This window comes from Toxorhynchites rutilus, chromosome 1 (assembly GCF_029784135.1).
Source record: "Toxorhynchites rutilus septentrionalis strain SRP chromosome 1, ASM2978413v1, whole genome shotgun sequence".
NCBI classification, from domain to species: Eukaryota; Metazoa; Arthropoda; class Insecta; order Diptera; family Culicidae; genus Toxorhynchites; species Toxorhynchites rutilus.
The window spans coordinates 162,975,841-163,435,840 of NC_073744.1; the positions used below are offsets into that span (position 1 = coordinate 162,975,841).

Here is a 460,000-nt window from a genome sequence, read left to right on the forward strand (position 1 = left end):
TAAAAACAACCCGAAGCCAAGATAAAAAGGCAGTGAGAAGTAAAAAAAAATAGAAAAAAGGTCAGTCAATAGGAAATTCTGTAAAATATTACATGAATATAGAAATCCAGAGCAGTCCATGTATGAAAAAATTAGAATGAAAAAGTGAAAATTAACAAAATGAAATCGGCAGAAAAAAAATTGAAACCAAATCCGAAATCATTAAAGAGAAAAAGACATCATAATCAATCATGAATCTATGGGAAAAAATCGACCCTAAAATTTCAAAAAAGTTACCCTATACAAAATGTTTACCACCTCGAAAAAACACCCTATGCCAAATATCAGCTCAATCGGAATTGAGGGAGACTGGCGCAAAGCGGTCAAAGTTTGAGTTTTTTGTAAATCGAAAAATCACCCAAAGGAAATCGGGGTATTGAGAAAAAAAAAATTGATGCCAAATGTCTTAAAATTGCACACATCGAGATTTACTTTTATCACAATTTTTTTTTTTGTAAACATATTAAGGACCACACGGTTTGGGCAAACTCGTACGCTTCATTTGTTCGGATTCCACGAATGAGATCGTTTCCTTCGGTGTGGATGAGACGAAGGTGAGCCATCGGTAGGCCTTGTTAGCTTCTTGGCAGACCAAGAATTTAACCATCAAGTGTAGAAAACACGGGTTATTTCGTGATCTATCCGTAATAGACGGAACGTGAAACACGAGAAATCTCGTGAGAGGTCCGCAATGTGTTAAGACGGAAAAACGACCAAGCGCAAAAATTTTTTTTTTCCTACAATTTTTTTTATCGAGGTAACAGGAAATCACCACAAGTAATGCAATTTAAGGCATTTGGCACCAACAATTTTTTTTTGAAAATTCCGATTTTCGGTGACCTTTCGTTTTTCAAAAAAACTCAAATTTTTACGTCTGGGACACTAATAAATGAAGTTAGAATGAGCTAATATTTTGCAAAGGATATATTATCGTGCAAATCAACATTTCGCAGCAAGTTTCGAATGAAAAATCGAGATAACTATTTTTATTGGTACCCAGAACTATACGTTTCGTTTCGTATTCCGAAAAAAAAGTCCCAGAGTGTCGATTTTTTACAAAAAAAAATTTCAAATTTCGAGATGACTCTAGATCTCGAAGTTTCATGCAATTTTAAGACATTTGGCATCAAAAAATTGTTTTTTAAAACACCGATTCCCTTTACTCCCTGCTTGGGTGATTTTTCGATTCTCAAAAAACTCAAACTTTGACCTTTGAATTTACTTTGTAAGTTTGTCTGTAGCGCTGTACCACATTAATAGAAATTTAATCCCCTTCCTGTTGACCGTTTGATCTGGAATTTGGTACAAATCTTAATCTGTGGTGCCTTTATAAAACTGCGTATTCCATTATCTTGAAAATCCAAGATGGCGTCCGCTACAAAATGGCGGATTATGTACATATTTTCTTAAAATCCCATCAATATGGGTTTTCCCAAAACCCCATCAATATGGGTATCGAATGAAAGGACTTGACCAGTAGAACACAATTATTTATGGAAAATGTAAATCATCAATATGGGTATCGAATGAAAGTGCTCAACTGGTGGAATACAGTAGATCATGAAAAATCCAAATCCAAGATGGCCGCAGTCCCCAAACAACTAATTACCTTTTAAATGGTTTCATTCAGCTTGACCTGTTTGTATGTATGTTTGTACCACATTAATATAAAATTGACCCCGTTCCTGTTGACTGATTGATTTGAAATTGGGAAGACACCTTTAATGCTACTGTCATTACAAAACTGCGTATTCCATGATCTTGAAAAATTCAATTTGGCCGTCGCTAAAAAAATAACTGAATGACTTGTCTTGGAGAACACAAATATAATAAACAACATAAATTCAAAAAGGTCGCCGCCACTAAATGGTTGATTATGTATTTTTTGCAATCCCCTCTTCACGCAAATTTGCAATCAAATCTTCACAATGTAGCAATCTTGGACCATTATTGTTCTCGATGACTTCAAAGTATATTGGCACGTGAAGTCTGTCGATGACTGCAAGAAGTTGCAAACGATCATAGACATTTTTGCGAGTTGATGCAGGCGAAACTATCTGATCATAAGCGTGAAGAAGTGCACAGTCATCTCATTCACTAGGAAGAAAACCCCTATTATCTGGACCTATCGCATAGGGAATGAACCATTGGAAAGGACACGCGTTGTGAAAGACCTCGGTGTAATGCTGGACTCAGAGCTGAACTTCCGTGAACATTATGACTATGTCATCAACAAAGCCAACCAAAACTTAGGGTTCATCTTCCGGTTATCCGCCGAATTCCGTGACCCATACTGCTTAAGGTCTCTGTATTTTAGTTTAATTCGGTCCACATTGGAAACAGCGGTTGTAGTACGGAGCCCCTTCCGCAGGATACGGATCGAAAGGATTGGGAGAATAGAATCGAAGTTTCTGAGGTACGCATTGAGATTTCTGCCTTGGCAAAACCCAAATGAGCTCCCATCGTATGAAAGCCGATGCCGTCTGCTGGGGATGGATACACTGGAGAAGAGACGGAACGTAATTAAAGCCACATTCGTCGGAAAACTTCTTCTTGGCGAGATCGATGCCCCATGGATTCTCGCTCGAATCAATATTAACGTCGTACCACGACCACTCAGACAGCGGAGTTTCCTTCGACTTCCACCACACCGAACAGATTATGCTCAGCACGAACCAGTTTCATCTATGTGTGTTCTTTTTAATTCTTTTTATTATTTGTTTGATTTCAATGTGAGCTGTAAAGTTTTCCGTGATCGAATTTTAAATGTAGTTTAAGTGTAGTATTCATGTAGACCTTGAAGCCCGATGGATGAATTGTAAAACAATAACCAATAAACAATATCGGTATCAAATGAAATGATTTGACTAAGAGAATACAGTACATCATGAAAACATTCCGAAGAAAATTAGGTAAGAAATAAACGTGGGATTTCCATTATCCACAGTTTTTTTTTTCATCACATACCCAACGATTTTATTTTAGTCTCATTGCCCTAGATTAATGAAGGAACGGATGCGATAACTACTAACTGCTACTTGCTGAAATATTTTCTAGCTCTACACATTAAATTGTTTAACTTAAAAAGTTTGTTCTACTTATTTTTCTATTTATTTTCTAGTTATTAGTAAATTATCTGTATCATTAGTATACTTCTCTACAATAAAACCATTCAACTTTTTTTTTCAAATTTTTATTTCTTACCTAACTTTCTGCGGAATATTTTGATGATGTACATACTGTATTCTACTAGTCAAATCATTCCATTTGATACCAATATTGAGGTGATTGCAAAAAATACATAGTCGACCATATTGTGGCGGCGACCTTTTCGAATTTATGTTGTTCATAGTGTAGTGTATTCTTCAAGTAAAGCCATTCAGCCATTTTTTAGCGGCGGCCAAATTGTATTTTTCAAAATCATAGAATACGTAGTTTTATGATGATAGTAGAATTAAAGGTATGTTCCAAATTTTAGATCAATCAGTGATGAGGAAGGGGTATTTTCCATAAATAGTTCTACTAGTCAGACCCTTTCATTTGATACCCATATTGATGGGGTTGTGAAAAAAATATAAATGGCGCCATTTTGTGGTTGCGGCCATTTTGGATTTGCATTTTTCATAAATAACTGTGTTATACTAGTCAAGCCCATATTGATGATCCAATATGGAATTATTACAAATTATTCAGAATTTCCGATTAGGGATTGCATTACCGTGTCAAAATTTCAATAACCGGTTATTCTGTAATGAAAAAAATACTTTGAAATAAACCATTTTTTTGAAGAAACGGCTTTTATTGATAATGATTAGTTTACAAGAAAACATTTTGCAAGTTTTTGCTACTTAGTTTACTGGTTAAAGTGATACTTGGAGACACAAATAATGTTTATTTTGTCGTCTTCTGATCTAGATCGGATCTCATGAACGAAATTTTTAGAAGAGAAAAGTGCACGATCAGAGTTCAATTATGCGGGACGCACAGTAAGAGCATCGAATACCATTGTCATGTATTTGCCTCTGATGCTCTCTGTACGAAAACTCTTGTCTGAGGGTTTTCGTCAATCCGTTTATAGACGTTGAGTTGGGCTGGACGTTGATACCTTTGATTGCTGCAAGCATCGTTTATGTTTTCTCTTGATGCTCAACTATTTTGCAAGTTCTGCATCGTCCAGTGGATTTTTCCCTCCTGTTGTCCAGCTACTGAAGTTTGAAGTCACGAACGATTTCAAATGCCTGCTTGATCAATGATGTTCTAACATAAATTGCAATCCGACGTCAGCTTCATAAAGGGTGCAGTTCTTGCGTCATAGCAGTTCAGCGACAGCAACGAGAACTGGTTCGAGTGCTTCAACCAATTCCTGTATCGCTATCAGTTCTTCATCGCTGAAGCTTATCGTGTGTCTCGTGTTCAGATCGAGCGGCGTTTTTTGAACTGAAGCTCGGAAGTCGTAGAATCGGCGCAACACTGCTAGCTGTGTTTTTTCGATTTTATTTTGGTTCTCGAGTTATCACAAAGCGACATAAAGACAAATATTATTTATGGCGTGAAAATTAAAATTACCGAAATTATCGGTTATTGATAGTAAAATGACCGGTAATTCGGTAATGAAAAATGATTCGGTATTACCGGTAAAACCGGTTACCAATCCCTATTTGCGATTGGTTAAATACTCCGGATAATCGAGTCTGAACTGTATATCCAAAATCAGCATGCAACAGATAGCCTAATGGAATCCTACGTCAACTATGCAGTCGTGTCTCGGACACAACCTTCCTGTGACTTTTTTGTATTCGGGTTTATGATCATTTCAAATTTTAAGGTCATACGGCAGCGGTCAGGTTTGGGTACCACGAAGCCGTTCCGTGTAGGAAGTGAGCTCTAATGATTTTGAAGGATCCCGAAAAACATAAATTTCACTCTATGAATCCGATTGTTCTTTGATCGAAATCGAAGATACAAATAGCATCCACATTAAAAGAAAATAGATGGACATTGTGAACGATACCAGAGTTCTAATAGGTATAATATTTCATTCTATACGTATTGACTCCCACACCCAAACTAGCGTTGGCAGAAAACATGTCATCTTTGGCAGAAAAGATGCCATTTCCTGTACATGAGAGTCGAATGCGCAAAAAATGAGCTTTTGTTAAAAGCTTAAAAATGGTTTGTATGTATGCGAGCAGACATCTCTTTCTGTTTTCTTTTCTCTTTTCATTTGGGAGTGTGCAAAAAAAAGTCCATACGACGTCAATGGGGATCGAACCAAGGCCGGCTGGAATGCAAAGTTACTTTACACGACCACGCTATCCATATAACTGCCAGCGCTATTATAAAGGAGCGTGATAATATTACACCTCATCATAAAATGAAGTTGGAAGGTGTTTTATAAGACGATAAAGAAGAACATGAACGAGAATATATCTTTCTCTGTCTGGGCCGTGTATTTGGCAAACTATACGAAAAGCTTTCAAATGCTTTCATTTAAATGTGCCTCCTGCTTCGCTCCGTCATATTGGCTCTAGCATATATATTAGGCTGTCAAAAAAGTCCTGCGGTATTTCCGCGAGGTGTCGTTGTAAGCGCGTAGTTCTAGTTGTATTCATTGTATCGAATCATACTAGAGCTTGTTGGAAAGGTATTTTTGCGCGCTATAATATAGTTTTTGACAGTGTTTTGTTTGGTTAAGTCGTTCGTGAGTTATAGTGTCGCAAATATGGAGCAAAATAAAGAGAAAATCCGACATATTTTACAGTACTACTATGACAAAGGCAAAAATGCATCTCAAGCTGCCAATAAAATTTGTGCAGTTTATGGACCCGATACAGTTTCAGTAGAGGTAGAGGTCGTCGAAGATGCGCCACGCTCCGGAAGGCCTGTCATCGAAAATTGCGACAAAATCGCTGAATTAGCCGAGAAAGACCGGCATAGTAGCAGCCGTAGCATCGGCCAAGTGCTGGGGATAAGTCATCAAACCATTATTAACCATTTGAAGAAGCATGGATTCACAAAGAAGCTCGATGTATGGGTGCCACACACGTTGACGCAAAAAAACATATTTGACCGTATCGACGCATGTGAATCGCTGCTGAATCGCAACAAAATCGACCCGTTTCTGAAGCGGATGGTTGCTGGCGATGAAAAGTGGGTCACTTACGACAACGTGAAGCGCAAATGGTCGTGGTCGAAGCCCGCTGAAGCGCCTCAGACGGTGACCAAGCCCTCATTAACGGCCAGGAAGGTTCTGCTGTGTGTTTGGTGGGATTGTCAAGGAATAATCTATTATGAGCTGCTTCCCTATGGCCAAACGCTCAATTCGGACCTGTACTGTACTGTACTATATATATATATATATATATATATATATATATATATATATATATATATATATATATATATATATATATATATATATATATATATATATATATATATATATATATATATATATATATATATATATATATATATATATATATATATATATATATAATATATATGTATATATATATACTAGCTAACCCGGCAAACTTCGTCCCGCCCATTTACTTGATTAATTCTCGAGTAATACAGAAATTTGTGTTTTATTTGTATGGCAGCCACCCCTAAGAGAGGGGGGAGGGGTATCTAACCACCATAGAAACATTCATTGCACCCTAAAGTTTCCATATGCCTAATTTGGTTTAATTTGTTTGATTAATTCTCGGGTAATGCAAAAATTTGTGTTTCATTTGTACGGCAGCCCCCTCTAAGAGAGGGGGAAGGAGTATCTTAACACCATAGAAACATTTATTGCATCCTAAAACCTCCACATGCCAAATTTGGTTTCATTTGCTTGATTAATTCTCGAGTAATAAAGAAATTTGTGTTTCATTTGTATGGCAGCCCCCCCCTTTGAGTGGGGGAAGTACTGTCTAACCATCATAGAAACATTTATTGCACCCTAAAACTTTCACATGCCAACTTTGGTTTCAATTGATTGATTAATTTCCGAGTAATGCAAAAAATTGTGTTTCATTTGTATGGCAGCCCCCCCTTAGAGAGGGGTGAGGGGTCTCAAAATATCACGAAAACCTTCCCCGGCCCCAAAAACCCCTACACACCAATTTTCATGTCGATCGGTTCAGTAGTTTCCGAGTCTATAAGAATCAGACAGACAGACAGACATCACTCCATTTTCATATATATAGATATATATATATATATATATATATATATATATATATATATATATATATATATATATATATATATATATATATATATATATATATATATATATATATATATATATATATATATATATATATATATATATATATATATATATATATATATATATATATATATATATATATATATATATATATATATATATATATATATATATATATATATATATATATATATATATATATATATATATATATATATATATATATATATATATATATATATATATATATATATATATATATATATATATATTATACAAATGATATACTTGTATTGGGGAGTAAAACATTTTATGTTATCTTTCAGCTCATTTAATGTAATAAATCGGGATGCCAGAACATGTGCTAAAAATTACCTTGGGTTTAGAGTACCGTTTCTTCCGGTGACCCGCGAATCGGAACCCATCTAAGTCAATCTAAAAGGGGGCGAATCGTCTGGTACACCACATGCACGCTCATAGCAATGCTATGCGCCTATGCTAAACAGAGGTTCCTCATGCCCTATAGAATAGAGTAATATAAAGCATGTGCGATGCGATACGATTCACATCCGTTTGCAGCGAGAGTACAAATGTGTCTCGCCGAAGGTCAAATGTTCTAGCCCTATCTAATTCATTTGGCGAATGGCATTTTAATTTCAATATGTGGGTTAGATAACAATTAACAGAAGCGTACGAAAACTACATATTCAAGGACTGCAACAGCTTCAGTCAGGAATCTTTTCAAAAACCTTTGCCAATCAATTATTGACAGGTGCGAACTCGAATGCTCTCGGGGCTACACCACTCTACTCCTAGTTACATCCGGCGCTGATGTAGGCGTTCTCGTCTTTCCAAAATAATATCACAACTTCGGCAAAAGCGTTGAGCGTTGAGAATTATCTGCCATTAAACTGAGAACGAGAAGAAAAAACCTCCCACACCCGCAATCACCAATCACCGTAAGTAAGTGGCTTCGATCGCCGACGACTGACTGCCGTTTTTGGGGACAAGAGTAGCACAGTTAATTGGAATATTGTGAACGAGAAGGTGTAATAAACCCCACGAATGCGACCGTGCCGTCACACAGCACAGGAAGATGTAATAAAACTGTGAAAACTTGTGGCTTTTAGAAATTGGGACGAATCGAAGGGTGTGTGTGTGTGCGGGTTCGTGGGGGCGCCAACTCCTCCGTGGGTTAGGCTGTTGTTTTACTTTCGATTTTCGTTCCACCCCCAAGGGATGGGGACGCGAGGGAGTTATTGACTTGGCTTTCTGGCGTGTAGGTCAGAATCGGGAAAGGGGGAAATCTGATGTGAATGTTTCCAACAGGAATATTCTGAGACGCCGCCTGAAAAAGGAACTGTTAAATATGCATAACCCCGATATTGATTTTGTTCGCAACAAGCTCCTGAACTTCTAGCAGGAACGAACATAACAAGGGAACAGCAGTGTACATGTGTATTCGATAGTTTCTCACACCTACTCAAGCATAAGCGTTGTTCGTAAGATGATAGCGCCCCATACAATCGATTCCAATTTCCTTTTCTGTGGGGCGCAAAGCACAAATGCACAACCATCGGTGGTATAACCTTCTCTCGTTTTTCTTCTCTTCATTTTAGGTTAACAGGATGCAACCACCCCCTTGAGGAGGAAAGCTTCTCGGTGGGGAACGACGAACGGGCGCGTCTTGCGTGTGTCCGTCCAGTGGGGTGGTTCCACTGAAGGGGCCGAATGCCTGACTGACTAATTATCGTTGAGACTACGACGGAGAGAGAGAGAGGGACTTGAATGAACAATGAATGTCCTTGGAAGGAGGAGGAGCAACCACAACAACAACAACGCTTGAGCGCTAGAAGGAAACTAGGAAAGAGGGCTAAGGCCACGCAACAATTCGTTGGGCAGCGGTCGTCGCACGAACCCTTTTTGGGTGGAGAGTGTGGGGGGAAAGGTCAGCCACAGGATAACCACTGAGCGCGCGCTAGAAATAGCAGCATTGGCCTACTAAACCCGGTGGACACGGGCCTTTCGTGCGGTGTGTGCACGAAATCTAGACACCCACACGTCTCGTGTGGTGGCCACCGGAATCGAAAAGCTGTTGAGTTGCTGCGAAAGCAGCTGACTTCTTGGCAGAGCAGATGTTTGGTCATCAGAAGAGCGAAAGGATGGATCTCAACAATGAGAATATTCAGTCCGCTTCGGAAATCATAGAAAGTAAGTATCTTGGGGAAGGCAATTGAGCCGATGATTTTACAGTCCAAAGGTTATCTTCTGAGTAAACCATCGTGAGAATTTTTTGACGTAGGATTACGTCTTTCGGGAACATATTGGGGTACAAAATCGAAAATCAAAAATCGAGCACCTCGTGAAAATTGTCCAATTTCAAACGCTTATCGCTCAGTCATTTCATGATGGATTGATGAGATTTTTGCGACAATCGATTTCAGCACTCCATAACAATTTTTTACATTGAATAAAATAATATATGTCATGAAACTAACTATCGAACAATTGAAAAATCTCAACCCCTATCCTAACGGAAATACCCACTTCTGATTGGTTGAAATTGACGACACAAGCGGCGGTCCATGTATTCACGATATTTGGTGAATCGATCTGAGCACTCCATAACAACCCAGCAAACATTAAATCGCATAACAAGCGTATATATATAACATCATATGCCCTAAATTTTTGGTTGGCATATAATGCGCCTAACTGGCATATGCATGCAAAAGTGGAGGCCATATACATACATGGCAAAAGCTTACCGAATTAGTTTGGATGAATATGCAACTTTGACCAACTATAATAGCAATTATGTTGAAATTGAATTGCGATCTAATATGAATATATTCATGAATTGTCAACCTAATACGACTTCTGCCATACTCATATACGATTTATCACAGACATAGAAAAAAACAAATGGCGCAAAATATTTTCGTAAAATGTTAATTATAGCCTCACAAATCGCCATTTTTATATATGAGTATTTATATTTGTAGAAATAATAATTATTTAATTTACTTGTGTTGAGAATAGAATATAAATGTTTAAAATGGCACAGATTGATGTTTGGTTAAAACTGCTCCGATTTGGGTTCGAACTCCGGTCGTCTGGATTATCATTCACCAGCTATCTCGCGCGGCTATCTGAAATTTAATTTCAACAGCGATTAAAACTCGTACATATGATTCGATATGATATAACCTAATACATTCTATGCAGTAGAATCAGTCATTGCTGGTTGCCGATTTTATTATTTAAGAAAAGGATCTTTGATTTCCCCATCATAGAAACCAAATATATATAATATCATTGCACTGGCATAATAAAAAAATAAATGAATGTCAATGAAACTATCTCAATTTTAAATAAATTTTTTAATACCATTTTCACTGTGCAATATGTTCTCTCAATCATATAAAACTAAATTCTGATTACTATTATAATGAATATAATAAACCAATCTGGCAATCTTGCAAAGCGATGCGATGCAATGTGCCAAATTCGATGTGGTATATATATAAGTTTGGCGTTCAATGACGTAGTTCACTTCGTTTTGCTGCATGTTTCTCTAGAAGGAATGTTTGCCGTTGTTACTTTCATCGAACATCAGCAATTTCGAGTGCTGATATTCAGAAGTCCATTTTTGTAATGTGTTCAGACATTGCTGTTATGAAATGAAACTTGTCAATGTTAAAGCATTTCATTGACATTTCAATGTGATGTAATATGTTCTTTATTAGGATCTAATATGATTTACTGTTTCAAGATTTTCTTCAGCATGCAATACGATTTACTGCAGTACTGAATCGATTTAAATTACACGCTTATACGACACACAAACTGCATCAGCGTAATATACGCATATGATGCGGATTAAATATATTTTATGACAATGTACATCATAAAACTGATTTTTATTATACCGAATTGCGACTTAATTTGATAATGATATATAAAATCGAGTTTTTACATTTAATGCGATTTCAAATATACATGATACATACTTTGATTGATATTATATGCGATTATGACTTATTCTGATTTCTTGTAAGACTTAGTACTTGCAAAATTATGCGATTTAATGCTGGGAATTCATCACAATAAATAAAATAATAGATTATATGAATCTAACTATCAAACAAATGAAAATCTCCAAAAGGGAATACCTCGTCCTGATTGGGCGAAATTGAAGATACAGAGAAATCGACATTGCAATTACATCAAAGTGGGGGGAGCTTTTGTCCTCACCGAAATGTGTTCCCTAACAGAGACATCAAAACCAAGCTGCCTGGGGCAAATCGGCATTACACATATATGCAAGTCGGGGGTATTTTTATATTACAAGTAAGGTGAGTGATACGATTAATTCTAGCAAATAAATTTAAATTTGGAACTTCAATGTTGGTTGCTTCGTGACATTTGTATCATGTATTGTGAAACATTTAGCACAAGTGTGAGTGTAAAATTGTATATGGTAGCAGTTGTGTTAAAAATGACATGAGATATAAAACGATTTTTTTCAATTTTCATAAATGAAAAACTAATGTGTGTTCCCGCTCGAGAACGAATCATCCGGTTTAAGCTAAAATGGAAAAGTGAAAGAATATTCGCAAAAGTGATTTCCCATATGCTCTACATGTCGTATTAGTTACTGTTAGCTCAACTAAAATTCGTATTGAGGCATAAAGCATCGTGTTACGTTGGGTTTGAAGCGAAAATGGAAATGGGTTGAACAAACACTCAGAAAGTAAAAATTATAAAAGATTTCCATTTGAAATATGTTTTCTCTATAATAAAGAAAAATGTTTTTTTTTCTGGTGAGACAAATTTGATAATTGTGTTCGGTAATGATAATTATCTTATATTACATTGGTGAGTTTTTTTTTCATTTTATCCGTACATAACACAGGAGCCATCTCGTCTAGGGCCGCAGATGGCGGATTTTATCATATCTCATTCCACTTCGGCATCTTCTTTCATGATACGCGCACCATCCAACGACTAATTACCATCCTTTTGTCACCATCACTCGGTTGTAAACACAGGTGGAATGAACAAACAATACCCAACAACCAAAGCAAACGGCCATTTTCAGAGCTACCAAATCGCTATCAAAGAGTTTAACGACGTAATTCTTCAAACATATCCAAAATCTGCCTGCAACAGATAGCCTAACGGAATCCTACGTCAAAGAGGGTCGTGTCTCGGACACAACCCTCCTGTGACTTTTTTTGTTGATCCAAACCTCGCACAAAATTACCGCCGAATTGAAAGTGAACCAGTAATGATATAGAGCTATGTACAAACATATAATAAAAGAACATCTCATCCATAAGGGCTATTCACATCAGTTTTACGTGGACATAAAAAGCATGAATTTAAACTCCCCTTCCCCTCACGAAGGCATGCGTGGACACTGAATGTACTCCTCCCCTTGTTGTCCACGTGCACATTATCAGTTTTTTTAATTCAAAAAATCAATGGGATAATTGAATGGTGCCTATATTCTATTTTTAGTTTGTATTATTTTTTATTTTGTTTTTCTTATAAATAAAATAATAAATATATAAACATGTCTAAAAAATGATGTAAGCAGGCATTGATATCTAGTCATCTTATTCTTTTGACGTAGGACTACGCCTTTCATTTCTATCTATCTATATGTTTATATCTCGTGTCACGGTGTTTGTGGTCGAATTCCTCCGAAACGGCGCGACCGTTTTGATGAAATTATGCACAAAAAACTTGGTATACATGAGAATTGGACGTAAACTATATATGATACCGCTAGGATAACGATTACATATATTATACCGATTAGGGTCTATGTAGGAAAAAAAATTTGCTAAATTTTTTTTTTGCTATTTTTTTCTCTTAAACTTGGTATCAAACAATATATATAACCCTAAATTTTAACCCCTACTCTCTTTTTATTTTGCGATTTTAGTATTTTCGTATAAAAAATAATTAATTTTTAAAAATAATTTAATTTAAATAATTTAACCGTCGTTCATTTTTTAAACAGAATGAAATCATATACGTTATCAAATGATGGCGTTATGTCCGATTCATCGATTGGATTGCAAAATGACATTCACGATATTGTCACCAGCTGGAGAGCGCGCGTTTAGATTGAATGAGCAAGCGACTCTATCCAGGTTCTTCTTCAATGGCACTAACATTTCCAACGCTCGCCTTCTCAAAGTAGAATTACTCGCGTCAATTTTATTAGTTTTATTAGTAGAGGTTTATATGCCAAACCATACGCCTTTAATGAATTGTGTCACTCACGCTTTAGAATATGTGTGACTACAGTACACATCACAAGGGTTTCTTATACGAAAAATCTCTCAGCCAGAAGCCGGATATTGCATAAACATTAAACAACAAGATCCCGTCACAGGTACTCATTTATTATTTATGAATTCATTATGAACACTGTTTCTCACTCTGAATTAAAATTTATCGACATGCGGTTAGAGAAGACGAAACAAACGAGAGAGTGCGCTCGATGGATTTTCATGTTTATCTTATGATGATTCGACATGGTCAGGACAACGCCATCCTACGATGTCGTGAGCTATGTCAACAATTTATGGTCGCACTAGAGAGCGAACGACTGCGATTACTACGACACAATGAACAAAAGCGGCATGTGGAAGAACATTCACTTGCGAGACGCTATCATGAGCAACGCCGACACAGCCTTTGGTATTGTGATATCAAAATGCAATGCATTGTCATAACATTACAGCACGTGTGTTCAATCGGAAAAATGAAGTCTTTCGTGAGCTTCCTCACAACATTATACATATTTAGTCTCCACGTTGCTGGATGTATTCGGACGAATGGCAAAAGCGAGGATTACTTCATACACACATTTTTGGTTAGTCGACAAAATACGTCCTGAGTAAATCGATAATTTCCTCAGGAATTGACGATCTGTCTTCCGATCAATTACTCAGCCGTACTCTGAAATCCGTTCGAGTTAGAATAACGCGAATGGATGCATTCTGTATTTCGCTCGACTCAAGTCCAATTGAGTTGTACAAATGTGGCCGTGTTCCATTCCTGTGAATCAAATAATGGTATTGGATTCTCGGGTGGAATAATGTGTTATTTTTTTACATAGAGCACAAATTTGACACAGTAGAGCTTATTTGTATTTATAATTTTGTTTCGAATGCAAAAATTATAAATACAAATTAGCTAAAAATTAGTAAGTAATTTTGTAAGTAAGTAAGTAATAATTTTGATTCAAATTTCAACAATTCAAAATTGCCTTTGAATCTGCCAATCCGATAGGCGGTAAATTGCTCCACGAATACGGATGAATTATTTTGACGTTTGTTTTGCGATAAGGCAAGGTTGCCTCATTTACATATGACGATTGAATTTGAGTCATATGGATTTAAGAAAGTAAAAGTCGATTTTGATCGAATCCTGAAATCTGATCCAAATCCCATGCGGTGATCTGAAACTTTTAACACCTTGCATGGCAGATGAAATATGTACAAAGCGTTTTCCTAGAGATTGCGAATTGCATCGTTGAGTAGTACCATATTCCCCTCAGCTGAAAAAAACATTCGATGCTCATATTAATGTTGAGTTCTGATCGGTGAAAAGCAATAGATACATTTGCAAGTCCGTGAGTAAAAGAAGCTATATGGCTGTGCTTCAAATTTAGAATACCGATGTGAACACTTCTCGATTGAATGACAATGACGAAATAATGCAGTTCCAAATTTGCCGGAACAGCAGTTCCATTGAAGTTGGGCGGCGTATTGTTGATTCCCTAATTCATGTTCCCGTAATGAAATCGTATCCAATCAAAGGAATGTGATTACGCACACATTTGAACAGACCGCTAGGCGATTCCCTAACACAGACTTGCAACAAAAGCAGCCTGCAAATCAAAATCGTGCATCATAACACTTTTGAAGTCTGTTGAGTGAACACCGTTTGCCGGCGAGCGCGAGCGGAAATGAATTGTCTTTCTCAAGACATGGAGAGGAGTTGAACGAATGAACTGAAAAAGTTTAAAGCCTCTCTAATACAAAAAATGGAAACGAAAACGGTTCATGCATCAGTTTTTATTTTGTTTGCATTCTAAGAATTCTGTACAAAGCAAGCTTAGTCCAGAGCTCTATCAGAAAAGAAAAAAAAATCACTTGACTTCTCCAGTATAAATGAAATTGATAAATTTACTAGTTTATGTTTATTTCTTGCTAAGTGTTCCTGTGAAATTATACCCGAACGAAGGAAGAAAAATACTGTTTTAATATATCTATACTATTAAGAAAACTATAATATCAAACCAACGTGTATCTCTATATTCAAGTAAAAAAAAATCATTCATTTATTCATAATCATTTAGACGCAACCTCAAACCAATGATTACTAAGCCAACGGTAGTCCTACGTACACCTTGCCGTTATATCACAAATATAACCCACCCCTAGTTTTTTTTTTTCTATAATGAGAATATGATGAGTCATCGGAAAGTACGGTTCATCTTCAATTTTGATTTTCATTTTATCCTTCTCGACTTGTGTCCATATATCAGCTAAGGCTTATCCAATGTATTCAAAAACGAATTTTTACTTTCGAATCCTTATCGACCATTCTGCATTGAGTATTTAGGTGACTTTGAAGGTGGGCAAAACGAGAACACCAAGCAAGCCTACCGCGGATAACACAGGATTAAAAATGAGATACAAACATATGTTTCAACATGAAAAGTATGTTATTTTAATTTTCATTATTTTTTTTAAATTATTTTTTTCTCAATTTAAAATTTGTTATAATCAGGCTGTCAAAAGTTGTGCTGAAAAATTAATTATGATCATGGTTTGAATCATAGAGTCTATAAAATTTCTCAATTCATTCGTCTTGAAATAGTCAAATTCGGAAAACTAAACTACACACTCGGCATTAAGAAAGGCCATTTGGGAAACCTTACTGCCGTCTGGTCGGTAGCAGGTTGACTGATTAATTGTGATTGCCGTGAAATCGCGAATAGCTTGTTTATGCAAGATAAATTGAAAACGGGCGGTGCTTAAATTGCAATATTTTCTCTACTCACATTGTCCGTAGAATAAGCGATGCATTTGCTTTTTCAATTCATAAGAACGCGCCCTGTTGTCTTATTTGGCTTTCAGTAATTCACACGCCGTATTCCTCAGGAACACTTTGAGCGTTTTCATTTCCGGGAGACGGTTTATGTGCGGAAACTAAATCAAAGGAGATGGTAAATTTTCAGCGACACTTCCAGTAACATGCAACGTATAAATTTTCTTGTCACCATTACCGATCACGAACTGTCCCTGTTTAACGTTCTTTGGTGCTAAGATTTTATTATTTCGCGCTACCAACCGGAAGTCAGTCTCGTTCAAGTTTGTAAATTTTGCGGCAGTTGCAACACTTTCTGGAACCAGTTTTAATGTTTTGTTACTGCCGTCCGATGTTTTCTAAAATATTCGAATTCTAGGTACAGACTTGAGAATGACTCTTAACAAAAAAAAACACATCCATTTTGACGTAGTAGTACGTTTTTCGGGAATGAATTAAAAAAACATAGAATCCCTTGAATCACATGATAAGTTTTCCAATTTTGAACGTAAGTTCCATTCTCGAAAATGTTATCTTAGCCATTCCATGCGAAACCGATATAGAGGATCTCAGATTTTCGTGAAAATTTGTAGTTTTGTTCTTTATCGCAAAAAAATTAGACCCGTATTTTGATTTTTTGACTAGTTGACCCGGCAAACTTCGTCCCGCCCAAAATTTATTCTTCGTTATCAATATCTTCAAACATTCACGTTTTCTTACTAAGCGCTGTTCATGGGTCCAATCGCAGAATTGTTCATTGATTGATCTTCTTATCTACCCTTTAAAATTACCTTTTACTATAAAATTCCTAGTACTTCTACCAAAACTCGACATTATAATATCAGATTATTTTCAGACACAATTCTCGTTCAAGATTTTTAACCACTTGCAAATAACATGTTTTTCCGTTACGTTACATGCCAAATTTGGTTTTATTTGCTTGATTAATTTTCGAGTAATGCAGAAATTTGTGTTTCATTTGTATGGCAGAACTTCCCCGCTTCCCCTTAAGAGAAGGGGGAAGAGCATCTAACCACCATAGATTCAATTATTGCACCCTAAAACCTCCACATGCCAAATTTCATTTCATTTGTTCGATTAGTTTTCGAGTAATGCAGAAATTTGTGTTTCATTTGTATGGCAGCCCCCGCTTAGAGAGGGGGATGGAGTGTCTAACCACCATAGAATTATTTATTGCACCCTTAAACCTCCATATGCCTAATTTGGTTTCATTTGCTTGATTAATTCTCGAGTAATGCAGAAATTTGTGCTGCATTTGTATGGCAGCTCCCCCTAAGAGAAGGAGGAGGGATATCTAACCACCATAGAATCATTTATTGAACCATAAAACCTCACACGGCAAATTTCATTTCATTTGCCTGAATAATTCTCGAGAAATTTAGAAATTTGTGTTTCATTTGTATGGCAGCCCCCCCTTAGAGAGAAGGAAGGGGTCTCTAACTGTCACGAATTCAGACAGACAGAAAGACAGAAAGACATCACTCCATTTATATATATATATATATATATATATATATATATATATATATATATATATATATATATATATATATATATATATATATATATATATATATATATATATATATATATATATATATATATATATATATATATATATATATATATATATATATATATATATATATATATATATATATATATATATATATATATATATATATATATATATATATATATATATATATATATATATATATATATATATATATATATATATATATATATATATATATATATATATATATATATATATATATATATATATATATATATATATATATATATATATATATATATATATATATATATATATATATATATATATATATATATATATTCGATAGCACAAACATCGAATGGACTAACAACGCTTATTATGATGTAATTTTCGAACATGTGGAAATTCAATTTACCGAATTTTCCTACCTTCCTTCAGGATTTTCCGAAAATTTTCCGATTTTTCACTCCACTATATTGATCTATGGGAAGAGACGAATACAACAAAATAGAGAAGGCTAAAATCGGACCATCCCTTCTTCGGGTTTTCCGCTTACCAACAGATTTTGCCTTACATTTTTATTTACATAGATTAGGGTGCCTTTTTCCATTCAAGGTGGTCCACAAAATCATCTTTTTTGGAGCTCATTGGCTTCCACTTAATATATCTATCACCTAATCGGTCCAATAGTTCAAAAGTTATGAATTTTGGAAAAAAATTCATTTTTGGATAAAAGGAGAAAATCGAGAATCGAGAATGAAAAATCATAACTCAAAAACGAATTCGAACACATCTCTGATTTTTAAATGTGTTATGTAAAAAATCCTTAGTTTTCAGGAAAAAATAGCACCCTTGGTCCCGTGACCAACTATAAAAAACAAATACAATCAATAATTAAGAAAAGAAAATAGAAATTTTTCGCAAGTGTAGTAAAATGAAAATGGTCACCTTAACGAAAAAATAAAAGAATATGTGTCTAATATTTTGCGACAAGGAACAAAACTACCAATTTTCACGAAATCTGAAAAACCACTTTGGCATGGCTGGAATGACTGATCTCACACAGATTTGGAGATTCGGATTTACGATTGTAATTCTTGTTTTGAAGGTGGTATTCTAGTGTAGAGGCGATTTAAAAAGTCGTACCACGGCGTACACGATTCCAGCTCTAAAATATTTTTTTTTTTTAAGAAATGACGACCGTTTGAAAACAAAAAGCACGGTTTTTCATGACAATTTAATTTTTTTTAAATAGTAAAATAAAAAACGTATTTTTTTGTTCACGCGATAGAAAGATGTATAAAGATTCATTCATATCAAATTTGGAATAAATCGGTTCAGTAGAACTTGAGATATCGTGTACGCCAACTTGAAAAAACTAGTTCCAAGAAAAACGCGTTTGAAGTTTTGTGTCAAGGCCCTGCTAAATTGCATACACATCACTAATACGACTTTAACTCGATGAATAATGGGATTTTCGGTCCTTTCTACGGTGTATTATTGAATGTTTAAACTACAGAAACATGAAGAAAAAAAATTCGATGTTTTTTAAATTTCTAAACTAGAATAACACCTTAAGACCGTATTCTAGTCTACAGATTTGAAAAAAAATATTTTTTTTCCTTCATATTTCTGTAGTTTAGGCATTCAAGAATATACCCTAGAAAGGGCATACCGAAAATCCTGTTATTTACCGAGTTAGAGCCATATTAGTAATGCGGTATCTAGCCTGGTACGGTAATAACAATGAAACTAATTTTTTGAATGAAACTAGTTTTTTTTATAGTTTTTTAAAACTGGCATACACGATATCTGAAGTTCTACTGAACCGATTCATATCGAATTTATATGGATACAATCTGCAGGCATCTCTCTATCGCATAAACCTCTAAAAAATGTATTTTTTATTTTTACTATTTTTAAAAAATCAGGGAACGTAATAAAAAGCGTTTGAAACCGCATTTTGTTTTTCAAACTCTTTTTGTTTGTCAAAAAAGATGTTTTTGACTTGTCCGAGGTTCATACGATAGAGGCATCTTTACTGATTCAGAATCTGTTCGATTTTTTTGTTTGAGAAAACCAGAAGGAATCGTGTACGCCATGGCACAACATTTATTTGATCGCTCTCACTCCATCAACTCTGAACTATTCTCTTTATGAATATTTTTTCTCCATTCAATTTTGGTTTTATTGTTAAAAGATAGATGAACAAATAATGATGTAATGGATAGTCAATAATTTCTCATCGACTGATGATAAATCATAAAAAAATAGCTTATTCACATCATTCACCCTTCATCATAATTAAAAATTAAGTTTGATTACTGAAATGCAAGAGTGTTTTTTGTTAAATTACATTTATATTAACTCATAACATTAATTTATTAACAGTTTATTTATTAGAATTGATTTTCAGCAATTGGTGGTGAAAGCTGATTATGCTTTGATTCATACACCAGACCAGCATCAGAGGACAGACTTTCGCTGTAAACACTACTGTAAGGAGTTGAAGGTTAAATTCTAGCGAACCCTGCCAGATGGGGGTACTGCTTAGAGTTTAATGACCACCAATTATCATACCTGGAAACAGTTCTGGAAACAGTTCTTAGTTTTTAAAATTTTGAATGCAAATGATTGATGTTCGTTGCATATTAAAATTCGTAGTCCTTACCTCTACTCGTCCAGTATTAAAATTATTTCTATATATCCACAAGAATGGTAATCCGGAGATCAAGGCATGGTTCGATGAATTATATTTATAATATAGTTGTGGAACGCAGTGCATTCTCACACCTTTTATTTATTTATTTATTTATTTACTATGACTCTACATCCCATTGAGATTAGATCTGATTCATTACTCTTCTCCAATAAACCCGGTCCATGGCTGCAGTTCTCCAACTCCCGGCTGCACCGATTCTTGCCAAGTCCTGCTCCACCTGGTCCAACCACCTCGCTCGCTGGGCTCCTCTCCTTCTTGTTCCTACCGGATTCGATGCGAACACCATCTTTGCAGGGCTGCTGTCCGGCAATCTTGCAACATGCCCTGCCCATCGCACTCGTCCAGCCTTGGCGATTTTCTGGATGCTGGGTTCGCCGTAGAGTTGCGTCAGTTCGTGGTTCATTCTCCTTCTCCATACTCCGCTTTCCTGTACACCACCGTATATTGTTCTGAGCACTCGGCGTTCGAAAACTCCAAGCGCTTGTGAGTCCTCTTCAAGCATCGTCCATGCTTCGTGCCCATAGAGAACAACCGGTCGAATTAGGGATTTGTACATGGTACACTTCGTACGGGGTCGGAGCTTGTTCTTGAGCTTGAGCTCGAGGATTTGCGGAGCCCATAGTAGGCACGCCTTCCATTGACAATGCGTCTTCGAATTTCACGGCTGTTGTGTTCAGTTGTTATCAACGAGCCAAGGTAGACAAATTCCTCCAGCACCTCGAGCTCGTCGCCGTCGATCACAACACTACTACCAAGAAGAACTCTGTTGCGATCAGTCCCTCCAGCTAGCATGTATTTAGTCTTAGACGCATTGATCCGAAGCCCAATCGGCCCTGCTTCGTGTTTCAGTCGGGTATACAAGTCGGCTACCGTTGCATGTGTTCTTCCGATTATGTCCACGTCGTCGGCGAAGCAGATAAGAGAGTCCATCGCCTTGTCGAAGTCCCCTGTGAGTCTCAAATGATTCCGACAGCTCACCTGAGATCCGCACACTGCACCGCACACCGTTCATCGTTGCCTGAATCAGTCTTGTCAGCTTTCGGGGAAAGCCGTGTTCGTCCATGATCCTCCATAGCTGTCGTCGGTCGATTGTATCATATGCGGCCTTGAAGTCGATGAATATGTGGTGTGTAGGGACCCGATACTCGCGGCACTTTTGGAGGATCTGCCGCAATGTAAAAATCTGGTCCGTCGACGAGCAACCGGGCATGAATCCGGCCTGATAATTTCCCACAAATGTACTTACTTTTGGCGATAGACGGCGGAAGAGGATCTGAGACAAAATTTTGTAGGCACCATTCAGGATTGTGATGGAACGATAGTTCCCACAATCCAACTTGTCGCCTTTTTTATAGATGGGGCAGATTACCCCGTCCTTCCACTCCTCCGGTAGCTGTTCTGTGTCCCAGATCCTGACTATCAACCGGTGCATACACTCTACAAGGTTTCTCGGACCTTCCTTGAAGAGCTCCGATACGAGGCCATCCTTACCAGCTGCTTTGTGGTTCTTGAGCTGATTAATGGCCTCCTTAGCTTCACCCATCATCGGGGGTGGTACGTCGTCGTTGTTCATTGCACCGGTGTAGTCCTCCTCAACTCCGTCTTGGTCTCCTGTATGCGCGCTGTTCAGGTGTTCATCGTAGTGCTGCCTTCACCTTTCGATCACCTCGCGTTCGTTCGCCAAGATGCCTCCTTCCTTGTTTCTGCACATTTCGGCCCGCGGCACGAAGCCTTTGTTTTAGTTTCTTGAAAAACTTCCGCGATTCTCGAGAACGATAAAGCAGCTCCATCTCCTCACACTCTTTCTCTTCCAGGCGGCGTTTTTTTCCCGAAAGAGATGTGTTTGCTGCCTTCGCTTCAGTTTGTATCGTTCCACGTTTTGTCGAGTCGCTCGTTGCAGCATGGCCTTCCCGTTCAGGAGCGTTCGGCACTCGTCATCAAACCATTCGTTCCGATGTCCTCGCTGTTCATACCCGATGACGGTCTCTGCTGTGCTGCTAATTGCTGCTTTTAAGGTGTTCCAGCATTCATTGAGGGGAACAGCATCCAGCTCGTCTACCCCCGGTAACGCAGCTTCAAGACGCTGCGAGTATGTTGCAGCAATGCTCGGCTCCTGTAGTCGTCGTAGGTGATACCGTGGTGAGCGCTGGTGTCTTATGTTATTGACGACTGACAGTTTAGAACGCAGTTTGACCATCACCAGGTAGTGGTCTGAATCGATGTTAGCGCCACGATAGGTTCTGACGTCGATGATATCTGAGAAGTGCCGACCGTCGATCAAAACGTGGTCAATTTGTGGTTCTGTTTGCTGTGGTGATCTCCAGGTGTAACGGTATTGAAGGCTGTGCTGGAAGAAGGTGTTACGTATGGCCATGTTCTTGGAGGCAGTGAAGTCGATAAGTCTTAGGCCGTTTTCGTTGGTTCGCTGATGGCCGCTGAACCTACCAATTACCGGTCTGAACTCCTCCTCTTGGCCGACCTGAGCGTTCAAATCACCGATGATGATTTTGATGTCGTGTTTTGGGCAGCGATCGTATTCACGCTCTAGCTGCGCGTAGAATTCTTCTTTATCGTCATCGGTGCTAGCTAGATGGGGGCTGTGGACGTTGATAATGCTGATATTGAAGAAGTGGCCTCTCATTCTTAATCTGCACATTCTTTCATTGATCGGCCATCAACCAATCACCCGTTTTTGCATCTCCCCCATCACGATGAAAGCTGTATCCAGCTCGTGTGTGTTGCGCAGCTCTGATAAATGGTATACCCACCATGGAACGATCGCACCATCGAACTTTTCCAGCACACCTCCTGCAGCGCTACGATGTTGAAATTGCGGGCTCTCAATATTTCCGAAAGAATTCGGGTACTCGCAAGAAAATTGAGAGACTTGCAGTTCCATGTTCCGAGTTTCCAATCTCTAGTCCGGGTTCTTTGCGTAGGTCTAGTCCGATTGTCCTGTCTCGAACTTCTTTGTGAATTTTCCTGTGCGTTTTATTTTTACGGATGACTTGCAGGGCCTGCACCAACCCCCTGTCTCGCCGGAGGACCGTCGTGCACAGCACTTTTTAGAGTCCCCGTTGGCACGAAGACAGTGATCAGCCGCCCCTAACATGGGGATCAGACGCTGTTTTGAGCCGCATCTCCATGGTAAACAGACGCTCGGATAGGCCCCCTTCCCTGTCAGCATACGACCAAGATCCCAGCGGGGTTGGTTACCCGATCTTCACTATGGTTACTCGTACCCCAGCCGGCACCACGGGCAGGTAGGGATAGGAGTTACTGGACAGGAAGCTAAGGACCACGAATGGGGTCTATTTAATGCCTGCAGGTACGCGAAGTACCGATGGTACGCTTAGTCCAGTCATTTACCAACCATTCTCACACCTATGGCCACCTTTTCCCCTTTACTGTCACACAGTATTCAGTTTCCGCCTAGCTACCGTGAATAAAAATCGAAATAAAGATAGCTCCAGTTCATTTCTCACGTTATAGTTTTCCCTAGTTTTTTGCTAATTATCCCGAGCTATTTAACGCGTAACGCGTAGTTAAAGTGCTCTAGTGCTTTATTACGATTGGAGTAGAAGAGAAACGATTTGCATTGTGTTCTCGCGACGTTCCCCGCCAAAACCATCCGCGATCCACGTGGCGATCGCGGTTATATTACCACATTTATACGGAGGTTATTCCAGCTAGAAAAGCTTTGGAGAAACCCCACCCCACGAGCATTTCGTACCCATCACCATTAAAGGATATTGATTCTGAACGACAAATTGAATCGTCATTCATTTTTACTTTTTTCCCCTGAAATGCAATCCTTAGTTTGCTTCATGCACACATGCAGTCCCTCCCAGTTTCGTATTCGAAAATAATCCGGCTGCCGGACATTCGGTCAAACTACTATTCGTTTCACCACTAACAAAAAGCCTCTAGGAAACAGTTGTGAGCAACTGATTGAAAGTTCAGAGGTACGGATTGTAAGTTTGATCTCATACGGAACTATTTTTCTTGGATTGAGTTCTTTTTGATTTCCAAATGATACTTCAGACCGGATTAACTTTTCGTCAGCTATCAATGGTGGAAAGAATTTGACAGGCGTTTAGTGCCCTTCTTAATTTTGTATTATTTTGCGACGAATCAAATCCTAGCGAAATCGGTTGAGTTGTTTCAAACACAGGTCAAACATAGTGTGAGATTTTCTAGCTACCCTTACAATTGTCATCACCATTCTCTCCAACAGTGGTTTAAAGTATGCTTCGAAGACAGCAATGTGAGGGAAAAGAGGAGTTTCTCCACTGTAGCATGCAAAACTGCCCTTCTTAAACGTAAGCATTAACATCCTTCCTTTCTCTCTCGCTCTGCAGACCGACTCTACTTTGTGGCGTTCAAGAAGGACTTCAAACCACGCGGTACCTCGAACACGCATTATTTCACCATCGACGATGAACTGGTGTACGAGAACTTTTACAATGACTTCGGTCCGCTGAACATCTGCATGCTATATCGGTACTGCCGACTGCTGAACGACAAGCTCCGCTCGTTGCTGCACGCGAAAAAGAAAATCGTCCACTACACCTCGGTGGACGCCTCGAAGCGACTGAATGCGGCCTATCTGATCGGAGCCTACGCGGTGATCTATCTGCGGCGGACCGCGGATGAGGCTCTGAAGCCTCTGACCAGTGGCTGCAATGTGCTGACCTATACGAAGTTCTGCGACGCGTCCTACGTATACTCCGGATATCGGATATCACTGCACGATTGTATTCACGCGGTGGCGAAAGCGTTGGAGGCAGGATTTTTCAACTTCGACGATTTCGACTCCCACCAGTACGAGTATTACGAGCGGGTGGAAAACGGGGACTTCAACTGGATCGTACCGGATAAGTTTCTGGCGTTTTGTGGGCCACACAGCAAGTCCCGGCTGGACAATGGCTATCCCATCCACGCTCCGGAAACGTACTTTGAGTATTTCAGGAAGTACAACGTGACGACCATCATTCGGTTGAACGTGAAAATCTACGACGCCGCGAGATTCACCTGCGCTGGCTTCACGCATCACGATTTGTTTTTCGTGGACGGAAGCACTCCGAACGATGCCATACTGAAGAAGTTTCTGAACATCTGCGAGCAGGCGGATGGTGCCATTGCGGTGCATTGCAAGGGTAGGGGCATCAAATGAACCAAATGAGATCTGGGTTATGATTATTTTATTTTTGTTTTCAGCCGGTCTCGGTCGCACCGGAACTCTCATCGGAGCATATCTTATCAAGCACTACAACTTCAGCGCGCTGGAAGCGATCGCGTGGTTGCGACTGTGTCGACCGGGATCCGTCATTGGTCACCAGCAGCAGTGGATGCTTAGCAAGGAGGCCTCTCTGATGAACGAAGGGAACTCATATCGCAAGCGACACGCCGTCAGTAAACCCATCCGACACGAGTACGGCATTTACAGCATCCGACAGTACATCGACTGGGGGCAAGAATCGCCAAATACGCCATCCATTAAAGCCAGCCTCTCGCCATCGGGTTCCTCAACGGGATCATCCTCGTCGACCACGTCGTCCTCGGCGGCTTCGTCGACTACAACCACTCCGGTGGCGGTGAAACTGCCGGAGGCCAACAGTACCTGCAATAACCGAGTGCAGATGTTGCTGAAGGAGCGAGTCCGAGGGATCTCCCACAAGGTGGACACAATGCGGTTGAACGATGAGGAGGAACACCACCACCAGCAGCAGCCACAGCAACAACAACAGAGCAATCAGCTGAATAACAACTGCGACGGGGGACGAACGGAATCGTCGGGTCTGGTTGTGGACGTCGTCGATGGGGTAACCAATCTGGTGGACGCAAAGTGTGCAACCATTCCGGTGACGAGGAGAACGAAATCGGTGCGGACCAGCCGGCTTATTACGCTGGAACAGTCCCAGCAAACACAGGGTGACAAGCTGAACCAGATCAAGGCAATGCGGCGGAGGCCCTCCCGGTCGGCGAATATTATTACGCAGTGGTGAGTTGGGAGGTTTTTTTGTGGGTTTTTCGAATGCAAGGTTTTTTTTTGGTTGTTTTGCTTTTCTTTTTTTTTTATTGGGCGGCGGATGTGCCTCTGAATGCTTTGGGTTTCTATATTTTGGCGCATTGTCAGTGCTTCGGAAACCTCTAGCGCGTTGCTAATGGTGATGAGTGAGAGTTTTGGTCTTAAGCTAATAAGTATAATGATCTGAACACACCAGTATCTATTGTAGAATGATAAGCACGAATTAAAGTCTGGAGAACATTCTTTGATGCCAGAATATTCTAATGTAAATAGCTACTAATATGAGAAATGTGTGGCATAATTGACGTTTCACATAATGTTCTCAGAACATATAGACATAAGAACATAACTATGGGAGAAACACATTTGTTCATGCTCGAAACTCATCTTCTAGTTGGTCTGATTTATTGCGCAGTGTTTAAATGCAATAATGTAAAGACTTCAAGAACGCATCTTAGTGCCTTTTACTGTTCCTGGTCTGGAAGACGGACGCATAGGTTAAATAGTAACGAAATATACAGGATTGTGCAATTATAGAAATGTTTAAATCTTACGATCAATTCGTCTCCGAACTAGTCTCATTCATGTTTCGACGCGTCCGTTTTTCTGCCGCTTTGCGTTAAATTTATTCCCGAAATAAAAGTCATACTGAGATTCAATCCGTTAATCTGTCGCTGTTCAATTTCGTGCACCTTATTGGTGACCCAGACGTGATCGAAGATTTCGACTATTTTCCAAAAGTAAGGGAACATAAACGATCACACTTGGGCGCATCTAGCTGTTTGTCAATATTTTTTCTTATCGTTCCATTACGTCTACAACCAGTCTACCTGAAGCCTGTTCACGTTAAATTTCGGACACTTTTCTTTCAGTGTAGTTGATGAAATATTTCACTAATCAATGAAATATTTCACTTACATGACAGCTGAAACCCTCCTCTTTATTTCGATGTCCAACATGTTTACATTCTTCTTCAGTTTGGTAAAATAGCGTCGAATCAAGTGGAAGTACGCAAACGCCTTTTGCGCGAACGGCAGCAAAATCCAACACTGTCGGTACGCGATCTCGCCAGAAAGCTAACTGCCGAAGAGTACCGTGTTTAGTGTGTGCAAATCGTATGACCAGCGCTTAACTGTGGATCGGAAGGTTGGAAGCGGAACAAATCGAAAAGTATGCTCCCGACAGATGGACCGAAAGATGGTTGCCATTATTGAGAAACATCCCAACCTTCAGTTAGAAATGTGGCTCGAAAGGTTGGAAAATCAAAATCATATGAACAAAAAGTGAAGCAGGCATGGACTGAAGGCGTACATAGTGAAAAAGGTACCCAATCGTGATGATGAGCAAAATTTCACTGCAAAAAGCCGTGCTAATGTGCTCTACACCCAGTTTTTGCAAAAATGTTCATGCACCATAATGGACGATGAAACTTATGTTCTCGAAGACTTCAAACAGCTTCCGTGGTCTCGCTTTTTATACTGCAATGCGAAGGAATGCCGTAGCCGAGTGTTTCCGGACCAAGAAGCAGTCCAAATTCCTCAAAAAGTACCTGGTTTGATAGGCCATATGCAGTTGTGGCCGAAAATCTGTCTACGTGAAGAAATGTCCCCAGAAGCGGTTGCTACCATTCATAAGAAGCCACGACTCTCCGGTGTTGTTTTGGCCAGATTTGGACATTTGTCACTATTCAAAATCCATCCTGAAATGGTATAATGCACATGAGGTCAAATATTTGCCAAAAACAGCAAATCCACCGAACTGTGACGACCATCATTCGGTTTCGGGTTTTTTTTTATCCCTTTTGTTTTATTTTAGGCTCATTAGCATTTTAGCTGTAACAGAGCCGAATTTTAATCGTGTACATGTCACATATTTATCATATCTATAATTAGCACATTACACAGTTGCCATTTTTCGGCGTTAGAGTATTCCCTTCTATACCATTGCAATGGTACACATTTACACAGTAGCCATTTAGGCGTAAGAGTTTTCTATCTGTTCTTCCATTATCCAGTTAAGACTGGACAGCGGAGACAGTCGTTGATCCATTGTTGAGTTATTTATAAAACAGCAGCCCGATGTTTCTTGCAGAGCAGAGCAGTTGTATGAATGAATCGATCTTATTTCGACCGTGGATCGATCTCCATCGCTGATGATTGTTGCGTGGACGTAGTTATTCTGTAACAACAAAAAGATGGTCAATGGGGGCCCTGAGTTTTGAACTCACGATCGATCGCTTACTAAGCGAACGCGCAACCAATGTGGCTACGGAGACCCCCCTGGTTTCGGGTTCGTCCAGTGGAAAAGTACTGGGCTCTGATTAAGCGAAAACTATTCGAAACTAAGAAGAAAGCGAAGGGCATTATTGATTTCAAGAGGAGATGGAAAAGAACCGCCGCCAGCATATCTGAGGATACTACGGAACCTAATGGCAGATGTTCCCAAGAAAGATCGTGAATTTCACAGACAACGTAATTAACATCGAAGTTAGCTTTCCTTGTTTTAGATACAAGTCTATTTTACTGAAACTAACAATCTGTTTTGTTGTATCACATGAATGTTTGTTTTACTGGCATCATCTTGGTGTCCGAAATTTAACGTGGACAGGCTTTATTGGAGTGTAGCGCAGCAAAATAAAAAGACCGATTAGGTAGAGAGAACGAATATAACTGATTTTTATTCAGAGAGAAGAGAACAAAAGAGTATCGATAATAACGCGTAATGTAAAAGTCTCCACGGCAGGATTGTCATGTCATAACTCCTCCTCATCACGTGTTGGCGAAAGACCAATCCTTTCTCACAGAACCTCCAACATATCTTCAGACGAACAGTAGGTGACATCGATTCGTTTGTGTTCATATAGCTCCTTGACAAAATGGAAGTGTCCACGTGTTTTGAACCCTTTTCGCTGGTTGGACTGAGTAGGTTAATGCAACTCTGGTTATCCTCGAAAATGCATACAGGATTCTTCGTAGGTTCATCAAAATCTGGCATCATGAGTGACGTTTCAGGCCCAGTTGGCATCAGCAAAGCCTTCCAAACCTCCAAATGGTCCTCCTAATACAAGTTGCAGGTCACTGGTTGCTTTCAGGTAGCGTAATGTTCTCTTAGCTTCAATCCAATCTGCAACCGTCGGGTTACTGACGCGGCGCCCAAGTATTGAACCGGTGATACCAATATCGGGTCGCGTATTGACGATTAAATAAAGCAGACCGCCAACAAAACTCCGATACTTGTCGTTAGTCGGTAGTTTTTCAACGTTCTCCTTCTACTGAATGTATCCCGGGTCCATTGGAATGCGCGATCCTTTAGCATCCTTCAATCCGAATCTTGCAGTCATCCAGTCGATGTAAGACTTCAGTCGGCCTGCTTTAACCCATATTTCGTCGGCTTGCAATGGTTAACAATGTGCGTAACGCAACCTGCTTTTTTCGTCGTAATCCAGTCCGAATCGCTGTGTTTGGGGCTACCAGCCGCGCTTTGTACCGGATAATATGTCCTAGTTCATCCAGCTTTTCCTTATATATCCACCGGCATCCTACAGTTTTCTTTCCCGGTGGTAATTTGACAAGTTCCCAGGTTCTCCCGTTCTTCGCCCGTTGTAGCTTTCTTGTTCCTCAGAGTAAAGGCAGACTAATTTACTGCTAGCCGCCAAACGTTTCGGTGAAACCCCCTTAGTCACTCTCGTTGAACGTCGCGGTGCTGCACTGGTTTGCTCCTTCTCAACTTCTCCGAGCTCCTCCTGTGCCGAATCACCATTGCACTCCTCCGTATATTCGTCGTTGTTATAACAAAAAAACTTCTTTTTCTTCATCGGACACAAAACTTGGCGCTTCACCATTGCCAGATATACTTGAAAGTGACGGTAGCTCCAGAACGGTGTCATTTCCAAGCGAGTTTCCACTGTTTGAACACTTTGCTTCTCTCGAAGGAAGGAATTTGGCATCACGACTGAACACTATTTTGTTGGTACTCATATCTATAAATCGCCACGCCTTATGTTGCGATGAAAACCCTACAAAAGTCATCTTCACCGCCTTAGATTCGCCCAGTACCGACAGTGCATACCTGAATCGATGATCATGCAGCGTGCCATTTCAACGAGTGAACGGTTTTTCCACTCTGCTACGCCATTTTGCTGTGGCGTATAGGCAGTGGTGAACTGTTGAAATATTCCCTCTTCCTTCAAAAAATTTACTAGCTCGGTAGCAAGGTACTCACCATCTTGATCCGATCTAATAATATTAGGCAATTTTCCGAATTGTATCTTCATACACTGCACATAGTTTTTGATTGCATCAACTGTTTCCGATTCCTTGTGCAGAAAATACAGGGCAGTGTACCGGCTAAAATCACCGATGAGCGTCAAAAAATATCGATGACCGCCCGTAGTGACTGTGTTCATAGGACCACACAGGCCTTTGTATAGCAGGTCGAGTACACCTTTGGATGTAATTTCCGCCTTCTTGGGAAACGGGGAGCGAGTCATTTTTCTTTGCAAATACGTTTCACAGAAAATGTTGTGAGAACAACGAGCTTCTTCAATTCCAGTTATCGAATTCTTACTCTTAAGGGTTTGAATAGCTAGTACATCCCTGTGTCCCAACTTTTGATGCCACTCGTAAACACAAGATTTTCCAAAGCTCTGCTCTGATGACGCGTTCGCTCGTTCCATCATATGCAAATGATAGGGGCCTTTGCCCTTAGGTGTTACTGCAGCAATTCGATATCCGGTTTCTATCGTGCATCCTTTGTCACCGAATGTGACAATCGCTCTCTTCTGTACGAGCTTGCTCACTGACACAAGGTTTATATCAAGTTCCGGAACATACGAAGCGTCACTTACTGTTATTTTCTTTATCGTTGTGTCCTGGCCGTAACACTGTAATTCGCAATTTCCGATATCTTTCACTTTAGCGTTTTTCCCGTTAGCTAGCGTAACTGACTTATTTTTCCCTTGACCATGTCCAGCGTCAATTCTTCTTCCGAACGATTTTCTAGTGTCGTTGTGAGAGCATCGAACGAGCTTGGCAAGCTTCGGACAAGCACTACTTGCAAATCGTGATCCAACTTGGTTCCTGCATTTGCAAGCTTCTCGAATAAATCCTCGAACTCCTGCAGGTGCTCCAAGATATCATCCTTGTCGTGGTACCGAAGGTCACAAATCCGCTTGAGAAGTTGTAGCGTTTTCTTTTCGTGTTGCCTTTTCAAGTTGTCCCACACGGCCTTTGTGGTGTGAGTGTTCCGTATATGGCCATGTTAACCCCGTGTCATCAACAATCCGATAGTCGCACCCGCTTTCTGATCACCTTCATTCCAAGCTTCCAACTCAGCTGCGTTTGTTCCGTTATGCTCCGACTTCAGTCCCGGTGAAACGAACTTCCACAAACCTTTTCTGACCAGTATAAATTCCACTTCGAGCTTCCACGAGTCATAGTTTTCATTGTTCAGCTTAACAATGCCGCTTAAACTCACGTCAAACATCGAAAGTGAAAAGTCTAAACTTTTTCAACATGTACTAACGAGCACGGAAAAACAAAATAGCTAACACCGGCCCCTAACCTGTTGCAGTGTGTAGCGCAGCGAACCAAAACGACCGATTAGGTAGAGAGAACGGATATAACTGATTTTTATTCAGAGAGAAGAGAACAAAAGAGTGTTGATAATAACGCGTGATGTAAAAGTCTCCATGGCAGGGTTGCCATACCATCAGTTCGAAGACATTCATTTATTCGTGTCCGAAAGTGAGTAAACGAAAAAGTTTATTTGGTGTTCCAGAGTCCGTGATCAGATAACGTTGCCGGTGCTTGCAAGTCACGAAGCAAGTCACTGTAAAACATATCTGTCGAATTCGACTAAAGAAAAGATACGCTAAACTATCTGTAGAATTTGAACTAACCAAAAGTTTCGGGGGATCAGTTTAAATGTCCCACGTTCGTCTGTGGAACTAAAGCAGAAAGTGATGAGGAAATCGGGTTGCGGATGAAAATCAACAACTCGCGAAGCTCAGGTACGAAACGGCGGTCAAAATTTCCAATTAAGAAATTAAGGTATCGGCAATGCCATATTGTATCTGTGACGCCATGCACTGTTCCAAGGCCAATTCTTCAAAAATCAGTACAGAGACTGTCGTTTTTGTGCCCGACGCTCTTCAAGTCTTCCAAGACCGCTAAGCTCTTGATCCGTACCAGCTGTAGTAGTAGGGGAGATGTTGAGAACATGTTCAACCCTAGCGATCGGATTATCCTCCAGTTAGAATTTCAATCCACCTTCCGCACTAAGACGTAATTGACGGGCGAACCACTTTGGACTGGTAGATGTAGTAAACTATGCTCAAATCTCGCTGGACTGGAATCAGACGAGTTCCAGAGTTACGGTGTGGTAATGTGTGGTACGTACCGCAGTATCGAAGGCGTAGTAAACAAAGGACTTCCTACGCATCAATCAGTGGATAAAAAAATAAACTCGATAAAGCGTGAAACGACTTCATGAATCTATCAATTTAGTAGCATTGCATTGATAATGCATTTGTTATTAAATTCAGCCTCACTTACGTATTTAGGGAAAACATCACGAGCTTCACGCTTGTGTACTTTTACGAACTAGGAAAATAATCAATTTTGGAACGGAATTGTATGAATTGCGTTCAATCGGTTTATATTGGATGACAATTCAGGCTCTAGCTGTCTCGTATGTGTAAGTGTATAGCGAATGTATATTTGTACAAAAAATGAGTGTTATGTGAAACGTCAAATTTAATGCTTGATTAATGACACAGTTACCAATCGATTGATTCTATATACACAATATGATATTGAAACAAAAGTAGACTATTTTATCTTGTTGTGGAGTTAATGGGTTTCGAAAAAAAATATTGTCCCAAAAATGAAAGCAGGATATTTCACTCATCGCTATCGCGATTCGCTGTCAAAATTCTATGCGTTCAGAATAGTTTGCGCCGTTAAAATTTCCAGCATTCTGATCAAGCCCTGCAGGTTAACCCTTTAATCGTTATAAATAAAAATCGTTACTAATCCATTGATCTTTGTATCCTTTCTCACTTCTCTTTACCTCTGCCGCTATCGAAACAAATCATGTCCGGTGATGTTTCTTTCGGTGACCACAAAACCTCAAAATCTCTCTGTCACTGTGCCAAACTCTTTGCCAGTCATGACGAAACGATCACTAACAACCGTTTTAATCTGAATCATTTGCATCACCACCACCACTACCATCACCATCACCACCACCACCATACCCGTGCTAAATCTCAACCATTTCGCAATACTACCGCTATTAATTCGAACAACAACAACAACAACAATACCATCATCAATACCACCACCAACAACAACAACATCAACAACAGTGATCGTGATACTACTAGCGGCAACTGCTCGAGTGCTCGAATCGCTGCCGCCAGTGTGCAAGCAAATAATCTCTTGAATCAAATCGCCTCATCTACCAACACCACCACCACCACCACCGCCAATCGTACGACGTCGTCATCTTGTCCACCCAACGTCGACGACGATGACGACCACGACAACGAACACCCGACAGCAGAGGCAGTACCGTCGGAAACGGGAGCGAAAGTGCCATTGGAATCATCCGAAGAAGTTCCTGTATTGCCTGTTACCACCACCAGCAGCAGTCGGACAGTGGCGGTGGCACCACCGGAGCGCCATAAAATCGAGAAAAGCGATGAGAATGAAAGTAAGCAGTTAACAGCAATCAGCAGCAACAGCAGCAGCACTACTACAGCAACAACTTCTACTACTACAACTACTACCACCACCACCACTACGACAAACACAAACAATTGCAGCAATGGTACGACTATTGGTGCAACTGCCACCAACGTAACACAACATACCACGATCACAGTAGCCGTAGGCGAAACGAGAGGATGCGGCAATGCGACGACGGGACTGCTGCTGCCGTGTCCGATGAGGCAGGCCAACAACCGGCTGTTCAGTAAAAGGTGAGTGTGTGCGTGCGGATGTGTGTGTGTGTGTGTTTGCAAATGATTTATTGATTGGTTGAATAAATGTTAGAAAGAATTCTTATGAAATCACGATTGTCTCTGAGAGTAAGGGTGGGTTTAGACTAGGGATATATTCATGTGAAGAAATATGATGAGATTTATAGAAATCGCATCAACCGTTTACACTAGCGTGAACTTCTATAATGAATATATTCATATTTTCGGTGAATTTATTCACCTGAAGTAGAACTGCATCCAACTTTAGTGATTTCTCACCAGTGAGAAATTCACAAGCGTTTACGTATGCTGAATTTATTCAAGTTATATTAGGCTATCAAAAAAGTCCTGCGGTATTTCCGCGAGGTGTCGTTGTAAGCGCGTAGTTCTAGTTGTATTCATTGTATCGAGTCATACTATAGCTTGTTGGAAAGGTATTTTTTAATATAGTCCTTGACAGTGTTCTGTTTGGTTAAGTGGTTCGTGAGTTATAGATAAAATGTCTACGCTTCATATACTTGTTACTTTTTCATCCAAAAACTTGTTTCAATAGTCTTAAAATTGCTTTCAAAACAGGCTATTGAAATCACCAATCGGTATATAAGCGAGCGCCGCTCGTAAACCCACTCAGTTATGATTGAACAGCGATTGGAGCATGTTGTCGCTGTTGTTGTGAAGCTAATTTCGTTTATCATGAAAACGCTGATGAACGGTGTCACCAAGAGCCTGTTTGTGTACCTAAGGCCAAAAGGGAATCCATCAGGAGGAGAGTGATGCCACGGTTCCGTTTGAAACATCGGAGCAGCCGCCACACACACATACACGCGCGGAATTCTCGTTGCTATCATCGTTGCTGAAAAATAATCTGCCAGTTCCCCTGGGAATTGAAAAATACATTCATGCGAAATAGTTTATTTTAATGTTTTCTATCCATATAACACTGCAACCAAATACATTTGGTTTTGTTATTTTTCAATCAATCGCAATTAACAGGAAAGCTTCTGAATATTTTTTTCCCCATCAGTGGAAATTTTCGTATCCAATATTGGATGCATAACATGAAAAACGGAAAATGTTTCACATCGCGAAAATCAAGTCATTTTCGAGCGATTATTTGTTTTCTACTCATATAATGCTTCGACCAAATACATTTCGTTTTGGATTTTTTCAATCAAGTGCGATCAACGTAAGACCACGTCTTTCGGCAATTTATTAGAGGTGCAATGAATCTTTAGGAATTCCCGCTCTACGCGCACTGGCAAACAATGTTTACTCAACAATTTCTCAAACTAGAAATGGGTGTTGTGAGAAAGGATTAGCGAACGCGAAAACGACAAACGGGAGAAAGATACGTTTGGAGGTTGAAGGAAATTGGCAGAAAACTTCTTCATTCTATCATTCAAATAATGTGATTCATAGCACATCGTTTTGCCAGAAAGAGATTATTAATGCTCAAAGGAGGAATCGAGTCCTCCGAGGAAATTACCCAGCGCAAATTAGAGTCGACTATCGATTGCGGCATTCGTACACAAATAATTTTATAATGCAGTTTCACCAAAGTGATTTCTTCGGATATATTCACTACATCATGTCATGTATTTCATATTCTTCATAAGGAAATCCATATCCATGGCACCTATCGGTAACGAATTATTATCGAAACCACGATTTTCGCTAAATGCTCCTTTCAGTTCGGCCTGTAAAAAACTTTTCTGTACTCTAATCCATCAAATTTGGAGCCCTGAAAAGGGCTGTTGATTATATGCTAAGCTAATATAGCACGCTCTCCTCGGATACGATGGGCCAGCTGGATGTCCTTGGGCATGATGTGACGCGTTTTGCATGGATAGCACACAAATTGGTATCTTCAAATAAGCCTCCTGCAGCGTCATAACCGCGGAACTTTGGAAGCGCAAGTTGGTTTTGAAGTCCTGAGCAATTCCACGAACCAAATGCTGCAAAGGTAGCTTGCGGATCAGCAATTCGGTCGATATCTGATAGTGACGAATTTCATGCGAAGTTCCCGGTCGATAGCGATGTGGCTTCTCCACCTATCCTGCTACTGGTGCGCTTATCCGAGCTGACTTCGTGTGCCTTACCACCGAATGACTAACGAGCTGTCTGCGAAAGACTAACGAGCTCGAGTCCTCATGGTGCGAGAGTAGAGTAAGAAATGAACGAAAGCAAAGGAAGCGTCATTTTATAAACCATAAAAGTATAGAATCTAAATCCCACCCTTATTATATTCGTGAGTATACAGTAAGCTTATACAATAAAGAGGGTGGGGTTTACATTCGATTCTTTTATGTTTTATAAAATGACACTTCCCTTGCTTTCGTTCATTTCTTACTCTACTCTCGCACCGTGAGCTATCCATGCAAAACGCGTCACATAATGCCCAAGGACATCCAGCTGGCCCATTGTATCCGAGGAGAGCGTGCTATATTAGCTTAGCATATAATCAACAGCCCTTTTCAGGGCTCCAAATTTGATGGATTAGAGTTCAGAAAAGTTTTTTACAGGCCGAACTGAAAGGAGCATTTAGCGAAAATCGTGGTGTCGATGATAATTCGATACCGATAGGTGCCATGGATATGGATTTCATAATGAAAAATATGAAATATATGACATGATGTAGTGAATATATCCCCATATCGAAGAAATCACTTTGATGAAACTGTTTACCGTTTGTCGTTTTTAATTGTTGGGAAAGGGCATTATTTCTGCTGACTAAATTCCAAGAAAAAAACCATTCTATCTTTAAGCGTGATTCATTCTGCTTCGGATCAACGGAACAGTATGATAATCATTTCATACAAAAGATAAAATGTCCAAGAGTTATATGATTGCTATTTATTGAATCGAAAAATTGTTTCAATAGCTTAATGATAGCTTCGAAAACAGGTTATTGAAATCATTCGTATCCGTATGTAGCGCGCCCACTTGGAAACCCATAATTCTTATTGGAATGTGAGATGGGGAAGCTCATACTTACGTCTATGCATTATGCTGTACACTACAGACTTTTTTTCTCCGTACTGATTAAGAAGCCGACCGAACTATCGGTCGACAAGTCAGTCTGCAGTCGGCGGGGGCTCTTAATTTCGTTTTTGCAGGTCGAACCGAAAAAATTTCAGTCGAGTTAACTCTTTTTTACAGTAATGCTTTTGAATCCGGACACTTTGCATTACATTCAATATCATACCACAGCCATAACATTTTTTTCATGTTGAATTTATGCGATTAATAGTTGCTAACATAGTTACTGATAGTTTCTTGATAGTTACTTATCAATCGCATTAATTCAACATGCAGAAAATGTTGTGGCTGCGATATGGTATTAAATGTAACGCAAAGTGTCCGGATTCAAATACATTACTGTATACTTACTTCGATGTTATTCGTTTCTCTCTCAGGGTAAGCAACGAATATAATAAGGGTAGGGTTTAGATTCTATACTTTTATGGTTTATAAAATGACGCTTCCTTTGCTTTCGTTCATTTCTTACTCTACTCTCGCACCGTGACGACTCGTTTGTTTGGGACCAAGCAGATAGCTAGTTAGTCTTTCAGTGGTAAGGCACACGAAAGCAGCTCGGATAAGCGCACCAGCCGCAGGATAGGTGAAGAAGCCACATCGCTATCGACCGGGAACTTTGCGTGAAATTCATCGCTATCGGAAGTCGACCGAATTGCTGATCCGCAAGCTACCTTTGCAGCTTTTGGATCGTGGAATTGCTCAGGACTTCAAAACCGACTTCCAAAGTTCCGCGGTTATGACGCTGCAGGAGGCTTATTCGAAGATACAAATTTGTGTGCTATCCACGCAAAACGCGTCACATCATGCCCAAGGACATTCAGCTGGCCCATCGAATCCAAGGAGAGGGTGCTATATTAGCTTAGCATATAATCATCGGCCCTTTTCAGGGCTCCAGATTTGATGGATTAGAGTTTAGAAAAGTTTTTTGCAGGCCAAACTGAAACGAGAATTTTCGTTTGGATGCCATACAGCATCGAGAAAATTCCGGAAAGATCTAATCGTTGCTGAAAAATAATCTGCCAGTTCCCTGGGAATTGAAGAACACATCCATGCGAAAGAGTTTATTTTAATGTTTTCTAATTATATGGCGAAAACAGCGACCAACTACATTTGATTTCGTAATTTTTCAATCAAGTGTAATTAGCTGGAAAGCTTCTGAAGATTATTCTTTCCCATCAGTAGGATATTTTCGTATCCAATATTGGATGCATAACATGAAAAACGGAAAATGTTTCGTATCGCGAAAATTATATAATTTTCAATCGATTATTGCTCAGTCGCCGAAATTTTCATACTCAGAGAGTTCATTCTCCTCTAGTTTGCCTTCCAAATTGCCATCGTAAACCACACCTTCTCTCGATTCAATCACGCACGAAAAGCATACTGAAATGATATTCTGGTGGTGAAACCCATTCATTTTTCGTGAGGCGTCGTGCACAAATTACGTAACGCGATAAGGGGGGAGGGGGTAGATGTTGCGTTACTTTCTGTTTATTAGAGATAGGAAATTGCGTTACGAAAGGGGGGGGGAGAGGTGGTTCAAAATTCGGATTTTTAGCGTTACGTAATTTGTGCACGACGCCTGAGGACTTCGACAAGACAACATCGTTACTGAACGAGCTGAACGGCGAGGGATCGAGGTATTCATTACCTGGCCTGACCTGACCTGAAATGCAATCAGTTTGTTTTAACTATGAGGGAGCGCAGAAAAGCCGATGCTGATACTCTCGTGACCAAGAGAGTATCAGCATCGAAATACGGTTCCTCGGGAAGACATAGAAGCAGCCGCCACACACACACATACACGCTCGCAACTCTTTTCGTTTGCTGGTTATCGAGAGGAAACCTGGAAAGAAATGATCGTTGCTGAAAAATAATCTGCCAGTTCCCCTTGGAATTGAAAATTACATTCAAGCGAGTTTATTTTAATGTTTTCTATCCATATAATACTGCGACCACATACATTTGGTTTTGTGATTTGTCAATCAAGTGCAGTTAGCAGGAAAGCTTCTGAAGATTATTCTTCAGAACAAGGTTTTTTGTATCCAATATTGGATGCATAAAACCTTGAGTCTCCAACGTAACACTCTCGTTTTTGAAGTCACCCAAATATTTATTTATTCATTCATTCAGGATGGATTTAGATTCAACTCCAAACAAATGATCTCTAAATCAACGATAGTCCTACGTCACCCTTGCGGTTATACCATAGATATAACCCACTTCCTGTTTTTTGTCCATAGCGAACGAGCTAGGTAGTCAGAAGTTAGCCACAAAAGAGGCCTGTGAAAATTGGCTATCCGAGTTTTTTGCCAATAAGGCATCTCGTTGGGAACAAGTCATCGAACAAAACGGCGCATATTTGACATAAAACAGATGATTGTAACTTATTTTATGAACAAATGAAAATACCGCAGGACTTTTTTGACAGCCTAATATATACCTCGAATAAGTGTATCATATTTATTCTCACCCGTTTACACCTATTTTCACGTGAATAAATCCATCTATAGCTATAGATCTCCCTAATGTAAACCCGCCATAACGCACATGAACTGAGAGTGATGGATTTATTTACATTGGCAGAAGTGGATCATTCATTCCGCCAGGACGAAGACACCACCAAAGAATGTTAGAATCTTGTAATTTGAAAAATGCACGACATAATAATAGGTACGGGTTTTGTTGTTGTATCTGTTTTTTTAGAACTCCAAAGGTGATGAACCAAAGGAAAATGAACAACAAATCACCTGGTGAAGCTTGGTTACGTAGAACGCTACAATATATCGGTTCCATACTTTTGCGTCTTGTGTCTGGTGATATTGGAAAGAAATTCCGTTTTATGTGCTTCTACAAAGCTTCGATAAATTCTAACAAGTATTGCTTGCAACTAAACGAAATTGAGGTCAGCGATCCAGAACAAACTAACAGAGTGATGATATGATAGACATCGTAGTCCACAAGGACAATGTCAAACTCTCTTTGACATCACGGCCGAAAATGTTAGGTTTGTCTGAGATGTGCTATTTCACCCGCCGTTCTCACCAGATATTGCACCTTCCAGTTATCAATTGTTCAGGCCACTTTTCTTGAGCGCAATAATTTCGACTCATTGGATAGCATAAAAAGAACCTTGCCCAGTTTTTTACGAGAAACCAAACAAGCGTTGGGAGGTTGGGCTTTGTACATTTTTGAAAATTTGTAAAATACGCTATTGCTCGCAAAAGATCATGGGATAAGCAAGACAAACCACTAGAAATAACATCAAAGCCAGGATTCCACAAAAAGGGACGCGGTGTGTATGGTGGAACTGGAAGCGAATCTCCGATTATGAGGAGTTACATGGCCAAAAGGTTAATTCAGTGTTGTACGGTTCACAACTGGATAGATTTCACGAGGCGATTATGGAAGAAACCACCAGAATCGATCAACAGAAAAGTGTCACATAAATCTTCGATGACGCTCCAAAAAATTAGGGCAATTAGTTGGGAATTTTTGATGCATCCATGATTTAGCCCAGACCTTGCAAACATATTTGCGATTTATTAAGAAATGATCGAGTTATAAGCGTCCGAAATCTTTAGACGTAGTCCTACGTCAACAAATCATTCAGAAATTAAACCGGGAAATGCGAATGCTTTTTAAATGACCCAATATATTCGACTAATTGTGTGTCTGTAAGATTGGATTTTGTTGGCACGAATTCGGGAACAACCTAACATTTTCCAAGACTTACGAGGTTGAACAGAAAAATCATTGGTAGATGAAGCCAGCGATCACGATACAGGTTTATTGTTCATTTGAGCCGCCATTTGTGTGTTAAACAAACTAACACTATATAATTTAACACGACATTTTTATAACTTGAACAGCATGATGATCTTTTTGTAATGAAGCCCTAGATTTCATTGTCTGTTTTTTTTAAACATATAACAGTTCGGCTGAAAAGTATATAGGGCAACACAGTAAAATGTTTTTTTTTGTGAAATTCAATTTTATTATTCAATATAATTGCCTTCGAGGGCGATACAGCGATTATAGCGATCTTGCAACTTTTCGATACCATTTTTATAGTGCTATTTCGGTTTTTCCTCAAAATAGGCCTCAGTTTCGGTAATCACTTCATCATCGGTCTTAAATTTCTTGCCAGCGAGCATTCTCTTCAGGTCTGCGAACAGAAAATAGTCGCTGGGGGCCAAATCTGGAGAATACGGGGGATGCGGAAGCAATTCGAAGCCCAATTCATGTAATTTTGCCATCGTTTTGATTCGTTTGTGATTTTTCCATTTTTTCCACAACAGCAAATTTTGACACGTATCCATTGAAAGATGGTGCTTTGTGATAGTCAAGTAGATTTTTGCAAGAGGCGTCATCTAGACGTCAACCATATGAAATTTTCAGCCGAACTGTTACAGCTCAACCAACTTACGTCGGCAAATAATTGTATATGATCATAAAGAATTATTATATATATATTTATATAAATGAATTTCTGTCTCGGGCAAATTAAACCAAATATGGAATGTGGAGCCTTTAGGGTGCAATAAATGTTTTTACGGTGGTTCGACACCCCACCCCCTCTCTAAGGGGGTACTGCCATACAAATGAAAGACTAATTTCTGTATAACTCGATAACTAATAAAGCTAATGGAGCCAAATTTGGCATGCGGAGGTTTTGGGGCGCAATAAATGTTTCTATGGAAGTTAGACACTCCTCCCCCTCTCTAAGGGTGTTCTGTCATACAAATGAAACACAAATTTCTGCATAACTCGAAAACGTGATGGTTTTAGGGAGCACGAAACATTTCTATGATGAATATACTCCTCTTCCCTCTCTAAGGTGGGCTGCCATACAAATGAAATACACACTTCTGCATAACTCGAGAACTAATCAAGCACAATTTGGGATGTGAGGGTTTTTGGGTAAGATAAATGTTTCTATGATGGTATGACACCCCTCCCTCCTCTGGAATTTTATGGGGGTCCCATAAAAATATTACACATATTTCAATCAAAAATATTCCAATCAAACATGACAATGCTGAACAACTCGGGAACTAATCAAGCGAATGGAATCAAACTTAGCATATAGAGGTTTTAGGGATCAATAAACGTATCTATGATAGTTCGGCACTCCTACCCCTTTCTAAAGGGGGCTCCCATACAGAAGAAACACAAATTTCTGCATAACTCGGGAACTAATCAGGCAAATTGAGCTATATTTGGTATGTGGAGGTTTTAGAGCGCACGAAACGTTTCTATGGTTCTACACACCTACCACTCTTCAGGGGTATGGGGGCTGCCATACAAATGAAACACAAACTCCTACATAACTCAAAAATTAATCAAGCAAATGGAGCCAAATTTGGGATGTCAGGGTTTTTGGGTACGAGAAATGTTCATATAATGGTAGGAGGGAGGGTCCTCTGGAAACAAAATTGATTTTTGTTCAAAAATATGATTTTTCTGTCCACGTGGTACAGCGCGGACTCGATTATATACGATTATATACTATATATAATCGAGTCAAAAAAAAATTTTTTTTATTTGTTTTTTTTGCATATATTTTTGTTTTTTTTTTTTAAATAGAAGAGGAATTTCATTTTTGATTCATCCCCTTAAAGTCAGAAAACACCTTTCTCACATGAAAAAAAAATAAATTTATCCGGATTATCTCAGGAAGTGATAGTCGATCATATTTGATGAAAAACTTCCTCCTACGCATATGTTCGAATTTCAACAATGACAGAGTTATAGAACTTTTTTTTTTGTTTCGGACTCTGTTGCCTCAAACTGGCTCTACATCAAAAATTACGCTACGGAAGTGAACTCTGATGCTTTCATTTGAAAGATGAGAAAATTTAGTACAGGATATAGTAGTGGAACAACTACATTAGTGGATTTTAATAACCTTTTGGAAATGAAAAACTAAAAAGTTAATAATTTTTAATGTGTTATTATTAATTTTATCCTAAAAAAATATTATAAACTAGATTGTTTCTATCAATCAAATTGAAGGTCTTCAACCACTCTACAATTTTTTCTTTGACGTCCAATTTCTATCTTTCTTAATTTGGCTGCAATATCGGTATAAACAATTCTTGGTGAATTCAAGCAAGATGTTCAAAAATCACGATTTTTACCCCACTGTACATGTAATAGCCACTTAAACTTCACCTTAACGTTGAAAGGTTACATTTCTTCATGAAATAAGCCATATTTGAAATATTAAAAAAAATATTTTTTTCCAAACTGTATATAATCGAGTCCAAAATTGTATATAATCGAATCACATATAATCGAGTCTGTATATAACCGAATCCGACCTGTATGTGGACAGCCCCTTAGTCCCTTGGTAGCAGTTGGATCTTCTACGGGATGTTTCAACTATTTTTAAATAGTGGTCTTGTTTCACTGGCACGGTGATGTTTTTGTGTTTTGTCTCGATATTCCAAGTTAATTTGTTTCAAATGTCTAAACGAAAGTGTCATTTTACCGACGAATTGCTTGATGACTTCTAAACCGCCAAAAAATCTTCTGTGCTCGTAAAAAGACTGAAGCCATCATCTCCGAATTATTTCCACCGCATGGATCGCCCAGGAACGTATTTTCACGTATTTTTATTTATTTATATCAAAGAATCAAAATGGTTTGGTCATAACCGTACCTGTGTCCTGATGTTAACTCCGACCAGATGGTATCCCTACCTTGGGCATGCTGAAGCAGTTCAATACAGTTCAATACAAATGTACGTTGCAGTTCGTTCAGGAAGGCACTATTTTTCGAACGCATTCTCTCTTGGGTTCGATTTTAAAAGGGTGTACGAGCTACCTGAATCCGAGATGATTCGGTATCAAGGAATAATCAATAATAATTAATGTGGATGGAGAACCAGACGAGAACCTTCGTTTTATAAAGTTCATATATATTTTCGATTTATATGGTTCAAAAACTGCATTTTTAACGTTTCGTAATTTGTGTACCACGTTTGTTACGATATATAAGGTTTTGTGTCACACCAACACCAAAAATTTACTACTATTCAGAGAAAATTTAATACGAATATATTTTACAGGTTCTGAATTTATCAGAAATTAAGACCATAGGGAACATGAAACGCGTGCTGCTTCTAATTTGCTAAGCTATTTTGAGCTCGCTCACTCACTGGCTATCTCTTTCCAGGTCCGTGTCAGCCAACCAGCAGCAGCAGGTTCAGCAGCAGAAGAACAAACGAAACGTCCAAACGTCGATGGACACCATTCTGAGCACCACCCAGCAACAGCAGCAAACCATCGGTGGCTGCTGCACCGGAGGACCTACTACGATCACCACCAGCACAACCACCGGTTCGGCCGTGATCAAACTAACCGTGAAGGACGAAGTGAAACCCCGAGCGTCCGTTCGGACGGTCCGGAACAACAGCCTGGACACTTACCACCATCACTATCAGTATATCAACATACCCAACATAATCACATACAAGCGGGGCCGATCGAAGATCCCCGCCTCGGCCCGGCTGCGAGCGACTCTGGCCGATACCGCCGGTTCCGGAGGCGGTGGGGGGAGCGCTTCCAAAAAGGATCCATCGGATGCCCAATCGTCGGCGGCGGCGATTCAGCTTATTCTGAACAAACCAATGACGCGGCGAACGCGGAATTCGGGCGGTGGGACCGCCCCACCGCAGCTGATTTCGGTAGAAGCCACCAAAAGCAGCGATTCAGCAGCGGTGACAGCGGCCGCGATGGCGGCAGCCGCAGCCGATGAGCTAAATGGTAATGGAGGTTAGTTTGTAGAAGGGTGATTTTTGAGGGTAAGTTTCAAATTATTGTGTTTGTGGTTGTAGGGGCGATTACAACATCAGCTCCGCTGAGCGGAGACGACCACCGAAACAACAACGGCGATATCAATCTGGAACTGACGAGTCTTGCTAACGCGGAAATCATCGTCTGCACTAGCAGTAGCACCATCACCACCACCAGCAACAGCAGCGTTATCAAGCGCAACAAACGATCCCGGAGTAGTACCAAAATTGAGAAGGAGAAAAACGACGAGAAGGGGAGCAAAGTGTTGCGGAAAAATGGTGGAACAGCTGCGGGTGGCAGCAGTGGCATTCCGGTGGCCACCGGTACGAAGGCGAGCGACTCGAAGGGGGCCAGCAGTGAGAGTATTACCTCGGCGGCCAGTACTCCGACGGCAACGCTGCACCGGAATACATTCAGCAGTAGTTCGTTGAACCGGAAGGTGGATGCTAAGGTTGGACAAGTGTCGCAAGAATGTTCCTTGGGCGGCAGCAGCTCACTGAAGGCGCGCCGGAAGTGAACAGTTGCACTCGATGGCTCGTTGGGGAATGTGCCGAGACGATTTCTGTGATGTGATTTCATAGTTGTTTTCATTTTTTTATTTAGAGATTTATTATCTATTTTTTTGGATACAAAAGTTGAAATTTATCGCAGTGCGATATAATTAAGCATTAAAATTTTACACAATTAGAAAATCGTTTTCGAATATTTTGATCTAAATTTAATAGTTTAGCTTGATCGGGAGGTGCGTTCGAAACCCATTTTGCATTTATGCCAAATTGATATAATGTGTTTCATTTATTTGGGACCAGATAACTTTCTCACTCTCTATTTCCGTTTTTCAGGATTTGGCTTTTGTTGGGTTGGTGGGAGAAATGCTACTTAATAATATGTGTGTTTTGTTTACTAATACCATTTTTCTTCGCTACAATCCAGAGCTCGTAGAGGTGCTTATGCCAGCAGCGAAAACACCCTAATTTTGTGTTTGTTACAGATTTACCTCGTTTTTCTTGAAAGCTAATTGTTCGCTGCATGTCGTATTAGGAACACACTCTCACAAACAGATTGCGCGCATATCAGCAGACAGAGCGATTGGGGTGATGTGCTAAAGCTTAACTGAAAGTAAGATTTTTAATACTGCGAAAAGTTAGCGTAGAATTGTATAATTGTAGTATAAGAAGGCAACCAAAACAAAATGTCCAATGCGCTCCGCTGCATGAAAAACAAATAACTGTTAAATAATATTGTTAGTTTGCGCGTGCAATGTTAAGGCGAAACAAAACAAACATCTACAACAAGTACACATATTTAGCGCGCTTGAAATTGAACAAAACACTGCTTAAAAAAATTGGAAGTACAAATCGGAACAAGAAGTGTTTGTGGAGAATAAGGATGCTTAAGGTGGGGCTGTTAGATTCTATTTTTTGTTGTTTTTCTTCTCTCAATTAACCGGATGTCATCAAAAGCAGTGCCATTGAGGATTTTCCTAAGTCTGTCGCCTAACTATTGGAGGAACTCTTTCATCAAAGGAAGTTATTTTGAATTGCATGGACACACGAGTTCGTTGGTTTCAACTTGCCGCTCTAAATACTATGAGGACGTCTGATTTGGTATCAGAATATTAACTACTACTAGTACTAGTACTTAGTGGCGTAGTGTGCGGGTGACAAACCTGGCATTTGCTGGGGGCGCTGACCCTTTGGGGCGAACAAATCCAAGAATCAACAATAGCAATTGTTTCCCGTTGTATATTTCATCTTAGTAAAATCTGAGTAAAAACATCCATCATGAGTAGTCGCCTCTGTCCGTACATGGAACCAATCAGCTATCTTTGATTTTCTTCTCAAAATTGGAACACAACATCACATTACACCAATAACATTTTGATTTTTCCGCTACGCATGCCTGGGCACCTTTTCCATACTAGGCGATATTTTACAGTTATTGCTTGAACGACAATTCATTTTCAGTCAGCACTACCCTGACAGACGATTTAATTTTCTTAGTTTTGATAGAAGGCAATTATTCTTCATCTGACTGACATCACTCAATTCAACACTGTTACAGATAGTGCTCTCATAAAAAGCATCAAAGAATCAATAAATTCTGACGCGTCCAGCTCGTCATTGTCAGTTTGTTCAGGAAAGTTTATGACAAACTGGACTCGTCCTAATTTTGTTTAAACTCAAGATAGCGTTATAATGTATTCGACAACGTTTTAGATCTTATCAAAATATGAACTTTTGTCGAAGACGTCAACTTTCTCTTTTATAGTTTCTAGTATATGTGGCATTTTTGTCTGGAGACTCCTGAAAAAATAATGTTTTACTCGTAACATTTTTGTGTGTAAATTCTCGCCTTTGACATTTTTATAAATAGGAAAAATTTTGTAGAACATGTAAATTTCGATAATTTACACATAAATATGTTACGAGTTCCACATTAATAGGAAACATGAAAGGTTGTTGCTAGAAAAACTTTTCAGAGGCGAATGAACTGAAAAGGTAAAGGCTCTTTAAAACAAAGAATGGAATGGAATAGAAAAACTCTTTCCCTGTAAAAGACCCCGTCTTCAGATTTATGGGTGACTTGTTGTAAGAACATATCTATTTTTTCAGAATTTTGAAAAAAAAACATATTTTTGAGAAAAATAAATTATAATTTTCAAAATATTTTATCTTCAATTAATTTTTTCTTTGAAAATTCATTTGAAAACATAAATTGTTTCCTATATTTTATTGTTTAACTGATGTTCGGTAGATCTCTTAATTTTTTAGTTAAGATTTTTCGAAAAAAAGTTGAAAAAAACTCAAAATTTCAAGAAAATTTTCACTCAAAAACTATAAGACCGTCAAAATTTTAGTTAAAGATGACCAACAAGTTTTCATTGAAAAATATGACAAATTTCTAAAAAAAATTGAAATTTTTTTTAAAATTAAACTGAAAAAAAAATTGAAATTGAAGTTCATTTCTCTAAAAAACTTTTTTTTTTATTTTCAAAAAAAAAAAAATGAATAACCCTTACAATTTCCAACAAGTCACCCATACATCGGAAAATGAGTACTTTTACAGGGAAAAAGTTTTTCTAACAACAACTTTTTCATAACATTTTTAGGTATAAATTATCATGATTTACATGTTCTGCAAACATTTTTTCTATTTAGAAACATGTCAAACGCGAGAACTTACATACTAAAATGTTACGAACATTATTTATACAAGAATAAAAAACAAAGCAATACAAAAATTCCATATATTCCACAAACTAGAAAAGATAGAAAGTTTACGTCTTTGACAAAAAAAAACTGAAACTTTGTCGAATACACTATATCCCTATCATAAGTTTAAACCAAATTAGCATTAGTTGTTTTTTTTCAAAGAAAACATGAATAAGTTGTTGTTGGAAAAACTTTTTTCCTGTAAAAGTACCCATCTTTCGAGTATGGGTGACTTCTTGGAAATTGTAAAGGTTAAACAATTTTTTGAGAATTTAAAAAAAAAAGTTTTTTAAAGAAATGAACTTCAATTTGTAATTTTTTTTTTCAGTTTAATTTAAAGAAAATTTCGCATTTTTTTTATAAAAATGTAAACAATTTCCTATACTTCACCCTATGAGCTATGAGCATGGATCAATTCTAGCAGGCTGCGTCAAAGTTTGGACGGAAGTATTCTTCAGACGTTGATACAGAGGTGGAAGTGTTCAAGACGCATATAAAGGACCTACGTGTTCCATGACTTGATCTCTTAGAACATCATTCAAAGATATTCTCTCGAACGATAGTCTCTTTGAAGCTTCCAGTTACAATCGCATCGTGCGAACGCATTTTCAGCAAGCTAAAATTGATCACACATTATCTGCGCTCTAAAATGAACTGAGACAACTCAACGGTTGAAAAGGGACGAATGACCTTTGGGTTAAAGTCCCTTTAAAAACAAGAACAGATCAACGGTCGAACGATTTTTTTCGATCGGGAAAGAATCGCTTAGATGTAATTGTGGATCAGGTTGCTTCAGCTAAAGCACACAAGGCAAAAATTGAAAAAAGTGGTATTTTTGGGGGCACCATTTTCATAGTTTGCCGGGGGCGCTGTCTACCCTCACTACGCCGCTGCTAGTACTAATCAAATTGATCAATGCAACATTTTGACGGCGATTTGAATATCACGGGGGACAATGCGGGAATCTAGTCTTTCTTTATTTATTTTATAATAGGAGTAAGTTTCTTTGTTTTTTTTTCAAAAATTATTGCTTTATTCTGCAGAAATGGTTAAAAATTTAATATCCCAAGTATTGCCCATCGCTAGTCACAACTTTTTCCCATCTTTGTGGCAATTCACGGATCCCTTTGCAGAAATAATCGTCCGGTTTGTCGGCTAACCACGAATCGATCCAATTTTTGCATCGATCGAAAAAGGTAGTAATCGGATGGAGCAATGTATGGAGAATACGGTGGGTGGGATAGGACCCCACATTTCAGCGTTTCCAATTATGTTTTGACTGGATTCGTGACATGCGGCCGATCATTGTCGTGCTGCAAAATAACTTTATCGTGTCTTTGCTCGTATTGTGGCCGTTTTTCCTTCAGTGCACGGCTATCGGTAGAGGTCCCCCGTAATGGTTTCATTCGGTTTTAGCAGCTCATAGTACACCACACCCAGCTGGTCCCACCAAATAGACAACATAGGGCCCTATTCCAGAAAACGAGACGAGCAGACGAGCGCTCGTCTCGTTTGTTTTCATATTCCAGAAGCCGAGCTCGACTGATAACAGACGAGTAGCTCGTCTGGCTCGACGACCGTTTGGCTGCACTCGTCAATGAATCAGTCGGATCGTCTAGTTTGTTTGATGTGTTTGTTCACCTTGTTGATTAAAAACATCGGTATTCATTTGCTCCGCCTTTATCTTCAAAAATGGTTACACGGCTAAACTAGTATTGCATAAGCAATGTATGTTTTCAACTGCAACCATCAAATTCAATTCAGTAATTGCAAGATTTTATAGATTTTCAAAATGGGCCTCTTCCAAACAACACAACCAAATGTAAACATTGAACTCATATCCAGGGATGCTAGATGACTGTTTTGAATATATTAACACGAAATGAAAAGGGTCTTCACATATTGAATGAAAATGAGTAATTCAAAACAATTACTTTATTGGAAATACATATATACAGATTTGTGCTCCCGTGGCCGAGTGGTTAGCGTCATAACTAACATGCCGGGTGTTCGGGTTCGATTCCCGTTCTGGTCGGGGGAATTTTTGTCAAAGAAATTTCCTCCGACTTGCACTGTGATCACGCGTATTCTAGAGCTTGCCACTCAGAATGCATTCAAGGCGTGTTATTTGGCATAGAAATCTCAACTAAGTACTAATAAAAATGACGCAAGTAATACTACGTTGAGACGGCGAAGTTCCTCTAGGAACTTTAGTGCCATTGAAGAAGAAGAAGATATATACAGATTTAAAACTTTCCTTGATAAAACGTTGATTAGGTGAACAAACATTGCCCCCAATAAATCCATAATAACAAAACGTCTGAGTGATGAAACCATATGCTCGACGAAAAATATCAATGAAACCAAAAGATATATGAAACTTATTCCTTTTTGTTATGTTTTTTTAATATTTTGGCACTGAGAAAAGAGTATCGATTGATCAATTTTAAAATTGTTTGTTGTTTTTCTCAAAACAAAAACATGTCTTCTCATCTGACATCACTGATCATACCGAGAAAAACGGACTGAAGTCTCTCCAGTCTACCAAATAAAACATTTCAATGAAACTCGTGTACTGGAATGGGATATTTTGTTCGTCTCGACAATGACTGAAGCCGAGACGAGACGAGACGAATTGCTCGTCTCGTTTTCTGGAATAGGACTCATAACCTTCTGGCCGTGAATATTCCGCGCGACCGTTGATGTTGATGCATGTTCGGGGTATCCATACGTTGCCCGACGTTTAGGATTGTGGTAAGGACCCACTTTTCAGCGCTAGTAACGATTCGATGCAAAAATCCCTTTCTTTTATGCCGTTGGAGCAATTGTTCGCACGTGAAAAAACGGAGCTCGACGTCTCGTGGCTTCAATTCATACGGCACCCAATGTCTTATCTTTCGGATCATTACCATTGCTTTTGAACGATCGAATATGGTTTGTTGATCTACTCTAAGTATATCTGCAAGTTCTTGTTGCGTTTGTGACGGATCTTAATCGAGTAAAGCCTTCAATTCTTCATCTTCAAACTTTTTTGACGGTGCGGGACGTTCTTCGTCTTCCAAGTCAAAATTACCACTTTTAAACCGTGCAAACCACGTCTGACACGTTCGCTCAGTTGGAGCATGGTCACCATAAACTTCCACCAAAATGCGCCAAAATTCCGCAGCTTTTTTCTTCATATTGTAGTAATGAAGTAACACACCCCTCAAAAACACTCGTTGGTACGAAATTCAACATATTCGAAGCGACAAAAACTATGTTGTTTACGCTTCAACTTTTTGACATATACTGAAAAAGACGCGCAATGACAGTAGTTTTCCAACGAATGTCTCAAAATTTGATTCACTGGAATAATAGTCAATTTACGCCATCTGTTGTAAAACCGAAGAAACTTACCGGTACACCTAATAGATTTACTTACTTAACGTTTGCATAAAAAAATGGAGTTTTTTCGGATGGTGATAAAAAAAACTAAGTTTGATAAATTTCCCATGGAAGGTAATTATATTAGCTTACTTGCAAAGAAAATCTACGCTCTTGCGAGCGGCCTTCCGACAGTTTACCGGAGCATTCAACATGGCGTACAAAAACATGCGTGTAGGGGTATGTTTTTGAGTTCTTTCTTCGTTTCATTTATCAATTCTTTCTCAGTTTTCGCGACAAAATGGTTGGAGTAGTTCTTACGCTTCAGGTTTGCCCAGAAATTCTCGATGGGTCGCAGATGGGGGACGTCGGGGGGTTCGCCAACTTGGATACCACATCGATATTCAGCCGCTGCATCTCCTCTAACAATTGCTTCGAGTAGTGGACCGACGCTAGATCCGACCAGAACACCGCGTCTTCGCCCTTATGGTATTTCTTGATGAACGACGCAACTTCCGGTAGGCACTTCGTACTGTACATTCAAAAAAAAACTAACAAAAATTAAATGTGCGCTTGCATATCTGGCAACTCAGTCTGGAAGTCCGTGAGGTAAAACGTCAACATCATGCATCCATATGAAATGTCACGATATTGGAGATCTAACGCAAAACGTAAACGATCGGTGAGACATCTGGATTTTGTTTTTGAACTAAGAAAATGATGCTAATGTAACCTAAAACCCAAAAAACAAATCACGTATATTTTACTTCCGGGCTTTCCAAGGTAGTTCTCACATGCAGGAATCGTGCATTTTTCTACTTGTGTTTGATTGTGCTTTCGAATTTCCTTCTTTAATTCAACCATTGTCAACATTTTTATAGTTTTCACTACTGAAAGAGCTAAATAAATAACATGTTATATATAAAATTGCGCAGAATTAAATTTCTTACAAACTCATCGCAATCAAATATTCTTTTATGATTATAATATTGTAATTTGTGGAAAGAACTACAAACCTTCCATAAGCTCACATGGCACAATTTAAAACCATCATCACTTTCACCGCAGCGCCGCCTAGGTGTAGATTTGTACGTTAGATCGCCAATACCGAAAATGACATTTTCATTTATAATAATGTTGTATTTGAAAAATGTATTCATTTCTCCATAAAATCTTCCACCATTTTTGCTTTATTCACACAAGCTGTTTCTTTCTATTTCATAGCTGAGAATTGTGATGATTAGTTAATTTTTTTTTTGAATTTAACTTCTCATGGCCTCCTTCTTCTTCAATGGCACTAACGTTCCTAGAGGAACTTCGCCGTCTCAACGTAGTATTACTTGCGTCATTTTTATTAGTACTTAGTTTAGATTTCTATGCCAAATAACACGCCTTGAATGCATTCTGAGTGGCAAGCTCTAGAATACGCGTGATCACAGTGCAAGTCGGAGGAAATTTCTTTGACAAAAATTCCCCCGACCAGAACGGGAATCGAACCCGAACACCCGGCATGTTAGTTATGACGCTAACCACTCGGCCACGGGAGCACATGGCCTTACTTAAATGAAATGGAAGAACTCCAAACCCAGAAACCCAAGGCCAACTTAGATGAATATTCATTTCTCTTTGTTCTTTGTTGTTGGCTTTGTTGACACAGCGAAAAACAAGAGCAAATACCAGAAGGATGCTAAACGGCCAACTTTTTGTAGCCAGCATAGGAAATCATGAGCATAAAAATCGTAACCTAAAATTTAAAAAGGAAGAGCGCTGCGCGGTTCTGCTGCAGTGATTTCAATTTCAAATCGTCAAATATAGCTTCCGGATGAGTATCCAAACATCGTTTCCCGGTTCGTGACTGGAATGGCGACTAGAAACGGTACAAATCGCATGTTTTTTTTTATCCCAGTTATTTATTTATTAGGCTCATTAGCATTTTAGCTGTAACAGAGCCGGATTTTAATCGTGTACATGTACATATGTTTATGTTTTCTATAAATTGTAAATTACACAGTAGTTAGTAGTAGCCATTTAGGCGAAAGGGTATTCTTTTTGTTCTTCCATTGTTCAGCAGACCGGACAGTAAAGACAGTTGATATTGATCATTGTTGGGTTATTTATAGAACAGCAGCCTGATGTTTCTTGCAGAGCAGAGCAGTTGTATGGATGAATCAATCTTATTTCGACCGTGGATCGATTCCCATCGCTGATGATGGTTGCGTGGACGTAGTTATTCTATAACAACACATAGATGGTCAATTGAGGGCCCTGAGTTTGAACTCACGATCGATCGCTTGGTAAGCGAACGCGTAACCAAGTGGCTACGAAGACCCCCATAAATCGCATGTTGGATGACATCAAATTTGGTTAGCTATCGAGATGTAGGGTTATATTTTCCGAGCCTCAAAAGAAACAAAACAAGTTATAAATCAGATGATATCAAAGATTGACATGACATGTGTCATGATATTGATGTTTTTATGGCTGTTGCCGGAAATATGACGAGAGAAGGTTTACTGTGCACTCTCTTTTAACGTTTTCTTATTTTTTTTTAATCTTTTCTAGCCCTTATATGCAATGTGTATTTCCTTCTTTCCTATTTTCTTTTCCATATTTTGAATATGTAAGATGAAAAACTTAGCAGCCTTCCGAAAGAGTTCCTCGACTAGAAAAAATATATTGTAATCCAGAATGGCACTGTTTTCCGTTCAAATCAAAATCAAATCTCACATCGGTGCAATCAATTCGTCTCAAGGAGCTTTTTTATCGTAGTTTATATTTTCGGCAGACGTCAAACTTAAAACGTAAAACTCGGAAAACTCAGACTTCAACCCGTTTAACGTTATTTTTTAGTTTGTTTTTATTAGTTATAAGAAGATTTTACTAACACTGTTGCCGAGAGAGCCACTGCGCGGCGAAATCGCGTAAGTTTTTAACATTCTGTTCTTTATAACAATAGTGGTTTACCCCCTAATTTCGTACTAAGTAATTTTCTTATTGTCTAGTAAATGACACCAATAGCTGATTTTAACTTTAGGCCAGAAAGTAAACAGATAATTTTATGTTATTTATAGCTTCAACTCCTGTCTCGATTAGTTCGGTACTCCACCGCTTCCTCTCGGGCCAGGAAATGCCAGCGTCCGTATTATCACGTTCGTTCGTTCAAACATCAGTATTCCCAGTCTGAAAGATCGGTTAGTCTATTTATGACAGTTTGTTTCGATGGCGTATCGATCCTCCCAGCAGTAACGCCCGAACTCGATGTATTGAAGGAAAACAATCATTTGCAAAAAAATCACGTAGCAAGAGCTTCAGCTACGCCTTAGCCTAGAAAAGATCACAAAACAAATAACAAATGAACACTCAGCCCATACAATGGAAAACTGAAACTAAAACTACGCGTGCAACATGCTTAAGCATTGTAATACAACTTTTAGAAACGATACTTTATGGGCGCCAGTAAAGGGCGTCGGTAGGACAACATCAGCACGCATACCACTATCGATAGACAAACACACACAGAAACAGACAGAATGTTTACCGCACCCACTGAAACAATATCAGAAAAAAAAACTGTTGAAACAGTGACTAAACACGCTTAATAATGGATTAAAAATGAACATTTGTATTGAACATATTTAACATTTACTGAAGAAAACAAAACTTTAACACAAAAGATAATTGGATAACATATTTCATTAAGATGTAAGAGAATTATATATCAAAGTTGATCACTACTAAATAACATTGAACTAGATTGTGTAAAAATAAACTGATCCGTACATTCGTAAACGATCACATAAACACACACACATAATTCGTACTTCAACAAGCAAACAAAAAAACACAAAAACATATATATGTAATAGAGAAAGAAGAATATACAATCCTGGAAAATGTAATAGAAAAGCATTAGATTATACAATATCGACACGAGAGAGTGCGCATATAGAAAACAAAAAAAAAGATAGGCATCAAAACATAATAAAACAAAGCAAAAAAAATCGTTGCAATCACACGCATTGAGGTCTAGTAACAAATATTAGCGAAACAAAGTTTTTTTTTTGTGAGGGCTCTAGAACAGGTTCCGAAATCCTTGGGAGAAAAAAAATAGTAGGTATCATCATTATTGACAAGAAGGTAAAATTGCATCACTGAACCGTGTCAAGCGCAGCGCGGCAGAATTGAACCGCATTCCATGGAGCAATAATGCAAAAGAAAACAAAATTCCGTCATCGGCTTCTCCGCTTTCTTGGCGTCCTTCTTTTGAACGCCGCCATCAATCAGTCAACGGCACACAACCTGCGGTTATGAGAGCCACACAAATGGATGACAATATGACAAACCGCATGTGCGCAACGCGCCCACAAATACGAACGAAGGATGGCTCAAATGACAATTTGGTTGTGTTGAGTTGTCCGCTGAGAAATGAGCGGTCAAGAAGGGTTCATGTCAACGATACGTAAATAAACGGTCAATTCGCCAATGAACGGGCAAACATTGACGCGCGGAACGAAAGGGTCAAGGAATAGTAACCGAAGTGAACAAAATGCGGTCGTGTTCGTGGCACGATCAAATGCAAGATCGTGTTGCCAGTTGAATGGAGTTTTGACGTAGGACTACGTTCTAGATTTCTATATAGGGGGTTACGCTACGAAAAATATAACGAAAAATCAAGAGATTTCAAATGCATACTACGCAGAATCGTTCTTTCGATATTTGCTATAATATATACCAGGGATGACCAAACGGTAGTCCGCGGTCTACCGGTCGCCCGTGTAGGTATTCCTAGGCGCCCGCCAGCTGGTATAGGATAGTGTCACCTCCAAACGCCAAGGATTAAATATCCCTCCACCTTTCGCCGTGATCATGTTATAAGGTGTTTATGCTAACCTCAATAAAACGAATTAGTTGTTAGCAGGGCCTGAACTCATCGAAGGTAAAAAATGAAGACCGACTCTACTCGCAGTAGCTTCGCTTCGGCTAGAACTGTTTCGGCAGTCGCCATCAACAAAAAGTGAATTGACTAGAAAATGAATTGACTAGCGTTGACTAGCGAGGATGACTGATGAACTTTTACAGCCAATGATTATTCTAATTGGCGTGTCTAATGAATACAAATCTGCCTCTTCATTCAACTGACTTCAATCCACATTTCTACCCCCCCTAGGAACGAAGTTGTGACCCGCGTACGCAATCTTATTTTCACGTCCATATAAAGAGGAAGGAAAGCTTGATTTCTGATACAAATAAAATAAGTAAAATAAAAACTTTTCAAGTTAAACGTTTTAATTGTGATTAAACATAACAATGTACTAAAAGCTAGAAAATAATTAGGCAAGTAGCAGTAAGCAGTTATCACACCTCTCCTTCATTAGTCTAGGGCATTGATAAGACTAAAATTTTTCATAAATAACAGTCATCTTGGATTTGCATTTTTCATAAATAACTGTGTTCTACTAGTCAAGCACTTTCATTTGATACCCATATTGATGGGGTTTTGTAAAACCCATATCGATGAGGTTTTGAGAAAATATGTGATCCGTCGTTTTGTAGCGGCCGCTATCTTGAATTTTCAAGATCATAAAATACGCAGTTTTATAATGACTTTAGAGATAAAGGTGTGTTTCAAATTTCAGATCAATCGGTCAACAGAAAGGGGGTCAATTTTCTATTAATGTAGGTCAGCGCTACAGACAAACACGTTACAAACATACAAACATACAAACATACAAACAGATTACAGGGCAAGCTAAATAAAACCGTTCAAAAAGTAGCTACCATAATCATGAACGGTTTATTGAGTAAATTGTGAACTCAAACCAACGAACTTAGACAGTTATCAGGTATGCTATAAAGGTCCTCGCGTTAGTATTAGTAAATAGCGAGCAAAATAGCACACACACACACTGCACGCTATTTTATACGTGTAATTTTCGTTTGCGACACAAAAAATCAAGCTCACCTGTAGCGTATGTCAAGCCACGGTGAACTCAAATATCGATGCATGCATACATGATACATGGGAGAGAGAAGAACAAATTAGTTTTGGGGGAAGTCACTTCAAAGTGCAATGAAGACAATTCGTCTGGGATGAATTAAATGAGATAGTCGAGTCGTAGAGGGGATAGTCATTTTTCCCCTCTGACTGTTCAGTCGTTTCGGCGGAGAAACTGCGCGAAGATGCCAAAAGTAATTTCCGGCTGAACCGTAGATATAGTCAGTCAGATAGTCTGCTGACTATCCTCAGTTGACTATGAGTATGCCGAGCCCTGGTTGCTAGAGTAGATATTTCTTCATTAAAGTTTCCGTTTTAATATTTTCTTCCGGATGGTTAGTTATTTTATATTAACCCATCCAGTTGATCGACCATAACTTGTAATAAAGCCAAAAAATTGCAGAAGGTTGTGTCCAAGACACGACCACATTGTTGACGTAGAACTATGCTGTTATTTTGTTCAAGTCGCTTGTTAATAACTTCGGATATTATTTTAGAATGCTGTGAAATAACTGTCTAGAAGAATTGTTTGGTCACCCTGAAATAGTTTTTTATTGTAAGAATTGGTTGACGTTGATTGATTGATGATTCATTCTTGCCCGCCCTTAACAATTCACAAGTTGATCGCATGTCGCACTTTGTTTCATGTCAATGTATTGAAAATTTACCTCGAACGCTATTCCGGTTGGCTTTTTCGCCATTGACATACACTTGGCTACAGGCGATTATATACTTGTTGCACCAGCACCATTATTCCACATCTCATAACTACATCAATCTTTCTTTGTCAACGCTTAGAAAAAAAAAACAACAAGGGCATGCTACATGTTATTTAGTATTGCCTCAGTGGAATCGCACCTCTGGACGTCGTTTGTACAACGTAAACCAACCAGCGTCACACAAGCGTTCAGCATAGCATTCATTCAGAGTCATACATTGGTGACTTGAAGCGACTAAGAATATAAACACTTCTCATCATCTTGCGCTATTCTCAAAAGTAACGCTTCTGTTATTATTACTGGCCTCGAAAATAGTTGCATTACTTTCTCATGCTCGAGATAAGCGCAGCTGTTATCCTTAGCGCAAAAAGTTTTACTACTGGCAAGCGAATTCCAATCATATACAAAATTCTAGAGCGACATTTGCTTTCTCGATGACTAAATAAACGAAATAAATTTTGACAACATTCCAACATATATTATGGTTTTGCTTGATATTCCTCATATAATTATGTGGCGCACAATCTTAACGCCTGCTTCGCAATAGCTTCTGTTTGATGAATTGATGAAATGCCAAAGGCGTTAACGAAGCCGTTATGATGACGGAAAACTGCTTAACTGCTTCGAAAAAAAGAAAAAGTTTGAATATTTGCCTCAGCAGAGATCCATTACTCATACCCTAGCGCAAATGTTCCTCTTCCGCTACCTCCCTCTTTGTTTATATTTACTATGGCGGCTGCATAATTTGCACCACCAAACAATCGTCCATCATAGCATCATAAGATTAGATGATTGTTGCTTCGCGACATGGCCAATACACACGGGAGCAGACACGAATGGTGTTTCAGCGTAGCGAAGATGCTATTGGTACATAAGGGTTATGAAGCACGCACGAAGCAACTAAATACACACACACACTTATCTAAGCTTTGTGCTCCTCTCAACAGAAGCCCTTTCTATTGATATTTCCCGTCTCGATTAGCTTAGCTTTCATCCTAAGTAGAGATAGTTTTGCTACTGTTATGCGAAACCAAATCACACACAAAATTTCAGAACAATTATTAGTTTATTGGTGAGCCGATGACACCCTAGTTTGATGATTCTTCATACTTTTTTTTAATAAGGTTTAGAACCTTAATGGAATGGCGTAAGATTGATGTAATGATTGTAATGCTAGAGACGACAGCGAGTAAGTAATTTGGTCCACAGCTCAATCCGAGCTGTGGACCAAATCCGGGTTATGAAAATGTCCACGTTTGTCCACGCTGAGGGAGAAGGGGCTTTTGATAATGTCCACGTGGACACGTTAAGTATTTTTTAAAGTAAAACATTCAAGTTAATAGTCAAAATTGAATGAGATCTGTTTTGTATTTACACGATTTTTTGAAACTCATTCCGGAAATGTGTATTCTGAAGGTAACGCACATGAACTAGGATCCATCAATTTATTCCAATCGGTAATAGAGGGCCATTAAATCCGTCAGGATAAAGTCACCCAATAACACAAAGAATGTTGTAGTATTAAAAATCACGACCTAAGTGCGGGTTGAAGCGAACGAACAACAAATTCTTCCATGAGTGTACGGGCCGTATCTCTGGAAATCTATTTCTTGCAATGATATTGCTCTTCATTGATGTCTGGTAATTTTCTTAATACACTTCTTTTGAGTTGTCTGGAAAGTTCATGCTGCTACTGCTGATGAAGAAAAAAATAATCCTTTTTTTTTTTATCCAAAATATATATTTTTATTAAGGCTCATATGGCGTCAACCTGACGAGGCCGGGAGTTCAATATTTCGACAATGTTTGCCTTATAACTATGTTAGTAATATGTAACCGATTACTCGCGGTTGGCTCGAGGTTAGTATTACAAGTGTTTTCGTAATTGTGATGTTGCTGTCTTCAATGATCTGTACCTGTGCCCGACACGGGATACTTCCTATTGGGATGCAGCTGACCATTAATCAGCTTTTGTTGAATCATCAGTGGACTGCACAACCTTTGGCCCGTGTATCTGTAAAGAGTGTGTGTATGTATTGCCGCGACTAAGTAAAAGTTTATAGATCGAATAGGAGGGATACGAAACAGGGACACAACGAAGGAAAAATCATTAAACGTTGACATCGGCGTTCCTGAGGAACAGGTATAGATGAAGCAGAAGATCAGGATCACGGCTACCTAAGATATCCCGGACGGGGATATCCGATTGTCTGCCTTTTGCTCTCAGTGCTCTAGAGAGCTGAGAGCGAGCAGCATGGAACCGGATACACGACCAGACAATATGCTCGATGTCGTGGTAGCCATCGCCACAATCACAAAGATTGTTTGCTGCGAGCCCAATTCGATAGAGATGCGCGTTTAGGTTGTAGTGATTGGACATAAGCCAAGATATCACGCGAATGAAATCACGACCGACATTCAATCCCTTAAACCCAAATCCCAATCCCAAAAATAATCCTTGATGCACATGAATTAGTAGATTCGCTACAGATGTCGAAAATCACCGTTCATGAGAAACGAAACATCACGAAAAACCTGCATGCACTACATATTAACCCATATTACGGAGCCCGATCGGATTTGACATATCGCAATCCGAACGAAATAAACTTGCATTCTGCATTTCAAGGTTGCAACATTTGCACAATCCGATAGGATTTGACTAGATCAGATTAAGGGGGATAGATACACGAATTTCGGACCTTTCTTCGAGCTCCGAAAAAGTAATACAAAGAATATTTTTACCATCCATTATATCACTATTTGTTTATCTATCTTTCAACAATAAAACAAAAATTGAACGGAAAAAATATATCCATAATTAGAAGCACACGATTCCAGCCCTTCTGGTTATCTGAAACAAACAAATCGAACAGATTCTGAATCAGTAAAGAATGGAATGGAAACCCGAAGCAGGTTTTCGCTTGTAGAAAGTTATGGATGGGTCTGGTAGGACTGGAATAAAATCTGTATCATGAGCTTCTACCAACCAACTAGTTTCGATGAATTCCAACAAGTACTGCTAGCAGCTGAACGTATGAAAATCAACGATCCAGAACGCTTCTAGGGCACTTTCAAAACTCCACCCGCCTTACACACCAGATATTCCAGCTTCAGATTATTAACTGTTAAGATTCTTGTAAAAACTTAAACTTACTGCATAGCATAAGTTCTGAGAGGATGGAATTCTCAAGTTGCATGAAGGATGCTGAAATATTCAGGATAAAATGGTGCATATATGATCGAAAAGATGTATGTCACAAAAAATATGCTTTTGGTTTTTTTCTTAGAATCGGCACGAATTTTTCAAGATCACGATGATACTGCAGATGTTTTGTTTTTACTAGGTTCATTATAGCCATCAGCTTGTCCACGGAGGGGGAGGGGGGTGTCTAAAATCATGCTTTTTTCTGTCCACGTGGTATGTGAACAGCCCCTTACCAAAGTGAATCCCGATTCTTACCTTTCCCACTAACAACTATCCTTTCCATGATAATCGCTAGGGAACCACGCTATAGAGGCGACCCTTCTGGCCTTCGGGTGGCGAATATCATACTAACATTCCTTCCCTTACCCTAGTGACTGTAAAGACGTGGCCGGCGTCGTTATTGACCATTTGAAGCTTGAATCACCGAAAATTTCACAACGAGAGTGATTTGCTAGTCCCAAGCGTCATTCTGTGTGTTCTTTGTGCAATTTGGTAATTCGGTTTTCCTCACGAATGAGGTCATCTGCTGTTGCTAGAAGGTTCCCTTGTTATTTGTACACTCTACTGTCGATTAAAGTGTAGTACCACTGTTGGACTGTCCAGAGCTAAGTAGACAGGGAATCATTCACGAATCGCTGCCCGCAAAAACCCCGTCCCGTTGTACCGTCCGGCGAGTTCTCCGTTATCCAACTCCTAAAACCCGCGTAAGAATTGTGATAAGGTGCGGCATTAATTTCTTTCATCCGCGTAAAAAGCCTTGTAAATATTGAGTATTTGTGCCCACTTGTGCCCTTTGAAATGCCCTCCAAACAATCAAACAAAAATTAAATTATCGAAACAGAAAAATTGAAAGAAAAGAACCTCTACAGAATCAATCCGGTTAAAAAGGCTATCTCGATTCAGCGTTTAGATCATGCGCAGAAACAATCATAACACTCGAATTAAAAAGTAACCACCTGCCCACGCAATCACTCTCTTTCTATCGTCTGCATCCTGGCATCCTTGCCAGAGCGAAGAAGCTCGCCCGCAAACGGTAAACACCAACGAGAACAAAAACGATCTTCAGTTTATGTATTTTACTTTGTTCCTTCTGTTCTCTCTCTCCTTCGTTTTTATCCATCCACTCGACACACCGAGACCCAAGATTGCTCTTTTCGCATCGTTTTGTCGTGTCGTTCTGAAGCTGGGCTATCTGCGAAGGAGAGCTCCTCTGGGGTTCGCGCTAGGGTCAGTTGCTTTCCGAAGCTTCATCGTTGAGGATCGTTGATCGGGAGTTTCCTTCTTGCGCTTATCTCGCCTTATCGCCTCATCTTATCTTGCACACTCTCTTTCGCACCCACACACGCGCACACAATCTGGAAGAGCGACGCGTCGTGCGGTGTCTGTTAATGCGGAACAAGAAGGTACAGGGGAAAAGAAGTGAATTTTGTGCAAGCAATAAAAACGGAGAGAAAATCCTCGACCAGGGGATCAAGTTTCATCCAGTCTCCGATGGCGACAGATGTTTACAATTTGGACGGATAACCGCCCAAATTGAGCCAGTTCTCGAGCGATCGTTTCGTTTGTGACCTCTGGTGGAGGTTACCATAGTGACCTAACCTAATAGCGCAGTGGACCGACGGGTCAGCAGAGCCTACTCCGGCTGGTCGTTGGCTATCGGGACAATCGCGATCGTGTTTTCCCTGTGTGTGTCTGTGAGTGTTTGTGCGCGCGCGTTTGTCGGTACACGCGATCCCGTGTGCAGTTGTGTCCGAAGGGCGTATGTTGGATAGATGCACTGAACAATAAACACCACCAACACCACGATCATCATCATAATAAGCGTCGTCGACGTCGTGGTCTTCGTTGTCAACAGTGTCGATAAGTAGCAACAACAGCACCAGGCAAAGGGTTCATCATTCCTCCGAGTGTTAATTAATGCTAAATGGGTGATTTAGCGGTGCTGCACTTATCCCTGGAGGGCAGCAAGTCATCAAGTGCAGAAGTGGAAAGTTCTCGCCCGCGAAATTGGTGATCACGATTGGGTTGTGGTATTGTTTTCGTCGTCGTTGGCCAGCTGTTGTATTTTTGAGCTAAGAAAAAAAAGTTTGAAGCCTTTGCTCTTCTAAAAGTGGTGTAATTCTAACTTCTGGACCCGAAGAGTTGTTGTTTGTGCGTGAAAAGGTAAGATGAGATCGGGCACGAAAGATGATCGCAAATTAAAAGGGTGAAATCAGAGTGTGTATGTGGTTGGAAGTGTTCCAACGAAGAGAAGAAGAGTTGTTCTAAAGTTGCCAGACGACAGAGCAAAAATAGATAAATTAGGCACTGCCTTCTACAGATCACCGGCTCTTCAAGTGGGCTCTCCTAGAGAAAGATCAAGGCAGCGAAACGAGTCAAAACAGAACGCGCACACAGCGAATGGAAGCGCTAAAGGATAGAGGTGAGTCGACCGGGTTGCCAACCCAAATGAGCATTTCATTTGCTGTCCCTCAAGCTGCTCCCATATTGCGGACGATCCCTCAAAAACCATCGAATTCAACGAACCCACTGAATGTCTGAACCCATTCATCATCCGATCCGCACTGATAGCTGTTTTGTTATGTTATACATTCCACCTCCTGCCCTCCCTGTCTACCCGCTGGTGACCCCACCCCGGGACCCGATGTTTTATTAGATAATAGCGCAAAATTGATGGTAATGGCCCTAAAGTAAAGAGTTCGAGGAGAAGTTCACAAATTGAAACCTCTCTTCTATGGTTCGTTCGTGCGTTCACATATATGTGATATGTACATAGCGATATACACACAGAAGAGTCAATCGAGAACCTAGAAATTAGACGAAACCAAATAACAAACAGAGCTGGTCTGATGCGATACGATTCCCCGGCGGATATGGTGGATGACGTGTGGTTTGTTAAAGTGCCCCTCTTGCCTGTTGCCATTCGCTCGCGTATCTCTTGTTGAATGGGTGATGATGGGATGGGTTTTGGAATTGATTTAAACCTGTTGGTGGCAATCTGTGTTCCGAAACGAGATAGCATCGATTGATTTGGAACCAGAGGGCTTTTCTTCTGTTGGACTAATAATGCCGTTAAGTATAATGAGTTGTTGATCATCCCGAAAAATATGTTGATGGGAAATCAAAACAGAGGGGAACATAAGAGATATGTTCTGACAACATCACTGGAAAGTTCAAAAGTAACATGAGAAGCGCCTCATCTACTTCTTTTTTTTAATTTTTAAGATTTTAACTGAAAATATTTTTCATATTTTTGTAAAAGTAATGAAAAGGTTTTCAGGAGCTGAATAAAAAAATACGTGTGGTCTTGTTGATGGTTGAATATAGAACTGACTTTATTGATTGATTCTTTGTTTTTAAGAGGCTTTAAAGACTTTATTCACAGCAGTGGAACTCCATACAATTCACTGACTAAAAAGTGTCCACATTTTCATCGCTTGTTTACGTGAAGAGTATATTTTTTTCAGGCACACTTGATTTGAGAGTATATGGTTTTCTAGCTGTCCTGAGGCAAGGTCTTTAATGAAGAATGATAAGATGGGAAGGTTTATATAAACATGTTTATCTATACAGAGTTTTCCATTTTGGGCTTCCGAAAGTATACAGCCCTGCGCTGACAACCGTTTGACATAGCTGTTAACCAAAGCGTCATATCGTTAGTTGAATGTCTGCCATTTTACAATATGGATCGTTTTAGCATCGCACATCGTGTTAATCTTGTTAAATTATACTATAAAAATGATGAAAAACCGGCAAATGTTTTTCGAGCATTACGGACGGATTTTGGTCGTCATGGACGGCTCACAGAGCACACAATCGCTAATGTAGTGCGTAAATTCGAACAAACTGGATCCGTAGCGGATATTGTGAAAACTGTGCATCATCGTAATGTGCGTTCAGCCGAAAATATTGCTGCTGTTGCTGCCAGTGTGGAGGATGACCCGAATGTTTCGATTCCACGGCGTGCTCAGCAATTGGGCTTGTCAAACACATCATTGTGGCGAATCTTGCACCTACATCCATATAAAGTCCAACTGGTACAAAAATTAGAGCGTGGTGACCATGGAATGCGTCGGGCATACGTCGATTGGGTGAACGAAGAACAGCAGCAAAATGCTGAATTTTCGCATCAAATTTTCTTCAGCGATGAGGCACATTTCGAGCTCGGTGGCTATGTGAACACCCAAAATTTCCGTATATGGGGCTCAGAAAATCCACGCGTGATTGTTGAGAGGCCATTGCATCCGCCAAAAGTCACTGTTTGGTGCGCGTTATGGTCTGGTGGAGTCATTGGGCCGTATTTCTTTGAAAATGAGGACGGCGAGACGGTAACTGTGAATGGTGAGCGCTATGGCCGCATGTTAACCGATTTTTTTTTGCCACAAATTGAAGATATGCATACGGATGACATGTGGTTTCAGCAGGACGGCGCTACGTGCCACACAACACGACCGAACATGGCCATATTGCGAACGAAATTTGAGGGACGCATAATTTCGCGTTTTGAACCCGCTAGACTTTTTTTTGTGGGGTTATGCGAAAGACCTATGCCAACTCTCCGCAAACTATTGAACATTTGAAAGACAACATTCGTGAAATTATGACCGAGATACCGCCCCATATGTGCCGAAAAGTCATCGAAAATTACCTGTTCCGGATCAAGGTGTGCGAGGAAGCCCTAGGTGGACATTTGAATGATGTTGTATTTCACACATAGTGGCATAAACCAAACTTTAATTTGAAATAAAAGTTTCATCGAAATTCGAATTCTAAGTGTGTTTTATTTCAATTTACTTTCGGAATTCAAAGCTGGAAAACCCTGTATTATATATACTATATACTGGATTTCTGTCTGTCTGTCTGTCTGATTCTTATGGACTCGGAAACTACTGAACCGATCAACATGAAAATTGGTATGTAGGGGTTTTTGGGGCCGGGGAAGGTTTTCGTGATAGTTTGAGACCCCTCCCCCCTCTCTAAGGGGAGGCTGCCATACAAATTAAACACAAATTTCTAAATTACTCGGGAATTTTTCAAGCAAATGAAACGAAATTTGGCATATGGAGGTTTTAGGGTGCAATAAATGTTTATATGGTGGTTAGACACTCCTCCCGCTCTCTAAGGGTGGGCTGTCATACAAATGAAACACAAATTTCTGCATAACTCGAAAACTAATCAAGCAAATGGAGCCCAATTTGGCATGTGAAGGTTTTACGGGGCACGAAACCTTTCTATGATGAATACACCCCTGCCGCCTCTCTAAGGGGGGCTGCCATACAAACGAAACACAAACTTCTGCACAACTTGAGGACTAATCATGTTTTTGGGTATGGGAAATGTTTCTGTGATGGTATGATACCCCTCCAAACATGACAATTGAAAATTTTCGGATAACTTTTCGGATTTCGGAAGGAAAAAGGGAAAATTCGGAAAATTAAAATCCCATATGTTCTACAATTACATAGTGACATGTGCTGTTAGTCCATTTGATGTTTGCGCTAGCGAAATTGATCTTCGTTCGAATGAATTCGATTTTGATGTGATGAAACGCACTTCTATATCTTCTTCTATGTATACCAAAAACAGGATCGCCGGATGTGTTGATAAGAGCAGAACTCGAGAAAGGAATTGTTCGATTTAGGGCTGTCTTTATTCTATCATATTATCTGCATAAAATATTTATTCCATGTAACGGAGAAACATGTTATTTGCGAGTGGTTTAAAAATCTTGAACGAGAATTGTGTCTGAAACTAATCTGATAATATAATGATGAGTTTTGTCGATTAAAAGATCAATCAATGAACAGTTCTGCGATTGGACCCATGAACTTGGTCATAGTAAAAAACGTGAATGTTTGAAGGTATTGATAACAAAAAACAAACTTTGGGCGGGACGAAGTTTGCCGGGTCAGCTAGTAATTACATAAGTTTATTCAAAAATTAATATTGCCCTTATTTAACTATTCAGTGCAATTTTATCAATTATTTATTTTATTTTATTTTTTCAATATTTTTCTGAGATGGTTATTAAAAATCCATGATTACCTTTGCTTTATTATTTACCCCCCATTATTTGTTAATTTTTCCCGCTTTTCGTTCTTTGACCTATCATTTTGACAATTCAATCTGAGAGGCTTAAAATTGCGACAAGATAGAAATTTGGTGTGAAAGAGCGAATTGTGGAAAATTAAGTCGCAAATTCTCTAAGCTTTATAATTAAAGTTTTTCTGCAGTATTTAATTTTTGAGTTTGTGTGAATGATAGATTGAAGTTGATTCATAGAAGAATAAGATTTCATTTGATATGACGATTTTTGAAATCGACTCAATGGTTGTGAAGTTATGACGTTTTGGAAGAAATCTTACTTACTTAATCAACAAAAGGCCCCAGTGGCATGTGCTGTACACAAAACTCGTCTCCATTCACATGAATTTTATATTTTATTCCAATTCTTAACTTTCAAACCAACATATCATATCTTTCCATTAATCCGCAAACATGCCTAGTAGTAACTTAAAAAAAACCAAACTCATAAACGACAAAAAGAGTCTTAGATTGCATATTTTTCATATATTTTTCACAGTTTTACACTACCATTTGCTTATTGGCGCTTTTGTAGTTGGAGTGCTTTTTAATTGGCGGTTCGCTAGTTGGAGCACGCGCCAATCAAAAAGCAATCATCCGTCATAATTGTATGTCTGTAGTTTTACTCTGTTATTCCAATGCCATTCTTATTGGAGGGTCTTTGAACGTTAAACTCAAAAAATGAAGGCACAGTATAAAAGTATTTAGTTTTGCAGCTTGTTTGACAAATGTATTCGTTTGAAAACATTTATTAATATATATATATATATATATATATATATATATATATATATATATATATATATATATATATATATATATATATATATATATATATATACATATATAAAGTGAATTATATCACATCCACTATTCAAGGAAGTTAATGATTTTTAGTTAATGATAAGTTAATGATAGGAAGTTAATGATTATGATATTTATAGCATCAATCCAAATGCAGTAATCCTAATTATTATTATGGCCGCACTGAAAGACATGAATAACAACAAGAAAAACGCGAACTTTGAAATTTGTGAACTATTGCAGTATTACTTCAGCCATTCCATGCCAAACTGATATAGTGGTTTTCACATTTTCGTGAAAATTGGTAGCTTGTTTTCGTTATGGTAAAACATTGAACCTGTATTTTTTTTGGGTGATTCGATTTTTTTCACCTTTTCCCAAAAATGACTTTTATCAAAAACTTATAACTTTTAGACCACTTAGCCGATTCAGATGATCGATACATGAAATTGAAGGTCATTAGCTAGTATTTTTTGGAAAAAATATCAAACCTGCAAGAAATTTGAATTTTGTTCTCGTAATTCTTGATTTTTGTAGTTCACATGGTTTCGGGACCAACGGCGCTATATTTTTTTATATTTTTTCTTAAAAACTGAGGATTTGTTTACACATTTACATTTTTCACTCAAAATTAAATATGTTCTTTTTTTCTTTTTTGAGTTATAATTTTTTAAAGTTAACCGATAGTTCGGAATATTAAGTCCTTCCTCTTTTTCCTATTCTCAAAAATTCATAACATTTGAACTGCTAAAGCGATTCAGATGATCGATATATCAAATTAAAACCTAGAATTTTTCGGAAAAATATTGCACTTTCGAAAAAAAATTAATAATTGTATCTGTTTTTTATAAATAAAAAAAAATATTTTTTTGCAAGTGTGAAATTATTGACCTAAATTAACTATGTCGATTATCTGAATCGGTTCAGTAGATCAAAAGCTATGAATTTTTGAAAAACGTCATTTTTGAAAAAGGAGAAAAATGATTTTTTGGACCATCGGTTAAATTGGAAAAATAATAATTTCAAAACGAAGAAGAACACATTTCTGGATATTTTATCTAAAAAATCCTCAGCTTTCGAGAAAAAATATAAAAAAATATAGCGCCCTACATTGAAAACTATAAAGAACAATTACGGTCAATAATTAAAAAAATAAAATTATTTATGAATTAAAAAAAAAAAAACTTGGAAAAAGGGGAAAAACTAGATTTTTTGAACCACCCTAAAATGGAATGGAATCTAATATTTAACGATAAGGAACAAAACTACCAATTTACACGAAAATTTGAGAACCACTATGTCGGTTTGGCATGGAATATATTAGGCTGTCAAAATAGTCCTGCGGTATTTTTTTTGAATTTTCATTTGTTCATAAAATTAGTTACAATCATCTGTTTTAAGTCAAATATGCGCCGTTTTGTTCGATGACTTGTTCCCAACGAGATGCCAACTTCATAATACCCCTGTTATAGAAGCTCGCTTCCTTATTGGCAAAAAACTCGGATAGCCAATTTTCACAGGCCTCTTTTGTGGCTAACTTCTGACTACCTAGCTCGTTCGCCATGGACAAAAACAGATGGTAGTCACTTGGTGCAAGGTCCGGTCTATACGGCGGATGCAAAAGAACCTCCCATCCGAGCTCTGAGTTTGGCCATAGGGAAGCAGCTCATAATAGATTATTCCTTGACAATCCCACCAAACACACAGCAGAACCTTCCTGGCCGTTAATGAGGGCTTGGCCACCGTCTGAGCCGCTTCAGCGGGCTTCGACCACGACCGTTTGCGCTTCACGTTGTCGTAAGTGACCCACTTTTCATCGCCAGTCACCATCCGCTTCAGAAACGGGTCGATTTTGTTGCGATTCAGCAGCGATTCACATGCGTCGATACGGTCAAAGATGTTTTTTTGCGTCAACGTGTGAGGCACCCATACATCGAGCTTCTTTGTGAATCCAAGCTTCTTCAAATGGTTAATAACGGTTTGATGACTCTTGGCCGATGCTACGGCTGCTACTTTGCTGGTCTTTCACGGCTAATTCAGCGATTTTGTCGCAATTTTCGACGACAGGCCTTCCGGAGCGTGGCGCATCTTCGACGACCTCTACACCAGAACGAAAACTTTGAAACCATCGTTGTGCGGTGGAAATGGAAACTGTATCGGTCCATAAACTGCACAAATTTTTTTGGCAGCTTGAGATGCATTTTTGCCTTTGTCATAGTAGTACTATAAAATATGTCGGATTTTCTCTTTATTTTGCTCCATATTTGCGACACTATAACTCACGAACGACTTAACCAAACAAAACACTGTCAAGGACTATATTATAGCGCGCAAAAATACCTTTCCAACAAGTATGACTCGATACAATGAATACAACTAGAACTACGCGCTTACAACGACACCTCGCGGAAATACCGCAGGACTTTTTTGACAGCCTAATATATAATACTAAAAAAATATAGTTGGTTAATTTCACCTGCAACTAAAAAGCTGATTACTAGAAACTAATTGACGTTAACGTTTCATTGCCTTGTAAATTCTGGATACAATACCAGCAGAGGGTATTTAAAAAAATATAAATGGCTTTTTACGGGGTGTGTTCGAAACTGAAAAAAAAGGAAATTAATTCAGAAATCATATTTTATGTTGGTTTTAAGCGTACATACATCATTTAGTCGTATAATTATTGTATCATTCAATTTATTCCGATGAGAATGCTTTAAAATATTTTAACTGATGCTCTTACCACATTTTATTTTTTTTATTCAATGTTCAGTTTCTATGGCGAAGCTTCATTCGTAAATTACACATTTGTCATCATTGGTGGAATACGACCATAAATGTTGTTCTGAATAGCACAGCAAGTTATGATTACAATACATATGGGTTTATTTTGATAATGCATTATACAGAAACCGATAAAAATGCATTATAATATTAGTCCACAGCGTTTCAACGTCTATATGTATATTTTACTCAATTTTCAGTTCGTAATTTCTATCCCATTCGCCGTGTTTATCATGATGATGCTAACATTAATAACATTATATATGATGTCTCCCACCCTTTTAGCGACATCTCAACATTATGTTCAATTTTTAGAGCGTAAACCATCTGTCAATTTTTTCACTGTTTACATTTTCTTGCCACAAATCGTTGCCACTTTTTTCTCTCAAGTTCCACTTCTCTTCTCTGATTATGGTTTCTTGATACCCAAACTGATCGATGTTTATTTTTGAAACTTTTACTTACTGTTTAATGTGTACAAAACACTCTATGTAGGCTTTATATATAGGGTTGGGGAAGAAGAAATGTCGTATTTCTGATCGAAATTTGTCGCTTTATTTAACATACTTAAAATTATCCAATTTACGCCATATATGCGCCGTTTTGTTCGCAAACTTGTTGCCATTTAGAAGGCAACTTCATTATCTCCCCCTTATAAAACCCCCCTTCTTATTTGCAAAAAACTCAGACAGCCAGTTTTCGCAAGCCTCTTTTGAGGCCAACTTAGTATCACCAAGAGCGTTTTGCATGGACCGGAAGAGATGATAATCACTGGAAGCCAGGTCCGGACTATACAGTGGGTGCAATAGGACATGGTGAATGCATTGGTCACTGTTGAATATGCATACGAATTAAAAATACGACTTGTAATGAAACGGTTTCTCAATAAACTTACATGTTTATTTGTTTGTTTATTTATTTGTTATCAACAGGCCTGAACAAGAGTACCCTAATGATATACTTAAATCTAACTTAAATTCTACCTAATATCTAAGGGCATTAGAAAAAATCCTTTTCAGATGTGAACGGGTCAAGTTAAAATCGTACGAAGTGTACGAGCGGTTGAAAACTCGGCACATACTTGAAACGGGTTCATTATACCCGTAATTAGTGCGTGACTCGAAAGATGAATCCTAGGACTCTGGATGCTTTACTGGTGATATAAGCTACGTGTTCTTTGAATGTTAACTTAGAATCGAGAATGACGCCAAAATCTTTGATGGCCATAACCCGGTTCACAATGACATTTCGTAATTTATACGGGTAGGCAATAGCTAAACGTTTCCGCGAAAAGGTGATAATTGAGCATTTTGCTGGATTCAAAACCATCCTGTTGATGTCACACCATTCATCAAAAATGTTGAGTTGCTGCTTTAGGTATGCTGCGTCATCAAGACAATTAAGGTGAAGGTGGAAGCTAGCCATTGTAGTAGTATATGTAAACCCACGTGTAAAAATGGGGTAATAGTGTTTGTGAGAGAACAGCAAAGCACACGTAAATAGATTAATTCACTTATCATACTGTGTGGCGCATCATTGACACGAGTCTTTGAATACATTTGAAAAAAATAACAATTCACTACTAAAGTAAAATGTATGAACGATATGTTCCGATGAACAATTGCAAATATAAATATATATAGAAGGTGCATTTGCATATGAAGTAAAATTCTGATTATACGCGAGCGTAACATGAGCAAATTTATAACACATGCGAATTGGGGCTCTTTTGGTAATAACAAGTTCTTCCGCATAGTAACTCGATGTTGATAATTCCTTAATATTTTCCTTCATTGATCGTATTGTTTTCACATATTCACGTTAGAGAGCCTTATCCGTTCTCTTCGTTGGCCGAGGCATTTTGATTGAATGTAATACTGTTTTTGAAAGCATAGGCAGCTGTGGCAGTGTTCCGAGCTCTGCAATACAATTTTCTTACCCAATGTTAAAGCTGCTAAAACTTACATTATAGACCCATTTAACTTAAAAACAGGAAGTGGGTTATATCTATGGTATAACCGCAAGGGTGACGTAGGACTATCGTTGATTTAGAGATCATTTGTTCGAAGTTGAATCTAAATCCATTCTGAATGAATGAATAAATGAATATTTGAGGGACTTCGAAAACGAGAGCGTTACGTTGGAGGCACAAGGTTTTATGCATCCAATATAGGATACGAAAACCCTTGTTCTGAAGAATAATCTTCAGAAGCTAACCTGCTAACTGTACTTGATTGACAAATCACAAACCCAAATGTATTATATGGATATTTTATGGATAGAAAACATTAAAATAAACTCTTTCGCTTGAATGTAATTTTCAATTCCAAGGGGAACTGGCAGATTATTTTCCAGCAACGATTAGATATTTCCACATTTTCCTCGATACTGGAAGCCCACCAGTGGTTAATGCTAATTCGATAACCACCTGTTAATAGCACTTGATTGAAACATATTTGGTCACAGTGTTGCATGGATAGAAAACATTCAAATAAACTCTTTCACATGAATGTATTTTGAAATTCCCAGAGGAACTGGCAGATTATTTTCTAGAAATGATTAGATCTTTCCGGAACTTTCTCAATGCTGAATAGCATCCAAACGGAAAGAATTCCGCGCGTGTATGTGTGTAGCGGCTGCTTCGAGATCTTCCCGGGGAACCATTTGTGGCATCACTCTCCTCCTGATGGATTCCCTTCTGGTCTAAGGTGCACAAACAGGCTCTTGGTGACACCGTTCATCCGCGCTTTCATGATAAACGAAGAGCTTCACCACAACAGCGACAACATGCTCCAATCGCTGTTCAATTTGAACTGAGTGGATTTCCGAGCGGCGCTCGCTTATATACCGATTGGTGATTTCAATAGCCTGTTTTGAAAGCAATTTTAAGACTATTGAAACAAGTTTTTGGATCAGAAAGAAACAAGTATAGAACGCGTAGACATTTTATCTTTCGAATGAAGTGTTTATCATACCATTTCGTTCAGTTGTTTAGGAGCTATTAACGCTCAAAATCTCGGTCTCCGGCGTAACGCTTTCGTTTTCGAAACTTTGATTTTACACCCCGGTATAGAAATGAAAGACGTAGTCCTACGTCAAAATAATAATTGTATTGATATCAACACAATTTTATTCTATTGATTTAAATGACATGAAACGCTATGACACAGGAACAACATTTTATTTAGTGGTTTTTATAGCTGTTTCGATGATGTTGTCTGGCATCAGTGTCGAAAAAATAACGATGCTTTCACTAATACAAACAAAAACCATTACCGAAGATTGAAAAATGAAAATTTAACTTTCAGAGCACTTGCTCGAGTTTTCCGACGTTTTTCACCATACAGTGCGACAGCACCGTATGGTGAAAATGTCGCACCGTATAGTGAAGAACGTCGAAAAACTCGAGCAAGTGCTCTGAAAGTTAAATTTTCGTTTTTCAATCTTCTGCAATGGTTTTGTTTGTATTGGTGGAAGCATCGTTATTTTTTCGACACTGATGCCAAACAACATCATCGAAACAGCTATAAAAACCACTCAATAAAATGTTATTCCGGAGTCATAGCGTTCCATGTCATGAAAATCAATAGAATAAAATTGTGTTGATATCAATACAATTATTATTTTTACGTTTAATGGGTCTATAATGTAAGTTTTAGCAACTTTAACATTGGGTAAGAAAATTGTATTGCAGAGCTCGGAGCACTGCCACGGCTGCCTATGCTTTCAAAAACAGTAAACGGAAAAGTATTAAATTCAATCTAAATGCCTCGGCCAACGAAGAGAAGGGTTAAGGCTTTTCAACGTGAATATGTGAAAACAATACGATCAACGAAGGAAAATATTAAGGAATTATCAACATCGAGTTACTATGCGGAAGAACTTGTTAATACCAAAAGTGCCCCAATTCGCATGTGTTATAAATTTGCTCATGTTACGCTCGCGTATAATCAGAATCATATGCAAATGCACCTTCTATATATATTTATATTTGCAATTGTTCATCGGAACATATCGTTCATACATTTTACTTTAGTATTGAATTGTTATTTGTTTTTTTTCAAATGTATTCAAAGACTCGTTCAATGAAGCGCCACACAGTCTGATAAGTGAATTGATCTATTTACGTGTGCTTTGCTCTTCTCTCACAAACACTATTACCCCATTTTTACACGAGGGTTTACCTATACTACTACAATGGCTAGCTTCCACCTTCACCTTAACGGTGCAAAATAGTTTGAAATCATCTGCGTAAGAGAGTTTGTGGCACTTCAGACAGAAATTAACATCGTTGAGGTAGAGTAGAAAGATGTAAGGGCCAAGGTGACTTCCTTGAGGTACGCCAGATGTAACTCGAAATGGAGAAGATACAGTGTCACCGATTTTCACTGACATCACACGATCGGTCAGGTACGAACGTAGCCAGTTCAGAAAGTTGCCATGACATCCAAGACGTTGTAGTTTGGCGACGGTAATTTCATGGTCTATCTTGTCAAATGCAGCTGAGAAATCTGTATACACAGCATCAACTTGTTGGCGTGACTGTAGAGAGCGAGCGATGAATGAGGTATACAATACTAGATTTGTGGATGTAGATCGTTTGGGAACGAAACCATGTTGTTCATCAGCGATGTAATTGCTGCAGGCATAGGAGATGTAGTCCAGAACTATCAGTTCAAAAAGTTTGGAAACCGAGCAAAGGCTAGCGATCCCTCTATAGTTATTGACATTTCTTTTGCAACCTTTCCTGAAGACCGGGAAAACAAAACAAAAAAAAAAGTTTCACATGACAGTGATTGGCTGAACAGGGGACTCAGAGGCGACGATAGACTGCTGCAGCACTTTTGGTGAAAATAAATGAAAGTTATTAATTTTTTAATAAAGGGAAACCACTAACAATCCCCGCAGTGCCGCATCTGTACCAGTAATCATCAATTACCGAACAAGTAAAATAAATTCTAATACTAAAAGCAAGCAAGAAAACGAACAATCAACTGACAAATGAACTACATAACTGAGACAAGTATAACAATAGTACCAATTAAACAAACAAAAATGACCGAGAATGACGACTAGATGTAATGATGAATAAAATTAATAAATAATATGTTTATCATTTAATCTAAATCTACTTTTATTGTATCGGTACAAAATTTCATAATAATTAAGTCATGCGAGTCATGAACATTGAATGAAGCTTCGGGGCATCAATAGATTGAATTGCCACGGAGTGCGTACACAGAGTGTGAAGCAATAGACAATCTATTACATACATGCGACGTACTAGAGCAATACGGATAATGTTAGCTACGGATTCAAATGATTGGGTTCGGTTTACAAAATAATTATCCATGGGACTGTAAGATTGTTCAAATGATTGGCCAAATATCATTCCGTGATGGTTTATCTCACAATTCAATTCGATTAATTCGTGAACAAAAGCAAATCAACTTTTCTAAAGATGAGTTGTTGAAAATTAAATGGTTAAGTGCGCTGACCGATTGTGTATTACGATACTTGATTTCAACTTCAATCACCCACGAGCCAGACGACCTTGTGCTCCCTTGGCCGAGTGGTTAGCGTCATAACTAACATGCCGGGTGTTCGGGTTCGATTCCCGTTCTGGTCGGGGGGATTTTTCGTCAAAGAAATTTCCTCCGACTTGCACTGTGATCACGCGTATTCTAGAGCTTGCCACTCAAAATGCGTCCAAGGCGTGTTATTTGACATAGAAATCTCAACTACGTACTAATAAAAATGACGCAAGTAATACTACGTTGAGGCGGCGAAGTTCCTCTAGGAACGTTAGTGCCATTGAAGAAGAAGAAGAAGCCAGACGACTTTGAAGGCTACGTCCTTGGACATTGTAATAGGGTGTATGATTGTGTTAGTTCCTTTATATGATACGACACAACTTGTGTGGTATCAATAATTTTCGCGTTGTCTAATTCCTCTGACAAAGACGCGTTCGCTGTCCATAACTGCACTACTACTGGTCTCAAAAAGATCAGAAAATTTTTGGCGATCGAATATGAGAGGTAAGTAGGCATTATTTAGCGTAATAGAATTTTAATTGTATACTTTATTTAATATTCTCTTTTTAGCTTTTCAGGTTCCTGATTAATGTCTTTTCCAATGCTTGGATGGATGGATAATGTTAATTCCTGGGAATATTTTTCTGATTTCCATATTCAACGAACACATGTTCTCTATGGTTCTCTTTATCTGTAAATCACAGTTTGGATGGAAAAACTTCCAGAATTGGGATCACTGAGGAATCGATATATAACCACGAAAGAAAAAGTTACCATGGATAAGTATATACGATTCGACAGACAAATTCACATTAGTTCACTAATTGTAGTTTACCTATTTAGTAAATTCTCTTTATTTGTAGGATTCATCTTGTGCCTCAATCAGAGAAAGATCAATGTCATATTGGGTCGTAAAATTGTACGGACAATAACGAGATTAAAAAAATACCACATAGTCTATTGTGTTTCGAGTGTCTTCAGTTACAAAAAAGGCAAAACGCGTAAAAAGATGCGAAGCTAACTTGCTAGATATTCAGTTCTTCTAAAAATGTAAAGAATCGATTCTACTCCAAAGTTCGGTATTTTTCGCGTTCGTTTTGTTAATTCTTTTGTTTTATCATATTTGATTTCTAACACATTTTCTTCTATATCTCTTTTTAGCTCAGCTTTACACTTTGGTCTCAATGTTGTTCTTGGAACTGAGCAGGTGTCATGGCGACAAATAATCAGCTCATGAAACAATACTCCGTTCAGCAAATGGGCATCATTGACCCTAGTGTTTCGTGAGATGAATTGATCCATAGCGAGAAGAAAATGGTGGAAATAATATATAAAAGAAATTATATTTCACTGAATATTTTCACTCGATTATTTTTTTAATAAAGTTAGGAACTCTCCTGTTTTTTTCATTTCTGTAAGAAACTACTCGAGAGCTTGTTGAGATTGGAGATTGGCACTTCTGAAACACGTTTGTCTACAACCATGCAGTCTCCATATAAAGAGTTTCGTCAACTTTTTGTTCACAATTTACGCAATTAGTATCGAGATGCTGTTCTTTTTTTTTTTTTTTCCTTTTTTTGCTCGGCAAAGCTGCACTTGGATCCAATCACCAGAATCACCGACGAAAGCAATAATTAAATTATTGGTTTTCCCCTCCCCGAGCTAACCTAGAAAAATGTGGGAATTTTTCGTTGGTCGCCAATATGTAACAAAGGCAGGGTCGGCTCAATCACAGCCTATCTAGGTTAACCCGAAAGAGGTTATAAAAAGGGAAAACACACGTGTCTCTATTGTTTACGACGGCAATTTATTATATTTTTTCATCCTAACCTTCCTATTTCCCTAGTTCCCTACTCTTTTTGTTTCACACGTTACTCACGGTGTTTGTGTATTATAGTGTCTGGGCCCGCTGCTGAATCCTTGCTCTGCTGTGGTACGGTTCCGGTCCGGAACTTTATTCCGGTCACGATCCGCTGCTTCACTGGAGTATAATCTCAGTTCTTCTGGGTGGGTTCAGTGTGCTAGTGCACCTGCTCGTCCGATTTCCGCTCCTTGCCTGGTGTACAGGAGACGAGAAGTTGGAATCGGACTCGTGGAAAGCACAGTTCCTCACTATCTGCTGCTCAACCGATAGCAAAGCGATACAATTTTCGCTACAGAACTTCCTCCGTAAACGGGGACTTTTGTGCGGTTGGAACGGGAAGGAACGAGTGTTTCTGAGTACGTTCTGTCCGGTGGTTCAAGCTTAAGTGCCCCTCGAGCATGGCGGAACTCTGTCAAATATTCGGGTCTGGTTACACCGACTATGGTACACTTTTGCCAACTGTTGCGATGTGGTTTGTGGCGTGTAGTGTTGTGTTGGCTGAACATAAATTCTAGTTTGTGTTGTGATAACCCTGTGCCGTCATTTTAATCTAGATAGCTTATATAATTTTTTTTTATAATCCTTTAAGATTTTATTTATTTTAGGTATATGTTGGTTTTTTAATATCCTAGCTAGCTTCGTTTTTTGAATACTGGTGTGTTTGCCTTTGTTATTATATTCACTATTTGCCGTGGGAGGAGACAGAGCCTCGAACAACCCGAGCGAACAAGGTGACTTGTCACACGGTTCATAGAGGAGCACGAGGAATTAGGATATAAGTAATTGGATGTGCTTCGAATCCAGCTAATACCAGGTAGATTAAAATCGCCAGGAAATAAGATGTTGTCATTTAGTTTCATTTGATTCCTTATCCAAATAATTGATGAGATGTACGTATCTATTACTGCAGAGTCGTTCACACGATCCGGAGGAATGTATGCAATACCAATATAAGTAGAATGGCTATAAAACGTTACGGCAACCCATATTTGTTCCACACTATGGCCATTTGGAGGAATTAATTCACGCGAGATGAATTTCGATCTAACAGCTAACAAAACACCACTATTCTCAGCAGATCGATCAAGACGGTACACTATGTAACAAGATCCAAACAATTGTTGCGACAGTGTTTTGCTATTGAGCCATGTTTCAGTAAAGACGATGCTATCGTATGAAGCATCGGAAACAGCTAGGTAGTAATCGGCGATAGATGTGTTCATTCCACCGACGTTCTGATAATAAATTACAATGTTGTGATCTATAGAAGTGACGCTCGCACTTGACGCTGATTTTGACGAGGCTGAAGGGCGCGCGTTCTCCGAACATGTTGAATCGGATCCTTGTTCATCATTTGACCAACAGTTGAGGTTGTAGGGTTGCATAAAAAATACCTTGAGCGTTATCAGAATGCGGCTGAGCGGTTGCCCGAGGCTGATTATTTGAGGTTGATGCAATGAGACGAGGTGATGTTTGCTGTACAGTTTGGATTGTAGTTGGATTACGAATCACGAAAGGAGTGATTGATACCCCAACTGGTCAAAAGTCGGGAGAGGTAATCGCATTTTCGATAACTCCTAATTTGAATGAAATGAATGATAATGGGATGTTGTCTTCCCTATTTTGCCGAACTAGCTTGTGACACCGAATAATAGAAGGATCACAAGCGCATTTCCCAGAAATAAATTGAATTATGTTTTTCGGAGATTCGGAAGGTGAGAACCGGGTGAGATAAAACCAGTTCGACGGTTTCGTGACCGGTACAACGGAAAGCGTAGGAAGAGTATTCGTAGTCGTGTAATTCCTGTGCACATTCTGGTCGTCCCTAGCATTACCTGCATTTGCTACCAACGATGGTGAATGACGAGCAAGACATGGCATTACAGTTGAGCTCTCCGATCTCACATGTTGACAGCTACTTTCTTCATTTGATTGAACAGTTTACCCTTGCCGCCTGCATCGAACCAATCCCGGGATTTTCTGGTTTCATTCACATTCGTCGCTTCGAATCATAACAATACTTTGCTACCATTCTCGGTATGGTTTTCAGAATAACACTTTTCTTTTAAGACCACTTGTAACAGTAATTCATTAATTCACAAACTAAAAGCATCTAACGCTTAGACTCCGCATTAGATTATGTAGCATCTCCAATCTGTATACTCTATGGGTGACGTAGTCGGCGACAGTCTGTTTGTCAACAATACCGACAGCAATTCCAGTATGGCTTAAAGTACATATCGCATGATTACATCACCTGATATTTATATATACGCACCTTATTTATATATACACACCTTGATCAAAACATACTTAGCTCGTCGGGCTGACAGTTCAGACCAGGGTTGCCAATAATATTTGAAAAAAAAAACTGGATCCTGCAAGTATCGTTTTATTTGAAGAAGATTGGCTATGAACTATCAAAGATGATCTTTTACCCATTCCAATGATAAAAAATAGAATTTTCTCTGAAGCTTCGTGTAGTATTTATGTGTAGTTCATAAAACTGTAACTGTAATCACTGTGAAACAATATTTGAGGAATTGTTTTATTTAGGCAGAACTTGGAGAGTCTCGTGTTTATAACTTCATATCCATAAAATCGCTGATATAAGATCGTCGCAAAACTGCGAATAGTTCGATACCTCAAAAGGTACGGATTAGCATGAGATACGAGGTAAAATACCAAACAAAAATACCATAAAGAACTTCCCACAATGTTATTTCAATACTCTAATAAGCACATTCAATGCCAAAATAACACTGCTCTTGTATTACTTTGGTATTGAAATTATCAAATTTTGGTATTGAAAAGCTATTTCTCTCATTTTTTGTTTCATTCATTGGTATTCATTGGTATTCTTATATAAGGCTCATCCATACCAAATTTTGGTATCTCTATGGTGCATATGCATTTTATGCAAATTATGCATTAGCTCTTTAGATTATGCGTAAAAAGACGGGTGGGTAATGTCGGGGACATAACCGGAGTGACGTAGGACTATACAAAGGGGACAGCTTCTGTTGAATATATATTTTAAATATATTGTTTTATTTTCTTCTCCTACGTGAATACCTACCTATCTACCTGAAAAATGGATTAGTTTACTGTTTGCTCTTTATGAATATGTTGATGGTTCTGAAAAGAACCTTTGGTGTTGTGTTTTTGTTATCACTCGATATTCCCATCTTGTTCGGTTAAACCTTCCTGTTTAGCTATTGCGTTTGCCACTCGCCACAGCTTTCACAGTTGGACAATTTGTTCCCATCCAGCTTGTGACATTTTTTTTATTTTTTTATTTTTTTATCCCTTTTGTTTATTTTAGGCTCATTAGCATTTTAGCTGTAACAGAGCCGAATTTCAATCGTGTACATGTCACATGTTTATCATATCTATAATTAGCACATTACACAGTTGCCATGTTTTCGGCGTTAGAGTATTCCCTTCTATACCATTGCATATGGTACACATTTACACAGTTGCCATATAGGCGTAAGAGTTTTCGTTCTGTTCTTCCATTATCCAGTTAGACCGGACAGCGGAGACAGTTGATTGATCATTGTTGAGTTATTTATAGAACAGCAGCCCGATGTGTCTTGCAAAGCAGAGCAGTTGTATGGATGAATCGATCTTATTTCGACCGTGGATCGATCTCCATCGCTGATGATTGTTGCGTGGACGTAGTTATTCTGTAACAACACAAAGATGGTCAATGAGGGCCCTGAGTTTTGAACTCACGATCGATCGCTTACTAAGCGAACGCGCAACCAATGTGGCTACGGAGACCCCCAGCTTGTGACATGTTGTTCAGTAAATTACATTTAATGCGACGTGCCGGAGAAACACTTTGCCACTCACTGAAACTAATTGTTGCCTTGATGAGCGCCGAACCGAAGCTGCTCTGTCCTTGATGCGGGTTTTCTGATTGTCGTGAGCAGCTTTGCAAGCCAACTCGAGCACTCCGACGGCCGAAACTCTATAATCGCTGTTAGGTATAGTGGTGCTCCGGCACCAATCCGTTCGGCCTAGTTACCCTTGCGGAGCAATCAGTGAATGCGACCAACAGGGAACTGGAGACCTGCACGGTTCGAGTGAGACCTTGCCTTTCCCTTAACTTGTCCTCCTTTGTTACGTCCACGATGCCGATGCCGTACTACCACACGGGTTTACGGTTTGAAAGAAAATAAGATATTTTTTTGGGGTCCGCGTGTTTTATACTCTAGCGGTACACACTCACAGGATAGAGACAAATCGGCAGACTCAGCCAGAGGGGAGAGTCCAACGAGACGAACGAATGAACGTTAAAAGGCAGCGATTAGAGACGAATGAACTGCAAAGTTTAAAGCCTCTTAAAAACAAAGAAAGAAAGAAAAGGCAGCGATGGCAAAAAAATACATTCATTACGATTTGTTCGCTCGTTGGATACACATGCAGGCTAAAAAGGGTCCTTTTCAGGATCACAAAATTATCTTCAATCTAAAGAGTTTATTGTTTTGTTTTCACTCGTTATTCTCATCTTGTTCGGCTAAACCTTCCTGTTTAGTTGTTGCCATTCGCCACAGCTTTCACAGTTGGAAAATTTCTTCCCATCCAGCTTTGTGACATGTTGTACAGTAAATTACATTCAATGCGACGTGCCGAAGCGCCACTCAGTGTCGCATTAGAGGCGATTTTAACCTGTGATTGAACATTTGCGATGACAGTGGTACAGTGTCGGCTTTCAATGTGGGGTCATAATTTGGATCTCTATGTTTACAAAAATGTCCAACTAAATAAGTCGCATTACATGTCCGTCCAATTAGCTAAATGTCGAACTAATTGTAAATTACTGTACTTTCAATCTGGAAACAATTTAAGAATTGGTGAAAATTGAATAATCAGGAAAGTCCCCAACTATCAATAAGCTCAGAACAACTGCCAAATTCACATACTCATACAATACCTGGCAAACAAATTATGAAAAAATCAATTTGTGTTTTATTATTATTTTGGATAATGTTTTAGAAAGCATTGAACTGTATTTCCTAAGCTCTTTTTTGGAAGGTTTAATGGCCCTGAAAAGCGTCTTGTTTTATGGAATGGTTCCAATTTAGAAAACTTAGTACTCGTGGTTTTGAAAAAAACCATTTCGAACGCCCTCGATGCCTCCTTGTTCTAGATTTGCTGCCAAAGCAGTTTGCATAAAGAACAAACTTTTTTCTTCTGCTACCTGATGCCGTTTTGCGATTGCGTTTGCCACTCGCCACTCGCTGCAACTGCCTGTTGTCTTGATGTCCACCGAACCGAATGTGTTCTGTTCCAAATGCGGGTTTTCTTATCGTCGCGAGCAGCTTTGCCAGCTCGATCACTTCGGCGGCCGAAACTATATAACGCCGGCTAGGTGGACTGGTGCACTGGTACTAACGCGCTCGGCCTAGCTACCCTTGCGGGGAACTCCAGATCAACACGGTTCAAGCGGGATTTTGCCTTTCCCTTCACTTTTCCTCCTTTACCATGTCCAGACATGGTTGGCTTGGGTTGGTTTGTTGATGTGTTGTGATGCGAACCGATGTGGTGTACGGTTTGAATGAGAATGATCGTTACGGCAGCGGAGCGGGGATTTTTAAGCTGACTGGCTGGCTCGAGAATTACGCATGTGTGAGACTGCGACCAATGTTTCGTTCATTTTTTTCTTTTTCCTTTCCAATCGTGCTTCATTCTATTTCGCTGCTGCTCTGGTTGCCCGTTTTGGGCGGTACGATTTGAGGAGCACAAAATGGACCAATCAAAAATGGGCACATAGTGCATTTTGACAATGCTTGATATTTCACAATTATTCAATTATTTATCTCAATAAAAATGAAATGTTATTCGTTATGATAGATGCGTAGATATATTTCCTATCAATTGATGCTAAATCCTTCGCGATCTATTGAGAAATGCTCGAGTTATAAGCATTGCATTTTTTCCTACTTGTTCAGTGCCTAGATTTCCATTTCACCCCCTATATCTTCCGGTTAGACGTAGTCCTACGTCAAAATTAATGATATTTAGAACTAAAATTCCTTTGTGTGATACCCTGTTTTTGAAGTGGTTGGGTAAGTTTTCAGCATTCGGGAAAGCTCTTCGTTTTAGAATTTTCCACAAACGACCGACGAATTGAACGCAATGGAAGAATCAAACTACACCAAACCAAATTCCAAAACTAAAATTCGCCAAAAACCAAATTCGCCTGTCGCAGAAGTCCACGAGTGCTCCTGTGGCCGAGTGGTTAGCGTCATAACTAACATGCCGGGTGTTCGGGTTCGATTCCCGTTCTGGTCGGGGGAATTTATTCATTTTATTCTATTCATTGCTATACTTGTAGAGTAAGATTTTTTATTTTTTTTATTTTATCTTGTAAATTTCTACAATCGGTGTCTATGTTGTTCTAACCACATTATTTCAAATAAAAAAAACTGATTACAATTAAATATACATACAAACAATTAAACAACTAAATATATCATATATACCCGTTCCATTCTGCCTAATTCCTTCTGCCTATCCATTCCATACATTCACGATAGAATTTTGCAGCTGATTGTATAGTTTTAATGTAGGTTGGAAGCTGATTCCACAAAGTAATTGCACGAACGAAGAAGGTACTACTGTAGTGAGAGGAGTTATGTTGCGGTACGATGTAGTGTCTTACTCGAGAGCTTCTGAATGGTTGCAACTTTTCAGAGAGGTAGTTTGGACCTTGATGGATAATTTTGAATAAGGTAACACAACTTCTAACTTTAATGAAATCAAAAAATGAACAGCCCAGAAGCTGCTGTTGTAGGTGGCTTACACTGTCATATATTGATAAGTTAAAAACCCAACGCACGCATTGATTCAAGGCAACTCTTAAACGATTTAGAGCACTAGCAGAGGCATTCAAAATCAACTCTAATCCGTAAAAAAAGTGTGGCCTCAAAAGTGAACTGAAAAGCTTCACGTTTGTTGAAATGGATAACATACGAGCCGTAAGCCTTAAATGTCTCAATCCGGCATAGATTTTCGCGCATTGGGAGTTAACTTGGGAATCCCATTTTAAATCACGCTGAAAAATTATACCGAGATTAGAAACTTTATTAACATATTCAATAATATCATTATTAATTACTAGGCTTGGTAATTCAATACGTAGATGCCGTCTGGAAATGAACATGGCTTTCGTTTTGGATGAATTTATTGGAAGAAGATTCCTTAATGACCATAGCGAAACATTTCTCAAATCATTGTTGATTGCGACAGATGCATCAATTGAGCAATGATATAATTGAACATCATCTGCAAACATGTGAATCCTGCAGGTTTGTAGCACTGAGGGAAGGTCATTGATGAATAGAGAAAATAAAATTGGACCCAACACTGATCCTTGAGGAACACCTGATGGTATACTGATGGGTGCAGAGAGTTTACCATCTATATCAACCACCTGAGAACGAGCACTTAAATAAGATTTAACCAAATATACAGCCTTACGAGAGAATCCGAACTGGTGGGATAATTTTTCCAGTAGTTTGACGTGAGAAACCCTGTCAAATGCTTTGGCAAAGTCAATAATTATTAAGAAGGCAACTCCCCTTCTATCAATAAATTTGTGTATATCATCGTGAACTTTGAGCAATGAAGAAGTTGTACTGTGCCCTGATCGGAAACCTGATTGGTAGGGACTGAGCAGGTCAAATCGATTTATATACTCTTGAACCTGGATCTTTTCGAAAGCCTTAGACAAAGAGCAAAGGATGCTAATGGGACGAAGATTATTCAAATTTGTGCCTGTTGCTTTTTTCCTAATTGGAATTACTTTCGAGATCTTCCACGCCCGAGGAAATTTACCACTTGATATAATCAAATTAAACAGATAGGAAATTGGAGCTATAACGAAGGGCAGGATTAGCTTAATAAATTTTAAGGGAATTCCATCTAAGCCAATTGCATTGGAAGTTATAGATGAGATAGCCGCCACAATTTCCGAGTTACTAAAAGGAGAAAAATTGAAACCATCAGCGTTCTCATATGGTCCCCAAAAAATGTATTTACTTCATCGGGAGAATTGTTAAACTTTATGCTGTAATTAGAGCTACTAACAACATTCAAATGCTTTACTTTTTTCCACATCTCTTTGCTAGAGTTAGCAGATTCCATGAAAGTCCTTAAGTAGTTACGTTTAGCCTTGTTTATCAAATGAGTTACACGATTACGTAGCCTTCTGAACTGCATGTGATCTTGTTCATTTTATGAAGTGACCCAAAGTCTGTACGCAACATCTCTCTCAATCATTGCGTTCAATATGTCATTATTAAACCACTTTGCTCTTGAGTTGATCCTCACTGGTCGTAGAGGGACAAAAAATTCAAAGAAACTTACCATATTCGTATTAAAAAAGTCAAGAGCTAAGTCGGAATCAGTAATACTATATAGTCGGGACCAATCAAAATTTACCAGCGTGGTTGGTAACAAAGAATAATCAATGCGATTATAATCTCTAAAAAAACTTCTGATGACCTTCATCACTTCGAATTATGTTGAGGGATGAGAAAATAATATCGTGTTGAGAGAAACCAGGAGCAGCAACTTGATTGAAATTTAGTACGAAATCAGTGTCATTTGTTATCAATAAATCAATTAAGGGGGTATTCTAGTCTAGAAATCTGAAAAAATCGAAATTTTTTTTTTACCATATTTCTCTAGTTTAGGCATTCAAGAATATACTCTAGAAAGGACTTATCGAAAATCCTATTATTTACCTAGTTAGAGCCATCTTAGTGATGTGGTATCTAACCTGTTACCGCCATCACAATGAACTTCAAACGCGTTTCTCTCGGAACTAGTTTTTTTCTAACTGGCGTACACGATATCTCAAGTTCTACTGAACCGATTTATGTCAAATTTATATGAAAATAATCTGCATACATCTCTCTATCGCATGAACCAATAAAAAATTAAAACTTTTTAATTTTACTATTTTTAAAAAATCGGTAAACGCAAAAAAAAACGTTTTAAACAGCATTTTTGTTTTCAAACGGCCGCCATTTTGTTAAAACCCATGTTTTTGACTTGTCCGAGGTTCATGCCATAGCGACATCTTTACTGATTCAGAATCTGTTCGATCTTTTTGTTTCAGTTAACCAGAAGGACTGGAATCGTGTACGCCATGGCACAACTTTTTTTTGAACACCCTCACTTCACCAGCATGTAACTATTCTAATTATGAATATTTTTTTTCCGTCCTATTTTTGTTTTATTGTTGAAAGATAGATAAACGAATAATGATATAATGGATAGTAAAAATATTGTTTGTTTTATTTTTACGGAGTTCGAAAAAACGTCCGAAATTCGTGTCTCTACACTAGAATACCCCCTTAATGAACTTCCACTCGAATAAAAGTGTGTTGGCTCATTGTTGACGACGGTAAATCCATAATTTTCTAAAACGCTACAAAAACTTGAAGTTCTACCGCCAGGATTTCGTAAATTAGTATTGAAATCTCCCGTCAAGATTACATTAGAGTAATTAAGAGACAATTCTGAAAGCTTTTGGTCCAAGAAGATAGAACAGTCTATCCGAGGGGGAGAATAAATAACACCGAGAAGAAATCACGCGTAACTTTTGAAAAGGTCCTATGTAACAAATGTAAACAAATCGAGTTAATGGATGCACGCTATTAGTTTTCAATCATTGAATGTATTACAAAAACAATCGTTCACGTATCTCTCTTCTTCATCTTTTTGTCGCCGATACAAAAAATATCCAATGTACAGATTCGAATTTTAAGCACCCGGCTGTTACTTCGGACGCCACTTTCCTCCGATGGCCGAAACGTCCGAAGTAACAAAGCAGTCAAAACAATTCGCAGTCGTACTTCGGTCGTTTTGGAATTTGTTTCTTACAGGTGCTGTTATCGATTTCAGTGCAATTCAACGAGTGATAACAATAATAATCAGTCTTTAGAACGAAATGTTGATATTTGGATTGTTGTTTATTAGTTAGTTTCAAATTTTTATAGTGCAACGTAATATGTTCAATGTGCAAACGCGGGCAGTCAAAACGTCCAATGTAACATTTTTCGCTCCGAGGCATCAACCTTAATCTCAAATCACGGAACAATAGTTACGATTGGTTTTACGAAGTTATTCTTGACAGCTAGTGGTGAAAACAGTGATAAAGATTGATAGCTTTTAAGACAATTCGCGAAATAATGTTCGGGTCTTCAACTACGTTTTTCTCGAGTTGGCGAAAATGTTACATTGGACCTTTTCAAAAGTTACGCGAGAAATGTGTTATTGTTCACCCGAACTTCAATGAACATATATTCAGTTCGATTACGGTCTTCCATCTCCGCTACCACCTCTGAAACATCGATTACCTTACAATTGAGATCTAGTTTGTGGTAAATACAAACGCCTCCACCTCCACTGTACCGTCGATCATTTCTTAATAGTTGATAACCATCCATAGCAATTATGCTATCACAGATACTCTCATTTAACCAGGTTTCAGTCAAACAAATTATATCAATTTTACTGTCGGTAAAGCATTGCTTAAATTCATTGAACTTGGTTAATTGACGAGCACATAAGCTTTGTACGTTCATATGACACACATTTATACAATCGTCAAGTAATGCCACATTCATAACAGCTCGTGGAATATCAGCAACACCTTGTCCCGCTCGTACAACGTTCATCTGATTAACCGACATCGAAAAGCATAAACATGATCAATCTAAGACAAGACCAGACAACTGGCTTCTTACTCTTCTTCGTCGTCCAAAAACGAAGCCATGACATGAAGATGCCAGAGCTGCCAAATATTATAAAATATCGGATTTTTCAAATTTCTATTTAAAGAATCGTAACATTTGGTTGGTGCGAATTCAATGATTATTGCATATTTTCAAATAGACAATCTCAAAAATATGCTTTAAAAGGATAAAATAAGTCTTTTAAATACCCATATCTATAATATAATCGTTTCCAAAACAAATTTGGGATTTTTTTTTAGCAAATAAATCTAATCTGACAACCGTTACAGCGTTATGCAGATTCTCATTGTCTGAACCAAAACATTCTATCTTATTATATGAGCAGGAATACAACCAAAACAACGTTAGGAAGCCATTTTATTCATACAAAACGTAATTCAAAAATAAAAATGAAGTGTAAAGCCTTAAATTGTGAGCGAAGGACGGATACTCATCCTGAGTATAAATTTTATCGGTTCCCTCAAGACAAAAATATTCGGAAAGAATGGATTCGATTTTGCGTGAACAGTGAATTAGAAGTTCCATTCTTTGAAATCAAATCAAGCACAAGAATATGTAGCGTAAGTATTAAAAACTAATTCTAAAACATATCCTAATACTAGTATATATACAGGCTCATTTTGTTGATGGGAAATACAATGAAAATGGAGTTACGAAAATTCCGACCTTAGCTGCATCCGCGAATGAGGAATGGGAAGAGATACAAAGTATTGAGAACAATTATGATTTGGTTGACGTATATGAAGGAGATAAACAACTACAGGAAGAAATATTTCGTTTGAAACATCAAATTTCCAAGCTGAAAAGGTAGTGTGTCAAAAAATATGTTATTTTCTAATATTTTATATTGATGTAACCGTTAATAGAATTGTAAAACAATGGAAGAAAAAATGCGGATATCTGACCTCGAGAATTCGTGGAAAGCAACCCTTGAAGAAGCTTTTCAGAGAAGATCAAATTAAGCTATTAACAGGAGAGGTTAAAAAAGTGAAACGTTGGTCCAATGAAACGATTACGGAAAATTTACAAATTCGGTTTGCATGTCAAGGTGGATACGACAAGCTTATTCAAAAAGGCTTCCCGTTCCCATCCACGAGGACTCTACTACGCCAAATTGAAGGAGTTCGTTTCAGTCCTGGTATGTAATTATAATCATATGTCTCATCGCATGTTAATATATGAAATGATATTTTGTAGGTATTCTTGAAGATATATTCGAGCTGCTACAACATATAGTCTCCACAATGTCGGTTGAAGAAAAGGACTGCGGATTGGTTCTAGACGAAATGAGCATAGACGAGGCAAATGAGTTTTGCCAAAATACGAAGCAGTTTGTTGGAACAACAACGCTTCCTATGTCCCAAACTTTAGCCTGTAAAGCTTTGGTATTCATGCTAGTTGGAATCGCAGCGCGCTGGAAACAGGTGGTTGCTTTCGAGTACACCGGCAACTCTATACAAAAAGAGTTTTTGAAGAATGCTGTATTGTCTGCAGTTTCAAGAGCAGAGGGAATCAGTTTGCGTGTCCATTTTATAACAACAGATTCCGGGTCCGAAAACCAGCGCATGTGGAAGGATTTGGGGATCGATATTCGTCGCAAAAATGAGACATTAAATGCTGCGATACCTCATCCAAACGCTGAGAACAGAATGCTAGAGATCATACCCGATCCCGTACACGTATTTAAAAATACAGTACATGGCTGGTTGAACAATGTCTACCTGAAAGTTCCGGATTGGTATGTTCGTGAAAAAAAGCTAACATCCAATATTGTTCATCGAGACCATTTAACCACAATCGTGAACTCCGAAATAAACAACACGTTGCGGCTTTGTCACAGACTAACGGCCTCGGATGTGTGCTTTGACAACAGAACATCTTCAATAGATAAAATGAAAGTATGCAACGCAACAAAATATTGCAACAGGACGGTGGCTGCAGCATTGAAGTTTCATGCGGAAATACGAGAATTACCGGAGCTTCTTACTACCGCATGCTTCATAGAAGACTTTGCTCGATGGTTCGAGCTTATCAATAATAGGGCAGAAGAAAAAGTATTTTGTTTGAATGATCCTATGAAATATGACGAGGATATCGCTCATCTGAAGACCATGGTGCGGTTAATGTATGATCTCCAAGTAGGACACGGACATTGGAAACCATGGCAAACAAGTGTAATCGTTTGCACGAATGCAATTGTGAGGTTGACAGATCGGCTTTTGCATGAAGGACACCCACAAATATTTACATCGCGGTTCGTCCAAGATTGTCTGGAGAGTCTTTTCTCATTGATTCGTGCAAAGCAACGACGCCCAACTCCATTGCAATTCAGCAATAACTTGAAAATTGTGACTCTTTCGCAATACATGACCGTGTATACAATTCCTTCACATTTCCTCTAAACTAAGTATCGTAATATCAATTAAATTCATTTTTTTTCTAAATTCAATACAAACCCAACGTAATTTATTTTTATTGGCAACACTGGAAAAATCGACTTTGTTTACAAAATTTATCGAAATCGACCAATCAGAAATCAGAACGACTGACAGAAATTTGGTCCGTAAAAGACCCCCTATTGTCTGATCTTATCTTAGTGATCAATAGTATGGACTGAAGAGGCAAAATAGGCGGCAGGAACGGAATAAGCAGTGAAGTAATGTTCAAAACAATATACATTTCAAAAGAATTCATCAATATTCTACTCATTCAATAATGTGGTTTCCAATCGCTAATATCATTGAAGTCGATACAATGCAACAATGATTTCTTCCGCTACGGTGGCGGAGAGGAACAACAAAAACAGCAAGAACAACAGCAATGTCAGCAACAGCAGCAACAGCAGCAACATATTCGATGTCTGACTGTCTGTCGATGTTTGACTTTCAGGAGGGAAGATAACAAGGATAACTAAAGGAGTGGAATGACGGGAAGAAAAAAAATGAAGGAATAAACAATAACTTGTAAGGAAGGGGTTTAATGTCAACAGTTGTTGGTGTTCTCCGGTTGAAACTTCGCTAACTGATCCACATTATATATCGGCAGCGCTGGTGTATCCTCAGTCTGCTTCACGAAAATAGTTCCATCCTTGGAGTAAACAAGTTGAATTATCCCACGTTGCTTCAGCTTAAGAGCAATCCCTTTGATACGACGAGCCGATTCGGTGAGATTTTCATTTATGTAAATGCGCCTGTTGACATCATATCCAAGCTGGGCCAAACTCAGATTCCTTTTTGGCGAGGTAACGATGAAAGAATTCATCCCGGGATGCCCTGAAGGCAAATTGGATTAGAATGATTAGAAAGATTAGAATTTTTCGTCAAAGAAATTTCCTCCGACTTGCACTGTGATCACGCGTATTCTAGTGCTTGCCACTCAGAATGCGTTCAAGGCGTGTTATTTGGCATAGAAATCTCAACTAAGTTCTAATAAAAATGACGCAAGTTGAGACGGCGAAGTTCCTCTAGGAACGTTAGTGCCATTGAAGAAGAAGAAGAAGAAGAAGTCCACGAGGTAGATGAAACACTACTGAAAAACAGTATATTTTCACTACACGCACTGCGCCTTAACCGTATTGAATTCGGAAATGTAAGCAACACTAGTAAGAAAAAAATTATATCGATACAAGGTAGAATGATAAATGTCAAAAATTGCTCAAGGAATAAGTAGGAAGACGGAGAAACAATATTTATCATTGTAAATTTATTTTACATAAAATGGATAAAACTAGGGCACACATATAAAAAACTTGATAAAACTGGACGATATTGCAAAAAAAACTGGAAGATTTTAGAGTTCAACTGGATGACTGGAACGAGAAAAAAAAACTGGAAGAATCCAGTTTAAACTGGAACATTGGCAACGCTGGTTCAGACACTGAATTTTAATCCGTCGGCTCAGACGAGTTTCTCGTTTTTTTTTGTCGAGTCAGACGAGTTATTTTTCTGTTTTTTGTCGAGCTCGTCATCTGGAATACCAAAACAAACGAGACGAGCGTTCGTCTCCTCGACTCGTTTTCTGGAATAGGGCCCATAATCTCACTCATGACGGATGTATTCATCAAACACAATTGAACAAGTTGTGATTCATATCAAACTGTAGAAAACCAATTGAAATTTGAAAATTTTGTGGGGAAGTATCTCACATGATTCGACTTTAACTCCCAGCTGTGGTCCCTAAAAACTAGATAATCTGTAATATCCCCCAGACTAATTGAATAGTCAACTGCTGCTGCAGCATGGATCAGGTATTTTTTCCCACATTCGATTTCTTCCGACCGGATCCAATTCTCAAATTTCACCCGCTGATGGTGATTATGATGATTATGATGGTAATGATGTGTGCGCTTAACCAAGTCAACCAAAATCACACCCCGTCGCGGTCGTCGTCATTTGTACGTCACCAAAACCCAAAACCATATGCACAAGATATGGCGATGGCAGGCAGGCGATCGAGCGGGCTGCCATGTGAAAGTGGTTAAAAACTCTATTAGTTAAATTCAACTTCCACTTGGCCACTTTCAGCTTCCAGTAGCGCGGCGGAACATCCGCACCACGCTGTAATTTGTGTCCAGCAGCAGCAGCAGCAACAGCAGTGATAAGTGATCATAGAAGCGAACAGAGATCATAAATCACTCGGCGTTTGCTGTTGCGCTCCCAGAGATATGTTTCCAGTTGACGTCCATCGGATGGACTGGATCTCGCATGATGAAATGGTTCGGAATAAGGGTTCGGACCTGTCACGTACAAAACGGCACGATTTATCTCAATTTATCCACGAACGGCGACAAACGTGAAACCGAAGTTTGTATGCCACCAAGGGGATACAAGCTTTTGCCCCTTGAGGGGGAACTTGATTTGGAAGTAGCGAATTGAAGCTTGAGCATCCCTAGATGTGATATCACGGGAATCGTGAAATCAAAACAGCAAAAGATCGACAGCTAAATCAGTGTTATGGTGACACATTTTTTCTACACTGGCGATTTTTAGCACCAACAAACCACGCGAGTCGCGCGGTAAGCGACAAGTCTGATCGCTCCTGCGCAATCAGTCAATTGCGCGTTTCCGCTATAAAAGTTGACAGCGGGGTGAATTCGCCGTTTCGCTTCCCTCTGGTCGTTGCTATGGCGGCTTCGAATGACTTAATTCTTAATTTTGTGTATGCCTCTCGTTAAAACTAGTCTTCTCATCTTTCCACAGAATGTCACGACGAATGAGGTGTGATCTCATTCATTGAGTCGAGGAAGATTCGAGAAACGTTCCAAATGAAGAAGCTCAAGAACCAACCGAAATTCCACCAAAAACAGGTCCAAATCCATCCGTCCTCCCAGCAGCAGCAGCAGCAGCAGCAGAATGCCATACCCCGATGCTGCCAGATGGCAGCCGTCCAGGCTGGCTGTCCTGGATGTTGCTCGCAATATCCTGGAGGCAATCCCTGCAGTGTTTCCTACTTGAGCGGCGGATGTGTCCTCCCTCCCCAGCAACAATATCACCACCACCAGCAACAACAGCAGCAGCAGATCTACCAAAATGATTACCGGATGGGCAGCTCGAAACCCTCTTCCACTTTTACCGGGTCACCCCCGCCAATATCGAAACCAACCAATATTGTGGCCACGATGGAACTGTTTCAACCTTGTGGCAGCGGCGGCGGTGCCGGCGCCCGAGGTGCCCCAATGCCCAGTCCCGGTTTCCATCATCCGCATCAGGACTATTCCTACGCGTACTACGAACCCGGGGTAGCCCTCCGCCACTCCAACATTCCGCCCTTCGAGGAACCACTGGCGGGACCATCTTCTGGGCAAACCCCACCCGGTGTGGGGTCGACGGCGGCGGCGGGTGCCAGTTCGATGCGAACGCTGATGGCCCTCGGAGGCAGCGGCCAGCGGAACCGTTTGTACGCACGTCGGATGGCCACGAGTGGGGCCCGCTTCCCTGGGTCACCCTGTGAAAATATCTACGAGGAGATTATTCACGAGGAAAATGAGAGGAATGAATGCTCCGGCGGAGATGGGATGCTCTCGGGCTCTTCGAGCAACCGCCTCTCGCTGATGTCACTGAACAAGAACGTGATCGTGGAGGAGGAATTTCGACAGGTCCAGCAGTGCCACCGGAAGATTCTCGGCGAGCTCAACCTTTCGGTGGAAGCAATGCTGATGCCGGGCGACGGTAGTCACAGGGACGACGACTACCAGCGGCGTGATTCGGGTAACTACCGGCGGAAGCTCTCCGGCGGCGGTATGTTGTGTACCGATTTGGACAGTGGCTTCTCGGGGAGCAGTGGCAGCACTAGCTACATCGGAAACCTGCGCGCCCGCAAGACGGAAGCGCGGATGATTTCGCTGCAGCACCAGCAACAAAGTCATCACCAATCGATGATACTGTTCGACGGGATCGGACAGGATGATACCCGCAGTGTTGCCAGCTCCCACTCGACGGATCGATCCGTTGCGGGGGGTTCGACGAAAGGGGGGAGTGGCTGTAAGGGCAAGAATCTGAGCAAACTGTTCAGCGGTAGTACCAGATCGCTACGACGAATGCTGGGAGATTCGGGTGGTGAGTCGCCTCGGAAGGGAGGCACCCATTCGACGCCCAGTTCGCCGACTTTTGTAAAATCGAACAAGGTTGGACTGTGGTGTAAGAAAAAGAGCTGGAACAAGAGGCTGTCCGCGAGTGGAGCGCTTCATCAGAGTTTTGACGGTGAGTGGCGTTTCTTTTGTACTAGAATTAGTTCCGTAGTAATGACCGAAAAGCAGTCATAGAAATAAATTGATCACCTTATTATTTTGGATTACTGTGCAACGTAGGATGCAAACAAAATTTCTTGTACCGGAACATATTTGGGTTGATGTTTTAGGCATGAGAAAAGTCGCAGCACGACTAGTTCCCAACGAGCTCAATTTTCTTCCAAAACATCATAGCAATCTAGTGGCTGGAGACATGCTTGAACGATCAAATTCTGCTCCCACGTTTATCCAACACATAATTACTGACGACGAGACATGGGTGACTTTCCCTATTTCCGAAACTCAAATTATCGCTTCGTGGGACCTGTTTGGACAGCATTGCAGACAGAAAAACGAATTCGCTGCGTGGACTGAAGGCAATTCCTGAATACAGCTATAAAAAGGGGTTCGACGATGTTTAGAAGGGGCCTATTATGAAGGCGATAATAATAATTTAAAGGGTGTCCCACATCAAATTGCATCACGGAAAAACCCCTGTAGATGGTTACCTAGGTGACCGATCCTTTTCAAACTTTCAGACAATAAATTCTAACCCGTTAGTAAGCTTTTGGCATATTCATTTCACTCAACTTCAATACCATAACCGTATGCTTGCACCTTAACGCTTAATAAGGTTCTGCACAACATTTGGCTGCAGCTTGGAATGCTTCCGTAGTGCCTGCTTCATAATAGTCCAGTATTTTTCGATTGGCTTTGGTTCCGGTGCGTTGGTGGGGGGTTCATGTCCTTGGGTACGAAAGTGACCCCGTTGGGTTCGTACCACCTCAGGACATCCTTTGAATAGTGGCACGAACCTGGAACCGGCCAGAAGATCGTAGGGCCCACGTGTTGCTTCAACAGAGGACACTTCTTGAGGTAGATCTCCCTGTAGTCACGAACGGCGCACTCCGTTTGCCACATGAGCAGTTCGCTTGCCGAATCATGTATTTCTTGGCAAACTTTGAAAGTTTCCTAGTCCTCGCTTCCTCTGGAACATCAAACTTGTGCTGGGCGGTGAGGAACAGTAGATCCGGAAGCTGCCGGAACTCCGCCTTGACGTAAGCCTCATCATTCATGATGATGCAAAATCAATTCACGACGTGGCTTTCCGGTAACGCCATTTTTTTCCAATTTTCGAAAAACTGACAGCGATAAAACAACAGTGTAAACAATACACTCTAAACTGCTTCTATCCAAATTTTCAGGAGAAAATAGCAAATGGGTAATTTTATACAGCGTTTTAACGTAGAACTACGTCTTTCATTATGGGTACCAAATCAGAAAACAGGTCACGTTTTTATGAAATAAAATTAACTTTAATAACTAGTTTTGTCGCGAACGGATTTTGGAGATTTGCATACCAAACGAATCGGAAATTCCCTAAGATTTGTTTGATATGCTATACATTACAATTCCATAGTCTGTATATAGTTTAAATTGATGAAAATTGGAAGCATTCCCATTTCCTCATACATTTGTTCTGTCAATTTGTGTGCTTTCCCGAACAGAGCTGTCAATAACGAGCAACCTATCGACGAGCAACGAAGGGGAAATCGTAAGATGTAAAGTCTCCGTGAACAAAGGAAAAGAAGAAGAATGAAGGGGAATATTTGCCTAGAGAATAAACAATGGATCTCGCTGCGGCAAACTTTCATTCTTCGTGAGGAAATCGACTGAACAACATCGTTGCTGGGCGAGCTGTACGGCGAGGGATCGAATGTCTTTCTCAAGGCAATGGGGGTTGAGGAGTAATATTATGGATAAAGTAAAGTTTTCCAATGGCCTTTTTGAAGGTTAGAGATGAATGAACTGAAAAAGTTTAAAGTCTCTAGCAAGGAAGGAACGCAAACTTTCAGTATCCTTCTGTATTCAAAGCAATGAATATCGCTTGTTTCTCCATGTTTTGTGTCATCACATGTCTTCGTTTCGGATTGAGCTGTGGACGCGATCAAATTACTCACTCGCTGATGTATCTAGCATTGCAATCATAGCATCAAACTGACGCCATTGCATTAAGGTTCTGAGGTTCGCACCAAGAAAATAAATGTTCTGGAATTTTCGCATGACGGCAGGAAAATTCTCGCCAGAAAGGATGACAGCTAATCTTATCTAGACTGGCAATATTAACAGAAAGGGCTTCTGTTAAAAAGAGCGCAAAACAGAGATAAGTGTGTGTATATTTAGTTGCTTCATGTTGCTTCAAGTATATTTAGTTGCTTCGATATATGGATATTTGTGTGCGTACGTGCGTGCTTCATAACCCGTACGTAAAAGAGTAGGTACATTTTCGCTACGCTGAAACCCCGTTTGTATCTGCTCCCGAGTACATTGGCCCTGTAACGATGCAACAATCGCCTATTTTTTTATGCTATGATTGACGATTGTTTGGTGTTGCAAATTATGCAGTCGTAATGATGAATATAAACAAGGAGGGGAGATAGCGGGAGGGAAATATTTATGCTAGGGTATTGGTAATGAATCTCTGCTGAGGCGAATACTCTGCCTTTTTCCAAGCAGCTAACATTGTTTGTTTTCTGTCATCAATGCATTGAACTGACACTATGGTGAAGCAGGTGTTCAGGTTGTGCACCAAAAAATTATTTGGGAATACCAAATTATTCAATAAGTTATGTTAAGTTATTAATTTATTTGGGCTCGCGTGCCAGTCGCAAAACTGCTTTCAACTAGGATTGCATTTGGGCTAATCTTGATCATAATGAATCGGTGCTACTTTTTTCGAGGTTGTTGAGATTAACAAATAGAGTTTATTTCGTTTATTTAGTCACCAAGAAAATAAATGTCGTTCTGAAATTTTATATGTGATTTGGTTTCGCTAGCCAGTAGCAAAACATTTTCCACTAAGGATGACAACTGCGCTTGTCTCAAGCATGTATTGTTCTGCGAGCAGAAGAATGAATCATCAAACAATTATCGTCAAGTGATTCTACAATAACAAAAAAACCATTTCAGGGCGACCAAACTAGTAGAATGGTTATATCAAATTTTTTTTCGTAGCAATTTCGTAGCATTAAAAACAGGAAGTGGGTTATATCTATGGTATAACCGCAAGAGTGACGTAGGACTATCGTTGATTTAGAGATCATTTGTTTGAAGTTGAATCTGAATTCATTCTGAATGAATGAATATTTGGAGAACTTCGAAAACGAGAGCGTTACGTTGGAGCCACAAGGTTTTATGCATCCAATATTGGATACGGAAATATCCTACTGATGGGAAAGAATAATCTTCAGAAGCTATCCTGTTAATTGCGATTGATTGAAAAATCACAAAACCAAATGTATTTGGTCACAGTGTTTCTTGGATAGAAAACATTAAAATAAACTCTTTCACATGAATGTAATTTTAAATTCCCAGAGGAACTGGCAGATTATTTTCAGTAACGATTAGATATTTCCACATTTTCCTCGATACTGGAAGCCCACCAGTGGTTAATGCTAACTCGATAACCATCTGTTAATAGCACTTGATTGAAACATATTTGGTCACAGTGTTACATGGATAGAAAACATTCAATTAAACTCTTTCACATGAATATATTTTGAAAATTCCCAGAGGAACTGGCAGATTATTTTCAGTAACGATTAGTTATTTCCACATTTTCCTCGATACTGGAAGCCCACCAGTGGTTAATGCCAACTCGATAACCACCTGTTAATAGCACTTGATTGAAACATATTTGGTCACAGTGTAACATGGATAGAAAACATTCAATTAAACTCTTTCACATGAATATATTTTGAAAATTCCCAGAGGAACTGGCAGATTATTTTCCAGCAATGATTAGATCTTTCCGGAACTTTCCTGATGCTGAATGGCATCCTAACGGAAAGAGTTCTGCGCGTGTATGTGTCGATCCTTCGCCGTCCACCTCCTCCAGCACGTTAGGCAACGATGTTGTCTTGTCGATGTCCTCACGAAAAATGAATGTGTCTCACCACCAGAATATCGCTTAAGTATGCTTTTTGTGTGTGATTGAATCGAGAGAAGGTGTGGTTTACGATGGCAATTTGGAAGGCAAACTAGAGGGGAATGAACTCTCTGAGCTCGGAACTTTCGATTGCGGGCGCATACAATATTGGATACGGAAATATCCTACTGATGGGGAAGAATAATCTTCTGAAGCTATCCTGTTAATTGCGATTGATTGAAAAACCACAAAACCAAATGTATTTGGTCACAGTGTTACATGGATAGAAAACATTCAATTAAACTCTTTCACATGAATATATTTTGAAAATTCCCAAAGGAACTGGCAGATTATTTTCAGTAACGATTAGTTATTTCCACATTTTCCTCGATACTGGAAGCCCACCAGTGGTTAATGCCAACTCGATAACCACCTGTTAATAGCACTTGATTGAAACATATTTGGTCACAGTGTAACATGGATAGAAAACATTCAATTAAACTCTTTCACATGAATATATTTTGAAAATTCCCAAAGGAACTGGCAGATTATATTCAGTAACGATTAGATATTTCCACATTTTCCTCGATACTGGAAGCCCACCAGTGGTTAATGCCAACTCGATAACCACCTGTTAATAGCACTTGATTGAAACATATTTGGTCACAGTGTAACATGGATAGAAAACTTCAATTAAACTCTTTCACATGAATATATTTTGAAAATTCCCAAAGGAACTGCCAGATTATTTTCCAGCAATGATTAGATCTTTCCGGAACTTTCTCGATGCTGAATGGCATCCTAACGGAAAGAGTTCTGCGCGTGTATGTGTCGATCCTTCGCCGTCCACCTCCTCCAGCACGTTAGGCAACGATGTTGTCTTGTCGATGTCCTCACGAAAAATGAATGTGTCTCACCACCAGAATATCGCCTAAGTATGCTTTTTGTGTGTGATTGAATCGAGAGAAGGTGTGGTTTACGATGGCAATTTGGAAGGCAAACTAGAGGGGAATGAACTCTCTGAGCTTGGAACTTTCGGCGACTGAGCAATAATCGATTGCGGGCGCATACAATATTGGATACGGAAATATCCTACTGATGGGGAAGAATAATCTTCTGAAGCTATCCTGTTAATTGCGATTGATTGAAAAACCACAAAACCAAATGTATTTGGTCACAGTGTTACATGGATAGAAAACATTCAATTAAACTCTTTCACATGAATATATTTTGAAAATTCCCAAAGGAACTGGCAGATTATTTTCAGTAACGATTAGATATTTCCATATTTTCCTCGATACTGGAAGCCCACCAGTGGTTAATGCCAACTCGATAACCACCTGTTAATAGCACTTGATTGAAACATATTTGGTCACAGTGTTACATGGATAGAAAACATTCAATTAAACTCTTTCACATGAATATATTTTGAAAATTCCCAAAGGAACTGGCAGATTATTTTCAGTAACGATTAGATATTTCCACATTTTCCTCGATACTGGAAGCCCACCAGTGGTTAATGCCAACTCGATAACCACCTGTTAATAGCCGCGCGTGTATGTGTGTGTAGCGATGTCTTCCCAGGGAACCGTTTGTGGCATCACTCTCCTCCTGATAGATTCCCTTCTGGCCTAGGGTGCACAAACAGGCTCTTGGTGACACCGTTCATCCGCGCTTTCATGATAAATAAAGAGCTTCACCGCAACAGCGACAACATGCTCCAATCGCTGTTCAATTAGAACTGAGTGGATTTCCGAGCGCCGCTCGCTTATATACCGATTGGTGATTTCAATAGCCTGTTTTGAAAGCAATTTTAAGACTATTGAAACAAGTTTTTGGATCAAAAAGTTACAAGTATATAACGCGTAGACATTTTATCTTTCGAATGAAGTGTTTATCATACCATTTCGTTCAGTTGTTTAGGAGCTATTAACGCTCAAAATCTCGGTCTCCGGCGTAACGCTTTCGTTTTCGAAACTTTGATTTTACACCCCGGTATAGAAATTGAAAGACGTAGTCCTACGTCAAAAATAATATCCGCAGTTATAAACAAGCGATTTGAATTAAACTACAGCGTAGTTCTACGTCAACAATGCGGTCGTGTCTTGAACACAACCTCCTATAATGTTTTTCCCGTGATGAAATTTGATGTGAAACACCCTTTACTGGTCGTATCATTTTGGAAAGGCGTTTCTCCGAGAAAACACATTTTGAATAATCAGTCGTACAATAAAATAAATTGATTCTTGAGTTGGAGCGCATATTTTAGAAGTACGTTTAGTATACCATTAACACGTTGAATGCCACGGTTTTATAGTGACTCTATGGCAATTTTTAAACGTATTAGGGCCATCGTTTCTTATCGTAGTAGAAGGTATTTTTGTTCGAAAGAGAATGCTTATAAGCTTATACGCAAATAAACAAACTTTTAAAATAAAAATCAGGAATGAAAATTAATGTTTATGTATCACATAGGTATTTTATATGATAGATTGATAGCAATTTAAAAAAAAAATGAAACGGAAATTATGTCTGATAATGATTTTATATTATGAAGGAGAATGTCAATAAAAATATCGGAAAATATATAGACAAATGGTTAAATAAGAGTCAGAAGTACGTATTTTAGATGATAAAATAACAAATTTTGAAATTTCATTCAAATTTTTAACATTTTGAAACTGGTTTCGTGCCTTCTAATCTAATAAAGATTAGCCACCAGACGTCGACACTGTACATCTGTCATCGCGGATATGCATTGAGAACAGAAGTGTCCCCGGCTTGAATGTATATGCAATGTCGATTTTCCTTCAGTTTTGAAGTCTGTGTAGGGGAAGCCGTATTCCGCTGTTACTCTGGTTGTTTCTATTGGTCGGTAAAATTAAGGAGGTAATTTGAGGAGCACAAATCGGGCCAATCAAATTGGGGAGTTTGGCGCGTTTAGTTAATGTTCGATATTTCACAATTATGTAATTGTTTATCTCAAGAAAAATAAAATGTTATTCATTGCGATAGATGTGTAGAAATATTTCCTATCAATTGATTCAAACATCTTTACGATATCAAGTTATGAGAATTCTAAATCTTTCATTTTTTCCTATATGTCCGGTGTTTAATTTTTGAATAAAATTGTAAGAAAATAAAATCAGTCCGGGCGACTAATTGAAGTCGGTGTAAATAAATATTCACAACTTAAGCTCCGTTCTTGCTCAAAAATTGTACCGGGCGAGGGAATGAAAAGATGTCTCCCTCCAGACAGCGGGCAGTAAACAGCCTTTCTAAGGTAAACATGAAAATTTCATATAGCCTTTTTAAAATTTATGAGAGAGTTGAATTTGAGTTTTTTTTATCGGCTTTTCGGAGGCTAGAAGCTAACAGAATTTGATGTTTGAATCCGTGTAATAGAACGAAGGAGAAGATTTCCAATCTTCTCTCGGGCTAGACCAGGGATTGTCAAACGATTTTGGGCAAGCGACCCCTTTTCCAGAGGGAAGTGATACCATCGACCAGTGTTGGAAAAAATCATCTTCGCTGAGATCAAATGCACAGATTTTCGGGCTAGGTTGCATCGAAAACCTATATATTCCAAACGAAAATTAAAATGACAGATCCAGGCAACCATTGAATATGAGCAAATGAACTTTTGTACTTCAATATGTTTTGATGTTTATTTTTTCCACTCAGTGTCATTTTCATCTTGATTATCGGAAACGTCAGAACTGAATTTCATTTCAGCCAAATGAATATCGGCTGTTGTTAACTTCTAACCTGAGGCTGCTGTGTGCGGTTGGGTTTTGCAGTTGCCGTAATCGGAAATGCGTTATGCAATTCCCGATGTCGCAAATGACTTGACGGTAGCTAAAACCACTCGTTGTATCCATTCTGCATATGCCGTTGCTACCGTCTCGCCAAATAAAATTTATTTTGAACTTAAATTAACTGCCAGAACGAATATCGTTTCGGATGTGATGAATATCAATTTGTTGCTTTTGATATCCAAAGTATAAATAACAGCGAAGTTATGAACCTCACTCAATGCTCATGCAACAGCGATATGAACAAAATGAACTCGTTTGTTATTGTCATCAATATAATGAGGGCTGTGTGTTTCAAGCTAAAAAAAAAAGTCAAAAAAAGACACTGGAACAAAATCATATTCGTTTCTCGTGAATATTTGTTGATATTCTAAGACACTGCCATCGACCCCCCAAAATTTTTGTGGTTGGTCAGTGAGTAAATTTGATATCATTTTCTTATCAATAAATAGATATGAAATTCAGAAAATTTCAAGTGTAATTCATAATTTTTGATACAAGTCTCACATTTCAATGCTTTCCACTCAAATATTAGTCATTCTTATAACGAGTTGGTTCACGTAACATAACTTATACAGTATTTTCTCGACCCCTGGGGACCACTCTAAGAAACCCTGGGCTAGACTATAAGAAGTTAACAACCTTTTGAAAAACAAAAATCAGGGCAAGGGAAACAAATTTGTGAAAAATCTCCCGGCTCGAGCGAGAATCGAATCTGAAGCTCCCGGTATGATCTGCGTGGCGCTGATCACTCGACCAGGGGAACTACAAACGATACGATCCTTACTTCCAAAATTTAATTGATGTGTGTTCTCAATCGACTTTAATATGTTCTAATAAAACTCAACTACTGTGAACATAAAAACTGTAAAAAAGAAGTAGAACACTAAATAAACACCGAAAGTGGGTATTCGTGGGACATCTCCCGTTGAACCCGTTTTGTTTTTGTGTAGTATACGATCTAATTTTAACACCATTTGAGCGCTAAGTAGGAAGTGGTCGATTTGAGCTACATATCCATCAACGACACTAAATGTACTCTCATCTCTCCGTCTGTCCGGGGCCCCGAATCGCGGATAATAAAAAATACACATTGCGTTTGATGATGGCTTGGTTGTTGGGTTGTTTGCATGGTGTGGGACGAATCGCGTCGAACACAGTGCAGTTAAGTGTATACTCATCGGCCGCCGCGCCGCGGCATGATAATCAATATTCAGTAAACAGCATCCGTCAAGAGTGGTCTTCAGTATGTGTGTGACATTTAGTGTGTCATTTCCCCTTGTTTAAATCGTTCCTAATTCGTCATGTTTCCAATAGTAACGGTGGCTCACCATATTCGGAACCAAGAAGGTTCGATGATATTCCGGTTAAAATTAGAGCCCTCAATTGGTCGTTATTATCCTAATGGCGCGTCACATTGAGCGAGTTCCGGTCGCCGTAAGCGCCCTGACGGAATGTGTCAATCATTTGATTCAAAGGAAGTAAACTTCACCGTTCGAGACATAGATGTCTCTGTGTCAGAACGTGTGACTGTGAGCATTTCATTCGCATCTTCGAAGGGGGGGATACAGTGGCGCCGTCTACAATAGTTTTGAGTTGCAATAAAGTGTAGCCTCTTTCGGAGAAGCACGCTTGAATTTGAAACCTTCAATGAAAATCATTGATTAAGATTATTTCAATACTCAAAAAGCATAGTCCTGATCGTTATTCAACCACAATTAGAAAAATTTACAACATCACATTATTATTATGAAATGTCATAAACTCATTGTCCGACACACTTCAAAATTTAAGATTTAAGATATAAAAGAAATGTGTTTGATATGAAATAATGATTTTCATTCATATATTTTTTAATTTTTTTTAAATTTTGAAAATGTGTTCACTTCTCCCCTGTGGTTTCAAATAATGTACCGATAGTCTAACTTTTCTAATCCTAAAAAGTTGGCGCTTCAGTGTAGGAATGGAATAAAGTGCGGCACTCTTTTCCTCTCTTTCTATTACCCTCTCTAAACCTCCTAGTCATTCTGGCTTGAATGAACATAATGGTGAGTGGCTGCAAGTGTCGTCGTTCGGCTGTTGTTTACCGTCCAGACGTTCACCGGAAAATGTATCTTTGTTCATCCAAAACACATTATGTCTTTTCGAGGAGACATTAGGAGCTGTCCACATACCACGTGGACAACTTTAGGGACGGGGGGGGGAGTAAGAAAATGTCCACGGAGAGGGGGAGGGGGTATAGACTGAGTCCACGTGGACAGGAAGAATTTTCTCTCCGTATTTATCAATAAACGGATTGAGAAGCCTGAGAGTGCTGCCCAGTCAAACGTTCATATATTTTCTCTCATATCATGGATCTTCTTCAGTGAAATCTGTATTATAAAAATATCTCACGTAAATTGTGAATGACCAACTATTTCCTATGATCGAACTTTCATAGTTACGGGGTATTCATAGCCCTCATAGCCAAAACTATAAAAATTAAACGATTTCATAATGGTTGTGATTCCATGATATGCGTAAATGATTTTTATCAAATATAATTTTCTATACGTTTTGTTATATCTCGAGAACAATATATGATAATAACGTCTGTATAGTTTTTCATACAGAATTGCGTGTAAAATCATTTTTCCAAATTATTTTCATTTTATTAATTTCTAGGAATAAATATTTACATCTGCAGGACTATGCATCACTAGTCCTCAACTTAAAACAATTGAGCCAGTGTTCTGATAAATTATAGAATATTTCAGGAGGTGATAGAGGATCATATTTGATGAAAAAATCCTACGCATGTAGTCAATTCTCAACTAGGACATTGTTGAATTTTTGTTAAGTCTAATTTTATGTCTTGAACTGACTCTAATTTAGAAAGTACGCTCTTTAGAATAATTATACTGTTCATTTGAAAGATAAGAAAATTTAGCATAGAATGCAATTGTAAAACTTTCAAATTAATAGAACCCAGGATCAACTTTTAAATGTAAGGAACCAACTTCAAATTTTGTGTTTTTAATTAATTTTCCAAAAATGCATGATAAACTGAAAGCTCTCCAACCACTCTACAGTTCCTTCCTTGACGCCACACTATTATCCTTCTTGTTATCTTCCACTAATTTAAATGTATTCACAACATAATTTTATGCAAATTTTCCTCAAATGAAAGCATCGTGCGCACTTTTTGAATTTTCAGTTCAGTCATTTTAAGGCAAAAAACCGGTCTCAAGTAAAAGTTCAATAATTCTTTCGTTTTTAAGATTTGATCATCAGCGTGGAAGATTTTTTATGATCCCCTTTCTCTTAAAATTTTTCGGATCAGCTACCTAATAACCTATATGTAATAATATTATTTTAGACAGATATAATAGTTTTCGATATTTTATTCAATTTATGAGAAAGTTTTCTCAAGTTTGAACATTTATAAAAAAAAATAATAGAAGGTTAATAAATTTCTCAAAAAAAAAATGTTTCAATCGGGCAACAGGCTTCAGGGCCATTTTTGGAAAAAATGAACAAAATTTCAATAAAATGGGGAGGATCGGGGCAACGGAGGATTAATTTGGCGTTGAATTGCTCTCGACTAAAGAGCAATACAAATAACTTATCGTGCAAGATTAGAAAAAAAATAATTGAGTTGTGAGTTTTCTGATGTTTTTTCCCCACGGGCATTTTGGAAGCTATTTAGACACTCAATGCAGGATGGTCAATAAAAAAATATATATAGATATTGAAAATCTTTTTAATAAGGTATTAGTACCCTTTGAAACTATGACTAAATGTGAATTGATCGTGTGAATGAACAGACATTTCCTGTGGCGAAATGTCGAAAATGTTTTGAGTGATCTTTGAAACGCTGTAACTCTTTTATAAAATAATGCATCCGTCAAATCTTAACTTAACTTAATCAACTGGACCATGTATTAAATATTTCCAAGATTGCGATGAGTAGATTTGACCATCGATTTGCTGTGCGTTCATTATTTCATGAAATATTCTTAATTCGAAATCAAAGGATAGTTTTTCATTCGATAGAGAATACCTCTTTAGTAAATAGTTCTACTGAAACTCTCTATGAATCAAAAAAAATAATCATGTTGATTGGATTGCTTTTAAGCATATATTCTCAAAATCTAGAGAAACTTTGAAAACAAACTATAAACGCTTTATCTTTTCTTGCAAAGTATTTTATCTACAACACATATACACATCACACACTAGAAATTTGTAGCTTGGAACAAATTGTGCTCTGAAAAATTTCGACCTTTTACTCCTCATCCTTTGTCAAGTGAGGATCTATAGATATCAGTACATGCTTCCTACTTTATTTTTTCCTTTTTTGAAATTCCTTTTAAACGATAGAAAAAGAGTCTATGTGTATAAAATCGTTCTGTTCGTTTTTGTGCGCTTCAAAAACTCGAGCTCTGATGAAGCTCATAACAACATACAACATACGAGCCACTTCAATAATTGTTGTTGCTACTGCCAACGCCTCAAGAAGCTTCAAGATTTCCAGATGAAATGAGCACACTTCTGAAATAACTCTGTGAAAGTAAATTAACTTTCTAGTATTGAATATGTATTCTATGTGACAGCAACACAATTCTTTGCATGTGTTTAAAAATCGTGAGCTTAAATTGTGTCTGATAGTGATTTTAAATCTATTTAATTTTATTCGATTGGCTTTGCTCAAGATCAATCCTTGGAATTTTGTAATTTATATTCGGATGCGGATTGTTCAACTGGATATTGCGCGTTTCCGTGTTGACAAACCAGATAGCCTTTATATCTTCGAAGATAATAGAAAAACAAAGTATTACAAGTATTTAAATTAGAGGCGAATGAACTGCAAAGAATAAAGAACATACAAGTATTTCAAAGTTAAACTCATATGGAATATTCGCTTCGTTTTACTACTCATTTTTCTGTCATAAAACACCAATGAGCCACGGCAAACGTGGCAGGGTTCAGCAAGTAAAATTTGAAACAAAATAGACTTTAATGAAATTAAAATTTAATTCATGCGCAATTAAGTTATTTCCTGAATTATTCTAATAAAATCAAGAGAAATGTCCACGTGGACAACAGGGGGAGGAGTATGAAAATGTTCACGCTTGTCCACGGAGGGGGAGGGGGGAGTTTAAAATTGTGCTTTTTCTGTCCACGTGGTATGTGGACAGCCCCTTATTAGGAGAAGTGAAATCATGAACAGAGATTGTTCCTTATTTACTGTTACGTTCTGTTATTAGAATAATGTTTTGTTTTATGATAATGATTTCTAGTGAACACATTGAAAAATCATCAATAATAGTAGTGAAACGGTCAGTAATACGTGATATTATTAGTGTAAGGGCCAGTAAGGGGCTGTCCACATACCACGTGGACAGAAAAAGCCTAATTTTAGACTCCATCCTCCCCCTCCGTGGACAAGCGTGGACATTTACTAAACCCCTCCCCTCGAGTCCACGTGGACATTTTTTGCATGTTTTTGGATCAAGGAAATTGTTGAATTGCGCCTATATTTAAAGTTTATTTTATATTACCGGACCTGTAACGTTAATCCCGTTTTATCCCGATTGTTATCTTAATTCAAACGGCTTTGTAAAAAAAATAAAGCAAATTGGCTTCATTAGAAGTCGTGTTTTTTCTGTGTTTTTTTAATTTTTCACTAACATTACCTAATAGTTAATTTGTATCGCTAATCGGTTTCTTCCAAATTCCATTTATGTCTTGATATTCACTGGCATCACTGTTTATTGTTGTTGTTGGTACTTTTTCATCGTGTTATAAATTTTCTGTTTTTTTGGCTGTTACATTGACTATATCGTCCCTGTTTACCTACCTGGACACTGGAGTACATTACCTACCTGATACCTACCTGGACACTGGAGTACATTCCGATTCCGCGCAATCTGCAAGTTTTCGACGCCGAACTCATCATCATAACAACATTATTTCCCATCATCATCTGTCATCCCGCCGCCTCGCGAGTGCTTACACTAGCTATATTCCGTTGGACATATCACCCAGCAAACCGATGGCGAAGAAACAATGCAAAGAATGCCTGTTGGAAGTGAACGATATTGAACCAATTTGTTGTGGTTTTTGCGATGCCGTGTTCCACATCAGTCAACAATGTTGTGGATTCAATCACCGTGCCAGCCGCGATCTATTCACTCAAGGGAAAGCAATGTTCATTTGCTCTGAGTGCCGATCTGAGCTAAACGGCCGGAGTGTTAAACGCTACGTGGAAGACACATTAAAAACTCAAAGCGCATCTCCTGCTGCTGACGTTGCGTCTGTTGATTTATCGAGCCAAATCGAACTGCTCGCTACTGCAGTCGATAATTTGGGCAAAAAAGTTGATGATCTCGCGTCGACCAAAACGCAAGCGGCTGGAGAAAAAATGTATCAATCGTTCACACCTTCGCTTCGTGCATGGCCTAAGCCTGGAGTAAAACGCCCTCGTGTGGAGCAAAACGACTCGTTATCTTTGGCAACGGATCGTGGCACTAGAACAATTGACCTGAGTGATCTGTCTATTGGTTCTATTATGCCTTTTCCTGCCTGAAGTTTCTTCGGATTGCAGCAGTGCACGCTCCGAGGCCACCAACGCTGACGATCAACTGAACTCAACTCACACGACATTCGCACCAGTTAGTCTACCGCAATACACACAAAAAGGACTACCTTCGCCGGGATGCACCTGCGAAAGCCGTAAGGAAGACCCCCACCCACCCGAAACAGTCGTGCCAACCACCGATAGCAATCGCACAACACGTGACTCAGTCGAATTATGTCACCAGAGTCATCCCGGTCCTGTATTCGTGGAAAGGGAAAGGGTTTTCCTCAATCTACTCGCAGGCAAGTATTTGAATTGTTCCTCCATTCTTCGGCCTGAAGTTTTTTCGGATTTCAGTTGCCCTGGACAGGTTGAAACGAATGGCGCATCTCCAATTGATTCGGCTCTAATGTTCAACACAAACACGACGTCAACCAATCGCTTTCTGTCGGTGTATTACCAAAATGTCAGGGGACTGCGTACCAAAACGAACGAGCTTCAACTGATGCTTTCCAGCTGCGATTATGACATTCTTGTGCTGACAGAAACATGGCTTCGACCTGACATCGTTGATAGCGAACTGTCATCCGACTATCATATCTTCAGATGCGATCGAAGTGATTCTACAAGTGAACTATCAAGAGGTGGCGAAGTGCTCATTGTCGTCAAGATTTCCCATCAATGCAGTGCAATCCCTGTGGATAATTGCGATCAGCTTGAACAAACTAGTATTCGCATCAAATTAGCAAACCGTTCACTTTATGTTGTCGGAATCTACCTCAGACCGTCGTCTAATGCAAGCAAATATATTGCGCAAACTAATGCAATCCAGGACGTATGCGACAACTCAACTAACGCTGACATTGTTTTAGCATTAGGCGACTACAACTTACCAGACCTTCGATGGAAATTTGACGAAGATATAATCGGTTATCTACCCGTGCACGCATCAACAGAGCAGGAGATAATGCTGACCGAAGCAATGTCCGCTATTGGACTTGTTCAGATGAACGGACTCCGGAACGTGAATGGTAGAATTCTCGACCTAGCGTATGTCAACATTCCTGATTACGTCGAACATTTTAGCCCTCCAATTCCACTCCTAAAATTAGATGAACATCAAAAACCGTTCATTCTGAGGCTGGACACTCAATTAACTGTGCCATGTTTTAGTCACGCTCCGGCGGAAGCCACGTATTTCGACTTCAAAAGATGTGATATTAGCTCGTTGAAAAATGAACTTTCGGTAATTGACTGGGCACAACGCTTGAGCTGTACTCCACTGGATGAAACTGTGGCTGCTTTCTATGCTACGCTACATAACGTTTTCGATAAGCTAGTTCCACGTCGCCACACTGGCACTTTCATTGTTACCCGTAAACCTTGGTGGACGCCCGAGCTCCGTCACTTGCTCAACAAGCTTCGTAAAGCCCGCAATCGATTCTTTAGTGCCAGATCTGAAGAAAACAGCAACATCCTACGACACATTGAAAGTGAATATAATGTTCTGCTTAAGACAACATATGCAGCGTACGTAGATAAGCTCCAATCTGATTTGAAGTTGAATCCTTCATCTTTTTGGGCTTTTGTTAGAGCTCAAAAATCATCGAAACACATTCCATGCAATGTGGAATATAAAGGACGCCGAGCAAGCACAGCCAAAGAAGCCGCCAACCTGTGAACCTGTGAACATTTCCGTTTTACTACTAGAGACGTTTTCGAAGCGCTGAACGATTTGGATGTTTCCAAAGGACCTGGTGTGGATGGATTGACGCCATTCATCGTCAAGGGATGCGCAGCCGAACTGGTTTCACCTATAACGTTAATTTTTAATCATTCATTAGCCGAGCGTACGTTTCCGTCAATGTGGAAAAGTGCTAAAATGGTCCCAATCCATAAAGCAGGAAGCATGAATCACGTCGAAAACTACCGTGGAATATCGATACTTTGCTGTCTGGGCAAAGTTTTCGAAACAGTCGTCCATCGTTTTCTGAATAATGCTGCCAAGCCTTTAATCAGCGAATTCCAGCATGATTTCGTCGAGCGTCGTTCAACGACGACCAATCTGATGGAATACAGTAACACATTGTTTCCTGCAGTAGAATCCCGTTGCCAAGTAGATTCGATCCACGTGGACTTCTCAAAGGCTTTCGACGTGGTTCCTCACATCCTCGTTGTCGACAAACTTTCAGATTTAGGCTTCCCAAATTGGATAGTTGATTGGCTGAAGTCATATCTTACCGGGCGGATAGCTTTCGTACAAGTTGATCACGAAGTCTCGGCATCGTTTAACATTACATCTGGAGTTCCTCAAGGAAGCGTACTCGGGCCTCTTATCTTCGTTCTATACATAAACGATCTCGCCCACCGTTTGTCATCGAAAAAATTATTCTTTGCCGACGACCTGAAAATATTCCGGGCGATTGCATCCGTCCTGGATTGTGAAGCTTTGCAAACTGATATAGATCAACTTTTGTTGTGGTGCGATGCAAATGGTATGACTGTAAATATCAAAAAATGCAAAGTTATCTCTTTTACCCGCTGTAAAACCGCTATTAAATTCAGTTACCATATTAATTCGACCGCTCTTGAGCGGGTTAATTCCATACGTGACCTAGGTGTGACCGTGGACAGTAAGCTGAGATTCAGTGAGCATGTTGTGTCAACTGCAGCCAAGGCATTCTCTGCACTGGGATTCATCCGTCGCCACACAGCATTCATCACTGATGTATATGCTCTTAAATCACTATACTGCTCCGTAGTACGCAGTGTTATGGAATATGCAGCGCCAGTTTGGGCACCTTATCACGTCTCACATGGTCTGAAACTTGAACGAGTACAGAAGCATTTCATCCGATTCGCTCTTCGTCAGCTTCCCTGGGCTAACCCTACCGAATTGCCACCGTACACATCACGCTGCCTGCTGATTGGTTTGGAGACATTATCAGCCAGACGCCTGAAGCTGCAGCGAGTGTTTATCTTCGACATTCTCACAAATCATATGGATTGCACGGCATTACTTCAGAGTATCTACATAAACGTCCCGTCTCGCACTCTTCGACATCACAACGCTCTTCGACTATCAGATAGCAGAACAAACTACGGGTTCAACAATCCTTTTAGTGCATGTATTCGTGCTTTTAACGCAGTTTATGACAATTTTGATTTCTGTATCAGCAAGGATGTGTTCGTTAACAGAATTAGAAATTTAGTTTAGTTTAAGTCACAGTCTGTACGATTTAACACCGAAGACTAAGAATAAATAAATAAATAAATATTTCCGTTGTTGAATTTCGCATCAAAACATCCCTTATAGGTTTCGAGCAGATCATTCTTAGATTTGGCACGTGCTATCATTATGATATCTTATAACAAATTCTAATAGCACCCGATTCTTAGAAAATCATAGCTTGAAAGCCTGCTGTCTGATTGAAATACGATATTTGACAAAGTTTTTGGAGAATCAAAAACCCATTATATTAAAAAAATAGCAGTATGCTGGCAAATAATTAATCGTAAAGCTGTATGAAAATATAAATTTATTATTTTAAATATCAGGATGAGTTCATTTGCATATATCATGCCGTCCGGGAACTAGCTCGTCACGAATCTATCCTGCACGTACGCAATAAAAATCTGGACTATCCTTTCACGAGTCGACTGAACTGTTCAACTGTTCAAAACATCACTTATTTCACGTCCTGTTACAATTTGAAAAATGTCTAACCATCGACAAGAAATCAGGAAATCGAAGCAAAGGCAAAGGAATCCCAAAAACTCACTCGAAAAAGGGTTGCTCTTTTCAAGCGGACCCTGGATTTGTCACAGAAAAACACAGAGAAAATGGCACGAGCTTCGCAATCCTAAATTTAAAAAAAACAAATGAAGGGGTACTTTGAGAAATGTCGAGACACAAGTTGTATCGAACCGTAATGCGAAGTAAAATCTGGAATCAAAGGAACGCTCAAGGATGCTCTACAAGAATTTGCTGATGAAATACGGTTGTGTCGTTATGGATGATGAAACGTACTGCAAGGTTGTTTTTCCGGAAAAACAACAGGACAACAAATTGAATACATACCTCGTTAGATCTGCAAAGTGTCCAGAAAAATGCAAAAAAAAAATTATCAAATTCCATTAATAGCTGCAACTAAAAAATGAGATTTCTGAAGATGTTGACTTTTTCTGGCTTAAGTTTATCTACTTTTCTGATCAGTCTTGGCAATCTGTCACTATTAAGATATGACCAAACGTTCATAAAGTACGAGGCCCCACTTTGGTTCCCAAGAAATCATATCCGATTGCTAAGGGCAAACTGTAGGAAAACTGCATAACTAGTTGTGAAGCTGTTCAACGGAAAATGTAATTTATTTTATTTATTTACTAGTCTTCGAAATTGATCGTACAGACAGATTAGCTTATTCTATTTTTAAATACGTTCTTGGAAACGGTAAAATCAAAATTACTAAACACTTCGTTAAAACGGCAACAACATACATCAAACGGGTTGTTCTGTCCAAAGATAGTACGATGCATTGGTAGACGGAGGAAAGCTGCACGCCGCGTTGTTCTGGCCGGAATATTGATGTTAATGTTTCCCAACAGTATCGAGCAGTCCACGTTGTCGTTGAAGATATCGAAAACAAATAGCCGCTGCAATAGAATCCGTCTACTCGCCAAGCTCTGAAGTTGTATCAGAGCACAACGTTGCTCGTACGGTGGCAGCCGAACAGAATCATTCCACGGTAGCAAGCGAAGCGCATATCGAAGAAAGTTTCGTTGAATTCGCTCAATTCGGTTCACCTGAACGGCATGATATGGCGCCCACACGAGCACACCATATTCAAGTACACTGCGTACCAGCGCGCAAAAGAGTGTCTTCAGGCAATATACATCTTTAAACTGCTGCGTGTTCCGTTTTACGAAGCCAAGCATCGAGTATGCTTTGGCTGTTGTGGCTGCTATGTGCTGAGCAAAATTCAGCCTACTATCGAGTAGCACACCGAGGTCCTTGACAGTGCTGACTCTGACGATGCTCGTTGTGGACATTCTGTAGTCAAAGACCGTTTGATTTCTTGTCCGACAGAATGATATTATATTGCATTTTCTTGTGTTGACCTCCATTCCGTTTAGCTCACACCAGTTCAGCAACGCATCAATGTCAGCTTGGATGGCACAGCACTCAACTACTGATGAGACTACACGGTAGAATTTCAGATCGTCGGCGTACATTATTTTCGGAGAATTGATGGAATGGCAGAGATCGTTGGCGAATAGCACAAATATAAGAGGGCCTAGGTGACTGCCTTGAGGTACACCGGACGTGATGTCAAAAGGGACCGAGTTAACTCCATCAATTCGTACGTAAGCCCGACATTCGGTGAGGTAGGAAAGAATCCAGCGAGTCAGCCAAGCGGGTAGGCCCATTCTGCACAATTTGTCCACCGCAAGAGAATGTGGAACTCTATCAAACGCTTTGGTGAAATCGATATAGATGGCATCAATTTGCTGACGATTTTCCATAGCGGCGACCAACGAAGAGACATAAACCATCAGGTTTGTTGTGGTCGAGCGTTTTCGTACGAAACCATGCTGGTGCTCGGAAATGATTCGATGCACGTGCGGGTAAAGCAAATCGTGGATGAGACTTTCGAAGGCTTTCGGCAAACAACTCAAAATAGAAATGCCACGGTAGTTCTCGACGTCGTGTATACTGCCAGATTTATGTATGGGAGTGACAGCCGCAGTTTTCCACAAGCTTGGGAAAATACCCTCCTTAATGGAACGATTGAAGAGGATGGTAGTGGGAACGGTAAGCGAGTCGGCGCAATTTTTGATAAAAAGCGGAGATAGTCGGTCTGGTCCCGCGCCCTTGGTAGCATCTAGTCCCTGCAGTTTGTCCAGCACATCGCCGACAGAAAAGTTGAAAGACGCCATATGAAAATCATATCGAGGCAAACTGTCTAGATACGCTACTGCTAAAGAAAGAGGAAAACAAGTTTGCCGAGTCGAGTGGAGTCTCGGCTGAAACCCCATTGTAGAAGACATGATGAGGAATTCCATTTGCCTGTTTTCGACTTTTCACGTACGACCAGAACGATTTGGGATCTTGTTTGATTCTGTCTTCTGTGCGACGAATGTAGCTATTAAAGCATCGCGCATGTAAAGAGTTATATTCGCTCTCTAAGTCACGTAGCTCAACCTTGCACAGTTCACTTCTCGACCGAAAATAACGTTTCCTGGCTTTGCGAAGACGATTTCGTAGATGCTGCAGCGTGTTGTTCCACCACGGGTGTCTCTTCCTACCGCATCGGCGTCGTTTTTCCATTGGGACGATATCACGGACTATTGCGAACACTCGTTGATAGAAATTGGCAACAGCCTCGTCGATGGTGCACCCATTTAGACACTCATCCCAACGGATAGCCGAGATCATTAAGTTCAGCGACGCAAAATCGCATTGACGAAAATCAAAATCATAAGCGTCCGAGACGTTCGAGCTGTGGCTTTCCCTAGTGATTTCGAATTTCAAAACGAATGGCTTATGATGGTGATCTATGTTGAGCATTGGTAACGGTGGTTCAAATAAATCGACATTCTTCTCATTAACAAACGCCAGGTCAAGCAGCCTCCCATTTGCGTTAGTCAGATCATTAATCTGATAGAGACCGCATCCTACAACCAGCTCTATCAAAGCGATTTCTTGCTCGGAGGAAGCGTTTACCGGTAACAAAGAATTTTTGTCCTCATCATGCATCCAACACAAGTGGGGAAGATTGTAATCTCCTACAACCAATACACGTCCTTTATCGCCGGCAAGTTCAATCAATTTCTGGACACAAGCAGAACGATTCTCATATAAAACCGTTTCACTGTTGGGTGGGAGGTAAACAACGCATACAAATAACTCGAACTTCGGTAACGTAATGCGAACGACGATGTTCTCTAGTCGTTCACACCCAGCAACAACGACCGACGCACCCTGCAGTCCGTTTCTCAAGCCGATCAAAACTCCTCCTCCTCGCTGGAAACAGCTGGAGCTTGAAATTTCTATCGCAGCGATAGATCGTGTAATTCCTTGTAAGCTCAGAATTTTGGATGTCGCTATTGAGCCAGGTTTCAGTGAATGCGATGACGTCGTAGTCACTGTTGGACAAGGCGGAAAACAGATCGTTCGTTTTGGTGCGGAGGCCGCGTACGTTCTGATAATAAAGTGTAAGCGTTGCTTGTTCGGTAGTTTGCAGATTTTTCCGAGGATCGGCACTTGTCGAGCTGAAACAGTGAAATTGATCAGGCAGCGCACGTGTTCCAGAAAGTGAGTACTCGCCTGTTGGGAGATTTTGGAAGATCTCCGCATCTACCACGACTTCAGGGCCAAGACGACTTTGTTGACTGGAACATGCGACAGACGATACCACAGCCGATACTGGTGACGCGACTGAGTCGGGAGAGTTGGAGACTTCCTGCATGCTTACTAACGTGCGTCTTGGTGAAGTTGCGGTGAGGAGAGTAGTAGCTTCCATAAGCTCGGCAGGATAGCATCTCGGTGATAAGTCTTTTACGAAAAATGATGTATGCAGGTCTGTTTGCCTAGAAGCGATAACTTTGTCAGGAGGCGAAACATTACTGTTAAAAAAATACATGCCAATAGAGGCAGGCTGGAAGACCCCTTCTCCTGACCCAAACACAGGACCGGGACGACTGCAGGAAACTGGTAGGGATGGCGCGACTGTGATAGGGGGATGTGGGCCTTCCAACATGCAAGTACTGTTGCGTCCCGGGATGGATGTCCTTATGTGAGTTCCCTTGCTGGCGTGATAAAAGAACTGTTGTCTTGCTGTTGTATCGGAGTCATTGGTCTCCTCGTTTTCAACGGAACCCGAAAATTTTGAGTGCCATGAATTTCGAATTCTCTGAATAACAATCCAACAGGCCAAGTCGCTGGATCCAGACACTTGCTTTTCAGCGACGGATCGAGACCGATTTTGAAGGACACGAAGCTGAGTGTGCTTACGTCCTTGTCTTTGGGGACAAGCTTCACTACGTCTGGATTCACGTCTAGTGCTAGGTTGGCTTTAACCATATTACTGACGGCGTCATTTGTCACATCTGATCTAATTCTTGATAAATATAACCAAAATTTGTTATCTCTGGTGTCATTGCATATGGGTACAGTTGCAACGTCGTCCACAGGCTGCTTGCTACCAAATCGGCTTTTATCAGATACGACCACTACAGTATCGATATCCCGTGGTCGCTTATTGGCTCTACGTGGTTCAAGTGATGGCCAGTTGTTGTTTGCAGGAGATAAAGTTGGCACAGATGGTTTTGAATTTATCTGTTTTATTTCAGCGCGAAGCTCGGATATTGCCGCAGTAAGCGTTACCAGCGGAGCCTGATCGTCAGCACGAGTTGAAATTGCTCTGAAATGTGCGTTTTCAAAAAGCTCGGCGCATTTATCGCACATCCAGAACAGATTCTTTTTATGCGAGGAGAAGTAAGACAGCATCGCTCGCGTAACACCAGAGCATGTACTCATATGGAAATTAGCACCACAATAACCACGACAGACAACATATTCAATCCCGGTGATGGCATCACAACACTTGGCGCAAATTTTTTCCATTTCGTATTCGCCTTTGGGTAGACTGCGTAGACGACAGCTAGTGTGCGAAGAGCTTTGGCTCAAGTTTAGTGATGTTCCAAGTATGTTGCTGTGTATCAGGTGTCCGACAACAGATGGCGCTGTAGTCGAAAAAAATTGCGAATAGGCCGGTTGTGTTCTATTGTATGGTAAACAATACTAAATAATTTCGCCGAATAAATCAAAATAGCAGGTCAATTACACAACCGATCAAGAACACGTCAATAAAAACAACATTTAATGCCAAACAAGGGGTAAAACTAAGTACTAAGGATGGAAAGTTTTAAAAAAATCTTGAAAATGCAGATTAAATTTTGAGACTTCATTTATACTATACTTATTAAGCGTGTCCATGTGGACATTATTCATAACCCCTACCCCCCTCACCGTGGACAAGCATGGACAAGCATGGACTACCCTTTAAAATTACCTTTTACTATAAAATTCCTAGTACTTCTACTGAAACTCATCATTATAATATATTTTTAGACACAATCCTTGTTCAAGATTTTTCAACCACTTGCAAATAACATGTTTCTCCGTTACATGGAATAAATGTTTGATACAGAAAATATGATAGAATAAAGACAGCTCTAAATCGGACAATTCCTTTCTCGAGTTTTGCTCTCATCAGCACATTCGGTGATCCATTTTTATTTATATAGATAGAAGAAGATATAGGAGTGCGTTTTATCACATTAAAAAAAAATCAATTATAAAAACAATACAAATATTTCAATATGTTTGGTTGAAATATTTGTATTGTTTTTACGGGACCCCCTTCCATTTCAGAGGAGGGAGGGGTGTCATACCATCATAGAAACATTTCTCATATTCAAAAACCTTCACATGCCAAATTCGGCTCCATTTGATTGATTAGATTTTGAGTTATGCAGAAATTTGTGTTTCATTTGTATGGTAGCCACCTCTTAGAGAGGAGGGAGGAGTGTCGAACCACCATAGAAACGTTTCTTCCCCCCTAAAACCTTCATATGCCTAATTTGGTTTTATTTGCTTGATTAATTCTCGAGTAATGCAGAAATTTGTGCTTCATTTGTACGACAGATCACCGCCCCCCCCTCTAAAGAATAGGGTGAGGGGTATCTAACCACCATGGAAAAATTAAACTGCACCCTCCATACGGCAAGTTTTGTTTCATTTGCTTGATTAATTCTCGAGAAATTTGGAAATTTGTGTTTCATTTGTATGGCAGCCCCCTCTTAGAGAGGGGGAGGGGTCTCAAACTGTCACGAAAACCTTCCCCGGCCCCAAAAACCCCTACATACCAATTTTCATGTCGATCAGATCAGTAGTTTCCGAGTACATACGAATCAGACAGACAGAAAGACGGACAGACATCACTCCATTGTTATATATATAGATCAAACATTAAAATTTCGAAGATTATCTATCATCGTAAATATACAGAAATCCAACTTTTTTGCCATTTACTGACGACATTTAATGGTTAAAACGAATTTAAGTAGAAATTAATTTAAACATGTAGAAATACATACATCATCACTTTTGTGATTCTGAGCTCTAATGTAGGAATCGCATGAGCTAATGCAGCTTTGCGTAGATTCGTCAATATTGAAGGTGCAGTTTCGATAATTATATCGAGTTTTTAGTTAGCTTGAAGGAGGTTCTAGATTTTTGAATGAAAATAACGACTTGATGTGGTTTGAATGCTCAAAGCACAAATTCTTTAATGCACAAACTCTTTAATGCTGCGGATTACCTCGAATTTTATAAGGGCGAGTACTGTATTTCATCAGTTTTATTTGGTAAACTTCGAATCCACAAATATTTACATTGTTACCTTATTTGCATAATTTGCATAATTATCACACATCCATTTCGTTAATGATTTTTTTACCGCTTGCAGAAAATGTGTTACCCTCTCGCATAGAATATTTATTTAACACGGAAATGTTGATTCTCACTTACTTTTTCCAAATTTGTTGATTGTTCCCAAAAATTCATATTCACTTCCTGCACATACGGTTAAAGAAACAGCTGTTTTCCCAGTGAGAATTTCATTCCAGATTAAGTGCAATGTTACCACTGTACTGGAAGAGGTGAAAATCGTTTTCCACCTGTACTTTTTCTTCCCATTAACCCTCTACCGCCCGATTTTTTTATGTGTCTAGAAAAACCTACTCCACTTTTATCTCGAATTTCCGACTTTCAACATAAAATACTCCTAGCAAAAAGCTGCCAGCATAAAAACAACGTGTATGTGTGACAGATGAAAATATTCTACGTTCTAGTGGGATTGAACATTGAAAATAATGTCTGAATAATTTGAAAAGAGAATCCGCGAAGCCCGTCTAAAGGTGGGCTTGGGCTGTAGAGGGTTAAAGACATTTGTTGCGTAGAAAAATCTGTTTTATTAGCATGAAACAATATTAAACAATACACAGCGTTGCACAACTATAGAACCACTCATTTTTTCTTAGTTTCCAGAGATATGTAGATAGTGCAAGACATAATAACTATCTTCATTTATAAGACTGGCCATTTGAACATTTTTGTTGTGTCCAGGCGCGAAACATTTTTTTTTCCCCTTTTATTTATTTTAGGCTCATTGGCATTTTAGTTGTAACAGAGCCGAATTTTTTAATCGTGTACATGTCACATATTTATCATATCTATAATTAGCACATTACACAGTTGCCATTTTTTCGGCGTTAGAGTATTCCCTTCTATACCATTCCATATGGTACACATTTACACAGTAGCAGCCATTTAGGCGTAAGAGTTTTCTATCTGTTCTTCCATTATCCAGTTAGACCGGACAGCGGAGACAGTTGATTGATCATTGTTGAGTTATTTATAGAACAGCAGCCCGATGTGTCTGGCAGAGCAGAGCAGTTGTATGGATGAATCGATCATATTTCGACCGTGGATCGATCTCCATCGCTGATGATTGTTGCGTGGACGTAGCTATTCTGTAACAACACAAAGATGGTCAATGAGGGCCCTGAGTTTCGAACTCACGATCGATCGCTTACTAAGCGAACCAATGTGGCTACGGAGGCCCCCTGGCGCGAAACATTAAAAAAAACTAAAATTCCAGAACCAGATGGAAAAACTTTTACTCCTTTACAAAGTTAACGTCAATTTCACATGATTTACAATAAGTCTCTAATTCGTAGGTCATCCTTAGTTCTCAACCAGTTCAAACATACCATTCGGGGTGGTTTCGACCAATCTGCGCCATGTTGTAGGGTGTATTTCGTTTTACGCAGAGCTCTCCAAATCACTCATACTGCTGCCATCTACTATTCGTACGATCACTCTTCATAAGCTCTTGATGGGGGTTTGATCTGGTAGACAAGCTGACCAGTCCAGAATCTGAAGCCCCTATTCATTAAACCATACCATGACCTTCCGGATTTTATGAATTGATGCCAAATTACCCAATTATCACATTGTTTTTAATGCAAAAACAGAAGTAATTGATTTTGAAGTACTTCGTTGCACTTCTGACTGTTCATTCGTGTTGATGGTGAGCTATCTAAACAAGGCCTTTTTGAGAAAATTCTTCCCGAACCATAAAAATCCCGTCTCCAAAGATGCGGGTCCAAAAACTAATGTGGAAGTTAATCCTATGGGCTTCCTTATTTCAGGAGAACTTCTCTGATGAAAAGAAATTCAACTTGAATAGAATTTCTTCATACTGGAAGGACTTACGGAGCGTGTCATGTAATGTTTCAACTCATAACTTTGCAGACGGCAGTTTGATGGTTTAAAGAAAATATTTTCGAAAAGGCCCGGTTCAGATAGCTTTTCATCAACACAAATGCACGGTCAGGAGTGCAACGAAGTACTTCAAAATCATTTACTTCTGTTTTTGCATCAAAAACTATCACGGTGTTTTGGGTAATTTGGCATCAATTCATAAAATCCGGAAGTGGCATGGTTTAATGAAAAGGTTTCAAATTCTGGACTGGTCAGCTTGTCTACCAGATCAAAACCCTATCAAGAACTTATGAGAAGTGATCGTACGAATAGTAAATACAGCTTATAAGCAGTTAGAGTTAGAGAGCTTAAACGACCAGTATCCTCTGGGTATAACGAGAGTAATTCAAAACATGCACACTATGTGGATTTGGTTCAACTGTAATTCCACGCACTCTTAACATTAATCAGAGGACATTATGAGACATTTTACACATAAAATAAATAAATGGTACTATTTTTCGTTTGCCCAGGCTTTGTTCAACCTTTATATAAGTTTTTTAAATAACACAGGTATCCCCTGCTTTATGTTGAATAAATTATCCTTTCGAAATATTCCTTAAAACGATACCATTGCGTTACACTATAGTATTACTTGTACGCATAATGCAGATGTCTAAAATGTCGAAATACTAATAAATCGAATCGGATCGGATCTATGAACAGCTCCATTGGTAGTGTAGTTAGCAGGAATTTGTTATTTTTTTTTGCCCAGTCAAGCACTCTCAGCGGTCGGTTCTAGAATTTTTGAAATCAGTTTTGTTTGCAAAGGTTCTCTAGTGAAATCCCTTGCAAAAACTATGTAAAAAGTTGGTGTTTTTCTTAATTGCTCCCGATGGGAGAAAAAAAATTATAGGAGCTTGTGTTCAAGACACGACCGCATTGTTGACGTAGAACTACGCTGTAGTTTTATTCAAGTCGCATGTTTATAACTGCGGTTATTATTTTATAATGCTTCGAAAATTTTTAAATAATCATTCTACCAGTTTGGTCGCCCTGAAATGTTTTTTTTATTATTGTAGAATCATTTGACAATAATAATTTGATGATTCATTCTTGTACTCGCAGAAAAATACGTGGTCGAGATAAGCTCAGCTGTCATCCTTAGTGGAGAAAGTTTTGCTACTGGCAAGCGAAACCAAATCACATACAAAATTCCAGAACGGCAAGCGAAATAAACTCTATCTGTACGCGAACCCAAATAAATTAATGACTTATTATAACGTATTGAATAACTTGATATTCCCCAAATAATTTTTTGGTGCACAACCTCAGCACCTGCTTCACTATAGCGTCAGTTCAATGCATTGATGCAACCCCCAACGAAGCCTTTATGATGACAGAAAACAAACAATGTTAACTGCTTGGAAAAAGGCTGAATATTTTCCTCAGCAGAGATTCATTACTAATACCCTAGCGTAAATAATTCCCTCCCACTATCTCCCCTCCTTGTTTATATTCATCATTACAAATGGGGTTTCAGCGTAGCGAAGATGCACTATTTTTACGTACGGGTTATAAAGCACGCACGTACGCACACAAATATCCATATATCGATGGCTTGAAGCAACTAAATATACACACACTTATCTCTGTTTTGCGTTCTTCTCTACAGAAGCCCTTTCTGTATTTCCAGTCTAGATTAGCTTAGCTGTCATCATTAGCATGTCCAAATCACCGACAAGATTCCAGAACATTAGCTTTCTTGGTGAGTTGACAATAGCCTAGCTTAATGCAATGGCGCCAGTTTGATGCAATGATTGCAATGCCAGAGACATCAGCGAGTGAGTAATTTAGTCGCGTTCGCAGCTCAGTCCGAAACGAAGACATGTGATGGCACAAAACAAGGAAGAACAAGCGATGTTCATTGTTTCGTATCTAGAACGATACTAAAAGTTTGCCTTTCCTTCCTTTCCTTGTTGAATTTAAGAGACTTTAAACATCTTCAGTTCATTCGTCTCTTCAAGCCTTCAAAATGGCCCTTGGAAAACATTACTCTTTCCTCATATTACTCCTCCACCTCCATTGCCTTGAGAAAACCATTCGATACCTCGCCGTCCTGCTCGCCCAGCAATAATGTTGTCCAGTCGGTGTCCTCACGAAGAATGAAGGTTGCTTCAGCGAGATCCACTGTTTATACTCTAGACAAATACTCCCCTTCGTTCTTCTTCTTTTTCTTTGTTCACGGAGACTTTACATCTTACGATTTCCCCTTCGTTGCTCGTTATTGACAGCTCTGTTCGGGAAAGCACACAAATGGACAGAACAAATATATGAGGAAATGGGAATGCTTCCAATTTTCATCAATTTAAACCATATACAGACTATGGGATTGTAATGTACAGCATATCAAACAAATCTTAGGGAATTTCCGATTCGTTTGGTATGTAAATCGCCAGAGTCCGTTCACGGCAAAAATAGTTATTAACGATAACTTTATTTCATAAAAACGTGACCTGTTTTCTGATTTGGCACCCTTAATGAAAGACGTAGTTCTACGTCAAAAAGAGAATTCTGCTCACAGTCATGAGAATTGGACATGGTCGGGTACAAGGATCGTAAAGAAGTTTCAAAATTGCCAAACCTTCTGTGTGTAGTGCTAAAACGTTGTATGCTTATCGGAAGGTTCAATCAAAGCGTCGAAGCAATACCGGTGGATCGAAAACTGCTTCGGATGAAAGCCTCTAAAGCGAACCCAGGACATTTCCGACGGAATGTGGCCAACATAATCGGTTCTGTTCCCAGTAAAGCTCGGAATATACCCATAAATTGTACTTCAAGTAGTTACCGGGACCGAAGTTCTATGTAGCGAGGGATCGCAGAGATGTTCCCGAGAAATAGCAAATTGTTTTAGCGGACCAATTTGCCGGTAAGCTGGTGATCTTGCAGAGAACCCGCTATTGTGACTGGAAGACTCCGATTTTCATCACAACCGACAATATAAACAGACAGTTTTACATCAGTGAATGCCTAAAAAAAGTGTATTGCTTTTCAGTAGGTCCCACCGGGGTCCCGTCAAGTTTTTTCCGGATTTTTTCCGAAAACTGCTTCGGATGAAAGCCTCTAAAGCGAACCCAGGACATTTCCGACGGAATGTGGCCAACATAATCGGTTCTGTTCCCAGTAAAGCTCGGAATATACCCATAAATTGTACTTCAAGTAGTTACCGGGACCGAAGTTCTATGTAGCGAGGGATCGCAGAGATGTTCCCGAGAAATAGAAAATTGTTTTAGCGGACCAATTTGCCGGTAAGCTGATGATCTTGCAGAGAACCCGCTATTGTGACTGGAAGACTCCGATTTTCATCACAACCGACAATATAAACAGACAGTTTTACATCAGTGAATGCCTAAAAAAAGTGTATTGCTTTTCAGTAGGTCCCACCGGGGTCCCGTCAAGTTTTTTCCGGATTTTTTCCGAAAACTGCTTCGGATGAAAGCCTCTAAAGCGAACCCAGGACATTTCCGACGGAATGTGGCCAACATAATCGGTTCTGTTCCCAGTAAAGCTCGGAATATACCCATAAATTGTACTTCAAGTAGTTACCGGGACCGAAGTTCTATGTAGCGAGGGATCGCAGAGATGTTCCCGAGAAATAGAAAATTGTTTTAGCGGACCAATTTGCCGGTAAGCTGATGATCTTGCAGAGAACCCGCTATTGTGACTGGAAGACTCCGATTTTCATCACAACCGACAATATAAACAGACAGTTTTACATCAGTGAATGCCTAAAAAAAGTGTATTGCTTTTCAGTAGGTCCCACCGGGGTCCCGTCAAGTTTTTTCCGGATTTTTTCCGAAAACTGCTTCGGATGAAAGCCTCTAAAGCGAACCCAGGACATTTCCGACGGAATGTGGCCAACATAATCGGTTCTGTTCCCAGTAAAGCTCGGAATATACCCATAAATTGTACTTCAAGTAGTTACCGGGACCGAAGTTCTATGTAGCGAGGGATCGCAGAGATGTTCCCGAGAAATAGAAAATTGTTTTAGCGGACCAATTTGCCGGTAAGCTGATGATCTTGCAGAGAACCCGCTATTGTGACTGGAAGACTCCGATTTTCATCACAACCGACAATATAAACAGACAGTTTTACATCAATGAATGCCTAAAAAAAGTGTATTGCTTTTCAGTAGGTCCCACCGGGGTCCCGTCAAGTTTTTTCCGGATTTGGCAAGTCGCCACTACAGCAAGAATGCGCAACAGTAGTAGAGCGATGAAAGAGTAGACGTCATTGAAATAGAGATGAACCACTCAAACTGCCCAATCGAAATGTTTTACGATATCATCAAAGCTAAACTGAAGAAGAGTGTAAAATAGCTCAAAATGTTAATTAAACGACCAGATACTGGAAAAACGCAGCCGATGAGGTATGCATCAAGATCAGGGTTTGAACTTTCATTCGAGGGGATTAAAAATCGCAAAACCCGTATTGAATCTTGAAGATTTAAATTTGATTGTATTTTGAGATGTATAGAACATATATTTGGTTTTTGCCAGTATAAGTTACAGCAGATTCTCTCGAAAATATTTGCTAAGAACAGTCAAATTATTTTCAATATTTGAGACGATGGCTCTAGAATCTAAGCAAGGATTAAATAATGCTGTGGCGTCAGGAAATTATCTAGCAGCTCATATCAATGACAGGCTACCGATTTCATTAATGCGCAATAGAAACAATGGATGTTGCCCCAAGATGAACTAATATTTTTTGGACCCACGACACATCTCGCATTATTTAATGGAACTTATTGCTACCTATCGGTGGCATAGCCGTGCACGAAATCGCTGATTCTTCCTCGGATACTATAACTTTGTGATCGATTGTATCTTCCAACTTATTCGCAAGCTTAGCGATGGCGCACTCAAAGTGTTGCTGCCAGGCCGGAATCCATCCATATTAAAAAGAAAAAGTCAAGAAATAAGGGAGTTCCCAAATATTTCTATAAACAGTGATAAGGTTCAAATTGGTCGATAACTGCTAGGATTCGTACAACCGGCGGATGTTGAACATTTTCGAGCATATTCCGAAAAGGGAAACTGCGCTTGTTTTCATGACATCCGTTGGAACATTATCGGATCTGCAACCTTTTTTACTGTCTTGTATGATCGTAAGCTCGTTTAACGGATACAAAAATAGCTAGTTTGTGACGCAATTGGAGTACATTAATGGGTTACCATAATTTAACCAAATCTGTAGAGATCAAAAACATCGAAAAATTGACTTTTTTGGATGAAGTGAAATCCATCTAAATTTCGATTTTCAATAAATGTAGATTGTTGATTTTTCAACGCATACAGTTAAACCATCTGCGGATACCTCACGATAAGATATCATTGTTCAATATCCGTTGATATTATTGATATTATAAATCAATGACGAATTTTCTAAACCATCCGTTCCCCGAACATTCCGTAGAAGAATTGATTTCCCAATGTTTGTCTATGGAATCCTCTTGGCGACGCGGTAGTTAAAATATTAAAGCGACTTTTATGAAGAAAAAATTTAATTTCAATATCATTTTAAACTTCATCCGCAAAGTTACCTACTCTACCCTATTAATATTATTGCAGTAAATAGAAGTTTCTTCCACCACTGCCAACGAATTCACCATGACGACGGTACTCAGTTGTTAGGTTCAGTGAGAGAGAGAGACTTGACGCAATGAATGAATTAGAGAAACATAAAACATTGTTATGAGTTAAGCCGCTGCACTTTCCGCTCTCTCCGTCTCTCTCGCTTTCTCTCTTTCTCCGTTCATTGATTTGTCTAACTCTCTCGGTTAACAACCGCATATTACTCCATTCCGCTTTAGTCTCGCGAGAGCGAGAGGCTCCGTTGGTTTTCGGATAATTCTGACTCACACCGATACAACCCGCTCAAACTCCCACCCCGCGGTGCGCACAAACACACGCTCGCGTATGGATCCCATCGATCCCCTCGGGTTTCTAGTAGTGAAGTAGTGAATGCTGCACACCTCTTCTTCGATCGTGCGTATTGAAGTACCCGCACCGCACCGCCGAAACTTCCGCTGCATAAAACTAAATGCGTCAGACGTGTTCGGGGTGGGAGTGGTGTGAAAGGTGGTGATCCGCGCACACATACATTAGACACACCGTGGAGTAGCAGCTGTCCCAAACCCTGGGGTATTTGTGTGTAGATCGTCGGTTGGTTGGGTTGTAACTCAACACTTACTTCGTACACCGCGTACCGCGAGGAACCGTGTGTTGTGTGTCCGGAGCCCGGACTCTGGCGATCCATCTATCATTACGTATCGTTGTCTCGCGCGGTGTGGATTCAGTGCGGTTCAGTGCTCCGTCGTTCCGTGATCGGAATAGGAAAAAAAACCATACAAGAAGCACCATACACAACGCAGGAAAAGGGACAGAGCAGCGCATACGCGGCGTGGTGATCTCTGTTGGTGCGTTTCTTTGTTTCGGGCAGAACTTGCAGCAGCAGAACACAACCAGAACAGACACTTGGAAGGAAGAATCGGAGAAGCAAGAAGAAAGGAAAATAAAGGGCAAACTTCCCATCAAGTTTGAAAACAACGGTCGGACAGCAGCAGGTGCAAAAGTGGTTTGCCGCGATACGCGCGGGTACGAACGCGGTGGAGTACGACTTTAATCGGGTTTTTGACCATCCATCGGGGAAGCAGCGATCGACGTGTTTTTTTTTCTTCCAGTTTTGATGGTTATGAGAGACTGCCAGGAATCATTGGTCGGTCCGTCGGTCGGGTGATCAAGGTGATTGATGAAAGTGAATGATCAACGATCGCGCTTTGTGTTTTTTTTCTTGGTTGAAAATCTAAGCCCTGCTGGAAAAGTAGACCTGAGGGAGCAAACATTGGTTGACAGTGCCTAGAAGCTTCAAGTATAACTCGTGAATGTTTTGGCTCGATCCGATTCGCAGAATCGGTAGTGGTTCCAGTTCATTCCAATTCGCGTGTGAGTTGTTGACTAATCGCTATCTGACTAAGAGCAACTTGTTCCGAAGTGCATCGAAGTGCGGATGACATCATCTCTCGTGGAGTGGAGGTCGAACACCTTGGCGAACCCTCGGTCCCAAATACGGAGTGACACTCTAATTGGAATTATGTTGTTTGTGTTCACAAGAAGCAAATCGACTAACAAATAGTGTTAGATTAGCACGGCGCGGTGGCGGCGACCACTACTTAACAGTACAAAGTAGGTACTTAACAAGGCAAAGTAAGCTGCACACTTAAAAAAGGAAACTGGTACTTAGACGAGAGCGAAGATACCATCCGTGTTTGGCCATTTTGGCATTTGGTACGGCTGAAAATGAGTAGATTGGTTTGTGAATCGCTTGGAAACGAATCTCTAGTGGCAGGAGCGAGCAGAAGCGGAGGAAAGCACACGAATCTTGGCAGTGGTAGCCTGCTACCACTCGTCACGAGCGCACTCTGTTGGCATTAGCTCGTAACACACATACACAGTAGGCCAGAACAGGACACGCCACACAATGATGGAGCGCAAGAAGAAGCACCACAAGAAGAAGAATGGCAAAGGTGGCCAGGGTGGCCAGGGGGGTGTTGGTGGCAGTGCTGCCACTAACAATGGTAACAAACACCACCATCAACAGCAGCAGCAGCAGCAACAACAGCACCAGAATGTGATTAATAGTAACAATAACAATGGCGATAATCGCAATCGTGGTGGGAATAAAGCGGCGACACCGACGACTATGGCGACGATTTCCAGCAATGGTAGCAACAAGTCGTCGCTGCCGTTACCACCGACTGAGACCAGCAGCAGCGGCAACAATGGCGATGGAAATGGTGGTGTCGTGCTGATTAAATGTAAGTCGAATTTAATGCAGCCAAGCTCTACTCTGTTGTTTATACGCTCGTTTTAATCGCGTTGAGAGATGACTTTATCTGATGGCTGAGTGGGGCTTTTAACGATTGCTACAGGGTAATTATTGTGCGGGAAAAAATGCCATCGCCCAAAAGGTAGAGTGCGCCCTAAATTTTGCAATTCGTCAACGCTTCTCACGTGTCAGCGCAGCACACTTTTTGCGGTGACAGGTTATAGCCTACTTTGTGTCAAATTAGGGGAAATTAGGCGCATCTGTTGAAACTTAAAAAAAAATCCGTGTCGAGTTTCGATACAGAGTAACTGGGTAACCATTGGATTTTCGTTCAGGCTGTCGTAAACTTTCTTTAAAGAATTGATACCGGCGTATCTTCGAACTTGCCACACACATTACAAAACATGACACAAGCGATACTACACTGTGTATCAAAGTAGGAGTCATTAAATTTTGGATCTGAATATAACCCAACAGCTACTGAAATAGGTTTATTGTTGTCTTCCAGTGTACTTTTTTAGATCTGGCATAGATCCAAATGAAAGAGTCAAGTGGATTGAGATCCGGGGAAGATGCTGACCATTTTTCGCGGTGATGGCCGGCGCTGAATCGTGTTAGAAGGATGTGTTAATTCTCACATTAGGTTCAGGAGAAGTTTCTATTCTAGCGAAAAGGTTCTCGAATCTTGACTGAAAGCAGAATTGAGGTTGGATACATTCATTCAGCCTACGACCTCAATTTGCTCAATTATGCGCTCAACGCATTGTGCGGAAAGCTGACATTCCTGAACTCATTGAACTTCCCCAAGATACGAAACAAACGGTGCCGACACTGTCAAAATTCCGGAACACTTTTGAACATTTCACACGCGGTCTAAGTCTTAGCCAAAGGATTGCTAAGATGGCCACCTTTTTGTTGCCAGCATAGAAAATCATGAGCATAGAAATCATTACCTTAAATTAAAAATGAAGTGCTCCGCGCGATTCTCAAGCAGTGAGTTTTTTTATTGCAAATCGCCAAGAAAGCTTCCGGATGGGTATCCAAACATCGCTTGCCAAAGGAAACTATCCAACGTAATCAAATATTGAACATATATGACTCAAAACAGTAAACAATACGTGAGCCCCCTGAGCGCCAGCCCTGTTTATGCTGCTTACGCTCAATTTGTATTGGTTGGGATAGGGTTGCCAGCGCCCCGGTCTTAGCGACCACCGCTCCAAAATTTCGAATTTTCCATAGCTTCTTTCACGGCCAGAGTTGCCAATAATGTTTTTCAAAAAAATGGAAGAGTGCTCTCAAAAAAACTGGAAGAAAACTGGATACTGTTAAACCGTTTTATTTGGGGAAGATCGGCTTTGATTTATACAAAATGATTTTTTTTTTATCCATTTTTACCCCTGTCTGGAAGGTTGAAAAATAATAAAATTTTCGTGAATTTTTCTCCGTTGTTAGGAATAAAGTGAAGTGTTCGGGTATTTTGGTTATTGTTTAAGGTATATTTGAAGATGTATTCCTTCTCGTAGACATCTTTGTTGATAGTGCCGATAGAGATTTGGATTTTCGACCACAACTGCATATGGCCTGCCAAACCAAGTACTTTTTGGGGAATTTAGACTGCTTCTTGGTCCGGAAACACTCGGCTACGGCATTCCTTCGCATTGCAGTATAAAAAGAGTGAGATCCGGAAGCTGTTTGAAGTCTTCGAGAACATAAGTTTCATCGTCCATTATGGTGCATGAACATTTTTGCAAAAACTGGATGTAGAGCACCTTAGCACGGCTTTTTGCAGTGAAATTTTGCTTATCATCACGATTGGGCACCTTTTTCACTTTGTACACCTTCAGGCCATGCCTCTGCTTCAGTTTTTTACGTTACTTCCACCCTTCCGATCCACAGTTAAGCGCTGGTCAAACGATTTTCACGCACCAAACACGGTACTCTTCGGCAGTTTTAGCTTTTTGGCGAGATCGCGTACCGATAGTGTTGGATTTTGCTGCCGTTCGCGCAAAATGCGTTTGCATACTTCCACTTGATTCGACGCCATTTTACCAAACTGAAGAAGAATGTAAACATGTTGGACATCGAAATAAAGAGGAGGGTTTCAGCTGTCATGTAAGTGAAATATTCCATTGATTAGTGAAATATTTCATAAACTACACTGGAAGAAATGTGTCTGAAATTCAACGTGGACAGGCTTTTTTGCACGGGAGCAGACACCTCTTCCTCTCAGACTGAATGAAACACAAATTTCTGCACTACTCGAGAATTAATCAAGCAAACGAAACCAAATTTGGCATGTGAACGTTTTAGGGTGCAATAAATGTTTTTGCGGTGGTTAGATACTCCTCCTCCCTCTCTTAGGGGAGGCTGCCATACAAATGAAACATAAATTTCTGCATTACTCGAGAACTAATCAATTAAGTAAAACGAAATTTGGCATGTGGAGGTTCTAGGGTGCAATCAATGATTCTACGGTGGTTAGATACTCCTCCCCCTCTCTTAGGGGGGACTGCCATTTAAATGAAACACAAATTTCTGCATTACTCGAGAATTAATCAAGCAAACGAAACCCAATTAGGTATATGGTGGTTTTAGGGCGCAATAAATGTTTTCACGGTTTTTAGACACCCCACCCTCCTCTCTAAGGGGGGGGGGGGTTCTGCCATACAAATGAAACACAAATTTCTGCATTACTCGAGAATTAATCAAGCAAACGAAATCAAATTTGGCATGTGAAAGTTTTAGGGTACAATAAATGTTTTTACGGTGGTTAGATACTCCTCCCCCCTCTCTTAGGGGGGCTGCCATACAAACGAAACACAAATTTCTGTATTACTCGAGAACTAATCAAACGAAATTTGGCATGTAGAGGTTTCAGGGTGCAATAAATGATTCTATGGTGGTTGGATACTCCTCCCCCCTCTCTTAGGGGGGACTGCCATATAAATGAAACACAAATTTCTGCATTACTCGTGAATTAATCAAGCAAACGAAACCAAATTTGGCATGTGAAGATTTTAGGCGGCCCGAAACGTTTCTATGATGAATAGACACTCCTCCCCATCTCTAAGGGGAGAAGAGGAGAGGGGTCTGTCTTTATTCTATCATGTTTTCTGTATCAAACATTCATTCCATGTAACGGAGAAACATGATATTTGCAAGTGGTTGAAAAATGATGAGTTTTGTTAGAAATACTAGGAATTTTATAGTAAAAGGTAAATTCAACGGGGTCAAATAAAGGGTGTGTCACATCAAATTGCATCACGGAAAAAACGCTGTAGAAATTCGCCCAGTAGACCGATCCTTTTGAAAATTTTAGACAGTAAAATAAAAACTATTAAACAACTTTTGGCATTTTCTTTTTATTCATACTTCGAGCCCAAGCCCGTATGCTCGCACCTTCCTCTTTACCCCGTCCATAAGGTTCTGTACAACGTCAGGTTGTAGTTTTTTTTGCCTGCTTCATAATCGCCCAATATTTCTCTATTGGGCGAAGCTCCGGCGCGTTGGGCGGGTTCATTTCCTTTGGCACGAAGGTGACCCCGTTGGCTTCGTACCACTCCTCGTGCTGCTTCAATAGTGGTAGTAAGCGCTTCTGTAGGCACTCCTTAAGGTAAACCTGCCCGTTTACCGTGCCGGTCATCACAAAGGGGGCGCTCCGCTTTCCGCAAGAGCAGATCGCTTGCCACACCATGTACTTTTTGGCAAACTTGGATAGTTTCTGCTTGCGAATCTCCTCCGGAACGCTGAATTTGTCCTCTGCGGAGAAGAACAACAGGCCCGGCAGCTGACGAAAGTCCGCTTTGACGTAGGTTTCGTCGTCCATTACCAGGCAATGCGGCTTTGTCAGCATTTCGGTGTACAGCTTCCAGGCTCGCGTCTTCCCCACCATGTTTTGCCTTTCGTCGTGGTTAGGAGCCTTCTGAACCTTGTATGTACGCAGGCCCTCCCGCTGCTTGGTCCGCTGGACGAATGAACTTGACAAATTCAGCTTATTGGCGACATCCCGGACCGAACTTCTCGGATCACGTCTAAACTGCTTAACTACGCGCTTGTGATCTTTTTCACTGACGGAGCATCCATTTTTGCCGTTCTTCACCTTCCGGTCGATGGTTAGGTTCTAGAAGTATCGTTTTAGTACTCTGCTGACCGTGGATTGGACGATTCCCAGCATCTTACCGATGTCCCGATGTGACAACTCCGGATTCTCTAAATGAGTGCGCAGGATTAATTCACGACGCTCTTTTTCGTTCGACGACATTTTTCCAAATTTACGAAAAATTGACAGTGAAGCATGGCCAACGTGATCTATACACTCTTATCTGATTATAAGCGAAAGCTGAAGATATAATTCCTAAAAATTAAATTTCTACAACGTTTTTTCCGTGATGCAATTTGATGTGACACACCCTTTAGAAGATCAATCAATGAACAGTTCTGTGTTTGTCCCATGAACTTGCTCATAGTAAGAGAACGTGAACGTGTTTGAAGGGATTGATAACAAAAAAAATTGGGTGGGACGAAGTTTGCCGGGTCAGCTAGTAAATTCATAATCTTCTACGTGGTATTCTCGACAAATCAATTTCGACAAATGGTAAGGTTAAGGCGGTAGGAAACCGATTACTCGCGGTCGACTCGAGCTTAGAAGGGAAATATATTTTCTTCGGGAAAATGACGAGATATAAGAAGATTGTAACAATGTTGATGATCACACTCAATTCTTGAACCTATCCTTATATTTAATATGTATTTACAATTCAACTTACTCTATTGTCAGTAAGAATGAACTAGATTGCTCGAACCTTGGGGTTTGATAAATCATGAACCCGAATCACGGAATTTTCGCAACATACATTTTGAATTAAATTATTTGAAGAAACGATCCGCGTTTATAGATATTTCTTCGACCGGAAACGCTATCTCGATCAATGCTAACAAACCCAGCCCAGGGGGGGAGTGGGGGCTTATTGAAAGTCGGTCCCCCTCCAAGATGAGTCAGTGCATATTATCCAGCGCGGCTGAAGGATGATTCACGGCCGAATGAAATTCTGTCGTTTGGCTGGTAAGGCGCAACACAAAATTTGCACGACGACCGACGCGTTGTTATTTAAGCGCGGTCGACCGGCCTATCTCCTCCTGGGTATTTGCACAAAATTGGCGCAACCGCGTCACTAAATATAGCCTTCGTCGACATAACCTGGCTCTTTGGTATGCACAACACATGCTAAGCTATGCTAAGCAGCAGTAGTAGTTCTCGGTTGCTGTTGCGTCAAAGTACGTGACTAACCTAGATAGAGAGATGCGTCGTGCAGAAAGTCAGGGATAAGTCACCGAAAACTAACCAACACAAAACCCGTCGAATGTAAATCTTATCCACCATTGCCGAGCGAATTTGTTGCGGATTTTTCTGTGTCAACTTGCGGTCGCTGCCACAACTCAGTTGATGTCACTTCTGTCGATGATGATGGTGATGATGAAGATCAACGCACGGAATGCGGTCCCGCGTGAGTTGACACTCTTCGAGGCGCGTCAGTTGCCCATCATTTTTGGCGGCTCTCAGTCAGATGGACCCCAGAGCAGCGGCGCCAGTCTTACTCGAGTGCCGCTTTTTCCGACTTATGTTGATGAAGGGAGAACAAAGGATGTTTTGACGTAGGACTACGTCTAACCGGAAGATATAGGGGGTGAAATGGAAATCTAGGCACTGAACAAGTAGGAAAAAATGCAAGATTTGGAACGCTTATAACTCGAGCATTTCTCAATAGATCGCAAAGGTTTTTGCATCAATTGATAGGAAATATATCTACGCATCTATGATTACGAATAACATTTCCTTTTTCTTGAGATAAATAATTGAATGATTGTGAAATATGAAGCATTGTCCAAATGCACTATGTACCCATTTTTGATTGGTCCATTTTGTGCTCCTCAAATCGTACCGACCAAAACGGGCAACCAGAGCAGCAGCGAAATAGAATGAAGCACGATTGGAAAGGAAAAAGAAAAAAATGACGTTACGGCCCCGCTGCCGTAACGATCATTCTCATCGAAACCGTACACCACATCGTTTCGCATCACATCAGATCAACAAACCAACACAAGCAGCCATGGTTGGACATGGCAAAGGAGGAAAAGTGAAGGGAAAGGCAAAATCCCACTCGAACCGTGTTGATCTGAAGTTCCCCGCAAGGGTAGCTAGGCCGAGCGCGTTAGTACCAGTGCACCAGTCCACCTAGTCGGCGTTATATAGTTTCGGCCGCCGAAGTGATCGAGTTGGCTGGCAAAGCTGCTCGCGACGATAAGAAAGCCCGCATTCGGAACAGAACACATTCGGTTCGGTGGACATCAAGACAACAGGCAGTTGCAGCGAGTGGCGAGTGGCAAACGCAATCGCAAAACGGCATCAGGTAGCAGAAGAAAAAAGTTTGTTCTTTATACAAACTGCTTTGGTGGCAAATCCAGAACAAGGCGGCATCAAGGGCGTTCGAAATGGTTTTTTTCAAAACCACGAGTACTAAGTTTTCTAAATTGGAACCATTCCATAAAACAAGGCGCTTTTCAGTGCCATTAAACCTTTCAAAAAAGAGTTTACGAAATACAGTTCAATGCTTTCTAAAACAATATCCAAAATAATAATAAAACACAAATTGATTTTTTCATAATTTGTTTGCCAGGATATGATGAGTATGTGAATTTGGCAGTTGTTCTGAGCTTATTGATTTTCACCAATTCTTAAATTGCTTCTAGATTGAAAGTACAGTAATTTACACTTATCTCGACATTTAGCTAATTGGACGGACATGTAATGCGACATATTTAGTTGGACATTTTTGTAAACATAGAGATCCAAATTATGACCACACATTGAAAGTCGACACTGTACCACTGTCATCGGAAATGTTCAATTACAGGTTAAAATCGCCTCCAATCCGACACTGAGTGGTGGTAATGCGACGTGCCATTGAATGTAATTTACTGTAAAATATGTCACAAGCTGGATGGGAAGAAATTTTCCAACTGTGAAAGCTGTGGCGAGTGGCAAATGCAATCGCTAAACAGAAAGGTTTAGCCGAACAAGATGGGGACATCGAGTGATAACAAAACAATAAACTCTTTAGATTGAAGATAATTTTGTGATCCTGAAAAGGACCCTTTTTAGTCTGCATGTGAATCCAACGAGCGAACAAATCGTAATGAATGTATTTTTTTGCCATCGCTCCCTTTTAACGCTCATTCGTTCGTCTCGTTGGACTCGCCCCTCTGGCTGAGTCTGCCGTTTTGGTTCTATCCTGTGAGTGTGTACCGCTAGAGTATAAAACACGCGGACCCCAAAAAAATATCTTATTTTCTTTCAAACCGTAAACCCGTGTGGTTGTACGGCATCGGCATCGTGGACGTAACAAAGGAGGACAAGTTAAGGGAAAGGCAAAGTCTCACTCGAACCGTGCAGGTCTCCAGTTCCCTGTTGGTCGCATTCACTGATTGCTCCGCAAGGGTAACTAGGCCGAACGGATTGGTGCCGGAGCACCAGTATACCTAACAGCGATTATAGAGTTTCGGCCGTCGGAGTGCTCGAGTTGGCTTGCAAAGCTGCTCACGACAATCACAAAACCCGCATCAAGAACAGAGCAGCTTCGGTTCGGCGCTCATCAAGGCAACGATTAGTTTCAGTGAGTGGCAAAGTGTTTCTCCGGCACGTCAAATGTAATTTACTGAACAACATGTCACAAGCTGGATGGGAAGAAATTTTCCAACTGTGAAAACTGTGGCGAGTGGCAAACGCAATAGCTAAACAGGAAGGTTTAACCGAACAAGATAGGAATATCGAGTGATAACAAAAACACAACACCAAAGGTTCTTTTCAGAACCATCAACATGTTCATAAAGAGTAAACAGTAAACTAATCCAATTTTCAGGTAGATATGTAGGTATTCACGTAGGAGAAGAAAATAAAACAATATATTTAAAATATATATTTAACAAAAGCTGTCCCCTTTGTATAGTCCTACGTCACTCCGGTTATGTCCCCGACATTACCCACCCGTCTTTTTTTTTTGACGTAGGACTATGCCTTTCATTTCTGTACCGGGTTGTAAGTTCAATGTTTCGAAAACTAGAGAGTGACGCCGGACTGCAAGTTTTTGAACGTTAATACCTCTTTACCGACTGAATGGAGTGGTATAATATCCACTTCATCCGAAAGATAAAATGTCAACGAATTATATGATTGTCACTTATTGGTTCAAAAAATTGTTTCAATAGCTTAAAAATTGCTCTGAAAGCAAGCTATTGAAATCATAACAATCTAGCTAATTGATGATGATTGGCGATCGCAATGTGTTCCCGAACACGGACGCAAAATCTAGGCATCTGGAGAAACCGTCATAGCGAACACATGCAAGCTGTGATTTGTATTGCTCGCTTGCATTAGTGTTTGGGAAACCATAACGGATACACGCAAGGCGTGGGTACTTCCACTCGCATCAGTTTCTGTTTTGCTTTCGCATGGAACAGTCATGAAAAATTGTTTGCGTGTGAATGCGCCCGAGCGAAGGAATATTCGCACCCATTTACTCATTCGGCTTGGTATTCTCGTGATGCAATCCAATAGCATCAGTTTCTGCTCTGCTTTCGCATGAAACAGTCATTTAAAATTTCCACATCACGATAAAAACGAAATGAGTTCTATGCAAGGTTATATAGACTTTATTTCGTTTTCACCGTGAAATGGCGCCCTCAGTTTCTTTTCTGCGTATGGCACTCCACCCTCCATGAAAAATCTTGTGTTATTCTCACGAAAACAAAAATGAATCATGTATCAAGCGTCTTCAGTTGCTTTTGCAAGGCCACTCAAATTCCATCGGTTCGTTTCGAGACCACCAACAAGTTCGAAAAAGTTGAATTTTATGTCAATAACAATTCCATACTTATACTCATTCACCCACACACTAACAAGAAAAGCTTTCAGCAATCTTTCAAAATATTGATTCATTCATGCATTAAGAATTGATTCAAATGCAATTTCAAATAAATGATTACCGAGCCAACGGTAGTCCTACGTCTACCTCACAATCATATCACAGATATAACCCACTTCTTGTTTATGCTTTGTTTTGAACGGACTGAATAATACAATTACCGCTTAGTCGGTGTTGTGGTGTGATTGAACCTTTACCGTTGGTAAACCGAGGATGGCAAGGAAGGATTTAGTACTAACAGCTTCTATGGTCCTCTTTCTTTAGAAGAACTCAATACACTCAAAGCTTCAACCATTCTCAGAAGTTTGGGAATTTGAGCTGTAGATATCTGCAAACTTAATCTCGAACGATTTTGAATTGGTATGAGAACCGTAATCAGAATGTAAAAGATCCTAGATCCTACATCCTAATCTGAGGTCAAGTCTAAACCCAAATGTGAAACTTAATCTGAATCCAAATCCACAAAGATTGAATCTTATTTAGATTTATTCCGATACGAATTTGAATCACAATTAGAATTAGAATTAGAATTAGAATTAGAATTAGAATCTAAATCGGGAATTTAAACATGGATTCAAATCTAGGTACGAATCGGAATCCGAGTCTGGAACTCGAATTTGATTTTGGAATACAGTCTTAGTTTTAATCCGATATAAAAACCGAATGTGAATCCAAAATAAACTCTGAATCTGAATCCGACGCAAAATTCGAATCTGGAACTCGTATATAAATCCGAATCCGAGTCTATTTGTGTCCAAGTTTGGGTTTAATTATGAGTCTAAATCTAATTTTGTGTTTGAGTCTAAATTTGAATTCTAATTCGAATCCAAAAAGAGAAGTTTCAAGTTTACTTAAATGGAAAAGAAATTTGTAACTCTAAACTCGATTTTTTTTTCGAAATCCGGTTCCGAATCTGAGCTCAAGTTCGACGATGAACTTGATACTAGATTAGGATTTAAATTATATGTCAAAATTGATTCCGAACTTGGATTTTGCATCGGAATCCGAATCTAACGGCTCTACGGATCTCAATGAATCTGAATACGGAATCTGAGTTCATTTCGGATCGAAATATGAAATTTAAATCGAACTCCAAATTTGGATCCGGATCTAAATATGAGTTCGAATCTTAAATATGAATTGGAATCCGAATCCGAATCTGAATCTATTCTAAATTGAAATTCGAATCGGTTATTTCCATTCATAAGATAATATCGAAATGAAATCGTAATTGGAATCTGAATCTTAATCCGTAAAAAAATTTAATGTAAATCCAAACATGAATCTGAAATTGAATTCGATTCTGAATCTGAATTCGAAACAAAATCCAAATGCAAATTCCAACCTGAATTTGAATCTAAATCTAATTTTACATGTGAGACCAAATCTAACTTAAAATCCGAACCCGGATAGAGCAGCTCTTATTTGAATCTATATGAATCAGAATCCGAAGCTAAAAAGGGGTCTTACTTCGAATCTGTAATAATGAGTCCGAATTTCAATCCGAACCCGATTTCGAATATAAACATCGGATTCAGATCATTGTTCGAAATTGAAAGTGAACCTGATTTCAAATTCGAATCCTAGTCAAATGGATTTGAAAAAATCGAACCTTAATCTAGACCTGAATCTGAATACGAATTTGAATTTGAGTTTTATTTCGAAACTGAATCCATTTCGGATCCGAATATGAGGTTTCGGTCGCTATTCGAATTCGAATCCAGATCTGAGTCTGAATACGGAACTCGGAAATAAACTTTAATTCAAATCTGAGTCTACTTCAAATTCGGATCGGGAATTTCAATTCCAATCTAAAAAGTGAAACGAAATCGTAATTTTGATTCAAATCTGCGATTCTTTGTCCGAATTCGAATCTATATCCGATATCGAATCCAAGCCTGAATTCGTCAAATTCAAAACTTTATTTTGAATAGTTGTAAACTTGATTCAGATTCAGATTATGATTCGCAATTTAGAATTCGGAATTCGAATCTTAATCAGGGCCCGAATTTGTATTCAAATTTAAAACCAAATTTGAGTTCATCTAGGATCCGAATATAGGATTCCGAACGCTATCCGAATTTGGATTCGAATCGGGAATTTCAACCCAAACTGAAACTGAATCGTAATCATGATTCGAATTCGAATCTGATTCCGAAATAATCTAAATGTGAATCCTAACCAGAATTTGATTTTGGGATTCGCTTTTGAATCCAAATCAAAATTCAAATCTGTGATTCTTAGTCTGAATTTGGAGTCAAAGCCTATGTATGACTATGAACTCGATGCGAATTCGATTATGAAATCGGATCCGAGAATTCAAACTAAGGCTGAATTTAAATCAAAAACAAGCACCTGAAACTGAATCCAATCCGGATTCGAATGTAGAATTTCAATCTAAATTCGAATTTGTAATGGGATCGGAATCTGATTTCGAATCTCGAGGATGAACATGAACGGGTTTATCTAAACCGGATTTGATACCGAATCTGGAATTTGCGTATGATGACGAAATCTAATCCGTGTCTAACGGGGTTGGATTCAAATTTTAATTAGGACATGAATTTGGAATCAAATGAAAATCCGAATCTGAACCTCAACTTAAATCAGAATCTGATTCAAAATTCGAATTCGAATATGGGATTTTAATTCCAATCCAAATTTGATTCAGATCCAGATCTGAATCTGAATCCAAATCTGAAAGCGAATTTTACAACCCAAATCATGATTCTAATACAGAAATAGCCTAAACTAACCCGAATTGGGAATCGGGTTCCATATCTGAGATTGAAACGGCAACCGAATCTGAATTTAGAATTAGAGTATGAATTGAAATCTTGGAAGCTCGTTTTTGGAATTTCAACTGAATCGGAATCCAAATCTGAAATCAAATCAGAATCCGATTGTGCAACAGAATCCGAATACGAATTTGAATTCAAATCTAAATCCGAATATGTTATTTGATGTAATTGGGAAATCAATTCCAGATCCACTATGAATAAAAAATAACGAAAACAATCAATCAAATAGTACGAATCTGGATTCGAATGTAATTTAAATCCGCATAAATCTGAGTTTCTAACCTGAATCTGTGATCGGTTCATAATCCAAATCAAAATTCTAAACTGTATCTGAATTCGAATATATAAATCCGAAATAATTTTGAAATCAGACTCTTCATCTGAATCTGTGAATTTGAGCATGAGGAATCCAGAGTTCGAAATATGGTATCCGAAACAAGAATATGAATCTTGGAGTCGGAATCTCATAAGTTGAGTTTGTATCATGTAGAACTTTGCATATGGAACAGACCTTACTATTGGCGCCCAACAGTTGGATCCATAGCTTAATGTCGACTTCTGGTAGAGAAATAATTTGAATAAACCTGGAAACTTCTGAATCTAGGCGGGAACCATGATACCTGCGGGCGGTTTTATGAAAATGGGGTTGATATTGGAGATTCAATGTATTGTCTATCGTAAATCACTAGTTTTTCCCAACTTTCGATACGCACCGGAAATCTACGAATCGATCCAATCAATTACTTTTTCATAAAACCGATCAACCAGATCGTGTGACAATGATCGAAATGAACGAACGCATCAATTTCATGCGATACCCTTCATATCGGATTGTTGATCGGATAAAACAGCCCACTATGGGTAAAGCCTGACTCTTATTTGGCATTTTCAAGTGGGGCTTCACAAGCGAACAAATGCCGTTTCACATCTCTCGGTTTCAATTTTGCATGGTAAAACTTCTGAACAATTTCTCAGTGACTTTAGAGCGTTTCGAGAGTGTTCTTGGATGTGTTGTATCGTATTTTTAAAACCGTGACAGCGAAGGTTATCAATAGATTACGAGAAAATAATCTCGATCAGATTATCAGACCCGAAATTAATTTTAAATTGCTAAAATTTGAATGAAAATTAATACTCGAAGTTATTTAAATACTTAGAAGACATAGTCCTAATCTAACTTATCTATCTTTCTATAAATCTCGTTGCATTTCCGCCAAAACAAAACAAAACCGTAACACAGAACACATATTAGGGTCTATTTTCATTTATAATATGTCACGACAATGCATGCGTTTTAGCCTGGCAATAGCAAAGGCTGTGTCGGTTTTGCTCATGACAGCGTCACGCAAGTGAATGTATTCTTCTTCGCGCCGCTTCTGTTAATTCTGCCGAATGAATCGCAGTCGTTCGCTCTCTACCTTTGCATGTATGTCGACCATGAATTGTTGGCATAGCCTACGACATCGTAGAATGACGTAAAAATCCACAGATTGTTTGTTTCGTATCCTTTAATCATATGTTTATAAATGTTAATTCAAAATGAGTAATGAAATTCATAACGAATTAAGTGTCTGTGGCGGGATTTCGTTTTTAAAGTTTGTATCTGTGTAGTATCATCGAATAAGAAGCTGGAAAGCATCGTATGAACGATATGTATCGATGATGAACTCCATATTATTGTTTCATCTTCGAATCACAATTTCTTGCGTCGCTGTGCAGTCGCCAGCAATGTCTTCCGTTCGCATTGGATATGCACACGTGCTATTCAGCTAGTGTTTCATCAGAATGGATGATAATAGCGTGATTTTAATTTTGCAATTGGAGCACGTGTGATTTGATGAATTTCAATAATTCATTGCGCACATTCTAAAAGCTCGCCGGCGATGCACCTGGCTTTAGAAGAATTGAGGTTACTTGTTCAAGTTTGATGAATCGAACTTGTATCACTCCGACGGAGCACACTGCCGTAGAGCAGGGGCTAACAACGTAAATAAATTGGTTCTTTTAAAAAACGAACGACGCTTTAACTATTTGCGATTAAAAATAAATGTTTTTTTTTGTATTTTAGAAGCCGAATTTAAGAAAAACGCGAAAAATATTCGTCTCCATAGGCCATTCGGTATTAAATATAAGGGTAATCGGTACCCTAGCGGTATCATGTGTAGTTTACAACCTATTCTAATGCCTACCAAGTTTTTGATGTAGAACTACGTCTTTCATTAAGAGTGCCAAATCAGAAAACAGGTCACGTTTTTATGAAATAAAGTTAACGTTAACAACTATTTTTGCCGCGAACGGATTTTGGTGATTTACACAACAAACGAATCGGAAATTCCCTAAGATTTGTTTGATATGCTATACATTACAATCCCATAGTCTGTATATGTTTTAAATTGATGAAAATTGGAAACATTCCCATTTCCTCATACATTTGTTCTGTCCAATTGTGTGCTTTCCCGAACAGAGCTGTCAATAACGAGCAACTTATCGACGAACAACGAAGAGGAATTCGTAAGATGTAAAGATGTAAAAAGAAGTTTAAAGTCTCAAGCAAGGAAGGAAGGGAAACTTTCAGTATCGTTCTGTATTCAAAGCAATGAATGTCGCTTGTTCTTCCTTGTTTTGCGTCATCACATGTCTTCGTTTCGGATTGAGCTGTGGACGCGACCAAATTACTCACTCGCTGGTGTCTCTAGCATCTCAATCATTCCATCAAACTGACGCCATTAGATTAAGGTTCTGAACTACAGAATTGTGTGGGGAATCATCAAGCTAGGCTATCATCAGTTCACCAAGAAAATAAATGTTCTGGAATTTTGTCAGTGATTTGGTTTCGCATGACGGTAGGAAAACTCTCTCCACGAAGGATGATAGCTAAGTTAATGTAGACTGGTAATATTAACAGAAAGGGCTCCTGTTGAGCAGAGCGCAAAACGGAGATAAGTGTGTGTATATTTAGTTGCTTCAACCCATCGATATATGGATATTTGTGTGTGTACGTGCGTGATTCATAATCCGTACGTATAAATAGTTCATCTTCGCTACGCTGAAGCCCCATTTGTATCCGCTCCCGTGTGCATTGGCCCTGTAACGATGCAACAATCGTCTATTTTTTTATGCCATGATTGCCGATTGTTTCGTGTTGCAAATTATGCAGTCGTAATGATAAATATATACAAGGAGGGAAATATTTACGCTAGGGTATTAGTAACGAATCTCTGCTGAGGCAAATATTCAGCCTTTTTCCAAGCAGTTACCATTGTTTGTTTTCGGTCATCAATGCATTGAACTGACGCTATGGTGAAGCAGGTGTTAAGGTTGTACACCAAAAAATTATTTGGGGAATACCAAGTTATTCAATAAGTTATATTAAGTTATTAATTTATTTGGGCTCGCGTGCCAGTCGCAAAACTGCTTTCAACTAGGATTGCATTTGCGCTAATCTTGATCATAATGAAGCAGTGCTACTCTTTTCAAGGTTGTTGAGATTAACATATAAAGTTTATTTCGTTTATTTAGTCACCAAGAAAGTAAATGTCGTTCTGGAATTTTGTATGTGATTTGGTTTTGCTTGCCAGTAGCAAAACTTTCTCCACTAAGGATGACAGCTGCGCTTTTCTCGAGCAAACAAAAAAACATTTTAGAGTAACCAAACTGGTAGAATGGTTATTTCAAATTTTTCGTTGTATTATAAAATAATATCCGCAGTGATAAATAAGCGACTTGAATTAAACCACTGCGTAGTTCTACGTCAACAATGCGGTCGTGTCTTGAACACAACCTCCTATAATTTTTTGTTCCTGATTTCATCAAAATCGGTTGAGCCGTTTTAGAGGAGTTCGGTAACAAACGCCGTGACACAAGATTTTTATATATAGTAATATTTCTTGCGTCCAGAAATTTATTCATCAAGAAATAAAATAAGTAAAAATTTAAATGAAGGTATTTTCTACTAGTTTTTTTTTCATCTCTCGAGAAATGTTTGAATTCCATCGCTTAGAAATGTACATCTTTCAACTCATGGTGCCAATTCTCGATTTCTGGGGTCGACCACAAAGTCCTCATAATAAGAGGGGTAAAAATATTGAAGTTCAAGCACCACTCATAGTTCTACCATTATGATCAAACTCAACTAAATTATTACATCCGGACGGATGTTAGCATGCCAAACGCCCATTCGAAGTGGTGTGTAGACCAGCGCGAATTTGCTTCTAGGATCCCTCCAGTAAGGCGCGCACGCATTCGATTTCGCCAGGCATTCGACCATTTTTGGGCAACCATCATTCACGTCAACGCCATCTAACGTGTCGCGTCGAGGGCGGGTGTGTCAATCATAATTGTTATTTTGTTTTCGGGCGGACGGAATTTTGGGAATTCGGGGGGATTGTTGATCGCTTCCGCTAGAACAACCTCTCCTAATTATAGTTCTGATGCGTGAGTTGGGCCAACGCAGCGACAGAAAAACCATAGTCATTTGGCGCACGGCCTACTACTCTCTGTTACTGCTGCTGCTGCATTCGCTAACAAATTGAGTCGGCGCGCAAAGCGAATCCCGGCCCAGCATAAATTGAACGAATAACAACATTGCTATTGTTGAAAAGTGCAAGTTACGGGTTCATTAGGCATTTCCTGCCCGGCCCGGTCTGGCCTGTTGCTCGCGTCGAAACAGGGGCGCGAGCGTGCGTGCGTGTGTGTGTGTGTGTGTGTGACGGTATGCAAAATATGGGAATCAAAACAACGCGCCGCAGCGAAAGATGATGGGGGATGTGACACTGATGGAATGTGATTGAAAGGCGGATCGGACATTGAAACAGGGGCTGTGAGTCTTTTTATTTCCGTTGCTCTCTCATCGCCCCATGGCAACCGTGTGTAAAATACGACCGCTCGAAACAATGTCCAATTACAACACAGGTCCAGGCAAGTCGTAATCGCACACTTCCTGGCTTCCAGCTTATCTCGAAAATAACACCCTCTTCTGTGATGATGTCCCGCCTCCCGGGGGCGATCACTTCTTCTTGGTCCGTTCCTGATTATACACTTCCGAGAAGTTTACGGGACAAAGCAAAAGTAACGAAAAATAAAACCATAACAAAGCAAAACTCGGTGTTTTGCATTTGCGCTAGCAAATTGTGCCATCCCAGGAATTGTGCACTACCGAGAATAGCAGAGGATCCGCCGGGGTCTCCTCACATAATTTGCATCCTCTGTTGTTTGTGTAAACACAGTTTCCCGTGAAGTGGAATGTATAGGAGAAGTGTGTAATACGCACCTCCTAAGCGAGAATGGATTTATCTTGACCGTGCTCTTTAAAATTTAGGTAACAACTACGTCAGTACATAGATTATTTAACCCTCATTCATCTGTAATCGTTCTGTATTTTGGATACTGAATACCAAAAGTGCTATGAACTTTATTTTGTAAGAATCCCAAATTCTACATTTCCAATCATACGGTGTTAAATGGCCCAGCAGAAGTATGATATGCCCATAAGCTGTTTCTCTCAGAGACTATAAATCTCAGAGGAACAGCTTGTACGAATGAGAGATTCCATCAATCTATTCGCTTCATGCCCACCAGCGAAGAGAAGAAACCGTTTCCCCGGTGAGCGTGTTCTCCCAGTATTCGGGCATTAATTCTCCAGTCCGCGCTCTTTTTTCCCTGCATTCTCTGAGCACATAATATAGATGCCAGGCGTGAAGACATGTTTTCGTTTTGAAGACATTTAATTTTGTGAAAACATACTGAGGTCATTTCAAGGTATGTGAAAACAATTGTTTGTGTGATTTATCGTGATGGTTTGCTCATTTTTTGTTCATTATGATTACTCTCCCGTATTTGAAGACATTTATTCGTGTCATGCAGAGATATTTGAAAAAATCATCTGGCATCCCTCACATACAAGCTATTCCTCTCGTGAGAATGTTATCTGGCCCAAAAGTGATCATATAGCCCCGATCGTGGGTATGCCGTACTGCCCGATGGTAAGCTGATGCGAAAAATATCAAATTGAGAAGGAAATGAATCCTTTCTCATCCTTTTCTTCATCTGAGATATCTACTGGGAACTTGACTCAATAAATATGAGTCACAGTTATCGCCTCTGAATCGGTTTCAAGCAACAAAAACCTTATAGAAATGATGTAGAAAATTACATCGAAAATCGCTATTATTTTCAAATGTAAAGCTTGAATGGTAGGATTCTATCATGGACTAGCACGATTACCTATAACCATTGCATTTCTATTCCTGCTGGTCTACGAGAAAATCAGTCGGATCAAATTGCCCGGCAGGCGCGTTTTAGACACATCTCCTCTAGCTGCAGTCGCCTGTGCTAGAAGAATGTCGGTACAACCGGTACAAACCGATGTGTTTCGACTCGGATGGGAATCAAGCTGGGCGAAACGTGCCAAATATGACCCGCGTGACACGGCAAAATTAGGAATAGAATAACGCGAGACCCACCCACGGATAGAACAGAAAATTGGTCGTTGTCATAACGAGCATGTAACGCAGAGGTTTTCATTGAATCATTCAACAAAATCATTGTTTGTGTGAATTGTATTTTTTTTTACCACCGGCTGTTTCGAAAGTCACATTTTCTCTCAGGGTTGCATTAGAACCTGAAGTGACCATGTTCCAGCAAACAGGAGTCAGACTCGCAAACAAATCAATATCCATATCAAGAATTTTAGATCCATGAAATTGAAATATTTATGAATGTAGGCCCCAGTGTGAGTACACATCTGGATCCTGAATCCTAATCCCATGCTGAATCTATATACAATCTCAATCTGAATACGGATACAAATCGGAATCCGAACCTACTACATGAATCTAAACTAGAATCTGTATCAAAATGCAAATCAGAATGTGGAACCTAATCTGAGCAATATTTGAATCAGAATCTGCTTTTTGAATCTAAATTAGATATATTTTGATCTGTATCTGGATCTTCATCCGAATTCAAACTTGAATCTAAATCTGAATCGAGAATTTGAATATGAATCCAAAACTAAATGCGGGTCCGAATCCGAAACTGGGATTTAAATATGAGTCTGAATCTGAATCCGAAGCTTTATTATATGAAATAAAATTTGAATTGAAATCTGAACACGAATCCGGAATCTATCTATATATATAAAAATGGAGTGATGTCTGTCTGTCTGATTCTTATGGACTCGGAAACTACTGAACCAATCGGCATGATAATTGGTATGTAGGGGTTTTTGGGGCCGGAGAAGGCTTTCGTGACAGTTTGAGACCCCTCTCCCCTCTCTAAGAGGGGGCTGCCATACAAATGAAGCACAAATTTTTGCATTACTCGAGAATTAATCAAGCAAATGAAACCAAATTAGGCATATGGAGGTTTTACGGTGCAATAAATGTTTTTACGGTAGTGAGACACTACACCCCCTCTCTAAGAGGGGGCTGCCATACAAATGGAACACAAATTTCTGCATTACTCGAGAATTAATCGAACGAATGAAATGAAATTGGGCATGTAACGTAACGGAGAAACATGTTATTTGCAAGTGGTTGAAAAATCTTGAACGAGAATTGTGTCTGAAAATAAGCTGATATTATAATGTCGAGTTTTGGTAGAAGTACTAGGAATTTTATAGTAAAGGTAATTTTAAAGGGTAGATTAGAAGATCAATCAATGAATAATTCTGCGATTGGACCCATGAACAGCGCTTAGTAAGAAAACGTGGATGTGAAAACGAAAAATAAATTTTGGGCGAGACGAAGTGTGCCGGGTCAGCTAGTAAAATATAAATTGAAACCTTATCTTGAATCTGTATTCGAAGTCTGTACCTGTACCTGTTTTGAATTTTGTATTTTGTCTGATTTTTTTTTTAAACAATTTGAATTGTTTTGAATCTGTTTTGAAGTTTTAATATGAAACTAAATCCAAATCCGAATCTGGATTATTATTATTAACCCCATTCTGAATCTGTATACGAATTTCAATCTGAATGTAAACACAAGCCTGGATCCAAATTCTGAATACTTTGAGTATGAATTAGAATCTGTATCTGAATCTGAATTCGAATTCGAATGTGAACCCTTATTTTCGAATCAGAACTCGAAGTCCGAACGAGAAGCTAAATCTGAATTAGAAACCAGAAATTGAATCCAAATTAGATTAATTAGGAATCTTAGAGTATGAATCTCAAAAAGAATCAGAATCGGAATCCGAATTCAAACTAGATTCGGAATCCTGATGTCAGGCCGATAGTGAACACAAATCTAAGATTTGAGCTATTCATAATCTGAATCTTAGTCTGCGGTTTGAATCTGAATTCGGTAAATTATGCTATTCACATTCTGAATTTACATCTAAAGATGGAACTCGAATACAAATCCGGAGCTAAGTCTGAAGCGAATAAGCGAAAGGATTTGAATATGAATCTGTGTTTGAATCCGAATCTGGATCCGAAACCCAGATTCAAGTCCTAAACTGAGTTTAGGTCTTAAGCTGAGTGTAAATCTGATGTGATTTTGGGTCCAGATCTTGATTGAAATCCGAATCCGAAATGTGAAGGCCTAACGGATCCGAATTCGAATCTGAATCAGCATCTGATTCAAGCTTTGAATTTCCTACCGAACCCCCAATTCGGATCCGAATAGGGGATTTCAATTTAAATCCGAATTGGGATCCGTATGTGAATCCAAATCCGAATCGAGTTCGATTTTAATCTGACATTATAACTGTATTGTTATTCGATACTCAATTAGAGTCAGAATTTCTATTTGACCCTGAAGTGACCATGTTACAGTAAACAGGAGTCAGACTCGCAAACTGCAACTGCAAAAACCACTGTTAATGAATACATATTTTGAAACAGTTTTCGATACCTCTGGAGCGACGGAAGAGAGAAAGTGTGTATAACTTTTCATTGCATGGGTAAAAAATTATAAAATTTTGGGTAAAACTAGTTCAGAGTGTAATGTTTACATGTGCAAAATTTCATCCCAATCTGTCCAGTGGTTATCGAGATGGCCAGGTAGAAGTACCGCTCCGGAAAACAGGGAAGATCTTCAAAACGGAACAGGATTTGAAGAAAAAGTGAATGAAAGTGTGTAAGAAATATGGCGCAAATGTTGCACAGGATTTGATGGGTAGCGTCAAGTCCAAGGTGCGAGCATTTAGCCTAGGAGAGTAGGTTGAAATAACCAACTCTACAAAAGCATAGCTAATGTTTGTTTATTTATACCCTGAGAGTTTCAAAAATATCCCACTTAAAATGAGTTTATGGTAATCTTTCTTGTCTGTTCCGGATCATCTGACCTGGAACCCAAGTACCATAAGCCACTGGGCCTTATGTACAAAACACGGGACGTACATCGGGCTCCAAGTAGAGTTTAAGCTTCGCTTCAGTTCGGCGACTAATCGAGCTCTGAAAGACGTCAGGAAACCTCGCACGAAACTATTGCTCCGTGTGATTTGGCTTTTGATGGATACCATTGCCTCGGGTTACTCATATCCGAGTTTTATGACGCGTTGATGCTTTATGTAATTCTGCAATGAACTCGGCAGTTATGTTGATCTTATCTAGGGAAGCGAAGGAGCTAGTAGACTTCGGTTCCATCATTTTGGTAGACTCCATGGAGACGGTGTTTGACGACGAAAACTAGGATATGTTTGGTAATGTTAATTTACGGATGCAGCCATCGTATGCTTGGAATCCAAATTGAATTTGATGTATTGAAATCGGTGGTATCGACTGCTGAGGTCTGTATTCCTGTCTTGTCCAAGCCAAAATGGCGTGAATGTTCGGATAGCATACCACGGACGAAGTGCTCATGGGATTGAGTGCCAATATTCCTCAAGAGTAACCTCAACCGTCGTTAGATCGTCTAGATTCTTGCCGTCGATATTGGAGACTTCAATTCACTTTGTCCTACTCAACTGCTGTATTCTCCAAACGTTGCTCCCGTGGACTGCTTATTCCGATTGTTCGCTGTCACACGACGACTTGATTGGTCCATAAGTCGATTCGTCGGTTGCTTCGAAAGATGAGCAACATTCCCACCGCAAGTCTCGTATATGTTCAACCAGAAGCATAATGATCCTCAGCTGGATTCAGAGGTTCACTGATACATTTCAAGTAATTCTACTGTCAGAACCCAATACCTAATTTATAGACCTAAATGTGGGGGGTCAATCAGAAGCTCTGTTCCAGATGCGAAGTTCGCATGGCAGGCTCCCCAACACATGAGCTTCCGGATTTCAAATTCAAATTCTTGTTTCGGAGGATACCGGATTGATATTACGGATTGCGGATCGGATAGAGATTCAGGACCACAGATTCGAAATATGATCCGGATTCTGATACTGGATTCGAACTGAAACCCGGGTTTGGATTTGGATTAGATTCAGGATCAAATGCGTTTCTCGATTGGGATTCGGGTTCAGATTCAAATTATATATTTAAATTCAGGTTCATATTTGGATCCGAATTCAGATACAGAATTTAGAATGGAATTAGATTCGGATTTGGAATACGATTCACATATTTAGCCAGACTCTGATTCTAAACTCAGATTATTGACTCATTGAGGGTTTCCTTTCAATATATGTTTTAGATTGTAATTCACGAATCAAATTTGGATTACATTCAGATACGGATTCGGACTTGGACTTGGATTTGGATTTGGATTTCGGTTTGGATTTGGATTTGGATTTGGATTTGGATGAGATTCGGGATCAAATTCGTTTCTAGATTGGGATTCGAGTTGCTTCGAGATTCGGGTTCAGATTCGAAATAATATATTTAAATTCAGGTTCATATTTAGATCCGAATTTAGATACTGAATTTTGAATGGATTTCGATTCGGATTTTGAATACGATTCACATATTTAGTCAGACTCTGATTATTGACGCATTTAGGATTTCCTTTCAATATATTTCAATATAATATATTCAATATATGAATTATATTTATATAATTCACGATTCGAATTTGGATTACATTCAGATACGGATTCGGACTTGGATTTGCACTTGGATTTGGATTTGGATTTGGATTTGGATTCGGATTTGAATTTGGATTTGGATTCGGATTTGAATTTGGATTTGGATTTAGATTTAGATTTAGATTTAGATTTAGATTTAGATTTAGATTTAGATTTAGATTTAGATTTAGATTTAGATTTAGATTTAGATTTAGATTTAGATTTAGATTTAGATTTAGATTTAGATTTAGATTTAGATTTAGATTTAGATTTAGATTTAGATTTAGATTTAGATTTAGATTTAGATTTAGATTTAGATTTAGATTTAGATTTAGATTTAGATTTAGATTTAGATTTAGATTTAGATTTAGATTTAGATTTAGATTTAGATTTAGATTTAGATTTAGATTTAGATTTAGATTTAGATTTAGATTTGGATTTGAATTCAGATTCGAATTAGGATGAAAATTTAGATCTGAATCCTAATTCGGATTGAAATTGAAATCTCCTATTTGAATACAAATTGGATTCAGATTCGGATTTTTTTTGTTTGAATTCAGATTCAAATCCTGATTTAGATCTAAAATCGAGTTCATATTCGAATTTGGGCTTTGATTCGACATCGGATTTGCACTGCTATTGGGATTAAGAATCACAGATGCTGGATTACCATTCTTTTTTTCAGTATCGGATTCCGAATTATGTAGATTCAAATTACATCTCTCCATTACGGATTTGGAGTCTAATGTGAATTCAAATTCATATTCATGATTCGTATTTAAATTCCGATCCAAATTCGAATTTGAATTCAAACCGAAATATCATACCCGAATTGCACTCAGATTCGAATTCAGACTTAGGTCTTAATAGGATTTAGATTCAAAGTCGTATTTTTTTCATATTCGCATTTTCGCTATTTTTACAAGCTGAGTGACATAGATTTAAAGGAGCATAATTCTATATACATTCTATTTTTATTCTCTTGTATATTAACAATTTTACTTATCCTACGGGTCGTAGGATTGGCAACGATTAATCGAGGACGTATTTAGGATAGTAAGTAGACATATTTTCACCTGGAAGAGGAGGGGAGAGTCGCACTTGAAATCACGAATTTGAATCAAGATTTCTTTTCCGTTCCGAATTCAGATTTATGTAGATTCAGAATAGAACTTTTCGTTTTTGACTTTGACTTCGATTTGAATGTAGTTCCGGTTCCGGTTCTCTGTTCCGAATTTGTATTTCAATTTAGATTTGTACTCAAATTCAAACATTAGATTTGGATCCAGAATTTGGATTTAAGATTAGGACTTCGAATTGAATTCAGATCCGAATTCGAGTTTGAATTTTGATTCAAAGTTCAGATTAGGATTACAATTCGAATTCAGAATTCAAGCTGGATTCAAAACAAAATCTCAAATTCAAATTTCGATTGGTATTTAAATTTTGATTGAGAATCAGATCAGATTGAATCCAATTTATCAAATTCAAATTCCAGATTCGGATTCAGATTTGGTATCATCTTGACCTCGAACTCAAATTAGAATTCAGATTCGGATCCGGATTCAGTCTCAGATCCAGATTCGGATTTGTTATCACAAATCTGGATTTGGATTTGGATTAAATTCAGGATCAAATTCGTTTCTAGATTGGGATTCGAGGTGCTTTGAGATTCGGGTCCAGATTCAAATTATATATTTAAATTCAGGGTCATATTTGGATCCGAATTTAGATACTGAATTTAGAATGGAATTAGATTCGGATTTGGAATACGATTCACGAATTTAGCCAGACTTTGATTCCAAATTCAGATTATTGACTTATTTAGGATTTCCTTTCAGTATATGATTTAGATTGATTTAATTTGGATTACATTCAGATACGGATTCGGACTTTCATTTGGACTTGGATTTGGATCCAAATCAAATTCAAACATTAGATTTGGATCCAGAATTTAGATACAAACTCAAATTAGAACTTCGAATTGAATTCAGATCCGAATTCGAGTTTGAATTTTGATTCAAAGTTCAGATTAGGATTACAATTCGAATTCAGAATTTAAGCTGAATTCAAAACAAAATCTCAAATTCAAATTTCGATTGGTATTTAAATTTCGATTGAGAATCAGATCAGATTGAATCCAATTTATCAAATTCAAATTCCAGATTGGGATTCAGGTTTGGTATCACCTTGACCTCGAACTCAGATTAGAATTCACATTCAGATTCGGATCCGGAATCAGTTTCAGATTTATTATCACAAATCTGTTGTCAGATTCCAGATTGGTATCCAGATTCGGATTTAGATTTGGATTCATATTGGAATTCTTTTTAGGATCGGACTGACATTCCGACTGAGATTCGGATCAGAATGAATTTAAATTCCAGATACGGAATCAATAAAGAACAATTAAAAATTTAATTTAGATTCATATCTAGATTCAGGATCAGATTGAGATTCAAATTTCAGCTTCGGATTCAGATTGGGACTTAGATTTGGATTCAAATTCATATCGTGTTCACAGATTAGAATGAATCCAATCTAGAATCCGGATTAAGGTTCGAGCTCAGATTGGGATTATGTTTTTGTTTGTTCCAGATTAGGATATTGATTTGTGATTATATTTGAATTCAGATTCCTATACAGAACTGAATTGAGATTTAAATTCCACACTTTCATTCAGGACCGGACTTAAGTTTGGATTCATATTCAAATTTTGATCGGGTTTTTCGTTATGATTTTGATTTGGTTTCACATACAGATGTGGATTCGGATTCAGGTTTAGATGAGTATCAGAATTGATTCGGACTCGGACTCGGACTCAAATCCCAATCCGGATTATAATTTCAGATTCCGACTCGAGATATTGATTTCAGATTCGAGATATTGATTCGAAATCGATTCAATTTAAATCAAAATTTGGATTCAGATTTAGACTTAGAATTTGATTCATGTCAAACTCTAGATTCGAATTTATTCTGATTCGTTCACAGATTACATTGTGAAAGTATTGTGGTTTAGATCACATATTTGTGTTAATATCATATCATATCATATCATTTGTTTTCATAGCCTCAGATCTTGGCTTATATTGGGATTATATTTTGCTTATACTCAAATCTGGATTCAGTATTAGATGCGAATTTAAACTTGAGAATTGAGATGTTGATTTGGTTTCATTCTGAGGACCGAAATTAAGATTCAGGTATAGATTAAACTTTGATTAAATTCGGATGTAGATTCGTATCCAAATTCAGTTTTAGATTGAAATTCTAATTCACATTCTGATTCTTAATCATATTCGAATTCAGATTCGGACTAAAGCAGGAATTCATATCAAAATTACTGATTCGGATTGAGATTTGGATTCGAAACGAGATGTGGATTCACATTCAGGTTTGAATTCGGATTAAGATACAGCTTTTAATTTTAACTCGTGTTCATGATTCGAATTCAGATTCTCGAATAGATTTGGATTCAGGTTTAGATTCGGATGCAATTTCCAAATCTTACTTCATTCGTATACTGAATTTAGATTTGGATCCAAATTCAGATTCAAATTCACAATTCGTATACAGTTCAAATTCTGATTTTAGAATCTGATTTCAGTTTCGGATTTTAGATTTAGATTTCAGATCTCGGATGTCGAAAATGAACTAATAAATAATCCCAGTACATGGATTCAGATAAAGTTCAAATTTTGGGACCCAAATTTAAGGGCGACGAACTTGTTCAACTATTGTAAACTTCTGGAATTCAGACATTACATCACAGACTTTTCTTTTCCACATCTTTCACCTTCCATCTGGAAGCGGAGTCGGTTTGATTGACGTTACACATCTCATTGAAACCCGGAATGCATTCATCGAAGCCCCTTACGCATCCGCTGCAATCAACTTGAAGAGACAGAGAGAGAGAGTACACATACCTACCTATCCATTCAACTTTGGATCTGTTTCGAGCACTTTTCTCTCTCAATTACACCATATTATTACTATAGCCACAAAAGCTAATTGAAATGCAGTAACAGTCGTCGGTTCCCCCTTCTTTGGAACCTCCTGTGCGCTTCATTTCGTGTGGACCTTCTTGTCTCTCTCCCGGGGCCCGCTTTCTGTTGGTAATTGAATCGCTTATACAATTCCACTTTTTTTGTCCTACCTTTCTCCATCACCGTGGCGTTGTCGTCATCATCATCTAGCGCCTGACAGCAGCAAGATTAGGGAAAACGAAATAGAGAAATGAGGGGGAGACCAACGAAAAAAGAACAACCGCGCGGAAGCGCGGAGTGGGAGAAGTGCACGGGCACTGGCAGCAACAAATGGGGGATATTATCAAAACCGTATCTCATTTCTCCTGCTAAGCCCTCTCCGTGGTAATCGTATAATTTTTTTTTTGTGGTCTTGTGCTATGTAACATAGCCTGTGTCCATGAAACAAAACAAAAAACGGGTTCGGGGTAAAATGACACGATAGACGAGTGTGTGCGTGTGTGTCAATGCGGGTTTGTCATAAAATCGGCCGAGTAATTGGCTCAAATTCGAGCGTATCTTTCTTCCGCTCATCCTAAAGAAAAAGGATGTCCCGCTTCAATCAGTCCGACGATTGGACTGACTGAACATGCCGAGCATGGATGACGCCGGCGATCCTGGGAAAATAGAGGCTTCTCGAGCGGGAAGGACACCTGTCGGGAGGGGAAGTCATGCACAAACCACAAAAGTCATGTTTTCGATTCCTCGGAAATTAAAAATTACCGATCATCCATGCGTAGAACGATCGGTCCTAGATGGTCGGAAGATGTTAGCCGAAAAAAAACGAAAAAAGACAAAGAATCCGAATATGCCGTCGGTTCACTTGTGCCTTCTTATCCTTGGGGCTACAGTTTTGGACAAAACATACGCACCTAAGCAGGCACAATAGTAAAATTGTTAATTGTAGGGTGCTAATACAGGTCGGACTCGATTATATATAGTCGACCTTTTTTTTCAACAATTATTTTCAAATCCTATACATAATCGAATCTCAAGAAAACAATTTTTTCATTAACGTATGAATGTCAAACATAGCTTTAGAATGTTTAGAATGTTTATAACTCGAAAATTCGTAAAATGAAATATAGGACAAATTTAAAAATTCAAAACGTAAAAAAAACGTGCGAATTTGGGGGGTATTCTTTCTTTCGTAAAACAAAAAATCAAAATACTCAAAGCCTCATCATTTCTATTTTTCAGTTGAGTTTTTAATTTGATATTCATGATTTTTTACTCAAAAATTCGTGAAATTAAATATTGGTCATTTCGAAAAATCTTCAGCGTAAAACATTACAAGAGGATTGTGTCCCAGACACGACTGACCGCATAGTTGTCGAAGTATTACTTTAGTTTATTCGTGGCGTATTGATTTTGAATATGTTTGTAAAATATAATAACAGTACAGACAAACCTTTTTTCGTGCGGGGAATAAGGACCGCATGAAAAAATCGCATAAAAAAATCGTGCAAAACTTCACCAGTAGCTTTAAAAAACCGTGTTCGGTACACATTTTGAAAAAAAAAACTTTTTTTGTGCGGTAGATAGGGACCGCAATAAAAAAAATTTCCCCCAAGAAAATAACTCAAATCCACGCCGTTCACCGTTCAATTTCCTTTTGTTTCTCTGCTTTGCGACTGGACAGAATGCCTCTTCTGTTGCGCGTGGCTGTTTTGTTGCATGCCGAAACGTGATGCTGTTAGATATCATATCATGCAAAAACTTAAAAAAACTTAGAGCATTTGATGGGAGGAGAGGAATGATTTCAGAAGTGGATGATTGAGACGCAAGTATGCTTTTTTCGCACTGAAATGCATATAAACCATCGAAAAAAACTAAATGGACGATAACTTTTCATATACCGCACAAGAATAGAAAACCGGACAAAAAATCGCACAAAAAAAACCGCACAGAAACAGGTTTGACTGTATTTAACTCTGATAATAATTTGATTACCCTGAAAAGGGCCATTGAATTTGATTGCATATGTGGAGGGTGAATGAAGATTTCTTCATTGCCGTTTCCACTTCAAATAAAGAAAACAAGAAGCGACAACGCGAATGGACCAATAACCAGAGATACACATTCTCGCTCATCTGCGTATGCAGCCAATCAATCTAGTTTTCGATGATGAGATGTGTAATGTTAAAGTTAACGTCTCATCCTTTTCACCGAAAATACTTTTTCAGAGAGAAAGAGATGTGAGAAAATCTCTCTCTCTCTCTCCCTCTCTCTGAAGTTCAACGAGTATGCTTTTTCGTCTCTCATTTAGTACTGAAAATATGGAGCAAAAAAAAGAGCTTTAGCAACGTTAGCGCTTGTTTAGACAGATTCTAAACGACCTGCATTTGGATAGCGTCTAAATTGTACAAATATTAACCCATCCTACACCCAAAGTTAATTTTTAGCACATTTTCTGGCATCCCGATTTATTACATTAAATGTGCTGAAAGATAACATAAAATGTTATCTTTCAGCACATCTTTTTTTTTGTATAATATATATACTAGTGCCAATATGAAGGAGCGAAACAGGAGACACATTTAAATGAGAGCTTTTCGTATAGTTTACCAAATACACGGCCCAGACAGAGAAAGATATATTCTCGTTCATGTTCTTCTTTATCGGCTTAGAAAACACCTTCCAACTTCATTTTATGATGAGGTGTAATATTATCACGCTCCTTTATAATAGCGCTGGCAGCTATATGAATAGCGTGGTCATGTAAAGTAACTTTGCATTCCAGCCGGCCTTGGTTCGATCCCCATTGACGTCGTATGGACTTTTTTTTTGCACAATCCCAAATGAAAAGAGAAAAGAAAACAGAGAGAGATGTCTGCTCGCATACATACAAACCATTTTGAAGCTTCAAAATAGCTCATTATTTGCGCATTTGACTCTCATGCACAGGAAATGGCATCTCAATTATTTTTCCCTGTGGGTGAAAATGAATGTTTTTTTCTCTCAAATCGACGAGCATTTCGATCTCTGCTAATAACCCAACAGAATAGACAGCTAGAATCGGACGACCCGTTTGCGAGTAACATCCGAACAAACATGTGAGGCGATTGGTTTCAATATTTGACGATCCGAAATTCTCACAGTGAATCATTTCCATCTTTTCACCTTGGATTTGAGAACAAAAATTTAAAATAAGATCAAAATCGCATCTTCCATTCTCAACACACTATCGGTCAGTCGAAGCGATTGCGTTGTCAGACATTACTTCTTCTTCTCCGTTTGTATTTAGAAGGATTTAAACTTTGCAGTTCATTTGCCTATAACTGTCTTCGCTTGGAGCAAAATCACTATGCTTGGAGCTGCTAGCGAAGGCAGAGCGTACGTTGTAATATTTCACTTCCCCTGTGCAGTATTTCGAGCGAGCGGTCTGAGGGCACTAACAGATCTAGCAATGGTGGTAATATATGAAAACAGCAAGGTCAATTCGATATTGATCGCACCCGTAAACATCGTAGCATCCTACATCGTCGTCATAATTCCACGTATTCGTTCCCATGACAACATCCAGCACTTCTAGGGAACAGATTTCAGTCGGAACAAAAATACCCTAATCCCTATTTCCCTAGACACCTTGGTTTTGAAGCCTGTGTTGAGGAAACATATTTTAGTCGGAACAAAAATGCCCCGACTTGCATGTATTTGCAATGCTAATTCCCCCTCGCTCCAAGGGTTTGTAGTCTGTGTTAGGGAGACACATTTCAGCCGGAATAAAAATGCCCCCGACTTGAATGAATTTGCAATGCCAACTTCCCCACGCTCCTTGAATTTGAAGTCTGTGTTAGGGAAACACATTTTGGTGGAAACAAAAGCTCCCCCTACTTTCATGTATTTGCAATTAGTGATACCCGATAATCGTTCGATTAATCGATTAATCGATTAATCGAATACTTCCTAAAGAAATCGATTATTAATCGAACGAATACTGCGCAACCAATAATCGAAGTGAACGAATACTTTACGTCGATTAATCGATCCAAACCCACAGTTTTTTTTTCACTTAAATTCTTTTTATTTCTTAATTTGGTTTACATTATAATATAATACTACATTTCAAGTGATCAACCTAGGGTTCTACATCTTTAAGTTAGTCAAACCCACAGAAAAAAAAAACGCAGTTTTATCCTGAAATTCAATCATTATCTTTGGTGCTCCTCTAGACTCGTAAACGAAACTCAATGCAGTCAATACGGATTGAGCTTCTTTTGCGAGTTTGGGGGAGCGTAGAAGATGATAATTTCGGAGAGAACAAAAGTCCCCCTACTTTCGTGTATTTGCAATTCCGATTTCCCCAAGGCTGCTTAGTTTTGAAGTCTGTGCTGGGGAAACCGTAAAGCGGGCCAATCGAAACGAGGCAGTTAAGGTGTTTAGATAACGCTTAACATTTTACAGTTATTCAATTATTTATCTAATGGAAAATAATATTTTATTAATTGCGATAGATGCGTAGAAATATTCCCTATCAATTGATGCAAACATCTTTCCGATCCAGTAGAAAATGTTCGAGTTATAAGCATTCGAAATCTTGCATTTTTTCCTGCATGTTCAGTGTTTATGTTTTCATTTTACCCCCCATATATTCCGGTTAGACGTAGTCCCACGTCAAAAAAATTGCAAAATACAGAGGTCGAAGAATTCTAAGTTCGTAGAATCGTGAACCGGGAGTATTATTACTTCGTTAAATGAAAAAAGACTGTTAATCATGAAATACATAAAACTGAAAATTAATATACGTGTAATAGAAAATTCGATCCATTCGAAATTTGTGAAATCCAAGATTTGAAAAGTAATATCGGAAGCAGGGCCCGAAATCTTCGAAGATGAAAAATGAAGACTGACTCTACCCTCAGTAGCTTCGCTTCGACTAGAACAACTTCGGCAGTTGCCGTTAACAGAAATTGAATTGACTAGAAAATGAATTGACTAGCGTTGAGAGCGAGGATGACTGATGAATTATTCAAGTGAATACTTATACTGCCTGACGCGACTAATGAGTACAAATCTGCCTCTTCATTGAACTGACTTCAATCCACACTTCTTTTTTACCCCTGACACTTATTTCATACCCGCGTACACAATCTTATTTTCACGTCCATATAAAGTGAAACGAAAACTTGATTTCTGATGCAAAAAAGTAGGTACACCATTAATGGACGGTTTATTGTCTACTCACCGTGAACTCAACCAACGACCTTAGACAGTTATTACGTATGTTGTAAAGGTTCTCGCGTTAGTATTAGTAAATAGCGTGGAAAATAGCGTTTGGGCAGTTTGGGCACAACATTGCACGCTATTTTATACGTGTGAGTAATTTTTATCTACGATACAAAGCAATCTAACTCATCTGTGGTACATGTCAAACCACGATGAACTCAAACATCGATACATGCATACGTGGTACATGAGAGAGAGAGGAACGAATTCGTCTTGGGGGAAGTTACTTAAGAATGCAATGAAGACAATTTGACGGGGAAGAATGAAATGAGATATTCGAGTCGTAGAGGGGGAAAGCGACTAAATGTCCGACTGACTGTTTAGTCGTTTTGGCGGAGAAACTGCGTGAAGAAGCCAATAGTCATATCCAACGGAATACGGATATAGCCAGTCAGATAGTCAGCTGACTATCCTCAGTTGACTAAGGATATGCCGAGCCTTGCTCAAAACCAACCAGCCAACACCTGATTGAATTTGAAAGTTTGGCAATCCTCTCGAAAAACTCCTTCTAGAAAATTGTCAATGGATGGTCCTGGAATTGATTTCATGATCACCCGCTCAGTAAACGAAAGCGCAATTCTTGGCTACGAGAAATCTCCCCTTAGCCAGTCAGTTGACCGCTATCTGGAGTGACATTGGGTAACATAAATTGCAATTGTAATCAATTATGTATATCACCTTATCTCATTGTTTATATAAAACTAGATCATTCCATGCTATTGTTTGTGTCGCGTCACGAAAATTTGTTTAAACGCACACAATCGCATATAAGCGACTGGCGCACCTATGACACCAAAAACCTTGGCAATCTGTCATTCCAGTTTTGCTGTTGCGTTAGTACGCAGAACATTCATTGGTGCTGGCATTTTGTTGATCTGAGGTGAAAAATTCCCCGAAAAAAAAATATATTTAAATGAATCAGAACAAAGAATTGGTATCAGTAACCGGGAAATAGGAAGAAGAGTAAACAGATCCGAAACATCGATTCGAAATGTTCTGAAGAAAGGTGAAAAATATGGCGTTGGGAGGACAACTAAGGGGAATGCCAAAATAAGCAATCGTGACAGGAATCGAATTTTGGAGCTGGCCTGGAAAGTTCAATGCATCGGAAATTAAGGAGGAACTTGGACTCTGGATTACCAATAAGCGCATTGCACAGATATTGCGGGGATCTGGTTACTTCAAGTACACTAGATAGACCAAGAAACTAAAGTGCTTCTGAACGGATTTCTTCTCTCAAAACCAATTTTTATTTCCTATTCAGCCAAACCAGAACATAGATTTAGAAGCAATACTGCAATAAACTATGATTTGGAGGGGCCAACATTTGTAATTCTTGTGGATCAATTATTGTTTGTTGACTTACTATAGCACTGAATTAAGGCACTGCGTTTAAACGAATTGTTAACACTGTTTGACGATCATCCAAATTCCCCTTCGAGTCAGACAGAAGGCAGTAAACTGACACCCAATCGGAGTCTGCTTTCATTCTGATCCTGTGTCTGTTGTTTGGATGACATTTGAGTGTGCCTCGATTCCTGACGAAATCCAGATGTGGTTCGAAGTGCTTGCGATTGATCTCGATTCTGATGAATCCCAGTTACGGTTTGTTATCTCAGCCGGTTGACAAAACAGAGTGGTGCGACACATGTGTCAGCTGCACACGTGTCTCACACAAAAACACATCGCTCTTGAGAAAGCAGTGAGTAATGCGTGTCATCAATTCATCGTTGCGAATAATCGATGGGAAAGTAGACGTTCCGCCGTGCGGAACGGTGGAAACGCATTCCACAGGGTGTGGATCTGCCATCCCGCCTGGACACCAGCCAAGGTACACAAACACAATGTTTCTGCCGAAGAAATGCTTAGGGTAGAACAGGATAAAAAAAAAGTATAAACTCAAACTCTCGGCACAACGCGAACCATGATTCATCGCGCTGCTATTTTCGAACTGCCAACGGGCTGCCGCCGTTGCATGGCTCACTTGGATCAATCTTTTTACCGCGCGCACCGTGCGGTGGTCCCAAAACTCCTCCATCCATCACGGGCGACGGACGAGCGAACGAGCGCGGACGAGTGTGAGTGAGTGAGCGAGCGCGTAGAGCCTCTTCAAGCCGCGTTGCGTTCAAGTGAGGTTAGGATCGCAACGGTGATGATCGTGCACCATACAAATGCTGCGGTATTTGTGTTTTATTGTTTCTTGTTTTTTTTCCTTCGTTCGTTCTCTCCGTCCGTATTCCTCCACGCTTGAAAGTGTGTGACCTGTGTGGAAGGAATTTTAAAGAGTGATTCTTACCTTTGGGGTTTTCTAGAACGCGGACCGGAGAACTCTGCGTCCGCTCTGCCACAGGCAGAGAAGCGTGATTCGTGTGTGAATTAAAGCAGTAAAAAAAGCACATTTCTCTGGCAAGACCCTTTATTTTGTGGGCTGGTTGAGGCACTGCTGCTGACTAACTTGATTTGACATGATTCGCGGCGCGTGGGAATGGTTATGATGAGGATAAGAAGAGAGGTGTGTGAATAGATCACACGGGGAATAGTGGTTTGTTGTCCTGTCATAGTTATGGTTCCTTTGTTCTCCCCGGTTTTTGTGGTCCGAAAACGCCTTAAATTTCTTGGAAAAAAAATCAGAAAACAATGTTCTGACGGATCATTTGCCAGCTGCACGCTTCAAAGTGTTAAATCAGACTTTAATATACTTTCACATACGTTTCCAAAATTTCAATTGGCAGACACTCTTCATGAATGATAAATATCTACCTGTACCCAAGAACTTTTTTAAATCTAGTCTGTATAATAGTTCATTGTCCTGATATTTGAGGTGACTCAATCCCGTGTCCGTACTGTAACTCAATCCTTACTCAATGCAAAATCAACTGTCACTCTGAAGCATTCAAAACATTCTGAGAAATGTTTCGGCAAAATGAAACAAAGTAATTTGTTCTATCAAGGGTGTCACTGTTTTTATTATTATTAAATATCAATCATGTTTTTTTAAATATTTTTTAAATTTTCTTTTCTACTTCCTCTCTTTTCACAGGTAAGCTTCTTGGGGCGATTACTAACTATTGTGAATGCTGCGATTGGTGACTCTGATCCTTGGGCTTAGAAGGTTTGCAGTTATTTATATTATTGCGAGTTATCCTGTAGAGTGAAAGTGGTGTACAAACGATCCTTGGTTGTTTCGAAATAATTACTCTGATGGACGAAGCACGATTTGCAGGCGATGTTAAGGTGTCAGTCTGTTCATGACGAAATGGCAAATACAACTAAACACATAGCAAATGTCAGCTGTCAAATGGTACGTGGCACGTGTCAAAAAGTGGTGCCAACTCAAAATTCGAACCTTGAAAAGACCCATTACAAACAAACAAATAGACCGAGGCAGTGTTCCGAAGATCTGAAAAAAATTATCATTCTAATATAATTTGAAACCATAACATGACCATTTGTACCCATCGGTATAAGGCATCCCTTCTCATAACTATTTTCCTCTGTCCTGAAGAAGGAGAATTGCTTCAGCGGTTTCATTTTGCAAATTTTTTTCTTCAACCGAAACCACAGAAATTCCAGCCGATATGAAAATGGCAATAATTGCCAACACCACCACCCCTACCCGATCAACGGTTGTGGTGATCGATCGTGGTGCAGCCATTTCCGCGCCGCGCGGATCTATTTCCAGCCAATTGTGCGACACTGTCGTGAAGTTTATGTTCTCGGAAGAAGACACAAAGCCACGGACACGGAGAAATGTTTAGGTTAGCTTTGTTTCCCGGAATTCTCGGCACGGCGCGGTTGAGGGACTCATTGATTGACGATTATCACTTTGTCGTCTCGTCGGATCATTTTGTGGTCGCCGGTCCGGGAAGTAGATAACTTTCTTCATTGTGGTTGACTGCTTAATTTTTCCCACAGTCCCGGAGGCCGGTTTCCATTTCATGAATCATATTGCGGCATCAAGCTGCGCGCACTTGGTCGGGTCGAAGTTGCTGGACCAGCTGGTGTTTAGTCTGGGACCGGCTTAGTCGGAGAAAAAGAGTTGTAAAAACAATAACCGATAATTGAATCATATACTGTCCATCGCCGCCACCAGAGTCACCATAGACTGGTCTTCAATTTCATTGGTTACGATTAAATAATCAAACCTAATCTTGTTGAAGCACTTGGTGTGGAGGAAAATGGCTGAAATTCGTAGGATTTCCATAAACGCAAACACAAACCCGGATGGTGAATTGGCGTTAGATTGCCTTTTTTCCGTGTTTATTCACAGGGCATAGGTGATCCGACTTCGGCTGGAAACTTTCTTCCCATGATGGTCTCAAGACCCAAAATGCCCTTCCAAAATTTGGTACCTCCGAAAAATCGCAACAAACAGCTTCTGAATCAAATATGATCATTGGCGAATTGTTGGTTGTTTGGTGGGCTACCCAAAAAGTAGGGTATAAATAAACTGGCAATATTATTTACCCAAATTAAAAACATGAGAATAATAAATTTGTTTTGCAGGACAACAGAACAGTTTTTGTTATATTTTCGAATTACTGATTTTTTATTCAGCAAAAACAGATTGTACACATAAATTTGCATAGGAAACTGTTAAATACTTATTATATCAAAACTAGTTGACCTACGAGTGAGGCTACATCTTTTGGAACTAGAGAACATGTTACGGATTTTGTTTTTGCATCATAAGTTTGCACGGGGCTTTTCCCGCAAAGTGAGAACCTGACGTAGCGGCGGTGCGCAATTTTTAAATACCAACACAATTGCTATGCATCGTTGTACCAGAGCGAAGAAGATAAAAAGATGGGAAACATTTGCCCCTGCAAAAAATCTCGTCTTCACTAAATTATAACAGCGTATCGTCGTTTGGCGGCAAATCGTCAGTCTCGTTCAACACTCAAAGCAGTAATCATCTTCCGTTCTGCTTAGTTAAGGTGGCCGTACACTGTTTGCCCGGAGGTCAAATATTTGATATTTTTTGACAGATAAGGTTTGATTTGATATTTGTACAAACACTATTTTGTTTGCCACTCTTCAATTTTCAACAGTGGTAAACAATTTCAAACACCGAACATGGAAAAAATCCGCTGAAATATTCAAGGTAACCTAACCATGTACCGACAGGTTCGAAGAACAGACTGAAAAAATATTTTAGACATCCAATAATTGAATATTTGCTTGTCGTGTTTTGTGTAGAATATATTTGATCAGTACACGTTGACCAAATTTTATCTGTCAAAAAGAGTCAAATATTTGGCTTCGGTCAAACAGTGTATGAGCACCCTTAGTACTCGCGAGCCGGTCTTCTGCAATGCTTCTCCGTGTAGGGTATAAGTGTCAATTAGAAGAAAGCAAGTGTGTGACACCTGTTTCATGTTCTGCGTTTTTATAATTTATAATAGAGCAAATTCCAAATGAAATCGACAAATGACAAAACATGAGTATTTTTGATTCGAATGAATGTTTGTATTCCGTTTGGGTTGGAGGAAATATGAGTTTCGTACAGCATTTGGGAATTTTTTGACTGAAGTGTAAATTTTGAAAAGGGCGTATCGATTTTAGTAAGAGAAATCTTTGATAATTTATATCTTAAAAACTATGAGTCCTACCGAAATAGTGTCTCAGAAAGAGTTATAGAGTATTGATGTCCAAACGTGAAAAAAATATACACTGAGAAAGAAATTAGTATTTTTTTTATTTACAAAAAAAAACTTTAATTTGCAATATCTCAAATACATATTTTTAAATTTTTTCATATAAAATAGAAGTCATGTAGAAAATTTAAAAAATGAGTAAAATATAGTAAGACTATTTTTGACGAACTTTGTGGAACATTGTATTTTTATGAATTTTCGAAATTTCGAATTTTTGTATGTTAACAATCATTTTTAGCCACAAATTGAGATTTAAAATAAAAATGCTCCTCATCAATCTAAATGCAGCCATTCTCGAGATATTTAAAAAATATCTCTAATTTATTGTCTTTTTAAATTATTTTTTTTTTAAATTTATATAATTTATATAACTTTTATTTTATATGAAAAAATAAATAAATAAATAAAAATATTTATTTATTTTTTCATATAAAATAAAAGTTATGTAGAAAATTTAAAAAATGAGTCCAAGATGGTAAAACTATTTTTGAAGAATTTTGTGGAACATCGAACTTTCAGGAATTTTCGAAACTTGGAATTTTTGTATGTTCACAATCATTTTTAGGCACAATTTATGAATTCTGATGTGATTCAAAACAAAAAAAGCTCATCATCAATCTCCTTCTAAATGCAACCATTCTCGAGATATTTAAAAATATATTTCTAATTTATTGTCTTTTTTATAGTAAATAGGCTCTTTAATATGTTTGTCGTGTTATACCGCCATGTTTATGAAGTTTTATGAATTTGCTTATAATTTTCAATAACTTTTCGAAATACAGCATTGTGGTAAAAATAAATGTTTAGAAGTTACGAAAATTCATAAAAATTCGATGTACCACAAAGTTCGTCTAAAATGGTTTTACCGTCTTGTACTCATTTTTTATATTTTCTACATGACTTCTTTTTTATATGAAAAAATTAAAACAAATAATTAAAAAATATGTATTTTAGATATTGCAAATTAATGTTTTTTTTTGTAAATAAAAAAAGTGTACTATTTTTTTTCTCAGTGTATATTTTTTCACGTTTTAACATCAATACTCTATAACTCTTTCTAAAACACTATTTCGGTAGGACTCATAGTTTTTGAGATATAAATTATCAAAGATTTCTCTTACAAAAATCGATACGCCCTTTTCAAAATTTACAATTGAGGCAAAAAATTCCCAAATGCTGTGGAAAACTCATATTTCCTCCAACCCAAACGGAATACAAACTTTCGCAAGAAAAACAAAAAAAAAACAAGTTTCCACAATCTGCATTTTTAGTTCGATTTCATTTGGAATTGCACAATAGCGACATTTACATCCGCACTGATGATAAAAGGTCAAATCTGAGCACATAAACTAAATTTTTTAAAATTGAACAGTTTGATATCGTCAAATAATTCTTTGTCTTTCACTGTAACTTGGGGTTCAAACAATACTTTGCCTTGAGGTTAACCCTGTGCTGCATAATCATGAGTAACAGTGCATCGAAACTCATTGTAACAAAGCTACTGTTTAAATAATATCTCTTATATGTAAAACTTGGGTTTTTTTCTGCGCATGTATGACTGCTCATCACAAGAGAACATTGTAATGTATGTCTCCACTCGAATTAACATGATAGAATACTTTGGAGAACATTCATATGAATAAAAATGGATCGCCAAAATGGTAACCGCAAAACTCGATGAAGGAATGACCCAATTTGAACTGTCTTCATTTTGCTGTATTCGTCTATGCGCATAGATCAATCATATGAAGAGAAAAAAAACTTTCGGAAAACTCTGAACGAAAATGGGAAAAATCGAAAAAATTAATTCCCATATGTGATAAGTGCTGTTAGTTCATTCGATGTTCTTTGCTGATGAAATTTTTATTATTCAAACAACATTAGGTAAGAATTTTCTAGTTGTGTGTATAAAAAATGTGTTTAAGTACGTATAACTCATTATCACAAGACAACAGATGGTCTGATTTATGCCGTCTGTATATCATTGTGTTCGTTTCCACCCAAATCAGAATGACAGAATACTTTGGAGAATATTAAAGATAAACAGAAAGTTTGATCAAAATCGATAGTGCATTTTTTCTGCAGTGAAAAGTTTGTCTAATTGCAGTTCATTTCTTCAATTACCGTTGCTGACAGTGAACTTCATGTCCCGTTATTGTGTAAATAATTATGAATTTTCGGGTAGAATAAGCACATCTTATATATAAAAAACAAATATTTTGACGTGGGACTATGTCTAATATTTCGATATAGGGGCTCATTTCAAAGTTCCGTGTGGAAAAAGAGTAAGATTTTGAACGCTAATATCTATTCAATTAATGGATGGGTTGAGAGAATATATCCTCACCTATGTTTTCGTCCGAAAAGAGAACTAAGATTGGAGAAACTAGAATTGTATTGTGCAGGTGCAAAATCAAATGGCGTTGACTCGACAACCAGAATTATACGCTCTTTGTATTACGGCCACTTATCAGAATTGGGCCATTTCTTTACAATGATGCCATTTTGTGCTAATTTTGATGCAGAGATTACATAAAATATACATGAGAAAATTATCATATAATGGTTACATGTTTCTCCGCTTGTTCTTTGCTTGCTGGATTAGATGGCAGGGATGTCTTCGGGCTATGACTCCGGGTCAGTGGAGAGGAAGCCGTACCGTTGAAGATCCCGAAGTGCCCTTATTCTCATTCATAGTGGTGGGGAAATAACAAGTATCTTCGTGGCTGATCCATATTTCACGCGTTAGATCCTGGAGAACAGTTTGGCATTTTTCGAATAGCAGAAAAACACTGTTACTTTAGCTGGATCTTCGCTCAAGATGTCTCGTGTACTCCCGACGATTACATAGAGATTTCGCAGATCATCTTGTTTCCACACAGCCACACTGGGAATGTTCGATCGAGTTGTGGATTTGGCACAGGTCGCAGAGTAAACCGAAAGGTCCTCTGTTGTAACCGTGCCAAACCGATCAGTGTGAGCAGATCTTCAGTCTGGACAGGATTCGTTGTTCTCGCATCATTTTAACGTTCTCGGACCTGGCAATCGAGCCCTTAACTTTTCTGAGGATCGGCCATTTCTCTGCGGGACATCTTTCGGCCCAAAAAGTGCGAAAACAGTTGTTGATCCACAACTTCTCGTCAGCAAGCGGCACCTCCAGAGTGAAAAATGGGCCGATGTGACCGGTTCAGGCAAATCAGTTGACCGCTTCGCCCTCTCCAATGCCGGGAACTCACATAGGTACATAGGTACTTTCTGACCTGGCCGCACCGATGGCATCAATGGCACTCGCCAAATCGGAGACAACCAACAAGGGTTTTGAAGATGGAATTGTGGTTGCCTCGGAAATGCCGGTCACCTCGGCCGAGAAGACCTGGCATATCTCCAGTCGTTCGTCCCGAACCAAGATTGTATTGCTATCGGGAAGAGCGCCTCCCGCTGCAGGATCGTGTTGCTAAGGGCTGGTTGTCGACAAGATACTGCCAGTCTTGGATACGTTTCCCGACACGATGATAAAACGGCGTTCGAAAGGGCGTTCCTGAATAACAGCGCAGACAGAGGCAACTGGTGTTGATGGCCGATGACAGTCCGTAGTGTCCATAAATCGGTGCCAAAGTTTTTGAGACCTTGGCTCCGGCCAAACACGTCAATTTGAGGCCATAGTTGAGACGGCTGCTGATGAGTGCTGTGGCTACCCGTAACCGGATCTTCCTGCTGTTGCTCTGGTGTGGTTTGGAAATATCCTGACTCGGGAAATCCCATTGATGACACCCACTGTCACCAAAAGAATATCGTTCGCGTAGACGAATACGAATACTCCTCCAGGCAGGACCTGGAATAGGCTATACATGACGACAAAACAGAGGGTGACGGCAAGAACAGAACCTTGAGGTACTCCTGTCTTTCACCGTGTAAAACTCGGTAGCGGATGTTACCAGCTGTGAACCTTAAATTAATTCCCCGTTGTACGTCTTCTACAGATCCTGTGCTGCCATCTTTCTGGCCGACGGTTGGCTTCGACCATCACGCCTCTGCGGGTCGTGAAGTAGATGTTGGAGCCCATACCTGGCCGGAAGGCGAACTGCCGAGAGTCCAATTTCCTGTTTTCGGACAGATGGATGACCAGGCGTTTGTTCGCCATACTTCACGGGATCTTAGATGACCAGGAGGCTAAGCAAATTGGAATGGGATTATGTGGTCTCCTGAATCGATTACTCTGCGCCAAAGATCCGCAGAGGACTGGTTCTCGTTGATAGACTTCAGAAAGCCTTACCGAACTTACCGCCGTACTCTGACGTGTTGCGCTCGACATCCGTTTATGCCAACTTCCTTCATAGGCTCTCCGACTGGTATTCATTTAGCCGCACGCAGAATCTTCCTTCGTTTCTTGACCTACCCTCTGTTGTCCCCGGATCACCAATGCAGCGCTTTTCTGCCCGGAGTGGTTTTCGTTTGTTGTGAAGGAGGCTTCGGCCACCTCTATGGTGTTTTGTTGTTGAGAGTGGTAGTCGGGTTATCTCTAGATAGCAAGAAAACGGACGATGTTTGAAAGACTATCCAGTCTGCGGGTCGTGAGCGGCGGTCGGCTATTGAAGCTGACGATTGTCAGGTGATGGTCGTTGCCATGGAAGTAGTCGGTTTTGATGCACCCTAGCCTATTCAGATTTTTTTCCACACAGTTCCTCTCTATTCTTCGATTTTACCAATTGATTGATTAATTCTGTTTTCGTTATAGAGGCTTTAAACTGCTAAGTACATTCGCCACTAGCCTTGAAAAAGGCCAATCAATCAAATGAGGGTCTTGGAAATGAACTCACGATCGTTCACTTGGTGAGCAGACACGCAGTTATTTAGACTACGAAGATCCTCAAGATATCAGGGTTAATGGTTTGCCTTGAATATGAACAATCCAAACATTCCTTGGAAGCAAACACAATGATTGGAAATCACAAAAATGGCAATGAAGGACAAGACGACGACGATGTTGAATCAAAGAGGCTTTAAACTTTTCAGTTAATTCGCCTCAATGAAGGAATGACAAGACGATCGAGAAGGGAATATTTATCTCTGCGCCCTGATGTGTTCTGACTTCATAATTAATACCCTTACGGCGTTTGTGGTAGAACGAAACATCGCGCAAACAGTCACAGACCCCTGGCGCGTTGGTGAATTCCCTCTGGTGGCATCTTCTGTCCCGAGGGCGTGAGAGCGAACCTGTAAAAATATACGATCCGCAAAACTGGCGCGCCATGGCAACAGACATTCTGCTTGGGCAGGGTCGGAAAACATAAACATTTTCGTTTTAATACGTTCTCGTTGCCAGCGCTCACTCTTCCCACCTTCTCCCCTCTCAGAACCAAGCGTCGGCGATGGGAAACAGGCCACCGCCGCCACCACCGCAAAGCAGAAATAAATTCACCAAATAAAAACAGCACAAAAAAAAATCGCGAGTGAGATATGCGTGAACAGCGAGCGAGAGCGGGCTGGGTTAATTTTAGACCCGGTTAATTTTACGCATCCAGTGCCGCGGGACCCGGGGCATACCCGGTGGACCCTCGGTCTGCCCCGAGCCCCGCGATGCTCAAATGAAGAGAAAGGGTGCGGAAAACAAAATATCGAAAGAAGGAAGTGCGGTCTCGAACGTTGGGCGAAACGTGTTCCCCGAATTAACCTAGAAACAAGAAGAAAGAAGCCACGAGATATACAAATCAAATCAGAACACAATCCAAAAAGAAATAGGGATGTAGAGAGAAACTCTGGGAAACAAAAATGCCAAGATCGCTGCCTCACCGGTTGCCCAATGAGGGACAGAGCTTGTAAAATGATAAACGGGTTCGGTTAGCGCTACACTCAGAAGAATAATTAGCAAACATGACTGATTCTTCACTTAAATATGTGTTGTATGTAGCAATGTTTCGATTGCTGAAAATTTTGCAACGTTACTAAATATTTTGCCCTAGTGTGGAGGAAATGAATGAAATTTACAATTCGATAAATAAATCGAAGGAGGTCGCGCTTTTTTTCTTGAATGACGCAAATCGGCATGCAGAAACTCGCTCTCGAAAAAGGAACACACACACACAGCAGGCCGGGAGGTAGATGGCGTCTCAAGAGTGTTGCCATTAAACACAAACCCTCGGCAAACCAAACAACAATAAGCAATTGAAATCGATTTCGTGCCTTCCTCCCTCTCACCCCTTAAAAGTTAAAAAAAAAACAAAAACAGATCGCAACCAGAAGGAAGGCGCGATCGGTGATTGCGATCGTGCGTGTTTTGGCTGCGCTACCACCATCAACCACTTACTCTTGGAGAAAACTCCGGGGGTAATGAAAAGGAAAAACAGACGTCGCCATTTCCATTTGAACAATATTGCCCCGTGTTTGTTGAGGTCTGGCTTTTCCCCTTCTTGTTGATTCTTGAGGAGCAGCGGAATATCCTGTGTTTATATTTAGACTACCGTCGAGTGTACGTAAGCGAACGAACGAGCGATCGATCAGCAGCAGCGTTCCTCTTGTTCCGAGGGAGAGCGACCTCTAGGAGGTTATCCGGAAGTGAGTGCAACAGCAGCACACGTGTGCTGTGTTCACGCATTTGTCATCTCCTACGACGGGGAGAGAGAAAGACCCGGTGCTCGATCTATTTGTAAACAGATTCGACCGAGGGAAGAATGCCGTTAATTACTCTCGAAACATTTGGGGAACTTTGACGGGCGCGCTCGACGGTCATGAAACTGTTGCGTGGATTTATGGCAGGTATAAATTTACCGAGAGTGGCTGCAAGCGTCAGTTTTTTAGCACTTTTAAGTAGAATTCTTGGAATACGGAGATAAGGTGAATGGTTCTTGGCCTGGTAATGAAGAAATGAGTTTTTATGAATGTTTCTCAATTTAGTTGGCTTTTAGTTTGATATAAGTGCGGTATTTCAATACATATTTGCTCCAATAACAAGCTTTCGCCATTTAGACTTTATTTTGGATGTTCTTGAAATATCAAACATGACCAAGCCAAAGCATTTTTCTATCATAAATTTTGTAAAAATCGAAAACAAATGCCCATGCGAAGTAAAATTTGTTGAATGATTGTAACAATTCATCGATTTCCCCACACAAAAAACTTTTTTAATATCCCATCGATAAAAGTAATTCATGTATATCGGCTTACAATGTGAGACAGGGCAAGACAGAGCTGTCATATTCTGTTTTTATTTTTTTACAGGCTTTGAACTACAAAACTTTTTCACCTCTAGTCTTGAATAAGGCCATTTAGGTAGTTAATCAATCGAGGGATATGGGATTGAACTCACAATCTTTCGCTTAGTAAGACCCCCCCCCCCAACTTGTATAGCGAAAGGTAGTCCTAATCCGACCGGTGATCCTCAACCGACTTCCCCTTGGATCTCGGGAATGGCGCCACCTACTGAATTTTAGTAGTATCAAAAAAAGAAGGGCCGCCCAAAAGTTTGGTGTACTGTGCAGAGTCAATCGCTTCCTGACAATAGATGCGAAAATTATGGTCTACAAATCAATAATCGCTCCTCACTTTGATTATTGTGCTTCCATTCTGTTCCTCGCGACGAAACAACAAAGGAATAAGGTGATAAGAATGTTGAACTGTCTGCAATGGATGTCTATTCGACAACGAGTCGAGTTTAACCAGCCTGAGGGCATCCGTATACTAGCACATAGGATTTGACAGCGTCAAACATGTCCGGGTCGCAAATGCAATTTGCGACCACTGTCACTCGCGAGAACTGCCAAACTCTCAAGCTGGTGTAAAACAAGGCACTTAACATACTACCAGGTGGGTCAAAACGTGAAGTGGTTTTCTGCAGCCATTTAAAAAATACACAAAAGTAAATTAAGACGATTGAGCACAATTTGTGGAATATACTGATACTTTATGAAATACTCATTGCTATATTCATTATATTCATTACGTTTTACGCTGCAAGCGTTTCATTTATTGTCTTTGCGTTGAAGGCACCATAATGATTTGCGCCATTTGGAAAACGAAATTAAGGACGAAATTAACACACTTCTAGAACAAAAAATAATGAATGAAAATTTACTTTTCTGTATTCAATATGTATTCTATGTAATAGAGTAATACGTTTCCTCGAAAATTGTGAAATAATATGAAACTGAAATTGTGTTTGATGCTGATTTTATATTATAATGGTGAGTTTTTGTGATTATTGTGTTGTAAAATATTTGGAAATATACAACCAAATGGCTAAGTAAGCGTCAGGACTACGTGTTTTAAGTAATCGAATAACTTAAAAATCTACATACTATTTATAGGATTTCAAAACTACCTTCTTTAAATTTTCACGAATTTAACGATTGTTTCGAGTTAAATATGACGTTTACGTTTACGTGCGTTTTAAGCCAGATGTAAAGAAGGTATTTTAGTGCGGTGATAGCTGTGTTCTTCGGCTGAAAAGTAAAGCTAAAAATTTGTTTCGTTTCGAGTGATGTCGTCACACAACTGATCCGGTTCGAATTTTCGATTGTCATTCTGTGAATGGTGCTGCATAGTATAAATTGTGGATTAGATTTTTACGGAAATGATGTTTGATGATGAGCGTTGGAGATGTTATTTTGCAAAGATATACTAAAAAAACTAATCAAATATTCAATAATTCGTTTAATATGAGAAAATTAGTTTCAAAAAACAATTCTTTTTTTAGTTAGCGAATGGGCGCACCTTGTTCCATAGATTTGCCTTGAGTTCGCCGAGTAATTTGATAGGTTTGGCAATGACAGCTAAATTTGTAGCACATCTTGACTCGCGGATCATATCCCCTTGCCCGGGGCTTGAGTTTAACACATTAGTTTTTGTATACCTTGTGACGAAAGGAATGGCTCCACAATACTTGAGAAGCACGGTAGTGTATGGAAGAGATGTGCATCGCTACGAAACAAGGAAAGCACGAGATCTTAGCTTGCAGAATTTTAAAAAGACGTGCACACGAAATTCCCTATTTTACAAGGGTTACCATTTATTTAACCAACTTTCAGAAGCCGCAAAACGGGCAAATAATTTAAGACAATTCAAAAATATATGTAAAATGTTTGTATCACAACGATCCTTGGATTGAGAGACAAAGACTGAATAAACGGAAGTGAAGCAAGATAAAAAGGAATCTCTCAGAATAAAACAAAATATCGAAAGATATCTGCTCGTAAACCTTCCACATTCTAAAAGATGTGTATGGGTATGAATAGTGATCCCCGATTTTTGGAATTATTCGTTCATCAGCTAATCAAATACTTTTCAGAAGTTTGTTATTCGATACGATCAATCGCTCCAAATAATCGATTAATCGATTAACCGTCACACTGATAGAAATAATTAGTTAGACTAATATTTGAGGGGCTCAGAATGAAAGGGGTGTAAGTGATTTGATCGATTTCTCTTCATCAACTTTCTCTTTAGTTGATAAACCAACTGCAAAAACGTTCCAATTTGAGTTTGCTATAGAATCCGATAGATGAGGTTCTGATCTATCCTCCACATTGTCAAGTTTAGCTGGGAATGTGTTTGCAGCTAAGTTATAACCAAAAGAGAGAGTCGATGTAGAGAAATCGATTATGTTACTTACTCCCCTTTCATTTTGAGCCCCTCATTTCGAATTTGCTACAAAGTCGCCTGGAATCAAAAAAGTGTTCATTCCGCCTGAGAATAAATTATTATCTTTTACGATCCCCTAAACTCGAAAACGAAGCTTAATTCGCGTTGACTGCATTGAGCTTCGTTTACGAGTTTAGGGGAGCGTCAAAGATAATGATTGAATAAAACTGCAGAGGTCGTACTTTTTTTTCCACTGTGTTTCGATCGATTAATCGACGTAATCTATTCGTTCGCTTCGATTATTGGTTGCGCAGTATTCGTTCGATTAATAATCGATTTCTTTAGGAAGTATTCAATTAGATTATCGGGTATCACTAGGTATGAGGCGAGCCATCTATGAAAAAAAGAATGAGAGGTCTGTGGTCCATACATACACACATTTTGCGTTATTTTATCTACGACCGTAATGTCTACAGTAGAGATGTGCCATCCGCTCATGAGCTGTTCCGAAGAATCGACTCTTTGAAGTGAGTTGACGCGGAACAGCTCGCAAAAAAAATCAAACAGCTCTTCAGCTCACTTTGATGATGATGAAGGAGAGAAAAGAGCTGTAGAATTGAAGAGAGTGTGTGAGCTGTAAGATTCAAATGAACTGACCGTCTCTCGCTCTTCGTGTTAAGACATCAGTTTAGTTTCATTTGTCCCTCGTCTTTTCAACTGTTATATTCGCGTTGACGGCATTGAGCTTTGTTTACCAGTTTAGGGGGCGCCAAAAATAATAATTGGCTCTCAGGCAGAATGAACACGTTTTTAAAATTCAAATTATTAATGAAAATTAACTTCTGTGTATCAAATGAGTATTCTATTTCAATGAAAAACACTTTGTTTGCAGGCGGTGCAAAAATCTCATAAGATTTTTTTTTTTTTGAAGAAAACTTTCTATTGTAATGTAAAGCCTCAGTAAAAATGTCGGAAATGTTGTACTCGCCGAGTCTGTTGTAAATAATAGTCTGGAATACGTGTTTCAAGTAATTAATAATATGGTGTGAAAAATTTCATTTGAATTTTAACATTTTCAAACTGGCTTTGTGGCTATCGAGTTTGGGACCCAAATTGAAAGTCGGCTCTGACAACTGAGCTGAAGAGCTGTTCATAAAGAACAGCTCATTTAGATGAGCTGATATGATCAGAGCTGTTCATCATGATGAGCTGATTTGCACACCTCTAGTCTACAGTCTCGCGAATGAGTGTGCAATATGTATACAATCTAAGCATATATGTTTGGTCGAAGAAAATAGTGGTTTAATATTCAGAGAACTCTGCATCGGTGCAGCCGAACTTGCTGAAATCAAATACCCGATCGGACTATTTCGAGTTTCAGTTTATACTGCGAGTTTGTCGTACATTCGTAAATGACAGTTGGCTAATATTCGTCGTATGAGCGAGTGAATCACATATTTGAGGGCTTTAGAATGCAAGGGGTGTAAGTGACTTGATCGATTTCTCTTCATCAACTTTTTATTTAGTTAATAACTCAACTGCAAAAAAGTTCCAATTTAAGTTCGCTATAGAATCCGATAGATGAGGTTCTGACCTATTTTCCACATTGTCAAATACAACTGGGAATGTATTTGCAGCTAAGTTATGACCAGAAGAGAGAGTCGATGTAGAGAAATCGATCAAATCACTTACACCCCTTTCATTCTAAGCCCCTCATTTAATACTCTTAAAGCAGAGATGGGTCATTCCGGCCTGTTTACGCATGTGTTTGTTTGCCTCGTTCCTTTGGCGGCGATGCACTCTTACTAAACGGATTTTTTTATCTATTTTTATTTTTAAATCTATTTTTGTGTGGTTTCTTATTTGTGCGACGCGTTTTGTGCCTTTTTTTTATTATCAAATCATAAATTGAACACAAATGATAATGTCGTGCAGGGATGGGTCGCGCAGGGGCAGGTTTGTTTGTAATTATCTTAGGTGTTTTTGTACATGACTTCTATTTTGTATGAAAAAAAAAATAAGAAATATGTTTTTTAAATATTGCAAATTAAAGTTTTTTTTTCTGTAAATAAAAAAAGAGTACTAATTTTTTTCTCAGTGTATATTTTTTCACGTTATAACATCAATACTCTATAACTTTTTCTAAGACACTATTTCGGTGCGACTCATAGTTTTTGAGATTTAAATTATCGAAGATTGCTCTTACTAAAATCGATACGCCCTTTTCAAAAAGTTACACTTGAGCCAAAAAAATCTCAAATTATGTGCAAAAGACATATTTCCTCCAACCCATACGGAATACAAATTTTCATTCGAATCAAAAATACAAGTTTTCAAATTCTGCATTTTTAGTTCGATTTCATTTGGAATTGCACTATAAAGAAAACAATGGTAACCTCACATCGATTGTCCCACTGTGCGGCCAACATAAAAATCGAACAAATGGATTTATTAATCATGTACATGATTAAATTTGGCTCTGTTACAGCTGAAAATGAGTCTAAATGAAATTAAAAAAATAGATAGAATAGGAAAATGTCGCACTGACCGATTTTTATAAGAAACTTAACAAAATTTCGAGTCGAGCATCTTCGGCTCTGTTTGAGGAACCATGCCTACGAATTTGTAAAAATGTTAGCCACTCCTTCCTAAAACGATACCACAAGCTATTGAAATCCTGCGTTTGTTATATACACGACCCGGATTAAAGCCGCGTTCGCAGCAAAAAGTACGAAGTGTTGCACCACAATAAGTTGGAGACCATCATCGACTTCAGAATGGCAGTACGCACTCTGTGTGCGACCTTTTCGTTGTTGCTGCCGGGCTAACAGAGTACCCTCTCCAACCCAAGATGCAATGGGCAGAGCATGTGTCATAGCAATTTAGCTTCCACCGTTCAATACGTTTGGTGTTCACAATTTATATCATTGTTCCAGAGTTACCATATGGAAAGCAAACCTAGAACAGTGTGCCCAGTGGCAAGATGTACGATATGTGTACGGCCAACTTCGATACTGGTCTTCTTAACATCACCTGCCAGTTTGTACATAGGCTTGTCGAACTGTACTATCCTTTGCCGTAACAACCACCCTAACAAATCTATTGATTCCATTGTTTATGAGAGCCCCGTCCTAGGCGGCCATGTTTTTAGTGTCAACATCTCCAGAACAAAACAGCTGAGGTATATACGGTTTTGAACCCTACTAACATGATAGAGATGTGCTGGAGTGCGGACACTTTTAAAGTATTGAATCCTAAAATGTTGGCACCGAGCCCATAGGAAGAGATGAGCGGTAGCAGGACCCTGGTTTTTGCAGGTTTTATTGACAATCAGTACGTGTCAACATTCACATCAGAGAGACATGGCCCGTTAGTGAATCATCGAGGGGCGAATTTGTATTTGCTGTGGGAAATCAGACCATCGAAGAGCAGAGTACATGATGTTCAAAGAGCATTCTGTAGATGATAGAGGGAAGTTTGCATAAACTTACTGATAGTGCCGGTGCTGTCTGAACGCACACGGAGCTGCAGAAATGCGAAACAGTGCGTCATAAATAGATGCGAATACTAACAGCATCTGTTGCTGCATTCAAACCATTCCAGCAGTCGTTCTATCCCGGGTTATTGAAGGTTCATTCCATCTCAAAAACTGGCTTTCAAACAGCTATACGTAAGCTACTGTAAGTGTTGACTGAAAATAAACTGCATTTTCCGATAAAAATAAAGAATGAGGCGCAGAAGATGATCGATAGCGCTAATAGGCCGACCAAACGGTAAATGCGGAAGGTGAAGTCGAAGACATAATACAACTCAAATCCACGTCTAAAGCTACAAGTAGTAGCTCTTGGCGGCCGCTTAATGTCTATTTGTACAAGAAGGTCACATGATCGAAGTGAAACAACCTTTCCTTTAAAACAATTCAGGGGTTGTTTTGGCAGATGTTGCGGGGTAGATTATTGTTGGTACAATCAACATGTAGCGAGTCGTATTCAACAACAACGGACGTCGCAGAATGGCGAGGGGTTTGAAGCAAAATAAACCCAGCGAAAGCAGCGATAAAATGGGGGAAAGAACCTCGGCCCTGAAGTCAGAGGTCCGTCATTCCTTCGTCTGTCCGAGAACAAAACCAGGCTAAGTCAATGGGTTCGAAGTTTCATTGGTTATCAGGTGCAGTTGTTTATGTGCCCCGGTTTGTGGATAGTTGCAGGCGCACAGATGTCGAGGAGAAGAAGCGGACTGGCCCTAACGATATATTTTTATTCATCGCCCGTATTAAATTTCAAAATTTTTCACTGTCTCGGCCGAAGGTATTTTTGACAACCTGAGAAGGTCGCCAATTTTTCACTGTCTCGGCCGAAGGTATTTTTGACAACCTGAGTAGGTCGCCAAGAGTTTCCTTCAATATTCTTCGAATAGACGATATATTCACCAAACCAGGCTAAGTCAATGGGTTCGAAGTTTCATTGGTTATCAGGTGCGGAGAAGAAGGGACTGGCCCCCTAACTGAGCTAAGATGAATTGAAGAAAGCAAAGAATATACGAATACCAATGAATTCCGCCTGCGAATGACGGATCTCTATAGTAGCATATCCGAAAAAGAACCTGAAACTATTGAGAGCCAGAGAAGGGGGTTTCTTTACATAATCCACGGTTATTATGTAAAGAAAAAAAAATGGATAAACCCCTAAGCCAGGAATTACCTTTGCGATCTTCTCAAGTTGGTGAATATATCGTCTATTCGAAGAATATTAAAGGAAACTCTTGGCGACCTACTCAGGTTGTCAAAAATACCTTCGGCCGAGACAGTGAAAAATTTTGAAATTTAATACGAGCGATGAATAAAAATATATCGTTCGAGAGTTTTCAAACAAGTTATCTCAGTAACCTTCTTAGGTCAGAAAGGATATTTCTTGCGAAATTTTCGAAATTTCGTTTCGCTGAATAGTTGAGTGTTCGCGGCTTCAGAATCACATCACTTCCCACAGTGAATCCTGATTCTTCTTTCCACTAACTTCCCACTAACATTTTTTTCTTCCATGATAATCGCAATCGAACCACGTTATTGAGGCGACCCTTCTGACTGCGAATAGCATACTAACATTCCTTTCCTATCTCTGGTGACTGTAAGGATGTGGTCGGTGACTATTTAAAGCTCGAATCATCGAAATTTGCACAATGAGAATAATTTGATATTCCTATGCGTCATCCAATGCAACTACGAAGTGTACAGTCTACCCAAGCTCAAACTCATTCTTTGTATATTTTATTTTATTTTCCATCTTCTTTTTTTACATATTGTTCTTTTTCATATCTCCTTTTTCTCCTTTTGTTCTCTTTTGAAAAATAAACCATTCATTTTCCACTCCTCCTTTTTCAGCCTCTCTCTTTTCTGGCTCTGCTTTTCTCCTCTTCTGTTTTCTTTTCTATTCCTTCAATTATCCCCGTTCTTCTCTTTTCTTCTCCTCTTTGGTTTATTTCAATTTTGTTTTTTTTTCATTTTCAATTTCCCATTTTGCTTTTTCATTTGCTTTTCATTTATCTCTCTTTTACTTATTTTTTATTTGCTTTTCCTATCTTTTCTTCTCATTTTTTTCTGTCTCATCTTTTTTCATTTCTTTCTGTTTTTATTAATTTCATTCGTTTTCTTTTTCTTTTTTTCTCTTCTCTGTGTTTTTCCTCTTTTTTTTCCTTTCATATTTCCGTGCTTATTCTTTCTTTAGTTTTTCTTCCTCTTTTTCCTCTTAAATGGCACTAACGTACCCATTCCTGATTCTGATTTCTCTTTATTTTTCTCCAATTTTTTGTACTCCTATTTTTTCCGCTTTTCTTATTTCTACTCCTTTTTTCATTATTCTTTTTTCTTGTTTTTCTTAATTTTTTTATATTTTATGTTCTTTTTTTAAATTTTTTTTTCTGTTTCTATGCATATTTTTCTGCTATTCTTGGTTCCCAGTTTTCTTATTCTTTCGGGTTTTTTTTCAATTTGCACTTCTCTCTCTTTTTCATTTACAATTTTAAATTTTACTTCCTTATTTAGGTCTGTCTTTATGATTTTTACTTATTGTTGCCTTTTTTTCCTATCTTTTATTTTAATTTTTCTCTCCATTTATTACTTCTCTTTTTCCCTCTATTTCTTTTCTTCTCTTCTGTCTTAATTTTTTTCTCTCTCTCTTTCTTCTTTTAATGACTTTCTTTTTGTTCACTTATTTTCCTTTTTTTCTTGTTAATACCTTTTTTCCATCGCTACTTCATTAGGGTAGCGATGGATAGCCTCGGGATGGCGAGAGTGAAGCTGACAAGCCACCGCTTTACATTCTTCAGCTACTCCTTCTCAATAACAGACGCAGGTTTTGGGCTACTGATCAATGTGAGGATCATATTGAACAATATGTTGTTATCACCGCGACTCACGTACGCAATTGAATCAAGAACAAACAACTATTACCACCACAGTATTGATGAACATATCAGAGAAGGAGGCAGAGTTCCCTGAATTTACCGTTCCTACAGAGTTGTTCTAGAGTAAAACTTCCAAATACAGATTGCGTCATTGTTTAGATACCCACAAAAGTGGATTGACGTAAATGAACAGAATATATGAACCCAAAATACAGTGTCAAGACCATGAAGGAACCCCCTATAGGGCAGACTATCTCTTCCTCTGGATGAAAACATCTTGGCAACATATCCCTGGGGTATTTTGAATCGCTGCCATTCGGCAGCAAAAAGTGATCGAAGGAAAGTTACTGGACGTTTAAAGGGTGTGTCACATCAAATTGCATCACGGAAAAAACGCTGTAGAAATTCGCCCAGTAAACCGATCTTTTTGAAAATTTTAGACAGTAAAATAAAAACTATTAAACAACTTTTGGCATTTTCCATTTTTCATACTTCGAGCCCAAGCCCGTATGCTCGTACCTTCCTCTTTACCCCGTCCATAAGGTTCTGTACAACGTCAGGTTGTAGTTTTTTTTTTTTGAACAGAAATCCATTTTCTCTTGAAGTTCGCCTCCGATTTGACAACTTTTGGGTTCTTCCGGAGGGCCTGCTTCATAATCGCCCAATATTTCTCTATTGGGCAAAGCTCCGGCGCGTTGGGCGGGTTCATTTCCTTGGGCACGAAGGTGACCCCGTTGGCTTCGTACCACTCCAACACGTCCTTTGAATAGTGGCACGAAGCAAGATCCGGCCAGAAGATGGTCGGGCCCTTGTGCTGCTTCAATAGTGGTAGTAAGCGCTTCTGTTTACCTTAAGTTTACCTTAAGGAGTGCCTCTTAAGGTAAACCTGCCCGTTTACCGTGCCGGTCATCATGAAGGGGGCGCTCCGCTTTCCGGAAGAGCAGATCGCTTGCCACACCATGTACTTTTTGGCAAACTTGGATAGTTTCTGTATGCAAATCTCCTCCGGAACGCTGAATTTGTCCTCTGCGGAGAAGAACAACAGGCCCGGCAGCTGACGAAAGTCCGCTTTGACGTAGGTTTCGTCGTCCATTACCAGGCAATGCGGCTTCGTCAGCATTTCGGTGTACAGCTTCCGGGCTCGCGTCTTCCCCACCATGTTTTGCCTTTCATCACGGTTAGGAGCCTTCTGAACCTTGTATGTACGCAGGCCCTCCCGCTGCTTGGTCCGCTGGACGAATGAACTTGACAAATTCAGCTTATTGGTGACATCCCGGACTGAACTTCTCGGATCACGTCTAAACTGCTTAACTACGTGCTTGTGATCTTTTTCACTGACGGAGCATCCATTTTTGCCGTTCTTCACCTTCCGGTCGATGGTTAGGTTCTCGAAGTATCGTTTTAGTACTCTGCTGACCGTGGATTGGACGATTCCCAGCATCTTACCGATGTCCCGATGTGACAACTCCGGATTCTCGAAATGAGTGCACAGGATTAATTCACGACTCTCTTTTTCGTTCGACGACATTTTTCCAAATTTACGAAACATTGACAGTGAAGCATGGCCAACGTGATCTATACACTCTTATCTGATTTTAAAGCGAAAGCTGAAGATATAATTCCTAAAAATTAAATTTCTACATCGTTTTTTCCGTGATGCAATTTGATGTGACACACCCTTTAATTACTAGGTAATTTGAAACATTGCTAGATATCAATAGAATTCAATGAGACCCGAAAAGAAAGGGAAGTTAGAATACTACGCTAACGCCATCTATATTTCATCCTCCGAATTTATTAAGTGATTTGTTATAAACGCTTCGAAGACGACCGTGAAAATGTTGAGGAAGACGATTGCGATGGACGCCCATGTTCATCGTTAGACGGCCATAACCGAATTGCAACGTGTTCCTGATCGTGGTTTTTGCCAAACATCTTCCGGGCGTTTGTTGATGGTATTACACAAATCACGAACAATTTGTTTACTGTTTATTCAAAGTGCTTCTGACTATACGATGTTATGTTTTCAGAATGATTTTCAAGTGCGTCTCTCGTCTGGTTTTACGTTTGCATTTTGCCCATCGATGTCTTAAACCTTGATGTTTATCTAGAGTTATTCACGACATGGGTAATCTGGACCAATTTTCAACATAATTTTGAAAGTAGGACTTCAAACGAATTTGATTAACTGCAAAGTGGTGGGTGCTATTCAGCGCTTTAACAATAAACAATCGGTTTGGTGGTTTGCCTGAAAACCCTAGTAGAACATCAATCTTTAGATCTATTGCTCGATCGATCATACCCACCGCAGCACAAAGCTTTATCTTGGCGGCAAACCGCTCACGATTTCATTCGTCGGTATTCATCGGAAACCAGGGGTTTATCGCCTTCTTGTTGTGTTCCCTACCATCATCCGCTTCATGGGTGGGCAGACTAAGAGTGACACTTCTCGGATGATTTACTTCGAATCTCTACCTTTCTCTCCTCTTTTTCTATTATGATCGAATTTGAGGTTAACCCGCTTTCAAGCTTTGGACGGCGTTTATTGCGATTTGACGCCGCGAACCTGCGTTGGATTTTCGCTTTGACGAAACCACTCGCCCGGCCTTTTCCGGTTCATTGACCGACCGACCCACGCGTGCGTGCGCCCAAAACCATTCGTCGTGACCTCCGCCCAGATGATTGATTTTGAATATCCATAAGGCACGACGACGCGGTGCAATAATTCACTGAACTCGAAGGGCGAACCTTTTTACCCTGTGGCTCGGAAGTCCCAGTGCAAAGGCGAGGCTTTCGATTTCGTTTATTCCCTCAAATTTATTGCATTTTTTTTAGGGCAGCTCACGGTTTCCGCTCAACCGGAACAACTTGGGTGCAGTTTCTATTCATTCGCTGATTATTCGAAAATTTGAGTGGACGTAATTGTTTCGATTATCTATCGGATTTTTTTTGTTGTTGTTGAACGGAACTGCAAGCATATGTTTTTTTTTCTATGTCTCTTTCAATACCCCCGAAACCTAATCGACGTCGATGATGGTAATTGACAGGTCCCCCTCCGAAGTCAAACCTAACCTCTCGCGAGATACAAACCGAGCGAAAGCAGCGCGCTAACTCAATAGACGCGCGCGCGACAATGATAAAACTTGTTATTAAAATGGCGTAACATGCGCTTGAGCGTTTGACCAGCGCCAGCAGCCAGCAGCTAGCAAACACGATCACTTTGTTGTGCGGGCAAATCGCGATAACAACAAACAGTTGCTTGCCAGCGCGTTTGCGCGCGCGAGTGGAAGAGCGAGACAAATCTATACGCGGAAAAAAATCCGCGCGTCAACTGTGGTCCATTATTCGATCAAACACACATAGTAGTCGCCTGCGTTTTTTTTCGCCTGCTCCAATCTCCGAGATTTATTATAGACGGACGGACGTTTTCGCCAGCGGCCATTTCGCCGGCGGCGACAGCAGCCGTCAACCGCTGCAACGCGATTCTGTGTTGCGGAAGTTGCAGTTTATGAATGAGAGAGGCTAAAAACGCCTGCCGCGCGCGTTCGCGTGAATGGCTTATTTAATGGACCGTTTGGTCGCTCTTTTTTTTTTGGGTTGGTTTTGTGTTATTGCTCTTTGACTTTTTTTTTGCGCTGCGCTCGTTGGCGCGCAGGAAGTGGGGTGGGGATCACTCAAATTGTTGTGTTGTGTCGCGGTTTGATAAAAGGGAAATACAAGCAGCTCTTCTAGTTCGAACCTGTTATATATATTTCATAAACTCCTCTAGCGGATGAATAGCGCATTATCTAATGTTGTTTTCTTTTTCTTCTTTCTCCCCGCAGGTAAGCGTTTTTGCGCGACAACAATGTTTCAATAGCTGTGCGCGGCGCGGTTTCCCGCCGACCGTTTGATTGACCCGAGAGCAACGGGTCTGCGAGTGGTATTGGTTGGTGGTCCTTGAGCCTAAAAGGTTTGCAGTCAGTAATTTGTGCGTTTTAGATTCGCAGGAAATTGTAATGGAAATCGGATTCGACTCGAGCCGTTCGAAGGACGCGCTTTTGCTTAATGCAGCAGCATGATTGCCACCGAGCTACATTTGTTGACGTCTACAGTTATAGTTCATGACTAGAAAACGAAACATGAACGAGCTGTAGAGTGATTTTTTGGGAAAAATTGATTAATTTCAGTATAGAGCAAATCAACGCGGAATCGACGAAAAAATTGTCAATTCCGTTTGGACCCGCTCCTAACTTATTCAACTGAAATTTAAAAATAAAATCTTCCTACTACACTAAAATAAAAAAAATTGTCAAATTAGATTTTTTTTTTGAATGATGTATTTGACGAATTTCATGCCAACTCGTCTTAGGAGTTGGCAGCACCATCTCAGATAGTAGTGAAACGTTGTGGGTGTAAAGACATGGGTCATTTAAGCAACTTTGCATACTTGATATATTCGAAAAACAACTAGACTACTTTTTGGAAAAAGCCAAATTTGTTTTCTTATTTTTTGTACAAAAAATTATAACTTAAAAACTATTATACCTACAAAATTCTTGTTTTGTTTGGATTTTTTTTTGTAGGAAATTGTTAAAGTTTTCACTAAAATTTGGCAAAAAAAATGTGGAAAAAAAATTTCGCTGACAAAAAAGTTAATTTAACAATTTGAATTCATTTTTCTCAAGAGCAAATGAGATTAGCCCCTCGCCCTCATGTTGTGACGTGTTTTCGAATCGCAGGTGTATAGTTGATATTAGATGATGATATGGAATAAAGTTGGTTCACTAATTCCGAAAAGTTTTTTTAAGTTTCATGATCCTGTGGTCTTTAGTTTTCGGGATCAGTGTCCATCATAAATTGAAAGTTTTTTGCTGCAGTGAAAATATTACCGCATTGTAGTGTTGAGCAGGGGGCTCAGGCAGCGCTCAAAAAAAGATGTGCGCGTTTGTGCTGTGTTTTTATTTGTATTTTGAGTGAGCGGAAAAGTGTGTACTCTGCCCATGTGATTCCAAAGGCAATGAATGTTTTTTTAATTCTTTAAGGTGAAGGTGGAAGCTAGCCACAATGGCGCTCATTTCTTTCATCTCCCTCCCTTACCCCTCGCCCGAAAATCAATTATTTTGCGAAACAGTGTGAAGAAAATGATCGATTTCGCACACGTCCCATCAAGTAATACCAACCAAACTCTAATCGATTACTCATCAAATATTAAATTTTCATCTGCCGTCGCAATGTATAGTGGAAAACGTCGTAAAACTCGAGCTAGTGCTCTGAAAGTTAACTTTTCATTTTTCAACTTTCCACAATGGTTTTGTTTGTATTGGTGAAAACATCTTTTTTTTCGACACTGATGTCAGACAACATCATCGAAACAGCTATAAAAACCACTCAATAAAATGATATTCCTGGGTCATAGCGTTTCATGTCATGAAAATCAATAAAATAAAATTGTGTTGATATCAATACAATTATTATTTTTACGTTCAATGTGTCTATAATGTAAGTTTTAGCAACTTGAACATTGGTTGAGAAAATTGTATTGCAGAGCTCAGAACACTGCCACGGCTGCCTATGCTTTCAAAAATAGTAAACGGATAAGTATTACATTCAATCAAAATGCCTCGGCCAATGAAGAGAAGGGTTAAGGCTCTCCAACGTGAATATGTGAAAACAATACGATCAACGAAGGAAAATATCAATATTGAGTTACTGTGCGGAAGAACTTGTTGATAACAAAAGAGCCCCAATTCGCTTGTGTTATAAATTTGCTCATGTTACGCTCAGAATTTTACACCTTCTATATATATATTTATATTTGCATTTGTTCAAACATTTAACTTCAGTATTGAATTGTTATTTTTTTTTTCAAATGTATTCTAAGACTCATGTCAGTGAAGCGCCGCCACACAGTCTGATAAGTGAATTGATCTATTTACGTACAAAGATCAAAACAAACGAAACAAATTGCTCTTCTCTCACAAACACTATTACTCCATTTTTACATGTGGTTTTACCTATACTACTACAAAGGCTTGCTTCTACCTTCACCTTAATTGAGTGAGATTTCTAAGAATGCCAGTTTATATTTCATATGTGAATGTGAAAACTCTATCGTCTTGTTGCGCTCGGGTGTGTTAGTGCGCTCTCTGCCCGACGCGTGTATACACATCCATTTTTAGTCGTAGTGTCACAATCAAAGGAAACATCGACATGGATGGGCTGAGCGGGCAGTGGTGTCAGATAAGTTTGATTTTTTCCATGCGCACATTATTTAAATTCTTTGATTGTTTAGTTTTTAATTCTTCAAACCTTTGATTCTTCAATTCGATAAAGTTCGATAAAGTGTAGCAGGATGGATACTAAAAATATCACCTGCCAGATTATTTAGAGATTTTTTTCGGTTACTTTGTCAAGTTTCCCATGAATGTTTGATGAATGTTATGAATATAAGATTTTCGGGATTTCGTTTCGACGAGTGGTCGACAGTTCGCGTTAACATAATCACATCACTTACCTCAGTGAATCCTGATTCATACCTCCCCCATTAACAACTATCCCTTCCATGATATTCGCTAGGAAACCACGCTATAGAGGCGACCCTTCTGGCCTTCGGGCGGTAAATATCATACTAACATTCCTTCCCTTCCCCTGGTGACTGTAAGGCCGTGGCCGGCGTCGTTATTGACCATTTAAAGCTTGAATCACCGAAAATTGCACAACGAGAATGATTTGCCAGTCCCAAACGTCATTCTGTGTGTTCTTTGTGCAATTTGGTTGGCTAAGGTCAATCACGGAAAGCAACTACGAATTGTGAAGTCTACCCAAGCTCAAGTTCAAGCTCAAGCTTTAGCTCAATTAAAATGCATTTTTCTCAAAAACTTTTTTTTTTAAATTCCCAAATATATATATATATATATATATATATATATATATATATATATATATATATATATATATATATATATATATATATATATATATATATATATATATATATATATATATATATATATATATATATATATATATATATATATATATATATATATATATATATATATATATATATATATATGAATAGCCCTTACAATTACAAGGAAAAAAAGTTTTTCGAACAACAACTTTTTCATGTTTTCTTTGAAAAAAATACAACTTATCCTAATTTTGTTTAAAGTCAAGATAGCGAAATAATGTATTCGACAAAGTTTTAGATCTTGTTAAAACATAGACTTTTGTCAAGTCGAAGACATCAACTTTCTATCTTTTATAGTTTTTGGAATATACGTCATTTTTGTATGGAGACTCCTGAAAAAAATAATGTTTTGCTCGTAACATTTTTGTGTGTAAATTCTCACGTTTGACATGTTCTTGATATGTTTCTAAATAGAGAAAAGTTAGCAGAGCATTTAAAATGCGATAATTTATACAAAAAAAAATGTTACGAATTGAACATTAATAGCATTTTTTCAAAAAAAAAACATGAAAAAGTTGTTGTTCGAAAAACATTTTCCATGGAAATGTGCCCATCGTCCGATGTATGGAAAACTTGTTGGAAATTTTAAGGGCTATTTATATCTATTTCTTTCAGAATTTTGAAAGCATATATTTTCGAGAAAAATTAATTTCAATTTTCACAATATTTTTTTTTCAATGAAATTTTTTTCCAAAAATTTTTTTGATAAAAAATTAATGAAAACCAAAATGATTTCCAACATTCCATTCTTTCACTAAAATTTTGTAGGTCTGATTTTTTTTTGTAGGTTTTTTTTTAAATTTTGAGTTTTTTCAACTATTTTTTTGAAAAATCTCAATTTAAAAACTATAACATCTACAAAAATATGTTCAGAGAAGGAAATGTAGGGAATTACTTGAGTTTTCATAAAAAAAAATTCAAAAAATTTTTTGGAAAAAAAATTCATTGAAAAAAAAATATTTTGAAAATTAAAATTCATTTTTCTCGAAAACGTGCTTTTAAAATTCTGGAAAAAAGTTATAAATAGCCCTTAGAATTTCCAACAAGTTTTCCCTACATCGGACGATGGGCACATAAATGGAAAAAGTTTTTCGAACAACAACCTTTTCATTTTTTTCATTGAAAAAATACTATTAATTCGTAACATTTTTTGTATAAATTATCGCTTAATTATTATTACAAAAATGACTTATATTCCAAAAACTTTAAAAAATCGAAAGTTGACGTCTTCGACAAAAGTTCACATTTTAATAAGATCTAAAACATTGTCGAATACACTATATCGCTATCTTGACTTTGAACAAAATTAGGGTTAGTTGTATTAAAAAATATAAAAAAGTTGTTGTTAAAAAGACTATTTCCCTGTGAAAGTGCCCATCTTCCGATCTATGGACGACTCGTTGGAAATTTTAAGGGCTATTCATATATATATTTTTGGGAATTTAAAAAAAAATACGTTTTTGAGAAAAATGAATTTTAATTTTTAAAATAACTTTTCTTCCAGCAAAATTTTTTTCAAAAAAAATTTTGGTATTTTTTCGTAAAAAATTAAAACAATTTCCTACATTTCATCCTTTGACATGAATTTTGTAGGTATCATAGTTATTAAGTTATAAATTTTTGTAAAAATTTAAGAAAAAAAAATTGGCATTTTCCAAAAAGTTGTCTAATTATTTTTGTCGAATATTTCAAGTATGCAAAGTTGCTTGAATGACCCATGTCTTTACACCCACAACGTTTCACTACTATCTGAGATGGTGCTGCCAACTCCTAAGACGAATTGGCATGAAATTCGTCATTTTCGTTTTATTAAAAATTCTAACAATTGTTCAAATGTTCCATTTTAAAAAAATAAAACTATTGATTTGGGTTTGACAACAAACTTATGTATTTTTTATGTTGAAATTTAGACTAAATTTCGAAACAGCGCAAAATTTCAGTTTTTCAGCTAATTTGATTTTCCTACCACGTTAATTAAAAATTTGACAGATTAGATTTTTCTTGAAAATTTGAAATCTTGACGTTTTATCAAACCGATACGGAATCCCATTGCGTTGTTATGGAGGCAATTATATCAGTATTTTTCATTTGAAAATGAAACACAATCTACGAGAATTCAATTTTAACTCTGAGTAATTTTTTTCATTGGTGTATTTCATATCTTTTTCTTCTTCGGGATAGCCTATTAATTATTTTTTACTAGTGGTCTTTCCAAAATAGTTTCAATACTATAAGTTTAGGGAAAAAGATACTTAATTCCAGATACGCAGTTGTTAAAAATAACGTCAACTAAAATTGATCTGATGAAACTTTTAACTCCAAAAGAGGGCATTTCCACAGAAGATCAAAAAGACCAAAAAATTATTCCGTAACAATTCCCTTTTTTTCTTATGTTTTGCGTAGGACTACGTCTAACATTTCAAAATAGATTTCAAACGTTGAAATCTCTTCAATCAATGGATGGCTAAATACACAAATTAATGGGAAATATCCCAGGCATTTTTTTTTTCAAGTAAACAATGTACCAATTAAAATAGACCCAAATTTACTCCTCGCTCACGTTCTCCACAATCCAACAAGTAACATTCTTGCATGCAATTCGGGCTTTATCCTACATGCTATGGGTCCTTCCTTCGATGCCACGTTTTACTCTAGACCACGATCAGCTAACATCATGTGTTAAAGCCAATCGCTGTGTCCCGATTGCTCAGCCGCTCAGTGGAAGTATTCTGAGCAATTAAATTTTCGTTTGTTGAACAGAATAAGAGACTGCGCTATGGAGAATATGTTTACAGCTTCTCTCTGCAGGTTGCAGAGTCGATTCCCCGTATGTCCCGTTGCATAGATCGAGAGGTACATTGTTTTGCACTGTCGTTTAAATTTTTAGCGACAGCAGTATAAGAGCAATTTGAGATATATTTCCGTGTTGTCTGATAGTAAAAGAAGAACCAATTCCATTTTATAATATGATGTAATATTCTTGTGCATTGATACGACAGCTCCAGTAGTTGTGTAGAACAACCTTCAATCCCCTGCTTGGCATCGTTTGGGATTTTTTTGGGTACAATTCCAAGCTGAAAAATCTGACAAAATGAGAATTCTGCTCCATACATACAGACTTTTTATCACTCTCAAAAGCAGGTGCTTTTATTTGTGCATTTGACGCTATAAGGCTATGCTGTCGCTTCCGTTCTGCGAAAGGTGCTGCATAGTATAATTTGGGGTGGAGGCGATCTGGCGTAGTGGTAACATCCATGCCTCTCACGCTAAAGGTCACGAGTTCAATTCTCACTCCCGACATTCTTCCAAAAATGGAAGTAAAAGTGACGAACCAGCCAAATGAGTTGAAAGTCACTATAATACAGTTAAAAACAAAAAAAAAAAGTATAATTTGGGGATTTTTTCTTTGGAAGTGTGGGAGCTCTGGGGATGTAATTTAGCTACGAGGTGCTGAAAAACTAGTTGGATATTCAATAAAATTATTTTAATTGACAGCCCTTGGAGCAGTCCTACGTCTCTCCGGTTTTGTCCCCGACTCACCCTTTCTTCATATGATCATTTCCCGATAACGCTAAAATACTGGTAAAAAGCATGAAAATGAAAATTTTAAAATAGTTCGAAATGATTTGGCTGACATCCAGCTAGCAACATCTCAAGGTTGAAAGCTCAGGTTAAATTTTACTAAATTGGACTTTTCAAGGCCAGAAGTGAATGAACCGCTAAATTTTTAAACTTCTATAAATCAACTCTCCCATCCTCCATTTCACTCTATATACCATGCGTTGAAGCTGAGTGTGAATTTGAAATTCATTGTTTATTGATTTGCATAATATTTTTTTTCCGAGAGAAAGAGCTTGTGTGAAATTTAAGAGTGTTTTCGGGCTTATTGGTGACTTTTTCCAATCGATTGTTCAATATTCGCGAGTCCGAGCATTGATTCCGGGTTAAAAGGAGCATCAAAGTGCAGCGTATTTCAAACCAGGATGTGAAGAAGGTATTTGAGAAAAAAAACCTTGAAAGACAGCACATTTTGGTTCAGATCATCCAAAAATCGACAAACCTAGAAAAAAAAAAAGTTTATCTGACATTTGTATTTACTTTTTTGTATCTTCATAATGCGAATATCATTCAAAATGGCAACTCGTATAGAAAACTGTTATATGAGTATTTTTTTTATAAAATCGTCTAAATTCATAAAAGCTAAGAAAATTCACAAATGAAGTCCCACGCAGAAAAAAAAATTCAAAAAATGCTTGCACTTTTTTATAAGTATGTAAACATTCAGACAATTTACCAAAACTATGGTGTAACTGTTTTTGACTTATATTGAATGACAAAAAGTGCAACAAAGCAGAACATTTTTGTTATCCCTTTTGTTTATTTTAGGCTCATTAGCATTTTAGCTGTAACAGAGCCGAATTTTAATCGTGTACATGTCACATGTTTATTATATCTATAATTAGCACATTACACAGTTGCCATTTTTCGGCGTTAAAGTATTCCCTTCTATACCATTGCATATGGTACACATTTACACAGTAGCCATTTAGGCGTAAGAGTTTTCCTTCTGTTCTTCCATTATCCAGTTAGACCGGACAGCGGAGACAGTTGATTGATCATTGTTGAGTTATTTATAGAACAGTAGCCCGATGTTGTATGGATGAATCGATCTTATTTCGACCGTGGATCGATCTCCATTGCTGATGATGGTCAATGAGGGCCCTGAGTTTTGAACTCACGATCGATCGCTTACTAAGTGAACGCGCAACCAATGTGGCTACGGAGACCCCCACAAAAATTGTTGTATGAAATTTTTTTACCCAATTATACCCATTATTTAGTCTCAAAATACATCTGGATCATTTTTTTTGGGGATGCGAATCCAAAAAACAAAGAATTTGCGCGTCACCGGATTTTTTTTCAATTTTGGGTGTCCAAGGCACGTTTTTCAGAGGCGAATGAACTCACTCACTCAATGAAGTCACTTCAATACAATCAAGTAAAAAGGGCATGATTTCTATAACACTACTGCAAATCGATCCCGAGTAAATCGCTCGCTCGAAATTGCGAATTTAATGCTTGCTCCACGGACATACACAATTGCAATTCAAGCTCCGCCCGACTTAGTGCAACGAGCGAGACCACATGTCATTGGTGATTTCTATCACACAGTCTCGATCCAGTTTTACTTAAACTTTCGTAGCAGTCTTCGTACCCAAATAGTTGCGTGTTCGCGAGCGACTCTGGATGCAATCCCTGAGCTCTCCGTTGACAGACCTTTGGCCGAATGATGTATTGTTATAACATATCACAATAACGATGAATGCGCGTTTGAAATTTTTCCAATTCTTGTTACATGTCTCGTTTTCAATTCCGTAAGGTCATACTTAGTACAGAAATCAAAAAGGCAGGCAAAGGGCAATGAATTCTGCCTGAAATTGCACAAGGCGAAAAAAAAACCCTTGGTACATACCACCCTAAGAGCATGGGAGAGATGCGAGAGCAAGCATAAACATTGTAGTCCTCTCCCTCTTGCTCTCTTCGGTAGATGACAATCTGAGTCCGCCTTACGATGTTGAACATATGTTTCGGAAGATTGTGCTTGTAGCATACAAATACTCTCTCACCCATTGGCCGCCATCATCGGTCATCATCACCATCATCGCTTTCCATCATGACGGCAGCGGGGTAAAGGTATTTCTTGGAAATAAACGGTCCGCACACACACACAAACACATACACTCTCCCAAAGCGAAAATGTTATCATCGCACAAAGGGAATACTCCCTTCGGAACGATCCCAGGCAGGGTCTCCAGCATTGCAGCGCGCCAATGTAACACAACAGCATGTAGTTCATGACCGCGAACACAAGTTCGCGTTCTTCTGTCCGGCTGCCCATTAGTTCGCGCTTCCGTCGCCACCACCGCGCCATCTCCAGCGGTGATTTAACCGATTGTAGATTGCGTTCGGCGTTCGCTTGCTTTGGTGGATCGAGAAGGGCGAAAAAAAGTCATGTTCAACAAGTATGTATCTTCTACTGCGCACTTTTCTGTGTGCTGCGCCCCCTTTTTCGCGATCGATCGATCGATCGCAATCGCATTCTGTGCGCTGCCGTCATCGGTTCTTACCGTGAAAGCAAACTCCCCTTCCTCTCTTCTTGCGTGAAGAACTTCCATTCATAACGGGATCCGAGAGCAGCATACAGACAACAGGATGGATGGATCACATGCGCTACGTTAACCGAGAGCATAAATAACCGTATGCGCCGCATACAGGAACGAACGTATGTTGAGAACCACGTCGAAATAGACAAACAAACGGCGGAAGTGGCTGTTGATCCATGGCGCTGGGGCTGCTGAGGCTGGGGAAGGGACACACCGTGCGGACGAAAACAGTACACAAAACAAAATCCAAGTCCGTCGCGGTGCCGCGCTGAGTCTTGTTTTCTGCTGTTTTGTATGTTCTAAGAAGTTTTATTTGAGGGGAAAATTTTGCTAGTAAGTGCATAGCATAGCGAACATACGCATTTTTGCTTCATCATTATTTTGTGGATGTAATTTGTGGTATTTAATATGGATTTTTAATAAATTGATCTTAATCGTGTCGTCTATCATTTTGCTTATTTTAAGCTTCATACATATACAGGACTCGATTATGTGCAATCTTCAGTTTCTTTTCACTGTATATTTTTGTATTTTGAATATACAAAACGAATTTAATTTCTGATTAATCCTTTAAAGGCCAGAGAAGCTATTCTCGCATAAAAAATTACATATATCCGGAATATTTCAGGAGGTGATAGTTGATGAACAAATTTTTTTACGCATATGTTCGATTTTTAATTATGATAGAGTTATATAACTTCTTTTATGTTTCGGGTTCTACTTCAGAAAGTACGTTACGTTGCAACGATTCTGTTGCTTCTGTTGCATTTGAAAGATGAAAATAACAGTACAGGATATAGTTATGACTCAACTTCATTTAGTGGATTTAGATAACATTCTGGGAGTGGAAGACATAACAGTTAGGGGTTTTAAGGTAAATTTGATTATCCATATTAACAATTAACTGTACAATTCGTTCTTTAACACCCAACTTCTTTCTTTCTTAGTTTCGCTGCCAAGAAAATAACTCAAATCCAAGCCATACACCGCTTAATTTCCTTTTGTTTCTCTGTTTTGCGATGGGACACTTAGCCTATTCGGTTGCTGTTAGAAATAATGTCATGCAAAAACTTTCATTTTTCAGAAGTGGATAATTGGGACTCAAATATGCTTTTTTCGCACTGAAATGCATATAAACCATCGAAAAAAAAAAACTAAACGGACTAGAAAATTAAATTTAAAAAAACAAGACATAAAAAATTCAAAAAAATTAAAATTCCAAATTCTAAAAATTAAAAATTCAAAAACTAAAAATTGAAAAAAAAAATCTAAACTCGTTGAAACGACAAAATACTGATCTTTTCCAAAATTGAGAGTACAAAAAAAAATTGGCGTTTTTTAAAAACATTTAATTTTTTTGAAATTTAAAGCAAATGCATCAAAAAATAAAATAAAATCTCATTTTAAACAAACAGTTGGAAGTTGGTTCCTATTTTTTTCAATTCTCAAGCATTTAAAACTGAAGAAAAAAGAGAAAATTAGAGAAAAACTCGAAATTTAAAGCATCAGAAATTCCAGAAATTGATAGTTTGAACAAAAAGAATATTTAAGAAGTTGAAAGTTTAAAAACAAAAACAAAAATGTTTAAAAATGAGAAATAAGAAAAAAATGGGAAATTAGAAAAATTAAAATTAAAAAAAAGAATATTTAAAAATTTTATATTAAAAAAAATTTATTCCATAAATTGAAAATTAAAAATACTGAGAAATAAAAAAAAAAACACTAAAAATATAAAACCGGGTATTGGAATATCCGGCTGAATAGTATTTATTGGTTCTCAAATGGGGATCAACATAGGGTAGGAGCCTGCCTATTGGTCTCAAATGTTCCTATCTCACGCCTCCACGAAGATCATATGACGACATTTTTAGATCGGGCGTGAACTGGAAACACACACCTGGTCTTGGCTCCGAGAACGGGTGTCGAAAGTGGCTAAGTGAGGGGGTGCGAGCGAGTCAGAGCGCTATATCTCTCCCGGGGAAGGCCTCCCGGGTCATGGAGGCCTTGCCAACCCGCTGTCTCCCGGGCAAAGGAGATACACCCAATCAAATGGAGCTACGATCACGAAGAGTAATAAGAATGCGATCACCCGAGGAGGGTCCCCGAACTGGAGCTGGTCCTGGAACGGGCGTAAGAGCGAGCGGCCAGCGGCTGGAGGGCGAGGTGCAAGAGCGGGCCACCAGCCGGGTTCAACCCGAAGAGCTACCGCCACACGGAAACAGCAGCCATCGACATCACCAACGAAACGCTGCGCCTACGAGACGTGTTGCGACTGCCAGACGGCAGTCGTCCACACTCGTGGGTACCACTAGGCGCCGGATCATGTGGACACACGAAATGAACGAATTCGTGATCCGCTCCTATTACATCTGCACTGCTTTGGAGACGGACATGAGCGGTCGCCCTCGAATACTAACAATGTTCGAGGAAGCGTATCCAGAGTTCGTCGGGAGGCTTGATCAGAACGCGATGAACGCGAGGCGTAGAGCGATAGTACGCAACAACATGCTCTCCCAAACGCAAGTCGACGAGATCAAGCAGCAGGTGCAGAGAGAAATAAGCTCCAGGAACAACAGAGCAAGCGATGTGTCGAGACGAAGTTCAGTACGGCTGAGCATTTCATTCGCGAGTGGGGCACGCGTATCAGCACCAGTGGAGGCCACAGTACAACAACCCCCTGAGCCGGAAGACCCACAGCTAGATCAACAACTACTACGCGATCTGGTTTTCCACTACGACGAGGCGATCTCACAGTTCCGCGACACAGACCCATTGTCGCGCCCCAGGATCCCGAAGTTGCAGCATTCCCGCAGGCTGACAAGTGCAGTAAAGCTCATGAACGAGCACGTTCTTCCGCTGGACTTGGTTGATGATGAGAACATGGAGGAGCTGCAACTGAAGGTTTACTGTGCTGCTGTGGCGACCGCCAACAGTTTAGGATACCGTATTAGACCAAGAGGCGGACTGCTCCAACATCTCCGTGAAAGGCGTGAGCGAAGGAAATTGGAGCAACGGATCCTAAACAAGTGCGCCGCAATTGGAAGACTGATGGCGTACAAAAGAGGCAGCAGATCGGCGAAATTATGTCGCCAAGTTGCTGTGATCGTGCGGCCTACTGAACTTCGCCAGCTGGGAGCTCACCAGCTGACGGAAAAACTCGACACACTGGTACAGCAATTGAGCGTCCTTACAAAACGGCTGAAACGTTACTCTGACTCTGCAAAGCGCCAGGAACAAAATCGGATGTTCAGAGATAACGAAAAAGCGTTCTACGACCATATTAGCGACGAAAAGCCCGACTACCGCGAAGGTTTGCCAGATATTAGCGATGTGATGAACTTCTGGGCTGGTATTTGGGAAACCCCAGGACAACATCGCGAAGGGCAAATGTGGTTAAGACGAGAGGAGGAGAGTTGTGCTGAAATTGGAGAGATGCCAGCTATCATCGTCGAAGAGAACGATGTCCGCGAAGCCTCGCGGTACCTGGGGAACTGGGCAGCACCGGGCCCCGATGGTGTTCAGAACTTCTGGCACAAGAAGCTGACCGTCGCACATCAAAAGATAGCTGAGTGCTTCAACAAGGTGCTACGTGACCCACACAACCTCCCTGAATTCGCCACCCGTGGCGTCACATTCTTCCTCCCGAAAGACAGCAACACATTGAACCCATCAAAGTACAGACCGATAACGTGCCTATCGAGTCTGTACAAGATATTAAGCAGCATCATAACCGCCAAAGTTTGTGCCCACTGCGAACAACACCATATCATCGCAGAAGAGCAGAAAGGATGCAGAAAAAATACGCATGGCTGCAAAGACCAGGCCATCATCGACGCAGCCACAGTCGGCCAGGCGGTTTATAACCAGCGGAACCTAAGCATGGCCTATATCGATTACAGGAAGGCTTATGACTCCATACCTTACTCGTTTCTCGTCCGGGTATTGGAGCTCTACAAAATTGATCCCGTCGTCGTTAGGTTCCTGCAGCTTGCGATGAGGCAGTGGAGCACGTCTCTGCACCTTAGTGATGGGGAAAATGTGTTGCAGTCTAGAACGCTGCAGATAAAGAGGGGGGATATTCCAAGGCGATTCTTTCAGCCCGCTTTGGTTTTGTCTGGCACTGAACCCCCTCAGTAGGACGCTCAATAGAAACGGTCATGGCTATAAAATAAGGTATGGTGACGGCGCCCACGAAGAAGTGACCCATACCTTCTAAATGAACGATCTCAAGGTCTACGCAGATTCACGTCAGCGTCTAGGTGTAGCTATCCGGGTTGTCGAAGACATAAGCAGGGACATCTGTATGGAGTTCGGCCTCGACAAGTGTCGCTGTGTCCACCTGCTGAAAGGACAACTTACCGAATCCGGAGGCTACGAGGTCTATGACGGCGAGTTTATAAGAGACATGGTTCGTGGCGAATCCTATAAATATCTTGGATTCCGACAGCTCACCGGGATTCGCCACTCCGACATCAAGACGGAGCTGCGAGACAAGTTCTTGAGTCGAGTGAACTGTGTCCTGAGGACTTTCCTCAACGCGGGGAACAAGGTACGCGCGATCAACACATTCGCGGTTCCCCTGCTGACCTTTAGTTTTGGTGTAGTCAAATGGAGCAAAACTGACCTAGAGGACCTTGAGAGGAGGATGAGGAAAGCATTCAAAGAGGCTGGAATGCACCATCCTCAATCGGCACTGGAGAGAGTTTCACTACCACGCAAAGAAGGGGAACTTGGAATCGTCGACATTTCTGCACTGTGTGTTGCCCAGGTACGACAACTGCGCGAGTACTTCGCAGAACGCGCCAACCAAAACGCGCTATACCGGGCTGTCTGCGCCGCTGACCGTGGATACAGCGCTCTGCACTTGGCGCAAGCGGAGTACCAACTAAACTGCAATCTGCAGACAGTGGAGGAGAAGATTGCAGCTTGGAAGCAGAAGGTAGTGCATGGTGTCCACCCCCATCAACTGGACCGGCCACACGTCGACAAGGCCGCATCTAATCTGTGGCTAACGCGGGGTGAACTCTCTCCAGTAGTAGAAGCCGACATGATAGCCATCCAGGACAGGATAATGCCGACGAGAAACTGCAGGCGGTACGTCTGGCATCAAGACGTTGATGACATTTGCCGGATGTGCCATCAACCAGGTGAAAACATAGAGCACATTATGGGAGGCTGTCCCGTTTTGGCCAACGCAGCCTACACCGAGCGCCACAACAACGTGGCACGTATTGTTCATCGACAACTGGCGCTCCAATGTGCTCTGCTGGAAGACAACGTACCAAACTACCGGTACCTGCCTGCACCTGTCCTGGAAAATGACCGTTTCAAGCTGTACTGGGATCGCACTGTTCTGACCGACCTCTCGATCCACCACAACCGCCCAGATATAATGGTTTACGATAAGATCGTCGCTGTCGCTATTCCACTGAACCAGAATCTGGAGGAGACCCACGGTCGCAAAATCTGCAAGTACCGATCATTGGCCGTGGAGCTCAAGGAACTGTGGGGGCTAAGGGAGGTCCCAAGAATTGTTCCAGTCGTTCTCTCTGGAACTGGAATTCTCCCGAAGACACTTCTGGAAGCGCTAAAGGTGTTGAACATGGAGAAGGAATTGGCCGGCATCCAAAAGTCGGTCATCCTTAGCACCTGCGCGATTGTCCGACAATTTCTTGGTCAGGACTGAAACAGCACGAGCATGCAGATACGTGCATTCCGCAGAGCCTAGTCCCCTTTGGCATTCAGAAGCCCGGGGGCTGGTGAAAATTCTGGCTAGGTTCGCCTAGTTAAGAAGTGAGATAAGTCTGCCAAAATAAAAATCAAATTAAAAAAAAAAACAAATTTTAAATACTAACTTTCAATTTGAAAATTAAAAACATTCTAAATCAAAAACTGAAAAAGTTGAAAATAACAAATAATGAAACTTTAAAACAATAAATGTACTAGAAATCCGAAAAATAGTTGATTTTTAACACGTTGAGTGCGACGCGGTTTTATAGCGATATTCCCGTCAGGCCACGCGCTGACATCGTAGTACAGCAATGCGAAGCGGAACAGTGGAAAATTAGAATTTACTCGATGGAACTGTTTTAACGTATTAGGGCCATCGATTCTCATCGTAAAAAGGTATTTCTGCTCAAAAGCAGTAAAATTTCAGCAAAAAAAATAAATAAATAAATATCTACCTTTATTTATATTTTATACTGTCAGTCACCAGTTACTGACGCAGGCTTGAATGGAAAGCTAGGTGTCAGTCACTGCCACTGAGGTGGCATCGTCATCGTGTTAAACAATTTGAAATACGAAAAAAATTAAAAATTTAAATCCAAAAACCAACAAAAATATAAGAATTGAGAATTCAAAAAATGGAAAATTCGAAATTCAAAATTTGAAAATATGATGAAAAATTTTAAAAATTCATTTAAATTCAAAAATTTGGAAGCTCAAAGAATTCTGAAAAGCAGGAAATTCAAGATTAAAAAAAATAGAAAAATTCAAAAGTTCGTGAATTTGTAGATACAAAAAAAAGCATTTTTATTTATAAAAATAAAAATTTCAGAAATTAGTAATTAGAAAAAATTATTGTTAGAAGGACTAAATTGATACCAGAAAACAGAAAAAAAAATTTTAAAAACTGAAACTTTTAGCACTTTTTTTAGCATTTTTTAAATTTATTTATTTTGTGTTTTCTGTTTTTTATTTAAAAAAATTAAAATGTCAAAAAAATTATATATAAATGAGAAAAATATATCAAAAAAAATGAAAAAGGTAAAATTTGATGGTTCAACACATTCAAAATTGAAAAAAAATATAAATTTTTGAACAAATAAAAAAAACACGAAAAATTCAATCAGTTGAAAAAAGTTGAAAAATCATTAAATTCAAAACAAATAAGGATCCAAAAAAAAAGAGCTTCAAAAATTTAAAATCCGAAAAATCTAAAAATTTTAAACTCAAAAGATCAAATTTAATTTAAGGAAGACCTCAGATTCTATGAAATAGCCACTGAATACCACCCTATCCTTACAAGATTCGCCTCCTGGAGAGAATGCTCTGTTCCATGAGTCACATTCCCTCGCTCTCTCCAGGCTTCATGCGAGAGGGAGCGAGTGTGTCAAGAAACATATGTAACAGCAGCCACAGCAGCATAATTCTTTAGCCTCCGCAGCATACGCTCGCGCGCCCGCCGATAAGCATGTGTTCGTGTGTTCTATGCAATCCAGCCACTCGTCTCCATCCGGTCGTCGGGTGTCAGCGACTAACGACTTTAGTCAGTCCGTTTTCGTCGTTCGGAAAGAGTTGTACTTTACACTCTTTCTCTCTTTCGGTTGTCATCAATCGCCAGAGTGTCGTGTCGTGTGTGTGGCGCGAACGTGAACATCTTCCCGCCGTCGCCGCCGCTTCCGCTGGCTCTCGTCGGCAGCAGGAGGAAGATTAATCAGATCGCGCACAACACAGGCTTTGCGCGTATTGCGCGCGCCTCTGGAGGTCATGAGCGAATGCCTCGCGATTGCAACAGCGTGTTTCATCGCCTCAACCGACGACACTCTCAGCAAGTTAGTTGTACAGGCTGAATTCCGTTGTTGCTCTGGTGCAGTCCCGCGGTTACTATAGCCACCCCCGCCTCTTTTATATGGGCAGAGAGGGCTTTGAAGGTGGGCTCTGGAACAAGGACCTGCATTGCCGCTTGACTCTTTCGTTGTGATTCGGAAAACACGTGCCGCCGTATGATTCGCGTTGTTTTTTTTTGCTTTTCTGTTACTATCAAAAGCTTATAAAATCAACCAAATCAAATCTCTGATTGGGCGATTTGAATGGGTGGTGTTGTGCTGGAGATCCCGTTCCGCGAGTGTTTGTGTGTTTGTATAAGCTGCCGCTGCCGCTTTTATAAGATCATATTGTGTGTTTTGCACTTTGCTGCCTCTTCGCGTTTGGATCTTCGAAGAGTTCTCTGCTGCTAAAGTTCGAGTGTACACATCGATTTTGTTGTTTCTTTTCATCATCATCATCATCTTGCTTCGCTTCTTCATCCGTGGCGCGTTGTGTTGTGTTGGTAATAATCATGGCAATCAACATTACGACGAAGAAATATCAAGCAAATAAAGAACGTTTGCTGCGGCCACTTGCTATCAGTGTAAAATACTAGGAATTGCATCGACCCCAAACACAATAGCGCAATAGTCATAATATAAGCAGCCGTAGGCTGCGTCAAGTGTTTTTGTGGAACTCAAACCCTGTTTATGCTTGGTGTTTAAATTCTGGCGAAATAAATAACCCTAAGCCCTCCTTCTGGTGGTCGTTTACAGCGCGAACGCAGACGGGAAAGAGTATCAGCACAAGAACTGCTCTGTGCCCAGTAGTGGACTCTGTGTGTGCGTGTGTATGTTTGTGAAGAGATTTCGTCATCCGTGAATTCTTCACTACCTCCCCATCCCTCCAACATCTGTTGTTGGTCGGGACAATCTGCTGCTCCTCTGCTTCAACCTCGAGCAGCCCTCTAATTGATGGATCGTTTTTTGACAGCTGATTAGTTCTCGAAAGAGAAGGAGGAGCAGGAGGAGGAGAGAAGGCAAGCGAATGCAGCGCAGCCTCCGATGAGAATTGCTGGAATTCAATTTGCTCCGTCGTCCGGAAATTGTTGGTTAGTATTATGTTACCCCATGCCGGGGTTCACTTAGCGTTTATCCGGGAAGTGATATGGATATCGAGCAGTCAGAGTCGAGGTTGTTCTGGGAAGGGGGAAATAGCCGTTTTGTTGGTCAATTATGGGTGTATCGGTTTCCATTCTTCCGATCGCGGGTTTATGCCTTGCGCCAAACCCCCTTCATAGATGCTCAACAAGTTGGAAACTTACCGAGAAATGTTTCAGTTATACTGTGGACCTAAGCATCTCAGAGACCATTCACCGATAGTTTCGTCGTTAGAGGCGAATGACCTGCGATGTTTTAAGGCTCTCTGAAATAAAAAGTCATAAGAGGGTTGTGCCCGAGACACGACCGCATAGTTGACGTAGGATTCCGTTAGGCTATCTGTTGATTTTGGATATGTTTGAAGAATTACATCGTTAAACTCTTTGATAATGATATGGTGGCCTCCTGAAAAGGGCCGTTTAGTTTGGTTGTTGGGTATTGTTTGTTCACTCCACCAGTGTTTACCGAGTGATGATGACAGAAGGATGGTAAACTGTCGTTTGATGGTGCGTATCCGATAAAAGATACCGAAGTGGAACGAGATATGATGAAAACCGCCCTCTGCGATCCTAAACGAGATGTCCCTGGGTTATGTATGGATGAAATAAAGAAAAAAAACTCACCAATGTAATATAAGATAATTACCAATACCGAACACAATTATCAATTTTTCTCGTCAGTAAAACATGTAACTTTAATATAGCCCTGCTCGATACTATTAGAATGGTTCGGAATTATCTCTATGGATATATCATCTCTATGGATGATTTACATGACTTACAAATATCAAATACATATTTGTGGAAGGTTTGAAGGTAACCTAACAAACTTTCCTTACAAGAAATGCTTAACAACGTATCGAATTGTGCCCTTATCTCACCGTCGCCAACATTCGATAGCCAGTCGAAGACCATCCCTGGTCCTAATGTACAACACTACAGTGCGTGTGGCAACTCTCGGTTGAGACAACTTCACCCAATACCCATATCCCAAACCTGACCACTTCCACAAAATTGTTGCCCCCATAACCTCGAGTAAACCGCGAGTAATCGGTCGAATCCTTCTAACCATAGATTCAAGATTAAATAATGTAAACAAAACTGAATTAGCGGCGTCGTAAACTTTCTGCGATTGAACCTTGAAAATAAACGGTTTGGAAAAAACATCGAAAAGCTAAAAAATCAAAGTGTAAAGAGCCAAACCTCGAACGAACGTTATTCACAATATTAACCAATTTTAGATGTGGAAAAAATGTATACGATATTGCGACGATCCGAAGAAATAATATTGGAGATAATTCAGAAACATCAACATAGTATGCGAATATTTCAGCAACTACTTTTTTCAACCATTATAGCTCAGGTATCCAGCAAAATTCCTAATTGTGGAGTGCAATTGCATCATTAATATGTGTTCAATAAAATATTGTCTACAAAGAGCTGCACAAACTGCCCAAAAATTAATAGATTTGTGCTCATTTTAAAACCCTTGATTCTACAGGTCCGAAGATCAATTTCAACACACTCTGTATTAAATAGTATTATTTAAAAAATACTTCTAATGGGATTCCTTGTTAAATTTCTAAATTTTTGAACACTTCACTTTTCAATTTTCCAAACTCTCTGAATGTTCGATTTTGTGAATTTGGATTTTTCAAATTTTGATTTTTTTCCGAATGTTCGATTTTCATGCTCTGGATTTTTTATTTCCTAAATTCTCGTATTAATTTTGATCTTCAATTTCCCGTAATTTCAAATTATCTGAATTTCTAAATTTTATTTTGTTCTAAATTCTTTATTTTCTAGATTTAAATTTTTTTACTTTTCAATTTTACTGAAATTTCAGGATTTTTTTTCTATTTTCGGTGTTTTCAGTTCATTTTGTTCTATTTTTCATTTTCCTCAATTTATGTTTTCGGAAAGTTCAGAATGTCGAGTGTGGTGAATTTTAAATTTTCCGCACTGCCGTTTTCTGAATGTTCAGATTTTTTGCAGTAATATTTTCTTGAATTTGCAATTTTCGGAAATTTGAAATTTCATGACTTTCTTAATTTTAATGCTTTTAATTCTTTGTGTGATTTGTGTTGTCGAATTTTCAATTTTACTCTAGTTTTTTTCCTGGTTTAAAAAAAACTGAATTTTTATCTGAATATTTGAATGAATATGAATAATGAATATTTAATTTTATATTTATTATAATTATTATTTTTCTAATTCTTTGTATTTATTTTGACCTTCAAATTTTTTTTTGACCTGTAATTTCAAATTTTCTGAATATCTAAATATTTTGATTGCCCTAAATTCTTTATTTTGTAGATTTAAGTTTTCTTTTACTTTTCAATTTTACTGAATCATTAATTTTAGGATTTTTTTTTCTTATTTTCGACATTATTTACTTTTTTCAATTTTTCATTTTTCTCAAATGTTTTATAAAAGTTCCGAATTTTGAGTTTAATGAATTTTAAATTTTCTGCCATTTTCTGAATGTTCAAATTTCTGGAGTAATTTTTTTTTTAATTTGCAATTTTTGGAAAATTTCGGTACCTTGCTGGTGGTATCGGTTATGAAGCAACGGGATGTCTCAGAACGAATTCCAATGAATATTTTGAAACTTTAGGACAATACCTAAAGCGTTACATAGGGGTTTTCGAAAATTTGAAAAATTGCCGAAACGGCTGCTGTTGTCGCACCCACTGTGCCGTTACCACCTGTTACCAAGTGAGTCCCGGTTACGCCCTTCACAAATGAATGTGTCATATTTATGGGAGAAATGTCATGATGGGAATGAAGGATGAAGAGGATGAAAACAAACAATAGATAGATAGAGTACATTGAATTAATAGAAAACTGAAATTAAAAAGAAAGTCGTAGTTTTGAAGTAAGTACAAGAAGTTTGTGAAAATTTATCAATTTAAGGATTGAGACAAGAAATAAGTAGAGACCGGAGGAATTAAGGAAAGAGACAGAAGAAAACCAAATGTAAGAATTTATATATTTGTATGAATTGTTTGTTAATCTAATTATTAATAAATTGTAGCTTAAAGCTGTGTTACTATATACGTAGCTAAAAAGAGGTTTCAAACTCATCGACATCCTCCCGAAAATTCGTCGGGTAACAGCTGCCATTTTTGTTAAAAATTAGATATTTTTCATGAAAAATCTTTAAACAGCGATTTTAAAAAAATTGAAAAAATGAGATTTCAAAAAAACAGCTATTTAACGCCTTAGATAATTCATTTTTACATGCTGATAAAAAAATTCAGCCAAATCGGTCGAGTAATTCCTAAGATATCAATACCACCAGTTAAAATAATATGGTTTCGAGAAAAAACGCATTTAAAAATTCGTACGGTAATACTATTTCCCATGAGATGATCTCATACTTTTGGCTGTAACTCTCCAACGAAATCAAATATCTTCATATTTTTCGATTTTCCAGACCGAGGTCCCCCTTAAATTTTCGGCATTGTCATTTTAATTTTTTTTCGGAATTTTTTATTCTTTAGAATTATAATTTTTATGCTTAATATTTTTTTTTTCAATTTTCTAAAATTCATTCTATTGATTTTTTAAATTGTTCTATTTTCTAAACTCTTCTGAATGTTGTATTTGCTGGTTTATATAATTTTTGAATTTTTAATTGTTTGTAGAACCTTTATTTTTCTCATTTTCCTGATTTTTTATGCTTCGAATTTTTCATTCTAGAAATTTTTTTCATTTTAGGTAATTATTTTGATTTTCAATTTTCTGAAATTTTAAATTGTATTAAAAATTCTACAAATTTTTAAATTCTCCAAATTTTTAAATTCTCCAAATTCTCTATTTTCTAGTTTTTTTTAAATTTTCAATTTAACTGAGTTGTAGATTTTGGGATTTAGGCTTTTTCAATTTTATCTATTTTTTAGTTTTTCATTTTCTGAAAGTTCAGAATTTTAATGTAATTTTGTGATTTGCTGTTTTGCCATTTTCCTGGATTTTAAAATTTCTTCAGCGTTTTTGTTTGGATTTTCAATTTTCTTAAATTTTACACTTTTCTGAATTTTCAAATGCTTTGAATTCTCCGTTTTCTAAGTTTTTATTTTAGACTTTTCAATTTTACTTAGTTTTCAATTCCATGATTCTTTATTTTTATTCTTTTTTGATGAATTATGGTTTTTTGAATTAGCTTTTTTTAAATTTTTAATTTTTATGAATTTTAAATTTTAATGTGATGAGTTTTAAATTTCCTGCATTGTTATTTTTCAGAATTTTCTATTTTCTAAAATTTTAACTATACCGAATGTCTGATTTGTCAAATTGCATTTTTTTAAAAACTCTCAATTCTTCAAATCTTCAATTTTCAGATTTTTATGTGTTTTATTTTGAATTTTAAGATTTCTGAAGTATTTTTTCAAATTGTCAGTTTTTTTTAATTGAATAAAATTTAAAATTAGAAAATAAATATATTAGAGCATTTAATTTTTTTTATTTTCCATTTTATGACTATTTTTTGCCATTTTCAGTTTTTCTAAAATTTCAGAACTTTTACTTATTCTTAATGTGCTGCATTTCGAATTTCCTCCATTGCGATGTTTTTCTAAATTTTTGATGAATGTTTCAATTACCACGAATTTGAATTTTTATTTAAATTTGAATTTTCTGAATTTATTATAATTCTGAACGGTTGATGTATTGAATTTAGTTTTTTATTTTCATTTGATTTTCAAATTTTAGAATGGCAACTATTTTTCTGAATTTCCAATATTTTTTTGTTTATTTCCTTTTTTATTTTACTGAATTTAATTATACGTTTTTTTCGGCATTCTTAATCTACTATTTTTTTTCACTTTTAATTTTTCCTCGAAAAAAAAAAGAATTTTCAATTTTGATATGATGAATTTTAAATTTTCTACATCGTCATTTTTATGATAATATTTTTCCTGAATTTTCCAATTTGAAATTTTTTAGGATTTTCAATTTTTTTTCTGCAATTATAATCATTCTGAATGTCTTTTCAATTGCATTTTTTTAATTCTCAATGCTTTAAATTTATTTTTTTTTCAATTTTTGATCATCTGAATTTTCAAATTTTTGAAGTTATTTTTTCTAAATTTCCAAATTTCAGCTGCAAGTTATTTTTTATTTAAATTTTTCTGAATTTTCAATTCAGTTTCCTAAATTTTTATTTTACTGAATACTCAATTTTTAGTTTTTTTATTCATCAATTTCCTTGAATATAAATGTTTAATTTCAAAATTTCAATTTTCTAGAATTTTTTATTTTCTGAATTTTCATTTTTATTTTGAATTTTTTGAATTTCTAGATTTACTGAATAGTTATTTGGATCCTTTGAAAGAAAAGTATTATTTCATTGGGAACCTAAACCAACCAACAAATGAACCTAAAAACAATCCTTCTATGTTTTTTCCGTTATAAATGGTGTCCAACTCCAGAAAGTTCAAAACAGAATCCCTTCGAGATGGGGTGAGCAGAGGGATAAAAAAAATAAAGGATAATGCCCAAGATATAACCACAGGACTGCGTTAACGTAGGACTACGATTCAGTTCGTCTGTTCATTACCTCCAATATTATCTTATGGAGAAACGAAATCTAATGGCGCTAAATAAAGCCCATTGTTTTGGGTTGTTTTTTTTTGCTACTCTCTCGAAGCATTTGAAGGCCAATTTGAAAATTGTAATTTAAGTCACAGTTTTAACAAAGGTTGTTGACTGCTTGCTGGCTTGAGCGATATTAACTTATATTTTTCGTCGGCCTATTTCCGCCACTTTAGTGGCCAATCGCCTACATCAGGGAGGCGACTCCACCTGTTCCTACCTATCAGACTCAACAACTCATGAGCCGGGCCAACTTCTTTTACTTCCCCTCCGAAAGAAGACGTAACCAGAGATTTTTCGCCTCAGAAAATCCCAACGACGCCAGCTGGGATTGAACCCAAGCCGATCGGATTGTGAGGCTGTTACGCTAACCACACAACCACTGGCGCCATCGATATTAACTTTAAACGTTTACTGTTTCCTTCAAGTGCTGTGCAAGCTTCGATCCGTGAAGAAGTTCCAGTTCCAGCAGATCAGAATACCATGTATGGATTTCGAATTTGGAATTTTGATTCTAAAAACTAATAATGAAGAAAAATGCGCAATTGATGCGCAGAAAAATACAAGTGAAATAATTAGTTACATAATTTATCGGTTCATAATATTTGCCCACTCGTTTCTGTATTCCATCCGTTTGAAGAACAAACGACTAAAGTATAGCAACTCAAGGGAGGGAGGGATTAAATTATATTCAACTAATATCGCCCGTGATATTTCCGAGATAATCGCCTCCCCTCGGGTGTGCTCGGGTTTATCGTTGCAATCACCCAATTACACGGTCCCCCACAACATTTAGAGACGCGGGCACTCTTGTTTACCTAAAGTCAGTCGCATCATGCAGGCAGCATCCTCCTCCAACCGGTCGTCATCATTACCCGCCCAGCATATCTCACGGTTGGGAGGATGTGTGTGTGGTTTGATCCCAGGAAGAGGCCAACCACTGTGCGCGATAAATTGAAGACAATTGAAGCATTCATTAGACCCAATTGAGTGTCGCGTTTGAAACTTTTACGACCCATTGCCTCCGTACGAAAGAAAGGATGGGGTGGCGACCCATCGCATCGGTCGCCGCGGATAGTACACACATCGTAAATTGGACGGCGACCGAACGAACGCAAATTTGCAACCTGAACCGTCGAGTAAAACATCTGGATGCCAAAAGCATGATGAGAGCACATACACACACACACACTGACACAGAGGCAAACGAGTAAAGGAGAACTTCTTCCTGAAATTCAGATTGAACCGCTCCGAGAGGAGGGCAAACATATGTTGGAAGTATGCTTCTGCCTCGACCGGAATTTCCTTTATATTATCCCTGTGGTTGTGGAACGCCCGAGGACTGCTGCGGACAGCCAGTGCTGACGGTAATGATGATAATGACAGACGATGATGGTGGCAATGGTTTTGAAATGACCCTTCGCCAGTGAACGGCACCTTGGTTTGACCAAAGCTTGTAGCGAAATGTTCGTTACAGATTGGACATTAAGCGAACTGTATACAGCTATTCACTCCAGTGTAAATTCATTGAAAATTATTGGAATGATTGAAAAATTTGCCAAGGTGTCACCTTTCGATATACGAAGGTCAATATCTGTATAGTTGTGTTTTAATAGTAGGAAGAAAAGTTCGGTTTGAAATGGAATTTTTGAAAAACTCAATGTTTTCCCTGAATCCTCTCCTTTATGACGTGTGCGAACAACTTGTCCAAAACAAAAACAATTAAAACAATAAAATAATTTTGTCAGACCATGGGGAATCCAATGAAAAACACACCTAGCTCGCCTAACCCTAACTTAACTTTTTTGTTTATAAATTTCCTTGCATTTCCACCAAAACATTACATAAAATCATCGTCAGACACAATTTTCGTTCAAGATTTATCCCCCAATTGCAGATAATTTGTTTGAAAGCGTGTTTATTCCTTCCGAATAGCCATTTTGCATTTTGGCTTCACACAAATGGAACACGGAGCGCAATGTTGTCTATGTCGAATTGCGTCGCAAGGTTGACACATTTGCACAACTCGACTGGACTTGAGTCGAACGGATCTCAGAATGCAAAATTGCAATCCGTTCGGATAATTTTCAACTCTGACGCAGTTGCGGCGTTGCTCACGATAGCGTTTCCCAAGTGAATGTATTCTTCCTTAAGCCACTTGTGTTGATTAGGTCATAGGAATCGCAGTCGTTCGCTCTCTACTACACCTCACGGCATCATATAATGACATCATACGACACACATAAAATCCATCGAGCGCACTCCTTTATTTTATTCGTCTGATTCATAAATATTATTTCAAAACAATTAATGATGTTCATAATCAATGGAGTACCTGTGGCAGGGTCACGCTGTCTAATGTTTGTGTATTGATCTTGTTCTTTCAGAACGGTCCGGCATTTTTTGCCAAATATATTTCTCCTGACTTGCATTGTGGTCACACATATTCTAGAGCTTGCCAGAATACATTCAAGGCCTGTTGTTTGGTATAGAAATCTCAACTAAGTACTACTAAAATTGTATCATAGTACTACGATGAGAAGGCGAACGTTGGGAACGCTATTGCTATTGAAGAAGAACATGAAGAGAGTCGTACGAACGATGTGCGTTAACGATGAATTCCAGATTATTGTTTCTTCTACGAATCACAATTTCTCGCGCCATTGTGCAGACACCTTCTAAGATTTTATTTACTGCGCTTGCGTACTCAATCCAGACAATTGCTCAATAATGTGATTGTCATTTCGTAAACCGAGCAAGCGTGATTTGAAGTATTTCAATAATTCGTTGTGCTCATTCGAAAATATTTCCAGCTCGTCGGCAATACTCCTGGCTTAAGACGAAGTGAGGTTACTTGCGAATGTGTAGGTGAAAGTTCCATCTAGCGCCATCTGTTATTTAACAACATAAATAAATTCGTTCTGTTTGAACGAACGGTTGACCAACGATTAAATTATTTGAATATTGTTTGTACACAACTACTACACAATCGCGATTAAAAATAGGGTATGGGGGTTTGAATTTGTGGTATATGTATTCTTTGGAGCAAAATTTAAGAAAATAAAATTCAGATTTTTTTCTGCATAGAGGCCCTCTAATCGGTATTAAATATTTAGCAATCGGTATCCCAGCGGTATCGTATATAGTTTACAACATATTCTCATGCATGCTAAGTTTTTATGTGCATAATTTCATCAAAATTGGCTGAGCCGTTTCCGAGGAGTTCGGTAACAAACACCGTGACATGTGATTTATATATATATATATATATATATATATATATATATATATATATATATATATATATATATATATAGTCTTTCAACGAATCATTCGGAATCTTTATATCTTTATTTGGATCTACACCTGAACCAAGAATCTGGAATTCTAAGTATAAATCCTAAATTCACAACTAAAATCTAATTAAATCTACTAATCTAGATGCAATAGAGGAAAATTAGATCTTGGAATATAAATTTATATTAGAAATTTGAATCTAGATCCTGTTTCGAAAGAATCGGTTTTGGATCCGAAAAAAATATTCTCCACATTATCTCTTTCTCTTTTGGCTCCGTTCCTATTTTGTTGGTTTTTTTCTTTCTTTCTTTTCTCTTTTTTTTCCTTTTCCAGTTTCTTTTCTTTATATCCTCTTTTTTCCTTCCTTTTTCCTCGCATTTTTTTCATTTTTTTTCTCTATTTTTACAATTTTTTTCTTTTGTTTTCTCGGAGAAATGGGGAGAGGGGGGGGGGTGGTTTGGTTCGGTAAAATGGAGATCTAAATTCTGAGCTTATAGAAAAATGGAAAATTTTGAACCCTTATAACTCGACCGTTTCTCGATAGTTCACAAAAATATTTACATCAATTGATTGCAAATATTTTTAAAGTGGCCTCAAAGCATAACTTGAATACATCCATACCATTGAAAAACAACCATAGCTACCATCAGGCATCATTCTATCTGCTCGATCTAAAGCAAGATATAAAAAATATAAATATTATTCCCGTTGCGGCAATTCTTCAGTTTAAGATTCAGAGATCGTTCTGAATGGACATGCAACGTTATAAGCTTCACAATGCTTTCAACTGCAATGCACAACAACTGTGCAGTACTGAGCTTGCATTGACGTGCGGAAGCAAACGTGGAGAGAAATGTGAAGTTGAATTTGAAAAATTGTCCCGTGGTCGTTGTAGGTTTTTTTTTCAAATGTGTTCGGGTGTACGTGTGTGTATTCGTAAGTTTGTGTGACGATGCAATTTTTTTGGTATGCGCTCACCTCAATGGGCGATTTCGGGGTTTAGTTTATGCTTCATGTGCAATCATGGACTCACGATATGCAATTGACGAGTATTCGGCTGAGAGTGATCCATTGCACTTTAAGCAAAAAATGGCTTAAAGTGGCTTCAAACTGCAATGCATTTTAAGTTGGATGTGAAGAAGGTATTCTTCAGCGGTGAGAGCTGTGTTCTTCGTTTTAAAACTAGAGTTGAACATTTGTTGCATTGAATATTATTCTTAGGCTGAAAGTTAATGTGCAAGTTTGATTACTGCTTCGTGAATGGTTTGAGCCGCTCAATGCAAGCATTTAATTTACTTATATTACATATACACTGAAATATGAATAAGGAGCAAGATAATTAAGTGTGTAGTCCTGCTCCTCCTCTCTACGTTTATGTCCCCAACATTATACACCCAACCTTTTTTCTTCTAACTTTGATCTTTGTTCATATTTCTTCTATCTTCTTTCTTTCTAAATTTCTTTCTTTACACAATTTGCAAAAAACTTTTTTTGTGCGGTAGATAGGGACCGCATAAAAAAAGTTTCCCCCAAGAAAATAACTCAAATCCATACCTTTCACCGTTCGATTCTCTTTTGTTTCCCTGCTTTGCGATGGGACAGTTTGCCTTTTCGGTTACGCGTGGCTGGTTGTGCTTGCCGAAACTTGTTGCTATTAGAAATCATGTTCGATAACATCGTCAAATATGCTTTATATCACATACCGCATAAAAAAAACCGCACAAATACAGGTTTTCTTGTATATAAATTCTAAACAAGAAATTTCATTGAACCAAAACTATTTTGAAAATTAAAATTATTTTTTCTCAAAAAAATCTTCGTTTTAAATTCTGAACAAAAATTATAATTTGAATTTTTTTGAATACTGGGGAATTTGAATACCCCATATAAGAACCAACAAGAAAAAAGTAGAAGGGTCTGAGCCTAGGGGCACGGACGGAAGTTTGACGTAGAACTGTGATTGTTCAAAACAGCTGTTTTTTAAATGTAATTCCTTTCTTTGTTCAGAAATCTGTTAGTTTAACTTTTTTGAAACTCCAAATAGTAACCCTGAAAAGGGCTGTTAGTTATATGTACTCATGACCGTTAAACGGTTTGTAACGAACAATAAAAGTAAATTAGTTTCTTGCAGGAAGTTCAACTGTTCACTGAAAATAATTAATGAATATCAGTGTGACACATAACAGGGTGGAATGTTAGATGGAGTATATGTGTATTGGTAAACAAAAAAAAATATCGTCATTGATTACATTGAATATGAATTGAATATGAAGATTATGGAGAAGAAACAAAAAAAGGTAAAAATACTTACGATTTCGTGATATTTTGAGGTAAAATACGCATTAACTTATGAAGTTGCTTTATTTTTAATGGAAAATGGATTGTAAATTCTTTCCATTGTCTTATTCTTATTATTAGTCTTATTCTAAGACATCGGTTTGCAGGCTATCACAATCAAGTCGTATGGGTTCTACTGTTCAATCTATCATAGAAGGAATTGAGTCATTGAAAATTATAAATATGAGTCATGACGATTTTTAATATTTCAATTCGTTTCATTTTTGTGATGCGATGTAATGCCGATCTCAATAAGTTCTCGCATGATAATCGCTGCCATCCTCCTAGTATTGATATCATTTTTAGCTGTACAATTGCCTATATTGCTGCAGCTCGGAAGACACTCGCTTAAGATGTTTGTCACCCCGTCATATACAGAAGTCATTCGATAACTAGACTATCTTCAACTGGACTTATCTATAATAGGGCGTACGTTAACTGGGCTGCAAAACTGTTATGTATCAATAATAGATGTCTTCTTCAATTTGAGGTATTGCTTTTGCTTTTTTTGAGTTCAGTTAGTAAGAAAAATTCGATAATTTATTGATTTTCCGGACCAACACGTTTACTGCCACGTCAGTCACCGGTGACTGACAGTATAACATATGATAAGAAAGGTAACCAAATAAGCATATAAGCTTCTAAGCATTCCCTTCGAACAAAAATAACTTCCACTACGATAAGAAACGATGACCCTAATACGTTTAAAAATTTCCGTAGAGTCGCTCTAAAACCGTGGCACTCAACGTGTTAACGAACGATCACTCTATGGGTGACACTTTTCTCGTTGCTTTGATGGAATATTGCATGAAATTTCGTGCATCGTGCATCTGATTACTTCAATATTTTTACATTCGGAAAGGGTTTGCTAATTTGTTTGATAGAACGAATTATTGCACACAATTTTGTGTTGTATATAACATTCATGGGGACGAAGTTGAAAGAAAGGATGCATAATACATGATTTACCTTCGCATCCGCCCGCAAAACATACCTCTTTTATTTGTTAAATTGCTCACTTGTTTTATTATTTCCACTGTTGATGTCTCAGGCGAAAAAAATGTTGGATAAATTTGCCGTCTAATGGTATATATTATAACATATATCTTATGAACGATTCTGTGTTCAAAAGGATTTCCTACGGATTCTACGTCAAAAGGATTTCCTAAGGCCACCTTTTTTTTCAAATTACTATCAATGTTTAACTCGTAACATTTTAATGTGTAAATCATCGCGATTGACATATTCTGCTAACTTTTTTCTATTTAGCAACATGTCAAGAACATGTCAGTTGTTCAGGAGTCTCTATACAAAAATGCCTTATATTCCAGAAACTGTAAAAGATAGAAAGTTAACGTCCGCAACAAAATTTCACATTTTAATATAATCAAAAGCTTTGTCGACTATACTTTTTGGCTATTCTGAGTTTGAACGAAATTTTTGAGAATGTTCGAAAAATACATTTATGAGAAAAATGAGTTTTAATTTTTAAAATCAATTTTTTTTAGTGTAATTTTTTTGATCATTTTTGTATTTTTAAAGAAAATCTATACAATTTTCTACATTTCATTCTTTGACCAAAATTTTGTAGGTATTTTAGTTTTCAAGTTATAAATGCTTGTAAAAATCATTAGAAAAAATTGGTCCTTTCAGAATATAAACATAAAATTACAACTGCGGATTTAGATTTCATCATCTCTACATAGTTTATTAACCCTCCGGTACTCGCGTGCAAAATCATAACACGTATACTCGCGCGCGGTGTCACAGACCGAAAATTTAACTTATCTGAAATCTTGCCATTGTGTATTTTTCAGGCTTTATTGGCATTTATTTGAATAAGAAGGCATGATTGAATGAAAAAACTCCAGAAAATACACTTTCTTCGTCTTTATTATGTTTTAATAGTCATCTAATTCAGCCTGCTCAAAATAGAGTAACTTTTGATACTCCAACACAAATAACGAAATTCGAGTTTTTCACTGTTATTAATTAAAAGTAAGAAACTGAATCTAATTCATGGAAGTATAAAGAGCTATAAAATAACATAAAAACGTATAAATCGATTGTGGTTTCATTGGAGTAAGAACAAGAACCTAGCATAACTGCATGCTCGAAACAAACATATTTTTCACATTTCATGCAGTTCTTGCGTATTTTTGTGGTCTTTTATCGAAAAGAAGAATGTATATAATGTAACGACCTTCTAGTTAATTACCAGATGATAAAGGTTCTGTAATATAAAGTTTGCATATTTCTAATTTTATGTGTCTCTGTTTGTAAACTAAGAACTAATGCCTATTTTCAGATGGGACATAAAAAGATGATGTAAAAGGATTTCTAGGAACTTCCTTTTCTATTTCTTGCTTTCTGGTCGATATTGTCCATTATAAAAAAATTATCCCCGAAACTGTAACTGTTAAAAATTAACATACCCATTAGTTTATAGTTTACTGTTTATAATTCTTCCACAAGTGAAATTCTCTCATAAGTGTGTAATGTATGACCATTATATTTAGCGAAGAACTATACGAAAGTCAAACATTTATATTATGTTTTTGAACGTGTGAATCTAACGACGAATAGTTAATATATCTTCTTCTTCAATGGCACTAACGTTCCTAGAGGAACTTCGCCGTCTCAACGTAGTATTACTTGCGTCGTTTTTATTAGTACTTAGTTGAGATTTCTATGCCAAATAACACGCCTTGAATGCATTCTGAGTGGCAAGTTCTAGAATACGCGTGATCACAGTGCAAGTCGGAGGAAATTTCTTTGACGAAAAATTCCCCCGACCAGAACGGGAATCGAACCCGAACACCCGGCATGTTAGTTATGACGCTAACCACTCGGCCAAGGGAGCACGAGTTAATATATGGATCCGTTCAATCCAGTTACAAAAAAGACTGAAATCAAATAAGAATAGTCCGGTAATGATCTTATGCATTATATTCAATAAATATTCCGAGGCCACTAACATTCGTATGCATTTCATTCAACAATATTCTAGAATATGGAAAATGGCACTTGTCCAAAAAAGTCACTCCTATGCTCGCGTCGGTGTGTCAGACCGAAAGTGTTAAAAAAGTGGCACACGTCCCCTTTGTACCAACACATGCGATACGCTAAACGATGACGAACGACGAATAACGAAGCTAGAGAGAATCGCAAAGTCGTAGTGTTGATATTTTCTGAGAAATGAACGAATTATTGATTTCTCGGTCTGACAGACCAATGCGCGAGTATAGGAGTGTTAAAGGGATATTGGCTATATCATCTCGAAAACTTCGCGTTTTGTGATCCGTGATGTGAATCGCGGAGGGATCTTTCTGCATAACAACAATCATAATGGAAGCATGTAATCAATCGATAATCAATCACGAATCAAAATGTAATCGAATCCTAATCGCGACCGTAACGCCTAAAGGTGCTACGATCGTGCCAGTTTTGGCAAGGTTTTGGCTCGTGATTGATTGTCAGATGTGCGTGCGGGCATTTGCGAACTATTTGTATTTGTCGTGGCACTATTTGTCCGTCAAATTACTACATGGGCTGAAAAGTCCTGGGATTTTCCAACAGATTGTGCACGACTTTTGGACATGAAAAAGCTATCCGCGCAATGGGTGCCGCGTTTGCTGACCGTCGATCAAAAACAGCGGCTCGTTGATGACTCAACAGCCGGTTGGGCGTTGTCGAAGCGTAATCGAGTGGACTTCTTTCGACGTTTTGTGGCAATGGTTGAAACCGGGATCCATTACCACACTCCTGAGTCCAATGGGCAATCTGCAGAGTGGCACTGAGGCATATTTCGAAGACTTAGACGTTTCGTACTACAGAAAGGGAATCGACATGTTGGAAACTCGCTATACCAAGTACATTGCGGGACATTTCAGCCCATGTGGTATTTGTTTGCAGTACATTTTTGGAGGATAGACAATCTTTGTTACACATTCAATCATACTCAAGCTGCTATCGACAGTAGAAAATAACAACCGCAAAGGGTTTTCACTTGTACGCTGAGAGCATACCGAGAGCTTTTCGATAGCTTTGACTTCATCGTCTCCGCCATCGCTACCAGCATCATCATCTCGCACATCACCGTCGGCCGTCGTCTTATTGTTATCATCGGGGCAGCAACAATAACAACACGCACCAGCAGCGAACGAACTACATATTGACAGTGATTAATGCGAGCGGATAACGTACTTAGCATTCGAAATGATCGACCACTTCGTTGCCGTCGTTCCGGGTGGTCATGGTCGCGGGATGGGCGGAGGGATGATGCACGGTCCTCGACCAGAGCGTTATCAGCATCTATGCGTCCGTGTGTGTGTCACAACAATGTTACACTGGACCACGGGACGATAGTTTTTAATGAGCTTGATTTGTGTTTGTGGCGGTGGTGATGCTCGCAGAGGTCACTTGCACTTCGGGGGGAAGAGCACTATCGGACCAATCGGATGCATTTCGATTTCAATGGCGGCTTGATTCGTGTCCCATTGTTTCCGACGGATTCAAACGATTCAGCGCTCAAATTATTAAAAGCTTACGCCGCCGATGGCGTCGGCATCGGTTATCTCCACCATAATTGATAATGAATTTTTGATTGCTATTGCTGCTGCGCTTCTGGGTGCCCGTTTCGATTAAATTGATGAAGCATATTGAATGAGCAAAAAATAAACCCCCCTCTTAATAGCAGAACTTCGTCGTCAAACGGGAAAATGAACAACGAAGTAGAATTTAATTTTGATTGCTTTTCTATGACTCTCTTTATTTTTTGGGGGGTCCCGGACGGGTGGTCCCCTTCCGGCGGTCGGCCGCCGGGTTGACACACAGGAAAACGATTGTTGTTGAAACGACGGAAATGGGGCGCAATGAAAATAACCACACCTCGGCGTGCGCTCGGTGTGTCCGCGTGTTTGTTTGTCTGCAAATAAATAGCAGGGGGGTTGTGCGGGTGGAATTGAATGAGTGTGTGTATGTCTGGCTGAGTGTAGGCGTTTATCCTGCGATGATGAAAGCAAACGACACTCTGGCGGGATTAATCGATGCAAAGTGTTTGTGTTTATTCCAATCGAGCGCGAGCACTTTGTCGAGGTGTTTGTGAATGATTTCCGGCAACCGTTGTCACGTTTCCTGCCAACGGCAGGGATTCGATTGCACAATCAATCAACCAACCCCAACCCCTTGTGTAGGTGTGAGGAAGCTAATGAATTTTCTCTTTCCTTTTTATCCTTCCAGGTATGTATATCATCAGCAAGGTAAAACTCAAGTTCCGACTTCCCCAGAAACGTGACACAGACTCCCGGTTTCGGGTCACACGGGAGCAAATGGCTATGAAAACGAGATAAGGTTTGAAGCAATGTGATGCGACTATCGGAGACAGCGGAACAATATTGAACTGAATTGAACCAGAAGAATTCCAAACGGATTATGAGCAAACTGCTGGACGGAAGCGGCTTTGATCAAATGTTGTGTCGATTTTTTTAATCTATATTTTTGAGACTTTCAACCTTCTGGGCTGGTTCGTCTCAGATGTTATGTCGACGCACTCCAAATTCTATCGATTCATAGTTCTTCTTCATCAATACTCTGTTTCAATCAATTTTTTCTGTTGTACTTTCTTTACACGCAAGTGTCACTTTTCAGTCCACAACTGCAGATTGTTTGCCCAACATCCGTCGCTTATCTGTTTTCTTTATTACAAATGCAACAGGACCTGTTTATGTGTTCAAAATCTCCCCAATTTTCTTCACAATTCACTTTTATCATCCCATCTGTTTATTTTATTAGGCTCATTTTGCAATTCAGCTGCAACAGAGCCGAATTTATTCGTATATACTTTTATCTTACGATAATTTTGTTGTATATTACACAGTAGCCAAGTAGGCGTAAGAGTATTTCTATCTTATCACTTATCATCACAATTCACTTGTTCGATTTCATAAAGTCAGGAAGTGGTATGACAAACATTTTATTCAAGAGACAAAAGGTCCATCAGTGATTTTTTGACATACGTATCCGTAAATTGTTTCAACCAGTGAACGAAATGCTCGCCGATTTGAGACGAAAAACATCCATTTTCACCCAGAGGGAAAAATAGCTGAGAATATAGGAGGCGAGAGAATGTTATACGCTCACTTCGATTCTCGCGAGAAACGCAAAGCCGATTTTTATTTTTCGGTGAGTTATGATTGCCGAAAAATAGTTTCGTTTTCAGTGACTCCTTGATGCCGATAATGGTTTTTCACTTCTTCAGTTCAGCTGAAAACATGCGGCAATATTGGGTTTCATCGTGAAGTGAACATGAGATGGAGTAATATTTGTACAATTCAGACGCTGTCCAAATGCAGATCGTTTTACGCTGCTCTAACAGACTAATGTTGGTAAAGTTAGCTTTGAATTTTCGCTCCATATTTTCAGTACCAAATGAAAGACGAAAAAGCATTCTCGTTGAACTTCAGAGATAGAGATTTTCCACATCTCTTTTTCTCTGAAAAAGAATTTTCGGTGAAAAGGAAGAGACGAAAATATGAACAATACACGGTTCATCGAAAACTAGATTGATTGACTGAATATTTATCGCGCAGCCGAGCGAGAATTTCGATCTCTGGTTTCAACAATTCAAAAATGACATTGAAAGTATACTATCGAAATCACAAAAATCTATATAAAGGATGTGTCACATCAAATTGCATCACGGAAAAAACGCTGTAGAAATTCGCCCTGTAGACCGATCCTTTTGAAATTTTTAGACAGTAAAATAAAAACTATTAAACAACTTTTGGCATTTTCTTTTTATTCATACTTCGAGCCCAAGCCCGTATGCTCGCACCTTCCTCTTTACCCCGTCCATAAGGTTCTGTACAACGTCAGGATGTAGTTTTTTTTGAACAGAAATCCATTTTCTCTTGAAGTCCGCCTCCGATTTGACAACTTTTGGGTTCTTCCGGAGGGCCTGCTTCATAATCGCCCAATATTTCTCTATTGGGCGAAGCTCCGGCGCGTTGGGCGGGTTCATTTCCTTTGGCACGAAAGTGACCCCGTTGGCTTCGTACCACTCCAACACGTCCTTTGAATAGTGGCACGAAGCGAGATCCGGCCAGAAGATGGTCGGGCCCTCGTGCTGCTTCAATAGTGGTAGTAAGCGCTTCTGTAGGCACTCCTTAAGGTAAACCTGCCCGTTTACCGTGCCGGTCATCACGAAGGGGGCGCTCCGCTTTCCGCAAGAGCAGATCGCTTGCCACACCATGTACTTTTTGGCAAACTTGGATAGTTTCTGCTTGCGAATCTCCTCCGGAACGCTGAATTTTTCCTCTGCGAAGAAGAAGAACAGGCCCGGCAGCTGACGAAAGTCCGCTTTGACGTAGGATTCGTCGTCCATTACCAGGCAATGCGGCTTCGTCAGCATTTCGGTGTACAGCTTCCGGGCTCGCGTCTTCCCCACCATGTTTTGCCTTTCGTCGCGGTTAGGAGCCTTCTGAACCTTGTATGTACGCAGGCCCTCCCGCTGCTTGGTCCGATGTCCCGATGTGACAACTCCGGATTCTCGAAATGAGTGTACAGGATTAATTCACGACGCTCTTTTTCGTTCGACGACATTTTTCCAAATTTACGAAAAATTGACAGTGAAGCATGGCCAACGTGATCTATACACTCTTATCTGATTATAAGCGAAAGCTGAAGATATAATTCCTGAAAATTAAATTTCTACAGCGTTTTTTCCGTGATGCAATTTGATGTGACACACCCTTTATATATATGGGCCCCCGCTTTAAAATCCACTCAGACAATTATGCTCGCTCTGGCCAATTCCGTTTCTAATTCGCTACCGAGTTAAGCGGACATGCAAAACTGTTTCACCTCAGAATGCGTCCGCAGAATATGCACGAAAGAAGCTCCACGCTTGCACTCGCTTGGAATCTTCAGAAATTTTCCAAACATTCAATCATTGAGAATTGATTTAGATCCAACTTCAAGCAAAAGATTACTAAGTCAGCGGTAGTCCTACATCAACCTTGCGGTTGTATCCCAGAAATAAAACCCCACTCTCTCCCCCCCTAGTTTTTCTCGGATGAAAAATAAAATATATTCAAAACATCGCAATTCTGTTTTGAATTTAACATATTTTAATTAAACATTAAATAATAAGAATATGTTTTGTTCCAAATTTGCAAAAGTTTTTGAATACATGAATTATATTTGATTTTTTTTTTCAAATTGATCATCTGTCAAATTCTTCATTTATATTAAACACTCTTATATAGAGAAAGGAACAATTTCTGACACGTTTTTACGTACAACTTTTAGTACTATTTTGGTGAGGTTTGGTTTTTGTACTAACTTTACACTATTTTTGTGCTAATTTTTAGTATGTACTATTTTGTTTTGGCAAAACTTAGATTTTTGTACTAATTTTGCACTGATTTTTGTTTTAACTTTAGTACTAATTTATTTGTTCTAATTTTGAAATTCGGACGAAATTCACAAATCAAAAAATCCGTTTCACACCAACATTGTGACAACACATGACATTTGAGGTTTGGAAAATAAGGTCAATAAAAGAAGTTCAGGGTGAATGCTTTGAGCTTAAAATATTTTTTGTTTCCGAATTTTGTTAAAGTTTTCAAAAAGATGAAAATAAGTAAAAAAACACTAAACGTGAGTTGAATTTGTACAATTTGTATTTCATAACGAAAAATAGCATTTTTAAAGGTACAACCTTTTGTACAGGGCAAACAAATGATGAAGCTGTTTTTACCTGTATTATAGTGACTTTCAAACACTTTTCGCTGGTTCGTCACTTTTACCTTCCATTTTGGAAGAATGTCGGGAGTGAAAAAAATTATGAAGCACGAATCATTCTCAAATGGCCAATAGTAGGTGGGAAATATGAATTGAATGAAATTTACTAACGGGATATGGAAATGGAAAATAGGATTTAGGAAATAAGAAATTGGATATAGGAAACAGGAAACAGAAGCTGCGAAATTGGGAATAGGAAATAGAGATTGAAATATAGAAAATAGGACATTGGAGATTCAAAAATGGAAGTAGAAAATAAAAATTAGGAGATTAGAAACTAGAAAACTGTGAATGGGAAATAGAAAATAGGAAAAAGAAGATGTGGAATATAAATTATAAAGTAGGAAATTAAAAATCAGAAAATATGGATTAGGGCATTGGAAATATGAAATTTGTTTTAAGAAAAAAGAAAAAAGATTCTCAATAGTTTCAGGTTCTTTTTCGGACATGCTATTATAGAGATGCGTCATTCGCAAGCGGAGTTGCAGTAGAAAAAGCGAAATCTTAAATATAAATTAAGAAATAGAAAAATATAGATTGAAAAAAAGGAAATTAGGAAACAGAGAATAGAAAATGCGAAATATGAATTAGGAAAAAGGGAATTAGGAAACAGAACAGAAAACAGAAAACAAGAAATATATTATGGGAAATAGGATATAGGGAAAAATGGAAGTAGGAAATAGTAATTATGAAATAGGAAATTATAAATATGAATCAAATAAAATATAGATAAGAAACGGGATATGGGGTAGGAAAATAGGAAATTAGAAATTGATAATTGGGAGTTATAAAAAGGGAACTTGAAACTGGAAATTGGAAATGGGAAATAAGAAATAGAAAATAGGACATCGGAAATTGAGAAATGGAAGTAGGAAATAGAAATTAGGGAATATCAATTACGAGATAGGAGATTAGAAAACAGAGAATAGTGATTAGGAAATTTGGAATATAAATTAGGAAATTAGGAAACAGAAAAAAGGGATTATGGGATGGGAGCTTATTGTATGATGAATTAAGCAATAAGAAAAACGGAAATGCGAAATTAAGAATATTAATTTGGATAATGGAAATAGGAAATTAGGAATCAGGAAATAAAGAATAGGGGATATGAAATGAAAAACAAGAATATGAAATATTGAATAGTAAATAGGAAATAGAAATTAGAATTATTAGAAACAGAGATGGAATACGGGATAGGGAATGAGAAACAGGAAATGTGAAATATTAATTAGAAAATAGGATATTAAGAAACAGAAAACAGGGATGAGGGTATAGAGAATATGAAATAAGAAATAGGAGAACAAATACAAAAAAAGAATAGAACATGGGAAACTGAAATATGGAAATAATAAACCAAAATTAGGAAATAAGGAAACGAAGAATATATATGGAATAGGAAATGTGAATTATAAATTGAGAAATAGAAAATATAAATTAGGAAATAGGAGATTAGGAAACAGGAAGTAAAATGATAAAGACAAAAATAGGATAAAGGAAATAAAAAAAATAAAATAGAAATGAGGAATTGGAAAAATAATTCAAATGATTTTGTTCAATTCTCGTATATTTATTCCATTTCGAAAAAAAATAAGACGTATGTTTTTATTTCGCTATTAACTTGATCTGAAAGTTTTATTCTTTACCGGTTTTTCCTTCCCATTTTTCTTTTTTTTTTTGAGCTGCTGAACTGAATTCCGGTAAGAGATCGTGTATTGTATTGAGGTAAACTTTCTAAGAAAGACACTGTACTCCACTTCAAATGTCTTCTACCTTAAGAAGATTTCAAAAAAAAAAAATATGGTTTTCGATATGTCGTGATCAAAGAGACCCTAGTTTTTTATATACAGTAAAACCTGGTTTTGTGCGGGTTTCTGTTCTTGTGTGGTTTTTTTTTGTGCGATTTGTTTTGTGAGGTATATGAAAAGAAACATATTTGTTATTATCATATATATAAACATATTATATTAGTTATCGTCAATTTAGTTCTTTTCGATGGTTTATATGCATTTCAGTGCGAAAAAAGCATATTTGCGTCTAAATTATCCACTTTTGAAATAATTCCCCTCCTCCCATCTAATGCTCTAAGTTTTTCTAAGTTTTTGCATGACATGCAACACGTTTCGACATGCAACTAAAAGCAAAATTCAGCCACGCGCAACCGAAAAGGCAAACTGTCCCATCGCAAAGCAGGGAAACAAAGGGAAATTGAACGGTGAACGGCGTGGATTTGCGTTATCTTTTCCCTATCTACGGCACAAAAAAAGTTTTTCTCAAAATGTGTACCGAACACGATTTTTTAAAGCTACTGGTGAAGTTTTGCACGATTTTTTTATGCGATCTTTTTTGTGCGGTCCCTAGCCCCCGCACAAAAAAAGGTTTGCCTGTAATGTCCAGAGAGCTGACACGTCTTTACATAATGTTGCGCTGAAGTTTAATGAGTTGATTGTTTGACGTATGACTTGTTAAATTCTTGCGTCTACTGAATGTTGTATGCGTAACGATTCTGGCCTTCGCCCATAATTCGGCATAAGCTGGTTTCGGAAGAGTTCCCGATTGTGCAAATCGAAGAGTAATCATTGGAGACCCTATCCAGACCTGACTGCATCGATATTTTGCGGTGTTTGATCGGCCAGATTTTGACAAATCGTCAAACGAACACTTAGTCATCGAACGATTCATGTTTGTGTGACATTGTTTATTCACAACGCATCATTGACCATCTGAAGTGATTTGGCTCTCGGATTTTCGTATAGAGCAAATCCGCTGATGGGGTATATCAGCATTAAGAAAGACTGCAGAAGTGAGACGTTGTAAATGACTTCTTTTTATACTCTCGCCCGTTGCAATAATTTGGAAAACGAGAGGTGCTCAAGTTGCAATAACTCTGTCCTTGGTGTCCGTAGAATACGCGCTGCAATTGTATTTCGAGCAAGCGTTTTGTGGAAATAACGAGAAGTGACTAAGCTTTTGAACGACAATTGTCCAGTGTTTCTCGATTGAACGAGATCAATAAGTTGATGTGCTCAGTCATTCGTGTGCTCTTATATGTGGTAGAACGCGCTTTTTCAAGCACCCCTGCTTGTACTTCTTCAAGACCTCGGGGTCTCGCCCGCCATTTCAAATTCCTTACCAGATCACGAGTTTTCCGGCTTATTTGTAAACCTAAACATTCTTACATCTGCCGGTAGATCTTTTGAACTGGAGACTGCCCACAATTCATCTTCACGTACGCTTCGGTCGTTTATGAATCCTTAGTGCTTTTTCAAAACACTTGCGTGTTTTGGTCAAAACGCTCTGCTTCAGCGTCCGATTCGGTTGCTCGCTGGCATGAAAAGAACGATGAGTTTTTCGCAGAACAGAGCAGTTGTTTGATCGGTATTGTATTTTTTTCAGTTTTTTGTTCACGAAAACGTCTGATGGTACCGTTCACAGTAAATTTTGCGATTTTTGTGTCTGACCAAGTCAGATTTTCGATGATCAATTTTATGTCTCGTCTCCCACAATGCCCAACATTTGAAGAATAAAACGGATTCTAAGGGAATCTTTACCACTGAAAATTTTCAAAATAAATCGATGTCAAAACATTACAGAGCTGACCACTAGGGGCGCTGCAAAATTAAAGTCAAGAGTGACGAGCCTCATGTCAATATGATACTGGTTCCATTGCGATTGGCGCCCGTTATTCGAAATTGAATTTTGAAAATTTGAATTGTAAGTCACAATCGATCGGTAGTTTATTTGAATGCTTATATTTTTTGTTGACAATGCACTGCTTATTATTTCAAAAGAACCCGACGGAGGCAAAACACACAGCACCAACTGCACATATGGCAATATGGCGTATGACTCACAACGATTTACAAGCCAGTTTGTTGTTTGGTAAGCAATATGTTGGATCCAATGGCGTGATGTTTATCGTAAAATAGTGAGTGCAAGCCGCCGCCGCCGCCGGCATCTAATCGTGTGTCGTTAATTCTCAAGGCCAGCAATCTCATCTAACCGACAGACCGCTAACATGTGTTCCGTGTCTGTTCGACTGTAATAACAGAACCCAACAGAATTCGATGTGATAAACATACTACCTCCTCCACCCCGACACGCCACAAAAACAAATTCGAGTTCATTAATTAAACAACCAAATCTGCACCGCCGCCGCCATTGCCACCATCGAACGGGGCACTTGATAAATCCGTGCTCTCCACCCGTGTCAAGTAACGGAGGTGTGAAAATGAAACCCCGGGCGTCGTCGGCGCTAGTCCGCGAAACCGGGAAGTGTGTTGTTTCGATTTCACCCAAAATGTCGGTACGAACGATGATGACACTTTTATGGCCACCCGGTGCGGATTGACACCTCCTCTCTAGTTGAACTTCAAACTGACATCACTCCAATAACAATAATAACGGTAACGATCAAGTAGGCTGTGTGTGGTGGCCATCCTTCACCTTTGATTCGCCCGCTACAGCGGCGCATCTTCGCAATCGCGTTTGTGTTTACACTCGAGGGGCCGACCAACAGCGCGCTGTTCGCGCGTCATAACAAGATTGCGAGAAATGGCCGCCGCTGCCGCCAGCGCAATAACAATTAAAATAGTAGTGCTCATTTTATTAGGTACTGGCAATGCGGAAGCGGTGCCAGAGCTGTCATCGCTTGTGCCCGATTTGGATTGAATACATTCAGTGCAAAGCGATACCAACCATTAAGCTAGGTTGTTTTTTTTCCTTCCTCTGCAAGTGAGTTGGAATGCTAATATAATAGTCGACATATTGAAAGCGAACACAATTGCAGGCAGGCTAGAAGAAACGCCAGAAGCCGATGAATTGCCGCCAACTCGCCTTTCATTATCAGCGATATGCAAATCAACACACAATGTTGTTGGAAGAAGAAAGAGGGATAAGAGTGTGAGTGTGTATGTGTGCAAGTGCGCGCGCCCTTGTGACTAGTGATGTCCGATAACCGTTCGATTAATCGATCAATCGAATACTTACTACAAAAATCGTGTATCAATCGAACGATTGCAATCAATCGAAAGGTACAAATAGTTTGCGTCGAAAAAAACCCGTAAAACCGTCATTTAATTTTGTCAGCGGCTCAGTATATACCATTATTATGCTAAATTTGCCTAGCAGTAAAAAAATAAGGAATCAACAGAAAAAAATTAAATCTTACGTGCAGTATAAGATAATCTGTAGAACCAACACCGATTTTCCTCGCCGTCATCATTGATCTATGATGTCAAAGACGGATATGATTACGGACGAAACGTTCTCGAGTTTTGCGCTTAGCAACACATTTGGCGATCTATTTTTATTTATATAGAGATAATATATAGGATTGGGTTGTGTCCCATTCACCCGAATTCCATTCACCCGAAACACGTTTACCCGAAGCACATCTACCCGAATGTAACGCATACCTAAATGACATTCACCCGAATGTAACAAATACCCGAATGCATCATATACGTTTACCTGGTGCATTACGTTTGCCCGGTTAACTATGCATGTCATGCATTTTGATTGTTGCAAACGTGATGCACCAGATAAACGTATGGCGTCCGACGCTTGTAAACGGGCTGCGTCATCCATAAGAATGGATGGACTTAATAATACGTTATAAAACTGTATTCTTTCACTTTTCATTATTTTGAAAAGGATTTTATTCAATGCCAGTATTTCTCGAATTGTGATTCCCACGAAAAATACTTTTTGAATGTAAATAGAAGTATGAGACAAATATGACCTTTATATAACACTCATCAGAATTAATTATACAAATACAAATACAAATATAGTAAAATTTGTGTATTATTTGAATATATACTTCTTTTGGGTAAGTGTCGCTTTCGGGTAGATGTTACATTCGGGTAATTGTTACATTAGGGTAACTGTCGCATTCGGGTAAATGGTACATTCGGGTAATTGTTGCATTCGGGCAAATGTCGCATTCGGGTAGATGTTACATTCGGGTAGCTGTCGCTTTCGGGTATTTGTTACATTCGGGTGAATGTCTTTCGGGTAACTGTCATTCGGGTGAGTGGGTTTCGGGTAAATGTGACACAATCATAGGATTGTGTCATTTCACCTAAAAATCCATTACCATTTTAAAACAAAAATGAATTTCATTAACGCAAATTTAGAATGGACTATCAGCGCTTTTCACGATGCAATTGTAGAAAACAGGAGTTTCCTTCAAAGTTTTCTGAAAAAAAAATCGATTTATCTCGCCTTAACATTGATCTATGGACATATACGAATACAACAGAATAAAGATGGCTAGAATCTAACGATTCATTCCTAGATTTTTGCGCTTAGCAACACATTTGGCGATATATTTTCAATTAAATAGATGGGTCTTATCATTAAATTTTAATGCATTTATTCACATACACCCAGGTTTTTTACGCAGGGGATACGTACCTTGTAAAAAAACCGCGTTAGTTGGAAAATCCGCGTAAAAAACTGCGTTAATTGCAAAATCCGCGTAAAAAAATCTGGGTGTACTATTATGTCGAGGGTACAGTAAACGCGATACGATGCGAAGTGATGCAGAGCGATGCGATAAGTTGGACGGTACTATGGTACTATGACGTACTGATCGCTTTAACTCGCGCGTTTTTTACATTTAAATAATATCACAATAATTTAAATCAATTATTATGGCCCTTGAATGACCAACGGTCTATGGATGTGAGCAAAATTCTTAAATCGATATTTAAAGAAATTAAGGATACGGCTTTCACCATACGAGAATTGTCAAATCACGTATCAAAAAAAAAAAAAAGTAAATGTAATGGATATGTAAAAAGCATACTTCAAACAAATGTTATACAGTACGATCCACTCTAATATGGGGAAAAAATAAAATTCTGTTCTAGGACATTCCAAAGAAAAAATCCAAATTGGCCTAATTCATAATGGGCCTGATCACGAACGTCACTTCACGGTGAAAACGAAACGAAGTGCATATAACCTTGCATACAAATCATTTCGTTTTCTCCGTGAAGTGACGTTCGTGATCAGGCCCAATGGTAGGGAATCTGAAAACGACAACGAAGTATGTAACATTTTTAACAAATATTTTTCAAACATTGGAACTCAGTTGTCCAGCGAAATCCTTAAAAATAATGACAATATTTCTCTTATGAATTCTCAACCCGCCTGAAATATGTTATTTTTGAATCCTTCAACCCGAGATGAGGTGCTGTTGACTATAAATGAGTTGAATAGCCAAACAGTGTCCTGATAACATTCCAATAAGTGTTAGGGAGCTCAGCTAAATTTTCAATTATTTGTTCAGACATATTCAATAAAATTTTGTATGCGAAGATTTATCCAAGTTGCCTGAAAGTAGCCTACCAATTTTTGAATTCGGCGATTCTACGAATCCAAACCATTACAGACCTATTTCAACACTATCTGTAGTAAATAAAATAATTGAAAAATTGCTTGTGAAGAGATATCTGGATTTTTTGAATAAAAACCGTGTTATCAAAAATCTTCAAAAAGGATTCAGGCGTGGGTGTAGCACTACGAATGCCACCACTGAACTTGTGGATGAAATAATTGAAGAAATCGATCGTAAAATGACAAGGCAGTAATATCGGACGTCTGTTATTTCTATTGTGAATAATTGATATCGAAAACCTGCCACTCATAGGAACTGCTAAGCCTTTCGCTGATGACACAGTGTTGTTTCACCCTTGCTCAGATGTCAAAAATGTAGTTTCAAACATTGAAAAATATGTGACCGTTTTGAGTAAATATTCCCAAAGAAATTTATAGTCACTCAATTTATCGAAAACCAAAAGAATGGTTTTCCATTCTTCAAGAAAAAAATTATAGGAGGTTGTGTCTATGATACGATCGCATTGTTACGTAGAACTACGCTGTTATTTTATATAAGTCGCTTGCTTATACCTTCGGATATTATTCTATAATGCTGTGCAACTTTAGGAACAACTGCTTAGTAGAAAAATCTCTGAAATGACTTTTTCATTGTAGAATCAGTTGACGATAATTGATTGATGATTCATTCTTGCCCTCGCAAGACAATACACTAGCTGATCGTGTGTCACAATTTATTTCATGTCAATGCATTGAAAATTTACCTTGAACTCTATTCCGGTGGCCTTTTTTGAAATTGACATAGACTCGGCTACAGTCGATTATATACATGTTGCACCAGCACCATTATTCCACATCTCATAACTACATCAATATATCTTTGGCACCGCATGAAAACAACAACAATGACAATACTTGCAAGTATGAAATATCATGCTACATGTTATTTAGTATTGCCTCATAGGAATCGCACCTCTAGGCATCGTTCGTACAATGTAAACCAAGCGCCAAACAAGCGTTCACCATAGCATGCACACAGAGCCATACAAAAGAAACGCTTCTGTTAATATTGCTGGCCTCAAAAAAAGTTGCATTGCTTTCTCATGCTTGAGAGAAGCACAGCTGCCACCCTTAGTGGAGGAAGTATTGCTACTGGCAAGCGAAACCTAATCACATACAAAATTCCAGAACATTTACTTTCTTGGTGACTAAACAAGCGAAATAAACTCTTTTTGTTAATAACAACCTCGAAAACAGTAGCAATGCTTCATTATGATCAATATAGGCGCAAATGCAATCCTAGTTGGAGGCAGTTTTACGACTGGCACGCGTACCCAAATAACTTATAACATTCCAGTAAGACATTCAAGATGCTTGGTATTCCCCAAATAATTTTTTGGTGCACAACCTTAACGTCTGCTTCGCCATAACGTCAGTTTATTGCATTGATGCATTCTCAAAGGCACCAACGAAGCCCTTTTGATGACGGAAAACAAACAACGTTAACTGCTTGGAAAAAGACTGAATTATGAATTATCGGAATTATGAATTTATCGCTTTTCACTGCACCAACATCGCGTGCATCATTAGATGATGCTTGCCTCGAAATTTTATTGTCCCTAGCAATGCGTTCGTTTTTTGCAGGGCTCGAGTCTGTCTTCCTCTTCTTCTTGCTCATTACACACTACGCGAAGCGTCCAATTTATGACGTGGAAAGAAAAACACACGATACGAATAAGGCGAAAAACGAACAGAAAAACCAAACGACGATATCCAAGTTGGATTACCACTGGTGGGGTCCGATTCTAGATCGAAGCGCAGCGAAAGCAAAGTGAACTGGATTACTCAACAGTCCGATGCCGAATAAAAGTTTGCCTCAGCGAGATCCACTGTTTATACTCTAGGCAACTATTCCCCTTCATTCTTCTACATTTCCTTTATTCACGGTGACGTTTAATCCTACGATTTCCCCTCCGTTGGTCGTCGATAAGTTGCTCGTTATTGACAGCTCTGTTTGGGAAAGCACACAAATGGAAAGAACAAATGTATGGGAAAATGGAAACGCTTAAAGTTTTCATGAATTTTAACCATTTACAAACCAGGAGATTCTAATGTATAGCATATAAAACAAATCTTACGGAATTTCCGATTCGTTTAGTATGTAAATCGCCAAAATCCGTTCGCGACAAAAATAGTTATTAACGTTAACTTTATTTCATAAAAACGTGACCTGTTTTCTGATTTTGGCATCCTTAATGAAAGACGTAGTTCTACGTCAAAAAATCTCCATTCACTCTGACCCCGCAATATGGATGTTCCAATTGAGAGAGTTACACACTTCAAATATCTTGGAATTCTGTTAGACCTCAACCTTTCGTGGATGTATGATATGAATTATCTTTAAACAAAAATTCCTCCTTTTGCGGAATATTGAAGAAAGTATTTATTTTTGTACCACAGAGATTTTAATTTTGCATGCATTCACTCTCAACTACAGTATGGTATAGTAGTGTGGGTTCATGCACGCAAAACAAAACTAAAGAAGCTTCAATCATTGCAGAATAGATGCTTGTAAATAATATGTAGGCTACCGACTCTACATTCTACTTTGGACATATATTCTGACAACTTCAATTGCATACTGCCACTTATCTGACTACGCGAATTTCGGACTTGTAAACATGACCATAAATCTCATCACAACCCAGAAATCTCTACAGATAACCACCGACACAGCACACGACAAGCGCAGATTTTAGTATGAAGTCGAGCAACGACAAGTATAGGCCAGCATCGCGTTCTTTTCTATGGACCGTCTCATTTCAATGTATTACCGTCTGAAATCTGACTGATCACACGCTTTGATCTCTTCAAGAAGAAATTGAAGAAACATCTAAAAACGACAATAAACGCATTAATAATTTGCACAACGAACAAACATAACATTAACTCTTCATGTTTACACATTCTCTCTCACAGTACGAGTGTAAGTTCTTTTCATTGTTAGTATTTCCATATTATTTATATTATATTTTAACTTAGTGTCGTACAAAATTATGAGTAATTTGGATCCCTTGAAAGAAATTTGTTTTTCATTGGGATCCAAACATCGTTCCTTTTTTTCCCCGTTCCCTTATTTTCCCCGTTAATATCTTAGAAATCCTTCCTTGTGTGTGTTTTTTTTTGTTTTTTTTTCATTAGAAAGAAGGGGCTCAACTCCAGGAAGCTCATAACAGAGTTTCTCCCAGATGGGGGTGAGCGGATGGAAAAAATATATATATAAGAAAATCCAGTCCACTCTACATGTAGACAGCCAAGCACAAAGACGCTAGATACAGTAACATGTCTTCATTTCGTTAACCATTGAATTATTGTGAGATATTCATTTTAGTGAAAAAATATAAACAATATGATATTTTTCCATTAATACATCAACAAAACATCTAAATGGAAAGTCAAACAAATGAAACAATTTTTTCTCATATAGTGTCTCATATTGTCCTTATATTCACTCAATCCACGGGTAATCAAAACAATTGTAATGTTTGTGGGCACGTATTTTGCTAGAAGCTTCACAATAAGAGCAGCCACTGTTAATGGTATCCAAAATTTAAATTTTCTGTACACGTATTATTTTTGAATTTATTGCAATTAACGTCAAAACATCAAGTTGGATTTTCATAATACTGATAATCTATACAAAAAAATGGATCGCCAAAATTGTTGCTAAGCGCGATACCCAAGGAAGGAATCGTCCGATTTGAGCCGTCTTCACTTTGTTGTATTCGTCTCTACCTGTAAATCAATTATACGAAGAGAAAAATCGGAACATTTTCGGAAAATCCTGAGGGAAAATGAGGAAATTTGAAAAATTGAATTCTCATATGGCATCGTTGTTAGTCCAATGTTAAGTGTTAAGCAAAAATGGTATAGATTCTTAGATGGAATAACGCGCTTTGAAAATAGGAAATTATGAAAGAAAATGAGTAACTGAGAAACATATTATTCATAGACCTATAGAAGATGAATCAATAGAGAGTACTGCGATAAAACCCACAAACGTTCGCTTAGAAAGCATTCATATAAAAAAATCGGTTTTAGGCGGGATGAAGCACGCCGGGTCAGCTAGTATATAATAATAATACTCTAAATAAGCATTATGCAATTTATCGAATAAACGTGACAATTGAGTTATTGATTTTTCATTTATATTTCATAAGATGGATTGTGGATTGGGATATTTGTGAAAATCGCCTGGCAATCACCACTTGCGGCTAAACACTGCACGAACAGCTTCGCCGCATTGGAAACTGCATCGCATTGCGATAGCTAGAACAGGTCCACGCGATTTTCATACTATCTAATAAAAGAGCTCTCCCGCAAATCGCTTCGCATCGTACTTAATATGTCCTCGGCCTGTGATTCATATGCTCTTTTATTTATATAGTATTCAAGGATGTATACAAATATTCGTGTTATCAACTAGAACGCTAATTATTTCCTTAGTGTGGCGATTAATCGATTGGTTTCTAAGATAAGATCAGACAACTGGCTTCTTACTCTTCTTCGTCGTCCAAAAACGAAGTCATGACATGAAGCTGGCAGCTTCAGAGTTGCCAAATGTTATAAAATTTCGGATTTTTGAAATTTCTGTTTTTTTGAATCGTAACATTTGGTTGGTGCGAATTTAATAATTTGCATATTTTCAATTAGGCAATCTCAAAAACATGTTTTAAAAAGATAAAATAAGTCTTTTAAATACCCATATCTATAATACAATAATGATATCCATAACAACTCGTCCAAGATTGTCTGGAGAATCTTTTCTCCGTGAAAAACAACGGCACTCAACTTTATTGCAATTCAGGAACAAGTTGAAAATTGTGACTCTTTTGCAACACATGACCGTTGTACCGAATGCTCCGTATACACCCGATACACAAGAACGTCTTGTTGGATTGATGGGCTTGCTATCAAAGCGGCGAGAAGAATGTTCAGCCCAGAAATTGATGGACAGTGAAGCAGCATCGACATCATATCGAATTTCAGCTTCATCTAATTTTAGTGATAATGTGGATGACATGAATATTGAATTCGACTATGAGTACATCGTCGATGAAGCGGAAACTTTCCTCGACAGAACAGAACAAAATTCGTTGTTCTATAGAAAAACATTTCAGCAGTGTAACAAGAGATTGGTAGTCAGCAAAACACAACCTGGATTGTATCAACCATCTCTTTTTTCATATCTACGAGCTAGAGCTAACAACCATCTGCATAGTGAATGATGAGTCTTTCCATTTTTTCCTAGCAATGGAAATTACATTCCGGAATATGAAATCGCATTAGGGACATAACGAAGCTAAATTAACAAATGAGTGTTTTGCCGTTCACTGTATCCCATTGTGAGAAAACACATACATAAACTTGCATATAATTCCTTCACATTTCCTTTAAACTAAATATCGTAATATCAAATTCACTATTTTTAAATTCAATACAAATCCAACGCTTTTTATTTTTATTTGCAACACTGAAAAAATCGACTTTGTTTACAAAATTTATCGAAATCAGCTAATCAGAAATCAGAAGAACTGACAGAAATTTGGTCCGTAAAACCCCCTATTGTCTGATCTTATCTTAGATTAGTTTAGGTAGATTAATCGAAAACCTGATGGACGATTAATTTAAAAAATAGGACATCACCACTTGTGGCACTGTGTGACGTTTACCGGAGAACAAAAGAAGCTCACCCGGAAAGAGTGTGAAACGTGATTGAATTAGTTTTGGACGGAATTGCGATGCTGGCAAAGAAATGAATGAGCCCGGAGGCGTCCAAAATCCAGACAGTATATGTGTGTGTGAGGAGGGTGGACCTATTTCTGGATCCGTTTGTTGTCCCCACATGGTTACGCTTCTACGATTACGTGTTTTTTTTTCGCTCGGTCGGTCTTCTTGCGTTCAGCAAGAAGGCAACGCACGTGTCGCAATGTGCGTTAGATGCCTTCTTAATGGAGATTATGAGGCGAAAAATGCTTCTATCGTCCAAACAATCGCCACACAAGGTGCGCTACACAAGAATGCTTCTTGTACTTCCGTTCCGAGAAGATATGTTCACTCTGTTGACGTCATAGTGCTGTCTACTTCAAACTGCACTCAAGAGATGTACATAAACTCACAATCTCCGAGTTGTCACATCTCGCGTAGCGCTTGGCACTCGCGCGGTATCACTTCTGGATAATGATAAAGGCAAACTCTGTGTACGAATCGTGGCTAGATTGTGTATTCCGACACAGAAAAGCAAATACGGCACGCTAAAAATAGACAAAGATGTCGTCGCGGTCGTCGTTGTTGTAAACCCTGTGGTGTCTTCAATTGAAACTAGAAAAAAACAATATTTACATACTCTCTTCTCGCGTAACAAACCGAAAGATAACGCGCGACTTGGCATAACGCTAATTGTTGTCTCTCGGGTTGCATCAGAGAAGAAGGGCGGTTGGGACTGGCTTTTAGGTCAGGCTCCTAACGTATGAGCGCGTGTGTGGCGATGGTACTTGCCGTCGTTCGGTAAATACACCGCCATGATTTGTTAACAAGAGTGGCGGCCAATGAAACTCAGACACAAGACTTAGAAGTGTGCTTTTCAGGATATGATGTGGTACAACACGCAATGGTTAGAATTTCATCTCATCAAAGACGTGAAATAACAATTTTTTACTGAAATACAATTTGTCGTGTATTGTTTACATTTGACAGATCGTTGTATTCGGTCTCTCGATGTTTCAAACATTTCTGTGAGCGTTCTTCCATTGAAAACCGACATAATAATTGAAAAAAAACCATGCCTAGTGAATAAAGGTTGTACATTTTAAGAAGCGGACACTTGTTTTCAATGGGTCAAAGGAGGATGTAATGAATAGCCGATGCCCCTTTCGTAGTCCTGTAAAGTCCTGTAAAGCCAAGTGTTGACGTTGTTGCTCCGTTAAGTGCGAAGCATGACTTCAAAGCTCAAGTCAACACAATCGTGCAACATACTCTTTAAATGCTGCACTCGGAAATGCAAAAAAATGGAACGAAGGCACGAGAGCGCTAATTACCATCGTTTCGAAGCGCCCTAATCAGGCGCCGCCTGACCAGCGTCAATTTTGACGTTTCCCGGTGGTGGTGGGAAACCCTACACCTTAACCCGACCACACGAGGAGTCGAATCGAAGGGATTCAACAGGTGAAGGAAGGTGTGTGCGACTCAGAGTGCTAATTATTGCTGCTCGCCATCGGCTTTTCGTTTGTTTGACAAATACTGCAACGATGGCTTCGCCGCTTTGTTATTGTTATTCAACCCCTTTCCTTCATTCGCGATAGGTCGAATCTGAAAACGAAAATTAATTGAGCTGTGAGCTACGATTTCAACCGATTTCTTAATGATAATTTCCGCAAGAGAAGCGAAAACGCGCCGAGACGCTGCACAATCGCGTAATGAAAAACCCAAAAACGGGGCGGCCAATAAAAAAAAATTATGATGAGAAAAAAATGAATTTTACACTCGTCGGAACTGTGTCAGCGGAGAAACTCGCTCTCGCCGCTCTCTGTCCCACCGCTCTCTATAGGGCATTTATCGATTGGCTTGGTATTGGTTGGATGCGAAAAAAAATTATTGGTGTGGAAATATAGAAATGATACCTTATTAATATATTACCGTTGATCAGACGGCAAGGGGTCAATCGATATGTCTGTCTGTTGATATGGTGAACGCTAGCATTCGTGTGACCGAGGAATTCAAATTAAAATCAATCGGCGAAAAACCATACTCTGTTCTCAATATTGAGCCACAAGCGATGGCTTGCGTGTCGACGAGTTGATTGTTCTAAAACTTCAAGAGTACCAATAAACGGAACGAGAAGAGAACCAGACTGCCGCCGGAGCACAAAAAAAAACGATGGGCAGACTCTTGGACTGCTGACTGCTTGTTTCACGTTCCCATTCGTTTCGAAATGTGGAATGTGAAGCCTTCGAAAACTCCAACATCAGTCAGCCATGTGGTGGCGAGCAAAGAGCAATTATGTATAACAATATGTCAGGGGAGAGGATGTTGGAACGTATCTCCTAAGCACAATAGTACTTTCATTTTCAGAAACTTATTTTTTTCGAAAATTAGGTGTCAAAGAAAATTAAGATAAAACTACCACATCTTGTTTTAGTTTTAAAAAAACAGGAGGATAGTGTCTAAGACACGACCACATTGTTAACGTAGGACTACGAACCCATTGTATCATTTCGTCTTCAATTCAATTTTCAATTTCGAAAACAACTGAAGAAGTGACGTAACGGAACGTGATTAACTTTTGAGTAGTATTTTTGGTAGCCTTGGAGCGTGATTTTGTCGTATCCCTCAGAAACAGATTCCAATTTTCATATTATGTCTCATTCTCAGCATATGGTGTTGTCTGATCGCTGTCTGGAGGGAAACTGATAAAAAACCGCCACTGAGTCAATTAATTCACACCTCCCGCCTGATGCAATACTTACAAGGTTTTTACCTTTGTTTATTTTCTAGTAGCTTTAAATTTGAAAGCTCGCAACGTGCAGAAACGACCACTCAAATGACGAACCAAGCAACAAATGCATACTTTCCAGAAAAAAAGGATCGAGAAGTTCCATGTCCTCCATCAGACGTCATCCGTTGAGTCCATCTAAGCTGGGACCACACTTCTTTGGTTCGATCGAAACAGCTTCGATAAAGACTGGCTCTCGGCTTCGGCTAGGTCACATTTTTATTACTCACTTCTATTGAATTACCAAAACAAAACAACCTTTATGTTCCTGTAATGCGGCCCACGTATCCATTAGCCATTTTTCTGTATTGACAACATACCAAAGATGAAACTTTTTTTTTTCGTAAAAAGCCTTTTTACTATCGGAGACGAATGAATCGAAAGTTTAAAGTCTCCGTAAACAAACAAACAAAAAAGGAAAAAGAAACGTATACTTCAGAAACGATTCATCACTCATCTAGATAGCAACCACACGGCATCAGCAACGAGACTCGAAAATGGCTTTTCTCAAGGCTTTCTTAGTTTTCCAAATTGGGAAACCAACCCAACGCATACTTCATAGCAAAACCTTATTCTATTCGACAAACATATAATTCATTTAATAAAATCATTACACTTAGCCAACAAACAAATTCTAGAAAATGTCCGATTTACACTATGTACTTCTCTATGTACTTGTACTTGTACACTATGTTCTGTTCTTTACCACCCATAGACGTAGTCCTACGTCAATAAAACCTCGGCTCACTCGAAGGAGAAGGTCCAATCGGGAAGCTCAATTTTCGATCACTTTTCGCAACAATGGAGGCCGCACATCAGCATGATAACATGGCGAATGTTGTTTCCCCCAAGTCATCAATCGCTTGCGGCTTATCGGCGCAGGCCAGAGACTTCCCATAGATCCACTGAAGTGATGATCTTGGAAACCAAATCACGGGTCCATAAACCAATTGTAGCAGGCGCGATGTGGGTATTGGGGGCCTAAACTGTGATACAAAAACTTGGTGATCGTGTCCCTCTAGTTATCACCATTAATTGTTACGTTCTGGTCGGCATCATTCTTCAAGATGAACGCTTTCAGAATGGCCCAAATATCAAAAAGTGCGACCAACTTCGAGTTCTATATCTCTATTGACAATTGCGGTCGTATTAAAGGTTCATATTGGTGTCGTACTGGTCGGAGTTAGTTTCTCTTCAAATAGATCCTCTTTTGTTTCCACGCTAGTAATCTTTTGTTCATACCGAGAACCGTTATCTATTTTTCATGAAAGCTCCGTATTAATTCGTGAGCAGACAATTGACGCATCGTCACTCAATAATGAGTCTATCGCCTTTCAATTGCATGTAAACTCATGCAGGCTGAAAACATTGCTACTCTCTCTTCACACTCAATAAAGATAATATCACTCCACCTTCGTACAGTCTTGTTTCATTTCACGTTCATTCCTTTCAAATGGAAGATTTGTATCTCGAATGAAAGTGTCTTATTTCGAAAGAAAAATTTCATTGGGGCTCGAACCGTATTAGCTGAAATTGAAAATGGCGATGTGAAAGAATATGCAGTATGCCAGTAGGCGTAATCAATTATCGTCGTTGGTTGTAAGTCTAATATGCCATCATATGCCTCTTTTAATTTCATTTTTTTTAAATACGGCCTCGGAAAATTCAGTTTGGAGAAATGAAATCGAATTAAACTTTGAATTGAAAGCAGTGATCGTCCTCTCACATGTGAAACTGAAAATGACATATAAATCATTCAAATGACAATTAATAGAGCAGTTTAGATCGTCTAGTGCAAGTGTCTGCTTTCATATTCAAAGGAAACGACAGCAGAACGAAAACGAAATTGAAGAATCGATGTTTCAGTATGCGTAGTGAATACCCACAATCGAAATTGAAAATGGTTGAAGAGAAAGTAAGAAGTAGGCAAGTCATTTTCATCTTTTAAGTTACGAAATTGTCCAGCCCTCCTGTTCGCTAGACATCAAAATTCGTTTAGAAAAACGGAACGGAACGGAGGTCTTTCGGTTACCTTCTCAGGTAGCCCATTCAGAACCTTCAGGGATTACAATAAAGCACTAGGCGCGAACGATCTCATAATATATCGTCGATTCGAGCCATCATAGAGGAATTCTTTCGATAATCTTTTTAGGTAACCTAATATAGGTCGGACTCGATTATCCGGAATTTTAGACTCGATTATCCGGAGTATTTTATTTTTGATTTTCGGAAATTTTGAATAATTTGTATAATAATTCTATATTGAATAGCTAATATGGGTATCAAAAGAAAGGGCTTGACTACTAGAATGCAGTTATTTATGAAAAATGCAAATCCAAGATGACGGCCACTACAAAACGGCGGATTACATATTTTCTCAGAACCCCATTAATATGGGTATCAAACGAAAGGGTTGACTAGTAGAACACAGTTATTTATGAAAAATTCAAATCCAAGATGGCTACCACCACAAAATGGCGCCATATATATTTTTTTCACAACCCCATCCATATGGATATCAAATGAAAGGGCTTGACTAGTAGAACACATTTATGGAAAATGCAAATCCAAGATGGCGGCCACTACAAAATGGCGGATTTCATATTTTCTCAGAACCCCATCAATATGGTTATCAAATGAATAGGCTTGACTAGTAGAACACAGTTATTTATGAAAAATGCCCAAAAATGTATCAAAAGAAAGTTCTCGACTAGTAGAACATAGCAGATAATGAAAAATCCAATTTCATGATGGCCGCAGTCCCCGAACAACTAATTACTTTTTGAATGGTTTCATTCAGCTTGACCTGTTTCTATGTATGTTTGAATGTTTGTTGGGTTGTCCCACATCAATAGAAAATTGACCCCGTTCCTGTTGAATGACTGATCTGAAATTTGGAACATTTTTTTTTTCTATTGGAACATTTTAATTCTACTGTCATTATAAAACTGCGTATGATCTTGAAAAACTCAATTTGGCCGCCGCAAAAAATGGCTGAATGGCTTGATTTGGAGAATACACTACACTATGAACAACATAAATTCGAAAAGGTCGCCGCCACAAAATGATCGACTATGTATTTTTTGCAATCCCCTCAATATTGGTATCAAATGAAATGATTTGACTAATAGAATACAGTACAGGTCGAACTCGATTATATGTGATTCGATTATATACAATTTTGGGCTCGATTATTTTCAGTTTGGAAAAAAAAATATTTTGTTTATATTTAAAATAATAGCTTATTTCATGAATAAATGTAACCTTTCAACGTTAAGGTGAAGTTTAGGTGGCTATTACATGTACAGTGGGGTAAAAATTGTGATTTTTGAAGATTTTGCTTGAATTTTCACCAGGAATTGTTTATATCGATATTGCAGCCAAATTAAGAAAGATAGAAGTTGTGCGTCAAAGAACAAATTGTGGAGCGGTTAAAGAATTTCATTTTAGTTGGTAGAAACAATCAGTTTAATATAAATTTTTAGGATAGAATTAATAATAACACATTAAAAATAATTAACTTTTAAGTGTTTCACTTCCAAAATGTTATTAAAATTCACTAATTTAGTTGTTCCACCACTATATCCTGTATTAAATTTTCTCATCTTTCAAATAAAAGCATCAGAATCGTCATCCGTAGCGTACTTTTTAATGTAGAACCAGTTTGAAGCAACAGAGTCCGAAACAAAAAAACAGTTCTGTAACTCTGTCATTCCTGAAATTCGAATATATGCGTATGAGGATTTTTTCATCAGATATGATCGCCTTTCACCTCCTGAGAGAATCTGGATATTTTTTTTTCATGTGAGAAAGGTGTTTTCTGTCTTTAAGGGCATGAATAACGAATCAAATTCCTCTTTTATTTTCAAAAAACTAAAAATACATGCAAAAAAAAAAAAAATTGTTTTGACTCGATTATCCGGAGAGAAAAAAATCAATACTCCGGATAATCGAGTCCGACCGTTATTAATAACCTCCGGTGTCAGGGTACGAGTTCACATAATAACATCACTTACCGTAGTGAATCCTGATTCTTAATCCTCCCCACCAACAACTATCCCTTCCATGATAAATGCTAGGGAATTTCGCTATAGAGGCGAAGGGTCGCTTCGGCCGGCGAATATCATACTAACATTCCCTCCCTTCCTCTGGTGACTGTAAGGACGTGGCCGGCGTCGTTATTGACCATTTAAAGCTCGAATTACCGAAAATTGCACAACGAGAATGATTTGCTAGTCCCAAGCGTCATTCTGTGTGTTCTTTGTGCAATTTGGTTGGTTCAGGTCAATCACGGAGAGCAACTACGAATTGTACAGTCTACCCAAGCTCAAGCTCAAGCTCAATACAGTATATTCGATTTTCGAAGTTTTATTTCATCGAGCGTTTGGATTCATTCCGTGTTGTTAACGTAGGACTTTCAAATTACTGGTATCTTAGAGAGCATCGAAGTTTGATAGCCAACTCTTTAGTAGACATTTTTGGTGATACCAAAAAAGGACCGTGGGTTTGTGTGGTTCCATGATAGCTCTGTCGTGTCCCTGAAAACGCTGGGTAGAGAGATTCTGGAATTCACATAGTAAATCACATCTTTTGCTATCTATCAAGAAACGGTTGAGTCATAGATATTCTAAAATGTTCGGAACCACTTGGATAAGGTTGGATAAGAGAAGCGCATCGGTGTCTGGATACCGCACTGGTCAACGCTGAACACCTCATGGATCGAATTTCAATCTGCGAATCTCGGTTCAATCGCAAAATAATCGACCTTTTCTTGAGTTGATGGTAACTAATGATTAGAAATGGAGACACAATGAGCCGATACGGGACGGCAGGCAAGACACAAGATTGACAGCTATGAAAATTATGTTTTGGTGGATTGCCAGGGAACCGTGTACTGCGGTCAAGCTCTCATTTTCGACCTGTACTGTAAACGATTGACCCGCCTACAGCGACAGAAGCAGAATAAGCAGAAGGGAGCTTGGTTAGGAGGCTCTTACAGTGACTCAAATCCGTAATCGTACTCCACCATGCAGATCTCTTTTCCCTTCTTTCGAAAGTCGAAAACGAGCTTTCGGAACATTCTATTTAGATACAGTCATAGTGTCTCATATGAGAGTTAAAAGGTTTGCTATCTGTTTTCAGAATAATGGTTTTTATTTCTCTACAAATGGCGAATGTATATGCTAATGTATGAAAATTGACTCAAACTCATATTCGTACGCTGGTTGAAATCTCAACTCGATTTCGAAGGCGTTGGTCAATTTTTGAATTCCATCATTGGTATGGTATCCCTTGTTCATTGCAACTATCTTTAGTTGTCTTTAGCCTTATCTACGCGTTTTTTATTGTATTCGGAAGAAATATTTATCAATTTTTTCATCAGGTGGTTTTTGAAATCGTCATTTTTTTGAAATTTAATGGTTTCTAAATTTCCTGCACACATAACTTCCTCAGTTTTTTACTGATATTGATGTCGGAAGACTGTGGAAGAATATCAATAACTTTTGAGTAATTGTAATGTAATCATGTACGAGCTTTATATGTCTTGAGCTCTGCGTCATTGTCTTGGCAAAACTTGAATCCTCGATTCCATCCCATTTTGATGACACTTTGCTTCATATTTTCCTTCAGGATGTTCAAGTAAACTTTCTGATCCGGAAAAGAATCGGCTCAAAAAATCTTTTGTAAAAATCGGCCGCCACAGCCGCCCGGAAATGCATAATGGAATTGACTTCAAATTGGCAATAAGTTATGAACAAAACGGAGGATCGGCCCAACTATGATTAACAAATCTCGAAGTTGGCGTCATAATAATGGATTTTTTTTCAAACTTAAATTTGTTTCACGTAAACAAGCCCTCAGATTCCACTTCTATTGGGCCAGTGAACAATGGTGTTCCCAGAAATGGCTCTGCGGAAAACTGCGAACTGCCAGAGAACGTTAAAACTGCAACTTGACCATGATGAGCGCCAAACCGGTAGAAACATCATCAAACGAAAACTTTGCGTTCTTGCCAAGTCGGACAGAATCTTTTCACCGTAAATCGTTGGCTGTTGGTTGTTTTGGAAGGTTAGACACAAAGAAAAGTTGCTTGGCTTTCGTAACATTCCAACTGCACTTTGAAGAGTCTTCCTTGCCTACGCAATGCAAACTTCGATCATGAATTATCGCGATGCAAGGCGGAGGTCACTGCGACCTGGAACGTGATAACCTTCTTCGCAAAAAAAAAGTGACGCAACCGACCGAACAGAGTTGCAGGCGCTAGTTTGATTTGTTTTTATCCGCTAGTCACTATTGAAATCCTCATTAACGTATGCATTTGATTTTATTTGTGGTTCATTTAGGAATTTGCCAGTTGCACCAAACTGGAATTTATTTGGTTGTCAATGCTACAGAACGCTGTTCCAAAATGGTCTGCGGAATTCACATTGGGCACATTGGCCCAAGTGGGGAAGGCAATAATGGAGGAAAAAAATCCTTTGACACTAGCCGCCTGAACTAAACACGCGCGGGGTGGGGCGACAATGCACTCCCAATCCAATGAATGCCAGCGGCGCATTGCATTTTTTCCAACCCCACAACAACGGTCGCAGTGTGCCATGGGATGAATTCCTAATGAGCGCCCTCCCCGAAGCTGAATGACTAATTGGCAAATGTCGAGATGTGGCGCGATTATGTGTGGCCAATTTGTCCCCTTGGCAAGGTGACCCCCTCGGGGCCTAGGAACCTGGAAATGGTCGATCGATCGACCGATCGATCGGCCGAGATCACGGGACTGAATGCAAGCGATTGAGGTTGTGTGTTGCATCTGTCATAATTTCGTTTTTTGCCCACCACTATTTGTGTCCACCTACTTGGCCGCGGGAGAAACGCGAAGAGGCGTCGATAATGAGGATTAGACACTGAAGGGAAACGTTAGCCCGGTTCGAATCGGATGGAAGTGCAGCGAAACATTGCAATTTTCTTTCAGTGCAGTTCTCTTTTTCCCTCTCTATGGGTCTAGGGCACGCAACAGCGCGGGTTTCCAGCAGTTGTTTATAGTTTTGTTGTGTAGCACTCAGCGCGCCTGGGTTGTTGTTTATATGGGGCAATTTACGCCTAAGCTTGTTACATTTGCCGCTCTGGCTGGCTGACATTCTCAACGCGAGTTGGGATTTGCTAATATACATTTTTTTTGTGCTGTTTTTTGCAGCACTAGAACACTCACTCTATGAGCAAGAAAGCGGGGGCGGACTTGAGGTGGTCGTCATGTGCTACGGTTATGACGACGACGCGCTCTTGACGCGCCGGACGCTAGGCTAGAACTCGGCATTCGGACTCTAGAAGATGTCTGTCAGTGTTGTCGTGCTGTTTTGCCTCGTTTCTTCTAATTTATTTAGAACTGTGTAATGTCTGTTGTGTTGTGTGGTGTATGGCACATAAATTCGTTGATTAGATTCTTTGCCGTCACCATCTGGGACACGTGCTGTGTACGATGATGTTGGTGCACAGTAAGATGGAATAGAGCTAGCCTTTAGTTATTTCATTTTTGTGCCATATTTATATTCTAGAAACAAAACTAGTTAAAACCAATGATCACACCACCCGTTATGGTTGTGTTGGGTCGCACAACGGAGACTATTTTGCTACACGTGGATAAGAAGACAAAACTATCAGTCCAACAGATACACAGTATCTTTCGGATGCATCGGTTTGGGAGCGACGCCATCGTTTTCCTTTGTCAATATCAGCATCAGGGCTCGGCAAAGTCAAAAGAATGAAACTGAGGATAGTCAGGGGACTATGAAGAAATTCGCCTTCATATTCAACTGGAAATGAGTTTTGGCTTCTTCCAGTAGTTTCTCCGTCCACATGACTCAACAGTCATTCGGGCGTTTAGATGCTATCTCACTCTACGACTCGACAATCTCATTTCATTCTTCTTGAAGTCAAATGGACTTCATTGCATATTCAGGGTGTCGACTACCTTGAAAATCCTTGAAAATCGAGGAATATCAGGGAATTAAAATAATGTCAGGAAAAATCAGGGAATTTCGACATCAATCTGGAAAAAAATAAATTCCGTCATTTGGAATTTTTATTATTACAATAATTTGAAAAAATTGATAACACCAAAAGCTGAGAAGGTATAGCTAGGGCTTGATAAAATGAGCTTCATGATGATGTTAGACTTTGCCACGAATTCTAAAGTTGAGAATTCTGAGCTCGATGAAACTTCGTAAGCTATATTTTGTCGTTGGTTTCGACGAGTCTTTGAACAAGACTACAAAGGGGCTGTAGTTACATCTGAATATCAGATTTTGGGATGAAGAATAAATGGAGGTGGTAAATCGTTACATGACGTCAATGTTCTTGGAACGTTCTCAAGCATCAGAGATTAACTTGCAGCTTTTAAAGAAGGTCTGGGAATTATATATTTGAACAAACCTACCAACGTGAATTGGTCATATTACGCGAACTGCAACTGGACTTTTACAAAGGAAAAGAAAAACTCTTGAATTTGGGTAGCTCCGAATTCATCAATAGATTGAAGGATTAAAAAAACTCGCCAAAATTTACGACAGACAAATCGTGAAATTTCGTATGGGATGCGGAGCTCTGGTTTTAAAGCTTACGAAGCATTGATATATCCTTGATCTTGCCGTCATTGAATTCGATTAAAAAAAATAGCTGGAAAACGATTCGAGAAACTTTTGACTTTGACGGATTTTGGACGTATTTGCTCACTATGATCCGGAAAATACACAACTGGAGCATTTTTGGAAATGAAAGGTTTACGGAACATTTTAACCAAAATGGTCTTCTGTCTCTCGTGTGGAAACTCCAACGTTGAGAGAGCTTTTCCATTAATACCGAATGTTTTAGGAATACCCATGAATATCCATTAATACCGAATGTTTTAGGAAACGGTTAGGCTATGCGACAAGTTTACGATGGTATGCTTCACTTTGGAAGGATAGCATCAATAAAAATGTTGAGCTAGTTAATTCAACGAGTTCAAAATTTTCATTCTCTTTATCTAGAAGACAAGGAAAGTTGAAATAAATAAGAACATTTTGTAAAATGCACAGAAAGCCAAAAGATTGCAAGAAAAAGTGTTTCGTTAAAATCGTAACAGTTTCGTGAAATTGATCCGAATCAAAATGAAAATGACTCATTCTCTACTAGTGTTTTAGGCTCCTTCATAAGAACTTGGAACTGCATTAATAAATCTATTTTTTATCTTTTACGTCGTTTAACTTATTCAAAAATCACAAACAATTTTTTCATTGGAAGATATCGACAGACGTTCTTAAATTTCATTGTTTAAGCTAACTAAATATCTTAGGAACTACAGCTAAAGTATTAGTAGAGAATTTGATTACTAGTCTACATCTGGAGTTTTTCTGAAAAAATACTGGAAAATCAGGAAGTAGCAGGGAATTTTTCTTCGACTTTTGATTCGACACCCTGATACTGAAGTGACTCCCCCCAAAATGAACGAAAATAATAATTCTCTTTTTTTTCTCTTTCTCTTTTTACTCTATTTTTCTTCTATTTCTCACATTTTTTTATATCTCCTTTTTTCTCTTTTTTCTATTCATTTTTCTCACTTTTCTTTAATTTTATTTTCCTACTATCTTTTTTGTTTTTAATTTTTTATTTCTGATTTTCTTTTCTTCTTACTTTTATTATTTTTCTGCTTATTTACTGTTCGCTGATACATTACAGGTTTTTCGGACACTTTGATTGATTAATTTGTCATGTGAACTGAACGCGAACAGGTTTTATTTTTGAACTGAATTTCGTATGTCAAACTGCCGACGGGACTTTTGCAACTGAATTCTTTCTTCCGCTCTGCACAATCAGCTGTTTTGTTACATCACAACGAAGCCTCGATCAAAAGCAACTAGAAAACCTTTTATACAGAGAGAATTACCCTTTCTGTGTGCGATTGTCGCTCGATATGAAGCAGACCATGCGAGTGAAGAGGAACACAGCATCACTTGGCTGTTGTGGATCACGTTTTCTGGGGGTGTTCAAGTTGTTTTTCGCATAAACATTTACTATCTTCTTTTTCTTCTCTCTTTTTTTCCTCGTTTCTCTCTCTTTTCCCTTCTTTTGCTTCTGACGAATTTCATGCCAACTCGTCTTAGGAGTTGATAGCATCATTTCAGAGAGCAGTGAATCGTTGTGGGTAAGACATGGGTCATTTAAGCATTTTTGCAGAAAAATAATTAGACTATTTTTTGGAAAAGCCAACTTTTTTTTCTTAATTTTTTACAAAAAATTTATAACATGAAAACTATGATACCTACAAAAGTTATGTCAAACGATGAAATGTAGGAAATTGTTTAAATTTTCACAAAAAAATACGCTGACAAAAAAGTTATTTCAAAAATTAAAGCTCATTTTTCTCAAAAACCAATTTTTTTGAAAATTTCCAAAATATATATATGAATAGCCCTTACAATTTCCAACAACTCGTCCATACATCGGAAGATGGGCACTTTTACAGGGAAAAAGTTTTTCGAACAACAACTTTTTCATATTTTCTTTGAAAAAAATACAACTTATCCTAATTTTGTTTAAAGTCAAGATAGCGATATAGTGTATTCGACAAAGTTTTAGATCTTGTTAAAATATAAACTTTTGTCGAAGACATCAACTTTCTATCTTTTATAGTTTTTGGAATATAAGTCATTTTTGTATGAAGGCTCCTGAAAAAAATAATGTTTTGCTCGTAACATTTTTGTGTGTAAATTCTCACGTTTGACATGTTCTTGACACATGACATGTAGGTGGTTCTAAATAGAGAAAAGTTATTAGCAGAGCATTTGAAATTTATACATAAAAATGTAACGAATAGAACATTAATAGCATTTTTTCAAAGAAAAACATGAAAAAGTTGTTGTTCGAAAAACTTTTTCCATGTAAATGTGCCCATCGTCCGATGTATGGAAAACTTGTTGGAAATTTTAAGGGCTATTTATATCTATTTTTTCAGAATTTTGAAAGCTTATGTTTTCGTGAAAAATGAATTTTAATTTTCAAAATATTTTTTTTTCAATTGAATTCTTTACTAAAAAAATCTTTGGTAATTTTTAATGAAAGCCAAAATAATGTTCTACATTCTGATAGATTTTTTTGTAGGTTTCTTTTTGAATTTTGAGTTTTTTCAACTTTTTTTCCAAAAAATCTTAATTTTTTCGATTTTTCAAATTTTCTTAATTTTTTCAAAATTTTTCCAAAAAGTGGTCTAATTATTTTTCCAATATTTCAAGTATGCAAAGTGGCTTGACTCATGCCTTTACACAACGTTTCACTGCTATCTGAAATGGTGCTGCTAACGGCCAGTCGAGTTGGCATGAAATTCGTCTTCTCTTATTTCTTTTTATACATTTGAAGAAATTCGCATAGAATCGGCACGCATTCACAATTTCCCAGCTACTGATTAACACCCGATGGGCCCCGCTTCGGTCCCGGAATTTTCGTTCGGAGAATTTTCAGCACTGGGAACGACAGCAACAAAGTTAGAAAATGATTTCTAGAAAAGTCTATTTTACGGATACGTAGGGACCGATGTGGGCCATACAAAAAGTTCTTTGCCGGTTCTCTTTTTTTGGTCTGAGCTCAAGTTATAAAAAATCAGATCATCAGAGAAGAAATGAAAAAATGTGGAAATGAAAAAATAAAGAAATAGGAAAATGAGAAAATGAACAAATGAAAATGATTAGAAAATTAGAAATCACAAAATTATAAAGACAAAAAATAAGTCATCAGAAAATTATAAAACATTAAAAAAATCAGAAAGAAATCATAAATCTAAAAATCTAAAAATTTGAAAATCTTTGAATTTGAAAATCTAAAAATCCAAAAGTTTTTCTGTAGGAGCTTCGAACCAATGCGACCATTACCTTGATGTATTGTAGAGAAATCTAAAAGTTTAAAAATCTGAAAATCTCAAAATTAAAAATATTTTAATTTGAAAGTCGGAAAAACTCTATCTATCTATATTATATATATCTATATATATAAAAATGGAGTGATGTCTGTCTGTCTGTCTGATTCTTATAGACTCGGAAACTACTGAACCGATCGACATGAAAATTGGTATGTAGGGGTTTTTGGGGCCGGGGAAGGTTTTCGTGATATTTTGAGACCCCTCCCCCCTCTCTAAGGGGGGGCTGCCATACAAATGAAACACAAATTTCTGCATTACTCGGAAATTAACCAAGCAAACGAAACCAAAGTTGGCATGTGAAAGTTTTAGGGTGCAATGAATGTTTCTATGATGGTTAGACAGTCCTTCCCCCACTCAAAGGGGGGGCTGCCATACAAATGAAACACAAATTTCTGCATTACTCGAGAATTAATCAAGCAAATGAAACCAAATTTGGCATGTGGAGGTTTTAGGATGCAATAAATGTTTCTATGGTGATAAGATACTCCTTCCTCCTCTCTTAGAGGGGGCTGCCGTACAAATGGAACACAAATTTTTGCATTACCCGAGAATTAATCAAGCAAATTAAACCAAATTAGGCATATGGAAACTTTAGGGTGCAATGAATGTTTCTATGCTGGTTAGATACCCCTCCCCCCTCTCTTAGGGGTGGCTGCCATACAAATAAAACACAAATTTCTGCATTACTCGAGAATTAATCAAGTAAATGGGCGGGACGAAGTTTGCCGGGTTAGCTAGTATATATATAAAAATGGATTTCTGTCTGTCTGTCTGTCTGTCTGATTCTTATGGACTCGAAAACTACTGAACTGATCGACATGAAAATTGGTATGTAATGGTTTTTGGGGCCGGGGAAGGTTTTCATGATAGTTTGAGACCCCTCCCCCCTCTCTGAGGGGGGGCTGCCATACAAGTGAAACACAAATTTCTGCATTGCTCGAGAATCAATCAAGCAAATGAAACCAAATTAGGCATATTGAGATTCTAGGGTGCAATAAATGTTTCTATGGTGGTTAGATACCCCTCCCCCCTCTCTAAGGGGGGCTGCCATACAAATGAAACACAAATTTAATTTCTGCATAACTCGGATTTTTGGGTTTTTGGGTATGAGAAATTTTTCTATAATGGTATGACACCCCCCTCCTCTGGAATGGAGAGGAGGTCCCACAAAAATGTTACACATATTTCAACCAAAAATATTCCAACCAATCATGACAATTGATAATTTTATGAAAACTCTGAAGGAAAAAGGAAAAATCGGAAAATTAGATTCCCATATGTTCTACAATTACATAGTGACAAGTGTTGTTAGTCCATTGGATGTTTGTGCTGGCGAAATTGATCTTTGTTCGAAACAGGAAATGGATTTTAAGGGGATGAAACGCACTGTGATGAAACGCACTCTTATATCTTCTTGTATCCATACCAAAAAAAAAGGATCGTCGAATTTGTTGATAAGAGCAGACCTCGAGGAAGGAATTGTCCGATTTAGGACTGTCTTTATTCTATCATATGTTCTGTATAAAACATTTATTCCATGTAACGGAGAAACATGTCATTTTCAAGTGGTTGAAAAATCTTGAACGAGAATTGTTTCTGAAAATAATTTGATATTATGATGAATTTTGTTAGAAATACTACGAATTTTATAGTAAAAGGTAAATTCAAAGGGGTCGAATAGAAGATCAATCAATGAACAGTTCTGCGATTGGACCCATGAACTTGCTCATAATAAGAAAACGTGAATGTTTGAAGGTATTGATAACAAAAAACTAATTTTGGGCGGGACGAAGTTTGCCGGGTCAGCTAGTGAAATCTAAAAATACAAAAAATCTGAAAGTCTGAGAATTTTGAAATCTGAAAATTCTTTGAATTCATCTGAAAGTCAGGAAGTCAAAAAGTTATGAAGCCAAAAAAGGTACAAAGTCAAAAAGCCAAAAGCTCAAAACGTTAAAAAGTCAAACAAAAACGACAAAAAGTTAAATAATCAAGAAGTCGAAAAATCTTCAAGTCTGAAAGTGTAACGGTGAAAAAGCGTAAAAGTGTGAAAGTGTGCAAATGTAAAAACCTAAAAGTCAAGGAGTCAAAAAGTTGAAAAATCGATGAACCGAAAAGTCGAAAAGTCATATCTTCAGACTCCATTTTCAGATTTTTAGCTTTTATAGATTTTTGGGAATTTTCATATTTTAGGATTTTCTGATTCTCAAAGTCTAAAAAATTAAAAAGTCTAAAGTCAAAAAGTAAAAAAAAACCAAAGGTCAAAAGGTTAAAAATCGAAAAGTCCAAAATTTTAAAAGTGTAGAAGTGTAAAAGTCTAATAAACTAAAAGACTAAAAGACTAAAAATCTAAAAATCTAAAAGTTTTAAAATCTAAAAGTCGTAAAGTTAAAAAATTAAAAAAATAGAAAAATTTGCAGACTCTATTTTCGGAATTTTAGGTTTTTATATATTTTTAAGGATTTTCAGGTTTTTCGATTCAAAATGTCTAAAAGTAAAAAAGTCTAAAACTCTAAAAATCTGAAGTCAAAAGTCTAAAGGTCTAAAAATCTAAAAGTCTAAAAGTTTAAAACTCTAAAAGTCTAAAAGTCCAAAAGTCAAAAAGTCTAAAAGTCTAAAGGCTAAAAGTCTTAAAGTTTTAAAGTGCTTTTGTTCCTTCTCTTTTGTTTTTCTTCTTCCTTTTCTCCTTATTCTCTTCCTTTTTTTGTTTTTTTTTGCCTTTTTTCTACAATTTCCTTTCCTTCCTAGTTTTTTTTTCTTCTTGAACTATACTAACGTATCTGATCTACAATATCGTGCACCGTTCGTGGTAAGTCAATTAAGTCAACAATGATTACTTCAAGTTATATTACCATTGCAGTGCACACAATCTCTCGACAGAATAATGAGATGGCGACTCGGTGAGCGACTGATTCAAGTGATTGAATTTAGTTCCTTCTGTTGGAAATTAAATCGTAAACCAACAAGTTAGTTATGAGGGTTGTATAGAAAGTTCGCGCCGGTAATCATTTTTTTCTCTTTTTGACGTAGGACTACGTCTTACATTAAGGGTGCCAAATCAGAGAACAGGTCACGTTTTTATAAAATAAAGTTAACATTAATAACTATTTTTACTGCGAACGAATTTTAACGATTTGCATCGAATCGGAAATTTTCTAAGATTTGTTTTATATGCTATATATTACAATCCCATAGTCTGTATATGGTTTAAATTGATGAAAATTGGAAGCATTCCCTTTTCCCAATACATTTCTTCTGTCCATTTGTGTGCTTTCCCGAACAGAGCTGTCATAACGGGCAACTTATGCAGTCGCTAGAATAGAAACAACGATAGCGAAAAGAGAATATTTGCGAAGTAAACTCCACCCTTGCATAGCAAGTAAGCTGTCGCTAGCGTATAAGTATTGCATCTCCTGTTAGGAAAATTCTTAAAATCTTTCTGTGCCCGAAACAACAAAGGTCGCTTTTTCTGCTCGTTTTGTTTTTTATGTTTCTCCTCGAGCTGTGAACGCTAGCGAATATTTCACTTGAAGTCTGGCATTGCGATTAACACAACCATCCGAGCCATGGCAAAGCAGGCGAAAAAAGAGAAGAGTGCAAATGATTATAGGTCGCTTCTAGCCATCAGTGTTTGGCTTTGTGTATGTTGCTTGTTTTCGTTGCGCGAAACTTAGAACTTTCCTGTACATGTGAATAGCAAACATTCTATACTTTTAGTTGCCATTCGTATTTGCTCTCTTGCGCATCGGCTCTGTTCCGATGCAACAAGCTCCTAGCTTTGTTGACGGTTTTGACCGAGAGTCGAGAAACGAAGCTTTGCGAAGAAAACCGTTGTTTTCTTCAACTCGAAGAAAACAAGTTGTTTTCGCAAAGGCAAGAAAAAATTGTTGCTTCTCGAAATGATTCTACAAAAGCACGCAACCATTAGACCTTTTCAGGGTCCTCGGAACTTTTTACTAAAGAGTTATTCATTAAATTTCGACGTATTCGCAAATAATATCCGAAATGATAAACCAACAAATTTAAAAAAAGATTGCGTAGTCCTACGTCCTGAGCGGTCGTGTCTCGGATGCAACCCCTCATTTTTTTTCTATATTATAGAGGCTTTGGATTTCCATGTTTACTCGCCTCTAGCCTTGAAAAAGGCCATTTAGAAGATTGCCCGTGGAAGGTCCGAGATTGAACCAACAAATGTTCGCTTAAAAAGCGAACTCGCTACTTGGTCTTCCATTGTATTTAATGTCTCAAAAAACAGCGATCCGCGATCGATTCCAAATGTAGAAGCAATCAGCAAATTTCAACCCGAGTCATGTATGTTTCCGGTTGTAATTCCAGACGGAGGAAATTAAGTTATAACAAATCCAAACAGCGCAACTAAATCCATCACAACCAACCCACACGTGGCCCATTCATGGACTTGTGCTCCGTTGAACCCCTCACAACCCTTCGCTTCTTCTTCAAGACATTCCAATAAACAATCAAAAGCAGTGCGCGCGTATAAATGCGCAGCGCAAATAAATCATCCATTTCTCAGCAGCAGCAGCGGGGCGAGATCTATTAGTGCTAAATTATGACCACACATCCTCAACACACACTCCCCCGCCTCCCTCATCCGACACAGCCACTTCCTTCTGAAATGCGCGCGATTCATTGCAAATGTGTGAAATAGAGAAAAAAAAAGAAATCACAAACCATTCGACCATTTCTGGCCAAGTTCACGATCATGAGAGCGGCGTGGGTGAAGCGAAAAAAAGCAAAGATCGCACCCCACTCACACTCACAAATTAATTACCAACCAACCAATGTTAGGAGGAATTCAATCGCGCTGATTCAGGTTCATGGGTCAATAAGCGCCGCCGGTGGACCCGAGACGACGCTTTTGGGCGACGCCGATCTTCTCCGAAGACGACGACGACAACGACGATTTGGAACAAATGATTGATTGATCGGTTGGTTGTTTTGTTGAACTTTCCTTTTGGTTCCATGATTTTGGCTTGAATTCATTTCCACCAAAAGCCAGGTCAATCCAAACCGGCTTCCCTTCCCAATCCCCTCGGTGTTCCTCCGCGTGCAAGTCATGCCATTTGATGCTTCGATCGCAATGAGAGATGTGTGTGGCACTCTTCTTCCGAGATGTGGAGATATCGGACGACGAAGCTCTGTAATTAGATGAGCTTTTTTTTGGCTCGAATTCCAACCGAGCAGTTGTGCATTAAAATTAGGTCAATCAGATATGTTTTTTCTTTATTTTTGGAGATGGTGGAGGAGAGAATTCAATTTCTACTAATTGTATGAGCGTATACACTCTCTATGTCTTTCTCTGACATAATTTAATACACATCAGCCCTAATCTGGGAATTGTGGCGGTCCCAATTATGATCAGTGGCACTCTGACACTGGCACTGAAAATTAATTGCCGGGAAAATTGGTTTTTGAAAGCGAAGTTTTCCATCACCGCCACCGTGTGTGTGTGTTTGCGCGCATTATTAACAATTGCACGTTGCCTTTCCACCTTCGGCAAAATTTTGCTTTTTGCGGGTAATTACCGCCCAATTACGACGTTATAGTTTGGCTCCCCATTCCCGTGAGCACTGGGAAGAAAGTGTTGGTTTTGGGTCATCGATGATAAAGCAGGATAAATCGCAATATTCGAAACTAGTTTGTAATTAGTTTAAGCGCACGTAATGCGAGTTGCAGTCAGACGCACATCCTTTGCTCATACACGTTTGATTTTAGGGTGAAACGTCAAAATGTTCCAATACAAACAAAAACTCCATATTTCAAATATATAAATTTATGTTTTTTGCTCAATGGTAATTCGTTGTAACAGCGTTGAAATGACATGTCCCCAACACGGACTTGAAAATTATGCACCGTGATGATACAAACAATTTATTTGGATCCCAGAAACTTTTTCAATCTAACAAGCTTCAATCATCAATGTAGTATTGGAAGCGTTTCCAGGTCTCGTTTTTAATATTCTTACTTAGTCTCACTCCTAGGCAGCCGTCGAACGATTTTGACGTAGACCTACGTAATTGTGTACTTTTTTCCCTACGAACAAATTTTGATGTTTTGCGTACCAATAGAAATAAAAAAACATGTTGTAGTCCTACGTCAACAATACGATCGTGTCCTGGACACAACCCTCTTAATTTTTTTCCGATTATAACAATCCCAAATCTAGATTCCGATATCGGCTCAGCTCAGATACGGCACGATGAACGCAGTCTCGGTATCTAAACATTCGTTTAAACAGCACGAGGTCGGCTCAAAACTTTTAATAATTAATAGGACACAGGCTAAGAATTTCAAGAGTAAGTATAGTCATCATCATAATAAAGAGTTGTATGATGTTTGCGCAATATTTTGTACTCACCCTCAATGGTAGCAGGCTGATGGTGCTCCGCTTAGCTACCACCACTCGGTGATCGCTTCGCATGCACCCTTCATGCATTCACTCGTACTGAACCACCAAAACACAGATGGGTAAAAACTGCAATGCTCTGATGTAATATAATGGTGCAGATCTTTTTCAGAAAATGTACATATGAAAAAACCGGAAGTGGGTTATATCTGTGGTATAACCGCAAGGGTGACGTAGGACTATCGTTGATTTAGTGATCATTTTTTTAGTTGCATCTGAATCAATTCTGAATGAATGAATAAATGAATATTTGGGGGTCTTCGAAAACGAGAGCGTTACGTTGAAGGCACAATATTCACCAAAAGAAATCTCACGAAAGTTGTATAATACATAATACATCGCTTGTATTGTGATATGATTTGTATTCCATTTCCAATAGACAAAATATCTGTTGCATCAAATCAGTCTACATAATTTTTGCGTTCGCTCATCCTTTCTCACAACACCCATTTCTCGTTTGAGAAGCTGTTGAGTAAACATCGTTTGCTAGTGCGCGTAGAGCGGGAATTCCTTCTTAAGATTCATTGCTCCTCTAATAAATTGCCGAAAGACGTGGTGTTACGTTGATCGCACTTGATTGAAAAATCACAAAACCAAATGTATTTGGTCACAGTATTATATGGATAGAAAATATAATAAACTCTTTCGCTTGAATGTAATTTTCAATTCCAAGGGAACTGGCAGATTATTTTTCAGCAACGATAACATCTTTCCAGGTTCTCCTCGATACTCGAAGCCAGTGGTTAATGCTAACTCGGTAACCACCTGTTCGTTGCACTTGATTGAAAAATCACAAAACCAAATGTATTTGGTCGCAGTGTTAGTTTGGTTAGTATGGTTAGTAGTATGGTTAGAAAACATCAAAATAAACTTTTTCTCTTGACTGTTTTTTCCAATTCCCAGAGGAACTGGCAGATTATTTTTCAGCAACGATAACATCTTTCCGAAATCTTCTTGACGCTGGATGGCAACCAAACGAAAATAGTTCCGCGTGTGTATGTGTGTGTATGGTGGTTGCTCCGATATCTGAAGCGGAACCGTTTGTGGCATCACTCTTCTCCTGATGGATTCCCTTCTGGCCTAAGGTGCACAAACAGGCTCTTGGTGACACCGTTCATCAGCGCTTTCATGATAAACGAAGCTAGCTTCATCACAACAGCGACAATATGTTCCAATCGCTGTACAATTATAACTGAGTGGATTTCCGAGCGGCGCTCGCTTATGTACCGATTGGTGATTTCAATAGCCTGTTTTGAAAACAATTTTAAGGCTATTGAAACAAGTTTTTGGATGAAAAAGTAACAAGTATATAACGCGTAGACGTTTTATCTTTCGAATGATGTGTTTATCATGCCATTTCGTTCGGATGATTAGGAGCTATTAACGCTCAAAATCTCGGTCTCCGGCGTAACGCTTTCGTTTTCGAAACTTTGATTTTACACCCCGGTATAGAAATGAAAGACGTAGTCCAACGTCAAAAATGAAGATGAATAGCCAGTACAGCCAGGATGTGCTACTTCACATCCCATCCGAGGTCGAACAATTTTTGCCAAGTTGTCAAAGAGACATGAGGTCTGGCATTGTCCTGGTGGAACCAGAGCTGCAATCCATCACCGTCAATGTCACAAAAAAACTGACCATAGTCACTCAATTCCTCTCACGGCACGTGAGATCCAAATATTCAGTAGTGATACTCACTTTTTTGTTTCTGACACCTAACCAAATGACGGTTGGTTCCAATACCTCTCACTGCCGATCGCTCTGTTTTCAACTTTACGTTACGAGAGCGGTGGTTGTGGCGTATGATGGTAGTAGAAATGTGAGTGATCAGACAGTTCCAATCATTTTTGACAATCGCGACGGTTGTTTAAATTAGTTTGTTGAAGTAGAAGTTGTTGTTGTTGTTAGAGGTGTCTATATTTTTCGTTTATTCGATTATCGATTAATCGTGGGGCCAATATTCGAGTCATTCGAACAATTGTCTTTCAGAATTCGATTAACCGAGCGAATATTTATTTCTTGTAGTCAAAATGAACAGACATTTATAATAAAAAATATTATGGTGTCAGAATTTTAAAAGTTACATTATATATAATTTTAAAATAAACATGGTGCAGCATGATGGTTTTTGAATGAAATGGTATTTAAGTATATTGATAAATTTACCATTTCATAATTATTTGCGAACCATGAAACGATCCGATTGAAAACCGACAAGGCGTGTTTTTTTATTTAGAGTTAATAATTACCAGAACTACTGAAGTTTAGGTCATAAACTAGAGATGAACACAAAAATTTAATTTTTTCATAAAACGAAAGAAAATTGCGATCTCAAAGAATCGCTCAAAAATCATCCACTTCCATTGAGACTTTATTGAGAAACTTCTTATACAGTGCCACAAACTGCGCCACGAATACTTCCAGATGGAATATATGTTTGCTTCCTTGCTGCATCCGGTGTTCATAATGCCCGGAAAAATTCAACGTTTGCGTCTTCAGACTCATATCGCAATTTTTAATCAGATTAATCAGATTTAATCAGAGGTACCAATCCACATTATAAAATTCGATAGAATGCCTTGTGATAGCAGCTGGTATAGCTGTCCCCTCACCACTTCCAGCTTCTGTGGACTTTGTTCGAGGGAAATCTGATTGGTGGTTCTCGATGGAATATTGGCCAGTCGATTCCCGGCACCTCTTAGTTGACCGTGAACGGTTAGTGTTGTACCTTGCAAGCTTCCAGCATGAGGATAGCATAATTCTTTTCGCTAGCTCCGAAGGAATGTGCTGAAATGCAAATAGTGTTGTTACATTCAAGAAACGAACAAATGACAAATGATTTCGTCAAAAATCTGAAACGTTGATGTGTATAAATGGCATATATTTTTGTAACTGCGAAAATAGCAAAGTAATGTATGAAAGAAGGGGTTGTTAGCGCAGGGAATCAAGTCATAAAGAGAAGAAATACGATATCCCTGCAGTCTGCAACTGAAAATATAAGTCTGCAACAGGATAGACAGGATTGTGTTGAATCAATTGCGAATATATCTACAAATTTAGCATCCTTGCAATGATGAGAAACAAATTTGGTAAAAAAATCGAAGTCGAACGGGTTTCAAAATAAGTACTAAGTACTAATACGAATGACATGTGTAATACTACGTAGAGTTGGCGAAGTGCCACTAAAAACGTTAAGGCCATCTAAAAAGATGAAAAGAAAATACATGTCTGAAAATACAAAATTCTTCAAATTATAATTAAAATGAAACTGTATATTTACATCTGGCATCCCTGGTCGTGAAGAACGAACACAAAGAGGCGAATGTTGTGAATATCGCCAAACACCAAACCATCAGCTAGACTTTTGAGTGTCGCACTATTCTGACATTTCAGCAACATGACACTCACCAAGGAGCTCGGATTTCTGCTGTCAAGTAGAAGCTCACCATGTGTTAGTGTTGTGGTAATACTCTTCTCACACTATTGGACTGGCTTTGGGATGGTCACCAAAGATAATCGTAGTACAAAATTTGTTGATTATCTTTGTGTGAGTACCATCACTTGATTCTCACGACAAATCGCAGCTCTGGGTGGAACACGATGCCCGTCTGATTGGCTATTTTGTCCAGGATCGCAGCGAGCAATTCTCGTTTGAATCGATCGACTGGTTGTTTGGTAGAAGCTAGCATAACTTTCTTTGGGTGAAGACCGGCTTTGGGGAATATCTTATGGTGATCTCATTTCGCTCATCTAAAGTTCAAAACTGACCTTCAGACAGCAGGGTCTAATCTTTGCCATAAATACTGCAAGACTGTCTTGGCAAGTACAGCGAATTTATGTACTCAATATATATGGAAAGTGAGCGTGGCGCTTATGCTAACCTTTCTCAAAAAAAAATTTGCAAGAAACTCCTCATTCTTGAATTTAGAAACAAGAAACAGCAAATTGGCTTTGGACAACCAGTCCACGACAGCGACAGAAGAGCGTCGTGAGCTTCGTGAATTCATTTTTACGCACAGTTTTTTTTTGCATACACGAGAATCAGAGCTCCAGAGTTGATGTGGCTAACAATTTCGATGGTCAAATCCAGTAGGTTCATCGTTAGTAATACGTACAAACTACGATCGGCGGTTTCACCTTTGAAATGAAGCGTTCTTTCCACGGACAATGTGGAAAGAGGGCTCCGTCCGCTTTCAGCTTGTTGAATACATACAAATTAGCCACTCGCGATTTTAAATTAAATTCTCGCACCAGCTAGCGAGCAGACAACATTCTTTCCTAATGCTGATATAACACAGAACTGTTTTGCTCGATACGAAGAAAGAATGGAAGATATCGCAGACAGTTCAGTTCCTGAAGAGAAGCGAAACATTGCATGGCAAGCTCCACCCGCGTGGGATTTTCCTGCGTGCAAGTATGCATTAAATAGCCGCCCTGCAGCGGCAATGACGTCGGCAGCAGCAAACGAGTTTCAATTTTTCTATAACAACCCGAACGAAAATGCAACGCACGTGTTTATGCTTCGCTCCGGTCTCAACGTATTGTATTCCACAATAGAAGGTGGATATTTATCAATTCTTTTCAAAACTGTTTCCTCAAAAGAGTTTCTGCTGTGGACATGCAATTTAAAGCGTCCGGAGGCACGTTTCCACCGGTGAACCGTGCGCCACACGATCAGAGCCTCCATTCTCCTCGTGCTATCGATCCAACGCACGCAAAGATGCAATTTTGGTCGGTGGATGCATCGCGTCGATTTTCAAGCCGTTTGGTGAAGATTGCTTTTGTATTTTTGCATCACACGCACACATTGCTGCAGTGATTGGGCGTTGACAAGAATAGATTCAATTGGCAATTGGAAGGATTGAAGTCTTTTTCAATGGACACGATTTGCTGAGAAGTGTCGAACAACAATGAAGTGTCTTTGTCAAGGCAGGTGGAGAAGAAGTTTGGATTGAGTTGTCCCCAAGGGTCTCAAGATGGTTTGAAAGCTACCGAGGCTCCAATGGTTTTTTCTTAGACGACTTTTTTAACACAGTTTCTCGTTACCCGAACCATATAACCTCAGCAAACTTATCCACAGTGTGTGTTATAGATTGATTGATCTTTCCTATCGAAGAAGTTTTAAACCACAAAGTTCATTCGCCGTTTAAAAACACCATTCAATCAAGGGAAGGACCTGGGATTCAATCCACGGTCTTCCGCTTAGTAAGCGTAGTATTTCAGGTAGCAACAACTCAGGCTAGTTTGGCTATTTGGTTTCCTTGTTTGTACGAATAGTGACATTGCTTCGCTGACACGTAACTTTTTTTCGACGATATTAGTGCATAAAAGCTAGATCAGAGCCCTCCAGAACCCAGAATTCACGCACTTTCTTGGGAACATCTGCCATTAGGTTCCGTACAGTATCCTCAGATGTGCTGGCGGCGGCGCTATTCGATCTCCTCTTGAAATCATTAATGTCATTCGCTTTCTACTTAGTTTCGAATAGTTTTCGCTTAATCAGAGCCCAGTACTTTTCCACTGGGCGAAGTTCTGGACAGTTCGATGGATTTGCTGTTTTTGGCACATATTTGACCTCATGTGCATTATACCATTCCAGGATAGATTTTGCATAGTGCAAGAGGTCAAATCTGGCCAAAACAACGCTGGAGAGTCGTGGCTTCTTATGAATGGTAGCAACCGCTTCTACAGACCTTCCTTCTCGTAGACATCTTTGTTGATAGTGCCGGTAGAGACGAAAGATTTGGATTTTTGGCCACAACTGCATATGGTCTGCCAATTCAAGTACTTTTTGTGGAATTTAGACTGCTTCTTGGTCCGGAAACACTCGGCTACGACATTCCTTCGCATTGCAGTGTAAAAAGCGAGACCCGGAAGCTGTTTGAAGTCTTCGAGAACATAAGTTTCATCGTCCATTATGGTGCATGAACATTTTTGCAAAAACTGGGTGTAGAGCACCTTAGCACGGCTTTTTCTAGTGAAATTTTGCTTATCATCACGATTGGGCACCTTTTTCACTTTGTACGCCTTCAATCCACGCCTCTGCCTCACTTTTGGTACATATGATTTTGATTTGCCAACCTTTCGAGCCACATTTCTAACTGAAAGGTTGGGATGTTTCTCAATAATGGCAACCACCTTTCGGTCCATCTGTCGGGAGCATATTTTTCGATTTTTACCAAACTGAAGAAGAATGTAAAGGGGCCACATACCACGTGGACAAAAAAAGGATGATTTTAGACACCCCCTCCCCCTCCGTGGACAAGCGTGGACATTCCTTATACCCCTCCCCCTATTGTCCACGTGGACATTTCTCCAGTTTTAAGGAAAAATCAAGAGATTCTATTTTCTTCGCCTAAATTTCATTTCAGGTTTGATTTCCTATTCCATATAAAATTATAGCCTTACCAATGGTAACGATTTGTCTTGAAAATTTCGGTTTTTTCAACATTGTCCGGGAGCTTATTATTTGCTTCCGAATTCCATTTACGTTATCTCCATATCCATTTTAAAATATCGATTGTGAGCTTACTCTCGAGAATTTTTATTAAAGCTGGCTGGCTGTTTGAGTTTTCAAAAAATCAGATAATGAAATCAGGCACTTTGTTTGAAAACAGAATTTTCCCGTCTAAACATCAATGACTTTCGCATTCACAGGTCCGCCTGTTGGCTAAAATGAACCTAGTAAAAACAAAACATCTGCAGTATCATCGTGATCGATGATTCCGTTGACCTACAACCCTTAATTGTTAAATCATGCTAAATATTGTCCTGAAAAATTCGTGTCGATTCTAAGGAAAAAACCAAAAGCATGTTTTTGTAGACAAACATCTTTTCGATCATATCACCATTTTTTCTTGAATATTTCAGTATCATTCATGCAACTTGAGAATTCCATCCTCTCAGAACTTATGCTATGCAGTAAGTTGAAGTTCTCACAAGAATCTTAACAGTTAATAATCTGAAGACGCAATATCTGGTGTGTAAGGCGGGTGGAGTTTTAGAAGTGCCCTAGAAGCGTTCTGGATCGTTGATTTTCATACGTTCAGCTGCCAGCAGTACTTGTTGGAATTCATCGAAACTAGCTGCTTGGTAGAAGCCCATGATACAGATTTTCTTCCAGTTCTACCAGACCCAGCCATAACTTTCTTCAAGCGAAAACCTGCTTCGGGGTTCCATTCACTTGCTAATATTTTTTTAACTCAACATTCTTGTAAATGATTTGCCCTTTACAATTCGCTATAAATATGTATTTTCGTCGCGTTCATGAAACGAATCGCAGATTGAGATAAGTACCTTCAAGTGTTTTTTGATAAAATAAACCCTTATTCCGGAATCCGGTCGGATTTCAAATTAGCACAATGTTGCGTTCTTTAAGAGGATATTCTAGTTGAAAAAAAATTCAATTTTTTTCTTCATATTTCTCTAATTCAGATATTTAAGAATATACCATAGAAGAGACTTTTCGAAATTCTCATTATTTACCAAGTTATAGCCATTTTAGTGAAGCGATATCTTATTCAGTACGGCCATAACAATTAACTTCAAATGCGTTTTTCTCGAAACATGCTTTTTCAAACTGGCTCATACGATATCTCGAGTTCTACTTATCCGATCTATGTTTATATGAATACAATCTGTATGTATCTTTCTATCGCATTAACCTATAAAAAAAATAATTTCGTAACTTAACTATTTTAAAAAAATCAAGAAACTTGAATGTTTTAAACAGCAATTTTTTTTTCTTCAAATTTCCGCCATCTTATCAAAAAACACGTTTTTGACTTGTCCGAGGTTCATGCGATAGTAGTATCTTTACTAATTCAGAATCTGTTCGATTTGTTTGTTTCAGAAAACCAGAAGTGCTGGAATCTTGTACGCCATGGCACCACTTTTTTTTGAACCCCTTCACTTGATCAGCTTCTAATTATGTATATATTTTTGAAAGATAGATATTATTGAAAGATAGATAAACAAATAATGATTTAATGGATGGTAAAAATATTCTTTGTTTTACTTTTTCGGAGCTCGAAAAAACGTCCGAAATTCGTGTCTCTATCCCCCCTAATCTGATCGAGGCAAATCCCATCGGATTGTACAAATGTTGCAACCTTGAAATGCAGAATGCAAAAGTTTATTTCGTTCGGATTGCGATATGTCAAACCCGATCGGGTTCCGTAATATGGGTTAATATGTAGTCAATGCATTGTTGTATGTTTGCATGTTGTATGCATGTTTTTCGTGATGTTTCGTTTCTGTGATCTCGGTGATTTTCGACATCTGTAGCGAATCTACTAATTCATGTGCATGGAAGATTAATCTTTTCTTTTAATTAATCAGCACTAGCGGCCCAATTCTATGTTTTAATAAGTTTACCGCAAAGTCATTGGAATAGCTTTGATGTTGCACTCAAACAGACTCTCGCAACTTATTTTCTTTTCTTTCATTCAATGTTTCTTTTTTAGTCCAAATATCTCTATGTCTCGAACATCTACTCTTTCTCTGCGATCAATTGTTCCTCTTCCAATTTTGACTTTGAATTTCAACTCTCTACTCTTCATTTCCTACTATCTACTCTATACTTTGTTCTCTCTTCTCTCTACTCTCTGCTCTTTATTTTAAACTTTGCACTTTCTCTCCACTCTCACTACTCTCTACTCTCTACTCTTTCTACTCTCTACTTTCTCTAATCTCTTTACTCTCTACTCTCTCTATTATCTACTCTCTACTCTCTACTCTCTCTACTCTATCTACTCTATCTACTGTCTACTCTATCTACTTTCTACTCTCTCTACTCTCTCTATTCTCCTTACTCTCTACTCTATCTACTTTCTACTCTCTCTACTCTCTCTATTCTCCTTACTCTCTACTCTCTCTACTCTCCCTACTCTCTACTATCTCTACTCTCTACTCTGTACCGTCTCTACTCTCTACTCTCTCTACTCTTCACTCTCTCTACTCTCTACTCTCTCCACTCTCTACTTTCTACTATCTCTACTCTCTACTCTCTCTACTCTCTACTCTCTCTATTCTCTACTATCTCTACTATCTCTACTCTCTACTATGTACTCTCTCTACTCTCTACTTTCTACTCTCTCTACTCTCTACACTCTCTACTCTCTCTATTATCTACTCTCTACTCTCTACTCTCTCTACTCTATCTACTCTATCTACTGTCTACTCTATCTACTTTCTACTCTCTCTACTCTCTCTATTCTCCTTACTCTCTACTCTCTCTACTCTCCCTACTCTCTACTATCTCTACTCTCTACTCTGTACCGTCTCTACTCTCTACTCTCTCTACTCTTCACTCTCTCTACTCTCTACTTTCTACTCTCTCTACTCTCTACTCTTCCTACTCTCTACTCTCTACTCTACCTATTCTCTACTCTCTCTATTCTCTACTATCTCTACTCTCTACTCAGTACTCTCTCTACTCTCTCTCTACTCTCTACTCTCTACTCTCTACTCAGTACTCTCTCTACTCTCTCTCTACTCTCTACTCTCTACTCTCTACTCTCTACTCTCTACTCCCTACTCTCTACTCTCTACTTTTCCTACCCTCTACTCTCTACTTTTCCTACCCTCTACTCTCTACTCTCTACTCTTCCTACCCTCCCTACTTTCTACTCTCTCTACTCTTTACTATCTCTATTCTCTACTCTGTACTCTCTCTACTCTCTACTCTCTACTCTCTCTACTCTCTACTCTCTACTCTCTACTCTCTCTACACTCTACTCTCTACTCTCTCAACTCTTTACTCTCTTTACTCTCTCTACTATCTCTACTCTCTACTCTGTGCTCTCTCTACTCTCCCTACTCTCTCATCTCTCTACTCTCCCTACTCTCTCTATTTTCTACTCTCTCTACTATCTATTCTCTCTACTTTCTACTCATTCTACTCTCCTTACTCTCTACTCTCTCCACTCTCTCTACTCTCTCTTCACTCCTCATACTCTCCCTACTCTCTACTCTCTCTGCTCTCTCTACTCTCTACTCTCTACTCTTAACTCTCTCTACTCTCTTTACTTTCCACTCTCTACTATCTCTACTCTCTACTATCAGGTCAATCACGGAGAGCAACTACGAAATGTACAGTCTACCCAAGCTCAAGCTCAAGTTCTACTATCTCTACTCTCTACTCTCCCTACTCTCTCATCTCTCTACTCTCTCTACTCTCCCTATTTTCTACTCTCTCTACTCTCTATTCTCTCTACTTTCTACTCATTCTACTCTCCTTACTCTCTACTCTCTCCACTCTCTCTACTCTCTCTTCACTCCTCATACTCTCCCTACTCTCTACTCTCTCTACTCTCTATACTCTCTACTCTCTACTCTCTCTACTCTCTACTCTCTCTACTCTCTACTCTCTCTACTCTCCACTTTCTCTACTCTCTTTACTTTCTACTCTCTACTATCTCTACTCTCTACTCTGTGCTCTCTCTACTCTCCCTACTCTCTCATCTCTCTACTCTTTCTACTCTCCCTATTTTCTACTCTCTCTACTCTCTATTCTCTCTACTTTCTACTCATTCTACTCTCCTTACTCTCTACTCTCTCCACTCTCTCTACTCTTTCTTCACTCCTCATACTCTCCCTACTCTCTACTCTCTCTACTCTCTATACTCTCTACTCTCTACTCTCTCTACTCTCTACTCTCTACTCTCTCTACTCTCCACTTTCTCTACTCTCTTTACTTTCTACTCTCTACTATCTCTACTCTCTACTCTGTGCTCTCTCTACTCTCCCTACTCTCTCATCTCTCTACTCTCTCTACTCTCCCTATTTTCTACTCTCTATACTCTCTACTCTCTACTCTCTACTTTCTACTCTCTCTACTCTCTACTCTCTCTATTCTCTACTCTCTCTACTCTCTTCAATTTCTACTCTCTACTCTCTACTCTGTGCTCTCTACTCTCTACTCTTTCCTCCCTACTCTCTCTACTCTCTACTGTCTCTACTCTCTCCTCTCTCCTTTCTACTCTCTCCTTTTCACTCTCTCTACTCTCTACTCGCTGCTCTAAAAAAACGCACACACAAACACATACATGCACATGCACGCACAAATGAACACATGTACACACGCAGACGCGCACAGTCTCACACACAAAAAAAGGCATCGCAGCTGCTGACTGCTCACTCTCTCACACTGTTTTTGATTACATCAACCAATCAACTAACCAAAACACACACTCCCGCAAACGCACACGCACACGTACATGCAAACACACACACACACACGCACACACAAACACATACACGCAAATGTACACGCAAACGAACACACGCAGACGCACACACTCTCTCACACAAAAAACGCATCGCAGCTGCTCACTGCTCACTCTCTCACTATGTTTGTGTTTACGTCAAGAATACGAACATTTACGACCGTTTACGACTGTTCACGACGACCGCGCTTTATTTTTTAGCGATTTTATTTATAGTAAGAATAGCAGCATGAACTTTCCAGACAACTCAAATGAAGCGTATTACAAAAATTACCAGACATCAATGAAGAACAACATCATTGCAAGAAATAGATCTCCAGAGATACGGTCCGTACACTCATGGAAGAATTTGTTGTTCGTTTCAATGTTCAGAAATCCTTGGGAGTTCTCGAAAAAAAAAACCAAACAGTTTTGTCATCAAGAGCAAAAGCTGAATTTAACCCGCACTTAAGTCGTGATTTTTAATACTACAAAAAAATCCAACATTCTTTGCGTTATTGGGTGTTTTTATCCTGGCGGATTTAAGCCCACTATTACCGATTGGAATAAATCGGATCCTAGTTCATGTGCGTTACCTTCAGAATATACATTTCAGGAAAGACGTTCAGTCATATGAAAAAAATGGATGTTTGACCGAGCAGCACTTTCAGGCAGTTCAGTATTTTTATTGATGAATACTGAGTACTCAGGGCGGGCGTGAAGTTCAAAAAATCGTGTAAATACAAAACAGATCTCATTCAATTTTGACTACTAACTTGAATGTTTTACTGCAAAAAAAAAAAATTAACGTGTCCACGTGGACATTATCAAAACCCCGTCTCCCCTCACCGTGGACAAGCGTGGACATTTTCGTAACCCCTACCCTCCCTAAAGTTGTCCACGTGGTATGTGGACAGCCCCAAACATGTTGGACATCGAAATAAAGAGGAGGGTTTCAGCTGTCATGTAGGTGAAATATTTAATTGATTAGTGAAATATTTCATAAACTACACTGAAAGAAAAGTGTCCGAAATTTAATGTGGACAGGCTTTAATCGAAGTATCGCTCTAGAAATCACAAGTGGACGATTAAGATTAAACAAAAAATATTACATATCATTTGTATTTTTTCTATTACGGGTAGAGAGAAAAATAGTGCAAATTATAATAGGAAATGCACAGAAATTGTGGAAAAATGAACCATTTGATAGAGCGTATGAGACTTCGTAGTGGAATCGTTTAACATTCCACTGATGCTCACCGTGATTTGTTCATTTCCCTCTTTCGTCGTTGGTTTTGACGGAAGAGTTGTGAAATATGCTCCCCAGATTTGATGTTTTTTTTTGTAAATTTTTAGATCATAATTTTTAATTTGCCTGCATCTAACTGTTTGAGTCGCAGTTCTTTTTACAAAAATCTCAGCGTTTCAACAAACAGATCTCGAATTGCGCTTAGTTCACCTTGGTTCAACCAACGATTAGAAAACGTTTAAAATATTTTGAAATCAATGATCAAACCCTCGAGCGCAGAAAGCGAACCGCCAAATAGCGGCGATTATACTCCGAAGCGCTATTATTACTGTCAAAAGCTTTATGCCGTTCCGTTCCGTTCCGTTCTTGCCACGGCAGCCCCCCTAAAATTAGAGGTTATGTTTACTGCCACCGACGTTTAAATTTGCGAAGGACAGCTGCACTACTGCGCAGCGCGTGTGCGCTTATGTTGCGATCCGCGTGTAATTATCAGTCACATATTTTTTTACCGGAACTGAAGGACGGAAACAGTCAACTTCACCTTTGAACTAACAAAGTTTCGCGCAAAGCGCGTTCGATTTTGATTTTTTTCAAGTGAAAATTTCGCCTCGCGCAATCAAGGGCAACTGAGATTCGCGCTACGGTTCGGCAGCAACTCAGTGTGTGCTAAATTTACACTGCAAACTCGGTAAATATTTATGTTTAACTGTTTGGATCAACGTCGTAGCAAGCGCCGCTGCCGATTGACAGCCACGGCCAATTCACGTGGCTTCCAGATTGCGCCTGCGCCCGTTAGGCGTTGTCTGCAATTACAATATTATTGAATCGAGAATTCAAACCAACCGTTCTTTTCGACTCCACATGACTAATCATCATCCTGGGCGTGGGCGTTGGGCAGGTTTCCTAGCAACTTCCCGTAAATGGTAACGCAACCCGATTCTCGCGGAAAGCCAATCTCTCCAATCATCTCCCATATATGAAACAACAACTGCTAGTTCACCTTGAAGTATGTGCTAATTTTCACACCCCCTCTCCCTTTTGTTCGCAGATGAAACGAAATCATACCCGGCGGCCGATTCTTCTTGTTGGGACAACGGCAGTTCTTTGCAGTTTGATCCCCCGCACAGTGGCGGCAGCGTGGGGACAGACAGAACAATCCCGACAGCGAAGCAGTGCAGCAAAAACAATCACAACCTCCAGCAGCAGCAACATCACCACCAGCGTCAGCTGAGCGCGTCGGACGCCGAATTCCGGGCCCAGCTGATTCCGTACACGGCCGAGCGCAGCACCAAACTCGACTACAAACCATCGACCCGTACGGTTAGCTCCGAGGATAGCTGCTACTCGGAGGAACGTTACATCTCCTCGGACGAGGACGAAGAAGACGACGAGGACGACGAGGAGGACGAGATCGATCTGGACGAGAGCGACATTCGGGAGGAGTATCTCCGCAAGCATCGTCATCATCATCATCAGCATCACAACCGCAATAATAAACAACGCGGACAACCAAAGGAAAGCTTAAAGCCAAAGGAAGCACCAACAGCAGCAGAATCAGCAACGGTAGCACCGTCCACCTTAGAGATACCCGTAGGCGAGCAGCCGCAGGGCGAACGCAGGCGAAGTATATCCCAGCTGCAAAATACCCTCAACAAGGCCAAGTATCACCTCTCGTTCGATAAATGGAAAAATCATCACGGCGGTGGCAACAGCGGTGCAGTAGCGCTCAACGGGAACCATTTAGTCATCAACACCGGCAACAACAACAACAGTCGAACCTCTTGCGTGTCCCTTCCGTCACCTGCTGCTGGTGGAGGCGTTGGCGGTAATGTTCAACTGATCGCCGATTTCGTCAATAATAATCGGAATTCGATGCACGGTAAGGAAACTAATCAATCAGATAGAGGGGGCATCCATAAAGTACGTCACGCATATACACTCTGTCCAACTTCTTTGAGACCAGCTGATCTTGCTGATTTGTGTCATTGTAAACAAACAATGCTTGTGTCATTGTAAACAAACAATGCTTCAATTTGTATTCTAGTGTATGATTTTGATATGTGTGTGTACAAGCGCTGAGCATAAACGAATGTTTTTGTATTTTCCAAGTGTCAAGTGTCTATAAGACCAGTTACATCTTCCGTTGTTCTAGTTACTTTGATCAATAAATCTGGAAATACCGAAAAGGACTCACGGAGGGAGAGAAAAAGGACAAATCGATACATTTCACCAAGAAAATGTTGGTATCAAAGAAATTGCTCGTCGGATTGGACGAACCCATCAAATAGTGCTCAATTATTTGACGAAGTGAGCTCCATGTAAATCGAAGCTCACTGGCCGGAAAACACGGGGAATAATTAAAACAGCTTCGAATAAAATTGCATCACGAAAGAAGCGCTGTAGAAAATTACCTAGTTGATCGATCCTTTTCAAACTTTCAGACAAAAAAATATAACCCATTAGTAAGCTTTTGGCATATTAATTTTAACTAGCTTCAATACAAGTTAGTTAAAATAAATATGCCGCAGCCATTCTTTAGAACATACATTCTTTTATTCATTTTATTCATTTTCGTCAAACAAATGTAGACTACATACTTATATATTAATGTTACAAGAAACATAGAAACATAGAAATACATAGAAAAGTACATAGAAATTTACTTTTTCTAGTAATTCAGCTGATTGTACTCGTTGCGAAATTAGATCATTAACAAAAGAAAGCATTGCAAATTTACGGCGTTCCTTTAGTGCTTGGATGTTTATGAGCATGCAGCGTGCTTCATATGAAGGAAGTGGAAATGATGTCCAGTTCAACTTACGGAGTGCGAATAAGAGAAACTGTTTCTGGACTGACTCAATGCGTTTTTCACGTACGGCCGTATACGGGTTCCAAACGATGTTACAGTATTCCAGAATGGGCCTTACATATGTGATATACAAAAGCTTGATTGTGTATGGGTCCTGGAAGTTATATGAGAAGCGTTTGACAAAGCTTAACACATTATTTGCCTTATTGATTACAGAGTTGTGGTGTTCTATGGATGTGAGTTTACAGTCCAGGACGACGCCTAGATCTCTTACTATTCCACATTTCTCTCTTTCTTCTGATCGCATTTCTTCTTCCATTCGATGCTCAGAGTTTCGTAGTAACGTTTATCTCACGATTCAACGTTGACTGCACGATTCCTGCATATCTCGAGCTTGTGCTTGGGTAGACTGTACACTTCGTAGTTGCTCTCCGTGATTGACCTGAACCAACCAAATTGCACAAAGAACACACAGAATGACGCTTGGGACTAGCAAATCATTCTCGTTGTGCAATTTTCGGGGATTCGAGCTTTAAATGGTCAATAACGATGCCGGCCAAGCCCTTACAGTCACCGTGGGAAGGGAAGGAATGTTAGTATGATATTCGCCGCCCGAAGGCCAGAAGGGTCGCCTCTATGGCGTGGTTCCCTAGCGTTCATCATGGAAGGGATAGTTGTTAGTGGGAATGGTTTAGAAGAATCAGGACTCACTGCGGTAAGTGATGTGATTATGTAAATGCGAACTATTGACTACTCGACGAAACGAAAACCCTAATATCTGATGTGTTACAACACGCGGCAGAGATTATCTTGAGGTATCCTGAGAAGGAAAACCTGTAAAATTGATACATTTTATATAATATATTATATTAACCCTTCGCGGTCGGAATTAATTTCCAATTAATTTCCAGCATATAAATCTTAGAGGTTTCATCTTTCGAATAAAGTGATTATCATACCACTTCGTTCAGCCGGAAAAGAATTATTAATGTTCAAAGGGGGAAGGACGATTCCTCCCCCCGACAAATGGAATCATCGTTGATCCGGAACAGGATTATTAACGCTTGAGAAGGAATGGATTCCTCCTCGGAATTACACAGCGAAAATAAAACCCCCTTCCCAACAATTCCAACTTCCCAATAACGGAGATCGATTGCAGCATTCGTAAACACATAATTTTATAACGTTGCTTTTATAAATGTGATTTCATCGATATGTAATATAACATCCACTTCGATCATATTCACTACACCGTATCATACCATATCAAATTAATAGTCAATCCGAGTACAAAAGTACCCGCCGCCCACATCTATTTTGCTATGCCGATTTCCCCAGGCTTCATGATTCTGAAGTCTGTAAGGGAAACATTTCAATTTGCAGAAACGCAAACGAGTACAAAAGTACCCGCTGCTTGCATCTAATTTGCTATGCCAATTTCTCCCGGCTCCATGGTTTTGAAGTCTGTGTTAGGGAAGCATTCCGATTTCCAGAAACGCAAGCGAGTACAAAAGTACCCACTGCTTACATCTATTCTGCAATGCCGATTCCCCCTGGCTCCAAGTCTGTGTTAGGGAAACATCCATCCATTCCAGCGATCGTACCTCATTCGTTGTGCAATTATAACTGAATGGATTTCCGAGCGGCACTCGCTTGTATACCGATTGGTGTGACTCAATAGCCCCTTTTAGGGCTATTGAAACAAATGTTTGGATCAAAAAGTAACAAGTATATAAAGCGTAGACATTCTATCTTTCGAATGAATTGTTCATAATTCTTTTTCGTTCAGTTATTTAGGAGCTATTTACGCTCAAAATCTCGTTCTCCGGCGTAACGCTTTCGTTTTCAAAAGTTTGAACTTACACCCCAGTATAGAAATGAAAGACGTAGTCCTACGTCAAAAAAAACTAAGAAAACACAGGGAATTATCTCATAATTTTTATTTTCAAAGTGCGTTATTCCACCCGAGAATCCATCACCATTTATGCTTCACACCAACACAACATGAAAATCAATTCCGTTAACCCGAATTTCAATTGGACTAAAAACGCTTTCTACAACCAAAGTTGATTTTTAGCTCATGTTTTGTCATCCCGATTTAAAGGGTGTGTCACATCAAATTGCATCACGTAAAAAAACGCTGTAGAAATTCGCCCAGTAGACCGATCCTTTTGAAAATTTTAGACAGTAAAATAAAAACTATTAAACATCTTTTGGCATTTTCTTTTTATTCATACTTCGAGCCCAAGCCCGTATGCTCGCACCTTCCTCTTTACCCCGTCCATAAGGTTCTGTACAACGTCAGGTTGTAGTTTTTTTTTTAACAGAAATCCATTTTCTCTTGAAGTCCGCCTCCGATTTGACAACTTTTGGGTTCTTCCACTCCAACACGTCCTTTGAATAGTGGCACGAAGCGAGATCCGGCCAGAAGATGGTCGGGCCCTCGTGCTGCTTCAATAGTGGTAGTAAGCGCTTCTGTAGGCACTCCATAAGGTAAACCTGCCCGTTTACCGTGCCGGTCATCACGAAGGGGGCGCTCCGCTTTCCGCAAGAGCAGATCGCTTGCCACACCATGTACTTTTTGGCAAACTTGGATAGTTTCTGGTTGCGAATTTCCTCTGGAACGCTGAATTTGTCCTCTGCGGAGAAGAACAACAGGCCCGGCAGCTGACGAAAGTCCGCTTTGACGTAGGTTTCGTCGTCCATTACCAGGCAATGCGACTTCTTCAGCATTTCGGTGTACAACTTCCGGGCTCGCGTCTTCCCCACCATGTTTTGCCTTTCGTCGCGGTTAGGAGCCTTCTGAACCTTGTATGTACGCAGGCCCTCCCGCTGCTTGGTCCGCTGGACGAATGAACTTGACAAATTCAGCTTATTGGCGACATCCCGGACCGAACTTCTCGGATCACGTCTAAACTGCTTAACTACGCGCTTGTGATCTTTTTCACTGACGGAGCATCCATTTTTGCCGTTCTTCACGTTCCGGTCGATGGTTAGGTTCTCGAAGTATCGTTTTAGTACTCTGCTGACCGTGGATTGGACGATTCCCAGCATCTTACCGATGTCCCGATGTGACAACTCCGGATTTTCGAAATGAGTGCACAGGATTAATTCACGACGCTCTTTTTCGTTCGACGATAGTTTTCCAAATTTACGAAAAATTGACAGTGAAGCATGGCCAACGTGATCTACACACTCTTATCTGATTATAAGCGAAAGCTGAAGATATAATTCCAAAAATTAAATTTCTACAGCGTTTTTTCCGTGATGCAATTTGATGGGACACACCCTTTATTACATTGAATGAGCGTAAAGTAACAGTAAATGCCATGACTCACAAATACTGGTAAGCATTTGTATAATATATATGGTATGGCAATGTAAGATTAATACGAGTGTGCGAAACAAAAGACACATTTCAAATAAGCACGCATTACTTCGCCACGTACACGGACCAGATCGAGATGGATATAGTTCTCCTTCATGCTGGAAAGTGTTTTCTAAGAATAAAATTAGAAAACACTTTCCAACTTCAATTTGTAATGAGCAGGGCTAGTTATTTTCGAAGCTAATAAATGTGATTGAATTTTATTCATACAACTCTCACTTCCACTACAGTCATTTTCGGTGGATTAATTTCAGTGTATCGGGGTGTAGTGGAAACGAAATATTCTCTACGCATACAGTAGCATTGATTCTTTTGTTTCGTTCCTTTCCCCTTTCGTTCTCTTACAAGTATAAAAGCAGAAGCTTTCACTGACGATTAAAACTGCTTGAACGGGTTATATTTATTTTCATTTCGCATGTTAGAGGATGCTTGCTGCTTTCAAACGTAAGTTTTATTTTACCAAAATGGATCGTCGCGGACCGTGTTCAAAATTCTTCAATCACTTGTAAATAACATGTTTCTCTGTTATTTGGAATACATGTTTGTTACAGAAAATGTAATAAAATGAAAGACGGCACAGATCGGACTATTCCTTTCTCGAGTTTTTCACCCTCTCTAAGAGTGAAAAGAATAGTCCGATTTGAGCTGTCTTCATTTTATTATATTTCCTGTATCAAACATGTATTCCATGTTAAGAAGAAGCATGTTATTTGCAAGTACGCTGGATTCTTTTTTATGCGTTTTTTGTGTGATATTTTTTACGCTATTCGCTCAAAATTACGCGATTTTTTTATGCGATTTGCTTGAAATTACGCGATTTTTTTTACACGGTTTGCTCGAAATTACGCGATTTTCGACTAGGTCTGCGCTTTCAGCGTGCCCACGCAGAATTGCGAGTGCATACACAACGCCGGAAGCACGCGCACGCACATACCATTGGGTGCACAAACACGCACACACACGCGCAAACATGCACAAACATGTGCACAAAAACGCGAGCGCACACAAACATACAAATGGACGCACAGATGCGCACAAACGCGCACACACAAGCACATACACGCGCACAAACGTGCACACGCACAGACGCACGCACGGAAAGAATCGAGCACGCACACAAATACGTGCACACGTACGCACATACACCCACACATGCCCATGCACAAAAAAAACGCGCACACCTACACACAAGCAAGAAAAAAACACGCGCAAACGCACGTACCCACGCGCACAGAAACACGCACAAATGCGCGCAAACACGCCTACACATGCCGCGCATAAAAAAGCGCACACCTGCATGCAAACAAAAAAAAAAACACGCGCACACACGCACACAAACACCCAAAAAAACGCGCGAACATACACAAACACCCACACAAATACACGTGCACGCACACAAACAAGCCCAAACACAAACATCGGGCTGTCGAATACTCGGCTATCCGGACTCGAAGCTGACCGGTATCCAGTATCCGACCAAACCACTATCCGTTTCATCACTAATTTCACACTGACAACTAGCGCCGGTAAATAATTACTCCTGCAGGCATACTACACAACCCTCACTGCACCGTTTTCATTAGTTTCAGTGAATAAGTTTCGAATGCAACAAGGAAACATTCCTTTCTATACAAACTGCCAGAATACATGGATGCTTCAAATTAATTTCCAAGTGACGATTTCTAACGTCGCTTTGGTTTGCAGAATGAAAGGAATCAACGTGAAATGAAAGGAATATGTACGAAAGAGACGAGATATTTTTCTTATTGTGCGTGAAAAGAGAATAGATACATTTTTAGCCTGCATGGTTCTGGTTCTGTTCTGAGAAGCGATAGACACATTATTGAGTGACGATGTGCTAATTGAAGTGAAATTGTCAGGCCCTGGTAATGAGATGTAATATTATCACGCTTCTGCGTAACAGCATCATTAGTTATGTTGATAGCGTGGTCGTGTGAAACAGTATATCATTCCAGCCGGTCTTGGTTCGATCCGTATTGATGCCGTTTGAACTTTTTTTTTGTGTGCAATCCCAAAAAAAGAAAAAAAGAAAGAGACGTCTGCTTGCATACATACAAACATTTTGAAGCGTTGGGGGACATTTGACATTACACCCAGGTTTTTTTTACGCGGGGGATACGTACCTCGTAAAAAAACCGCGCTAATTGGAAAATCCGCATAAAAAAAACCATGTCACCTAATGATAGATATCAAATGGGACTATCCTTACGTAGAACGGAAGTAAAAAGTTGATTGTTGCTCGCTTCCGAAAACGCGTAGTTTTTTCGTTGGTTACTGGTAGCTATAGTTCGGTTTTCCTCACGAATGAGGACATCTGCTGTTGCTAGAAGATTCCTTTGTGATGTGTACACTCTACTGCCGAGACACGTGCAGTACCACTGTTGGGCCGTCCAGAGCTAAGTAGACAGGGGAATCCATTCACGAATCGCTGCCCGTAAAAACCCCGCCCCGTTGTACAGCCCGCTGAGCTACCCGTTACCTAACACCTAAAATCCATGCAGAATCGTGATAAGGTACAGCACTAATTTCTTTCATAAGCGCTAAGCTCCGTTACAAGCATTAATTACCGTAATATGCTCTGAGGAAACATAAGAGAAAAATGTGAGCTGAGGGGGAGATGTGATATTGCACTGGTTACGGGTACCGCGTCAATTGGAAAATCCGCGTAAAAAAAACCGCGTTAATTGGAAAATCCGCGTTAAAAAACCTCTTAATAAAACCACGCAAAAAAAAAACGCGTAAAAAACATGGGTGTATTTGCCTATTTGACGCTTCAAGGCAGGAAATAACATGTTTTTTGTCGGGAATGAAATGCTTTCTGACAACGCTAGTTTGGGTGTACGATGCTACTTCCGAACATATGAGAATGAATTTTTCGATCCGTCACAAACGCAACAAGATCTTGCAGACACACTTGGAGTAGATCAGCAAACCATATTCGATCGTTCAAAAGCAATGGTAATGATCCGAAAGATAGGACATTGGGTGCCGTATGAATTGAAGCCACGAGACGTACGCCGTTTTTTCACGTGCGAACAACTGCTCCAACGGCATAAAAGAAAGGGTTTTTTGCATCGAATCGTTACTGGCGATGAAAAGTGGGTCCATTACGACAATCCTAAACGTTGGGCAACGTATGGATACTCCGGCCATGCATCAATATCGATGACCGCGCGAAATATTCTTATGCTGTCTATTTGGTGGGAACAGCTGAGTGTGGTGTACTATGAGCTGCTTAAACCGAATGAAACCATTACGGAGGATCTCTACCGACGACAATTGATGCGTTTGAACCGTGCACTGAAGGAAAAACGGCCACAATACGAGCAGACACGATAAAGTTATTTTGCAGCACGACAATGCTCGGGCGCATATCGGGAAACCGGTCAAAACATGCTTGGAAGCGCTAAAATGGGAGGTCCTATCCCACCCGCCGTATTCTCCAGACATTGCTCCGTCCGATTACTACCTTTTTCGATCGATGCAACATGGCCTGGTTGACCAGCACTTCTCCAATTTTGATGAAGCCAAAAATTGGATCGGTTCGTGGTTAGCCGACAAGCCGGTCGATTATTTCCGTAAAGGGATTCGTGAATTGCCAGAAAGACGGGAAAAAGTTGTGGCATACCAGAAATCCTCAAATGGCCCGACAGAGGCTTCGGTTGCGCAGACCTCGATATTTCTGAATCAGATCTGAGGAAGAGGCTCATACCAGTGAGTGATTTATGATTTGAATCTTCTTTTATTGACATTCCTTCTTCTACTAAGGCGGTTCAGACAAATATTTACGAGTGAGCTGTCTGGCACTGGACAAAGCTTTCTATGGTATGACTCTCAAAGATTTACGTCGTCTGGCGTTTGATTTTGCGGAAGTCAACAACCTCCAGCACGAATTCAACCAAGTTGCAAAACTGACAGGAAGAGATTGGGATTCTAGCTTCATGAGGAACCATCGTCTGTCTCTTCGAATCCCACAACAGCGCAACGAAGCAACAGCGCTCTAAGGCAAATCGTCGAAATCCTCAAAACCGAAATCCAAGATGAGGAAGAAAAATAAACAATTGCTTAAAAATAATTCAAAATGAATTTCAAATCAAAAATGTTTCTATTTTCACCATGCATTCAATTCAATAACGGTTATGTTTATGTTTTCACAATGAACTTCAAATAAATATTGTTTTTTTTTTCAACAATGAGTTTCAAATAAATCAAGTGGAAGTAACTATGCATTTATAAACTTGATCTATATGAATAAAAATGATTTGGTGTCCGTTTCTCACGATTTATCTCAAGAGCGGAGCAATAGATTTAAACAGTCAGTATCAGGTTTGATGCGCCTTAGTCTGCATCAGATTTATATGTCAAACAAGGAATTATATACCGCGAGTATAGATTATGTACAAAAAATTATTTCTGTGGGAACTTGAGTATTCGAAATGAATTATATCAATATATCAAATGTGGGTGGAACGAAGTTCGCCGGATCAGCTAGTTTATTAATAAAAAAGAATTCTGTCAGTCTCTTCCCTCCCAAAAATTTCCACGTGGTATAAATTTGGGACAAAATGTGACAAGGGGAGGAATGGTGGGTCGAGTTTTGATCAGAATTTGCGTGACGTACTAAATGGATGCTCCCATATTTATTTTCGAGAATAACTGATAATTTCCCTTTCCTACAGCATACACAATGCCAAGTACAACATCTGCAGCATCCTCTCCGGCGCCATCCGTCGGCATGAGTCCCAGCTCAATGGCAACGCCATCGCCCGGCTCGGCCAACTCGTCGCCTTCCATCTCTTCGGAGCCATTCTCCCGACTATCGCGCTGGTTCTCGATACGTCGCGGATCAATGAATCAGTACGACCTGAAAGGCAGCAGCAATGCGAATACCACCCCGGGTACGATTTCCGCTGGCGGAAAAGAGAATCGTCGCAACAGTATCGACCACGTAGACTCAACCGGGTCGCTCTTCGGCAACAAATTCGATGGGGCTGGCAAACTGGCGATGGGTAAGGTGCTCGAAGCGGACGAAGATCCACTCCAGCTTGCGCTGGAAAGCTTCGCGATGACCCGCGGTACCGGGACCGAATCGAAAATTGCCGAGAGGAGACACATTCCGGTGGCGCTGCCACCGGCACCTCCCGGCCTAACCCAGCAACAGCTCAAACGTAGACTGATCGTGGCTGCCATAGTGCACAGTGAGAACTCATATGTTGCCTCACTGCAGCGTTTGGTTAACGAGTACAAACGACCCCTCGAGGAGAGCAGTCCACCCATCTTGAACCCCTCGAAAACTGCCATTCTCTTCCACCGCCTACCGGAGATTCTCCAGCTTCATACCCTCTTCCGAATCTCGCTTGCCGAATACGTCCAAAGTTGGGATGCGGAGGAGAAGATCGGCGACGTTTTCGTCGCTACCTTCAGCAAATCACTGGTCCTCGATGTGTACAGTGGCTTCATCAACAACTTCTCAATCGCGATGGATCTGGCCCGAATGGAGGCCAAGCGAAAATCGGCCCTCTCGGATTTCTTCAAAGTCAAACAGATCAGCTCCCACGACCGACTGTCCTTCTTTGGCCTGATGGTGAAGCCCGTGCAGCGATTTCCCCAGTTTATACTCTTCCTGCAGGATCTGCTCAAGTACACCCCGCAGGGTCATCACGACCGGATGTCGCTACAGCTTGCGCTCACCCAGCTGGAATCGCTGGCGGAGATGCTGAACGAGCGCAAGCGGGAGGCCGAACAGTTCCAGGCGTTCAAGGAAATGCTGGAGAACATCAGTGGAACGTTCAACATTCGGTCACTGGTGTCCGGCGGAGCTGCCGACAACGCAATCAACAGTACGAACACCCGGTACTTGCTGCGGGAGGACAACGTTACCCAGCTGGAGTTCAACCAGTCGGGGTTCATCGTGAAGAGCAAGAAGCGCCGACTGCTGCTGCTGAACGATAAAGTCCTGTGCGTATCGGTTGCTCCCAAGCAGTCACACGAGTTCGGCTCGACGGAGAAACTGACCTTCAAGTGGATGCACCCGGTGCAGGATGTGGAGATTGTGGACAACAACCAGTCGATTACGCTTTCGCGGATATTGACCGCGGGTAAGTTAGTCTCAGAATTTGCAATCATAGCTAAATGCTAAACTGTTCTATTCCTAGGAATGAAACGTGGCAACAGTCTCAAATCCAACTCCAGCTTCGATGCGTCCTACATGAGCCCTGGGGGTCCGACCGGTTTCGGCACGGGGATCAGCTCGACCATGAGCAGCTCGGTCGGGGGTGGGTCAACCGGTGGTGGAACACTGCCCGGTTCCGGCAGCGACGCGAACAATCTGTGCAGCGAGATGAACAATCTGATGCACGATTACGAGGTTATGTCGCGGATCAACGATCTGGTCGGCACGCTCAAGGGTAACTACAAGGACATCAACCTGGGCGTCACGAGATCCATCCTGGCGGACATTCAGGCGTCTATACAGGTGAGTTTCTTGGTTGCTATTGTTATGTCGACTATGAAAGTTCTTTTCACTATGTGATTCTCATGACTCCGGCTCGAATAAGTTTCCAGGACGATGGATTGTTCGTTAAATGTAGTTCTGCTGGGTAGCAAATAGAGGAAGGGCCCATTTCTCATAAAGTTCTCTCAATATGATCTTAGAGCATGTAGAATGATGGGTTCTAAAAATCCTAAACAGTGAAGTTGGGAGCTGACTTATCAGACTTATAGCGAATTCGTTTTTGTTCAGTTTCAACCTCAGTGCCGCACTAACTGCTGTCAAAACGTTTTTTTATTCAGTCAGTTTCGCACTCAGTGTCGCACTGGTTAACCCCGAAAGCTGTTAAGCCGGGTTCAGACGGTGCGAGTAAGCATACGAGTCGGTCTAGTCAGTTACTGCAGTGCAGCTACTCACACCGTGTGAACACATCATGCCAGTTATTGTCATGTGTGATCCGGCGTGCGAGCTACTTCAAAGTTTTTTGAATTTACTCGCACTTGCATGCTTCACAACGTCAAAAACAGAATTTAGCGTTCGAATCAGTGATGCCAAATGTAATGAAATGTCTCTATTTTTAAGATATTTGAAAATATGTGAAGATATTTATAGACTTCAAAATTATTGGAAAAACAAATAAAACCCTCATAGTTTCTAAACGAAATAATTGTTATTTCGTTTTGCACGCTGGCGGGGCACGCTTTCTTTTTGAGATAGTTTTCTTGAGAATCACTAATATAGAATCATTATCAGATCACAACTTACAAAAAAAAGTATTGTTCTAAGAAACAGAATACATATTCGATTTAAAAAAGTACATTTTCATTCATTATTAAAATTTTTGAAGCGTATTTATTGCACCTGCAAATCGACTATCATTTTCATTTCACAAAATAAATAAAATTAAAAAAAAATCTTTTAGACTACCATTTATAACATCACATCCTTTCGGAATTATCTGAGCTATGGATGTTTTCGAGATTCTAAAAAATATCGACAACAATCCCAACGATATTCCAAAACAAAGGCACATCAATGTCATTTCTAATTTAACTCTTGCAGGTACAGCATCCCTCATGACTGTATCTTGGCGTTGTATTCGTGGAGCAATTAAATCCAACAGTTTTTTCACTTGTTCAGGTGTTATTATCAACACTGCTCTGTAATCTCGGGGATCCTCATCGTAGAGTTCCTTCAATATTGTATTTGTTGCTCCTTTTCTTTGCATCTAATTCCTGGCCCGAATCCTTTTCTCTTTCTGCTTTTTCGGATAGTACCTTCAGTTCAAAGAAATTCAGCACAAAGTATGTATTTTTAAACACGATCAGCGTTTGTTTTGCTATAAAATTGTGTGATGATACATTCAACTGAAAACCTAAGATGAAAACTGCCAATAAAGAAGTCGATTTTGGACCAATCATTTGACAAATTCGGACCTGATTGCTGTTTCTGACTATTTGATGGACATTTGAAAAGTCGCCTGGCATCCCTGGTAAACCCGTGCCGTAGTATCTAGTTTCTCGCCAGCAGCTCACACTGTGTGAACGGACAAGGCGAGTCAACCAATTGTCAAGCGAGTCCACCGGGTCAGTAGCTGCTCATTGTCAAGTCAGCTACTAGCAACGTATAAATGGGCCTTTAGTTTCGCACTGAGATGTTTCACGGGTTGGCACTCGGGTTCACCAATACAACTATACCGAACTGTCAAGTTCCGAGTATATTTTGGAAAATCTAAAAATAAAAACTATGAAGATGAAAAACCTGCTGCTTTTGCTTTTGTATTATTGGAATCGTAATCCAATTCGGATTCTGATTTTGAAAGTATATTCGAGCAGACGGCATTAAGCTACGTGTGCTTTCATTGGGAGGCGAAAATAATGATGGATATTCAGGTGGAATAAACCTGCTTTCAAAATCAAAATTATGAATGAAAATTTACTTTAACGTATCGAATATTTATTTCATGTGATGAAATAAGAGGTTTTTTTTCGATATCACAGAAACATATTGAACGAAAACTGTGGCTAATGATGATTTTATATTATAATAGTAATTATTTGTGGAAAAACCAGGAAATGCATCGACAAATGGTTAAGTATGTGTCAGAACTACATGCTTTAAGTAATAAAACAATATGAAGTGAAAACATTCATTCAAACTTTTATATTTTTACACTGCACTTGGCCCTGCTGATCTGATAGAGAATAATTTACCTCCCAAGCATTAATATCGCCATTAGACGTCGACACTGTACATTTATCGTCGCGAATATAAACAAATCAGACTATATAACGCACACCAACAAAACACTGCATTCGTGAAACTGAAAACGTTTTTTTATTACAGAGTCAGTTTGGCACTGACTCAGTTTTAAAAACGAATTCGCTATTAGAGTGTGCCCACAGCGACCATCAAGCAATTAGCTAGCGAGAGGTACTTATCGAAAATATGTTCAGCATTGGATTACAGCAACTTTATCGATATGTAAATTTGAACACCAGTATTCTCTATCACACTTTCATCAGTCTCTCACAGCAATTCGACCTTATAAAGCTTGAAATATTCAGAATCCGGAAGCACTGCTCATTTTATAGCAGCGATCGTAGTAGCCATATAAAAAAAAATGTGACAGCAAATTGTTTGGAAAACCTATATCTTTCGACGATCAAAAATTCATGTTGATCCGTTTAATTTCAGAAATGTTGTGCAGGAAGGAAGCCAAGATTTTGGGATTTATTTGCAATGAAAAATACCTCAATTCTTCCAATTGCCAATTCCACCCAATCGAAAAATATTGGGCAATTGTCAAGTAGAAACTGAAAAAGGGTGCCAAAGTGACTCGTGATGTGATGTTGCAGACATGAAGAGATCGTGGAATAAAATAGCCGCTGAGGTTGACCAACAGAGAGTCCAAATTCTGATGGAGAGTATCCGAAGAAAAGTAGGAAAATTCATCAAAACCGTAACAACTTTTTAACCCATTAACGACCAAGCCGTAAAAATAATTTTTTCAACGAAAGCCACTGGCGTAATTTTGATTATTGACACTGAAGAATCCTCAATGTACAAGAATTATTTTTTTCCCATCTTCCATTTTCCGGGAAATGACTGTTCGAAAAATCGAGCATTGGCCGAAACCTGCACTTTTTTTTGCAAGCACAAACATACTGTGAGCGGCATTCATAAATGCATAATTTTCCGGGACGAACCAGTACAGTTGGATGGAGGTCTTTATGTATAAACCTAAATAATTAACCTATGGTGAGATGTGACCTTTCTTATTCCATGTGACTTTAATTTATTACCGGCTGATTTTTTCTTCCAAACGAAAGCTGTTGCTGTTAATTTCGTAATGTTTGGCCGTGGATAAATTTGAAGGGTTTGGTGGTTATCATCCAGTTGAATAGAATCATCATTTAGGTTTTTTTCATCGATGATATTCGCACCAGCAATTTCATTAGAATCCTTGTTACACGTACTGATGATTTCTACAGCACCTCCAGACACAGTAATTACGGATGTAAATTTATACAGATTTTCAACAATATTTGCTATATAAATCGATACATGTACACTAGGGTGGCAGCGAAAACGGTCATGTCAAATTTCATAACGGACCATATACATTTTGTTTATTGGCCCAAAAAAATGACCTGTGCAAAGTTTCAGCTCGATCGGACATGATTTGGGGGTACCTCAAAGCGCTCAAGGTTTTGATTTTTTGATCCCTGAAAATCTTCCAAGGGGGAGTAGAGGAAACTCGGAATATCGAAATTTAATTTTCGATGCCAAATGTCTTAAAAATGCATAAAACGTTGATCTGGTAACTCGTAAAAAAATTTTGGCCGAAAATCGACCTTTTGGGACTTAGCCCCCCTTGGAAGATTTTCTAGAATCAAAAAATCAAAACTTTGACCGTTTTGAGGCACCCCTAAATCATGTCCGATTGAGCTGAAACTTTTGGGCCCATAAATAAATTGTACATGGTCGGGTTTTTGAAATTCGATGATGAATTTTTTTCCATACATCCATTGCCACCCTAGTGTACACATTCACATTTGAAAATGCAAAAATAAATGAAATAACTATCATCTTCCAAAGTGAACAAACCAGAATGCACTGCGGAGGTTAGATGTGTTGTCAGTAGTTTTTATTTCATAAAAACGTGACCTGTTTTCTGATTTGGCACCCTTCCTGAAAGACGTAGTTCTACGTCAAAAAATGTTCGTTATGGACAACGTTCGATTTTTCGAACACTCAACTTTTCTGGCTGTTATTTCCGTGTAGGATGCTCAATCGAATGATTGTACAATATGCCCATGAGTTGTTTCTCTCAGAGACTTTAAAGCTCAGAGAAACAGCTTGTATGAATGAGAGATTCCATCAATCTATTCCCTTCATGCCCACCAGCGAAGAGAAGAAACCATTCCTCCGGTGAGCGTGTTCTCCCAGTATTCGTGCATTAATTCTCCAGTCCGCGCTCTTGTTTCCTGCATTCTCTGAGCACATAATATAGATGCCAGATGTGAAGACTAGAGATGGGCAAAACAGTTCACTTTAATGAACGGTTCACTCATTAACCGTTCATCTAAGTGAATCAGTTCTTTTGAACCGTTCTTTCGCTCTTTCGTTCAGCGGTATTAAGAACAACATAGAATGTTAGCTGGAACCCAACATCAATAGACAGCTATTAATTGATATCGTTGGATTGGATAGTGTACGTATGGGATTTATATTTTTGAAATTTAGTGGGGAAAGATAAGCTGCTTCTTCTTTAAAAGTCGCAAACTGTATGTGAAAATATGTTTGTCGGTCAACAAAAGTTTATGTAATAATTTGATGTGCACAAAATATGTGCAATTTTTCATATTCTCTTTTTGGACAACACACAGGTTCCATGTAAGATCATATTTCATAATGTTAATTCAGGGGAAAAATCAGCAGCGATTTTCACTAACAATAAATCATACAAACAATCACGATAACACGTATACGCAATATGAATTGAAAGCAACGAAAAAACTTTGCCCTCACTATAAGATTTTATGTTTACCTAATTCATGAATCGCCCCAGCTTCCCCCAGATTTTTTTTTCTGATAATCAGGAAACATATGAATGTTACGCGGAATTGAAAGAATACATGTAATTGGAAATATATAGTTTTGCTTTTAAAACTACAAAAATCTAATTTAATTTTTAACACAAAATTGAGTATACATTAACAAAACAAACCCTGCGTTAGATGCATTTTGCTCATCATGACAATATCGTTTTATTTTCCTTACAAACGTTCTCGTTATATTTGTCCATTCCGTCCAGCGCAAATCAGTTCAGCTGTACTCGTTCACCCGCAAACACTTCGTTCTCAAACAGTTCGTTCCCAAACAGTTCACTCTCAATCAGTTCGTTCTGAATCAGTTTGTTCACAAGCAGTTCACTCTCCATCAGTTCACTCTCAAACAGTTCACTCGCAAATCGTTCATTCTGAATCAGTTCGTTCGCAAACCGTTCGCTCGCAATCAGTTCGTGGGGAGAATTACCGTTCTTTGAAAAAGAACGACCGTTCGTTCACTCTTTTCGGCGAACTAGTTCGTTCGTACCGTTCGTGAACGGTTTGCCCATCTCTAGTGAAGAAATGTTTTCGTTTAGAAGACATTTAATTTTGTGAAAACATACTGAGGTCATTTCAAAGTAAGTGAAAACAATTTTTTGTGTGATTTATCGAACATTATTTAGAAACATCGTGATGGTTTGCTCATTTTTGTTCATTATGATTACATTTGAAGACATTTAGTCGTGCCATGCAGAGATATTTAAAAAAATCATCTGGAATCCCTCACATACAAGCTATTTCTCTCGTGAGAATGTTTACGGCCGAAAGCGAGCAAATTGCCCCGATCGAGGGTATGCCATACTGCCCGATGGTAAGCTGATGCGGAAAATATCAATTTGAGAAGGAAATGAATCCTTTCTTACCATTTTCTTCATCTGAGATATTCATTGGTATCTCGACTCAAAAAATATGACCCACAGTTATCGCCTCTAAATCGGTTTCATGCAACAAAAACCTTATAGAAATGATGTTGAAAATTACATCGAACATGGCTTCCATAGAAAATTATTTTTCTTATTTTTTTAAAGCATGTTACAAATGTAAAACTTGCATGGTAGGATTCTATCATTGACTAGCACGATTGCTTATATCCATTGCATTTCTATTCTTGCTGGTTTACGAGAAAATCAGGCGGGTCAAATTGCCCGGCAGGCGCGTTTTAGACACATCTACTCGACGCATTTTTCCTGTCAGGGAGAGACAAACGGTGTGTCGGTTCTCCCCGAATGGACTTGAAATTGCAAAATAAAACTTTTGAGCAACTACAAGCAACAAAACCTCCTACCTTGTCACAAAATATACTGAAGATGATCGAAGACGAATGAGGCTCACAAAAATTTCCCGACTAAAACATGATGGACAGGTGGTTGATCTGTATAGTTACATTATAAATGTACGTGTGCATGCAACGATATTTGAGCTCAACGTGGTTTGACATACGCTACAGGTGAGCTAGATTCTTTTGTATCATACACGAAAACTACTCACACGTATAAAATAGCGTCAGTGTGTGTACGCGGTTTTGCACGCTAATACTAACGCGAGGACTTTTATAGCATACTTGATGAATGTCTAAGTTCGTTGGTTTGAGTTCACGATAGGTAGACAATAAACCGTCCATTGATGGGGTAACTTCTTTTTTGCATCAGAAATCACGTTTTCGTTCCTCTTTATATGGACGAAAAATAAGATTGCGTACGCGGGTATGAAATTAGTTTCAGAGGGAAATGGAAGTGTGGATTGAAGTCAGTTGAATGAAGAGGCAGATTTGTATTCATTAGTCGAGTCAGTTAAAATAACCACTGACTGGACTAGTTTACCAATCATCCTCGTTAGTCAACGCTAGTCACTTCATTTTCTAGTCAAGCGACTGCCGAAGCAGTTCTAGTCGAAGCAGAGCTACTGAGAGTAGAGTCGGTCTTCATTTCTCACCTTCGAAGATTTGGGGCCCTGGATAGCAGCGAATCAATGGTGTTTCAGACTTTTCCAGGTTAACCGGGTGTAAGAACCCGCGTGTGCCGGTAAATAAAAGAACGCGTTTTAACTTTAAGGCAGAGATGCCAGGTTTGAAGACATGTCTTCATTTTGAAGACGTTTGACTTACTGTGAAAACATTTGATTTTGTGAAGACATTTTTAAGACATAATGAAATATGTGAAGACATTTCAGTATGATAGCGTTCGTGGGTTTTTGAGAGATATTGTTTCCATAAAATTCTGACTATTGGCCGAAAATATTGTCAAATGAAGTAGGGCTTCTGTCTCAGCGTCATTCGCTTGCTTTTTTTATCAATGTCACTTGTTTACTTTTATTCTTAGTAATCAACGGAGACTATTGTCTCGGGGTTATTCCCTTGTTTTTTTCAAACTTTTCCAAGCAGGAAATTCACAAAACAAGACTTTTACTTCAAATTCTGGAGAACTCGAAGCGGTTTGAATGTCTCTAGAAAACATAAGTTCATTTGTGCTCGAGATTTCGAATGATTGTGACATTGTATTTTTATTATTCTGGGCCCATACTCTACGATAGATTAACCTAGATCTTTCAAAACACTACTTCACAAATCGGAGGTTTCCCGGTTAATGATTTGAATGATTAATTCTATAAATATGATTTTAGTTACAACCAAAACTTCAAAGCTGAAGTGAACAAATTGAGATATCTCAGTTCCGTTTTTGTGGAAGAAATAGGGTTATATTCTCTCAATCAACTTTTTATTAAGCCTATCATCATTTCTAAACTCATAAAATTTAGTTCGTATTTGTGCCATATATTCTTTGTTCAAATTAATTGAAATAAAATAATTAGAATAAACATTGACTAAGCTATCAAATATTGTTCAAAAGAAAGTTATGAATTTTAGTGTCCTCCGATATGATTGTGAAGGCATTTGAAGACATTTGATAAAATCATCTGGCATCCCTGCTTTAAGGTGAAGGTGGAAGGAAGCCATAGTAGTAGTATAGGTTAAACCACGTTTAAAAATGGGGTAATAGTGTTTGTGAGAGAAGAGCAATTTGTTTCGTTTGTGTTGATTTTTGTACGTAAATAGATCAATTCACTTATCAGACTGTGTGGCGCTTCACTGACACGAGTCTTAGAATGCATTTGAAAAAAAATTACTATTCAATACTAAAGTAAAATGTATCAACGATGTGTTCCGATGAGCAATTGCAAATATAAATATACATAGAAGGTGTTCTTCCGCACAGTAATACGATGTTGATAATTCCTTTTTTTTCCTTCGTTAATCGTATTGCCATATTGCTCTCCAACGTGAATAGGAGAGCCTTAACCCTTCTCTTCGTTGGCCGAGATATTTTGATTGAATGTAATACTTTTCCGTTTACTAATTTTGAAGGTATAGGCAGCCGTGGCAGTGTTCCAATGTTAAAGTTGCTAAAACTTACATTAGAGACCCATTAAATGTAAAAATAATAATTGTATTGATATCAACACAATTTTATTTTATTGATTTTCCTGGCATGAAACGCTATGGAATAGCATTTTATTGAGTGGTTTTTCTAGCTGTTTCGATGATGTGGTCTGGCATCAGTGTCGAAAAAATAACGATGCTCTCACCAATACAAACAAAAGCATTGCGGAAAATTGAAAAATGAAAATTTAACTTTCAGAGCACTAGCTCGAGTTTTCCGACGTTTTTCACTATACGGTGCGACGTCAGATGATAATTTAATATATTGTGAGTAATCGATTAGAGTTGGGTTGATATTACTTGATGGGAAGTGTGCGAAAACGATTATTTTCTTCACACTGTTTCGCAAAATGATTGATTTTCGGGCGAGGGGTGAAGGAGGGAGATAAAAAAAATGAGCGCCATTGTGCAGCCATTTGTGGATTCCTTCCACCTTCACCTTAAAGAACACTTGTGATTTCTTCACCACAAATTTTATTTCTGCAGATGCTGCTGCTGTATAGCGAATGATCGATGGTGATGAGAAGAGGCTAAGCCTAATCTCAGGTCCCCAATTACAGGCTAAGCTATGTTCCCTTTCATTCTCTATGCATAGTGAAGGAGAACTAAACGTAACGCATACTGTGACTAATCGTGAACTCGAAATTCGCCTTAATAAATGTATTGAAGTTATATAGATTTTATTATATAGACTGTGAAGTTTATTGCGTAATTCCATTTTCTGATTGAGATGGCGCACTCTGGATTTTGAATGATAAATGACAAACGCCATACATGTGATCAGTACTGACATAACTCCATCTGGGCATGATAAATTGAGGCTAATATTAGATATTGAAAAGATTTATCGTTATCACAATACCAATTCAAATATCTCTCTTTGTCTTCGTTTCAATCCCGAATTTCCAGAAAAAGGACGAAGAAATCTCCTGGGTCGACTCGTGCTGCCTCCAGCTGGTGCTGAAGAACGCCGCCAAGGGCGGCAAGGAGGACACCACGTACACATTCCAGATCGAGAACCCGGCCGTCAAGAAGGACTGGATCACCGAGCTGCGGCTGGCCCAGCTCGCCCTGGATCCGAACAACTCGCCCGCCTGGCAGATCGGTGCCGAGCACGAGCAACAGCGCTACTCGCTCGCCAAGATGCCCCTGTTCGTGAAGGCCTACCCGGCGTACAAATCGCAGCATCAAACCGAGGTCAGTAGTAGTGCACGGCATGATTTGTGTTGTTTCGTTTTCGGGTGTTTTCGGGCGGGTGGTGGTTCCGAGTTCTTAGTTCTGCTCTAGACGACGCAGAAACAAACAAAGATTTGTGTTTAATGTGTTTTTTTCGCAGGTCTGCTGCGGTTGTTACTTTTCCTCGAACTTGTCGGCATCGGGGGCGTATCGGTTGAAGCCGTCGGCCCGCAAGCGGTCCAAGCACGCGAACACGCTGTGGATATGCTCGAGCGATAAGATCAACAGCCATATCACGATCCTGTCGCACAACAGCGCTCAGCACCAAAGCAACGGGGGGTTCGGGGAGTTGGCCCGGTTTAGCCTGGGGGAAACCATCGTCACCTGTATGGAGTACGTGAAGGAGGGTGGACTGATGACGGGGGATGACATCGGGGCCGATTCGATCTGGATGGGAACGAACAATCACCGGGTGCTGGTGTACTCGGCCAGCTATCCGATCAATGACGAGCAGCTGGTCAATTTGTCACTGCCGGGTGTTCCTAGTCAGATACTGTACTTCAATGAACGGGTTTTCGTGGGTATGACCAATGGGAGTGTGTTGGTGTTTCGTCGGACGGAGGGCGGGATTTGGAATCTGAACAGTCCGAAGATTTTGGCGGTTCAGAATGAACCGATCAGTAGTCTGCTGGCGATCAACAGTAGTGTGTATTTTGCCGCCGGGAAACATGTGTACGTGATCAATGGGCGGACGAACGAGGTTGAGAAGAACTTCCACATAAAGCACACCAATTCGGCTAATGTGAGCTCGAGTGTAAATCTGTTGGCGCATTCGGGGATTGGGCTGTGGATTTCATTGAAAAATTCGAGCATCATTTGTTTGTATCACACGGAGACGTTTAAGCACTTGCAGGACATCAACATTGCCTCGAATGTGCTGAGGGTCACTTCGTCACATCAGAATCCTTCGCGGGAGTCGAACTCCTCGATACAGGTAACGGCACTAATGGCGGCCAAGGGAATGCTTTGGGTTGGGACCAACGTTGGAATTACGCTAACGATTCCGTTGCCCCGGTTGGAGGGGGTTCCAAGCATTAGCGGGGGTGTGAATATATCGTATCACGCGCATCTCGGACCGGTGACGTTCCTCCTTCCGCTCGTCACACGATCATATCACTCTCTGCCTCCGGCTCCCGCCGTTAAGATCATCCAGGATACGACCGAAGGGGTGAAGCAGCAAAGCGCTGAACAGAAAGTCGAAAAGGTTGACAGTCAAGTGGACGACGAACAAACAGAGAAACAGCGGGAAGCTATCGCTCTGAAGGAGCAGATTTGTTCTAGCCCAGTGATCCTCCGACGCAAGAAGCAACCTCCGATGGAGTCCGGTAGAATGGCCAAAACGCTCCCCCGCAATCTACGCACGAGTAGTGGCGCCTTCTCACCCTCGATCCATTCGACGCTTTCTTCGTCCTCGCAGTACTCCGATCAGGGATGCGATGTGTACGGTCTGTACAGTGATCTGATCTTCGTGAAGGAGGATATCGAAAATCAGACCGACCGAAACATCCTGGACCCAAGCTATGATTACCTGCGGCGAAGTGATCCGGATATTGCCGCTATCCCTGCCAAAGTGTCCACACTGGATCGACGCCTACGGATGAAGGTAAGCCGACCGCGATCGCTTGATCTTTCCAACTGGTCGATGGAATCGCGATCCTCGAGTTTGTACACTTCGTCCGGGAGCGACGAGAACATGGGCGGTCGCAGTGGAAATGGCAGCAAAAATGTGTCCCGCAACAGCTCCAGCGCCAGCCACAAGATGACCAACTCCGATCTGGACAATATCAACGAGCACGAGGTGGTCCCGACGGCGCCGACAGAGCCTAATCCGCCAACAGCCACCAATGAACTTCCCGCGCCTTCAACACTTCTGGAAGTAGAGAAACCGCCAGAAACGGCCCCCGCCATCACCACCAGCAAACGGAAAAAGACGCAATCCACCAGCGGTGCCAATGCCGGCGCTGGAGGTGACGGAGCGAGCAATGGTGCGGCAAGTGCCAGGAAAACGGTTCTCACCCTGATGGGAGGCCGCGGGTACGTCAACTGGAGGCACATATGGGAGCGAGCCGGTCCGGCAGATGGTGGTGGTGGTGGCAGTGGAGGAATCAAGTCCGCAACCAGTTCGCCCCAGAACCACCAACACCACCAGCGGGCCAGCTCGGTCACGTCGCTGGCCGGACTCGGCCAAACCAACTCAACTGATGCTCATATTATTATATGGGAGAAGAAGCTGTAAGCTTCGCACTTCTTCCGCGATTTTTTGTAGAAACTGTAAATATGTTACTTTTTTTCGGAAGCAGATTAGTTTTTTTTTCCTCTTCTTTTCGGTATCTAACTCCACGATATTTAAGTGTGGTGTGGTAAGCAACAATCCCAGTGAATTGGCGGGATCTGCTGAAAACGTAAAACCTTATAGGCAAAAAAAACCTTTGATAGGAAACAGAGAATGTGATATGTGCTTCAGACATCACAGACAAAAAAAAAATCAAATCGATCCGCCTGTTTTTTTTCCGCGGAAAAAAGAGATGTACAGTCACTCCACAGTTATGAATCAGCTAAGACATATCTCATTACTCATTATTGAATAAATAAATCGAAAAACATGTCAGCGAAGGTTTATTACCAGCAAAAGAGCGTAGTATCAATGGCTTCCAAAGAATCAGTCTATTTCTAATCAACAGGCATTGTAAACCTTTATTTTCAACAAATGTTTTCATTGAGCTCAACCCACAGTTATGGATCACTGCGATGGATGGATACAGTTATGAATCAAAACGATACATATTATGGATTACTTCAATCAGTAGATCAAATCCAAAAACATTATTAAGGTAAATGATTTTGGTTTGTCCAGTCGAAAACATGATCATGGTTTGTCCACTTTTTCGAATGCTCTAATTCAGCGCTCCTGTGTCAAATAAGGTATTCGAATGTTTCAAAACATATAAATAAAATTGTCTTTTTCATGATTTACAGTAGTTTTATAGTATATTTTTACGGAATCACTCGTTTTAAAGGATTATAAAATACACCTTCTATTGGTGTCCCCTCATTCGAGCTAACTTTTAATCGAACCCCTTGATGATTGTTTGGCGCCTTTTCTGGATTATAACACTTACAAATATTGTAAACATCATGCTTGCACACCATTTGTATCAGATTTACACAGCTAAACCATTAAATTAACGCATTTCGATGAACTCAATTCTGATCATGAATTGTTCAATTCAATAATGTTGTTTTGTCCACATGATTTGCATGGTAAACCGCTTGACGCGCTGCAGTTTGTTTATTGTGTCCTTCGCGCATAGCAGAAATAAAGTTTCTCTGTGTTGAGTGTGTTGAGAGTAACACTTTTGAACTGCCCAAGAAAATGCAATATTCTGAGGAAAACCCAAATTATGAATGGATCAATATGATGACAGTAAACTCAAGCAATGATAAATGCAACATCTACTTGAGAATTCGATTGTTTTCATTCAAAAATGGTGATTTTTAAAACCGGACAAACCATGATCATAATTTCTCTTTAAGGAAAATCGTTAAAAACTTGAAAATTTGAATAATTTCAACACCTTACGGTAGTATTAGCAACTAGAGACTTGGGGCTTTTCAACAAACCCAAACTCGTATCGATTATGTGTGATTTTCATGAAGAAAAATCGGATTGCATTTACTAGTTGCGTAAAAACACCCCAAATCGGACAAACCAAGATTGCTGTCGCGTACAAAAAACTGTCATATCGAATGTTAAGTAACAAAATAACAATTTAAAATAATGATCGAGATAAAAAAAATGATCGAAAATCAATGAACAATGATCGAAATGGGAAATTGATTTTTTTCTAGATGAAAATCGTGAAATTTTTCGGTTGTTTTTCTTCGTGTTTTTTTTTCTCTTTTGCTTCTGCAGTTTTTCCTCCTTCTGCATTCGGCGTTTTGACGTAGAACTACGTCTTTCATTAAGGGTGCCAAATCTGAAAACAGGTCACGTTTTCATGAAATAAAGTTAACGTTAATAACTATTTTTGCCGCGAACGGATTTTGACGATTTACATTCCAAACGAATCGGAAACTTCCTAAGATTTGTTTTTTATGCTATGTATTACAATTCCCTGATGTGTAAACCGTTTAAATTGATGGAAACTGGAAGCATTTCCATTTTACCATACATTTTCCATTTGTGAGCTTCCCTATCCATGCCTTTAATTACGAGCAACTTATTGGTGATCAAAGAAGGGGAATGATTTAAAGTCTCCGTGAACAAAGAATAGAAGAAGAAGAAGAACGAAGGGGAATATTTTCCTAAAGTATAAATATTGGATCTTGTTGAGGCAAGCTTTAAAGGCGAATGAACTGAATAGTTCAGAGCCTCTTCAAAACAAAAAGTGAAGTGAAGGACAACTTTCAGTATCATTCTAGATACGAAGCAATGAACATCGCCTATTTTTCCTTGTTTTGCGTCATCATATGTCTTCGTTTCGGATTGAGCTGTGGACGCGATCAAATTACTTACTTGCTGATGTCCCTGACATTGCAATCATTATATCAAACTGTCGCCATTCCATTAAGGTTCTGAACTACACAATTGTGTGGGGAATCATCAAACTGGGCTATCATCGGCTGACCAAGAAAATAATTGTACAGGAATTTTATGTGTGATTTGGTTTCGCATGACAGTAACAAAACTATCTCCACCAAGGATGACAGCTAAGCTAAACGAGACCGGTAATATCAATAGAAAGAGCTTCTGTTGAGAAGAGCGTAAAGCGGAGGACTTGCACAAAATAACAGCGTAGTTCCACGTCAACAATGTGGTCGTGTCTTGGATACAACCTCCTATAATTTTTTTTCCATCCGAGCAAGCTTTGCATCTTCTTTTCCCTTTTTTTCATTTTCCTTGCTGTCATGCCACTCCAGCCATTTGCTGCTTGTGGCAACAAAGGGAATATGTTCGATCTTTTTTTTAGGAAGATCTTCCTCCACTCACATTGATAATCTTAGGCCAAATCAGAACATCAGCAAATGGATCTATTTCATCATTGTTCGGTGAACTAGTAGTTTCTTCAGCTTGTTGTTCCGTATGGTTCAATGATAATTTGTTCTCGACAAATGTAACATCTGTTAATGAAGGTAATAAATAATAATTTTAAAGGATTTTATCTACAAAGGTAATATTAACCATGATCTACTATGGTGTCATCGAAACATCATTAACGTCGACATTAATGAATCCTGCAGGATTGCGAGATGTCGCCTCACACTCTAAGGATGCAGTATCTGTAAATAAGAAGAAAAATTTAAAATGCTGAATAGACACAATTTAAATTACCAACCCTGTTCTGTGGAGACATTTTCCGGTTCTACCGAAACGGATTGCGTCGACTTCACTGTGAAGCTATACGGTGCTTTGTACTATTCCAAAGGACTTGCGAACATAAGTCCTTCAGATTTATTTTTTACTCCTGTCCAGAAGTTGAAAAGTGCAAGTTTACCATATGAGCCGTACCAAAAATCCTTGTTCCTCTTCTCGAGAAACTGCAAAAGTTTGGTTTTGTTCCAAACCCATTTCGACAAAGTGAAGTCGTTGCCCATAGTCAATTTACTGTGTTTCCTCAGTAAGTGTTGTAAGTCAGAACTTCGCATCGATTCATTAGCATTGGTTGGCAACGCACTGAAATCGATGGCATCGACATTCCATGGAAAAAGACCGCAGAGCTGGCATTGGCATTGGTGAAATTTTGAAGTGCGGTTTGTAGTAGACTTCCAAAATTAGTGCATGGCTGTTACTAATAAAACACTGTCGTAGCACTTTGATCCAGATTTGCTTGAAGGTGCCAAAAAGGTTCCTCTTAAATAGCTGCAAAATCCGTGTCGCATTCGGGTAGAGAGAAATGAGAATCAGTCCTTTTTGGGCACATAATTTCACTAACTCGATGCTCACATGACTTTTATGACCATCCACGAAAATAATAACCGGAAGTTGAGTACCTCTGTCCTCTAACCATTTGTACAAATCGTTTGCAATGTACTCATAGAAAGTTTTCGAGGTCGGAGACACCAACCGACCAACCTTTTGGTATGTTTTCAACTATTTCTCTGCTTATGCGTTTTCCAGGGTACAGAATCATGGGTGGTGTGAAATCGCCTGCAGCAGCACTCCCAAATAATGCAGTGTAGCTTTCTTTCTCTGAGTTACTTGTCACAAGATAAGTATTCTCTACATCTGAGCACAATGCTTTGTAACGCTTTGGTACTAATTGAAACCCTGATTCGTCAAAGTTATGGATACGGTCAGGGTCATCAAAAATAGCCATGTCGATGCAATCCGTATGAAGCAAATTTTCCTCTTCTCTGAACCAATTCCGCAACTGAGCTTCTGTCACCGACGCACCAGCCTTTGAAAGAGGGCCTGATTCTCGAATACACTACGAATACACTTCTCGGTGGAAACGGTATGAAACGCATTCGCGATGACAACAGTACGGTGTCGACATCTGGATGGGTGATTAGTTTCCCACTAAATTTATCATAATAAAATCAAATTATCTTCAGATTAAATTTTTGTATGAGATTATTATATCACACGAAGAAAACAAAGTTTTCCACTCACATTGAATACCAGTTTGATACGAAGAGGTTAATTTTCATTAATGATTTTTTATTTGAAAAGTGCTCATTCTGCCTGAAAACTCATCATTATCTTTGACACTTCACTAACTCGTAAATCGTAGTTCAATGGCGTGCCGTTTATTTCATTTCCACCGTGAAGTGTATTCGAGAATCAGGCCCATTGTTTACCACCTTTTTCTCAATTTCCGGATGTCTTGCTAAATACCGGTGGCTCCAATTATTGCCTATAACATTGAAGTACATACATTAGTAATTGTTTAATGAATCAATAATATAAATTTCTTACTTGGGAACGTTTTAGGAATGTTGCGTTTTTTCTGATTTTATCCGCGTAATCACGTACGGTGTGCGTAAGATCAACCTCACACATGGGAAAGCCTACCTTAGCCATATAAATGACCCAGTTTTTGATGCGTTCCTCTTCTTCTGGAAGCAGGATCTGGACAGGACCTGACGGAACGTTGAATTTCTTCGAAACTTCCCGAATATTGTAGAATCTCCTTGCTTCGCAGACAGCCTCTTCAATGGTCTGCGTATCGTACTGCTTCCGGGCCTGGGAGGTCGCATTCTTGCTAAAATAGAGCACAAATTATGAAAGCAGGGGTGACATTGCGCATTTCGAAACGAGGGATTTTTGTTCGTTTCGACCACTTTGACCGAACCCAAAAATTTTACATTTCTCTACGAGACAAATTTTGCTCTAAATCTAGTACACTGAAAGAGTTAACTTGAAAAAGATACATAATACTAAAACCAATTTGATTTGAGTTTGAATTTTCTCGAAACGAGTTACTCGTTTGGAAATCTAGTTTTTAGGAATTTTATGATGGATGCCTCAGGAACATCTTTCGAATATTCTTTGAGCAGATCCATCGTTTCTAAAAATAATGATAGCCCAGTTGGCTCGCCATCATATTTTTCAATAAGTTTCATAGCTATTCCAAGATCTAGCGTAGCCATTTTGGATGGTTCAGGTTCAGATTCACTTGTTTCCTTTTCTGATAAGTCTGAAAATTCACTATTCTGTTCTTCCTCTTCTTCTTGTTCCAATTCTACCTCTTCTTGCTCTTCGACTTCGTCTTCTTCTTTGTCTTCCTTATTTTCAGTATTTTCCCCAATTTCTAAATCATCATCCTCTATAGCTGTGCATTCGAGGTCGTTTGATTTCAATATTACCAAACACTCCCTTGCTATGTTTTTAAGATCGATGTATCTGTTTTTGAAAGCTATCTGATTTTCCGTTCCTCTAGCATCAATCACTACATGTTTAACTTCTAGCAATAGCTGTTTGATATCTTTAATTTTTTGTTTCTTTGTGGGTAGCGTATATGATTTATGCTTTTTTAAATTAGTTAAAAGCTTATTTAATCTATCCCCCACTGTAAAAATAAAATCCATTTACTTACATTAATTTTCGTTGTTTTGCTTTGTACTAATCTACATGGTCGTTGAACTGATTGAAGAACACTTCACTGGCGGTCGTCTGAATCAGGTTTCCGGTTGCTCGTTGTTTGGATGCGGCCTGCGGAGGCACTCTCCTCTACGCAGCCTGTTGATAATGTTGCTGTTGGCCTGCGGAGGCGCTCTCCTCTACGCAGCCTGTTGTTAATTTTGAAGTTAGCCTGTGGATGCGCATTCCGCATTGCGTCGTGAAATGATAACAGGACAATGTTGATGGTCGCATGCATTCACTGATGTTTGCTGCGGTTGATTGTTGCTGCTTTTAACCGTTCTGCTGTCCCGGTGCTCTCATTTGGTCACAGTATTTTGATAATTAAATTAACTGTGTGCCATTTTTCGTTTTGAATTTCGCACTACGGTGCGGCTGGTCTGAGTCTTTATGAATTATTCACTTTATGGTCTTTATGATTATTCACTTCACAGTTCACATAGCACAAACGTTAAACATCGTTAGAAGTTTAAGGGTTAAACGTTCGCTGCTAAATTGTTCATTTGAATGGTCCGGTTGGCCACTCGCTCTGTCTGTTGGCGGTGCAATTTCGCAATTAATTTAATCGCGATGTATCCCACGGCGGCTGCCGCAAGTATGCAGATTGCTATCGTCTGTGCGTGGCTGTTTTCGGCTGTGCTGTTAATTGCTGCCGGCGCGACGATCTCGTCGCTGCTAAACCAACCCATTGTTGGTCGGTAATTAATGATTGCTGTGATCGATTTTTCTTCTGCCACTTATCACTCGACTTTTGCACTGTTAAAACTCAACTTTTACTCTGTTAAAAAGGTTAACTTTTTACTCGACTGGCGAGGGATCGCCATGATTTGATGTCTACTCGTACAGCTTAGACATCGAGGGACGTGGTATTAGCAATGTACTACTCGCCATGAGTTGAGGTGTAAGAATGATTTTATTAACTCTCTCAGACATATTCTACCATGCATGCGGCGATGCCTACGTGACACTTTCTGCCGCGGTCAGCATAAATCGCAATCGCCTGTTCTCGGAACTTTGGACTCTTGCTAATTCTGCTGATCGCGCGCCTGTATCGTTAAGGCGGGCATCCACCACAGCGCAATGCCACCCCAGGTAAATTCCATACTAAACCAAGGCAATTTTCATGATCCACTATTGTGCACATTTCATATCATATCCAATTCGCATAAATTCGGCATTTATTTTATAAAATTCGTTGATGCAGTACTATATTTTGACGAATCATACCTTCAATTGATGAAATTCGTTGTTATTATGAATTTGCAAGCACTCAATCACTAAAAAACACTTTGAGAACACCGAGCACCTCCGTTGCGCGAGCCAACGAAACACAAACAAACTAGAGATGGGCAAACCGTTCACGAACGGTACGAACGAACTAGTTCGCCGAAAAGAGTGAACGAACGGTCGTTCTTTTTCAAAGAACGGTAATTCTCCCCACGAACTGATTGCGAGCGAACGGTTTGTGAACGAACTGATTCAGAATGAACGATTTGCGAGTGAACTGTTTGAGAGTGAACTGATGGAGAGTGAACTGCTTGTGAACGAACTGATTCAGAACGAACTGTTTGCGAGTGAACTGTATGGGAAAGAACTGATTGAGAGTGAACTGTTTGGGAACGAACTGTTTGAGAACGAAGTGTTTGCGGGCGAACGAGTACAGCTGAACTGATTTGCGCTGGACGGAATGGACAAATATAACGAGAACGTTTGTAAGGAAAATAAAACGATATTGTCATGATGAGCAAAATGCATCTAACGCAGGGTTTGTTTTGTTAATGTATACTCAATTTTGTGTTAAAAATTAAATTAGATTTTTGTAGTTTTAAAAGCAAAACTATATATTTCCAATTACATGTATTCTTTCAATTCCGCGTAACATTCATATATTTCCTGATTATCAGAAAAAAAAATCTGGGGGAAGCTGGGGCGATTCATGAATTAGGTAAACATAAAATCTTATAGTGAGGGCAAAGTTTTTTCGTTGCTTTCAATTCATTGTTTGGCCTATTGCGTATACGTGTTCGCGTGATTGTTTGTATGATTGATTGTTAGTGAAAATCGCTGCTGATTTTTTCCCCTGAATGAATATTATGAAATATGATCTTACATGGAACCTGTGTGTTGTCCAAAAAGAGAATATGAAAAATTGCACATATTTTGTGCACATCAAATTATTACATAAACTTTTGTTGTCCGACAAACATATTTTCACATACAGTTTGCGACTTTTAAAGAAGAAGCAGCTTATCTTTCCCCACTAAATTTCAAAAATATAAATGTCAACATAAGTTTTAATGTTTATTGATAACTGATCTGCATTGAAAAAATAAACATGATTAAATTTGATGGTCATTTTCGCTTAAAACTATATTTGAAGTCAATATTGATTCATAACTGTGGGGTGACTGTATATTTATCTGTTTTTTTATTACTCTCAATTTGGCATGAACATAAACCAACATCATACACACACACAGAGCGAGAGATTTGTTAGTTGTTAACCAAAAAAAGCACAAATTTTGATCGGATTCAAGGAACGAAATTTAAATTTTCGCTGTTCATCCCCCCGTTTAAAAAAAGGTGTTCTTTTTATCACAGTCACCACCCAAAACACATTGCATCAAAAAAGGTGACAAAAAGAGAGAATCCATTGTATTTATTGTTACATCTTAAGGGTCGTCATTAACAAGAGGCGCGATAACAGCAGCAGTTGTTAAGAGTAGATTATTCCCCCTTCCTTCCTTTCTTAATTTTCCCCCACCACTTACTCTACCGCTAATAATAATAACGATGATTAATTTCACACCGAAGCGGAAGTACTATTCCCGCACCGCCACCAGACTCCTCTGGCCGGTTCCTATATGCGCTCGAGCGATAGCGCGCCCGAATGAGAAAGGGTGTTTGGGCTTTTTCTTATTTCTTAGCGATTACCTTCTAGCTCCTAAGTTGTGTTAGGTTTTGGTAGAATAATGCTAGAAACACCTTTTCCGCGGACACTGACAGTTTAGCAATTTGTTTGTATATCGGAAGAATACTCGGATGAAATTCGAATCAGCACGGAACATCAGCGGAAGCCAGCTTCCATTTTCGTGTAGGATTTAAGAGCTAGTTATTATTATTATTAAACCCCGTTCTTAGTTCACTTGTTTTCATCTACCTATCGTTGTTTACTCAAATACATACATCCACATCTCATTAACGCATTTTGCCATACTCCGCTCGACAGATTCATTGTATATTCTATCACCCCCAACCATCCCCCCACAAACAGCAACTGCAGTTCAGAAACAAGAACCCACAATCAAAATCAAATGTTATTGTTTTACTCGTTGAGAAATGGTTTCAATAGAAATGATTTGCAAAATACTCCAAAAACTACAGTGTAAAAACCAATAACTCACCCTCATCTTAAATAAAGGAACTATAGATGTTCAAATTCCGTTTTGTAAAAAGAGAAAAAAATCAGAAAACCACGATTAATCGATTTGCTTATTTTTATCTATATCACCGGGATCCTTGTAACGTACGAATAGTGCCGATTGCATTTCAAGACGTTCGATCTGCATGGTTCCTAGGCAAGCTTTGGGAATGTAAATTCTGTTCGAAGGATGCTGCATGGATGGCGAAACAACTCTGCATGGCATGTCTGCTTGGAACTGATAAGCCGAATTTGGTTACGGACTGAATGCTTGAATAACGGATTATAACCTAAAATTTGTGCAAACTCTATTTCAGCGTAACAGAAACCTGTCGTAAGGATACAAAACAAGCAACAGTTTGTAAGGTCTGTGCACAGCAAAATTTGACCGAATCCAAACTCGTTCCGTAAAAAAATTGTTTCACCTGTTTCACCGGTGACCGGCTGTTAGGCTGACCAAATAGTTACGTGATAAAAACTGGACACGTAAACAAAAAAAAACAGATAGGTACTATATTTTGAAGAATTTTGTTGAGTGGATGAAACCGAGAATAACACCAATCAATCAAACACTCTTAAATGTTCTTGCTTGGATATATACAACGAAGGAATATTCAAATGCTGAAGAGACTGCGAAGCAGATGATGATTTTTGGAAATTTTATCATAAAATTTGTCAAAATCAAAGTTCTGTTTGACAATTATCATCGTAGAAAATTCTTTTTAACCGATGGGGTACTACCAAGCAAAAACAAAACATAATCAGTAAGCATCACGAATTCCTTATATGCTAGAATTTTTTTTCCCTTTTCGAAATATTTGCGCACAACGATTGTAAAAGGATTATTTGTTCTACCTTTTTATCTCATCAATCGAAATTCCTATATGAACAATATTTTTTGTTTACTAATGCCATTTCTAATCTCTGAGAATTCAGGAAACTCACAAAAATTCAGGAAAATATGTCACATTTTTATGAAATCTTTTAACGTTATCAAAGTGGAAATTCTCTGAGGATTGTTTGATATATTATACTTTATGGTTCCCTAATCCATAAAGGGTTTTAATTATCAATAATTGGAAGCAATACTCAGCAAATATTTCTAATACTCAGTCTCGCTCCAACTAGCAAGCAGTCACTTCTAATGCTGATGTCACACACAACGGTTTTGCTAGACACAAAGTTCAAGAGTAAACTTACTTCGGAGAATAGTAGCACAGCAGCACTGCCAATACGCATTCCGGAGCCCACACATCCTCCCCCTCTCTAAAAAATTATAGGAGGTTGTGTCGACCGCATTGTTGACGTAGAACTACGCTGTTATTTTATATAAGTCGCTTGTTTATACCTTCGGATATTATTCTATAATGCTGTGAAATTTTCGAAACAACTGCTTAGTAGAATAATCTTTGAAATGGTTTTTCATTGTAGAATCAGTTGACGATAATTGATTGATGATTCATTCTTGCCCTCGCAAAACGATACACTAGCTGATCGTATGTCGCAATTTTTGCATGTCAATGAATTGAAAATTTGACTCGAACGCTATTCAGGTGGCCTTTTTCGCAATTGACATAGACTCGGCTACAGTCGATGATTTACATGTTACACCAGCACCATTATTCCACATCTCATAACCACATCAATATATCTTTGGCACCGAATGGAAACAACAACAATGACAACACTTGCAAGTATCAATAATCATGCTACATGTTATTTAGTATTGCCTCAAAGCAATCGCACCTCTAGGCATCGTTCGTACAACGTAAACCGAGCGCCAAACAAGCGTTCGCCATAGCATGCATACAGAACCATACATTGATGGCTTGAAGCTACTAGGAATACAAATACTTCTCATCATTTTGCGCTATTCTCAAAAGAAACGCTTTTGTTAATATTACTGGCCTCATAAAAAGTTGCATTACTTTCTCATGCTCGAGAGAAGCGCAGCTGTCAGCCTTAGTGGAGGGATTTTTGCTACTGGTAAGCGAAACCTAATCACATACAAAACTCCAGAACGATATTTACTTTCTTGGTAACTAAACAAGCGAAATAAATTCTTTTTGTTAATATCAACGACCTCGAAAACAGTAGCAATGCTTCATTATGATCAATATTAGCGCAAATGCAATCCTAGTTGAAGGCAGATTTGCGACTGGCACGCGAACCTAAATAACGTATACCATTCCAGTAAGACATTCAAGATGCTTGGTATTCCCCAAATATTTTTTTGGAGCATAACCTTAACGCCTGCTTCGCCATAATGTCAGTGTAATGCATTGATGCATTCTCAAAGGCACCAAAGAAGCCGTTTACATTTTCGATCGACGCGCCGAAATCGCCTATTTTGCTGTTGTTCGATGCGGTGTCACACTCACGAAGGCTCGGTTCAGTGCGAGCGCTTTTCACTACACCAACATCGCGTGCATCATTAGATGACGCTCGCCTCGAAATTTAATTGCCCCTGGCAATGCGTTCGTTTTTTGCAGGGCTAGAGCCTGCCTTCCTCTTCTTCTTACTCATCACACACTACGCAAAACGTCCAATTTATGACGCGGGAAGAAAAACACACGATACGAATAACGAACAGAAAAAGCAAACGACGATATCCAAGTTGGATTACCACTGGTGGGGTCCATTCTTAGATCGAAGCGCAGCGAAAGCAAAGTGAACTGGATTGCTCAACAGTCCGATGCCGAATGAAAGTTTGCCTCAGAGAGATCCACTGTTTATACTCAAGGCAAACATTCCCCTTCATTTTTCTACTATAGATTTTTGTTCATCTTGCATAACACTAACGCAATTCTCTAAATCACCGTATCTCAAGGTCCAACAAGACAAAACCGAATCCATTGTCTTAAATCTTCTTGTTCCTGGAGCTTAATTAGACTCCTTGCCTTTTGCATTAAGTAGGCTGTCATCAAATGTAGCTTTCACGCGACACAGAAGCTTGATCTTTCTCCCCGTCATTACTTTCTCTGGTGGTATCCTTATAAGAGAGTGCGCAGCGACGTTGTACGAATAGATAGCTGCTTTCCATTCTTTTCTGTAGTTTATTTACTAACCAGTTTCATACGGTTCTCTCCCAGGCCATTTCGCTGGGAATAGCATGGATTTGATACTGCGCTCACGGCATTACTCTTTGATACCTTCCATCTTCATTAGAAGGAAGGGATCTGTTGAAATCTCGCATACCCGTGGCCTTTCAAGTTTCCCGCTGGTTGCACAAACCGCACACGAGGTCGCTCATGCCTCTGCATCCTTCGACTTGCCAGGCCACCATACGCGTTCTAGCCAACTTGGCCGTAGCTGGGTGACTCTCACGAGCGATATCGTCTTCTGGCGTAGAATGTGTACAAAATTCCACCGACAGTCAAGTCATCTGCCAGCATTTCAAATCTCTTCAATTCTGGTTGTTTCATGAACATGTACTACCTTCTCGAGCTGCACATAATCCATTGTAGCATGTCTGATCTCAAATGTGCGGTTGTCACGAGCCGCTTCAATCACATCACGCACGGTCGTTGCGATCCGCTTTTTCCGCTTTCAATTAAACCTGACGCGGTCGTCTCGATCCGCTTCATTCACACCTAGCGCGGTCGTCACGATCCGCTTTCAATTTTATCAAACCTTCAGTTGTACCGTGACGAATTGGCAGCGTATTCGTGATTTGTTCTACGCACAAATGTCGCACAAAAAACATTTCAATCGCAGTGGGAGTGTCCTGGACTGTAAGAAGACTTAGACCGAGAGAAAAAATGAGAAAATCCGGTTATCTTGTTCATCGGCGAGAGCATGTTTATCGTGGATCCCGTGTCAAATTCCAGAACCGATCGCAAAATTAGTTCTCTACTGGTAAAAGACGTGACCGACGAGCATAAAAACGTGTATCTGTATTCCTTAAGCACCACACAGCGGTCTTAACATCCAAATGCTTCAGTAATATTTTACGACGACTAGCCACAGCCAAAGAGTGAGTCGATAATTTTTACGACACTTTGGGTTGATTGGTGAATAGTTCAGTGTGTACTACATATGCTGAAAAGTACCGTGATTTTTGGTGAAAACAATCGTTTTTGGGCAAAGCCTATTATCCCTCAACATAGTTTCCATCGAGGGCAATATACTTGATATAGCGAATTTCCAACATTTCGATTCCCCTTCTGCAGTACAAAACGTCTAAGTCTTCGAAATATGTCTCAGTTTCTGCGATGACTTCCTCATTCGATGTGAATCTTTTTCCCTGGAGCCACCGTTTGAGGTTTGGGAACAAATAGTACTCGCTGGGGGCCAAGTCTGGAGAATATGGTAGGTGAACAAACAATTGGAATCATAATTGGTCCAAATTGGCCATCACTTTTAAGGACGTATGCGACAGTGCGTTGTCGTGATGGTACAGAACTTTTTTCTTCGTCAAATGGGGCCGTTTTTTTTATTTCGTCGTTCAGTTTGTTTCATAACGCTGCATAATACTCTCCGGTAATTGTTTTTCCCTTGTGCAGGTAATCGATGAAGATTAAGCCATGTGCATCAATAAAACGGAGGCTAAAGCCTTCCCGGCCGACCGTTGTTCGCTTGGCCTCTTTGGCCGGCTTTCGTGGCTCGTCAACCACCCTGCAGACTGCCTTTATTGGATTCAGGAGTGTGGTAATGGATCCAAGTTTCATCCATTGTCACAACACGTCGAAAGAAGTCCACTCGATTACGCTTCAACAACGTCGAACCAGCTGTAGAATCATCAACGCAGCGCTGTTTTTGGTCGAGGGTCAGCAAACGCGGCACTCATCGCGCGGATCGCTTTGTCATGTCCAAAATGTCGTGCAAAATGTATTCCACTCATTATTTTGAAATGCCTACGGCCTCAGCTAACTCGCGTAACTACACTTTACCATCGGTCAAAACGAGTCGATACACTTGTTTTACGATTTCTGGATTCGTAGCCTCTTTTGGTCTTCCAGAGCGAAGTGCATCTGCGGTGCTTGTATGGTCCATTTTAAATTCACTAAACCATCGATAAACGAAGAAGGATAAGTGGAATAACATTTCGTCAACAACTGCATTGATTGTTCTGGAGTTTTTCCCATCAAAAAACAATGTGATCAAAATACGATATTTCTCTTTTTTTCATTTTCTATACGAATGCTCATCTAGTACATTTATCGTTCGCTAACTGGTCCTATTTTAACTGTTCTGCTTTTTAACTGAGCGAACGTTAACTGGTCCTTGGACTTGGGGCATTCGAATGTAATTTGAAATGTTATGAAAATTGACATTATTTTTGCATGACAAAAACGTTGATTGAATTACAGAAAAATAATTTCCTCAAATTATATTTCATACCTGTTGTTGCACTCAATGCGAAACTTCCACTGGATCCTTTTGTTTATCCATTTTCATTATCAACGCGAATCAAGCAATTAATTTAAGGTCCCCACGATTTTATTTGACGTTTAATATGACGGACCAGTTCAAATTCAAATGTCGATAATTGGTCTTCCATTTTCGCCCAGTTAGTGAATGTTTACTGTACTTCGTTGTGACTTTCGACAGTTTCTTCCGTTTGAAACAATTGTACACAGCAAACGTGTCCTTGGCCGTGAAATTTTACTATCCCAGCAACTGCTCGAAATCCGTTATGATGTAGCCAAGCAAACATTAAATCATAAAATTTGCATATTCAAAGTTATATATAAAGGGGGATAGAAACATAATCATATATAATGTCTATCATAATATACATCCTGTATATCTAAAATCTTTCAAAATGAGTAAAACGTGATTCTATTTATCAGTACAGATCAATTCGTAATTCGGTATAACAAGCATCGGTTCTATAACATACACTATCGTTAAAATCGATCTAAACTGCATCATATATGCATATCAGGGAGATACGATAATCAAGGGGGGGGGGGGGGTGGTGGAAGGTCATGTATAGGAAATTTGGAAAATCGAAATCCAAATTCAAATTACAAATTCAATCATTGCAATTTCCTTTCCAGTCATTGCATAATGAATCTAGAAGCAGGGCTCGGTAAAATCATATTCAACTGAGAATAATCAGAGGACCATGAAGACATCGCATTCAATTGGAAATGAGTTTTTGCTGCTTCCAGTAATTTCTCTGTCAACACAAATCAAAAGTCATTCAGGCCCTACCGTCCCTATCGGTTTTACGATGGTCCGACGGCTCGTTTAATTATTCACCGTCGAATGAACTTAACGACATATTGAAATGAACCTCGTTTCTCTCTCTCTCTCTCATTTGCAAACTGTGAATGAGTTCACTGTGGGTAAACTATGGAGCCATCCATTAATGGTGTAACTACTTTTTTGCATCATAAATATCTAGAGGTTAAAGTAAAATTGTGGTCGCAGGTTGAATGAAGAGGCAGATTTTCGTGACACCAATTGGAATTACGGTTTGCTTCAACTAGAAATGAATTGACGAGCGTTAGGAGCGAGGATAACTGTTGTCATGTTGACGGCAAATACCGGAGTAGTCCTACTCGAAGCGACTGAGAGGAGAGTCGATTTTCATGTTTCGTCTTCGAAAACTTTTAGACCCTGTCGAGAAGTACAAATCTACAAATCAAATACTACAAGTAGTTTATACGTGAAATTGGGATTTTCAAAAATTTTGAATCGTCGCAATTTACTGTCATCTCGAAAATTTTTTTCGTCAAAAATCGACTCTCTGGGACTGTTGTTTTTTTTTGGAAAACAAGGCAAACGTATGGTTTAGGGTGCCAATGAAAATTATCTCGATTTTCCATACGTAACTGCAGGCAAAGTGTTGAATGGCACGATAATGTTCCCTATGTCAAATATTAGCGCATTCGGACTTCATTTACTACTAAGTGGTGCGGACTTAATTCACTTCATTTTCAAGCAAATTCATGCATGCTTTCAAGCGATTTCTTGCAATAAATTATCAGACACCCAGAGATGCCAGATTTACAAATATGTTTGTAAATTTACAGACATATCTGTAAAACACTTTTTATTTTGTTGTAGACTTTTTGGATATAACAATATTCCACGAGTTTTTGTAAAATAAGAGGCTCTATTCATCACATCAAAGACATTTGACTCACCATATGACATTTTTCCATAGTTTTAATACAGAAAATTATTTTTTTTATTTTTTATTAATTCGTTTATTTTTATAGGCTCAGTTACATAAGTTTAAAGGAGCAGAATTTTTAACTAAACATATTAACTTTATATATATATATATATATATATATATATATATATATATATATATATATATATAAAAAACGACCGGGACTTTCTTTTTAGAGTTTTTAAAAAATGCGTCGATTCGATTCGGTCGTCTAATTGAAACTGATTTCTTTATTCAATTAAAAATGGAATGGTGCTCCTGATGTTCTGCTGCTTCCGCAAATTTGTTTGTTGTTGACCGGATGTGTTCTGCTTACTTCGGCGGTTGTGTGCACGCGTGGCTGAGTTGTTGACGCCGCGATAATATCCAGGTCGCCGCTGGAATTTGATGGTGCGTCGGACTGCGATGTTTCGCGGGCGATTTTGCTGACGGTGTTTATCGATTGGGTTGTCTCGATTTGTGTAGGGCCAGAATGGGCCGTAACTGCTCCCCCTTTAAGATCGAGCCGTCCCGGTTCGATGGATCTGGTTGAAGTGTTTGGTTTTGGTTTGCATGATGTGTAACGGGTTTTCATAAGTCCAACTGCTATTGCTAGGAATACTACGAAAGTCCATGTTCCAAAAGTGAGATGCAATTGTTGTTTATGCAAGACTTCGAGCTTCTTTCTTGTTAAAAAATGTGCTTCCTCCAGTTTTTCGAGGGTAATGGTTTCATTGGTTTCTAAATGGGATTCGACAATGTCTAATCCGTTTAGTGGAATCATTAGAAGTGGTTCCTTGCCGGATAATTCAATGTTATTGTATCTTGTGTTGTTGATAGTAATAGTACAGTTCTGGAAGAATATTAACGCAGTTCCAGTAATGTTCCTGCTTGTCATTCCACAATTTGTGCTCAATGGAATATTGATAGCTCTTTTGACGATGATATGATTATCATCAATTCTTTCGACTTGTGGTTCGTTAAGGGACTCGACGAAACTACATTGTCCTGAGAACCCTTTCAGTAGCTTTGAGAAGCAGTTGTCTGCAGAGACGTTTATCAGCTCGTTTGATCTGCAGATGGTTTCTTCTTCGACTTCGTAGCAATTTCCAGTTATGAAATAGGTATCTTGATCGGAGATGATGGCTCTCTTTGACGGCAGTTTCAGCATTTTACCATTCTTCGCAACAGGTTCCAGAAGCAGGCGGGTGTAACTTGAACTTTTAAAACTAGGAATCATAACAATGAATATAATTTTTGTATTTTGAATTATAGCTGCTAATTCCAAATATTCGTATGTTTTTTCAAAATTGTTGATTGTAATGTTATCTTTTCTCAAGATATGTGTTGCTTCCACAATTTCTTCTGTCGTCAGAATGTTTCTTGGTATAATTTTAACTCTAGCTAATTGAATGGCTTCCGCAATGTTCTCTATTTGGTCTTTGAGTAAGTCTAAACTGAGATTTAGGTTGAAAATTTCCTTCAGTACATTGATTTGGTATGTGTTATTTTTTGTGTTAATTATTTCTTCTCTAGGCTTAATCAGGTTTTTTACAATTGCTTTATGCTGCTCATTTATTTGCTTAATTATAACATTTATTCGTTCTTGCACTTGTTTGTTAATGCGGACTTGTTCGTTATTCTCTGTTATGAGCTTATTACTTCCTTTGTATAGTGCATCAAGTTGTTCATTTATTTTAATTAAATCGTTGTTGTCCAAATTACCTGTAACTATTTTAATAGTGCTTCCTAACGCATCGAATAGTCCTCTTTTTTGTCTAGCTTTTGGTAATAAATTATCGTATGTTATTTGTATTCTAGAAAATTTCTGATTAAGCAATTCTGATAGATCTTTGTATTTGAAAATTTGTAAATCCTGAATTATTTTATTAACTTTTGAAAATGTTGGTTCGAATTCAAGCAGCTCTATTGAATGGAAGATTCTATGCGATCCGGTTCTAATTCGGGCTATACCTGATTGGATGGGGATGAGTCCTGGGTTATTTGTGAGGTCTTGAATTTGGAGAGATGAGCTATGGATGGATGGGGTACTATAAAGGAGGGTTACCAGCACTATCAGTTGAGTCCTCATTCTGTGAAAAGAGAAATTGGAGAGATTATTTTCTTTTCCTTTTTAGTTTGTTTTTGTGCAGTTTTCGTCCTTTGTGATCTATTATGGTTTTGATTCTGTTTTGTCGCACTACTGTTTTCTGAAATTTCGGTCTTGTCTTTGATTTAATACCTTGAGTAGTTTTGAAGATAGGTTCGTCTTCCTCGAAATGGGGTTCGTCTTCCTTATTTTTATTATTTGATTCCAAATTTTTCTTTGCTGTTTTATTGAGTGCTAAGGTAACTTCGTCTGCGATTTCCTGTCTGTTTTCAAATATTCTTTCAATTTCTACTGGTAGCCTTTCAAACTCTCTGTGCCCAAAGAGTATTTCGAATGGTTTCATATTGTGGCTTGTATGGACTGTTCGATTGTATAGATTCGTGGCTATCTTGTAAATTTCTTTTGTAGATAAGTCTTTATACTTTTCCCGAATGCATCGGAAGATTTCACTCAATGTTGAATGGAATCTTTCGACGATTCCATTGGTTTCGCTATGATCTGTGGGTGTGAAGTAGATGGTGGTTTCTAATCGTTCAAGGAGGGATCGGATTTCAATAGATTTGAAAGCAGGTTCATTATCACACACTATGTGTTTTGGTGTGCTGTATAGAGTCATTAATTTGACGAATCCTGCTCGCACATCTGGTATTGATCTGGATTTAATTGGAATTAAGGTAGCAAAACGGGAAAATTTATATACGGCGGATAGGAATAAGTCGGGTTGTGAAATGAAAATATCTATGTGGACTATTTCAAACGGTTTGGTTGGGATGTCAGTTTTGGATAGTTTGATTTTGTATGGCCTTCTCTCGTACTTGTTTTCAAGACATGTTTCGCACATATTCACATAGCGTTGAATTTGTCGCTTCATGCCTGGAAAATAATACTGGCGTAAGATCTGGACTTGGTTTTCTTTAGCGCCGCGGTGGGCTCTATCGTGAGTTTTCCTGATGATCTCGTTCTGCTCTTCGGCGGTACGAAGATCTGTAAGGAGTTTTTGACTAATTTTTATCTTGAATGTTTTCGAGCGACTGAAATAATTTCTGTAGACTATTTGCAGAATATTTATCAGAGACTCGTCGCACATAATACAGTTAATCTTCTTTGGATTCATATATTCCTTGAATATATCTAAAACCCTGACTACTGTGAAATCCGTGCGAGTAATTGTTCGTCGATGTACTCTAGGGAATACTTCTTCGTATTCTGTAGAGTCATTCGTGCCTTTCTTCAGTATAATCTGATTACTAAAGAAATTGATCGGCGATTCGGTTGACGTAATAAATTCGCTATCATCGGTGTCTGCGGAATGACATGTTCCGGACTCTGATGATGTGTCGTTTACGTTTATTTCGTTGGTCTTGATTCTTGATAATCCGTCGGCAACAACATTTTGTTTGCCCGGACGATACTTCACTTCGTAGTCGAATTCCTCGAGACGGAGCCGCCATCTGACCATTTTGTCGTTCGGATCCTTCAAGCTAAACATATATGTTAACGGTTTGTGATCCGTGAATAAGGTAAATTTCTTTCCATACAGGTATGGGCGGAAATATTTGCATGCCCATGATATTGCTAGGAGCTCTTTTTCTATAACCGAGTAGTTTTCCTCGGTTTTAGTCAAAGTCCTCGAAGCAAATGCAACGGGTCTGTCTTGTCCGATTGGTCCTTGCGAAAGCACGGCCCCAATTGCAAACTTACTCGCATCCGTTGTGAGTACGAACGGCTTACTAAAATCGGGATATTGTAAAACGTGGCTACTAGTGAGCAATGTTTTACATTTGTTGAAGGCCTGAATAAAATCATCGGTGTGAGAAACGGTGATTTTTTTTGTATCTCCTTTGCGGAGTTGTTTAGTTAAGGGTTTTACTATTCTTGCAAAGTCCCTTATGAAGCGCCGATAATAACCAAGTATTCCCAGGAATCCTCGTAATTCTGTTTCGGTTTTTGGTATGGGCCAGTTTTTTATTGCCAGAATTTTATCCGGATTGGGTTTAACACCTTCCGGCGTAACGATATGACCAAGAAAACCTACTTCTTTACGTAAGAATTCTGACTTGTCCAGCTGAATCTTCAGATTGAACTTTTGCAAGGCATCAAACACCTTTGTCAAATTAGTTGTATGTTCTTGTAGTGACGTGGAAAACACTATTATGTCATCCATATACACCAGGCAAATTTTGCCTACTAGGTCACGTAGCACGTTGTCCATGACTCTTTGGAAAGTAGAAGGGGCATTCTTCAGTCCAAAGGGCATTTTTACGTATTCATATTTGCCATATTCTACGCTGAACGCAGTTTTAGGAACATCCTTTGGCTCTACCTCAATTTGGTGGAAACCGGATGCAAGGTCAAGTGTAGTGAAATAATTACATCGTCCAAGTCTATCAAGAACTTCGGTGATGTTCGGAATGGGATATTTGTCGTCTATTGTTTTGCTGTTAAGCTTCCTGTAATCGACGACTAATCTCCATTTCTTCTTCCCAGAGGCATCCATCTTCTTGGGCACAACCCAAATAGGAGACGACCAAGGGGAGTTTGAAGGTCGTATAATCCCTTGCTCCAATAGCTCTCTAATTTGCCTTTGGACCTCCTCCTTAAGATGGTAGGGGTACCTATAGCTTTTAGAGTGGATAGGGATATCGTCTTTTGTCTCGATGTTATGTTTTACCACATTGGTAAAACTAAGTTTTTCAGGTTTAAGGTGAAATATTGAATGATAGCGCTGAATCAATTGGAACAGCTTTTTCTTCTCTTCTTCGTTCAGGTGATCCGTCCGAAGCTGGGAAAATAATTCACTGCTTCTGGAGTTCTCGGTTGAATTGTTTTCGGAAGAAATAAATTCAAAATTATTCAGTTCCGCGTCAATATTTCGGGGAATTTTCACTTCCACCGCCTCCCTACTGTAATTAGTTATAATGACATTTGTTGAAAAGTCATGTGAACAGTAAAGTCCAGGATGAATTTTGACAAATGGATGAATTTCTACGTCGTTTTCCAGTAGAAAATCGCCTTCCTCAAAACTTGTTCCTATTTTTACTATTTTTGTTTCATTGGAATTCAAACAGACAGAAGAAGGTTCGGGATATTTCCTAAACATTTGGACAGTGGTAGAGGGGAATTTTAACTCGTTCGTTGTGGTTAATATATCGATTTTAAGTTCTTGGAGTGATTGGTAGCCAATCAGGCCGTCAAAAAAAGGATGGAACTCAAAAACGTGGAAGGTGAGAGGTTTTGTTTGTGGGATAAATGGGAAAGGATTAAATTTTGTGTATCGATTTATAGTGTGGGTCCCGCTAACATTCCGAACCTTGTGTGGTTTACTATATCCGCAATATTCTATGTTGATGTGTCTGGGGCTAATATAATTTTGATTTGCTCCAGTGTCAATCAAAAATTTAAGGGGTCCCTTGGATGTATTTATTTTAATATATGGGATAAAATTACTCATCTGCCTATCTGAAAGCTTTGAGCTAGATGAAAATTTAGATCATCTGTAATTTCGTTTTCCTCTGTTTGTTCATGGTTGTCTTGTATTGCAGTTGTTTCATCCGTTTGCGTATGCGCGAAACGGTCGTAATACTGAGCATCTTCGTCGTAATTCTCGTTATACTGTTCTTGCTCGTATGTGCCCTCGTGATAATTAATCGGCCTCTGCTGTGGCCTGTTCATATAATTAACCCGCCTCGATTGGATGGAAGGATCCACTTCCATCGGTGTGGGTTTGGGCATGTGCATTGCTCTCGGCGCGAAAACGTTTTGGTAGGTCTGTTGATAAGTCCGCGGGGGAATCTGCGGTCTGTTAAAATTATTAGCATTCGGTGGGGGACGAAGAGGTTGCTGCAAATTTTGGTGTGGATAGTTTCTATGTTGAGGTTTAGGGTATGAGTTTATTTGTTTTGGTATGAATGGTGGTTGTGGTTTGGGTGGTCTGTGAAAATCTGGTTTCGTCAATCCGTGTCTCATTTGGAAATTTCTTTCCTGCACGCAGGCATCAAACGCCTCTTTCAACTTTCTAGGCTGACGGGCTCTCACGTTACCACCGATCGGTTCCCTGAGCCCTGCTAAAAATACTTGTAAAGCGTTTTCAGTGTGAGTGCGGATGCGATCTTCTTTCAAATCAGCATCTGTGGTTGAAATATTCGTGTGGTTCACGAGCAAAGATAATATTTGCTGAACCGACCCGAAGAACTCTTCAATCGTTCCAGTTTGCTGCAACTGGAACAGTTCTCTCGTTAATGTGACCGCATCACGTTTATCGTTGTAGTGTGCGATCAGATTATTTTTCATGTCACTCCATGTCAAAGGAGTACCGTTTATCTCTAAAATTTGGTCTGCATCACCCGTGATTTTCGCACGTATTGATTGCAGCCACACTTTCTCGAATGGGGTATTTATCATGGTATTAAGGAACGGCATTAGATTTTCAACCGCTCTAATGAACGCGTGTAGTTTGACGGGGTTACCGTCAAAACAAGGCAGTTCCTTTATGGCTTGAGGCGTTTGCATCGCCTTTAGCACTTTTTCAGCCCTGTTGAACATGTCAACGGTGGACTGAATTAATTCCTCTTCAGGAATGTTGGTATTGTTAGTTTTAGTGGGGTTCATTTTTTTTTTTTTTTTTTTTTTTTTTTTTTTTTTTTAATAGTATTTGTTATTTTATTTATTTTAAAAGGGGATAATGTTTCTTTTAGTTTTAATAGTAGAATTGCCACTCACCTCAGCTCCGCTCGTAAACCGCAAGGGAGGATCTTCTCGGATGATGTGGGGGGGGGGATGCGCCTGGTTTCTTTTTTTTTTTTTTTTCCGGTGAATTCGTTGTTAGCACTGTGTTTGTTCTATCACTTAGTTCGGTCCTAAATATGACAGTTCATGCACAGATTTTGATTATAATTCACTATGTTTGTTCTATCACTTAGTTTGGTCCTAAATATGATAGTTCATGCACAGATTCTGATTATACTTCACTATGTTTGTTCTATCACTTAGTTTAGTCCTAAATATGATAGTTCGCGCACAGGTTACTACGAGTATCTAAACTTGATCACTACGGAGAGAAAAAAAAAAACACTTAGCGCATCCTACCGACTGCGCCAAAAACGACCGGGACTTTCTTTTTAGAGTTTTTAAAAAATGCGTCGATTCGATTCGGTCGTCTAATTGAAACTGATTTCTTTATTCAATTAAAAATGGAATGGTGCTCCTGATGTTCTGCTGCTTCCGCAAATTTGTTTGTTGTTGACCGGATGTGTTCTGCTTACTTCGGCGGTTGTGTGCACGCGTGGCTGAGTTGTTGACGCCGCGATAATATCCAGGTCGCCGCTGGAATTTGATGGTGCGTCGGACTGCGATGTTTCGCGGGCGATTTTGCTGACGGTGTTTATCGATTGGGTTGTCTCGATTTGTGTAGGGCCAGAATGGGCCGTAACTTATATATATATATATATATATATATATATATATATATATATATATATATATATATATATGAACAATTTTCCTTTATTCTATTGTTAATAAGGTAGAAAACCGATTTCTCGCGGTAGACTTGAGTTTAGAAGGGTGACCTATTTTTATCAGGATCTGGATTGGATATAAGGATATGTTGACAATGTTCACACTCACACTCTCACTCACACTCATCACACTCAATTCTTAAACCTATCTTATAACCAGGGCCTGACAATTTCACTTCAATTAGCACATCGTCACTCAATAATGTGTCTATCGCTTCTCAGAACAGAACCAGAACCATGCAGGCTAAAAATATATCTATTCTCTTTTCACGCACAATAAGAAAAACATCTCGTCTCTTTCGTACATATTCCTTTCATTTCACGTTGATTCCTTTCATTCTGCAAACCAAAGCGACGTTAAAAATCGTCACTTGGAAATTAATTTGAAGCATCCATGTATTCTGGTATAGAAAGGAATGTTTCCTTGTTGCATTCGAAACTTATTCACTGAAACTAATGAAAACGGTGCAGTGAGGGTTGTGTAATATGCCTGCAGGAGTAATTATTTACCGGCGCTAGTTGTCAGTGTGAAATTAGTGATGAAACGGATAGTGGTTTGGTCGGATACTGGATACCGGTCAGCTTCGAGTCCGAATAACCGAGTATTCGACAGCCCGATGTTTGTGTTTGTGCTTGTTTGTGTGCGTGCACGTGTATTTGTGTATGTTCGCGCGTTTTTTGGATGTTTGTGTGCGTGTGTGCGCGTGCGTTTGGGCGTGTTTTTTTTTGCTTGCATGCAGGTGTGCGATTTTTTTATGCGCGGGCATGTGTAGGCGTGTTTGCGCGCATTTGTGCGTGTTTCTGTGCGCGTGTGTACGTGCGTTTGCGCGTGTTTTTTTCTTGCTTGTGTGCAGGTGTGCGCGTTTTTTTGTGCATGGGCATGTGTGGGTGTGTGTGCGTACGTGTGCACGTATTTGTGTGCGTGTGTGCACGTGCGTGCTCGATTCTTTCCGTGCGTGCGTCTGTGCGTGTGCACGTTTGTGCGCGTGTATGTGCTTGTGTGTGCGCGTTTGTGCGCACCTGTGCGTCCATTTGTATGTTTGTGTGCGCTCGCGTTTTTATGCACATGTTTGTGCATGTTTGCGCGTGTGTGTGCGTGTTCGTGCACCCAATGGTATGTGCGTGCGCGTGCTTCCGGCGTTGTGTATGCGCTCTAGTCGAAAATCGCGTAATTTCGAGCAAATCGTGTAAAAAAATCGCGTAATTTCAAGCAAATCGCTTAAAAAAATCGCGTAATTTTGAGCGAATAGCGTAAAAAATATCACGCAAAAAACGCATAAAAAAGAATCCAGCGTACTTGCAAATAACATGCTTTTTCGTAACATGGAATACATGTTTGATACAGGAAATATAATAAAATGAAGACAGCTAAATGAAATTTTATTACATTTTCTGTAACAAACATGTATTCCAAATAACAGAGAAACATGTTATTTACAAGTGATTGAAGAATTTTGAACACGGTCCGCGACGATCCATTTTGGTAAAATAAAACTTACGTTTGAAAGCAGCAAGCATCCTCTAACATGCGAAATGAAAATAAATATAACCCGTTCAAGCAGTTTTAATCGTCAGTGAAAGCTTCTGCTTTTATACTTGTAAGAGAACGAAAGGGGAAAGGAACGAAACAAAAGAATCAATGTTACTGTATGCGTAGAGAACATTTCGTTTCCACTTCACCCCGATACACTGAAATTAATCCACCGAAAATGAATGTAGTGGAAGTGAGAGTTGTATGAATAAAATTCAATCACATTTATTAGCTTCGAAAATAACTAGCCCTGCTTATAACTACTATGTATTTACATTTCAACTAAATACAGAAAAGTCATTATATTTAGTTTATATCAATACACATGACGTTAGACCAGCGATACTCAACCTGCGGCCCGGCAGACTTTCTGATTGGCCCATCTGGTGTGTATGAAGTTTGGAACTCATACATATAAGTACTTTTGCCCTGACATCATTGCAGACGGAAGAGAGGATACGATTATTCACAATTAATGAAAAATTGCTTCCACTGCAGATAGGGAAAAATCTTGAACGAAAATTGTCTCTGATAATTATTTTCTGTTATGGATAAGATTGTTTTGCTGAAATTCAAGGAGATTTATAGAAAAATAGTTAAGTTAGGGTCAGGACTATGTCTTCTAAGTATTTAAACAACATCGAATAACAATTTTTATTCTATTTTCAACAACTTACATTTGCTTTCGAGTCTGCTTATGACGAAATATGGGTTACTGTTCGATATTGTTACCACAGACATGGTTCATGGCCGTGTAGTGATCTAAAACTTGTATAGCCTTGCATGGCGGATGGAAAATATACACTGCATTTTCTTATAAATTTCACCAACGACAAGACCGCAAGCCTTGGTTGATGTCCAACATATCAACGAAGAAATACTGATTTTTATAAAAATTAACAACTCGTATGTATGTGTAGATCGTTGAAACATTTAAACACACTTACAACACATAAGTTATTTTTTATTTTACAATTAACATATTCACTAGAAATATATTTTATGACAGAACAACGTTTGCTGGATATATATACAGCCATTCCATGCAAAATCGATATAGTGGTTCTCAGATTTTCGTCAAAAGTGGTAATTTTGTTTTCTATCGCAAAACATTAGACCCGTATTTATTTTTTCAGTAGGGTGCCCATTTCCATTTTAGGGCGGTCCGAAAAATCTTTTTTTCCACTTTTTCCCAAAAATCACAAATGAAAATCATAACTCTTGAATCACTGAACTGATTTAGATAATCGACATATAAAATTGAAACTAATGACCTAGCCTTTAATTGAAAAATATTTAACTTGCGAAAAAAAATAATTATATTTTAGTAATTATTGATTGTAGTCGTTTTTAATTTTTTTATGACTTTGGACTAGAGGGCGCTATATTTTTTAATATTTTTTCTTGAAAGCTGGAATTTTTTACATAACATATCTCGATATCAGAGATGCTATTTTTTCGTTTTTTAGATTTGATTTGAAAAATCATTTTTACCCCTTTGCCCAAATATAACTTTCTGCAAAAAATCATAACATTTGAATTACTGAAGCGATCTAGATGATCGATATATTAAATTTAAGCCAATAAGCAAAATTTGGAAAAATATCACACTTTCGGGGAGATTGGATTTTAGTCGCATAGGTCTAGTTTAGTCACATAGGAATATTGATCGAAGACTTAAAACATATTAAATTTACAAAATATAATTTAAAAACGATAATTATAGTATCTCTGATATCGAGATATGTTAGGTAAATAATCCTCAGCTTTCCATAATAAATATAAAAAAAATATAGCGCTCCTATCTTTAACCGAGAAAACTATGAAAAACTAACTCAATCAATAATTACAAAGTTTCGCAAAAGTAATATTTTTTCAAAGAAAAATAACTCGTAAGCTTTAATTTGATATGTCGATGATATGAATCGGTCCAATAGTTCAAAAGTTATGACTTTTTGTAGTGGGATATTTTATGTAAAAAAGCTTTCAAGAAAAAAATATTAAAAATTTAGCGCCCCCTAGTCCAAAGCCATGAAAACATTTAAAAAACGACTACAATCAAATATTACGAAAATAGCAAGTTCAATATTTTTCAATCAAAGCTCATTGGCTTCAATTTGATACGTCGATCATCTAAATCGGTTAAGTGGTTCGAAAGTTATAAATTTTTGAAAAAAGTCATTTTGTGAAAAAGTGGAAAGAAATTGATTTTTTGGATCACCCTAAAATGGAAATGGGCACCCTAATGAAAAAATAAAAAATACGGGTCTAATGTTTTACGATAAAGAACAAAATTACCACTATTGACGAAGATCTGAGAACCACTGTATTGGTTTGACATGGAATGGCTGTATATATATACAAAATACAATCTTACATTCATCGCGATGTACAAAGTATTAATTAATATGTGAAAATTAACGTTAAAAGACATTTCTATAGGTCTGCACACTTTTACAGACTTTTCCACATTTTTCACAGACATTCACATGTTTTTAAAAATCATCTGGCATCTCTTCCTTCCACTTTTTATCGAATATTTTCAAATCGCAGGTGTAAACATGTACGTGACTCTGACTTCGTTTGTTTTTAATTCGTTCGGGAAAACGTTATGTCAAAGAAAGGGGACATTAAAAATGCGTTGCTCAGTGAAAGGCTGAGATGCTCTTCCAGAGATGCAATGGTTAATTAAACAATTGACGGAAAAATGTAGTTCGTTCATTTTATAATTTTAATTATTTTTGCCCTTGATAACAATACCTCTTTTATAGTGTTGATTATCATAAGAAAAATAACACTCCTGATCGTTGGATCTCTTTTGACATTTCAATTGGATTTTTTTTGACAGCCGTTTTGATTCAGTCCGCACTACCTAGATTTACTTGTGTCGCAGATGTCAAGATTTGAGTTTTTTGAAAACCGAAAAATCAATGAGATCGGAGTGATGCCACATATCTTAGAAATGCATGAAACGTCTAGATTTTTTTGTTATTTCGATATTTTTTTTGTAAAAAAATTACTTTTGACACTTGGTTGTTTTTCCGTCTGACAAGTTGATTTTCGAAAAAAAAATTCAACTTCTTCACTTTTTTATAGTTCCGCACAGCTTCATTTATCATCCTTTCAATACGTACCCTCTCTTCTCTCATCAGAAGGAATGTGGACGCGATACTCCAACGTAAAATGCTTATCAGCAACAATCCCAGTTCTTACAACCTTACAAATTTCTCGTCAGACTGTTCATCTTCTTCTTCTTTGTTTTAAAGAGGCTTTAAACTTTCCAGTTCATTCGCCTCTAACACTGTTCATGATTGCATTCGACTTGCTTAGAGAATCCGTGGTTAAAATCGGTTTTCAAGTGAACTCTGTGAATATATGCTTTTCATGATCGAGATGTGAATCGGTTGCATGTGTTTTTTTTTCCAGAACGCAAAGTGTAGATTCAGTTTCAGGTAAATTAATGGTAGCAACTTAAATTATCTTTGAAGACTAAACAAACCCCAGAAAATCAGGATTGAAAATGCCCAAAATGGTATAAAGATAGCTGGGATATGATCGAGAAGCTCGACTGTACCTGCAGCAATGTAGCAAACTGAATTCAAGATGGGGTATTGTATCGATATGTAATACCACTAGTTTCACATCTGCTAATGAGGTGAGTAAATGGAGTGAAAATTTTCAGTTCCCATTGAAATAACCACTGGAGGTCTATTCGTCGTTCGGGTGATACGTATAGTTGGAAATAATTCCTTCCAGGTAAAGCAGCAGTTATATCTTTCTATTCACACAATTGATTGTTCTATTTTCTATTTCAGAATCGTTGAACCCAGTTGGAACATCTCTGCCTTTTTCTTGAATGAAACATTTACCAGTTCCTAGCCAGTTTTGCAAACAAATATTCTCCGATCACGTTATTTTCAAGAACTCGATTGTACCGTACTCTTATTTACTAATAAAAAATCTCGTGTTTCTTTGCACCCACAAACCCACCCACCAAACCATCCCAGGGCGTCTTCATCTTTAACATCGTGCAATGGACCCCGGTCAAATACCTCGGCTACTCGTATCCACTCTGGGCGCACTTGTTCGGATGGTTCACTGCCCTGTCTTCCATGCTGTGCATCCCCGGCTACATGATCTGGCTGTGGAGAAACACCCCCGGCGATCGGGCCAACGTGAGTATCCGCGTTCGCGCTCTTCCTCTCGACAGAAGCCACTGATTTCGCGTATTCTCTTCACACAGAAAATCCGACTGATCGTCAGAATCGAGGACAGCGTTAGCCAGCTACGAGAAAGAATGCAATCCGATCAGGAAAAAGCCATGGAGCTGTAAGCTCCAGCTCCAGCTCCAGTTCACCAGCAGTGTTTTCCACCCCTTTCCCCACAGCGAACAAACCGGGTGAGACGAACTTCTCGTGCGACACGATCTTAAACGCGACAACCGACGAAAAGCTTGTTTCCTGTAGTATCCTACCTCTACTAGTGGTCTACCTTGAAAACACACGCACTATATACAACCTACATAAGTTCTACACCGCTTTCACTTTTACACCTACTTCCGGTTTCGGTCCATAGCGTAATGTGACGAATATTAACTAACTTTATGATATATTGTAACGAGTTGAATGAGTTCTTATTTATTTAGTACCTATTTTGCGACATAAAACATTCCCATGTTAGAGTTTAACAGAAAAAAAAACAGAAAAGCGAAGAGCGATTCCGCTGGCGATTAGTTAATTCACACAAACATACTACCTAATAATAATTGATAATAATAATACTTCTAATTAATGATAGCATTAACGCTAGCGCTGCTTACATTGTACGTGTCTTTAGTTGATAAGAGGATTTAAGCGGAGATGTCTCTCGGTTGGCGGCGAAACATATTTAGACAAAAGCACCCTCGAAAATCGGAATCACAATCACAACAAGCAAACATCTACAGCACAGCATTTTTGATTTCTTACAGAGAAGACATAAATTGAGTGTGGAAAAAAGAACAGAAAAGACAGTGTATTCTAAGCCATTGTCAGTAACGAATAAAATGTGATTTGTAAGAAAAAAATGGGGAGTGATCTCTCTTCTAGTGAATGCTTCGAAAGTTCCATTTGAATGAAACGAGAAATTTTTGAGCTACGCAAGGACCCATTTTTGGAATAAGTTTTCAATCATTCTTAAGGCAAAGTGTTGACTATAAGATTTTCAGCTGGATTCTCGAAAGGATTGTTCGCAAGAGATAAAAGAACTGCAAAGTTTAAAGCCTCTCAAAAACAAAGAAGAAGACGAAGAAAAAGATTGTTTGAACCCGGATCGCATGCTCAGATATGCACAGAGAGAGAGAGAGGGAGAGGTGTTAAAACATCATAGAAACATTTCTCGTACCCAGCAATCCTCACATGCCAAGTTTGGCTCCATTTGCTTGATTAGCTTCCGAGTTATGCAGTAATGTGTGTTTCATTTGTATGGGAGCCCTTGCTTCAAGAGGGGGGAGAACCCTCCCCGCCCCCTAAAACCCCTACATACGAATATTCACGCCGTGAATATGTGAAAACAATACGATCAACGAAGGAAAATATCAAGGAATTATCAACATCGAGTTATTGTGCGGAAGAACTGGTTAATACCAAAAGAGCCCCAATTCGCATGTGTTATAAATTTTTCATGTTACGCTCGCGTATAATCAGAATTTTACTTCATATGCAAATACACCTTCTATATATATTTATGTAACAATTGCTCATCGGAACACATCGTTCATACATTTTACTTTAGTATTGAATTGTTATTTTTTTTAAAGTCTCTCTAATTCAATACCTTCCTTCCTTCCTGTTATTTTTTTCAAATGTATTCTAAAGGCAGGTTTACATTAGGGAGATCTATAGCTATAGATGGATTTATTCACGTGAAAATAGGTGTAAACGGGTGAGAATAAATATGATACACTTATTCGAGGTATATATAACTTGAATAAATTCAGCATATGTAAACGCTTGTGAATTTCTCACTGGTGAGAAATCACTAAAGTTGGATGCAGTTCTACTTCAGGTGAATAAATTCACCGAAAATATGAATATATTCATTATAGAAGTTCACGCTAGTGTAAACGGTTGATGCGATTTCTATAAATCTCATTATATTTCTTCACATGAATATATCACTAGTCTAAACCCACCCTAAGACTCGTGTCAGTGAAGCGTTACACAGTCTGATAAGTGAATTGATCTATTTACGTACAAAAATCAACAAACGAAACAAATTGCTCTTCTCTCACAAACACTATTACCCCATTCTTACACGTGGTTTTACCTATAGTACTACAATGGCTTCCTTCCACCTTCACCTTAAGTCGCATTACTCAGACATAAATACCAGGGCTAATAAACAACTCGGATTCATGTTCAAAATCTCCGATGAGTTTCGCGATCCTATCTGTTTGAAGGCTTTGTTCTGCACACTTCTTCGATCGGTTCTGGAAGTCAGCGCGGTGGTCTGGTGCCCTTATCTTGTTGTGATTGCAACTACTGTGCCACCTATTTCTCGATACACCTTGGCTCTTCGTGCTGTCATGTTGGTCATGTTGGTTGAACGGGTGGCAGCCTTGTGTGAAGAGGAAGCAAAACGGTGGACGACACCATTTTTCATTCGTGTTTAATTATTCAAAGTGTGAACATCGTTCGAATAAAGATTATTTGTTTGTCGTGATTAGTTTAAACTTGTCCTTTCAATTCTGCTGGAAATAACAGTCCAATAGGTTATGGGCCCAGTTGATTGCGGAAAGGTTCAAGTTTTGCAGTTCGTCGTCGCGAAAAAGTGTTTATCGTGAGATTGCGTGTCAAGAGTGAACGTGTCCGTGCGGGCCGAAAACAAGATGGCGGAAACACACGTTTCAATTGAGAAGCTGAGTGACCAGAACTACACCATTTGGAAGTTTAAAATGCAGCTTCTGTTATCACGTGAGAAAGTGCTCAAAGTTGTGTCCGATCCAAAACCCAAGAACGCTAATGCTACGTGGTTTGCGAACGACGAGAAGGCGAGGGCGCTGATTGGTCTGGCACTGGACGATAGCCAGTTAATTCACGTGATGCAGACACATACGTCGAAGGAGATGTGGGATGCCCTCAAAGGTTACCATGAGCGGTCATCTCTTTCGAGCAAAATCCACATCATGCGCCAGATGTTTGCTACCCGGTTGCCGGAGGCTGGTGACATTGGAGAACACCTGAAACAGCTTACGTCATTGCGGCTTCGTTTGATTGCACTTGGTGAAGAGATGAAGGATCCATCGTTTGTGGCCTTGATGCTATCCAGCTTGCCTAAATCGTATGACGGTTTGATAGTGGCACTGGAGAGTAGGCCTGATGTGGACCTTACGGTTGACTTCGTTAAAGGGAAACTTTTGGATGAAGGTCGACGTCGAGCACAAGATAGTGTGAAATCGGAGAAAGCATTGGTGTCCAGTGGTGCTAGTGACAATCGATTTAAAAGTGACAAGAAAAATGGCAAGAAGAAAGAAAAAGTTTGTCATTACTGTGGGAAAGAAGGCCATTTTCGGCGGGACTGCAGAAAATTGATAGCGGACAGGAAAGAAAGGCCTGGTGAAAAGGTGAACGTGGCCGTAGAGGCTGAAGAAACAGTGGATCTGTGTTTGTTTGTTGGGAAAGCTGAAGACGCTGGGTTGTGGTATTTCGACTCAGGTGCTACTTCCCACATGACAAACGACGCGTCTCTCCTGAAGAACCTGGACAAATCGAAACAGACAGTAATCTCGCTGGCTGACGGTCAGTGCATTAAGTCATTTGGCGTAGCTAGCAGCAAACTTGTGTCCGTGAACGGAAAGGGTGGCCGGATGAACGTTTCGCTGGACAACGTGTACCACGTACCATCGCTAGCAACAAACCTGCTTTCTGTAAGTAGAATTACCGATTTGGGGTTTCAGGTTTTGTTTGAGAAGAACGAGTGCAGAGTCCTGAAAGGCGAAAATGTGCTTCTGGTAGGCCAACGTAAGGGCGGCCTATATCATCTGACACAGTTTCAAGAGCAAGCCAAGTTAGCAGATTTTAATCACAGAGCTTCGTGTATACATCTGTGGCATCGTCGTCTTGGGCACCGTGATACGGAGGCATTGCTAAAGATTGTTTGGAACGATTTGGGACACGGTTTGAAAGTGGATCGATGCGACGTGAAATCTGTTTGGGGTCCCTGTTGTGAAGGCAAGTTGAGCCGTGAATCGTTTCCGAAAGTGTCATCGTCGAGGGCTACCGCCGTTGGAGATTTTGGTGCACACCGATTTGGGAGGTCCGATGGAGGTGTCGACAGTGCGTGGTAGTCGATTCTTCATGACTATGGTGGATGATTACAGTCGCTATACAGTCATCTACCTGCTTCAAAAGAAGTCGGAGGCTGAAGATAAGATTCGAGAATATTGTGCACTGATGCAAACCCAGTTTGGACGTTATCCGAAAGTAATACGATCGGATGGCGGTGGAGAGTTTGGCAGTCAGTCTCTCCTACAATATTCGACGGATCGTGGAATCGTGCACCAACGAACTGCACCGTATTCCTCACAGCAAAATGGGGTAGCTGAGCGCAAAAATCGGTATCTTGTTGAGATGATGCGGTGTTTGTTGGCAGATTCGCAAATGGATAAGCTGTTCTGGGGGGAGGCGATTTCGACTGCGAACTATCTGCAGAATCGCTCGCCTACATCTTCAGTGGAATCTACACCGTACGAGCTGTGGTATAGGAAGAAACCTTCGTACGGATATCTTCGTGTGTTTGGATCGGAAGCTTATGTGCATGTTCCAAAGGAGAAGCGTCGGAAGCTTGATAAAAAGGCCGATAAACTAGTGTTCGTTGGTTACGCCGAGGGGCAGAAGGCCTATCGCTTCGTGAACCTGGAAACGAAAGGAATAACTATAAGCAAGGACGCAAAGTATTTGGAACAACGTGATGATGATATTTCCGAGAAGGAGCCTTCGAAGACAGGAGGAGTAGTAGTGGTGTCACTTGAGCCTACTCCATATCCAGATGAGGCAAACGCAGATGTAAGCGATGCCGGTACTAATAATTCTAATGGAAGTGAACCCGATCTTGATGAGTCGAATTACGATAGTGCGACCGATGATGAGCCGTCGTTTCGAGGTTTTCCCATGAATGAAACAGCTCGTAGATCGTCACGTCCGAGCAAGGGAATTGCGCCTGTCCGATTGATTGAGGAGGCATACGCAACGGGTACTATGCAAAGGGAAGTTGAACCCGGGAATCTGAAGGAAGCGTTAAGCTGTGAAGAAAATGCAAAATGGAGAGCAGCAAGTGAGTTGAGTTGTGAGTGAGTGAGTTGAAATCGCACGCGGAAAATGGAACCTGGGAGTTGGTGGAATCACCTGCCGGACGGAAAGTAGTTGGTTGCCGCTGGGTCTTCAAATTGAAGCGGAACTCAGCTGGTCTGGTGATCAAACACAAGGCGCGTCTGCTGTGTGAGCAGGGTCTCCTCAAGTTGGAGTACTGTCCAACTGAGCACATGGTAGCGGACGTGCTTACCAAGCCTTTGGGAACAACGAAGCAACGTAGGTTCTCAAGTATGTTGGGCCTGTCATCAAATGGTGGCACTACACGTTGAGGAGGAGTGTTGTGATTGCAACTACTGTGCCACCTATTTCTCGATACACCTTGGCTCTTCGTGCTGTCATGTTGGTCATGTTGGTTGAACGGGTGGCAGCCCTGTGTGAAGAGGAAGCAAAACGGTGGACGACACCATTTTTCATTCGTGTTTAATTATTCAAAGTGTGAACATCGTTCGAATAAAGATTATTTGTTTGTCGTGATTAATTTAAACTTGTCCTTTCAATTCCGCTGGAAATAACAGTCCAATATATCTTACATTATGGTTTGCTAAGATTGAATCCATTCGAAAGAAATTCGTTCGTTTTGACTTACGTCATCTTCCATAAAATAATCCAATCAACCTTCACCCTACCAAGCTCGATAACAGTTACTGGGACCGGAAAAAAATTGATACTAGAAGAAAGCTTAGCCAGGTGATGTTTACAGCTAAAGTACTATTGGGTGAAATAGATTGTCCTGGTATTCTCGCGGAACTGAATATGAATGAGCACCTAATGAAGGCACTTCCAACGATGGACTATGTCATTTTTATTTTTATTTTATTTTATTTTGGAGTGAGTGTGGCTTATTCAAGTCTTTTTTCTTAAATGAGCATAAAACCTCCTCTTTTGAAGTATCAACAGATTATATAATCCTAATGATACAACTTACATCTAACATCAATATATCTTATTCTACTTAATGATAACCTAGACTAAACCAACGGAACACAATATACTAAACTAAACTAAACTAACGGAGCACTTCACGGAATTTACTTTTATTAGCAGAGCGGGACAAATGAAAATCAAAAGCACAATAACAACGGTTAAACACACGACACGTACTACTAATTGGCTCATTGTGGCCGTAGTTGGTGCGGAATGTCGGAATTCGTAGGGAATCGTGCGACCGAAGGGTACGACGATGAATATCGAAGTTAAACATGTCTAGCAAAGCAGAGCAGTCGATGTGAGATTGCAAGACATCAGACACTAAGCAAGCCTTAGCAACATTTCTTCGGTTCATGAGAAGATCTAGATCGATTAGCTGGCAGCGATCCTCATATCTTGGAAGATTAAAAGGATCGTTCCAAGGTAATCGTCTAAGAGCAAAGCGGATAAACTTGCGTTGAATGGCCTCTACTTGTTGTATACCGTTTTGGTAGTGTGGTGCCCATACAACTGCTGCATACTCCAGGGAGGATCTTTCAGGCAGTGGACATCAGTGGACAGGCAGTGGACTTCAGTGAATTGTTTTGCAGCGAAAGATGAAGCCAAGAATTCTTGAAGCTTTAGTGGTTATATAACCTACGTGATCTTTGAAGGGTAGGCGTGAATCTAGGAGAATACCTAAATCTTCAACAGTGGTTTCACGTTTGAGAGACGTATTGTCGATGGTATAACTGAAGTAATATGGGGAGCGTTTACGAGCATTTGTCGGCATTCAGACTCATCTGATTAGTTGAGCACCATTCTGAGAAATTATTAAGTTCATGTTGAAGGAAATGTGCGTCTTCTGGACAGGTTATTACGCAGTAAAGTTTATAGTCGTCGGCGTGTGAGAGCTTGAAACATTTCAGTATAAGGTTCACATCATTCAGGTACAGTAAAAATAGGAAAGGTCCAATGTGACTGAGAATGGCTCTGATATAGTGTCACCGATCGTGACAGACATTGAGCGACCAACCAGATAGGAATTGAGCCAGCCGAGTAGAGTGCAAGAACAACCGAGACGTTCGAGTTTGGCGAGTCAGTTCATCGAAGGCAGCTGAAAAATCTGTGTAGATAGCATCGACCTGTTGGCGATCTTCAATGGTTTTGATGATGAAGGATGTGTAGGTGAGCAGATTGGTGCAAGTGGATCTTTTGGGTATAGACCCATGTTGAGTTTCAGACACGTAGCTTAGACAGTTATGCATGAGAAAGTCCAAAACAATTAGCTCAAATAGCTTTGACGTGGCACACAAAGCAGCAATTCCTCTATAATTGGAAATCTCACGTTTATCACCTTTTTTAAACACTGGGAAAACGAAAGATTTCTTCCACATACTCGTGAATGTACCTGACGACAGAAAGCGGTTGAAAATGGTTGCCAAAGGTTTGGAAATTGCAGAGCTACACCTTTTGAAAACATTAGATGGTATAGCATCTGAACCCGGATTTGTTGAACATTTTAAAAGAGCGCAACTGGATTCAATACCGTTAAGCGAGATCTGTGGATGTGGGCCGATGGCTGGGCGAAGTGGTAGTTTTTTTTTAGAACTGATCTTTTAATCGACTTCAGACGTTTGAGAGTGGCATTGGACCAGGGAGGATATAGTGGTTTTCTACTAACTAACTTGGGTGTGAATTGGTCAAACGCGTAGATTAGGACGGAAGTAAAAATATCAACCGATGCTTCAACGGACAGATCGCGTAACAAGTCATTCCAGTTGACAGAGGACAGAAAATGATTCATTCTGTTAAAGTCTGTTTTCCTAAAGTTAAAACGAGTTATTTCCGCTGTTGAGGTAAATTCATACGGAACACATTCGTTTATGAACAGCATAATGTTGGACTGAGGTTCCAGTGGAATGAAAGGCCAAGTTTAAATAATTAAACGGATGAATTAAAGTTTTATTAATAACTAGATGTGTTCACTGCGCGTTCTAATTTTTGAATGAACATGATTGTTCAAGCACACAGCAGAAGGCTGATGGTGTGCTCTCGCTTTGCTATGATGCCACCGTGCGCATACACAAGATGTTCAAATGCACAAGGTGGGTCGTTCGTTGTTCTACCAACACTCCTCCTCAACGAATATTGCCATCCTTTGACGACAAACCTAGAATTCGTGCGAACTTCTGTTGTTTAACTGAAACCATCGGCTTTGTGAGTATATCAGCCACCATAACTTCACTGGGACAGTATTGCAACTCCATGCAACCATCATCACACAGCTGCTTCACGAAATGTCCTCGCACCTCAATGTGCTTGGACCGACGATTCTTTCTTTCCGAACTGACGAACTGAATACAGCTTTGATTGTCCTCCATCACCTTGACCGGATCACTCAGTTGTTCGCCCATATTCTTCAGCAAGTTTCGAAGCCAAATCAGTTCTTGACTTGCTTCACTCAGCGCCACATATTCGGATTCCATCGAAGACAGTGTGACGCAACTTTGTCTCCGACTTACCCACGATACTGCCGCACCGGCATAGTGGAAGACGAAACCAGTTCTAGATTTCCTTGTAGCTGCATCACCGGCCCAATCGGCATCCGAATAGCCAATTAATTCTCCACCAGTGTCGCTATACGTTAATTTCCACTCTTTTGTCGAATTCAGGTAACGTACAACTCGTTTAGCCGCCACCCAATCCGCCTCCGTTGGCGAACTCACTTTCCGGCCCAATATCGCCACGCTGGCTGCTACATCCGGTCTAGCACATACGGAAATGTACAGCAGCGCTCCAACGAGACTTCGATAACCCGTCCCGTCTGTTAATTGAGGACTCTTATCTTCCGTGCTCGGGAAACCCTCTTCCATTGGCGTCTTCGCTCGCTTCGCATCGCGGAGTCCAAACTTTTCCGCAACACGATCGATATATCCTTGCACCGAAATACTGTACTTCCCATCTTCACTATCGATTTCTAATCCCAGGAAGTAATTGAGGTCTCCAAGATTGGTGATTTCGAAATTTCGTTTCAGAACCGTGTACACCATTTCAATCTCCGCTTCATCTTCGCAACCCACCAAAATATCGTCCACGTACACAATTAAATATACACGTTTCCCATGAACTAGCATTGTGTATAAACATGGATCAGCATCACTTTGACTGAATCCCATTTCCAGAAGAACACCATGCAATCGTTGATTCCAGCATCTAGCGGACTGTTTGAGTCCGTAAATGCTTTTTCTCAGACGGCATACCAAATTTTCCTTCCCTTTCATCGAGTATCCAGGTGGCTGCTTCATGAAGATTTCTTCGTTCAAATCACCGTACAAGTAGGCCGTTTTGACATCAAAATGTTTCAACTTAATTCCCTTCTTGCTTGCAACGGCTAGAAGGACTCGTAGTGTGGTGTGGCTGGATACTGGTGCGAAAATCTCGTCATAATCCACTCCGTATTTTTGGGAATATCCTTGAGCCACTAGACGAGCTTTATATTTGGTGATATCTCCAGCTGCGTTCCTCTTCAGCTTATACACCCAGCGACAACCAATCGCTTTCCGCCCAGCAGGTAGGCTAACAAGCTCCCATGTTTCATTCTGTTCATGAGATTTCAGCTCGTCGATCATTGCATTTTTCCAGCTTTCCTTCTGTTCTTTGAAAAAACTTGGTTCAATTATCTCTGTATTCAGGGGACACGCTGCGAAAATTTCCTCAATCAGCCTCACAGGAGCGACACCTTTCGTAGACCTCTTCGAACGTCGAGCTACTTCGTCTAAAGGAAAACAATGAAACGATTGGTTTCCTTCAGAAGCGCTGTCGTAAAACGAATCACTCGGATCACAGCCATCTTCCGAATCCATCACTTCTTCTACGGACTCCGAATTTCCTTCGGATGATGTTGAGGTAACACCAGTTTCAACGGTAGACTCATTGCCTGGTAACGTCAGTGGTACTTCCAAATCTCCTCCTGTTTCTTGGCCCTGGCCCTGAACAACCTCGTTCGCATCGAACAGTTCGAGAAATTTTGCATCTCTACTGATCGTTATCATATCCGTTTCAAGGTTCAAGAAACGATACGCTTTACGACCGTCTGCATAGCCTACAAACATCAGCTTTTCAGCTTTAAGATCCAGTTTGCGTCGTTTTTCTTTGGGAATATGCACGTACGCCTCTGACCCAAAGACTCTTAGGTGACCATATGAAGGCTTCTTCCCATTCCAGAGTTCGAACGGTGTCTTGCATATTGTAGATGAAGGCAAACGATTCTGCAAGTAGTTCGCAGTGCAAATCGCTTCACCCCAGTACTTTTTGCTCAACCGTGACTCCGCAAGCATACACCACAGCATCTCAACAAGAGAGCGGTTCTTCCGTTCGGCCACACCGTTTTGTTGTGGAGAATATGGTGCAGTTTGTTCGTGAATTATGCCACAGCCGGCGAAAAACTTTCTCAACGAGCCACCTATGTACTCGCCACCACCGTCAGAACGAATTTTCTTCGGATAATACCCAAACTGATTCTTCACTAGACTGCAAAAAACCCGAATTTTCTCTTCCGCGTCCGATTTTCGTCGCAACAAATACAACACCGTATAACGACTATAATCGTCTACTAGAACCATGTAGAATCGATTACCACTAGGTGTTTCCTCTTCCATCGGACCGCCCAAGTCACTATGCACCAAATCTCCCACTGCTCTAGACTTTCTGTCCGACACTTTTGGGAACGATTCCCGGAACATTTTCCCCTCACAGCATGGACCACACATCGTTTGTATCTCACAAGTTGCTATTTTCAAACCATATCCCAGGTTTTCGCGCACTATTTTGTCCACAGCTTGAACGTCACGATGTTCGAAACGACGATGCCACAAATGACGACACAAGTTTGAATGTTTCGGATCCACTAGAAACGCATTTTCTGGAGCTTGCTTCAAGTGGTACAATCCCCCCTTACGCTGACCAACTAGAACTGTTTCCTCTCCTTTCAAGATACGGCACTCCGTTTCTCCAAACAGCACCCGGAAACCTAAGTCTGTGATTCTACTCACCGACAGCAAGTTGCCAGCGAGAGATGGAACGTGTAACACATTTTCCAGTCTCACATTAACCTGGACTCCATCACCATTGAATGAAGTAAATTTTCCCGTACCACTTCCAGCTGATTTGATGGATTTTCCATCCGCCAAACAAACCGACGTGGCTTTGGTACTATCCACAGCATTCAACAACGACGCGTCACTCGTCATATGAGCCGTTGCACCAGAATCTAAGTACCGAAAACCAGCAACACTAGCTTCACCTGCCACTAAGCACACTTCAACATTAGCGCCCGATTTTACAGCCAAACTCGCTTTCTGGCAATCCGTCTTCTCTTTCTCACGTTTGTCCTGCGCCAATTTACGGCAGTCCCGCCGAAAATGTCCTTCCTTTTTGCAATAATGGCACAACTGTTCTTTCTTCAAATTGTTCTTATATGCACTCTTCAATTTAGCGGTGTTTATCACTAGTGCCTTTTCATTGACAATTCCACTGACACTTTCAGCACGACGTCGACCTTCGTCAAGCAGTTTCCCTTTCACAAAGTCCACTGTGAGGTCTGCATCCGGTCGACTCTCCAATGCAACGATCAAACCGTCATATGATTGGGGAAGACTGGACAACATCAACGCGACGAACCAGTTGTCCTTCACTTCCTCCCCTAGCGCTACTAACCGGAGTCGCCATCTCTTTCAAGTGTTCAGCCATATTACCATTTTCCGCCATTCTAATGGTAATCAATTGACGCACAACGTGAATTATGCTGGACAACGATGCGCGTTCGTGATAGTCTTTCAGCGCATCCCACATCTCCTTTGCCGTTTGCTTCTCAATCACGTGAATTAGCTGCGTGTCCTCCAATGCCAAACCGATAACCGCTTGCGCTTTCTCATCATTTGAGATCCAAGTCGCATCCACGGCTTCTGGCTTCGGATCAGTTACCACTTTCAGCAGCTTTTCCTTCGTTAAAAGCAAACGCATCTTAAATTTCCACACTGCGTAATTTCCGTCGTTTAACTTTTCGACTGTTGCTTTTGTATCTGCCATCTTGTTTTTCACAAGTACACAAGGCTCACTTGCAAAGTCTTAATGCGCTATGCACACGGATAATACCGGTGAAAAAGTCCACAATCACGTTTAAAAATAACACCAAAACTTATGCGCTTTCCACGACAACTGGGCCCATAACCTGTTGGACTGAGGTTCCAGTGGAATGAAAGGCCAAGTTTAAATAATTAAACGGATGAATTAAAGTTTTATTAATAACTAGATGTGTTCACTGCGCGTTCTAATTTTTGAATGAACATGATTGTTCAAGCACACAGCAGAAGGCTGATGGTGTGCTCTCGCTTTGCTATGATGCCACCGTGGGCATACACAAGATGTTCAAATGCACAAGGTGGGTCGTTCGTTGTTCTACCAACACATAAAAGGTGGATGATTCATCGATGAGCGAGTAAGGTTGGGATAGAGATAACCCGAAGTACCTTGGGACCAGCTGATAGAACGCATGTTGAAGTAACCCATAATGAGTATCTTGTCCTTTGTCATTTTCTTATTTTTTTAAATTGTTGTTGATGTTGCCGATATTTTGACCACCAATGTTGTTTGTTTGCATGTACTTTTTTAATAATGTTTTATGTGACGATATGGGGTTTTTAAGCCACTCTGGTTTTGCCCCATCCATTTTCAATATGTCAACACAAGTCAGATGAAATAAATCTCTGTCCAAGAATGTTTACAAGCTGGTTTCTCGAAGGGATTGTTCGTTAGAGGTCAATGCATTGCAAAGCTTAAGTCCTTTCAAAAACAAAGAAGAATAAGAAGGAGATTTTTCTCACTCGGATTGCAGGCTCAGATATGCACAGTGACCACTCAACAGCTATTCCCAATGCCAAGGAAGACATCCCAACTTTTCAATGTTTTTAAAATTATGTGAGAGTTGGTTTTTTATGTACCAATTAGCCTTTAATTTCTAATTTACGAATGGTCAAATTATTTGTCAAGTGTATTGGAAACTTTTTTCCGTGTGCCATTTCCGCATGGAAAGGCATGGAAAAAGTCACACATAGCTATAACTGTTGATAGCATCCAGAATATCCAAATCATTCCTCCATGCAGCATCCTTCACATTGCTACGCTTGGTTCGTTTGACAATCTTCAGCGTGTTCCCAGTGATTCCGGCCAGACCCGTCATCGTGTTGTAAGTATAGTGCTTTGCCTTGATTGTGTTGATAACTTGCTAAAAGTGCAAAAAAAACACGAAAAAAAAGGCAGTAGGCTTTGAATTCCGCGATATGTCATCCCCTTACCAAAACCAGTTTGATCAGAAAAACCGCAAAAGTAAGGAAGGAGATTGTGAGTAACGCCGCTTCTGCCGATGGAAAATCCATACCTCCGTGAGCACTGGAATGGTCCATCCATCCGCTGGTTGTGCCACGCTTCACCCGACGACGTCGCCCTCCACGCCTGTTGCTGCCATCGGTGACGATTGACACTGCGGGGTTTGCTATCGCCGGTTGCGTCCAGAGGAAGGACATTCGTTTAGCTAAAATTTGAAGAAATGAAGTAACCTCAACAGTAGGTAAGTGAATTGACTCAAGTTCAGGTTCTTTTCTGCTCACCAATACTTAATAGCAGCTGATTTTTGAGGTCCTGCAGCACCTTGATCTTATCGCCAATCGTCTTCGTGGTTTTCATCACAAACCCATCCTGCATTCGTTTAAGAAACTTGATAAATCCCATGAAACCATTTTCGTCGGATGCCACCTCGGGACGATGAAAACGTCGTGGAGGTAACACTCGCAGAATTGTGACTCGATCCGTGCCCGGAAGAATCTTGAGCCTTCTGATGGAAACATTCTTGTATTGCTCACTGCTAGGGGCGTCGTGATAATCGATGTTGGGAGAGATACCAGCGCTATTGGACGCGGCTGATTGTCCGCTCGAATTTGGGTCCTCCTCGGATGTTTCAATGGTTTCCTCATAGACGACTTCGTTCGATGCTCCGAGGGTGGGTAAATCAATGCGATCCCCCACGGACAGCGCTAAGAGTGGCGGTTTGGTATCCAGATATTCGATCAATTCTTCCTCATATTTGTTGGTCATTGGTGCTTGATCTCTGTCGATCAAATCTAACAAAAACATCAATCACGTTCACTCACGCGTATTCATTCAAATTCGAGATATTCTCTTACCCGTGACAAATCTTCGGTTTTCTGTTGCAGGGAACGCAAAAAGTTTATTGGAAACATTCGTTCTTGGATATACATAAAATCCTTTGTGAATGTTCTGTGCAAACGCTGCGGAATCTACCAAATCACTAATTTCACCTTGAAAGCGGCTCACTTCACTATCCCTTTCGTCATCCAGATTATCACCAACCACATTATGTCCACTGTCAACCACTGAAGGAAGCACATGACTAATTGTATCAGCACCCGGCCGTTGGTCGATTTGTTTGTGGCGAATCAACACCACCGGCCTTTGGGTAGTTGTGGAAGGCTGCAAAAACGGTATCTCGACCCAGTCGCACCGAATGGTGACCCCGAGGGTGAGAACCATCACCAGAATTTTAAGACAAACTCCAAGACACATCTGGTGCTTTTGGAAACAGTGTTAGAGTGACTCCAGTGACTTGCTGTTGGCCCAATGTTTGCAATGCAACGCGACGATGCAACGAAGCGGAACTGCAACCACGCGTACCTAGTGAAAGAGCTCTGCGAGAGACGGCGGTGACTCCAATTCCGGTGCTTACCAGCCAGAAAAGTGGCATTTAATTTTCTGCATACGCCGAGTGCAGCAGCTTGTGGCCCCGTTTGAAGAATTAGTTTTCATACAGAGCGTGATAAGCGATAGGTGAAATGCATTTGCGTTTTGAGCAACGCTTGGGTTTCTCATTATGCGTGGGATTGAAGAAAAACTCGCACTATAAAACAAATTACATGGATATTTTTTTGAAAACGCCGTTGGTTCGGTGATTCTTATCCCGACCTCTGAATTTCAACGGCTATTAACACTTTCGTCGCCCCGTCACACCGATATGGGTGACACTTTCCTCGTTCAAATTGAATAGGATTTTTAAAAGGAATTTGACAGAATAGGCACCTAAGGGGCTCCACATACCACGTGGACAGGAAAAAATTCGATTCTGAGACACCCCCCGTCCCCCTCTTTGGACAAGCATGGACATTTTCTATACCCCTCCCCCTGTTTTCCACGTGGACACTTCACCATTTCTTGGAAAATCAATCGGAAAAATAGTTGAATTGCGCCTAAATTCAATGTTATGTTTGTTTCTATTCTTTATCCAATATATTTACACTGTAAACATGTAAACTTAATTGATAGTGGCGGTTTCTTCTCAATTCTTTGAACAACTTTGGGGAACAACAACCCGTGATGTTATTTCTATTGCTGTTTGTTTTCTTCCGAAATCCATTTACATTGTGATCGCGTTGTAAAATATTATATTTACGGTATAGTAAAACATTATATGTGAAACTAATGTCGAATATTTTCTATCATTAACCGACGCAAGCCCCCGTGGCCGAGTGGTTAGCGTCACACATTATCATGCCGAGGGTTCGGGTTCGATTGGAAAACATAAATAAATTTATTGTTCGTTATATTGTTTCTTATTCATATATTTCTATACAGTGCAGATGTAATGTCAACAAATAAAATGCTAGTAAAACATACGAAAAATCCAAAACAATTTTCGAAAAATACAAAATAAAGTTCAAATGATCAAACTTCAAAAAAAAACACAAAAAAAAACCAAACAAAACTCAAATAAATAAACAAATTCAAAACATTTAAAAGATTCAAAAAAAAAACAAAAAAATCCAGCAATATTACAAAAAATCTAAGAAATTCTATAAATTTTTATTTTTTAAGATAAAACACAAAAAAACAACAAATAAAAAAAAATATAAATACAAAAATTTAAAAACAATGCGATAATTTTGAAATACAGTTTGGACTCGATTATAAAGGGTGTGTCACATCAAATTGCATCACGGAAAAAACGCTGTAGAAATTCGCCCAGTAGACCGATCCTTTTGAAAATTTTAGACAGTAAAATAGAAACTATTAAACAACTTTTGGCATTTTCTTTTTATTCATACTTCGAGCCCAAGCCCGTATGCTCGCACCTGCCTCTTTACCCCGTCCATAAGGTTCTGTACAACGTCAGGTTGTAGTTTTTTTTGAACAGAAATCCATTTTCTCTTGAAGTCCGCCTCCGATTTGACAACTTTTGGGTTCTTTCGGAGGGCCTGCTTCATAATCGCCCAATATTTCTCTATTGGGCGAAGCTCCGGCGCGTTGGGCGGGTTCATTTCCTGTGGCACGAAGGTGACCCCGTTGGCTTAGTACCACTCCAACACGTCCTTTGAATAGTGGCACGAAGCGAGATCCGGCCAGAAGATGGTCGGGTCCTCGTGCTGCTTCAATAGTGGTAGTAAGCGCTTCTGTAGGCACTCCTTAAGGTAAACCTGCCCGTTTACCGTGCCGGTCATCACGAAGGGGCGCTCCGCTTTCCGCAAGAGCAGATCGCTTGCCACACCATGTACTTTTTGGCAAACTTGGATAGTTTCTGCTTGCGAATCTCCTCCGGAACGCTGAATTTGTCCTCTGCGGAGAAGAACAACAGGCCCGGCAGCTGACAAAAGTCCGCTTTGACGTAGGTTTCGTCGTCCATTACCAGGCAATGCGGCTTCGTCAGCATTTCGGTGTACAGCTTCCGGGTTCGCGTCTTCCCCACCATGTTTTGCCTTTCGTCGCGGTTAGGAGCCTTCTGAGCCTTGTATGTACGCAGGCCCTCCCGCTGCTTGGTCCGCTGGACGAATGAACTTGACAAATTCAGCTTATTGGCGACATCCCGGACCGAACTTCTCGGATCACGTCTAAACTGCTTAACTACGCGCTTGTGATCTTTTTCACTGACGGAGCATCCATTTTTGCCGTTCTTAACCTTAACCTTAAATTAACCTTAAAATTAAATTTCTACAGCGTTTTTTCCGTGATGCAATTTGATGTGACACACCCTTTATACTAGGGTGCCAATGAATGTGTGGGAAAAATCAAAAAATTACCCCATAAAAAATGTACACAACCTGGAAAAAAACACCCTATGCCGAATTTCAGCTCAATCGGACTTAAGAGAGGGTGGCGCAAAGCGGTCAAAGTTTGAGTTTTTTGAAAATCGAAAAATCACCCAAGGGTGGAGTAAAGGAAATCGGGGGTTTCGAAAAAAAACTTGGATGCCAAATGTCATAAAATGGCATGGAACGTCGAGATCTAGTGTCATCTCGAAAAAAAAAAATGTCAAAAATCGGCACTCTGGGCTTGGTTTTTTAGGTATTCGAAACAAAAAGTATGGTTTTGGGTGCTAATAAAAATAGTTATCCCGAGTTTTCATTCGGAATTTGCTACGAAATGTTGATTTGTACGATAATATACCCCATGAAAAATATTAGCTCATTCGGACTTCTTTTACTGGTGTCAAAAACATTAAAATTTGCGATTTTTGAAACTCGTGAAATCCCCGGAAATCGGGGTTCTTAAAAATTTTTTTGATTCCAACAAAAACTTTTTTTTTTTTGACAAAAAACAATTTGAGATAACTGTAAATCTCAACCAGTAATGCAATTCTGAGACATTTGGCATTCAAATGTTTTTTTTTGAAAACCTCGATTTTCGGTGATTTTTCGTTTTTCAAAAAAACTCAAATTTTAACGTTTTTGACACCAGTAAATGAATTCCTAATGAGCTAATATTTTGCATAGGGTATGTTATGTGCAAATCAACATTTGGTAGCAAGTTCCGAATGGAAAATCGAGAAAACTATTTTTATTGGCACCCAAAACCATACATTTCGTTTCGTATACCGAAAAAAATGCGATGTCCCAAAGAGTGCCGATTTTTGACAAACATTTCTTTTCGAGATGATACTAGATCTTGACATTTTGAGACATTTTAGACAAAATTTTACGTGAACATCGATTTCCCCGGGGGGAGCTTGGGTGATTTTTCGATTTTCAAAAAAAAACTCATACTTTGCCCGATTTGCGCCACTTTCCCTCAAGTCCGATTGAGCTGATATTTTGCATAGGGTGTTTTTTCGAGGTGGTGAACATTTTTCATGGGGTAACTTTTTGAAATTTGAGATGACCATTTTCATTGGCACCCTATTATATACAGAGTCGATTATATACTGACTCGAATATACAGGGTTTTCCAACTTTAAATTCCGAAAGTAAATTGAAATAAAACACACTTAGAATTCGAATTTCGATAAAACTTTTATTTCAAATTAAAGTTTGGTTTATGCCATTATGTGTGAAATACAACATCATTCAAATATCCACCTAGGGCTTCCTCGCACACCTTGACTCGGAAAAGGTAATTTTCGATGACTTTTCGGCACATATAGGGCGGTATCTCGGTCATAACTTCACGAATGTTGTCTTTCAAATGTTCAAGAGTTTGCGGAGAGTTGGCATAGACACGGTCTTTCGCATAACCCCAAAAAAAAGTCTAGCGGGTTCAAATCGCATGATCTGGACGGCCAATTGGCATCACCAAAACGCGAAATTATGCGCCCCTCAAATTTCGTTCGCAATATGGCCATGTTCGGTCGTGTTGTGAGGCACGTGGCGCCGTCCTGCTGAAACCACATGTCATCCGTATCCATATCTTCAATTTGTGGCAAAAAAATCGGTTAACATGCGGCCATAGCGCTCACAATTCACAGTTACCGTCTCGCCGTCCTCATTTTCAAAGAAATACGGCCCGATGACTCCACCAGACCATAATGCGCACCAAACAGTGACTTTTGGCGGATGCAATGGCTTCTCAACAATCACGTGTCAATTTTCTGAGCCCCATATACGGAAATTTTGGGTGTTCACATAGCCATCGAGCTCGAAATGTGCCTCATCGCTGAAGAAAATTTGATGCGAAAATTCAGCATTTTGCTGTTGTTGTTCGTATTTAAATTTTAAAGTTTCGACGTAGGACTACGTCTTTCATTTCTATACCGGGGTGTAAAATCAAAGTTTCGAAAACGAAAGCGTTACGCCGGAGACCGAGATTTTGAGCGTTAATAGCTCCTGAACAACTGAACGAAATGGTATGATAAACACTTCATTCGAAAGATAAAATGTCTACGCGTTATATACTTGTTACTTTTTGATCCAAAAACTTGTTTCAATAGTCTTAAAATTGCTTTCAAAACAGGCTATTGAAATCACCAATCGGTATATAAGCGAGCGGCGCTCGGAAATCCACTCAGTTCTAATTGAACAGCGATTGGAGCATGTTGTCGCTGTTGCGGTGAAGCTCTTTATGCTGTTGCGGTGAAGCTCTTTATTTATCATGAAAGCGCGGATGAAAGGTGTCACCAAGAGCCTGTTTGTGCACCCTAGGCCAGAAGGGAATCTATCAGGAGGAGAGTGATGCCACAAACGGTTCCCTGGGAAGACATCGCTACACACACATACACGCGCGGCTATTAACAGGTGGTTATCGAGTTGGCATTAACCACTGGTGGGCTTCCAGTATCGAGGAAAATGTGGAAATAACTAATCGTTACTGAAAATAATCTGCCAGTTCCTCTGGGAATTTTCAAAATATATTCATGTGAAAGAGTTTAATTGAATGTTTTCTATCCATGTAACACTGTGACCAACTACATTTGGTTTTGTGGTTTTTCAATCAATCGCAATCAACAGGATAGCTTCTGAAGATTATTCTTCCCCATCAGTAGGATATTTCCGTATCCAATATTGGATACATAAAACCTTGTGCCTCCAACGTAACGCTCTCGTTTTCGATGTTCTCCAAATATTCATTCATTCAGAATGAATTCAGATTCAACTTCATACAAATGATCTCTATATCAACGAGAGTCCTACGTCACCCTTGCGGTTATACCATAGATATAACCCACTTCCAGTTTTTGAATTTCTTCTTCATTTTTAAGATTTTTACTTTCGATTATAGTTTTTTTTAATTTTTGGCTTTGGTTTTTTTTATTTTATCGCTTTATAGTAACTTTGTAGAAGCGTTTTTTAAATCGGATTTTTTCTTAATTTTTGAGAATCCGTTGTTCATTTATATACAGTACGGACTTGATTATATACGGTTTCTGATTTCTTTACACTGTATATAATCGAATCTAGGATGTTCAAGGCATCTAGGATCACGTGTTTCACCCTATTCCGCGTGCGCATCATTGCTCTGGCAACGCGATAAGATACCAGTTTCGCATGCTCGCCGGTGCCACTATTTCGCGTGTGTTTCTAGCACGTGTTTTGGTGAAGTTTTTGAACGATTTTTTTGGCTCATTATGTTTCTTGAAGCATTTTTAAAGAAGAATTTACATTTGTTGTCAGTTTCAAAATTCGGTGGATTGTAGCCGGAAAGAAGTTTTTCACCAGCACCTCAAGCTACTTCTTCTGTGTGATTGCCTGCTGCTCAGATATGACCGGTTTCGTCTGACGCTTCCGCATAAAAATGTCCATTTTAGCCTGATTCTCCTTCACCGTTTGGCCGGTTGCTTCGATCTCCCGGCTTAAGGAGCGGCAGGGAGATGAGATGAGATGTTGTAAACACCAGATTGGCTATATCTGGCGGACACAAAGTGTCTCAGGATGTCCAAATCCTTTGCTGTGGGGTGGAGCTTGCAGTATGAAAAAATCAAGTTGCCTGGCAGTGCTGCCGCTGCGAATCAACAGCCTAAAATTGATGAAAAATGAATTGGAATTTTAGAGCATTCCATTCGGCAATTTGAAGAATATTGCAGAATTTGAATCGTGCTTGCCAGGCGTAAATGCTCTGATTGAGTGAGTGATTTTCAGGCATAAGCAAAATCTGAACCACCGAAAAATCACAATCGATTGCCGATACTTGGAAAGAGATAACACAGATCAGTTTAGACTCGCTGAACTATGGTTTATGTTCACATAACATATATACATAACGTTTTGTTTTTGTGTCCCGCGTTAGACCTCTGACCATCTGGTCACTTTATGCTAGTTATAGATATGATAAACATGTGACATGTACACGATTAAAATTCGGCTCTGTTACAGCTAAAATGCTAATGAGCCTAAAATAAACAAAAGGGATAAAAAAGAGCGACTGACACGTCACCACCATCGATGTCGCTATTCCACTTAACCAAAATCTGGAGGAGACCAACGGTCGCAAAATTTTCATGTACCAAGTACTTCAATTTCGACTTACACTGAATCAACATAGTTTTTGCTCTTAAGGAGGACCCCTGTCTGGAAGGTCGGAAAATAATGAAAATTTCGTGATTTTTTTCGGTTGTTAGGAATAAATTGAAGTGTTCGGGTATTGTGGTTATTGTTTAAGGTTTATTTGAACATGTATTTTCCATTTCTTGAGTGCACGAATAATGATTATTACACTGTTGACAGCTGGATGCCTAGATGCTGTCTGAAAATCAATACCTTACCGGTGGTATGGGTTCGGAAGCAACGGGGTGTCGCAGGATGAATTCCAATTAATATTTCGAAACATAAGGACAATACCTAAAGCGTTACATTGGGGTTTTTGAAAATACGAAAAATTGTCAAAACGGCGGCCATTTTCGTTAAAAAAGAGTTTTTTCCATAAAAAAAAGAGACGGGTGGGTAATGTCGGGGACATAACCGGAGTGACGTAGGACTATACAAAGGGGACAGCTTTTGCTAAATATATATTTTAAATATATTGTTTTATTTTTTTCTCCTACGTGAATACCTACCTATCTACCTGAAAAATGGATTAGCTTACTGTTTACTCTTTATGAACATGTTGGGGGTTATGAAAAGAACCTTTGGTGTTGTGTTTTTGCGTTTTTTTTTTACAAACTTGATTCTTGATTTTTTTCTGAAGGCTTTGTATTTATTAAATGTTCAACGCCGGGCATCTTTCGACGTATGCACATATCGTACAATCAAAAAGATGGCTGTGATAGGGAATGCACAGGTGGTCATCAGCTCATTCACTATCATATATTTCACTATTGAGCACATTACCATGCCTTAAACTGTGGTTTCGGAGACGAATGCATTGTAAGATTTGTAGTCTCCGCAAACAAAGTAAATAAAAATGAAAAAGAACTGAGGTTTTGGAGACGAACTCGATCTCGATCTGTCGAGAAATAAACGAGCTATAAGCGTTCTGAAAAACCAACAGTAAATACAGGGACAGGGACCTTCGGATTAAAGTCCTTTAAAATAAGAACAGAGCAGCAGGAAATACATAGCTCATCATGTTGCTCCTTAGTTATTTTTCTATACAATGCAGATGTAACGTCAGTCAATTTTCAACATCAGTGATCAACCAAAGAAAGCAGTTCATGCTACCGAGAAAATTCGTTAATGTCATCCTGCATACAATGTGTTGTAATTTGAAGCCACTTTTAATTCGGAAGCCATGTATGGGTTTGTTAAGAACTGAATGATCAATTAAAAAGACCCCAACCACCAATAAGTTCAAGAACAAGCATAAACAAAATAAATCAGTTTATATTATATGTCATATTACGCACTTTAGAATGCATTGGTATTGTGAAAAACTTTTAATAACTCTTCTTTGAAAGGTTTAATGGCCGTTGGTTTTGCCACCAAAGCAGTCTGCATAAACAAACGTTTTCCTTCTTCTACCTGCTGCCGTTTTGCGATTGCGTTTGCTACTCGCTGAAACTAGTTGTTGCCACCGAACCGAATGTGCTCTGTTCTGTAGGCGGATTTTCTTATTGTCGTGAACAGCTTGGCAAGCCAACACGAGCACTCCGGCGGCCGAGATTCTATAACCGCTACTAGGTATATTGGTGCTCCGGCACCAATCCGTTGATGCGATGTGATGTGAAACGATGCCATACAACCACACTGATTTACGGTTTGAAAGAGAATGATATATTTTTCAGAGGATCCGCGCGTTTTGTACTTTAGCGGTACACGCTCACAGGATAGAGACAAATCAGCAGACTCAGCCAAAGGGGCGAGTCCAACGAGACGAACGAATGAGCGTTAAAAGGCAACGATGGCAAAAAAAAATACATTCATTACGATTTGTTCGCTCTTTGGATTCACATGCAGGCTAAAAAGGGTCCTTTCAGGATCACAAAATTATCTTTAATCTAAAGAGTTTATTGTTTTGTAATCACTCGATATCCCCATCTTGTTCGGCTAAACCTTCCTGTTTAGCGATTGCGTTTGCCACTCGCCTCAGGATTCACAGTTGGAAAATTTCTTCCCATCCAGCTTGGGACATGTTGGGTCATAATTTGGACCCCGAACTCTATGTTTACAAAATGTCCGACTAAATATGTCGCATTACAGGTCCGTCCAATTAGCTAAATGTCGAAGTAAATGTAAATTACTGTACTTTCAATCTGTAAGCAATTTAAGAATTGGAGAAAATTGAACAATCGGGAAAGTCCCCAACCATCAATAAGCTCAGAACAACTGCCAAATTCTCATACTCACCATATCCTGGCAAACAAATTATGAAAAAACCAATTTGTGTTTTATTATTATTTCGGATATTGTTTTAGAAAGCATTGAACTGTATTCCGTAAACTCTTTTTTGGAAGGTTTAATGGCCCTGAAAAGCGCCGTGTTTTATGGAATGGTTCCAATTTAGAAAACTTAGTACTCGTAGTTTTGAAAAAAACCATTTCGAACGCCCTCGATGCCTCCTTGTTCTGGATTTGCCATCAAAGCAGTTTGTATGAAGAACAAACTTTTTTCTTCTGCTACCTGCTGCCGTTTTGCGATTGCGTTTGCCACTCGCCACTCGCTGCAACTGCCTGTTGTTGTCTTGATGTCCACCGAACCGAATGCGGTCTGTTCTGAATGCGGGTTTTCTTATCGTCGCGAGCAGCTTTGCCAGCTAACTCGATCACTTCGGCGGCCGAAACTTTATAACGCCGACTATGTGGGCTGGTGCACTGGTACTAACGCGCTCGGCCTAGCTACCCTTGCGGAGCACCTACACCTACGCGGAACTAAAGTCCAACACGGTTCAGCTGGATTTTGCCTTTCCCTTCACTTTTCCTCCTTTGTCATGTCCAGACATGGCTGCTTGTGTTGGTTTGTTGATGTGACGGGATGCGAAACGATGTGGTGTACGGTTTCGATGAGAATGATCGTTACGGCAGCGGAGCGGGGATTTTTAAGCTGACTGGCTGGCTCGAGAATTACGCATGTGTGAGACTGCGACCAATGTTTCGTTAATTTTTTTTTCTTTTTCCTTTCCAATCGTGCTTCATTGTATTTCGCTGCTGCTCTGGTTGCCCGTTTTGGTCGGTACGATATGAGGAGCACAAAATGGACCAATCAAAAATGGGCACATAGTGCATTTGGACAATGCTTGATATTTCACAATTATTTAATTATTTATCTCAAGAAAAATGAAATGTTATTCGTTATGATAGATGCGTAGACATATATCCTATCAATTGATGCAAAAACCTTTGCGATCTATTGAGAAACGCTCGAGTTATAAGCGTTCCAAATCTTGCATTTTTTCCTACTTGTTCAGTGCCTAGATTTTCAATTCACCCCCTATATCGTCCGGTTAGACGTCAAAACAAAAATTTTGGAAAAGTGGCAATTTATTTCTCAACATAGTCTCCTTTTAGCTCGATACACTTGACCCAGGGATCCAACTTCTTAAATCCATCTAAAAAATACGTTTTCTCGACTCAAATTTCTGCCCGGCGAGTGACTTTTCCTAGTTTGGAAACAAAAAAGTCGCACGGGGCCAAATCTGGAGAATGCGGTGGATGGGGCAGCAGTTCGTAGTGCAATTCGACCAATTTAGCCGTGGCGATGGCAGAATTTCCATTGTTTCCATTTTTCTACAATCCGCGGACCACACACGGTCCAAACAAAACCACGAGTCCGATTCCGGTGAAATTTTGTCAGTAGCCGAGAATGTATGAGAATGTACTACACGATAGATAATCTCTCTTGCGCTACTGACACCATCAGGCGATGAGGCTAAGTACTTATTGGAATGCCATCGTAGTATTGTTGTACGAATTTTCAAACGGGTTTTTCTCGAAATCATGTTTTTTCAGTTGATGGTATCGATATCTCAGGATCTACTCGACCGATTTGGCTGATTTTTTTTTATCAGCATGTAAAAATGAATTATAATAGCCATATTTTGATATCTCATTTTTTCGATTTTTTTATAAACGGCAATTTTTGACGTAGGACTACGTATTTCATTTCTATACCGGGGTGTAAAATCAAAGTTTTGAAAACGAAAGCGTTACGCCGGAGACCGAGATTTTGAGCGTTAATAGCTCCTAAACAACTGAACGAAATGGTATGATAAACACTTCATTCGAAAGATAAAATGTCTACGCGTTATATACTTGTTACTTTTTCATCCAAAAACTTGTTTCAATAGCCTTAAAATTGCTTTCAAAACAGGCTATTGAAATCACCAATCGGTATATAAGCGAGCGCCGCTCGTAAACCCACTCAGTTATAATTGAACAGCGATTGGAGCATGTTGTGGTGAAGCTCTTCGTTTATCATGAAAGCGCGGATGAACGGTGTCACCAAGAGCCTATTTGTGCACCTTATGAAGGTGCACAAATAGAATCCATCAGGAGGAGAGTGATGCCACAAACGGTGCCCCGGGAAGAGATCGGAGCAGCCGCCACACACACACATACACGCGCGGAATTCTTCGTTTGGGTGCCATTCAGCATCGAGAAAATTCCGGAAAGATTCAATCGTTGCTGAAAAATAATCTGCCAGTTCCCCTGGGAACTGAAAAATACATTCATGCGAAAGAGTTTATTTTAATGTTTTCTAATCATATAACACAGCGAGCAAATACATTTGGTTTTGTGATTTTTCAATCAAGTGCAATTAACAGGAAAGCTTCTGAAAATTATTCTTCCTTATCAGTAGAAAATTTTCGTATCCAATATTGTATGCGCGCAACGGAAAATGTTTCGCATCGTGAAAATTATATAATTTTCAATCGATTATTGCTCAGTTGCCGAAAGTTTCAAACTCAGAGAGTTCATTCCCCTCTAGTTTGCCTTTCAAATTGCCATCGTAAACCACACCTTCTTTTGATTCAATCACGCACAAAAAGCATACTTAAGCGATATTCTGGTGGTGAAACGCATTCATTTTTCGTGAAGATATCGACAAGACAACATCGTAATTGAACGAGGTGAACGTGCTGGACGAGCTGGACGGCGAGGGATCGAGGGATTCGTTACCTAGCCTGATCTGACCTGAAAGACATGCAGTTTGTTTGGAACTGTGAGGGAGGGAAGAAAAGCCGAGCCATCAGAAGGAGAAGAGAAGGTGACCAAGAGAGTATCAGCAAAGATATTATCGTTGCTGAAAAATAATCTGCCAGTTCCCCTGGGAATTGAAAAATACATTCATGCGAAAGAGTTTTTTTTAATGTTTTCTAACATATAACGCAGCGACCAAATACTTTTGGTTTTGTGATTTTTCAATCAAATGCAATCAGCAGGAAAGCTTCTGAACATTATTCTTCCCCATCAGTAGGATATGTTCGTTTCCAATATTGGATTCGCGCGCAACGGAAAATGTTTCACATCGCGAAAAACACAATTCTCAATCGATTATTGCTCAGTCGCCGAAAGTTTCAAACTCAGAGAGTTCATTCCCCTCTAGTTTGCCTTCCAAATTGCCATCGTAAACCACACCTTCTTTCGATTCAGTCACGGACAAAAAGCATACTTAAGCGATATTCTGGTGGTGAAACGCACCATTCTTTGTGTGGACACCGATTGGACAACATCGTTGCTGGACGAGCTGGACGGCGAGGGATCGAGTGCCTTTCTCAAGGCAATGAGGGTGGAGGTGTAATGCAGGAGTTAGAGTAGAGTTCCAAGGGCCTTTCTCAAGGCTAGAGACGAATGAACTGAAAAGTTTAAAGTCTCTATAATACAAAACCATTATATCCATGAAACGCATTCATTTTTCGTGAGGACATCGACAAGACAACATCGTTACTGAACGAGTTGAACGAGCTGGACGAGCTGGACGAGCTTGATGGTGAGGGATCAAGGGATTCATTACCTGGCCTGACCTAACCTGAAACGCATTCAGTTTGTTTGGGACTGTGACGGAGCGCAGAAAAGCCGATCCATCAGAAGAAGAGAAGACGACCGAGAGAATACCAGCATCGAAAATTGGTTCCGCATGAGACATCGGAGCAACCGCCACACATATACACGCGCGCCACTCTTTACGTTTGCTGGTTATCGAGAAGAATCCGGAAAGAAGTGATCGTTGCTGCAAAATAATCTGCCAGTTCCTCTTGGAATTGAAAATTACATTCAAGCGAAAGAGTTTATTTTAACGTTTTCTATCCATATAATACTGCGACCAAATACATTTGGTTTTGTGATTTTTCAATCGAGTGCAATTAACAGGTGGTTATCGAGTTAGCATTACCCACTGGTGGTGGACTTCGGGAAGAATCCGGTAAGATACCGCTGCTGCAAAATAATTTGCCAGTTCCCCTTGGCATTGAAAATAACATGCAAGCGAAAGAGTTTATGTTAATGTTTTCTAACCATATAACACTGCGACCAAATATATTTTGTTCTGTGATTTTTCAATCAAGTGTAGTTAGCAGGGAAGCTTCTGAAGATTATTCTTCCCCATCAGTAGGATATTTTCGTACCCAATATTGGATGCATAAAACCTTGTACCTCCAACGTAACGCTCTCATTTTCGAAGTCCCCCAAATATTCATTTATTCATTCATTCAGAATGGATTCAGATTCAACAACACAAAATCAACGATAGTCCTACGTCACCATTGCGGTTATACCATAGATATAACCCACTCCCTGTTTTTTATGGAAAAAACTCTTTTTTAACGAAAATGGCCGCCGTTTTGACAATTTTTCGTATTTTCAAAAACCCCAATGTAACGCTTTAGGTATTGTCCTTATGTTTCGAAATATTAATTGGAATTCATCCTGCGACACCCCGTTGCTTCCGAACCCATACCACCGGTAAGGTATTGATTTTCAGACAGCATCTAGGCATCCAGCTGTCAACAGTGTAATAATCATTATTCGTGCACTCAAGAAATGGAAAATACATGTTCAAATAAACCTTAAACAATAACCACAATACCCGAACACTTCAATTTATTCCTAACAACCGAAAAAAATCACGAAATTTTCATTATTTTCCGACCTTCCAGACAGGGGTCCTCCTTAAGAGCAAAAACTATGTTGATTCAGTGTAAGTCGAAATTGAAGTACTTGGTACATGAAAATTTTGCGACCGTTGGTCTCCTCCAGATTTTGGTTAAGTGGAATAGCGACATCGATGGTGGTGACGTGTCAGTCGCTCTTTTTTATCCCTTTTGTTTATTTTAGGCTCATTAGCATTTTAGCTGTAACAGAGCCGAATTTTAATCGTGTACATGTCACATGTTTATCATATCTATAACTAGCATAAAGTGACCAGATGGTCAGAGGTCTAACGCGGGACACAAAAACAAAACGTTATGTATATATGTTATGTGAACATAAACCATAGTTCAGCGAGTCTAAACTGATCTGTGTTATCTCTTTCCAAGTATCGGCAATCGATTGTGATTTTTCGGTGGTTCAGATTTTGCTTATGCCTGAAAATCACTCACTCAATCAGAGCATTTACGCCTGGCAAGCACGATTCAAATTCTGCAATATTCTTCAAATTGCCGAATGGAATGCTCGAAAATTCCAATTCATTTTTCATCAATTTTAGGCTGTTGATTCGCAGCGGCAGCACTGCCAGGCAACTTGATTTTTTCATACTGCAAGCTCCACCCCACAGCAAAGGATTTGGACATCCTGAGACACTTTGTGTCCGCCAGATATAGCCAATCTGGTGTTTACAACATCTCATCTCATCTCCCTGCCGCTCCTTAAGCCGGGAGATCGAAGCAACCGGCCAAACGGTGAAGGAGAATCAGGCCAAAATGGACATTTTTATGCGGAAGCGTCAGACGAAACCGGTCATATCTGAGCAGCAGGCAATCACACAGAAGAAGTAGCTTGAGGTGCTGGTGAAAAACTTCTTTCCGGCTACAATCCACCGAATTTTGAAACTGACAACAAATGTAAATTCTTCTTTAAAAATGCTTCAAGAAACATAATGAGCCAAAAAAATCGTTCAAAAACTTCACCAAAACACGTGCTAGAAACACACGCGAAATAGTGGCACCGGCGAGCATGCGAAACTGGTATCTTATCGCGTTGCCAGAGCAATGATGCGCACGCGGAATAGGGTGAAACACGTGATCCTAGATGCCTTGAACATCCTAGATTCGATCATATACAGTGTAAAGAAATCAGAAACCGTATATAATCAAGTCCGTACTGTATATAAATGAACAACGGATTCTCAAAAATTAAGAAAAAATCCGATTTAAAAAACGCTTCTACAAAGTTACTATAAAGCGATAAAATAAAAAAAACCAAAGCCAAAAATTAAAAAAAACTATAATCGAAAGTAAAAATCTTAAAAATGAAGAAGAAATTCAAAAACTGGAAGTGGGTTATATCTATGGTATAACCGCAAGGGTGACGTAGGACTCTCGTTGATATAGAGATCATTTGTATGAAGTTGAATCTGAATTCATTCTGAATGAATGAATATTTGGAGAACATCGAAAACGAGAGCGTTACGTTGGAGGCACAAGGTTTTATGTATCCAATATTGGATACGGAAATATCCTACTGATGGGGAAGAATAATCTTCAGAAGCTATCCTGTTGATTGCGATTGATTGAAAAACCACAAAACCAAATGTAGTTGGTCACAGTGTTACATGGATAGAAAACATTCAATTAAACTCTTTCACATGAATATATTTTGAAAATTCCCAGAGGAACTGGCAGATTATTTTCAGTAACGATTAGTTATTTCCACATTTTCCTCGATACTGGAAGCCCACCAGTGGTTAATGCCAACTCGATAACCACCTGTTAATAGCCGCGCGTGTATGTGTGTGTAGCGATGTCTTCCCAGGGAACCGTTTGTGGCATCACTCTCCTCCTGATAGATTCCCTTCTGGCCTAGGGTGCACAAACAGGCTCTTGGTGACACCTTTCATCCGCGCTTTCATGATAAGTAAAGAGCTTCACCGCAACAGCATAAAGAGCTTCACCGCAACAGCGACAACATGCTCCAATCGCTGTTCAATTAGAACTGAGTGGATTTCCGAGCGCCGCTCGCTTATATACCGATTGGTGATTTCAATAGCCTGTTTTGAAAGCAATTTTAAGACTATTGAAACAAGTTTTTGGATCAAAAAGTAACAAGTATATAACGCGTAGACATTTTATCTTTCGAATGAAGTGTTTATCATACCATTTCGTTCAGTTGTTCAGGAGCTATTAACGCTCAAAATCTCGGTCTCCGGCGTAACGCTTTCGTTTTCGAAACTTTGATTTTACACCCCGGTATAGAAATGAAAGACGTAGTCCTACGTCGAAACAGGGAGTGGGTTATATCTATGGTATAACCGCAATGGTGACGTAGGACTATCGTTGATTTTGTGTTGTTGAATCTGAATCCATTCTGAATGAATGAATAAATGAATATTTGGGGGACTTCGAAAATGAGAGCGTTACGTTGGAGGTACAAGGTTTTATGCATCCAATATTGGGTACGAAAATATCCTACTGATGGGGAAGAATAATCTTCAGAAGCTTCCCTGCTAACTACACTTGATTGAAAAATCACAGAACAAAATATATTTGGTCGCAGTGTTATATGGTTAGAAAACATTAACATAAACTCTTTCGCTTGCATGTTATTTTCAATGCCAAGGGGAACTGGCAAATTATTTTGCAGCAGCGGTATCTTACCGGATTCTTCCCGAAGTCCACCACCAGTGGGTAATGCTAACTCGATAACCACCTGTTAATTGCACTCGATTGAAAAATCACAAAACCAAATGTATTTGGTCGCAGTATTATATGGATAGAAAACGTTAAAATAAACTCTTTCGCTTGAATGTAATTTTCAATTCCAAGAGGAACTGGCAGATTATTTTGCAGCAACGATCACTTCTTTCCGGATTCTTCTCGATAACCAGCAAACGTAAAGAGTGGCGCGCGTGTATATGTGTGGCGGTTGCTCCGATGTCTCATGCGGAACCAATTTTCGATGCTGGTATTCTCTCGGTCGTCTTCTCTTCTTCTGATGGATCGGCTTTTCTGCGCTCCGTCACAGTCCCAAACAAACTGAATGCGTTTCAGGTTAGGTCAGGCCAGGTAATGAATCCCTTGATCCCTCACCATCAAGCTCGTCCAGCTCGTCCAGCTCGTTCAACTCGTTCAGTAACGATGTTGTCTTGTCGATGTCCTCACGAAAAATGAATGCGTTTCATGGATATAATGGTTTTGTATTATAGAGACTTTAAACTTTTCAGTTCATTCGTCTCTAGCCTTGAGAAAGGCCCTTGGAACTCTACTCTAACTCCTGCATTACACCTCCACCCTCATTGCCTTGAGAAAGGCACTCGATCCCTCGCCGTCCAGCTCGTCCAGCAACGATGTTGTCCAATCGGTGTCCACACAAAGAATGGTGCGTTTCACCACCAGAATATCGCTTAAGTATGCTTTTTGTCCGTGACTGAATCGAAAGAAGGTGTGGTTTACGATGGCAATTTGGAAGGCAAACTAGAGGGGAATGAACTCTCTGAGTTTGAAACTTTCGGCGACTGAGCAATAATCGATTGAGAATTGTGTTTTTCGCGATGTGAAACATTTTCCGTTGCGCGCGAATCCAATATTGGAAACGAACATATCCTACTGATGGGGAAGAATAATGTTCAGAAGCTTTCCTGCTGATTGCATTTGATTGAAAAATCACAAAACCAAAAGTATTTGGTCGCTGCGTTATATGTTAGAAAACATTAAAAAAAACTCTTTCGCATGAATGTATTTTTCAATTCCCAGGGGAACTGGCAGATTATTTTTCAGCAACGATAATATCTTTGCTGATACTCTCTTGGTCACCTTCTCTTCTCCTTCTGATGGCTCGGCTTTTCTTCCCTCCCTCACAGTTCCAAACAAACTGCATGTCTTTCAGGTCAGATCAGGCTAGGTAACGAATCCCTCGATCCCTCGCCGTCCAGCTCGTCCAGCACGTTCACCTCGTTCAATTACGATGTTGTCTTGTCGATATCTTCACGAAAAATGAATGCGTTTCACCACCAGAATATCGCTTAAGTATGCTTTTTGTGCGTGATTGAATCAAAAGAAGGTGTGGTTTACGATGGCAATTTGAAAGGCAAACTAGAGGGGAATGAACTCTCTGAGTTTGAAACTTTCGGCAACTGAGCAATAATCGATTGAAAATTATATAATTTTCACGATGCGAAACATTTTCCGTTGCGCGCATACAATATTGGATACGAAAATTTTCTACTGATAAGGAAGAATAATTTTCAGAAGCTTTCCTGTTAATTGCACTTGATTGAAAAATCACAAAACCAAATGTATTTGCTCGCTGTGTTATATGATTAGAAAACATTAAAATAAACTCTTTCGCATGAATGTATTTTTCAGTTCCCAGGGGAACTGGCAGATTATTTTTCAGCAACGATTGAATCTTTCCGGAATTTTCTCGATGCTGAATGGCACCCAAACGAAGAATTCCGCGCGTGTATGTGTGTGTGTGGCGGCTGCTCCGATCTCTTACCGGGGCACCGTTTGTGGCATCACTCTCCTCCTGATGGATTCTATTTGTGCACCTTCATAAGGTGCACAAATAGGCTCTTGGTGACACCGTTCATCCGCGCTTTCATGATAAACGAAGAGCTTCACCACAACATGCTCCAATCGCTGTTCAATTATAACTGAGTGGGTTTACGAGCGGCGCTCGCTTATATACCGATTGGTGATTTCAATAGCCTGTTTTGAAAGCAATTTTAAGGCTATTGAAACAAGTTTTTGGATGAAAAAGTAACAAGTATATAACGCGTAGACATTTTATCTTTCGAATGAAGTGTTTATCATACCATTTCGTTCAGTTGTTTAGGAGCTATTAACGCTCAAAATCTCGGTCTCCGGCGTAACGCTTTCGTTTTCAAAACTTTGATTTTACACCCCGGTATAGAAATGAAATACGTAGTCCTACGTCAAAAATTGCCGTTTATAAAAAAATCGAAAAAATGAGATATCAAAATATGGCTATTATAATTCATTTTTACATGCTGATAAAAAAAAATCAGCCAAATCGGTCGAGTAGATCCTGAGATATCGATACCATCAACTGAAAAAACATGATTTCGAGAAAAACCCGTTTGAAAATTCGTACAACAATACTACGATGGCATTCCAATAAGTACTTAGCCTCATCGCCTGATGGTGTCAGTAGCGCAAGAGAGATTATCTATCGTGTAGTACATTCTCATACATTCTCGGCTACTGACAAAATTTCACCGGAATCGGACTCGTGGTTTTGTTTGGACCGTGTGTGGTCCGCGGATTGTAGAAAAATGGAAACAATGGAAATTCTGCCATCGCCACGGCTAAATTGGTCGAATTGCACTACGAACTGCTGCCCCATCCACCGCATTCTCCAGATTTGGCCCCGTGCGACTTTTTTGTTTCCAAACTAGGAAAAGTCACTCGCCGGGCAGAAATTTGAGTCGAGAAAACGTATTTTTTAGGTGGATTTAAGAAGTTGGATCCCTGGGTCAAGTGTATCGAGCTAAAAGGAGACTATGTTGAGAAATAAATTGCCACTTTTCCAAAATTTTTGTTTTGACGTCTAACCGGACGATATAGGGGGTGAATTGAAAATCTAGGCACTGAACAAGTAGGAAAAAATGCAAGATTTGGAACGCTTATAACTCGAGCGTTTCTCAATAGATCGCAAAGGTTTTTGCATCAATTGATAGGATATATGTCTACGCATCTATCATAACGAATAACATTTCATTTTTCTTGAGATAAATAATTAAATAATTGTGAAATATCAAGCATTGTCCAAATGCACTATGTGCCCATTTTTGATTGGTCCATTTTGTGCTCCTCATATCGTACCGACCAAAACGGGCAACCAGAGCAGCAGCGAAATACAATGAAGCACGATTGGAAAGGAAAAAGAAAAAAAAATTAACGAAACATTGGTCGCAGTCTCACACATGCGTAATTCTCGAGCCAGCCAGTCAGCTTAAAAATCCCCGCTCCGCTGCCGTAACGATCATTCTCATCGAAACCGTACACCACATCGTTTCGCATCCCGTCACATCAACAAACCAACACAAGCAGCCATGTCTGGACATGACAAAGGAGGAAAAGTGAAGGGAAAGGCAAAATCCAGCTGAACCGTGTTGGTCTTTAGTTCCGCGTAGGTCTAGGTGCTCCGCAAGGGTAGCTAGGCCGAGCGCGTTAGTACCAGTGCACCAGCCCACATAGTCGGCGTTATAAAGTTTCGGCCGCCGAAGTGATCGAGTTAGCTGGCAAAGCTGCTCGCGACGATAAGAAAACCCGCATTCAGAACAGACCGCATTCGGTTCGGTGGACATCAAGACAACAACAGGCAGTTGCAGCGAGTGGCGAGTGGCAAACGCAATCGCAAAACGGCAGCAGGTAGCAGAAGAAAAAAGTTTGTTCTTCATACAAACTGCTTTGGTGGCAAATCCAGAACAAGGAGACATCGAGGGCGTTCGAAATGGTTTTTTTCAAAACTACGAGTACTAAGTTTTCTAAATTGGAACCATTCCATAAAACACGGCGCTTTTCAGGGCCATTAAACCTTCCAAAAAAGAGTTTACGGAATACAGTTCAATGCTTTCTAAAACAATATCCGAAATAATAATAAAACACAAATTGGTTTTTTCATAATTTGTTTGCCAGGATATGGTGAGTATGAGAATTTGGCAGTTGTTCTGAGCTTATTGATGGTTGGGGACTTTCCCGATTGTTCAATTTTCTCCAATTCTTAAATTGCTTACAGATTGAAAGTACAGTAATTTATATTTACTTCGACATTTAGCTAATTGGACTGTAATGCGACATATTTAGTCGGACATTTTGTAAACATAGAGTTCGGGGTCCAAATTATGACCCAACATGTCCCAAGCTGGATGGGAAGAAATTTTCCAACTGTGAATCCTGAGGCGAGTGGCAAACGCAATCGCTAAACAGGAAGGTTTAGCCGAACAAGATGGGGATATCGAGTGATTACAAAACAATAAACTCTTTAGATTAAAGATAATTTTGTGATCCTGAAAGGACCCTTTTTAGCCTGCATGTGAATCCAAAGAGCGAACAAATCGTAATGAATGTATTTTTTCGTTTCGTTTCTTTGTTTTTAAGAGGCTTTAAACTTTGCAGTTCATTCGCCTCCAGCCCAGTGAAGAGCCACAATAAAACCAGTCCAGAGGGGACTGGCGAAAGGGAAACCAACAAAATCACTCATCAGACCTGTCCGCTCGACTCTCGGTTAAAGAAGAAGGTAGGAAGGGATCCTATGCTTCATAAGATATTTAATATATGCTGTAAAGAAAAGTAAAAATTTACTGATCCGAGGACCAAAGCAGTAACGAAGCACAAGTGACCTAGCGAAAGGCGTGTTCCAAAGCCAAAAAACAAAACGGCCCCTCTCAGGAGGATAGGAAGGAAAGGAGTGGAAAGGATTTGGGTGGGATTAGTGGATTGGGAGGGGGTGGGAGTGGTATGGGAAGGAAAGAGGGGAGGAGTAGGTGTGGGGTGGGGTGAAATGAAATGAAATACAGTTTGAATAGATAATAAAATATAGTGGTTTTGAATTTAATGGTATATAGTATAGCTGAAAAATGAAGAGGTTTATTTAATGAATTTATTCTCCTTGGTGAGTGTGGCTGTAGGAATAGGAAGTTGATTAAAGTATAATGTAATGGATAGAAGATAGATGTGGGTATGAAAGTATATATTATATTATTTGTTATTTAATATTATTGAATGTGTGTATATACATGTATGAATACCTTCCTTCCGACCCGTACATACATGTGTATACACACATAAACACGCATACATGACTGTGAAGTGGCGAACTTTAATAAGCACTTTCCAAGGTATTTAGTATTTCGGTTTAGATTTTACCAAAGAAGTCGGTTTCTTTCAGAAACGCAATTAAATTGGTTTCTTGGGTCTCGTCTCTACTGAGGATATCTCGGAGACTCTGACCTATGTTGTGTCGGACTCGAGCATCTTTGGTATGTTGACATTCAAGTAAAAGATGGGTAACGGAAACCGGAGCTTCGTTGCAAGCACATTGGGGTTTTTCGGCTCTGCAGAACAAGTGTGAGTGGGTGAAGTTAGTGTGCCCAATTCGAAGACGGGTAAGGACTTGCCTTTCCCTACTATTGAGGCGGTCATCCCAAGGGAGAGTGGAATTTTTAATTTTATGAAGATGAGTGGGACGGCTGTTTATCCAGCCTATGTCCCAGCTTTCACGGACTTGCTGTTTTACCCAGCGGACAATGTCAGATGGAGGACAGGGCATGTCTGGGGGATCTATTTTGCTGCCCTTGCCGGCCAGTATGTCGGCGGCTGTGTTTCCACGGATTCCTGAGTGACCAGGAACCCAGCAGAAGGAGATGTTTTTATTTGAAGCAGCCTCTTCTGTTTGCTTAATCCATGGGTGTTTGCTGTTTCCACTCAGAAGATCGTGGAGACAGCTAGCTGAGTCTGAGAATATTGTGGTAGGAAGAAACTCATGGGTGCATTCTTGGGTAGCTATTAAAAGGGCGAAAGCTTCCGCACTGAAGATGGAGCATTGCGGTGGAAGAGAAAAGCTACCAGTGTATCTACTCTCAAAGACTCCACATCCAACTCCATCGGCACTGACTGAACCATCTGTGTATACCTGGTGGTTGATTTGAAAATTGGATGCAACGAGGTTATTGAAGCAGGCTTTGACTTTTGGAGAAGGGTCTCCCGCTCGAACTGTCTTGAGAAGTTCAAGGTTAATGTTCGGCGGTTTGACGTTCCAATTTCTTCCCGTCGCAGATGAACGTTCACATATATCGGGAAGATCTTTGTTCGTGAGATTTTTGAACCATGTTTTAGCTCTATGTATTAATGGGACATTGTGGTCGCTTTCGGGGAGTGACAAGTGACGGATGGCTTTATTCGTGATGGCTTTTGTTACCAGGTGGGTGAAGGGAAGTTGCCCACTTTCTGCCATTACAGCAAGAGTAGGACTGGTGGGAAAAGCGCCAATTGCGAGCCGAATTGCTTTATTGTAAATTGGTTGAATGGTGTTTAACACCCTGTCCCCTCCACGGCTGAAGGTGCCTATTCCGTAAAGGATTTGTGGGACCAACCAAACATTTACAACATTTAGCAACGTCTTTCTATGACCAGAGGCTAGGTTGCCTGCGATAGACTTGATGATGTTCAATTTCTTTCTGGTGGCTATTTTGGTCTTTTGGGAATGTGATAGGAAGTTTAGTTTCTTGTCGAAAGTAACCCCTAGTATTTTCAATGTCCTCATTGTAGGGATCGGGATTTTGTTGAGCTGAAGATAGGTTCTCCTTCTGAGAGCTTTTCCGATATGTATGTGTTTGGATTTCTCCGGGGAAATTTTAAAACCTGTTTTTAGAGCCCAGTTTTGGATGGAGTCTAAGGTTTTTTGAAGCCTCTTTCTCTGAATTAAGCCGAAGCAGCTCGTAGAGATAAGAGTGATGTCATCTGCATAGACTATGACCTTTATATGGTCCGGGATAATCTCGAATAGAGATTGCATGGCAATGTTGAAGAGGGTTGGTGAAAGTGCTGAGCCTTGTGGGAAGCCGTTTTCTGGGATTTTTAGAGAAGATTGGTGGTTGTTAATAACGGTTTTGAAAGACCGGTTTTCTAGAAAACTTTTAACGAAGAGACCTAATCTCCCACGAATCCCCCAGTCGAAAAGGCTTTTCAGCACTGGGTACCTCCATGCCCGATCGAAGGCCTTGGATAAATCCAGGGAAACAATATCAATGTGGTGTAATTTTTCAGTTGCGTCGTCTAGGATTTTTTCGATTGCTACAAGGCAATCTTCTGTACCTTTTCCCGCACGGAAGGCGAATTGTCTGGGATCAATCAGCTTATTTGACTCTAGAAAAGTCGTTAAGCGTCGATTGACCATTTTTTCCAAGACTTTCCCAACACAACTTAGGAGAGTGATGGGGCGGAAATTGTCAAGAAGATGGTTGTTCATGTCTGGTTTCGGGATACAGATCATTAAACCCTCTTTCCAGCAACTGGGGAGGGTTCCACTGTCCCAGACTTTGTTGAGGAGCTTCAGAAGTGCTTTTTTCCCGAGATGGGGTAGATTCTTAAGCATAGGGTAGCTAATGTCATCAGGTCCTGTGGATCCTTGTTTGACTTTGTTCAGTACCCAATCGAGCTCTTTGAGGGAGAGGTTTTTGTTGAAGTCAAATTCCACATCGGTATGAAAATCGATGGGAATTCTTTCGCATTCCGTTTTGTGGGTTAGAAAGGTTTGGTCGTAGTTTTGATTGGAGGAGGCGGAAGCAAAGAAATCTCCAAACGCCTCGGCGATGATTTTCCGGTCATTGGTGTATTGACCGTTAATTAGAAGATTATATTCTTTGCTTCTTTTCTTTCCATGAAGCCTGCCAATCTTACTCCATAAATCCTTTGTTGACGCGTTGGGATTAATTTCGCTGACGAATTTAACCCAACTGTTGTGCTTGGCTGTGTTGATAGCAGTCTTAGCTTCTTTGCGAGCCCTTTGGAACTCTGCAAGCAGAGTGGGTCTCAGTGGGCTGTCCGGATGGGCCTTTCTTAATTTGCGTAGGGCCTTACGTCGACCTTTGATCGCTGCCTTCAGCTCAGGCGACCACCATGGGACACATTTCCTGCCAGGGATGCCACTGGTTCTGGGGATGTGCACCATTGCAACTTCTAGGACAACTTTGGAGAATTCCTTGGCTGTCCAATCTCGTTTAGCGGAGAGGCGGTTTTCAATGTCAAACTGATAGCCAGCCCAGTCAGCGTATTCAAATTTCCATCTTGGCCTTGTTGAAAACTCTGGAGAAGTTTGGCCGAAGGAAGTGAAGATTGGAAAATGATCGCTTCCGCAAGTATCATCGTGGATGTTCCAAGAAAGTTTTGAAGATAGTTTGTCTGATACTATAGTGAGATCGATGGCTGAAGTAGTACCAGAATAATGGATTCTGGTGTGTTGGCCGTTGTTAAGAAGGAGAAGAGAATGGTCGGATATGAAATCCTCAATGATGGATCCTTTTCGATCGAGGTATGCACCTCCCCAGGCGTATGAGTGGGCGTTGAAATCACCCATAAGCATGATTGGGGCGGGAAGTTGGGCGAACAGATGGTCCAGTTGGCCGCGTAGAGTGTTCGGATCGGAATCATTAGTGATGTAGATGCTAACGACGGTGATTGGAAAGGGGTGTTTAATGCGCACTACCACTGCCTGAAGATCAGTGGTAATGGGAAGAAGATCATGTGGAGTGCCATCTTTGATTGCGATTGCAACTCCGTTTTTTGAGGGGTTGGGACCCTCTTTGAAATATGTGATATATTTTGAGATGAAGTGTTTATCGAAGTTGTTTGGAGTCATAGTTTCTTGAAGGGCTATGACTGTGGGATTAGAGTTTGAAATAAGCATTTTCAGTTCTAGAATATTTCGTCGGATACTTCTGATGTTCCATTGTATCCCGAATTTCTGTGTTGGAGTGAATGTGTTGGTGTTTTTAACTCTAATTCCTAAGTCTTAATTGTGTGTATGTTTGAACTATTCAAAGAGAATTAGTTCGATGGTCCTTTACCCTTGGAAAGAGAAGCTTTCTTTGAGGTATTGGTGTTGTTTTTGTTTGGTGTAGAAGTCTTTGGAGTGTTTGTTGTGTTTGTGTTGTTTTTTGTTGAATGTGCGTTGCTGTTGTTGTTATTGTTGTTTTTTGTTTGATGTGTGTTGTTGTTGTTGTTGTTGTTGTTGTTGTTTTCTGTTGGGGTTGTATTGTTATTTGTTGTTGGTGTCTGTCTTTGTTCATTCTTAGTTCTTTTCTTGTCCTTGTTTGTTTGGGTCTCATCTTCAGATTTTTGATCTGACTCTGAGGATGATCCTTTAGTTATTTTTCTTTTGTTTTTGTTTTTGTTTGGAACATCAGACGTGTCCATAGAAATGACTGATTCGCTTTCGGATTCAGTTGATGAACTACCAGTTGTTGAATCTGTCATGGTTGTATCGAATGTAGTGTCAATTGGGGGGGTGCTTTCGCGACTAGAAGTGGCCGAAGCGGCCGAGGCGCAGTTACATTTGCAGTTGCAGCTGGGTGCTGGCTTTTGCAAGTTGGAAAGTCTGTCTTGCAGAACACTTGCGAATGTTGGAGCATTGTTTTGAAGTTGCAGCTGTTCCTTTGCCTCTTTGTATGAGATTCCATTGTCGATTCTTATTCTGGTGATTTTATTTTCGGTTTGCCATACGGGACAATTCCTACTAGAAGAGGAGTGGTTCCCTTGGCAGTTGACACAAAAAGCTGAAGCATCGCATACTTTGTTTGCGTCTGTTTGTTGTTCCGGATGTTCATGGCCGCAGTTTCTGCAAAGCGGATTTTCGCGTTTGCATCGCTTGTTCGTATGTCCAAATTTGTAGCACTTGTAGCATTGCATGGGATTGGGATAAAAATTTCTAGTCCCGGCTCGAATGAACCCAAAGTAAATAAAATTGGGAACGACAGTTCCGCGAATGGTCAATATTAAAGTGGCCGTTGGCTCAACAATGTTGTTGTCCTTTCATGTGATGCGTTTGACGCCGATCACACCTTGAGCGGTGAGTTCTTTCACCAGTTCGGATTCCGGAAGGTCGATAACTTCGCGGCAAGTCACAACGCATTTGCGTTGGTTTAAAGTTGGGTGGAAGATCACTTCTACAGGAGTATTATCAATCAGTTTGGTAATCGAAAGTAACTTACCGACTGTATCCTCATCCCTGGTTGTCAAGATGTACTGGAGTTTCTTTTTATCATCTCGCTGTGGTTTGGCGCTGTTGAATTTTTTTACAACTGCCTTGATGGTATTGCTGACTGTGAAGGGGTTTGTTGGAAGCACCTTGTCTCCTGTGGCTCTCAGAAGCAGTATCTGGAGATTACCGTTCGAGGGGTCCGCCCATAGTGGAGCGGTGGCTTCGGTGGGCCTGCCCTCATAGAAATTTGTAGCCCGGCCTCCCGGAGGCCCGGAGCTACTTGAAGCCATGCTTCTGCTTGACTATACCTAGGTTATAGTCAGCAGGTACGGATATGAAATCACTAAAATTCCTTATTGGGAGATATTCACTAAGGGGTATGTTCCCAGAAAATTACACTTTGTTCTAGTAAAGCACTTTGAAAAGCCACCAATGGGTGCGGAAAATTGCAAATCACACTTAATATAATAATTGCTTCCGTCACTTCACTTGCTTGTATGCGTGTTTTTCTTTTTAGATTTTATTTAATAATAAATATTCACTACACTACAATATAACTGGCAACACTGCCCGAAAGAAAAAGGGGGCGTGGCGTCGGTGACGCCGAAAAAGCGCGCGCTTTTTCCGGCAAGCCGGTGAGCGCCCGCTCTCCACGGTCGAAGCGAGCTATTGCCTTTTCCCGCTCTCCTTCTGCTGTCACCTTAAAACTTATTCTAACAAATCTCCTTCCACAATCGCCAGGGGGAACGTCCCAGTCCGCTGTCCAGAAACGCCAAAACTCCGAGCTGCTGAAAGAAAAATCGACCTTCTCGGTCGGAGGTTAAAATCAGTATGATGTATTTTTTTTGCCATCGCTGCCTTTTAACGCTCATTCGTTCGTCTCGTTGGACTCGCCCCTTTGGCTGAGTCTGCTGATTTGTCTCTATCCTGTGAGCGTGTACCGCTAAAGTACAAAACGCGCGGATCCTCTGAAAAATATATCATTCTCTTTCAAACCGTAAATCAGTGTGGTTGTATGGCATCGTTTCACATCACATCGCATCAACGGATTGGTGCCGGAGCACCAATATACCTAGTAGCGGTTATAGAATCTCGGCCGCCGGAGTGCTCGTGTTGGCTTGCAAAGCTGTTCACGACAATAAGAAAATCCGCCTACAGAACAGAGCACATTCGGTTCGGTGGCAACAACTAGTTTCAGCGAGTAGCAAACGCAATCGCAAAACGGCAGCAGGTAGAAGAAGGAAAACGTTTGTTTATACAGACTGCTTTGGTGGCAAAACCAACGGCCATTAAACCTTTCAAAGAAGAGTTATTAAAAGTTTTTCACAATACCAATGCATTCTAAAGTGCGTAATATGACATATAATATAAACTGATTTATTTTGTTTATGCTTGTTCTTGAACTTATTGGTGGTTGGGGTCTTTTTAATTGATCATTCAGTTTTCACAAACCCATACATGGCTTCCGAATTAAAAGTGGCTTCAAATTACAACACATTGTATGCAGGATGACATTAACGAATTTTCTCGGTAGCATGAACTGCTTTCTTTGGTTGATCACTGATGTTGAAAATTGACTGACGTTACATCTGCATTGTATAGAAAAATAACTAAGGAGCAACATGATGAGCTATGTATTTCCTGCTGCTCTGTTCTTATTTTAAAGGACTTTAATCCGAAGGTCATCCGTCCCTGTATTTACTGTTGGTTTTTCAGAACGCTTATAGCTCGTTTATTTCTCGACAGATCGAGATCGAGTTCGTCTCCAAAACCTCAGTTCTTTTTCATTTTTATTTACTTTGTTTGCGGAGACTACAAATCTTACAATGCATTCGTCTCCGAAACCACAGTTTAAGGCATGGTAATGTGCTCAATAGTGAAATATATGATAGTGAATGAGCTGATGACCACCTGTGCATTCCCTATCACAGCCATCTTTTTGATTGTACGATATGTGCATACGTCGAAAGATGCCCGGCGTTGAACATTTAATAAATACAAAGCCTTCAGAAAAAAATCAAGAATCAAGTTTGTAAAAAAAAAACGCAAAAACACAACACCAAAGGTTCTTTTCATAACCCCCAACATGTTCATAAAGAGTAAACAGTAAGCTAATCCATTTTTCAGGTAGATAGGTAGGTATTCACGTAGGAGAAAAAAATAAAACAATATATTTAAAATATATATTTAGCAAAAGCTGTCCCCTTTGTATAGTCCTACGTCACTCCGGTTATGTCCCCGACATTACCCACCCGTCTCTTTTTTTGTAGGCTAAGTACTTATCGGACTGCCCTCGTATATCCCTCATACTGTTGGCTGTAACTTTCTAACGAAATCAAATATCGTAAAATTCCTTCAGATCAACATTTCTGTGGACCTTCCAAACCAGGTTCGCCCTCAAATTTCTTGAAAAGTATACTTTGTGTGGCGCTTTGGGTTTGTAGAGGTATTGAGGTTCAATTCCGTACTTTACAAAGGATGTCATCTCACAGGAGCAAATCAAACAAATAAAAATTATCAGTAACACTTACCCTAGTGGGATATTGAAGCTTCTCTATTGACTTCGCATGAAATTCGGGGTAGGTTTAACCGACATCAACGGCCATCCAAGTTCTAGTTCCGTACTATTTTTTTTTCTTTTTGACGGAACTGTTTTGTCATAATGTAAGGTATTTTTTAATCTACTCGAAAAATTATTATTTTTATAAATTTAGTGTACCGGTAAGTTTCTTGGGTTTTACAACAGATAGCTTAACTTGATTATTATTCCAGTGAATCAAACTTCCAGATATTCGTTAGAAAGCTACTGTCATTGAAGCATAAACAACATAGTTTTTTGCCACTTCGAATATGTCGAATTTCGTACCAACGAGAGTTTTTTTTTGCGGGAAGTGTTACTTCATTACTTCAATATGAAGAAAAAAGCTGCGGAAAGTCATCGCATTTAGGTGGAAGTTTATGGTGACCATGCTCAAATGCGAACGTGTCAAACGTGGTTTAAAAGTGGTTATTTTGACTTGGAAGACGAAAAACTTTCCGGACCACCAACAAAGTTTGATGATGAAGAATTGGAGGCTTTACTCGATCAAGATCCGTCACAAACGCAACAAGAACTTGCAGATACACTTGGAGTAACTCAGCAAACCATATCCGACCGTTTAAAAGCAATGCGAATGATCCGAAAGATAGGACATTGGGTGCCGTATGAATTAAAGCCACGAGACCTCAAACGCCGTTTTTTCACGTGCGAACAGCTGCTTCAATGGCATAATGGCATTTTTTGTATCGAACCGTCACTGGCGATGAAAAGTGGGTCCATTACGACAATCTCAAACGTTGGGCAACGTATGGATCAACATCAACCGCCACGCGGATGCGTTTGAGCCGTGCACTAAAGGAAAAACGGCCACAATACGAGCAAAGACACGATAAAGTTATTTTACAGCACGACAACGCTCGGCCGCATGTCGCGAAACCGGTCAAAACATACTTGGAAACGCTGAAATGAGAGGTCCTATCCCACTGTATTCTCAAGACATTGCTCCGTCCGATTACTACCTTTTTGGATTTGTGCAACATGGCCTGGTTGACCAGCACTTCTTCAACTTTGATTAAGTCAAAAATTGGATCGGTTCGTGGTTAGCCGACAAACCAGCCGATTATTTCTGTAAAGGGATCCGTGAATTTCCAGAAAGATGGGAAACAGTTGTGACTAGCGATGGGCAGTACTTTGAATATTAAATTTGTAACCATTTTTGTAGAATAAAGCATTATTTTTTAAAAAAAAACGTAGAAACTTACCGGTACTCCTATTAAGATTACAAGAACAATTCTCATGAAAGTTGGACTTATTTTACAGTTTTAGGGATGTCGAACACGATTCCTTTTTTATTTAGTTTGCATCTAACAACATCTAGATTGTTTTTTTCTTAAGCTATCAAGGACATTAGGAATATTAGGATTAGTTAGTACACAGTTTGTCAGAAAAAGTTTTTTGTTTTTGCTTCATTTTGTGTTCATTTTGATTCCTCCATTAATCCTACAATATCTGCGCGCGAGCGACCAGAAAGTAACATAACGCTTAACAACGACGACTCTGAATAAATCTATTCAATTATTAGTCAACAAATCTTAAGCAATAGTAGTTTTCGTTTTCTCCGTTCCCCCGTAATTCAATAGTTTCTCGTGTTTTTCATACGATGCGAAAATGGTTACAACTGAATGTATCTAATTAACTAAATAAGTTTATGTATGTACAGAATGCAGAGTATTAGGTGTCAACATTATGCAAATTAAACTCGGACACCGGAAATCAATCACATCGATTTAATCTCATCAAATAAATGCATCCAGTTTCAGGAAATAAGATTATCATTAGCTACGTTGGTTATGTTTCGATACAGTTCTGTTTTTTTCGTGGGTTTAGAGCACTTTCAAAGACGGTGGAATAATCGCTGATTATAAGCTCAATTCGCTTCTTTTATAACCTGAAATATTTTCGTTTAGGACATAAAGTATATATGTATCACTTTTTCATTTTTTATTAGTTTTTGCACCATCAATGACCCAGGTGAAGCCTGATTTAGACTTCCCGTGAACATGAACGTGAAGAGGTGGTGTTATAGTACAATTGCGAACAAACAAATCAGCAAATCGTGGTGAATAGTATGTTCTTGGTCACGTTCACGTTCATATTGAATGTTCGCCAGTAAACGTGAAGCAATTGAACATCGAGCATCCATAGAGTAATTCGGATAAAAGATACAGTTGGTTACGTAAATATGGATAATTCGAGTGATGTGCTTATTCTTGGTGGCGTTTTCGTTGTTTTGCTACCATTGTTGGACACAGGAAGAAGACGAAATCGACGTCTTTGTCGAGTACATCCATATTTATCGAAAAGAAATGAATGCGGACGAATCAAAACTGCCTTCGAAGATATGTTGAGCAGCTCTCGAGTTTTCAATGAAATCTTTCACATGGATGGAATTTTAAGAAATCGAACCTTCACGGGTCGAAAAACACTTGGAGTGCCTAACGAACACTCGCCCGAAGGATAGAATTCCTTCGAAAATGCGGTTGGCGATTGTTTTGGAAATTTTGGCATTTGGTACGATATGTCGTCACATCCATCAGTATAACGTTTGCATTAAAAAAATAGACAAAAATCAATCATATTAACCCATGAGTCAGCTGAAAAAAATTGACAACTCTATCAGTCGAACTCTGACCGTGATGGCGAAAACAGTGAAGCTACACCGTTCAGAAGTGTGCGCGTTCAAAGAACGGTATGCGTCGAAAACGGACATCGTGCGGCACTTTGTGGACGCCGGATACGCCCGTTCCGGCATCTACAACATATTGGCACTATTGGACAACAATCAGAGCATCGAAAGAAAGCCTGGTTCCGAACGGCCGACGACCCTGAGCGACAAGAAGCTCTAAATGATGCCGAAGAGAAAGATCGAGAGAAAAGTGGCTACATCGCTGCGCGCGCTTGGCCGGGAGGTCGGTGCAACTGGCCAAACAGTGAAAAAGTACCTGGCGAACATGGACATACATGTCTGGAAACGGAAGTCCCATCCACTGGTCACGGAGCTGGCGACAGCGGCTGAATAAAATGGTCAAGTCGATTTTTCCGGCGAATAGCGACGTGACGGTGGTGATGAACGACGAGACCTATCCCACCCTGGAAGGCAACGACTGGCAGAGCACTTCGTATTTTACTTCCCCCACGAAGGAAGTGAGCTCCGAAATGAAGTTTATTTCACACACAGAGTTCCCCAAGAAGGTGCTTCTGTGGCTGACAATCAGCGATAAGGGGATGTCAAAGCCGTTCTTCTTTAGCTCCGTGAACGTGGATGTTTATAGTACGAAGTGCTTGCCGGAAGTTGCGTCGTTCGTCAAGAAATACCATAAGGGGGAAGACGCGGTGTTCTGGCCGGATCTGGCGTCGGCTCACTACTCGAAGCGATCTTTAGAGGAGATGGAGCGGCTGAATATCGATTTGGTTCCCAAGTCGGTGAACCCGCCCAACTTCCCTCAGCTGCGTCCCATCGAGAATTTCTGGGCAAACCTACACGCATGTTTTCGTCCATGGCGAATGTTCCGGTTAACTGCCGGAAGGGCGTACAATTTCTTTTGCAAGTAAGCTATGAAATTTTTTTTGAAACTCAATTATCTGTCTTAGTTTTTTTTATCACCATCCGAAAAAAACCGTTTATAATGCAAACGTTAGCTAGAAGGAAATCGTCGACATTGATGCGCCGACGTTCTGGTATTATACGACGATTTCCTGGTAGCGAGAGAACGTTGGAATGCGAAGTGGTAGACGCAGATGTCGAGATCACTGTGACGGGGCTGGAATTCAAGACGGTATCAGGCGACGAAAAGACTGAACTGTGAAGGTACTTGTCTGCTGAAGCAAACTGGGAAGCCCCCGGTCTACTACTGCCATCTGGACCGAGGCGACTTTGATGAACGTTGACTGGAACAGAGAAGACTGAGGCAAAGGAGACGGAGGCTTCCAAGATGCTGTTTGAAATGCGTCCCGGTTCGAATGTTTGCTGAGGTGGTAGATTTGTCATTAAAGCTCGACCAGGCGTAAGAATCGGGCAATGCGGCTGGAACTCAAAGGGATAGCAGACGACGGAGAAACCGAAACGTCAAGTTACTTCACTTATAAGACGCGACGCGAGACAAGACATAACACTTATTGTTCTTACTTAATTAAACGAATTAAAATTCATCTTCTGTCGACCGGTTTCGAGTGCGAAGCTGCCCATCTGCGGGACAATGTCCGACTGATTACATCTTCGTACGTGTTGCGTAGTCGTCCGAAGATTTAAGATATAAGTCACTGAATTCTCTGCTCCGTCAAGTTGTACAAGCACGATGAGATGGGTGGATCATCTTCATTCATAAGCGGCTTCTGGGAGTTGCTGATGAACATTGATTCCGATGCGTGAAGTTGTGAAGATTTTTGAACATATTTAATAGCTTTGCTTTCGTCCAATCAATTTTATGGTCAAGGCTGGTGGAGTGTGTCGCTATTGCTGATTCGTTCGGTTTATTGTTCTCTACCACTGTTTTATGCTCCCTATTGCGTACCTTTATTTTCCTGCTGCTTTGCCCGATGTATACATCGGGGTAATCTCGGCACGGTATTTCGTAGATCGCGGATTTCTCATCAGGAGAAATCTTGTCTTTCAGGTTACACAATAAATCACGAAGTGTGTTCCCACTTTTGTACACCATGTGTAATTCTTGTCGTTTGAGCTTGTTTTCAATGGGGTTCGTGATTTTGGGATAAAAAGGTAGAGTTATTCTTTTTATGTAGTCTATCTCCGGTTGTAATGTTGTGATGTCTCGTGTGTATTTCTTGCGTTTGTTTTCGGAAAATAAAAAATAATATAGAAAAATAATAAGTCAAGCTACTTGCCTTCTAAAGCAACCTCCTAAAAGCCTACAACTGCCACCACCACCGAGACGATGTACGCTGACTGGAAATGGCATAACTGAGGTCACGGGCCTCTAAGGTGCTTTCCCGATGCGTCCCGCTTCAGATGTTCATAGTTGTGTGTCCCAGTTTCTTTGTCTCAATATCGTCACTTTTCAATGACACAGCCTGGCGTAGAGTGGAAGCATCATTACGTTTCGATAAAAAAAATCATCCAACAGTCAGGAATGTCTTTTGATTTGCTTAGCAATTTCCTTCTTTTGTTCGTCCAGCATATTTTTATTACGCTATACTGGAGACACTCCATATTGGAGTATTTTTCCGTTTGGATGATTCCTTCCAATTCAATCTTCATTTCTTAGATAAAAATATCCTCACGAAAAGCATCCAGAACATACTATTAGAATAAAACAATAGCAATTCACGGCGAAATAGTTTTCAGAATGCCTTGGAACACTCGAACGTGAACATCATGAACGGGGAAATATTTTGACGTCTATATTCACCACTGTTTTCGCGTTTACGTTCACCGATGGCTGCGAGCTACGGTGAAGTCGCCAACATCTCGATTTCACGTTAAGCCTGGTTTAGAGTTCCCGTGAACGTGAACTTGAACAGGTGGTGGAATAGTGCGATCATTTCACAGTGAACTACATTGCGAACAAACAACTCAAAAAATCGTGGTGAATAGAATGATTTTGTTCACGTTCACGTTCATATTAAAAGTTCGGCAGTAAACGTGAAGTAAATAAACATCGATCTTCAATAAAGTAATTCGGATAAAATATACAGTTGTTCACGAATCAACCAGAAGCAATGAAGTTTTTTTAACCCGTTCAGAGATCTGATGGAATGAAATCCATATACAAATTTTCATTGAAAACTTGAAAATTGCTAAACATATCCTTTTACAGTTCACGGTGAAATAATTTTCAGAATGCCTTGGGACATTCGAACGTGAACATGAACGGGGAAATATTTTGACGTCTATATTCACCACTATTTTCACGTTCACGTTCACCGAAGTCGGTGAACTATGGTGAGTTCACCAACATCTCGATTCCACGGTGGAAATTCAGAATCGTTGTGAAATATTGAATTAATCCATTTTTATCAATATGAATTGTGTTCAAACATGTTTTTCAACTAGAAAATGTTTCTTCCTATCGTTTCAAGATGTTTTCCTCGCGTTTTATATATGGACTGATGAATTATTAGTAAAAAAGTGTTTGTCCGCGTTCACGTTCACGGGAACTCTAAATCTACCTTTTTAGAAATTCAGAATCGTAGTGAAATATTTAATTAATCCATTTTAATCTAATATGGATTGTGTTTAAATATGTTTTCAACTAGAAAATATTTCTTCCCAGCGTTTCAAAATGTTTTCCTCGCGTTTTATATATGGACTGATGAATTATGAAAAAAAAAGTTTGTTAACGTTCACGTTCACGAGAGGTCTTAAACAGTCTTAATATGTGATGTTACCGTCAAAATTGCTAATGATAACTCTACCAGACTGTGCGGCTGCAACAGTTTTGATTCGTTGGAATGAGCGTTTACTGTCCAAATCCGGAGGACCCTACGCTCGAACCTACCCCTGTTCCTCCACTTCCACCACTAGCCTGGTTATACTTGGACGTTGGTCCCCGATCGTAGAACAGCATGTAAGCCGGAGTGCTTAGCACCTCCTCGATCGTCACCTCCTTGACGATCGTGTCCGAAGTGTAGTACCACCTGCAATGAACGGATACCATGAATGAATACCCTTTGAACCCACTGGAACAGCTCTCACTTGTGTGAATTCCTCAGTGCACCACGCCTGTAGGTCACGAAATGGCCACTGTTTGCCTCCCCCGAGTGCACAATCACTGCCAGCAGTCGATACAGATTCCGAGGGAACATAGCCCCAAAGGTATACGACCCACCAAAGCTGAACGCACTCCCAACCGAACCAACCGGTGTGTTTTGTTCAGGTGCGCCACCACCACCACCACCAATCACAGCATCGTAAGCCGTCGCCCCGAGGCTGGCCGAATAAAGCGACATTGTGGAACCCCAGGGGGTACTCATGGCACTGTTCAAACTGGGCTGCACGAAGCTGTACGGAGCCATCGAAAGCGTCTCGGGGAAGTGAACGAAATCCTGCCGCTTGTAGGCGTGTCCCGTGGGAAGCCACGTGGTCCGGGCAATGTGAATGCACAAACACGCCGGCAGCTTTCCGAACGTCAGCGTCTTCGTGTGGGTTGCCGTTTCGTTGCAGGACTCACACTGCACTCCGTGCAGCGTTTCCGGTTGGATGAATTCCGTCAGCAGGCTTCCGAGCGAAATGCCCGGATTCTTGATCTCCGGCAGCGACAGCGTAATGCTGTCGAATTTGTCGTACCGCACCACAGATTTGTATCCACAGCCGGAGCAGCACAGCTGACTACTCAACCCTCCTCGGAACGGGTGGGGAACTTGAATCTGCTTCCGGTCGCCCCAAACCGACACCCGACCCGGTCCTCGGGTCAACCGTTCCAGAGACCTACATGAGCCCGAGTTCCTCTTATTGAGGCCCCCATTCTGGGCCACATCGGTTGCAAGAATCGATCGTGGTCTGCTGGGTCTCCCGGAGAAGCTGGATATAATCGAAGGCGGTGAACCGGCGCAATCCAGCAGCGAACCATCTTGGACCGACATGGAATCTTCGGTCTCGGTGCAGTTAGAGTGGGGAGAATCCGGTGTGTGCGCCTCGGACCGCGCATAACGCGTCAAATTGGTGGACTCATCGTACTCAGCGTTACAAAAGTCGGAAAGCATCGCACTGGAGGGTCTAGCAGGTGGCATCATTGCCCGGAGCTCTTCTTCCCCAAGGGCGTCCGAAAGGCAACCGATTTGCTTCGGTTTAGTTACTTCCTCTTCCAGGGAGTTCAGTAGCACGTGTAGCAACTCATGCGTATCGTGTTCATCCGGTGGAATGACCCAACCTAGGGAATTCAGCGCCCGAATAACGGCTCCCGGAGAGTATGGATCCCCGCGGAGTGTCGGATGTGTACCATTCACAACCTCCAGAACGTTCTGAAGGGAGCTCACCAAACTTTTCTTGTCCTTAGGATTGTGAAGCTGCAGCCATGCTATAAACTGCGGGCATGCGGCCAGCGCCTGCAGTAGCGTATTGAGAAAACAAGTTTTCCCGAAATTATGTAATCCCGCGATTTGACCCCGACGCTGGCGCAATCGGGATGAGCCTGGAATTCAATGAACAGCATTAATTTAACTCAACGTCAACCGAACCACACTCAGAGTGCTGATTATCGATTTTTCTTACCAGTTGGGCCCCAGAAAACAAACGCACCCACAACCACGGCCGCGGTCACCCCTGCTGCCATGAGGAGTTTGTCGCCCTCCATTCTCAATTATCAGTGTGTTTAGTAGGATATATTCACGCTAGTTGCATTACTTTTCTGATGGTTATAAACTATGTTTTGTGCGATTATGATTAGATTGCACTTTGGGGTGGTGATAAACTGTGCAGCAGTAACGATTCTCTGTTTTTGTTGTTTTTTGTTTTGTGCTTTGGACTCCGCTTTGTGCTGTCAGTTCAACGGATAATGTGATGTTAGCTGATTATGAGTGATTTTGTTTGGGATGTGAGCAGACAGCTTATCAGATAGCGAATTCGTTTTTAAAACTAAAGCCGGGTTCAGACGGTGCGAGTAAGCATACGAGTCGGTCTAGTCAGTTACTGCAGTGCAGCTACTCACACCGTGTGAACACATCATGCCAGTTATTGTCATGTGTGATCCGGCGTGCGAGCTACTTCAAAGTTTTTTGAATTTACTCGCACTTGCATGCTTCACAACGTCAAAAACAGAATTTAGCGTTCGAATCAGTGATGCCAAATGTAATGAAATGTCTCTATTTTTAAGATATTTGAAAATATGTGAAGATATTTATAGACTTGAAAATTATTGGAAAAACAAATAAAACCCTCATAGTTTCTAAACGAAATAATTGTTATTTCGTTTTGCACGCTGGCGGGGCACGCTTTCTTTTTGAGATAGTTTTCTTGAGAATCTCTAATATAGAATCATTATCAGATCACAACTTACAAAAAAAAGTATTGTTCTAAGAAACAGAATACATATTCGATTTAAAAAAGTACATTTTCATTCATTATTAAAAATTTTGAAGCGTATTTATTGCACCTGCAAATCGACTATCATTTTCATTTCACAAAATAAATAAAATTTAAAAAAAAATCTTTTAGACTACCATTTATAACATCACATCCTTTCGGAATTATCTGAGCTATGGATGTTTTCGAGATTCTAAAAAATATCGACAACAATCCCAACGATATTCCAAAACAAAGGCACATCAATGTCATTTCTAATTTAACTCTTGCAGGTACAGCATCCCTCATGACTGTATCTTGGCGTTGTATTCGTGGAGCAATTAAATCCAACAGTTTTTTCACTTGTTCAGGTGTTATTATCAACACTGCTCTGTAATCTCGGGGATCCTCATCGTAGAGTTCCTTCAATATTGTATTTGTTGCTCCTTTGCATCTAATTCCTGGCCCGAATCCTTTTCTCTTTCTGCTTTTTCGGATAGTACCTTCAGTTCAAAGAAATTCAGCACAAAGTATGTATTTTTAAACACGATCAGCGTTTGTTTTGCTATAAAATTGTGTGATGATACATTCAACTGAAAACCTAAGATGAAAACTGCCAATAAAGAAGTCGATTTTGGACCAATCATTTGACAAATTCGGACCTGATTGCTGTTTCTGACTGTTTGATGGACATTTGAAAAGTCGCCTGGCATCCCTGGTAAACCCGTGCCGTAGTATCTAGTTTCTCGCCAGCAGCTCACACTGTGTGAACGGACAAGGCGAGTCAACCAATTGTCAAGCGAGTCCACCGGGTCAGTAGCTGCTCATTGTCAAGTCAGCTACTAGCAACGTATAAATGGGCCTTAAGTCAGTGCCAAACTGACTCTGTAATAAAAAAAACGGATTCAGTTTCACGCAATGTACTGGAAAAAAGGTAATGAAGATGGTAGAGTTTCGAGCGACATAGCATGCGCTGCCATAACTATTTCTCAAATAGTGACGTCAGACTCGGTGTTTATCTTTGATTGCCCACCGCATCCATGTGAAAATGCTATTTTCAGGGCGTAATTTATCAATTAAAAACGTACATTTTATTAGAGTTCTCGCTGAATATGAGGCTATTGTGATAGCGTGCAGTGAATATTTGTGAAATTACGTCGAAAAAGACGGATAAAAGTGATATTTCCATGTGCCATGTTCACTCCCCCACGTTCATACAAACAAACGAAGCTTCTTTATATTAACGTTATGAAGTTGATGTTTCGAATTTAGGCTCAAATTATCATGCAACCGTGAGTACTTTCAACATTGTTTTGTTTCTTCCATATGAATTCCACGTTGAGTGCAAATAATGACACGATATTTTGCTTGACAATACAGATATACTTCGCCTACTGCTCCACCTCTATATGTATCTCATTGAGTTTCACGAATGCGGTGGTTTGTTGGTGTGCGTTATATAGTCTGGTTTGTTTATATTTGCGACGACAAATGTACAGTGTCGACGTCTGGTGGCGAAATTAGTGCTTGGGAGGCAAATTATTCTCTATCAGATCAGAAGTGCAGTGTAAAAATATAAAGGTTTGAATGAAATTTTTTACTTCATATTGTTTCATTACCTAACACATGTAGTTCTGACACTCACTCAACCATTTGTCGATGCATTTCCTGTTTGTTCCACAAATAATTACTATTAAAATATCGGAAAAAAAATCTCTTATTTCATCACATAAAATAAATATTCGATACGTTAAAGTAAATTTTCATTCATAATTTTGATTTTGAAAGCAGGTTTATTTCACCTGAATATTCATCATTATTTTCGCCTCTCAATGAAAGCACACGTAGCTTAATGCCGTCTACTCGAATATACTCTTTAAAATCAGAATCCGAATTGGATAACGATTCCAATAATACAAAAGCAAAAGCAGCAGGTTTTCCAAAACAATACTTGGAACTTGACAGTTCAGTATAGTAGTATTGGGGAACCCGAGTGCCAACCCGTGAAACATCTCAGTGCGAAACTAACAGCTTTCGGGGCGAACTAGTGCGACACTGAGTGCGAAAATGAGTGAATAAAAAAACGTTTTGACAGCAGTTAGTGCGGCACTGGGGTTGAAACTGAACAAAAACGAATTCGCTAAAGCCGGGTTCAGACGGTGCGAGTAAACATACGAGTCGGTCTAGTCAGTTACTGCAGTGCAGCTACTCACACCGTGTGAACACATCATGCCAGCTAGTGTCATGTGTGATTCGGTGTGCGAGCTACTTCAAAGTTTTTTGAATTTACTCGCACTCGCATCCCTCAAAACGTCAAAAACAGATTTTAGCGCTCGAATCAGGGATGCCAAATCTTGACATTGTCTTTACATTTCTCTATTTTTAAGATATTTGAAAATATGCGAAGATATTTATAGACTTGAAAATTATTGGAAGAACAAATTAAACCCTCATAGTTTCTAAACGGAATCGTTATTATTTAGTTTTGCACGCTGACGGGGCACGTTTTTTAAAAATAGTTTTCTTGGGGATCTAAATATAAAATCATTATCGGGCACGATTTTAATTCAAAATTCACTCAAAACTTGCAAAAAAGTATTGTTCTAAGAAACAGAATACATATTCGATTTAGAAAAAGTAGATTTTCATTCATTATTTTAGTTTTTGAGGCGTATTAATTGCTCCTGCAAATCTACTAACATTTTTATTTCACAAATTGGTACACGAAGCTGCTGTCAAGGCGAAATAAATCAAATTTTGAAAAATCTTTTAGACTGCCATTTGGAGCACCACATACTTTCGGAATTATTTTAGCTATGGATGCTTTCGAGATTTTAAAAAATTTCGACAATAATCTGAACGATATTCCAGAAGAAAGGCACATCATTTCTAGTTTCACTCTTGTAGGTTTAGCATCCTTCATGAGTGTATCTTGGCGTTATATTTGTGGAGCAATTAAATCCAACAGTTTTCTCACTTTTTCAGGTGTTATTCTCAACACTGCTCTGTACTCTCGGAGATCATCATTGTAGAGTTACTTCAATATTGTATTTGTTGCTTCTTTTCTTTGCATCCAATTTCTGGCCCGAATCCTTTTTTCTTTCTGCTTTTTTCGGATAGTACCTTCAGTATAAAATAAATTCAGCACAAAGTATTTTTAAACACGGCAGCGTGTGTTTCGCTATAAAATTGTGTAATGATAAATTCAACTGAAAACCTAAGATGAAAACTGCCAATAAAGAAGCCGATTTCGGATCAATCATCTGACAAATTCGGACCTGATTGCTGTTTCTGACTATTTGATGGACATTTGAAAAATCGCCTGGCATCTCTGGTAAACCCGTGTCGTGGTATCTGGTTTCTTGTCAGCAGCTCACATTGTGTGAACGGACAAGGCGAGTCAACCATTTGTCAAGCGAGTTCACCGGGTCAGTAGCTGCTCATTGTGAAGTCAGCTACTAGCAACGTATAAATGGGCCTTAAGAGACTTGATTTTTACAACTGTACACTGGAGAAAAGCATTAGTAAATGCAGGTACCAAATCTTTAGTAGTTAAAACAAAAAAATTGTACGTTTTACCAAAATCCGGTAAAACTGTGCGAATCATTACAGTATCGGGCCCATAAACTACACGATTTTTTTCGGCCGCCTTCGTTGCAGTTTTACCTCGCAGGTAGTAAAAACGTAAAATATGGCGAATTTCTTGCTTGGTGGACTCCATCTTTGACGCGCTATAACTGAAGACTGAAAAGGACAATCACAACACTGTCAAAACGACACTTGTAGCACAGATTGTCGTCTTTAAATAGCCGTATAGTATGGCCCGATGCGATAAGTACAACACAAGATATGTTTAAGTGTTGCCATATATTGACAATATACGACATTTCTTTTTCCCCAACCCAATACATCCCTACCAGAGATGTGTATATTTTACTTCATGCAATTAGTAACCTTCAATGTTTTCATTCCTAGCAACTGTGATGTGCGCACTTTGTGATCGCCATTTATTTTGTGGAAGCGAAGCGATTCGAAGGTAAGCATTTGTTTTGGTTATGTTTCCGTTCTAATCTTATGTTTTCTCTATGTTGGTAAATTCTAAATATTCCCAAGTATGCCCACCGTATGCACTGATAGAAGTATTTAAATTTGTGATCAATCGTAAACGAACGCTTTACAACAGCCATGATTCGGTGCTAATAATTGGCAATACAAACGAGGGATAGGAAGAACCAATGAAGATTCACGATCGGTCCGTGCAGACGGTGTAACTGTGCCAAATGAGCGTATCTTTTCGTAGACCAACGGCAGCGATAATGGCAGTAGCAGATCAACAAGTGCAACTGATTCCAGTACCAATAGCTCATCTGTTTTTTCAACGCAACAATGGAAGATAAAGGGAGTCGCCAAGGTCGAAGAGGGGCAAGCTACGATACACGAGGAAGGTAAGATGGACGATGGGTTGGATTTCTCCAGTTCGCAAGAGAAAGAATCGAGAACCGCAACGAGTTATTCGCAAGTATAATCATTTGTTCATCAAATTTATAAGGTATAGCCTTCGGATGAACGAAAGTAGATTTTTCGGTCATCTTTTCATTCGTTTTCCAGGTGCATCGGAACTCTCCAGGAAAACCGTCGTCATTCGTCAACTGAGAACCTCTACGAGATAATGATGCGGAAGCATGAAGAACGTCAGAACCGACTACGTGCTCTGTGCAATCGTCAGGATCTGTTCCAGGCAGGGTTGCCAACTATAATTTTAAAAAATCAGGAAGAATGAAAATAAAAATCAGGATAAATCAGGATAGCTCATATTGGGTTGTCCGAAAAGTTAATATCGATTTTTGGGAAAACAAAAACAACATTTTCAATCAAAGTATTATAATTATAGAATATTCAAAAATTCTATCTAAATATTCTACCTTCCCAGCACATGTTTGCTTCCTCGTCGAAAACTGCTGCGAGCCATACATGTGAAAAACAGGTTGTTGGTAGTAGCTCATAATACAGAATACATTGCAAATCCCACCAGTAACAGAGTATATCTTTCTTCGGGCGAAAACCGGATATGTAAAAAAATTAATGAGGTATGAATTCTCACATAAGCGGAAATGCTAGTATTTCGCCTGACCTTTTGATAGTTTTTTTTTCCAAAAAACCTATAGCATCACTATAGTCAATTGCAGTGAATATTCATTTCTCTTTTCACGTCTATGCTTTGGAATGAATCTTTACTCGACAAATGTGGAAAGCATATCAGCTTGTTGAATTTTTCCTTATTTTTATGATATTTAGTACAGTTATAACAATATTTACCACAGTCCCATTTTAACAGTCTTTTCTTTGAATCAGACGAACAAATTACATATAAAATCCTTTTATATTGACTGCAGATTCAATAATTTTCTCTTGAATAATTTTATACTCTGAAATGTATTCCTACATTAATAACTGGGGATACATCTACATACACATTATCCTCGATAAAGCAATGTTGTTTCTCAAACTTAATCTCGTTGTAATTTCATAAATTCGTCAGACAATCTGGTTTCATGAAATTTTCTAACACTGTTTTGAAAAACCACAAAACAACTGAGGGTAGAGATAAAAAAAGTTAAGTACAGTTTTGCGTCTAGAGAATTTAACTTAATGTAAGATATATACAAGTGCGAACCGGAGAACTATCATGACAGAAAACTTTGACATGGAAACCAGTATATTTATTACGAATAATGTAAAGAGTACAAAAATCAGGAAAAATCAGGATAATTTCAGAAAAACCAGGATAAATTGAGTGCCCGTCAGGATATCAGGGAGCGTGCTGAAAAGTCTGGGAATGCAATTTGGACCAAACAACTGGTGAGATGAACGAGCCCCTTGCGGCGGAAGCGTTCAGACAGAAGTTCTCAACCATCAGAACGTACCTAGCGGAGAAGACGTATGCTGTTACATCAGGAAAGACATACTTTTAGTTAAAAGTACTGACTGTGGAACTGATGAGGGTTTGTAAAAGTAGTTTTTTGTTAACAATCTGTTTTTTTTTTTTTTTCCCCAAAATATATTTTTTATTAAGGCACATGTGGCGTTAGCCTGACGGGGCCGGGAGTCCAATATTTTGACAAATTTTGTCTTACAACTATGTTAGTAATATGTAACCGATTACTCGCGGTTGGCTCGAGGTTAGTATTACAAGTGTTCTCATAATTGGTATGTTGCAGTCTTCGATGCTCTATACGTGTGCCTGACACGGGCTACTTCCTATTGGGATGCAGCTGACCATTAATCAGCAACGCTCCCTAGTCTGTACCCCATATCTAGCGTGGTGCGTCTTTCTCGACTCGAGGAATCCAGGATAGAATGGTCACTAGCCGGCGCAATCATCAGTTCGTGTAGAGTTGTCATGAGCGGTACAACCTTTGGCTCTTGTTGAATGATCAGTGGACTGCACAACCTTCGGCCCGTGCATCTGTAAAGAGTGTGTGTATGTATTGCCGCGACTAAGTAAAAGTTTATAGATCGGATAGGAGGGATATGAAACAGGGACACAACGAAGGAAACATCATTAAACGTTGACATCGGCGTTTCTGAGGAACAGGTATAGATGAAGCAGAAGATCAGGATCACGGCTACCTAAGATATCCCGGACGGGGATATCCGATTGTCTGCCTTTTGCTCTCAGTGCTCTAGAGAGCTGAGAGCGAGCAGCATGGAACCGGATACACGACCAGACAACATGCTCGATGTCGTGGTAGCCATCGCCACAATCACAAAGATTGCTTGCTGCGAGCCCAATGCGATAGAGATGCGCGTTTAGGTTGTAGTGATTGGACATAAGCCGAGATATCACGCGAATGAAATCACGACCTACATTCAATCCCAAGCTTTCGTCGAAACCTTAGGAATAATCGTGTGTAACCAGCGACCGAACTCATCTTCACTCCACATGCGCTGCCAACTAACGAGTGTGTCCTGACGAGGAATGTGAAAAAATTCATTATAGGCAATTTGCCTTTCAAAAAGTGTGCCTTCTGAAGCGCCCACCTTAGCAAGCGAGTCCGCTTTCTCATTCCCCGGAATCGAGCAATGAGAGGGGACCCATGCTAAGGTAATCTTGAATAATTTTTCGACCAAAACACTCAATAGATGTCTTATTCTTGTTAGGAAATAAGATGAGCGTTTATCAACTTTCATTGAGCGGATTGCCTCTATTGAGCTGAGACTGTCTGAAAAAATAAAATAATGGTCGATGGGCAGTGTTTCAATGATCCCTAGAGCATAGTATATCGCACCCATTTCTGCGACATACACGGAACAAGGATCTTTGAGTTTAAAAGAGGCACTGGAATTTTCATTGAAGATGCCGAAGCCAGTGGACCCGTTTATGTATGAACCGTCAGTAAAGAACATTTTATCAGATCCAACTTTCCCATATTTTTCCGAAAATATCGACGGAATAACATTGGAGCGTAGGTGATCTGGTATTCCATGGATTTTTTGTCGCATGGACAGATAGTCTGTTTGAACTTATTGTTTTTTCTGGTTTCAACAGGACTGCAATTCCGAAACAATGCTGGGGAATGAGAACATAGTAAGTTTACTATGTTCTTTTTTCGCTATTAAAAATGTACATCTTCTTCTTCTTGAATGGCGTTAACGTTCCCTGTGGAACTTTTGCCGTCTCAACGTATGCATTAACTAGCGTCATTTATTAATACTTAGTTGAGATTTCTTAAGCCAAATAACACGCCTTGAATGTATTCCGAGGGGCAAGCTCAAGAATACGCGTGACCACAGTGCAAGTTGAAGGAAATTTCTCTGACGAAAAATCCCTCGGTCAGAACGGGAATCGAACCCGAACACCCGGCATGATAATGTGAGACGTTAACCACTCGGCCACGGGTGCACTCAAAATTGTACATAGAATAAGTTATTTGTGAAATATTATGCGTGCACTACACGATTCGTCCAACGTTTCTCTTGAATATTGGATTCAAACATTTGACTCGATGAATCGACAAATGTTGAGACGAATGTGCTACTACACGGTGAAGTGAATGTTCGATTCAATGCAATCGGCGAGTATTTGGATCGAATGTCAATTGTTTTTATTTATCATAAAAAAAAACTGGATGACGATGCGAGTATTGAAATTGCTGCCGTAGCAATTATACTGATATCAGGCTGTAAATTAAAAATGCTTGAAATCAACATTATTAAACTGCAATATTTTTCCGAATATTTTGAATTTCATTAATCAATTTCATAGTTCCTTCATCTACAACTTGTAAACAAACCAATCTGTCAAAGATAGATTCGGACGAATTGTGTAGCGGTGGATCGAATGTCATCGAGTGTCGAATCAACGAATGACAAAAATCCTTTGACTCGTGCCACTCGCGTTGGAAGGTAATCCACAACGAATGGATTACCCTCCAACGCGAACATTCGATGCTCGACATTGGAGGCTCGTAGTTCGTCCATCGACTACACGATGCGTCTAACCATCGAGCGTCCAATATTCGGGGGTATTCGTAGCATCGTGTGGCTTTATACATTGATACAATAACGTGTAATCAAACACAGGTTTTCAAATAAAACAAAAAGTAAAAAATATTATCTTAACCCTGATGATTATCTCTTACAAATGTGAAACAACATTTCTACTAATATTGTACCAAAGGTCTGTCAACAAACGCCTTTTATTGAACCGACGAATCGCCTTCGTTGAGCCGATATTTATCCAACACTGGACCAGTAGTACAGTCCGGATCGAAATTTTGTTTGATATATACGCCTATCAATTCAAAGTTTCGAAAACGAAAGCATTACGCCGAAGAACGAGCGTTAATAGCTCCTAAACAACTGAACGAAAAGGTATGATAAACACTTCATTCGAAAGATAAAATGTCTACGCGTTATATGCTTGGTACTTTTTGATCCAAAAACTTGTTTCAATAGCCCTAAAATTGCTTTCAAAACAGGCTATTGAAATCACACCAATCGGCATATAAGCAAGTGCCACTCGGAAATCCACTCAGTTACGATTGCGCATCGATTGAGGTACGATCGCTAGAATGGATGGATGTTTCCCTAACACAGACTTCCAAACCATGGAGCCTGTGGAAATCGGCATTGCAAATTAGATGCAAGCTGCAGGTGCTTTGTACTCGCTTGCGTTTCTTCAAATTGGAATGTTTCCCTAACACAGATTTCAAAACCATGGAGTCTGAGGAAATCGACATTGCAAAATTGATGCAAGCTGCGGGTACTTTTGTACTCGCTTTCGTTTCTGAAAATCGGAATGTTTCTCTAACACAGACTTCAAAACCATGGAGCCTGTAGAAATCAGCATAGAAAATTCAGATGCAAGCAGTGGGAACTTTCGTACTCGTTTGCGTTTTTGCAAATTGGAATGTTTTCCTAACACAGACTTCAAAACCATGAAGCCTGGGGAAAGATGCGAACTACGATTACTTTTGTACTCGCTTGCATTTTTGCAAATCGGAATGTGTTTTCCCAATACAGAATCCGAAACCAAGAAGTTGGGAAAATCGGCATTGCAGATACATTCTAGTCGGCAATACTTTTATACCCCCAAACATTTTTACAGTCCAGAATTCGTTTTGCTATCACGGTCTACAAAAGTGGGTACGGATGCAACGCTTTGGCTCGATTATTCAAGACTGCATTGGAAGATATCCCTTCATGTCGCCAGCTCACTGAACTTCTACGCATACCGTTTGATAATTAGGCAACATGTTGATAACTATTTGCTGCGATAACTACTACCTTAATGCATGAATTGACTTAAGTTGAGATTTGTTTGCAATTGAATTCATGAATAGTTTCATTCATTCACTATTTTAATCAATAATTTATTCAATACACAAAAGATAGCACTGCGCAGCGGCGATATCGTACCTAATGAGGATCATCTGAGGTGGGATTATTGCTAATTGAAGAAATACAATTGATTATTAAGCCAACGGCAGTCCTACGTCAACTTTGCGGTTACATCATAGGTATAACCCATCCATATTTTTTTTTCTTGGAATGTACCAATGATTAGTAGGGCAGAAAATCACTCGGGTTACTATTCATTCCTCTCAGTGAATGATTGGTGTTAAGATCGCTAGGAAAATCTCAAGCACAACTGTCAGTGGGGAACTCAATTTAATGCAAAACAAATGGAAACGTTAGTGGGGAATTCGAGATGTTGGCTCCTGTCCGTTCAATAGGGGTTCAATTTGGACGTCACCTACACTTAGAAAAATACTCGGTAGAAAACTGCCAAACAAATTTGGTAATGCAAACATTAGTAGAATGCACAAATTTTTTGTATATATTGTCAACAAATCCGCATCTCTACCAGAGCATTAGCATTAGTAAACTTGAATGTTTTCATATCTGAAGACTGATGAGAAACGCGCGTATTAACCATTTTTATTGTTGCCATAAGGCAATACGAAGGTAGAATAAGGATATAATTCTAATACGTGTGTTTTCGGTGGGAAAATGTAGCCGATATTGGGCCTACGAATCATGGACTGCTTGACATATATGTGTATTAATACTGTAGTAAATAACTATAGATTGGTAGTATTTACCAAAAAAATGCGTTATATTTACTAAGTATTTCTCTCAGTTCACGTGGTTTCGACGAGAAGAGCGAAAACGGCAAAAACCACATACACACGTCACCACCTATAACAATCACCCCGATTCTGTATTCCGCCGGATTTGCATTTCGTTTGAAACCATTATTTCGATCGAGATATAATTTTGTATTCCCTATTCCGAACGTTTACCCATTTGATGTTCGAAGAAAAACAGATCGAACGAAATGCAAAAAAAACTCGAACGGACTACAGAATGGAATTTTATCAAGTCGATCGAAATACAGAATAAAGGTGAATATCTGTAAGAAATCGAAAGAATTTGTTATTCCATAGCTTCTACCCAGCAAACATTAAGTCGTATGAATAGCTATAATTGGAGGCGATATACATACAACCAAGACACATTTGTATGATATATGATGCAGATAACTAGCATATACACACAAAAGTGGAAGCGATATACGTATATGCCATATTTTGTACGCATATAAAGCCGTATATAACGATATGCGATGCTTTTTGGACTGATATGCGATTTGATACGACAACGTTACCACTCAATCCATCGATGACATGGAAAATCGTGTTTTTGCATTTTATGCGATTTTAGATATATATGATCGATACTTTGATTGATATTTTATGCGATTGTGATTTGATACGAAATTATATGTGACTTATCATGTGCAAAGTTATACGATTTAATGTTTGCTGGGTAGATCAGCTGGTGCGTAGATTTTTATCGCTTGAAGCGAGCGTATGTTTGTCTAATCTGGGAATATAGTTTAGAATTTAGTACGGTGCGAGGGCGCACGCCGCGCATAGAACTTTGAACAAACCATAAAATGGGCGATCGTAAAACCAACGGCCGTTTGTGGCTGGAACAGAAACAAAGGTCCATTCATATCGATAGTCGTTCAGATTTTTGACCGAGTGACACATAGAATTTTTGGCTATATGAGAAAGCATTACTCACTTTCTCCTTCACTCCCAGTGTTTGACCTAGGATTAGTATATATTGGCTGTCAAAAAAGTCCTGCGGTATTTTTTTTGAATTTTCATTTGTTCATAAAATTAGTTACAATCATCTGTTTTAAGTCAAATATGCGCCGTTTTGTTCGATGACTTGTTCCCAACGAGATGCCAACTTCATAATACCCCTGTTATAGAAGCTCGCTTCCTTATTGGCAAAAAACTCGGATAGCCAATTTTCACAGGCTTCTTTTGTGGCTAACTTCTGACTACCTAGCTCGTTCGCCATGGACAAAAACAGGTGGTAGTCACTTGGTGCAAGGTCCGGACTATACGGCGGATGCAAAAGAACCTCTCATCCGAGCTCCTGGAGCTTCTGGCGCGTCACCAAAGAAGTGTGTGGCCTGGCGTTGTCCTGATGGAAGACAATGCGGCCTCTGTTTATCAAAGATGGCATCTACTTCATGAGTGCTACCTTCAAGCGGTCCCGTTGTTGGCAGTACAGGTCCGAATTGAGCGTTTGGCCATAGGGAAGCAGCTCATAATAGATTATTCCTTGACAATCCCACCAAACACACAGCAGAACCTTCTTGGCCGTTAATGAGGGCTTGGTCACCGTCTGAGCCGCTTCAGCGGGCTTCGACCACGACCGTTTGTGCTTCACGTTGTCGTAAGTGACCCACTTTTCATCGCCAGTCACCATCCGCTTCAGAAACGGGTCGATTTTGTTGCGATTCAGCAGCGATTCACATGCGTCGATACGGTCAAAGATGTTTTTTTGCGTCAACGTGTGTGGCACCCATACATCGAGCTTCTTTGTGAATCCAAGCTTCTTCGAATGGTTAATAACGGTTTGATGACTTATCCCCAGCTCTTGGCCGATGCTACGGCTGCTACTATGCCGGTCTTTCTCGGCTAATTCAGCGATTTTGTCGCAATTTTCGACGACAGGCCTTCCGGAGCGTGGCGCATCTTCGACGACCTCTACACCAGAACGAAAACGTTGAAACCATCGTTGTGCGGTGGAAATGGAAACTGTATCGGGTCCATAAACTGCACAAATTTTATTGGCAGCTTGAGATGCATTTCTGCCTTTGTCATAGTAGTACTGTAAAATATGTCGGATTTTCTCTTTATTTTGCTCCATATTTGCGACACTATAACTCACAAACGACTTAACCAAACAAAACACTATCAAGGACTATATTATAGCGCGCAAAAATACCTTTCCAACAAGCTATGACTCGATACAATGAATACAACTAGAACTACGCGCTTACAACGACACCTGGTGGAAATACCGCAGGACTTTTTTGACAGCCTAATATCATGTAAGCAAAAAATCTGTATAAAAACCCGACCAAAATTGAATAAAGTATGTAGTCTCAGGCTGTCTTCTGCAGCCAGAAATAGTATTAAACTCTCGTTCGTGATACGTTCCGTAGGGAATTAGTGCGAAGGCGGTTAGCTCAATTTATTGATAAAGAATGTTCCTGATACACTTCCGTTCGTTATGCGTTCCGTAGGGAATGAGTGCGAAGGCGGTCTATGCAGTTTGTTCTTGATCAATTCAACACTCTATTTCGAAATCTGTAACGTACAAGCCAAACTCATTACGGTTGATTCCTTCGCGCAACCGAGTTTGCTACTTCGTTCGCTTACACTATCTCTATTCGGTTCCCGGAATAAATCGCCACAGAAAACGACTGCAACAGAAACCACCGCTTATAAAATGTGTAGTAGGCTATAAATATTGTGGCGCGGTATTGTATTTCAAAACAAGAATTAACCGGGCAAACGTATCGCCCCAGGCAAACGTAACGCCCCGGGCAGACGTATACCGTCCGACGCTCGCTAGAGCTCGGTCGGACATTGCTAAAGGATCGTATCCTATGTTTCAAACTAACCGGGCAATCAGTGGATCCCAGGTTTGCGTGCGAGACACCGCCGCTTCCGACGGCGGGTCGGCGGTGGACTCGGATTGCGTCATCTTGGCGGCATGGGCCGCCTCGATTCCTTATCCTCGCCAAATGGGGACTTCGTCCCCATTACATTGTCCTCAGAATAAATTTCGAAAAACGAGAACAAGAGAATAAATTTATAATAGAAATGTGAGGCACATGATGTTTTTCCCGCGCCAAATATTTCTAGCCTACTACACTTTTTCTAAGCGGTTGTTTCTGTTGCAGTTGTTTACTGTGGCGATTTATTCCGGTCACCCTCTATTCACCCTATGTATAATCAAGGCGCCTAGAAGTATATCCTAAGGTGGGCCAACTTGCTAAAACCACTCTTCAGCCATCTTGGAAGTCTACTGTGCTTTGTTTGTAAACAAAACACAATACGCTAGTGCCGAAGCTCGCTCGTGATCAGTCTGTCTCTTTCACGCTACAAGCAAATAATTCCCCTTCTACTTTCTTCCGTACTGTTTTCATATACCGCTCCTCTAACCAACTTAGTGACGAAACGGCCTTACCTAGTACCATAGACCCGTCTTGTGTATAATATTACTAGGCTAAATCTACATGCACACTGTGCCAATATTCGGCTCACATCTCCAAGTGATCTGTCAACTGTTCACCTCAACAATTTTCATTCGGTTTTCTGTTCCCCGTGTTGAGTCATCGTTTCTGCAAAAAATCGAGCTCATAGTCACAATTCATCAGTTTTTCTCGCAAAACAATTGATTTCCCCCTATCCTGAAGTAAGTACGCACCACGAACAGTGAAGGTTTGCGTTCTGCATTGACAAATTCTCGACTTTTTTCACGGTACTGAAACGGATCCAAAAACAAATCAACCAAACGTTTGTCAACGTTGCGCTTCGCCTGCTACGCAAAAAATGGCCTCGTCTCTGAAGCGCATTTTTGCCAGCGAAATTGATCCGTTTTATTGTGACGAAATTGAACACGAAGATGGAGGAAGCGACACCACAAGTATTCCCGACGAAGATAATTATTTGTCGATGAACTCCTCGAAGAAACAACGGTCTGACAGTGGTTTATCAACGCTAGAGCAGGATTTCAGACAGCAGCGAAATCCGACGCGTCGTCCAAATCCGAAGATATCAAACCGGAACGCGCTGCTAGCGCGGGAGAATCGCAAACGGAAGAAGCAGCATGTCGAGAGTCTGGAGAAGCAGGTGGAACAATTGAAACAGCGCTACGACATAATTCGCATGGCTTTGAAGAGGAAGTCGAAACTTGTCATGCAGTTGAGCAGGGAACGAAATTATTTGAGGAGCGTTATCGCTAACAGAACGGGAATAATGTCAGTGTTAAGGTCGGTTCAAAGGACGGGGCTTTCGATGACATCGTCTCAGCTCAGTTACGTGACGGGTGCTCCCAAAACTCCTGGTACCGGTAGTAGCTGCGACGAGGGCATCTGCTCATCACCCCAAATGGCGCTATTCGAGGACGAGGAAAGGTTCAATTCAAACGGTACTGTTCCTGCACAAGAGGATCCCTTTCTGGCCAGCTTTCTGATCGACTCTGAATTTTCCTATCCAGATCTAGGTGTGGCATCGGAGCATGTATCGTTCGAGGATGAGTTCAGTCGATTGCCGGATATGGAAGAGCTTATGTCAGCGATGACCGGTGGCTCGGCTGGTAACAACAGCGCCGAGAAAGTAATTAATACCGAACATAATTATAGTGAATACAGTAACCAAAGCTCGTTGGAATCAGGTGGCGTTGAGCCTGAGGACGGTGGCGTTTGCATCCACATCGTTCCCGGAGGGATAGTGTCGGTGGAGTTCTGCGCGTTTTGCGCGCAAAGCTCGCGCCGGGCACGGATCGAGGATGCTGAGGAACGATGAATGCGCAGGTTCAAGTAGAATGTCTGTATCGATTTTTTTTTCGTCATTATACTTGCTCTTTTGATTAACTTCAAGTACATTGCATTGACATAAACTACGGTATATAATGTTAAGGGATCGAGATCCAGAACAGGTTTATATTGTTCCTAGCTATTAGGGTTCATAAGGCTTCTTTAAATACGTTTGGAACAGTGCATTTGCTACATTGCAAGAGAGAGAGAGAGAAAAAAAAAACAAGTTGGAGTATAAGAGCATTCCCTATTTTCCCCCTACTTTAAACAGGAAAAACACGTTACTATTTAATCAATGTGTTGCATTTTCAGCTGTTGGAAGAAAAGAGCGCTCAGAATTCTTTTCCAGAGCGAGCTGAACAGCCGAACGAACCCATCACATACGGAGCTAAAAGGTGGGACTCTTCCTTCGGCAGCAAAAACTCAAATGCCGACTCAAAAAGCAATGCTACTAATATAGAATCGCAATTTTCAGCAGCATCGCTGTACGTGTGTGTACGCGGACTGGTACCTGTGTTTGATCTCATCTGTCACATTCGTCTCCCGAAGACTGTATCGAACCAATGAAAGGAAACGCAGCTCGATTCGACGGAGTTGGCGGAATGGGGGATGCTACTTCGAACTGATGCGCGTGACGAACGTGATTGAGCACCCATTTCCCACGGGGATCGTCGAGTCGGGCTGTTATATCCGCATTTCCCCTTTGGCCACTTTGCTTTCACCCGGTTTCTCTTTGCCGTTAAACTATTTCTTTCAGACTGTGCGTCTTTTGCGTGTGGATGGAAAATGCAGCATTGATAGTAACGTGATTCCGAAGAAGCAGGAGCTCATTGCTGCTGACTTTTGTTGCCGGTAGGTAATCTGTTGCCATTATCTCCAACTTGTTAATTAATATGTTTTATTAATTATTTTTAAATGGAATTAAATGCCTGTGGCAAACAATTCACTTTTGTTTTTAGTATGTATGAGAGGTATAAGTATCACTATAAGTACTCATAAATAAAATAATATGTTGATATAATAAGAAATAGGTATAACAGTGTATTGTTTCATTTAACACCACTTTATCACATCTTCAAGCCAACCCGCCTTCAAATTTTATAGTTTAGGGTACGGGGTATGACAATGTCCACGCTTGTCCACGGAGAGGGGGGAGGGGTATAGACTATGTCCACGTGGACACGAAAAATAAATATTTTTTCAAATATAATCACCGATACATTCTAAATTAAATAAAAACTGATACAAGAATTTTAAAACTTTCTGCCCATAGTGAGTATTCCGTTTTTATCAATGAACGGATTGTGCTGCATGAGAGTGCTTCATATATTTTTACTAATATCATTGAACTTCTTCACTGAAATCTATATTCTGAAAATAACTCATGTAAACTGTGAGCGACAGAGCTATTTTGTATGACCCTATAATTTTATAGTTGCGGGCTAAGCATAGACGTTCATACCTCAAACCTATAAAAAATAAACAATTCCATAATGGTTAAGTTTTCATGATATTACACATGTGGTTTTTTCATCAAATATATTTTTCTATAGATTTTGTTCTATCTCGAGAACAGTTAGTCTTAGGATAATAATGCCTGTATAATTTTTCATGCAGAATTTTGTGTAAAATCATTTTCTCGTATTTTACTTTTTCAGAAAATTTCGCATATAATGCAGTTGTAAAACATTTGAATTAATGGATTGAAGTACCTTTTAGAAGTTAAAAAATATTGAAAATTTGTCGTTTTACAAGTGTTTTTATATTTCTTCTAAGTAGCGTAATTTTGAATTGGGGTCAATTTCCAGCAAAAAATGAGTCTCAAGAAAAATTCAACTTTCACAGTTGAGATTTGAGCTTAATTCCATAGTCGGGAATCAATGTATCGTAAGTTGTCTGATGTCATTTTTCCCCGCAAGCACTTTGAAAGTCATCTAGACACTCAATGCAGAATGGCCCATAAGGATTTGAAAAATAAAAAAATATTTTAAAACGCCTTCAATACCCTCTGAAAATTCTCCGACCTATGGCGGAAAAGGTTTCGACTTACGCTACCGACTAAGGGTGAATCGGAAATCCAGAGTGGAAATGAATCGGCATTTACTGTGATCGATCATATTCCGGAGTGGGCAATGATTTGTTTCATCTAAAATTTTGAGTAACACTGTAACAATGCAATTGACAAATAAAACAATGCATTTGTCAAAGCAATAACTGGATCTTGTATAGAACATTTCCAAATTTCCACAATTGCCATTCGATTTGGTGTGCGATCGTTATGTCATTAAATATTCATAATCCAAAATGAAAGGAAAACTTTTCATTCGATCGAGAATATCTCTGTAGTAAAAGGTTCTACTGGAATTCCATATGCATCAAATGAAAGCGAAATATTCAAGTTGACTGGATTATTACTGGCGTCATGTGATATCAACACATTTTTTTTGCAAGTGTTTAGAAAATCGTGAACTAGAAATGTATTTGAAAATGATTTTAATTCCATTTATTCCTATTCGATTGGAGCTTGCAATCTCAATTAGCAAAGCTCAAGATTAATCTTTGAAGTAGTGTAGATTATATTCAGATGCGGATTGTTCCAAATAGCCTTTATATCTTCGCTCATAATGGAAAAACAAAAAATATTGTATACTCACAAGTGTTTCAAAATTAAACTCACAAGAAGCTTGTGCTTTGTTATACCAGTCATTTCTCTACCATTCAAGAACAGTGGGCCACAACAAAACACGTACAGGGTACAGCAAGTAAAATTTGAAATAAAAACAACTTAAATGGAATTAAAATGGAGTTTAGGCGCAAATCAGTTATTCCCTTAATTATTTTAATTTACAATGGAAAAATATCCACGTGGACAAAGGGAGGTAGGGGTATGAAAATGGGAGGGGGAGGGGGAGTCTGAAACCGTGTTTTTTTCTGTCCACGTGATATGTGGACAGCCCCATATTCTGTTATTTTCTATCTTGTTATTCACTCTCTACTCTTCATTTTTTACTATCTACTCTCTACTCTCAACATTCCGTTTTCTACTCTCTTGTCTTTACTCTCTACTCTCTATATTTTCTCTCTGCTTTCTACCCTCTTCTCTTTAATCTCTACTCTCTATTTTCTTCTCTGCTCTCTGCTCTTCATTTTCTACTCTCTACTCTCTTCTCTCTACCCTCTAGCATCTACTCTATACTCTCCACTCTTTACTTTTCATTTTCTACTATCTACTCTCTACACTCTATTTTTTCTCTCTACTTTCTACTCTCTTCTCTTTATTCCCTACTCTCTGCTATCTACTCTCTACTTTCTTCTCTCCACTCTCTACTTTCTTTTCTCTTCTCTCCTCTTTCTAGTTTCTGCTCTCTGCTCTTTACTCTTTATTCTTCATTTTCTACTATCTACTCTCTTTTTCTGCACTCTGCTTTGTACTCTCTACTCTTCATTTTCTACTCTCTACTCTCTTCTCTATACTCTACTCTCTATTCTCTTCTTTCTATTTTGTACTTTGTACTCTCTACTCTCTTCTGTTTTTTTTTATAGAGGTTGAGGAACGCTCTACCAGTCTTATCTGGGAAAGGTTAACCCAGACGTCGAGTGGGGTTCTCACCCACTAAAACCAAACCTTCTACTCGTTGTCTCATTCCCCCTGGGACCAACACCCTTATTCTTGTTAACGGCCGTATCTGCTTGCGTTCGAACGCTCCGATTCGAACACGCTCGGAGAAGGTATCATTGGTTTCGTTCGAACCTGGCTAAACGAATACACATTCGAATGTAAACACTGTTGGTGTTACCTGATGTGTTTCGAAATTCCAAACCTATCTAGAGAAGTTGAATTGTCAAAATTCAGTAAACAATAAAGTCGCAGTCTATTAAAATTAATGGAGCAAAATTAATGCAATGAAATGATTGCGATGGGTGGTGATGATAGTGAAAGTGGAAAACATATGAAATGGAATAAATGCATGGAAATTGAGGTAGATACGGTTTATATTAATCCATGCGCTTTGCGGTTATTTAAAGAGCATGAAGATATATTGCAGGAATTCAACGATAGTCAACATGAGCATGTTGCGTGAGACTAATTCCAGAGAAGAGAAGTGGAACTTGAGAGAAAAAAGTGGCAACGATTTGTGGCAAGAAAATGTAAACAGTGAAAAAATTGACATATGATTTAAGGCCCATTTATACGTTGCTAGTAGCTGACTTGAGAATTAGTAGCTACTGACCCGGTGAACTCGCTTGACAATTGGTTGACTCGCCTTGTCCGTTCACACAGTGTGAGATGCTGACGCGAAACTAGATACTGCAGCATTGGCTTACCAGGGATGCCAGATGATTTTTGAAATGTCCATCAAATAGTCAGAAACAGCAATCAGGTCCGAATTTGACAGATGATTGATCTGAATTCGACTTCTCTATAGGCAGTATTCGTCTCAGGTTTTCAGATGAATATATTTTATTTAGTTGCACAATTTTATAATAAAAATACTTTGTGCTGAATTTCTTCGAACTGAAGGTACTATCCGAAAAAGCAGAAAGGCGAAATGATTTGGGCCAGGAATTGAATGCAAGGAAAAGGAGCAATAAAAAAAATATGGAAGGAACTCTTTGATGATGATCCTCTGGAGTACAGAGCAGTGTTGAGAAAAACACCTGAATTAGAGGAAACACTGTTGGATTCCATTGGTCCAAAAATACAACGCCAAGATACACTCATGAGGGATGCTATACCTGCAAGAGTGAAATTAAAAAACGACATTGATGTGCCTTGCTTCTGGAATATCGTTCAGATTGTTGTCGATATTTTTTAGAATCTCGAAAGCATTCATAGCTAAGATAATTCCGGAAGTATGTGATGCTATAAATGACAACCTAAAAGATTTTTTTTAAATTTTATTTAGTTTGCCTTGCCAGCAGCTTCGTGTACCAATTTTTGAAATAAAAATGATGGTAGATTTGCAGGTGGAATAAATACGCGTCAAAATTGAAATAATGAATGAAAATGTACTTTTTAAAATCGGATGTGTATTATGTTTTTAGAACAATACTTTCTTTGCAAGTTGTGAGTAAATTTTGAATTAAAATTATGCCTGATAATGATTCTATATTAGAGATTCTCAAGAAAGCTATCTCAAAAAGAAAGCGTGCCCAGCCAGCGTGCATATCAAAATAACAACGATTTCGTTTAGAAACTATGAGGGTTTTATTTGTTTTTCCAATAATTTTCAAGTCTATAAATATCTTCGCATATTTTCAAATACCTTAAAAATAGAGACATGTCTTTACATTTGGCATCCCTGATTCGGAGGCTAAATTCTGTTTTTGACGTTTTGAGAGTTGCGAGTGCGAGTGAATTCAAAAAACTTTGAAGTAGCTCGCACGCCGGATTACACATGACACTAACTGGCATGATGTGTTCACACGGTGTGAGTAGCTGCACTGCAGTAACTGACTAGACCTACTCGTATGCTTACTCGCACCGTCTGAACCCGGCTTTACGCTCTAAAAATTGAACATATTGTTAAGATGTCTCTAAGAGGGTGGGAGACTTCATATATAAGGTGGGAGGTTCGTATATAATGTTAGCATCATCATGATAAACACGGTGAATGGGATAGAAATTATGAACTGAAAATATACATATAAACGCTGAAACGCTGTGGACAAATATTATAATGCATTTTTATCGGCTTATGTATAATGCATTTTCAAAATAAACCCATATGTATTGTAATCATAACTTGCTGTGCTATTCATAACAACATTTTTGGTCGTATTCCACCAATGATGACAAATGTGTAATTTACGAATGAAGCTTCGCCATAGAAACTGAACTGAAAAAATTAAAATGTAGTGAGAGCATCAGTTGAAATATTTTAAAGCATTCTCATCGGAATAAATTGAATGATACAATAATTATACGACTAAATAATGTATGTACGCTTAAAAAACAACATTAAAATATGATTTCTGAATAAATTTCTTTTTTTTCAGTTTCGAACACACCCCGTAAAAAGCCATTTTTTAAAATACCCTCTGTTGGTATTGTATCTAGAATTTACAAGGTAATGAAACGTTAACGTCAATTAGTTGCTAGTAATCAGCTTTTTAGCTGTCGGGAAATTAACACCAAACTATATTTTTTAGTATCATATATATTCCATGCCAATTATTGTTCGTAATTGTTCTTTATAGTATTCATTCAAGGGCGCTACATTTTTTTATATTTTTTCTCGAAAGCTGAGGATTTTTTAGATGACATATACAAAAATGTGTTCTTCCTCGTTTTTAAATTATGATTTTTCAAATTTAACCGATGGTTCAAAAAATCATTTTTCTCCTTTTTTCCAAAAATTACGTTTTTCAAAAATTCATAACTTTTAATCTACTGAACCGATTTAGATAATCGACATAGTTGATTCAAGTCAATAATTTCACACTGGCAAAAACAATTTTTTTTATTCATAAAAAACAGATACAATTATTAATCTCGAAAACAAAATTATTTTTTTTTGCAAGTGCAAAATTTTTCCAAAAAATTCTAGGCTTTAATTTGATATATCTATCATCTGAATCGCTCTAGCAGTTCAAATGTTATGAATTTTTGGGAATAGGAAAAAGGGGAAGAAATTAATATTCCGAACTATCGGTTAACTTTAAAAAATTATAACTCAAAAAAGAAAAAAAGAATATATATAATTTTGAGTTAAAAATCCTCAGTTTTCAAGAAAAATAAAGAAAAATATAGCGCCGTTGGTCCCGAAACCATGTAAACTATAAAAACGGATACAATCAAGAATTACAAAAAAAATATTAAAATTTCTTGCAAGTTTGATATTTTTTCCAAAAAAGACTAGCTAATTAACTTCAATTTGATGTATCGATAATCCGAATCGGCTTAGGGGTTCAAAAGTTATGAGTTTTTGATAAAAGTCATTTTTGGGAAAAAGTGAAAAAAATCGAATCACCCCAGCAAACATTAAATCGTATAACTTTGCCCATGATAAGTTACATATAAATTCGTATCGAATCACAATCGCATAAAATATCAATCAAAATATCGATCATGTATATCTTAACTCGCATAAAATGCAAAAACATAATTAACTTCCTTGAATAGTGGATGTGATATAATCCACTTTATATATATATACATATATATGTATTAATAAATATTTTCGAACGAATACATTTGTCAAACAAACTGCAAAACTAGATACTTTTATACTGTGCCTTCATTTTTTGAGTTTAACGTTCAAAGACCCTTCAATAAAAATGGCATTGAAAAACTGAGTAAAACTGACATACAATTATGACGGATGATTGCTTCTTGATTGGCACGTACTCCAACTGGCGAACTGCCAATTAAAAGGCACTCCAACTAAAAAAGCGCCAATAAGCAAATGGTACTATAAAACTATAAAACTATAAAAAAAATATATTAAAAATATACGATCGAAAACTCTTTTTGTCGTTTATGAGTTTGTTTTTTTTAAGTTACTACTAGGCATGTTTGCGGATTAATGGAAAGATATGATATGTTGATCCTTGAAATAAGTTTGAAAGTTAACAATTGGAAAAAAAATATAAAATTCATGTGAATGGAGACGACTTTTGTGTACAGCACATGCCACTGGGGCCTTTTGCTGATTAAATAAGTAAGATTTCTTCCAAAACGTCATAATTTTACAACCATTGAGTCGATTTCAAAAATCGTAATATCAAATGAAATCTTATTCTTCTATGAACTTCAATTTGTCATTCAAACAAACTCAAAAATTAAATACTACATAAAAACTTTAATTATAAAGTATAGAGAATTTGCGACTTAATTTTCCACAATTCCCTCTTTCACACCAAATTTCTATCTTGTCGCAATTTTAAACCTCTCAAAATGAATTGTCAAAATGAAGAACGAAAAGCAGGAAAAATTAACAAATAATGGGGGGTTAATAATAAAGCAAAGGTAATCATGGATTTTGAATAGACGTCGCATAAAAATATTGAAAAAAAACATTTCTTTTTTAATTTCTCTTTCGAATTTTGATAAAATTGCACTGAATAGCAATATTAATTTTTGAATAAACTTATGTAATTATAAACATGTTTATATAAACCTTCCCATCTTATCATTCTTCATTAAAGACCTTGCGTCAAGACAGCTAGAAATACATACACTCTCAAACCAAGTGTGCCTGAAAAAATTATATTCTTCACGTAAACAAGCGATGAAAATGTGGACACTTTTTAGTTAGTGAATTGTATGGAGTTCCACTGCTGTGGTGTAAGGTCCGCTTTATCTCTGCTGTGGCTGGAACAAGGAAGAGGACGATTGAGTGTGTGCGGTGTGCTCAGATGAGCTGTCAGGCCGAGGTGCAAGGTTGCTATAACCGAGGTATATATGAATGGTGGGATGAACGAGTATGTCGAGATACTTATAGCTCACAGTGCTGCCAATATGCACTCTGGCGTCCACACAGGTACGGTGTCGACATCTGGATACGAAATTAATTTTCCACAGAAACAAATCATTACAATATATAATTAACTTAGGTAAGATTTTGGCATGAGATTATTTTAGCACTCGAAGAAAACCAAGTTTTACATTCGCATTGAACACTAATTCGATACAGAGATGTTAATTTTCATGAATATTTTTTGATTTGAAAGGTGCTCATTCTGCTTGAAAACCCATTATTATCTTTGACACTTCACTAACTCGTTAAACATAGTTCAATGGCGTGCCGTTCATTTCGTTTTCACCGTGAAGTGTATTCGAGAATCAGGCCCATGCTGTTCGGATGGAATTTGGTGGGAAGCGAGGTGATGGGACCAGGATTTGGTAATAATCGATGCTCCGGGCCGATGGAGAACTTTTGAAGTTTAAAAGCTACTGTCAAGATCGGTTTCAACAATAAGTCTCTAGATTTTACTAGATTATTCATCCTAAATGTAAAGCAGCTACGAACGCCACTTACTGCCAGAGGCATCTATAATAGAAAAATGGAAGGAAAAGTTGGTTTTTATTGTCTTAAAAAAAATAAAGTGTGCGTTCAAAGAACGAAATCATTTTCCACGTCAAAACACAATTAAGAAACATGCAAACACATTTTCGCTTTTACAGTTACACGAAATTTGCTTGGATTTAGTAGAACGCAACTAATATCTCTAAACATTCTCACGTATTCATCAAACCTTTAGTGCAGACGCGACTCCGCGAATTTTTAATGAGCTTGATTGATTTTTGGGCGCCTGATTCGCTTATTTTATTAGGGTGTGTCGTCACCGGTGCTGTCTGTCGCAGCTTGGTTTCGCTATTTCGCACGCTGAATTCACACTCCCACGCGTGGATTGACGAAAAAGGATGCTCCAAGTTGGGCAGATTTCGCTCGGCGGTTCATCAATTTTTATTGGCTCCCAGTTGAGCGTGGAATCTTGCACGCGTTAGGCGTTCGATTGGTTGGAACAAAGATTGTTCAAATTTAAACAGCCCGAATGGTAGTGGTCACTGTGGTGAGAGCATTGGGGGCTTGTGCCTTAGTTTTAGGGACAATGGGAGTCGAGTGGCAACTAGAAAACAACAGGTACGACATTAGCTTCTATGATATCAAGACGAACAAAGTATTCAAACCGCCGTTGGTGGTTTTTGGGAACTCAACCGATGATATCCAGGATCAAACACGGCTGGAGGCATACGGAAATAGTTGCTACTGTCAGGAGTTGGAATGCGGCTGCTGCATGGGAATGACTATCGCGCAGTTGAATTTCAACCAGCACTGTGAGTGAAACTGATTCGGTTTGATGAGTAGATGATGATTTGACTCTCCCCCATAGTTTGTACCAATCTGCGATTCGAGCCGTACGATTTTGCCGTTAGCGTGGAGGTCCTCATGAATGACAGCAGTATCTATGGGAATTCACTGTCGGCCAAGAATCCTCCGCCCTTGTGCCTGCCGGTTCCGATTCCTTACATCCCGCTTAACGCCGATCTCTGTCTGAAGTTGTTCGATATCTACACACCCCGAAGGAATCTGCATCTGTGTTTGGACATCGAGGCACGTGTTTGGCGTTTCCCGTTGCTTCTGCTGCACTTCGACTGTATGCGGATGGGGGCGGATGGTTTGGTGCTTTTGAAGCCGCAGGATGGCGATGGATTTGGGGAGGATATAACCCAGGGAGCTGCAGATGTGTACGATGAAGTGACAGAAGAGATGATGGGAGAAACCACCATCCCACTGAAATGATCAAATTTGGGGCTGTCCACATACTCAGGGAACAACTTAAGGTGAAGTGGAGGGGGTGTTACCGAGTACGAAAATGTCCACCCTTGTCCACGGCGATCACAATTTAAAATCACAATTTTGATTATCACACGCAGTCTTCATAAAACATACGCTACGCTGCGCTCGAGTTCAATTTTCATCAGCGCGCGTTCATAACAAACACGTATTCTCTTTTGGTACGAAGTGCACCAAGCTCAGAATGAACACGGCGCAGAATTCAGATACTAAACATCGCGTCTCACTTGTGTGATGCCCGCCTGATTCTATACACACACACACACACACATCAAATTCTAGCGCCCCTTTTGCCTTCGTTCGTTCTAAGCTATGCATAAAAATAACAGCGTGCCTCCATACCAACCGTATACGCTTGTGTGATGCTCAACAGCAAAGCAGACAAACCAGATACGAGCGTGGTTTAAAACTGGGTATATAAGTTCAACTGCATGCAAAAAAAAGAAGATGTTTGACAAAGTTGTTGGAAAATCAATGAACTATTTAAGAAAAATAAAATTTTCAATGTACTGTTAAAAAAATAGAAAATCTTTCTCCTGTAAAATCGTTTTATTTTACAGAAGGTCGGCTTTGATTTATGTTAAATGATTTATTTTACATATTTCAATGTTTGAGAAATGGAATTTCTTTCGAAGCTTCATTTAGTATTTATAAAGTCTGTTTCAGTAATAATTTGGTCGCATAAAGTAGGACATTTCTCAGCATAGAAATAACATCACAAAAAAGGGAAGGATGTCATTTTGAAGGTTTTCTGATGAACTTCAAGGAAAAAATACATAAAAATGATTCGTCAGCTGTTCGGATAAATTTTCGAACTTTTCTTGTGATATCACCCAACATTTTCTGCACAGTACTGCTGGTAATCGTATTTGCTATCTTGTTTCCCCACTTTTCCATTTGAGCTGGATTTTCGATGGTTCTTCCATATTTCTTCAGTTTGCCATTGATAATTGCTCAACATCTCTCGATGGGACGAAAATCCGGACAATTTGGTGGATTGATAGTTTTTTTTTTCAATGAAATCGATCTTGTTCTCCTTAAACTATTTGATGACATCCCGGATGTAATGGCAGCTTGCCAAGTCAGGGCCTTTGTGTGATCGAATGAATGGCAAAGTCCTGATAAACAATAAATAATAATAAAATGCGCCATAAATAATAATAAAAATAAGCCATTAATGAACCCTCCAATCGAACATCGCTATGAAACAATAATTGAGGATCTTTTCTACTAGGATCTCTAGAAAATACGGTTTCATTCGGGCAAAACTTAAAAAATATGGTATTTACTGTTTCATGTCCAATAAATCTCTGATAGAAGATCGTCGCAAAACTGCTTGACAATATGATTAATTGAAGTGCATTGAGACACGGGTTCTGGTTCTGGATCGAACCCAACATCAATTCTCTGTTCTTTCCCTTCTAATTTTTTTTGACCATCTTCGATGCTCGAACTCACGAAGAATGTAGAACAAAATAAATCTATAAATCAATGCCATCAACACAGCCATCTAAAACCAAGATACCTTACATTACATGGCGTTTGTTCAAATTCTTTACTTACACAGCAATAATGTTGAATTCAATTGAATTCGAAAATTGTTTCATTCAATCAATAATTTAATCAATACAAACAAAAGATTATTAAGCCAACGGTAGTCTCACGTCTACCTTTCGGTTATATCATAAATATAACACACTCTTTTGACGTAGAACTACGTCTTTCATTAAGGGTGCCAAATCAGAAAACAGGTCACGTTTTTATGAAATAAAGTTAACGTTAATAATTATTTTTGTCGTGAACGGATTTTGGCGATTAACATACTAAACGAATCGGAAATTCCGTAAGATTTGTTTAATATGCTATACATTAGATTCCCCTGGTTTGTAGATGTTTAAATTTCATGAAAACCTTAAGCGTTTCCATTTTCCCATACATTTGTTCTGTCCATTTGTGTGCTTTCCCGAACAGAGCTGTCAATAGCGAGCAACTTATTGACGACCAACGGAGGGGAAATCGTAGGATTCATAGTCTCCATGAACAAACGAAAAGGTAGAAGAATGAAGGGGAATACTTGCCTAAAGTATAAACGGTGGATCTCGCTGAGGCAAAACTTTCATTCGGCATCGGACTGTTGAGCAATCCAGTTCACTTTGCTTCGCTGCGCTTCGATCTAAGATTGGACCCCACCAGTGGTAATCCAACTTGGATATCGTCGTTTGATTTTTCTGTTCGTTTTTCGCGTTATTCGTATCGTGTGTTTTTCTTTCCGCGTCATAAATTGGACGCTTCGCGTAGTGTGTGATGAGCAAGAAGAAGAGGAAGGCAGGTTCGAGCCTTGCAAAAAACGAACGCATTACCAGGGGCAATAAAATTTCCAGGCAAGCGTCATCTAATGCTGCACGAGATGTTGGTGCAGTGAAAAGCGCTCGCACTAAACCGTGCCTTCGCGAGTGTGACACCGCATCGAAGTAGGCGATTTCGGCGCGTCGGTCGAAAATGTAAACACCGTTACCCAGGCAGCAACCAAAATCAAGCTCCCCCCGCTGATGGTGAAGGCGGTCGCTCTTGACAAACTCATCAGCGAATTCACATCGATGGGTGTTACAACAGAGTACAAGCTGTGTGGCATAATCACCTCGGTGACGTCTTTAGAGAACCCCTATTGAAATGACAGAAGCCAACATATCGAGTATCCCACTGACATTTTCCCTTTGTTTTCACATAAATTGGGTATCCCACTGACAGTTCTGCTTGAGATTTTGCTAATGATCCTAGCATCAATCATAGCACCCGGCTGGGCATAATTCAGTCTTTTTCCGAGCAGTTAGCATTGTTTCCTGTCATCATAAGGACTTCGTTGGTGCCTTTGAGAATGCATCAATGCATTAAACTGACGTTATGGCGAAGCAGGCGGTAAGGTTGAGCGCCAAAAAATTATTTGGGGAATTCCAAGCATCTTGAATGTTTTGCTGGAATGTTATGAGTTATTTGGGTTCGCGTGCCAATCGCAAAACTGCCTTCAACTATGATTGCATTTGCGCTAATATTGATCATAATGAAGCATTGTTACTGTTTTCGAGGTTTTTATTAACAAAAAGAGTTTATTTCGCTTGTTTAGTCACCAAGAAAGTAAATGTCGTTCTGGAATTTTGTATGTGATAAGGTTTCGCTTGCCAGTAGCAAAACCTCCTCCACTAAGAGTGACAGCTGCGCTTCCCTCGAGCATGAGAAAGTAATGCAACTTTTTCCGAGGCCAATAATATTAACATAAGCGTTTCTTTTGAGAATAGCGCAAAATGATGAGAAGTGTTTATATTCCTAGTAGTTTGAAGCCACCGATGTATAGCGACTTATATAAAATAACAGTGTAGTTCTACGTCAACAATGCGGTCGTATCTTGGACACAACCTCCTACAATTTTTTTCAGTTCCCATTCGTCAGCATTGGAATAGGAATATTTGGGAGTTGCAACGAATAGGAGCTAAAACAAATCACGCGAAGCTGTCAAACAGACGTCTCTGTGCATTGATTTATGCAGTGATTTATGTACTGGAATTCTGGAATAATTTTTTATTAAGCCCCGCAATATTATTCCACTAATAAAATGAGCACATTCAATATCATAAAAAACTGCTCAAGTATTGCTATGGTATTCAAGAGCTATTTCTCTTCATTCTTTTATATCAGGCTTGTTCAAATAAAATTTTGGTATCAAGATCAAAATAAGCTATCTCTAAGTATCCATTTTATGCAAAGAATGGATTTTCTCTTTTTATTACAAATTATGCGTCAAACAGGAGAGCTTAGATCATGCTATGAAGAACTAAAGGAAGCGATGGTACTTGGGTTTTATATTCATATCAATTAAAGTCAACTTTAAAAATAAAAAAGTATGGGTCTAATATCTTGCGCTAAGTAACAAAACTATCAATTTTGGAATGGCTGTATTCAGAATAATAAATACTTCAATATGAGCTGATCTCAAACAGATTGCTACAAAATTCGTTTCGTATCCGTAACAGGTGGGGATGCTCTTAGTGGGGTAAATCATTCTCTGTCAGTTTATCAGGCCCGACTACAGCTTTAAAGTGTTCTAATTTTGAATAAAACTTTTTTAAGAAAAACTAAATAACTATAAAGCTATAAAGCAAAGATTTCGACCCATTCTAAAAAAATATTCGAAGGGATGAACAAGCGAATTAAATATAATTCCGTCCTACGTCGAAAATGCTGCCGTGTCTTGGACACAACCACTTACATTTTTTGACGTAAAACTAAGTCTTTCATTAAGGGTGCCAAATCAGAAAACAGGTCACGTTTTTATGAAATAAAGTTAACTTTGATAGCTATTTTTGCTGCGAACGGATTTTAACGATTTGCATACCAATCGAATCGGAAATTTACTAAGATTTGTTGGATAAGCTATTCCCATAGTCTGTATATGGTTTAAATTGAAATGAAAATTGGAAGCATTCCCATTTCCCCATACATTTATTCAGTCCATTTGTGTGCTTTCCCGAACAGAGCTGTCAATAACGGGCAATTTATGCAGCCGCTAGAATAGAAACAATGAAGGGGGAAAGCGAAAGAGAGAATATTTGCGAAGTAAACTCCACCCTTGCATAGTAAGTAAGCTGTCGCTAGCGTACAAGTATTGCATCTCCCCTGAGGAAAATTCTCATTCTTCGTGAGGACACCGACTGGACAACACCGTTGCTGGGCGAGCTAGACGGCGAGGGATCGAGTGCCTTTCTCAAGGTAATGGAGGTGAACGAGCAGGAGAGTTTCCCAGAGGTCTTTCTGAAGACTAGAGACGAATGAACTGAAAAGTTTAAAGTCTCTTTAATTCAACAAATAATAAGGAGAAGAAGAAGGAAAATTCTCAGAACCTTTCTGTGCCCGAAACAACAAAGATCGCTTATTCTGCTCGTTTTGTGTTTTATATTTCCCCTCGAGCTGTGAACGCTAGCAAATATTTTACTTGAAGTGCATTTGGCATTGCAATTAACACAACCATCAGAGCCATGGTAAAGCAGGCGAAGAGAAGAGTGCAAATGATTATAGGTCGCTTCTAGCCATCAGTGTTTGGCTTTGTATGTGTTCGTTGTGCTAAACATACAACTTGTTCATTTCCTGTACATGTAAATAGCACAGCTTTGATACTTTTACTTTCCATTCGTAATTTCTCTCGCGCGCCTTGGCTCTGTTCTGTGCAACAAGCTAGCTTTGTTGTCAGTTTGCGCGAGAGTCGAGAAACGATTTTTCATAAACGCGATGTTTCATTTTTATCGCTGCAACTGTGTGCATCTGTTAGACACGTGTTTGAGGCTTGTTGAATGGCGATGCACAGAAGATGCATCTCGTTAAATACTCAGTGCAATGCGTGCATTGATATAAAGAAACAAATTGCGACATATGACTAATTTGTGTACTGTATCTACAAAACCACGCAAGCCATGAAACCTTTTCAGGGACCCCGGAACTTTTCACTGAAAAATTATTTATGAAATTTCGACGTATTCGCAATAATATCCTAAATGATCAGAGACGCCAACCTTCCTGATTTTTCAGGATTTATCAGACTAAAGGGTGTGTCACATCAAATTGCATCACGGAAAAAACGCTGTAGAAATTCGCCCAGTAGTCCGATCCTTTTGAAAATTTTAGACAGTAAAATAAAAAGTATTAAACAACTTTTGGCATTTTCTTTTTATTCATACTTCGAGCCCAAGCCCGTATGCTCGCACCTTCCTCTTTACCCCGTCCATAAGGTTCTGTACAACGTCAGGTTGTAGTTTTTTTTAACAGAAATCCATTTTCTCTTGAAGTCCGCCTCCGATTTGACTACTTTTGGGTTCTTCCGGAGGGCCTGCTTCATAATCGCCCAATATTTTTCTATTGGGCGAAGCTCCGGCGCGTTGGGCGGGTTCATTTCCTTTGGCACGAAGGTGACCCCGTCGGCTTCGTACCACTCCAACACGTCCTTTGAATAGTGGCACGAAGCGAGATCCGGCCAGAAGATGGTCGGGCCCTCGTGCTGCTTCAATAGTGGTAGTAAGCGCTTCTGTAGGCACTCCTTAAGGTAAAACTGCCCGTTTACCGTGCCGGTCATCACGAAGGGGGCGCTCCGCTTTCCGCAAGAGCAGATCGCTTGCCACACCATGTACTTTTTGGCAAACTTGGATAGTTTCTGCTTGCGAGTCTCCTCCGAAACGCTAAATTTGTCCTCTGCGGAGAAAAACAACAGGCCCGGCAGCTGACGAAAGTCCGCTTTGACGTAGGTTTCGTCGTCCATTACCAGGCAATGCGGCTTCGTCAGCATTTCGGTGTACAGCTTCCGGGCTCGCGTCTTCCCCACCATGTTTTGCCTTTCGTCGCGGTTAGGAGCCTTCTGAACCTTGTATGTACGCAGGCCCTCCCGCTGCTTGGTCCGCTGGACGAATGAACTTGACAAATTCAGCTTATTGGCGACATCCCGGACCGAACTTCTCGGATGACGTCTAAACTGCTTAACTACGCGCTTGTGATCTTTTTCACTGACGGAGCATCCATATTTGCCGTTCTTCACCTTCCGGTTGATGGTTAGGTTCTAGAAGTATCGTTTTAGTACTCTGCTGACCGTGGATTGGACGATTCCCAGCATCTTACCGATGTCCCGATGTGACAACTCCGGATTCTCGAAATGAGTGTGCAGGATTAATTCACGACGCTCTTTTTCGTTCGACGACATTCTTCCAAATTTACGAAAAATTGACAGTGAAGCATGGCCAACGTGATCTATACACTCTTATCTGATTATAAGCGAAAGCTGAAGATATAATTCCTAAAAATTAAATTTCTACAGCGTTTTTTCCGTGATGCAATTTGATGTGACACACCCTTTATTTAGCACGCTCCCTGATATCCTGACGAACATTCAATTTATCGTGATTTTTCTTAAATGATCCTGATTTTCCCTGATTTTTGTACTCTTTACATTATTCGTAATAAATATTGTGGTTTCCACGCCAAAGTTTTCTGTCATGATAGTGCTCCGGTTCGCACTTGTATATATCTTACATTAAGTTAAACTTTGTACTTAACTTTTTTTTATTTCTACCCTCAATTGTTTCGTGGCCTCCCAGAACAGTACTAGAAAATTTTATGAAACCAGGTTGTCTGACGAATTTATGAAATTACAACGAGATTAAGTTTGAGGAACAACATTGCTTTATTGAGGATTATGTGTATGTAGTAGAACTTTAATGATGAGACTATGGTAGATATATCTATAACCGTACTAAATATCAAGTCTTCCACTGCTGATATGCTTTCCTCATTTGTTGAGTAAAGTAAAGATTTATTCCAAAGAATGGAAGATGAATTCAGTGAAAATTTGAATATTGATTTCTCAATTGGCTGTAGTGATGCTGTAGGTTTTTCGGAAAAAAACATAAACGTGTAGCACGGTACTGATTTCGACTTTTGGAAGCCCCTCGTTTCGTTATTTTGAATTTCAGATCCAACACAATCTCTCCTGTGTGGATCTGGGATTCTCTCTTCTTTCTATGTATTGGATGTTTGGCAACGCGAGTGCCGCTCCCGATTTTAGATTTGAGCAACTAGCCATAATGGGTGCTGGATGTGACTGCCCACTCGACATTGTTGTGCCAGAGTGGTCCCAGAAAATGGTGTCGACGACGATACCGATGTCGTGCCATTTTGCAATGATTTTGTCGACCTATCCCTCGTATTTGACAACCAATTACGAGCCAAAGCTGTGCCAATCTGGCACCGTGTCGACCGATCGCAGTACTGCTGCACTTTTATTATGGCTCGGTTCGTGTCCAAGAAAGTTGAAATGAAAAGTAAAGATAAAGAGCGTTGTTTACAATCATTTTATTATACAAATCTACAAAGAAAAAAATAATACAAAAATTGAAATTCATCTTTACATTCTATAACATTCGCAACATTTGTTTCGTCACCAACGATAGCTCACGAAGTACCAAAAATGTTCATCGTAAATCCAGCTTCCGCTTGAGGTACAGCTTCTACAGCGACTGGTCACGCCGTGGGCAACAACTGATAGAATATATAGAGCGCACCCCTGGCGTTCTGTTGTCACTTTGCTTTTCTCCGATAAGTAGTTCAAAATGTTGCCACCCTCCGGTGCACCAGTGGAATCGATTGTTTTCGTGCTGCAACTTCTGAAGCTTTGACGTTCGGCACGAACTGACTATAACGACGAATTGCTAACGCTTGTAGAGAGATGATGATGATGATACTCCAGTTTGCCTAATGTTGCACTAGGAGATAAGCTATGACCAAAGAGATTTTTTTGTTGCAGTGGTGGGTGGTCCAGCTGATGTAGAAGAAAAGGATGGCGACGATGAAATTGATGCATTCAGGGAGCTGCTGTCCAGGGCTAACAAATAATCTTTCGGAGAATGTTTTAGAGCTCGGTACAAAAAGTGAGCGACACCACGATCATTCGAAGCAACCTCCTCATCCAATTCATGATCATCACCGGCCGATATTTTCATATGTTACTCACGGAGGTAAGAGCAGCAGCATCTGAAATGAGATGAATTTTAAAGCCTGATCTTCTATTGCCTTCGCCGTTAATACCACTATTCGATTCATCCTCCTCAGTTTAGCCGTTATGTATCGTAAGTCGTTTCGCCTTATTCACACCATCGCTGTTTCGTTCTTTAATCGCTGGTGTTTCCAGCTGCATGTCCTCCAGTATGGTGTTTACCGTTGTTTTTGGTACATGATATTTGTGCCGCAACAGCTGAAACAAGATGTAGTTTACGGGTCGAAAATAATGAAAATATAAGCTTTGTGTTAGCAAGTAATTTGATTTGGGAAATTACTGTAATAACAGCACAAAGATAATTTCTAAAAAGAATTACCATATTAGCTTGCTTGTGGAAGAAGATAACACCTAAGCAATTCTTACCGAATGAAAAATTATCCTGTTGCACAGAGCAGAAATTATTTGCGACTTTGCGACTTGTTCAATATTTTCGAATACACTCGCTTTTGTGTTTTGAATGACAGTTTTGCGAGAAAGAGAAAGAGCAAAAACAGTGATGCCGTTTCGCTCTGCACAAATTATTTAGTAGAATTATAGCTGAAACTATAGACACTGTTGCTTGCGGGGAGCAAGGCGGGGTACGATTCCAGCACTTTTGTAGCACTTTGCGTCGCTCGGTCCACATTGTACCTATAACCGCTCGAAAATATAGGAAACTGGGTGGGCGGCTGTTTTAGCCAAGACACCCACATACCAACACTCCGAAAGACTCATGCTTTCTTTTTTTTTTTTTTACATCTAATTATTGGTTATCACACAACATTTATTCAGCTAACTCAACATATTATCCCACAAGTTTTAATTATATTTACAACATTTACTTCGAAACTTCCAATTAACGAAAAATAATAACTACACGAACAATTTTATTTAACTATTACGGGATTCGAACATCGGACCCATTGATTCAAGTCCAGCGATTATTCTACAAAGCCTAATTTCGCATCTTGTGTAACCCTTTATTAATAGCGATCAGCATAAGCGCGCCGTCGGTAAATCTCTACGCTTCGATTGCATGTGGCATTGTTGTGTGGCGTTGTTAGTTGTGTGTGGTTTTATTCTTTGGTTCTTTTAACCCTACATGCGCATGTTATTTTAGGGTAAAAATAGTTTTCTACTCACACTACCTAGGTTTTACGTGGAGAATCTACCTTATCGCCGTTCCACGCCAGGCGATGAATGGTAAGTCCGTAGGCGTTGAGTGCGCGTTCGACTCGTAGATGTGTCGTGATGCGCCTTCCCTGGATGCGCGAGTGATGGTTTGCGCTCCGCGCGGCCACTAGAATTGACGGACAAGGTGGCGGAAATCCAATCTCCGATCGTGGGTCAGAAGCGGCTTTTTCCTACACACGACAGTCAAAAGAACACCACACACAGGCCACAATTAAAATTAATGCTAAATAAAAATAATAAAATAATTTCGCCTTCGAAAATTTGATTGGTTCAGGCCAATCAAATTTTCGAAAATTAAGCAGGGAATGATGTAGCACGGTACTGATTTCGACTTTTGGAAGCCCCTCGTTTCGTTATTTTGAATTTCAGATCCAACACAATCTCTCCTGTGTGGATCTGGGATTCTCTCTTCTTTCTATGTATTGGATGTTTGGCAACGCGAGTGCCGCTCCCGATTTTAGATTTGAGCAACTAGCCATAATGGGTGCTGGATGTGACTGGGCGGCTGTTTTAGCCAAGACACCCACCTACCAACACTCCGAAAGACTCATGCTTTCCTTTTTTTTGCTATTTTTTCATTTGGATATTTCCCCCAAATGGCAGAGTCTTTCGGCGGGGTTTTCTTGTTCTTCAAATTTCAAAACCCGGCGAGCGCTTCGACTTGAACTCTGCTCGGGAGGTTAAAGGGTATCGCCCGCGAATGCTTGAATGCGCGACCAATGAAAGCGCAGGGGAATTTCGGTATGAATACAAAATAGTTAACATCGTTAACTATTACGTAATTCCGGTTCCAATGAATGTCTCGCTGATCTGAGGATCTTGAGATATGCTTGCCATTCCGACTTCGAAAGTGAAAAAGGCAGGAGCGGATTAGTTTGTTCTGGTGTCGCGAGTTGAAATCCGAAGGTAGATTTTGGTGAAAGGCTACATGTGCTAGTCAGTATGATAAAGTTTCATTTTGTGATTTTTTTTATTTTCATATTTAGAATAGTAATTAAATTTAGTCCAGTAGTTGTTTTCCGTGAATTTAACTCTCCGCTTGTGTCCCCATTGAGCGGAACTGAAGGTAAGCTTCGGCATGTAAAAAAAAAAAAGCTACATGTAAATAGCACAGCTTTGATACTTTTTTTTTAGCCAAGTTGGTTCTCAAATGGGGATCAACATAGGGTAGGAGCCTGCCTGTTGGTCTCAAATGTTCCTATCTCACGCCTCCACGAAGATCATATGACGACATTTTTAGATCGGGCGTGAACTGGAAACACACACCTGGTCTTGGCTCCGAGAACGGGTGTCGAAAGTGGCTAAGTGAGGGGGTGCGAGCGAGTTAGAGCGCTATATCTCTCCCGGGGAAGGCCTCCCGGGTCATGGAGGCCTTGCCAACCCGCTGTCTCCCGGGCAAAGGAGATACACCCAATAAAATGGAGCTACGATCACGAAGAATAATTAGAATGCGATCACCCGAGGAGGGTCCCCGAACTGGAGCTGGTCCTGGAACGGGCGTAAGAGCGAGCGGCCAGCGGCTGGAGGGCGATGTGCAAGAGCGGGCCACCAGCCGGGTTCAACCCGAAGAGCTACCGCCACACGGAAACAGCAGCCATCGACATCACCCAAGAAACGCTGCGCCTACGAGACGTGTTGCGACTGCCAGACGACAGTCGTCCACACTTGTGGGTACCACTAGGCGCCGGATCATGTGGACACACGAAATGAATGAATTCGTGATCCGCGCCTATTACATCTGCACTGCTTTGGAGACGGACATGAGCGGTCGCCCTCGAATACTAACAATGTTCGAGGAAGCGTATCCAGAGTTCGTCGGGAGGCTTGATCAGAACGCGATGAACGCGAGGCGTAGAGCGATAGTACGCAACAACATGCTCTCCCAAACGCAAATCGACGAGATCAAGCAGCAGGTGCAGAGAGAAATAAGCTCCAGGAACAACAGAGCAAGCTAAAAGAGGAGCTATTAACGCTCAAAATCTCGGTCTCCGGCGTAACGCTTTCGGTTTCGAAACTTTGATTTTACACCCCGGTATAGAAATGAAAGACGTAGTCCTACGTCAAAAGATATTCGTGTTTTTCAAGGTAACGATTTGTTACCAATTCTTTTTTTCCCCATTTTCCCCAACATTTTCTGGATGATCCTTAATTTTTCTTCCAAATTCCATTTCATTGTCTTGATGATTTCCCGCTAATATTCATACCAAAATATCACATATGAACCTAATCTCGGACATTCATTTCTAAAAACTAGCGTAAGCTGACTGAGCTGTTTGAGTTTTCAAAAAATAAGACAGTAAAATCAAGCACTTCATTTGAAAACAGCTAAGGGAATTTATGAAAGAAGATCGAATCTCGAAACAAGATAGCAGTGTAATAAATTTCAAAAAAAAAGTAAGGGGTTGTGTCCAAGACACGATCGCTTAGGACGTAGGACTATGCAATCTTTTTTTTTTAAATTTGTGGGTTTATCATTTCCAGGGTTGCCAAATGTAATTTGAAAAAATTAGGAAGAATGGAAATAAAAACCAGGATAAATCAGGATAGCTCATATTGGGTTGTCCGAAAAGTTAATGTCGATTTTTGGGAAAACAAAAACAGCATTTTCAACCAAAGCATTATAATTTAATTTTATATCCATCGTTCTGTTGCACAATCTTTTGCCATCTTTCACACAGCTTTAATATTCTATCCTCCCAGAACATGTTTGCTTCCTCGTCAAAAACTGCTGCGAGCCATACATGTGAGAAACAGGTTGCTTGGTAGTAGCTCATAATACAAAATCCATTCCAAATCCCACCAGAAACAGAGTATATCTTCCTTCGGGCGATATGTAAAATAATTAATAAGCATGGTATAAATCCTCGCATAAGCGGAAATGCTAGTGTTTCACCTAACCTTTTGATCGTTTGTAGCACGGTACTGATTTCGACTTTTGGAAGCCCCTCGTTTCGTTATTTTGAATTTCAGATCCAACACAATCTCTCCTGTGTGGATCTGGGATTCTCTCTTCTTTCTATGTATTGGATGTTTGGCAACGCGAGTGCCGCTCCCGATTTTAGATTTGAGCAACTAGCCATAATGGGTGCTGGATGTGACTGGGTGGCTGTTTTAGCCAAGACACCCACATACCAACACTCCGAAAGACTCATGCTGAACTGAACGAAATGGTATGATAAACACTTCATTCGAAAGATAAAATGTCTACGCGTTATATACTTGTTACTTTTTGATCCAAAAATTTGTTTCAATAGCCTTAAAATTGTTCTCGAAACAGGCTATTGAAATCACCAATCGGTATATAAGCGAGCGCCGCTCGGAAATCCACTCAGTTCTAACTGAACAGCGATTGGAGCATGTTGTCGCTGTTGTGGTGAAGCTCTTCGTATCATGAAAGCGCGGATGAACGGTGTCACCAAGAGCCTGTTTGTGCACCTTAGGCCAGAAGGGAATCCATCAGGAGGAGAGTGATGCCACAAACGGTTTCCCGGGAAGACATCGCTACACACACACATACACGCGCGGAATTCTTTCCGTTTGGATGCCATTCAGCATCGAGAAAGTTCCAGAAAGATCTAATCATCTCTGGAAAATAATCTGCCAGTTCCTCTGGGAATTTAAAAATACATTCATGTGAAAGAGTTTATTTTAATGTTTTCTAACCATGTAACACAGCGATCAAATACATTTGATTTTGTAATTTTTCAACCAAGTGTAATTAGCAGGAAAGCTTCTGAAGATTATTCTTCCCCATCAGTAGGATATTTCCGTATCCAATATTGTATGCGCACGCAATCGATTATTGCTCAGTCGCCAAAAGTTTCGAGCTCAGAAAGTTCATTCCCCTCTAGTTTGTCTTCCAAATTGCCATCGTAAACCACGTCTTCTCTCGATTCAATCACACACAAAAAGCATATTTAAGCGATATTCTGGTGGTGAGATGCATTCATTTTTCGTGAGGACATCGACAAGACAACATCGTTGCCTAACGTGCTGGAGGAGGTGGACGGCGAAGGATCGACACATACACGCATAGAATTCTTTCCGTTTGGATGCCATTCAGCATCGAGAAAGTTCCGGAAAGATCTAATCATTGCTGGAAAATAATCTGCCAGTTCCTTTGGGAATTTAAAAATACATTCACGTGAAAGAGTTTATTTTAATGTTTTCTACCCATGTAACACTGTGACCAAATATTTTTCAATCAAGTGCTATTAACAGGCGGCTATAGAGTAAGTATTAACCACTGGTGGGCTTCCAGTATCGAGGAAAATGTGTAAATATCTAATCGTTGCTGGAAAATAATCTGCCATTACATCACAATTACATTCAAGCGAAAGAGTTTATTTTAATGTTTTCTATCCATAAAATATCCATATAATACATTTGGTTTTGTGATTTGTCAACCAAGTGCAGTTAGCAGGAAAGCTTCTGAAGATCATTCTTCAGAACAAGGTTTTTCGTATCCTATATTGGATGCATAAAACCTTGTGCCTCCAACGTAACGCTCTCGTTTTCGAAGTCCCCCAAATATTCATTTATTCATTCACTAGCTAACCCGGCAAACTTCGTCCCGCCCATTTACTTGATTAATTCTCGAGTAATGCAGAAATTTGTGTTTTATTTGTATGGCAGCCACCCCTAAGAGAGGGGGAGGGGTATCTAACCACCATAGAAACATTCATTGCACCCTAAAGTTTCCATATGCTTAATTTGGTTTAATTTGCTTGATTAATTCTCGGGTAATGCAAAAATTTGTGTTTCATTTGTACGGCAGCCCCTCTAAGAGAGGGGGAAGGAGTATCTTAACACCATAGAAACATTTATTGCATCCTAAAACCTCCACATGCCAAATTTGGTTTCATTTGCTTGATTAATTCTCGAGTAATGCAGAAATTTGTGTTTCATTTGTATGGCAGCCCTCCCTTTGAGTGGGGGAAGGACTGTCTAACCATCATAGAAACATTTATTGCACCCCAAAACTTTCACATGCCAACTTTGGTTTCGTTTGCTTGGTTAATTTCCGAGTAATGCAGAAATTTGTGTTTCATTTGTATGGCAGCCCACCCCTTAGAGAGCGGGGAGGGGTCTCAAAATATCACGAAAACCTTCCCCGGCCCCAAAAACCCCTACATACCAATTTTCATGTCGATCGGTTCAGTAGTTTCCGAGTCTATAAGAATCAGACAGACAGACAGACATCACTCCATTTTTATATATATAGATAGATAGATTCAGAATGGATTTTGATTCAACTTCAAACAAATGATCTCTAAATCAACGATAGTCCTACGTCACTCTTGCGGTTATACCATAGATATAACCCACTTCCTGTTTTTCAACTAAATACAGAGGTGGAATGTCCACGTGGACAAGGGAATGGTATAGGGAATGCTTGTCCACGGGGGTTGAGAGGGGTGTCTAAAACATCGCTTTTTCTGTCCATAAGGTATTTGGCAGCCCCTACTAAAACCGATTTTTATGATTTTGAGCTGAAATATTTCATGCTGAAAACGCGCCAGCATAAACCGCTGTAACCCTGAGCGAGCAGCATTCAGCCCTTCGTAAACTGTCATATCCTTGGCTCGGCAACAACTCGGTTCGGGCACAATTCTCCCAAACATAATTCGCTCTCTCATTCTCTCCTCTCTCTCTCGCTTTGTGTGTCCCATTCTCTCACTCACCGCCGAACACCTTTGCATCATTGCTTTACCGGAGCTGTTCGCTGCTCCGTTCGCTCAGAACGAAGGAAGATGGCGTGTCGAACGTCCGCACGGGTTCTTTGATGTGTGTTATTATCCAGAGTGTTGTTTCTCTTCGGTTCCCCTCCTCTCCACATACAGGAGAGCAAAAAAGCAAGGTAGAAGGAAGAAAAACTTGAACAAATTATCGCTGAAAAAGTGACTGAAAACCGTGCAAACTCGTCGCGAGTGTTCGCTGGAACCGTGTTCCGTGTCGTCCTGTGAATTTGGTGTGTGAAAATTGTGTGTCCACAAAAAGTGCAGCAGTGAAATTGTTGAGATGAAGAGCAGCCCCGCACAGCACACAGAGGAAGTATAGCAGTCTCAGTGAAGTAGGTTTTCGGTTTTGATTTTTTTTGTTGCCTTTTTTTCCTCGCCTTTTGCGGGTGCTGGAATCACTTCTCGTTCACTTATGATGGTGGCAGCATAATTTATACATACACATGTATAACACATAACACATCGTGGTGTGTGCATTTGCCAAGGAGCAGAAGAATGTGGGTGAATGAGCACAGGAGTGTTGGTCCGTTGTCGTCGGTTGTCGGTCGATCGGCTGGTTGACTGGCTGGCTCGGCCAAGTGTGTGAGTTGGAGTGAGAGCGAGTGCAAGGCGACGGAAGGAGGGCGACAAACATTTTCATCTGCCCCCATCGGATGCACACGCACACATACAGACACGTGTCAGCATAGAGTTGGCGGCGCATTGGACGACGGATCGCATGTAGCGGCGACCCGAGCAAGTGGACGAGAGAATTATGTTGGAACTGGTGGAGTGCAGCGTTGCCATGCCTCGATGGAGTGGATTACAAAAGGATAACGGAGGCTCTCCCTCTCAAGTATTGTGAACTGTTGGATTAGAACATTATGCTATTGGAATGATGTTTCGGTTTGTTTAGCGAAAATATGCTTTGCTTGGAAAGTGTCTATATCTATTACTGTCTGTTGGACGAATGTTCTTCAACCGTAATATTCCATCCAAGCAGTGGCTGAGCCCTATGTTGCTTAACTTCAGTGATCGGACGAGAACAAATAAATAATAGCCAGAATAGCCATCAGAGAATCAAAGCTAATTCCATCTCGAATCTAGATTTTTAAGGCAAGTCTGATACTAGAGCCTGTCCTTCCATTTGGAGATTCGTCAAAGTTATCATTCCAAATGCTGGGAAACGTGATAAATCATTCCCAAAAGCATTTAGGCCAATAAGTGTATCATCAATACTGTTGAAAACTATGGAGAAAGTATTACATGAATACAAAATGTCGGTATTCATGTCCAAATGCCCTTTATCTAGATAGTAATTTGCCCTTAACAATCAAGCGAATCACCAGTCACAGCCTCACTCATTTTTGTGACAAAAATTGAAAAATCTTATTCGTCAGAAGAAACTTCATTATGTGCGTTTCTTGATATCGGAGGTGCATTCGATAATGCTTCTCATCTATGGCACATGGTATGAGAAGAAGCCACTTCGATGACTGTATAGTCGAATGGGTCAAAAGGCATGCTCACAAATAGGCAAATCACCTCGGAGCTAGGTGGCTCGTCGATATATGTGATTGCAAGAAAAAAAGGTTGCCCACAAGGAGGCGTTATATCACTTCTTCTTTGGTTACTAGTGGTTGATGATCTTTTCAGAAGCATGGAGGTATAAGGTTTCGAAATCGTGAGTTTTGCTGACTATCTAGTCATAATGGTACGTGGCAAATTCGACGATGTGATACCGAGCAGGATGCAGATGATATCAAACCTCACACAATCAGAAAGTTCTGAGCAAAAATCCCTCAAAAACAACAATTCTTCCTACCACCAAAAAGAAAAGAAACAGCATCTGCAGTCTTTATCCATCTTGAAAGTTGGGAAATAAAGTACAGTGTTTCAGTGAAATATCTAGGCGCAATTATAGATGCTGAACTAATCTGGAAAGCACACTTGGATTTAATCATCAGTAAGGCCAACATTGCCCAATGGACACATTCTAAAATAATAGACAGATCAAGGGGGCTTGAACCAAGAACGGTTTTGTGGATCTACATTGCCATTGTGCGGCCTTGGATATCCTATGCCTCATTAGTATGGTGGCCGAAGACTAAGAAGATAATAGCTACTAAAAAGCTAAACAAACTTAAACTTGTAACGATACAATTAACCAGAGGTTATAAGCTTAATACGAGCCATTTTTACCGATTACTGCTTGCTCAGTATACAGATTACTCTCAAACAGGATCCTTCTCGAAAATAAACGGAAACCTAGCAAATGCGCGGCCAACTTCGATGACACAACTCAAGTTTGGAAGCGACCAATCTTTTCGCTGTTTTCTATTTTTCTTTTAAAAACATCTCACCCTCTTAATGACGAAACTGTTTCGAGCATAGAACTCCTCACAACATCAATCTGTTGCAATTGAATTAACGATAAGTTGTACGGTAAATATTTAAAGGAAACTATAGGCTGACCCGGTGAACTTTGCCCCACCCAAAATTGACTTTTGACGTAGAACTACGTCTTTCAGGAAGGGTGCCAAATAAAAAAAAGGTCAAGTTTTTATGAAATAAAGTTAACGTGAATAACTATTTTCACAGCGAACGGATTCTGATGATTCGCAAACCAATCGAATTGAAAATTCTCTAAGATTTGTTTGATATGCTTGATATGCATCACAATTCCCTAATCCCTAAACATTTTAAATTAATTAAAACTGGAAGCATTCCCGTTTTCCCATACATTTGTTCTGCCGATTTGTATGCTTCCCGTACCCGTATCGTCAATAACGAGCAACTAGTACATTCGTTCCTGCCCTTTTCCAACTTATTCGGTATAAATAAGCCATTCTCGATTTGAACCCACGCCACTTCTCGTTTGGTGGTCATCGGAGCAACTAGTGATCCCCGACTTTTTAAATTAATCGTTCACCAGCTAATCGAATACCTTTCAGCAGTTTGTTATTCGATACGATTAATCGCCCCAAATAATCGAATAATCGTCACACTGAGATAAATAATTAGTTAGACTAATATTTCTTATTTGCTAGAAGGCCATCTGGAATCAAAAAAGCGTTCATTCCGCCTGATAATCAATTATCATCTTCTACGCTCCCCCAAACTCGCAAACGAAGGTCAATTCGTGTTGACTGCATTGAGCTTCGTTTGCGAATCTAAGGGAGCGCCAAAGATCATGTTTGAATTTCAGGATAAAACTGCAGCGACGTAAATTATTCGTTCGCTTCGATTATTGGTTGTACAGTATTCGTTCGATTAATAATCGATTTCTTTAGGAAATATTCGATTATTCGATTAATCGAACGATTATCGGGGATCGCTCGGAGCAACATCGTTGCTGGCGAACATCGAGCGTGAATAGATTCTTTCCGCGTCGGGAAAGACAAGGGAAGGAGGAGTATGGGGTAGAGTCTCTTTCCACTAATGGAATGGAATGTAACCACAGTTGCGAGCGAGGAGTAAGTAAGTGCAAAACAACGAGTGGACATCACTCATACCTAATGTTGATTTCATACACTGCATTTGATTGAACAATATAGTTCCGTGATTCTACGTCGAAAATGCGGTCGTGTCCTAGATACAACCCCTTACAATTTTTTGATATGAATACTTTCGAACATTCATGTTCTTTCACTAAGCGAATGTTCGTGGCTTCAATCCCATAACAATTAATTGATTGATCTTTTAATTGGCATTTGTCACGGCTAGAGTCGAATGAATTTTGAAGTCTTATCTTTCTATAATAGAAACCAAAATTAAACCAATCTACACTCGACAAAAAAAAATTTGCGGAACAGAGTGCGAAGTCGGAAATCTTAAGTGATTTTTGACATGCTGTAACTTCGTGAAAAATCAACGCATATCGATGAGATGCGCATCATTTTGAAGCTACTTTCAGGTATTGGAAGATTTTACGTACATATTTTTATCTTGGTGTGTTTAAGTGTAGTGGGCAACAATATCAGGAAGAAATGAAAAATCGATTTTTCTTTGTTTTTTCAAGAATATTCTGGACTGATACAATTTTTTGCCAAACAACTCAATAGCAAATCCAATTAACCTGATCAACCAGCTTTCATTTGGTTTCTAGAACGTTCCTGTAGGACCTTCTCACACAGAGATATTTCAGTTTGAATGAAAAATTACCCCTTCGCCTTTGATAATGAATAATTCAATAGACAACCATCGCACCGCAAATCGAAAGGTGGTTTTGAATACTCCAATAAATTTTGCACAAGGATAATTTGCTACTTTGATGAAAAAAAAAAATTATTCAAATTTTTTGCATCGATATAAAAAAATGCCAAAAACAGGATTTTTATAGTGATTACAAAATTTACTATAATTCTGCAAATATTGCAATAAGTTCTAATGTTTCCAGGCAAATTTTTAGCCTAGTGTATTCCCTAAACATCTGTGAATGTTTCATATTGATACGTTCAGCCGTCTTTTTCTAAAAGATTTTTCAAAGTTTGGAGTAAATTAAAGGAGCATTTCAGGGGCTGTCCACATACCACGTGGACAACTTTAGGGGGTAGGGGTTACGTGAGTGTCCATGCTTGTCCACGTGGAGGGGGTAGGGGTTATGAAAAATGTCTACGTGGACACGCCTAATAATTATAGTATAAATGAAGTCTTCTGCATTTTCAAGATTTTTTTCAAACTTTCCATCCTCAGTACTTAGTTTTACATCTTGCTTGGCATTAAATTACATTTTCCGTTGAACAGCTTCACAACGCTTATAGTTATACAGTTTGCCCTTAGAAATCGACCTGTATTCCTTAATCAGCTTTAGCTTGGCCCGGATATCATTTTCTGGGAACCAAAGTGGCGCCTTGTTGTACTCTATAAACGTTTGGTCATATGTTAATAGTGACAGATTGCCAAGACGGATCATAAAAGCAGATAAACCTAAGCCAGAAAAAGTCAACATCTTCAGAACGAACTCCTTTTTAAAACGAATCCTGGTTTATTGTTGCAGGAGTTACGAAAGGTTCATTTTTTAGTATGCAGCTATTAATGGAATTTGATCATTTTTTCGTATTTTTCTGGACACTTTGCAGATCTAACGAGGTGTGTGTTACATTTGTTGTCATGTTGTTTTTCCGGAAAAACTGATTCCCTGTCGATGGTTAGACATTTTTCAAATTGTAACTGGACGTGAAATAAGTGATGTTTTGAACAGTTGAACAGTTCAGTCGACTCATGAAAGGATAGTCCAGATTTTTATTGCGTACGTGCAGGATAGATTCGTGACGCGCTAGTTCCTGGACGGCATGATATATGCAAATAAAGACATCCTGATATTTAAAATAATAAATTGATATTCTCATACCGCTTTACGATTCATTATTTGCCAACAAACTGCTACCTTTTCAATATAATGGTTTTGATTCTCCAAAAACTTTGTCAAATATCGTATTTCAATCAGATAGCAGACTTTCAAGCTATGATTCTCTAAGAATCGGTTGCTATTAGAATTTGTCATAAGATATCATAAGACATATAATGATAACACGTGCCAAATCTAAGGATGATCTGCTCGAATCCTATAAGGGATGTTTTGATGCGAAATTCAACAACGGAAATATCCAGACTACATAAATGGAATTTGGAAGAAACCGGAAAAAACCGAAAAAGTGAAAAACTAAAGAAAAACAGAAAAACCACGACTTCGAATGAAGTCAATTTGCTTTATTTTTGACGTAGGATTACGTCTTTCGGGAACATATCGGGGTACAAATTGAAGAACGAAAATCGAGCACATCGCGAAAATTGTCCAATTTCAAACGCCAAATGACTGAGCGACAAAGTCATTTCATGATGGACTGATGAAATTTATGCGTCAATCTATTTCGGTACTCGATAAAAATTATTTATATTGAAGAAAATTATATATGTCATTAAACTAACTATCGAACAATTGAAAAATTTCAACCCCTATCCTAACGGAAATACCCACTTCTTATTGGTTGAAATTGACGATACATGCGGACATCAAAACCAAGCTGCCTGGGGGAAATCGGCATTGCAAATACATGAAAGCAGCTGGAGCTTTTGCTCCTACCGAAATGTGTTCCCTAACAGAGACATTAAAACCAAGCTGACTGGGTGAATCGGCATTGCAAATACATGAAAGTAGGGGGAACTTTTGTTCCTACCGAAGTGTGTTCCCTAACAGACATATCAAAACCAAGGGGCCCGGGGGAAATCGGCATTGCAAATATATGCAAATGAGAGGCATGTTTTATATTGCAAGTAAGGTGAGTGATGTGAACTGTGAACTTTAATGTTGGTGTTTTCTCTATATTAAAGTAACATGTTTTTACTGATGAGAAAAATTGATAATTGTGTTCGGTAACGGTATTCTTAACGAAGTTTAACGATGTAATTCTTCAAACGTATCCAAAATCAACAGATAGCCTAACGGAATCCTACGTCAACTATGCGGTCGTGTCTCGGACACAACCCTCCTGTGACTTTTTTTAACAAAGCCGTTTGAATTAAGATAACAATCGGAAAAAACGGGATTAACGTTACAGGTCCGATAATATAAAATAAACTTTAAATATAGGCGCAATTCAACAATTTCCTTGATCCAAAAAGACGGGTGGGTAATGTCGGGGACATAACCGGAGTGACGTAGGACTATACAAAGGGGACAGCTTTTGTTAAATATATATTTTAAATATAGTGCTTTATTTTCCTCTCCTACGTGAATACCTACCTATCTACCTGAAAAATTGATTAGTTTACTGTTTACTCTCTATGAATATGTTGATGGTTCTGAAAAGAACCTTTGGTGTTGTGTTTTTGTTATCACTCGATATTCCCATCTTGTTCGGTTAAACCTTCTTGTTTAGCTATTGCGTTTGCCACTTGCCACAGCTTTCACAGTTGGAAAATTTCTTCCCATCCAGCTTGTGACATGTTGTTCAGTAAATTACATTTAATGCGACGTGCCGGAGAAACACTTTGCCACTCACTGAAACTAATTGTTGCCTTGATGAGCGCCGAACCGAAGCTGCTCTGTTCTTGATGCGGGTTTTCTGATTGTCGTGAGCAGCTTTGCAAGCCAACTCGAGCACTCCGACGGCCGAAACTCTATAATCGCTGTTAAGTATACTGGAGCTCCGGCACCAATCCGTTCGGCCTAGTTACCCTTGCAGAGCAATCAGTGAATGCGACCAATAGGGAACTGGAGACCTGCACGGTTCGAGTGAGACTTTGCCTTTCCCTTAACTTGTCCTCCTTTGTTACGTCCACGATGCCGATGCCGTTCAACCACACGGGTTTACGGTTTGAAAGAAAATAAGATATTTTTTTGGGGTCCGCGTGTTTTATACTCTAGCGGTACACACTCACAGGATAGAGACAAATCGGCAGACTCAGCCAGAGAGGCGAGTCCAACGAGACGAACGAATGAGCGTTAAAAGGGAGCGATGGCAAAAAAATACATTCATTACGATTTGTTCGCTCGTTGGATTCACAGGCAGGCTAAAAAGGGTCCTTTTCAGAATCACAAAATTATCTTCAATCTAAAGAGTTTATTGTTTTGTTATCACTCGATATCCCCATCTTGTTTGGCTAAACCTTTCTGTTTAGCGATTGCATTTGCCACTCGCCACAGCTTTCACAGTTGGAAAATTTCTTCCCATCCAGCTTGACATATTTTACAGTAAATTACATTCAATGGCACGTCGCATTACCACCACTCAGTATCGGATTGGAGGTAATTTTAACCTATAATTGAACATTTGCGATGACAGTGGTACAGTGTCGACTTTCAATGTGGGGTCATAATTTGGACCCCGAACTCTATGTTTACAAAAATGTCCAACTAAATATGTCGCATTGCAGGTCCGTCCAATTAGCTAAATGTCGAGATAAGTGTAAATTACTGTACTTTCAATCTAGAAGCAATTTAAGAATTGGTGAAAATAAGCTCAGAACAACTGCCAAATTCACATACTCATCATATCCTGGCAAACAAATTATGAAAAAATCAATTTGTGTTTTATTATTATTTTGGATATTGTTTTAGAAAGCATTGAACTGTATTTCCTAAACTCTTTTTTGGAAGGTTTAATGGCCCTGAAAAGCGCCTTGTTTTATGGAATGGTTCCAATTTAAAAAACTTAGTACTCGTGGTATTGAAGAAAACCATTTCGAACGCCCTCGATGCCGCCTTGTTCTGGATTTGCCACCAAAGCAGTTTGTATAAAGAACAAACTTTTTTCTTCTGCTACCTGATGCCGTTTTGCGATTGCGTTTGCCACTCGCCACTCGCTGCAACTGCCTGTTGTCTTGATGTCCACCGAACCGAATGTGTTCTGTTCTGAATGCGGGTTTTCTTATCGTCGCGAGCAGCTTTGCCAGCTAACTCGATCACTTCGGCGGCCGAAACTATATAACGCCGGCTAGGTGGACTGGTACTAACGCGCTCGGCCTAGCTACCCTTGCGGGGAACTGCAGATCAACACGGTTCGAGCGGGATTTTGCCTTTCCCTTCACTTTTCCTCCTTTACCATGTCCAGACATGGCTGCTTGTGTTGGTTTGTTGATGTGTTGTGATGCGAACTGATGTGGTGTACGGTTTGAATGAGAATGATCGTTACGGCAGCGGAGAGGGGATTTTTAAGCTGACTGGCTGGCTCGAGAATTACGCATGTGTGAGACTGCGACCAATGTTTCGTTTATTTTTTTCTTTTTCCTTTCCAATCGTGCTTCATTCTATTTCACTGCTGCTCTGGTTGCCCGTTTTGGTCGGTACGATTTGAGGAGCACAAAATGGACCAATCAAAAATGGGCACATAGTGCATTTTGACAATGCTTGATATTTCACAATCATTCAATTATTTATCTCAAGAAAAATGAAATGTTATTCGTTATGATAGATGCGTAGATATATTTCCTATCAATTGATGCAAAAACCTTTGCGATCTATTGAGAAATGCTCGAGTTATAAGCGTTCCAAATCTTGCATTTTTTCCTACTTGTTCAGTGCCTAGATTTCCATTTCACCCCCTATATCTTCCGGTTAGACGTAGTCCTACGTCAAAACATGCGAAAAACGTCCACGTGGACTTGCGGGGAGGGGTTTAGTAAATGTCCACGCTTGTCCACGGAGGGGGAGGGGGGAGTCTAAAATCATGCTTATTCTGTCCACGTGGTATGTGGACAGCCCCTTATCGCAAGTCGTATCCGAAGTACGAAATCCTACGCGACTCTCAGAATGAACGATTCGTAACTTTCGTCTTACGTTACTCCAAACTTTGAAAAATCTTTTAGAAAAAACGGCTGAACGTATCAATATGAAACGTTCAAAGATGTTTAGGGAATACACTAGGCTAAAAATTTGCCTGCTAATATTACAACTTACTGCGATATTTGCAGAATCACAGTGGATTTTGTAAAGCACTATAACAATTCTGTTAAATCGATGCAAAAAAAAATATCCTGGTGCAGAATTTATTGGAGTTTTCAAAACTGCCTCTCGATTTGCGGTGCGATGGTTGTTTATTGAATTATTCATCAACAAAGACGAAGGGTTTGAATTTTTCATTCAAACTGAAATCTCTCTGCGTGGGAAAGTCCTACAGGAACGTTCTTGAAACCAAATGAAAGATGGTTCATGAGGTTAATTGGATTTGCTGTTGAGTTGATTAGCAAAAAACTGTGTTAGTCCAGAACAGTGTCTTAGAATATCAACAAATATTCACGAGTAACGAACATGATTTTATTTCAGTGTAGATGACTTTTTTCAGCTTGAAACACAGTGCCCTCATTATATTGATGACAATAACAAACGAGTTCATTTTGTTCATATCGCTGTTGCATGAACAAATTTGCTATAATGAAGGAATGCGATATTGAGTGGGGTTCATAACTTCGCTGTTATTTATACTTTGGATATCAAAAGCAACAAATTGATATTCATCACATCCGAAACGATATTCGTTCTGGCAGTGAATTTAAGTTCAAAATAAATTGGAATGGATACAACGAGTGGTTTTAGCTACCGTCAAGTCATTTGCGACATCGGGAATTTCATAAGGTATTTCCGATTACGGCATCCGGCAACTGCAAAACCCAATCACACACAGCAGCTTCAGGTTAGAAGTTAACAACAGCTGATATTCAGTTGGCTGAAATGAAATTCAGTTCTGACGTTTCCGATAATCAAGATGAAAATGACACTGGGTGGAAAAAATAAACATCAAAACATATTGAAGGACAAAAGTTCATTTGCTCATATTCAATGGTTGCCTGGATCTAAAATTTTAATTTTCGTTTGGAATATATAGGTTTTCGATGCAACCTAGCCTGAAAATCTATACATTTGATCTTAGCGAAGATGATTTTTTCCAACACTGGTCCAGAATATTCGTGAAAAATCAAAGAAAAATCGATTTTACATTTCTTCCCGATATTGTTGCCCACTACATCCTACACACACCAAGATAAAAATATGTACATAAAATATTATAAAACCTGAAAGTTATAGCTTCAAAATGATGCGCATCCCATCGTTATGCGTTGATTTTTCACTAAGTTACAGCATGTCAAAAATCACTTCAAGTTTCCGACTTCGCAATCTGTTCCTCTAATTTTTTTTGTCGAGTGTATATAATATGTAATCCAGGACAAACTTCTAGAATTAGTCAATATGATAGTTTTTAATTTTTTTTGACGTAGGACTACGTCTTTCATTTCTATACCGGGGTGTAAAATCAAAGTTTCGAAAACGAAAGCGTTACGCCGGAGACCGAGATTTTGAGTGTTAATAGCTCCTAAACAACTGAACGAAATGGTATGATAAACACTTCATTCGAAAGATAAAATGTCTACGCGTTCTATACTTGTTACTTTCTGATCCAAAAACTTGTTTCAATAGTCTTAAATTTGCTTTCAAAGTAGGCTATTGAAATCACCAATCGGTATATAAGCGAGCGCCGCTCGGAAATCCACTCAGTTCTAATTGAACAGCGATTGGAGCATGTTGTCGCTGTTGTGGTGAAGCTCTTCATTTATCATGAAAGCGCGGATGAACGGTGTCACCAAGAGCCTGTTTGTGCACCTTAGGCCAGACATGAATCCATCAGGAGGAGAGTGATGCCACAAACGGTTCCCCGGGAAGATCTCGAAGCAGCCGCTACACACACACACATACACGCACGGAATTCTTTCCGTTTGGATCGAGAAAGATCCGGAAAATAATCTGCCAGTTCCTCTAGGAATTTAAAAATACATTCATGTGAAAGAGTTTATTTGAATGTTTTCTATCCATGTAACACTGTGACCAAATATGTTTCAATCAATTAACAGATGGTTTTCGAGTTAGCATTAACCACTGGTGGGCTTCCAGTATCGAGGAAAATGTGGAAATATCTAATCGTTACTGAAAATAATCTGCCAGTTCCTCTGGGAATTTAAAATTACATTCATATGAAAGAGTTTATTTTAATGTTTTCTATCCATGTAACACTGTGACCAAATACATTAGGTTTTGTGATTTTTCAATCAATCGCAATCAACAGGATAGCTTCTGAAGATTATTCTTCCCCATCAGTAGGATATTTCCGTATCCAATATTGGATGCATAAAACCTTGTGCCTCCAACGTAATGCTCTCGTTTTCGAAGTTCTCCAAATATTCATTCATTCAGAATGAATTCAGATTCAACTTCATACAAATGATCTCTAAATCAACGATAGTCCTACGTCACCCTTGCGGTTATACCATAGATATAACCCACTTCCTGTTTTCTAGTCAGACTGGAAGTCTCACCAGCTGAACTAGCCAGATATTGCACCTCAGATTATCACAGATTCATGTCCTTGCAAAGTAGACTATACACTTCGTAGTTGCTCTACGAGATTGACCTGAACCAGCGATAAATTGAAAATACCAAAAAACCGTTTTCAACGAGAAAGTTGTAGGAGAATATAATTTTGACGTAGGACTACGTCTAACCGAAAGATAAGGAGGAGAAGGGTGTTTTGGGGTAAGATGAAGATGTAGGCCGGCAAATGTAGGAAAAAATGAAAGATTTCGAACGCTTATAACTCGAGCATGTCTAAATAGATCGCAGAAATGTTTACGTCAATTGATAGGAAATATTTCTACGCGATGAATGCGTACAATGGAAAACATTTTTTTTGACATAGGACTATGTCTTTGATTTCTATATAGGGGGGTCACAATACGAAAAATGTAACGATTTATTTAGAGCTTTCAAACGCATATTACTCTAAATGGTTATTGCAACATATGTTGTGTTATATATCATTAGAAAGGAAATTTATCCAGATTTTTTTTGCCTGAAACATGAACAGTGAATATAGTAAAAAAAGTTAACAATTTGACGATTTACTTGAGTATGTTTTCTTCCGATTGCACTATCCACTCGCTTCCTCCCCGACGCAACGAGCAATCTTTCTGCCTAAACTCGGACGTTAGTTCATAATGTGAGTTGATGCGTAAAATGAATTATTCTCCGTTTACCGATAATAGGCATTAATTTTATATTATTTTTGAATTTGTGCTCAATCCATGTTTTTATCGTGTAGGTCTCACTACTAACAATTTGTGTAATTGTGGTCCAGGATGTCATAATATCGAGTATGTTGTTTGGTTATGTAAAAAGTCGCAGGAGGGCTGTGTCCGAGACACGACCGCATAGTTGACGTAGGATTCCGTTAGGTTATCTGTTGATTTTGGATATGTTTGAAGAATTACATCGTTAAACTCTTTGATATTGATTTGGTTTTAATGTCTCTGTCAGGGAACACAGGTAGCTTGGTTTTGATGTCTTTGTTAGGGAACACATTTCGGTGGGAGCAAAAGTTCCCCCTACTATTATGTATTTGCAATGCCGATTTCCCCAGGCAGCTTGGCTTTGATGTCTCTGTTAGGGAATGCATTACGGTGAGAACAAAAGCTTCCCCTACTTTTATGTATTTGCAGTGCCGATTTCCCCCAGGCAGCTTGGTTTTGATGTCTCTGTTAGGGAATACATTTCGTCAAGAACAAAAACTCCCCCTACTTTCATGTATTTACAATGCCGATTTCCTCCAGGCAGCTTGGTTTTGATGTCTCTGTTAGGGACCCGCCGCATGTGTCAGAAGTGGGTATTTCCGTTAGGATAGGGGTTGAGATTTTTCAATTGTTTGATAGTTAGTTTCATGACATATATTATTTTCTTGAATAGAAAAATTGTTATGGAGTGCCGAAATCGATTGACGCTAAAATTTCATCAATCCATCATGAAATGACTGAGCAATAAGCGTTTGAAATTGGACAATTTTCACGATGTGCTCGATTTTCGATTTTCAATTTGTACCCCAATATGTTCCTGAAAGACGTAATCCTACGTCAAAATGCAATAAATGAATTGAAATGGCTGCTGGTTTAGAAGATCGAAAGGGTGTACCCACGTAAATCAGATTATGATAGCATGAATAGTCACGATCTTGCAGGGCTATAAAGTTATTACAAACAATGTCGATGGAGATAATGCTATTTCTATCTATAATATATATTTGTAGTCATAGATTGATTTGACTCAGGCTTATATTTATGTAGGTCTTAACTATTCAGACTTGTGTTTAAAAATGATTCATTATGACACTTTGTTTTCTTCTGCATGATTGAATAAACAGAAGGGAAGGGTAGTAATGGCTTTAATGGTTTTTTTGTGTACATTTTTGAACAGAATGCGGTACCGAATTCTACCACGTTATGTCATCTAACCCGTTTAAAGGATACACGTACATACAGGAAACGGTTTCTTCCGGGGCATCCATTTGATGTATCAAAAGAGAAAAAATACAGATTTTGAACAATGAAAAACTCAATTTAAATGCAATTACTACACACAGTCCATCACAGTCCTATGTCAAGAACCCGTCCCTGCCCCTAGGCTCAGACCCATCAACTTTATTTAGAAAAACAATTGGATAATTGTGAAATGTCAGGCATTGTCAAAACGCATTATGTGCTTTTTTTTATATTGGCCCAATTTGTGGTCCTCAGATGGTTCCGACCAAGGCGTTGTACTATAGGTGGATCGCAATGTCAAAATGGCTGTTCGGCCATTGCTCGTGAAAAAACAAATTTGTTTACAAAACAAGTCGTATCTTTTGGTGACAAATGCATTCGTTGGCAAAATAGCTGCTCGCGCTTTATTGTCGAATCATAACAGTGCAGAAGGATGTTTTAGTATATCTTTTCGCCTTTCTTTCCAAGCAAAATGTACTTCTGTTTGGCTCCCATCGGCGGGGAATAGAGTACTATCAGCTTACGGCGATGGTGACAAAAAATAAAGCTGATTGTGGCTCCACTGATTTCGCTCAGGGAGGAGGACCTGATGCTGTGCATATACCGGGAAGGAGATCCGGAAAGGGCCGTTACTAGTAATTGGCTAGAGCGAAAGGAGGTTGTGCACTATATTCCACGAATATATATTTGCTTATTTTTTCCTTCAATTATTTTCCTTAGCGAGTTGACATTGAAATCATAACCACACACCCAAACAAAAAGTAAATAATTCTGAAAGTTACGTCTCGCTACTCGTCTCACGTCATGTCCTGAAAGTGTCAAGAACGAAACACCTATAGTTCAGCATCTTGGTTCCGACCAAAAGGAGCAAATCTGCATGTCAAAAGGGTCTATCTTCCTTGATCGAGTAAATCATCTACATTCTCTTTCAAGAATATCTCAGCGGTAAAATCATTTACTGATGTACTTGATGATAAGGTGTGTGAAATGTAACCTCGTTTATAAAATTACATGGCAAAACTGGAGCAAAATCTGTCTGGAAGGCCGTGGTTATCGAAAGAGAATGTCGATGAAGAGAATCGATCAAAGAAGATAGACCCTTTTGACATGTTGCTCTAGAAATAGACGTTTCCAGACGGGCATTGAGGGTAGGTACTAACAAGTAGTATCATCCAATGAGAATTAATGTTTCGTCAAAATAAACATGTGCATTTTTGATGTCCTCAACTGTATCTCTGCCCCGTGACAATTGACCGGCTCAATTCTAGAGCAACATGTCAAAAGGGTCTATCTTCTTTGATCGTTTCTCTTCATCGACTTTCTCTTTCGATATCCACGGCCTTTCAGACTGATTTTGCTCTAGTTTTGCCATGTAATTTGATAAACGAGGTTCCCTTTCACACTCCTTATCGTAGAACACATCAGGAAATGCTTTTACCGCTGAGTTATTAATGAAAGAGAATGTAGATGAAGAGAATCGATCAAAGAAGATAGGCCCTTTTGACATGTTGCTCTAGAATTGTCCAGCTTTTTGCGATATTCGGCCCTCGCAATTCGATCACGCTGGCAACTACGCCGCCATATCGCCGGAATATTCCCATTCTCTGTGTGTATGTTTGTAGGTGCGTCGTTATTCACCTCTGTCCTTATACACTTACACTGTTCGCCGATACACCGCCGCCTCCGCCATCTGTCTCCCATCCATCCTGCAGTTGCTGCTGCCACCCCTGGGCTCTCCCTCTCTCTCGCGATGTGTTTTTGTCTCATGGTATTGATGCAAAGAGGCTGCTGTCTGGACAGTTTCACACTCATGTGTATGGGTGCGTGCAGCAGGCAGCGTGTGAGTCTCTTTTTGTCTTTTCCAAAGCGAATCCGTGAGTGCTTCTGCATGCATTTCGTAGGGATGGATGGTTGGTTGGTATTTCGCTAGGGGTGTTTATAGCGGAATGTTACGGGAAGAGGACCCCCGGGGGAAAGGTATTCTGGTTGAGGAACCTGAGCGCTAGATAAAGAGAGAGGGAGAGAGAGCTCGCGCGAGTGAGTGAGTGAGAGATAGAGGAAGAGAGGGTGGTCGATTTGGCTGGCTGACTGACTGGATGATGGTGGCGAGCCAAAATGAAGCAAAAGCTCGAGAGGGAAAAAATTGTCAGCTCTACGCTACGACGATTTGTTCCGTCCAGCAGCAGTAGCAGCAGCAGCGCAAGAAGTCAGCAGTCTCGTTCAATCGCTCGATAACTTTGGATTCGGAAAGCGCGCGCGGCAATGTGTTGGTGTTGTGTTGTGTGTTTGCAACCCTAGTTTTGCAGCGGGAGTAGAGACAGTGGGGGGAGGCGAAAATACCGGTGGTCGTTGGTTGGGGATTGGCAAGGATTTTTGTTTGGGCTTTGAGTTGAAGATTTTCGGCGTTTTGGCTCGAATCGGGTGGAACGTTTGGGGGCGCGTGAGAGAGAGCGCGCGAGGCTTATTATCCGAGTTCACTTTACTGGGTAAGGATTATTTCTTCTGAAATTGCTCGTGGCAAAGGGGCAGAATCGTTGTGCACAGGTTGTTGAGTGGAATGCAGTTTTCGGGAATGAATAGTTGCAGAAGGACCAGAGCTCTGCCAGAGTAGAGTAGTGGGGGTGGGAAGAAACTGAAAGTGGTGAACAAGTGACTGCTCAACAGTAACGGATGGAGTGAAGTGCAAAAGTTGAGCAGTACTAGGCAACAGAGGCAGTGGCAGAGAGGCAAGTGTTAGAACGTTTACACAGTATTATATTTTACACCGATTCTCGGCGATAGTGGAAAGCAAAACTGCAGGAGTATTTTGGTGGAGCGAATGTGTTTTCAAGAAGATGATCGTTCTAGTTTGCCGCTGGGAAAGGAGCAAGCTTGTATTTGCACACAGTCCGAGATTACTTGAAGTGATGATTAGCAAGTCAAGATGCTTCCGAGTACAGGTTTTACTTTAAGAGAAGTTTGATGTGACGTACAATACAGAGCAACTCGTTTCAGTTGAAGCTTTCTTCTGTAACTTTCAGTAATCCAATTACACTAAATTGTTCTATTGAATTATATTCTGTCCTACTTCTTGGATTCATGCAGATGTCAAACTGCCAAGTCAGTACGTGCTGCAGTTCGCGGATGGTAGACATTTAAATAGATCATTTTCTGTTTATATTCAGAAAAAGAGATAGTTATCTGGGTAGCAGATAATTGTGTTAAATACTGTGGTGTTCATTTTTAAAGTAGTCAACGGTTTGCTGCCTGGATATTTGTGTGATCGAGTTGAAAAAATTATAGGAGGTTGTGTTCAAGACACGACCGCATTGTTGACGTAGAACTACGCTGTAGTTTAATTCAAGTCGCTTGTTTATAACTGCGGATTCCATTCTACCAGTTTGGTCGCCCTGAAATGTTTTTTTATTGTAGAATCATTTGAAAATAATTGTTTGATGATTCATTCTTGTGCTCGCAGAACAATACATGCTCGAGATCAGATCACTTGGCAATTTACCGACATCTAAGCATTATTCTGCAGCCTGATTCGTAGTGGCTTAGAATACGCGTTTGGGCACCTTATCACGTATCCATGGTCGTCAGAATTGAAAGAATACAGAAGCGCTTTATTCGATTCGCTTTACGAAACCTACCATGGAATGACTCGTCAAATCTGCCTGATTACCCTGCCCGCTGCATGTTAATCAAAATGGAAACATTAAATGCCAGGCGCAGAGCAATTCAGCAACTAATGGTCTTTGACATTCTACGTGGCAACATAGACTGTCCTCAACTCTTGCAGGACATTCCTCTACACGTGCCCCCACGACAACTGAGGAACTCACAAATTGTCGCTGTCCCCGCACACCGGATCGGTTACGGTTACTTTAACCCTTTCGACACAGCTCTACGTGCTTTTAACGATATTAATGACTGTTTTGACTATGAAATCAATCGATGCGTGTTTAAAAATAGAATTAAGATTTTTAGGAGTAATTAGTAGTCTGTACGTTTAAATCGAAGACGAATAAATAAATAAATAAATAAAATTTCAAAATTTTAGCCACTATTCGACTATATAACCGGACCGAGTTGTAAACAACCATAATTGACAGAACCAAAATGTCAGTGAACCGTAGCAATATTGGGTACACTGGCAACATGAGGGATTTGACGTTTTAGTCATACCCCTGCTCGAGATAAGCGCAGCTGTCATCCTTAGTGGAGACAGTTTTGCTACTGGCAAGCGAAACCAAATCACATACAACATTCCAGAACGACATTTACTTTTTCGGTGACTAAATAAACGAAATCAACTCTATTTGTTAATCTCAACAATCTCGAAAAGAGTAGCACTGCTTCATTATGATCAAGATTAACGCAAATGCAGTCCTAGTTGAAAGCAGTTTTGCGACTGGCGATTTTTGCGACTGCTTCACCATAGCGTCAGTTCAATGCATTGATGACAGAAAACAAACAATGTTAACTGCTTGGAAAAAGGCTGAATATTTGCCTCAGCAGAGATTCATTACTAATACCCTAGCGTAAATATTTTCCTCCCGCTATATTCCCTCCTTGTTTATATTTATCATTACGACTGCATAATTTGCAACACAAAACAATCGGCAATCGTAGCATAGAAAATAGGTGATTGTTGCATCGTTACAGAGCCAATGCACACGGGAGCAGATACGAATGGGGTTTCAGCGTAGCGAAGATGCACTATTTTTACGTAAGGGTTATGAAGCACGCACGTACACACACACAAATGTCCATATGTCGATGGGTTGAAGCAACTAAATATACACACACTTATCTCTGTTCTGCGCTCTGCTCAACAGAAGCCCTTCCTGTTAATATTGTCAGTCTACATTAGCTTAGCTATCGTCCTTTGTGGAGAGAGTTTTCCTACCGTCATGCGAAACCAAAACACTGACAAAATTCCAGAACATTCAGTTTCGTGGTGAGCTGACGATAGCCTAGCTTGATGATTCCCCACACAATTGTGTAGCTCAGAACCTTAATGCAATGGCGTCAGTTTGATGCAATGCTAAAGATATCAGCGAGCGAGTAATTTTCTTTATTCTTTATTCTTTCTTAATTTTGACGTAGGACTACGTCTTTCATTTCTATACCGGGGTGTAAAATCAAAGTTTCGAAAACGAAAGCGTTACGCCGGAGACCGAGATTTTGAGCGTTAATAGCTCCTAAACAACTGAACGAAATGGTATGATAAACACTTCATTCGAAAGATAAAATGTCTACGCGTTCTATACTTGTTACTTTTTGATCCAAAAACTTGTTTCAATAGTCTTAAATTGCTTTCAAAACAGGCTATTGAAATCACCAATCGGTATATAAGCGAGCGCCGCTCGGAAATCCACTCAGTTCTAATTGAACAGCGATTGGAGCATGTTGTCGCTGTTGTGGTGAAGCTCTCCGTTTATCATGAAAGCGCTGATGAACGGTGTCACCAAGAGCCTGTTTGTGCACCTTAGGCCAGACATGAATCCATCAGGAGGAGAGTGATGCCACAAACGGTTCCCCGGGAAGATCTCGAAGCAGCCGCTACACACACACACATACACGCGCGGAATTCTTTCCGTTTGGATGCCATTCAGCATCGAGAAAGATCCGGAAAATAATCTGCCAGTTCCTCTGGGAATTTAAAATTACATTCATGTGAAAGAGTTTATTTTGATGTTTTCTATCCATGTAACACTGTGACCAAATACATTTAGTTTTGTGATTTTTCAATCAATCGCAATTAACAGGATAGCTTCTGAAGATTATTCTTCCCCATCAGTAGGATATTTCCGTATCCAATATTGGATGCATAAAACCTTGTACCTCCAACGTAACGCTCTCATTTTCGAAGTCCCCCAAATATTCATTTATTCATTCATTCAGAATGGATTCAGATTCAACTTCAAACAAAGGATCACTGAATCAACGATAGTCCTACGTCACCATTGTGGTTATACCATAGATATAACCCACTTTCTGTTTTTTTCTTGTAACGTAAGACAATTATCTTTTTTAATGTTACAATGTGGATGAAATATGGGGTTGCTTGTTCATTGCTACTATTTATTGCTCTCTTTAATTTTTTCTAATCGTTTATTGCCAGCTCGACAGGAGGTTCCTCTTGAAAGTTACCTTAGAATTGATTAATTTTATGGCAGCTTTTAGACTATTCCAATTAACAATGCCTCTGACGAAAAATGATTGACCGTAGTAGAATGACTTGTGCTGAGGAATTTTGAAACTGTTCGTCCGTGTACCTCTCAGAATTTGTCCACAGTCCACAGCTCAATCCGATACGAAGACATGTGATGACGCAAAACAAGGAAGAACAAACGATATTCATTGCTTTGAATACAGAACGATACTGAAAGTTCGCCTTCCTTCTTTGCTTGAGACTTTAAACTTCTTCAGTTCATTAGTCTCTAACCTTATAAAAGGCCCTTGGAAAACTTTACTTTATATCATCTTACTCCTCCACCCCCATTGCCTTGAGAAAAGCATTCGATCCCTCGCCGTCCAGCTCGCCCAACAACGATGTTGTTCAGTCGATTTCCTCACAAAGACTGAAAGTTTGCCTCAGCGAGATCCACTGTTTATGCTCTAGGCAAATATTCCTCTTCGTTCTTTTGCTTTTCCTTTGTTTACTTTACATCTTACGATTTCCCCTTCGTCGATAAGCTCTGTTCGAGAAAGCACACAAATGGACAGAAGAAATGTACGAGGAAATGGGAATGCTTCCAATTTCCATCAATTTAAACCATATACAGACTATGGGATTGTAATGTATAGCATATCAAACAAATCTTAGGGAATTTCCGATTCGTTTGGTATGTAAATCGCCAAAATCGGTTGGCGGCAAAAATAGTTGATACCGTTACCTTTTTTTCATAAAAACGTGACCTGTTTTCTGATTTGGCACCCTTAATGAAAATGGTAGTTCTACGTCAAAAATTTAACAATTATACAGGGGTGTTCGTCTTTCCCCTAGTAGTACTTGGGTGATATTTCTATGCCGGATAACACGCCTTGAATGTAGTCTGAAATGGCAAGCTCTAGAATACGCGTAACCTCAGTGCAAGTCGGAAGAAATTTCTTTGACGAAAAATCTCCCGGCCAGAACGGGAACATCGAAACCGCACCCTCGGCATGATAATGTGGGACGCTAAGCACTTGGCCTCGGGAGCTGGTACTGGAGCCGAAGAGTGCTGATTTCTGAGGGCCTTCGTGGATGTTGCCATTTAAGAACCTGGAAATGGGACAATCGCATTGCTATCTTGGGTTATGTTGTAGAAGGCAACAATGATGTTCAACTGGTGATGCTAAGAGAAGCAGCAAAAAGTTTATATTGAGAAGCGATGAAATTTCGAGGATTCTCTTAAACCCCCTAAAAATCCACCGCGGAGCGGTCCCAGAGACCACTTCAGCAGTGTATACATTCCAACGTAAAGCCACTTCTTCGTATGGAACATGAACTTCTACCTTTTTGTGTTGAATCACCGCGCAAAGCGATTAAAAAGAAAGCTCAGCGCGTCTCCGCTGTCCACAGCTTCACCATCCCACCACCATTCGTGCCAAGATATGGGGAGGAAGAGAAATCCGTGTACACACTCTAACCCAATAATTCGTTTCAACCCGGGGTTTTTTTCTCTTCTTGTGCCAGGCACAGCGAGTGTTCAAGGCGTACGAACACGAACACACCACGTTGATCGACCTTACCCGGCCCCGAGAATATGCCCGAGTTGTGAAACAAGAAACAACCATTTTTTTGCACATCTATCTCAATCGCTCGCGCGCGCCCTCTTTCTTTCTACACCGGAGAACAGAGATGACCGTGCTCTTCCAAAGGTGGTTTCAGATGCGTGCGCCTGCGACGAAAGCTGCCGAAGGGGGAGGGGGGATGCCGTAAATTCAATCCGCTCGCATTAAGTGAGTTACGAGCCGAATTTAGAAGTTATTAGATCATTAGCCAGAGACAGCCAAAGGTAGAGGAGAATGAAATTGGGCTCGACGAGAAGGAAAAAAAAATAGCAAAAACTTCGCGGCGTCGACTCCGCGCCTAATCAAGCCGAAGAAAAATGTACACAAATTCGTTTTAATTTGTGGAAGGGGGCTTCCTCAGTGGATGGTTTAAGCAAGTAAGCAAGAAGCAACAACGGAAAAAAGCAGCTAACAGCGCCAACGGCAGGGGGTCTTTAGCATTGACAACAAGTAGTGCTAGTTTTGATGGGAAGAAAAAGTGCTTCGGTGGGGGGTCTTCAATGGGGCTGTTTTGCGAGATTTCTAACATTTGTTTTTCTGGTCCAAAATGCTAATGATGAACTTTTGAAAAATTGAAATATTGGACACATTCCAGACGTATCTCCAGTTACAGTTAGAATAGTACCTGAAACGGCCGTTGGATTGCGGCGCAGCTCCGCAAACGAATTACGACACGATGAGCCCGCAATGGCGCGCAATGACTGCTCATTTCCGTTCGCGCCGAAATAACGCCCCGGAAGACATTATTGGACGGTTTCTTTGGTCGTTCGAGATCCCAGCTCCCAGAACTTGTTGGTGCACCACAAAAGCACCGAAACTATGGCTCCTCTCGCATAGTCGTTAAAACGCGATTCCTCTGTAATTGCGCATCGCGTTTGCGCGCTATGATAATTCGCCAAATTATTCGGAGCGTCTGCTTCTTCGACTAGTCGTCAGCGTTTGTAAGTTGGTAGCCCTCTGATGGACATTGGAATTGGGCAATTTTACGACTATCAGCCACAGTCAGTGTCTCGTTGCGTTGTTAAACCACTAATTTCAATTGTCTAATTCCTGAATCTCTTTCGATCGTCCAAAATATCATGATTCTTAAGTGAACGTTCATTCCAGAAAAAAAATCAAAATTGTCCCCTTCAAAGTAGCTGTCCCCGTTGGCTGTGATGAGCTTGTGCCAATGTTTGATCCTCTGTTCGGGAATTTAATTGAAGTGGCTATTCGGTATAGACATTAGTATTTCCAGTAGCCCTCTCAAAATCGGGGTTTTGGGGAATTCATATGCATTTTGTTTTATTTCTGATTTGTTCTATACATTATACTCACGAGTAATGCAGCTCCAGGTGTACTTATTGTTTTTGATTCATGAGAAGGAATGAAAATCCAGGTGTTTATTGTTTGCTTGCGAGCCCGTTTTATGTAATGCCATACCAACTTTATTGATATTCGTCGCGTTAATAAAGGGTGTGTCACATCAAATTGCATCACGGAAAAAAACGCTGTAGAAATTCGCCCAGTAGACCGATCCTTTTGAAAATTTTAGACAGTAAAATAAAAACAGGAAGTGGGTTATATCTATGGTATAACCGCAAGGGTGACGTAGGACTATCGTTGATTTAGAGATCATTTGTTTGAAGTTGAATCTAAATCCATCCTGAATGAATGAATAAATAAATATTTGGGTGACTTCAAAAACGAGAGTGTTACTTTGAAGACTCAAGGTTTTATGCATCCAATATTGGATACAAAAAACCTTCTTCTGAAGAATAATCTTCAGAAGCTTTCCTGTTAACTGCACTTGATTGACAAATCACAAAACCAAATATATGTGGTCGCAGTATTATATGGATAGAAAACATTAAAATAAACTCGCTTGAATGTAATTTTCAATTCCAAAGGGAACTGGCAGATTATTTTTCAGCAACGATCATTTCTTTCCAGGTTTCCTCTCGATAACCAGCAAACGAAAAGAGTTGCGCGCGTGTATGTGTGTGTGTGTGGCGGCTGCTTCTATGTCTTCCCGAGGAACCGTATTTCGATGCTGATACTCTCTTGGTCACCTTCTCTTCTCCTACTGATCGATCGGCTTTTCTGCGCTCCCTCACAGTTAAAACAAACTGATTGCATTTCAGGTCAGGTCAAGCCAGGTAATGAATACCTCGATCCCTCGCCGTTCAGCTCGTTCAGTAACGATGTTGTCTTGTCGATGTCCTCAGGCGTCGTGCACAAATTACGTAACGCAAAAATCCGGATTTTGAACCTCCCCCCCTTTCGTAACGCAATTTCCTATCCCTAATAAACAGAAAGTAACGCAACATCTAACCCCTCACCCCTTATCGCGTTACGTAATTTGTGCACGACGCCTCACGAAAAATGAATGGGTTTCACCACCAGAATATCATTTCAGTATGCTTTTCGTGCGTGATTGAATCGAGGAAGGTGTGGTTTACGATGGCAATTTGGAAGGCAAACTAGAGGAGAATGAACTCTCTGAGTATGAAAATTTCGGCGACTGAGCAATAATCGATTGAAAATTATATAATTTTGGCGATACGAAACATTTTCCGTTTTTCATGTTATGCATCCATTATTGGATACGAAAATATCCTACTGATGGGAAAGAATAATCTTCAGAAGCTTTCCAGCTAATTACACTTGATTGAAAAATTACGAAATCAAATGTATTTGGTCGCTGTGTTCGCCATATAATTAGAAAACATTAAAATAAACTCTTTCGCATGGATGTATTCTTCAATTCCCAGGGAACTGGCAGATTATTTTTCAGCAACGATTAGATCTTTCCGGAATTTTCTCGATGCTGTATGGCATCCAAACGAAAATTCTCGTTTCAGTTTGGCCTGCAAAAAACTTTTCTGAACTCTAATCCATTCAATTTGGAGCCCTGAAAAGGGCCGTTGATTATATGCTAAGCTAATATAGCACCCTCTCCTTGGATTCGACGGGCCAGCTGAATGTCCTTGGGCATGATGTGACGCGTTTTACGTGGATAGCACACAAATTTGTATCTTCGAATAAGCCTCCTGCAGCGTCATAACCGCGGAACTTTGGAAGCGCAAGTCGGTTTTGAAGTCCTGAGCAATTCCACGATCCAAAAGCTGCAAAGGTAGCTTGCGGATCAGCAATTCGGTCGACTTCCGATAGCGATGAATTTCACGCAAAGTTCCCGGTCGATAGCGATGTGGCTTCTTCACCTATCCTGCGGCTGGTGTGCTTATCCGAGCTGCTTTCGTGTGCCTTACCACTGAAAGACTAACCTGCTATCTGCTTGGTCCCAAACAAACGAGTCGTCACGGTGCGAGAGTAGAGTAAGAAATGAACGAAAGCAAAGGAAGCGTCATTTTATAAGCTGTTTTCGAAGCTATCATTAAGCTATTCCGACAATTTTCCGACTCAATAAATAGCAATCATATAACTCTTGGACATTTTATCTTTTGTATGAAATGATTATCACTGTTCCGTTGATCCGAAGCAGAATGAATCACGCTTAAAGAAGGAATGGATTTTTTCTTGGAATTTACTCAGCAAAAATAATGCCCTTTCCCAACACTTAAAAACGACAAACGGTAAACAGTTTCATCAAAGTGATTTCTTCGATATGGGGATATATTCACTATATCATGTCATGTATTTCATATTCTTCATTATGAAATCCATATCCATGGCACCTATCGGTATCGAATTATCATCGACACCACGATTTTCGCTAAATGCTCCTTTCAGTTCGGCCTGCAAAAAACTTTTCTGAACTCTAATCCATCAAATTTGGAGCCCTGAAAAGGGCTGTTGATTATATGCTAAGCTAATATAGCACGCTCTCCTCGGATACGATGGGCCAGCTGGATGTCCTTGGGCATGAAGTGACGCGTTTTGCATGGATAGCACACAAATTGGTATCTTCGAATAAGCCTCCTGCAGCGTCATAACCGTGGAACTTTGGAAGCGCAAGTCGGTTTTGAAGTCCTGAGCAATTCCACGAACCAAATGCTGCAAAGGTAGCTTGCGGATCAGCAATTCGGTCGACTTCTGATAGCGACGAATTTCATGCGAAGTTCCCGGTCGATAGCGATGTGGCTTCTTCACGCTTCCTGCAGCTGGTGCGCTTATCCGAGCTGCTTTCGTGGTGCCTTACCGCCGAAAGACTAACGAGCTGTCTGCTTAGTCCCGATGAAACAAGTGAGGACTCTCGCACCGTGAGGACTCGAGCTCGTTAGTCTTTCGCAGACAGCTCGTTAGTCTTTCGGTGGTAAGGCACACGAAGTCAGCTCGGATTAGCGCACCAGTAGCAGGATAGGTGGAGAAGCCACATCGCTATCGACCGGGAACTTTGCGTGAAATTCATCGCTATCAGAAGTCGACCGAATTGCTGATCCGCAAACTACCTTTGCAGCATTTGGTTCGTGGAATTGCTCAGGACTTCAAAACCGACTTGCGCTTCCAAAGTTCCACGGTTATGACGCTGCAGGAGGCTTATTCGAAGATACCAATTTGTGTGCTATCCATGCAAAACGCGTCACATCATGCCCAAGGACATCCAGCTGGCCCATCGTATCCGAGAAGAGCGTGCTATATTAGCTTAGGATATAATCAACGGCCCTTTTCAGGGCTCCAAATTTGATGGATTAGAGTACAGAAAAGTTTTTTACAGGCCGAACTGAAAGGAGCATTTAGCGAAAATCGTGGTTTCGATAATAATTCGTTACCGATAGGTGCCATGGATATGGATTTCTTAATGAAGAATATGAAATACATGACATGATGTAGTGAATATATCCGAAGAAATCACTTTGGTGAAACTGCATTATAAAATTATTTGTGCACGAATGCCGCAATCGATAGTCGACTCTAATTTGCCCTGGGTAATTTCCTCGGTGGACTCGATTCCTCCTTTGAACATTAATAATCTCTTTCTGGCAAAACGATGTGATATGAATCACATTATTTGAATGATAGAATGAAGAAGTTTTCTGCCAATTTCCTTCAACCTCCAAACGTATCTTTCTCCCGTTTGTCGTTTTCGCGTTCGCTAATCCTTTCTCACAAAACCCATTTCTCGTTTGAGAAATTGTTGAGTAAACATTGTTTGCCAGTGCGCGTAGAGCGGGAATTCCTAAAGATTCATTGCACCTCTAATAAATTGCCGAAAGACGTGGTCTTACGTTGATTGCACTTGATTGAAAAAATCCAAAACGAAATGTATTTGGTCGCAGCATTATATGAGTAGAAAGCAAATAATCGCTCGAAAATGACTTGATTTTCGCGATGTGAAACATTTTCCGTTTTTCATGTTATGCATCCAATATTGGATACGAAAATTTCCACTGATGGGGAAAAAAAATATTCAGAAGCTTTCCTGTTAATTGCGATTTATTGAAAAATAACAAAACCAAATGTATTTGGTTGCAGTGTTATATGGATAGAAAACATTAAAATAAACTCTTTCGCATGAATGTATTTTTCAATTCCCAGGAGAACTGGCAGATTATTTTTCAGCAACGATGATAGCAACGAGAATTCCGCGCGTGTATGTGTGTGTGTGGCGGCTGCTCCGATGTTTCAAGCGGAACCGTGGCATCACTCTCCTCCTGATGGATTCCCTTTTGGCCTTAGGTGCACAAACAGGCTCTTGGTGACACCGTTCATCAGCGTTTTCATGATAAACGAAATTAGCTCCACAACAACAGCGACAACATGCTCCAATCGCTGTTCAATCATAACTGAGTGGGTTTACGAGCGGCGCTCGCTTATATACCGATTGGTGATTTCAATAGCCTGTTTTGAAAGCAATTTTAAGACTATTGAAACAAGTTTTTGGATCAAAAAGTAACAAGTATATGACGCGTAGACATTTTATCTTTCAAATGAAGTGTTTATCATACCATTTCGTCCAGTTGTTTAAGAGCTATTAACGCTCAAAATCTCAGTCTCCAGCGTAACGCTTTCGTTCTCGAAACTTTGATTTTACACCCCGGTATAGAAATGAAAGACGTAGTCCTACGTCAAAACTATCAAACAACTTTTGGCATTTTCTTTTTATTCATACTTCGAGCCCAAGCCCGTATGCTCGCGCCTTCCTCTTTACCCCGTCCATGAGGTTCTGTACAACGTCAGGTTGTAGTTTTTTTTGAACAGAAATCCATTTTCTCTTGAAGTCCGCCTCCGATTTGACTACTTTTGGGTTCTTCCGGAGGGCCTGCTTCATAATCGCCCAATATTTTTCTATTGGGCGAAGCTCCGGCGCGTTGGGCGGGTTCATTTCCTTTGGCACGAAGGTGACCCCGTCGGCTTCGTACCACTCCAACACGTCCTTTGAATAGTGGCACGAAGCGAGATCCGGCCAGAAGATGGTCGGGCCCTCGTGCTGCTTCAATAGTGGTAGTAAGCGCTTCTGTAGGCACTCCTTAAGGTAAACCTGCCCGTTTACCGTGCCGGTCATCACGAAGGGGGCGCTCCGCTTTCCGCAAGAGCAGATCGCTTGCCACACCATGTACTTTTTGGCAAACTTGGATAGTTTCTGCTTGCGAATCTCCTCCGGAACGCTGAATTTGTCCTCTGCGGAGAAGAACAACAGGCCCGGCAGCTGACGAAAGTCCGCTTTGACGTAGGTTTCGTCGTCCATTACCAGGCAATGCGGCTTCGTCAGTATTCGGTGTACAGCTTCCGGGCTCGCGTCTTCCCCACCATGTTTTACCTTTCGTCGCGGTTAGGAGCCTTCTGAACCTTGTATGTACGCAGGCCCTCCCGCTGCTTGGTCCGCTGGACGAATGAACTTGACAAATTCAGCTTATTGGCGACATCCCGAACCGAACTTCTCGGATCACGTCTAAACTGCTTAACTACGCGCTTGTGATCTTTTTCACTGACGGAGCATCCATTTTTGCCGTTCTTCACCTTCCGGTCGATGGTTAGGTTCTCGAAGTATCGTTTTAGTACTCTGCTGACCGTGGATTGGACGATTCCCAGCATCTTACCGATGTCCCGATGTGACAACTCCGGATTCTCGAAATGAGTGCGCAGGATTAATTCACGACGCTCTTTTTCGTTCGACGACATTTTTCCAAATTTACGAAAAATTGACAGTGAAGCATGGCCAACGTGATCTATACACTCTTATCTGATTATAAGCGAAAGCTGAAGATATAATTCCTAAAAATTAATTTTCTACAGCGTTTTTTCCGTGATGCAATTTGATGTGACACACCCTTTATAAGATTGTTTATTTGACCAGGCAGAAATGATTTGATTTACAATGTCAAGTACAAATCTTAAACCGTAAACTGAAAAAAAAACATTTGTCGAAAAACATTTATTGAAAAACGTAAATCGAAAAACGCAAATCGGTAAACTGATTGACAAACAGAAATAAAAAAAAAAACAAACGTTACAAATCGCAAACTCAAAACTGTAAATCGAAAAACGTCTGTTGAAAATCCAGGAATCGAAAATGTGCAACAAAAAACGTTGTTCAAAAATTGAAAACGCAGAACGCCAAACTGAGCGACAAACAAATAGATGAGCAGAAGGATAAACATAAATCGAACAACGCAAAACAATGTACACAAATTAATAAACGATCTAAAATAGAACAACACAAATCGAAAAACGTAGATCTGATTGCATGAATCCTGGATCATATCCGAAAAACGCATCTCGATAAACTAATCAATTCATGAAAGTAGACAAATCTAAAGACATAGAACGATAAATACGAATTTGAAAACGAAGATAAAAAACAAATTGTAGGAAGGAAGTTACAAATTGAAAAATGTATATTGGAACTATATTAGAACGTATATTAGAACGGAGAAAAATATTCAATGAAAAACTCAAATCGGTAAACTGAACGACAAGCAAATAGATGAGCAGAAGGATAAACATAAATCGGAAGAAGGCAAACAATGCGCATAAATTAATAAACGAACTGAAATAGAATAACACAAATAGAAAAGCACAAATACAAAAAAGCAAATCGAAAAATGTAGATCCGATTGCATTAATTCTGAATCATAATCGAAAAACGTATCTCGATGAACTAATCAATGAACAAATGTAGATGAAAACGCAAATCTAATGATATACACTGCGTTTTACAACTATAGAACCACTCATTTTTTCTGAGTTTCCAGAGATATGTAAGAAGTAGGTTGAATTGAAGTGTATAGTGTAGGATATAATAACTATCTCCATTTATAAGACTAGCCATTTGAATTTTATTGTTGTGTCCAGGCGCGAAACATTCAATAAACTAAAATTCCAGCGTTTCATACCTATAGAACCAGATGGAAAAACTCTCACTCCATTACAAAATTAACGTCAATTTAACATGAATTACGATAAGTTTCGATCGTTAGTTCTCAATCAGTTCAAATAGCCATTTTGTAGTATGTATCTCGTTCTACGTAGAGGATACTGCTCGTTTAAGCTCTTCAAATCACTCATACTGCTGGTAAGCTGCATCTACTATTCGTCCGATCACTCCTCATAAGTTATTGATAGGGTTTTGATCTGGTAAACAAGCTGACCAGTCCATAATCTGGAGCCTCTATTCATTTAACCATGCCATCACCTTCCGGATTTTATGAATTGATGCCAAATTAACCAGTTATCACATTGTTTTTTATGAAAAATTATAGGAGATTGTGTCCAAGATACGACCGCATTGTTGACGTAGAACTACGCTGTATAGAATAAGTCGCTTATTCATACCTTCGGATATTATTCTATAATGCTGTGAAATTTTAGAAACAACTGCTTAGTAGAATAATCTCTGAAATGGTTTTTTCATTGTAGAATTTGTTGACGATAATTGATTGATGATTCATTCTTTCCCTCGCAAAACAATACACTAGCTGATCGTAAGTCGCAATTTATTTCATGTCAATGCAATGAAAATTTACCTCGAACGCTCTTCTTTTTTTTTTGCCTTTTTCGCAATTGACATAGACTCGGCTAGACTCGATTATATACATGTTGCACCAGCACACCATTATTCTACATCTCATAACTACATCAATATATCTTTGGCACCGCATGGACACAACAACAATGACAACACTTGCAAGTATCAAATATCATGCTACATGTTATTTAGTATTGCCTTAAAGGAATCGCACCTCTAGGCATCGTTCGTACAACGTAAACCAAGCGCCAAACAAGCGTTCGCCATAGCATGCATACAGAGCCATACATTGGTGGCTTGAAACTACTAGGAATATAAAACACTTCTCATCATTTTGTGCTATTCTCTAAAGAAACGCTTCTGTTAATATTACTGGCCTCGAAAAAAGTTGTATTTCTTTTCATGCTCGAGAGAAGCGCAGCTATCACCCTTAGTGGAGGAAGTTTTGCTACTGGCAAGCGAAACCACATACAAAATTCCAGAACGACATTTACTTTCTCGGTGGCTAAACACAGCAGTCCGAAGCCGAATGAAAGTTTGCCTCAGCGAGATCCACTGTTTATACTCTAGGCAAGTATTCCCCTTCATTCTTCTACTTTTCCTTTGTTCATGGGGACTTTGAATCCTACGATTTCCCCTCCGTTGGTCGTCGATAAGTTGCTCGTTATTGACAGGTCTGGACAAATGGACAGAACTAATGTATGGGAAAATGGAAACGCCTCAAGTTTTCATGAATTTTAACCATTTACAAACCAGGGGATTCTATTGTATAGCATATTAAACAAATCTTACGGAATACGATTCGTTTAGTATGTGAATCGCCAAAATCCGTTCGCGGCAAAAATAGTTATTAACGTTAACTTTATTTCATAAAAACGTGATTTCGTGTTTCATAAAAACGTGTTTTCTGATTTGGCACCCTTAATGAAAGACGTAGTTCTACGTCAAAAATAGCAGTAAATTATTCTGAAGTACTTCGTTGCACTTCTAACTGTTCATTCGTGCTGATGGTAAGTTATCTAAACCAGGTCTTTTTGAGACAATTCTCTCCAAACCATAAAAATCCCATTTTCAAAGCTTCGAGTCCAAAAAAGTAGAAGGGTCTGAGCCTAGGGGCACGGACGGAAGTTTGACCTAGGACTGTGATTGTTCAGAACAATTGATTATTTTAAATGTAATTGTTCTCAGTTGAAACTCAGAGAAAATGGGTGGTTCTATAGTTGTGAAACGCAGTGTAGAACGATAAATACGAATTTGAAAACGAAGATCAAAAACCAATCGTAGGTAGCATGGTAAAAATTGAAAATAATATATATTGAAATATTGAAAACTCGATAAACGAAAAATATTTAATGAAAAACTCCAACCGGTAAACTGAACGACAAACAGTAATGAAAAGAAGCGAATGGATAAACCGAAAATGTGAATTTATTATATTTTACGAATTTAAATTGTTAAACACAAATAGACGACCACAAATCAAAAAACGCAGATCGAAGTGGAGATGGGAACGATTATCATTTTAGTATTCACAATTTCGAACAAACCTTAAATCATGAATCCTGGATTACAATAGAAACACGCGCATTAATGAATGAAAGAAAGAAAAAACACGCATATCTAAAGTCACAAACCAAGAATTGAAAATTTCAAATTGAAAAACGTATAATGAATCCGTTTAACCAAATTGATTTGTCGTCAGCTGTACGACAAACAAATAAAAAAGAAAATGTACAAACAAAATCTTTAAGCACAAATTGATAAACACAAATAGACGAACAATGGTCATATTGTTCTGAATAAACCTTGGTTCATGAACCGTGAAACAAAATCGAACAACTAATATCAAAAAAACTAAAACCTAAGGATACAATTCAATACATACGATTCTGAAAACGAAAATCAAAAACAAATCGAAACCCGCAGACTGAAAATAAAAATTCGTAAAACATATATTCAAAATCCAGAAAAAGAAAACTGTTTAATGAAAAAAAAATCGAATCGAAAAACGCAATTTGAAACCCGAGAATCAAAAACAAATCGGCAGCTAGAAATTGCAAATGATAAACATGTATTGGAAATCCAGAAATGAAAAACATTTATCCAGACACGTAACTCGAAAAATATTAATCGGTAAACTAAACGAAAAACAGAATTGAAAAAAATGGGTGGGTTATATCTATGATACAACCGCAAGGTTGACGTGGGACTACCTTAACATAGCAATCATTCGTTTGTATTGATTAAATTTTTGATTGAATGAAACAATTCCAGAATTCAATTGGATTCAATATATTTGCTTTGTGAGTAAAAATAATGTATGATTCCATATAAGGTCAATTCATGCATTGTGATAGATTATGTTCTTCGTTACAAATGACAGTCCATTAACGTTTGGTATGATGCCTAGGACAAAATATGTGAACGGAAGAATTATCAACGATTATTTTATTTTACGTTTCCTTCTGAAGATTGCATCTCTCAAGTGTACGTATTCCTCGAACGGCGAAATTGCTTGATTTGATGAACTTCAGGCACTCAGTTTCGATTTTGACATGTACGTCGAACGCATATTGCTTAATCAAAAGGCGTTATCGCAGCAAATGGTTAACAACATTTTGCCTAATCATCAAATGGTATGCGTAGAAATTCAGTGAGCAGAAGATATGAAGGCATATCCTTCAATGCAATCTTGAATAACCGAGCCAAAGCGTGGTGTTCGTACCCGCTTTTGTAATCCGTGTTTGGAAAACACTTTTCTGAGTGCAAAAAAAAAACATGCGAGTGCAGAAGTACCCTCGGAAGACCATTTTAAGGAAACATACTCTAGTTTGCACAAAGGCAAGCGAGTATAAAAGTACACGCAGTTTGCATTTATTTGCTGAGCTGATTTCCCCAGATATCTTGGTTTTGAGGTCTGTGAGGCAAACGCATTTCAGTCAGAACAAAAATGCACCCGACTTGCACGAATTTGCTCAGACACCTTGGTTCTAAAGTCTGTGTTGGGGAAACACATTTCGGTCGGAACAAAAATACCCCCGACTTTCATGTATTTGCAATGCCGATTTCCTCACGCTCCATGGATTTGAAGTCTGTGATAGGGAAACACATTTCAGTCGGAACAAAAATACCCCTGACTTTCATGTATTTACATTGTCGATTTCCCCAAAGTTGCTCGGTTTTGATGGCTGTGTTAGGGAAACCGTAGATCGGGCCAATCAAAATGAGGCAGTTAGGGCGTTTAGCTAACGCTTAACATTTTACAGTTATTCAATTGTTTATCTAATGAAAAATAACATTTTATTAATTGCGATAGAAGCGTAGAAATATTCCCTATCAATTAATACAAACATCTTGTCGATCCAGTAAGAAATGTTTGAGTTATAAGCATTCGGAATCTTTCATTTTTTCCTGCTTGTTCTGTGTTTAGGTTTTCATTTTACCCCCCCATATACTCCGGTTAGACGTAGTCCCACGTCAAAAAAGTAAATGGATAAACCTAAATTAAAAAACGCAAATCAATTAGCACGAATTGATAAACACAATAAAAGAACAAGGATCGGAAGATGGAAATCGGAACTCTAATTGATTATCGCTCCAGTATAGATAATTCGAAGCAAATACTAAATCATGAATCCTGAATCCTAACCGAAAAACGCATATCAATGAACAATCAATAAATAAAAAAATATAAAAAAACACGAATCTAAAGACATAAAAACGAAGTTTAAAACAAAAATCAAACACAAATCGTTAATGAAAAATTTCGAATCGAACAACGTTTATCAAAAATCCCGAAATGTTTGAGTAAAACGTAAATCGTTAACCTTTATTTTTGTCTTTTGTTGAGGCAAAAAAAAAATTAAAAAAAAACAAATAATATTCAAGTCACTATCGCATTATTGACGTAGGAGTATTCATCGCGAACGATACCGTGGCGGTCTGTTTCTCTGTTCATTCCATTTTTCTTCACTACTTCAAGCTACATTTGGCAACGCATAAAACCAACAATAACGTGTGCGTGTGAATCAATAATACAGAAGCACTTTCCACCCGAAACAGCATGAATACCGACGCCAAACAAAAATAATGGTATTCCACCAAACAAAAACGCACCGATATGTGTGTTAGGCTGACATCACATTAGGCGGATTCGCCGCCGTGGATATCGCGGCGGTTTTTTTCCCAGCTGACACACACGGGGTCGTGTTATTTGTTGTTGGAAAATGACAGTTCGAGTTCAAGTGAGTGCGTTTGACAATATTGATGCATATACACTCCGCAATGAAAACCGCCGCGGGGCTTTATTTCATCGAGCCTTCGCCGCGGATTTGAAATCGCTTCCAAAACCGCCCCGCTCTGTTTGACATGGCTCATTCACAACACACTGTAGATCCTCCGCTGCGGTTTCACTCGCGGAATCCGCGGCGACGAATTCGCCTAATGTGACATCAGCCTTACAGAGTCAGCATACGTGCGATGGGTTTGATCGGGTGGCGCACGGATTTTCTATCTATTCAATCAACTTCTTCTCCTTCTGGGAACAGAAACGCGTGGAAAGGTTTCGAATTATGGAAGCCTTGAACTTTCTCAGTTCATTTGCCTCGAGCCTTGTAAAATGCCAATTTGAAAAACTTAAACTGAACTCTCGGCCTTCAAAAATGCTTTTCGGAAAGCCTCGTTTGTGCGCTATCTGAATGAGCAACGAATCGTGAATGAGCGAAGCAGAAACACACGATTTGTATTTTCGTTCAGATTATGACAGTAGAATTTGAAACTTGTTTGCTGCTGCTACCGCTCCTGTTGCAGATGTTGAATTTTTTATTACTCTTTTCTGATTATCGTTACCTAAAGGTTAATGGTGTTATCTACTGCATGGTTAGAAAATGACCAATCGCTTCGCTGCGGGGTTTTTATCCATACTGGCCTTCTAGGAGAATCACACGAAGGTGGGGCTTGCGATGCATGGTTTTCGCTTCTTGCGGTACAATGTTTCGTTTGTTTCTTTCTATTGATACTTCCTTTGTTCCTTTGAGAATGAAAGAGAGAGAGAGAGAGAGAGAGAGAGAGAGAGAGAGGGAGAGAGACTGAGCGATACAGTAAGAGGGAGAAAGTGAGAAAAAGATAGTGAGAGAGAGAGAGAGAAAGATAGTAAGAGAGAGAAAGTGAGAGAGATAGTAAGAGACGGAGAAAGAGAGATAGAGAGACAGCGTGGAAAAGAGACTGTGTGAGAGAGAGAGACAATGAGAGAAAAAGACAGTGAGAGAATGAGAGAGAGAGAGAAAGAGAGAGAGAGAAAGAGAGAGAGAGAAAGAGAGAGAGAAAAGACATAGGAAGAGATAGAGGGGTAGAGAAAAAGAGATGAAGAAAGATAGAGAGAGAGAGAAACAGAAGGAAAAGAAAAGAGATAGAGAGGGGAAGAGAAAAAGAGAAAGAGAGAGAGAAATAGAGAAAGAGAGAGAGAAATAGAGAAAGAGAGAGAGAAATAGAGAAAGAGAGAGAGAAGTAGATAAAAAGAGAAACAGAGAAAAAGATAAAAAGAGAAAGAGAGAGAGAGAGAGAAAAAGAGAAAGAAAGAGAGAAATAGAGGAAAAGAGAAAGAGAGAGAGAAAAAGAGAAAGAGAGAGTGAAAAAGAGAAAGAGAGAGAGAAAAAGAGAAAAAAAGAAAGAGAAAGAGAGAAACGAGAAAGTGAGAGAGAGAAATAGAGAAAGAGAGAGAGAAATAGAGAAAAAGAGAAAGAGAGAGAGAAATAGAGGAAAAGAGAAAGAGAGAGGAATAGAGAAAAAGAGAAAAAGAGAAAAAGAGAAAGAGAGAAAGAGAAAACGAGAAAAAGAGAAAAAAAGAGAGAAATAGAGGAAAAGAGAAAGAGAGAGAGAAATAGAGAAAAAGAGAAAAAAAAGAGAGAGAAATAGAGAAAACGAGAAAGAGAGAGAGAGAAATAGAGAAAAAGACAAAGAAAGAGAGAGAAATAGAGAAAAAGAGGTCGGTTTCTCTGTTTATTCCATTTTTCTTCACTACTTCAAGCTACATTTGGCTTGAGAGAAAAAAAAAGAGAAAAAAAAGAGAGAGAAATAGAGAAAACGAGAAAGAGAGAGAGAGAAATAGAGAAAAAGAGAAAGAAAGAGAGAGAAATAGAGAAAAAGAGAAAGAGAGAGAGAAATAGAGAAATAGAGAAAAAGAGAAAAGAGAGAGAGAGAGGGAGAGGGAGAAATAGAGAAAAAAAAAGTGAGAGAGAAATAGAGAAAAAGAGAAGAGAGATAGAAATAGAGAAAAAGAGAAAGAGAGAGAGAGATAGAGAAAAAAGAAGAGTGAGAGAAATGGAGAAAAAAAGAAGAGAGAAAAAGAGAAATGGAGAAAAAGAGAAGAGAGAGAGGAAACCAGGTTGTTTTTGGGTCATGTGATTTTTTTATTTTTTATTTTTTTTTCCCATTTATTTATTTAAGGCTCATTAACAATCTAGCTGTAACAGAGCCGATTTTTAATCGTGTACATGTCACATGGTTATCATATCTATAATTAGCACATTACACAGTTGCCATTCGCCAGTATTCCTTCTATATCATTACATATGGTACATTCACACAGTAGCCATTTAGGCGTAAGAGTATTCTTTCTGTTCTTCCATTATCCAGTTGGACCACCGGACAGCGGAGACTGTGATTGATCATTGATGAGTTATTTATAAAACAGCAGCCCGATGTGTCTTGCAGAGCAGAGCAGTTGTATGGATGAATCGATCTTATTTCGACCGTGGATCGATCTCCATCGCTGATGATTGTTGCGTGGACGTAGCTATTCTGTAACAACACAAAGATGGTCAATGAGGGCCCTGAGTTTTGAACTCACGATCGATCGCTTACTAAGCGAACGCGCAACCAATGTGGCTACGAAGACCCCCGTGATTTTTTTATAATTTTTCTAATTTTTAAGGTGCGTATGCGTTTCAGTATCATTTTGATAAAAAAATAATTTCGGAAACATTTGGTTGTATTGAAAAAAAAATCATGGACGAGTTGTAAGGAATTTATATAGCACTGTAAACACTTTGAGGAAAGTTGAGGAAACGTATAGAAATAGTATGATTATAGTGATCTTTATGGTATTTCGTTTTCATTTTACTCCAAAAACTGAAACTTCCGTTCTGTGATTTTTTCAGGTAGCCTATTCTTTATACGACTGCTAAGTTTCAAGCTACATTTATTTAAATAAAGTAAATGTTAAAATGCAGACGACATTTTTAGAAACTACACATGAATAAAAGAATATTTCCTCTTGTGAAAAATATGATCTAGTGAACAAGGTTAGAACCATCTCAGGGAAGTCCTATAGTGAAAAGCCACAAGGGCGCATTTATTCTATTATGCCAATGATCGAACTCATGTTGTTATATTGGCTGAGAACTTTTTGCAAATATAAGCACACAGCTTTAACATAAATTGGCAGCTGTAGGGTAATATTCGGCGACCAACCTTCCAACGACAGCAAACCGATGTGTATGATCTTATGCTTTGACAGTCAAACTTCTAAATGAATTCATCGTATTCATCGAATCGCAGAGTTTTTAGCTGCTCAAATATTGATCCCAGCTTGGCGCTGCTCAGCTCTCGTAAATCTCCACGCCAATTGAACTATCCACATTAATATTGCATGCAGCCAGCGTTATTGCCGACTCGAGTTCGAACTTTTTTTTTGAATTCTGTAGCGCTCGATCTCATCGCAAGATAATTCCAAATTCGCCGCGCGACTAGTTGAAAATAAAGAACGACGCCGTCTGCCTGCCGATAGAGAAGCCGCTCTCTATTTGCGAGCCGCGCATAACGCCAAAATTTTATGCTGACCTATCGAATATGTATATGCTGTAGAATCAATCTGTTCTCTCGAAACAAAACAAGCCGTGGATGGGAAAGCGTAAGAACGGAAAAGGGGAAGGGGGATGAACTCGCA

At 39.4% G+C, this 460,000-nt stretch overlaps 7 protein-coding genes and 1 long non-coding RNA gene across 35 annotated transcripts in view; 6 read left to right on the forward strand and 2 right to left on the reverse strand.

The window, feature by feature from the left end:
* LOC129766525 (serine-rich adhesin for platelets) overlaps positions 1–53,627 on the forward strand; it is a 58,845-nt gene extending 5,218 nt beyond the window's left edge. The window contains exons 2-7 of one of the 3 annotated variants that reach the window (XM_055767098.1): positions 8,881–9,472; positions 25,008–25,805; positions 25,867–26,650; positions 33,846–34,661; positions 44,883–45,472; positions 45,544–53,627. In XM_055767098.1, coding sequence (XP_055623073.1) covers positions 9,397–9,472; positions 25,008–25,805; positions 25,867–26,650; positions 33,846–34,661; positions 44,883–45,472; positions 45,544–46,019 — 3,540 coding nt within the window. In that variant the 5' untranslated portion in view covers positions 8,881–9,396 and the 3' untranslated portion in view covers positions 46,020–53,627. Of the gene's footprint in view, positions 1–8,880; positions 9,473–25,007; positions 25,806–25,866; positions 26,651–33,845; positions 34,662–44,882; positions 45,482–45,543 lie in introns of all 3 variants that reach the window. The other 2 variants (XM_055767094.1, XM_055767104.1) reach the window with 2 other exon arrangements.
* A 9,614-nt stretch (positions 53,628–63,241) lies between these two features.
* On the forward strand, positions 63,242–307,337 carry LOC129763377 (uncharacterized). Of its 3 annotated transcripts, XM_055762381.1 has the most exons (7): positions 63,242–64,424; positions 95,052–96,551; positions 274,336–275,166; positions 284,185–285,603; positions 285,661–285,980; positions 295,455–295,742; positions 295,882–307,337. In XM_055762381.1, exons 2-7 carry the CDS (start codon positions 95,117–95,119, stop codon positions 298,015–298,017), a joined length of 6,429 nt encoding a protein of 2,142 aa, XP_055618356.1. In that variant the 5' UTR covers positions 63,242–64,424; positions 95,052–95,116; the 3' UTR covers positions 298,018–307,337. The 3 variants fall into 3 exon arrangements, with proteins under 3 accessions (XP_055618356.1, XP_055618358.1, XP_055618357.1); XM_055762383.1 differs by lacking the exon at positions 95,052–96,551; XM_055762382.1 differs by lacking the exons at positions 63,242–64,424; positions 95,052–96,551 and adding an exon at positions 129,359–131,092.
* A 13,988-nt stretch (positions 307,338–321,325) lies between these two features.
* LOC129762519 (uncharacterized) lies at positions 321,326–328,618 on the forward strand. Its single transcript, XR_008740648.1, has 2 exons — positions 321,326–327,728; positions 327,797–328,618. It is a non-coding gene; the product is annotated as an uncharacterized LOC129762519 (long non-coding RNA).
* An 11,513-nt stretch (positions 328,619–340,131) lies between these two features.
* LOC129772104 (uncharacterized) lies at positions 340,132–342,497 on the reverse strand. The gene is made up of 4 exons (XM_055776183.1): positions 342,050–342,497; positions 341,477–341,986; positions 341,165–341,400; positions 340,132–341,094 (listed from the first exon to the last, which is right to left on the reverse strand). The coding sequence occupies exons 1-4, from the start codon at positions 342,447–342,449 to the stop codon at positions 340,915–340,917; spliced, it is 1,326 nt and encodes a 441-aa protein (XP_055632158.1). The 5' UTR covers positions 342,450–342,497; the 3' UTR covers positions 340,132–340,914.
* Positions 342,498–373,057: 30,560 nt separating this feature from the next.
* Positions 373,058–379,833, reverse strand: LOC129772083 (ubiquitin carboxyl-terminal hydrolase 30 homolog). 2 transcript variants are annotated; one of them, XR_008742563.1, is made up of 4 exons: positions 379,596–379,833; positions 378,081–379,515; positions 377,774–378,022; positions 373,058–373,316 (listed from the first exon to the last, which is right to left on the reverse strand). XR_008742563.1 is itself a non-coding variant. In XM_055776182.1 (3 exons), exons 1-3 carry the CDS (start codon positions 379,675–379,677, stop codon positions 377,845–377,847), a joined length of 1,695 nt encoding a protein of 564 aa, XP_055632157.1. In that variant the 5' UTR covers positions 379,678–379,833; the 3' UTR covers positions 373,058–377,844. The 2 variants fall into 2 exon arrangements, 1 of the variants encoding a protein (XP_055632157.1); XM_055776182.1 differs by having other exon boundaries at positions 373,058–378,022.
* A 14,691-nt stretch (positions 379,834–394,524) lies between these two features.
* LOC129769003 (uncharacterized) lies at positions 394,525–396,830 on the forward strand. 14 transcript variants are annotated; one of them, XM_055771040.1, is made up of 4 exons: positions 394,525–394,679; positions 394,835–395,414; positions 395,484–395,602; positions 396,115–396,830. In XM_055771040.1, the coding sequence occupies exons 2-4, from the start codon at positions 394,940–394,942 to the stop codon at positions 396,367–396,369; spliced, it is 849 nt and encodes a 282-aa protein (XP_055627015.1). In that variant the 5' UTR covers positions 394,525–394,679; positions 394,835–394,939; the 3' UTR covers positions 396,370–396,830. The 14 variants fall into 14 exon arrangements, 6 of the variants coding, with proteins under 6 accessions (XP_055627015.1, XP_055626977.1, XP_055627005.1 ...); XR_008741775.1 differs by having other exon boundaries at positions 394,550–395,414; positions 396,115–396,654; positions 396,762–396,830; XM_055771030.1 differs by having other exon boundaries at positions 394,551–395,414; positions 396,115–396,197; positions 396,263–396,830.
* Positions 396,831–405,360: 8,530 nt separating this feature from the next.
* On the forward strand, positions 405,361–406,076 carry LOC129761563 (uncharacterized). Its single transcript, XM_055759300.1, has 2 exons — positions 405,361–405,586; positions 405,643–406,076. Exons 1-2 carry the CDS (start codon positions 405,361–405,363, stop codon positions 406,050–406,052), a joined length of 636 nt encoding a protein of 211 aa, XP_055615275.1. The 3' UTR covers positions 406,053–406,076.
* Positions 406,077–421,606: 15,530 nt separating this feature from the next.
* The window catches only part of LOC129763258 (ephrin type-B receptor 1), a 209,124-nt gene continuing 170,730 nt past the window's right edge, over positions 421,607–460,000 (forward strand). For all 10 annotated transcript variants that reach the window (XM_055762146.1, XM_055762147.1, XM_055762151.1 and 7 more), the window contains exon 1: positions 421,607–421,936. The gene's annotated coding sequence lies outside the window, so the exon portion shown is untranslated. The remainder of the gene's footprint in view (positions 421,937–460,000) is intronic.

Coding starts and splice junctions, on each gene's coding strand:
- LOC129763377 (XM_055762381.1), top strand. CDS start 95,117: ATGAAGAAGCTCAAGAACCAACCGAAATTCCACCAAAAACAGGTCCAA. Junction 275,167..284,184: donor TAATCGGAATTCGATGCACG/GTAAGGAAACTA, acceptor CCTTTCCTACAG/CATACACAATGCCAAGTACA. Junction 285,981..295,454: donor ACATTCAGGCGTCTATACAG/GTGAGTTTCTTG, acceptor CCGAATTTCCAG/AAAAAGGACGAAGAAATCTC.
- LOC129772104 (XM_055776183.1), bottom strand. CDS start 342,449: ATGTGTCTTGGAGTTTGTCTTAAAATTCTGGTGATGGTTCTCACCCTC. Junction 341,401..341,476: donor TCAGCTGCTATTAAGTATTG/GTGAGCAGAAAA, acceptor TTCAAATTTTAG/CTAAACGAATGTCCTTCCTC. Junction 341,095..341,164: donor TTCTGATCAAACTGGTTTTG/GTAAGGGGATGA, acceptor TTGCACTTTTAG/CAAGTTATCAACACAATCAA.
- LOC129772083 (XM_055776182.1), bottom strand. CDS start 379,677: ATGGAGGGCGACAAACTCCTCATGGCAGCAGGGGTGACCGCGGCCGTG. Junction 379,516..379,595: donor TGTTTTCTGGGGCCCAACTG/GTAAGAAAAATC, acceptor ATTGAATTCCAG/GCTCATCCCGATTGCGCCAG. Junction 378,023..378,080: donor GCACTGAGGAATTCACACAA/GTGAGAGCTGTT, acceptor CGTTCATTGCAG/GTGGTACTACACTTCGGACA.
- LOC129769003 (XM_055771002.1), top strand. CDS start 394,817: ATGGCCTCGTCTCTGAAGCGCATTTTTGCCAGCGAAATTGATCCGTTT. Junction 395,415..395,483: donor GGAAAGGTTCAATTCAAACG/GTACTGTTCCTG, acceptor TTTCCTATCCAG/ATCTAGGTGTGGCATCGGAG. Junction 395,603..396,114: donor GTAACAACAGCGCCGAGAAA/GTAATTAATACC, acceptor TTGCATTTTCAG/CTGTTGGAAGAAAAGAGCGC.
- LOC129761563 (XM_055759300.1), top strand. CDS start 405,361: ATGGGAGTCGAGTGGCAACTAGAAAACAACAGGTACGACATTAGCTTC. Junction 405,587..405,642: donor GTTGAATTTCAACCAGCACT/GTGAGTGAAACT, acceptor TCTCCCCCATAG/TTTGTACCAATCTGCGATTC.